General features: G+C 34.1%; 4 protein-coding genes and 2 long non-coding RNA genes across 27 annotated transcripts; 3 read left to right on the forward strand and 3 right to left on the reverse strand.

Annotated features, from left to right (window-relative positions):
• The first annotated feature begins 1,580 nt into the window (after positions 1-1,580).
• Positions 1,581-26,305, forward strand: LOC143239482 (uncharacterized). Of its 2 annotated transcripts, none has more exons than XM_076480582.1 (6): positions 1,581-2,133; positions 12,924-12,997; positions 13,310-13,386; positions 15,440-15,484; positions 21,365-21,418; positions 22,711-26,305. In XM_076480582.1, the coding sequence occupies exons 1-6, from the start codon at positions 1,912-1,914 to the stop codon at positions 22,788-22,790; spliced, it is 552 nt and encodes a 183-aa protein (XP_076336697.1). In that variant the 5' UTR covers positions 1,581-1,911; the 3' UTR covers positions 22,791-26,305. The 2 variants fall into 2 exon arrangements, with proteins under 2 accessions (XP_076336697.1, XP_076336698.1); XM_076480583.1 differs by having other exon boundaries at positions 22,869-26,305.
• LOC143239483 (uncharacterized) lies at positions 16,420-73,274 on the reverse strand. The gene is made up of 3 exons (XR_013021211.1): positions 73,079-73,274; positions 68,084-68,172; positions 16,420-16,751 (listed from the first exon to the last, which is right to left on the reverse strand). It is a non-coding gene; the product is annotated as an uncharacterized LOC143239483 (long non-coding RNA).
• Positions 45,629-429,036, forward strand: LOC143239480 (homeobox protein cut-like). 15 transcript variants are annotated; one of them, XM_076480573.1, is made up of 19 exons: positions 45,941-46,015; positions 46,708-46,876; positions 163,173-163,283; positions 192,376-192,502; positions 339,231-339,368; positions 376,830-376,876; positions 387,271-387,370; positions 392,095-392,161; positions 395,199-395,247; positions 408,627-408,785; positions 409,223-409,297; positions 410,778-410,884; positions 411,422-411,588; positions 412,465-413,025; positions 414,175-415,232; positions 415,868-416,135; positions 416,389-416,741; positions 417,268-417,448; positions 421,723-429,036. In XM_076480573.1, exons 5-19 carry the CDS (start codon positions 339,278-339,280, stop codon positions 422,949-422,951), a joined length of 4,512 nt encoding a protein of 1,503 aa, XP_076336688.1. In that variant the 5' UTR covers positions 45,941-46,015; positions 46,708-46,876; positions 163,173-163,283; positions 192,376-192,502; positions 339,231-339,277; the 3' UTR covers positions 422,952-429,036. The 15 variants fall into 15 exon arrangements, with proteins under 15 accessions (XP_076336681.1, XP_076336682.1, XP_076336683.1 ...); XM_076480566.1 differs by lacking the exon at positions 46,708-46,876 and having other exon boundaries at positions 45,629-46,015; XM_076480567.1 differs by lacking the exon at positions 46,708-46,876 and having other exon boundaries at positions 45,629-46,015; positions 421,744-429,036.
• A 3,261-nt stretch (positions 429,037-432,297) lies between these two features.
• Positions 432,298-490,487, forward strand: LOC143239200 (mitochondrial sodium/calcium exchanger protein-like). Of its 3 annotated transcripts, none has more exons than XM_076480095.1 (15): positions 432,298-432,523; positions 447,398-447,550; positions 455,514-455,566; positions 465,342-465,399; positions 465,794-465,896; positions 469,145-469,312; positions 469,852-470,010; positions 470,790-470,933; positions 478,279-478,433; positions 480,153-480,285; positions 481,451-481,650; positions 482,497-482,572; positions 484,494-484,574; positions 489,224-489,288; positions 489,808-490,487. In XM_076480095.1, exons 2-15 carry the CDS (start codon positions 447,548-447,550, stop codon positions 489,985-489,987), a joined length of 1,578 nt encoding a protein of 525 aa, XP_076336210.1. In that variant the 5' UTR covers positions 432,298-432,523; positions 447,398-447,547; the 3' UTR covers positions 489,988-490,487. The 3 variants fall into 3 exon arrangements, with proteins under 3 accessions (XP_076336210.1, XP_076336208.1, XP_076336209.1); XM_076480093.1 differs by lacking the exon at positions 432,298-432,523 and adding an exon at positions 442,538-442,920; XM_076480094.1 differs by lacking the exons at positions 432,298-432,523; positions 447,398-447,550 and adding an exon at positions 442,555-442,920.
• On the reverse strand, positions 466,151-476,141 carry LOC143239201 (uncharacterized). The gene is made up of 3 exons (XR_013021054.1): positions 475,886-476,141; positions 471,249-471,376; positions 466,151-466,941 (listed from the first exon to the last, which is right to left on the reverse strand). It is a non-coding gene; the product is annotated as an uncharacterized LOC143239201 (long non-coding RNA).
• Positions 490,407-531,136, reverse strand: LOC143239199 (uncharacterized). Of its 5 annotated transcripts, XM_076480087.1 has the most exons (10): positions 531,049-531,136; positions 527,911-527,995; positions 526,580-526,645; positions 521,221-521,346; positions 515,768-515,975; positions 501,742-509,577; positions 499,710-499,908; positions 493,488-493,582; positions 492,609-492,699; positions 490,407-492,169 (listed from the first exon to the last, which is right to left on the reverse strand). In XM_076480087.1, the coding sequence occupies exons 1-6, from the start codon at positions 531,063-531,065 to the stop codon at positions 507,932-507,934; spliced, it is 2,148 nt and encodes a 715-aa protein (XP_076336202.1). In that variant the 5' UTR covers positions 531,066-531,136; the 3' UTR covers positions 490,407-492,169; positions 492,609-492,699; positions 493,488-493,582; positions 499,710-499,908; positions 501,742-507,931. The 5 variants fall into 5 exon arrangements, with proteins under 5 accessions (XP_076336202.1, XP_076336204.1, XP_076336203.1 ...); XM_076480089.1 differs by lacking the exon at positions 493,488-493,582; XM_076480088.1 differs by lacking the exon at positions 493,488-493,582 and having other exon boundaries at positions 490,407-492,699; positions 499,710-499,855.
• Positions 531,137-571,930: the final 40,794 nt, after the last annotated feature.

Consider the following 571,930-nt stretch of genomic DNA (forward strand, 5'->3'; position numbering starts at 1 on the left):
AAGAATGGACATGTTACCAATAATGATAATAATGGTAATATAAATTAAAATGTTTAGTAATTGTTGTCATCTTTTTAAAAACCATTTTCTAAAGTTATAATTTCATGATTAACATGAAATATCGAAATATATATAGTAATGTGGCTTTTCCGAATAAATATTTATACAATCCTCGTATAGATTCTTATGCAATACATGACTGGTTAATTGATAGGGAGTGGTATAATGCGCTAAATGCATTAAACGATCGACAGTTTTATTTTCTTACTTCTAACTAGCGCGTTGTTTAAAAGTTACGAACAATTATTTGTAACTTGAATAAACATTTTAGTATAACCTTAATATAGAGTTTGTCTTATTTTTCAAAATAAGATACTGCCCGTACAACATAACATTACGTTTTGGGACAAAATGGGGCCTATTGGTTTATATTGGCTATTTCATTCTTTAAACTAAACTCAAATAATTAAAAAAAAACATCTTTAAACCAACCTTTATCATTCATATACTTCAAACTTTTTCTTAAATTCACTTAAATCTACTGCCTCTATAACATCTGAAATCAATTCATTCCAAAGGCCAAATACTCTGTTTAAAAAATGAAATTGTATCAGTTGAAGATGACTCCTTTTCTGCCAAAATTTGTATTTGTGTTCCCTATTCCTACTATTCTTACTGTTAAATATAAAAAAGAAGATGTATAAACACTATTAATTCCCTTTACAATATTAAACGCCTGAATCAGGTCCTATTAACTCCTCTTTTTTTCAAAAGCAAATAATTTTGATGATTTCAGCCTCTCCTTGTATGGCAACCCCTTCATCTCAGTCACCATTTTGATAACCCTTCTCTGAACCCTTTCCATCAATTCAATGTCTTTTCTAATGTCAGGAGTTAAATTTTGACAAAAATCCATTTGTAACAACCTTATGCTTTCGTTCTTGCAGCTACTCTTCCATCCAATTTGCTAACTTGTTTCCCGTCCTACAGAGATAATATTTTTTACAAGCTTTTTATGTGACATCTTGTCAAATGCTTTTTGAATATTCAGATATACCAAATCTACACCCTTACTCTCATTTGCATAAGCTTTTCAAAGAATATCAAAAGATTTGTAAGGCATTATTTTCCTTCAGTGAAACCATGCTGACTACCCAATAAAATTACAAATGTTGTTAAATGATTATGTAAAACATACTTTAATAGACTTTCCAAAACATTTCCCACAACTTTTGAAAGACTAATAGGGCTATAATTATTGGAATAATTTTTATCATGCCCCTCCTATGTGCAATCATATTTTAAATTACAGTTAAAAGTTTTATCTTTAACAAATTTCAACCTTAAACTAATTTTGCTTTTCTAGCCCAACAATGTTATTATTATTTAAATGTATATATAATATGTTATACAATACAATATAATACAATAACATTAAAGCCGAATTGAACATTACGAATATTACTTATTTTAAAATTACTTATAATATTTTTGCTAGCAAATTTCTATATCGCGTTACATATTAACACAAATTCTTAAAAAATATATAATTTAATTAGATTAAGTTTTTTATGGTAGACGGCGATAAAGTCTAAAAAAAATCGTGATATGTTTGTCAAAATGCAACAAAAAATCCATTAAAAGTTCAAATTAAAATGTGAGTTGTATCGTGAATTGGGTTCAGAATTGTATTATGTGATAAAAAGCTGTTTTGAAGTTGGATAAGTGTTTAACTAGAAATCTGACTGTAAGCTTAAAATCTAAACGTACATTTTAATTAATAATCGCCTCAGTGTCTCTCAACTTGTCACTAACTGCGTCTGTGTGAATAGGCAATCACTTAGTTACAAATAAATTACAGTTAAGCCTAACTGTCATTAGTACTGTTTATCTGTAAAGTTTGTATTAAAAATGGCAAGTGTTCCGAAATCTCAGAAATTTTCCATTGACGATGCTTTTGATGACGAGGAAGACGATATTATTCGTTCTTATGGAGCTACAACTGAAAGCACACCATTAAAACCAAAGCCAAAAACCCTAGCCTTGCCAAATCATGTAGATGAGGGTTTAGTGGTGCGTGTAGAACCAACCAAAGATCGCCTTCGATTGGCAAATCAGAAAGTTCCAGATGATGTATGCTTTTTATTTATCAAATAAGTCTTTGAGCACAATTGCCTCAATTGCTTGATATTGGTATTATGAATAATTTCCAATATAAATGAACCATCTAGCATAATCAAAATTTCAAATAGTGATAAATATTCAGAATAGAGCTAATGTATTTGTTGTTCTGAGTTAGAACTTTGAGTATATGTTGTCGTAAAACTAAAGAAAAACTTGTAAAGATTATGATTACATAGATTCATTAGTTGAGCAATCCTACAACTTTGCTGAAGTTCATCATGTTATTTTTCACATAATTTAAAAAAGAATAATTTAGTTTTAACTCTTTAAACTTACAGCTAAAATGTGTTTTTACTGTGTAAAATAAGTGTTACATTAATTTTGTAAATACACTAAAAGCCTCTATATTGCTATTATTTCAGTACTGGTTCTAACAATTATATACTATGGCTTTATGATACTATATTTCTTTTTAATTATTAATACTTGCTTTACAGCATTCAAATATGCATAGTCTTTCAAACACCTGAGTAGGAAGGATTAAAATAAGTGTGTGTTGTTGAAAATGTAGACCTGCAAAATTAACTCGGTTAACCCTTTTGCTAGGGGTCATGGGTCAAAGGCTATGTCATCACGTTTGTTGACTTGCATTCAAAATTTTATGGAATTAATAATTTATAATTTCATAATATCTTTATTTTGCTGAGATATGACTTATGTACTTAATCTAAAACAGTTGCCCTATTAACCTCTTTTCATTTTTAAAAATGGTTCCTTATATGCACTTATTTCAATATATGGTTTGTGAATAATCATTTAACAGCTTAGGATGTCCCCATAATGGTTTTCTCAGCCATTTTTTTTTCTGAAAAGGCAACCATGTTTTTTGATCTAATTTCAAGGTGATAAGTTGTGTCTTTCATTTGTTCGAAGTTTTGTATTTTTTTAAATCTATATACATCTTAGTTACTAAGATTAATAAATTATAGTGGAGTTCTATGGTATCAGTGTATTTATTTGTGATTTTTTGGTTATTCAACTGTGTATAAAACCTAAACAAAATTTTGTTTGATATCCTCCATGTGCAAAATTGTAAAAAGCTCAGCAATCTATGTCCAGCAGCAACTGAGTACAAAGGTCATAGTGAGGAAAGATAATTGCTTGCTTTACATCTTGATTTATTATTCTATATTTTCAGAGAAATAAGTTTTAATAATTTATTTCTAAATAGTAATAATCTATCTATCTATATATAATGTAAAATAAATAAAATGTGACTATATTTTACAAAATATTAGGCCACTAAAACACAGGAAAGACTAAAGGTCAGTGCACATGCACCATGTCAATGCAAGCCATGTAATGCTGGCGAGGCATGAATGGAAGGTCAGTGAAAGAAAAAACAACTTAAGCTACTTTGACAGCATTTGTATTTTTGTGTTATAATACGTAGTCATTATAGTATGAAAAAAGCATAATTTATATTTGTTTCCTTTTTTTTTATGGTTACAAGGTTGGTCAAGTGACAGACCTTACATAGTTAGAGTGTAGAAAATATCTTAAATATAAAGTCTTACTGAAAACAAACATTTGAAATGTATTTAGGAAGTTTTACAGATTATACAAATAATATTTGAGATTTCTGGGATGAAGAATAGTTTTTTAACCATATTGTGAAATTACTTTGCACTCAGACTAGTAACAAAACATACTCTATTTTTACAAACAAAGCTTTAATAAAAATATTTCGTTAAAAATCTGATTTTTTGTGCAGAAAGAAATTTATAATCTTTATTAAAAGTTTTTCAAATTTTATGAAGATACACCTGCTGTATCAAAAGTTATAGTGTAAATACTTAATGTGTGCAGATATGTAGACAAACTTGCAGATATTATACTGAGCCCACAGCAAAATGGTGAATTTATTACTTGTGAACATTGACTATACCAGTTAATCAGTTAATTGGTTCAGAATCACAAATTATAATCTGTGTAGGAAATGTGTTTGCTTAACAATCCAACATCATTAGAAAGTTTTACATACAATTTATCAACTTTGTTTTAGCAAATGTTTTCCTCTTGTGGTTTGATCTTTTTACATTTTCTCTTTCTTTTTACTGGTATGACTATCAAGAAAATGCTTGACATTAAAAGCAGTATGTTGTAAATACGTATGTTGTATTATCTTGTATGTTGTAAATCTGCAATTAGATCTGAGTTGTTAATTCATTTATATTGGTTAATATACTGTGGAAGGATCATTTAATCAATATTAATTAAATCAATTGACTAATAACATAAAAATAAACAACAAATAGAGATTAGTATGTTGTTCTGTTACTATTTTTGATTATTACAACTATCCAAGTAATCTTGAGTAGTGCCATTATAGCTTCTCATTGTTTTTTTTACATTCTTTCAAGATTGTTTATCTTTGTCAGTTAGTGTGATAATTCACAAAATTAATCAACTAATTAGTATTAGGGTAATTCAATGTCAAATCATCCAGATTTTGGAAAATTTTCCAGGTGATCCCTCAGAATGCCTTGAAAAAATTCACATGTGCTCGTCTACCCATATAATGAAAAATTGCCAAATATTAGATCAATATCTCTAATAGTTTCTGATTTACAGCCCTGTAAAATTTAATTTTTTGTTATTTTTTGCAAATTCATTTTCAGTCAACTTTGGCTGCTTAAAGCTGCAAGAGTAATGGTGGAAGAAGGCTGAAATTTGCTACATCTCACAGAATTCAAAAATGGTCTCAAACCATGTTTATATCTTTTATGATCTTCATAGTGAGGCTGTAAAATCACCTGAAAACCCAAAATTGTAAAATATATTGGCTTATTTAATAAGCCATAGCTCTAAGACTTCATATGATACAAAGCTGAATTTTGTTTTCAAATTTCCTATAACATATCAGTTGATAAATCAGCAATAGTTGTAATTAAAAGTCTGTTAGATCTCCTGTAAAAAAAATGTAGCTGCATGCAATGTTTTATGATTTAGCTAAAAATAGCCCTACTTCAGGCCATAGTTTGACCATATCACCAGTTATTCAGCCTTTTCAGATTTTTACCATATATTCTTACATCTCTGAATATGATCTGCAAAAAAAATCAGGATTGTGTTCAACCTACTTTTAGAGTTATAATTTTTTAAAGTATCCTCTGACTATACGTTGTTTACTTAGAAAAAAAAAACACTTCAGGTGTGTTGCTGTGTGCAAATATATCCATACAACTTTGAAATAATTTATGAATCCCATTGAAATATTCTAATCAGCCTTTACCATATATTCTTACATCTCTGAACATGATCTTAAAAAAAAAAAAATCAAGGTTGTGGAAAATAATAATTATCAAATTTTAAGTGTCTCTGATATGTACTATTAAGCAAAGGACCACATTCAGGGCATTCAGTTATTTCTTGTTAATCAGGAATCAGTCCTGCAGAATTGTGTAAAGTTTAATCTACTTGAGTGCTCTGAAAAATTCAAAACTGTGGCAGGTATTAGGTCACATCATAGCTTTATTCTCCACTCTACCATCAAATTGTATATGAGAAGGATATCAGATGATGATGTGTACACAGTTGTAACTGTTGGTAGTAGCAATGAAAGTGATGCTGCAGCAGCTCAAATAGGGTCTAATGATAATTATCAGCCAGGGAAATATGTGGCATACATATACGATCATGAATGGTATGTGGGAAACATAAAAGATAGATCAGATGAATATTCCAATGTGTTGGTGTCATTTATGCAGAAATCAAGAAACAAACTGTTCTCATGGCCGCAAGGTCACGTAAAGATGAAAGCTGGATTTCTTTACAACATATTCTTTGTCTGATAAGTGCACCTACCGTGCTACTATGTTCTAAGTCAAAGTGATCTCAACATAATCAAACTCGAATTTTAGAAATTTATTCAAGCTGTCTGAACAAATCAATGTTTATTTGATGTTGTAAAGGCTAATTTATTGCCAAAGCAGTTTTTGAAACATTTCATTGTCACGATTATTTCAGTTTGGTGTGACTATAATCTTTCTGTTATCCCCTGTTGTAGCACTGTGCTTTTTGTATCTGATTTACCTTTGTATTTGTTATATTATAAATCTTAAACTCAGCCATATCTGCATAATTGTAATGCATACACAATATATTTGCACTGCCATGTGATCTAACTAGTTATGCCAATAAACTTGTTCAGAAATGAATTAATTTTTTTTTGTTTCTTACAACTTCATTATTTAACATTGTGAAGAGCTGGTTATCATATTAATTCTTAGAGCTGTGGCTTATTACATAAACCAATGTTTTTTATGATTTTGGGTTTTCAGGTGATTTTACTGCCTCACTATGCAAATCCTAAGAGAGATAAACTAGGTTTGAGACCATTTCTGAATTCTGTGAGATTAATTCAGTCAGTGTAGCAAATTACAGCCTTCTGTCACCATTACTCTTCAAGCTTTAAGCAGCCAAAGTTGCCAGAAAATGAATTTACCAAAAATAAAAAATAATTAAGTAAATTTTACAGGGCTGTAAGTCAGAAACTATTAGAGATATTGATCTAATCTTTGGCAATTTTTCATTATGTGGGAAGATGAGCACAAGTGAAGTTTTTCAAGGCATTCTGTGGGGGTCACCTGCAGCCCTCTGGATGTTTTATGTTTTTGTCCAAATAATGGTATAGCTTTAATGTGATATATTATTTACTTATTACAAGATACAATCCTAAGAAGTATTGTTTAGGATAAAACTGCTTTAATAAAAGTTATAGGAAATTCATTTTTCTTTATTATTTCACAAAAACATTGCTTTCCAAACAACTTGCTCCTTTAATTTTTAATCAGAAATCACTATATATGGACTAAATAATGGTCTAACAGTATGTAACACTATTAATTCATTAACATATTTATGTCGACAGGACTTCTTTTCCCTAACAGTTAGCTTTGGCTAGACAGGAAGTACTGAAAAGAGAAAAAAGCCTGGCAGTTGTGTGGTGTTTAAACACTGCTTAGCACTCTAAGCTTTAAGTTTTTGATTCTCAGCATTCATATTTTTAGAGCCTGTACTGTAAAATACAAACATACTGATAATTATGACATTTCTAAACTATTATTTATGTTTAAAGCTTCTCTTTTACAATGTTTTTTAATTCATATAAGATTAATTAGTTTTACAAAGTGATGATGAAATTGGAAAAAAGTTCTGAAATGTCTGAAGAGATTTTCTGTATTATTGTGATTTTTAATATTTTGCATAATACTCTGATTTACATTTTATGATTCATTTTAATTCTCACAGAAGAATCATCTGGCATCATTATTAGTTTTCCTGCCAACCAGGAAAAAATGTACTGTCTTTATTTTTGTAGGATTTGTGTTAGTTTCTTTTCACTGAATCATGTATTATCTATCATACACTGTGACAAAATGTTTTACTACTTTTATAGTTTGTTGTATAAGGACAATTATTTTTTTAACAGAGAATTAGTTTATTTAGTTTTAGTAGAGAAATGTTATCAAAATTTGTAAGGAGAAACCCATGGAACAATTTTAATTGTATTTTCAGCTTGTTACAGGTTTTGTATTACATAGTGTGTATAACATATTTCTGTGTACAACAGTTTAAGACAAAAAAAATAGTAACTTAATCTTAAATTGCTATTGCTGAAGATGTCTCGCATATTAAATAATGGGTTGTTTAAAAATAACTTAAAATAGGAAGATTAGTTGAATGTAATCGATTAGCAAGTCTAAATGATTAATCATTTGGCAAGTTCAGCTGTAACTTTCATATTCTGTAATGCTATTAAAGGCTTTGCATCACTGCCATATAATTTCATGTGCATATCACAAACCATCAGTAAAGCTCCTACACTTGTATATGGTAATGTTTTGTGCCAGCCTGTGGTGTAATTATCATTAGACATAGTGTAACTCTCTACAAATACGAAGATGGTATGCCTTATAAATGCAGTAATTCCATGAGCATTAGCACATGAATACTTGGTTGGTCTTTCCTTGACACTGCTAATGAACTTTGTGGGAGTAACAGTTTGGTTTATTAACATGATTAATTTTTTCTTTGTTGTTCAGTTTGCCATAGAGTTGTTGTTGTTGGATTATTATTACCCTTGTATATTTAATTACCTTATATTAAAAAAAAAAAAAAAAAGCCAACAGTTGTTGATTTGCAAGTAATTTTTGACTATGTGTTCTAAGGCCCAAGTTTCTGAGACCCTTACACTATTTCAGGATTCTCTTCCTGTTGTTTCTGTGGCAGCCAGGGACTTTATTTGTCAGTGATGTTACTGTTGGGTGAGTGATACTTTTCTTCATTCCTCTCTCTCTCTCTTATTGGTCTCTTATTGTTATATTTATGTTGAGTCTGCCTGATCCAGAGACAATGTTCATTAGCTATTTTTATAGCTGCTTTTGCTTTATCTTATCCTGATGAGGAATGTGCACCTACATCTTTTTGCTTTGCACCTCATTACTCAGGTATGTGATGTTCTACCTATTTCTTCTTTAGTTTTGAATAGTTGCCAGTTGCTTTATTTAATAAGCCTTTGTCTTCTGACCTTTTACCCCTCACTCATAAATCAGCATTGTTGGTTTTTTTTTGTCTCAACCTCAACCTCCTTGCATCTTTTTTTATAACCTGTGGTCATGATTCTTTTTCTTCCTCAAACCTCTCTCCCTAAAATTTTTTTTTTCCCAGTTGGGATGTCATTCTTTCTCATGCTCTCATTGTTATATCATTATATAATTCCTTTGCTATTTTTCTGTGCTTCACTTTTCAGAGGCTTTTCATTGTGACCTTGTCAGTTTGATGGAGACACTTGTTTGTCACCTTGCTCTCTATTTTTTCTACTGCTATATTTTTGTTGGGATTTGCTTGTCTGGGACTCTTTCCTTCCATCTAATCTGTTCATTAAGACATCCAACTACTTCCTTTTTTATGATGAAGTCTTTGGAAGTATTTCTTATTTTTTGAGATTTCAAGCTGAAGCTGTTTGCCAGCAGTCATCCTTGGCTTCTTTATTTTTCTGACTTACCAGATTGCAAATGCTTCAGCAGATTTCCTATATGTTTGAGTTCTGTGATGTTGCCCTGTTTCCTATATTTCTTTTTGTTCTTTTAAGTTGTCATCCCTCTCACAGGGCTGATTACACTATGTAACAAAATTTTTACTTGTTCTTGGGCAGAAAGTGTTATTTCCCAATTTCTTATGCCTAAAGTAAATGGAAAAGACCTATGTTTCTTTTCAAACTTTGCTTTTGTGACATGGGAGCATATAACGACAACATGATGGGAGACTATATTTTGGGGCTGATACATGAAAGTGATTTACATTAGTCATAAATCTAAAAAAACTACTTGCTTCTAAACATTTTTGTTCATTTTTCTATAACTTTAGTATAAATGCATGCAAATTGTGATTCATATATTGTTTTATTCAGACCTTGTGTAAATGAAAATGTGCAAATTTGCTCATTTTTACATAGTAAATAGGTTAATTTTTAAATTTCATTATCCAGGTCACAAAAGCAAAGCTTGAAGGGAATAATGGCCATTTTCTGTATTTTTACAACATAAGTAATTGAGAAATAACACATTTTCCAGGAACAAAATTTGTGTCGCATACTGTTATTGATGTTCATATCCCAGGGGAGTTTGGCTTTCTCGTATTATGTACCAGCAGACTTTCTTTGCTAATGATATTTGAACCATACAGGTGCTTTCTCATAGTCTGTACCTGTGTTGTCATTGTCCTCTCACCTTCCTCCTTGTTCAGTCATTTTTCAACCTACCTCTGATATCTACATCTTTAGCATCATGAGAAGGCTATATCCTATAGAAGCTTTAGAGTGAGCTCTTCACCTTATATAGGGTTTTTGTCAGATATACATGACTATTTTATTGAAACTAGATACAAGAGTTATGATTTAGATAGTTATAAAGCATGAGCATTAAATATTTTTGAAGGGATAATTTATTGCAGGTTTATGTAACTATGTATGAATCGTATATCATATAGTTCACTAGTGGATAATTGTTATTACTGTTGTCATGTTACCAGAACCTTCAAAATTTCTCTTGTTTCATAGCATATTGTTACATTATAATGTCTCATAGTTTGTAGAAAATGCTAGCCCTCAATCAGAGAATATGTGTGTGTGTGTGTGTGTGTGTGTGTGTGTAAGTTAAAGTAATTGAACCCATCTCAGTTGACTTTGATGAGTAGACAATTATTTAATGTTCTGGATACAACTGTGTTAACCTATGGGGCAATGTAAGTGAATTTATCTGATTTTACTGTGGTATCAGAGTAGAGGGGAATAATTTGTCTTGTTAAAGAGTTTTCTAAAGTAATTGAACCTATCTGTGTGAACTTTGATGAAAAAGAGACAATTATTTGAAGTACTGGATACAACTGCAATAACCAATAGTGTAACAAAGTTTTGTACGTATGTTTGACTTGTTTTGAAAATTGAAACCTGGCTTGTATGCTGTTTGTTTATTATTGATATTTATTACCAACAGGTCACAAACACCTACTGTAAAGAACCTGGCCTATATCCTTATGTAAACACTTGATAGTTTTTAATTTCATCTCTTTGCCATTCCAAGAATAACAGAGATTGGTGCCATGTCATTGAATTTACTGTCCTTGAACCTCTTTCTTGACATTCCTTTAATCAAAATGGATGGTTTTCTCAATCTTCAGTGGGTGTTCTCTAAAAGATCATGGATGAATAAAAGTGATGCTTCTGATGCATTTCTTCATGTTCTGTTTTGTTTTTTACTAGTTTGACCAAAACAATAACGTTTTTCAGTTTTGGGCCCTTCCTTTAAGGTTAGTTAAGGATGACTCCTTACATTTTTAATTGAATTGTGTGAGTATTTGGGTACAGATGTATTAATTGTGTGTTCATTTTTTCCTTATGGCTTTGTCTCAATGAGTCGCAGAAACAACCTTTTTTGGAAGATGTTTTATATATGATGGCTGGTCAAGTTCTCAAAGCCTCTCTTCCACCTATTGAGTATTTAATCCACCTAAGTATCTTTTTCTGTTTGCATGTGGTACAGGCTCTTCTGTTTTCTACTATATTTATGTGTGAGTTCCTTTGTTTTTGGGAATTCTTTCTTTGCTCTAGTCCCTATCTCTGTCTCAGGCATGATACAAATTTGCCATGTCTTCTTTTCATTGGGTCTTGTGCAGTCAATGGAACATGCCCCAAGGTTCCTTGTCATCCCTTATGATTATACCTCCATCTGTCCATCTCACTCTTTTATGGTAGCTTGATCACTAGATATTTTATCTCCTCTCTTTTTGAACATTAATTATTTGCCTGTTGTGTCGTAGGGACTCTAAACCTGGTGTTGGATCACTTGACTCAATTGGACCTCTTCCTCGTGAAACAGTGGTAAATATGAAGGCTAATAATGCTAAAAGCTAGGTTTCTGTGTTTGTGGTAGACACAGCACAAATAAACCATTGTGTTACTTTATTCTTAACTACAAAAAACCACTGGATAGGGTCCTTTCTTCTGACTGTTAATGCTTAAGCCAGGATTGGTTAAATTTTATATGTAGCATTCTTTCTTGTGTTCTGTTTTCATTTGTAATGCCCCTTTCTGGTCCTTCTAATTATTTCTCTTTGGTCATCATGCTCCTGATTTCCTTCTCTTGCATTTTTTGTTCTTAAGAGCCTTTACTTTTCCCTTGGTAGTCTGTTCTTGCCATCTTTTATAATGGTGTTTCATGCCTTCAGTTTCGTGCATGGAATTTGTTTGATTTCTTATGAAAAAGATATGCATTACATGCAGAATAGCCTGTTGGTAAAGTGCAGTCAGATGTGTCTTGATGCTTTTCCCTGCACATGAGTTTAGAGCAAGTATCTCAGATAAGTATTTATCCATTATTGAATAAACTGACCTATAGCCCTATCTACACTACATCTCATACTCAATTGTCTGTTTGTGAGATGATGGATGTTTGAGCGATCTGCCATTCCACCTACCTTAGCAGCACATTAGCAACAAGAAAATAATTCTAATGATATCTTTTTCCTTACATCTCTATTGGCTGAAAAGTATTCTTTAGCTAAGATGGATGCAGTCTCCCACTGAGTGTTGTGCCACCAGACTTTTACATTACATGATGCTGCTTTCAGAAAGGAATACTTCTTCATAATTTCTTTGCATTGGAATCTCCACCTTGTGAGGTGAGTCTTGTTTCTAAAGTTAACATTTTTTGAAATACATTTTTCAGGTAAAGATAGGTACTCACCTTTCTTCACTACCTCTCACCTTTCTTTCCAGTGTATTTAGTTTGCTTTGTTGAGAATAAGCTTGTATTTCTTGTGCTAGTGCTTGTGGAGATTACTGTGGATGGAGGATATGCCATTTTTCTGTTGTAGAGAACTATACATTAATGGTTATTACATTACAGGCTGTTGTAATACATGTTGACATATGTGGCTGAGAGCTTCAATCAAGGCTTGTGAGATGCAGAATGCTCACAAAGTGACAGCAGTTTATGGTGCCTAGAGGCGAATATCTATCTTAAATTTATTTTTAGGAAAAGAAAATTTCAACTTCTATTCTTAATTGTTAGATGTTAATTCTTATCACAGATAGTGAAATTGATGAGCTTTAGTGTGAACCCTAGAACTAATACTTTATCAGATTTATATGTATTTTTTTCATATTGAAATACATTAATAAAATTTTATTTGTGTCCAAACCTTTTTAAATTTCTAAATTGTCATATTTGTTCCAGAGTTTGTCCAAAGACAGTGACTCTCTCATCCAGAGTGATATATTTAACTCGGAAAAATATGATTCACAGAAAGGGCAAGTAATATTTTATATACTTTGGTATATCTAATATTTTAGATTATTATTTAAATTTTGAGTTGTTAGGTTTATTATATTGTTTCTGTATGTCTTTATGAATGTTTGATTATTTCAAGATACAAAGATCTATTTTTGTGAATTTAGGAGTCTGTTTTAGATGTATCACCATAACATATATATATTGGTGTTGTCTAAATACAATACAAACCATAAAGCTGTTTTTTGTGAAGGTGAGTAAAGTTTTATTGACTTAAACTACATTTAATCTAAAGCTTATTGTAACTCTAACACAACTTTTTGTTGGTGTAGCTGGTGGAATCATCCACGTGTTAAAGAAAATTGGAGAGTGATGCTTGCTGCATTTGGTCTTTTAATAATTGGTCTTGGTAAGTTTATTTAATTAATTTGAATTTCCTTTTTTTATTTACATAGATTTATCTTTTCAAATTTATCAAATATCTTTTTGAGTTTAAATATATTTTGTAGTTGAGATGTTAAATGTAGTTATGCTAACTAACAATATTTCACTTTTATATCAGATTATAACTAGTTAAAAATATGTTTTTAGAGTACATTATGCACTGTGTATAAATTGAAAATACCTCATCTTATTGTAGTAGATTATTGAAAAAATCCATTCATTTTGTGAAGAAAATATACTAGGCTTTTCATAAGTCATTTTCAACTAAGCAATATTTTTGTGTTTAGAAGATAAATAGTTTGTTTTAAAATACTAAATTTACAAACATCAGTATACAGTGAGAGAATATAATCCATATTCTGTGGTGGATAAGGAACATATTTATTGCATTTATATTTATGATTTTATGATAAGAAAATTTAGTCTGCTAGATTATGCACAATTTAGCACTGTGTGTATACTTCCTCAGTTATATTTTTAACAATGTAAAACAAATGAATAATAAACACACAGATCAATCTGTTGACATTTTGCTACATGTGAAACAGCTAAATAATAAACTTAAGCTGTCTTTTTCATTAAACATTAATATGAGGTTATATAAATATTGTTAGAATCCTGAGTGATCAGATTGGCATGCTGAGGAACAAGGGAATGTTTAAAAACAACCAAGAATATTTTGTTCAGTTTGTCTCTATGTTTGTAGTTTTAATAGTTTGAACTATTAACTGCTTTGAGCAAAACTAAATCATATTGTTTGAATTGACTGGTTTAGGAATTTCAATAGATAAAAACATACAAGTAACTTTCTGAGCATTAATTTTTAAAACAGTATAGCAAATGTGAATTAAAAGAAAGATGCTTTGTGACTGATTTTGTTTATATATTAACAAGTAATCTCTGACTCAAAGGCAGATTCAGAAGCCTAAATGTGAGTTATATATAACTTCATCGGCATGATACATGCTATTTTCTTTTATCTAACTAGTTAAACTGTTTCTCTCCTACCAAAGTGGACTACCTGCATGCTAATTGTCATGGTACTTTGGTACTGCTCTTTTCTTTCATATTTGTAATATTTTTGCACTTCATTCTGAAGAGGTTTTTTAATTTTTGTTCCTTACCTGAACTTGAAGTATTCTTCTCTTTGTCACTGTTGACACTTGCACCATGCTGAATCTTCTTTCTTTTTCAAATTTAAAAGGAAGTCATCAGCTACATCTGTAAGTTTATCACTTTCTTTATGCAGGTCTGCCTCTTTTTCTAACTGCATATACAGCTAACTTTTTAAACAATTGGTACACCATTGTGATCAAATCCACCCCTGCTAAGCTTGTAATACCTCAGACATTTTACTTCACATTTGGAGATTAGCTTTGAATGTGACCTCTCTTCTGTCTTGCGAAGGACAGATACTCAGAAATTCTAACCCTTTGTTTTTGCAGTTCCTCACAAGTTTTTCAGAAAGTTTGGGAATTGTGAATGTTTTATAGATTATGTTCTACAACAATGCCATGTGATCATTGTTTAAATTATGGTGGAAAAAAAAGTCACCTAACTCTACTGATAAAAGCCAATCATAACATTTTTAAGCCTTATCCAATTAAAAAATCAATGTTAGTCTCTAGGTACCTCATAAAATATTGCACATTCCTGTACATTTTCAGAGGGAAAAAGACTAAACACCAGATGTGGCTTCTACAAATATTCCTACCATTTCTTCTGTTGTTAAGTTGAAGATTCCTTGTTAATTGTTAAGAGCATCGTCTAATCTCAGGCATTGTCAAGATACAAGTTGTGATATTTGGGATTTTTTTAAAAATTAAAACACATTTATGCATTTATTAATAAACTTTTAAAAATTTAATTCAAGTAAAATACATTTTAACGTAAGTTATACATTTTTCTGTGCTTAACACTGTACATTCACTGGCTGGATGTATGTGCTATGCTGTGTAATATTAGTTGTGATTTGTCTCTCTATTTATTTAATGTATATTTTTTGAAATTTTTATTAGGTCTTCTTATAACTGGAATTGTGGTACAGATAATGCCTAAAGCTGGTAAATATATAAATTTTTGTTGCATTTAAACTAGATAACTTTTTTTAGCATATAAATAACCTTTGGTTCCCCTCATTGGATTCAGCAGATAGCCCAATGTGGCTTTGCTATAAGAAAACAAACAGATGTATAATGACCTTTATAGGATTTTATTTAAACTTTAAATTTTAGTTTGGAATTTTGCATCCACCCTTCCTTATATCATGTATATTCAAATCAGCATGTTTTATCAAGTGAAGATTGTTAACTTGGAGAAATTTATAATGTTATTAGTTAAGTAAAAAATAACATTATAGATCTATCTTGTTTGCCACAAACCATTATGTGGGATGTTTAATACTTTAATATCTTATTCAAAAACTTAACAAATAGGCTATGTCTATAATAGTATTAAGTCTAATTAAAAAACTATCTGTTTATGTAATTATTTGTTTCAAAAAATATTAGGAAAAATCAAGTTTAAACAAAAAAAGAGTATATTTACATGGAGAGTAAACTAAATAATTTATTTTAAATAATTTTTTTTTTACTGTTTTGTGATCTGATCTTATGACACTTGTTTCTCAGTGATGATTCATAGATCATAAGTCACCAGTCCTGAGCATTATTATGGGAAAAGTAAACTTTTTTTTTACAGTATTTTTACTTTGATATTAATTCTGTCATGTTACATTCTTTGGCTTTTGTATTAATGTGTTCTTTATTTATTGTATGAATGTGTTTTTTTTTTTCCTTTTTATTTCTGTCTTCAGAATTTTATGTAATGTTCAGATTTGTATGTATAATGCTAGTTTAATCTGTATGTTGATTTATTGGCTTGTTGTTATGCATCAGTTCACATCAAATGTGAGGTGAATTAACTTTAGGAAGTGTTTTTTAAGCTTTTTGAATTAAGTTTTTGGCTTGTAGTGGTTTCATTAATTTACATTCTTTTTGTAAGTTTTTATATATCATAATCATAAGGTGTAGATGAATATCTGTAGATTCAAGAATAAATAACAATTAACAAAAGTAATTGAAAATGATAACTTGTGAACTTTATAGAGACAGCTAACTAGTTATTTGTATTTAGGGTTACAAGTCCAGAAAAAATTCTAGTTCACTCATTTTCTTTTTTACCTTCACATATTGCTATTCTTTTCTTCTCATCTTATGATATGAGTTTGTTGCAGTCATATTCAAGGTTAGTTTGTTGTTTTTCCATCATAGAACTGGCTGTTAAGTTTCTTGTTCAACTTCCTCTCAGCAAATCTCCCACACAGGTTATCTGTGAATGGGATTTCTTTCACTTTATGCATTTAGGTCCAATGTTTTTAGAATAAATAACATAGTATAATATCAATACAATTTGGAAACATTTTTATTAGCTTTATTTTGGACAAAATGACCTTTCAGATACATGGCCTGGTGGTTAAAGTAACTCTATTTGCAACCTGCAGCTTGCGAATTCAAATCTCTTCATCAAATATGCTTGCTCTTTCTGCCATGGGAACATCATGTGTTGGCCAATCCACTATTCATTATTAAAGAGTAGTCCAAGAATTTAGAGATGAAGAGTACAGGTAGCTGCAACAACTTTATGTAAAATTCAATGAACAAACAAATTCTGGTGCCTTAAAGCTTTTGGTAAGTTTTTTTTCTGGTATTCTACACAAAAATATCAGGATACAAGTTTGGAGGAAAGGTGAAAAGGCACTAAAACAATTAAGTACAGAGTAGATTAAAACTGGTGAATTTATAAATTAATGATTACAAATGATCTCATTGGTCCCACTAGTGTTTGCATATCATCCTAAAAACATTAAGATTAAAGACATCTTGCAAAATTACAACATATTGCTGGATGCCAGATTGTAAAGCAATTCCATTATGTCTTAGAAACACAATAACATCAAAGATTTATTGATGAAATTTGCTTGAATGGGTGGCATCTGTCTGCTGTAGAAACACAAGTGTAGAGGACAACTATTCAAAAGTCTTTTGTCTTCAGGCCAATGTATGTATGGTGATGTTGGCCTTTTTATATAATATTTTGGTATATTGTGAAGGGTGTGTTATGACTGGTTGGTTTATCTCTGTTTCTGATTAGTGGAGTGACTTCCTGTAGACTTAACCAATGGTAGCTACAGGTTACTCACTTTTATTTTGAAATCTGTGTTTAGTGAAGGTTTTATTGAGTTGATGTATAAGGATTCTTTAAATTTTTTTTGTTTTTCAAATATTTGTGTTGATGATTGATTCTAGTTTTTCCAAGGTTATTTTGTATCCATTTGACATGTTGTGTTTTGTAATGGTTAAATTTTTTGCTTTCAAAAGTCTTGTACTGTCTTTATTTTCTTTTATTCTTTACATGAGTCTTCTTCACATTTTTCCATGGTATGTTTCAGGATCACATAATTTCATAAATTATATTTTTTCTCTTATGCAGGTTTCTGTTTGTTTTTCAACAGCTTGATCTTAATGTCTTGTAGAATTTCCATTGGATGTCTGTTGAATTTTCTGGCTATGTGTTTGAGTTTGTTGCAGATATTTTACAGGTATGGGAAGTAAATGGTAGTAGTGTTTTCCTTGTCTTTCCTCTCTGTTGTGGTCTTCTCCAGTAAGTTTTTCAGGAAGGAGGAAATGTAACCATTTTGTTTAAAGCACTCTGATCTTTTGCCATTATGTTTTGATAAATGTTGTATTGGAAATGTTTTCTGTTCTCTTGTTGATGTATAAGAACATCAACATATAATTCAAATTGGCATTGAATTATACCACATTAGATGACAACACTGGACTGGAAGTGTAAGAATCTATTCTTGTGGGTGGGTTTTCTGTTTATGATTGTGGTGATTTTTTATACTGATGAGTGTGTCAAGAAATGATAGGTCATTTTGTTCCTTTAATTCCATGGTGAAGTGCATTTTGTGTCTATATACTTAAGATATTCTAGGAAGGCTGATAAGTTTTTGTGACTGTGAGGCCAAATAACAGAGATATTATCAACATAAAGCCCATAGAAACTTGGTTTTATGTGCATGGACGAGAGGGCTCTTTCTTACTGGGATTGGAGGTGGCTAGACCATCTTTTTGTTCACAGAATTTTTCATTGTTTTGGAAGTAAATTGATTGTAGGCAGATAGCTGTTAGTTTCATCATATCAGTTCTATGTGGTAGAGAGTTGTCATTCATGGTTGTTTTCTGGTAATATGAAGGATTTATGAGGTTGTAAACATGGATAAACCAACCAGTCATAAGATGCTCTCCACAATCTGCCACAATACTGTTAAAACCAACAATACCATACACACACTGACCTGAAAATGAAAGGTGGAAGACTTTCAAAATATCATCCTCTACATTTGCTTTTCTACAACAGGCATTGCTGTCCATTCAGTCAAAGTTCGTCATGAATACTCTACCTGAACAATCTATCAAAGGATTTAATTTTGGTTCCTTATAAATAATTGCTCTATTATTTCCACACATGAGTTGAATTTGACCTTTGAATTTCTGTTCATGAAAGTTTGTTAGTTTTATTTTTCAAAATCCTTTAGTAACATTTTCATTCCACCTAGTTTTTGAGCTGTTGCTATGCATTTTGGATTCAGACACAGCTTAAACATTTTGCTTATTTTAAGGTGTCATGTTGTAATCCTTGTTTTATTAGCTTATGCTGTTTCTTCATGTGCTTTTTATAACATTGTTTTTCTTTTTTGTTGAGAAAACTGTCTTCTCAGTAGTGCCCCATTTTCATGTGTTTGGGTTTTTTAGATCCTTTGAAATTGTGGTATCATAAAGTACAACCAACTGAAAGTATCACTGCATTGGTTGCTTCTTTTTTGGTGATGGTTCAACTCTTGCTGATGCAGGGCCTAGGCCTTGCAGCACTTTTTTTGGGTTTCTTTGGGTTAGAGATGGGGTGAAATTGTTTGGTATGAAAATTATCTTATCCCTGTGCAGTTTTTGAGAACAAACATTCTTCTATAGTTTACTATACTGATGCTTTTCCTTCTTTGTTGGTGCTAATATTGCTTTGATAGAGATTAAAGAGGACATTGAAGAGATTATTTTGGAAGAGCTGACATTGTTTTGCTTTTCAAGACAATGATAACCAGCAGTGCTTTTAAGGTTTTTGAGATGAGGTCAAGGTCTTGGGCTACTGACAGTTTGGATCAGTCCCCAATTATATCAACTTCACACTGTTTAGGATGGTACTTTTCTAATGCCAGTTGTAGAGTTTCTGGGAATCACTTGAAGCATATATAAATTCTTGAATCATACAAGAAGACTTCCTCTTTTTTTTTGGATTGGAAGTTTTGGTTTTTAGATCTATTTTACTGTCACCAATGGTCAAGAATAATCACTACTGATAGTGAAAGTCAGAAATGAAAACTAAATGTCCATTCAGCTTTTAATAGGTCAGAAGTCAAGTTAGTATGTAGAATTAAGTATTTCAATCAACTATAATTTGTTGTTTGATAAGTTGCTATTTTAGAAGTATAACATGAGCCTTTTCATAAAGTAGGAATGTACTTATTCCACTTCTGCAGGATCCCAAACACTTCTACTATTCAATCCACCAAGCTTAATGGGACACTGCACATGCATTTACATTAGTCAAATCCACAGTTGTGCCACACCCCTGATAAGGCCTTGCTGGAAACTCACTATAGTCATAGCACATACAAGATTCTGTTGTCAGTGGGAAAGTTTTTTTCCAATAACCAGTGCTTATATGCTGATATACTTTGTAAATTGTTTGTTCATACTACCTGCATGTTTTCTGAAACAAACAAATTAAATACAATTATGATTACATTTATGATCTGACACTGCTTTCCATACATCTGTAATTTATTGCACCATATTGCATTCATTAAAATTATTATCCCTGGTGTAATTCTTGATTGTCAAGTAGTACATTTGGTTCAGAAATGAGCCTGGAGTATTTTGTATAGATATTACTCTATAGCCTTTCAAAAGGCTTGTGACTGACAGACCAGACATCAAAACCAAAGGGAGTCTTGAGATAAATTAATTTATAGTTTCTTTTCTCCCACCATTTCTAAGGTTGTTTTTGGTAAAATATTAAAGATATTTGGAAGATGTACATTCCATGCCCTTTTGATCCCAGAATCCAGTGGACAAGAAGTGGCCAAAGCCTTTGGAGAGTGATTTTTTTCCTACCATCCAAACACTTCCCCTTGTTTCACTGACTTGTTGATCTTCAGGCCAATGGAAACTCATTTTTTGCCTGATTGTCTTGTGGACTGTAATATACCATTTAAAGTTGTAGAACTTAGAGTGCCTTTGTATTGGTGCAGTATTACATGTTTTAGACTGGATAATATCTATTATGAGAAAACAATTCAACTTAAATGTGTTGAAAGAGAGGCATTAAGTTTGCAGTTCCCAGTTGCTATCTGATACAAAAAGGTGCACAAGTTTGTGGATTTGTATATTGTGAAAATGTATTCCATTTATTTTCTTGTAGTTTCATGTTACTGTATGTAGGCTGATCTTTTGTTTTCTTTTTTACCAAATAATTGTATTAGATTAGAAAATGTAGTTAGTTTCTTTGGTTGAAACTTTTGAAATTAATAAAATTCAAAAATATTTTGTGAAATTACTTTCTTCTTATTCACTTTGATGTACAAAGACTGAGTGTCAACTTGAATAATGATTCTAAACCTACTCTTTTATAGACTTTAGTTAATCATATGTTGTGTATGTTTGGTTAATAAATGTAATTAAATATATATCTTGTCTCATTGTACGAGAATCTGAAATGCCTTTCTTTTTTTTTTATCAAATTTGTATTGGTGTCTTATTTTTCATTAATTAACTTTGAATGTGAATTTTCAGTGTCATAGTTATTTTCTTCTTGTTTTTCAGGAATTCAGAGTTTTGTATTCTTCATTGCTGGATCTATTTGTTTAATACCAGGAGGTAAGATACGTTTTTGGTCACTTTACTGAGAGACAGCACAAGAATGGGGTTTTTCCCCACGTTTGCTTGGAGATTTATAATGATATTTTAAGTGTTTACAACTGCCATTTTCACATTTTGAATATTTTATTTCTCATGCTATTTTAGTATGCTGACTGTTGTTGTAGAAACCTGTAGCATATTTTGAGGTTCAATATCATTATAAAAAATGGAATTTAAAGCACAAAGTTTGCTATAATTACTGTAATTTGTTCACAATTTTTTAGTAACTTTTAATGTTTTCTAGCAGGAATATATAAGTCAATTACATAATGTTCAAAGAATTGAAGAAACATATATGCAGAAATACGTGTAGGTTATGCAGTTAGTTCAAAAATACAGAAGTCACTGAAAAAAATTCAACTCAAAGGAGTAGGAAAAAAAAAAGAATGTTATACATGCAATCATAATTGATACCAGTAAGTGCATTGGGAAGATTTCTGCATTGTAGCTGAGACTAAATTAAATAAATTTATTTTATAATGGTAGTTTTAAATTTGAGCATTTTTCATTAAAAACAATTCTAATTCTGAATTTTATAAGGTCATGCAAATATACCTTGATTTTTTATGAACTGTATATTACAAAGGTAGATATATTTAATATATGTTAAAACCTGTGTGTTTAATACCTAAAAAACAAAAAGATAACTGTCAATATTATACTATCATGGTCTGATAGTTAGGGCATTTGACTCTCACTCTGAGTTCTGCAGGTTCAAATCCATTCAGTGAATATACTCACTCTTTTAGCTTTTGGGGTATGATAATGTGACAGTCACTCCTACTTTTCATTCATAAAAATTAGCCTAAGAGTTGGCAGTGGATAATGTTAACATGCTGCCTTTCCTTTGGTCCATCACTTCTAAAGTAGGGACAGATAGCCCTGTTACTCTTCAATGAAGTAAGAAATTAGTTTCAAATTTCATTAAATAGTAACAAATAAGAAAAATTTAGTTCAAAGTGAAACCTGTTTTGAAGGAATTTAGAACAACTTTTATCTTTAACTTTTTGTGACTAACAGTTAATTTAAGATGTGACAATTTTTTTAAATAAACTGTAAATTATTTAATCCTTTTGCAATGGGCACCATTTATTGCTCATGCCACAAGGTATTTAGTGACTTGCATTAAAAATTTGATTAACCTAATTCTTTATACTATACCAATCAGTATAGTAGTTTAAACAAATGTAGACGTAATTGAAAGGTTGTGTAAAGTAGAATGTTTAATAAATTTTTCTATTTCCTAACAGCTTACCATGTTGTTTATGTGTACTGTGCTGTTAAGGGAAGACAGGGATATGAATTCCACAACCTTCCACTCTTCAATTAGTTTTTGATTATCATGTTCACCAAAGGAAGCTGCTGCCAGAAAATAAAATTAATTTGTTCTATTCTTTGTTCCATTTAGATTTGAGGGAAGATAAAAGTTCAAGATAATAGTTATGCCAAATATGAAAATTGTCTTTCTGCAACTTGAAATATTTGCACATGAACAGTTTATTGCGTATTTTTTATACTTTTTTTTTGGTGTTCAAGTAACAAGCAAAATAATAATAAGCTTTTCAAGATGTGTTTCTTACATCAAAAAAAGCTTTTTAGTATTTGTGATATGAAAGGACTCACAAATAATTTTTATTAATATTATACAAGTTAAAATGATTTATGTTGGAAAAAACACATGAAAAGTTAAGGAACAGTGAAATCAGTCATGTTTTGAGTAGGAAGTGGGTGTGGTCTAGTTACACTTCATTATTTTCTACAAGGTTAAAACAAAATGTATTTTTAAAATAGTTTTAAAATCAGTCCTTGTTATTTTTGGAAAACTACAGGATTTTAGTGCTTCATTACAGTTTAAAAATTGTAATATTTTTGGGTCTAGCCTTGTACAACTAGTCACATTGTCTAAATCTTGCCAAAACTGTAGAAAGTCACATCTGAAGAACTTCCTGGTTTGTAAGGAACAGTACAGAAGTACTGGTTACTTTCAATCTTATATAACAAACTTCTTGGTTTCTAAGGAACAATACACAAATACCAGTTAATATCAAACACAACTAAGAAATTTCTTAATTTCTAAAGAACTGGTTACTTTTAAGTCACATCTAACATATTTCCTGATGTACAAGGAACAGTACATAAGTACTAGTTACTTTGATATTAAGTTTTACTTGTACTGTAAAATTTAAATGTACAAAAAGAAATAATTGACTAGTCATTTTGAAATGAAAAAGTTCATATTTTGCATATACGAACAAAAACAGTCAATTTTCATAATAAAAAACAACAAAGTCCATGTTCTTTAAGTGATGGTGATATATTATCTAGCATTGTATAAAAGATAATTTTTAGGAGAGGAAGTTGATAGTTCATAAGCTTAGAAAGGCGAAATCAGAAGTATAATATAAATGCATGGACATCAAGTTAAAAAGTTTGTTTAGACTTAATGAAGATATTGATTGATACGTTAAACACACTTGTCACAACAGTACAGCTTCAATAAAGTGCTTTGCTACATTAATGTGTGGATTGTGAACTTAATGAAAGCATTGATATGCTTAACATACTTGTCATCACAACAGTACAGCATGAGAAAAATGCCATGTTACATTATTTTATTGGTTGTGATACATCTGAATCCACATTAAGAATGAAGTTGTAAGAATAAACTTTTTAATGAAAATAAGATGTCCAATTCATTTATTTTCCAAAGGTTACTGTAAATTGCAAGTTTAATATGTGAATCATAACTACTGTATATTAAAGCCTTTTATTATAAACATTTAGCAATGTGCATTGGCTCCTTCCCGTATTCTCCTTTAACTGTTTTTTGTAATTGCAAATGACAGGCATAAAACAGAATGTAAGAAGTGTTAAATGACTGTTATTTTAATGTATTATAGTTTTACATTTTAAATGTAACTTTTATTAAAGTTTGCAGTAAAACTGGGTTTTACTCTAGCTTTGGAACTCTATTATAAGTTTGGAATTTCATAATAAAATACATATTTATTGTTGTTATCTCAGTTGGGCTAATTATTAGAGCTGAGTGATTATTGTAATTTGATAAGCAGTTAATAGACTGATTCAATAATTGATTACATTGAACTTAATGATTATTAAATTATAAGAACAAAACCACTGGTTAAAGGTAGTATAGTTTTATGCTCAACAACAAACAAATATAATTCCAATTATTTGATTACTGTGATATATGGAACAACTGGAAATCTAATTTTGATTAATTGATTACTTTTGTGTGTTTTGACACTAATCATTTAAGCTGAATAAATTTTATTAATTGAAGATAAATATGAAAAAATACCTAATGGCAATCTTTTGATTACTGGATATTTGGAATAATTAGAAACAATAATAATTGGAAGCACTGATTTTGATTATTTAATTATTTTTATGATATTCATCAATTTAATTTGAATTTCAATTAAACTGCTGTTGGAGCAATCAAACTAATTTTATTAGTTGATTATTTTTGTGACGTTAATTAATTTCAAGGTAATTTCAGGTAATCAGCCATTGGAATAGTTTAAACTGGCCGTAGTTGGAAACTAATTTTGATTAGGTTAATTATTCTTATGACATTAACGAATTGAAGTATAATTTTGATTAATTAATTATTTTGTATGACACTAATGGGTTTAATTGTGCAGTTCTATGTGTCACACACCAGATCCAAAATAACATTGTAATTTGTTTGCACAGTAGATTGAGTGATATAGGTCAAAAGCTAAGAAGAATGTTAGATACAGAATGTTGCTGGAAAGAAAAGGAGGTGAAAACAGTACTAGTTTTCTTCAGTAATTTTTAAGCCCCAATTTTTAGAAATTCAGTGAAGTCCACATAGGGCACACAAAGTGAGTAAAGATACATGGGGTTATACTATGTGGTGTATTGCTAACATTTAAGTAATAGCTGAATATTGACACAAAACAGTCACATATTAATATATTTTACTAAAACATGCGAAATTTATAGTTTTAAATATTTCGAAAACTTGTTTTTGTGTTTTTATTGTAATTTTCACTGTGACTTACCTCATTTGTTTCTTAAATATAAGGTTTAGCTGAAGCAGTCATTGAAGAACTTCATTTGTTTATCGATAATCAGTTGCAAACAATTTTCATAGGAAACATTTGTAGCTTATATAACTTAGCCCCTCAGTGGCACAGCTGTTATTCTGCAGATTTACTGCACTAGAAACAAGGTTTCTATACCTGTGATGGGCACAGCAGAGATAGCCCATTTTGCAGCTTTATGCTTAACTTACAAAGAAACAAAATCTGTATCTTAATTAAAACTGTGCACTTGAATAATGTTTTGTTTTCTTTTAAATAAAATGTTCATATGTTTTCAGCATGCAAGATAGTACAAAAAGAGTTTGTTTTGAGTACATTTATTTTGTTAAATTTTCAACGATATGTACTGGTTTTCTTAATTGTCAAGGAATAAATTAATTTGTAACTTTTTTAAAAAAACTTGCTTTGCTTTGTTTCCTTAATGTATACTGATGAAAAGTAGCTTTTTTTTCTTTATTTACTCACATTATCTTGAAATGTTACTACTAATATGACACTTATGATGGTTTCTAAGCATATAAAGTGTAAGGTTTACTTAGTGTTAAGTAAAGTAAAACAAAAACTTGCACCATATAGGTGTTCATTGCTAAAATATAAACATTATTCAGTATTTGTATTGGACCTGATCAAATAATGTTTATGCATAAAGTTTTGTAGTTTGATTCTATTATACATATCTCATGTATCCATGAAAATATTTTTATACCAATAAACTATGCTTTTTGTATTGTTGGTTATCTTTTACTGACATTTATTTTTGGTAATCCTTATTCAAATTGTTACTAATATGTAAGAATCATTTGAGAAACCACAGAGTATTACTTGTCACATATTTAGAAAGTAAAGGGACAGGCATTGATTTGTAGCTGTTAGCAAAATTTGTATAAAAGTTGATTTTTTTTATCATAGTTAAAAATAGTAGATGATTTTTTGAAAATTTAAGTTGCTTGATTTGCTACGTGGGTGGAGTTTTCTCTCTCTTTCTTGATGTATAACACTTTGAAAGATAGTTATTACATTCCACAGATTTGTTATGATGAACTATAATGGATATAAGAAACAGTATATAACAAAGCTGCATGCTGCTTAATACAATTGCGTCATTTGATACACTTTTATTTTGTTATAATACTGGTTGATGGTATTAAGCTATAAATTATTTTATTCTCAAATTTAGGTAGTTGTTATTTAGGATCCAATTCAGGTTAGTGGGAACCTCGATCAATTTGGGCTTTGATATTATAGTCTCCATGTAATATATTACCAAAATTAATCTGTGAAAATTTAAAGACTGCTGTTTAATTTTTTCACACTTTACATTTGAATCAAGGTTTAATACAGTTAATGTGAAATGAATACAATTATTACAAGAATTAATGTAAGCAATATAAAATGTTCTGCTTTAGGATTCAAAGTCATCCTCTTGATTCACAGAAGTCTGAAACTACTAATAAAGTTTTTCCATTACTTTATTAGTTCTACAATCACTCTAATGGAAAAGAAGCTTTTTACCAGGAAAATATTATTAGGAAACCTGTTCCATGGTAGCAGCTTCTGAGGGATGGTATTAACACACTTTCAAACATGACACTCTTGGGATCTGTAAGAGGTCAGTAATACAAAATATGATGCTAGATTTGGGCTCACTTTAAAACCTACTTGTAGACCACCACCCTTTTTGGCAACTTTCAGGGCATGTTTTACCTATACAGGAATGGATGCCCCTGGATGAGTCTACATGTTCAGCTTAATTCTGTTAGCTCTAAAACTATGGGAGGAATCTGTGGACGTGCAACATTAATTAATATAGGAATAATAATAAATTAATGGACTAGTTTAAATTATTGGAAGATTTTATTTATATAATCAAAAGGTAAGAGGTATCTTATAATAAGTATACTTCAGGAACCATATACTGTCTTATGTGTGTCTGAACTTAGAAATTAGTTTCCATGTACTACCAAATCTAAGGAAAGGGAAATGTGATATTACTGTGAGTTTCCTTAAGTCTGAGGAGCCAGAATTATTGTTTCACTATTTTTCCAACACGCAGTGTAAACCTAGAATAGTATGTAGTTCAGTAGTATTGTGTGGTTAGTATTTGCATGAATATGCTATGTTTTCAGTACATCTTAGTATTTTTTTTTTTTCAGTAATGCTTTATATTTTCATTATATGTGATTTCTGAAGTTAAAATTGTATATAGTGTAAATATGTTTCTTACTGAAAACTGAAGTGTGTTAAAAAAAAAATCTTTTTATAGATAGACAAGTTTGTACCTAAATTGAAATAAAGTTCTGGATTTGACTTTTTTCTTGTCACAATGATTGTATGTGAGATAAATATTTCCTCAGCACACTACCATCAGAACTTCAATATTAATGATTATATATATGCATGCATGTATGTATGTGTGGTTATATACAATTGCTGTCATTTTAAAATCACCCAACTTCATATTTTTTTTTGTGGTTTGTTTCATATGGAAATGCTCTCAGAAATATGTTGCTACCACATTCTGTTTTTTTTCACCAATTTGAAATGGTGTCTATTTGTAATTCATATGACTCAATTTCATAATCACGTATTTCTGAATCTGTTAAGTTTGGTTCCCCAGTGGCACAGTGGTATGTCTGCTGACTCGCACCACTAGAAACTGGGTTTTGATACCTGTGGTAGGTAGAGCACAGATAGCCCATTGCATAGCTTTGTGCTAAATTCTGAAATAAACTGTTAAGTTTTGCTTTTAGATGTACACAAGTCTGATATGAAAGCAATGATATGTATGATATTCACACACACACATACAACATTATGAAGAACTCTGTAGTGATAAAAATTATAAATAATTGATAACTCAAAAAATAATTTATGTGCATATTTGGATTATATACAACTATTAAAGATGATGAAGACAATTATTAGAAAAATATGCATTGTCAGGTTTTTTTTTTACATATTACATTAACATAAAAAAATGCATATATACAGTTACAGCCTCTTACTCTTTATGTAATTTACACTTGTTATGAAAGTAAATTTCCAGTAGTTGAATTTGGTATTTGTATTTATTACAAGCTATGCTAAAACTCAAGTCTTAGGTCCACCTGTAATTAACGACAACAAAATTCAATGTTTGTTAATATGTGAGTATAGTGATACCAATCCCAATGTTTTGATCAACTAATTTATTGAAAATTCGTATATTGATTTGCAATTTAATGTAGCTCTGTGTTACAAATCATCAGTTTGAAACTATTGTGTTTCATTATCAGGCTTTATATTTATACAGCAGGTAATATCCATTTTACATTTTAACACTTTGCATATAACTATGTATAACATATAGTCAACTTGCTTGGTTTGTACTCGCAATACAAATATTATTTTATGGAGTGAAATTTTAATTGGTTTATCAACTCATAGACCCATTGGTAAATATAAGCTGATGGTTTATTGAAGCAGTGAAAAAAGTGTAGTGTATTTTCCCAAATGATGTAACTAACACCCCAATATGCTGAAACATTGCTTTGCTCCATTTCCCCAGGTAATGTTACTGACAACACAGTTTTGATATGTATCCTATATGTATATGTCTTATATTCTTACATATAAATATATATGGTGGTGGTTGGGTGTGATATTTCTGAACATTATCAATATGGAAGATATTATACTTTATTTTTATAGTGCTCATCCAACTAATATGAAACTGAAAAGTGTGTACACGAGGGTGAACTAGTGAAATGTTATTAAAGGGTATAAGGAGGCATGTTTTAGGTAATATCACACAACACCTTCAGAGGGCTTTGTTCCAGTGTGGCCATAAGTTCATGAAAATATTAGGAGACGGATTGCACTTGTAATAATCTACGAAGAAGCAGACTGTTGGCAACTACTAAAACTATTGCTTAGGTTAACCAAACTGTGACAGAATAGGCCAATACAAGTGCATATAGGTATAGCAGTGCACATTATGTTACCCAGTTCCAGTATCTGCTAATTTTAACTCTTCATAAGACTCTGGGTGACTTTGCAAATAGTTCCTTACAAGCTGCATAATGTTCAAGCATTGAAGGAAAGGAGATGAATTTAACCCTTTTTGTTTCAGTTATTGGTAAGCAAATTTAATCCTTTCTAGAAGGTCAAAACACACCACTGCTTTATCTGGTTGGAAATTAATCTACACACAACATCTATGTACATCCATGATGCTAAGATGAGAGTATGGATTGGTTTTGTAGCTGACTTTGTTATTTTATCATACTGTTTTTAAAGAACTGTCAGCACCTGGTATGCAAAACAAAACAACTGGAATGCAAGCTGGCACAGTACTATACATTTCTCACAACCAGTGTGATTCTCATGCTGCAACAATGAAATGTGATAGACACTATGGTTTTCTTGAAGGATAGTGATCCTCCAAACTGAAACATGTCTTGTGAGAATGCTTTCAGGACATAATAAGTCAATGTCACTTTTGTAGTGATTGGCTACCTCATCCATCAGACCTAATGCCAGCTGATTTCTGGTTGGGGGAATATATACATGGAGTCGTGTGTATCGTGGGAAGCCTCGTACAATACCAGAGCTCAAGGATGCTACTGATTGAGAAGCAACCAACATATCAAATGAGATGAGTGTTGTTATTGTAATGTCCATTGTCATATGGATGCAAAATATTCTGGATGCTGGTGGAGCACATTTTGAACAGTTGCTGCGATTGATCAGACATTAAATCGTAGTTATTACCCCTGATGGAAACATGATTCAACTGTGGATTTGCAGTCACATAATACTCTTAATACTTGTGCAATCTCTATGTCCTATGCCATACTATTTATGACGTATGATGTGAGTAATTGTGAAACTTTTTTTTTCTTCTTATAATCACCCTAGCTGGATGGGAAAGTTCAACATGTAATCTAGTATCAAAAGAAATGTAGCATTTACCCAAAATTTTCAAGCAACCAATTTCTTAACATAAATTATCATCCTCTCCAGATGATCACACAAACTAGCAGACAAAACGCTTAAACATAAGCCCTTGACTAAACAAAGATGTAAAAATTAACCCATTTCTATCTGAAATGCACAAATGACGAACTTCTTCACAGACCAAATATATATATTTTTTTACTTATAGTAGTAATTAAGTAATATATTATTAAATATTGAAGTATACTGTAAGATATCATAGTTCTTCATTACTTTTGGCAATATTTTTATAACACAATAATATTACATTATTATATTGTTTCTAAGGGTTAACTATCAGATTTATAAATAGCCACAAACGTCTGGCTATATTCAGGAAGTTGTGCTTTTGCATAACTGAAATTTACGCTTTACTCATTTCCTGATTGAATATTTCATGTTTTCTGCTATTTCTGTAACTGTAATTTGGTGAAAATTGTGTATAACGGGGTGTAATGTTTTTCTCAATAACGACCTCCATATACACACCGTGTACTACTCTCGGCTTTTATTTATCCAACAAATTTCTCCCCTCAATAGAAAAATGTTATTCAATTAAGAGTGCACTAGTGGCGGAAACAAGGTATTTTCATAACTGGTACAAAATAATATCTATATAAATATAATATTATTGAATGCTGTATGTTCGTGTAACTACTTCGTAGGGTGTGAATGGATCTTAATCACAATTGGTATGGAGGTTCATTAGGTCCATGCATACAAATTCTCAGTTTTGCATTTTGCAGTTTTTTTTTTAGCGTTTTTTACCACTAATTTGCCTTTTGTTTATGGATATTCACGAAATTTGGCCTGAAGGTTTGTCAGGTACATGTGGAGATACATGAACATTTGCAATTTCACATTTTATGTTTTGCTGTTTTTCAGGGAATTATTGCGTTTTTACATTTATATATAAGAGAAGCAACTTTTCATGTCTCAAGATAACCTTACATTAATCACTAATTTACATAATACTCGTTTAGGAGACCGTAGTCCAACTAGTTATGAATAAAATACAAAATCATACATACGAGGGCTGTTCAAAAAATACGCGGACTGACGTCATAAAACAAAATGTACTTTATTTAGAAGTTACAGGTCTGGGACCCCTTCAAAGTACTCTCCTCCCCAACGCACACACTTATCCCAACGGTGTTTCCACTTGTTGAAACAGTCCTGGTACGCTTCTTTTGTAATGTCCTCCAGCTCCTTCGTCGCATTTGCCTTAATCTCGGGAATCGTCTCAAATCTTCTTCCTTTCAAGGGTCTTTTGAGTTTGGGGAACAAGAAAATATCGCAAGAAGCAAGGTCAGGTGAGTAGGGAGAGGGTGGGGAAGAACAGTGATTGAGTGTTTGGCCAAAAACTCACGAGTTCTGAGGCACAAATTTCGCAGCAACGCGGTACATCTTCAATTTTTCGGTCAAAATCTCGTAACAAGATCCAACTGATATCCCACACTCTTCAGCAAGCTCCCTGACAGTCAGACGTCGATTTGCCCGCACCAGGGTGTTGATTTTGTCGACGTGTGGGTCGTCAGTTGACGTGGAAGGACGTCCAGGACGCTCATCATCTTCAATGGACTGTCGACCATCCTTAAAACGTTCATGCTACTTGAAACATGTCGTACGCTTCATAGCAACATCACCGTAAGCCGTGTTAAGCATAGCAAAAGTTTCAGTCGCAGAGTTTCCAAGTTTAACACAAAATTTCACAGCGAGTCGTTGCTCCTTCAGGTCATTCATTCTGAAATCCGCCAAACGAAAAAAATCGCACTTCACTTACAACCGCGTAGCTAATACACAAATGAAGATATCTGCAATCGGGAAATGGCGTCGTAATCAGTTGATCTGTGTGAACCTAGCGACACCAAGCGGATTCCCCTAGAACCAACTGGAGCCGCGCAATTCAAACAGTCCGCGTATTTTTTGAACAGACCTCGTATATTACACCCCTTTTTTCCTTGTAATTTAACATGAGAACTTTTCTGGAATAGTGTGGTTGTAGCTGTAAAACAGTAGCGTTTCTACATCACATTAAACACAAATACAGAGCAGCGACCTGCCTAAGCTCTGTTTAAACAAACAAACAAATGTGTACATACTAAATGATCTAACAAACAGAACTACTATGTGTTTGATATCCGTATGGTGGATGGGAAATTCATGATGACCTGCATAGGTAGCTAGTGAGTTGATGTGGCTGTCATCTCTGGGCCTGGCTGCATGACTTCCGACGATTCAGGTGAATAAGCATGTGTTGATGACGTTATTGGCAAAGGACTACGTGTTGATGTTGTTGGTAATGACTCTCCTGACCTTAAGGTTTTGACAATGGAGCACGACAGTAATTAGTGACTGAAGTTTGCTGTAGTTGTGTAAACTACCTGACATAGCTTGAATCATTCTTGTTGAAAACTTACTCATCAGGTTGGATGACGACCCGAATGCCGTATTTGGCAATTATATCATATGATTTGTGTTCAAATTTGTCGACTGTTCATCTTTTTCTGCTGCTTTAAATCTTTGTCACCTACCCTAATCATCGACTCTCTATCCTTCAATTTGTCAGCATTTAACTTTTCCTTTCTTCTTTTGTTTGATACGTGTTGATGCAAGTCTGTCTCTCTTATCTACTATACCTTGAGGTAATTTGGTTCTAAGATGCCTATTAAACAATAATTTGGCTAACGACTTTCCAGTTACTGTGTGTGGTGTGATAAGGTAAGCTATCGAAATTGTTAAATTAGTTAAATCTGGATCATTAGCAGAGATGTGTTCTACTTGTCGATTTGTGAGTGTTTTAGGCACTGCAGATTTTGCAAAGAAATGCATATACTCTTCCGCGACATAAGTTATCTATTGTTGCGTTTTGAAACAACCGTGACAATGAATCTGCAACAATCTGTCGATCTGATTTATGAAGTACAGTAAAGAAATAGGGTTAGAAATACAAAACCCACTCTTCTGTATGTGCTGATGGCTCTAATTTTCGTAAATAGATGAAATCAAGCAGCTTATGACCTGTGATCCACTCGAACAAAATTCCATACAATATGTTTATGAATACAGCTTCTTGATATATGATGAGCTATGATAGTACATGATATTACTTTCAATTGATCATGTTGTTTCTGAGTTAAAATGGTCCCTACATCCACTGGGTTTGCATAACAGATTGTTGTGTTTTAGCATTTAGATTAAAATTTCTGTAGATGCCAGTTTCAGTTTTAATGCATTGAATGACTTCTGTTGTTAGTCGCCCCAAACAAACCTAACATTTTTTATGAGTTAACCTATACAACCTTTCTGCAAGTAAGCACTGAAATTAACTAAGTCTAGAAAACTATGGACTTCTGCTGACGTTTCCAGGATGTTCATATGTTTAACGGCTTGAAGTTGAGGTTAACCTTTCTCGGTTAACAAATGTCCCATGAACACAGCCTGTGAAAGTTCGAACTGTAACTCATTTTTGCTTAGAGTCAAATCTTTCTCTTTAAGCCTCTAATTATGCTCACTATGAGGATGTCTGTGTAAGATAATATCGATCGAAATGTTCTCAGCACTTTTATATCCCTGCAAAGTTTGCCTAATGATGTGCTTGTAAGTTTTGGGGGCTGAACAAATACCAAACACAGCTTGATTATGTTAATAATAAAGATATCTACAAGTCATACATACTGTGATCTCTCTAGATTTTTCACTGAGCTCGAGTTGATGATAGTCTTAACAGAAATCTAGTTTACTGAATAAATTTGAGCCATTCATGTTGTGAAACACCTCATCTACTATAGGGAGAATCTGATGTCTTTCATGTTGCATTGACTCATTAGCTTTCCTAATATCTTTACATAGCCTTATCTTGCCCGAATATTTAGGCGTGACAGTCACTGAACTAATCCACAAACTAGGGTCTGATACTATCTCGATTATATCGTTTTCTTTCAGCTTCCTTCTTCAAATTTTCTTCTATTACTCTGATGCAAAATAAACGGAATTCTATGGACTGGTTGTGCAATAGGCTTCATTGTCTCATTAACGTGTTGTTCTGATTGATAATCTCTTAATTTACTGAGGCCATCAAAACATTTGGGGTATTTACTCATAATGACATCAATATCTTACTCCATGTTAGGGGATAGACAGTGTTTATAACCCATCCTTATACGTATCTAATTGTAGCGCAGTTTTACAACCTAACAAAGACTTTCTGCTACCTTTAACTACGAAAACTCAGCTCTAATCACATTGCTCTTTGTAGGGTTAACAGAAATGTCCACAACAATTTTTTTCACTATTTACATCCATAGACATAGAGGGTGTTGTAGGTAACACGAGGTGTGTATGAAATATCATGTTGAGACAGTTTCACACTTTCATTTACACATTACAATTCATACCCGAGTCTTAAAGCACTGATAACGGAATTTTACTAACCACCAATCATATGGTCAAGACATTTTCATTACTATTCGACAAAACAAAAACATTTCCATCTTCTGATGATTTTGTACCATTACACAAATTATAATTAGCCATATCATCCACTTTTTTCTTACAAGCGAAACGGTTATCTGCTTGGAAAAATCCTTAGTCCTGCATATGGCAGTGAGTTGCCCTTGAAAATGATACTTACTGCAAATCTTGTCCTTAGCCACATGGCAATTGCGACCTATGTGTTGTGTATAACCACAGTGACAACATTGAACTGATGGTCTTTCTTTGGTACCAAACTCTGTTTTAAGAATTGGAGTAGAACGCAGCATTGATGTACCGTTCTTATCACACGTGTTATGGCTTATACGGTCGCTATACATGTTATATCCTCTTCGAGCTGCTTATTGGTTTGCTATTGCTGGTGTTCGCCCGATTCCTAACACCTTTATAAAGTTAAGACATTTTTTGTCTAAACAATTTTCTAAATAAGTCATTTACACTTATCTATATCCACATGATAAAGCTGTTTCTTAATGTGTATTTTAGTGAAAAATAGGTAGGATGTGGTATCGCTATTTGGGTAGTACAACTACAGTTATTACTTCTTTTAAAATAGTTTACTTTGTAGCTTTTACGGTTGATACAATTTGACTAATAATTTTTATAACTATTCTTCTTGCAAAACTTATTATTATAACCTCCTCGCAGTTTCTAAAGTCCTGTTTAAGTGTTTGATACACATATATATTCATATATAGAATTCAAACACTTGCAGGAAAAACCTTTAAACACTTACCTGAATATACCTGACTGAATATATATTCTACAGTAGTAAAGGATAGGTAAAACTAATGTTTTTTTTTATCTGTGACGCCTAAATAAACAAGGCTTGACTGTTTTGTTATCATTATTATGACTACTTTAATTGTAATGCAAGTGTTTGAATTATCTTTTTTCTTTCAAAAGCTCATACCTACTTGGCCTCTTTTTCTACATAACCTGTTCTGGATTGGGGATCGTATTCATTCTAAAGAGTAGCTCAAACATTTGCACCAGTTAATATACGTTGAGAGTTACCTTCCTTGAATATGTTTATTTGAAAGGTAAACTAAGAATTGTGGTATACTGTTCTAAGGCTTGGGAGGGTAGTATGGTAATAACTGGAGACGAGTTAATTTTTTTCCATCCCTTTGTTTAGAAAAGTAATCCATTTGGTCTACCATATTTTTTAATAGATATACTTTTACAGATTTTCACATATAAGAAACCTGCTTTGTACAACACTGACTTTATTTTATGAGCTAGTTACACACCATCAAGACATCTTTTCCACTTAAGTATTTTTAGATCTTTCTTATGAACGAAGTTAACAGAGGGTTAGTTTTGTATTTCATATTTACTTTCTTTAGTAACATCACTGTGTTTAAGTGTCAAAAAATGTCTAAAAGTTAGAGATTCCTTACTTTCACCTGGGAAAATTAAAGATGTGGGTACACTGTGCTCTGGGAGAGATGGCATTATTGCTTTTATTTACCTCATGTTATACTTTCTCATCTTATAACAGAGATATCTCGAAAATAGATAGAAAATTCAACAATCTCTGTAATGTAGGAGTGCCATCCAACATACTGCTCGCTTCTCTCTTGATTTGATTTTGTTTAACATTTTATCCAGTGTCTTTTCTTAAACCACATCAAGTCATTTTTGTTTTTACCTCTTTGTTATACTTACCATTCCTCCTTTTATTTGTAATTACTAACTAGAAAGTAAATCTGCGAAACTGAGGATATCACAGAGTTAGGTGATAAGGCGAAATTTTGGTACTGTGACCAGAGTATTTATTTTTGATGTGTGTGTTTCTCCGTACTTCTGTATATTTTTGTGTAGCAGAAGTTTTATATTTCAGTAACTTGGAAATGACATTTTCCAGATTAATGTCTTATGTACAAATTGAGGCATTCAACAGCTGAGAAAGTAGCAAGGTCTGTGAGAAGATTTCTTCTTGATATAGACATGCCAGTGATGCTCTGGGATCTATAAATCTGTTGAACAGGGTTTGCTCCTGAATATTATCCTTGGGCCACAAAAGGCGTGTGTAGCTGTGAACTTGAACACCTGAAACTGAGTAGAGAAGTCTTTGTAGGGCATTCAGCTTGTTGCCAGTCAAAAAAACCCTTCTCCAAACCTGGTCATTGTTATCAGTGGGTACTTAACTGAGACTGAAAGTGCCACTGGCTGATGAAGTCTGTACGTTAGAACTGTCTTACTACCAGGAGAGACAGCAAGAACAGTTTAACAAATACAGTAAACTGTGGGACAGGTGAGAGATTCTCAGAGATTAGGAGGTGAGCTGCTAAAGCCATGTTGGGTCTTGAAGACCGCCGAGGTATTTCAGAACTAGAAGACATGTTTCCTACGACAATTCATAATCTTACCATCCAGAAGCAGAGATAAAACAGTTGTTTGAATGTAAGGGTCTCTGTGCATCAACCCGCACCTTTGATATTATGCGTATTTCAGTGTAGTGTTGGCAAAAGTAGTGCTATAATCACCCGTTTCTACACCCACAAGTTCCTTTTAACAAAATAAGCAAATTTCTCATCCAGTATAAAATAAAATCTGGAATACTTATTTAAATATTTTAAGCATGTTATTGATTAAAACAGGTTGGCTCGAGGACAAGCAGGTAAACATCATTTGACTCAGTAAGGTACTTGGATGGTGAAAAGTCCAATGACTGGGATACAGTTGTAACTAATTTGCACAAGCATTTTGACCTTGTGGTATGTGTGTGTGTTTTCTTATTACAAAGCTACATCGAGCTATCTGCTGAGTCCACCGAGGAATATCGAAACCCTGATTTTAGTGTTGTAAATCCGTAGACTTACCGATGTTCCAAGGGTACGACGACCTTGTGGAAAACTGAGTTATAAACTAGATTGAGTTCAAGACGTAGAAAATAAGTCTCTCAGAGAATTTGGCTACTTAAGTGAATGATGTGCATTACTTATATGGGAAGATGTATCCTTCCATGGCATCAATAGCTCGTGAGAATATCCTCATGGATAAATTAATAAAGAGACTGCCAAACAACTGATGTAGTATCATTTTGAAATTTGAAGCATCTGTACTCTAATGAAAGCAATATATGTGGTTTAATGTGGTAATTTTGAAGAGGTTGCAAGAGAAGAAGCTCACAGTGGTAGCTGGAAATGACCATCTTGAGAAGACAACGTGATATAAAGGCCATCTTTCACCACATATTACCCAGATGCAGACACGTCCTGGGAACGTGAAACAGCTACAACGGGCATCGTAGTAATACCAGTGGGAAAACCTTCAGGAATTATCATGATGATTGTGTCACAGAAAATATCACAAGTGCCTTTATTAAACATTATTCTGGAAGAGAGGGCCAAAGCATCGGCTCTGTTTGTGGGTTTACAGAGTATTATAGCATGAACTGACCTAAACTTGCCTTGCCGCAAGATAGGTAAAACTAACCATTCCACATAACTACTGTGCAGATGCAGGAAGGCTTGACAACTTATGGCTGCAACCACTTCTACTCTGGAATAACTCTTGAAAACCAGGTAAGTTTTGTTGCCAGTTCTGTTTATTCAGAGCTAAACGGTTCTTGGTATATGCCAAGAAAAATACATAATTGTGAGGTCGAATTCCTGGTTGATACTGGAGCCGCCAAAACACTGGATGACTTTGTAGTGCCAAGCAGAAAAATATAATGCAGTGTAAAATTTATTAATATCGAGGAATAGTTTCGCATTCATTCCACATGCCATTCTACTCAGTAAAATATTAATTTCGTTTCTTGATTTTTGTTGTATTTTGTAAAAACTCGAAGGCCCAAATTATGGGATGGCCTTTTGATAACCTAATTTTACCAAATGGCTAATTTGATTGAGGAAGCTTCATTACCTACTGAAATCCTATTAGTAGGAAGTAACATAAAATTAGCATAAGTTAGAGTATGTTTTCTCAAAAAACTTATAATTTCTTTCATTCATAAAACTAAGTTTAATATAAGCCTAAACAGCAATTGCAACCAAATATTAGACAAATTGAAGTCTTTATGTAAATTGTTTACTAGATTGCAATTCATTTGAAGACATGCATTAAAGACTACAAAAATGTGACTTTTTAGTACATTATCTGTTAACTTAAAGAATCTGTGAGTTGAATAATTGAAATTACGTTTTAATATTAACTAGACTATATAGTGTTTAAGCCATATTTTAAACTTAGATCTTAATTAAAGGGCCCTCAGTGGCACAGCGTTTTATCTGACGGCTCACATCCCTTGAAACAGGGTTTCGATGCCTATGGTGGACAGAGCATAGTTAGCCCACTGTGTAGATTTGTGCTTAATTCTAAACAACAAACTTACTAGAGGCGCCTCGTGTTAAGATAAACTAAGTTCTAGAATATTGAGGCATATTAGGAATCGAAATACTTTTCGTTGTCAAGAAACTAAACCAGAGATATAAATAAGATTAGACAATTTTTATTAGATGCAAATAGCTAATGAGGTTTGGGTTGCAGTGAGCATTTTGCTTTAAGCTAGCAATGAATTAGCTGTTTTGTTTTCTCTTGGTTTTGTTCCAGTATCAATAACCCATTTGAATCAGTTGTTAGTTATTGTGTACAATCATTAACTTGATAAATCATCTGCGAAATTATACAAGTTTATTTCTACGTTAGTAATAGTACAATTAGTAAAGTATTTCTATTGGAACGTCATTTGTAACTGTAGGCTTGTAAGTTACAACAACGTATAAGTAAGTAGAAATGCTTAGGAAGAAATATATTAATTTGTTATCGTTAAGTAAACTGGTCTGCTAATAATTTTCACCAAACAATTTAAAATAACGTATTCAACAACAACAAAAACAACGTTAAAACAATAGAAAATTTCTAGCCTTAGATTGGAGGATGCTGTACACGCACGGTGTTCATAACGTGTTCTAGTGCCTCTCATTTAGTAGGTTAGTTTAGATTATTTGGTGAAAACAATGCGAAGTTCAGTACATGTAAGGATAACAAATTAATTTCTCTCTTCCGTAACGTTTGCTAAAAGCTATTATTACTTGTACACAGTTGTTGGCCTAAGTTTGCAGGTAACATTTTTTACCTCTCTTACTTCAGAAATTTGCTTGGTGATGGTAGTATGACTAACGTGCAATAAATTTGTAAAAGTTCATGACTAATCCATCGAATAACTGAATATCCACGGTGTTTAATACTAACGTGAATACTTTACTAACTTTTCAATCAGTGAACGAATTGAAAACTGACTCAATACTTCACTGATTCTTGCATTTATAAGGTATCTTTGTTTACAGATATTTTTCAAAATCTCGATTATTAACATTTATGAACATTCTAGGAATATTTTTATAAATTTTAAGTCTAGCATCATCATCGTGTTAGCAGCTGCCTCTAGTAAACAACTATATTAAAACATTGAAGATAATCGGTTACAACAATATAAATGATAAATTAAAACTTTTCATAACATTAATCACACATTTTTACAGAGAGGATCAATTTGAAATATGTTATTGTTAGTGCTCAGCTCGTTAAATAACGTTATGAATGAGAAAATCACACCGTAGTATCGATAGTATCACTAGTGGTACTATAATAGTAAGCAGAAATCAAAGAAACCAAGACAGCATTACAATGTTTTATATATTTTCCTAAGTGTAAACAACTCATTAAAAAGGAAATACGCATATTTTCTAAAGCTAGACATTAACTGGAATGTGTGCGAAATATGGTAAAATTTTCACAACTTTGAAAATCAAGAACGTTTGAAGGGAAGTATACAGAGTATAATCGTCTTTAAAAATTGGGAATTAATTATGTGTAAGCTAAATGGTTGTACAAGTAAATATTTTTATAAGTGTTTGTTACGTATAAAACTATAAAAATGGTTTTATCATCAGAAGAATTAGACATAAGTTTAACAAAGCTTACTATAACACAAACGTTTAGATTTTCATATACTCATACCACTAATATATAAGTTGTCCTTTGAAAAGTTTCCAGATGACCAGAATTTCCCCTTTATTTGAGATTGTATGAGTCTGAAAGCAAAACAAGCACTCATGCAACTATAGAAGACCATTCATTTTTTCCACGGAACATTTTCATTTTCACCATTAGGAGCACATCAAATTGTTTTGAATTTCACGCAAAACTATACGAGGGTTATCCGCACTAGCCGTCCCTAATTTTGCAGTATAAGACTAAAGAGAAGACAGCTACTCATCAGCACTCACCGCCTCTCTTGAGCTACTCTTTTACTAACCAATAGTGGGATTGAGTGTCACATAATAACGCCCCCATGTGTGATGGGACGGCGATTCGAACCCGCGAATTATGAGTCGAGTGCCTTACCACCTGACCATGCCAGATAGAAAGTTCATAAATAGTTTACGTATTTAAATTATTTTTTGTTGGACTTACCGATAGATTAAGAAAGCTAATAATAACTTTTTAAGGGAAGATCACAATATGGTTATTCATTATTCTGATAATAAAGTTAAAAGAAAGCGATTCTTACAGATAATCAATCATAAGAGAACTTTTATTTTAATAGATGTTTCGCCTTTACGGCTTCCTCAAGGTTAGAACACAAAACTGGAATTAGAATGTTATATTTTTTCTAACTTTATTATCAAAATGTGTACATTTCTTTAGTATGCATTACAAGTTTTGAAAGATAAACTATTTGTTATTTAATAATTGGCTTGTCCTGCTCGAATAAAATCGAAAACATCGTTTTTATCTTCGAGAGTCAAATGTTTTTGATGAAAATCCAGATTCGAAGGACTTTCATAAACGAAGTATTTAAAAAACACGACACACGGTAATTTGTTTATACACCTACCATGAGTAAAAAATTAAAAATAAATCAACGCTCAAACTATGTAAATTTTTAAACGATATGAAATGGATAAAGTGAGTTTATTCTATAATGTTACTGAGATGAGAAGTCTCTACATATTTTAACAGATTTACTCAAGTGAATATACTCTAACAACTCACGTCTCTAACTTCACATGCTTTAAGATATTCAAATACCCTTTGAAAAATTAGAATTCTTACAAGATAATCTATGTTAGCTTATAAGAGCTTAGTAATCTATTATACAGGGCGTGATTATATGTAAACAAAGTGATTATTGCAGAGAGAGGAAAGCTGGAAGTGAAATACAGTTTAAAATTTATGCTCCTCATTTATTTTGGCTTGATGCACCACCACCACCACCACCGTCTTAATTTCATATTCTCCAGTGCACTATCGACTTGATGATAACGCACAGAAAACAGGCCTTGTGAAAAATTATAAGAATTAGAACACTGACTATGAAGAGTATGTCGTTTCTCTACTGGAAAAATTCATGAACCTTGCGAAAACTGCGATAATCTACATATCGCTGTCCAACAGGAACTTTCTTGATTTGGACTGGGTTTGGTGTGCGGGTTATCAAATGTTATTTAGGTATGATAAAATTGCAGTAAAATTTAGACACCTGAATTTGCTTCGATGTTTTACTTGAATCAAAGAAAACCACTCTCTAGTAATTTTTGATTCAAGATTTAATAAGAAGTGTTAATTCCACATGTCCCCCAGTGGGACAGTGCTATGTTTTACGGACTCCCTGCGGTGGACATAGCAGATAGTGTGACTTTCTCCTAAAACAAACAATTTTGCATATTTTTTATAAAACCTTTGTCCTAGTTTTTAACGTGATAAATGAGAAAACGTTCTATTGAAATCCATGGTGTAGTTACTGAAGAGTATTTTTAACAATAAAGATAAGTTTAGAGTTATTAGAATAACAGCAATGCTTGTTATAAAGTTTTTAGTATTTGTAGGTCTTGTTAAGTTTCAAATGAACAAAGAAAAACATAACAAAGAGAGACCTGTCGAGTGAACAAATTTTCACTTGATAAAAATCAGGTGTTGATACCCATAGTGGGTGCAGCACAAATAGTCCTTTGTATAGCCTTGTGTTTAACATTCACTTTTTTGATAAAGCTATACATTTTCATTATTCGATGTAAAATGTTTAAAAGTAAAACAAAGCGACGGTAAGAAACAAACACTTAACACCATTAAAAATTGTTATTAAAAATACTGAAATGTTAACAGTAACGTTTTATGCTATTAAAGTTAAGAATGACTCAATATACACAATTCTGTGGAGGCCACACAGGTATTATCAGTAGAAGGATATTGGTAATTGTAATATTCAAGTCCATTAATTACATTGTCCTCTTCGATCCAGATGTTGGAATCATGTTCTTTCAATTCATCCGATTTTCGGCAATGATTTTCATTTTAACGCGTTCTTTGATATTTAACTATTCTTTAAATTGGCGAATTCTATACTCGTTTTATATTGTTCCTTCTAAGATGACTTAACGACACTGTGCTACTTCACCTTTGTATCACAGGATCCAGCAAATGCCAGTTTTCTCTTGTCTTTATTCTTCGTAAATTAACAAATATGCGCGTATCGTAGAGTACCTCTCCATAACTTAGTGTGTATATATATCTTTACTGATATAGATTAATTAAAAAGATTACATGCTTCTAACGTACAATTGGTTTTGGTTTGTTTTGAATTTCGCGCAAAGCTATACAAGGGCTAGCCTGCGCTAGCCGTCCCTAATTTTGCAGTGTAAGACTAAAGAGAAGGCACCATCCACCGCCAACTCTCGGGCCATTCTTTTACCAACGAATAGTGAAAGTGACCGAACATTATAACATCCTCACGGCTGAAAGCACGAGTATGTTTGGTGTGACGGGTATCGAACCCGCGAGTGCCTTAACTACCTGGCCTTGCCGGGACCCTAACGTACAAGATAAGCGTTCAAAGTTTAATAGAATATATTGAAACTGTCAATGCTAATTTAGCAGTCGGAAACTCCCATAATCAATCTCTTCACCTAAGGTTACACTACTCGATGAATATTGAGAGGGTTCTAACATAATCTTTCCATCTGTTTGTTCTTGTCGTGTAATGTTTTTCTCCCAGCAACGCATGTGAAAACGTAATTCTGGGTTTTGTTTGTTTGGGAATTTCACACAAAGCTACTCGAGGGATATCTGTGCTAGCCGTCCCTAATTTAGCGGTGTAAGACTAGAGGGAAGGCAGCTAGTCATCACCACCCACTGCCAACTCTTGGGCTACTCTTTACCAACGAATAGTGGGATTGACCGTCACATTATACGCCCCCACGGCTGGGAGGGCGAGGGTGTTTAGCGCGACGCGGGCGCGAACCCGCGACCCTCGGATTACGAGTCGCACGCCTTACGCGCTAGGCCATGCCGGGCCCGTAATTCTGGGAGTACTAATGAAAACAACAATTCGTTAGAATTCAGAGTTTTTATTCGGTCAGATTTTACTTTTGTAAATGCTGTTTGTAAACATCGAATCTGTTTGGTTTCAACCCAAGTAAGAGGAAAAAGAAATTCTGAAACCGTTAAAACGATTGCCATTTCATTAGATGATGAATATTATTGCTTATTTTCATAAATCAGTGTCCAATGTCATTTCGAATTTGAACAATTTTAGATTCTACTTGGCAAAACTGAATGAACCTCCACTTTTTGAAGTCTTTGTAAGCTATCTATTGGTTCCAGGTTCACTACAGAAAACCACAAAGACGATAAACAGTTTTTTCTATCAGCGTAAAACTTCCAATTACCTGAACAGATTGCACAATCATTAATAACAAATTTTAAGATCAGAAAGACCAGACTCAGAAACGATAGGTTAGTAATCGGAATATTATTTGTGATGTGTTTAAGTTAATATCCAGATCCACTTAAATATAATACTTTTTAAAACCGATTGCTCATTATTATAATACCCCAAATATTAATAATAAGTTTGAAAATTTAATTTGTATAAAACTTCATTATAATGTGGCAAAACACAGGTTAAGCAGTTTATGTAACGAAGTTATTCAATAGCCAGATTATTATCACAAATCAAGCAATATTGTGCTGCCACCTATTGGTAATAACAAAACATAATATTTGTCAAAACAACAAAGGTATGTACAGAAAATATCGCAGTGAATCTCCAACGTGCATATGCACGGTTATGTGTGAAAATGAACAAATCACTAACATCACTTCTAGCCTTGTTATTTAAACTTATCTGTCTCATTGACTTAATCAAAATTTTTGTTTTTTCGTAAGACCTTGATAAAGTGAAATACATTAACAATTCCAACATCTGTAGGAAGCATGGAAAAAGTAGTTACAATTACAGCGTAACGCAAACCGTCTATATTTTGAATGTGAATTTTGTTGATCATTACATTAATTACCAAACAAACTAACACAAAATAAAAAAGGCATCAATATTATTTTTTAAGTTGAAGTTTAAAATCTAACCCTCACAGAAGGTTTTAATTAAAGTGAAAAATAGTAACAAATATAGAGGTTAAAGTAATTTCTGGTTTAGCATTAGCACTAAGCCTAAATCCGTACTTTAGTCTTAAACCATGACATTATCCCTTAGTTTACCGCTATCTATTCACAACAATGATTACCCAGTACTTGAATAAACCGAAAACTCACACGTAAATCGTGAGCACAAACAAAGTGTTCTCACTCCAACCTACTGACGTTTCATCAGTGAGGTTTTTAGCTTCTCCGCAATAAAATTCTTGATGGAAGAAGTGAAGTACTGCTGGTCACGCTAACGCTACCACGCCGAATGTATGCTAGCGCTTTGCTATTGGCGGCCAATTCCATGCGAAGCGCTTAGTATGAAAATTAGAGAAGGCGCTTTAGCAATCAAACAAAAACAGGGCGCAATCGCTTCGGAATAGAGTGACGTCAGGCATTTTAGTGCTGTTGGTTGAAAACTCGGGTTGGAGATTATATTAGAAGATCCACTGTCACGTGGACAATTAGTTGTCATTCGTCGTGGGCAAAGATGGCTGCGAATATACATTCTCTGTTACAGTCCTGGAAAAAATTTGACTTATTGGGATTTCAGGTAAGTCTGTAACATTTCTCATTTTAAACTATTCTGGACAAAATAAAAACCCTCGGAAGTTATTTTTATTATTTTACCAGATTTTTCTTTTTGTTCCATATTTTAATTAAAAATGTATAATTCTAAAACTATAACAAAATTATAATTTAGTGTTTTTGTTGGGCAATTGCATAAAATTAATTTTTGTTAATTAATGTCTGTATATGTTTATATATACATACCATAGAGCCTTCAGTTCTTTTAATACAAATACAAAAGTAAGAGTGACCAATAAACATATTCCAGAGCATAGGTAGTATTTTGAAATTCGCGCAGATTTGATAACAAGGTAATCGGGCCAGCTACGTGGATGTTGCAGAATTCTACGGCGCTGAGTGAGCGATGAAGCCGGGATTAAATATAAAGCAGTCGGTGAAGATTTCAAGGGCTTTTTTCGACTATGACATGCGAACTGACGACGGTTCTTATGTTTGTTGAAAGTAAATCGCTTGGTGTATAAATGTTATTTGTGAAAAAAAAATGGCATTAAGTATTGTTGCGAATTTTAAGAAGTTCCATTTAATACATCCAGTAATAATTATTATAATATTCATTTGTTAAAAAAAGAAACTAATTTTGGTAATTGTCGGTTTCTTTTTTTCTACATTTTATTGTTCAAATAATCGGTCACAATCGATTTTTGTTTATTATAGGGCACATTTTTTATCCCCTTATTTGAACGTGTGATAATAAGAAAGATAAGAATCTAGATACGGTACATATTGCCTCTACTTTTATCACGTAGATGTTTTCAATAAGTGGCCAAAGTTAGTATCATCGAAGAGTCGTTCGAAAATTAGAAAAAGTGATCTAGATGTAACGGTAAGGAAGCTTAGAAAATAATAAAAAGCTGTGTGGGAAGAAAGGGAGGAAAATTATGGTAACATTTTTGTAGAAATAATTGATTAGTATAGAGTATACAATAGAAGCATAATTGCGATGCGTTATAAAACAGGGTAGGAAAAACACGACAAAATATATTGTCGCTATAGGTTGTTCATACTTATATACGTTTTTACGAAACACCAGCTAGATGAAGCATGTGAAATGTACATTATCAACACTGAAATTTTGTATGTACCTTTGACCAAATGGATATACGACTAAGGAACTCGCTTTATAGGACTAATACGTTTTTTGAACGATTTTTGATATTATATTTTTTATTTTTATATTTTTTTTTTATGTATTTAGGCAGGGAATGTTATTTTTTTTTTTTAAATACATTGCAATTCTTTTGTAGTTGGTTTATCAGATGAAATTTACAAAACTGCTTGAAAATCTATAATCTTCTGTAGCCTGACGCTTCCACATAAGATCATATCCTCTTATAAATGTAACATATACTCAGAAGTTTGAATAACTTAAGCTTGGGTGATGATTCACGAAAGAAAAAATATATAAATTTTTTATATGTTGTGAATGTGCTTTATACGAACTAGTACTTCTCTAAAAAGTTAAGGCTTTAAGACATCAAATACGCGGCCACTTTTACAAAGTTTGTTCAAGGGCTGCGTGCGTATTAAAACGAAGGACAGCACGTTCACCGTGCCGACGAAGGGTCTTGCCGATTAAAGATAACTACCAACTTAAGTATTTTCCTACGTTTTGATAGTCTTATATTCTTTTGATAGTCTCGAATGCAGATATATTGTGTGTATGATATATCCCCAAAGATATTACAAAGTTGTTTGTAATAGAGAGAGAGAAAAAAGGCTTACATAGTGGAATGTACGATAGATAATCATTAATTGTTAATTACCCTGTATTTTTATTAAAGTTTTATCTAACAAGAGTTTGTAATTGTAAAACCAATCGAGGTACGAGTTGAATCGAAGGTCCACACGTATCACCCTCCTCCGAGACTTTAGCAGTTTTTATGAAACGTCGTGCTTTGTCTTGTCTTTTTAAGAGGACTCGTTCAGGTCAACGCAAGGCTAAAATCAAACCGACAAATGAAATTAACGTAATTTCCGAAAGGTCTGTTTTAACATTTTTGGCCTAGTAACATACTCCATCTGAGATTGATAGCATCTGAGGTCACTCGCTTGAGAGTTTTGCCACTGTGATACTCATACCGTTGTTTTTGTGTCGTTGAGGACCCACATAGCCATTAAGCTCTTACATACTAACCACATAGCCATTAAACTCTTACATACTAACTCTTTAGCACTGATAACAAAATATTACTATAAAAATTCTCGTAACGGGTTAAGCATTCTGATTATTATTATTTTTCATTTGGACTTGGATGTTCAAGAAAATACCTAATAAATACGAAGAAGCCTTCAAGTGTCAGTATAGCAGTTCTAAGTCATATCTATGTGTGCTCTTGTGTTTGTTTGTTTGTTTGTTTTCAATTTTGCGCAAAGCTTCTCGAGGGCTATTTGCGCTAGCCGTCCCTAATTTAGTTATGTAAGACTAGAGGAAAGGCAGCTAGTCATCACCACCCACCGCCAACTCTTGGGCCACTCTTTACCAAAGAATAGTGGGATTGACCGTCACATTATAAAGTCCCCACGGCTGAAAGGGCGAGCATGTTTGGTGTGACGGAGATTCGAATCCGCGACCCTCAGATTACAAGTCGAGTGCCTTAACCACCTGGCCAATGCTTGCATGTGTGTCAATGTTTTCTTTCTTCACGGTATTTTACAAAACGAGTTATGTTTGCGTGTAGAGTCCTTTCATGTTAAATATTTAAGTCATTTTCAAACCTTAAAGTATTCACACAAATTAATCGCCTCAAAATATGAACAAAAAGGCTGAAGGAATTACAGAGCGACAACAAATGAACCACCTAGTCGGGAGAGAGGGAGAGGGGAGGGAGTAGCAAAGGTTGAAGAGGGTTTTAATGTTCTCAGGTTTGAATGAACCGATGAAATTGGAAATAGGTTTTAGGATGTAGGGAACCGTTGCAAACGATAATCTAAAACTGACCCCACACTGAAGGTCAAAATGACTTTCAGGCCTCCCAACTGTGGTTTTATTGACTTGCATAAAAATTGGCATAAATATGTAAACGATCGTCCAAATTAAGTATTTTAAAATTATCCTATTGGGGAACTTCTAATGGGGAATTAAAGGAGCTTTTTAGCTGAAAAAATGACAGAATTGTCGCTTAACATAATTTAGTTTTTTCCCGTATTTTTTAAAAATAAAATTTAGATCTGTAGAACTATATAAGCAAGACTTGAAAATTAAGAAATAGTGAATTTAAGAGGCAAAAAAACCGTTAAATGTACGAACAGTGTAGACAACTATTTGGAGATTCCCGCTCAAAACGGAGGTAAAGTTTCTTTTCTTTTTTCACGATTATCATACAGCTGGCGGCTAATAGGTAAGGTTGAATCGAACCACGTTAAAAAAATGTTGTTTGTGGGTCGTAACGTAACGTTGGTGAGGGTCGCGGGTTCGCATCCCCGTCGCGCCAAACATGCTCGCGCTTTCAGCCGTGGGGGCGTTATAGTGTGATGGTCAATCCCACTATTCGTTGGTAAAAGAGTAGCCCAAGAGTTGGCGGTGGGTGGTGATGACTAGCTGCCTTCCCTCTAGTCTTACACTGCTAAATTAGGGACGGCTAGCACAGATAGCTCTCGAGTAGCTTTGTGCGAAATTCAAAAAACAAACAAACAAAACAAACGTAATGTTGGTCAAACTGCTTAAAGTGAAAGGAAAAAAATATATATTTGGTAAAAAGGAATTTCATCTATATTATTTTAGGCGATTGAATGAGCTTGTATTTACCAGAATTTTATTTCAGTAGAAATTTATATTCGGGAAAACTTGATGGCTCCTGTTATGAGCAAAACAGCGATCATTATTTACGAGTGTGCGAACCAGCGAGTGAACATTGCTATTTCGTCATTTCAGGAAATTTTAGTAAAATTGTATTGGCGTTACAAGGAAATACTTAACAATATTAAGTTGTCATGTGTTTTATAAGTTTTCAGGAACTGAAAATTGTTTACATTGATGTTTAAAAGTCGAACATGTAGGAGAATAGTTAAGGCGAAGACTGATAGTACACTGAATTTACTTCATGACTTGTCTGAACATGTAGGAGAATAGTTAAGACGAGGACTGATAGTACATTGAATTTACTTCATGACTTTTCTTACATTGTCTTGCCTTGTTCATGGTTTGTTTGTCACATACGAACAGTAATAAGTACTAGTTGACCTGCCCGTTCAACCCATTGGGAATACATGTGGAGTCAGATTGGATCGGCTAGTCTAACTTTATGTTACTTCCCTTAGAGGATTTAAGAATACAATTAGTCCAGCGGTTAGTAATTTATAAAAGGACACACATACAGACTTTTGTGAAATAGTATGTGCCAGGTTTGGTGATAATGACTCCAGTAGTTCGCCAGTTATACACGGATACACACACATACAGACTTTTGTCAACTATTGGTTTACTTGAATGTGCCATAGGCAAGTAATTGACATTTTGGACGGTGATTACTTTGACGCACGCATTAATTAATTAATTACAAGGAAACTGTATAGTTGGAGTCGCGGAAGCTGCTCTTATTTTCCATATTGGGGTTGCTGAGGAAAAGGGGTTGAGAGCCGTTTTTGTATAATGCTCTTATTATAGTTTTCATGTAAGAGTTCCATGTCATGTATTTAAATGGACGGGATAGTTTTCATGCCATTTGTTATTTGTTTTTCCTTATGCTTAATTTTAATAAAGTTTTTCGTTATGTTTACAGTTGACCCATTTCTTATTATTACATTTTTTTTTTCTATTTCTTATGCTCCTGATATATCACTTAACAGGTTTTTGTAATAATCTGTTTTGTTTCATACAAGATAAAACCCTATATTTATCATGTTACAAATAACATTTGTTTGTGGCCAACTATGTGTTAGTAAATAAAACTCTCTAAACCTTTTTAACGTAGAGCAGGGCTTACGTATTTTATTCTAGACATAGAAAAGTGAAACGTGTTATTTACTGTAGCTCATAAAAAAACCGCCAGTAGAAACTCATATTTACTGATATAGTACCATAGACGATAACAGCTGTAATCTCCTGTTCAAAGGGCGATGACAAACAGCTGGTCTTACTTGCAAGTATATATATAGCACTGTATAACTTTAACTTCATTATATATATTTACTTGTCCCTCGATGTTTTCGTTGAAACGTTACATTGTGTTACATGTAACGCACACATTCGTTTATGTATGCACGAATAAAACTATTTCGTTACACTTTTGTAGCTTTACAATTCCGAGTTGGTATGGGAGTTCTGATGGTATGAAGAAGTCAGTATTATCAGCATATGTATATAAAAATATTTAGATAAAGAAAACTGTTCTAAGTACTTTTAGTGTTAGTTGAAATCTGAACTTTTACATTTCCTTTTTTCTTGATAGTGAAAAGGTAGCATTTTGTTTTTTAACTTTCCTTCTTTACTTCCAAATTTTAATTAAAATGATTTATAGTTCTTTCCGACATAATTAGGCTAATAAAACTTGTATCTTACTATTCTTAAAATTAAAGGTAATCAATGATCAATGGAATTTTCAACGCTGAGGAAAAAATAAGAACTTAAAGCCACTTAAGTAAAATTACACACTCGAGGTGGAAGTTAAAAACTAAAATTGAAGTTCACTAAAAAAACAGTTGTAACATTTTACTAGAACCAATGATTCAATAATTTCTGCCCTCTATTGTTTTTCCATATGGCAGAAAGATTTTTATGTGAATCAACCAAAATTGATCCAGTACCGCATTATACAAAATAAACAAGCATGACTGACTTCGGTGCGTTTTATTAGCAAGTGTTAGGTTTACGTGGCAGTTTGAGCTGACTTTAGGCCATTTTGCACTCCTTAACAAGTGTCGGCTTGCCCTCGGAGACCTAGCAAGGTTAACTGAGAATGATAGTCAGGTTAACGATGTATATTTATGACTTCTTTAAACGTTTAAAAAAGTGAGTGGTGGTAATGTGCTTCTCGAAGTACAGTTGAAGGTGGTTGATGTATGCTTACGAAACTATTGCTTAGGATAATATAGTTCAGTTATAGTGGCTGGCTATTTTATATGTCTGAAATTTTATATGTCTATGACGACTGGCAATGTTTAGAATTTTGGTGTTTGTTTTATATTACTTTTTTGTGAATATTGAACTGTATATATTAGCGATTCCATAAAAGTTTTAATAATCACATGTGTTTCTATTTGAACATACTCTCTTCAAAACATATCCATCTCTATATAGTACAACATTTCTATTACCTGTGAAACGGCCCGGCATGGCCAGGTGGGTTAAGGCGTTCGACTCGTAATCTGAGGGTCACGGGTTCGAATCCCCGTCGTACCAAAAATGCTCGCCCTTTCAGTCGTGGGGCGTTATTATGTGACGGTCATCGGCCCGGCATGGCCTAGCGCGTAAGGCGTGCGACTCGTAATCCGAGGGTCGCGGGTTCGCGCCCGCGTCGCGCTAAACATGCTCGCCCTCCCAGCCGTGGGGGTGTATAATGTGACGGTCAATCCCACTATTCGTTGGTAAAGAGTAGCCCAAGAGTTGGCGGTGGGTGGTGATGACTAGCTGCCTTCCCTCTAGTCTTACACTGCTAAATTAGGGACGGCTAGCACAGATAGCCCTCGAGTAGCTTTGTGCGAAATTTCCAAACAAAAATGTGACGGTCAATCCCATTATTCTTTGGTAAAAGAGTAACTCAAGAATTGGCCGTGGGTGGGGATGACTAGCTGCCTTTCCTCTGGTCTTACACTGCTAAATTAGGTATGGCTAGCGCAGATAGCCCTCGTGTAGCTTTGCGCGAAATTCAAAAAACAAGTAAACAAACAATACCTGCGAATACGTATGTGACAATATGTATATATAAATAGGTCAGTGTTTTCTACTGTTTTATGATGAGTAATTTTCTATTCAAAATGCTCTGTACTTTACGAGCAAGAATTGAAAAATAAATAAACTTTATCAAATTATTGTTTCACCCAAACATCACAGAAATATATATAGACAAAACTGCAGACGAGCTATGGGTGTTTTACCTATGGTGTCAGTATCCAAGATATATATATTTTTAACCTGCTGTATAATTTGTTATTTTCATGGTTACGTGTACCTTTACAGTGTTTTAATGAACTTTTCAGTATTATGATTGCCATTCATTCTTTGTTTTTGTGCAAAGATACGCAGACGTTTATTTTTACTTTTATTTGCTGGATAAAACCTTTTCTTATGGTTACTCGCATTTAGAGCTTCACACTTCTTTAATACACTCATCAGTATAATGTTTCTGAAGTCATTTCTGTCTGCTGCGCCCATCTAGAGGAATCGAACCACAGATTTTGCGTTGTAAGTCTGTATAATCAAGACTATCCCCTCGGATATATTTACGTTTCAGAATTGCTAAAATAGACAAATAAATTATGGAAAAATATTCACAATTGTAAAGACTGGGAGAATTCTATTTCATTTATCTATTTCTGTTCGAACAAAAGCAGCTCTTAAAGTTGATTATAACACTAGTACTTTAAATAACAATTAGGAATATCGAACTAACGCTTAGTGGGCTACACGTTTTTCAAAGTAGGATATAACTTGAGATGTGATTAGCACTACTTTCATTTTTCAAACCGATTAGGTACTTTTTATATTATGTTTATTTATTCTACACGAGATATACGATTTGTATATTGGATAGTTTGTGTTCTGTTCATTATTTTTGTTTCCTATTTTACTTGCAACTATTCAATGACAATGACAAACATACAAATACAGAAAAAAATGAAACTTTGGTCTTTATTGACACCTTATGACAACAATAATAGAACCGGGTTTGAATCGTATTTATTGTTGACACACAACTACAAAGACGAGCCCAACAATAGAACTGAGACTGAATCGTACTTATTAGTTCTTCTATTGTTTCTTTAGTGGTAATATGTATACATTTATTTTTGTTAACTTCTATGAAGGTTATTGTTTTTACACTTAGTTCCTGTAGCAGAAATTCTGAAACGATTTTACTCCATTCATTGACATTGTCATCCGGTAGGACAGTAGTAAGTCCTTGGACCTAAAATGCTGAAATAGGGGTTTGAATTCCGTCAGCAGACACAACAGATAGCTGGACGTGGTTTTGCTATAACAAACCTTTCTCTCTCTCTCTCACACGCACACACACAGGTATTGTCCCTGATTCAGCGATAAGTTCGGCACATTAAGCCTAAAATCTGAGGTTTGTTTTTTTGTTTTCTGAATTTCGCGCAAAGCTACTAGAGGGCGATCTGCGCTAGTCGTCCCTAATTTAGCAGTGTAAGAGGGAAGGCAGCTAGTTATTACCACCTACCGCCAACTCTTGGGTTACTCTTTTACAAACGAATAATGGGATTGACCGCCACTTATAATGCTCCCACGGCTGAAAAGGCGTGCATGTTTAGTGCGACGGGGATGCGAACCCTCGACCCTCAGATTACGAGTTGCACACCTTAACCCACCTGGCCATGCGGGTCTATCTGGGGTTCAATAGATGAGGTGAGCACAACGGAAATAGCTCATTGTGTAGCTCTGCTGTAAAAAAATAGTCAACAAAACACAGCTGTATCGGCGATTTTATTTTTTGGGTAGGCCATCATTTCAGTGTTTCTGTGTCAAAAAATTGAAAGCTATGAACTTAAGAAATTAAAATTGAAATAAGTTCTAACTTTTATTCTTACAAAGTTTGTTAGAATACAACTCGGTAAAAACCATTCGAGCCTGATGAAAGTGTGCTGGATATTTAAATGAGAAACTGGTGGTTTTGATTCCATGTAGAACAATTTTTTCTCTGTCTGATTGAATTGTAGTATTTTAATGTGATGTTTCTGAACTCAGACTATACGAAACGATTTTTATTTGAATCTGTTTAAAATGAAACAAAAACTAAAGCGTATGTTTTTATTTCGTTACTCGGCTAAAATTATAAGTGATTTGTTTATGAGTAAAGCTGTGTTCATCGTGGAGAATCAAACCCCAGATTTTAGCATAGTAAGTCCATAGGCTTACCGCACTCTCACCGGAGAGCCTATAAATAATAATCAAAGAAAAGTATTTTGCAATTTAAGTTAAATCCTTATACTCTCCAACTGGAGACGTCAAAGAAAAACAAATTAATAAGATACGAACATGGTCGAACTTTGAAACGTGTATTGTACATTGATATTGTTTTTGTTATTATGTTAAAGTGTTTAATTGTAAGTAGAAGGTAGAATATCGTGTGATGAACATCCACTTCCTCAGATTTTTTCAAATTTTGATGTGTATTTTTGTTTATTCAGGAAACTTTCCTTGTTCGATATATCAGTTCTATAGACATACGGTGTATCTACATCTAGACATTTGAACATTTAAAACAACTTAGTGTTAGAACACCGCTCGGCCATCGAGGCAACTTGCCACTCTTCTAAATATTCATGTTTTCATTACTGTATGAAGATGTTTTTATGGATCTGTGAGGCCTAGTTTAGTGTTTGCTTGTAGAAGTCTCGTTGGAAAGGGTATATATTTTTATTTATATATAGGTTATGGGAAACGAGGGGTGCTGTGCACTTACTCTTGCATGCCAATCTTGAATTAAGCTGGTGCATTACGGTTACAGCATACTAATAATTAAAGAGACCTGGCATGGTCTGGTGTTTAGGGCACTCGGCTTGCAACTAGCAGGTCACAGATTCGAATTCCATTATCAAACATATTCGCCCTTTTAGCCGTGAGAATGTGACGATGAATCCCACTATTCGATTGGAGTAGCCCAGCGTTGGCGGAGGTGGTGATGCTTATCTGCCTTCTCTGTGGCCTAGCGCGGATAGTCCTCGAGTAGCTTTCTGCGAAATTCAATAAAAATGAACAAACAAATGATTAAGAACATAGCTCTAAAATTCTACTCCAGTGTGTATCTGTTTTGTTTTACTAAAATATTTATTATCCTGTCGGTAATTTATTATCCTGTATATACATATCTCATCTTTGCGCGTGAGAACTTTTAAGATTTTTGTTGTTGTTGTCATACAAGTATTTTTTTTCGGGGAGAGATAGACAGAGTGCACTCCATGGCAATTTTATATTGTACAGTCTCGTGACAATATTTTACCTAACAGAAATATATATTATGCTAAGTTAACCCGAAATGTGTGGGACAACATAAATTTCTTGATATTAAAAGAAATATCCTGTATTAGGGGTCGTTTACAGTTTTAATAATTTTCTCTAGGATATAAAACATAAGTTTTATTATGGTCGCCTTTGAAAGAGTACACATAAAATGGTGTTCTTTATAACAAAGAGATTACTAGACATCAAACCATTATAAATAAAGTATTGCAAAACAGAAAAGGCATGTTTATACAGACAAAATTTTTGCCAAAGATGCTACTCGACAGTCAATACTTTTGCAATTTATTTATTGACAGATATGCAGTTAACGCTCGTTCTGCATTTTTTTTAAAGCGTACACGAGATCTTAACCCCTCGTTCCCTACGTAGAACTGGTGAAATGGTGAACGACCCGTAATATATAAAACATATTATTATAAATCACAATAAAAACTAACCAAGTCATTGATTTGTAGGGCCTGGCATGGCCAAGCGTGTTAAGGCGTGCGACTCGTAATCTGAGGGTCGCGGGTTCGCATCCCCGTCGCGCCAATCATGCTCGCCCTTTCAGCCGTGGGGGCGTTATAATTTGACGGTCAATCCCACTATTCGTTGGTAAAAGAGTAGCCCAAGAGTCGGCGGTGGGTGGTGATGACTAGCTGCTTTCCCTCTAGTCTTACACCGCTAAATTAGGGACGGCTAGCACAGATAGCCCTCGAGTAGCTTTGTGCGAAATTCAAAACAAATAAAACAACAACAAAAAACATTGACTTGTAACAACTATTGCACGTAATAAAAAGTATGCATAATATTTGATAATAGCAATTGTACGTACGTACTAGAATGCTGGCTATGTATGTTTATATGCGTCTGAAGTTGTGTATGCATAAAAATATATGGATAACCGCATTCATATCTATGATATACAAAACGCATTTTCGCAGGGTATCGAAAGTGTTCTGTTTTAAGAGTAAATAAAACCAAAATATAACTAATATTTCTATTTCTTGCTTTTGAAGTACATATGTCATGTTGCGTTGTAGTCTACATAGTGCATAATTCTTCACGTGATTCACTGTATGCGTACGTTTTTATCAACTTTACGACAGTTACAACGTTAAACGTCCATTATGTGACATCATTTTAATGTCTATTGACTGACTGACAGACAACACACTGTTTTGGATTGGTGCGAGTGGTTAAAATCGGTGATCCCTCCAGGCAGCTTTCTGGGAAACAAAGTGACCAAACTTTTCTAATTTCCAAATCTCTGATCATTTCAGGAGTTCTTGGATATTCTCCAGATGGGATCCAGAACTTCCAACTTGATTTATTTCATTCCAGTTCTTCCTTTTGCTGTGCCTGTTTTTAATATTCGTCAGTTAATATTTCGGAAAAAGTGAACGCATTTAAGGGCAACTGAAAAAATGTAAAATATAAAATCGTATAATGTAGTTATTGGAAGATTCTATTTATACACGCACACAGACATAACAAGTGAAATTGATTTATGTACAGCTTTAAAAGACAACGAAATTAATGCCGCACGTGACGCGGTCACCTTTGATAGTACACTTGACACTGTAACAATCCGAGTGTGGCTTCGTGTTTAGCGTATTGCACAGGGGATCCGAAAAACCTGGGTAATAGACGTGGTGCTAGAAGAAAAACATGATTTGCACTATCAGGTGTGAGTACATTATAAGACTAACCGTCAGTTTCGCTAATCGATTAATAAGATTGGCCTCAGGCGGTGGGTGCTTTACCTCTATTTTGTAGTTTAAATTAGTGATGGGGTTTGCCTCAGCCATTTGGGTTCAAATAAGGGTTTCGACGCAATTGACGTAAGTATGCCCAAGAAACCTCCCTCCGCCTATGGTGGTGGAAGATCGAGCTAATAGGGAGCCCAAAACATTACTACAATTATCGGGAAAATAAATGTCAGGGGATCATTTATTTTTTATGCGGAATGACCCACCTTTTGCAGTTACGCTACTGTTACGAATACTTTCTTTACAGTAAATTGTGTACGAAATTATAATAATATGCACTGGTAAAACTCAAGTGTTTCACTTGTTTTTTTATAAAATGTGATTGTGTTTTAAGTATCCAATTGTCTTTGTATTTTCTACTTAACTTTACCTGGAATTTATATCTAATTAGATAACAAAGGTATGCTTAATCGTCACGAGGATATCGTGTAAATTACGAAAAAATTCTATATTTAATAGTCATGGTGCTATTCCGTAAATTAGGTAACATTTGTATGCTTAATAGTCATGGTACTATTCTGTAAATTAGGTAACAGTTGTGTACTTAATAGTCATGGTACTCATCTTTATGTTAGATAACACTTATATACTTAATAGTCACGGTAAGGTAGGTAACAGTTGTATGCTTGATAGTCACGGTATTAATCTTTAAGTTAGGTAACCGTTGTATGCTTAATAGTCATGGTACTAATCTTTAAGTTAGGTAACAGTTGCATGCTTGATTGCCATGGTACTATTCCGTAAATTAGGCAACAATTGTATACTTGATAGTCATCGTACTATTCTGTAAGGTAGGTAACAGTTGTGTACTTATTAGTCATGGTACTATTCTGTAAGGTAGGTAACAGTTGTATGCTTAATAGTCACGGTACTAATCTTTAAGTTATGTAACAGTTGTATGCTTAATAGTCATGGTACTAATCTTTAAGTTAGGTAACACTTATATACTTAATAGTCACGGTAAGGTAGGTAACAGTTGTATGCTTGATAGTCACGGTATTAATCTTTAAGTTAGGTAACCGTTGTATGCTTAATAGTCATGGTACTATTCTGTAAGGTAGGTAACAGTTGCATGCTTGATTGCCATGGTACTATTCTGTAAGGTAGGTAACAGTTGTATGCTTAATAGTCACGGTACTAATCTTTAAGTTATGTAACAGTTGTATGCTTAATAGTCATGGTACTAATCTTTAAGTTAGGTAACAGTTGCATGCTTGATTGCCATGGTACTATTCCGTAAATTAGGCAACAATTGTATACTTGATAGTCATCGTACTATTCTGTAAGGTAGGTAACAGTTGTGTACTTATTAGTCATGGTACTATTCTGTAAGGTAGGTAACAGTTGTATGCTTAATAGTCACGGTACTAATCTTTAAGTTATGTAACAGTTGTATGCTTAATAGTCATGGTACTAATCTTTAAGTTAGGTAACACTTATATACTTAATAGTCACGGTAAGGTAGGTAACAGTTGTATGCTTGATAGTCACGGTATTAATCTGTAAGGTAGGTAACAGTTGCATGCTTGATTGCCATGGTACTATTCTGTAAGGTAGGTAACAGTTGTATGCTTAATAGTCACGGTACTAATCTTTAAGTTATGTAACAGTTGTATGCTTAATAGTCATGGTACTAATCTTTAAGTTAGGTAACAGTTGCATGCTTGATTGCCATGGTACTATTCCGTAAATTAGGCAACAATTGTATACTTGATAGTCATCGTACTATTCTGTAAGGTAGGTAACAGTTGTGTACTTATTAGTCATGGTACTATTCTGTAAGGTAGGTAACAGTTGTATGCTTAATAGTCACGGTACTAATCTTTAAATTATGTAACAGTTGTATGTTTAATAGTCAAGGTACTATTCCGTAAATTAGGTGACAATTGTATACTTAATAGTCATGGTACTATTCCTTAAATTAGGTAATAATTGTATACTTAATAGTTATGGTACTATTCCGTAAATTAGGTGACAGTTGTTTTTATACTTAATAGTCATGGTACTATTCCGTAAGTTAGGTAACAATTGTGTACTTAATAGTCATGATAATATTTTGTATATTGTGTAACAAAGGTACGCTTATCGTTATAGATTTTAACGTATGTTTTTACATGGCGTTTATATGTTTACGCTCTTTTTACTTATGATATAAACGATTTTTTAAATGTTAAGTATATGAAAATTCTAAAATTCAGATATGTCCTTCGTATATAAAATTCAGTAAGTAAGAAGCAGTATATGAAAAACAAACGAACATGTTAACTTCAATACTTTTCGGAAACAGAGAAAGTGTTTCTAAACAATAGTTGTAGAGTACTTTTTAGGGGGGGGGGAACAAAGTTCTACATCTCTGTGTACATCACATTATCTCCAAAAACTTTCAAATTACTTCTTTTTGAGTGTCATTACTCCGTATTTCTTTGCGCTATGATTCTTTGCTGAAATGTAATTGTTTTCCCGAAGGAATTGTTGTTCTGAACCTACTCATATACTTCTCTATAATTCCTAACGTAAATTCATCTGGACAATAGGCGCGTGCCAAACACCAGGAATCTTTTGTATACGAAGCATCTTAATTTGCATCCATATATTATATCATTCTATAGATCTGTAGGACAACCAAATCTATTTAGCATGTTGATCAATACGTCGAATCTAAAGCACTGAATATATTTGAATAGATTAACAAAAACTAAACACACTACATAGGGGTTTTAACGCGTTACGTCCACCCACGTACGCCTTACTGCATGCTTATTTCATACACACGCTTTGCACAGCTAAGAAGTGAAAATTCAAGTATCCAAATCTTAACAATTGACGCTGATTGGTTAAACTCATAACGCTAAAACGATTTAGAACAATCATAGACAATACATAGCTTTTACCTGAATAATGTTCATAGAAATATAAAGAAAAAGTGAAAATTATAGTCTTTATATATATGTACACAACACAAGTGTTTCACACATGCTGGAACATTATATTTCGAATGCCACTTTAACGCCTTTCTTTCGATGAAAACTTGAGAACTTTGCAAAGACTGTTACAAGGGCGCTGCTTTGTTAATATATATATATATATGTGCCTCAAATCAAATCTTAACTACTTTCAGAACATAAAAATTGAAATTCGATGTCGTTTTTACGTAATCAGGAACAACATTATCTGCTGAAATGTTGTATCTGAATATTAATGTAATGGCACACATTAAATTATACATTACATGTGTATTGAAACACTTTTGGCTCTCTAATGCTTTCCGGCTGTCTAACAGTAACGTAAACACCAGTAATGTCCAAAAGATACACATATTATTTATATATACGGCCTCTTGTATACATTAAGCCCTTATTGTGTGTAGCTAGTTGTACAACAACTAGGGTGACGTCATATGTTCCAAGAATTGTTTGTTTGTTTGTTTGTTCTGGAATTTCGCACAAAGCTACTCGAGGGCTATCTGTGCTAGCCGTCCCTAATTTAGCAGTGTAAGACTAGAGGGAAGGCAGCTAGTCATCACCACCCACCGCCAACTCTTGGGCTACTCTTTTACCAACGAACAGTGGGATTGACCGTCACATTATACGCCCCCACGGCTAGGAGGGCGAGCATGTTTTAGCGCGACGCGGGCGCGAACCCGCGACCCTCGGATTACGAGTCGCACGCCTTACGCGCTTGTCCATGCCAGGCCCTTGTTCCAAGAAAAAAAAGTCAACCTGTAATCTAGTAAAGCGGTTAAGTCAAATATTGCCAAATTAAACATATGCAGAAAATCAATAGTTTTAATCCACATACAGGTATTGAAGAAACACAAAAGCCAGACTTCACAAATTAATAATGTATTTACGTCGTAGAAGTATACTTTCTCTCTTATCCCCTTGTCACTATCGGAAGTGTGTCGAGATGATCACGAACTCACGCGTTCAGCACGAGAGGACCAAATTCTGACTAGCATAACTCCACTCGCTGTGCACAGCAACGTTGCATGAAAGTCCCATAATTGTGTATGCGTGTCTGGTCGAAAGAGAAGTGTTTGAGAACAAGGAATCCTTCCTCGCTCTTTATTAGTACATACGTTATTTGTGTATTTAGTGAACAATAAGTTTCTCCAGATATATTTACTATTCGCTTCTTTAATATATGATACAATGCATTGTAATACACAGCAAAACCTTTCTAAGCCGGTAATATCAAATTTTTGCAACGTTATCCTAAGCTTTCTTTTATAAAAGGCCCTTTATATGGCGGAACCTGCGTAACGCGGACGGAAAACTATCTTTCACCCATCTCATCTATCAACAAGTAGGATTAGAACCTGAGTAAGGCGGAAAAAATGTTTTTGATTAAACATTAATTTCTTATTTAATTAATAATTTCTTTAAATATTAATACATTATTGTTTAATTAATAATTTGTTAAAATATTAATAAATTCTCGGACATTTTGTTACAGTAAATATTGGTTAAATATATTTGTTCTTTTTTCTGTCGTTGTTACTTTTGTAGTTAAATTAGATTCATGACTTGTAGAAATATATTTGTCTTTCAAGAGCAAAATTCTACTCTTTAAATCATTCTCACGCAAAAATAATTTTCTATTTTCCTACTTTTAAAATTTAGGGAAAAGTTACCACGGGTTATAGCTAAAAGTGAAAATCTACGCTGTTTTAAAAATTTAAGGAAGAATCAATTTCCTGTGGAATGGAAAGCGAATAATAAAGCGTGGATGACAAGTGTCATATTCGAGGAATTTTTGAACACATTAAACAAAAGAATGGAACAAGAAAATAGGACTATTCTATTTTTCTTAGATAATGCAACTTGTCACTCAGAAGTTCAACTTTCAAATGTTCATTTAGTCTTTCTACCTCCATGTACAACATCAGTTCTACAGCCACTAGATAATGGTTTATACAGTGTACAAAATTGAAATACGGAAAATTGATGCTTCAGCTTATTATTGCAAACGTGGATGAGTGTAAAAGAACATCTGAAATGACCATGAAAATTGAAGTGTTAGATGCAATTGCATTTTTAAGTCATTCAATCGAATGCGTAATAAAGTGCTTTCGAAACTGTGGATTTATTCACCATAATGGCGGATATTGTGGAGAAGTTGATTGTTATGACGATTCTAGTGAAATCCAAACTCTGATTGAGAAGATTGATGCAGATAATTCTGTGAACGCGGTAAGTTTTGTAAACGTTCACAAGAATGTTTTAACAGAAACTGATAAAATTGATTTAACATCTGTAATAGAATCGCAAGATGGTAACGGTGTGAGAAATTCAGAAGATGAACAAAATGGAAAAGATAGTGAGGAAATAGAAATTCCTACTTCTTCACAAGTGTTAAGTTATATTAACGCTATCAAATTGTATGCAAAAATAAAGGGGGAAAATGAACTTCATGAAAAGGTCGTAGAATTGGCGTTCTTTTTTAGCCGCATGAGAAAGCCCAGTAAAAAACGAAACAGTTGAAATCGGACACTTTCTAAATTTGATTAAGATTTTGTGTACTTATATATATTTTGAATGTCTATTTTGATTTTATTCTAATAAATATAGCATAAACAGTATAATAACTTTATTCACAAACGTCTTACTTCCCTTGAGTCAAGCAAGTATAACGTTCCACTCAAAAATTATTTATAATTAAGAAAATGCATGTTCGCTATGTCTAAGCCAGTAAACCTGCTTAAACCGTAAATTTTACTCGGTTCCGTGCCATTCCGCCTCAGACAGGTTTTACTGTATATATACGTGTGTGTGTGTGTATATATATAATATAAATAAACGGTAGTCTAAAATCGAATTGTCTGACAGCAGTACCTTGCTTCCTTTTTTTCAAAATTACACCTGTTATTGCATGCATGTATGTGAACAGATGATAAGTGAAGCACACCAGTTGATAAAGGACCAACAAGTTCTGGTGCTGTAAATTACATTATTCATACACAGAAGAGTCTTGAATGAATCAACCAACGTTCGTACCACCCTGTATATGAGACAATAACTCAAGAATTATACCGAGATTAAACAAACAAAAAACAACGTAGCTCGTAATAGTTGCGTTACTTTTTTATTGCAGTTTTTTTATGGATATAGTAGAGACGTGGCTTAAATGGACTGCTCCTGCTTGTTTCTAGTGGTGGGGCTACGTTTTAGCTGCTATATTAAGGACTTCTTCAGCTCTTACACAAATATGACAGGTAAGTAAAAATTTGGCTTAAATAGACTATTTATACTTGTAGAGGAGGTCATGTATTATAATTTATCTTGGATGAACCTCCAGGTTATTCTGCACATTTAATGTATTATGATTTCAAGTTGCTTGAAAATTAATTTAATTTTAACTTAGTAGTTAATTAAATGTAGAGGTGTATCGTATTTATGATTGATACACACACCTTTCTTTCTTAATACCAATATATTTTAATATACAAACAACAATACAATTTATAATAACGGTTATTACAAATAATGGTTTACACACAAAAGTTTTACAAACTTATAAATGATGTTGAGTCTTTTATCTGATCCCAAACTTCCTTTATATTTTAACGAAAGTTCGCAACGAGTGGATTAATTTTGAGTTGATATCAGTACAATTTAGTTAAAGGCGAGCTAGCTAGCTCTTCGCTGATCACAAATGAGTTTTTCACTGTTGTAGTTATATAATGTCTTCCTAGAAATACTAACGCTCAATGTTAATCTGCTGAAGTTAAACGGTTTGTAATGTTCAAAGTCTATAAACGTATCTGGTCAAGTATCTGTAGTTTCCCGTTTATTAAGCGTTTATCGCAGTTATAGCTTCCGAGGTTTATAGTATACTAACTGTAGCAAACCCACAATATACACTATCTCTTGGCGCGTCGGTTTATAAATGTTAGGCTAGTGAGATTCTAGAATATTCAGTTGGCTCAAGGATACTGATGATACATTAACGCTTTCGTAAAACATACATTGTTGATTTTTACACTCGAGAATCTTCTACAAATTTAGTGAATAGGCGAAATTTCGCAATATACGTATAATATAATAAAGTAATGCATTTCTGAATATATATTTAGCTGAAACAAACATCTATATTAAAATAAATATATAATAATAAATCCTTTACAGTTTGTACTCTAGAGAGGATCGTGTATGTGCTCTAAAAGGAGCCATATTTGTGCTTATGGCTATTAAAGAATTAATAATGTGCGTATTGTAATTAAGTAACATCATTTCCTGTATTTTGTTAGTTTTATTGGTCGTTTTGAAAACAATTTTTTAAAAATATTGTTTCTGCTCTTGTGGCTTTTCTTAAATACTTCTTTCAGTTTCTAGCTTGTGTCGTGTATACTTAAACTAATGACGTAACTATACAGTTCAATTGTATGTACTTATCGTAAGCCATAAATGTTTATCACCAATTTTGAGGTGTTTCACCTGGTTTATAGAAAGAAAATTAATCTACTTGTCTTTATATTCTATTTTAACACATCATTTTCCCCTTTAATTTAGATTTTTAGTTCTTAAAACAACTTAAAATGTAATAAATATAATGTTGTATACAAGTTTGTTTGTTTGTCTTTGAATTTCGCGCTAAGTTACACGAAGGCTATCTGCATTAGCCGTCACTAATTTATTAATGTAAGACTAAAGGGACGGCAGCTAGTCATCACCACCAACTCTTGGGCTATTCTTTTACCAACGAATTGTGGGATTGACCGTCACTTACAACTCCCCTACGGCTGAAAGGGCGAACATGTTTGGTGTGACGGGGATTCGAACCTGCGACCCTCAGATTACTAGTCGAGTGTCTTAACCACCTGGCTATGCCGGGCCTTATATATAAGAAAACATCGTATGGAAACGGGAAACTTCAAACACAGAACCCAAACAATTACACCATTTTATACAGCCATGAAGTGAATTGATGTATACCGTTTACAAAAACACACTAGAAAACAATCCCATAACTGATCAAGGAAGCTCACATTTTAGTCCCTTCCAACAAAAGAAAACAAAAACAACAGAAAACACACAAACAAACAAAAACTGGTGACTACATTTAAAATATTCAATAAATTGTTGTTGTTGTTTTTTGTCTTTGGAGCACATTAATATAAAACTTTAAAGCACTCTACTATTTGACTTGAACTGTGTGGTTTGTGTTTTTTTAGTAGAGCCACTTCGGACTCTCTGTTGTGTTTGCCGACGCCGACGTTAATCGAACTTCTAATTTTAGCGTTGTAATTCCGTAAACTTATCGTTGTCCCACTAGGGATCATTTGCACCGTAAATCTTAATTTACATTATTGTTAAGTAGCTCGGGACAGACCGTTCTTTTTTGTATTTTTTTGCATTAGTTCACCTAAGTATAAATTGTCAGTTCTGCATATAAAAAGGCTTATGCATACAAAGTAGTGTATATTTGAAATATCACATATATTTGTAATCCACATACTTCAATCTGCTGTTTAGTTCTTAACATACGTATAATTTTACTTTGCGAGTCTACGTGTTTTGTTGTTTTAATAGTACTAGCTTTGCAGATCTTACTAACCTAACTAAATGATTAAATGAAAATATATTTTGTATTTGCACAAAACTTCAGAATTAAGTTATCTGTTCAACTGGGCTAACGCTTCATGAGTGATGTGTATCATAATTTATTAAATTGGTTTGTTTTGTTTTGAATTTCACGCAAAGCTACACGAGAGCTATCTGCGCTAGCCGTCCCTAATTTATCAGTGTAAGACTACAGGGAAGGCAGCTAGTCGTCACTATCCACCGCCAACTCTTAGGCTACTCTTTTACCAATGAAAGTGGGATTGATCGTATCTTATAACGTCCCCATGGCTGAAGGACGAGCAAGTTTGGTAAGGATTGATTAGAACAATTCTACTTTTAGTTTAATAAGTTGAACTCTATATTTTTATTATACTGTTTGGAGTCATATTTTCTGAATACTAACACTGTATTAAAATGTTTCAAAAATCGCGCTTTTAAATTTGGAATTAAAAAATACAATTTATATCAATTTATTATTAAAGCATTAAAGTCAATGGATAATATAAAATATACATGTTGCTAAAATAACGACTAGAAAAATGCAATTTGTTCGTTTATGAAATATATTTTTTCTGATTAACCATAACTTTTCACTTGAATTAAATATTTCAGATAGATTCGCTGAAAAAATTATCTCGCTCTGAACTCGTGAAAGCTAAATTATTATTTCTACGTGAAAATAATAAAAAAAATCATTAGTGGAATCACAGCCTCGTTTTTTCAAGACCTCACAATGGGTTAGCAGTAACTTTACGGAGTTGCAACGTTTAAATCCGGGATTCGACTCCCTGCAGTGTACAAAATACAGATATCTCACTGCGTATATCTGTGTAGTTAGAGGGCAACAAACACAGCTTTTACAAAAACGGTAAGCTTAATACAGCATGTGGTAGCTGAAATGAGTCACTTGCATATTACAAGGGGTTGTTTAGCGTGTCCTCTTGCTTAAAGATGCGTATAAACACAAGTGACCTTTAACAGCACATGTAAGGTTGATGAATTGATTTCAGATTTCCTTATTAGTGTGTTCACTACCGATTACAACTCGTCGTTCACTGTCGAGTAAGCTTTCTGAGCAGAATAGAAACATAAATAATATACTCATGAAATTTTGATAAGGAGAGAAAGTGTAAAATTAATGTACGGATATTCAGCGTCTACATGTGAATTTTAAAACGACTATTGCAATTTGAACTTGGCTTAATAGTAACCGTTAATCCACTCTGTAACAGTATGGTGTTTAATATTTTTAAATGTGAAATTGTTTTGGTCACAGATGTTTTGTTTATATTATTTTTATTTCTGAAATCCATATGAAGCAGAACAAATTCGATTTTTGTACAAACTGTTCATGGTAACGTTTGATTCATCTTATACTCTCATTTGTTAAACACATGGACAGAGTTTGGCCTCGCAGTATGGCGGTATAAGGATTTTGCTTGAATAAGTAGTTAAGGCGGTACTTGACCACCAAAGGATGCAGTCTGAGGGTTACATTATTATTACGTAATATATACACCTGAGGATTATATAACTGTTATTTAATATGCAAAAAATCTGTAGTTAGTGTTACTCACCAGAGGGCGGGCTAGTGGCACATTAAAAGACTGCCATGATGGGTGGATGTTGTCATAATTTAGTTCCACTTGATGATAGAAGTTGTGTACTGCCAAAGAACGTGACATTAACTTTATAGTAAGAAAATCTTATAAATAATGATTTCATCTATTTTGCATTATGTTGATTTTACAATTATCACAATTGCCATTTTGCTTTATAAGTAAAACATTAAATACGACACCTGATAGTTATATAATTCTTATGTAATGGGAAATAGAGGGCGCGACTCTTTCAGGGATCTATAGATTGACACCATAATGCATTGCTGTATTAGAGAAGGGGTTGACATCATAGTTTGACAAGAGGGGGCTTGATACTACAGGCGGATGGAATTACTAAGAATAATATTTGAACATGCAGATGGTTTTCATATGATTCTATAGGTGGATGATATATCTTTAGGCGGATGATATATCTTACTATACTTTTGCAGAATTGTTTACATATTTCAATTTGTCTCAATTTATGTTTGTAATTGCTATTTTTATACTTAACTATGTTAAACATGTTTCACAAAGGCAGATGTTACAAGGTGGATTGTGATATTTAAGCTCTATAGGTGGAAAGTAAACTAAGTGTGTTACTAAGGTTTTTACTGCTACAGTGGATGATATCATCCTATTATTACTAGGTAGATAGTTGAATAGGATGATGAGTTTATCATAGGATATCGCAACATGTAGTTATGCCATATTTTAATGAGACAACTATTATGACACTGTTACACGAGTTAGTTTTATCGTACATATTATCTATTGTTTGACTGAGTAATTTACCTTACATATAGAACTGCAGAAATGTTAGAACAAAAAATATTTTGTCAATCTTTCCACTTTATGGACGTAATTCTTCTATACTATTACAGAATGTAAATTAAAACACTGGGGTAATGCTTGACCGATCCGTGTTGATGCTTGTATGAGCCAGGATGAGAATGCCCATAATTCTTTAGAATTCCTATATACTTGTACCAAGGGTATGTCATAAGAGCTCTGCTTGAATGAACATACTAATCAAATTTAGGGTCTGAAGTAACTGTTATAGTGCACCATGTAGTGTCTTAACTATACAAGAAGAAGCTAGTAATGAGATGACACATGGTACTGGTGTATGATAGAAGAAATCAAGTTAATAGCACTCCACAAATAATCCGTGATAAAATAGTGTTTAACACAATATATTAAGTTCTTTTGTCATGCCATGTCTCAAACAGCGTAGATAATTCTCAGTAGAACAGAGAGTTTACATAAAAACTTTACATGACGTTGGTTTCACCATTCAACAAATTGCTGCAGACTTGAAATCGCTCCCCAAATACTGTCAAGTATCCCTAGATCGTGAGACTGAGACAGGTAAATTTAAAAATAGTAAAGGAAGAGAAAGAACACCTGAATTCTATGATACTTATGTTAAGTACCTTCATTTATGCAACCTTTGGGTCAAAAGAAAAACTGCCACTGATCTCAAGCATGAGATAAACAACCACTAATCGAGTGACAGAAACGTATTTAGACCTACAGTACCAGGAAGACTCAATGTGTGTGGAATATTTGGTCGTGTAGCAGTTAAAAAAGCCGTTACTTTGATTTTCAAGTACTGTCAAGAGATTGACATATGCTAAAAAGTACAAATACTGGACTACTGATGATTGGAAAAGGGTGTTATGGACGGATGAGATTAGGTTTGAAATATCTTATTCAATGCATGAGTTGTACTTCTGGTATAAGAAAGGTGAAAGATACTTAACTCAATACACAACAATTATCATGAAGGCAATCAAGAGGGAAAGGCAATCTAATGGTTAGTTGAATGTTTTTCTGCTGATGTGATAGGAAATATTTGCAAAATAAATGGGAAAATACATCATGCAAGTACCATCAGATACTGATTAATCATGGTATACTAAGTAGTATGTATATTATTAGTAAAGGATTCTACTATCAAAAAGATAATGATCTCAAACCTAGGCATAAATTACTTAGCTAAGGAAGAAGCTGTTGGAATCACTGAAAGAATGGAAAGGTCCCCACAAAGCCCTGATCTCAACTTAATTGAGCATATCTGTGATTTGAAGATAAAAAATTTGATAAATCAACAGGTACTTCCAAAGAAACTATATAGGACAGTATTACAGACATTTGGTGTTAAATCCTAAAGGACACTTTGATTAAATGTGTTGCAACAATGGCTGAAAAACTGTCTACAGTTTTAAAGCAAAAGGGGAACACACTAAATATTAACTGTTTTATGAACTCAAGCACTTACAGTGAGCTTCTGTTTTGTTAAATATGAAGGTTAATAATATTTTAATGTTTCACCTGTGATCTGTCTCATTATTCTTTGAAAGACGCCTGAAATCTTATTTTTGACTTTGTCTTAACACTATTCCACAGTACTGTACTTTTACAATTATCTGTCTTGAAAATATTTTATTGCAACCAACATTTGATTTTTATAAATATTTAATGAGACAGCTGATGGTGTGATTTAGTGCATATTTCATGTACTGATTATAGTTGTTGCTTCTATATTTAATTTGCATGACATACATATTTTCATTTTCTTATGATTTATATATAAAACATTGCTAATTTATTAGTTCTGTAGTTTTTGCTTCTACATCTAATTTAAGTGCATACTTTTTGCATTTTTTGAAATTTTATAGGTAAAATACTTAGTACTAATTTGTTTGTTTTATAGTTTTTATTTCTGTATTCGATATAAAAAACCCATTATCCTGAAAAAGATTCTTGTTTAAAGCTCTAAATAAAATTCAACAATGTTTATGTGTAGCATTATAAGTTGATTTGTTCCACTAAAGTTTAAAGGATCTGTCTAAATAAGTGTGTTTAACCATTGCTACTATAGAAAAATATATTCTTAGCTTTCTTTAGGTATTTTGAACATTTAATGAACTACCTTTTGTGGGTGTTTTTCCCACTTCTATCGAAGGTAATTAACATTGAACACAGATGATAGAAAGACGAATATTTACAATTAATAGATGGTCTAGACACTTCAGTCTTATTAAATGTTTAGGCTGATTTATCACACCTGACAGTATATTGAAATTTTACAAAGAAGAGGGGGGCTGATAGAATTCAAAGTTTAATACAACAGAATATTATAATACATAGTATAAGTCACTATTTATGATTATACAATCATTAGTAATACATAAATCCATATGCTACTATATGTTGAAAACAAATTATTCAAACTCTGCATAATCACATATTTTCTTAATAAATCGAAACAGTGGTTTATAAATTTAATGGTCGACATTTTTGAACTTAAACAGTGATGGTTAACTTTTGTATGTCACTGAATATAAAGATCAGTATACATATTCTGTTGGTTCTTTCACAATATGTAGGAACATAAAACACTAAATATGTATTCATGATGTTATTTTTCTCAATTTTTGATAGGACATGGAAATTTTAGTTAGCATAATTATTGTATACTTTCTATTAGATTAGACTCTATGAACTGATTATTCATATTTCTAATGAACGTGTTTAAGTAACACAAGCCTCCATAAACATAAGAGATCATTAATGTGTGTAAATAAAATCACAAGCTTCAAATTGGACTTGTCACACATAATATGTCATATTATTACTTTTTACAGTTCAATAAAATTTGTTATATAGTTTATAAACGAAAAAGTAAGTGTATGTACAGTTCTCATATTTCAACTGTAATTTGCAAGAAACACATTTTACTTTCACTACTTAATAAGATTAAACTATGTCATTGGAACAAATAGTACAGTGAATACTAAGTGAATGTCTTCAATACAATGATATACTTGTAAGTTCTGTAACCTCAGGTCAAAAAGGATGGTGTACAAAAATAGACATATCCCTGTTTTACATGAAATGAGCTTGTAAAGAGCATTCATATAAAATAACATAAACACCATGTCAGACATCCACCATTGTGGTTAGATTTATCTCCACAGACCGTTATTCAGATATCATACATATTATAATTAAATTACTGTTACTTATGTCGTATAACATACTAACGGAGTCGCCCCCTGCTAGTACAGTGGTATGTCTCTGGATTTACAACGATAAAATCAGGGGTTCGATTCCCCTCGGTGGGCTGAGCAGATAGCTCTATGTGGCTTTGCTATAACACAAATACAAACTAATGGAGTCATACTTCTTACATTTTAACCTTCAAGAAACTCTTTATAAGATTTACAAAAGTTATCTCACAGTTCTACCTCAAGTGCTTTCGTAAAACCATATATACTTATATTGAGGAGCCAGTGGTGTCTTGCACAAATGAGAGACCTTTTATAAAATCTTGAACTAGTTTTGTGATTCATAGTTGTTTATGCAGATCCTTTAAATTTGACTAGAACAAATCACTTTATAAAACTAAACATGAGAAATATTTATATCATTTAAAAATTTAAGTAAGTTTCCTTTTCAGGACATTTATATGTTATATATATTTGATATAGAAATGCAACTATAAATGAATAAAGTATTGCCAAGTGTTTTACTTACAAAATTTCAGAAAATAAAAAAAAACATGATATGCAATTTAAATAAAGAAGCAAAAACTGCAGTCATTACATTAAATACATACTAATTCATAACAAAAACAATGAGATTTTTCGTTCAATATTTATAACAATGAAACATTATAATAAATGTGATAAAATTCTTTCAGGACCGATAATTGTAAAAGTATATAAGGTAATTTTTGGCTGTACTATTTGTCTCATTCAAATAATACATAATGTGTATGATGAAAACTGGCACATCTAATACTGTTATAATACTTATATTTTTAAAATAATGGTTTCCTTGTAGCTTTCTAATAAAATCTAAACATTGATGACATAATCACATGCTCAGATTATCCTACAATGACTTATCAGTCTACTGGACTATCTTTCTAGCAATACCACATGCTGCAACATTACTCACCTCATCAATATAATTCATCTACCAAAAGCCCTTGATATCGCGATCCACCTAGTAATACATTCCACCTATGTGAAACATATGTAATATAGTTAAATATAAAAGTGAAAATTATAAACATAAATTGAGGTAAGTTAAAATCTGTTGCAATCCTGCAGAAGTATAGTAACACTGTCTGCCTAAACAAATACAATCCTCCTTCGTAAAACACACTCAATATGCCTAGTAAGACAATCTGCTTATACAAACATTTTTATTAGTAACCAAATATCTTTAAAATATCATGGTAACAGCATTTGTATATAGTAAGTTGCACTCTGGTATCGAATTATGTCACCCTTTACACGGAAGCATGACAACATTCACCTGCCATGGTGTCTTAGCAACGTGCCTACCATCCAGCCCACTGATGAGTAAATCTAAAATTACAGATATTTTCCATATTACATAACAGTTATATAACATCCAGGCTTTGGAATATGACGTAATAGTTATGTAACCCTCAGGCAGCATTCTTTGATCTTCTCTCACATGGCGACTCTCCACTGAAGTGGCATCCTTTGGGCGGTCAACAACCACCATGACTACAGTGGTAAAGTACTTTTGAGGTCAGAAGTTCGATTCGTTCATATAGTGCTACTTCAGAGCGAACACCAAATTGTGGTATAACAGAGGATTTTATTTATCGGAAAGTTAAAATAGTATTTAGTACAACACAATTTAAGCCATGAAAGAGTTAACTGAAACAGAACAATAACGATTTTTACTCTTATTTTTTAGCTATGTTCTAATTTTACAGGCCCGGCATGGCCAGGTGTTATGGCCCTCGATTCGAAATCTTAGGGTCGCGGGTTCGAATTCCCGTTACACCAAACATATTATATCTCGCCCTTTCAGCCGTGTGGGCATTATAATGTGACGGTGAATCCCACTATTCGTTGTTAAAAAGAGTAGTCCAAAAGTTGTCGTTGGGTGGTGATGACTAGCTGCTTTCCTTCTAGTCTTACACTGCTAAATTAGAGACGGCTAGCGTAGTTGGCCCTCGTGTAACTTTGAGCGAAATTCAAAATAAACAAACTAATTTTCCGTCTTTACACCTAATTTGTGAAATATATGAATTTCATCAGTAAACGACTCTTAAGATTACAACATAGATAAAATAACTAATTCTTTATTATTTCAAACAAATTTTGTATTTAATATTTTCAACCTGAGCGCCACCTTATTGCAACTAAAGGGTTAATGACTAGTTCAAAAACCATAATTTAAATTAGCGTTTACCGCCTACAAAGCTACTCTTAATCAAGTGGCGAAATTAACTGTCACTTTTATAACGCGCTTAAAACTAATAGTTCGAAACGTGGTCAGTGGCATATAACGAGCTCGAATCTTGAACCTTTCGTATTTGCATCCCATTAATCATAAGAAACAAAACCTGCAATAAAAGTTATATTTCTAAAGCTTTTTTTGAATACATGAGTAATTTAACGTTTAGTCGTGAAATAGCTCACCACTTTGTTTTTTTGAGATGAAGTTAGTTAAAAGTTTTTTACCCTATTCTATGTTGCATGATATCAAATATAATTTAAAGAAAAACAGCTTTTTTCTGCTTCGACTTACATTGCATGCTATACCGTGTAAAGCATTTGTAAGTTGTTTGAATATAAGTTTTTGTTGTGTGAGGCAACACGTTAAAATACGTTTGATCGAAACCTGTATTTAATATTTCCTGAAAGAGCTTGAGAGTGGATAGGTGGATCTTTATTGACGACCTGCTTTTTCTTTTTTTGTCAACTGTGCAAGTCTGGCTGGATCCATTGTCAATGAGTTGTGTGACCGAGAATTTGTTTGTTTACTTGTATGCTGAGCATAGCATAAAAAATGAAGTTTTTCTACTTTTAAAATTAATGGACATTCAAACACTGCATATTTTTAGCATTTGTTTTAAATAATTAAACAGAACAAAGCCTACTGATTTTGAATGTGGTAGTGTAACGTTTCACGTGTGTTATAGCTGGGGGGCCGTTTTGTACTTTTCATGCTGTAACACTTTCCAAATATGGACTTTTTTCTCACGACTTTTGTATTTATTTAAAAATTGATAGTTTTGAAATGAAATTAATGACAATATTGTGAAGACTCGAAGATCAGCTGTTTATTTGTTAGTTAATGGCAAAAATAATAAGGCTATCTGTTGTCGTCCCTAATTTTGAACTGTTTAACAGTAGTTCCCACCGCTAAATCATGGGCTAGATTTTACTAACGAATAATGGGTTCGATCATCGGTTTATCTGAATTTTGTACAAAGCTACACGAGGGCTATCTACGCTAGCCGTCCCTAATTTAGCAGTGTAGGACTAGAGGGGAAAGCAGCAACTCATCACTATCCACCGTCAAATCTTGAGCTACCCTTTACCAACGAAAAGTTGATTGACCCTCACATTATAATGCCCTCACGGCTGAAAGGGCGAGAATCTTTGGCGTGACGGGGATTCGAAACTACATATCTGTTTCTTTGTTGACATATAATAGACTCTAACCGAGATATACATAATCACAATATATGTAATTAATTGAACATTATATGGTGCGCATGCTTGTATGCGATACATATTCAAAGAAGATTGTTACCGATGACAAATATCAAACAATGCTTTAGACATTTTTGTACTGTTTATTATGGTGTTAAACAATAAAACAGCTCCAAAAAACGTAAGTGGGGTGTAAAGGTGGCGTGTAGGTTCGTTTTAACGTACTCACCCTGCAAAAATACAGAGATTATGGCGTTAAGTTTTCCAGTATTTCTCCTTCTGTAGCATATAAGTGAAAATAACAGGTGTACTATATGTTAAGGATATATTCAAACTGATAGTACGTAGGTCCCCTCGATGTTCTGTTCTTTCAGTTTACCTTCTCTGGGATCTGAACATCTGCAACGTGTTTGCCGTGCGTATTGACACGTGAAGGGGAAGAGAGGATCCTGGTGGTTGAGGGGTCCAACTCAAACACACCACTTTGGCCTTGAATTCCTGTAGACGGGCGGCCTTGGGGTGGCCCCCCTTGGGTCAATTGGCTGGTCCACTTGGGCTATGGTCAATACCAGTGTTGGAGGTTCTCAACATGTATTGTGTACATTATATCTGATTCTGCTGTTTGGGTATAGTGCTCACGAAACCCTGGCGTTGCTGCATTGTCCTTGTTTGACATTATAGTGCGTCCCCTCGTAGGGCTCCATGGTGGATGGGATCAGTGGGCACCGAAATTTCCCTTTCTTTATTATGGATACTCCAGTTAAAAATCTTAATAAAATAGTGAAAAAAACAGCTCATAGGTAAACGACCATATCTCGAAGATTCTGAGCAGCAATCTTTAACATCTGTAACACCTGTGTTACCTCAATTTCTTATACTACATATTCTTTCACCCCTTTAGAGCAAATGCCTCTCTTTTTCATTCATAATAGGCTAGAGGGACTTGCTGGTTCTCCAAAGTCAGTAAAGAAGCTTTGCTCTGGTGACATATTGGTGGAAACATCCGCATCCCAACACAGTGGACTCCTCTTGCATTCAAAGGTGATTGGGGATATATCTATTGAGGTTACACCTCATGCTACTTTGAATTCATCAAGAGGAGTTATTGTTGAGATGGATTTGAAGAACATCCCCAAGTCAGAGATTCTTGCTGGTTTCTCCACCCAAGGAGTTTCTGCATTGAGGCATATCTCCACTCGCAAAGATGGAATTACGATGCTGACCAATGTCCTCATTCTGACATTTACATCACCACGTCCACCTGCCACCATCAAGCCAGGTTATCTTAATTGCAGGGTACGGTCATACATTCCAAATCCTCTCAGATGTTTCCAGTGTCAGCAGTTCGATCACTCCAAGACGTCATGTTGTGGTTCCTTGACTTGTATTCGTTGCGGTGGCAAAGACCACGATGCATATGAGTGTGAAATGGACCCTCATTGCGTCAGTTGCAATGGCTCTCACCCGTCTTACTTTCGTTTTTGCCATAAACAGTTGAAAAAAAAAGAGGTGCAGCGTTTGAAAACGATTCATAACATTACTTACCCTTAGGCTCGAATGTTGCTGTTCACCACTTCATCTGGGATGTATGCTGCTGCACTCCGTTCCAAAACTACAGTGGGAGTACAGACGGATCTCTCTGTGCCTCCAAAAGAATCTTTCTCAAACTAAGTAAGTCTTTTGACCTCCATGGTTAAAAAGTTGATGAATCAACTTTAACACCCATCTCTGTCTCTTAATATACATTCCAGCAAATCCCAAGATAAATTTTTTTGGTTTCTGATACAGGCATTTCCTCGGGCACATCTTCTTCTCCCACCCAAAGATGCAAAACGATCATTCGTTTACGTTCTCATTCACTTGAATCCTCTTCCAACAATAAAGACCTGCCCAGTCGACCCAATGCAGTGTCCATGGAGGTCGACAGACTTCCCTTGAAGAAAGACAGTGAGGAAAAAAGACGTTGTCGTAAACAGAAGAATTTTCCACCCAATTCGTGGAATAAATAAAAATGGTCATCCTGATACAATGGAACTGCCGAGGTTTACGTTCTAATCTGGATGACTTCTAAACACCGATTGATTCCTACCATCCTGTATGTCTTTCCTTACAGGAAACATTTCTGAAACCTGCCGATACAGTCACCTTTCGGCGGCTTTTTTTTTTTATAGAAATGACAAGGCTATGTGATGGACAAGTGCATGGAGGGGTGGCACTATTGGTTGATGAGCATATGTCTACCCTGTCTTTGCCACTCGACACACCCTTGGAGGCCGTAGTCACCCTGACGTCTGATGCTCTCATTGAACAGTTGCCATCTCCCTTTTTCATCCTGGGGGACTTTAATGAACATTATCTCCTCTGGGGAAGTGCTGATATTGATAGGAGGGGTCGCTTTGTAGAGCGTGTACTCTCTGATCACAACCTCTCTTTTCAGTACTGGTTTTTCTACTTATTTTCATGCACCTAGTCAGTCCTTTAGTGCTATTGATCTCTCAATTTGCTCCCCTTCACTATTCTCCCATATTTCATGGAGGGTTGACAATAATTTACGAGGCAGAGATCATTTTCCTATAATTGTTAGAGAGACTGGCTGTAGCCGATGCTATCCAACCCGCGTGCCCCAATGGAAGCTGAATCAAGTAAACTGGCCCTCTTTCACTGCTCTCGCAGAACGTGATCCTGCCATCGTCTGTAAGCCATCAATAAACGATGCGTGGCAGCAGTAACTGAGCGTATTATACAAGCAGCTGCTCAATGTATTCCTAAAACTTCGACACGTTTTCCACGATATCCTCGTCCGTGGTGGAATTCAGCCTGCCACATGGCACGGAAGGCTCAAAAACGGGCTTGGGATACTTTTCGTAGGTATCTCACACTCTTGCAAGTCATCGCTTTACACAGGCCCATGCACATGCTCGGTGGGTAAGACGTCAAAGCCAGAAGGAATCTTGGATTAAGTTCACAACATATCTACTAGCACCAGTTCCAAAGTCATATGGGACAAGATTTGAAAGGTCAGTGGGCAATATAATTCTGTCCTCCTCTCGATCTTGCTCTCTGATGGCCAGTAAGTAGCTGATAACTGAAGCATCGCCGATACTCTGGGTGAAAGCTTTTGCTGGGTATTTAGCACTTCTGCTTCTTCCTTCACCTTCTTAGCCATCGAGACTTGGGCAGAGCAATCACCTCTTTCCTTTTGAGCTGATTGTTTCTATGATTATAATGGTCCATTTACACTGGTAGGAACCCAAACTGGTCTTTCGTCGGTCTGGCAGTACATCGGTTGGACCTGATGATGTACACTATGAAATGTTGCGCCATGTATCTCCTGCTTCTCTTGCTATTTGTCTGATCGTTTCTAACCTGATATGGCAGGAGAATTGTTTTTCTGATGCCTGGCACCAGGCTATTGTCCTACCTTTCTCTAAGCCTGGGAAGGATACCAAGATTCCTTCAAACTATCGTCCAATTACTTTGACAGGCTGTCTCTGTAAGACCTTAGAGAGGATGGCTAATCCTCGTTTTGTTTGGTTTCTCGAATCAAGAAACCTAGTGTGGGTTCCGACGACAGCGCTCCACCATGGACCACCTGATTCGACTTGAAACGTCAATCACAGAAACCTTTCTCAAAAATATCTTGTATCAATATTCTTTGACATTGAGAAGGCTTATGATACAACGTGGAGGTATGGTATTTTGTGAGACTTCCATATATATGGGTTATGTGGCCATTTGCCCATTTTTATTAAAATTGTTTTAATAGACAGGAGATTCCAAGTTCATGTTGGTTCAAAACATTCCCGTTCTTTTTTACAAGCACTTGGAGTCCCTCAGGGCTGTGTTTTGAGTGTCAGACTTTTCAGTATAAATATTAATGCCATCACTGAACAACTCCCTCTCACTCTTGCAAACGGGCTCTATGTCGACGACTTTCACATCTCATGTCAGTCATCGAACGTGAGGTATATTGAGCGGAAGCTACAGAATATCCTCAATTTTTACTGAAGTGGACCACAGCTGGCTTTAACTTCTCCCTCTTTCTAAAACCGTTTGCTTGCATTTTTGCCACCAACGGGGTATTCACCCTGATCCCGAACTCCGTATCGATGAAGTTGTGTTGCCTGTAGCCCCTGAGACTAAGTTTTTGGGATTTATTTTTGATCGTGAGCTCATCTTTATACCACACATCAAGCAGCTACGGGTCAAATGCACAAGAGTACTGAACATTTTCCGGGTTCTCTCTTCCACCACTTGGGAGCGGATTTGCGTTTTTTGCCAGAGATATATCGTGCTCATATTTAATCGAAACTCGACTATGTATCACTGGTCTATGGCTCTGCCAGGACTTTGGCCTTAAAGATGCTGGACCCCATTCATCATCAAGGACTTTGGCTCTGCACTGGGAGCTTTCTGCACTTCTCCAGTTCAGAACTTATACATAGAGTCTCATGAACCTTCTTTGCACCTCTGCCGTTTGCAACTGTCTTTACTATATGCTTCGAAACTTCGTTCCTTACTAAAGCATCCCACCTTGGGTTGTGTGTTCCTTCCTCAATGGGCCATACGTTTTTCAGAACAGACGATCTGCCATTGCTCCTTTTGGCCTTCGTATCCAGGCACAGTTGGATGAATTTGGTCTGTCCTTGGATAACATTGCTGCATTCACTGGTTAACCTATCCCATAATGGCTTCTTACAGTTCCTAAATGTGTCATATCTTTATAAGTCATCTGAGAAAAACGGACACTCCCAATTAGAAATACTGTCTGCTATTTGCTGATCATCTTTCGAACCATCCTTCCATTCCTATTTATACAGATGGTTCGAAATAAGGCGACTGTGTGGGCTCTGCCATGGTTTGTTGTTTGGTGGATGTGCCCAGAATCCCCTCTACAGCTTCTGTGTTCACTGCTGGACTGTACGCCATTTCTCTTGCCCTGGATCACACAGAAGCTAAGCAGTACTGAAACTGCACTGTTTATACTGATTCGCTTATTTCTCAACTGGCCCTGGAATCGTTTCACGTTAGTTCACAACTTGTTCTCGCCGATATCAAAACCGACTGGCCCATTTCTCTTTAATATCTACTTCTATCCAGTTTTTCTGGATATCGGGCCTCGTTGGTATTCGCGGGAACGAGCTCGCCGACACCGCAGCTAAATCTATCTGCTCTGGCACTATCACCGCTGTGCCTGTTCCACACATGGACTGTGGTCCTGTATTCAAGACTCGGCTCCGTTCCAGCTGGCAGTCGACTTGGAGTGAGCAACGCGAAAACAAGTTTTCCAAATAAAACCCTATATTGAACTTTGGCCGTCTAGCTACCGTAAGGATCGGAAAGAGAAAGTTGTTCTAACTAGATTATGCATTGGTCACAGTTTTTTAACTCATCGTTTTCTTTTATCTGGTACTGTGTTGTTTGTGTAACACTCAGGTCACAATAAGCCACATTTTAGTGTATTGTCGTCGTTATGACTCTCAACGAAGGCACCATTTTAAACATGTTCTGTCACAAGGTTTGTCCATAACGTTAGACAGTGTTTTTTGTTATGGTGACACTGCCCACCATGAAGATGTTTAGTTTTTTAAAGGCCATTAATCTTTTTAATGATATTTAAGTTTTTAATTTATACATTAAACTTTTTAATGTGATTCCCTTTTAAGAATCAAAGTACCTCTAGTTCGAGTTGAAATTAGAGAATAGCCATAACGTCAAATAACTCGACACCAGGACTGGAAAGGTCAACTTCAGGTGATTTAATGTTTTTTTGAACTTACCTGTTAGTCTTCCTGACGAGTTATGATAATCACAATTATGCTTCAGAAAGTCAATTACAACTTGTATTACTGTAGTTTTTCTCTTGTCGCTTTAGACTGGATGTAAACATTGGTTTTATGCTCTTTATGTTTTTTTAACCTTTGTTTTGTTTTACCTTAATTTCCTTTTATGAATTTTACAAAATTTACTTCAACTTTTTACCGGATGTTTGGCGCAATTAGCCAAGCTGCTTTGTGCCATAAAACACCAAACTAACCAACAAATACGTAGGTTTATGTCTACACGATCTTGAAAATATAATAGGATTGTTAAACCGTTTATTCCCCTTAAGTTGTTATTTGGTGTTTTTCTTTTGTTTTTCTTTTTGAATGATATAAATGATATATAGATTTTGAAATAATATGGACGACACACTTTCATATCCTTATTGTTACTTTTACAGTAAATTCATTATAGTTAAAGAGGCTGCCAAACTGCATCCACTTAAATAAAAGTTAGCCGTCATCTCGAAAAGTTGGAGAGTTTGTTGACTTTTTCTTCTGGTCAGGTCAGTTTCATCGCTTTCGTTTTTCAGTGCAAGCTTAGCGCCGTCTTATAGCATATACACACATTAATTCTCAAGCGTTCTGATCCACCTATGTTTACTTGATTTTTGAACGTCTTCTCCAGTTTTTGAGAGCATACTTGAAATTTTGTATGTGGGATCTAGCTTCCCACAGAGCAAAAAAAAAAAAAAAAGATTTTTCGAAAGGGGGACCCAAAAATGGAGGATCCAGGGGATTGAGGGCTCTAACAATTGACTGCAGACTTATTTGAAAAAATGATACAGGCAAATAAATAAACTAAGACATAGTTTTAATTTTTGGAATGTTTTACGATTACGTCCCCTACCCCATGTGGTGATGAAAGGGGTTTTTGTTGCTCTTATAATGATTGTACGTATTTGTTTGAAGAATGAATGAGAAGGTGTAGATTTCAATAAAAACTGTTTACACGTAGTTTCCTGGGAATTTTACGTATACTGGCCTTTTTAGCTCTCTCTCTATATAAGGTTACACATTGTTGTTTACTGTGAGTTTTTACAGGTAGTTGGTTGTCTCTCTCTCTTGAATGTGTGTGTGTGGATACATATAATTTGTTATAAACAAGAACAAGCCCAAATATAAATCAAAAACGTTATCGGCTATAATGTGAGATATAAAATGAACCCTAGGTTTTGGAGGTGATTGCGGAAGTAGGATTACATTGCGGTGGAGGTACACCGTCTATCAGTCTTAACCTCCTATAGCTAGGCTAACATGAAGAATAATTAAATAGTACAATAATTAAAGGAATAGAAATTAGGAGAGCGAGATGTGGGTGCTCAAGCCCAAAACGTCTCACATCTACATTACCCTTCACTGCCTGCAAACAGTTGTGGGAAGGTGACTGCTCTCTAAAATAAAGAAGAAAAAATAATATGGTATTGCCACTTGGGAGTAAGTTAAATAAACTTATTTCCTGAAGTTGGCATTCAAGCTCTCATTATGGTGGTAAGGCACTAATTAGTATCCCAGTAGACAAATTATATTTGTATAAAGAGTCCGAACCAGTTATCTCAACGAACTGTTATAATACCCAACCATCACCCGTTAAGTCCACTGTAACTATCAATTTTCAGACCCTAAATACATAATCGAAAACACCTTAGATGTGAAAAAAGGTGCGACCAAAAAAGGATTGAGTGTGCGATTTAAAGGAATGAAATCAAAATTGACGGCCATATTGGTAGTTATACCACTGACAAGAATTTTGCAGCAAATGTTCATTAATTAGTTAGCCATGAAGGCGGACAGAACAAAATTCTTATCAATGCTGTAAGTGTAGCTAACAGTTGGCCGCCAATTGTTATTTCATTTGTTTAAGTCCACTCTCAGTTCTTTATTTGGTTACACCTTTTTAACGCCTTAGGTGGTTTTGATTAGATATCCCGACCTTTATCAATATACCAACAAAGTACACAAAATTGGTTGTTTTTGAATTTCGCGCATAGCTACACCAGGGTTATCTGCAGTAGCCATCCTCAATTTAGCTGTGTAAGACTAGAGGGAAAGCAGCAAGTCATCATCATCCACCGTCATCTCTAGGGCTTCCATTTTATCAACGAAAAGTGGGGTATACCGTCACTTATAACGCCTCAACGGCTGACAGGGCGAGCATGTTTGGTGTGACGGGGATTCAAACTGCGACCCTCAGATTATGAGTTGAGCACCCAACTACGTGTCCTTGCCGGGCCTGTACAGCAAGTAAAAGAGAGTGACACTCGTATCAATCCCCATTAGTTTTAAAATCGTACTTCTATTATTTGGAACAGACTTACTTTACAGAACCACGGAAACCATTTAAAGTGTACGGTGGTAGTTCTTCTCTAATACAGTGCTAATAACTTCTTTTATAGTAACGCCGTACGATTTCTTGTCATCACCCACATGCAATCGGTACGGCCAACGGCCTGGCATGGCCAAGCGTGTTAAGGCGTGCGACTCGTAATCTGAGGGTCGCGGGTTCGCATCCCCGTCGCGTTAAACATGCTCTCCCTTTCAGCCGTGGTGGCGTTATAATGTGACTGTTAATCCCACTATTCGTTGGTAAAATAGTAGCCCAAGAGTTGGCGGTGGGTGTTGATGACTAGCTGCCTTCCCTCTAGTCTTACACTGCTACATTAGGGACGGCTAGCACAGATAGCCCTCGAGTAGCTTTGTGCGAAATTAAAAAAACAACAAAACGGTACGGCCATATCAAGCATAATCTAATATCACGCGACGCTAAACTCTTTTAATTAGGGCTTCACGCTAGTACAGCGGTATGTCTCCGGATTTACAACGCTAAAATCAGGGGTTCGATTCCCCTTGTTGGGCTGAGCAGATAGCCCCTTGTGGCTTTGCTATACGAAAAAACACACACACTTTTAATTTGGATAATTTCATAATATTTAGTAAATTTGTGCAGAAAAGTTGGCAGTGAATCATCGATAACAACCGTCTACCCGTATGATTCCTTTGAAAACTTGATTTAGAAATTGCTAATTTAGTTTGCTTGCACTAAACAATGTTTATGTATCTGCACTTTTTTCACCTTATATTTTATATTACTCTTAGGTGAAGCAGTAGTAAAGGTTTGTTAGATTGATAGGTTACGTTACTTTTGCGTAGGTGAGCGTGAAAGTTTTGTCAGATTTGAGCGGTTTTTGTTGAATAATTTTACACAAGTAGCTTATACATACGTCAAATATAAGATTTCTATTTGTAGGTCGTAAAGATGTATCAGTGAACCAAATCTGAAAGAAAAAATCATAAAGTTAAGTATGTTTTTCAATTAAATAACGATTGTGTACTTTTGGTGTGACAAAAAAAAAGGAAGAAACTCATTCAAAACTGCAGACGTTGTATCTCGGGTATTTCATGGATTGGTAGACGTTATATTTCAGGTGTTACTGAATGGATTGGTTGGAAATTTGGTGTATAAAGTAAGAGTTTAGTATAGCACATCATCAGAAAATATGTGTTGCAATGTAGTTTGGACTACCACAGTCCGAGATACAGAAGGTGAAAAATTAGTAATCTCTCATTTCTATTAACAGCATAGTGTATTCTACAGCTTGTTTTGGTTGCACGACACAGTACGTTATGTTTTGTTAAAGTTATTTGTTTTTTTGAGGGATTTTTTGCGGTTAGTTGTAGCGCTTTCTTTCTTTCTATATATATATATGTTTTATTAAGTTTGTGTATTTACAATAATTATATATTTTTCAATAAACTGGTTTTGAAACAAGTAACAGGAGATCCAATGGGAATTGACAGCTCTACTTCTATAGCAAATTTATATATTTACTGTTATGATAATAGATTTATTTTAAAATACACAAATCCAGATATTTTTACTTCAACTTACGGATATATAGATGATTCAGTTAGTATAAATAATCTTGAAATAAATAATGTTATCAAAACTATTTATCCAGCAGAATTAGAAATTGAAAATACTTCAATATCTAATACAGAATACATTATTTAGATTTAGAAATTCAAATAATTGATAAGGATATCAATATAAATATTTTTGATTGAAGAAAATATTTTGCCTTTCCAGTTTATGGTTTACCCTCTTTTAATAATAATGTACCAGAACCTTCTGTTGTAATTATTATAACTTCGCAGTTATTCAGATATTGTAAAATTTGTAATAAATTAGAATATTTTATCAGTAATGTTGAAATATTGATACAAAAATTAATACTTACTGGATTTAATAAAGAAACTTAGAATATAATTATCAAAGTATTCTGTAAGAAATATAAGAATGTATTAAATAAATATAAAGAAATAAATTTAAAGAAATTTCGCTAAACATTTCCAATAACTATCTTTAGCTACGAATAAGGTGACTTAACAACTTGCTACTATTGTTATGTGGATGTAATCTTATTATATGTGAAGGCTTGTTTGGAGCAGTCCTCCTCTGGGACAGCGGTAAGTCTAAGGATTTACTACGCTAAAATCAGAGGCTTGATTCCCTTCGATGGATACAGCAGATAGCCCGATGTGGCTTTGCTGTAAGAAAACACACACATTCACACGCGCACTTGTTTACTAGGCTACCAATCAGTGCCTTTCTACCACAATGGGGGCTGGAATGCTAACTTCAAGAGACAAGTTTATTTAACCCACTTACTTACAATGGTAGTACCTTATTTTATTTTTATTTTTCAATTACGTTTTTTCTTTTTCTTTATTTTGGAGAGCAGTCACCTTACCACAACTGTCTACAGACAGTGAAGGTCGATATAGATGCTGTGGACTTGAGCACCAACATCTCACTCTCCTCATTTCTGTTTCTTTGTCTTTAATTTTAATTTCTATTGTTATTTCTATACTTTATTTTGTTTCTTTACGTAAGACTGGTGAATGGAGGTTAAGACAGGTAAATGGTGTATTAGTTTGTTGTAACAAAAACAAGCTGAAACGAAAATAAATTAAACGAAACACGCTGCACTGATTTCGAGGATCCAAGGGTACAAGCTATAATGTTGGATATATAATGTACCCTAGGATGTGGAGGTGACTACGGAAGTAGGACCCACATTGTGGTGGGGATACATCGTCTATCAGTCTGAAACTTCATTCGCTAGTTTCACATAAGAAATAAAGGGGTAGCAATAAGTATAGAAATAGAAATCAGGAGAGCGAGATGTGGATGCTTAAGCCCACAACGTCTCATCTCTATATTACCCTTCACTGTCTGCAGACAGTTGTGGGAAGATGACTATTCTCAAAAGTAAAGAAGAAAAATTAATTGAAATAGAATAAGAAAATAAATAAACTTACCTCTTGAAGTTTGCATTCCAGTCCCTATTAGGGTATAAAGATACTAATTAGTAACTCAGTAAACAAATTATATTAGTATGAAGCGTCCCATCCAGTTATCTAAATAAACCAGTATAGCTCAGATCCACCACCCATTCATTCATTCATTAAGTCTACTGTGACTATCATACTCTAAACAAGCCTTTATATGGGGCAAGGTCTACATCCACACACATAAAGTTGTACCAAGTTGTTAAACAACCTTATTCATAACTAAAAATAGTTTAGAAATTTTAAGTAAAATTTCTCTTATTTTTATTTCTTTATATGTATTTAATTCATTCTTATATTTGTTACAGAATAGTTAAATAATTGTATTTAAAGTTTATTTATTAAATCTTTTATCTATTAATTTTTATGTCGGTATGTTAAAAGTACTGATTAAATATTGTAATTTGTTACAAATTTTACAATATCTGAATAATTGCGAAATTATAATGCTAATAGCAGAAGGGTATGGTGCATTAGTACTGAAAGAGGGAAAAACACAAATTGGAAAGGCAAATATATTTTCTTTTATCAAAAATAGTTACATTGCTAATCCTCATCAATTATCTTAATTTCTAAAGCTAAATAATGTGTTTCTGTATTGGATAGTGAAGTATTTTCAATTTCTAATTCTGCCGGATAAATAGCGTTGATAACATTATTTCAGGATTATTTATACTAATTGAATCATCTATATATCTTAAGTTAAATTAAAAATATCTGGATTTGTGTATTTTAAGATAAATCTATTATCATAATAGTAAATATATAAATTTGCTATAGAAGTAGAGTTGTCAATTCCTATTGGATCTCCTGTTACTTGTTTCAAATCCTGTTTATCAAAAAATATATAATTGTATAAATACAGAAACTTGTACCTTTTATGTTTTTGGAGCTAAACTTTTTTCTTCCAGTTCTATAAAAAGATAACAGAACTGTTCTGTTAAAGAATTTGAAACAAAGCTTAAATCTTTTAATGGAATTGGGGTGTACAATGTGCTAACTCAAATGTTTGAATATTATTTATTTGATTACAAGTTTTTAGATATTTTAAAATAGGTAGATTATTTTTTATTATACAAAAAGTATTTTTTTTATTAACACTTACATGTTTAATTTTATCAAGTAAAATATTGAGTAATTTATTTAATAATATAGCGGTTGTTTGATAATTGTTCATATTGAATTAGAAGTAAATCTAAATTTAATTGGAGATTTATGTAGTTTGGAAACAGGATAACGAAACGGTAAATCTACATAATGATTTTGTTTATAATGAAGCTTATTATAAGCTTTAATGAAATTATTAATTATTGTATCATTAGATTGGTTAATAAATTTAAATGTTTGTGTACTATTGATTTCTTTTATCATAATTAATGCATACATCTTTTTACAAATGATACCAATGTTACAGTTAGCCTTATCAATCGGAAATATAACATATTTTTCTTGCAATTCTGGAATCTTATTTTTAACTGATGAAACGATAAATCTGTATGGTATTTTTTTAATTTATATAGGATAATTTTATTTTAATTTTTTTAAGTACATAATCTTCCGTTCCAGAAACCATCTATGTGGATAAAAAGTAATATAGTTAAGTTTTGAAATATATCCATCAATATTGTTTTCAATATATTTTAGAATATTATTCTTATTACTTAACTTTATTAAAATGTATTAATTTTCACTAAAATAAATAAATAAATATATATAGACACACTTTTTGTTTATGTGTTTTGTATTTGTACTGGTACTTGTCTCTATGAATTTCTAGGGGATATAAAGTTGCACATTGTTGTTTCTTGCGAATTTGAACGATACTTTTTTCTCTTTCAATATATGAAGTAAAAAATATATTTTCTCTTGGTTGCTATAAGTTGGTTATTTAATTTCTGTTAAGCACAAACTTACACAATGGGCTTTTTTATGATTTGCTCGCCACGGGAGTCGACACCCTATTTTTAGTGTCGTTAACCTACTGAGTTACTGATCATCTTTTGGGTAGGGAATGTAAGGCTTCTAGAAAAGTTAAAAAAATATAATATTCATCATCAATATTGTATTATTTGTCAAGTGAAGTGTTTTGTAATTTTAAAGCTGAATAGTACAGTTATGTAGCTTTGATGTCACAGGCTATCAATTTACTTGCTTTTTCCTGGAAATTATCTTAAGAGTGATGTTTTGTACTTAGGTTTGAGATGTATATATATGTATTACAGTCTAAAGACTACGATAAACAATCCCTCACTCTTTAAACACCTGTTCTAAACAGTCGTAATGGTAAGTATGTGCAAAGTCCTAAGCGTCATAAACACCTACTGACTTTAAACTTTGACTCGTACCTTGTAAATTTCGAACTTTATGCTTGGGGAATTTTGTTCGTACCAGGTGTTTAAGAATACGTAAGGTAAAATACTGTAACAAAGTAACTACATTTTTGAATAACTGTAACAAAGTAACTGTATTTTTGAAGTACATTCTTGTGCTATAATCCAGAGTTTACAGAAACAAAACATGTATTTATTTAGAAAACACAGACACACACTGAACACACACACACACACATATATATATACAGTTTTTATATATTAATTTATTCAAAGTAGTTCATTCGTATTTTTATAAGGCTTCGTATATAAATAGCTATTTTATATAGATTCTTTGAAATCTGTAATCAATCCATACATTTTGTAACGAATATATTAAATCTTTCTTAACATTTCTAAAAGAGATAAAAATATTTTCAAATATTATATGTTCTAAAACTTATAGTTAGTGTTACATTTTTATTGATTTAAAATGACTAAATTGGGATAGAACGTATTAAGTCTTATGATTCAGAATGTTTTTTGGATTATAATTTCACAGCGGTGAGTGTGGGGTATTTTTAACTATAATAATCGTGTTTTGATACCTTTGCGCTTAACAACATCAAATAAATAAATAATACATTTATTTTATCTATGTATATGATATATATTATCTACAGATGCGCCTCTAGGTGACTAAGTAGCAAGTCTGAGTGGTTATAAAGATGAAAATTAGGTTTCGATAGCCACGATAGACAGAAAATAGATAGCCCATAGAACAGTGTGTAGCTGCTTTGTGTTTAACAACAGTCACAACAAAACATATCTTATGTATTATTCAAATATGCATACATATAATGTATGTTATTAACTTATGCGCCCCTGTGGTTTAGTTGTAAGTCTGAAGGCTTATAACGCCAAGAATCTTGTTTTGATACCTGCGTTGGGTAGAGTACCGACAGCCTATTGTGTAGTTTTGCGCTTAACAACAAACAAATCTACTGATGTTATGTTATTTAACAATCACATATTTTTGTCTTAATGACGTAGTATAATACAAAGAAGCCATTGTCCTAACATTATAGTAGTCCTGCAGTAAATATTATGTGTTATTTTGTGTATCGGAGTGGTGCTGGATTATGTATCTACATAAAATAATTATAAGGTATTAATGGCTGAAAGGTACCTAAACTGAAATAGGTTCACCACTCATCCAGTGTTGATCACAGCTTAGATTCTGTTACTAAGACTCAATAACAACAGTTGCTACATATCTGATGGAATAGACTTCCACTCTTCTTACAAAACTTCGTTTCTCGTATGGCGTTTTAATATGTTAGAATGGCTTAAATGAATTTACATTGAACCTGTTAACAGGCTAAATCAATTTCTTTCTTCAAACAACTCGTCTCCTGGTGGGACAAGGGTAAGTCTATGAATTACAACGTTACAGTTCAGGATTCGATTTCCCTCAGTGGACACAATAGGTAGTCCTTGTGGCTTTGCTCTAAAATCTAAACTATCAGTCAATGAAACCACTGCAAAACGAATGCTTTGTGGTGCAAAATGATGGATTACTACGGTAACAGAAAATTATCGTTATTCCTCATATATTTTAAGGTATTTCAAATAGTGCAGCTTTTCTAGATTGTCACAATACGACAGGTTATTCTTAGCTTCTTTAATCATCACAAGTTAACCAAATCTAAAAGAGCTAAAACAAACCCAAACAACTCTTGACCATTAGAATGACATTCTCATGTCCAAAGCAGTCTTCCGGTCATAAAACAAATAATGAGTAACAAGGCTCATCGGTCCACATCACAATGTTATTTCTATTGCTTTTCATTTCTATTTTGAATTACAAGGTACTATGTGAGAAGATGTAGTGAATGGCTTTTGCTATACAGTATCACTGAGAGTAAAACAACAGTAAAAACAACAACAGAGCTAGTTTGTATTTCTAACCGACCAGTAAAGTTACGTGTGATGGATTTAATGGTTGTTTGTTTTGTTTTGAATTTCGCGCAAAGCTACTCGAGGGCTATCTGCGCTAGCCGTCCCTAATTTAGCAGTGTAAGACTAGAGGGAAGGCAGCTAGTCATCACCACCCACCGCCAACTCTTGGGCTACTCTTTTACCAACGAATAGTGGGATTGACCGTATCATTATAACGCTCCCACGGCTGGGAGGGCGAGCATATTTGGTGCGACCGGGATTCGAACCCGCGACCCTCGGATTGCGAGTTGAACGCCTTAACACACTTGGCCATGTCGGGCCTGATGGATTTAATACCAGATGCGTGATGTCATTTAGCAACACGTGTCAAAGTTTCATTTTAAGACACTTTGTTAGTATATTTTCCATAGTAGATTTGATTGGAAGAAGCAAGGTCTAAGGTACTTAAGTCCCTAGTGCAACAATCAGTAGTCTAGGTAAAGTTCCGAAATCCTTTTCTTGTGGCTTCTTCGCTAGTTGGTTATGGTAGGTTTTACCTTTATACACTTATGCAATAATTACCTTCCTCACCAAGGATTATGTTTCCACCACTATGTGTGTTTGTTTGCTTGTGTGTTTGTCTTCAAGATTTCTGAAAAAACAGTTGAATGGATTTGGACGAAAGTTGGTGTACCTTTGAACTATGACTCAACTCAGAATTGATTAGATTTTAAACGGTCATGGTCACATGGGGGCTATTTTTTCACACTGTTTTTACTCTATAACTCAGTAAAAGATGATCAGATTTTGATGAAACATGGTGGACATGTGTAGAATATTATTTTTCTTTATCTTATTAAACATTGTCGGTGACCGTTGATAACGACGAACACACGGACACACTTTTCGATTGTTTGAGACACGAATGAGGTTAGCACTGCGTGGTGAATGTATGAACTGTACTGACTGTTCCTCTAGTTCACTATGAAAATCAAGTAGGATTGTTTTCCGTGTGCTTTTTGTAATCAGTATAATGTATGTTATTTACTAAAGTTTCACAGTGTCACTACAACACGTTTAACAATCTTTACAAGATTATGTTCAAGAAAATTGTGATGTATTACACAAACTGTATGTGTTAATTTATTGATGCTGTTTTTGTATTATACATAAACAAAAGAGGATTTTTGAGGCCGCTGTAGATGAATTCTTTTGAATTAAAACATATGAAGGTAGGTGGTTATAATGTACTGTATAAAGAATATCGTCACTAGACGTAAATAAATGATAAAAAAATCGTAAAGAGGTGAGATAATCGTGGAGCTCGTGCTTCCTAGTGAAATCCGTTAAAGTCTATCAAAAATAGCATGGTTTCTAAAATAGTACAGTAGAGGTAAGCAACGTAAAGTAGATACAAAGGAGAAGATTCTATGAAAGTATGTTCTCTAGTGTTCTACTTATATGCTCTTTTGTAGAATCCTACAGAAATGACAGTTTGCCGGTCTATTTCCGTTTCATTTTATGCACGTGCACGCGATGTAGTAAATTTTATGTAGGATTGTACAAATCACAAAGGCGGTCAAACCCCCAGACCATATAGTTAGTGTGTTGTGCGGCGCGTGTTTTTTTATTACTGTTTATTATTTTTTAGAAGCAAAATAATTTTACTACGTAATTATGTATCTCGTAGTTACTGTATTACTCTGATATTTATGTGTATAAACTTTAAGAAACAAAGACCTGGGATACTCTTGTTATTATAAAACACGAGCTTTAGAATATAGATAAATTTTCTTGCAAAACATTTTTAGCAGCTTAACCAGACTGATTGGCTTATTTCGTGACTTGATTTTGATTCTACTCGTTTTGTTTTTAACCTTCTGTTTCATGAAGAGAGAGTAAATAGTTACATACATTTAGACTGGACGTCTGACCAGCAACGAAGGAACAACATACACCGACTAGTATTTGAATGGCGTAAATGTGTCTAGCTGGCCATGCAAATCATATCCCAAATATAGTTGATAAATAAAAGTTTATACTACCCACACTGATGATTTGGATTCGATCCCTATCTCGCCTTATATAAATTAATCTTAAAGTTTATCAAAATATGCTCCTTTTTCTCCATGTATAAATAACGTACTTACGAAAGAATAACGAAGGATTCTTTCTTTCTTTCTATTGCTTATTAGTTATAAGAAAGTTATTCCTGTATAACATCATTGATTAACACCTATATCATCTTAAAGCTCAGTGCCTGTACAAAGCGACATCTACCTGTGTACCATGAATAGAAATTGTTACATTATTATGCTATATACTGAGAATGTTTATGTAAAATTTGCAATAAAATCAAATCTGATGAGTTTGTAGGAGAAAAACAACAACAAATCTAGATAACATATTTTCTTATATAATGATAAGAACATGTTTGAAATAATCAGATTCCAATTAACCCGCATCCAAATGCGAAAGGATCGAAGTTATTCTGTTTGTTTGTTTTGGAATTTCGACTATCTGTGCTAGCCGTCCCTAATTTAGCAGTGTAAGACTAGAGGGAAGGCAGCTAGTCATCACCACCCACCGCCAACTCTTGGGCTACTCTTTTACCAACGAATAGTGGGATTGACCGTAACATTATAACGCCCCCACGGTTGGAAGGGCGAGCATGTTTAGCGCGACGCGGGCGCGAACACGCGACCCTCGGATTACGAGTCGCACGCCTTACGTGCTTGGCCATGCCAGGCCTTCGAAGTTATTCATTAATTATTTTTATAGCAGGATACAGTTGTACGCATGCTTTTATTGCTATCGTTTTTGATCGCTTTAAAGTAACTATTCCTACATTAAAAACACAGGTTTACGTTTAGAAAACAGTCCGTGTTGTGACTGCATAAGAATTGGTGCGAGCCCTTATCTTTTTAAATTTTTCCTACCTCGAGAGAATCGAAGCAAACTCGGTTGCTTTAACCTTAACTGGAGAGTTAAACAGATTGAAACTTTATAAAGATATTTGTGTATTTCGTGACAATACTACGTTTTGTATACTTTAACGATGCACAATAGCTATATGTTATAAGCGCTGTACCAACTGCAGGGGTCGAACCTCGAGTTTTAGCGTTACAAGTCCTCAAAACTTACCGCTGAACCACCAGAGGATGGTGACGAGTCCTAGTAATTCTAAATCTGAGAAAAAAACCTAAAAGGTCCTGAATATTGACTTGAGTTAGCTATTGCGTCAAAAACAATTGAAAGATATTCTGGGATTAATTACCGAGAAATCGGTCACAATTGGGTAAGAGCCCGGCATGGCCAGGTGGTTAGGGAACTTAACTTGCAATATGAGGGTCGTGGGTTGAAATTTCCGTCGTACCAAACATGGTCGCTCTTTCAGCTGAGGGGACGTTATAATGCAAAGGTCAACCCACTATTCGTCTCTAAGAGTAGCTCAAGAGTTGGTGGTGATGATTAGCTGCCTATCCTCTGATCTTAACTTCTAAATTAGGCGCTTAGCACAGATAGCCCTCGTTTAATTTGCGCAAAATTAAAAACAAACCAGACCAATACATTCAAAGAATTATGTTGATTTCTCGTATAATATAGTTTTGTGGAAAGCTAACAGATGTATTCAGTCGACACTATATATTTTTGTCTAATAACTGTAAGTTTGAGTAAAAGTTATACAGGTTGATTGAGTCGGGAATGACCTAGTTAGCGTGCTAGGCTGCGGATCGAAAATCCAAATTTCGAGTCGAGAAATGTGGTTGAACACTCGTTTCGCACTTTAAGCTGTGGAATAGTAATTCTGACAGTCATCTCTGCTATCCAGTTAAGGGTAGCCGTTACGTAACCGAACAGATATAAATTATGGATGGCTTTGCATGAGCTGTAGTGGTCTATTACGTGAATGTTTAGCTCATGTATCACATAAGGTGATGATCAAGCTAAAAATAACAAATACAGTGTGGGTAAAAACGTTTCTTGTTGAATTTTATTACTGTTTCAAGTGTCATTTGCCGATCTCATTCGTCAAAGCTTCACCTAGTGGCGCAGCAGTACATCTGTGGACTTACAACGCTAGAAACAGGGTGTCGATATCCGTGGTGGACAGAGCACAGATAGCCCAAAGATCAATTACAGAATTTTCAAAAATGTTAGGTATTGTGATTATAGTTTTGAGTTGGTGTTTTTATTGTGATCGTAGTTTTGAGTTAGTTTTTATATATATATATACATTAACTTCGAGTTTGTTATTGAACTTTGCGCAAATCTACACGAAAACTATTTGCCCTAGCTATCCCTAATTTAGTAGTGTAAGACTAGAGGGAAGGCAGCTAGTCATCACCAATCACCGTCTACTCTTGGGCTAATTTTGTACCAACAAATAATGAGATTCATGGCCACATTATAACGCCCCCACGGCTGAAAGGATGAGCTTGCTTGGTGTGACGGGGACTCGAACCCGCGACTTTCAGATTAGGAGTCGAGCGCCCTCCAACTAGGTCATACCGGACCTGAACTTTGAAGGTTATAAAAAGAAATTTTTTAAGCTCGAAATTACTTACTAAGTTATCTATATTATAATAAATTATCCCAGTTTTTCGGTGAGTGGACATAAAACAGTGTTGCTAGGCTGTTAATGAAACTGATTATTTAAAAATGGAATAGTTAAATAAAGTTAATAACAAATATGTAAAGCCGAATGACTGGTTCAAAAGCTGGTCATGGAGCTGGTAATTATTAACAGCGGCCCAAAAACATGTCTGGACACTGTTTAACGATTTAGATTGGTTGAACAAGTGTTGTGCAACTCATTAAATGAATTAAAATTATCAAATTAATATTTCATTGTTTTTAATGTTGTGTTTTTGCTTTCGTACAAGCTAGTCTGTATTTCTTCAACCTTGTAGCTTGCATCGTGATTTGTCTTCTTATTCCTCTAAGCTCGTAACAAAATTCTGAAAGTATAAGCATTCTAAAAATTTTTGCAATGTTTGTTTATTTGTTAAACGCAAAGCTGTAAAATGGATTACATGAACGGTTCCCGCCAAGAGTATCGAATCCTGAATATAAGTCCTCAAAGTTTACCGCTGAGCCATAGAGACTTATTGTATGGGAAACCTACACAGTTTAGAAGTGTTTATTTAGGTCTAATTCAATGTCTAAGATTTGAATTTGTGTAGCACATTAAATAAACATCTAAGAAGCCGTTTTAAGAGTTGTTATGTGAACTTTAATAAGAGTGCAGTATCTATCATTTCAATAAGCTGACGCATCACCTCTTTGGTCGCCAGTCTCCAAGCAAGTATATTCCTTCTTTCTCGTTTAGTGCTGTAATATAACCAAGAAAGTATTGCACGTTTTTCTTTTAGGTTTCCAGAGAACAGTCCAGGTGTTTTCTTTCTCTGTCAAAAACCTCTACCTTTTAAAGTGTTTCGTGTGAAAGTAGTATATAGTTTTATGATTTGGTTTGTTAGAAACAAATTGTATATCTTTGGAAATTTAGTTGCATGTCCTGGATCGAAACGCTTATAGCTTGTGTTTCTACACTTTCTACCATTAAATTATAAATTACATAAAACTGTAAAATATTTCATCTCAAACATGTCACCTGAACAGTTAAGGCATAATTAAATGTATAGGGTGACAGCTTAACAGCGCATCTGATTTGTCCAAATCTTGGTCTCGAGCTTCCGCGCAATGACTTTAGAATGCATTCTCTGAATCTGATAAGAATGTAAATATATCGCATGCTACATGAAATCGTTTACAAATGGTATGATGTACCTGTAATAAACAAACTATTTAACTGTACAACCTTGCCTTCGAACTGCTTTCATTACTACTACGTGTCTTACCAAAACTTAGTTTGAACAGCGTTTATGCATATAGTTTTAAAATATACTACAGAGTTCTAAGATATATAGAGAAATAGCTATCCACCCTACACTGATAAGATGAAAAAAGGGGAGAGCGATCGGTTTACATATGTATACAGGAGTGGACAAAAAAAATGCTACCTCTCTGAAAATGTTATTTATTTGTTATATATTTTATTAGATAACAGAAACATATGTAAAACTACAGGTTTTTATAATGCACTAAACGAGATCTGTTCAAATATGATCTGAAATCCCAATTTTAACATTGGCTTTTGTAAATACTTGACCGTTTCATAATTATAGTTATATATTCTTATAAAACTTGTTGTATATATCTTTATAAAACTTGTTGTACACCTGTTGTATATATTCTTATAAAACCTGTTGTACACCTGTTGTATATATCCTTATAAAACTTGTTGTACACCTGATGTATATATCCTTATAAAATCTGTTGTACACCTGATGTATATATTCTTATAAGAAGTGTTGTACACCTGTTGTATATATCCTTATAAAACCTGTTGTACACCTGTTGTATATATCCTTATGAAACTTGTTGTACACCTGATGTATATATCCTTATAAGAAATGTTGTACACCTGTTGTATATATCCTTATAAAACGTGTTGTACACCTGTTGTTGTTTATTAGATCTTCTTATTACAATTAACTCTACAAAATGATCAAACAAGTTTCTCTACAATTGTAGAATCGTTAAAAGATATCTTAGAAATAAGAAAATTGATATTATGGAATGATCAGGTCAAATCAATCGTATTCGAACAGATCTCGTTAAATGCGTTCTAAAAACATATAGTTTTACATATTTTTTGTGTTATCTAATAAAAGGTGATGTAACAAATTAACAACATTTTTAAGGGGGCACTTTTTTAATCCACCCCCTGTGGTGGGTGTTTCACATCGAGTGAATTATTTAACTATAAATTATTTTGTATATTTCCTCTTCTTTATGGAAACCTGCCTGTGACGTTGTTTTGTGTATCAGAGATAGCTGTATTGTTTCGGTAAAACTCAAGTGTCCTTGTGGAGTCAAAATACCTCACCGATAGAATGTTCGGTGTGCGAGTGAGAAAACCAAAAACACAAGGACGAAAGCAAAATGTAGGACCTTCCTTTAGCGAGAACTCTTCTTTGAAATATTTCTGGTGTAAACGTCGCGTAACGAAGCTGGAAATGTAATCAAAATATCATAAACTGTTATTATTTAGTGGCAAAAATATATAATATTTTAAATGAATATGATATTGAAGTTATTGAAGCTTTGAATCGTAGATTGTTTATAATTCAGAATAATATGAAGATTGTTAAGTATTGTTTGAAGGCTATCATTAATTTGTAGGTTCAGATTTTTGGGAATTATTGAAATATCTGAAATTTCTATTAAAATGTCAAGTAGGTGAAACTATCGCATCGAATTACTAGGCAGATAAATACAATTCTTAAAAGACAATTACATAAATACATTGTATTTGTGTAAGTTCTTTGTACGTTTATTAATTATTACTTTTAGCGTAAGATTTCCTGGTAAAAATAAATACTAATTTAATTGCTTAACATTTTCTGCAGTTGTTTTCCCTCATTAAGACACAGCGATAATTTATTGTTTAACATCTAATTTCATAAAAAAACTAAGTTAACAGTTTTAAAATTAAAGGGGATTAAAGTATTGAGACATTTAATACCACTTTGTGCAAGTATCACGCTCATTCTATTGTTATTTGTGACAATTATTATCGCTATTCAGTCCGCGATAGCCCATTACACACTAACTCCTAGTGGCGAACCGTCTCATCAACGTATTAACTGATGTCAAGAAGTAAAATAAAGTTGCCAAGTAACTAAAATAAACAGTACATGCAGTGCTCATCAGGGCTTTAAGATACGTTGTTATATGTATTCATATAACTTTCGCACAAGAATCAAGTCATTATTTTGAGAAATATTAAGGATAAAACTTTATTTTTTTATATTTTTTAGCTTCATTATAATATAACGATAATTTTTTTGTCATTTCGATAATAATGTCTTATTTTAATTTTTATACAATGTGTTTGGCTTCATGTGTTGCTCAGCTTCGGAGCAGAAGAGGCCTGAAATACGAATAGAAGCAGTATAATCTTGTAAGAAAACTGTTACAGGTCGCTTGAAACAAATAATCTATTCTGTGAAAGACTCCGTAGATAAATTATACACCAAATTAATAGCTCACTTTGTATAAATTTGACAGTTTTTAAATCTAAAATTAACTGAAAAAAATCTACTATACGTATTTATGTAAGTAATGATTGTATAAATGTTTCCTTCCCCTTTCTCTGACAAAGAGATTCATTGTAAATGTTATCTTTCAAACAATTTGACCGTTTTGCAAACACTGAAAGTGCTGGGGGCTTCAAAAGCCCCTTTGTTATTTACAGAGGCCCTAACATACCGATCAAACACTACTTTATTTTTTCTATAGCTATCTCAAGGTGGGTCTGTACTCGATAAAAATGTTGGGATACCCGCCCATGGAATCTGAGCATGTGTGATAATTTTGGTTCCACTAGCTTGTGAATGGAGTCATAAATACAGTTTTAAAAATGGCGTCTCCAGGATCGAGAACGGAAGAGTAATACAACATCCGATGCCAGATTCGAGTTCAGAAACCTTGCAAACCTATTCATAGGCTCTTATCACGTCTGAGTTACATTTTGGAGACATCTTAGCCCCTTTGGTAGGAACATTGTGCAATATTAGTGAGGAAACCCCCTAGAACCCCCTAGCACACCCCGAGTTCACCTATCGAAATTTCCTGCTAGCTTCAAAAATGTCGGAGGAGTTCGGGATAAACGAATTCACAACGCTAATTAATATCGGATTCCGTGCTTGATACAGAAAACGTAGCCGTTGTTTAACGCAGGTGTTATCCATCACTTGTAGGACAAAATATCCAGTTTAATTTGAGAAGCTGACGTGTATGAAAAGGTGGTGTGAGCAGAGCATGATGAACCACGTGATAATTATTTTCGATGATGAGATTTTATAATAAGGGTAACTACTTTTTAAACCGAAATCTGTGAGTGTTTATATATTTTTCTTAAGTTTAAGTTTCACTTTTTTAAAGTTATACAATGGGCTATCTGTGCTCTATCCACTACGAGTATATAAACCCGGTTTCTTGCATTTAAGTCCATAGACATATCGCTTTGCCACTAGGGGCAACTAACACAGAGAAGTTAACTTGTATATTAAAACGTATATAAAATGTACATATAATGAAGTGTACCCTACATTTTTCTTTTTTGTAAATTAAATAATTCGTTTGTGCCCTATGTTTTTGATATTCGCTGCTCTCCCTGAGAATTTCTTCGAAGAATATTCCCTTAAAACATGGTTCATTACATAAATAGCAATAATGTATTCAAAGATATTGTCTGCCCGCTAAGAATTTAACAATCAGGTCTGGTAGGTGTTTGTTACAGAATTTATATGCGTTCACAATAGCGTGGTTCGGTGGACACTGTCTGGGATTACTACATGTGTTGTATGGAGCAAGTAAACTAGTTATTCTAATATATTGTTTCCGCTTCCTCAAAACCTCTAAAATCGATAGTTTTGGTGCGCATTGATCTGCTGATCGATTTATTGCACCCTTCAATCAGTTTACCAATCCACTAGACATTGATTTACTTTTATACCTTTTAGGCTTCAGTATTCGTATCTTGAAAACACTACAACACACGAGCTTATACCGAGATTACTGATAAATTGTTTTCGTCTTTATTTCGATAACTCTTTCAAATACCCTTTAAAGTGTTTTCGGTAACTTTTTTTCAACTATACAATGTGTTATTGTTTTCTTCACCGAATGTCAGCTTCGTTGCTTCTAATGTTATTTAGTGAGACATCATTACGTCATATATATGTTACGCGTAACCTAGTGGTAAGCGCTGCCGAATTGTGAATCTGACGGCTCATTACCGCAAAAATACATTCCGCTTTTTGGGGAAAGGGGGAGCATTAGAAGAGTGACGGAAAAATCCCACTCTTCGTTCAATCAAGAGTGCCCCCCAGTGGAACAGCGATAAGTCTGCGGACTCACACCTCTAGAAATCGGGTTTTGATACCCGTGGTAGGAAAGCACAAATAGCCCATTGTGTAGCTTTGTGCTAAATTCCAAACAAACCAAACCAATCAAGAGCAACTGAAGTTAGTGGCGTGTGCTATTGACTAATTGTCTTCTTCCTCACATATCAATTCAAACAAATCATTCATATATTTTCTATACCATCAACGGTACCAGAAAATAAGGCTCATATATGAGATATACAAGTTTAGCTTATTAGAGATCAAAAAGTCAATGTTACCCTATTCGTTTTTGTTCTCCGAAACATGACTCATATGTGTGTGTGTGTTTAACCATTTCCAGAATCGAAGCAGATAAATAAATAACTTTTTGACGAACATTGATGATTATAAAATTTGATGTTAACTTAAACTTACATAACTCTATTGTAACGGTTTTTTCTAAATGTAAATAAACATTCTTTTGATTTAAAAATAATTTATTTCTTTGTTGTTTTTTTTTATTAACGTTTTACTTCTTGTTACATATCGCTGGCTACGCGAGCCAGCTTGGCATCTTGATCCTAGAAACTGAGCCATTTCGGAAAGGTATGTTTTGTTTTGATTAGATACAAAGGAGACGTTTGGCACTGTTTTCGAGTTCAAGGTCGCTGGACCAAACCCGTGACCTCACCCAACACAGTGTAAGCAAACGTAAAGTTAACTTGTGAAGCAAAACAGTGTAGCTGTGCCACAACTCTGAACGTGTTTTTTCGACAACAAACCGAGGATTTAATTTCACGATCATTGCGCTTGTTCCCATGTAACACAGCGACAGGTCTGCGGACTTACAATGCTAAAACCCGGGTTTCGATACCTGTGGTGAGCAGAGCACAGATTGCCCATTGTGTCGCTTTGTGCTTCACTTCAAACAACAAACAGCTAGACGGCGCCATAGCGTTATTACACTGAATACTTATGACATGACCAACACAATAACACAAGTAAATGAATTTATTGCGATAAAATATAATTCTCCATTGATCCAAAGCATAACGTGTTTATAAGTTTACAAGAAAAACTAGTATGTTTAGACCAATAATAATGACTAGAATTATTCGTTAATACAAAGACAAGGTTTGACTAAAAGTGGAAACCATGTGAGACATCTGGTTATTGTGGGGTTTCCCGGTAAGTAACAGACATCACCTGAAAAAGTCTGATAGTTTGAAGTGCTTGAAATCTCTTCACACACTTGTGGTATTGATTGTGTTTACACCTTTATATGAAACTAAGAATGTCATATACTTTATGTAACAACCAGGATTTTGTGCATTTTAAACTGAAATCAAATAGATGGATGTAATTAAGAATTAATATATCCGAACTGCCTTTGAGATCATTAGTTGGTGTGGAATAATTTTATATCTCGGGTACAATTTGAAAGTGTACACTGCTATAAGTAACAACGGTAATGCTTTAAATCTCAAATACTACATCATAACGTTGAATTTTGCTGTGTATCAGTTAATCTTTTCAGGTTGCTTCAGTCAGATTTTTTTGCATTGGTTTTTGTGTGTGGATGCTACTATTTCAGACTACTTCAACATGTATTACAAATATTTAACGTTTTAGGCTGTTGAACATCGAGCAGATAGTATATTACAACAGCTTGTTATCAGAAAATATCACTGGACAATGTTCCACTCAAGTAAAAACATTTTGATATAAGATATGTTTATATGTATGAGTTGACTGATCTTTGAACAAATAAATATAGTTTTTATGGTTATCCAAACTCCACAATATCACAGTACAAAATTAGCATCTATGTGGAGTATTCGTAGATAAATAACCATTATATTATGTATAACATGTTTAAAGGCATTCATAAGTTTGTTTATCTTAGAAAAGTATACAAGTTTATTTAAGTTTCAGAAAATAAAAAAATAAATAAATGTACACATGTGTCTGTAATGCTCTACATAATTATACTAAACGCTACATATGACTGAATTTTTTATATAGAATTTTCCCAACATTCTATATCTAAGTTACATTAAGTTAAGTTTAATTTTTCTGACTTCCTTTTAAAAAAATCATACAATTTTTAAATCTTACCTTTGTAGACGTCTGGGCCATTTTCCAAAACGCTGCTTATGCTGTGGTAAATGTGGATATTAATAATAATTTGTTTATCACCCAGTATTGTTTCTTTGTTTTCAAGTGAAAAGCTACACATTGACGTTTGTGCGTTGTGTCCACTGTGAGTAATTAAACCCTGAGTGCAAGGGTTCAAATCCTCAGACTTACCGCTGAACGATCGGGAAACTCGCTCGGTGCATTAAACGTACACAAATATAATATACTTTAGAAACTAGAACATGAAAGAATATCATATGGACAGCGTACAAACCTAATTATGTTTTGTTGGTTTTCGCGCAAAATTGCACAAGCGCTAATTTTGAACTGACGAATTACAGGGAAACCAGCTAGTCAACAGGACCTACCCTTAACTCATGGGCTACTCCAATTGGATAATGGAATTTTGCCCTCACTCTTAATTCACTCTTGATCCTAAAGTGCAGAGTATGATTTTTGTCGGTAAAGGAACACGAACTAAAGAGTCTTGGATCTACAACCGGTAGGCTAACCACTAAGACACTAATATATCAAGCCATCCCTTAAGGGGCTCAGCATGGCCAGGTGGGTTAAGGCGTTCGACTCGTAACCTGAGGGTCGCGGGTTCGAATCTCGGTCGCATCAAACATGCTCGCCCTTTCAGCCGTGGGGGCGTTATAATGTGACGGTTAATCTCACTATTCGTTGGTAAAAGAGTAACCCAAGAGTTGGCGGTAGGTGGTAATAACTAGCTGCCTTCCCTCTAGTCTTGCACTACTAAATTAGGGACGGCTAGCGCTGATAGCCCTTGAGTAGCTTTGTGCGAAATTCAAAATAACAAATAACATTCCTTAAGTAATGTCCGATTTTAGGTTCAGAAAAATAGAAAGGATTTCAAACGCTTTTAATGTTATTTAATTAATAATGTATATTCCATTGTTATCAATTGCTTCTTGCCAACGATTCACAAACTTTTGAATGCAACTTCTATACATTTCTTGGGGTTAGGAGGAAAAGAATGTAGAGAGGGTAGTTTTGACATCTTCATGTGTTTCAAGCTCTTTTCCATCAAGATAGTTCTGCAAACTTTAGAATAGATGATAATCAGATGGAGCAAGGTCTGGAGAATAAGGAGGATGTGGAAGTTTTACCCAGTCTAGCTCTTAAATCTTTGCAGATGTGATCCTTGTTGTATGGGGCCGTGCATTATCCTGGTGTAACACAACACCTTTATGACTGATCAAAGCAGGCTTTTTTCTTTCAGTGCAACATTCAAACGCTCTAACTGCTAACAATAGAAGTCTGATGTAATCGTTACATTGAGTGGCAGCAACTCAAAGTGGATCACGCCAACAACATCCCACCAAGCGCTTAACAAGACTTTCTTAGTATGGAGGTCCATTTTGGGCTGTGCTTTAGCCTGTTTACCTGCACCAAGTCATTGTCTACGGCGCTTAACAGTCTTATAATATATCCATTTTTTCGTCTCCAGTTACTAACCTGTCCAAAAAAGGTGAGTTACGTAGCTTGAGAAAATAATGTAGACCTTATTTTCAACCATGTGTGTTTACTTTTCTTTTTTAAGAGCCCCTAGTTATAGACTTGAATGACCACGTAAATTTACTTTAAATGAAAAATAACAAACATTTAAATGAATTATAAATAAATTCTGATTTTCTCTAACAACAGTGAACTCGCGTATTTTGATTATTATCAATATCTTAGTGAATAAATGAACATCCTTTAAGAGCTTTAGTTAATATTTTTATATATCAGGTACAATTTGAAGTGTATTCATGTCTATGAGGAAGTGTACACTGGCTGTGACTGAATACCATGACTCCCCCCTTCCCTCCCATGTTTACCAACCTAGGCTCAGCACTATAAATGCTGGCCTGGTTCTCTTGGTAGTGTTAAAATTATTTAATAAATATGTTGTTGCCATTTCTGTACACTAAATGTCGTGAGAGGTAGAAACAAGAAAGTATTTACTATGATGCAACATGTAAATCACACTTAAAGTGGTTGGAATAAAAACAATTCTGTAACGGGGGTTTAACATGTGCAAGGCTACTTTTAGTTCGAGTACTTTATTAATATGAAAACAATGAGTGTGATTACCTAGTTTTAAATATTTAGTAACGTCACTTTGTTTCTTTGATTGCTGGAGTGCAGATTAGTCAGGGATTGAGGCCGCAGGAAAATTCCCGATGGGTCAATGGTCCATCGAAAAAAAAGAATACCTAACACTACTAAAACCAGGTTTAATCGGACACCAAATTTCGGTTAGCGGTTTATAGCGCGGAAGAGTGATTACAGCATAATTGTATTTCTTAAAAAAAAAAAACTAAAGGCCCGGCATGGCCAGGTAGTTAAGGCACTTGACTCGTAATCTCAGGGTCGCAGGTTCGAATTCCCGTTACACCAAACATGCTCATCCTTTCAGCTGTGGGGGCGTTATATTGTGACGGTCAGTCCCACTATTCGTTGGTAAAAGAGTAGCCCAAGAGTTGACGTTGGATGTTGCTGACTTGCTGCTTTCCCTCTAGTCAACTTTACAGTCATAAATTAGGGACAGCTAGCGCAGATAGCCCTCGTGTAGCTTTGCGCGAAACTAAAACAAACAAACAAACAAACATCTTTAAAATTATTTTTATGTGAAGTAGTTTCAATTCTTGTCATGTTTTGGTAATATAGGTATCTACTTTACTGAGACGAGTAATAAATATTGACAAAAATGTATAGTGTATTTCTGTTTAGTTTGTGAACTGTGCGAATAGTAAAACTACGTGTTATAGGCTAGGCAACATCTCGCTCGGTTTCATCAAGAATGCCCTTCCATCAAAGGAAGATATAAAAATAATCTTCCCGAGTTTTTAATCCCCAGTACACTTCTGTGGTAGATTTCCGGATTTCGGAACAGACACTACAAAATATTCCTGACACTTTAAACTATGGGGGCATAATAAGCATGCTATTCAATCCATTAGTATAAATAGTGGGTGCTAGGGTGCTGTTGACTGCCTATCTTTCCTCTTATCAGTGAGTCAAAATTAGAGACTACAGAATCTAGCCGTTTTAGACTGACTTAAGAACAGAAGCAACAAAATGGAAATAAATTCGATGTTTTCTTACTGAAGAGACTTAATTGATACATACATACTTCATTTTTCAATCTTATGTAGTTAAGTTTTCTGTACGGTGTACTTGTATGTCACTGACAGTCTCCCATTATTTACCCACAAAGAAACTGTTTGAATTCAGTGTTGCTTTGTCCAACTGAGTAATTTAATCTCACGAGTGGAGGAGCTCTCTTTCGTATTTGTACAAAATATTTCGCATAGCAAACTGTCAAAAAATAAAAAAACTAAATAATAAAAAGAAGGATTCATACTGCTATTCTTGCCCAAACTGATGAACTTGGTGCATAAGAACACTAACATTCGAGGCTCGATTCTTCTAGTGGATAAAAGCATAGTTAGTAATGTTGCGCTATAGTGCGGCTTCTGCTTTAGATTCCAATGGGAACATACTTGCGATATTGAAAAAACAACAACCTAACATTTGATTGTTTAAATTGCATGCAATGTTAGACAAGTTGTTTTAAAGACTATTGCAATTACAAAAAATAAAACAACAAAGACTATTTGCAGTTAGTTCCATAGTCAATATTAAGTCATGTTTAGTAAAATCGTTTTTTTTTTAACAAGGTAGGTAGATTTTATATAGGCAGACGAACGGTTTGTTTGTTATCATTATGCAACCAGCATGCATGTTGAGTATATCTGTATTAACAGACAGACAGTACGACGTAGACTTTTCGACCTGTAATATTGCATGTATATGCTAGACGTTCGAATGAATGCACCGACGAAGCTGGATTATGGAAAGTAAACAGATGTTTTGTAATTTTGCGAATATGTGAAGATTGGAGACTTGAACGCAAGCATTGGAACAGACGAATTGCTGTTGTACGTAATTACGGGAAGGACCTGGGATTTTGAATTTATTTTTATTTTACAGTACTGAACGTCAGATTGTATTTGTTTATACACGTACATTTCTAATCACGTTATGTATTGATTTTAAAGTTGGGTGATTTATTGCGTTTTTATAAAGTAAATGAAAAATAACAATATGTCTTGTCCTTGTCTCTTCTATACATAAATACACGTACAATACAGTAATTACAGCCAATGGCACGTGCCTGACTCTGTAACCAACTGTTTCGTAGAATAACAGCTGTGAAGGGTAAAGGCACAACTATATGGTTGAACGTAATATATATATATATATATAGAATAATAGAATACAGCATCTTGGAATGAAAAACAAAGAGTACTGGACATTGAATATTAAAAGCGCAGGGACTTATAAGACAATTTTAGAGTGTCGCAAGGCAATATTTTTATGTCAAAGGAAAGGTCACTTGCGGGCAGGAGAGTAGATAGCGGCTTAAACCTCCTCACTTAACCTCCGTTCCACATCAGTGAAAATTAAAGAGGAAAAAAAATTGTAACGGAGCAATAACAAGATGCCCTGAAATCATTATAATCCAATAGATCGAAAACTTATTGCACTTGGTATTTTCAGCATTTTATAAGGCACGTGGCTAATCAGCCTGGTTGTAGACCCCAGTGTTCAGACATAATCATTCCTAACTGAGAACTGCTGATCAGAGGGATGTAACCAGTCAGCAGTACATGCCGTCTGTGCTGGTAATTTTAACAAATACACAGTTTAAATTTTTTACGCCCACACACCTGAACGTGTGAAACAGTATATTGCAACTAAAAACATTTCACCACTTGGTGCATGACCCAGTACACTAACCATTATGGTATTCCTGGCCTTAGAGGTTTAGTAATAAATGTCTATTTTTTATTAAATTACTACTGAGTACTACTAAATAAAGTTCAGGAGTCCATTTAAGACCACTGTAACGGTATTAATTAAACAACAAGTGTTTAACAGGTACCAAAATACAAGTTTCCTTCTCTGTGTAGGAGACACGTAGTTATGTATTCACAAGACGACTGGTATGCCAATTAGCACTTTAAAGTTTTAATGCCCAAACCAGCCGTCTTGAGAATACATTTTTACGAACGTTAAGATAACGAACGTCACTGTAACCAGTGTTGCTGTGGTAGTCATTATGATAACCATAATATTGAAAATGCTCATATGGAACAAGTTGATTGAACTAAATTCTTATGATAATCAGGACAATTATATTTTACCAAATCTTTTTTTTTAAAAGCTTCTGTGTGTTTGATACTTCATTTTTTAATACTCATGTTGTCAGGTAAAACAGCTACTTTGTTTGTTTGGAATTAAGCACAAAGCTATACAATGGACTGTTTGTGCTCTGCTCACCAAGGATATCGAAACCCGGTTTCTAGCGTTATAAGTCTGCAGATATATCGCTATGCTACTGGGGTAGGGGGCAAAATAAACCAACAAAACAGAGGCAAATTTATTGTTTGTTTTAGCGAAAAGCTACGCATAATAGGATATCTGCGCTCTGTTCCCGGTAGGAATTCAAACTCCGATTTCTAGCGTTGTAAGTCTGAAACTTACAGCTAATACCTGAGAAGACGGGGCGTTATTAGAATAGTTGAATGAAGAAGGTCAAGGGGAGAAGAAATGAATATTTTCATAAAATTTTGAGCTGAATGTAGGTTGAGTAAGGCTTTAGAAACATAAACAAATTGTGAAAGTAAAACAGGTTGTTTTGCAAAATGCGATTGGTTTCTTTTTTTCAGTGTCGCGCAAAGATACACGAGGGCTATCTTCACTATCTGTTCGTAACTAAGCAGTGATAGACTAGAGGGAAGAAAGCTAGACACCACCACCCACCATCAAATTATGAGCTACTCTTTTATCAATGAAATGTGGGATGGACCGTTACATCATAACGCTTTTACGGCTGAAAGGGCGAGCATGCTCTGTGATAGAATTCAAACTTACGACCCGCAGATTGTGACTTGAGCTATCTAACCACCAGGCTATGCAAGATTCTTATGTTGCGAATGGATGGGCAAATTTAGAATAGCCAAATGCTTGTTGGGTTTTGCGGGAAACTACTCGAGAGCTATCTGGATTGGTCGTTCCTGGTTTTGAGTTAATACACTAAACGGAAGACAACTAGTCAAACTATTGCTCCCCAACTTTTGGGCAACTCTATACCAACGAAGAGATGGATTTAATGTCATAACGTCCCGCGGCTGAAAGGGTGCGCGTGTTCTGCATCATGCTTCGATCTCGCGAACCACAGTTTGCGAATTGATCGCCCTTACCACCACGTCATGGCACATATGGTTGAATGAGGAAGGTCTAAGAGGAAACCATTGAATTTTTCATAAAAGTTTCAAGCAGTCGTATTTTTTAGGTGGAAGTAAGTGTTTTGATACATAATAGATGCGAATGTCAAATACGTTCTTTCACAAAATATTGTCTGATGTTATCAATACACTCTGTCTTTATGTGTAGAAACGTAAAGAAAAATCTTCGAATTCCTGCTCTCTGTTTTACCTGGCACATGCTGGCTGCACTTTAATCTGAGATAGTTTAAAAGCTGTAAAGAGCGTGGCTGGTTCTTAGCATGTACAGTCATGTGAAAAGTTAGGACACCCTATGAAAGCCTGTGTATTTTTGTAACATGTTTAGATATATAGATATTTAATCTCAATTTCAACAATACTGACAGATTATAGGAATATAACTAAACAATTAAAACCGAAGAAAAGACTTTTCAAGATTTTTTGTATATGTAATTCTTCAAAAATGCATATTCTAACTGAGAAAAAAGTTAGGACACCCTACTCCCTTTATAGCTAGTGTTACCCCCTTTGGCTGAAATAACTGCAGTGAGACGCTTCTTGTAGTCATCTACCAGTCTCTGATATCGGTCTGAAGAATGTTTGCCCCACTCCTCAATGCAGAATTCTTTCAGCTGTGAGATGTTTGAGGGGTTTCTTGCATGTACAGCCCGTTTCAAGTCACCCCACAGCATCTCAATGGGATTAAGATCTGAGCTTTGACTCGGCCATTCCAGGACTCTCCATTTCTTAGTTTTCAGCCAGTCCTTGGTGGATTTACTGGTATGTTTTGGGTCATTGTCGTGTTGCAGGGTCTAGTTCCGCTTCAGCTTTAATTTTTGTACAGATGGTCTCATATGATCCTCAAGCACCCTCTGATACACAGTAGAATTCATGGTGGATTCTATGATTGTGAGCTGTCTAGGTCATGCTGCAGCAAAGCAGCCCCAAGTAATGACACTTCCACCTCCATACTTCACAGTTGGTATGAGGTTCTTTTCCTGGAATTCTGTATTTGGTTTACGCCAAACACGTCTTCTGTTCTGGTGTCCAAATAATTCAGTTTTGGACTCATATATCCAAAGAACATTATTCGAGAAGTCCTGGTCTTTGTCTACATTCTCTCTGGCAAACTTCAGTCTGTTCTTGATGCTTCTCTTAGAGAGCAAAGGTTTCCTCATTGCACACCTCCCATGCAAGTTACACTCGTGCAGTCTCTTTCTGATTGTAGATGCATGCACCTTTACATCAACAGTAGCCAGAGCCTGCTGTAGGTCCCGTGATGATATTTTAGGGTTTTGGAGACCTCTTTTAGCATCTTGTGGTCTGCTCTTGGGGTGAACTTGCCTGGACAACCAGACCTGGGCATGTTGGCAGTTGTTTTGAAAGCCCTCCACTTGTTAACTATTTTCCGGACAATGAAATGGCTGATTTCAAAATTTTGGGATCTTTTTAAATCCCTTTCCAGACTCATAAGCTGCTACAATTTTCTTTCTGAAGGCCTCAGACAGCTTTTTTGCTCTCACCATGGTGCTCACTCTCACTTCAACAGTCAGGAGCACACCAAACTAAATGTCTGAGGCTTAAATAGGGCAAGCCTCATTCACAATGCTTCTAATCATGTGAACCTGGTGTATTACACCTGTGTGTGAGTTGAGCCATTTTAAATTGGAATAAATGTGGGGTTATCCTAACGTTTTCCTCAGTTAGAATATGCATTTTTGTTGCATTACATTTACAGAATATTTTGAAAAGTCTTTTCTTCAGGTTTAATTGTTTAGTTATATTCCTATAATCTCTCAGTATTGTTAAAATTGAGATTAAATATCTATATATCCAAAAATGTTACAAAAATACACAGGCTTTCATAGGGTATCCTAACTTTTTCACATGAATGTTTAAAAATAGGGTAAGAAGGAACAAGTGACGAACAAAACGAGAAAATGTTTTCATAAAAACAGAGGGAAGTAAGCACGTGCTGCTTCTTCTCATCCTATCCCCTCCTAGTTAAACACTTACGGCGCCACGTGTGTAGCAGATTTCCAGTCTTTAAAAACTTGTGACTACATTCTCGGACCATTTCACCACTTAACAATATCTGAGAGCGTGCTTGTGTAGAAGACATTTGGCCATAATTCTCAATAGTTTGAAATGATAAGTCTGGTTACTACAAGCCTTTGATAAAAGCTGCAGTCTTGGTTGTAACAGATAGAATATTGTTATCATAACGCAAGAATCATGTTAAAGTTATTAGCTGTCCTTTCTCTGACATATTTAACCGAATTATCAAAGTTAAAAGGCAGTAACGGGACGCAAATGGCGGAACCTCGGATCCATAATCCCACATAATAGACACTGGGTTGCGCTCTGCCTATATAAAGTGGGACGCCCATTTGTGGTGCAACATATTGAGCTTCCAGATTTATTAAAAAGGTAGCTTATGAACAATATGTACAATTCAGCACGGTAATAAGCTTGTGGATTAGATGATTCCATGTTTCTCTCTCTATTTGGTATTATACATATTTAAATCATTTAGGTTTGCACATTTGGTTGTGTTGTCGAAGATCTCACATTCTTTTCTATTTATTCTCATTGCTTTTTTATGAGTGATTTAGGGATGTAGTTGCTTTGGCCATTCTGTAGATTTTGATGACACCGATTCAGATGACGAGGTAGAGGCAATGCTAAGGAGAAAACTGTAACAGTCCTTCCCAGTTACACAATACGTTCAAATATTCGCATTTTGCAATTAAGTCCGTTCATTTGAGCGAGATACTGAAAGTCCACGCTTGGAACAAGATTTTTCAAGCTGATAGGATACTTTTCTTTGAAAGACGAGGACAGACTGTTGGCGCTTTATCCTTCTGGATTCACAGAGTAGTCTGTCATTTTGATCTTGATTCCAGTAACGTTTCTCGTTGTGATCTTTAAAAGACTGCGATCTTTTCGCAGTCGCTTTCGCAATTGAGTACATGTAAAAAATCACATAAAACTTGTGTGTTGAATATCGCAGGGTTTGGTATGTGATCAGGACAATGTAAAAGGCAGCTTGGATTGCAGTTTTATAAGCATTGACATTTTTCTGACGTATTGACACCTTCATCGTAACATTAAATTCTAAGGCATTGCAGAGGATTGTTTTGTTTGTTTTGAATTTCGCGCAAATCTACACGAGGGCTATCTGTGCTAGCCGTCCCTAATTTAGCAGCTTAAGACTAGAGGGGAAGCAGCTAATCATCACCACCCACCGTCAACTCTTGGGCTACTTTTTTACCAACGAATAGTGGGATTGACTGTTACATTATAATTATCCCCACGGAAGAAATGGCGAGCGTGTTTGTTGTGACGAGGTTTCGAACCCCCGACCCTCAGATTACGAGTCGAGTGCCCATTGTAGAGTAAGAGTGAACGTTGGCAGAATCTAATTATCTCTGTTCGAGTTTTTCATCTGTTGGATATACAGTATTAAGAACATAACATAGAAAGTCTTTCTTTTCTATGTTGCAGTTTCTCTGTGTTTACATATATTATGCATAATAGTAACCTTTCAATGTTCGGAAAACCTGTTATCTCTTCTTTTACAATACTGTAAGAAACTTCTACTCTCACCGTAGTTGTTGTCATAAGCACCAGAGGGATCAAAAGTGGCACGTTAATCCACACTTCCATTTTTTTTTATAGCAAAGCGTTTCTCTCTCCTTGTTTGCTCCTAAGGTGTTTCTTATATTTACATTTCCTCTTCCCCCGCTTTTAACAAAATTAGATACATATGATTGTTTCTTTATATAAATGATTTCCGAGCAACTGATCAACTGCTGTTTTTGTTATTAATTTTAAAAATATCTTCCTAAACTATTCAACTTTTATAACAGCATGCGAGATCCATTTACTTGACGTTTTGCAAGCGCGTAAATTGCGCTTTTGTTTCTCTTGAATATTCACACACAACTTACTTCAGGAACTTGATTTCTACGACTATTTGAGGTAAGTTAACAGAAGAAGCAGTAGCTTTTTTTAAAAAAAATCTTTGTTACTGTGAACCAGAGACGAACAATCATTCAGCTGGTTATTCTGGAATTTTCTAATTCCCCTCTTCTTGTCAGACCAATGAAATAATGTTGTTGTTGGGAAGCAATATTTAGCTGGTAGAGTTCATGCCTTGTTTTTAACATCATCTGATATATGCTCTCTTGCCAATATAAAATTCCCAATATTAACTTATTCCCCCTTACTCCATGGTTGAGTTCTCAGTCCAGTAAAAAAAATCATATTGTGGTTACGAGGAAGGTGACCTTGTAGTTTAACTTGAAACAATTAGTTTAGTTTTTGAGACTTGTATATTCGCGATATGTACATTCTAGATAGCGTAGAATAGTATTAATGATTCGAGACGAGACCAGTAAATATGTTTTTGTCCACTGCTAATTTGAAATGTTCAAGACACCTGTGAAATAGATCACTGATTACCTGCTTAACTGCTAGGAAGCACTTCCACACCCCTCTTGACCGACATAGGCTTAGTTATTCTGCTATTAGTTCTGGGCATCACGCTGGTCAAGCGAGAACGAATAAGAAACAATATGTAAATTGCACTATGACAAGCCTATCTGAAGCTGAAATTTAATTAGCTTATTAGCAGAAGAGTACATTCAACTCCTTGTATTTCCATGATTTTTAAAACGTATTAAGAAAGTGGCAGATAAAAAAGATGAAAAACACAAGTGGGTTTCAAACCTATTTGTCTCCATTTCATCTTGACTTTTGTTTCATAGCTAATATGCACTGATTGGATACTTTTATTAAGACCAACTGATATCACGTTGGATCACCTTATGTCAGAATGATGTGACATGTGTAGTATCATGCATACATTGTTACATTCAACAACTTAAACTGTCTTAAGATGCTGGATGTGGGAGTTCGTTTTCCGACATTATCGTTTTGTACAATACCATACACTTTGTAGAGAAAAAATTAGTTACAGTATACTCATATATAGTAATATGTCTTCAAGTTGTAATAAAAATTTAAAAAGATGTGTAAGTAGTCAAATAATCAATTTGCTGTTGCTAAATAATATTAATACAAAGTTAAGAATTTTTTTCCTAAAGAAACGCACAATACCAAATTAAACTTAATAAATTGACTAGTAAAACCACTGAGTCTGTATACTTGCTTAAGAGAACGTTACGTTTGGATAAACAGTACATTACAAACTGAAAACAACAACCAAATATATACGAAAATTTAATCAGAGGAAATACCAAATACGATATAAGTGTATTTCTGAGTACATTTAAGTTTCGACGTTTTTGAAACACATATTTGTATGAAGAAAAGCATCTAGTGATTAATAAAGAAAATTCAATAATAAACAAGCAATTCATAGACATAGTTTGGACTTAATGTAATATTTCATTTACCGATGATTTCCATTTGGATTAGTAAAATTCATTAGTGTTTGATATTTAAAATTCAATAATAAACAAGCAATTCATAGACACAGTTTGGACTTAATGTAATATTTTCCTTACTAGTGATTCCCACTTTGATGAATAAAATTTACAAGTAATTAACAAGTAAAATCCGGTAACAATCAAACATATTTTTAAACACAGTTAATATAATCTTTTTATCTTATCTGGTGATGATACACATTTGGATGAATAAAATCGTCTGTCTACAAAGGACTTAATCTTTTCTGAGTCTTAGATTGATTCCGAATTATTTCACTTCTAGTGACTTAGAAAGTTAACGTGTTTCATGACTAGCAAGTAAACTTCATAAAGGACCTAGCTGGTATATGAGACTTATATTTGGATTTTCTGTCATTAGTTCATTCAAACTTTATGTCCACTGTATGATGGCCTGAAAGATGTATTATAGTATTTTGCTGAATTATTTAAGAACCAGGTTAACAGAAAAGAGTGGAAATTAGTAAATGGGTTATTACTACGTCTGTTGTATACAAGCACATTGAGTAATATTAAAATTCTTAATGTGACTAATCGACAAATATTTATGAACGAAATTAAATATAAAAATATCGACAGGGAAAGTATAAGTTGTTCATTGATCAGGGCAATTAACACTGAAATTTCATTACTTATAATTTTGGAAAGTTTTTATACTACAAAGTGGCATGTATTTTGCATGTCTGTCCGTAACGAAAATTTTCGAATTTTCTGATCTGTGGTCACCATGAAACTTCCAGGGAATCTTTTGATGACTAAAAACAATCCTTGCTTCCTTCAGTCTCTCATAGTTAGTATTTTTACAGTCAGTTACCCCTTCCCCCCAGTAACACAGTGGTAAGTCTGCGGACTCGTATTGCGAGAAAACGGGTTTCGATACCCATTGTGGGCAGAGCTCATATAATCCATTGTGTAGCTTTGCGCTTAATTCCAAACACTCAATCAATCACAAATGTTCCCCTTGTGCTTTCTTAGTGCCTACTTTCCAAATTCCAATCGCTAGGAAACCTTCGGAGGTTCTTGGATATGACTCAGAACCACAGAACATTTAGAAATACAAGTGATATAATATACTCAAAACAGTTACACAAATATAGAGAAGCTGATTGGTAGGATTAAATTTCTGGAAAAATGTTATGTCAGTATTCTGTAGACCTGTTTGGCAAATGATGAACACGCCTGCTGTTCCCTTCTTCCCGAGAAGCCAAAGAAATAAATACCGCGTTCAGAGTAGAAATTATCATTAGTAAATAATAAAATATATTCAGATATTTTTAAAAGTAAAAACAAGTCTGTAAGCCTTTCTATACATTACCGACTGTTATGCTAAAGTTTTATTTTCTATGCAGATGTTTGAGATTTCGAAACATATTAGGAACCATAGAAATTTTTAATGTTTAACTTGAGAATTGCTAAAGTTATTTTATTTATACAGATGTTTTATATAAACATGGCTATTTTATTTATACAGATGTTATATATAAACATGGCTATTTTATTTATACAGATGCTATATATAAACATGGCTATTTTATTGATACAGATGCTATATATAAACAGGGCTATTTTATTTATACAAATGCTATATATAAACTATGGCTATTTTATTGATACAGATGCTATATATAAACATGGCTATTTTATTTATACAGATGCTATATCTAAACATGGCCAGTTTGATATAACCTTTTTCCTTTCTCAAGTTTATTTTATAATTAATTTAACAAATTTAATTTATAAGCCTCAGTGCATTTCACAATAAACATTAATATTACAAGTTTTAGTTCCTTCATCTGATTGGACCACAAGGATCACGAGGAGTCGTTGGGTGGTGCTAATTTTATTCCTTATCACAAAAATACATGCATCCAAACAAAGCTAAGACTGATCAGGCGAGTTAAAAAGCGGCTTGTTTGTCATCTTTGTGCGGTCATTCATAACAAATTAATTAAACACAGTCTTAGATGCTCTAACCCAGAGCGACTTTATTCAGTATACTTGTCCGACAACAAGAAGGATACACATGCACAACGTGGTATGAATTGCATGCAAATGAGCAGTTGAGCGTCCATAAAAGTAAAGATTCACGTTCCATGAAAGACAAGCACGTGTTTCGCTAAATCTTTTTTTCTTTAATTAAAGATACAGAACTGGTAATAAGAAATAATAGCATAAGAAGGCTTGTTTTGAATTTCGCGCAAATCTACACGAAGGCTTTTGCGCTAGCCGTCCCTAAGTTAGCAGTGAAAAATTAAAGGGAAGGCAGATAGTCATCACCACACACCGCCCACAATTGGGCTACTCTTTTTTAGGACCCTCCTAACCACATGGTCATGTTCAGCTAGGGAGGATTAATTAAATCGATGCATTATTAAAAATACTTTTTCCTTCAAAATATTTTCCATTTTTTTTTCTATCTAAAATAGTAATTATTGATTTCTGTTAATTAGTCTACATACTAACTTTCACAAAAATGTGCTTATGGCTTGCTTATAATTTTATGACATGGCTAGTGTTTCTATTAATTGGTATTATATTACCAAATCAATGTACTGGTACAAATAAGTAAAAAAAATAAAATAGGAAATGAAACGAATAAGAAACGAGATTTTCTTTACCTAAAAAAGTAACATAAATACATTTAATATTGGTGCTCTGTTCTGTATTGACAATTAATTATTTTACAAGAAATGGTTGCTTTGTGTAAAGTTTATTCTTGTTTATGTCTTTGATTCCTTATTTAGGATAAGTATCTTTTTAACTGATAAGGATCCTTCACCTAATTATGGGCGAGTTAAAGTATGAAAAAAAAACTATAGCAACAGTGCTTTAAAATATCCTCTGTGCACTCCGTCGTATATTGTTACATTTTCCGTATGATGCAGAACAGAAACGTTTGTTTATTTTTGAAATTTGCGCACAGCTACACGAGGGTTATCTGCGCTATCCGTCCCTAATTTAGCAGCGTAAGACTAGAGGGAAGGCAGCTAGTCATCACCACTCACCGCCAACTTCTGGGCTACTCTTCTACCAAGGAATAGTGGGATTAACTGTGGCTTTATAACATCCCTATGGCTAAAAGGGTGAGGATGTTTGATGTGACGGGAATTCGAACCTGTGACCTTCAAATTACGGGTCGAGTGCCCTAACTACCTTACTATGCTAGGCACGAGCAGAAACGTTTAGTTTTTTACTGTCTTTTTTTGATGATTTCAACATCGCTTGATTTCTCTTTCAATGCTATTTTATACAGTGCTAATGTGCGCAGGAGACTATTTTGTGAGTGCTGGTGTGCGCAGGAGAAAAAATTAAGGCTAATGCTAAAAATATGTTAGGAATGAGGTAAAAAATTTTCAAAACTTTTATATCACTTGTGGCAGTTTTATCAACCACGAATGGAATTGGTTTTTAAATTCGAAGCTAACCAGCGTAGAAATACTGAATGTTTACGAAGCAAACTGCTGACAGCTCAATTATTTCTGCTAACAGCATTTATAATGCACCGCGTAATTTAGCTTCGTTACAAGATCGAAGGCTTCCACAAAATTAAGACTTTTGAAAATTTTAACGCTGACCTTCGAAGCAAAGACGAGAGATCACTTGTTTGACAATTATAGTTTTGATTCTTTAAACGCCATGCTTGCAATCCGTTTTTAGGTTTTAACATATTATTGAATTATTCCTAAATTATGCTAAGGAATATAGAGTAGATGTTGTTTGGATCTTTCTTAAGTCATTTTTGAATATGTATTTTCGGTTATAACTTTTAAATTAATAACCATTATTTAAGTTGTGGAATGCGGAGTGGTCGCAGTTTGAGTCTTGCGTACGCTGTTTATTTTGATTTTTGATTGTAATTCTTAAACAATTAACTTTCATTTAGGCTGTAGTTTACCCAGTGGTCCAATGAGTAACGAAAGAGCTTAGTAAACGGGAGTAAAGTAATACATTAGTTATTGGTGGTATATCCATATACTCTTATAAATAAGTGTGTATTAAGTTAGTTCATCTCTCTTGTTTTTGTTTTTGAGTGCATTACCACAGCAACAATAGATGAATAAGGAAAGCTTGTAACGCGATATCACCAAATGTCATCAATTAGAAATTTTTAAGTTGCGAGATCCACTGTTCTTGGCTATTGACTTCTCAGAAGCATATTGCTAAGCTCAATTAACACCCAGTCAAGAATATTTGACTCACGACGAACGATCGATTTATTGGTGGTTAATTTAGTAAATGCATCCGTTACCATAGCAACATGACCACTACACCTCTTTCATTCCCTACCAGAATTAAAATGCATCGATATGTTTTGTTGTCGTTTTGTTTTCCCCCATTTCGCGCCAAAGCAAGATCCTATGAAGTGACGAAATCTAAAGGCTATAAGAGGACATAAAGGGACTAGAATATCGATGTTTATTTGCCTTCGTTTTCATGAAAGCCAATTCATCCGCAAGAATATTAGAAAGTAGGAGAAGCACTTGTTTTTTAAGTACCTTTGGCCACGCTAATTCTGAGTTTAATTACACGTTCTTTGTCAAGAAACTCCCGTATATCTCAAGGTACGGGTGTAATGTTGTATGAGAATTTTCTAATGTTATTACTTTTTACATGCATACTTCTTGTATACTTAATAAATAGATAGACACAGAGAGTTTGAACCGGCAAAGTCTAACAGTTTTTTAATACACTAGATGTCGATTGGAAGAAAACAAAAATATTGGTTATGGTTCGGTTGCTGTAACTAGATTTAAAAGTAAAATGAAATAAACTTATAGCTCCAATCATAGGCTTTTATTAACAATCCGATTAATAGCGTATGTGTGTTTGTTTGTTGTTAAGCAGAAAGTTACACAGTGGGCTACAGAGTTACAATTGAATCACTGAGGAGCAAAGGGCGCGCTCAAAGAGATATAGTTAAAGCACGTGCTAAAAAAGGACTTTAGAGTACACATACACTTAAGAAATTCCGGTGAAAGCTGTACCGTGCTGGATGAATAGCGGTAATGTAGTTAAAATTACCCGCCGTTTTCACATTATATGACAATCTGCTCTGTTCAGTAGTGTACAAATATGCATCTGAAATGTTGTTAGGCTATTTATCAATGTCCAAAGTAATATTTATGCAGCAGGTTAATGCGATTATTTTGTTGTTCTAATTATGAGAAAGCTAATATTTTAATCCTCATTCTCGGAAAATGTAATTTGGTCTGCTCCGTGGGTTGAAATATACCCGTAGTAAAATAATATCATGAGCTACATTCATTAAGTTGGATTATATTAATTATTGGGTTTAATTAACTAAGTCAGAAAACTAAAAAAACTAGACTGCTATTGGAGGAAACACAGTCTAAACTGTGATTATCAGGGGACCAAACCGTTTTCATTCATTTGTGGTATTGTCACGACAGTGATAAGCATTCATAGTTCATATTTATCTTCATATGCATATATGAATCTAGCCAAGTCAATTATACATATAATGGCTATAGGTAAACAGGAAATATAAAGATAAAAAAGTTTCAAAGTTTCATTATTGTTGTTGTCTTTTTATCTTTGTTTTTCTCTTTTTGGCAAAAAATCAAGACACATCGTAAATTATAAAACATTTTACGAGTGTTTGTTTTTCACGCAAAGCTACTAGAGGGCTATCTGCGCTAGCCGTCCTTAATTTTGCAGTGTAAGACTAGAGGGAAGGCAGCTAGTCGTCACCACCCACCGCCAACTCTTGGGCTATTCTTTTACCAACGAATAGTAGGATTGACCGTCACATTATAACGCCCAAAATTTTACGAACCTTAACAAGTTAAATAGGTAAACGGCTTTTATTTATTAGTTCTTCAGGTGGTTAGGACGCTTGATTCGTAACCTTAGGGTCGTGAGTTCGAATCCCCGTCCCATCAAACATGCTTGCTCTTTTAGCCGTGGGATTGTTATAAGATTATGGCCAATCTCACTCTTCGTTGGTAAAAGGGTATCCCAAGAATTGGCGGTGAATGATGATAACTTCCCTCTAGCCTTTCACTGCTAACTTAGGAAGGGCGAGCGTAGATATCATTCGTGTAGTTTTGTGTGAAATTCCAGACAAAACAAACAGTTATGAAAGTATGCTCATGCAGTGACATGTAGGAGTGTGATCAATTTGATCATTTCTTCTTTTAGCTCTTATCTTTTATTATCATCGTTTCTTTGTTTTTTATTGTTAATAACAACATGCTGTTTGTGCTGTACCCGCATAAGGGATTAAATCTCGAAATTTAGCATCATAATCCATTAATTTTACCGTTAAGTCACTGGTAAGGCGTTTATAACAGAAATGGTACTATTTACTTAAAATTCACAGCGTATTATATTTTGTACAAATTACATGTTTATGAAAGTAAAGGGACTAGAAGAATTAAACGATGTTTTCTAGTGCGAGTCCGGCGATCTAGGAAGACAATTAACACAGGGGTATGTTTTCAGACTAACAACGCCAGAACTCGGGTTTTGATACCCGTGGTGGACAGAACACGGATTGCCCATTGTGTAGCTTTTTGCTTCACTTCAAACAACAAATAAATAGATGGCGCTATAGCCTTATTACACTGAATGCTTATGACATGACCAACACAATAAGACAATATAATGAATTTATTTTGATAAAATATAATTCTTTATGTGATCCAAGGCATAACATGTGTTTACGAGTTTACGAGAAGAACTAGTATGTTTAGACCGATAATATTGGCTAGAATTATTCGTTAATACACAGACAAGGTTGACTAAATGTGGAAACCATGTGAGACATCTGGTTTTTTGGGGGTTTTGAAAAGTGTTTTGTGATAATTAAGAGATGCCATGAGTATGGCACCAACATAGTATAATCCATATAGCTTTCACCATGTTATAGTTTCATGAATATTTGGTTGTTGTTCTTTTTTTCGTTGTAGAGGTTGTGCCGAGCGTCATTCATCGAGATCTTTTGATATAACCCTAAATCACTGGTTTTCAAAATGACCCACTTGTTGAACTTCCTAGGGTTAGTACTAAAAATGTTGAGTTGGCTTACATTTTAGGTACTAAATGGGATTTATGCTTTTCTCTTGAAGAGAACGCACCCGTAGAAAACAAAATACATTTAATAGGGTATTCCACCACATGGAGCTCTTTGAAGATAGTTTATTTAAAGTTTAGTTACAATATCTTATCTCTTCTGCTTTTAAGTTGTGTTTGGAAGTGTGCCAACATTGTATCTTTGACGGCGACAATGTTGTGTCTTGGTATTGGAAGGGCCCTAAATTGTGTCTATGAACGCATGCAGACATTGGGTCTTTGTAGTGGAAGGCCGTCAAACTGCGTCTTTCAATGAGTGTTGATGTGTCTCTGTAGCGGGAGGCTCTTAAACTGTGTCTATGAAAGATTGCTGACATTGTGTTTTTGCAGTGAAAATCGTTTAAATTATGCCTTTGAAAGCATGCTGGCATTTTGTCTTTGTAGTAAAACGTCCTTAAAGTATGCCTTTTAATACGTGGTTACATTGCGTCTTAGTAGTGGAAAGCCTTTACATTACGTCTATGAACCTGTGTTGACACTGTTTTACTGTAGCGGAGAGACCTTGAACTGTGTCTTTGAATGCGTGGTGATAGTAGTGACTTAGTAGTATAAAAGGCTGAAAATATACAACTGTGTATTTTCTCGAGGCTTGTCTGTATTGGTTGTTTTAAGGTGAGGATATCTCAGTCAGTTTTGATGTATAAAAATCATACAGAAGACTGGAACCTTTCACTGTATCCTAGACAGGTGTTTTATAACATTAACAGAAGGTACTTCTTTATGAGATTTCCCTCCTCTTTTTAAATGAGTTTTTAACCTCAGAATGAAGCCACGGTTTGCGTATAATTTATTTTCTCAGAAGAATCTTGAAGAATTTTAAACATTTTGACAATAAAATACATTATTTCTTCTTAACCTTTTTATTCATGATGAAATCAAACATATTGTTGGTGTGAACGTGCTTTATATTCACTATGAGATAAACCTATATACTGGATAATGAAGTGAAGGGAAAGGATCATTGGTCAATAGTTAGTCCTTCACATTATATAGTCCCACAATTGCAGATATAAAAAATAAACTTAGCATTCCGAAAATTGTTTAATCAGGATTAACTATTGGATTAACTATTAATTTATTGGAGTGAAAATAGCTGAAACCATTCTCGTCAACATGATTTTCAGAAAGAAAATACTGTTTGACGATTGATACACTCTTCGTGGTTCTACAGAAAAATAACTGTATTTTTGTCTTGCTTCTAAATGTGGTAAAGTAGATGTGTTTTTACATTGTTATGGACAGTAGTTGTTTTTGAAGATTTTAAAACTCTTTTAGATGTTTTTTCTCAAGTCGTTTTAAAGTAATTTCATGAAACAAGGTTATATTTTTTCAGCATGCTATAAACCGCCAAACAGTAAACAAACCAACAAAGAAAAACAATCCTATAATTTTCCGGTTTCGTACAGTGATTCGTAATTGGAGTTACGTACATGAATTACCCTAATAATGTAGGAAAACCTATAAAATAAAATTCAACAAATTAATGAAAATAAAATATGTTAATAGTGAAAGAGAGTGACCAAGTTGACAACATTGACAACTCAAGAAAAGTTAATATGTGAGGTTTTTTTTTCACTTCCAACACATTTTGAATGTGATATTTTTGCTTTATAAAAATTAAATTTGGTGATAAATCGGTTTTCACAGTCCAACGAAAACGCACACAGAGACGAGAATATTAATGATCAAACACGTGACAAATCGGGAATAATATCATCGTTGCTAAACATAACATTAGTAGCTACAGAGTACGACGGCTAATTTAGATACACTTCAATCACAAATTGGACGGCCACTGATACAATATATTTTAATTTAAGTAATTTAGAAAAATTCATATACAAATTTTCTTTTATTTTGATCTTTCCCATAAAAGAGGACAAATGAAAATGTGCGTTTTGTATTTTTTCTTACAACAAAACCCAGAAGTGTTATCTGCCCAGAGGGGAATTGAACTTATAATTTTGGTGTTGTAAATCCGTAGTCTTACCACTGCTCCAGCGGGAGACAATCGAACATGTGATTTAAAATTGTATAGTATGATTAGAATATTGTAATGCTAAGGGTGAACAAGCGAGAATGGGTAGTATACGTATATTTTGACTGTTTAAAATGTCACTTTTTGTTGTTAGACGGCCCCTGTGCAGTATGCACTTATATATTGATTGATCAAAAACAACTTGTATAATATCAATTTTTCAATAAAAATTAAAACAACAACCAATAGTGATTAGGACCAAATTATTTTGTAAGAGAGAAAACATGAAGTAAAAAAAAATCAAACGTCAGAGTGTAAATAGATATTTAAAATAATAAAGATTGTAATATATGTAGCTTGAGATTAGTTTGACCTTCTATCCCAGAAGATATGACGCAGTTTGTGCCTTCTTGGGGACAGTTGATTTGGATGAAACCAGTTCTAATTAGTAAATGATTAAATCATGATGCCTTTTTGTTGGTTTGTCTTTTATGGAACATCTTTAACAGCGGAATTCGGAACTTTTTCCAATATTTTATAATGAGACGTTGCCATAGGTGGTATGAACCCATCTGTATTCTTAGCCAAATTACTTCACTTTTGCCTTTTCATTTATTTATTTTTATACAAATAATGTGAATGCGTTTTTGGCACTATGGCAAACAGAGCTTCGTTATTGCGAGTGAGAAATGAAGCCTCGTGTATGTGAGAAATATCAACTTGAGAACAACAACAGAATTTCACGTGACTTAAGTGTGGATGTAGTGTCAAGACTTACACGTTTCAAGGTTTCTTAAGAATCTGTCCAACTCTTCAAGAGTGTGTTTCTAATTAGTTTCTCAAGACGACGACAGGTAAGAAGCCTACCCCAAGCCACTGTCATATACAAAGATATGTCATTCTTCTATAATTTGCTGCTAAAGCATGACGGTCTCTTTTCGTCGGTAGATGTTTTGTTAGCACTTCCATTCGTTAAATAAAGAAAAATGCTACTGATTTTGGTTTCTTAATGAGCCCTCATTCAACACAACAGTTATGTGGCGTTCTGAACTTTTTCTTTTCACATTCAGTCGTTCTTCAGGATAAATTTTATCAAAAGTAACGAGATAGATAGATAAAGGTAACGTTCCTTTTTTTTACATGCTAACAGTAAAATATCTTACGAATGATCAAAATACACTGATATATATTAACTTTGGTTTTAACTTTCTGTGTCATGCCGGGAGAGTGGTAAGTTTACGGACATACGAAGCTCAAATGCGGGATCCGATTCCCTGCAGTGGATACAACAAATAGCCTAATATCGCTGTATAAACATACTATATAAAACATTTCACTTATTTCAAATGTCTTTATTTGTACGGAGAATTTCACGAACAGCTCTTCCACTGGCTCATATACGAATCACTGGTCTTTTCCCTTTGCTACATATCAACCACCGTGTTTCGTTGCAGTTGTCCATCCTTAAGAAGTTTCGCAATTATCATGTATTTTTTTGTTTTCCATAGATTACAATATATTTTGATTCAGGAGAGCGAGAATTGGATGAAAGTGAGTTGTTTAAGTTTCAGACCTCTTCAGATTTAAAATGGTGATAATTGGCGATATAGAAGTGAGTTAGTCAGGTTTAAGAGAGTGAGAGTTGGTGACTTGGAAAGTGGCTGAAGATGTCTGAAAAGCGGGAATTAGTTACATGGAAGTGAATTGTTTAAGTGTTAGGCTTCTTTAGATTTAGGAAAGTGAAAGTTGGTTTAATAGAATTGAATTGATAAGGTTTCAAGCCTCTTCAGATTCAAGAAGTCGAGAGTTTGTGATTTGGTCAGATTTCAGACATCTTTAGATTCAAGAGGACAAGATTTGATTATTTGGAAGTGAGTTGGTAGGTTTCGGGCGTCTTTAGATTTAAGAAAACGAGATTTATCGATTTGGAAGTGAGTTTACCAGATTTCAACATCTTTAGATTCAAGAGGACAAGATTTGACTATTTGGAAGTGAGTTGACAGGTTTCAGGCGTCTTCAGATTCAAGAAAACGAGATTTGATGATTTGGAAGCGAGTTGGTCAGGTTTTAGATATCCTTAGATTTAAGAGTATGAGATTTGATTACTTAGAAGTGAATCAGTCAGGTTTCGGGCATCTTTAGATTCAAGAGGACGAGATATGATGACCTGGACGTGAGTTGGTCAGGTTTCGGGCATCTTTAGATTAAGAAAACGAGGTTTGATGAGTTGGAAGTGAGTTGGTTAGATATCAGGCATTTTAGAAGGGCCGGAACTAGTTATATAGAATTTAATTGTTTAAGTTGCATAACTCTTCAGATTCAGAAGGACGAGGGTAGGGAAACGAGTATGTCAGATTTCAGACCTCTTCAGCATTTAATTGTGGAAATACGCTTTAAAATTTCAGTGCCCTTGATAGATAGACAAAAGTTGAAGTTTCTTAAAAATCTACAAATTATCTTGTATTATTTAAAAGTGTGTTGTGTAGTTAGTAGTATGTGTGTGCATTTTTGTAAAGTAAACTTCTATATACGGCCCGGCATGGCCAGGTGCGTTCGACTCGTAATATGAGGGTCGCGGGTTCGAATCCCGGTTGCACCAAACATACTCTCCTTTTCAGCCGTGGGAGCATTATAATGTGACGGTCAATCCCACCATTCGTTGGTAAAAGAGTAGCTCAAGAGTTGGCGGTGGGCGGTGATGACTAGCTGCCTTCCCTCTAGTCTTACACTGCTAAATTAGGGACGGCTAGCGCAGATAGCTTTCGAGTAGCTTTGCGCGAAATTCAAAATACAAATACAAATTTCTATGTTTATTTTAGAAGATACTCGTTGACATGAGGTTTACAGATAGAAAGCTAAAAGTTTCTTTTAATCTTTGATTTTGTAATTCGTCGTTTAACTATATCAGAGTAGTACAAGCAAAAAAAGGGTATATATACTGTTTATTTTTCATACGTGTTGTCTGAAGGAAATATTTTAGGATTAAATTTTTACTTTAAACGAAAAATTATGTGGTTTTAAAGAACGAATGGTTGATATACTGGCGTATTTTTTTTTATACATGTCAGTTTTCCGTGCTTTATCATTCGTCATGTTTCTGCTACCCCAGTATTGGTAATAATAATAATAAAAAAACAGGTGGACTGTATGTGACTAGAGCCTTTAAAGTTAACGAAGATAAAAATAACATGTTCAGTTAGCGGAAGAAACTTCCACGAGTTAAGAGAACCTGTTATCTATCTCTTTCTTCTCGTGGGATATTGCTATATTTGTATAAGTATCGAAATTAGCCCTATGATAATATCCCTAAATTCATCAGCCGGTCTATGACACCACTTTGCATCACCTATGGACTAATTGTAAAGCTAGTGAACAGTAAGTGTCCCTGTGGGTAAACGTATTAATTCACATAATGTAGTTACAATAAACTTGTACCTGTATAACCTTGCCTAGTAAACCAGATATATGTGTACTGTGATGCTATTTGATTTAATGATCCACGATAATCCAGTTGTTGAGTAAAAGCAGTTAATTTATACACTTCATGAGTTATACGATACATGATAATTAAAAAAAAACACTTCTGTAGAAGTAACCAATGTAAACATAGGAATGGAATCACAAGTACACAACTCCTGATCTGACTCTGCACAATGATGGAAAATTCAGACTGAGTTGTGCCCTGTACTCTTTTGGATTAGTTTTTATTGCACCAGCTCCGTCTCAGAATAGTGAAAAAAGTAAACAGTGTATGTGTATTACGTGATCTAGAAGTCAAAATTGTACTTCATCCTACAAGATAAATACAAATTGGTAACTTCAAACCTTGCAACAGTGATCGTGAACAAATTAGGAAACAAGGTTTTGAGACGGTATAAAAATTACTTACTCAAGCTACAAACCCCTATTATGTTGTTACCTGGAATTACATTTTGGTGGAGTCAAAATAAGGATTTTGAACCCTATTTGTAGGTTTTTGAATTCTCAATTTAATTTCATACATAGTAACGATAATAAACATAAATAGTAGCTAACTGATACGGTTCATGATGATTTACTGTAGCTATTAACTATTTGAACACATTAGTTTGAGATGTAAAATTTTAAGGTGCAGCTGGAGATTGTCATGGTGATTTGTTTGAGAATATAGTGAGCATTTACAGTTTCGGTGTGATTAAATTTTCTTTGTATAATGCATAGCAATGGATAAATATTTACAGTGAATAAGATACAATACCCTCTAAGCAAGAAAAACAATTTTACCAATATAAAAACAACCTTTCCAAATAAAACATTTACGCCTAAATCATCGCTTTAAATAAACCTTTGTGTCTTTTAAAATAATTATGCTACGAGTGTGTGTAATGAAATTAAATATTATGTGTATTGATTTTTTTTTACTCCTTCACTTCATGTATGATATAGGGGTTGGCTCCTAGAGACACCGATTGTATAGTGTATAAAATATTGTGTACATGTTACAGTCATTTAATGCTCATCCATCATTGACTGGTAGTTCCTGTTTCACCCTAGACTTAAGTTTTAAAAGAAACATCATATATTTATACGAAATCTAATTTTCAGGGGTAATAATAACATCGTTTACTCTAGTATTATGACGTAAAAATAGAAAATATCAGATCGACTTTTCAATACATCTAAACTTTCATAGCACCTTATTTATGATTTGACAAAAGATTTGGGTGCAATATACCCACTCGTTCTATTTGTAGACTGGCAAGAGAATAGTAATGATAAAAATTATAAACGGGCCGTTTTGAGCGTGCGTATTTTATTTTGCTTTTAAGACTAATATGTGTACTTTTCTGTGCATTCATATATGTACACAGTCTTAACAGTCAATAGTAAAGGTTATAAAGTGTTGTTTGTACTGAATCTTCACTGTTTAAAAAAATATTCTGCATAAACGCTCCATTAGGGTTTTGTGCATTTCCTTGCAATCCCTATTATGAACCACAAGAACGCAGCACAGAAACAAAAAACACCACGAAAAACAGTAAAAAGTGACTTAGTTGGAAAAACGTCATCATAAACATGGTTGACTGTTTCTCTTCGTGGGTTGTTACTATATTTGTATACGTGATGAATTTGACTTTACAACAAAGTCTAGAAATTGAGTGTGTGTGTGTTTTCTCTGCATAGTGGCAAGGTGTTGAATTTCGAAAAATGATGTACAATGTGTGATATACATTCTGAGTAATGATAAAATTGTGTGGATGGAAAAATTATTTATTAACATCCACAAGGGTTTATATTTGTATCATTTATTTTTTTTAGCCTGCAAGAACAAATCCTTGTAAAGCTGAAAAAAAAACACTTTTCTTTACTTACTACTCTAGTGTTAGCTAGATGTTTCAATTTGTGGGGAATGATCTACCGTTATTATATTTCTGGTACCGGTCAAAGTATGAAAAACAAATAGAATTATGGTTTCTGAGGCACATCTATAAGATATGTTGGAGAAATTACACTGCAAATAAAAATATTTTGTCAAGAGCAGGTTACACAAGGAAGATACCGAGTGATATCAGAAAGAGATAGTTTGAGTTTCTTGGACGTACAATGAAGAAAGAAAAAATTGAAAATATCACAACTGAAAAGTCTGAAGGAACGAGAGAGAGAGATGCATCAGTACCTTATAATGTTAATGGTTTTAATTTCAGTATATTGAAAAAAAAGTTACCTAATGTGTTATAAGAAGCTGCTTTGTGTATATATTAACTATGAGTTTCTAAGTGATATAACAATTATTGTACCCTAGTCTATCCTGTGTCCTAGAGGTTACACAAGAGCTTCTAAATTATCTCTTCTTTATTATAAGCAAGTTCTGGAGTGGTATAGGAGTTTGTTTATTGCTTGTCATCTAGATGATAAGAAAGTCTTGAAGTAACATAGGAGCTTGTTTATTATTTGTGATCTAGATTGTAAGCAAGTCTTGAAGTGACATAGGAGCTTGTTCATTACGTGCAACTTCGATTGTAAGCAAGTTCTGGAGTGATATAGGAGTTTGTTTATTACTTGTCATCTAGATGATAAGAAAGGCTGGAAGTAACACAGGAGCTTGTTCATTACTTGTCACCAAGATTATGATCGAATTTTGGAGAAATATAGTAATTCATTTATTATTTGGTATCTACATTTTAGCGAGTTTTGCAGTGACATAGCAGCTTATTTCTTACTTGACATCTACATTATCAAGAAATCACGGAATTATGTATGTACTTAAGTTTTAGTGTTATTACATTACGTATAAGTAGTCCTACATCGATATAGGAGCTTACATGTCTTTACGATTACGACGAAACCATACAATGATATATATTGTTTGTTATGTAAGTTTTAACGCTATTTAGATTACACAAGTGAAACCTGCAACGATGTAGAAAAGCTAATTATTCTTTATGGATTAGCTACGAAGTTAAAGGTTTTTGTTTTATCTGTCTGAATTCTCTCTTGTATGATATAAAAAGTTGTCTTTCGTTTAATACTACGATGACTGATGAACTTTGGAGGGGGAGAGATGAAAATGGGTTGTATAACTTTTCCGTCTGGACATAACAGCGTTATATATGTATATATGAGGAGGGGTGTCGTGGGAGTTTTCTACAGAATCTTTTCGTGTTTTATCTAGGTGATGGGTGAGACCGCGCATATTTATTTGTTTTTCTCATTGTCAGTTTGTTACATTTTTGACATTTATATAAGAGTATTTAGCTATGACGTAAGCAGCTCACGCATAGAATGCAATGACGTTGGTTTTCGTTTAAACAACTGTGTATTGTTTGGAGAGTAACATAAAGTTGTTTGAAGAAGTGTATTTTTATGTGTATAGTTTTCAAGGTGTTCTAGATAGTGATAAGTTTTCAGATAATGACCTTGTAATTAAGCGCTTAAACTGACGTTTGTCGTATAGCGCACCCTGTTCATATCATTCCAGTATTTATAAATACTATAATATGTTCATTATATATCAATCCAATATTTTGATACCATACTTTAGTGAATACGTTTCACACCATTCCAGTATTTTGATATCATCTTGCTATATATCTTTTTCACATCATCCTAGTAATTTGATATCAAGTGCAGTAACGATACAAAATATCATTCTAGTTTACTTTTGTTTTCGCTGCGATACAAACATTGATGAAAATTCTTAATGATGCTGATTACATTTGGAGTAGGTCGACTGTGATACTGAAACATATAGACTTAGTGTTACTAACTGCCCTGTCAACCTCATTTTTACTGGGTATTAAATATTCTATATTTGTATTTGCATAAACGTTTTATCTGTGTTTCTTTTTGCATCTTCATGAGATTTTTTTCTAATAATTCAAGTAATAAGCTGTTTTAACACATATTGTTGGTTATTTACACCAAATATGATAACACGAAATCTTCCTTTCAGTGTGAAAACACTTTTTTCTTAATAAACTGCAGAAGAGAAGGTGAAATACTAAAAACTATTTTCTTATTAGAAATAATAGGTAATAAGTGAAAAGACCAAAACAATATTCTCCAAAAACCACGAATATCAATTTTACATTGTTCTTACGAAAGAATTATAAAACTAAAAATACGTAAGTTGTAAGTTATATTTTTAATGTTTTAATTAAGAATTTTCGCTAGACGGCGCTCATAACATGATGATGTAAGCATCTAGAGATTTCTTGGAGTATGTGGGTTTATGGGTACATTATAAATATGAGAACGAGAAGTACTGAATGAGTTCTCAGTGAGCGAGATAGTTCAGTGTCAGAATAGGTAAATGGTGTCAGTAATAAAAGTTATGGTGTCTATTCGATTCGCTTAGTTTCGTGAGTTAGTTAGGCATAGGTACCATTAGTCTTAGAAATTATGTTGAAACGTATGAAATTAGGCCTACAAGTGAATATGGCTGTAGCAAACGTTAGGGAAGAAACTAATTTGTTATTCTTGCGTGGACTGGACTTCTCATTACTTTTATGAAATAATCCAAAAGATCCTCCACTTCCAACGATAGAACACATTGCGACACATATATACCACAAAGAACTATCTATTGTTCGCATTAACAATGTAAAAGCATGTGCGAAAAAAAGGAATAAACAAAACAAGAACTGATTACCATCCTTTACCATCAAATGTACGTCAAAGCTAAGTCTCTTGAACTTCATGACAGTGTTTGTTTATCTGTAACGCAATCACTATGAAGACAGCGTTATCTGTTATTTCTAACGTGTTTATATTGTATGAATATAGTTATATATTTATTTGTTAACATATATTTATGTGTGTATTGATTCAGTACAACTTTTCGAGTGAAGTTTTAAGTCCATTTAAACTACCTAGATACACCCTTGTGCAAATTAATTGAAACAAGACGAAAAATTACGATTTTTTCAATTTTTTGCGTTTTATTTCTGAGTACTCAAAAATTACTCACAAATTAATACATGATATGACCGCCTTTATTTTTCAGAAGATCATTAATCCGCTTTGGCATTGAGTCCATGAGTTAACTGCAATCTTTACTAATTTTTGGATCGCGGTGCCACACCTCAATTATGGATTCAACTAGCTTATCTTTCGTAGTACAGTCTTTTTCCCGGAGTCTTTCTTTACACATCGCCCAAAGATTTTCAATAGGATTTAAGTCCGGAGAGTTTCCAGTCCAGTCTAGTACCTTTATTCGCGTTGTAGTCATAAAATTCTTCACAAGTTTTGATGTGTGGCACGGAGCCAGATCTTGCTGAAAAATGCCAGATCCATCTGGAAATCTCTTTTTCAATTCTGGAACGACTCTTTTCTGCAAAACTTCGACGTACTGTGGTTCTCGCATCATACCTTCTACGATATGTAAGCCTATGATGCCATAGTAGCTGAAAAAGCCCTAAAACATCTTCTTCAAGGGATGTTTTACGAACTGATTGATGTGAGATTCTCGAAGTTTCTCACCTGGAGATCTGCGAACATGCAGACTTCTTTGACCCTGTACGAAGAAATGAGTCTCGTCACTAAATAACACCTTCCTCCATTATTCTTGTGTCCAGTTCTTGTATTTCAGACCCCATTGATACCGTTTTTACTTCATTGAGTTGTTAAGAAGTTGTTTTTTGACCGGTCTCCTTGCCCTTTTAAGGCAATTTTGAATGACGTAATATTCCTCAAAATTTCATTATATATCCTAAAAACAGATCGACCGTACTGCAAAACACAGCTAATGACGCCGTCTGTGTGAAAAAATAACTATTAAAGAAAATCAGCGGGTCCAGCGAGCCTACACCGGCCGCCATGCTGAAAATATTGTTTCAATTAATTTGCACAAGGGTGTATGTAGGCCTAGGCACTCCTTATTTTAGCAAGTATGCATTACTTTTCATTACTTTGAATGTAATTCAGGTCTTCAGAACTGCTTATTCAGAGACGTAGTTTTTATAACAATGAAAAGTATACATATACATATATTTAATCCACAAAAATATTAGAATGTTTAAACAAAGCAGAAATCTGAAGGATCTTATAACCGAGATAAATATTATATACAATTGAAGGCTGCAAGTAAACTTAAACAACTTTTTACTATATGCAAAGATTACGAGGGTGATTGTTTGTTTGTTTTGAATTTCGCCTAAAGCTACACGTGGGCTATATGCGCTAGCCGTCCCTAATTTAGGCAGACAGTCGTCACCATCCAATGCCAACTCTTGGGCTACTCTTTTACCAACGAATAGTGGGATTGACCGTCACATTATAACATCCCTACGGCTAAAAGGGCGAGAATGTTTGGTGTAATGGGAATTAGAATCTGCGACCCTCAGATTGCTAGTCGAGCGCCTTAACAACCTGGCTATGCCGGGCCATACGAGGATAATGGAAGAGGTTTGCGGTGACAAACGATGCAGATGGTGTAAGTACGTACAATTAAGGAAACAAAACCACCTTTAAATCAAGAAAGACTCTCGCAGTTAACCTTCTTCAGTACACCTGGGGTTGATGTGTACCCCGACGATAACTATTTGTTAATATGTTTTCATTGACAAGTTATAATTTTATGTAATTGTCACATTATCATCCTGTGACACAAAAATAGTAAAACATTCAATGTTTTGCAGTCAAATAATTTTTATGACTAAAAAGTTGCATGGAGTTCGTGTGGATCCCAAGTAATATACATATTTGGAGCTCTGTGTCTTCATCAGGCATTGTGTGTATGGACTCACAGAGGTTATCCATTGTGAGAAACAGTGCTTATGATTACGTATTTAGATCTCTCCTGAAGCAATGCGCACAACCTACTTTAGAGACGTCTCCAGAATTCTCGTGCAATGCAGAAAGGTGTCAAATCTGCCTTTGTAGAGCTAGGATTGCTTGACACAAGACAGCTTACTGGTCAAGGTGTTTCAGCAACAAAAAACAATGTTATCTTTGCCCAAGAATTGCAGACAGAAAAGTCCGTCAAACCTGTACAACATGTGGAAACCATGTTTGCGCTGACCACTCCACTTCCAGTGTACAGCGTGATGAGTTTTGTAAAAATGATTGGTAAAAGATATGAGAAATACCCTGTGTTCACTCAGAATAAGTTTTGTTTACACGTTGTCCAAAATTTGGCATTAGTTTAGCTCTGAAACAAAGTTTGATGTTCTTCGACCCCCCTCGGGTTCGTTCGTACCCCAGGCACATTTTTGTACAATTTGGTGTTTTTTGTTACATATTTGAGAAATCTGTTTCTTCATTCAGTGTTTTATTAGTTTTGATGAGATATCAATTAGAGAAGTGGTCCTATATTTTTGAAATATATATCAATAATGACAATTTTTTGTCTAAATGTGAAAAAATTGAAATAAATAAATTTCGTATTTTGTATTAATAAATCACATATTATATACTTACGGTACTCGGTCTTTCTTACAGTTTATCTGCACAACGCTATGAGAAGCAAGTATGCTAACTTTTCAACATCGAAATCATAGCTTCAACGTTATGATCATTAACTGTATGCGGGGTCAGTATGGACCCCAGGTATACTGAAAGGTGCATATTTTAACGTGTACTGATGAAGGTTAATATGAACATCAACTGCACTTAAAATTTTGTACAGCGTATTCGAATTACTCCGAACATCACATCGGTCAAACCTGAAATAAACTGTGTGAAAGAGTACGAATTCATCGACAACAAATACGAGATCTATCAATCAATACACAGTATTTTATTTGGTGCACTTTTGAATAATATTTATTGCAGTGGAAATTTTGTAATTTTCAGGTTTACAAAATATTTTCAAATAATGAATTACAGCAGAAAGAAAAAGGAAAAAAAAACTAAAGTTATTCCATCTCACAACTGATTCTTAAAAGTATTAAATTTGCATATGTTTTGTTCCTCTTAATAATCAGTTTTATTTTAATCTTTTTAGAATTTTGATTTCTAGCTTCATCCGTGACGTAATTAACGTCTGATTAATCCACTTTGGACGAAAGCACTTATATTAACTGAAGAAACAAAGCATTTATCTTGTTATTCTGAAATAATTTATCGTTATAAGTATACACACACACACAAACCAGTTGGAATTTTAAACCTATATAGTACCTTACAACTCTTGGTCAGAAACTTCTAAGATTCAAATATACTCACCCTTAATTTTAAACTACTGACCAGAGGGAGGGCAGCCATCAGCATCCATCGTCATAAAGGCACCAGATAATAGGATTGACTGTCAATTTTATAACTCATTCATACACAAGATTGTGCATATTGTATCTTGCTCGAACACATATCAAGTTACACACCCTACACGCTAACAAACATGCCACACCCGGTCTTCTGATAGTTAGTTTTCTTAACGGTAAGAGTTTACATATGACAGCGAGAATGTTTTTAAACTTCTAATCTGTTTAAATCGATTTAATGTCAGTGGTGGAAGATTATTTTTGTTAATCTCTGCATGATTTTAGTTATCTCTTACTCATAATCTTCTAAAATAATCGAAAGTTACTTCAAGTGAATTAGTAAATAACAGATTAACTTATTTCATAATTAATTTATAGCTCCCCCACCGGCACAGCGAAATGTCTGCGGACTCACAATCTAAAAACCGGGTTTCGATACCTCTGGTAGGCAGAGCTTTGTGCTTAATTCCAAACAAACAAACAAATAATTTATAATTAACTTATAAATTCTGCAAACAACATGTGTGTATGTTTAATTTGTGACTACTTTATATTCACTTCTTTTCTTTTTTTGTAGAATTTCTTACCTATTATATTACATTCACGAAAAGCAGTTGTAGAATTCAAAATTCCATTTAAAGTTTTCGAAATTCCCAAAAATTATCTAAAATTACAGCAACTGGTCATTCCACCATAGTTTAATATTTGCAACCTTTTTTTGGCGGGTAAATTCCGTTGTGGAAGTGTTCCAATATTTTTTAGAGATGATATATAATCAGTTCTACTTGTTCTGCACAGAAGTACTTGCTGAGTTACCGACAAAAGGATTCTACCCAAAAAGAGAAGAGAAACGTGATTTTTCTGCATATTGATGAAAGAAAATTTTAAAGCAGAAGTATTCTTGCATAAAACCCTAAACTTTGTCGTTCTCTGTGGTATCAGATAGTTGCGGCATTCCTCCGCGGTTAAGCGCGTGTATTTGTTCCATTCCAAAGAATGAATAATCATTTCTGCTTCAATCCCCATGCCAGGACGTTTCGACATCAAAGTTATCACTGTCGTATCTTCATTGATTTCCTTTCTCCAGTCGAGTGAACCTGGTGATAGCCTTACGTTTCACGGTTTACAGCGATTATTGTGCTTCTACTAAACATGACATGAAGAACTGGCCGAGTCCCGAGTTTGTAAGCGAGATAAAGGCGTGCCTCTTAGAACACGCTTGTTCTTGTTTCTGTCATAGTTTAACTAATTGTATTTCTCTCCGTCTGTACGTGCGTTTATATATATATATGCATTTATGAATTTCTAGCAGTCGTATTGACCTGTCGAATGCAGGTTTACCCTACTCTACTATACAAATGAACATAGCTAATATCCCGGACAACCAACACTAAGCTTTATTTTCATTATGTTGTTTGTGAAATGTTTTGCAATTTCTGTGAATTATTAATATTCTTGGGGTTATTTTGTCTGCCAAGTTCCCACAGTTTGTAAGAAGCAGCATATGAAAGTATCCATGGGTAATTAACAATGTATTTATGTAATTTATATGCGACATTGTTAACTTATTTTTGGAAGAGTTCTGTTTCGCTGCTCCTTCTATCTGTGTGTTTTTTGTTGTTATTATTTTTTGCCTATTTATATTGTTTACTTAGGGTAATCAGATGCAGACCCGAATGAATCTGGTTGAAGAAACGTCGTTAATTATTTAGTCTACATGAACATTCAGTTAAAAAAAAAAAGCATATAGTACTGGAAATAATGCTAATTAGAATTAGTTAGACTTAAGTATTCGCATAACAAATAAATATATTTTGAAAAAGTGTATTAAACCGAAAGAAAGTCTATATATCTTTACACATATATATTTCGTATATTTGTTTTTGAAATTCTTAGGTCCGTTTTTTGATTGCTTAATTCACAATTTCAGACATTTTTTTGATGTTTGAATAATTTTATTTGTAACACATATTTTGTGCATAACTGAAGCTTTAGTTCGTGGAACTGTTTTTATTAGATTTGTATAATGTAACGTAATTTTGTGCCTGCGTGTGCCTTGTATTGCTACATATAATACAGTAAGGAAAAATAGATAAGTGAGCCGTATGAACATTTGCTATTAGATTCTATAAAACACAGACGCTTGACTCTTTCCAGAAAAGCAGAAGAACGTGATGTCTGGAGCTACAGACAAGCCCAAAGGTTAGCCGTTCATCAACACCTGTCAGGACATAAATCACCACATACAGGATACACGGACGGTTTCTTTTTCTTTTCTCAGATGTCTTATCCAGTCTGTCATCAGTATCTGTCTTACTTATTGCTCTATATTTCCTCTAACGGCTTGATTTTTCCCAGTATTTTTTGTTATGTTACATCAAATGTATGTAGAAGTAGACATAGCATTTCGTGATGCTTTACGGATTTACCTGAGACGCTAAATATCTCAAATGTTAACCAATGAATTGTTCATCGATCAACAAGGGTAACCAGTCCTTCTGTTATAGTCACTCTTTATATAACTATAGGTGATCCCAAATGTGTGACTCGTAGCTTGAATCTAATTAACTTTGTGGCATTATATATGAATAATTATTATTTAATTTCTGTAACTCATATTGGTGTATAGAAGATGTTTCAGCGAACGCTTCTGAAGAAGTTGTAAAGTGAAACATTGAGTGTCTAATTAAATAGAAAAAAGAATGTGGTGTTATAAGGTCGTTTATTGAAGTATCACGATTTGAAGATTTTTGTTTTTTAAGATAATATCTTGAATACGCCCCCTTATAATTTTATTTTTCATCACAGCTTCGATTTTATTTGCGGTTTAAAAAAGTTAACGAATTTATTTAAGAACTAAAAAAAACACATTAGGACTAAATCAGAAAATACCGTTATATACTATATGTACTTCCGCTGTATCCCTAAAAGTGTTCTGTTTCAAGATTAAATAAAATAAAAATTAAGATAACAAATATTTCTATTTCCTGCTTTTGAAATTCATATGTCACGCTTTGTTGTAATCCACAGAGTGCATAATTCGTCTCATGATTCAGACATGCTTACCTTTTTCTGACATCACGATGGTACAAATCACAATGTTAAGCAATCCTTATGTGACGTCATTTTAGCGTCTACTGGCTGACTGATTGACAGACAGTACACTATTGTATAATGGTGTTATTGGTTCAAACAGGTGACCCCTCCATGTGGCCAATCGCAGTCTTTGGGGATAATATGTTTATATGTATGTGTGTATATACAGATAGTGGAAAAAAGTTTCTCTGCTATAATAAAACGTAAAAATGAAATTCAAAATAACACAAAGAAGATTCATAAATTAATATTTATTCGGCATATCCTTGGATTTCAGGACTACTTCATATTGACATGGCATACTTCCAATGAGTTTGTGCAGACATTCCTGAGTGACTGACTGTCATCTTTCATTCAGTACTTCAAAATGTTCACTTTCCGTGTTTGATTTGCGATCTTTTGTTAATTGGTTTAACTCAGCCCATAAATTTTCAATCGGATTGATATCAGGTGATTGACCTGGTCATTCCATAATACCAATTCTCTGATTTCTAAGATATCTTTTAACAACTCCACAATTGTAGAGAAACTTGTTTGATCATTTTGTAGAGTTAATTGGAACAAGAAGACCTAAGAAACTATAGCAGGTGTACAACACTTATGAAGAAATGCAACAAAAATATTTGAAAAAAAGTTTAGGTATTTACGGAAGCCTAAAATTATGATTTGAAATCGTATTTGAACAGATTTTTGTCAAGTGTGTTCTAAAAATATGTAGTTTTCCATATTTTTCTGTTACCTAATAAAATATGTAACAAATTAACAACACTTTCAAGGGGGGAACTTTTTGTTTGCCCACACCCTGTAGTGTGTGTGTATATATACACACACACAAACTTGTATTATATTTTCTGGAGAAAACAGAAACAACAATAGTAACGAAAACGCAGCCATAAAACATATATCCAACACTGGTGCACAAACCATAAGGTGGAGCATCATTATGTAATATGTTTGTTTGTCTTCTTATAGCACAACCATCTCGGGCTATCTGCTGAGTCTACCGAAGGGAATCGAACTCCTTATTTTAGTGTCGTAAATCCGTAGACTTACCACTGTACCAGCGGGGGACATGTAATATGTTCTGTTCTTTTAGGTACCGGTCGAAGTGAGACTTGGATTGACGTTGGGGGCACCCTATTTTAAATATGAAAAGCTATACCAAAGTACAAACATTCATAGCATCAGCTGTTGAAACATTTTTTTTGCTCGAAATAATGAACGTCAAAATAGTCAACTATTTCTATAGATCACAGAAAAATTATTAATTTTCAGTCATTTATTAACCGAGGTGGGGAGCTGGAGCCGAATATATAAAGGGTTCACAGAGGACGTGTAACAGAAAACTGCCTGCAGGCGGATAATTAACTTTCAAAGAAAGTCATGTCTGATTGTCTAAAGTATGACAAATTCAATGGGTTGTAAGTGAAGTCTGGTCAAAAAGCCTGGAGAACTTGGGAGGCACATTCTTAAATAGTGCAAAGTTCATAACAAGTAGCAATCATTCTAGGTGTACTTGGTATGATAACCACTCACTTGAAGTCCTGTTCTTTTACTGACGCCTACAGAAAGCAGAAAAACTGTTTGTTATACATACATCTGATGTGTACAGTGACAAAGAATACCACTGCACACACGCATGCAATCCATATATATACATATCCATACATAGATGTACACAGAAAGAAAGAAAGAGGGAAAGATGAGGACATCGAATCCTATTAGAAGGGCATACTCGTTTACAGAGGCGAAGCCGGATGCATTAATCTTCTATATACGGACCGTGTCAATATCAATTTCCTTTAAAAATGGGAAGCATCAATTGCTTCAATTAGAGAGGGAAGGGCGTGAGAGTGTGAAGGAAATTACTGATTCCACTCTCATCAGTTCTCCATTACAGTAAAGACGAAGAATTATATTTACATTTTGTACTTAATCCTTTACTTCTTAGCACCTATACTGTCATATCTTCTCGGTTGTAAGTGCTAAAATTTATAAAGATCGTGAACCTGTCTTGAATATCCATAACTCAATGATGTTGAGAACCGATAATAAAACAGATAACTTTTCAGTTGTTATCAGAATGGGGGAAAAGTGCTTAAGAAGATTCGTAAACCCTTCATACTGATAGGTAATAAACAGTACTTCACTTGAAACGTACGTTACTATATACTCGCATGTGTATCTGAACGTGTGATACTTTATAATTTATTTATATTTAGATCGTTCAATTGGTATACGTATGTGCGTGTGTATAGGTGTGGAGGGTATCAATTACCACAGGTAAAAAGGAAGGGAGGAACTATTTAAAGATCTGGTACGTTAACCAAGGTAAACATGTTATCATTACAAATGAAACGTTTATGTTATTTGTATCAATGCTATGGTAAGCAATACCTTGATTCTGCAACAGAGAGATTGGAGTTGGATGGGATATAATATTAGGTACCTCAGTGGACGTAGAAAATATAATTAAAAATCGCTTTGAGTAATTTTGTTTTCACTTTCAATAAGTCTAACATCAACCGACACTTTGAAGGTCAGAAAATGTGCTTTCTCGGAAGAGTAAGTCGGAAAATGAGAACAAAATAAACAAATAAATTGTGAGCATGTGATTTTGTCATTAAGCACACGTGTGCTTTAGTTTCGTGAGAAACTTTCTTAATCGCATTACGAAAATAAGTTTTTGTGTTTGACAAAAATTTAGTTTTATTTTGCTTTGAAGTGAAGAGAAAGTTGTGGTATTTTTAACATGCACGAAACAGTAACATTTGTTTAATAATAAAGTGCTGTAAAGTGGTCATTTAGAGATGAATTTTCCAAAATCCACATTCTGCCTCATTATTGGTGTACTTTTAGTCATACAGTACATTCATTCTTCTTCGTAGTATAAGCATGTTTTAGACTATGGTTAGGTATGGCCTAATGTTTAGCCTGCTAAGCTGATTATCAAAGGGTCTAAGGTTTGAGCCGCGATATGCTACTGAATACTGTTCGCAATTTAAAATGTGGAGGAGTTATAAGCATGATAGTCAATCTCGCTATTTGGTTGACGTTAGCTATGTTTGAACTTCATGTTATTTGATCTACCAGCTTAGCCCGGGAACCATACATTAAATACTGTAGTTTTTCCACTTCTGAACTAGTGTTTCGGAGTTATTTACTTATGGATATTTTTAAGTTGTATATTCGAAATATAAGAACTCCTTTTTAATCAAGTCCAACTATACCTTGACCAGCTAAATACTGCTGTTTCAAGTGATATCGTTTTTCAAGTGCAATGTTATATTTTGCGATCAACAACAGACAGGTATATCAGGTCCTTGTGAATGATAGTATTTGTCCTGACCATGAACTCAGATTCCTGACTTCCGGCCTGTAGCACTTCCTTATTAAGAGTTGATTCAAATCAATTTTTACAGAGACTTTACTTGAATTTATTAATTAAATATGTTATAAGATAACTGCTGTAGTGTCTTCCTGAACTGGTATTTACCTTGTTTGTCAAACAAACGTGTTCACAGATGCCACTAGTACCTACTCCCCACCTCTCTTGGGCTTACCACCAGACCCCCTTCCTACCTTTCCTGGGCTTTTGGTTCTCTATTATACCTGAGTGACGTTCGACAAAATATAATTGAGGACCAGTGCCCTAGAGAATTTCTTTTAATCAGAGTCACAAGGACCAGAGAAATGATATTTGCTTAGATGATGTTTCTCATAGCTATTGCGTTGTGAAGAGGACGTTATTTCTTTTCATCTGGTGAACTAGTAGTAAGTAAACAATCGTCTTGTTCATCATCGAATTGTAAGCCATTCTAACATCTAAATAACGTATAAAAGTGACACCTAACATTCAGCACGTGCTTCTCGGTTACATTTTATATAGGAAAATTGCTGAGGTGATTTGCAATATCTGAGAATAGTAAGGATATTCCAGTTTGAACAGAACTTTTAAATTTTGATTTTGTAGATTACGAAGTTTTATCGTCTGACAAATGATGCCAAAGGAATGAAATGACTCATCATCTCTTTATATTTTTGTCAGTAAAGCACTCTATAAAGATTAAAAAAACACGTGTCACACAACTTTTCAAGGTCAATGAAAGATGCCGACCGAAACATTAACCACTCAGTTCTTCTGCCCTCACAGCAGTTATAACCATCTTTTCTATGTTGAATTTTTTTTCATATACGTGTTAATTAAGGAAAAATGAAGCGACAGTTGTGTACGTTAATCAGATACTTAAATTCAAACCTGAGAAAGCACAATGTGAGAAACAGTAATTGTAAAACATCCTGATGTGTGAATTATTATTTTTTTTTTTTTCACACAAAGCTACTTGAGGGTTATCTGCGCTAGCCGTTCCTAATTTAGCAATGTAAGACTAGGGGGAAGGCAGCTAGTTGTCACCATTCACCGCCAACTCTTAGGGTACTCTTTTACCAACGAATAGTGGGATTGACCGTCACATTATAACGCACCCACGGCTGAATGGGCGAGCATGTTTGATGCAACGGGGATTCGAACCCGCGATCCTCAGATTACGAGTCGAACACCTTAATCCACCTAGCCATGCCAGGCCTGTGTGAATTATACAACTCTTCTTGTATCAAGGACAACAGTACGGCCTGAGGCGACAACAGATTTAGTAGTTACGGCAGTTGTACTTTTCTCTTGGTAGAATTTATGATATTAAAATATTTCCATATATAAATACGCTTTAATGTATATATTTACATATATTTTTCATACTCATATCAAACCTCATATTTTAGTATAAAGAAATGAAGATCAATTTTAAACTGTTTATTTGCGTGTTGTGCTATACGCATTGTTTCCTGCTATTATAAAAGGAGCTCTAGGCCTAACGTGATCGCTTTGTACCGTGTGGAAAACAATTGAAATATTTCAGGAAGGACACCTCCATCCCATATGTTAATAGGTCGAAATGTACTACAGGACAGTTGATTTTGACATTTTTTTTCTTTCAATTCTACGTCGTTTACATGATACAAATTTACACACACACATATTAAGGCTATTATTTGACATTATACGCGTGCCCTATTGATTTTAAGGAATGAATATGAATTATGTATACAAGTGCAGTAAATTATTTTGTACAAGGAAAAATAAACACACACGCAGACATATATATTTGAATAAAACGCTATGATTGTCCTTCATATATATTGCATAAAATGTAGGGCATGGATGTTAGCTGTAAGTGCATGCAAATACTATATATCTTTCGTATGAATGCCATGAAAAAAGATATTTCTTAAATATAAATACATGTTACAACAATACAAACGAATTCTGTTTCCTTTTGTGTTATCGTGCAACTGATAATAATGTAGTATGGAAAGCCTGGTTCATCATGCATCCTTATCATAACTTGTCTAGGAAATACTGATCTAGTTATTTCTCTGAGCGGAGTTTCGAATGCATTATTAAATTGTAACGTATAAAACAGCACCAAACCAGCATCAGAAGTCACATTTCGCTTGCATTATTTTATAACAATAAATAAAATCTATATCTATTCTTTTGTAGTATCTTCCTAGTCGCATACTGCGATATATATATTTACTACCAATTCTCATCTTTTACATGCTATAAAGGACTGAATACAGCCATTCCCAATTATTATATTCAATTTATCAATTACTTAATGTTAACTAGAAATATCGTTCAGCAACCCAATGTAAGGCGAAAGAAGATATTTCAGTACACTTCGCTTATACTTCATCGTTTTACGCTGGAATAGCTAAAGTGGCACATTACACTATGTAGCACATATTTTGTTCTTGGATAGTATGCGTTATTTCTTAGTTGTTTATGTTGTAAAAGTACATAAAATGGCCATTATCCCCTTCAAACTTTGCTTTTGTGACCTGGATAATGAAATTTAGAAATTAACTAATTTTCTGTTTAAAAAGGGGCAAATTTGCACATTTTCATTTACATAAGGTCTGAATAAAACAACATATGAATCAAGATTTACATGTATTTATATTAAAGTTATACAAAATGTTTAGAAGTGAGTAGTTTTTCGAGATTTGCGACTGTAATATAAATCACTTTCACGTATCAGTCCCTAAATAGTCTCCCATCATGTTTTCGTTATACGTTCCCAGGTCACAAAAGCAAAGTTTGAAGAGAAAAATAGTTCTTTTCCATTTACTTTAGGCATAAGCAATTGGAAAATAACACTTTTTGCCCAGGAACAAAAAAAAAAGTAAAAATTTTGTTACATTGTGTTATTAAAAGGCAAACCAGTTATATTAAAGCAGTAAGAGTTATGTCAAATAGTAGTACATTATATCTCAAAATAGTAGTGAGTATAATTCGATCTTTGTTTAAGTAAGTAATACAACAACAACTAAAATCTAACTTCAGTTCATCAGACTAACATTTTTTTACAAAACACTTTTCCTCTGTCTTTATCTGAATGGTTGTTAATCAGTTTGTACTGAGCTGGTAAACAGGTGAAATATTCCAAGTTAAAAATCACACAATCAAGTGACATAAAACGTTCCATTTTGTGTTTTATTTCAAATTACTTGTTTTCAGTTGTCTGAAAGTGCGATGAGTTGCAGTGAATTTTTCTGTTAAGCTAACCATAGTTAGATTAAAACACTAAAGATGTATATAGTACAAACGAGAACTGAAGATATACTATTGTGAATCAGTGTTTGATGTATTCAATATTGAAGTGTTTGAGAATTTACCGCAGTGATTCTACAAGACAACAAATATGCTCGGTGTGAGAATCACCTTGGTGGATGTAATTGGAGAAGGTGCTACTACTATCTTCATAAGAACGACAATGACACCCATATTAAAGTAATGTAAAAATCATCTATTTTCTTTTGTATGGGTCATCAGAAGCTAGATATTAATAGCTGCCTGGAACAGTCGCTCTATCTCTGGTGTATCGGCCGCTTTTCGGCTATCTAGAGCATCCCCAAAGTGAAATACCGGAGAGATTTCTTATTTTCGTTCATCACCATTATTTCTTCAACAGGCCTGGCTCCTACTTAGTTCTAGCAAGAATTTTATGATTTTATCATAATCTGATAGAGCATATTTGATCATTTTTTATGCTAATTTAAATATGAAGATCTAAGAAACTATAGATAGTGCATAACAGTATTTATGTGAATATGTAAGTAAAATTATGAAAAGTTCAAGTATTTATGAAAGCCAATGTTAACATTAGGATTTGCTATCGCATTTGAACAGATCTCGTCGAATCGTTCTAGAAACATATATAGTTTTACATATTTTTCTGTTACTTAATAAAATATATAACAAATTAACATTTTCAAGGGGGTCGCTTTTTTTGTCCATCCCTTTAGGTTGATATTCTATTTCATGTTCATTGCAACTTCCTCATATACAGGCTCAAAAGTTTCTCCATTTTCATTACATTTTTAAAGTCATGACGTCTAATTTTATTAAGTTTGGCCGCAATTTATTAAAACCACTGTCAGAATAATATTATTTTATCACTCGTTGTTGTCTGTTATCGGTTTCCGAGAAGACACTGATTGGTAGTGTCTAATTATGTTTTCTGGGAGGGCATGCTGCAAGCATTTCTATGTACTTCAATAGCATTATGACTGAAGCTCAACGTTTTACATTCATTTTATAGGTATTGATTATTGTTAGTGTCATTTGCAGTAGGTTATTTATCAATCAAAAAGGCAGTAGTTTTGAGTTAGAACAAGCAGTTTTATATTTAGCAGAAATAAGTGAATCCATGTTAAAATAGCTAAACCGCTTGTGGTTTTTCTGTGACCCTGAAGCAAGAAATAGGATGTTAAATATGAAACAAAAGCTACATATTTATGTATGTATATTTATATTTATATTACTTACATTAATTACTCACAGTAAAACCAACATTATAAAACAATAATGAACTTAATATAATTCTTAAAATTATTTCACGAAGTCCATTATCCTTTCCAATCGTATCCTTGAACTTATAATGGAAATTATCTGTGGTGTTAGGACCCAAAGGCGTTGCGGATATCTCTTCTATCAGACAATATCCAAACGCAGATAAAACACTAGTCAGTAATCATGGAAATTCAATTAAAGGGGCGGAGATGAGTGCTTATGCCACAAATTCTCAACTCCTACTGCCCTTCATTGTCCACAGCCAGTTATCATTAAAAATGGTTAACGAGTTGAGATAAAGCTAATTAAGCATTGTATTGATACAAAATCACTTTAATACATTCCCATTGTTGTCAACGTCGAGAAAACACATAGATCTCAGACAAAGTTAATACATTTTTAAAAAGGCAAGTAATGTCAATACTGATACGTTTTCGAAACTGAGTTCTAAATTTCTTGTCGGAGGTACTGTACGAACCCCTGTAATCCTGTATAACGTATTGTTTTCAGTGTATTTACATTCTATATAACCTGTGTATCACTGCAATCCTCTATAGCATATTGTTTCAATATATTCAAATTATACGTAATATAACTTACGTATTCCTGTAATCCTTTGTAGCGCATGTAACCTATGTACCCCTGCAATCCTCTGTAGCGTATTGTTTTCAATATATTCAAAGTATACGTAATATAACTTGTGTCCCTTAAAACTATTTTATAGCGTACTGTTTTTTATTGTACTCACGTTTTATATAATTTGAGTATTCCTCTGCGCAGCGTATTGCTTTCAGCGTATTCACGTACTATGTAACCTACGTATCCCTACAATCCACTCTGTAGCTGCGCTGTTTTCAGTATATTCAAGTTTTACATAACCTGCGTATTTCTGGAATGCTCTCTGTAGCTGTATTGTTCTCGGTGTATTTAAGTTCCATATAACCTATGTATTCCAGCAATCCTCTTGGGAGATTTATCTTTTATGTGTACTTTACGTTTTTTACTAAACAATTGGCAATAAATTAAGTTGTTTATTAGAAAATCGTGTTATTTCTGTATTTATATACATTGTTAAAAGAAGTTGTATTTGAAGTTATTAAACTAAAACTTTTTTGTTTTTGTTTTTTGAACCTTCGAAAAATAATAACAACCAACATGCTCCTAACTTTTTAATTACTTACATATTTAAACACGTGCTTTCTGTGCAAGTACAGGAATTTAAACGTGTTGTTCACTCTTATTTTTAGGCGCTGTTTTAAACAATAGATCAAGATTGTGTGTATTTTCTCATCTCTTGAAACACGTGTAATTTGTACACGCCAAATACTTAAAATGTGGAAGCAGATGTTGCCAGTTTAGGCTACAACCTTTTTCTCTAGCTCTCCTTTCATTAATAACCTAGTAAACAAGTTGATTGTGCAAGCGAAATGTTAAGAAAAGCTATTGTATTTCACAGATAAGAAAATAAACTATCCGTGAGAGCCTACGCTTCTAATATTTGCAGTATATTTCGTACGCATACATTTTGATGTTAAGGTTTCAAAACGCCAACCCAATGCATAAAAAAAATAAAAATAAAAGAATATTTTGATACTATCGATGAGGAGAGGGCGGTTTGTGTGTTACTTGAACTGTTTGTATCACTATCGTTCCAAAATTTCTGGGTTATATGTGTAAATTTAACTGTGAATGCATCACGAAGTTATAGTAATTATAATTCTATTGGGAGTTTCTCGCTCCTAGATAATTTACATAAGTCCTGTTCGTATGTAATTTGTGTGGATGATTATACGTACGGAGATACAGAACGACAGGGTGTAGGTGAGCTTTTTAAAGATGTAGAATGTTGTGGAATCGTTGTATTAATAAAAATCGCTTTTATTTCCACGAATTTAGAGTTAAAGCATATTTAACGCAATATCAGTTAACATACTTATAAGTCTATTATTAAAGCTAGGTTTCATAGTTTTAAACGCAATATTAGTTAGCATACTCGTAAGTCCATTATCAGTACCAAGTTTCATTGCTTTAAACGCAATTTTAGTTAACATACCACTTAGTCCATTATGAACACTACATTTAACTTTTTTTTTTAGAAGTGTTTCAGTCGACAAACTGGCGCTTTATCAAGATATAGCTTTAATTATTATAACGAGTTCTATTTGCTTTTCTCAGCTCAGTAATATCCAATCATATTAAACTGATGCTATTAATATTAATAATAACAAAGGGAATTCTTGTGATCTATAAACCATTTAAAATCCATAAAGAAAATTAATCACAGTTCAGGTTATCGGATTACTTTAACTGAGCAGATTTTGTTTCTGTAATAACATATTGGATGAAGTTATCAGAAAATAGAGATGAACCACTGGCTGGTTCTATAATAATTTTCATTCTGATATCCAACACAAGAGGCCGCAGTTATCACCATGATATTGTTTCGAGCACCCTCATTAATATCACTTGACAAGACAATGATAGCGAGTATAGCTAGTGAGTAACTATGTGAGTATAGATGCCCAGCGTTGCCTCAGTAGCAGGACTATATATTATATGGAGGGCATGGGTTTAATTGCTTTGAGAAAATACCAGCTTGTAAGTTTTATTCAGCAACATGTGTATGATCGTGCATATTTATGTTATACATGAATATGTGCAAGCATTAGTAATTCTCTCATTGAGGATTTCAGATGGAATTACAGAAAATAAAAGAGCTTATTAGTTTATTATGTAATGTTTCCAGCCAATCTTTATTTGTTCGAAGTCACATTTCTCATGTAAAAAATAAGTTACTATCGGTGAACAGTTATAAACACAATAACAACAAAAACATCTACTTACGGTTGTAAACAATACGCTGTCTCTTTTGGCATGCAAGACTTCATATTTCTCACATGACAAAGATTGCAGTTGACAAAAACGCAAGTGTTACAGTACATGATGCAAATTCTAAAAGGAGAATGGAAGTGTGATTTAAATTTGCGCTAGTCGTCCCTAATTTAGTACCGTAAGACTAGAGGGAAGGCCGCCAGTCATCACCACCCACCACCCACTATTGGGCTACTCTTTTACCAAAGATTTGTGGGATTGCCCGTCACATTATAACGCCTCCACGGCTGAAAGGCGAACACGAACGTGTTTAGTGGGACGAAGATTCGAACCCACAACTCTCAGATTGCGAGTCGAGCACCCTAAACACCTGGCCATGTCGGGACCGACTGGGAAGTTTGAAACCACCAATTTAACAAAAAAAATAAAAATTTTGTTCTGTCGTTTTAGTGACGAATTAATGATCATAATAATGAGGAAATGTTACAAACACTTTTGTACTTCCAGCAGGTGGACACTATGTATTCACCATAGAAGAATTAATTAATTAGGTAATCTTTCCATAATTTAAACCCAAAATGAAAGGCAAATATTGCTTTATTTATCCCAGTGGTAGCGATCGTAAAATACACAACTTTATATGTACTTACGTGAATGATAGCAGGATGTTAGTCTATGACTGGTAGTTTTATCACTTCAAATTATTGCTGCTTATCTCATTTTAACATTTCATTATCGTAACAACCCACATCGTGTTCAGTGACCAAATTTATAGGGCTTTGAATTTTTATTCGCTTTAGAATAGCAAAACAACCATAACAGTATATTATGCAAATACATTGAGAAACCTGTGTAATGTGTGTACATCATATAGTTGTAATATGCATATAGACACAGACTGTGTAAGTTCGTATTACTTGAAACTTTACAAGCAATAGTTTCCAATTGAAAATGTTCTCCTTGGGAAGTTAATGACGGGATTAGTGGAACGGAACAGTTTGGCTTGTAAAAAATGGCCTGCCTTTGTCCAAATGGTGTCGGTGACTACATAGCTCGAGTTATCAGAGCTGGCCAATTGAAACCATTTTTACATTTCTTAGCTATACAATACGCATCACTTTCCCGATCTTCTGTGAATCGTGGAAAGGTCATGTCACATAAACACGCTTCTAAGATTAATTTCTGAGATGGTTTTATAATTGGACGAAAGACTGCATAGAAATAAACGCTTTGGAGTTTTCGACTTGGCGTGAATAGTCAACGGAGGAGTAGTAAGGGAGTTGAGAAAACTTGGTGTGAATACTGAGAGAAGTGAGTTAGTTGAGGAGATTTGATGTGAATACTGAGACGAGTGAGTTAATAGAGAAACCTTGGTGTGAATACTGAGAGGAGTGAGTTAATAGAGAAACCTTGGTGTGAATACTGAGAGGAGTGAGTTAATAGAGAAACCTTGGTGTGAATACTGAGAGAAGTGAGTAAGTTGAGGAGATTTAGTGTGAATACTGAGACGAGTGAGTTAATAGAGAAACCTTGGTGTGAATACTGAGAGGAGTGAGTCAATAGAGAAACCTTGGTGTGAATACTGAGAGAAGTGAGTTGATAGAGAAACCTTGGTGTGAATACTGAGAGGAGTGAGTTAATAGAGAAACCTTGGTGTGAATACTGAGAGGAGTGAGTTAATAGAGAAACCTTGGTGTGAATACTGAGAGAAGTGAGTAAGTTGAGGAGATTTAGTGTGAATACTGAGAGGAGTGAGTTAATAGAGAAACCTTGGTGTGAATACTGAGAGGAGTGAGTTAATAGAGAAACCTTGGTGTGAATACTGAGAGAAGTGAGTAAGTTGAGGAAATTTGATGTGAATACTGAAAACAAATATCAGTACCGCGCTACGTCAGTTGTTATTTAAGCGGGGAAAAAGATGAGAAACTGTGTTGTTTTTTCAGCCTGGCACTGATTAGCATTTCCATGCTGCAAGCTACCTTTATGTGTGTCACATTTTGTTTGTTTGCAGTTGAGCACAAAGCTACGCAATGGGCTGTCTGTACCATGTTCTCCACGGCTATCGAAACTTGGTTTTTAGCTTTATAAGCCTTCAGATTGATTCTGAGCTATCGGAGGAGGCACATGCAACATAGAAATTATTTCATTCAGAAAACGTATACTCACACTGTTTCATCTGTTTTATGTTTTAAAAATATTCATTATCAACGAAAAAATGATCAGTTCTATATTGCACGGACCGCAAATTTCTTAGGAAAGTCTAGATGATTTCATGTGTTGTTGAGGGAAGAGGGGAGGAAAGGTAGTTTTGGACAAGGACATATCGGTTTCCCCTTTTTCTTCACATCTGTAACTGGTTTCCTTCACACTCGTGTATCAAGTCAGAACTACGGTCACGCGGTGTACAATTGTTTTCAATTTTGTGTAATAGAATACATTTAACGGAATTTTGTTTGTTTGTTTGTTTTATTATTGTTAAAGCAAAATTAGACGATGGGCTATTTGAGCTGCGCCCATCTGGAGTATCAATACCCGAAGTTTAGCGTTATGAGACCTTAGACTTGCCACTGAGCCACCGAAGAGGGTTAAGGGAAATAAGGCAAAACCTGGAAAATCGTTTCTACATGTCTAAAGAAAAACAGCAAAACTGTGTAAGGAATGTGTCGTTATAAAAACAGTCGTGACAATGTACTGCAACAACGGCACGTGAGTTCGGTCGATAAAGTAGCTTTATGCTGATAACAACAGTCGTGACAATGTACTGCAACAAGGGCACGTGAGTTCGGTCGACAAAGTAGCTTTATGCTGATAACAACAGTCGTGACAATGTACTGCGACAACAGCATGTGAGCTCAGTCGATAAAGTAGCTATATGTTGATAAAAACAGTCGTGACAATGTACTGCAACAACGGCACGTGAGTTCGGTCGATAAAGTAGCTATATGCTGATAACAACAGTCGTGACAATGTACTGCAACAAGGGCACGTGAGTTCGGTCGACAAAGTAGCTATATGCTGATAAAAACAGTCGTGACAATGTACTGCAACAACGGCACGTGAGTTCGGTCGATAAAGTAGCTATATGCTGATAACAACAGTCGTGACAATGTACTGCAACAATGGCACGTGAGTTCGGTCGACAAAGTAGCTATATGCTGATAAAAACAGTCGTGACAATGTACTGCAACAGTGGCACGTGAGTTCGGTCGATAAAGTAGCTATATGCTGATAACAACAGTCGTGACAATGTACTGCAACAATGGCACGTGAGTTCGGTCGACAAAGTAGCTATATGCTGATAAAAACAGTCGTGACAATGTACTGCGACAACAGCATGTGAGTTCGGTCGATAAAGTAGCTATGTGCTGATAACAACAGTCGTGACAATGTACTGCGACAACAGCATGTGAGCTCGGTCGATAAAGTAGCTATATGTTGATAAAAACAATCGTGACAATGTACTGCGACAACAGCATGTGAGTTCGGTCGATAAAGTAGCTATATGCTGATAACAACAGTCGTGACAATGTACTGCGACAACAGCATGTGAGCTCGGTCGATAAAGTAGCTATATGTTGATAAAAACAGTCGTGACAATGTACTGCAACAACGGCACGTGAGTTCGGTCGATAAAGTAGCTATATGCTGATAACAACAGTCGTGACAATGTACTGCAACAAGGGCACGTGAGTTCGGTCGACAAAGTAGCTATATGCTGATAAAAACAGTCGTGACAATGTACTGCAACAACGGCACGTGAGTTCGGTCGATAAAGTAGCTATATGCTGATAACAACAGTCGTGACAATGTACTGCAACAATGGCACGTGAGTTCGGTCGACAAAGTAGCTATATGCTGATAAAAACAGTCGTGGCAATGTACTGCAACAGTGGCACGTGAGTTCGGTCGATAAAGTAGCTATATGCTGATAACAACAGTCGTGACAATGTACTGCAACAATGGCACGTGAGTTCGGTCGACAAAGTAGCTATATGCTGATAAAAACAGTCGTGACAATGTACTGCGACAACAGCATGTGAGTTCGGTCGATAAAGTAGCTATATGCTGATAAAAACAGTCGTGACAATGTACTGCAACAACAGCATGTGAGTTCGGTCGATAAAGTAGCTATGTGCTGATAACAACAGTCGTGACAATGTACTGCGACAACAGCATGTGAGCTCGGTCGATAAAGTAGCTATATGTTGATAAAAACAATCGTGACAATGTACTGCGACAACAGCATGTGAGTTCGGTCGATAAAGTAGCTATATGCTGATAACAACAGTCGTGACAATGTACTGCGACAACAGCATGTGAGCTCGGTCGATAAAGTAGCTATGTGCTGATAACAACAGTCGTGACAATGTACTGCGACAACAGCATGTGAGCTCGGTTGATAAGGTAGTTGTATGTTGATAAAAACAATCGTGACAATGTACTGCGACAGCAGTACGTGAGTTTGGTCGATAAAGTAGTTACACGGTGAAAAAAACAGTCGTGACAAAGAATTGCAACAACAGCTGTTGGCACATGAGTTCGGCCATTAAAGACTTTTTCGTCTCAAAGCGGAAACTTACAACCAGAAAAATTTTCTATGAAACACGCATATAACGCGCTGTATGGTTGAAGTTGTGTTGATGTTTTGATTACGTTAACAACGATGAAGTATGAAAGCTCGGAAAAACAACTTATCTCGAGGAAGATAAAGTGAAATATTTTAAACTTTCCCACCAGTTATCCATTGTTATCAGAAAATGCGTAATTGTGACGTGTATTTATCTTTAGATTAAGAAATAACACCTGAACTTTTTGAAGGAGCACGTTCCTTTTCGTTTCATTTCTGTTTTTCCTTTCCTAATTACTCCAGGCAGTCTAAGCACACTAGAAGCTTCGTAGGAGCACGTGGTCTACATATAGAGTATTCTTTTATTCTCTTACCCCACTCGTAAAATCCAGTCTGGATGCAGTATACTATCTGAGGTCTATTTTTAAAACGACACATTTTGTGTATAATAAGCATTTGGGTAGGTGACAGTTTTGGTCTTGTTTTTTTTAACTGCAAACGCGCAAGTTACGCCCATTGACGCTAGAAAATTTTCTGTAGTGAGGTGCTGAAACCCATAGAACAAGTCGACACTTCTGTATGTTTCTTATTTGTGTTTTGAATTTTGTGCAAAGTTACTCGAGGGTTCTCTGCGATAATCGTCTTCTCTAATTTTGAAGTGATAGACTAGAAGGAAGGCAGCTAGTCAACATTACCCACCTCAAACACTTGAATTACTCGTTACCAATGAACAGTAAGATTTATCGTAACATTATAACGTCTCTATAGCTGGAAGCACAAACATTTTGGGGACAGTTTTCAATCCCGCGGCCCCGCATGTTAAAGCACCAGAACATGTCAAGTCTTTCCTGTCTATAACAGGGAACACGCTACGGGACAACTGATTATTCAGTTTATAACTGGTGACAATCAAACTTAGAAAGCTAGTAATGTTCATAATTGCACTTTTCTTCTAACGCCAACAACAGGTTTACAGCAACACCGTGTTTCAAAACAGGGAGTGCTTCCGTACTCTTAGCACTAGTTCTCGCGCCTTTTGGTTTGTCCATATTTGACATTAGTTTTTTTTTTATTAGATCAGTGTTTAGACAAAACGTGTTGGATATGGTTTCGTTGATTGTTTATAAAATCATGTATATTTTATTCGGTTTGCGGATAAAAAGTGTTTCCTTATATATACAGAGGGTTAAATATATTATATTAAACAATTTTGAATATGCAATTCAGCAAATCGTGTGAGAGACACAGTGGATACAAAGTAGTTGTAGAATAGGATATATTAGAAATACATCCATGAAAAGAGCCCATGTGTTTCGTGTAACAATCTACAATATAATCAAGAAGGATTCATGTCTGAAAACAAGGACAGCGAAATATGGTTCATTAAGATGAAGTTTCCAGCCAGCAAATCTTCCGTTCAACCATTACATACCTCAAACAGCTTGAGAATGAAATAAGTATTTAGGCTACTTCACTTGAAGACACACAGGTCACACATGCGGTAGTGCTTATGAATTTATATGCGATTAGACTGTTGAAACAGGTACTGAAAAACCTTCGTATACGTACACTAAATGGATTATGCAACTACACATGGAGGAGAGGTGTGTTTTGGATACGACAGTCTCGGGATGGAGCCTTTTGCAATATAAACTACGATGCATGGCTATTTACAAGATGCACGCTCGTCGTGATAAAGCATGAGAGATCGTGGCAACATAGGCTGTAACGACGTGGTGATGTTCCAAAATCGTATTAGTGTAACGTATCTAATCTCTGTATTGATGATAATAAGATATAAATTATTTATTTCTCTTTAATAACACACACATGCAAAGAATTACTACTGCGGGAAGATGATGTTTCAATCTAGACTCTCCGTAATTTACCAGTGATGTACGATGTCGAAGTTATAATAAGAAATTGATTCCGATCAAGTAGCGATAATCCAAAACTGATTGTACTTTTGACATTATCTGTAATATTCACAGCAACATCAGGGCTGGCGCTAATACTCTCGTTTATATAAGGATAGAATGTATGGTTGCTTAACACAATTTGTGATAATCATTAAGTGCTGTGTTCCGAGAATACACAGCTGAATTAAAAAGCTTCTGATGAATTGTGAGAGTATATATATATAGGCTATAAAATCTCTTAGGTTTTCTTTTTTCATGTGGATTACTGCTTTAATATGAAGAGTCTGTACGTGTTGTTAAGTGTCGTAGATAAATGCAGCCAGCTACATAGCTTTGTGATCCAGCTCTGTCAATCCGTGAAGCCTTGACACGTGAAGTATTAGCTTGGGTTAGTGTAATATCTTATAAATGCTATCACTTTAGTTCCAAAGCACTTTATTTAAAGATATAAATGTATTTTATGCTTTCTTGATAGAATACCAGTGAATAAGACAACACTACTAATGACAGCCATAGGTCATCAGAGAACAGGAAGTACCCACCGTGTTCTTGGACTAAGTTAATGCTGAGCAAGTTATTATATGGAGTAACGTGAATGGTAGTTTTATTTTCACATGTATAACAATGTAGTTGAAGACGACAACAAATAAAATACGCACTTTCAGTAAGAAAAAATGTTGCAGTTAGTAAAGAATGGTTTCATTCCGAGCTGTATATCTCTCGAGGAACTTCGAAGTTTGCAATTTTAATGGCGCCTGCTTGACTACGCAAGAGATTTGGCTAGATTAGAAATGAGATCAAATAACGTTAGCCTGTCTGTGATTTATATATTTGAAGAAACCAATGTAAAGGAGATAATAATGATTATTGAAGTGTCACTAGTTAGAATAACAGAAGAAGTATATGCATAGAATTTTCTCGACAATTTGTTTGAAACTGTCCACTAGGATACTTTAAAAGATTGTTTTAAAATTGTGAATTTTACAGGAAAGATGATGCACGTGCAAGGGATTTATGTAATACTAGTCTAAATATTTCACATCTTGAAAATGGTGAATTTGAAATTGTATGTAGTAAAGACATGATATAGAAACAAAAACAACCAAGTAATAGAAAAGAGATACGACTAAAACTGATGTATTATCTACAAGCCAGTAAAACTGAATAAACAAATAAAACACTGAGAACACCTTTAGTGTTTTTAAACGAAACCGGTTTGTTGAATGAGTGTGTAAAGGTTGAAACTTTTTCTGCCTTTTTGGGTCTTCACCTCATACAGTATTCAGTTGCTCCTTGTTTTTAACTTTTTTTCTTCCAACTCTGAACATTGAATGCAATATAATTGTGATTAGTTTTCGCTTGAGGCCTGAAAATCAATTGGTTTTTAGATTAATGTATAAGCTACAAAGTTGTAATCAAACACATTTGTCGAAGTAAGTACAAATAGACACAATATAAATCATTATCCTTCTAAAATGTCAAAAGTCAGAGTAGCTTAGTCAAAGAACGAAACTATTGAACAGAACGATAATGATACTTTATAAGAACAACTTGTATAAACTAAAGCATTTGGTGTTGGCGTAGTTGAGAGAAGTGGCGTCACGAGCAACATCTTTAAGCACCTACATAAGTGGTTTACGACGAATTCCTCACCGTTCAATCTGCAATGCAGCCAGCCCCCGATAGATATATTAGGTGGAAGGATATATGTATTAATCCCACCTAAAAAAGATATTCGTATAGCAAGATTTTAAACCGCCTAAAGTCAAATAACATTATAATTCGAAGAATGGAGCTTCCAATATTTTTCACAGAAACCGAGGAGGTGTTACAGTAGAACATATAGAGAAGTAGGGGGCTCTGAAACCACGCCCCAAGAAAATCTGAAGAAACCCCTCATCTGCAAAGTGAAGATTGTTGCTACGAAAAAGAACCTTCTGATAAAAAACAAACAAACAAACAAAAACTATTGCGATAATGTTAGAAATATCTCTTGATACCGTGAACATTATAAACAAAAATTTGAAGCTGACAATGCTTGCATGCCAAAAGGCATACATCTGGATATGTTTGTTTTTTTTAATTTCGCGCAAAACTACACGAGGGCTGTCCGCAATAGCCGTTTCTAATTTAGCAGTGTAAGACTAGAGAGAAGGCAGCTAGTCATTACCACCCACCGCCAACTTTTGGGCTTCTTTTTAACCAACAAATAGTGATATTGATCGTCACTTTATAACGCCATAACGGCTGAAAGGGCGAGCATGTTTGGTGTGACGGGAATTCGAACCCGCGACTGTCGGATTACGAGTCGAATTCCTTAACCACCTGGCTATGCCGGGCCTATCTGGATATGTAATCCATATTTGTCCTCTGTCTTACAAAAGCTTGTTGAAATGTAATTTTCATTGTCGGGAAGTAATTCACAATGAGTAATGAGTGCTATTAACGACTGAAGAAGTAGTTTCAAGGTCAGAACAAAATTCTTATAAATTTCGATAAATTTCCAGTTGTTATTCATTCTTTCCACATTATATATATATATAGCTGAAACGTTTTATACAATTGTTTGTCGAGAGACAACTTGGAAGTTAGTTGTTGGATATACTTACTACGTAAAATATTTTATGTGAGTCAGTATAAAATCTGATTCTCATGGTGGATCAGTAGCAATTTCCAGTCTCACAACTCTAGAATCCGGGATTCGATTTTCCGAGATGCGAAATAACCCATTGTGTAGCTCTGTGCTAGATAAATAACAAATTGAACATGAAGGACGTAATAATGTGTTAGATAAATAACAAATTGAACATGAAGGATGTAATAATGTGTTAGATAAATAACAAATTGAACATGAAGGATGTAATAATGTGTTTGATTCTTATTATTTCTAACAAAGGCTAAGAGACTTCTGTACTTCCTGAAGAAAGGGAGGAAGTGACTTATTGCAGGAAGCAATAATTTGAACAGCAAACTTAAAAAGTATTGGTATTACAGAGTGCAACATCAATGTTTCATTTAACTTATGAAGCTTTGCTACAACATATCATAGTTTATTGTGATATCGATTAGAAGCATACAAGTATCTTAAATGAATTCTGTACAATTATATGATGAATTAAAACACACTAAGAAAGCATTTATATTCAGTAACGGCATATAAATAGTTCACAAATGTCAGAATATATGTAAGAACTCTCAATCTTAAACCCTGCAAAGCAGTATGAAATAAATAAATTATCCTTTAAAATGTTGGTCAATGCTTTTTTTAAAAACCTTTTACTATAAAACCTGTATAGGAAATCATTTTATAATGAAATAACACAACATTTTACATAACAGTTGAAAATCTAGTTTTAATGCATTAGTTGGTCCTGTCTAATCTCACGTTTCGGACCTGTTTTCTTGGTGGAAGACAACGCAAGACTGGAGAGGACACAAGAATATGTCAAAACTGGTTTTTCTAATTCCAATCTCTTTTGATACTTCGTTTCATGGCCCGACATGGTCAAGATGGGTGCGTTATAATCCCATTATTCGTTGGGAAAAGCGTAACCCACTGATAAATTAAGGACGGCTAGCGCAGTTAACCCTTGTGTTGCTTTGCGCGAAATTCAAACCATGTACTGTGGGTTTTAGCTACCAAATCTGCACAATAAACTATCTGCTCACAACAGAATGTCAAGTCAGTCGTTCGATGTTTGACGTGTGTCTCTGTGTGTATTTGTTTTAATTGCATTGTTATTGCCATAACAGATATTTAATCTTTTCTTTTTTCTCTTTAGAAAGTGTTTTTTAGATATACACTTAATCATTTTTAGAAAGGGTTTTGAGATAGACACTTAAGCATTTTGTTTGTTTTGAATTTCGCGCAAAGCTACTCGAGGGCTATCTGCGCCTTAAGCATTTTAGAAAGTGTTTTTGAGATATACAATTAAACATTTTTTGGGGGATCTAACGAAGAATTTAATAAATAATTAGTATAAAAAGGTATAGTAGTTTAGCGTATAACAAGTTTTGCTTATTTGAAGTATCCAACAAGCGCAAACTTTTGTTTTTGAATACTTTAGGTACATCATTCGGTTTACGCAGGAATTGCATTTATTTTACCTTACATAGTGCTAATGAATTAACCACGTTGATCTTAAAACTGGAACGTTGTTGTTTCGTAAACCGTTGCGTGAATGTATGACTCACGCGTGAGGAAATGAAATAAAAGATTGTGATTTAATGCTATCTTTGTTTTTCGGAAATGCTGTTGAAGCGTTTGGTTTGTTAGTACCGGTTTCGTGACTTAAATGTCACTTACCAATAGTCTTTAGGACTATAGTAACGTGCTTGCTTAATAACATTTCTTCGCATTTACGTTGCTTCTTTTCTTGGGTATTCATTGGCAGAATTCATCAGCCCGTCTGTTTGACTGATTTTAAGCAATGAGTATTTTCAACCAGAAACATAGATATGTTATGCTATTCATGTGAGGTTATGAAATTATTTTGTTTCTATCCGCTAACAGTATATGAAACAGGATGAAAAGTGGACTAATATATTTCATATGCTGTGCGGCTAGTCTTTTAACCAAATGGGTTTTGAAAGCTTAATGTTATGAGCAACAAAATCTGTACTTGTGTAGCTTTTTATTTTCATATACTTCCTGCTAGTTTTTTTTCCTTTGAAATAAAAATTATTATTTTTTTGTATATCCTTTGCAGATTCTAAGACGTTGTTAATGATGGTGGTTCGTCCAAAAAACCCAAAGTAGGGTCTTTTATCTTTCAGTGTCTTTCCCCAAACTTCTTTATTTTTCTTAGTTCAATGTTAGTATAAGAAGAATATATATATTATCTGTGAACTCAACAGAGAATAAAACAAATGTGGTTATTTCTAGCACTGTTGCCCTAAACCTGTATATACATATTCTACTTATTTAAAAACGGCCAGTAAGTATGTAGTACCTATATATCAACTTATTTCAGTACAAGAAAATAATTAGTAGGTGTTGTTTTATACTTTCTTGTCTCTGTGGTAAATGTGGCAAAACATATATTTGTTTGTTGTTTTTGTCCGCTCGTTACTACTAGGTAAAATAAAGTTATATCAGTCTACACGCTAATGAAAACACCCGAGGACCTTTCACGCTAGTGTTTCTGTTTTATATTATCGTTTATTCTGGTAACAGTGGTAAAGCTGGCGTCCTCCGAACAGGAAATAATCCACATTGTTCTGTATCTAAATTAATCTGTTATGAAACCAATGGCCGGAAATCCTATGTTAAGCTATTAGAAATAATAAGCTATTACTCGCTGATTATACACAATTATATTCAGTGGGCAGGCCTCCTGGTGAGCAAACTAAATATTACTGTAACTTGATTAGCTTAATTAGCCGTTCCTTTTAATGCTGACAGCTGTTTGGACCTGTTTTAAATACTTAGTATATTACTATTATTATGTATCTTGTGAGCCTTTTTATTCACAGAAGATAACCTTGTTGAAGACTGACATATCCAAGGACTGAACTGAACATATTGAACATTATCTAATGATGTTGTAACGAAGTCATTACCATGTCCTGACTGTGTATCTGAAGGTTCTTGGTTCGCGTCCCTCTATCGTAAAAGCTCGCACTCCATGTTTTGGAGCCGTATGTATATTATAAGGGCGACAGCTAAATCTTACTATTTGATGAGCCAAAAGTAGCTCAATGGCACCAGAGGGTGTTGCTGAATAGTTTCTTTCCCTATACTTTATCAGTTCAAAATTAGGGACAACTTTGCACAGATAACCTTTATGTATGTTTGTGCGAATGTTCTAAACAAACTAAATAACTAATGATTTTGATAGTCGATTACGAGCTGTAAACTGAAATTGGTTTGTATCTTTAATGCAAGTTTGCGCAAGAACTAGTTCTGAGGTTAAGGCTGACTTTAAATATTGTTACAACCTTCTAATTATCATGTTTTCACAATCCAGTCAGTCCTATGAGTATGGCCTGTTGGTAGTCCGACAATGTTTCTATAAAACAAACTACACTGCAATTTTTTTTTCTCGTAATTTCTTTCTCACATGTTAGTCACCGCCTGAGCTACACAACCTATAAGTTGTTATTATTTGCAAACGCTCATTGTTGTAGTACAAAGTAATGATCCATTATAGCTAGACGATATTGTAATTCAAATTATTTTGAAAACAAGCATTTGGAAGAAAATTGCTTCTTAGTGCATATTTAAAATAATAATCTTCTATTACAATAATTTGCTTATTTGCTGCTGTTACTATTATTATATAAAATGAAACTATTATCATCATTACTAAATCTAATAATGCTGGTAAACGAATACTGACGTAACATGCATAACCTAGTGCTCTTCAAATATATATAACAAACCTATTATTAGTTATTTGTTAAGTTTAATGGACAGCTCTTTTAACTTAGCAAATTACAATCATTATGAACAAATCATGAAACTAGAGCCAATTATGTACAATAAAGATGTCCTTATTTTTATTTGATGCAGGCTCTTTCATAATACTCTAATTGTAGCACCATGCTCATGTTGTTCTTTATTTTTAGTGCAACCTTATTACGTATAAATACTCGTGTAGTTTCTCTAAATGTGTGATGTCCACATTAGGTCAGATGAGCATTCCTCCGTTAATTATCCGCTTGGGAATTGTAAGTGAGCAGTATTGTGTGTTTATTTTCCAGTCATATAATAAATGACCAGATCGACACATATTTTTGTCTGTCCAGACTTTTAGGGCTTTGCAGTCATTAAAGTGTAAGTTTTAATAGCAAATCTTTCGATTACAGCGCAATTTTGGTTAATTTTAGACCCATACTGTTTATATCATCGGTTTTCGACCGTAGGTGGCGTCAAAATGTCCGAGAGGGGGGAGACGAACGTTTGAATGATCCTGTAATAAATTACAAAAACAACGATTTTGAAAGAAATACAACATATTATAACTTAGCGCTCTATTATCTTTATTTTTTAATATTTTAAACGCGCTTTTAAGCAAAAGACCGAGCAGGAGTAGATTTGGATTTGGGGAGGGGCAAGTACAAAAAAAAGTTTGCTATGGGACGTGAGTAAGGAAATTTGAAAACTCTTAGTGTATTTGAATGCATAAAAATATTGCGAGCTACAAAGCTTCCGGCTTGGAATAACTGCTTTATCTGTGTCCACAGAAAGACTTGGATGCCAGAGCTACAGAACTCGCTAACAAGCAGGAGGAAAGTGACATATCTAGAAGAAAACTTGTGGAGCTATGTCGGGAGTTTAAAAAGAATACGCCCGAGGTACGTATCACTGGGTGTTTTCTTCTTTGGTGTTTGGTAATCCACCCATAAAAAGGTGTTGTCACTAAGTGTATATCACACATATTGGCATTAATTCAACCTTATCTAAAGTTCATCTTTTGGTTCGTATATCTACGTATATATGTATATATATATATTACAATGATATCAATTTTAGGGTGTATATATATATATTTGCTTCATTATCAGAACTACACAAAATAATAAGTAAAATATTTTAACGTTTTTTGTTATTTTAAATCTAAATGTTACATGGATTATCCTTTGTCCATTAGTTCTTTAGTTGTCATTCAGATTGTAATTAGTCCTAAGAGCTGTCGACTTTTCTGTGTATCACCAGATTTTGCCAGCCAGTGTTATTTTGTAAGCACGACTGTATATAACACGTCAAGTTGTTACGCCAATTCTTCACTGTCTACACAAGCTAATAATGTCTTTCTGTTCTACAGATAATAATCGATACTTATCACAGATAAACATACCACTGTGGTATTTAAGTTTCACTTTACTGCTACTCATGCATAATTTGTTTATTTTCTCCCACAATAGTTAAAAGTCTACATTTATAATGTCATGAATCACTGTCATAACTGATTAACTCAGTTATACAAGAAAACAGTGTGTATATTTTATTTCTTGATGGAAAATGTGCACTGGATAATGAAACACCTCTTCTTCTATAATACTTTAGTAATGTTTTGATTAGAGATGCGGTATTATTTTCAAGTGGTCCCTCTGAGTCGCTACGTTTCATACTTTTTGTAATTCGGGAAAAAATGATGAACTTACAGGTTTCTTATTGAATCCTTTAAGATATATTGTTGACCGGTGGTTTTACAAGAAAACAGAAGGAAGAGGCAGCGACATCATAGGCGTGTTCGAAACACTAGAAGTAACTTTTACGTTGGGCGTTAGAGAAAAAACACAATCAGCCAATAAATTGCCAGTTTTGTTTCTATTCTCTTGCATTAAATGTAAAAAAAAAAACAACGGCAAAAGAAAAACACAAACAACGGCAGGGTATATCAGCCCAACAGAGAACATCAATATAAATTTAAATGACTGATGTATTGGTTCACGATTTGTAATGGATATGATAATGGAAATTATGTCAAACGCTGTGATTTTACTTCACTTAGGCCAAACATAATAAGGTACAACTTTATAAATTAGCTAATTTGCAAAGTACTTATTATACTCGTGTGATGTTGACAATTCATAGAACAGTTGGATGTTCGTTATACATACATGCATGTATATATGTGTGTGTGTATATGTATGTGTGAATGTTTTTCCAACAATTTATTAGATTACCTTTGTTCGAGACGGATATAAGTCATATTAGAAATAGACAAGAATGCTGAACTTGCCTCACTTTCTGGGTGTAAAGAATAAATTAGATCTATTCAAGGTGCATAAGATATCGCAATACAATTCAAGCGCTTCGAATGTGGAAAATGATTTCGAGTATGTAGGATACGAATATACACTTCAGAAATTCTGAGTGTATGGAATACCAAAACCATAATTAAAAGTAACATATGTATTAGATATTAAAACTCAACCCAGAAATACCACGTGTAAAATATACCAAGTCCCAGCTCAGCTATCCCAAGTATATGATACTAAAACTTAAATCCATGAGCACAGTATTTCAACAAGTTATTTGCTTCTGTAGAAGCCTTTCTTCCAGTAACATTAACGAAGTATTTCATTACAGTTATTGTACGCTTTAATAATACCAATAACTGGTCAATTGTTTTCTAGTCATATTCTCAATTGTAATAAATTCAATAGTTCTTAGAATTTGATTTTAAACATACAAGTTTTAACAGCCAAGAAACAGAATATACCTCAGTATCTTCTCCATCAAGCGATATAACAGCATAATTTGTTTAGTCGAATAACAAATGCCGAGCGTAGGAGAAACGCGCTATCACATTTTCCTAATGTACAGGAAACTCGGGCACAGGGCGCTTTTATGCACAAAGAAATGTCTAAATAAAATAAATCTAAATACAGAAAAATCAAAGTGTGAAACTGAATATCATAGTTTCATCTGACAACACATGCATCCATACTGTGTCTCAACAACATGTTTCTACGGCTAGTTCTATGCATAACACTCACTAATGGTCCTCTTTTTAAATTTTTATGTTTTATTCTTTTTATATTTTTGTTTATGATACCTAATATACTTCTTCCTATCTGTATAATGACTTTTGCAGCGAAAGTAAGAATATAAAATAAAGCTCAAATTGTTCCTGTTTTTCTTTTCAAATACTTTACGCCATCTTCTACACTTAAGTTTTTCGCTCTATGGACCAGAGGTGGCACAGCGATTAGCGTGCCTATGCTATGAATCAAATGGTTCATGGTTTGCTTCTCGTTGCCACAAAAACGTTCTCCATTTGTTGCTGTGCTCTAAGAGTGACGGTGAAATTGCACAATTCGGTCAGGTGGTGGTAACTACCTGTCTTCCATTTAATCCATGTATGGTGCGACGTGTATTCGAACCCGCGCACCTCAGATTACGAGTCGAACGCCTTAACCTGTCTGGCCATCCCGGGCCTATTTTAACCTCACCTATAAATTGCTTTTGTTTTAGCGACGCTAATTTCGCAGTGTAAGACTAGAGGGAAGGCAACAAGTCATCACTGCCAACCTTTGGGCTACTATTTTACCAGCGAATAGTGGGATTGACCGTCATTTTATAACGCCTCCATGGCTGAAAGGGCGAGCATGTTTGGTGTGACAGTGATTCGAACCCGCGACTCTCGGATTACTAGTCGAGTGCCTTAACCACTGGTCATACGGGGTCGAATTCAAAAGAAGTGTGGATTTGCCTTGTGGTAGAATTCTGTATTTTGCAGCCGACAAACCGGGTTGGAATCCGTGTGATAGCAGAAAATGTTCTCTCTTGCACACATTAAGCTTTGGGTGCGTTATAAGAGCAACAATCAATCCACTAGCATGGACTGTAGAGTGCTCCTGATTGGTTGTCTTTCTTCTGATCAGTAGTTCAAAATTAGCAACGGCACTAGATACCATTATTAACTTTGCTATAAATATCAATAAAAATAGATAGATAGCGATGTATAGATATCCGTTGTTTAGCTTTGCACCAAAAGGCCCGGTATACTCAACTGATAAGGGCACTCGACAAGCAAACTGAGGGTCGTGGGTTCGCCTACCCTTCACACCAAACATGCTGGTTCTTTCATCCAAAAAACAAACTTGCACCAAACTTCCAAGTACAATTATAAATTCCCGCTTCTTGAAACTTTCATTCATGAAATTTTTTCTTACAGCCTTATTGCCTTAGTATTTTATTGTAAAATTTCCTAAGGCGAGTGACATCGCCTTGTCATTTATCATGTGAACATTTTTTAAAATGCTTAGGTAGTGCCACGGACCATCTAAGATATAAAATCCTTTGAAAACACAGCTGATCTAATTATCTGTATCAAGGAGAGTGTTTAGTGTTCATTAGAGCGAATATATATTTGTTATCTACGTGAGATGATAGCCCGGCATGGCCGGGTTGATTAAGGCGTTCGACTCGTAATCTGAGGGTCACGGGTTCAAATCCCGATCACACCGAAAACGCTAGCCTTTTAAACCGTGGGAGCGTTATAATGTGACGGTCAATCCCACTATTCGTTGGTAAAAGAGTAGCCCAAGAGTTGGCGGTAGGTGGTGATGACTAGCTGCCTTCTCTCTAGTCTTACACTGCTAAATTAGGGACGGCTAGCGCAGCTAGCCCTCGAGTAGTTTTGCGCGAAACTCAGAAAACAAACAAACAAACATGAGATGACAATAATGGTGTCGTTAAATATAAAAATCCATGAATTATAGCAAAGGAGGATCCGTTATAATATGTCAACCACACTATACCTGCCATATACAGTGTCACAGCGGTGTGTTTGTGGACTTATCCTGCAAGAAACCGGGTTTTGAAACCCGTGATGGGTAGTTTTCAGATAGCCCATTGTGTAGCTTTATGTTTAGTAACAAACAACAACAACTACAGTGCTGATGAGACCTTTCTTCAGATACTAGGGCTCATTAAACCGGCTGGGATACTTTGTTTTTTTGTTTTTGTTTTGGAATTTCGCACAAAGCTACTCGAGGGCTATCTGTGCTAGCCGTCCCTAATTTAGCAGTGTAAGACTAGAGGGAAGGCAGCTAGTCATCACCACCCACCGCCAACTCTTGGGCTACTCTTTTACCAACGAATAGTGAGATTGACCGTCACATTATACGCCCCCACGGCTGTGAGGGCGAGCATGTTTAGCGCGACGCGGGCGCGAACCCGCGACCCTCGAATTACGAGTCGCACGCCTTACGCGCTTGGCCATGCCAGGCCCGGCTGGGATACGATGAACATTGTGGTAGCCATTGTGTGTGTGTGTCTATACATGTATCATAACTTTCATGAACAAATACTGTTCTGATATGAATCGAATTAACCAAATGAATTGTAAGTATAGTCAAGTTTTATTTTTTACCAATCATTTTTGTTAGGATCAGAATTAATAACACTAACACTATTCAAACTGCTCTTGTAGTCTTTGGCCCATAAAAAAAACTAGTGTGCTAAAATGTCAGGTTGGAACAAGTTACTTTATTTTTTGGGTCGTATTAGTTGTCATTTCACCATGTGGGTTTGAAATTTTAGTCTGCCGTGCAAGTTTTAAAATGCGAAATAATAAGATTTTCATCTATCATCAGAATATTACAAAATAACATATATCCGTACGTAAAAGTGAAATTGAACTTTTACCGACTTTCATAATAAGACTTCGTTTCTTTCTAAGTTAATATTGAGTATTAATAATAAACGCAGCTTACTTTAATACGTGAAGTAAAGATGATGTCTAGTTCTTTATGTTTCCTGCATAACGTTTCTGTGAGTAAACCTGGATGTTGAGACCGCTTTAATTAGTAAAAAGTTTATAGTTCTGTTTTTTTTAAATTAGTTCATTTTCTTCGTTAAACACGACACGTACCATTTTATATTTTTAGAAATGAAAATTATTTAGAACAGGCTTGTCTTGGTTAAAAGAACCACCCGTTTGTTAAAAACAAAACAGCAAAGAAGTGTATTTTTCACTCGCGTCTAGAATGCTAATCTTAATATTTTACTTTTTGAAAATCCTTAGGAAACCAAGGATTTTCAAAAAGTAAGACTTTAAAAGTGTTTTAAAGTCTCACACGTAAACGACTTTACTCAACGTTTTATAAGGCGTTAGTGCTATGTTACTATGGTAACAAACATGTGACTATATTTATTACATTAACTTTCAAGGTGCTTATACTTAGCTATTTCTTTTAAATTATTTTATACAGATATAAATCGATCAGTTTTTGAAATCCAGTGTCAGTTTTCTCAACCATAATGATTTTTTAAATTCAGTGTTACATTCTTAACCACGGTGGATTTTTAATTTAGTCTCTGTTTTTCAATCGTAATCAGACTTTTTTCCAATCTAACTACAAGTAATCATGATGAAAGTTTTAATCCAGTCACACTATTCTCAACTATGGTGAAAGTTTAACTCAGTATTACTTCCTTAAACATAATGGCTGTTTTTTGTTGTTTTTTTTTAATTTCGCGCAAAGCTACACGAGGGTTATCTGCGCTAGCCCTCCCTAATTTATCAATGTAAGACTAGAGGGAAGGCAGCTAGTCATCACCACCCACCGCCAACTCTTGGGCTACTCTTTTATCGACAAATAGTGGGATTGACCGTTACGTTATAACGACCCACACAGCTGACCCCAAGGGGCGAGCATGTTTGGTGTGACGGAGATTCGAAACCGCGATCCTCAGATCATGAGTCGAACACCTTAACCCACGCGGCCATGCCAGGCCCACACATAATGAAACCATTACTGTATAGTAACTAACAAATGCAACAATTTACTTCACTAATTCAGTTTTTTTGAAAGTATTCTGGGTGAATCGCGTTCGAATTTTACAGGTTGTTTCAGTAAACGTCCTACACGGTGTCTAAAATGTTTGGAACTATAGATGATTTATAATTTTTCTTAATTTCAGATACACGACTGTTAAGCTAAACTTGTTAATTACAAAAAACAGAATGTGGAACACATGTAGTACAATTTTTTGAAGTGCCTCTGGTTCTGGACGTTTTGGACGCCCTATGTATTATTTTTTCATCCTATACCTTGAGTGTGTGTTTGTGTGTTTTCTTATAGCAAAGCCACATCAGGCTATCTGCTGAGTCCACCGAAGGGGACCTATACCTTGAATTTATTTTGACAGTCTTCACAGAAATTAACAAATTTAATTATGCGAATATAATTTTGAAATATTCATTTACTAAAAAAACTTCCGAAAAACAAAGATAAACAAAGAGGCTACCAGGACGTCTTAAAAACAAACAAATAAAAATTATCATATGGTTTTAAGTCCAATAAAGTTTGAATTTTGTCTTGCACTATAAATAATCATAAAGTAACCTAACGTATAGTACTTATAATTAATATGGATTTACCCCTATACAAGAAGTCGATGCATTGCATAATGAAAATCCACGGCTGTTAGCACGTTGAGAATACAGTAGGAAAAACTCAGAGAAACATTGAAATAAGTAAGTATTTGTAACATTCATAATTATCCCATACCATGCAAAATTCTCGTTTTAAAATTCTATATTCTGTTAATATTAATTATCATTTTTATAAACACAACATGTTGGTAGAGTTCATGGTCGATGTATTATTTTTCTTTCATCCGAAGCTGACGTAAGATATGTGAAATGTTTTAAAATATTTTTCTTCTTACTGTTAATTGTAATTAACCATGGATATATCATAATAATAAAAGAAGGTCGGACTTAAATGGATAATTAGAAAAACCCATACACATACACAAGTTGATACGTGTAATTTATTAACATTTTCTGCGTGTACAATAGTTTTTAAACTCTAATTTACAAGTATTGTAGAAAACAATCGTACGAGTAAACCAATCTTGTAATGTTATTTCATAAATTTCACTTATACATGAGATCATTTAAAATAAAAATCTTTTCACTTTACCATACATTTCATTTGGAAGTATTTCTTGTTACTGTTATTAGACTGTAAAAAAAAAGATGTGTGATAAGAGTAACTGGGGGTTTAACGTACCTGTGAATCTGAGGGTTAGTGATTCACAACCCTTTGCTGCACAAACTCGCTTCTCGCTTTTAGATTGTGCATAAACCATAAAAATGAGAGTCAAATTTCAATTACAACCGGCCCGGCATAACCAGGTGGTTAAGGCATTGGACTCGTAATCCGAGGGTTGCGGGTTCGAATCCCAGTCACACCAAAAATACTCGTCCTTTCAGCCGTGGGGGCGTTATAGTGACGGTCAATCCCATTATTCGTTGGTAAAAGAGTAGCCCTAGAGTTGGCGGTGGGTGGTGATGACTAGTTGCTTTCCCTCTAGTCTTACAGTGCTAAATTAGGGATGGCTAACAGAGATAGCGCTTGTGTAAGTTTGCGCGAAATCCAAAATAAAAAAAACAAAACAAACTGATTACAACCGTACAATAGTATCACAAGAGTTGACGGTGGATGCCATTGAATGCCATCTCTAAAGTAGAGACAGCTATGTACAGAGAGTTGTTATGAAACTCCGTGCAACATTTTGAAACAAGGATTTCTTGCTTTCTAACATGAGCCAATGTTGTTGTTATATTCTTAATGATAAAATCATTCGGTCTTTTTAATCTACTACGAAAACATTTTTATGATATACCCGAAATTGTTCGGATTTTAAGTAGCCTCATAATGTATGCTTTTATTTCCATATGATAAATTATTCGTGTAAATTTGTTAAGCTTCTATTCTGTACATTTAGACGTTTTCTGTATTCGTCACTTGGGGTAATCAATATCTGCATTCCACTTCCTGGAAAAATCGGAGTTTGTTTTTGAAGTTAACCGAACTGTAGAAGCATAACAATTAGTATATGATAAATATATATATATTCACTTAATAGTATTGAGGACAAAACAGAAAAACTTTCAGTTCACAGAAAAACTGAATAATGATTTATGACCAGAGCCATTTCTGTAATATCGTCACACACACACAAACATTTAAGAAAGTATATATTACTTTTTAATATCATAATGCGGAAAGTTAACGTTAAACGCATTCTTGCTTTATCTTTCCCTTTTTTGTTTCACCTCTGGAAACATGGAAAGTGACGTGTGAAGAAAAAGATACGATATATTTAATGTGTACAAAATTTTTCTGTGCTATAACTAAAATTAATGTACAAATGGATAAGACAGATGTTAAAAAGGTAAAGTTCTTGTCGTTAACAAAACGGTTACCTTGGTGAAAAACTAAACAGGTGTTACAAGTTCAGCTGTTGCACGAAACTAAGTTAAATTATCAAGTAAAGTAGATTAGAGAAGGTTGGGACTTTTTTATCACAAACTGTTTGATCATTTGTGACATTAGAAGTCGTGTGTTGCTGGTTTTAAAAATTACAGTTTTCAAGATACTTCACAGCCATAGTAGTAACTACAATAAAGAAAGGTGTAATAAATGTGGCAAACGCATTTTATGTGAGACACTATTTCGAGTGGAAAACCCATCAGTCAACGAAATTCATTTTACAGTTCAGGTTCCAAGCGTGAAAACTTCTCACAATAGAAAGTCCAGCGTGAAAAATAAGAACAGTTCTGCGCAAAGTTTTGGTTTCCTACCTCTTGTAGCTGTGTGCGAAATGTTCACAGATGTATTAATAGAACTTTGAAGGAAGAATAAGAAAAGTAAAGTGTTAATTATGTTATAAAGTATATATTATAAATTTTGTAGGTTCGTATTTCTCTTAATTACTTGGTCTCGAGCACCGTCAACATTTAGTTAACGGGATTCAAAGTTCATACTTGAACCAATTTTCTAGTCGCAGTCGCGTGCTTAAAATTCTTTCGTTTTGTTGGTTATTTAGCCAAAAAATACCACTGACCAGCCGTTTAACTCCACGCAAAGCATATGTTCTATTTGTCTGCTTGCCTGTCCGTCCACCCATCGATCTATCCGTGATGCTAACGTAATTTTAGACATTTTCAGTGTGTTTCAACGCCAGTTGTCTTCCCGCCTACTCTCTTAGGACTGAAAACATTGTTTAATTACAAACACTGCTATAATTATCTTTTGTTTTGGTGTTGATAGCAAAAAGACCACTTTACGGACCACAGGAATAAATTCACTAATTAGCATCTGTTAATAATTAAGGATTCTTCAAGAACCGTCGTGAGAAGGATATACTTTCCCTGTATTATTTATGTCAATATGTAATCAGATTCGACCAACCAGTTTTCTAGCTTAATTACAAACTAAAGATGGAGGTCGTAATGTACACTGGGATTTTCGGTTGAGAAAAACGCGTATTCCCAAACTTTCCATTTCATAACAGAATTGTTGAGGTATGCTTTCTTATCTCGTGTATCAGCAGGGTATTAGGCTAAGGTTTAGTAATGAATGAAACGGTAGTTATGACACTAGTAATTTGGGGGGGGGATATTTGCTACGCGATGATTATCTGCACATGGAAGAGTTCCTAATTTTAAACTGATAGAGTTTGTTTGTTTGTTTGTTTTGGAATTTCGCACAAAGCTACTCGAGGGCTATCTGTGCTAGCCGTCCCTAATTTAGCAGTGTAAGACTAGAGGGAAGGCAGCTAGTCATCACCACCCACCGCCAACTCTTGGACTACTCTTTCACCAACGAATAGTGGCATTGACCATCACATTATAACGCCCCCACGGCTGAAAGGGCGAACATGTTTGGTGCGACTGGGATTCGAACTCGCGACCCTCAGATTACGAAGCGCACGCCTTAACCCACCTGGCCATGCCGGGCCAGCTTCCATTAAACTAACAGGGAAGACTTCAGGAGGTATACAGAACATGTCGAACATCTCTTGGAGAGAAACATATAATTTATCTTATTTCCTGTTTTTTCTTTTGTTGGCCATCTGAACTATTAAGAAATAAAACTGAATGAAAGAAAAAATAATAATACTAGAATATCAACTGGGTTAAATTAAAACAATGTTTCCCATGGTAACCACGTTTTGCCTAACGAACTGATAGGAAGGTTCCGTCGATTATTGCAACTTCTTAGTCTGATGCCCGAGCAGTATGTTGGCGGACTTACAACACTAGAAACCGGGTTTGATACTCATGGTGGCCAGGCCATATATAGCCCATTGTGGAACGTTCTGCTTATATGCAAACGAACAAACACACTAGCTTATTTTCATTCGCTTAGAATTAGGAGTTCTGTAAACAGTTGTACGAGCAGATTGAAGGAAATGTTCGTAAAGTACCAAATAAAAACAGCTCACTGTTAACTCAGAATGTAAAACGTGTTTATATAAGACGATAAGAAATAAACTTTCTGGTATTTCACAAAGTAATATTAACCAATTGAAAGTACATCTCCCTACGGTGTCATCATGTATATATATACAGTGGTTACATCAGATATTAAATATTTATCTCATCTAGGGCGGTACAGCACCCACCTTCTGTCACCAAGGTATAGCTGGCAAAATTGAAATGGAACATGTTTCATAGAAGATGAACAGATGACGAGTGTTATAAGATTTTTACAAAAAAAAAAGAAGTATAGTATCAAAAATACACATGTATTGCATTATTAATATTATATATTATTATAAAACATTTTTTGATCCCTAGGTATCTGTAAGCGCATGCGTTAATCAAGTCTTCTTTTGCGTTCTTCGTAATATGTGTTCAAATTCATACAATGGGCTATCTGAATTTTGTCCATCGCGGTGAATTGTGGGTTTTTGTGCTGATACACAGGTGAACAGGTGAATCATACCCCTGGGTTTTTGTGCTGATACACAGGTGAACAGGTGAATCATACATCTGGGTTTTTGTGCTGATACACAGGTGAACAGGTGAATCATACCCCTGGGTTTTTGTGCTGATACACAGGTGAACAGGTGAATCATACCCCTGGGTTTTTGTGCTGATACACAGGTAAACAGGTGTTGAATTGGTTCGACATTTTAATTGTCAGTTAAAAACTTCTGTTGTTTTTTTTTGCACCCAATTCGTTGCGAAACATACGCCTGAAGAAAAGAAAACTCTATAAAGTTAAATTATGAATTTATTTGAGTACTACTTGGTAAGAAATGTCACAAATATTGCTCAAACTAATTTTATAAAGGCACCACAAAATTCTCTGGTGAATTAAGATAACGTTTTGTTTCGTCTGTTTATTTACCGATCTGGGTGTATACTAATTTACAGGCCCGACATGGCCAGGCACTTAGAGCACTCAACTCGTCATCTAAGGGTCGCGGGTTCGAATCCCTGCTACACCAAACGTGGAGGCGTTATAATGTGAAGTCAATTCCACTACTCATTGGAAAAAGAGTAGCCCAAGAGTTGGCAGTGGGTGAGATGACTAGCTGCCTCACCTCTATTCAATTCCACTGTTCATTGGTGAAAAAGTAGCCCAAGAGTCGGCAGTGAGTGGTGATGACTAGCTGCTTTACCTCTATTCTTCCACTGCTAAATTAGGGACGACTAGCGCAGATAGCCCTCGTGTGGCTTTGCACGAAAATTCAAAACAAACAAACAAAATAATTTACAAGTGAGGTTGAAATAGGCCCAGCATGGCCAGGTGAGTTAAGGCGTTCAACTCGTAATATGAGGGTTGCGGTTTCGAATCCCCGTCGCACCAAACATGCTCCCCCTCTCAGCCGTGGGAGCATTATAATGTGACGGTCAATCCAATTATTCGTTGGTAAAAGACTAGCCCAAGATTTGGCGGTGGGTGGTTATGACCAGCTGCCTTCTCTCTAGTCTTGCACTGCTAAATTAGGGATGGCTAGCGCAGATAGCCCTCGTGTAGGCCTCGCGAAATTAAAAAAAACAGGTTGAAATATGAAAAACGCTTAACATGAAATTCAAGTCTCAGTTAAACGAGGTTTAATTTATAGTTAGAAATTTTTTTTATGCTATTCTACTTGGGTATTATTCAATCAGTAGTTATTGTAACATTTTAATTATTTCATTTAGTATAAAAAATTGAAAGTGTATCACTTTCATGCGTAAGTTATTTTATTTTGGGGCTTATCATGAATTATTTTGCAGATTGTGAAGAAACTGGGGAGTCTGACACTGTGAAGTCGTTGTTCATTTTTCATTCCAAGGCTTGAATAAAATAGGAAAAGTCAAAATGCTTTTATTATTTACATTATTTAGCATTGCTCGAGCATTCGTTTTGAACTTTGAATGTGTGTACAAAACCATATTTCTGGTTCACGGTTTCCTGGTTTTGTTGTTTATACGCCTATTATTTATTTATTTTTTTATAAATATAACCAAATTCTTGAACACGTATTTTATATCTTTAAATAAAATAGGGTATAATAAGTATACAAAATATGAAAATATAATATCAAAGCTAATTTAGATGAAGTTTCAATTCAGGTCTGGTTACTTTATTGTTTTTGGGAAGAAGCTTCTAGAAGAGTTATTCTGTCTCTGATGGAAATATTCTTGTAAAAAAAGCGAAGCGAACTTATAGATTTGATACAGGTAAAAGGACTTGAGTAAGGGGATAAATAACCAATTTCCTAGGTTGTTCGCTCAAAATGTGTTGCTTATCACTCGCAAAATTTATTTATTGGGAAGGGTGAGATTGCATTTTTCAAACTAGCTTCCTTAAACTAATAATTAATTTTAATTAAAAAGACACGTTACCTGACACGTTACGTTGCAGCAAACGTCTGATCTTTAATAACTGGAGAATCTGTGCCTTGAAATTTGTCATCCGTAATGTCAGAGTAACATTTTATTTAATAACTGTTCAAGCTGTGGAATTAAGGGTACTCGAGTTATAGCTTAAAATATGTGCAAGCGTGTTTTCACAACACAAACACTCATTATAAAGAAAGTGTTTATGAGAGCAGCAGTACTTTCACACTACAACCACTTGTTATCAAAGGAAAAATTTATTTTGTTTGTTTGTTTGCTTTGAAGTTCGCACAAAGATACACGAGGGCTATATGCGCTAGCCGTCCCTAATTTAGCAGTGTAAAACTAGAGGGAAGGCAAATAATCATCATCACCCACCTCCAACTCTTGGGCTACTCTTTTACCAACGAATAGTGGGATTGACCGTAACATTATAACGCCCCCACGTTTGATGTGACGGGGAAATTTATTGAAGCAACAATACATTCATAACACAGGAACTTGTATAATTAAAGTACGTTACAGCAATAATACATTCACAGCACAGGCACTTGTATAATTGGAGTTGTGGGCTGAGCAGATAGCCCTTTGTGGCTTTGCTATACAAAAAACACAAACACACACATAATTGGAGTTTGTGAGAACAACGATACCTACACAACACAATTACTTGCTGTAAACGTAGAGCGTGTGAGTGCAACAGCAGATTCAAACCTCAGTTACATGCTGTTGAAAGTAGTATGTGAGAGTGAAAATACACTCACAACACAGTTACTTGCTGTAAAAGTAGAGTGTGTGAAAGCAACAATACGTAAATAACATAACAGATCGTCTGGAGACGTGTTGAAACCTGTACTTATTATGTGAAAAAAATGGAGAAGAAAAGTTACTGAAATAAAGATGAAAAAGATAACTACGGCTTTCATGATGTGTGTTTTCTTAATAATATTTGTACTGAAAAGATTTCTTCACGCTTACTTAAGTGTTTCTAAACCATAACGGATCTATTTGTATGTGTGTGTGTGTACTTATTACTGAAATCAATCAGACAAATACACTTCTTATTTGTTGATTTGTAAAAATATCTTTTTCTAGTATTTAACAAAATAAAATTAATACACGGTTCTAAGAGTACATACCTTAATGTAAAGGTCTCTTATGAAAAAGAACAATGTCTTAGGTTTTACATTGTCAGAAATAAGGATTCTTTACAGCAGACAATCAGAAAGATAAATCTCTTGTAGTTTAGTTTACTCTTTTTATCAATGCCGTCCACAGAAATTTTCGACCTCGAAATAAGTCTTTTGTTTCTTCCCCTCTCCACCCACAGAAACCTCAGCTCATGTTTTTAATCAGGTCTTTTACCCTGGGACCTTTAGTAAATGTGTAACTTCTACAGTCGTATATGTTCTGCCTTGAACATATCATCTCCTGCCAAAACAAGGAATTGAAAAAAAAATTACCACCTGAAGAAAAAAACAAAGAGTTCATATTTTCGAGTAGGTAACATGTATTCCTAGGCATGTAATACCTGTGTATATTATGAATGTTTTGTTCAAAGGTGGCATTATATATGCAGTATCAGTACATTATGATATTACTTCATATATATCAACAAGACTTAAATTACAGCTATCACAGAGAACTGAAAGTTTCTGTACATATGATATTAATACGTTGTATTGATGTATTAGTTTGTACTGCAGCACACGATACAGATGTAGTAAATTGTGTACATTAGTTTAAATAAAGTTATTGGACGAATGGTTGTTACACAAAGAGCATTCTATGATACACATAAAACAAGAAAAATAGCGGTACACGTATGTGAAAATATAAAACTACATTCTTCATCAACATTAATTACATTGTATTAAATATAAAATATAAAACTACATTCTTCATCAACATTAATTACATTGTATTAAATATAAAATATAAAACTACATTCTTCATCAACATTAATTACATTGTATTAAATATAAAATATAAAACTACATTCTTCATCAACATTAATTACATTGTATTAAATATAAAATATAAAACTACATTCTTCATCAACATTAATTACATTGTATTAAATATAAAATATAAAACTACATTCTTCATCAACATTAATTACATTGTATTAAATATAAAATATAAAACTACATTCTTCATCAACATTAATTACATTGTATTAAATATAAAATATAAAACTACATTCTTCATCAACATTAATTACATTGTATTAAATATAAAATATAAAACTACATTCTTCATCAACATTAATTACATTGTATTTGTTATACTCGTACATCTTCTTTTACGCAAAAATATCATCTACTTTTATTCTTTATTTCTTCTGTGCCACAAATTTCGCGAAGGCTTTGACGCAAATACTCCGTTTTTTCCGAACAGTGGTGTTATTCAACAAATTCAAGCAGATCACCAACGGTGTTTCCAAACTGACATTACCGAGATGGAGAGAGAAAATATGGCAGGTATTTCGGTTTAAGGTCTAACTGGCCCTAGCTGGGGCTATGGGTCAGAATCAAGCGGGGGCGCTCAGAAATTTACTTTCTCTTCACCCCACTCGTGATTGGATATTAGGTTAAGCAACATGAAAAGAAAAAACAACAAAAAAACCGCACATTACTGACACATGCATTAACAAACAAACTGTGATTATGGGCTACCGAGATGGAGAAAGAGTGGTATGTGTTTTATACATGTGACACATTGGTATAAAACACATCCCACGTGACACATTGACGTATACCAAGCAGACAAAGTTGTCCGGGCCTCCCTGTATGCATGGGCTTCGGACAAGTTACCTGGCTGTCCTCCTTTGTGGGTGGTTCTGCTTGTTACACTTCGCTGGTGTATTCAAGAACTAGTGTCACAGTTTTATTATTTATTAGGCCTATCAAATGTTATAAACAAATTTCGTTTGTCTGCACACGTTTTTTACCACATTCCTCTTAGACCCTTCAAAGGTGAGTAAATGAATTCTTATTCAAGGGACAAAACGGCCCCTCTATTTAAACGTTTAGTTTTACATTAAGTGCTGTATCTCCCAGAAGATATCTGAAGCAAAGAATAATTTTAAATGTCGTTTTATTGTATAGGGACATTATCGGTGTGGTAGCTAATTATGATATTCCTGAACATTCTGGGTGATTACCTTAACTTTCCTGAGATTGTTTTAGATAATTTTGTTCGCTTATTAGTTAGTATAAGGAACACACAAATATGAAAAAAGCAAATAAAATGGAGATATAATTAAATATATAAATAGTTTGTTTGTTTGTTTTTTGAATTTTGCACAAAGCTACTCGAGGGCTATCTGTGCTAGCCGTCCCTAATTTAGCAGTGTAAGACTGGAGGGAAGGCAACTAGTCATCACCACCCACCGTCTACTCTTGGGCTACTCTTTTACCAACAAATAGTGGGATTGACCGAACGACCCCACGGCTGAAAGGGCGAGCATGTTTGGCGTGACGGGAAAAATATATAAATAGAATAGCCTGTTCGATTCCAGAAACACTTGAATAGGGAGGGTGAAGACAAATGTAACGTGTGTGTGTGTGTGTGTGTGTACATACGTATATATTGAAAGAGAGAGTGAGCGAGAGAGAGCAAAAACTATTGAAGAGGATAAATGGATATGACAGAGCAAAACTGTGACATAGAGATGTGTGGAAAATCCTATAAACGTAACAGTTTTAAATTTATTGTCATCCCTGTAAATTTACTGAAATTGCTCTTATACGTTTTTAGTCATAACCTGTTCTTGTTATAGACCTAGCAGTTATACTTGTATATGTAGGAACACGCACAAATCTGTTTACTGTATTGGATATTTTGTGAGTACTCCATCTTATGCGTATACATTGTGTTTTTAGAATTTTACGACCCAGAGGCTTTTCTTTTTCCTTAAAAATTTGCCAAACACATTAGTTGAGCATAAGTTTATCGGCTTACTTTTCATTGTATTCATTTTGTAAAAAGAACAAAAACGCTTACAGCAAATCCTAACTAAATAACTATAAGCAGGCGGATAAATGCTATAAAAATAAATAGTATGAATCTGTACCCTCGTCAGTAATATATGTGTGTGAATATGCACATGTGTGTATAATTCCAGCTTTTGACGTTCGTCCAGTAATTTATGGACTTCTTTATAGTCTTCCGTTACAGCAAGTTAGCTCGATGAATGGACATATCTTGGAAACACAACACCCATTATATCATACAATCTTTTACATTTATTCACATGCATGCTCGTTGCTTTCCATTGTAGCGTTATTTAGTGAGCTTTAAAGGAGAAATGGGCTGGAAGAAAGTCGTTTGAGTTTTCTTTCTCTCCTGACGGTGTAAGACATGCTCGAGTTTGGGCTGTACATTTGGATATTATATGGTTGAAAGATAACAGTTTCTGACCGTGATACAGTATTCTTTTAATCATTATTAAACATGTTAAACCATGGAAAGAGAGTCTCGTCGAGTTAGAGATAATAATGAACAAAAAAGGAAAATCTGTGGAAAACATTCCATTAGCATTTTATATTATCTGAAAGCACGAAAATTATATTTCAACGTGCTATCGCGTCTATTATCAGGAACTACAGGGAACTTGTGACAGAAATTCCTTTTAAGTTAACACAGTAACAGCTGGAGCAAGAGAAAGAAGAAAAAAGGCGAATAGTTCATAGAATAGACGGAAATAGTTCATAGAATAGACGGAAATGTAAATAAAAATATGAAAGAAGTGTAAATGATCAACTTAAGGCAAGAAAACGACACATGTTCTACAACAGGCAAAATAAATAATGATCCAAACAAACTGTTAAAATAAGTGAAAGGAAAAATTAGTGGAAAAGACATAACAATACAAATAAATATTGTTAACGTAAGCGAAAGAAAGAATTAGTGGACAAGACATAACAATACAGATAAATATTGTTAAAGTAAGAGAAAGAAGAGATTAGTGGCTAAGGCATAACAATACAGATAAATATTGTTAAAGTTAGTGAATGAAGATATTGGTGCACAAGACATAACAATACAGATAAATATTGTTAACATAAGCGAAAGGAAAAATTAGTGGACAAGACATAACAATACAAATAAATATTGTTAACGTAAGCGAAAGGAAAAATTAGTAGACAAGACATAACAATACAGATAAATATTGTTAACGTAAGCGAAAGGAAAAATTAGTGGACAAGACATAACAATACAGATAAATATTGTTAAAGTAAGAGAAAGAAGAGATTAGTGGCCACGACATAACAATACCAATAAATATTGTTAAAGTAAATGAATGAAGATATTGGTGGACAACACATTACAACAGAGATAAATATTATAACGTAAATGAAAGGAATAATTAGTGGACAAGACATAACAATACAGATAAATATTCTTAAAGTAAGTGAAAGGAAAGCCTAGTGGACAATAAAGGGGATGAGTGTAAGGAACGAACAGGAACTGTTCAGTTTCTGTAAAGAATTAAAGTAGCTTTCATCTGCATCTTAGAAATTACCGCATAATCACGAAATATATATCTTTGTGGATTGAAAAAAAAAAAAAAAAAGAGAGAGAGATGAGAGATTGCTACGGGAATAGAAGTTGTGGACATGTGGATAAGGAACAAAAACTATCATAATAGATAATGCGAGGTAGCGGAATAAATAGGAATTGTTTTATCGAACGTAGTAGAAAAGTGTAGACATTCTTGTAGTGTTACACAGATTGGCGTATTCATTACAATAAATATAGTGCTGCTTGCGTTGTCTGTAGAAACACGAAACATGTTTATAAAATTTTAATAAGGACTTTTGTGTCGTCTTAAGGATTCTGAAGATAAGTTTTAGAAGAATATAGAGGTTATAGCAGAACTACGTGAAATGTACTGTAGCTCATGACTTGTTGTAGAAATATATATATTGAGATATAATGATAAAGAAACTGGTATGTACACATTTCATGATATAAATATATGTTAGAATGTAATTATGGAAAGATTGACGTGTACATAATTAATAGCATAGATATGTGTCAGAATGTAGTTATGGAGAGAATTACCGTAGATCTACGTTGTAGAATATGTGCATTATATTGAAGAATGGTTTGGTTTGAATTTCGCGCAAAACTACACGAGGACTATCTGCGCTAGCCGTCCCTAACTTAGCAATGCAAGCCTAGAGGGAAGGCAGCTAGTCATCACCACCCACCATCAACTCTTTTATCAACGAGTAGTGGGATTGACCGTTACATTATAATGCCCCCACGGCTGAAAGGAGCGAGCATGTTTGGTGTGACGGGGATTCGAACCCGTGACCTTCGGATTAGGAGTCGAGTGCCTTAACCGCCTGGACATGCCGGGCCTATATTGAAGACCTGTAAAATGTAACTGAGTGAAGTACAACTATCATAAGTGTAGAAAATGTACACTAATGAAATTTGGGCATTATTGTAGATCTATAAAATTCAATATTGTAGAACACGTGCATTTTCGTAAATCTCTGTAAACAGAATAGCGATTGTTGAATAAATAATTTAAACTTCGCTTATTTAAGAGTTTAGTTATAAATATGTAGGAAGTACAATAGTTGTAATTAAACTGCAGACTTAAATATAACGACTACAGAGGTTGGTGTGGGACTAAAATGAATGTTTTATCGAACTACGTAATGTAACAAAAACATACTGATATTATTACAGAAAGCACATCACAGGATAGTAGGTAGAAGTTTTGATTTGAAACTTCATCAACATTTTGTATATTATAAAGGAAAGAGAAATTATAGAAGGATTACACAAAACACTACAGTCAACCAATTGTGGTTAATTTACCTAAATCCCACTATTAATATAATAACTATATAATGATTCATCTACTTCATTTCCTGAGTGTTTATTAATAATCAAATAACAATTAATTTGTGCAGATGCGTATTGTCTGAGTTCAAGTGGTTAGGTATTTTTTAATCAATAATTACTAGTTGTCATGATGACTTGGTTAAATATCTTGTAGGTAATAGTTTTAGAACCTTACTGACATATTACTGTTTTGATATTCAAGCTATGCATTCAACTATAGGAAACATCAAAGGAAGCATAGTGTGTTGTTAAATAATAATAAAACAGCAGTGCTACACGAGGAATCAGCTTTCGATCCCTTGGTACATATGGTGAATCACGAGATAATTAGTGTCCACATTTATTTAATAATCTTTATCAATAGTTCATATGCATGAATTATGTTTGCTTGTAATGAAGACATTTCTTTGAGATATATATTCAACTCCGACCGATTCCTATATTTAAATATATATATAACTTTATAACGAATGCAGCATTCGCTGTGAAGGAGCAATCTTAGCAATATCGGTTTTCTCACATTGATTAGACAATACTAAGGTTGAGGTGTACGGTGTATAATTGTGAACGTCATCTTCGTCTGATATTTGGCTCAGCTGTAATGATTCTTCATTAAATGCACTCTTCTGCACAGTGGGAGCCAGTAAGCGAACAGAAAATGTAATTTCCAGAAATGACGCCCATTATTAAAAGTGCCAAACTCTCTCGTTCTTTATTTTTCACACAAGAAGAAAGGGGGAACTGCTAGATTATCAGTAATTGCTGATGACAACGTTGGTGGTGTTTGAAGAATCGTAGCCTAGATGTGTGCCTTCACCACGGTTTTAATATCATTATGTACGCTGTCAGTCAAGAGAAATGGAGAGAAACTCAATGCTACACCGAAGAAGAAAATAAACTTATAGACTCGTTAAAATTGATTTGTGCAAAGAAATAGTACACACAAAAACTCATGAGCATTTTATTTGTTATTGATAAAATCAAGCACTTTCCTTGCTATGTGTGACGAAGAAGGTTTTGTAAGATAGAGGACTAAAAATCTGTTCTTCAACTGTTACTTTGCGGAATTAGATTTTTCAGCTCGTGTCAGACATTTTATCCCTTTCGGTGCTCCTTTGAAGAAACAGAAGGTTCACTATAGACATGTTTTGATCTAATTAGTGAACTTTAACGGACGTTAACGATTTTCTTTTTATATCATTGCAGCTGTGTTTAACAAAAATGATGTTTGGTAGTTTAGGCTTAGCTTTCCCAGCAGACGCCGTTTCTGAGATTTTTAATCTATGTTACGATCACTTGTTTGTTATGGAAAAACGTTATTTTTGTGTCTCTTTCCAAAATCTAGTATAAAAGAGTGGCTTGTTACAGTAGAAACTCTTTTAAATTTCCAATACATTTGTACGTTGTATTTAGAAGTCTCGTTTATTTGTACCTCTATCCGTAAGATTAAATGGTGGTTTTTTAATGGCAAAATTACTCATATAACAGATATTTTGATCGAGAGAGGCCTAGTAATTTGTATACCTGGATTCCGCATTCAAGGATTCGTGGATCGTGTTCCGTTACGGAATAATTGCTCTCCCATCTTAGGACCGGGTGTATGCTATAAGATTGACAGCTAAATCTTACCATTTGGGCAGAAGAGAGTAGCATAAGAGTTGGAGGTATATGCTCTTAACCAGCCACGTTCTTTCTAATTTACCAATATAAAAATTATGGATAGCTATGCGAATATAATCCTCGTATAGTTTTGCAAGAAAATTCTGGATTTACTTGTGAGTGTTGGTTACTGGAAATACGAAGGTCTCTAGTTCGAGACATGTTGCTACCAGACACGCGTCACATTTTCAGTTGTGGAAGCGTTATAAGAGTTCTAGTCAATTCAGTTTATCGGAGAAGAGTAATCACTTCAGGCGGTGGGTACTGCCGATGCTTGCATTCTTTCTTATCCGTGATTTGAAAATAGAGACGGTTATTCTTGAATCATAGAAGTCTTTGAACTGGATGTTTAGCTTATATAGCTTACATAATTGCATGATAATTCAAAACTAATTTCGTCTGTTTACTTAGGCGCGCCCACTGGTTCAGCAGCAAGTCCGTAGGCTAATAGTGCTAAAATTCGGTATTCACAACCGTTGGTAGGCAAAGTACAAATAGTCCATTGTGTTGTTTCGTGTTTAACAACAGCCAAGCCAAATCACTTAGACGCTGCTTTTTATAAAAAAGTATTTATACTTAGTAGTATTGGAAACTGTTTATTAGCTTGAATGAGACCCGGACTTGGCTTGGCAGTTAATTTTTCAAGTTCCAGTGTGGAAGGTCCAAGGCTCGATATACCTCGGAATACGCCCTGCAGTTTAAGTCGTGGAGACATTATATCGCTATAGTAAAACGCACTATATAGCTAACAGTAATCGTATAGGGTGCAACTGTTTTCCTCACCTGATCAAAATTTTTAATTAGAGGTTTCTGGTTTGGTCGTTTAACCCATGGGTTGCACAAGGTGTCGTTTGTGTTTAAAAAGAATGAAATATCAAAAAGTTTGAAAACTCCTAGTTTGTACAAACATTATGCTAATCCGTGAGACTAGATCATCCCACGATTGTTATCGTATATTACTTCCTCTCACAGTTTTAGAGGAGCTTGCAGAACCAAACTTGGCAGGTGAAGTTGGGTAACCCGGGTGTGTCCTTATCTATATGGCGTAGCGCTCTATCAAAGTAGGGGCAAGGGGGAAGAAAACGTATTCGGAAAGTCAGCCATGCATAATGGGGCCTAGATGTAAGTTTTCATGATCAATGAACCCAAATTTGGTGTCGAATTATGTGTTTGTCTTCTCCCCATATTTGAAACTGTATCTGTACCTTCACTTATTAGCTAGCAAGACCAAACGCGACATCCTTGAGGTAGTAATAGAAGTGAGTAAGGATAGTGGAGGAGATTTATCATTCCACTGGGGCCTTTCTGGATCACGAGAGAGCCTTTGAACCTCACAGTATATCTGGGGTATTTTATGTATGGTAGTATAATTGCAACCTTTCTTGTTAGTGAATATTTTTTTCACTAGTAGGAGTGAAAACTGTGTGTAAGACATTTAAATAGCATACTGCTCTAATTATTTCTAAAGTTTATCTAGAAATTAAACCTTAATGAACGAGTGTTACTCGAATTCTATAATCTTGTGGAAGGATGTATTCTAATAAACTACTGGAGTTCATTCTAAATATCATACCGTTCAAGCTTTATTGTGCAGTCACGTGTGAAGCAAGCACAAGCTCGAGTTCGAATCCCCCGAAACATCAGCTTCACGTAGTAAATATTTATTCACTTTTATAAAATATCTATTTTTTTAGGTGTTACAAGCTAGTTATACGTAGAGACATTCTGTTTTCAGTGTGAATCAATATTTCTATTTTAGTAGAAACAGTGTTATCCGGTATGATTAGGAGCTGTGGTTATTGATAAATAAAAAGCAAGGCAATATTGGTGTGGAAAGAAAAACTGTATTTTTTAATAAAGAAACACCTTTGTTTCGCGTGCATTTGCTCATAGGAAGAGAACATTTCTTGTCAATGAAATTCAATTAGCATCAATTGTGATTCAAATTTGTTGAAAAGAAAAAAAACCTTTTATTTATTAAAACTGATCTAACTTGAACTACGAACGACCAAATATTTATGGATTAAATCTACTTAGAAATCAAGGCATTCAAATGAGACAAGACAGAAACTATAAACATATGGATATACGCAAATTATAGTCTTTAAAATGGACATCGGTTTCAGCGTTATACATTATGCCTTGATGCATGCCATGCAATAAATATAGAAAACCTAATATTGCCTTTACTGAGTTATGATTCATATACATGCATGGAATCATCTGTATTCTGATTCTTCGCTATATCTATCAGATGTATTTACATATTACATTTCCTGATATTTACGTGCATTCCTATACGTAATACCAGCGAATCTCGTGGACCTGCACATGTATAATTGCAAAATTTGCATCGTCTTCTAGGCCAAGCTCAATTTATATAACTACAGTGTTTGAAACGTCTGTGCGCACCTATTTACAACATATTTATATGCATGCAATTCTATGCATATCTATTTTCATATGTGGAAACTATTTTATTTGTATCTGAGGCTCCCATACCATTTTCCATATTATTTTAATACAGTCGCTTATAGAAAGCGTAAATTAAAATTCATGAATACACATTTTTCAGATGCACAAAATCTTTTCTCTTCTTCTTTATTTCGTGGTATGAAATCTTTGGTTTTGTTGATAAGGGCCTTTAGAGACAAGGGAATGTCAGTGAGGACAGTATAGAAGTAAAAATGTTGGTTTATGCAAATTTGGAGCGTGTGTATTGAATAAAATTTTAAAATGTTCTTCTTTTAAATAGCATTTGCTTCAATCGAATTTACTCTGTTTCTACGATAGTATAAATTAGATGGGAAAACTGAGAGTCAGAGTCTGTATGTTCGAAGGGGAAAAAAGTAAATGCTAGAAAGGAAACATAGGAAGAAAGAAGAAGGCTATGTTTGTTTGTTATTAAGCACAAAGCCACATAACTGAGTACCTGTACTATGTCAACTGCGGGTATCGAAATCTAATTATAAGCCCTTAAACTTATCACTCAGCTACCAGGAAGTAGGAAGAAGGTAAGTAGGAATAAATGAAATGGTTGGATTGTTTAAATACAAAGCTGTCTCATTGGACTGTTTGTGTTGTGCCCATCGCAGGGATCGAATTCCAAATCTCAGTGTTAGAAGCATTCAAATTTACCACGAAGGTACATTAAAAAAACAAAAAACTCAAATGTTAATAATAGGTAGAGAGAGGAATACGCCCACTGTGTAGACGAGAAAGAATGCCTTCATTCAAATAAAGATAGTAACAAAGAAAGACAATTTTTGTGAACTAGACACATAAAACACCAAACTACGAGAACAGAAATTGTAGAATCAAAGAACCGAAAATAATACATGTTCGTTTATTTGAAAATGTTTGCGTAAAGCTATACAAAGGCTATCTACTTAAGTCTACAACCCAAATTTTTAACCGATAGACTTAAGGGAAAGCAGTTACTCAGTAGAACCAATGCCAACTTTTGAGCTACTGTTATTTGACCAAATAGTGGGCTATGAATCACTTTGACAATTCATCCACAGCCTCAAAGTACCCAACGGATTTATGCGGCATCGAACCATAAACAGTCGGATTCACAGCCCGAACACACTGACCATTAATCCACGCCCAGTCTCATGATAAAGAGAAGAGAAAGTTTTAGTTCTCTAGGGAGAGGAATACAAAATGAGTTACAATAATATGTGGTAAGAAGAAATGAGAAATGTTAGAAGGGAGAGAGTGAAACATTTAACAAGGAGTTTTAATAATATGTGGTTAAAAAAAAAACTGAATTGATATAAAGCGGTGTGACTGGCATAGAGGGAAGAAAGTTTCAACCCTGGTAAGAAAAATGTATAACACTAGTAGTTTGAATAATATGTAGGGAAAAAGTATGATTTTGTATAGAGAGCAGTAGAGGGGAAAGAAATTCAACCTTTGAAAAGGAAAGGTACGAAAACATGGAATTTAAATGAAACACAACAAAAATAGAAATGAAATCAAATACAGAACACGGTAGATAGGAGAAAGAGAGACTGAAACCTGGAAAGAGTGAGAGACGCGAGCGATACCGAAAGAAGACAGAAAGAAATACGTAATTATTGAGGGGTGGGGGAAATGGAAAGCAAAGAACACCACAGTATACATAGGAAACGCGGCAGGATTATAAAGATATCATATAGGCAGTATAGCCTTTGACATGTAGGTAAACAAATAGTTGGTTAAAATACTCTAGCCCTTTCTTTGTAGTACAATAAGCAAACGAGGGAACAGGACAATATGTGAAAGAGAATGTTAAATAGTACTATGGTATTTTTATTTTCCACCTGAATGAAACTTTATGCAGTACATAGACCAAAAGACTAGACCATCCCTTATTTGATACTGTTGTCCAAGAGAAGGGAAACCAGGTGGCAGCGCCTACTCGATACACACCGCCGCCTTAACAGACTGTCAGGACTTATTGTCACTTTTACAACTCCCCTCCCCGAAAGTGCGAAGTGTGTTCAGTGGAATATTATGGGCTCGAACCTTGAACCACCAAATTATTCTGTTAGGTATACTCATTACTTGGCTATACCTTGCTAGCCCCCCAGTGGATTAGCGGTATGTCTGCAGACTTACAATGCTAAAAACCGGGTTTCGATACCCGTGGTGGGCAGAGCACAGATAGCCCATTGTGTAGCTTTGTGTTTAATTCAAAGAACAAAAAAAACATACCTTGCTTAGAACTGAGGTGGAAAAAAAAGCGAATATACTTAATGAAAATACGCATGAGATAATTAAAACTATACTTGGGAGTTGTGTAGAAGAAGAAAAAAAAAGTAAGATTATTTTCACTACATAAGAAACTGACAGTTAAATTACGGAAAGGAGTAAATAAAATAATATTGGGCTTCTTGTTATCGAAGTGCATTTTTCACAAAGTTTCTTTACTTCGAAAGTTATTTATTTTGCATACGTAGATATGTTACTTTTAATGGGACGGCAAATTCAAATGGTTAAAGTTAATTGAAAAATCTTGTCTGAGTGATTCCAAATTTTGATTCTGAATGAAAATTGCGAACAAAACGAGTAATTGAAACTTAATCATCGGCGTCGTTAGACACTAATTCATTTATCGAATTTGGCATAAACTTTACTATCGGGAGAGTGTTTTTTTATTACTACTGAAAGATTAAAGAACTGTCAAACGCACTTGCATATATCCAAGATGCACGTGGACAAATAGACATACGAGGAAGGCAAATAGACAGACTAAAGAGATAAACATACGATTTAACAAGCTGTATGAAGATGATTATTATAGATAAATAGTCAGTTATATTTATCAAACGGAGAAATATTCGTAAGGTAGAAAGATTACATAAACGTGGTTCAAGAAATCGCGATTTCGTCTGTGAAGAAAGAATTATTAATAACTACTTGTCAAAAACGAGATAACTATACAGTACATAATCAAAACGTGACGTATAAATTAATAAGAAAAGCTAAGACTTAAAGTGATTAGAATACAATGAATCTTCAGATGGGTTCGCTATAGGCGATATTTTCGACCGTAATTGAATAGTATATTTCAATATCACCCGTGGTTATGAGATAGTTAAACATGTGTAGATATATAAGGTGAAAAGTTAGATACAGGCATATTAAATTTCTAAATTATTTGCGACAAAAACCTGCTCTTGTTAACTACTATCGCTACTATGCCCTCTTCCCCCTGTGGCACAGCGGTATGCCTGCGGACTCACACCGCTAGAAACCGTGTTTCGATACCAGTTGTGGGCAGAGTATGGATCGTCCTATATGTAGCTTTGTGCTTAATTTCAGACAAAGAAACAGATACTGTAACTACACTCCTAAGAGACTTTCAAACGATCAAAATTTACCAAACAAGAAAGAATTGACAACGATGTTTGTCGTAAACATGTCAAACCATGTATGGAATATTTAAATACATACCTACGTAGAAGAATGAACTGATTGTTTTTTTTTAAGATATTCGCACAAAGCTACTTAAGGCCTGTCTGTGCGACTGCCTCCAATATCCAGCTGACATATTAGAGGGTTTGTTTGTTTATTTTGAATTTCATTCAAAGCTACACGATGGCTGTCTGTGCTAGCCGTCCCTAATTTAGCAGTGTAAGACTAGAGGGAAGGCAGCTAGTCATCACCACCCACCGCCAACTCTTGGGCTACTCTTTTACCAATGAATAATGCGATTGATCGTTATCATAATGCCTCCACGGCTGAAAGGACAAGCATGTTAGGCAGAATTTTAACCACCATTTTTACAGCAAACCATTGGCTCCAAATGCGGAGTGCAATTTTGCATAAACGGACCACAAACTGTGAACCTTCGTTTTACAGTTCGCTAACCGCGAGGCCACGTCTGACCTGGTTGGGTGGTTTAAACCAACAAACAATATTCAGTGGCACTAACTTGTCTCATTTAACTCTGGTTTTTGTCTATTTATTAATATATTTTCTTCTACCATCGACTCACTTTACATCTTTATCTTTGTTAAAACCAGATTCATCATAGTGTTTCAAAGCATGTTCTTTAAAACGAAAACTTAGTTTGATCTAAAAGCTAGATTTTCCTTAATTGTTTATTCTGAAGATTTCATGATAGATCTAATATACCTAGAACTTACCTTGATATCAATATTCGATTCCAGCTAGCTGCCTCTACTGTATTAATAACCTTAATTCTCATGACTCATTTCATTACACACATCAACTTAAATTGAGGATATACCTTGTTGCATATCCTTATGTGTTTCTTCTGAACAAAGAAAGGCAGTATTTCCAATAATTATATTATTTTTAATAATGACATGTCTGTTTTACGTAAATTTAACTCAACTGATCTTTCATAACTCTACACAATTAAATTAACTGGAAACCCATCTTTTGTTAGAAACATCTTGTTAATTTTAAATTATTTAGTCAGTGTGTGCCATTTAAATTTAGAGGTGTTTGTGAAGTATTCGATCGGACAGATGGCCAATTTGTTTCCTTTTTTTTTGTTGAATTTTGCATAAAGGCTCACGACTGTCAGCATTAATCGTGCCTAATTTTGAAGTGAAGGTTAGAGGTAAGGCTTCTAATCAATACCAGTAACCGCCGATTTTTGAGGTGAGTTTGTCAGACCGAACAGTGGGACCTGACCAACACTCATGATTCTAAATAACGGAGCATGAATTTATATGGTGATAACGGGACAAGAACCAAGTAACTTCAGACTCACCACATGTTACGCTAAACATTGGTCCGTTTACATTCCAGTCTGCTTTCATGAATGTTCTGAAGAATTAAAACTCCATCTACTGACACAGATATGTAGATGACACTTTTATTAATTTCAAAAAAGAATGAAAAGTTTATGCATCATCCCTTGTTGACAACAATTAAAAATAACAAAAACTGTTCATGAAATTCACCTCTTAGTTCATTGCTTGATTTTAAAATAATAAAATTAGTTTGAAATACTCTTATAATGCGAAAATAGTAACTTGATTACTATTTTTAAGGTTTTTATTAAGAGAGCTTATGCTAGCATTAAGTTTTTGGAACTTCATGATGGTTATATGTGTTTATATATATGTAAATTAAATGGTATTTAAACCACAGTTTTAAAAAGTGACGTTAATAGTTTAACTCATCTCTTGTTAAAGTTATTTATGAAATTTTGCGATGAGTTGGTATGCATGTGCTGTTTACTGAATCATCTCAATAAAGCAGACAATAAATACATATATTACTGTTTGGTCATTGGGCAGGAAACCAGAAGAGTGGTAGCGCCAGTACTGAAGAGTTTCCAAAGTGAAATTGATAGTTTGTGCAGAAGAAGCAAAGCTGCAGAAGCGGCCTTTTTAACAGTTTACAAGAAAATTATTGACCTTCCAGGTAAGGTGTTTTTTGTTATGGGAACCCGTCTGTAATGAAACGTGTGATAACACAGAAACTCAACATCAAACATATTGATGATAGAACGTTTGATGTATTAGTCAAATGATCAAGTTATGGAATGAAAGAACTTTTTTTTTTTTTTACAGTCAGTGACCGTGAATTTATTCCACCTAGTTTTGTGACCATTTGTTTTGTTTTCAGAATCTTTCTTAATGTTAAGTATACGAAAAAGTAAATTGCATGAGGCATATATTCTTTTAATAAACCCAGCATGGCCAGGTGGTTAAGGCACTCGACTCGTAATCTGAGGGTCGCGGGCTCGTATCCCCGTTGCACCGAACATGCTCGCCCTTTCAGACGTGGGAGCATTATAATGGTACGGTCAATCCTACTATTCGTCGGTAAAAGAGTAGCCCAAGAGTTGGCGGTGGTTGTTAATGACTAGCTCCCTTCCTTTTAGTCTTACACTGCTAAATTAGGGATGGCTAGCGTAGATAGCACTCGTGTAGCTTTGTTCGAAATTCAAACCAACCAATCTTTTAATAAATATCCGAGAATGAAGCTTAACATCATATACAGTTATAACGAAGAGTTAAAGAAGTCTAGATTATGTGTAGTTCAACAGTAAACATTTGACTCTCTCTCATCGAAACTCCGAATTTACGTGTTCAATTTGGTACACCCTTCACGTTTCTTAAATGAAAGATTGACAAAGTAAAACTGTTTTGTGTTATTTTAGAAATAAACCCTAGTATATTGCTGATTTATTTATAAGAACTAGAGTTCGACGATAAGTCTAGACTACTTTCTATTCTAAGTTGGTGGTGTTCTAGTACAAATACCTCCTAAGTTAGATAGTTGTTTTTATATCTAGTCCCTTATTCTGCAAGAGTTGTTAGCAATAGCGAGGTGGAAGAATTAATATTTTCTCTTGTTATCAAACGTCACTTGTTTCAAACTGTCATAAAATAAACTTTTATCTTTAATATAATAACTTCTTAAGCGAGTAAGTAATTTGATTTTAACAGATAATTTGGTAATTTTTTTGCATGCAGAAGATACGCGGATTTGATGTGTAAAAAAGAAAACCCCAAAAATTCCGAAGCTAAAAAAAGTATTTTATAGTTTCGTTTCAAGAATTTAAATTTTGGATGAATGTGTAAAGTTGTATTTCAAACTTAGTGTGCACATTTCTGAGTTTTAGCAAAAACAATAAACTCGATTAAAAATAGACAATGTTTGTATAGTCTTAAACGTATTCATACATATGAATCAGAAACCTGAGAAATACATAGCAAATATAATGTGAAAATAAGCATTTAATAACTGTTTTATTCAATAATATTGTATCTGTTTATAATAAACCATTATTTTGGGCTAATTCAAGTTGGGAAAATAGTAAATCGAAATTAATGAGGAACCAAAATGGATGTTGTCACTGTAATGGAAATGGGAGTAGGCTTATCCCTCTTGTCCCATGCCCAGTTTTATCAACAACTTTAAGGAACCAAAATGGATGTTGTCATTGTAATGGAAATGGGAGTAGGCTTATCTCTCTTGTCCCATACCCAGTTTTATCAACAACTTTAAAGAACCAGATCGAAAGAGTTTGCTTAGGTTAAAAGGAACAGCTGAATAATCGAAGGTGGGAACTTGCTGCGTTAGGTGTTAAATTTAATGCAGTCATTATGTTTTATTAAGAAATAAATAAACAGTGTGAAAGTCTGTGAAAATCAAATGTCACGAACACGCATATACATACAGCACTGGTACACAAACTCTCAGATCTCTCTTAACCCGTTCCGTCGGTATCTCACCAACATTTCTCAACAAATCGGATTACACGGCTGCATGCCTTTAGTATAATGCTTTAGCTACCTTTCCGAAGAAACTGAAGAGAACCAAATGGGTGATTAAGTTATAAAACCATAATATCTATCGTAGAGTAATACTATTTCATGGCGTGCAAGAGCACAGTCCTTCGTGACAAACGACAATCATTTCTAAAAGACGACCTAACAGAAACAGGCTTTGGGTTGCGGTTTCTGGTCAGGTGACGAAGTCTGGCGCGTAATGGTTCTGAGCTTGCACGCGGAAATGGTTGTAGTCAGTCAAATTAGAATGTACGGTCTTATATGTTGTGTTAAAGATAATCAACACTCCTGATTGGGGATGCTTATGCTTTTCTTTGTTTACTAGTTTATGTTTCATTGTAATATTTAAGAAGTACGAAATAAACTCATAACCAAGTAACTGGTAATCAGTATAAATATTATTGTCTAATCATGAAAGTTATCTCATCTTCAAGCTGGTGTGACATAACTGGATATCATAAGAAAAATGGGAACTTAGAGAAGTGTTGAAATGAATACGAAATTTGGAAACAAAACGGAGAAAACTAACATCAAACTATAGGTGGTGCTAGAACTATTTTTGGTTTGGTTTGTTTTGAATTTCTTGCAAAGCTACACGAGGGCTATCTGCGCTAGCCGTCCCTAATTTCGCGGTTTAAGACTAGAGGGAAAGCAGCTAGTCATCAACACCCACCGCCAATTCTTGGGCTACTCTTTTACCAACGAACAGTAAGATTGACCGTCACATTATAACGTCCCCACGGCTGAAAGAACTTCTGAATCGTCCTGTGTATATATAATGTATACATTTTTTATGTGTGCTTTTTTAAATTTTGTAAATGTAGTTTGTTTGTTTTGGTATTATGCACAAAGCTTCAGAAAGGGCTATTTGTGCTCTACCCATCACGAGTATCTAAACCCGATTTCTAACAGTATAAGTCTTTAGACATCCTACTATGCCTTTAGAGTGGCAGCTCTTGTGTGTAGCTAAACAAATTATAGGATGACAGATGTAGAGTCGTAACCTTAGTATATAGCTACACAAGTAGTGTGGTAGGGAAAACTGAGTGATAACCGTGCTGTTTGGATATGTAAATCTTGGGATGGCAAATGATGTGTGGTTAACCCTGGTGTGTAGCCACACGATTCTTGGAATAACGAATATAGAGTAATTACTCTTGAGTGCATCCGGATACACAGGTGTTGAGATAACGAATGATGAGTAGTTAGTCCTGGTGTACAGTTACACAAATCTTAGAATGAAAAATGATAAGTGGTTAACTCTGGTCTATAGTCACGAGAGTTTTCGGATATAGAATGACAAATGGTTAATTTTGGTGTATAGCTACACAAGCCTTGTGGTGACGAATGACAAATTGTTAATCCTATTATACTGTTCGTCTTACGGTGACGAATGACAAGTGGTTAATCCTGGTGTATAGCTACACAAGTCTCAGGATGAAGAATGACAAGTGGTTAATCCTGATGTATATCTACAAAATTCATGTGGATTTCACTATGGACCTTAATGAAAAGTGGTTAACTCTGCTGTATAACCACACAAATCTTGTCTATCAACCTAAATTGCACGTATTGGAAACAGTAATTTTCGTAGACTGTTGTAATTGATGTCGAATAGATGTAAAATATTACAAACTGGGCGTGTCCGATTGTTTAGGGTTTGTCTAATCAATTAGAAGAAAATAAAGGGTGAAAAGAATGAATTCAAAACAAAAATGAAACAACTTATTATCTAGAATCCACCAAAAACACTTTAGGCTAAATTTTAGTATTTTTGCATTAAAATTGTTTATTTTTACAGGTTTTAGTTCTCGTTCTTAAAAAATCTGTATATGAACCCATTACAAGAAAGTTGCTCTGATTGCGTTAATTCTATGTGTAACGAGTATATAATTACAAAAATAATAAATTAACAAATGCATCAGCTAAAAAAAAAGAAATTATTAAATAAAATATCAGCTACTTGATTAATGTGAAAGAGAACTAAGAAATGTATGTTAAGTTTCAAGTACTTTAGATGCATTCAGGCCACGCTACAAGATGTCGTTTTTGGTCATGTTCCTCTCTCCTAAAAGTGTATCTTAAATTATTAAAAGTATACGTTAATAAATTAATAAGTGGGATATAAGATACTTAGTTAGTGTATAAAAGGATTGAAAAGCGTTTGCTAAGTTCAAAGTCTTTTGGTTGTTATATTTAAACTTTCCAGTCCGGCATGGCCAGGTGGTTAAGGCGCTGGACTCGTAATCGGAAGATTGCGGGTTCGAATCCCCGTCACACGAAACATGCTCGACATTTCATCCATGGAGGCGTTATAATGTGACGGTCACTCTACTTTTCGTTGGTAAAAGAGTAGCCCACGAGTTGGCGATGGGTGTTGATGACTAGCTGCCTTCCTTCTGGTCTTACACTGCTAAATTAGGGATGGCTAGGGCAGATAGCGCTCGTGTAGCTTTGCGCGAAATAAAAAAAAAACAACAACAATTTTTAACTTTCATGAAAATCCCACAGTTCAACTGAAATATACTACTTTTATATGTCTATAAACTGTTCCCTTCCAATGTCGAAATATTTTTTTTGTCGTTGGTTAGAAAAATCCCTATTTACATTTCAAGAAAAATAAAACTTTGTTCAGTACATTGCTTCTATTACTTGCTTGTGTTTTGTTGAAATTTTTATCATAACTGTTGATAAATTACCTTTTCTATGCGGAAGAGACATACTGATAACCTATGAACTTCTGATCTTTTAACCAATAAGTGCGTTGTACTACATTTTGTCCCAAGTTGTATTGTTAATATTATACGTCATATACAATGAAATTAAAGATATTCGTGCCATTGGCCAATTTGTTGTTCCATATATCTACTTGTCTATCTGTTTATCAGTCTGTTTATCTTTAGTATAAGAATAATCCCTTTCGTTAATTATTATCTTATAAGAGGAAAGCGTTCCTAGTTTATTTTTGTTTTTCGAAGTTGTTTCGTGGTCTGTGTTGGCTATGTTTGATGCCATACTTGGAAAGGTTTATTAAAGAAAAGCGAAATCTCTGAATTTTTAAAATATATATTTATTGGTACTTATACATGTGGAAGCCTTTCAAGTATTAACGAAGCATGTTTTCGCTTTCTTTATACTCGGAGATTCGTGTAAAACAGCGAGTATTTTTTATAAAGTAGACCATATCAATGTTTTTACCGCACTTAAAGAGAAGGATAAAGATAACCCCTACTTTCCCCCCTTCCCATATCTCCAACGTTTTTATCAGTTCTCAATCTGTTCTGTACTGAAACTTGATTTGTAAACGGACTATGTAGTCCTTGAGGGCATGGGTTCACTATGGACCTTGACATCTGAATAGGTTTGTGCATATGTCACCGCATTGTACACTAAGCCTTAAAACCGGATGATCCCATTCTTAAAGGGATAAAAGAGTAGTATGTTAACTATTTGAAGACCTTAGTTGTTTTGTTCTTTCCAGTCCTAGAAATGTCTGATGTTATACATTGTACTACCGTGACTGGCATTTTGCTAGCTTTTTGTACTTTCAATGAAATGCTTAAAATATAAAAAAAAAAGGATACAGAATGTGACCACCAGAACACAACAACTGATCACTTTTGTCTCTCATACTAATTATTCTATTAATGGACGTACAATAAATCAAATAACACACAGAGACGTATAGTCGATTGTGATGAGAAATAAATGAATTTCAGATATTTTTCTTACCCAATTCCCCCCCCCTCTAGTACAGAGGTAAGTCTACGGATTTACAACGTTAAAATCAGGGGTTCGAGTGCCCTCGGTGGGCTCAGTAGATAGCCCGTTGTGGCTTTGCTATAAGAAAACACAAACACATTCACCCAGTTTTACGGAACATCACGAGTTATTACTCTCAGTTGAAGACGTTTGTCATACAGTTTGTTATATATTGTAATATGACAAGACCATAGTGTGACAGGGAAGTGAAATTTATCAGCAGTTGTTCTATAGAAAATTATCATTAGTTATTCTATAGTAGACTATCAGTAGCTGTTATACAGAAAATTATCATTAATTACTCTATAGTAAACGATCAGTGGTTGTTATGCAGAAAATTATCATCAGTTACTCCATAGTAGACGGTCAGTAGTTGTTATATAGAAAATTATTATTAGTTACTCCATAGTAGACGATCAGTCGTTATTCTGTAGAAAATTATCATTAGTTACTCCGTAACAGATTATCACTAGTTTTTTCTATAGAAAATTATCAGCAGGTATTATATAGTACATTATAAGTGTGTGAAGTGATAAGTTGTGGACACAACATTGACCCTATTAAGACGAGGTTTTAACAATTACTGCCCCTACCTGAAATCTAGTTTAACTTTGGTAAACTCTAAACTAGTCGCTGATCTTGCAAAACTGCGTGGTATTGCTATAACTTCAAATATTTTACCTTGAAATAAAAATAAACTAGAAAATAGAAATTTGAGCTAATGGCGCTGGCCTTTTTTGTACATGTTATAATACCGGAATTGTTTTTTCATTTGTGTGTGTGTGTTTTTTTGCCTGGAGCAGTTTAAGCTGACGATTTTGATTTCGAAATTCTACAAATAAACAACAGTTTTGAAGAGTATTATCAATAGATTATCTAATCCGTCACTAATTCTGAAGAGTATTATCATTGGATTATCTACGTTAGTTGTCCCTAATCCTGAAGAGTATTTTCTTTGGATTATCTACGATAGCTGTTCCTAATTCCGAATGGCATTATCATTGGATTATCTACTCTAGCTGTCCCTCATTCTGAGTGATATCATTAGATTATTTACATTAGCCGTCCCTAATTCTGAAGGGTACATCGGAGAGGAGAGAGCTAATCAACACGAACCACCGCCAGTTCTTGTGCTACTCGTTACAAACGAAGAGTTGGTTTAACCATTACGTTATTAAAGTCCTAATGCTGAAAGAGCAGGCATGTTCTGAAATGGGACTCGAATCCATTACCCTTAGGTTGTAGGTTGTGAGTAGATCGCCCCTGACCACCAGACCTTCATTACAGAGACCATATAAAGTGCGTTAAAATTCTAAAATTAAGAAAGTATGCTTGAGGAAATTAGTACGCTTGAATTAACACCATATTAATAAAAAGAAAGAAATCAGCTTTTGATAATGTTTCTCAACCACATAGGTAATTTGTTTCTTCTATTTTGTTCGAGGACTAGAATTTCACGTTTGGTACTGAAACTGTAAGCTGTTGTTTTTTTAAATTGTTTATTCATGTGTATACCGTGACACATTTTGTTTATTTCTGTCGTGAGTGTGAAGCTATGTAAAGGGCCATTTGAGTTGTGGACACCGTAAGGATAGAACATATAATTGTAGCGCTATGAGCCCTCCAGTTCACCGCTGAGCCACCGATGATTTGTCATGCCGTTATTATTAATTTACTAAAAATATAAATATTATTTCAAACGTCGCCATTAATGCTACAGAACGTAATACCAGTAACTACTTTTACGTTATTATATTATTCGTATTTTTTGTTGCTTTCTCTGACTACGAAATAACACTTACTGAAGCATATGCATGTTTTGTATATGTATATAGAAGACTTATTAATTATTTGTATATAATAAATTTATATTATATTAGTTTTCTGTATGTGCTACCCCTTCTAGTTTACATGACTTGAAAAGAATGAATAAATTATAACTTGATGCTTCATCACAAAACCTCACCAGATGGCACCCTTAATGTCATGGTTGTAGTCGGTTGTATCAGACCGCTGCGAAATTACGTCACTTAACACCGTCTTACGCATTTTACCTACTTGATTAATTGTCGCCATGAGCTGTTAGAGATTGCATGTTTTTGCTAGAGCTATTTTAGACCACACGTTTCTTTTTTTTTTTTTTAAGTCAGTTCTTTCTGTAAACTTCAAAACTATTCTCACCATTTCTGTGTTCTTCCTTTACGGTTAAGTCTAGCGGTTGAGATTTTCGCATTGTTACTATACATGTTAATCTTAACGTATTCTAGGCTAATAAACTTAAAACATTCTTTGTATTCACCTTTAACGTTTACAAATATGGATGAAAAGATACATATCGAAACGCTAAAGCAAGGTAAAATTTATCAAACAGTGTTGTCACACAGAGGCTAAAAACCGGGTTTTGATACCCTTGGTGGGCACAACACAGATAGCTAGCTAATTGTGTAGCTGTGTGTGCTTAACACACAAACACACATTCGCGCCATGATTTACTGTTATATAAATTTTAATACAGCGGTTATTTTTCTTGACAATTTGTTGATTTCGATTTGAATGTTGTTTACGCAAAAGTTTCAAATAACTCTTTCTTGTCATGGATACATACATATAGATGTATATTCCCTTTTAGACCATTTAGACCTTTTATCCCCTTTTAGAGCACTATGGTATGTGTTTGATACTTTGGACCACCACGAAAAAGATAATATTCTTTCTCAAATTTCCACAGGTCTACCAGTTTCAGATAAGTTTGCAAAGCTACTATCAGGGATTTGTTTGTTTGTTTGTTTTGAATATCGCGCAAAGCTACACTAGGGCTATCTACGCTAGCAGCCCCTAATTTAGCAGTGTAAGACTAGAGGGAAGGCAGCAAGTCATCACCACCCACCGCCAACTCTTGGGCTACTCTTTTACCAACGAATAGTGGGATTGACCGTCACATTATAACGCCCCCACGGCTGAAAGGGCGAGCATGTTTGGCGCGACGGGGATGCAAACCCTCGACCATCGGATTATGAGTCGAGTTCCTTAACCACCTGGCCATGCCGGGCCTATCTAGATATGTAATCCATATTTGACCTCTGTCTTACAGAAGCTTGTTGAAATGTAAGTTTCATTGTCGGGAAGTAATTCACAATGAGTAATGAGTGTTATCAATGATTGAAGAAGTAGTTCCAAGGTCAGAACAAAATACGAGAAGCACGCCTTAACACGCTTGGCCATGCTGGGCCTTACTATCAGGGATAATCAAGGCTAGCTATTCATAATTTTTAATTGATAAAATAGAGGAGAGATAACTAGTTGCCATCTAGTTCGCTACATTTTGGATTACATTATACCAACAAATAGTGGGATTGACTATTACATTACAGTGCCTCTTAGGTTGAAGTGGCGAAAACGATCGGTGACAGCATTTGATCCCTTGACCCGCAGATTGCGAGTCGAGTGCCTTAACGATCAGGTCATCTTATAGGTAATAAATTGGTTATCAATATTTATATGTAAAACTAAACCTTCCTTTGGGAGAGTTCTGTATTTGTAAATGCGACAAAGAATTCTCACTTTTAATTTCTGAACTGTTATTGAATGTGAGAGATATTCCAACACTATGGTTAAAACAATGTTTGTTATGAATGTGAGAGATATTCCAACACTATAGTTAAAACAATGTTTGTTATGGTTTTTATGCGGATACGGAAAATTATATCTGTAGAGTTATATGGTAAAAGAAATATTTATGATTACCAGTCATATATATATATATATATAAAACAATTGATGTATAAATAGGTCAGAAAATGTGCTTAAGAATTCTGAGGGTTAATGGTTAAAAACTGCCCCTGATGGGAGACTGTCCATCAGTGACAGAAAATTATAAACTGAAGGACAGGACACAAACTAGCGATTATAACACACACTGGAAGTAATCTTTTAGCAGTATACTTGTTGAGTTAAAATTATTCGAGTGGTGTAATTGTTTATAATGTGAATAAGATTTAAAAAAGCCTTTCAGAAGAACGGAAACCTATACATACCAACATCCAGAAATAATAATTGAAGAGCCCTCCGTCCCACTCCATCTCCAAAAACATTTTTCTAAAGAGAGAGCACTTTGGTACATACAAGAACTCTGTATCTATCAATCATGCTAGAATAAATAACAAGTATTTCGTTTGTTCTACTTACACTCGACGAGGTTTAAGAACATATTCTTTCAAGATCCCTAGAAGCGGGAAATCAAGGTTATCCACATTTAGACACTTAAATACAAGAAAAGGCTGATAAAAGGAGAACTAGAAGCGAAAGTTTTGTTGTATGAAAAGAACATTTGTCTTGTAACACGTCATTATGGTCATCACTTGGTTAGCTGGATGTTAGTTTATTGATTTTGGTACTAGACCACTTGGGCTGTCTGAGATAGCGAGTGGATGAATGTTTGAATCATAAAACATCAAATACCTTAAAGGAAAAAAACACAGCCAAACATCAGTTATCAAATGTTCAGTATAAGTGTTGTTATCGTTATTGTTAACGTATTAGATGAATCTCATAAAAATGTCTTTCACTAATACATGTCAAATAAGTACTATATATATAAAAAGGTCCTGCAGTGCTAATACTGAAAAGTATATTTTTGTAAACGCCGGTACATTAGAATTTGTTACTTTCAATTTATATAGTTCGAAATGTATAAACATATATACGTATATCCACCTAACTGGTAAAAGAGACAAATAATCGGTCCCAAGATGGATGGTTCGACATTTGGCCTTTTGCCTCATCACTTTTGAAACTGGTTGTTGCGTCAAGAAACATATCAGCGAAACCTTCTACAGCGCTCACTGAACTATTTACATTTTGCTGCATCACCTTTGAATTTATAGTTGTGCTGTAATTCAGAAACCTGCCGCCGAGTGTGCCATGTATACACCCTCCAAACCGTTAATATATTGTTGTATAATTTTTAAAGTCTCGCTATGCAGTGTTTCGGGAACATGCCATCGAATTCTTCTAGAATTTTATGAACCACAGTATTTGTTGCGTCACTTTTGAATCTGGTTGTGTATAATACTTAAAGAACATGTCGTTAAAGGCTACTTGCTAATCGATTAACATTTTCCATACTTAGAAAATATTTCGAAAATAATCAAAGTCACAGAATAATAATGGTAATCGGTGAACGTTTTCAAAGAACTTTTGTAAGCTGTCCCTGGGCTGCCAAAACCTCCTTGTTTTTAACTTTTTATTAGTTATATAAGATGATATTATTGTATCCCTTTATGTCAGGAAACTGTTTAAAGGAACTATATTTTTCTTTGTAAGTACAAAACGTGCTCTCTTGATTGTGGAATTACATATACATAATAGCGTATGCGTGCTATTCTAACTTTTGTGAAACTTGTCGGAGTTGAGAGGTAATAACAAACGTTCTCTAAGTTTCCAGTTAAGTGGTGCTGTTGGATCTAACACCAACTGACGACACAACTAGTTGCTGTTGGATAAAAGCAAAGTCAAAGGCTTATAAGAGTCTACTTGAAACAGAAACATGCATATGCATAGATCTGAAAAGGAATGCCGACACACCTAAAGTTCGGACACACTTTGCTAGATTGCATATTGACTGTCGCCCTGAGGTCACCGTAACAGTGGAGCACCCAACCAAAAGTGCCCTCTTTAATAGATTTGCGCGAGCCAGGTTCGTACAAATATGTAGTGTCTTGTACTTCACCGTTTGTCGCCTTCTTCTTTTCTGATTTCCGACACATCGAACCTCATTTTAGACGAGAGGCTTAAGAGAATTTTATCCCACTTTTATGTACGTTCATGTTGTAATTTCTGTATATTTGCTGTGTGTGTGTGTACTCGTGTACTTGACCACACAAGAACTTAAAACAATAGCTTGTACAGATTTAAATCGGAGAGCGTGCCAAATTTGATCAAGTAGTTTGATATATAATTGAGTTTCGTTCAGTTGTCTTACTTAATAGTTGTTAAAAATTGTCGCATATCCATTAGCATGAACTTCTCAATGGAGTTCCATAACATGATATATAGTGCAGTAAAGACGTTCCTTGATGCAAGAATATTCATCAATATTTAGAAAAAGAAATACTTAACAGTTCATACAGTGATAATTTAACAGTTTATATAGTAATAATTCTTAAATATTCAACTGTTCTATAGTTATAATTTTTAAATATTGTATTATTTGATAAAAAGTAACCGTTTTCTAAAGCATGACTTTTTCAATAAAAAATACTGGTACTTTTAAGAAAAGCAAAGATATACAGAGGGCTAATTACACTTTATAGAAAATGGTTATATATGTTAATACATTGATGTGTATTATAAATACAAGTCGTGGTGTTGGGGGTGGAATGTTTAGCACGTGTAAATTTTATTGACGATGAATTCTTCACCGTCCGGTAATGCAACGATACTATTGTTATATTATGGGCTGGAAGAAAATGCCATAACCCTTTATGAATAAGAATATTCGTATGCATAAAACAGGTAATGTCAAAGGACAGGACACAACGTTTCAAAAGATACTTTAAGGTTCTCCATAGAAACAGAGAAATTCGCACAAAAGATCGTTTAAGAAATCGTAACCTCCGAAGTGAAAGTTATAACTATTGAAAAGAGCTCTCCAACCCAGAGAACAATCACGATGAGGATCGGGTTATTAACTCGTAATCTAATAACAAGGTAATAAAAAATTATTTGAAGTTGACGAAGGCTTACCATCTAAAAGTACGTAAGCTGACAATCGCAACGGTTGTTTGCACAGGAAGGATGATAGAGGAAAACAAAGAAACTGAAACCATAGTGAATCTATATGACTGTACCTGCCAAGCTACCTGATGCAGCTCTATTGAAAATTGTGCCTTTGGCCTGCTTAAACGCCGTTTCGGAAATTGATGACTACTTATTACGTGCAAAGTTGGTCAGAATATGCGGTTTAAGATGGACTTCTCAAAAGCTGACGACTGTAAAAATTGTTATGTTGGGCAATAGTGTAATTTTGGCTATCCGACTGAGCACCATCATAAGTGGAGGAAATAGAACCTCGCGCAACCTTAAACATCGTTTTCATACAGTGTGATGAAACCTCGTATTGAATTTCTGGTTCTGTGGCGTGGATTGTCAAAAAGAAATAAAAAAAATTGAAAGCTGGAACGTTAGATTAAAATAATACTTGATATCATTGCTTAATACGTATTCGTAATTTTCATTCTACAGAGCCTAGTTACCATGGACGCCACAAGGGGAGGTTGTCGAGTGCGAACAACTCCCGTTTGGAACCTCAACTGCATTTTGATGATCACGGATAATTAAATCTCGTGCTGCAAAAACTGCTAAACGTGGCGTAATAATTTTATATTCATAACCTCTTTCGTTTAATAATGTGTTTCTTCAATCTGACATAAATCTTTCCATGGATCATGTACTGACCTGCTACTGACTCACTTAGGTTTATTTAAGCCTGAAAATGTTATTTATTTCAGAAATGATCTCCCTTGAAGAAATACTGGCGACGCCCATGGTTACACTAGTTTCGGTAAATTCTACCTTTCATTAGTTTCCTGGATAACTTAATTCAAACATCGTATAAACAATATTGTTAATTATTTCTTTTTTAATTGTGATCAATTCCTGAAAAATTGTTGCAACTAAAAACTCAAGAAATTGTGAGTCGTTTCTGTCGTTAATTTCGATCAAGTCTTGGGAAATCGTCGCTATTATAAGAACAAATAACTTAGAATCGTCTCTCCTAATTTAAGATGTTACTCGCTAAATGTGAATTGTAGTTAAAGATTAACTTGGTAATATAATGTAAAGTTGCCCCAAGAGACCCATCATTCAGATTTATCAAAGTAGCCATTGACCTATGGATTAGCTGGAAACGTAATTCTTCATGCAAACGAAGACAGGTTCGAACTAAACAAAGTTTACACTAACATATATATCTGCCATTATAGTCTGTTGTGATTGCTAGTTTATGAGATGATGAATTAATCTAATCTGTTTAGGTTACTTGAACAATCAAGGGAAATTGTCGTGTAGCCTTAGACAGAGAACACAATACAAAGGTGTTGTTTATCAAGTGTTAAGGGACGGATACGCTGCTACAATATTCTCGGACGAAAGTTCCATCCATTAAAACTCTCGTTGCGGTTGAAGGAACAACAGTCAGGGTCTATAGTAGTAATTAACGAGTTTGCCGGTTGCTAATTAGTTGATTAAGACAAACTGTCAATCAGATTACCTCCGTCTTCTACGTTCATGCTGTTGGAACAGCTTCCTGTTATTGAAGCGAGTGACAAAGACAGGCAGGAACTGTACGTGTATGCTCGTCCATTTAATTGCATAATATTCTGTCAAATCAGCAGGGATGGGACCTGCTCAAACAAGGAATAAAACCAGTGTGTTTATCAAATAGCTTAATATCTGTTAAGATTGATAACGCAGTTATGTCACCAGAAAACGATGACATAAGCAATATACACAGTGCTTGATTGCACTGAGTAATTTGGGCTAATATATTATACATATGTACACAAGAATGGTGGTCAGAACTATCAGGTATACATCGTTCATTGTCATCGGAAATAATATACGGTAGCGAAGAACAGAGGTATAACTATTTTCAACTACTTTTGATGTCATAATGATGTCGATTTATTAAGTTGATAGTCAAAAGAATCGCTGATTTAAAAAAAGTCTGTCAGAATTATTATGCGTTCAATATCACAAATTTAGGTTTGTCAAATAATGATTTTTTATTATGTAAGATTCAAAGAAACCTTTTATGTTTTTTTTTATAATATTTATTTAAAAATGATACCAGGTGGCACCGAGAGTATGATTTATAACCCTAAAAGCAGAGTTTTGATACTTGTGTTGGATACAGTACAGACCGCCCATTTTACAACATTTTGCTTAACAACAAACGAACGAAATTTATCCAGGTAGTGATAAATTCTGTGTGGTGTTTGTTGAAAATAAATGTTATTTCTAAAATCATGTTGTATATAAATCCACCGCAGAAACTTGTTTTCTTTGTTCAGATAGTTTTGTAAGCGAAGATTAAGAATGCTTGTTGTTTATTTAATTTGCAGTGTTCAAAAACGTGTGGTGTTTTTTGTGTTCTTTGAGTAGGGAAACAATTATAAACAAACGCAAAATCAAAGAAGCCCTACTTATACAGCAGCGAAAACCAAAATTAAACCAATACAAAGGAATACCTTTACACTTGTACTAATTAATAACCTAACATCCATCTGCAACGCCCCCTACAATTTGTTACCCGTTTATACTCTCGTTCCTAAGACATGTGTTCGCCAACGGTCACATTCAAACACTCTCTCTTTCTTAGCCTGAAGATGACCTAGGAAGGTCGAAACGTTGTTCTCTGCTTATCAGAAAAAGTGTTAATACCCATACCAGCCGTTCTGAAATACATTTTTATTTCAAGTGGGATTCTCGTCATCAAGAAGAATGCTTGCTGTTGAGTAAAGAGATGACAATTATAAACTTTGATTAAAACACTGACAACAGCGTGGTGAGGAATAAAGCGATATTGAAGTATAGGAAATTATTTTACATGCAATTTTTGTAACCATTCAACATTGATAAGTTGCTAACTATGCAAGAACAAAATTTTTTTGATTCCTATAGGCATTTACTTGTGTCTGAAGAAAGGTTGACAAATATTCTGGTGGGTAAGTAAGAAACGGAACATGTTCTACTATAGGCATACAGTCATGTGAAAAAGTTAGGACACCCTGTGAAAGCCTGTGTATTTGTGTAACATTTTTGGATATATAGATATTTAATCACAAGTTCAACAATACTGAGAGATTATAGGAATATAACTAAACAATTAAAACTGAAGAAAAGACTTTCCAAGATCATCTCTAAATGTAATTTTACAAAAATGCATATTCTAACTGAGGAAAAAGTTAGGACACCTTACCCTCTAATAGCTAGTGTTACTCCCTTTGGCTGAAATAACTGCAATGAGACGCTTCTTGTAGCCATCTACCAGTCTCTGAGATCGGTCTGAAGAAAGTTTGCCCCACCCCTCAATGCAGAATTCTTTCAGCTGTGAGATGTTTGAGGGGTTTCTTGCATGTACAGCCCCTTTTAAGTCACCCCACAGCATCTCAATGGGACTAAGATCTAGGCTTTGACTCGGCCATTCCAGGACTCTCCATTTCTTAGTTTTCAGCCAGTCCTTGGTGGATTTACTGGTATGTTTTGGGTCATTGTCGTGTTGCAGGGTCTAGTTCCGCTTCAGCTTTAATTTTTGTACAGATGGTCTCATATGATCCTCAAGCACCCTCTGATACACAGTAGAATTCATGGTGGACTCTATGATTGTGAGCTGTCCAGGTCATGCTGCAGCAAAGCAGCCCCATGTAATGACACTTCCACCTCCATACTTCACAGTTGGTATGAGGTTCTTTTCCTGGAATGCTGCATTTGGTTTACGCCAAACATGTCCTTTGTTCTGGTGTCCAAATAATTCAATTCATTATTTCAGAAGTTCTGGTCTTTGTCTACATTCTCTCTGGCAAACTTCAGTCTGGCCTTGATGTTTCTCTTAGAGAACAAAGGTTTCCTCCTTGCACACCTCCCATGCAAGTTAAACTTGTACAGTCTCTTTCTGATTGTAGAGGCATACACTTTCACATCAACAGTAGCCAGAGCCTGCTGTAGGTCCCGTGATGACATGTTAGAGTGTTTGGAGACCTCTTTTAGCAACTTGCGGTCTACTCTTGGGGTGAACTTGCGTGGACAACCAGACCTGGGCATGTTGGCAGTTGTTTTGAAAGCCCTCCACTTGTTGACTCTTTTCCGGACAGTGAAATGGCTGATTTCAAAATCTTTTGGGATCTTTTTAAATCCTTTACCAGGCTCATAAGCTGGTACAATTTTCTTTCTGAAGGCCTCAGACAGCTCTTTTGCTCTCATCATGGTGCTAACTTTCACTTCAACAGTCAGGAGCACATCAAACTAAATGTTTGAGGTTTAAATAGGGCAAGCCTCATTCACAATGCTGAGTAACGATCTTCTAATCATGTGAACCTGGTGTGATACACCTGTGTGTGAGTTGAGCCATTTTAAGTGGGAATAGATGTGGGGGTGTTTTAACTTTTTCCTCAGTTAGAATATGCATTTTTGTAGAATTACATTTGGAGAAGATCTTGAGAAGTCTTTTCTTCAGTTTTAATTGTTTAGTTATATTCCTATAATCTCTCAGTATTGTTAAAATTGAGATTAAATATCTATATATCCAAAAATATTACACAAATACACAGGCTTTCAAAGGGTGTCCTAACTTTTTCACATGACTATATACTTGTGTCTGAAGGAAAGTTGCCAAAGATTCTGGTGGTTAATGTCGAATGAAGAAAATCAATAGACAGGCTGAATTTCACTTGACTTGTGAAAACAGATTGCAGATGAAAAACTCAAGTTAGGAGAGCTGGTGTAAGCAGCGAATAATAGGGAACCATGGAGAACCAGAGTTAAATGCCAGCATAATTTGGGAGGACACCATAATATACATATATATATATGTGTGTATGTTTGTGTGTTTATTCGCTGAAACAAATTTACAACACGTAGCTACTACAATATAATATTTAGAACTTCTACTAAACAAGGAAGAAGTAGAGAGGTGCAGAAGACATCTGCTGAATCATTGCTATACTATCCAAGAAATACTTTTGACTTAACAAAATATAAAATCAACTGTTCTTAAGAAGATGTTAAAATCAAAATTATGTAAGCTAAGCACAAATGTGATGTTATTAGCATATTCTTGTAGGCAATAATGCTAAACACGTGGGTGCTATTGTTGATTTTTTAACGTAAAACTACATAATGACTTCCTGTGCTTTGTCCAGTGCGAGAACTCAAACCCTTAATCATTGTGTTGTAAGTTCGTAAATCTACCGCTAACCCTAACATACTGGAGGACAAATTATGGCACTGTGGTGCTTACAACCTAAAGCCTCAGTAACCACAGATGATAAATATGAACCAAAAATATCTTTACCTAATTTTGAAATTAATTTTTATTATAAGTCTGATAAATTAGAGAAGGTATTCAATATGTAGAACAGGACTGTTAAAAATCAACTGAAGTACAAGCTGTACGATAACAAAAGTCAACATTTTGTACAACTCACCAATAGTCTCAATACAGTGTAACGACGTGGCTAGAAAGGACAATAAAATAAGATCTGTAAACTGTTTCATGAATATCAAATAGATATTTATTTTCTACAAGCATTAAACCATAAAACGTATAACAATTAAAATGAACTCTGACATATAATGAGCGCTTAAAAATATACCTCGGCTTTAGCTTTAACTGATGTTAAAGAGGCAAACCGTGGAATTAATGAAAATAAAGTTGTTTATGTTGCAACATTAATTAAGAGGATAATTACTTTGTGTCCCTTTTTATACTACAATCTGATTATTAAATAACTTATTAAATCTTGTACTACACGGTCCCTTCGTAGTTTACTGCAGGTTTGTTTCTCATGCAGAATGGTTAACTCAGCTTGAAATAATTAGGGTAAGTATAAGGTTTTAAGAGTTAACTGAAAGTGAAAAGGCAGTTTACAAATAAACAATATCTATAAATATAAAATACGCTGGATTAAAATGGTTCTGGAAGCTTGACTTCAAGATATAATTTGTAACTTGTATATAACACCTCAATGCCACAAAACCAAAACATTGAGAAAGAACTCTAAGAATTCAGAAAAAAATAAGTGCCAAGTTTTTTAGATATGTCTGATTTCAAGTTACAGGTGGGAACGTTTGCGAGTATTCTTTAGATAAATATAGAACTACACAATTCAAATCCAGTTTAACGAAACTGGTCTTACGTTTTTATTGGTAATGTTTGTCCAGCATATTCGGCTTTGTCTCCAACCTGCATTCGTCAAGGCAGGAGACAGTGACATGAAATATTACTTTTAATAAACAAAACCAGTTAATATACAGTTACGACAAAAAGTGTTCGTACCCCTGCGTCCCGAGTGGTTTTTTACTCATAACTTAAAAAGTATCACGATTTATAACATATTATAAATATTATATGAACACACATCTACATAAATTTTTATGTAATGACCCAAAAAACAATCTTTAAATAAGCTATAAACATGCTAGCTAACAATTGCATTTGGAAGAATATCGAGGGGATCCAGAGAGAGAGGATTTGAGAGGGTGCAACCTCTTTCTTATGGATTATCAAACAAAGGTATCCCTGGAGTTGGTAAATGAAATATAATTGTTTTTGTTTTTTTAGTGATTAATTGATTGCTTGAAATTAAACACAAGATTACACAATGGGCTACCTGTGCTCTGTTCATCACGGGTATTGAAACCCGTTTTTAGCAGTGTGAGTCCGAAGACATAGTACTGTGCTACTGAGGGGTCGTTTTTTTAGTGTATTGAAAGTATTGACCAAATTTCCTAGAGCGTATTTTGGAATAGCGCTGGTCACCAGCTATATTCAAAACACTGTGCAATTAAATAGGCACGAACGACTTGTGAAACATTTAAAATATCATTCTTACCGTGAGCGGCTAAGCAGTAAGCTTGATGACTTATACTCTAAAAATCGCAATTTAACACCTGTTGTGGGTAAAGCGCAGATTTTGTAGCTTTACGCTTAACTACAAATAGTCGTACAGCCCCTCCCTCCAAGAGCACGGATAACAAATTCTGTAGTTTTGTTCTTAATTATAAACAAAAAAAAATCGTAGAGAAGTTTAAAACCATAGTTTTTTATGTTGTTTTGTTTTCTAGAAACTTAAAAAGTTATTTTGGGACATCTGTGGATGGTATTCACCATCGTGCAATAGTCAGACGAAATGTTTGTTTGAATTGTTTTGAACTTCTCACTCAACCTAAGTAAAACCTCATGCGACACATGTTTTATCTAAACGCAATATTGAAGCATTGCAGTCTTTAATTTAGAATTGCTAATCAGAGGGACTGCAACAGGTGACCAGCTTTATTTGTAACGAAATATCAAGATTAAGTCTTGCTTTCATCATACACTCATAACTGAAAGTGAGGGTTGTATTCAGCAGCATACCGTGGAATCGAACCTTAGGGCTTTTAATATGCAGCCTAACACACTATTTATATACTAAGCCACGTGTCAGACTCTCCTGAAAGTGATTAACTAGCATTTCCACGTGATATAGTTCGTTTCTAGCTAATTGTTACTGATAAAACCGATCATGTCGCTTATAATCGAAGTTTCAGGCAACATATAGCGCAAAATTCGACCAAATTCGTTTTTTTTACGTCATTGTCTTTTACAATAGTAAAAACCCCAGTGGCATCGAAGCATGCCTGTAGCTTACGACGCTATAACCGTAAATGTCTGATTCAGACTGCAATTTTTATTTTTCACTTGCATGAATTTTTTTTTTACATTTATCTTTAAGTGGAAATACATTTTGATATTTTCGAAATATTGATAAGTTTGCATTGTTTAAATGATAAGTAAGCTTATGAAGGGCAGCGGAAGCTAGAAATGACTGAATTTAGGGGCTATCTATAAATTAAAACTTTTAATTATATGGAAGTGTAAATATATAGCAACGGAAGATTTCGAGTCCAGAATTTGGTTTTTGAGAAATCATATAACTATATTGATCACAAAAAACGATTTTTTTAATATTTTGAAGTATGACATTTGGGTGTTTTTGTTGTGCTTTGGTATTTATGAAAATGTAACGTTTTCTGACATTCTGCTTCGAGAGTAGTTTTGAGTCGTGGTTGAAAAGCTGTTTATCTGTATCGTATAACAGAAGGGCTATTAAAGACCATTAGAAATCGACGTATCGCTTATCTGCCATTTCCTATATTCTCTCTATCGCAGACAAGGAGTATAAAAATAAAGAAAAAATAGTCAGTAGATATTCAGTTTCAAACTTTTTTTATAACTGTAAAATTACATATGTATTTCAATGACTGTATTTGTTATCTCAAAGTATTATTTCGTCTTTAATTTGGTTATTCGTTTAACGTTTTGATTAGTAACGCCTGTTTTGTAACTAAGTAACTTGTCTCTACCGGTAGTTCAATGGTAAGTCAGTAAGTTGATACCTGCGGTAAGAAGAACACAAATAGTTTATTACATTGGTATACGGTTTACAACAAACAGAGCAACTTGTTTCGTTCTGTACTTAACACCAAAGCGAATATTTTAAGTTTCTTGAACACTAATAATCGGTTATCTTAGATACATAAGTAAAAAAAAAAAATGTTAGGTAGATAAAAGTGATTTTTTCTAATAGTTGGAATTTCAGTTTGAAAGAAAAAAAATATTCATGTCAACTGCTTTCACATTTTTGCTTTATTTGTGTCTAGGTTTACTGCGACAAGAAGAAATAAGTATTAGTGTAAATTTACAACTACCTCCCTGAGCGTATTTCATAAGTGTAAAACAAATCATTAGTTTGATCAAGTCGTAAAATACAAGTTAATAATCGATAGAAGACTGTTGCACAGTGTCAATAGTACTGTTTCAAAGTCGAACATCAAACCTCTTTACAAGCGAGTGAGTGGAGAATAAGTAAAGAATTTGTAATAGGAGAAGAGTGAGGGACGCTCGAAATGATTAATGGTCGATTTTAAAACGCGTCATGTTTGTGCGAGTGCTAGAAAATCACATTAGAGAACCGCCATTAAGAGTTTAGTATTGCAATTAGCATCAAGTGTCCTTACAAATCATGAGTACGGCTGTTCGACTTGCGTGAGCATTGATAACTATCTACTGAGGGTACTAACAACTGCTCTGTGTCGAAATTTGGATTCTGTCGTGATTGAACTAACTTTTGATTTTTTAAGAAACACAGCTGTTCTAAGTGTGATATCCATACACGATTCGTGGGTTTGACTAACAAACTGATGGACATCGAGGTACAGGAATGGGTTGGTTGTTTATAAATGAACAGAAGTATCAATAACTAGTTTGAGTACCCGTTATGTAAGTTCATGATTAATGAAAGTTATCTTAGGATCTGAAAAGTTGCTTCCCTTATACGTAATTGTAAAAAAAAATAGCAAAAACACCCATAAGAACTGCAACACACAAAATGTGAAACCGTAGATTTGCATGTTTTTCCGCATGGACCCAACATATCTTCATGCCAAATCTGGTGAAGATCAACCAACAGGTGGAGAAGTTGTGGTAAAGAACGCACCCCTCCCCCATTAAAACCGCAAAACATAAAATTCATATGTACTCCATATGGACCTAATAAACCTTTAAAACAGTTTTGGCAAAGATTCATCCACATCCTGCGAAGTAGTTACATCAATATACAACATTCATATACATATAAACAACAATATAAAACTACATGTGTGTGTGTGTGTGAATCTACGAAATTAAAACATCACGAGACCTATTTCGGCCAATTATTTGTCGTGTTAAACGTAAAACAACCAAACAAGGAGAATTATTTATTTGTTTATAATTAAGCACAAAGCTACACAATGAGCTATCTGTGATCTACCCACCACAAGTATCGAAACCAGAATTCTAGTGTTGTAAATCCTCAGACATTCCTCTGGGGAGAGCGACATGGAGGAAGAGTTAATATTAACATTTTAATAATTAATATTTGTTAATAACGAATTTCCTAAATAAATTTGTAATTTTGAGAAATGTTCGGAAGCTTCATCACATGCATCATGTTTAAACGTTTGGTACTGAAAACATACGTATCCTGAAAGCATCCTGAAACGTCAGTTTGATATTAAAAAATAGAAGTATGACGAATGTACCATCTTAATGATTAAAAGTAAGAACGGTATATTCATTACTGGGTTACTTTTTGACTTATATATACGTGAGTAACTCGCTTTGAACAGAAGATAATAAAAATGTCTGTTTTAGAAAACGACCCAGCTAAACAATAGAAGAATAAAAAAAGAAAAAACTTGTTCCTACTTATTAATTAATCAAAAATCTCATTATTTACATTAAGTAACCAATTATCTGTCCACTTACTGGTCTAAAATATACCACCCAAAAACCTCCCCTGCGTTTTTCATTCTGTCTTCGTATAAAATACTTTTTTAATTGAATTTACACTGTTGGTCATTAAACTGACCGGCTAATTTTTTGTTAAACACTTACTGGTAATTTTTAAAATATGTGTAAACATTGCTACTAAAACATCTTACGCATACATTTTCGCTTTTACTGTTTGTTTGTTTTATTGTTAAACACAAAGCTACACAATGAATTAACTGCGTTGTGCCCACCACGGGTATCGAAACGTGGTTTTTAACGTTAGCCGTCACGCTTACCACTGTGGTACTAGAGGGTGGCACTTTTGCCATGATTCGCTGGCGTATATCAATAAAACAAAACTTCAATGAAGTTAGAATGTGTCGCTAGATAACTACCAGCCCTATTCCAAAGCGCTATTTTTATCCTTTGTAATATTTCTCTTTCTTTGAGAATAAATTGACAGTTTTTGTCTCTCATGATTAAGCATTCTCGCGCTAGATGGCGCTATATATCGAGACTGTTCCTGAAGCACCTCTAATTTTTCTTATTATTTGTCGTGATTGTGATTATTCGTTTCACATATAGACGATAGATTAGCCAAGTAGCTTATAAAGTACTATCATTCTTCCTGTATATATATAACAAGAAGGATTATTATAATGCTTTGTTTATTAATTATTTGACAATTAACTTGCAGTTTATACAGGATGTTCGGAAAGTCACTGTGCAGTTTTGAAAGCACCGATAACAGCATTCATTCAGTCTATTTCAAGACAGCAATTGATAGCGGTGTTTAGAAACAAAATAAGAAGGATCCAGGCCTGTATTGATGCCAACGGGGGTCACTTTCAACATTGTTTATAATCGTCATTCATATTTACCTCCTGTATTCTATGTTGAAACATGTCTGTTGATAAATATGTAAGTGCACAGTGGCTTTCCGAACACCCTGTATATCAGGTAAGATTTCTCATTGGTACAATAACTTACAAAATTAAACATTTAACTGGAAGAGACGTTAAACATAAAAACAATACATTCCTCTTAAAGGAACAAAATGTTTGTTCACAATCTTAGAAGCTCCTGAAGTCAACAACTTGTATGTGTTTGTTTGGTTTTGTTTTCCATTTTGCGCAGATATTTGAAGACCTTTACGCTAGCCGTCCATAATTTAGCAGTGATGGGCTAGAGAGAAGGCCCGGCATGGCCAAGCGTGTTAAGGCGTGCGACTCGTAATCTGAGGGTCGCGGGTTCGCATCCCAGTCGCGCCAAACATGCTCGCCCTTTCAGCCGTGGGGCGTTATAATGTATGGTCAATCCCACTATTCGTTGGTAAAAGAGTAGCGCAAGAGTTGGCGGTGGGTGGTGATGACTAGCTGCCTTCCCTCTAGTCTTACACTACTAAATTAGGGGTGGCTAGCACAGATAGCCCTCGAGTAGCTTTGTGCGAGGGCCCGGCATGGCCAAGCGCGTTAAGGCGTGCGACTCGTAATCTGAGGGTTCGCATCCCCGTCGCGCCAAACATGGTCGCCCTTTCAGCCGTGGGGGCGTTATAATGTTACGGTCAATATTTGTAGTTTCCTCATTAATAATCGTTTATTAAAGTTATAGCTTCCGAGGTTTATAGTGTATTACTTGTAGCAAACCAACGACATAAAACTGTCTCTCCCGTATTGTGATGTGTCTACCTTTTATAATCGTTAGGCGATGTTCCCGAAATGTCAGTTGGCAACAATACGCTAGTGCTTTTGTAAAAGATATATTTCTGATTCTTGCACTCTAGATTCTCCTAGAGATTTAGAGAATAGGCGGGAATTTTGCAATATACATTAAACAGTGTAAGTTAAATGCATTTCTAAATGTATACTTAATTAAAATAAACATCGATATTAAAATAATCATGTATACGTAAATCTGTTACACACCAAATATGCATGTCCTTTCAGCTGTGTGGGCACTATAACATAACGATCAATCCTACTATTTGTTAATAGAATAATAGCCCAAGAGTTCACAATGAGTACGGCCCTCTCTCTAGCTTGTTTTTTCGAATTTCGCACAAAGCTTTGTTTGTTTGTTTGTTTTTGAATTTCGCAAATATCAGGAACGTTTACATATTTCGAACACAGAGAACTAACTTCGGATGTTTGTTTTCCTATGAGGACATTAGATATCTATGCCAGTGAAATCCCAGCGTGTAAACAGCGTGAGGCCAGCCAAGAATAGAATAGAGCTACCCGTTAAATGAACTGTGCTGATATAAACACGAAACATGTCCGATGAAGGGGTTCAAACCCCCAACCCTCAGATCACGAGTCGAGTGTCGTAACTACCAAACCGTGCTAAACCAGAATGTATGGAAGATAGAAATATAGGTCTTACCATAGACACAAGTCGTATTAGAATGTGCCGTTGACAATCGACATTATTTTATTTGGAAACTCTCAGTTTAACTCCTATAAACACCTGTTTTGCAACAAATTATTTATGCCAAATTTCAGCTAATATAATTTTTATCGTTATACGTTATAAAAATTTAATTTAATATTCAATAATATATAGATAAATAGAGAATTTGTCCACCAGTCCAATGACTCTGCAAACGCACTGTGACGCCACACACAAACTGATATCTAAGAGTTAACTTTCAACTTATCTTTACATATATTTTGAGATGTTGAATAAATACTTATTAGGCCTGGCATGGCTAGGTGGTTAAGGCACTCGAGCCGTAATCTGAGGGTCGCGGGTTCGAATCCCTGTCACACCAAACATGCTTGCCCTCTCAGCAGTGAGGGCGTTATAATGTGACGGTCAATCCCACTATTCGTTGGTAAACGAGTATCCCAAGCGATGGCAGTGGGTGGTGATTGCTACTTGCCTTCCTTCTAGTCCTACACTGCTAAATTAGGGGTGGCTAGCGCAGATAGCCCTCGAGTAGCTTTGCGCAAAGTTCAAAACAAAATCGGATCAATTAGATAGTCCAAAATAATCCGAAAAGAATAAATGAAGTTTTGGTTGTTATATTTATTCATTACAAATACGCTTTTACTCGTATTATTTCCTCACATTAATATAATTCTCGACATTTGGTGAAATACTAATTGGTATGAGCTGTTTATATATGTATATTTGCATATTTACGTAACGTATATATATGTGTTTCTTGGTGAAGTGTTCTTCGAAGCACAGCTATTTGATAAGGTGTGAATATATACAGTTTCCCTATTAAGTTACGTAGTAGACTAATCTAGTTGCTGTTAACATATTATGCTGGTTATTTATTATCTTGGGTTTACTCTGTTTTCTGAAGACTTTGATGTATTGTTTGATTGGTAAAGTGTGTAAACGTTAAATCTGGCTACAATTGAACGTCGTTAAGATTGTGCAGCAATGCTACTGATGATAATCTGTGTTTGTGAGTGATACTACCATCTAACTTCAATGAAAATTTTCGAAAGGTTACTTGTTTGTTTCCGTTATTAATTTTTTGTCATTTTTAGCTAAAACTTTTCCGTTATACGTTTTTTTAAGAGAATGTTACGATAAATATGAATCGAAACAAGAGTACGCGCTGAGTTGATAAAGGTTTTATTTTCTGTTTGTAACTGTTTATTTTAACAAGAAACTATATATCATAACTCATTCTTCGGTACGTATTTCACTCGCTTGTTTATGCACTTCTGTGTGGCTGATGGATTTGTTTTTCCACGTGTATGTAGTGGGGAATAGCTTCTCGTCAGCTGTGTCTGCAAGCTGGTAGGCCTATCATCTGCCGGATGAGCGTCAAGCCGCCGGTATCACACTTGGAACTCATTAACTTATTAGTCATAATCTAATTGTTGTACTAAGCTTAATTGCAGAATTCACATGAAAAAAAGAAGATACTTAAAGATTCATAATGCAGAATTGAACAAAAAATATAAGCCCGAATTTATATCCATGTGTGTGTGTGGAAATGTTGGGAATATTTGTGTCTGCCGTTTAAATGGATATGCATATCACACAATGTCTTTCTTTATTCCTTTTTTCGGACCCGATGCGCTAAAAGCTCTTGGTATTTCCGGTTCGTTAATCGTTTACTTTCGACGAAAGCATTCCATCTACACAGTAATGACTTTAGGTTATGTATTTCAACTTACAATCGCCTGTTATTTTTGAAGGAAAGGACAGCAGGCTGCTTGGAGCCAACCTTTGAACCATAAAGAAAAAAAAACAACTTTATATATATATATAAATATAAATTAGACGTTTTGCTGAACACAGCTAATGTGGCTGTATAGAAGGTTCGATGGAACAGCTTCCGGTGCTGCAGCTGTCTTAACTGACAGTCACAAGTAAGATTGATAAGCGCCAGTTGTGATGGCGTTTCATCACTCTTAACTTGTTATAGCCTACGCAGATATAGCTGCGCGAGGCTGTTTTGTGGATGTATAATAATTCGTGTGTTAATTTGTAAGGTATTTTTATTCATCCAACCAATCTGTAAGTTTAGTTCGAGTTAACATCCCTGAAGTTTTGTAGTTCAATTCTCTTCGTGTACGCATAAAAACAGAAAATGATGTATATTTATTATGAACATAGTTTCTTATAATAGACACCGGGGATTTGTACTGACTTTACAAGAGAATGTACCCACAGTGATCATGGGTTCTGTGTTACTAATACCGTGATTCTGACTTGTTGGAATAGATCACAGTAACATTTCACTTAACTAATCTAGTTCACATCATAACTTGTCCTCCTCTCCGGATGGGTCAGCGGTAAATTTTCGGCCTTACAATGCGAAAATTCGGGTTTTGATTTCACGTCGTGGCCAAAGCGCAGATAGCCCATTGTGTAACGTTGTGCTAAAAATAACAAAACGCCAAAACAATTGTTGCTCATTCAATCGATGATATAACTAGTTAGGAATCCTAAACCACAACTACATCTAACATATCTCAGTCGACCTGATGAACCGTAATATTGACGAAATGACTCTTGGCAATGGATATGTCGGGTATAGTATGGTTCACACACAGTACTGTGTAAAAGTATTAGAACAAACAAATACTTTGTCATTCCTTACATTTTATGGGGCCAATTCTTTCATGCCAGAACATAATGTTACTTTCAACGCTATGTTAATACCTCAGTGATCCATGTTGACAACTAAATGAGCCAAGTTGAGAATACTTATCATTCTTTAGGATTCCCATATACTTCTACCAAGGGTATGTAATAAGGGTTCTGCTTGAATGAACATACTGATCAAATTTAGGGTTTGAAATAACTATCATGGTATCACATGCAGAGTCTTAACTATATAGAGAGAAGCTAGCAGGGAGCTAGCATATGGTACCAGGGTATGCTAAAAGAAATTAATTTAATAGCACTCCACAAATAAACATTGTTGAAAACTGCGTTTAACACTATATATTAAGGCTTTGTTATCATGCTACGGTGAAAACGAGAGTAGAGAATTGTCAATGGTGGAGAGAGTTCGCATAAAAGCTGCACGTGATGCTGGTTGGACTCACCGAGAAATTGCTGCAGATTTGAAATATTCCCCAAACAATGTTAAGTACACTATAGATTGTGAGACGGAGACAGGTCAAATTAAAAATATGGAAAGAATAGGGAGAACACCTAAACTCAATGATACTGATGTTAAGTGTCAATGTTTTTGTACCTTTCGGGACAGAAGGAAAGTTGCCACTGATCTCAAACATGAGATAAACAGTCATGTAACAAATGTTAGAAAAGTGTACAGATTTACAATGTGAAGAAAATTTAATGAGAATACTTGGTCTTGAAGCAGTTGAATAACCTTTATTTCGATCTTCCAATGTTGTTAAGAAATATTTTCAAAACTACTACTGATAATTGGAAAGTGGTTTTACCGATGAATCAATCCAATGAAGCATAGGTTATACGTCTGGCGGAAGAAAAGTGAAAGATACTTTCCTCAATGCATGGCATCTACCTTGAGGCATGGGGGGTAGGAAGCAATGGGATGGTTTGAGAATGTTTTTTTTCTGCTGAGGCGACGGGAGATATTTGCAAAATAGATGGAATAATGGCCTCAAACACTCGTCTAACCTATGCAGAAATTACTTAGCTAAGAAATAAGCTGCTGGAGTCACTCAGATGATGTAATGGCCCCCACAAAGTTCTGGTGATCTCAGTCCAATTGAGCAGATCTGGGATTCGATAGATCAGAAACTGAGCAATCAAAAGTTACTTCCAAATAAATTTTATGGGAGTACATTAGAGACATTTGGAGTAAAACCTCAAAGGATACTGATTAAATATATTGGAAAAATGCCTGAATGACTGACTGTATGCATTATTAAGGCAAAAGGGGAACATACAAAATATGAATTGATTGCTGTACTCAAGCACTTTCACTGATTTTCTGCTGTAATAAATATGAATATTAATTCTTATTCGTATATTCTCAAATGCCTTGGAAAGTGATTTTTAGTCATGTATAAATGATTTTGACAGTTTTTTTTTATAATAGAGGTGTCTTTATTTACCCTTCTTAAGTTTCCGTTTGTCTTGTAATCTCTTTTGTTATAAACAAAATATTACAAATAAACTTTCTTGAGCTGACTGCTTAGGAAGTGGTAAGTTTCTGAAATAGTGAAATAATATCACTGTCAGATTTCATGTAATGTAATGTACACTGCTGTCTTTCTTCAACAGGATTAGTCTTCGGTGTTGTGGTAACCGAATGATCGGATCGGTGATCTAATTATAGTTGCATTGAAAGTCATATAATAAATCCGGTTTACAGGTATCCTAATTGCTACTGTACAATAACAGAGCAGGAAACTAACGAATAAAACTCACAATACGTATCATACATACAAAGCAATGGATGTATACCAAACTACTAAAAGAATATCCGATACGTGATGTCGTTAACAATGCATATTTCAACAGCATCGACAAGAGAAATACATCAACAATAAGTGACGTATTAATCAATTATTTGAAAAAAAAATCAACAAGTAATGGATATCTACCTATAATAAATGGTGTAGATGAGACAACAAGTAAAAATGAAATAAATTCTCGGCAGATGAAGTTGTTGACAATCTAATGTTGTGAACTTAAAGAATTTTCAGGCTGTTCTCCAATTCCTATGTATATACTGTTTGTGTTAAACACACCACCCACATATATCTGTTAATAATACATAAAGCATGTATAACGTTTGTTATCTCTGGTGTCAGAGTAGAAGTTTAATTTAATTCACATTTGAAAGTCATTTCAAGTTTACCGCCTTGATGCCAAAAAGAAGGGCTTAATTAAGCAAGATGGTCAGCGACAAAATAAGTGAAGCCGGTTCTAAACGAAAATGACGTTTACTGCCGTGTGTAGTACTGGTATCTTGATTTTGAATGAACAGTTCACGTGCTGTGACCCAACACAGTGGAAAAGAAAAGTCCAGCTCCTCACTTAAAGCATTAGTTTTTAAGTTCGACATACTTGGGTATTCTGCTAGTATTAAACTTTGTTTCGAATAAAATCAAGATAGCTGATACATTTGGAAAAATATTAGATACTAAATACAAAAATAACATATAGAAGAAAAACAGTGCACACTGACTAGTCTTCTGTCACCTATGTTTCAAATTTTTGTACAACTCATATGTTTGAGTTCCTTTTACATTTCATAATCGTGTAAATAATGCAGTTCAAAAATTATATTATTCAACTGTAGTCGAGTTTGTAAAATATCGAAAGTATACAGTTTTTTCACTAACACAAATAATAGTTTATTTTTGAGTAAAGCTGTTTATGTGAAACGGGCAATAACAGTATATATAAATGTATATTTCTCTTCACAGTTTGCTTTAGTAACAAATTATGATTTTTGTTTTTCCTTTTTATTCAGTACAAATATAAACAGTAGGTTATCTGTGTTCTGTCCGCAGCTGGTATCGAAACCCAAATTTTCCGTTATGAGCCCTCGTTAATCTTACCGTTGACCCACTGGTTGATAGGGAAATTTTTTGTTTGTTGTAGAGCAAAGCCACATTGGGCTATCTGTTGTGTACACCTCAGGGAATCGAACGTTGCAAGTCCGTAGCCTCACTGTTGAGTTGTCTCATCGGGAAACAGGGAATTTTGAAAGTAGAAGCATTGTAATAACTTTGTAAATGTAAGTAAACAAAAACAACTTACATTTACCAGAATGTTATTTTAGTCGCGAGTGCTCGCATAAAAAATGGGATATGACAAGTTGTATCTATCTTTGTTTTATAAATAGATACACAAAATGACTTATCCATCACCCCGTTCTTTTTGTCTATGAATCGACATAAAAATATTGATCTTAATACAATATGAGGAAAAGAAAAAAAATGGATTGCAGGAGGTGAAATGGGGATTCAAAATTAATGATCAGGGTAGGACAGAGATCGTTACACATACATAGTCAGCGTGAGTTTGCATTATCAACTCAATTACTGAAGCACTGAAGTAGGGGTGTGATGTGAGAAGGTGAGCTGATCACCGAATACTTCGTTAAATCATTTCATTTCGAAGGTAATGGGAGAAAGTCGTAGCGTTCTTGTGTAGTCCTTATATACAAGGTGATTTAGTTTTTAATGTTAAATACTTGTGTCTCGTTAAGACTCGTTGAAATAATGTCTTTTTCGTCAAACAAAAAAAGAGGTGTTTGAATGTACTTTCGTCAGAAAACAAAATCTCTGAATGATGAATGTATATTCACATCAAGAGGAGAATATCGGTAAAAAAAACCAATAATAAATAAAATAACTGATAACATCTGCGGAATGATTGGTTAAGGAAACAACATTGGTTCGTCTTTTTAAGTGAATTTTCTCAAGCCAACGAGCCATTATTTTCTTCTTGAGAAGTAGTATTCATGGGAAACTTTTTCACTAATCACAATGGCAAGCTGTTATTCACATTCATAACGAGATATCACTCCTGGTGGTGGTTGAGGGAAACTGTAAGCTCATGCCAGTTTTACAGCTGAAAATATCGCGAGCAGTTTCGAACAGAGATTTCGTTTCGGTTGGTGAAAAATATTTTGCGCAGCACCAAACTTGCATAACTGTTAGAAACAGTTGGTACGTGGGTATTAATTCTTATAAAAAAAAGTTTAAAGTAGAAAATAATTAGAAATCTTCAATGAGAAAATAATGTATATTTGTAACGATACGTGACACTAATACAGGAATGATTCGTATTGAAAACGTTTTACACCTTCACGAATGTTGTATCCCCTTCGCTTGTGTTAAAAAAAAAAGAAATTTCGTTGACAAAGATTTGGGGGTAATAAGTTCCAACTTAACTACCACAATACATTTTGTAAGTAAAAACTAGACATTGTGATACGTGGTTCTTCGGAATTTGTTTTCGTATTGTTGCCTTATATAGATATGCGTATATGTATATCTATACAAAAATTATACTTCACCTAAGTGACTCCATCAAACACGTTTGAATTCTTTATCGTAAGTTTTCCTTGTTTGGCTTTTAAGTCATCGAGTCAATACAATCTTTGGACTAGCTAGAGTTTATTGAAATCGCTAGTCTTCAGGTTGACTACCAGAGTAAAGACATATGTATGCATACACACTAATAAACACATTCGAGTATTTAGTTTTATCAGTGGTTTCTGAAGAAAGTGATTTGTTTTTGAGTGTATTAGTATCGTATTTTATATTTCTTAATAAGCACAGAGTTACACAATGGGCTATCTGTGTTGTGCTCATTGCGAGTAACGAAATCCGATATTTAGTGTTATGAACACCCAATCTTACCACTGAGACATTGGTGAGGATTGTTTGTTTTTCACAATATGATTTTTATTAGTCAGTATCCTGTTTTCTCAGATATTAATTGTTATATATATATATATATATGTATATGTGTGTGTGCATATATTTTATTCTCAACGTCATGTACCATGTTTTATCTGTTTTCTAAATTGAAATAAATTTATATGATAACAGTTGTTATAATGAAATTTCGTACAATGAGATTGCCACGCAATAACACTCAGCAAAGATCCACAGTATTGCTAAGTATTGGCTCATATTACAGTGTGGTACTTTTCTACAAAAATAAGATATATTTTATGAACGTACGCCCCGAAAATAAAACTACACTTATTATTGAGCTACGAAAAGAGAATGTTGTCATTGTTTTGAGTAAGTTTAAGTGTAGCGCTGATTTTAAGAGGTTTTCGTGCACTTATGTGTTACAAGTCAGTGTCCTTTTTTATATATATATCAGGTAATACAGTCCAAGGCCTTTACAGCTAAATATATAAACTGTAGATCTGTTTAGTCAAATTGTTGTATTCATTTGGAATAATTTTCAATGACATATTAGCCAATAGCGTGCCGATCCGTAATTAATCCTCTCGAGGCTGTTCGTCACGTACCTTAAATAAAGAAGGAAAATGTTACTTGTAGCGCATGCGGAATATTTTCTAGATCCGCCCTGAACGCGTGCACGAGGGTGCTACTGCTAACTTTTGAAGGTTTCATAATCTATGAACATTCACGTTTTACCTATGAAAATAGACTGTATTAGTTTCGTGATTATGTTTATTTACTATATTAAGGAAAGATATAGAATGAAACGTATAGCTAGAGCAATAGTAGTTAGAATTAATTTTATGAAGATTTTTCGCATACTTTCCCTATACCATATGCGACCTTTCGGGTCGTGTTTCATGCGTGTACGAAGCGAAATGATAAATTCCGTCATGGGCAGGCATCAGGAGGATGTGGGTGCCATTACTACCAATTGTTCCCGGCCGTCGTCTTGATAATACACTCCACCCTCGAGTCAAGGCCAGATATGATTAGTAGGTTTTCTGTTTGCTTATAAACCGTACAGGAATGTACACATTGTACAGTCTCAGTTACCATGGCCCTTTGAAGAACACCGATGTATTGATTCGTCAGATCAAACCTTTACTTTCCTAGTCCCCACTGGAAAACGAAAGTGACACATTTCCAGAGCATTTCTATCAAATAATGCGATTGACAAGCACGTGTGTCCTTTTCAAAACACCACACGTAATTTTTCTTCTGAGCGATATTTAAAATGTGCTCAGGTAGAAATCACGCAAATCTTTGTATCTTGTAATATTTCAAATCAAGCAATCGAAATTCGAACCCGGCATCTGTCACCGCAAATCTATTGTGTACAGATTCACTATTATTATGGCATTAACAAGTTTTATAGATAGATAAATCAATAAGTAAATATATAAAATTGTTTAAACTGTTACTAATCTTATGATAATTATCAAAACGTCAGTTTTATCAACATTCAATATGTGAAAATATTGACACAAACACTGTAGAAAGGAGCGCAACTAATTGATTTGTAATGAACAAAACTATCGATGAAACACGCTTGTATAGAATATCTAGCTCATGTATGTAAACTATCGATGAAACACGCTTGTATAGAATATCTAGCTCATGTATGTAAAGTATCGATGAAACACGCTTGTATAGAATATCTAGCTCATGTATGTAAAGTATCGATGAAACACGCTTGTATAGAATATCTAGCTCATGTATATAAACTATCGATGAAACACGCTTGTATAGAATATCTAGCTCATGTATGTAAACTATCGATGAAACACGCTTGTATAGAATATCTAGCTCATGTATGTAAAGTATCGATGAAACACGCTTGTATAGAATATCTAGCTCATGTATGTAAACTATCGATGAAACACGCTTGTATAGAATATCTAGCTCATGTATGTAAACTATCGATGAAACACGCTTGTATAGAATATCTAGCTCATGTATGTAAAGTATCGATGAAACACGCTTGTATAGAATATCTAGCTCATGTATGTAAACTATCGATGAAACACGCTTGTATAGAATATCTAGCTCATGTATGTAAACTATCGATGAAACACGCTTGTATAGAATATCTAGCTCATGTATATAAACTATCGATGAAACAGGCTTGTATAGAATATCTAGCTCATGTATGTAAACTATCGATGAAACACGCTTGTATAGAATATCTAGCTCATGTATAGAAAACACGCTTGTATCTAGCTCATGTATGTAAAGTATCGATGAAACACGCTTGTATAGAATATCTAGCTCATGTATATCGATGAAACACGCTATAGAATATCTAGCTCATGTATGTAAACACGCTTGTATAGAATATCTAGCTCATGTATGTAAAGTATCGATGAAACACGCTTGTATAGAATATCTAGCTCATGTATATAAACTATCGATGAAACTAGGCTTGTATAGAATATCTAGCTCATGTATATAAACTATCGATGAAACACGCTTGTATAGAATATCTAGCTCATGTATGTAAAGTATAGATGAAACACGCTTGTATAGAATATCTAGCTCATGTATGTAAAGTATCGATGAAACACGCTTGTATAGAATATCTAGCTCATGTATGTAAACTATCGATGAAACACGCTTGTATAGAATATCTAGCTCATGTATATAAACTATCGATGAAACACGCTTGTATAGAATATCTAGCTCATGTATGTAAACTATCGATGAAACACGCTTGTATAGAATATCTAGCTCATGTATATAAACTATCGATGAAACACGCTTGTATAGAATATCTAGCTCATGTATGTATGTTTTACTCAACTTTACTTTGTTAAGATTGGTCTATAATTTTACTTTGATCTATTTTGTAAGGCTGGTCTGTACTTTTATTCTGTTGTAGTAAATTATAAGTTTAGTCTATACGTTTACTCTGAATTTGTAGTTTATAAACTTAGTCTATACGTTTACTCTGAATTTGTAGTTTATAAACTTAGTATATACGTTTACTCTGATATTGTAGTTTATGTTTCCCCTGATATTGTAGTTTATAAAACTGGTTTTTATTTGTATGGATTTCTCTTCAGCCTATATGACAGTCTTCTTTTCCATTTTCTCAGTGTTTGAAGGTTTCCGCTTTGTCTGTGGTAAATGCAGAAAATCGTTCTCAGCGTTTTCTGTTTTTATTATTCTATCGGTCATTCTTAATTTAAAGCAGAATCACTATTATTAGCATGTATAATTTCATTCCCTTAATTGTGCTTTCTCTGAAATACAACTAGCCGAATATTCGACATCTTACACATGAAACATAGAATTATTTGTCTAACTCCTCTGTGTTTGAGAAATTTATCCAGCGTTCAAAATATTATTATCACGGAATATTTTCCATGTTGTTAAGATAAGTGTTTAGATTTATGATCCAAACTATAATACGTTTAATATTTCTATGTCCCCAGAGACGCTTATTGAAATCTCTTTTGAAAATAACGGAAATCTTTTCTGTGTCTTGTGAGACCTCCCCACCTATACGCATGCTTTTTTGAAATTCTGTTGAATCATAATGAACACCACTGGGCTACACTGTACTACAGTGTGTCCTCTCCTCTTGGGGCTGTTGTATATGGAAGGTTTTCTATTCATTTTTCTATTCGAAAAATTATCCTGCCACGTTTGCTTAACCTTTAGTAAACTGTGATGCATGAATTACAGGTTTGTTACACGGCAGAACGTAAAAGTTTACCTCTCAACATATCTAAGCGTTGAGATCTGAAGGAGCTTGACTGTCTGTTATGAACCTACAGTGGGTTACTGTCGGTATCAACATCCACGTGTGAAATCACATTCACGTGACTTCTGAAATGATTTATTCCTTTACTGTATTGTGGTTAGTAGATAGTAGACTCTTCATCATTCTACAGCTGACTTAACATATATGTATATATTCTGTTTTATTGCTAATTCAATGGCATTTGACTGATGGCGACTTCTTGTCGTTTTGAGGGTCAAAGGACTTCTGTTACTTCCCACATTGTTGACAGAAGGTTGAAGGGCGTTCTTATACGTTGTCATGAACCAGAGGACTTTTGTAACTGTGTATCTCCTGCATTATTGATAGAAAAGTGAAGATTATTCTTATATGTTATCATTTTGAGTGTATGCCTTGGCTAGTTTTTTGTTTGTTTACTATACAAATAATAACGACTCTTCAGAAGAACGTGATAGACTGTTTAGTTATTCTGTTAATTCAGTTTGTGTTGCAACTTGTGACAAGATTTTGTTGGACAGTTCACATCCTCTCTTCAGTTAGTTTTCGTTTTGTCAGACAAACAGCAGTTCTCAAAATCTGTAGTGTAAGTGTTATATTATTATAACAACTATATAATGTTTCTTACTTGAATTCATTAGAACGTCAGTAAATTTCTTTGAACCAGATAGAATTGGTGTCAACTAATAATCCCATTCTATAATAATGCGATATGTTTAATTCTTTCTATATACAAACATTTTTAGAGATATATGGGCTCGTGAGGGCGTGTGTGTGTGAGTTGGTGTCCAATTATTTACATTTCGAGGCATAACTATAGAGAAATCCAATCATAAAACTATAGCAAACATAAACGTGGTCATTTTGCGAGGAAATACATTCTGAGACAGTAAATATATAAATAAAATAATATTTATGTGTGCTGTTTGAAGATCTACATACATTAGTACCTCAACTTCTTGACAGAAGGTACAACAGTGGTATTCATTGTTTTCGTAAGTTTTTTCTTTTGTGTTTATTTTATGTTTCATTGGGTGATAATTATATAGGTAAAGTAGGTAAAGGAAGTGATCACTGATGGCGATTTTCCCATTTTCACCTGTGAATACCGTATGAATACCGACCATGTAAACTTGTAGCCGTCATCACACCTCATCAAATTTCACATCAAACATCATTTTAACCCCGAAGTTTTTTCTACAGTCTTCAGCACTGTTCGGGCCGTTCACGCGCAACACGCCCTCCCACCAATTCTGGAGAATCTCCGGGTGCGCGTGACTTTGAGCTGCAGCACTGTAAGCAGTGATATCTCTGGTTCAGCTCGTGGCCTTTCATGTCATACGGCACAAATTATCAGCTCAGTTGAAATTGCTGGTTTTACCTGGTAAGTAATCGAGGGTAAATGTGAGTTATCACGACCTCTTTAGATGATGTCTGTGTTGGACATACGTGCTTGTTGTTTCAGAGTAGAATCTGGTGATATGGGGTCGAATATGTATCTTGGAATGATAAATGTTAGTAAACATTTGTGGTTTTCAAATAATGTATTATAATTATACTTTATGAATGTATATACTAGGAAATGATATATATCGAATTCTTAGACGTTTGTTGGCGGATTATTCTTACTTGATTGACTTAGTGCAACTGGTGATATCATTTACTGGTTAGCTACATTAACGGTATGTCTATTTGTTTGTTTTTGAATTTCGCGCAAAACTACTCGAAAGCTATCTGCGCTAGCCGTCCCTAATTTAGTAGTGTAAGACTAGATGGAAGGCAGCTAGTCATCACCACCCACCGCCAACTCTTGGGCTACTCTTTTACCAACGAATAGTGAGATTGACCGTTACATTATAACGCCCTCACGGCTAAAAAGGCGAGCATGTTTGGTGCAATGGAGATTCGAACCCGCGACCCTCAGATTACGAATCGCACGTCTTAACCCACCTGGCCATGCCGGGCCCCTTACCGGTGTTAACATCAAAACAAAACGCATATAACCATCTATATATATGTGTGTGTGTGTACATTCAGTCCACAGTAACTTTAACGTAACAGCTTTACATTTTCTTTGATTCGATGCAGTTGCATTTACTTGCTTCGTATTTGAACACATTCATAACTAATCATGACACTAAATATCTAGCTCTTCTCAGCGTGATTTTTAATTTTGTAAGATAATTTTCGTATCACCCGATTGCTGTCACCATAAGCAAAAAAAAGTAATATTTTGTTCAAGACTTTTGTTTGTTTGTTTTGTTTGCCGTTAAGCATAAAGCTACACCGTAGGATATCTGTTCTCACACAATAGGGTTATCGTAAGGAGATTTTTGGCGTTATAATCCTTTAGATTTACAGCTGAGCCACCAGGGGGCGCAAAACGGAGTTAACTCTAAATAACTGTGTAGACGTATTGTAAAGATGCCAATGAATGGTGAAACGCATCGTCTGAGATTGTAAAATGACGCGGTATGCTAACGTCACTGCGTTGTCTGCTTTCAAGAATAAACCGTGTACCTTGATCAGATGCAAAAATGAGTTTGTTTTATTTTCTGGAATTAAGCGATAAAAGTCTCATAATATAAGTTTTGTAACAATTCTCACAATACCCAGATTTTTTAAATTAATTTAACTTTGAGTTAATCAGAATCGTACTTGACCCTTTCTCTTACAGAAGATTAAAAATCGCTTGGTGGATGAGTTATTTATTTAGTAGTTTGTTTTAGCATAGCTCAAACTTTTTATGTAGTAGCTTGTTCTATCAAAGGTCAAACTTTTTATTTATACATTTTTGCTAGTATAGACCAAACATTTTATTTAGCAATTTGTTCTGGTATAGATAGGTCAAACTTTTTATTTAACAGTTTGTTCTACTATGGGCCAAACTTTGCATTTACTGTGAAGATTGCAACGTGTGTTGTTTATTATTATTTCTTCAGTATTTGAATACTTTAAAGCGTGGATGAACTTTGCGAGAATTATTTGTAGAATCCTGCTGTCTGGGCTAAGTTCTAACAAGCTTGCCCTCCAGTCCACCGCCAAGTCTTGGGCTACACTTTTATCAAAGAATATTGGGATTGTCCATCAATATATAACGCCCCCATGGTGGGTAGAACACAACTAGCCCTTTGTGTGTGTAGCTTTGTGCTCAACTTTAAACAAAAAACCTAAAACGTGAAACAAACGTGTCAGGTTAATTTAGGAAATTTTGCTGATTAAATTCAATGCTTAAACTCTACAGCTTATGCTTACGTGTTATTGTTTTCGCAATTAATTTATAGTTAATATGCTTAATAAACTGGTAGTGTGAGGGCTTATGATCTTAAATTACTCGGTTTAATTCTTGAAATTAGCACCGTGTGGATAGTCTATTGTGTAACGTTGCTCTTACCAGCAAAGAAAATAATACAAATGTTTTAAACAGCTTAGGGTGTAGTTTATAAAATAAGAGCGCCAATCAGTGTTTTTGTCTTTGTTATTATTTATTACATATGACTTCAAAACAAACGATGCCACTCATTGGTTATTTGAAAAACGTAATTATGGATTAATTGTTCACGTTTTGTACACAGGCATGCGAATGTATACTTCCTTTAAAAAAAAGCTGATTTGCTTTTAATAACGGATTATCTATAATTCAACTACGCAAATTTCGATAATAACATTCATCGTGTAAGGATTTTTTAAAATAAATTTGAAAGAAAAAAAATTTCTTAACTTTGATCAGTTGTACAATAAATTTGCCATAAATATATCAGAATATCTTTGGGTCATTTACACAATTTCTTGTTGCCATAGTCACGTATAAATAATGTCGAAACGAAAGAAATAATATCAAAGTGCACGCGCAAACAAATACTATTCAGAAATGACACGTCCTGCGTTTTAGTAACCGTTTATATACTAGCGGAGTGTTTCTCGTGTGTTCAAGAACGATTAATGACTCTCGCGTCACGATTGGTCTAGAGAAATATATAGCTTGTGGTTGTCAGCATTTTAAGCATAACAACGTGTGATCCGATTTCAATGAAAACATTTCACTTATTTAAAAGTACATATGACATTTTTTGAAAAATCTGTACCTGATGGAGAAAAATGGATATCATTTTCGGATTCTACCAACAGGAATTACTGTAGAATAGATAAAAATGTCAAGATAATAAAACCATCGCAGTTTTCTGGTATTAGAGCGTATTTTTATTCTACGTTCACCCTAACAATAAGACAAGGGATTGATATATCAAGATTTCGTACACAAAGTACGTAAAAAGATAAATCAAACGTCAAAAGGTTTTGTAAAAAAAACAGCTGGAATTTTGTGTTACAGTATCACAGATGCCAGTTACGGTTTCTGTTATCCGTATTGTTTGAATTACGTTTCAGCTTTACGAGCACAATCTTGTAAAAAAGTGCAAATGAGTTATTGTTTTTCCAACCGTCATAGAACCATTAATAGTTCATTTGGAAAGAGCAATAATAAATTATTATATTAAATAGGTTTTATTTATTAATAAAAATTCATATTTATTGTAAACGACCTGCAAGAGACCCTCGACCAGTTTAATGATAGACTAGAGGGAAGGAAGCTTGTCAGTAGCACTAACCGCCAACACTTGGGCTACTACTGTCTGATCGAGCACTGGTATTTTGTTGTAACATTTATAATGCGCCCACAGTCCCAAAGAGTGGATTAGGATTATTATTATGAATATTATTTTGATACAATAAAAAGAACGCGAACGGTGGACTCGGAGATTTACAGGCTGGCACGCTAACCACCGAGCTGTACATTGGCCCTCAATAAATGTGAGACTCTGTAGGAAGGTTTGGGATTTGTTAGCCACAGGAATAAGTTGATAAATGCTGTTGAAGTTTCATCGTGATCAGAAGACTCTGTAGAGGAGTAATAAATTGATATTCTTACTTTCCACTTCAAACGTTTTATGTTATATACTTTATTAAGAAAATTTAAGTTACATAGTATTTGAAAGTGTAATCTTTCGACTACGTAATATGGTACTTAATTCTGTTTCATAACTATGACTGAGACGACACACAAGTTATTTTAGCTGAATGGCGGTTTAAGGCTCGTTGACGCGATTTACTTGGAGTAGATTGACACGCGTGTCAACTTACCCCATACTTAGAAACTTGCATTACTTTTTGTGCTCTTAAAACAAAAATAGATGTAATACAAGAATATTTAAATACATTTTGATTAATGTTTAAGTGTTGAAAAATTAACGAAAATTAATTAAACTTCTCACAACTTACTCGTTACGTTGTTCCTTTTCTGTCATGCTCTTGTCATATATTTTTTAAAAGTTAAATTTAAAACTTCAATAAATGAAGTGCGATCACTATGTTGACATTAATAAACTTTCTGATTTACTTTCATCCGTGTGAACTTGACCCAGAGCGTGTGGCAGCTTGTTCTGTACTCAGGGTAGGTTGATATACAGCATACTCTATTCCAATGTGTATAATAGAGGGAAGGATCTAGTTTATCTTGGTATCAAAGTCTCTTATCTTGAGCTTCACGAGGGACTTTTATTTAAAAGTAAAAAAAAAAATGTATCGCCCAGCCCAACTCTCCCCTACTACAACGTTTTCTTCATTTTGGTTTTTGTGACAAATTCAAATTCATTACTAGCCGGCGCAGATAGTCTAGTTGCTTTGCGCCATAACACAAGTAAGCAGCCAACCAACCATGACTAACCACTAATCGTAATGGGACAGTAGTAAAATCCAAGGCTCGATTCCTCGCGGTGGGCAGATTGCTGATACTCTATTAAGTAGCTTTGCGCTGAAACAAAAACAACAGCATTTTGACTACATAACCCAACTCTCCCTTACTATAACGTTTTTTTTTCGCAACAAATTCAAATTTGTACTGTAAGAGAAACACCAGGTCTTTTGAGAAGTTTATACTAAAAGCATATTACCTATTTATTACGTATCTGCAAACCAAGAGAGACGCCAGGTCTTTTAATAAGTTTATACTAAAAGCATATTACCTATTTATTACGTATCTGCAAACCAAGAGAGACACACCAGGTCTTTTAAGAAGTTTATACTAAAAGGATATAACCTATTTCTTGCTTAGTTGCAATGTCCTGAATTTTATATAAATGATATGGGTGGCATTCTTGTTGGGATTAGGACCTAAATGTGATATTTCCATCCATATGAATCGATATTCATTACTTGCTACTAATCGTGGTGGGTCAGTGGTAAAATCCAAGATTCGATTCCTCGCGGTTGGCAGATCGCTGCTAGCCTATTATATAGCTTTGTGTTGAAACAACAGCAACAGCATTTTGACTGCAATGTAGGTAGTAAAAAGTGAGTTACCCAGCCCAACTCTCCCCTACTATAACGTTTTTTTTCCGTAACAAATCCAAATTTTTACTGTAAACAACTTGCAAGAGGTAGTAAAGCAGGTTTGATATTTATGGTAGATTTGATAACACTCGTTGAATGTGAAAATGTATAAAACAACGTTAAAAAACTAACAAACATATTTTGCTGAAAAGACCCCGTCAGATGCATTAAACCAGTTTAATGTTCATAACGGTTTCGACAACTTGTATTAAATGTGGATCACTTTCACACTCATGAAGGCCCCAGCACAGATACCACTCCTACTTTCCAGATATATGTAGGCCATAAAAATACTTAAAATTCAGTACAACCTTTCCTGCCTAAAACTTTCACCAAACAAGACACTCGCTACATTGTTGATTGATCTCAACTTATTGTCTTTGTTTTACTACCCGTCAATTAACATGTTCATACTCTTAGCTGTGAACAGTTACTGTTCATTTAATCGTTTAAAAGATTATTGCAATCTCTTGTGCTTTGAAACATGTAGCATCGCACACTATTTAATTAATTACTTTTTAATGCTAATAATCAGTGACTACGAAATAATTGTGCTTTCAAACCATGTCAGAGAAAGAGACTTGATGTTCATTCTACGCCAGACAGTTCATAATTGATATTCGTGAGTGGGTAAGTAAAAATAAAATGGTTCTTGTTGTGACTTCATTATAAGGATTGGTTCTGCTGCCTGACCACGTAGATAAGCGGAAGACAATCTTGTAGTTTGTTGAATGTTTAAGTAGTTTGATTTACTGTCTAGCCCTTGTAAGGATGGTGAATGAATGAAGAAACGTAACACAACATGGTATGATCATCTATTATCGTGAGTCATCAGTATGAAAAGTACCATTGATTGGCTATACCTCTTTACCTTTACGTTTATGTTCAGATACATTCTTCCATTACAGTAACGTCCACCAAAAGTAAGACTTTGGGTTTTATTAACTTTACTATACAATTGAAATTGACTTCTTAATTAGATGGTAAAAGGAACATCACGCCAGGAATCTAAAAGGTGCATCATAGTATTTCATGTATCATACAAGTGACGTATCTGAATAAAAACGTAAATAAAAATAAAAACGACACAGTGAGAACAATTTTAATTGCGTATAATAAACCAAGAGAGACACCAGGTCTTTAAAGAAGTTTATACTAAAAGTATATTACCTATTTCTTGTCTGGTTGCAATGCTCTGATGTGGGTGGTATTCCTGTTGGAATTAGGATTTAAATGTGATATTTCCATTCACATGAATCGATATTTATCACTAGCCACTAATCATGGTGGGTCAGTGGTAAAATCCAAAATTCGCAGGTCGCTGGAACAACAACAGCAGCATTTTGTTTACATGGTAGGTTAATTTCCTGAATAACAGGTGTAAGTATTAAAAATACCTGAGAATGTATTATGTTTGTAAGTATTAAAAATACCTGAGAATGTATTATGTTTGTAAGTATTAAAAATACCTGAGAATGTATTATGTTTGTAAGTATTAAAAATACCTGAGAATGTATTATGTTTGTAAGCAATATTGATTTCAATAATTAAAGATATTGTGTGTGAATATTCTTGTATATAATGCTTTGAGGCTACAAGAAAAATGCTATATATATGTGTGTGTCAAACCAGCTAAACTTTAAGAATATCTTCAAGATAAAAACGGATAAATATATGAAAATTAACGATAGTTCTTTCGGTGTTTTGAGAAATCATAAGTTTTCTTAGTTAACATCACTCCATAACTGTAGTTTTGTGTAGGTGATTCGGGTTTTTGTTATCCAAACTTATAGAAATTTTTGTAGGTTTTTTGTTTTTCAGTTTTATAAAGCGTATTTCAAAATGGTACGAAAATAATACAGAAAGTAAATTAATTCTGATATTAATATTTGAAACATAAATTAGTAAAATAAATGTTTAATATATTCTGATAGTTTTTTATATGATCTCCAAACAACATGTCCCGCAGTGACGCAGATGCAGCTGCGTGTCTACCGATTTACAACGCCAGAAACCGAGTTTCTATATTCGTCGTGGACAGAGCACAGATAGCCCATTGTGTAGCTTTGTGCTTAACTACAAACAAACAGATCAAACAACGTTAAACGAGTTGATTTGGGATAAGTCAATAAACTGGCTTAGAATTTCATACTTTTATCAGTCTTATAAACTAAATCTCAAACGAAAATGTTGAGAAATCAAAAGGCCTCACGACAAATAATTTCTGATAGAAACAGAAAAATCTGCTTTTGAAACAAAGGCATATCAAGTAGTATAATTGTAAACGAGAGCTCATTTTGAAGTTTCTATCATATTACTTTTAGCATCAGCTTGAAACTTATTGACTATGGAAATTAAAACAGATAATTCAAGACATTTTTTGTTAAGGTTCACATTTCTCAATGGATAAAAAACTGTCGCGTAATACCATTAATATTTTTTTTTAGAAAAGGAAGTAATGAGATGCCAGTTGTTTTAAGCAGAATAAACTAAAATAATGTTTTCTAACAGTTTTGTGTTCTTCCTAGAGTTTCTTGACCATATTTTTTACAATAATTTCGTCGTGTATCAAAGATTCCAGTCATCACAGAAATCTCTAAATTTTTGTCAGTTTTGTTCAAGTTTAAAAGTATTTGTGGGATGGAAAACTCTTACTTGCACAAACACATCTACATTCATGGGTAAAGTTCAATCGAATACTGTGTTTAACAAGAATTTCAAAAACTAGCGACTAACCTTCCATGTGGGCCCGGTATGGCCAGGTGGTTAAGGCACTCGACGCGTAATCCGAGGAGTCGCGGTTTAGAATTCCCGTCACACCAAACATGCTCCCCCTTTCAGCCGTGGGGGGCGTTATAATGTGACGGTCAATACTACTATTCGTTGGTAAAAGAGTAGTCCAAGATTTGGCGGTGGGTGGTGGAGACTAGTTGCCTTCCATTTAGTTTTACACAGCTATATTAGGGACGGATAGCGTAGATAGCCCTCGAGTAGCTTTGCACGAAATTCAACACAAACCAAACCAAAACTTTCCATGTGAGTTATTCATTGCGTAATTATCAAGACTTTTGATAAATAAGTAGCGAATCTAACCGCATATACCTATTTATAGGAGAACTAAAAAAATGTAAACTACACGAGGACGTACATGACACTATCAATCAATACGCGAAAAAATTAAAATTTATAGTTTTCATCAATCATTGGTTGATCTAGTAGCGACATTTTCTTGTGTACGTGATCCCAAGTACTTCTGAGCCTAGTAATGTTACACTAAACCCTTGACGTATAACAGAAACGTATGTACTACTCATTCTTTACCCTTAAATTATAGCAAAAAAATACATGAAGCTCAGACTTAATCCTTAAAATATAGAAAAAGAACTGTATATTGCTCAAACTCAGATCTTAACGTATAACAAAAACATATGTTGCTCAAACTTAACTCTTTAAGTATATTCGAAAAACTACATACTGCTTAAACTTAAATGTTTAAAGTATAGCGGAATATATGCTGCTCATTCTTAACCCTTACAATACAGCGCAAGAAACTGCACGCTGCTCAAAGTTAATCCTTAAAATATAGCAGAAAACGTGTATGTAACTCAAGTTTGTAAAAGAGAAACTGTACATTTCTGCAACTTATACCTTAAAGTATAATAGAAAACTGTCTATTGCTCAGCTTTAACCCTTAAAACATAATAAAACTGTGCCTTACTTTAATTCCCTAAATATAAGAGAAAAAACGATGCATTACACTTTTCATAGCTAACAATATCGTATTCAACTTTCGATCATATATAACGTAAAACCAGTGTAAGCAGTTTATGTTCAATGAGCTTCCATAGTTGACTTATCAAGGAGTAAGATACTGTGTTTATGTAATCTTAGAATTATCATTAATATCTGTATACATCCGATTGGATTTTTCAACACGTTTTTCTAAACTATTGATTCACCAAATTACTCATGTGTCGATGAGTTCGCTACAGAACTCCGAGTAGACACATGAGTCACACACACAATAAGTAAACAAGTAATAAATAAGTAATACCATGAATATTGCATTTAATTAAATCAACCTATTCCCTTTGGTTGTGTATCGTGCATAACAAATATGTGACTAAGAATAATCCTTTCAGTCAGTTCTTTTATATATTGTGTTGAAACAGTAACAGCGGTAGTGAATGGTCTAGAAACAGGTCGGAACTTTGAGTGTTAAAAAAAAAATTAAAGACTGTGTTCGTCAGACACATCTCTGTGTCATCTTATCCTAAGAAAATTGGAATATTACTAAACAGGATGACGAATTTTAATTATAAAATCACTAGTCACGTTTTACTCATATTTTGCTGTTATAAAGTTTCAATGCACTAAAAGAAAATGATTCTATCTTCACCATTAATATCACGAAATTCTGTATATTTAATAATGCAAAGAACTGTAAAAACACACACACATATATAGAGACAATGGAAATCTAATCCATACGAAAACATATAACTAGACAATAGTATATATGTGTATGTGTTTTGATTTTTCGAGATCTCTTATATCGTTTATGTTTCTGCTAGAATATTAGAAATGTTCACAAAATAAAAACTCACAAACTAGAAACTGTTATCTATATCGCACCTGCTGAACTTTTTTATAAGGATGTTTTGTTTTGTTTTCTAGGTATTGACTATTGTTTACCTCAGTATATAAAGTAATAAGCTAAGTTCAGGTAACGATAGTTTATGAACATTCACATGTGTGTGTCGTGTGGCTGACAAGAATTAAACGTTGAGGCAAACAAAAAAGGAAACCTTATTTACAATTAAATGAAACAACGGCTTAAGCAACTTACAAATAACTCGCATTTTGTTTCTATCGTTGCACATGTTGTAACTTTGTGTCTGTTTTTGTTAAATAAACGAGAAATCTTCAGCCTTTTCTATACAAAGCTTTCCCTCGTGCGCTGAACATAGAAAAATGTAACATGCAACAGTTTAAAAGAAAATAAACTTCAGTTCAGATTCAATTTAGATGCTTCAGGTTTATAAGAATTAAAGAAAGTAGTCCTCCTGTAGATGGGTAAATAGGGAGACACAGAAACGTACGCTCTTATTCATTTTAATTTCGGCTTTTGTTTATGTGAATGGTAAAATTTATTAAACTATACAGTATATTGCACTGAAAATGTGTGTCGTATTCCGAAGCGGCATTCTGTTTTTATTTTTTTATTTGGTTTTTAAGAGGCGAAACAGATGGAAGGTCAGAAGCCCTTATCAGGCTAACCAATCTTTCAGTAAAGTTTAAAATATGTTTGTCTCGCGCGCCGCCGCAGCCAAAGATTTACTGGCTGTTTTTCTATTGCTTGAGATTCACTTGCTTGAATGAAGGTGATTGGGCAAAGAGATAACTTAAAAAAAAAAAAGATGAGTCGTTGTTTAAGAAATAAAGGGACATCATTTCTTTCGTGTCTTGATGTCGTTTGATAATTGCAGACATGTAAAACAACCGGCTCATAGGAATTCGGTCCTATTTTGCCCCCTGGGTGTTTCGTTTAGTTGAAAGTGAATTAAGAGAGAAAGAAAGAAAAAACAATAATAAAACAAAAGTGAAGTGATAAAAAGTACCTAGAGACAAATTGGCTATTGTTTAAGGATATTGTTGACGAGGAGAGATGATAGTTGGAGGGATTTTTTGGCAGCTTAATTTAACTTGTAAGTTTGTAATGTGCCGCGTGGCATATTACTCCTTCTCTTGATGTGTTCGTACATTCCAAGCATGTATCCCTACTCAGAATTAATATGGAAGAAATTAAAACAGTAAATTACGAAAATGATAAAAGAATCATTCTGGACTGAAATTTGCCACTTAGACATTTTGTTAATGTTTCGATTGCACGTTGTAAGTACTCTAAGTTGGCGTCATGCGTGGTTAGAGATCATATCATAGTTGCCGCTAGATGTCAGTTTAATGCAATTACAAGGTCAATGCAGAAACAGTAACACAAAAAAAGCAAATTCAACAAAAATTTATTTCAGGGTGAGTCGCCCAGTGTGTTGTGGCCTAAACTACGAATACAATGGTTCTTGTTTCGGACTTTTTGTGACACGAGTGCTTGTCATACTCTGGAGCCGTAGGTGCGTTATAAAAGTAGTAGTCAAATACTTATTATTTGGTTAGATAACAATAAACCAAGCGTTGACGGTATGGTCTTTAAACTAGTTGTCTTACTTATAGTCTGTCAGTTCAAAAGTAGAGACCAATAGGGATAGCTTTAGAGTGTGACAATATATTGTTTTGTGAAAAAAAATCTAAAACAAATAAATGTTTTAAGCCTGAAAATCAGGTAGAGTGGAACTTGTAATGGGTTAGAAATGCTATATATTCATATGAATGTTTTCTGTCATGAGGCTTGAGAACACATATTTTACACAGATATATACGCCATGACGAAATATGAAATAAATAAATATATATATATTGTAAAGATTAAGGTCCAGCATAACCACGTGGTTATAGCGCTCATCACGTAATCTGCTGGTTCGAATCACCGTCACATTAAACATGTTTGTCGTTTCAGCTATAGGGGCGTTATAATGTTACGCTCAGTTCCACTATTCGTTGATAAAAAAGCTGCCCAAGAGTTGACGGTTGGTGGTGATGACAAGCTGTCTTCCATCTAGTCTTTCACAGCTAAATTAAGGACGACTAGCGAAATTTAAAACAAACAGAAATAAGGATTAATTTAGTATTCATAATTTAATATTTTCACCATAAATAATTCTTTTTGATTTTGACAGTTTATTAGTTACTGTTTGTAACCTACGTGGTTTAAAAGGCAAAGACTGTTTATCTGTTTAAATTCATAATTTAATATTCCCGCCATAAATAATTCTCTTTTGTTCTGCAGTTTATTGGTTACTGTTTGACTCTTTACTTGAATATGAAACAATAGATAACAGCAAATCATTTAAATTAGTATTTTCAATTTAAACTATACCATTTTTGACTATTTTCGTGTAGTTATTATTAATAAATTACGAGCACTCGTGAAACAGTATTTGCGTTTTTAAAGTATTTTACACGACAAAGTAGAGGAATTAGAAGTCCTCATTTGCCACGATAAGATATGTTTGGAACTGTAATTGTGCCTTGGTGGCTCATTGGAAAACTTTTGGGGCTAGAACAAACAAATAAAACTGTTATTATTTTAAATGACAAATTAACTATGTTTGAAATATGTGATTATTTGACTGTATATTCAACGCTACACACGGAATAAGTGTTATTCAAAGTACTTACGTTGGTATTTGTGACATCTATAAAAGAAAACGGCGCACAGAATAATAAATGAACTATTAAATTGACTCCTAAACAAATTGATGAACTACAGTAACATCTGGTACTTGTTTATTTTATTAGCTATGATACAGATATTCATTAAAAATATATTTTGCTTCATTCCTTGCATGCGATACAGTGAGTTAAATGTAAACTTTGTTTGGGAGGCGCTAAATTTGGCGCTTCTTAATTAAGCCCTAAATAAAAAAATAAACAAGTTCTGTCACTTGTCAACTTAAAATCTTGGCAAATAATTTGTATTTAAGGGCGAAATCTGTTTATTTGTACTTATGCACAAAGCTACACAATGGGCTATCTGTGCTGTGCCTAACAATGGTATTTAAATCTGATTTTGAGAGTTATAAGTTGAGATTTACCGCTGTGTCGTTGGGGGGGAGGGGCTAAAGAGTGAAGCCAACCACATGTGCTCAGGTAGTAAGGTTTTAATGTGTGTGTATTTTTACCGACCTTTGTTGTCTAAATGTCCTGTTGGGTTTCCAGCTGGAAAACCAAAACTTGCGGCCAGCAACGCATTTGCTGCACCTAAATATTTTTGAAACATTAGTTTGTTGTTGTTTGCATAGGATTTTAGAGCCAAGGTAATCTACTTATATCTTACTAAAACTTCTACAAGTTTGAACTGATAGATTAGAGGGAAGGCACTCACTGCCAGCTGCTGAGTTACACTATTTAAATATTGGGTTTAATCTTCACTCTTATAGCGCATCCACGGGCACAAGGCGCGGAGTGTCTTGCAGCAGTTAGTTGCAAACCATGAACCCTTTGATTCAAAGTTTGGACGTGCTAACTGCGTAGCCATGCCCGGCTCTAAAACATTAGTGTCAGAAATTTCAGATGTTTGCATCACGAAGATTTTTCTTTTTTTTTTTAAATGCTCCAACTGAAAAGTATATTTCTAACTGTATGATACATCTTCAGTGTTCTACAAATCTGAGCCTAATGATAGGTTCGCACAACTGCGATTTTGGGTGACCTCCAGTACAATATCAAAAACGCAATATCAATGTAAATGAGGTCATGGAGGACCGATATTAGACCACATGTTTCTGCGTGTGTTATTGTGGACAAAATCGCTAACAACTTCACTTTTTTTTTTTTTTAAATCTCAGTCCGTGGTTTAAAGTGAGCCTATTTCCCGCCGTAACAAGTATATGTCTGTTTATCCCCATATTACAAGATTGGCGAAGTCTTCTGCCATTAACCAGCTATTTCAATCTTAATACTTTCTGAACTTTACCAGATGTTTTGGTGTTATCTGTTGACTTGTTATTTTGTGTCTTAATATCAAGTACAGTGCTTTTTACAGTTTCTAGAGCACCATGTCATACAGTTAGCTTTTATAGTGTTATAAAGCTGGTTTTTTCTTGTAATTTATAGAACACTAAACTGTTAAGAAATATTTTAAAGCGTTAATAGCTTGGAGTATTTATAGAGCATCAGTTTGTCCAGATTTGTTGGCGTATTATAGGTATTTATTTCTCGTAATTTATATAGCCCTAAGCTGGCTAAAAATATTTGATCGTGTTAATATAATCTTTATATGGCACCAAATTCTGTAGATTTGTAGATGTTATAAGGCTGTTTTTTTCTTATACTTTCTATTATGGTTTTGGTGTAGAATGGCTATTTATTTATTGGATTTCCGAGAACACGAACTAAGCCAAGTGTTAAGATCCTGTTTTTATGTTACATCTTCCAGTGGGACAAAATAGACATTGTCTTGGTGTTTTTGACTGCTGCTTCCTTAATAGTTCTTAGGCCTTACATGGCCTGGTGGCTAGGAAGCAATCGAATCGCAATCTGCAGATCGCGGGCTCAAAATAATTCGCCGAACATGCTTGCCATGATTCCAGTGTTGTAAATCCGAACTTGCCAAAGTAACAGTATAACTATGATTCCCGACGTAAAAATAATTTTTTATACTTTTAGAGAACACAGTTGTCAGTAAAGCTTAGTAAATGTGTATATTATTTTATAAAAAAATTGCTATTATTATTTATTCTTTCTGAACGTCGATAAAAGTGTAAATCAAAACCACGCATTTACTGAGTCAAAATGTATAAACACGTGTATCTATGTTTTATATTCAATAATTATTTCCTTTGCAAAAAAACAGGTGTACGCGCTATTGTTTGGGCCTTACTTGTACGTGGACGTTTTGTTGTTTAAAACTCTAGGAAAGAAGTACAATAATTAGTGTGTATAATGATTGCAGGCCCTAAGTATAACTGCAATATTTGTATATCGCTTGTTATCTAAACTATACAGCAGTGAATTCGTCGTCTCCATCATCAAATAGCTTAGAAAGATAATGGATTGTTGTTTTACTTTCTTCAGTCACTGGAGAAGTGAATTCAACGCGTAATATTCTTCTTAGCATACACCATACGAAATTTTCGATCTGTCATGTAAGTCAAAAGTTATTGTTTCTGTTTCTTACTACGGCTTATTGTTTTTGATCTGCAGTTTATTAGTTTTAGTAATGCTAAATTTCAGCGCACAGATACTGACTAAATCGTAAAACGATTGGTCCTTGAGAGACATTAATCTTTTTTTCTACTGAAGTTGGTCCAATATCAGTTAAAGGCTTTTGAGAATAGTTACTAAGCACACCCACACACAATGAACATTGGGTAAAGTGTAAGACTCCCCCGCAAATTCCATCAAGTGAGGATGATTATTCACGTTTTGTTTTTTCACGAGATGCAAGTTAAGAACCATGCAAGAGAAAGACAGCTTCTATTCCACGTGCTTACATAAGCCTTTTGTTGAAGTCGTGACATTCGGTTTGTCATAAATTAAACAAGTTATTGAAATGACTTACATTTTAATGCAGGAGTTCTGTCTGAACTCGTGTCTGGTAGTCTATAGTATACTTTAAAGTGTCTTCTAGTGGATATTTCCGTTTCTGTAGGTGTACTGGCTGGTTTGATTCGTTATAGTTGTTGTTGAATTTCGCACAAAGCTACTCGAGAGCTCACTGTTCTAGCCGTCCCTTGGGGTATACTTTAAGAACGAAACAAATCGGATCGACTATCACATTATAATGCCCTCACGACTGCTAGGACGAGCGTGTTCGATGACGGGATTCAGTGCTGCTGCTACATGTAGGTTGCGAGTCGAGCGCCCTAATTAACACGCCGAATCTTTGTGGTTGGTTGTGGAATTTCATCCACTGTGTATTATTGTGAGACTTAGCCGACGGGATTTGCTGCATAATAGTGAGGATGGTTTCAAATAACTTGAAATTAAGTTTATAGAAGTAGTTTGTTGAAACCTGTTGTTGTTACAGAGCACATTCATATGAAGAAATAGGATTTATTTTCAAAACGGTCAAGCTACCATCATGTTTAGTACGTAAAGTATAACACTCGAAGAGTGAATCATTATTTTAAATGGCCCAGCGGGTTAAGGCGTTCGACTCGTAATCCGAGGGTCGCGGGTTCGAATCCCGGTCGCACCAAACATGCTCACCCTTTCAGCCGTGGGGGCGTTATAATGTGACGGTCAATCCCACTATTCGTTGGCAAAAAAAGTAGCTCAAGAGTTGGCGGTGGGTGGTGATGACTAGCTACCTTCCATCTAGTCTTACACTACTAAATTAGGGACGGCTAGCGCAGATAGTCCTCGAGTAGCTTTGCGCAAAATTAAAAAAAAACAAAAAAACATTATTCACACATACAGATATATATACTTAACGTTTACTACACGTGTTTCAAGTTCAACATGCAGTCTGAAGTTTTACTGTCCAAATTTTGGACCCGCTAATCGTCCACTTTCTACACTTGTATATTTTTATGCCTTAAAGATAAGAGGTTCAGATTTCATGAAGTATGTTATCTGTAGTTCATATCGAAAGGTAACGAATACTTAGAGGAAGCCCAAATATTAATTAACGGAGTTGTTTTTGATTCATGCACGCGAATCACAGTAAACTCGACTCTTCCTATTTATCAAGATAAACTTGATTCCTTCTATAATCAATGACTGACATTTGTATAACATCTATGAAGTAAATTAATAAAATGTTGTTGTTTTTATTTCATGCGCATTATTTTTAACATTTATATAACACCTACGAAATAAGATAGATAAATGTGTTTAGGTGTTTCATGTAGACCTTCTCTAACATTTATATAACACCTACGAAATAAGATAGATAAATGTGTTTAGGTGTTTCATGTGTTTCTAACATTTGTATAACATCTACGGAATAAGGTAGGTGAAAGTGTTTTCTGTTTCACGTATGCCATGTTTAACGTTTGTATAATGTCTACGGAATAAGGTAGGTAAATCTGTTTTCTGTTTCTTATAGACCATCACTAACATTTACATAACGTTTGTGAGACAAAGTAAGTGAAGGCGTTTTCCATTTTCAAATTCACTCAGATCCATCTAAACTAATACAAACTCATTCGCGTACACCCTTTGAATGACCTACGTTTTATTAAGACATGCGTACATGTGATGTAATCCCTTCTGTGTTATTTGTGCTTTTTCATGATGGAATTTATAATCCTTTCTACCTACATTTCCATGCTAAATAACATTTTATTTCCGCTGTTGTCGTAAAACGTGATATCAGTGTCGAGTCGTTCTATACCTACTCGAAACAAGGCCCTCTCCACTTATACATTCGGAATGGACGACGGGTTTAGGTTTCGATTCTACAGAGACTAGATCACGATGCTATAGGCAATTAAAGATACATAGCAAAAGAGAACATATTCTTAGGGTGGGCGGTTGATTAGCTATAACAATATATGTTGTTACTGCAGTCAGTATTAGGTCACTAAGGTCAGATCGTGACTGCCGGAAATAGCGTCGTTATTTGTGTCATTCTTGTTAATTACCCATGTTGGGCTTGAACAATGGCAGGCATCATTGCAATGTTTCGTCATAGAAACCCATGCTTACCAGTGGCAAGATACATGTGGGTTTGAAAACACCATAATTTGAATCAGCTTGATGATAAATTGGGTCACGAGAAAGAAATAGGCAGTCTGTTATGCAGAATGTCGACATCCAGAGAAAATAAGATTGGGATAAACCCAGGAGAATTATTGGCATAATATTTAATGAGGCTTGTCTAAGCTTAACTGTTTCTTAGTAATAGTTTTGTCAGGTACGAGAGTGTCCTAAGTTTAGTGGTGTTTCAGGCAAATAAAACTGTATTATTCCCCGATTCTTTGGCGCCCCTGTTTAATGAAACAGACATTTGCGTAGACTCGTGTCAACATCTTGAAGACAGATCATCCATCCTTTTTTAAACATAACTTTTTGATAATTACTATATGCGTATGTGTTTATATATAAATAATACCCTGAAACTTTAGAAAACTTCGTAAGAACGTTTGATATATTAACACCTTCCACTTTTTTTTTTTTTTTAAAACATATAACACGTGCGTAGAACTTTTCTCGAAAAAAAAAATATTCTCATCTTGTGGAATTTAGGTTAGAAATCTTGCTCAATCCCAATGGCACAACGATATGTCTGCGTACTTACAACAATAGAAAGCGGATCTCGATACCCATGGTGGGCAGAGCACAGATTGTCCATTATGTAGCTTCGAGCTTAAATTACAAACAAACAAATCCCGTAACTGTCCTCTTCGCAAATATTCTATGGTTAGACTTAGCCCAGGTGTTAGCGTGCCAGGAATATGAATCTGAGGGTTCATGGTTCAGGCCTTACTTCTGGGAACACGTTGGCGGTGGGTGATGTTGACTATAGCTACATTCCAACTAATATATCAGTTCGAAAGTAGGAACAATTATCGGCGGTGTTCTCGTGCAGCTTTGCACAAAACTCTTAAGATAAGCAACAAAAGTATTCTAACTTCTCAAGACGCTGTACTAATATTAAAATGTTTATATAAGATAATGTGCTCGTATTATCATCTGTAATTCATTTGTATAATATCTCACATCTCGTATGTTGCAGGTCGACAAATTTATATGTAAGGGTTTTACTTAATTGTATTTGTTTTGTAGTTGTATTTTTCTGTATATACGGCAAAGTTACTACAGTTGTTTGCCGTCTTCCCTAATTTTTAACTGGAGACCAGAGAAAGACAACTAGTTAGTAGCATCCTACTACCCACCATTCATGCTAAGAGGCTGACTCTCACTCTTATAATGCACCCACAGTTTAAACGGGAAGAAGACATTTAGTATCAATACACGGATTGGAGCCAAGCTTGCAAACTTCATATGGCCAAGCTGTGTCATAATCTTAACATACGAGTAGCTTCACTCTGGCAACTTGGGTTCATATTTTTGTTTAATCTGTAATATTTTCAGATTATGTTGTCTTTTGCAGTAATCTTAAACATGCATTATTTAAAATTCTATTGTGGTGGTTCACACTCTTCGTGTTTGTGTGTGTGTTAGTTTTGGTAAAATAATATCGTTTGTTTTTTCGGTTACATTACACTAGGCCGAGGTATATCGCTTTATCCTATTATTTCCAGTAATATTTAGACTTGATGTTGTACAGGTTAGGATTTCTGGTTTTTTCGTTGTAACTTTGAGAAGACAATCACATACATACATATGTGTACGAAATATGATAATACTTTTAGTGTAATTCCTCTGTAAAATGAGAGTATTGTGTTCCCATTCACATGAGTAGAGTATCTTGATATCCTTGGACAGATGATTTCATTCAGATGTTGCAGGTATGTTTAAAGAAACATCTGTCTTATGCAAAACAAACAAACCTGTATTGAAGTAAAACGGAATCATATTAGGGATGGGAAGTTTTACGACGTGGTAGCCACGTCGTCTCAGCGTTACTGAAGTTGTTAACGCCAGTCTTGGTTTAGTGTTTAGGGTTTCAGGTTAAAATAGAAAGGTTCAGGTTTCGATACACGATGCCTCTGAACACGCTTCACACTTTCAGCTGTGGGCGTGCTATAAAAGCGTTATTTATAATTTAGTCTAAAGGTTGGAACAAACTCCCTCGTAGATCGATGTCTTCTCTCTGATATATGTTTTAAAACAGAAGTTGGCTATACGGATCTTTTTTTTTCCTTTGAGCTATATGATGCTGTGAGTTCAGACTACAGTGAGTTTTTTTTTTATAATTGCGTTCGTGAGAATAATAAGGAATCTGAGCTGTCTTGTATGAATATGTGCGAGTTGGAATGAAAAATATCCAAAAGTTGTGGAACTATTATGAACCAGTAAATGTTAAATTTCTCCTTACAAAGAACGATTTTTTTTTTGTCTTGAACAGTTAATCTTCACTAATATCAAAGTTCAACCAAAATAACAAAATTTGATTATTTTATGTTTTATATAAACTGAGATGTCGTACAACTAACTGGAGTGAAATTGCAGCACTTTCGAACGATAATGACTGGAAAAAAGTAAGGAACTATGAAACTGAAAACAAATGTTAATAACACGTATACATTTATGTGTGTGTGTGGATCCATACACATATATAATATACAGATACTTTCATTGATATGTGCTTTAGAAGTACAATACCACCAAGTATTGGAGAGAATGATGTTATTAAACTCTAAGATTTCCATGTATTTCGCACACTGCTGGGTAATTTGTTTTGTATATACTCCCACCAGGCGGTGTAGGTGATGAAAGAGCCTGAATATCTTTCCTTCTTAAAGACGTGCAGCGGGAAAATGGGCTTATCTTAACATCTTTTCAATTTTATCAGAGGATTCGTGGATTCCAAAGTTCATCACTCATTTAAGTAAACAGCTTATGTGCGAGAGATAAGTGTTTCTTTTCCTTAGATTTATCAAATGAAGGAAATCATAATTTACGTATGCATAATACAGTCTGCCTCATGTAAGCATTTTTTTAAAACTTGCGTATTATAATTCTTTGTAGTAAGTTAACCAAATAGTCTTGAAACTGCGTCTCATTAAATTCAAAACGTGCAGCATTTAGAATGTATTAACAGATATCATATCACACGCACACTATAGGAGACACATGAGCACAGAAACCTGTTCTATGGCTCCATATGCAGCTCACAAGCATTATGGGAGATCTGTGGAAGAGTTAACTTTTGCGTGGTAACTCTCTAGTCCCACTCCACAAATCTTATCCGATTAGTTCACGAACATATGACAGTAATTTAGATTAAGAACCTGCAGGTCTCAATTATTAGGAAGGTCAGATTATATTGCATTGTATATATTTACATACATTCTGGTATATGACCATAAAACACAGAAACTGTGCTGTAGTTAACGTGAAACTGCGTTAGGCGCCATCACGACCTAGCCCGCTGATAAGTATCGAGACTCAAACTTAATGGAGTGTAATAGATAGTTCTGTAAATGAGTCTTCTTTCTGTGTATTAAGATTTCTCTGAATAACCGTGAATGGTTACGTCGGCTTAGGCTTGCCAGTGTACATTCAGCATTTTAAAGGAACAAACTCTAGCTGTTTGTTTTTTCTTTACAGCTCTATTTACAAACACACTAATTGTGAAGATATAAATATTCTAATTGTATGCACAGTGTAAGAACCAAGGGAAGTTCGAAGTTCAGAATTTTTCAAAATTTAAATGTGATATATTATTGAGACTTAAGTAACCTAAAACACTTATTATAGTATTAAGTAAAAATATATGTATTAATTTTCATAAACCACGGATATATATATACGGTTATTAAAATAATTGAGACAACCCACACTGAGGACAAAGCTGTTGTCTTTCTGCTGTTGAGTTCCACTTTAACAGGGGATGAGTTCACGTTTAGTGTTAATCACAGCATGTACTGATGGTAAGACTTACCATTGGAACATGTCTGTTGAAATAAGTCATGATAATTCTGGTAAAGCAAATGAATTAACATTTCATAGTCCATCTCTTCTGTCTCTCAGGTGACGTTATAGAGTGTCCCAGATTTGTTTATTTGGACGACGGTTGCAGGCCTGGCATGGCCAATCCCACTATTCGTTGGTAAAAGAGTAGCCCAAGAGTTGGCGGTGGGTGGTGATGACTAGCTGCCTTTCCTCTAGTCTTACACTGCTAAATTAGGGACGGCTAGCACAGATAGCCCTCGAGTAGCTTTGTGCGAAATTCCAAAAACAAAAACAAACAAAACATGGACGACGGTCTGAGCTGTGAGATGGCTGAGGTCATTACATGTTGTGCAGTATGGTGCATGACCCATCCCAAACAACTCTATCAGTGCAGGTAGTACACCATTATTCATAATGTTATAACAAGATATTAATGACTGACTTATCTATACACCAGTAAACCAACTACAGAGCTTACACCATGACATTATTCTCACCATTTCTCACTGCTGGAATAAAATAATCATATTTGAAATATTCTTCGGTTTGCCGATAAACCCATACCCCTCTTTCAAAGCGAATAATGGATAGTGGGATTCATTGCTCCGTGTGATCTTTTATTTTAGTCTTCATTGCAGTTTTGATTATTAAGGTACTAAATAAGTCGACGAATTTTATTTACGGTCGTAACAAGCAGTGTGGGCCGCAATTCATTTGTTCAGTCCAATAACATTGACTTAGTTTTCTGCGCATGCTTTCATTCCTGAAAATATGTTAAATTTTTGTGTAAGGGATGTTTGGTGCCATTTCACAACAGAGTTCAAAGAAATCATTCATTTTGAGAAGCCAGCTCGGTATTCCACATTTAGACGTACAGAAATATTCTATTCGACACTTTATTCGCAATAGAATACGGGTACGCATAAATGTAGTGAAATCTTTCAGACACCTATGCCACTAAAAATGCATTTTAAAAACATTTTTGTCTTTGAATACCAGAAGTTTATTATTTGTAGCAACTTGACTCCAGCTGATTGTATGGCAGGTGGTGCTCATTATGAGCTCCACCTAAAGATGCAATGTGGAAAAATGGTCTACTTTCATTATCTGAGCTGTATCTAGCGTTACATTGTAAGAAAAGCGTCCACTGTCATTAACTGAGTTCTACCTCGATGTACATTGTAGGAAAAGTGTCCACTATCATTAGCTGCGCTGTACCTAGCAGTACATTGAAGGAAAAGGGTCCACTGTCATTAACTGAGCTTTACCTCGATGTACATTGTAGGAAAAGTTTTCACTAGCATTAGTTGAGCTGCATCTACAATGTACCTAGCAGTACATTGTAGGAAAAGAGCCCACTGTCATTAACTAAGCTATACCCAGTGGTGGGATTCAGGGGGTTCGCAGGGGTTCGCGCGAACCCGTTTTTAAAAATTTTTGAGCTTAGCGAACCCGTTGATGGCTTCAATTATACCGTCGAATTGTTGATGTCGTGGAAACATCTCCTTGAGAGAACCCCTTCTTAAAATTTTTGAATCCCACCACTGGCTATACCTCGAGGTACATTGTAGGAAAAAGGGTCATTATCATTAGCTGGAGATTACTGCTTTATTGCTTTAGGTAGTGCTGATGTAATGTTGTGTATAAATTGATGTAAGGTGGCGCTTGTAACTTTATACAACCATTGAAGTTTATATTCAGTATACGACAGTTGATCAAAGCTTTAGGAATCCATGGCGTAATGCAACATCTTAGTGCTCTAAACATTCATTTGTAACCCACTGACATTCACGAATAACTGGAGTCAAACAATACATAAACAGCTTCCTCACTCTAAACTAAGTTTATTGAACAGTTTGATCGAAGCAGGGTAATTCAGTCATAATGAATGTTTTTGTGTGATATGTTACAGTAAATGAAGTAACTTGGGTTTATGCCTTAAAATTTCTCCACCGGAAACCCTTTGCAGTAGACATTTTCAATCAAAGAAAACGCCGTTTATTGATTGTAGTTGTGAGAACATAGTATGGTAAAAACGGATGGCACGTATTCTATAAACTTCCAAGCGTATAATTTATAGGTGTTCTATCAATTCATTATTTTCAAGGCTCGCATGAACATGTCGAAATGTTAATGGATATCGCATTGATCGTCACGACAGGTAAAATAAAATGATTTAAAAATCAACTTCAGGTGTGACAGGTGCGAGTTTTTTTGTCGTTTTAATTCAGAGTGAAGCAGAATAACAGTAAAGGAGTTATCGAGTCATGTATTCTAATCAATTTTTGTGTGCTCTAATATAGGGATCAAAAGATGAATAGATGGGAAATTTAGCTACGCAAAGTCTTATAGACAGACGAAGAAAAATGTATGGTAGAAATACAAAGCACTTTGACACAAGTTAATAAAGTGTGTATTTTTATCATCACATTCATGAATGTAAAGCCTCAAACGAATGATCTTCTTTATGTCGTTTTCTTATAGAGAAACTACTTGGGAAAGTAAACATTTATAAACAGAAGTTGTAGCACACATTTTATATATCTTACTTCCACATGTTCAGAAATATGAGACATATAAACGTCATAACCAGAGTAGGCGCCTTCTAGCGATAACAGAGTGAAACTAAGTAAATTTGGGCACATGCAAGTATATTATTTATAACGTAAAACAAGGGTTGTAATTATTTTACAAAATGGACTCAAAAATAAAAAGTATCATTAGCCAGTTAATTACATTTCCCTACCACGATTATTGTTGAACATTTCGGTGAGTACTTTTATGTATATATTTATTTGTTAATTTCTAGATGTTTTTGGTCGCCCAAGGAAGATCCCTTAGTTTTAAAAAGAATTGGTTTAAATCCAAGTCAACCCTAACATTTACATGTTAATGGTTTGACTTCCATCATTCCACGTGGGTGTTGGCTGTTTCTACTCACGAGGGAAGAAAAACAGCAGTTTTAAACTAGGTTTAATTTTCCATCCTCCATCTCAAATTATTGAATCGTAAAACATAACACTGGAAATAGATCTGATTCAACTGCTGAATTTATGCCATTTCTGACAGTTTTTTATGTGTTGTAGTTGCCATTTTCTTCGAATTTTCAATCCTTTACACAGAACAGTTTTAAATACCTTTCTCAGGCGAGGCATTACATAGATAAACCAAAGAATGTAATTCAGAGGCGGTACATTTGGCGTTACACCAGAGTGTAACGAGCCAACACCTTATGCTAGGCCGAATGTAGGTGTAGTTTTCAGTGTTTATTGCCATCTACTTTGCATGCTTTTAAGCACCACCTTCAATACTTTTCTTTATGTCATCACAGTTGGAGCTAATTTTACAGGTTTATTAAGAATTGTGTAACGCCATTTAAAAGTCCTTTAAAACGTTCTTCCCATGTAGTAAAATGCTATTGTATTGAAACAGATGGCGCTAAAGATGTGATAAAATAACTAAACTTAATGACTAGTATATATAAATTTGAAAGCAAAACATCATGCCACATTTTAACTTTTTAACGTGTGGCTTCTTTCATATTTTGATCCATCCATGATGCTCACTCATCACAATTAAACATTTCAGTTCAAGTTTCCCTAATAAAAAAATGAACAAGAATTAACATCTCCTGTCAAGTCAACCCGGACAGTTTTAAATTTGGCCTTTGCAAAATTTTATTTTGAAAAACTTAGCTATTTCTAGTTACAGATGGTTTAGTTTGTTTTAAATTTCGCGCAAAGCTACTCGAGGGCTATCTGCGCTAGCCGTTCCTAGTTTAGCAATCTAAGACTAGAGGGAAGGCAGCTTGTAATCACCACCCACCGCCAGCTCTTGGGCTACTTTTTATCAACGAATAGTGGAATTGATTGTCACATTATAACGCCCACACGGCTGAAAGGGCGAGCATGTTTGGTGTGAGATGGATTTGAACTTGCGACACTCAGGTTACGAGTCGAGTGCCTTAACCACCTGGCCATGTCGGGACCCAGTTACAGATGAAACCAAATGTTTAACTGTTTAACGCGTGTCAACTTTGCACAAGTTAGTAAAAAATTAATCGAATGCTATGCATTTTATTTCGAATTTGTGTAAGTTAGCAAAAGAAAAATACCCAGCATTTAGCTAATTAGTTCGGGTTTTGGTTAAGCTAGTGAAGATATTATACTGAATGTTTCGCCGTTCATTTCAGGTTTGTATGAGTTTAAGAGAAGATACAAAATGTTTAGCTGTTAAGTTCAAGTTAGTCAAGAGATGTTAACAAATATGTGGCCCGGCATGGCCATGTGATTAAGGCATGCAACTCATAATCTGAAGATCGCGAGTTCGAATCCCCGTCACACCAAACATGCTCACCATTTCAGACGTGGGGGCGTTATAATGTGACGGTCAATCCCACCATTCGTTAGTAAAATAGTAGCCTAAAAGTTGGCGGTGGGTGGTGATGACTAGCTGCTTTCCCTCTGGTCTTACAGTGATAAATTAGCGCAGATAACCCTCATGTAGCTTTACAGGAAATTCAAAACAAAACAAACAAATATATGGTAAAAAAGTCACAGCTAATGTATATTACCTTGATAAACCAAAACTATAAATATGTACACAAGTTATATAGAACATCTAACGCTATTAAACTTGAACGTATAAGGGTTACTTGGTTTCACATTATTACATATCATGTTCTCACATCCGGTCATGCACTGTCTAGCGACCTTGCATCTTGACCATAGTCCTGCAGCTTATTCTCAAGCGCAAAACACACCTCTTTTTTCTGATTGCTTTCCATAATGTATTTAATGCACGAAGATGGTGGTTTCCCATAACATCCTTTTATAATCACCAACAGTCCAGTTTTTGAACCTTTTAGCAAATTTCAGTCTCTTTACAATAATTGGAGATCGAAGTAAAGATATTTTTAACTGCTGCACGACCAGATATTCCATTTTCATTAAGCCTTCTTGATACTGTAGATCTAAACACTTTTCTGTCATTTGGTACGTAGTCGTTATCTCATGTTTGAGACCAGTGGCAGTCTTCCTTTAGTTCTGAAGGCTGCATAAACGAAAATACTTGACATCAGTATCATTGAGTTTAGGTGTTCTACCTATTCCTTTTCTATTTTTGAATTCACCCGTCTCAGTCTCACGAACTGGGGTGTATCTGACAGTGTTTGGGGGAGAATTTAAAGTCTATGGTAATTTGTCAGAGAGTCCAATCAGCATCACGTATACCTCTTATGCGAACTCTCTGCTTTATTAACAATTCCCTACGATTTTTTGGGCTGTAGCATGACAGTAAAACTTAATATACAGTGTTAAACACTGTTTGTTTTTTTAAAGTTTGTTTGTGAAGCGCTATTAAATTAATATCTTCTAACGTATACCGGTACCCCATGCAGTGTCTTTACTGTATAGAAAGGAGATAGCAAGGATCTGATCAGTATGTTAATTCAAGCAGAACCCTTATTACATACCTTTTGGTACAAATATATGGGAATTCTAAAGAATGATAAGTATTTTCAACCTGGCTCATTCATTTGTCAACGGGAATCGTTGAGGTATTAACATAGTGTTGAAATTTACATTCTGTAATGGCATGGAAGAATTATCCCCATAAAGTGGAAAGAATGACAAAATGTTCGCTTGTTCTAATATTTCTGTACAGTACTTTATGTCGTTTAACAGTTTTGCTCTGAAAGTATTCTTCTTGGAATATGGCTGTAACAGTTTGGCTGCTTGTAGCGCATTAAACTCTAGAATGGTAGGGAATTTTCCATATCCAAAATATTTTTGTGCTAAACAAGCTGTGTATGGCAGCACGGCTAGCATTAGCATGTCTACATCGTTGACACGAAGTTTGAATGTTTTCAAAATATTAAATTATTGTAAAATCATTTTATTGTTTGCATTGAAATTTAGGCTTATGTTTTTACATCGTGTAGTTACATAACCTACTGAATTGACTCAAAATATATATAATATTACTGTACCAGTAGGGATCTGCAAAACCTTTACTCTTAAATTAGTGTCTTTATTGCAAAAGTACTTCTTTAAATACAGGATTTCTAGAACAATATAAAAGAATTATAATTGCAGACACTGAAATTTACAAGTTCACTTGTCTTAGGCCTAACATTAGATAAGGTTTTGCTATGTACGGAATGTATTCGATTAAGAGATAAAGAAACATTAATGACTTGTGTGCGTTTCTTTCTTTAGTTAGGACTAAACTTTACTGTACTTAATAATATTAATAAATAAACGCATAATGTTATTCTACGACTTAACGTTAAACGCTTTTTAAGACTTTGATTAGTTTTTTATATGTTTTTGTGCAAAATGTCTGAAGTATATTTTCATTCATCTGTATACATGCGCCTTTAGATAGTAAAGTGCGCGCGCATTTTTAAAACAGAAAAACTGAGTATTCTTACAATAGATTGATTGATTGACTGCTTATAGCTTAGTAAAAAGCAACAGAATAGGTTATGTGCGGTCTGCCCACCATGGGTATCGAAACCCGATTTTTAGCGTTGTATGTCGACAGGCACGTGCCACTGGGGGGCTATCACAGTAGGTGCCTACTTGATGGAAGATTTAAAGGCATTGGTGTTAGTATTTTCAATCAGAATGTTTCTTATGCGGCACGTGGTTTAAATGACCAACTTAGACATTTCTGATATTCAAATATACCCATCTTTAATTTGGGACTTTTGATCAGATGAAGAACATTCAGTCAGCAGCACACGTCACCTATTATGTGGATACTCTTAATCGAATCGAGGAACTTACTCTCATAGTTACAACACCTCCACGGTTGAAAGCGCGAAACATGTTCAATGGCCTCCGGTATGTAGCCCGAAATATAATAATTAATTAATTATTAAGCCGAAAATTTCAAGAATCAGCGTATTATTAGTACTGTAAATAATAGCCGATAAAAAGTAATATTCACTAATTCTGGACATATTCATGGGTTAACCAAGGTCTTTCATATAAGATATAAAAATAATTATGAATTTCGTTACTCATTTCTTTCAAAGTGTTACATAACGTTGAATTATGAAACAGGTCTGACTGCAGCCATGAAAAATATATGATCTTAAACTAAGTACTTGTTACCTTCATTGTATAGTATTTTTTCTTTTTTGTTATTTGTATTGGAAAGAGGAATTGTTAATGTGCAATAACTTGCTTGACGTTCGGTTTTGGTTTGTTTTGAATTTCGTCCAAAGCTACACGAGGTGTATCTGCGCTTGCCGTCCCTAATTTAGCAGTGTAAGACTAGAGGGAAGGCAGCTAGCTAGTGATCATCACCCACCGCCTATTCTTGGGTTACTCTTTTACCAACGAATAGTGGGATTGACTGTCACATTATAACGCTCCCACGGCTGAAAGAGCAAGCATGTTTGGTGGGACTGGGATTCAAACCCGTCACCCTCAAGTTACGAGTCGAGTGCCTTAACCACCTGGCTATTCCGGAATTTTGACTTTCGGAAGACGAAATACAATGACGAAGTAATTTACATCATAGAATAATATAAACCGAGCTTAGCACGTGGATTCTTCTTCTAGTATACTTATACTGTCTGCATAATTAGCCCATTTCAAGTATAAATAGTAAATAAAATACGAATTTTTTCACAAAAGCAAATATCTCTTCTTGAAAATTCATTAGTTCTATTAAAATTAAATATTTACCTTGATAATTTTCCTCTGCACGTAAGTTCACTAATGAGGTATTCATCCTTTTATTAAACTGTATCTACATAGTTTGATATTTTTGTCAGTACAACTAATTCAGAACAGTTTTTTTTCCCCTCTCCCCTGGGATCAGAAGTAAGTTTGCAAACTTACAATACAAAAGTCCGGTGTACGATTTTCCGTGATGGACAGAGAACAGTTTATAACTAAAACAAGCTATTAACTGAATCAGTTTCAGAGATTAATCAGAAAAGCTTGAATGGTACAATCCAGGTCTGAAGTGTTTTTCACGAAGAAACTCAGGATCCAAAACTTTGATTATCAACGTTTAAAGAAATTTGTATTACAAGTTATAACTGATACTTGTAGGTAATATTTAAATATTATTTTTATCTCATTACAGAAGTAACTGTAATAAATAAGAATTATTAGAAGGAAGGGTGGCTGCTTTATCGTATGTATGTGTAGCGACGAGTGTATTTTAGTGGACTGCATTGACTTGTATATCATGGGTGAATGAATATCGACATGATCTTTAAGAGGTCAGTCAATATTAAAAACATATTGACTGTGAAGTGTGGTCTGATAAAGCCTTTATATTTAGCAATACGTTTATGTATTTAAACATAAATTTGTTTTTATCATTTTTAAGGTATTATACTTTGTGATTTTTTGACATACGTTTTGCCTTTTGCCTTTCTTCCCTCGCTTGATAATCCCGCACCCAAGAAATAACGTTTGTAATCCACCATACGCTTGGTTGTTTTGGGGGCAAAATAGTTTTTTTTGCTGTTGTTTGTTTTTCACGAACAGTTTGTATTGAGGACATTGCCACACTGCCTGTCGTCTATGTCTATCAACAAATGGAATTGCTCTGTACTTCAGAAATTATCTAGACTTTTCTGCCCGTGGGAACAGTTAATGATTGTTTCAGAACCTTCAGATATTTGCTCGCATACGCAACTTAGAACAATAACCTGATTGGTTATAATTGCTTGTCCGAGAATAAATTGCAGTTAGTTATTGTTATACCACCGAATAGAACCATTACTGTAAAATGATAAGAGTCGTTTGGAAAAACACAGATGTTACAGAAGGAAAGAGAGTGTAGCGAGGAGTAGGGTGGTACGAGGGGTGGTTAATGTTTTCTTAGTTGTATCTTTAAATAAAAAACTTAAAAGGATTTACGTGGGAAAATCTTCCTAGAAACCTTGTCTGTCGGGTCAGTGACACTTAATTCATTGTGATCTCCAGTTTCAAATACGGTAAACAGTTCAAAGACTGGTGTTACCAAACCTAAACGGATTGGTCATTTGTCCCCAAAAGCTAGTGTTTGAGGTGTGAACTACGTCTATCTGCACGATGCATTTACAGGTGAATGAAGGCAACATCTTGATGGGCACTGTGCGTCACGAACGCAATGCCTAGCGTCAGGTGTGATTAGGCTTTTAGAATCTGGAGGTTCATTGGCCCTAAAAGGGAGTTCATCACCACTCATCTTGATACTCAGTGTCATGATACACCCATTGACCCAACTTATTTGTAGATTGTTCATAAGCAGACACATGTAAATATCAAATTACAATATGTCATCGCGTAGGTCTCTTAAGTGTTTAAAAAAGAAAACGTTTAGGCGGTTGAAAGATAATTTTTAAATATATTTTACTTTGAAACTTTTACTTACAGTTTTTTTTTGTTATAAATTAATTTTTAAACGATTTGCTTATACACGGTGGTGTATAAAGTTTGTATTTCATTTAATTCAACATAATGATAAGTTACCGTTGTGTTTTAGAAGTAGTGGCTTAATACATTTTTTGGTGAAGCGACCATGGTTATTGCTGTCTTCGTTTTGTTTCTCTAACCCATACATTACCGATTTGTTTTTATACTCTTCACTAATGGTGGAATCCATATATTGCATTATAGTGGTCATTTTTTAAGTTTTCCCTGTTGTACCACTCAGTATAAATAATTGACCTCACAGATTGAGTAAACTTAGCCTGTTCTTATGTAAAATATATAAGAAATCCAGCAGCGGTTAGTGAGAATAAGTGCAATATGGATGATATTTTTATTTGCATACATATATATATATATATATGTATGTGTAACTCGTAGCTATTTGCGATTTTGTAACCTACAAAGCCAATGATCTACAAGCATTTCGGCGCATATACAGTTTTTGAAAATGTTATTAAAACTGTGTTCTCATGTACTGATGGCCTCAAACAATTTAGCTATTCTGCTAATACCATAGATGTTTCACAGCTCATTTTTTTGTACCAACCTTGTCTCACTGTTTATCTTCTGGTACCAAACAATGTGTCAAAAACTCATCTGTCAGTACCAAATTTGTGTTACAGTTTATCTGCGGGTGCCAAACATCTGTCACTACATCTACTTTAGAGAGAGTGAATATTGTAGTGGTCTGCTGAGTTTTCGCCGCCCATGTTGGTTAATGAACCACCATGTTAAAATTCTTTTCTTCTTCAAGACCTATGTAACAATACGCGAGTAATAAGCCTACTGTGCGTGCCCAACCATAACGTTAGATGAAATTCGTGGCTAATTAGAGAAGAAAATACAGGAGCATCAGGAAACAAGATTATAATATAGTTGTCACTTGGCAAAATCACTGTTTTCATTCAAGCTGTTTGCACTAATCTTCGTGTGATTGGGTGTCCCACTTCTAACCGGCTTGGGAGCCACCATTATGACCTGGTCAGTGTATTTTTATTGTTTCGTTTGGGTGAACAATTTAATAATAATAACCAGAAACATTTTTAAGTGTCTTTACTATTTTTAGCTTACCAGTTAAATAAGAAATTCACTTATGAAGAGTTAGCAAAAGTTAATTGTTGAGTAGTTCCCCTGAAATCAGTAGTCGTTGGTTGAGATCCAAATGTGTCTATATGATTAGCCCAGTATTCACTTAGAATTTTAAAAATAAGAAACATTTATGCACCGGAACCAACCAAGGCCAAATACGTTGAATTCTTCTTGTTTGGATAAATGCAAGTCCAAGCCACGATAAAAAACTATATAGTAGTCTTGAATTGAAAAGTGGTAACACGACGATAATGAAACCTAACTGGAACTTCAGATGTGTTGCATATTTAACATTAGAATTATTACAGAGTACTGTGTTGTCTTCTGTTACTTCTCTGAAAACAAACAAACAAATTGTGACAAGTGTCAAAAAGCATACCATCCACGTTCAATGGGATGACGTTTGGTGAGCTTGTAGGTTACCTCATTTGGTCAGTCTCTTCTTCTTGTAGAAATATATTGACAAATTTAGCATTACAACCCATTATGCTGCGGTTATGGCCGAATGAAATAGTTCACAGGGTGTGATTCTCATTTTGTATAGCATTAACGGCGTCATTACACAAAATGTTAAACTCGATATGTTCACCACTGCACACATCGTATATCCATCACAGTTATTTAATGGAACTTTTGGTAAAGTATGATTATAGATGCTAGTTAAATACTTATACTTAAAAAGGGAGGAATCTTACTCTACATGCTAATGGTTCACTAGATATATTATTGGCTGAAGAGGCGTTTTGTGATATTGTGGGAAAGAGCCTAATATATGAACTCTTTGCTGGGTTTCTTAGCGTAATTTTTTTGTGATATTGTGGGAAAGAGCCTAATGTATGAACTCTTTGCTGGGTTTCTTAGCGTAATTTTTTTTGTGATATTGTGGGAAAGAGCCTAATGTATGAACTCTAAGCTGGGTTTCTTAGCATAAATTTGTTTTGTAATATTGTTGGAAAGAGCCTAATGTATGAACTCTATGCTGGGTTTCTTAGCATAAAAATGTTTTGTAATATTGTTGGAAAGAGCCTAATGTATGAACTCTATGCTGGGTTTCTTAGCATAAAAATGTTTTGTGATATTGTTGGAAAGAGCCTAATGTAAGAACTCTATGCTGGGTTTCTTAGCGTAAATTTTTTTGTGATATTGTTGGAAAGAATCTAATGCATGAACTCGATGCTAGGTTTTTTAGCATAAAAGTGTTTTGTAATATTGTTGGAAAGAGCCTAATGTATGAACTCTATGCTGGGTTTCTTAGCATAAAAGTGTTTTGTAATATTGTTGGAAAGAATCTAATGCATGAACTCTAAGCTGGGTTTTTTAGCATAAAAGTGTTTTGTAATATTGTTGGAAAGAGCCTAATGTATGAGCTCTATGCTGGGTTTCTTAGCGTAAAAGTGTTTTGTAATATTGTTGGAAAGAGCCTAATGTATGAGCTCTATGCTGGGTTTCTTAGCATAAATTTTTTTGTGATATTGTTGGAAAGAGCCTCTCTATGCTGGGTTTCTTAGCGTAAATTTTTTTGTGATAAAAGAATCTAATGCATGAACTCGATGCTAGGTTTTTAGCATAAAAGTGTTTTGTATATGTTGGAAAGAGCCTAATGTATGAACTCTATGCTGGGTTTCTTAGCATAAAAGTGCTAATGGGCTGGGTTTTAGCTTAGTTGGAAAGAGCGTAAGCTCTATTTTTCTTAGCGTGTGTTTTCTAATATTGTTGGAAAGAGCCTAATGTATGAGCTTGTTGCGAATATTGAGCGTAATGTATGAACTCTATGCTGGGTTTCTTAGCATAAAAATGTTTTGTGATTGTGTTTAAAACTTTTCCTTCTCTGTTCTTCGCTTGATCAGTTTATTACGTTATCACTGTTATAATAATAATAAAAGCCAAGCGTCTGCTGGTTTTGCTTGATTTATCCGAGTTTCATGACTTACAAGAGCCCTAGCGCAGATAGCTCTCGAGTAGCTTTGCGCGAAATTCAAAACAAACATACAAGAGCCCAGTTCTACCTTTACTTCTATATTAATTCTTTTTTTCATTGCCCGTTTCCACTTTAATTTAATTCAATCGCTAACATAGGCGTAAAGAGCTCCTAAACTTCGGAACCTTTTTTCTGCTGTGTAAAAGCCTGTCAAGGAAGGAGTTTCATTACTAAGGATTTATTTAGCACCGAGTAAAATTAATTTGTCGTTTGTTATGAACAGAAGTTATTGAACGAAAATCTAGTGTTTACGAGAAATATTGTTTTAAGAAAACTATTGTATTAATATAAATGATGCGGTAAGAAACAACTGTGATCAATGAATGCTGGGACAATGATTGAATCTATATATGTAAAAACGGCTCGTTTGGGTTGAGAAAATATTTTTCGCTCCTCTGCGTAAAGTATTTTCTCAACCCAAACGAACCGTTTTTACACATATATTTCTCTACAAGTGGGTTTTCTCGACATCACTGAATGATTTGAATCTGAGAAGAGGCACTCTTTAGGTAAAGGGGATATTGCTCATGATGGGCTTTGGTTTCCCGAAACTAGAAGGACCTTTAGTTTTCCTATGTCTGTTTACGGGAAGCAAAGTTTCAAATGTATATTGAAGAATTCATATTTGGTAGGCTTTGATTTACCGCCATTTTTGACGGACTTTTTGTACTATTGTAATATAAGCTTTGTTTCTTATTAAGCGCAAAACTACCAGTGGACTAGATATGGTGGCATCGAACTATCATTCTTATCGTTAAGCCGTACAGAAGCATGCAACATAAATATTGTATATATTATCCATCATCAAAGTTTGTGTATTTTTTTCAGAATTTTCATCATCCTTAATTTTGCCTTTTCTCACACATAAACATCAAATTTGGTTATGGATAATACACACAATACTTAGTTTTTTTCATTAAAATTCCTAAAGGTTTAATTAAGCCTAAACTATGCGTAATTAATGTATAAATGAGGCAACAGTGGAATAAATACGAAATACAGAATAAGATGTAATTTATGTTCTTTGTAGTCCAAGTAAAACTACGTATTGTGTATAGATCAGTGAACGTATATTATTTAAGAGCTACTTGAAAATTCCTCCAAGAGAAGAATTTTTTTTTTTTAAGTATCTTATTTTTGCAGTTTTGTGTCGGTTGAAGTACGTCATGAAATGGGATACTACACAGCACGCGACAATGGTGACATCATTGTGTTTTCAACTGCTAATATAGCTGGACACAGAGTTTATTGTCATTGTTAACTTTCACGTTTACCAATTTCGCTGTTATGATTGTTTTTTATTTATTTTCAAATTAAAAAAAATGAAATGTAAGTTTGTTTTTTACAAACACATTACTTTCTATTTGGTTGTTGTAGACACCAGCCAAATTATACACATATTTTTGTTTGTATATTTATCACCTTCGTTATTTAAAGTATATAGATTTATTAAATATTTGATAATAAGAGTCAACGTCGCTCTACATCCCTCATAATTGTTCTCTGAAAAAAAAATCATTAAGCGTTATGTCTATATAACTTTACCTAGGGACCTGTGGCTCTCTAATTAGCTGAAACGTTTTAATAAATATCATAAATCGTCGTAATTAGAACTTAAATTTCAAGTCTAAGTTAGTATTCTCATTGATTCGTTGTGGTTTTTTTCGTAACATATAATTGGTAAGATCTGATATTACAAGGAAATGGCGAAATTCATTCCTAGGAAAAATAATTGTTGTTGGTATTTTGTTACCTTATAATTATTATATCTTAACAGTGACACCTTTCTTGATCTATTTCCATAACTATAAGTTGTTTTCTATAAACTAGACTATTAAGCAGACTAGTAGAAAAATAAATCCGAAAGTAACTGAATTATTTTATCGTTTTAATCTGCCACAAGAGCTCGTGTTATGTGGTCACTTTGAAAATATATGATCGCTAAAGTTGGGTTAATTTGTTTCCCGGATACACTTGAAGTATAAAGGTGTTAATTTGATAATTCCTTTTGTATCAAGTTTAGTATCTGAGCTTATATTTTTTTGTTGTAATATTAGTATATGCAAAACAAAACAAGATTAAAGTAGATATGAAGTACTTAGTGCTTATTATTAATAGAACACAGTCTATATACAATAGTTTTATGTATAGTTATTGTATACAGATATCGAAGATAGCTTTCTGTAAAATTGTTTACAAAATTTAGATTTTCATCCCTTTCTTTTAATTATCTGAAATCTCATGCACTGTTAAACCTGTAAATACACTTAGTGTATTTTTTGTTCAGCGATATAAGAAAATAAGCTACAAATAATTTTGGGATTATGGAATATTTTTTAACGTAACTAGATACAAACGGTAAGAAATCACATTACGAGGCATTGTTACATTAATATATTGCCACCGAAATAATGTTACACACAATATACATGATACGTTGACCCGCTATGAGTGCGTATGTGACTCGTTAGGTCGTCATGTTCTATGGCAAATAACCTTCTAAATTAATATATAGTAATCGAAATAATTTTACACATCAACATACAAACTAACTCGAATTCTATAAGTGTGGATATGACTCGTGAGGTCGTCATGTTCTGTGGCAAATAAACCTTTTAATATTTGACAAACGAATGTTATTAACCATAACGTTTGTATTTATGACTGACACGTACAGAACATGTTTGCATACTGTGCACTGGCAATTACGGAAAATTCTGAAATATACTGAGAAATAAAGGAAAATGTAAACACAATGTTCACTGTAAATTATGTACATAATAAACATAATTTATGCTTTCACTTTACATACTTTACCTTTAAAAGTATGCTAAAAGCGAACATAAATCTCAAGATCATGTATTCGTATTGCTACTTTGACATGACGCACTACATTAATAATAAACACACTTCATGGTAGAATGTACTAGCTAGGTATTGGGAAGGAGTAACTATGTGAACAAAGTCCATTGTGTGATACTTTTCCCAGCAGTAAGCTTTGAAATTAGTTACATTACTACGCGATTTATGTTGGTGATGTTGGCGTTACACGTGATACTGTTTCACCAAGCATTATGAGCAGCAGAATGGTGCCTAATGTCATAAATCAATATGATTGAACCCATAAATAGTTTTGTTAATATCCTTTCTTTAATTATACAGTACATGATTGCCACCAGAGTGAGCCAGAAACACAAAATTCGAAGTGATTTCTATGTTTTTGACTGAGTCTGTATCTTTAGTTGTTTCTACAGTGTCAGTTATCAAACTGGCGCCCCCAAGTGGTACAACAGTATATCTGAGGACTTATACTGCTAGAAATAGGGGTTTCGATACCCGTGGTGGACCGATTACAGATATTTGTTTGTGTACAAACATTAAACAACAGTAAGCTCTTTCAGTAACGTCCTTTTTCATGAAATCATGAAAACTTTTCGAGACGTTTTTTTTCATTGATGTGCCATTATTAGTTGAAAACTTTCGTAAATTACATTATTACAATCATTATCAAAGTATAGGGCCTGGCATGGCCTAGCGCGTTAAGGCGTGCGCTTCCATAATCTGAGGGTCGCGGGTTCGCGCCCGAGTCGCGTCAAACATGCTCGCCCTCCCAGCAGTGGGGGCGTTATAATATGACGGTCAATCCCACTATTCGTTGGTAAAAGAGTAGCCCAAGAGTTGGCGGTGGGTGGTGATGACTAGCTGCCTTCCCTCTAGTCTTACACTAGCACAGATAGCCCTCGAGTAGCTTTGTGCGAAATTCAAAACAAACAAACAAACAATCAAAGTATAATAATAAGATTAAAATAAAAAGTAATAATTATTTGTAAAACTAAGCTATATATACATGTGTGTGTTTTCTTATAGCAAACTCACATCAGGATGTGTGCTGGGCCCACTGAGGGGAATCGAGCCCCTGATTTTAGCGTTGTAAATCCGTAGACTTACCGCTGTACTAGCGGGGGGCATGCATATATATATTTAGTGCATTGTCTACGTGGATGATTTTTCGCTTAATTATGCATTAAAGTTTAATTGCTTCAATTTTCCACCGATAGCTTTGATTAAACCAAATCTGTAAAATTATGTATGATTCAACAAACATAACATACATATTTGACTAATTGCAAGAAACTCTAATTAGTTATTATAATCTAAAGTCTTTTTAATAAAGTTTATTAATCTACTTCAAATCCCTAGTTAATAAACATAACAAATTAATATGTCTATACAAGAAAATTAATTAATTAAACTTTTTTATTTTGAATTTCGCGCAAAGCTCCACGAGGGCTATCTGCGCTAGCCGTTCCCTAATTTAGCAGTGTAAGGCTAGAGGGAAGGCAGCTAGTCATCACCACCCACCACCAACACTTGGGCTACTCTTTTTACCAACGAATAGTGGGATTGAACGTCAAATTATACTGCCCCTTCGGCTGAAAGGGCGATAATATTTTGTGTGATGGGGATTCGAACCTGCGACCCTCAGATTACGAGTCGAGCGCCTTATCCATCTGGACCATGGCGGGCTCAATTAAAATTCTTGGACAGGACTTTTCTGAGATATACTTAGTTCGAAGACCTGTTATATTTTAATAGCATTTAATAAAGTTATCGCTAGAGAATTTGAGTTTCAGAAAATACATGGGTGTGATAAATTTTTTCATTAGAAATCGGGTTTAGATACCAGTAAAAGACGGAGTACAGATAGCTCATTGTGTAGCTTTGTGTTTAATTACAAACAGATTTGTTTACCGGTCCGTTGGAGACTCGCCGGAAGTTTCTACGTAAGTAGCAAACAATATATTCAATACTGCACAAAAACTGAAAGGTTTTGCGTTAAAAATCAGAAGAAAAAAAAACTTATGTCATTGTAATCAGTAAATAAACAAGATGTACATATAATGTCTTTATATAGAGCACTGTACTTAAAAATACAGTGTATATTGAAGAGCGAAACGGTTAAGTTAATAATCTTTGGGGTTTCAGGATTAGCCGTTCATGATAAGCCCGGCATGGCCAAGCGTGTTAAGGCGTTCGACTCGTAATCCGAGGGTCACGGGTTCGAATCCCGGTCGCACCAAACATGCTCGCCCTTTCAGTCGTGGGGGCATTATAATGTGACTGTCAATTCCACTATTCGTTGGTAAAAGTGTAGCCTAAGAGTTGGGGATGGGTGGTGATGACTAGCTGCTGCCTTCCCTCTAGTCTTACACTGCAAAATTAGGGACGGCTAGCGCAGATTGCCTTCAAAAACAAACAAGAAACAAACAAACCGTTCATGATTTTGAATTGTTGACCAGAGGCAACCAACAACATCCGCCACGGTAAGAGTTTTATAATAAAGGACTTTTAAGCCGATTACCCGGATTGACTATCAAGTTGATAAATACGCTCACAGTTGAAACTGTGGATCAGCATTAGGTTTCGAACCTCGGATCACAAATCCACACTCATCACAACGGTTACTTAACTCCTGCTATCGTGAATTTTCTGCAGATATAGAAAGAGCTGTAACATTTCGTACGAATATCTGTGCTGTTCCGCACGTTTGTATCAAATCTATGTATTCGTCAACTGAGTTAATAACAATGTAATTATACCTGATATGTTTGTATTTGCAGGTATTCAGTATACCTGAAGCTGGAATTGACTTGGTAATAAAATGTTTTTTGAAAAAAACTTCAAATATTGAACATTAAATCGAAAGCGAGTGAATCTGGTGGCTTAAATAATCGCGTTGGACAAATCACATATATAACTCATTGAATAGCTTTGTGCTTAAAAACAATCAAGCGAACGTTTTATAGAGTAATCTATTGGATATTTTTACTTGAATTTTGAAAGTAAAAATGTGCAATTTTTAAAAACTGTTTTACTTATAAGGGTTTGAAGAAACTAAACTTTTAACACACGTATTACAAACTAATACGTGCATAACTAATACATAATGATTTGCAACAAATTCAAACTTTGAAATTGAATAGGTAAGTATAAAACCTTACAACTTATTTAACAATACTGTAATTAATATTCTAATTCACTTATTTTGTCGTTGTTCGTACGAATTGCTTGATAATATTCTTCATATACAAAGACGAGATGGAACCTCATAGGTGATCTTTCTTAATTTGGCCAATGATTTGTCTGTTTCTGTGGCCACGTAGCCTCATTAGCGCTGACCACACTACTTCTGAAGTTTGGTATCTCCATGCTGTTGAACACGTGGGTCCTAATCTAATGAAACTTTGAAACAGTGTAGTATACTTGAGAACTGTGATATCCTTGTTGAGCACGTGCCTAGTGACTTACAAGTGTTTCACAATTAAAGACTGATATTCATCCTAAAGTATGTTCTATTGTCACCAGAATATAAATGAATCTGTACATTGATAAGCATTCTTGACTTAGTGCAAATCTCGAACTACGAAGCCTGCAACATACCTTTATGTATGAACTTCCCTCCAACGTGAAAACTTCAAAAAGTAAGGATTAGCTAGCAATTGGCGTCTTAACTGACTGGGTAAAAAATTAGATGGGCAACTGAGGAATTAGTGTGTCCCACATTTTGTGTACTAGAATATATTCAAAATACAAATTCGAAACGTGTATAATTATGTGCGTACGCACATACATGAATATGTGCTGTTAAGACTCGTAAGGCTAAAATCGCATTTCGATAACAGTGGTGAGCAGAGCACAACTAGTCCATTATGTAGCTCAAGACTTAGAAACAAACTGTTTCTAATATTTCGAACGAATTTCTTTAGTCTATTTTTAAGACGTAAGTAAGGGAATGAATAAATATTTTAAACCTTGGGCCTCTTTGATACACATCACTGATCTTGTGGATTATAGTGTTTTATTTTACACAGACAGATTTCTTTGGTTTGTTTCTTTGTTTAATTTCACGCTAAGCTATTCTATGGTTAATTACGCTATCGCCCCCCAATTCTGATTACTTTGAAAAGCTTTGAGGGAAGACAGTTAGTCAACACCAACCATCGCCAACTCTTGGAGTACTCTTTACCAAGGAAGAGCAGGATTAAACGTTATATTATAATTTCCTCACAACTGAAAGAACGAACATGTTTGGTAGCTAGTTCCTATCTCGTAACCCGCATATAGCGAGTTGAGCGCCCTATCCACAAGCTGTACTAAGCCACTCAAAAAATTGACAAAATTAATTTTTAAATTTTTTAGTCATTTTTCAAGTTATTACGTTTTTCACTGTTGTTTTTTTTCTGCTCAGAAATTTAAATAAAAAATCTGTCTATACCTTCAAAACCTCCTCTTCTGTTCTTCGGTCTTCAAGATGGCCGTCTTTCAAGAAATGATTCAGCAAATATAATTTGAATTTTAAATATTTGTGTGTATTCTTTTGATTTTCAAGAAATCGTTTTCATTGTCCTAAGGAATTAAAGAAAACGAATTAATCTTTAATATTCTATTTTAAGATATCTAGTTAGAGAAATAAAGGAGAAGAAGACAATCAGAAGTTTCGTTATCAGTCTTTAAATTTGTAAGTAAATGAATTAACCAAGTAAGAAGAAAACGGAGAAATTTGGAATTTCCACTCGTTTCAAAATTCTTTGATACCCAATGCCATAGTTTGATACATTTCATTATTTATTTATTAGGGTTAAAATCAGATACTTTCCTATGGAATCTGATAAGTTTCATATTAATCGTTGGCCCTGCTTAAAATAATAGCGGGGGGGATCTGAACTTTAAGATGTGATTAAAATTTAAAAACAGAGACCGTAATAAGGCGGGAAACTGGGAAAACTGAGATATGTTTTATTGATTAACTTCATTTTATTATGACTAATCAGGACATATCAATCACCGTGATCTCTGTTTGGAATAAGTTACCATGGAGATGATCACAGGACTGTGTCTAACAGTAGTTGTTTTTATTTTTTATGATCACTAGTGTTATTGGTTTTCTCTGTTTCTTATCAGGAAATGAAACACTCGCAGTCCATTAAACAGTTTTTGTCTGTTTGTTATTCCGATTTATCCATCCTTGAAATAATAAACACTAGCACGGAAAATTAAAGCCCTCGTATAATAATATTTTAATACTACGCATAGGTGCTTTTAATAAAGGGGCGTGTGACTTCTGTACGCGTTGTTCTGGGTATGTCGAAGAGAATGTTGTTTATAAATTAATGATACATAGCCGAGTAGTTAATAAGAAGAAATAAACAGAAAAAGAATGTTTCTTTACGTTAAAATATTGATATTTCACAATGATGTTGAAGATTCTGCCAATTTCTCTTTGGCTCGTTGTATAGTAGAAAACAAATTAGCGTGTTAAAAATTCGTAAAAATGTGTTGTGTTTTTTTTTCATGGCTGGTAAAGGTTTTAATATAATAATATTGATATTTTACAATGATATAGGAAAATTTATCGGTTTTAATACAAACTGTTTTGTATTTAAAAAATCTCGCTTCAACAAGTCGTCGTAAACAAAAATTAAAAACTTGACAAGAACGATAAAACTTTAACCAATCAGCACATTTTATTTGCCGGTTGTCTACGCATTCTTTGATTGGTGGGTAAGAAGAGAGTTGGTTTATGGTTAATGTAAAATTTCATGTTGACTGAAAGTTATTATGGGGTATCAGAAGGCTCGGTCACATGAACATTATGATTGGATACTGGATTGCGCTTCATCAAACTATAGCAACACAGGGCCCTGAAAACTTTCAGCTGTTCTTGTTGGTTACTTTATGCCTTATGGCTTATTTTTAACAGGAAGCCCTTCCTAATTTAAATAAAAATAGCGACAATTTATTAGAGCAAATAAAAATGACATATAGTTTCATAGATTATTTATATTTATTGCTTTTCTCCGTTATCAGCGAACATTAAACTTTTCAAACTAAAAGTTCCAAACACTGTGTTCGAAAATACTATACATTATACATAAATAACGCATTAGGGGAATAAAGAATGTTTTTATTGAACAGTCGTTAATCCCTGTAAGATAACTTACATTCGTTAAAGTGGTTTACTGATTAAGGGACGGTCTCATTTATTTCCCGCCAACTTGGTTGATGTTGAACAAACTCAGACAACTATGGCGAGTATGAAACGGCGACGCCTCCAGGCTTTTCCGCTGTTATTTTGTATTTATGGCAAAGTTACTAGGGCTATCTGTAGCCGTTCTTAAATTTGAACTGTTAACCATTGGAAAGGCAGCTAATCGTCAGCACCCCACCGCTCACTGTTTAAGTTATTGGCTGTCACTCTTATAACAAATCCATAGCTTCAAGTGCGGGAAATATTTCGTCGTATCGCACGAATTCGAAGCCGGCTCGCGATCTCCGAAATAAATTTTACCATAGCACCAAACTGCGCTCTTTTGTCGTTATTAATAATATAAAAGTAGTAATAATAACATGAAATAAAATGTTATCGAGCTGTCTTGATGAGCAGATGTTATCCATATTTTGTTTTATTGATGAGATGTAAAAATAAAAAAGCTTATTATATGAAATTGTTAGAAGAAGATTGTTAGCTCTTTTATCAAGATTTCGAATCCTGGGGCAATGCATGGTGAAACTGTACTTGTAGCAGAGCAACAAAGATCCGTTACAAACATTCCTATAGCTGAAAGGAAAAAAACAAGAACAGTGGAACATGTTTAGAGTTCTTCATGAAAGAGAAAGACACTGAATAAAATATTATTTACGATGCATGAATAATCTATGAAAATTATAGCAATAAAAGCATCAGAATGGAAATGTAAACTGGTAAAACTAAGCCATTTCAAAACGTATAGAAAAGACAACTATAAACCGTGTTTGTCTTTCCTAATAGATTAATATTGGAATGTTGAGAATGAACATTCTAGTTAACTGAGTGGACGATATTTAAGCCCCATCTACGTAATTATGCCTAATAAACCAGAGATTGGAATTACGAAGGATAATTATTCACTTAGTTTTAGTTTATGCAGCTTTCGAATGAGAAAATAATTGGAGTTTCTTTGCTACAGCTCCTACTTAATCGTAAAACACTCTACAAAGGAAAACAATAACGAAGAAAAAACGTTGTTTGTAATGTGCAAATATTCAAGGTTAAACAAGGACAACTTGGATATATCTCTGGTAATGTTATTTGTGAGCTTCACGACTGTGCCCATAGAGGTGTACAACAACTTGATTTTCTAACTAGTAATAGACAGGTGTTGGTCGAACTTCACACCCACATTTTACCACACAGAGATGAGCAGTATAGTCATCAGTATTTAATATCCACTTGGACCAGTTAAAATTACGTCAGATACAACAAGGCTATTGCTGGAAATACTGTCCAACTGGAGAAATGTCTTTATCAGCTTTGGTAATTCTTTTAGAATTCGTTTGTGTCATTCACTTGTATTAAATGCATATGTTATTCTCGTAGCTTTTGTTATCCGTGATAAAGAGTTTAGTTCTTTAGTCTCTGTACTAGACACGTCTTTATCAAATATCTTAAATACTGCTTCATCCACCAAAATACATTCAACTTTATTCAAAAGCCAGTTTATCCTCAAGTATTGCTCTATCCCTCTTATCAGGCTGCAAAGAAAGCAAAGCAAGATTTGAACAATGTTAAATTACGTTTCGTAAAACATGGAGATTATGAGACACACTTTTAAAATTATAAACATGAAATCCTCATTACAGGAATAACACAAACTAAAGTAACAATGTTATCGAAACCAACATCTTTGTTTGGCTAATTCTCACTGCGTTTCAACTGTTTCAGTAGAAATGCCCGCAGAATAAACACCCAATCTAACGGTGTTATCGAGCCTGGATGCATTTGTCAGTTTTAGATAAGACAGAACTCAATAAATTGTATATAACAGTACAATGATCATACAGTAAACGGTAATTTTGTTTTAAGTAAAGTTTTTTGTTTGTTTGGAATTACGCAAACACTTACACAATGGGCCTATCTGTGTTCTGCCAACCATAAGTATCGAAACCTGGTTTCTATAGCGCTGAAACTCCACAGACACACCGCTGTACCACGGTTAAGTAAATTTAAAATTTATATAAGTTTTTCTTTCTAAAACTGTAATCTAGTGTTTTAGTCCTAAAAGAAGTTTTTTGTTTACTATCGAGTGATTAAAAATTAACAGGAAAATGGAGTTTCTGATATAAGCTTAATGAAGTACGTTTGTACATAAACACTGTGTACTTACTGATGTAAGCCTAATGAAGTATTGTGAATGAAGTACGTTTGTACATAAACACTGTGTACTTACTAGAATTGTAATATATACTTTTTGTATAAATAAATGTTCTAGAGTGATGTACATGACCTAGGCAGAGAGACATTAGTTTAAACTGCGAGAGAGACTATTTTCGTTGTTTCTGTAATGAGCTGCTACACTCTATCATAAAAAAAAACTATTAAAAGATCGTGAGTTATTGAGGTAATGGACTTTAGGTTGCTATATGATTAACACATACAGGTTAACACAGATATCCTAAGCAGTAGCTAGACAATTTTGTTATATTTGAATATGTGCAGAGTTATTGCATGGTTCGTTGTGCTGGAATGCTTAAACCACGATGCAGTTTCGGTTGCTTGGACAGAACAGTAGACTAACTCTGCTTAAGATGTTAGTAACTGTGTCTTAAAAACATTTAAAAAAATCATTACCAAAAAGGTGAATTTGAAGTCGCTGTTTAAAGCAATGTTTAAATATTCCCCGTATTATTTAAATTAACGCGCGTGTATTCTGTCAACGGTAATAATTTGTAATTGAAAAAAGAGATATGAAATAAAATTGTGAGACGGTCCCCCATCCCACCCACGCGTGAAAAACTAACCGCGTACCCATAAACCACACACACAAACGGTTGCATCGCGCGACTTGTACCAGCTCTTCTGAACACGGGACGCTGTGTTTTCATAGTGTGGAAGAGAACTGTTCTGAATTACGAATTGGGAAGGAACTACCTTCTTCTTTGAAAAATGGTAAGATGTTTTAAGTTGGTAATACTGTTATTAGTTTACCTACAACTACTGAAAACGGAATTTGTAAATAAAATAGCTTTGACAACAAGCGAGTCTTCTACAGTGGTTTATGAACGTGGCGATAAAGGTTGAGATTTATCGCCCCACAGCTGAGTATCAGCACGCATTGGACATTGACGCACTAGTTCCCTCTATGTCGGATCTCAATTAGCTACTCTAAGTTATCTTGTGCCCGGCATTTTGTTCTACATTCCAAATACACAGTACGGTCTATAAAAATCACTGGCTTGTCTCAAGTTTTTAAGTAACGCTGGGTCTATGTACGCTTTTTTTCGTCAGTGTGTACTCATATTTCTGTAAAGTAAAGTGTATGGTTTCTTGTCATGCAATATACTGCATGAACTTAATACATTTATAATAATTTATCTGTGTCATGGTCTGACAGTTTTCTTCAGTCACGTTACTCTTTCTATCGGCATTCAAAGACGTCAGCAATGATGCTTTTATTTTTCATATATATAAAATAAACACTTCGAGAGAGGCTAAACGTAAACATTGTAACTGTAGACAGACGTTCACGAGGTACAATTAATGTTTTCGCGCTTCCTTACGTGTCCTGCTAGAGACATTGAAAAATATTGTGTTGTATTTTTATATTATTATTTATACGTGTTTCATTTTAATAATAGAAATAAAAGTACTTTTAAAGTATTTTAAAGCCTATTTATCGAGGGATTGAAATTCGTTCGGAAACATTAAACGTTGGTGTAATTTACTTCGGCTTGGTGAATGAGTAACATGACTGCAATGGTTCTACATGCTTTTTTTAGTGTCTGTTTTCTCTTCTCAGTTTTTTTTTTGTTTTTAATGAAGTAAAAATGACTTATTCTTTAAGTATTTCTACCATAGAATAAATCATTAACATTTTTTATAGCATCTTGTGTAGTTTAATAGTGTATTTAACTCAATTTGATTAGAACTGTGTTAGAGAAAAGCATAAAAAAAGACCCAAAAATAAAGACCTTAACATTGTATGACTGATAAACATTTATTTTATAATCTATTTACTCAGAAGAATGGAACATTAACCCTTTTCCCTATCCCTAAAAATGTACTTGAGCGGCCCTTAAAAGTATTTGTATGTCTTTTTTCAGGTATAACTTAAGATTGATATATAAATGCAGTAAATAAGGGGCTGGATATTATGTAGTTTGTCAAGAAGGAGCTGGGTATTATGTAATTTGTAAGGGACTAGGTATTATGTAGTTTGTAAGGGGCTGGATATTATGTAATTTGTAAGGGACTAGGTATTATGTAGTTTGTAAGGGGCTGGATATTATGTAGTTTGTGAAGAACGACATTGGTATTATGTAGTTTTTGAAACGCTGGTTATTATTTATTTTGCCAGAAAGGGGCTGGATTTTATGTAGTTTGTCAAGAAGGAGCTGGGTATTACCTAGTTCGTAAGGGGCTGGACATTATTTGGTTTGTCAACAAGGGACTGGATATTGTATAGATTGTCTGAAGTTTCACATAATGCAGCTACTGGTGTTTCATTCATTACATGTAGAAATATTAAACTATGAGAAGTTAGTCGGTTTGTTTACTTGCTATGTAATTTAATCTCATACTAGTAGGTGTAATTTATTCCCATTCTAGTAGATTGTTGTAGTAAATGTCAACAATATATTATATTTCTGAAAGAATAAATTGGATTACAATCAATATATATGAAGCCGAGACAAAAATTATAGATAGTTTTTAAAGGGTTTTTCATACTGCACTACTAGAACATAGATATAAATCGAAATTTCACTCTCCCTCTATCAAGACAATTAATTCTGAATTTGGTTTATGTGTAAGTGTATTTAGAGGTCCTTCAAAATTAGCAACACTATCCAAACATATATATAACAAGAACGCATTTTCTACCCAACCCTAAAAAAATCACTTTAAAAAATTGGAGATTAAAAATAATTGCAAACACAGTGTTATCGTATTTGGTGGTGTTATCTACCAATGCGTGCTGGTTTTTGAATTTATAGTGGACATTCTGTTGAAAGTTAATAATGTTCTCTGAACCATGCACACATCTCCGGTGTGTTTTATAGCCTATTTGTTAGGTTTAATTTATCATTCGTTTCTCCTTTTAGTCGCTACAAAAAAGATTTAATGTAGTATTAATATTGTTTAGAAGTAGTAAATTAATTATATAGCAAGCTACACATTTTTTTGTACTTTTATTATTTTCTTACAGCCATTTTATAACGTGGGTATGTATTATAATTAATTGCTTCTCTACAAAATGTATTGTGCTTTTTAAAAATTCAAATAGCTAAATAACTATCCCAATCTTCAGTGAACACTAGATGTAAGAGAGTACATCCACGGGCATTTTACTTATAGCAAGGATCGGCTACAAAAGTAATAGTTTTAACACGTTGGCTCCCACACGACCCACCGGTGGGTTGTGAAAGTCTTCCAGTAAGACCCACTGGTGAGTCGTGCTCTATTTTGTTTCTAAAGGACCACTTACTGGCTGGGATACAACGGCTACATATACACTCTTCCTAAAAAAAGTAATTGTAAAATGGCTAGTGAAACCCTGGAAAGTATCAGTAAAATAGGCTTGAGAGCCAATGTGTTAAGTAATGAATTCCACGTTTGTATGTTGTTGTTTTTTCTACTTTTTGTTGTTGTTTTTGTCGATTTTTTACATATGTGATAAATAAAACGAGTATTATCATGACGTGCCTTATTTATATAGTTACTTTAATCATTACGTGCCTTATTTATATAGTTACTTTAATCATTACGTGCCTAATATATACACTTAATTTGATCATGACGTGCATAATTTATATAGTTACTTTAATCATGACGTGACTGATTGTATAGTGACTTTTGTCATGAAGAGTCTGGTTTACATAGTTACTTTAATCACGATATGAGTGATTAAATAGTTTAATTATGATGTGCCTGATTGTATAGCCACTAAAATCATGGCGTGCCCCATTTGTATACTTAACTTAATCATAGTTGCGTAATTATATAGTTACTTTAATGATGACTTGCTTGATTTATATTCTTTAATCATGACGTGCCTGATTTATATTGTTACTTTAATCGCTACGTGCCTGATATTATAGTTACTTTGATCATGGTGTTGCTGACGTATTTACTAATGATGTCGTTTCACGTCCAATATAATGTAGTTTTTTCCATACGTTTAAAAGATACACAGCCTGTTCAATTCACAAATCACATGATCAAACTTTTAGTAGAATAGCTGTATTCTTTATGACGGATAATTAGAGATATCACACAGAAGTTTCGAAAACAAAATCAAAGTGTCTAATAGAGGAAGGTAATATGAAATCATGTGTCGTGTATTTTCTATTTTGTGACGAATATAGTTAACTGAAGTATGGTGGCGAAGGAAAACGAATTAGATAAAATTTAACATGAATTGTTGGTCTTGTTTTTAAAACTTTATTTAGGGTTAATCGTTACAGACATTTTAGAATAATATAATAGTGTCACATGAATCGTTTATATTGAATGAAATTAATTTCAAGTCTTGCAAAAGACACAATATTTAACCAAATGTGTCATCAGTTTATTTTAAAGTCTAGTCAGGAAACACAGTCCTCATTAGTTGCCCTATAGAATTAACTGTAAAACCATTTAGGTCTGCACAACGGGATGATTTTACTCATCCGCCCCATCCCTTAAATATAGTAAATATCAACATATGCATTTATAGGCGGCAGTAGGTTTGTTTATTTTGTAAATTTCGCACAAAGCCACACGAGGACTATCTGCGCTAGCTGTCCCTAATTTAGCAGTGTAAGAATAGAGGGAAATCAGGTAGTCATCACCATCCACTACCAACTCTTGGGCTAATCTTTTACCAACGAATAGTGGGATTGACCACCACATATAACGCTCCCACGGCTGAAAGGGCGAGCATGTTTGGTGCGACGGAGATTCAAACCCACGACCCTCAGATTACGAATCGAGCGCCTTAACCATCTGACCATGCGGGGCCGGCCGGTCATAATAGGTGAAACAGTATACCGAGCAGGTGAAGTCCTTATTAGAAAAGTGTGTTTTGTTTTCTTCCTCCCCTCACTTTAGAAGCTACATACTCTCTGAGAAGATTAACACAGCGTTCCCTGGTTGGCTGCGCACGCTACACACAATTTGGAAGGCTCTACGCATGACATGCTAGGAAATGAGATTGTACTAAAGAAACAGAAAGAAAAAAAAATTCATTCCGACTGATTTAAAATATCGAATAGAAATCACGTATAAAAGTAATTCTGTCATTTTGTCTGCAGTTTTAAAGCTGGGTGGCTCTGGTATAAGTGAAAATAGTACCGAGTTACAGAAAAGGGTCGTTATTTTCGAAGGATTCTTTCCTTTTTTACAACACAGAAGTTGTGTTCTCTCTATATTTTTTTAAACCAGCAACATGGAAGTCTCACTTTTATTCCATAGTAACATCTGCGTCAGTTTTCTTTGTTGCAATATAAATATATTGTATATTCGCCGTTTCAGACAGTGAAGAATAAAACCCAACCATGGGTTCTCAGATTTTCCGTATTGTGGCTTTAAGAATGTGTTTTGGTGTTACGAATCTTCCTATTGTCACGACGCTCTCGCACTCTTGTTTATATTACTTACTTTTTTTTGTAGAATAATCTGTCTGAACAGTTCCCGTGTTTTTTTTTAACTTGCGGTGGTAAATATACTGAAGAAATATCTCTTTCTACTTCCACATTAAAAAGAGAACTACCCTCCAAATCTAAGTCTTAAGGCTGGGCGAGACGACTTATGACGCTAAAAACGGATTTTGATACCCGAAGTGCACTGATAGTTCACTGTGTAGCTTTGCTCTTAACAACAAACAAACAAAAAGTACTTCGCTGGCTCGTATAAGACAAGTATTTTGGACTCCGGGCAACAAAAGACAATTTCTTTTCTCAGTATTAGCTAGTTATTGCTTGTAGTCTCATATTGTCATTACTGTTCTATTGGAATTCATCAACAGTAGATTTAATTTTTCGGATTTTTGTTGTTTAATTGTTTTAAATCATGGTGCTACGTGTCTAATTTGTATTTAAAGAATGAAGTTAGATATTTTTTGTGAGTTAATAGGGAACATATCAATAAATTTGTTTGCATTTTAACTATTCGGAACTTATTTAATTATTTTTTGGAAGACACTATGAATTTCTTAACGCAATTCAAATTTAATACTATTTCTATAGCGTAGTTTGTTCGATAATTATCAAAAATATAATAGAAAAAAGTATTAATTCACAATGAGAGTTGATATATTGCAACGTTTTGGTACTAGATTCACATATAAAGGTAAGTTACCCGAATAAGTTATATAATCCCCTAAAAAGTTAAAAATAAAAAAGTTAAGTAAATTTTTAGGTAAGTGTCTGAAGAAAAAAAGATATAATCAAACTTAAATTACTATAATAGATTTATGCCCCCAGTAACCCATTGGTATGTCTTTGAACTTACAACGCTAGAAACCAGATTTCGATACCCGTGGTTGGCAAATCACAGATAGCCCATTGCGTAGCTTTGTGCTTAACTTAAAACAGACGTAATCTAATTATCATATTAAACAACTATAATTAAATCTCAGCGTTTTTCAAAACGATTAATTTACCCCAACTTTTTATTGTATCATATCCCCCCACCCCTATAATATTATTTTTATATAGTATAGTTTTTATTTGTTATAGCTAGACTGCAGGAGCTATGTTTCCGCTAGACGCTCAAAATTTACTAAAGCGTTTTGACGCTACCTGGCTGGAGAGTTGGCAGCTTATTTTACCGCAAGAAACACGATTTTATCAGCAAGTTACTTGACAGTGGCGCCATCCAAGTATTCAACACGCCGCGACTTTCGTGTGATGTCGAGAACAACAATGAATTACTGAAAACAAAAAGAATAGCTATAGCAAATGAGTTAATATTTCACACATAAAATACGTGGAGTTAAAGTTGAACTTAAATGTACAGTACATACTAGGACGCTTTTTCTTAAAATTTGCCCTAAATTATCCGGGTTTTCAATCAGAGAATCTTTGTTACGCTAATTTTGTATTTCGACAAAATTTGTAAAACATATTTCGTCAGAAATAAAACCGTTATATATATATATACATATATATATTACGTTTCAATAAAACAACAGTAACAGTAATCGAATGTAAAGCGTGTATCACGTAGCATAACCCGCTGTTTTAAGATACACTTGGAGCTGAAAATACTCAAGTTAGAACCGTATATAAAAAGGAGGAGAAGATGAAACAAAAAGATATAAGCAAAAAATTGTAGTTTCATGGAAGGCGAATTTTTTAAAAAAACATTACGTACCGTAACCCACGGTTCGAATTACGTTTCGACCTAGAAATACTCAAGTTAGAAACGCATAGAAAAACGTGACGATCAGTCAAACAGAACGATAAAAACACTTATAAATGTTCGAACTCAGTGTAAATATGTTTAAGTATTCAGTTATTGGTACACAAGTTGAAACAAGAATTAACCCGTTTTTAATAATACAAAATTCACGTGGGTCTTATACATTTGTTATAACCTACTTTATACGCTCATAGTATCGAAAACCCGAGGATTAAAAAGAGCGAATCTGGGAAAATAATTGAAAGAAGGGTAAGGAGATAGGTAGAAAATTTCTTTCTGTTTGAGAAGTGTATCTAATTTGAATAACTTACTTGAATATAAATGAATTGTTGAATATGTTATTACACAATCAAATAGAACCTTAGTAGATCTGTTAGTCAACTCCTCGTGCGGTACATGATCATTGGGTAAAGTTTTTTTTGTTTTTGTTTTTGTTTTATTTGTTTTTCGTTTTTCTACCAGTCGTGAAACTGAACATGGGTGATTATCAGATGCAAAAGCACAGATAGCCCTCGACTAGCTTTGTGCGAAATTAAAAAAACAAACAAACAAACAATCAGATGCAAAAACAAAACAAAACAAAAAACAAACTGTGCAGTTTCCATGCGTGTTTGAAGTTTAATTTTACTTAGATACACTAAAGAAAACAGAGGTTAGAAGTTTGAGTTTAAAATGTGGTAAACGTCATTCTAAACGATATATTTGTGGCCGTACTAGTAATACGGCCATATTATTAAAGCACAAAAGGAATTTACGTATAATGAAATTGTGGTCGGAAATGATTAAAATTGTTCCATAGCCCATACTTACCTTTATTAATTCTGCAGAGTGAAAACACAAGGATAATGTGTTATAATCTCTGTTACCGACGAGACCTTTCATACAATACCAAGTCTAGCCAGGCCGACTTCGATAGTTTGATGACTGAGTAACCAAGATAAAATATACAAAAAATAAAAACATTCGAGGGTGAAACGCTTGGCACGAGTCTCTCAAGAATATTTTTTATTTTATTTTGTCAATCAGTAGTTAATAATGTCAAGATATATTGCATTTGAATAGATCTTGGGATACTTATTTATCTGACCGAGCAAACCAAAAAGGCATGTTAATGTAATCGTGTGATCGGAAACTACAAAATATATGGCCCGGCATGGCCAGGTGGGTTAAGGCGTTCAACTCGTAATCTGAGGGTCGCGGATTAGAATCCCCGTCACACCAAACATGCTCGCCCTTTCAGCCGTGGAAGCGTTATAATGTGATGGTCATCCCACTATTCGTTGGTAAAAGAGTAGCCCAAGAGTTAGCGGGGGGTGGTGATGACTTGCTGCCTTCCCTCTAGTCTTACACTGCTAAATTAGGGACGGCTAGCGCTGATAGCCCTCATGTAGCTTTGCACGAAATTAAAAAAAACAAACAAACTCTAAAATATGTACCAAACTTTTCGTGTAAGGTATCTTAATGGGTAGGGTTAGAGATTGATGAAGTGGCTTTGATTGTGAAACATGAGTTCATGTTGTAGCTAGTGATGTATGGTCTTTCTACAGAATAAGCAACTGTATTCCGGTGAGTAAGATTGATCGACACACCAACTTCCTGTGGGCCCTATAGTTTTGTTTGTGTAGATTTCACTAGAAACCTAAAGAGAAAAAGACAATTACATTGTACTAGTGGTGGAAAAACTGTACAGAAACTGTAACAACCTATTACCAAAGCTTTACTTTAAAATTTGGTTACTATATTATCATACTTTTATGCATACTAAGTTTTAAGCTTATATAGCTAAGGCGTAATATTTGTATTCATCAAATTAATTTCATGGTAAAGTCTGTGAAACCTGTGCATATCGGCTACTAAGCTTGCATAGTTTCAATGGAAAGCCTACTTTTTCTATCAGTTAATAAATTCAAGCGATATTTTTTATCACGTAAAACAGATTATCGATATTCTTTTATCATTTCAATACGTTAGCGATGGTATTTTGTCGTGTAAAGAGATTAGCGATGTTCTTTTATCATTTAAATAAGATAGCGATGTTCTTTAGTCGTGTAAATAGATTAGCGATGTTCTTTAGTCGTGTAAATAGGTTAGCGATGTTCTTTTGTCGTGTAAATAGATTAGCGATATTCTTTAGTTGTGTAAATAAGATAGCGATGTTGTTTAGTCGTGTAAAGAGATTAGCGATGTTCTTTTATCATTTAAATAAGATAGCGATATTCTTATGTCGTGTAAAGAGATTAGCAATATTCTTTTATCATTTAAATAAGTTTAGTGTTATTCTTTTGTTGTGTAAAGAGATTAGCGATGTTCTTTTATCATTTAAATAAGATAGCAATGTGCTTTAGTCTTATAAATAGATTAGCGATGTTCTTTAGTCGTGTAAATAGGTTAGTGAACTTCTTTAGTCGTGTAAATAGATTAGCGATGTTCTTTAGTCGTGTAAATAGGTGAGTGATATTCTTTTGTCGTGTAAAGAGATTAGCGATGTTCTTTAGTCGTGTAAACAGGTTAATGATGTTCTTTTGTCATGCAAATAGATTAGCAACATTTTTTTCTCATGTAAATAGATTGTCCTCATTACTAGTGTTACCAGAATTCGGGCGTTGGGAGGGGAGGAGCACATCAAAAGACTCAAAAGAATCGATTTAATATTTCATATAAAATGAATACGTGAAAAGAGCGCTATCTGTGAGGAGTTGTGATAAGATTTGTTGATTTGATTTGCTTTTGAAATTCGCGCAAAGCTGCACCAGGGCTATCTGCGCTAGCCATCCATAATTTAGCAGTGTAAGACTAGAGAGAGGGCAGCTAGTCATCACCACCCACCGCCAATTCTTGGACTACTCTTTTGCTAACGAATAGTGGGATTGAGCGCCACATTATAACGTCTCCACGGTTGAAAGGGCGAATATGTTTAATGGGACGAGAATTCGAACCCACGACGCTCGGATTACGAGTCCAGTGCTTTAATTACCGGGCCATGCTGGGCCGTGGGGATAAGAAAGAAGCTCTTTCCCCATTATTTTATTTTCCTTCTTTTACTAATTTTGGAACAGACCTTTCAAACCAAATGTAGATAGCCCTCATGTAGCTTTGCGCGAAATTCCAAAAACCAAACCAAACCTAAACCTTTCAAACTATCTTTACAGAAACAAAGGAGGAGTTGACCTTTATTTATCCCACCGTTCTTCATAAGCACATATAAAATATATGGTTTTCTATATTTATTATTGTCTAATTATTACACGTGTAATTTGGCTAAAGGAAAATAGGCGTCGAATATAATAATTTATAAATTAATAATTAAAGTTACATACATACCAGGTGGTGTACCTGTCCTCTGGACGGGTGAAATAAAAACTCGTTTGTACAGAAAATCATGCTTCTGTTTTTTTCTTGACATAATAAACATTAATAGTGTAAGAAAATAATACAAAATGTATTTTAGTGTACTAACACAAAAAATGCCAATAATGTATCACTGTGTCAAATGGTGCTGATTTGGTCGTTCTTTTTGAAATTAGATATGAAATTAGGTGAGTCGAAAAAACTACATTATCTCAATAAACAACAGTTGATGATAATTCAGAATATTGGGTGTTGCAACAGAGATGATGGTCAACCATCCCATAATGGGTGGAAATCATTCTTGTTTTTTATCTAGAACAAATTATTGAGAAACCAATTCTTAAACTTTACGCCTCTAATAACCCAAGCATGTACTGTGTTTACATTATATGCTTAGATAAGGTTCATGTTGTATGTACAACCTCATGAACGTGGCCAAGAACCGTTGTTCCGGTTAAAGTAATTAAAATCATTCTCAGATAAAACATCTACCTTCAGAGGGAGTGGTTGAGTCACCCTCCTAAAAGCGCCAATCTTTTATATTAGACGGCGACCTCTACCGGTAGGAACGTGTACGACTCTCAGGTATTTGAAGAAATTTACACAAGGTTATTGATTACTGCAGTTAAATATTGATAAACACGTCCTGAATATTATTATAACACATTTCTTCTTTTTACAAATTTATAATTGTATTTTCGCATTGTACGATTACCAAAACCTTGAAGCTGTAGATAAGTCATATGTATTAAAACAGTTTTTATAATTTCGTCGTACGTTTTGATTGTCAACCATTCAAGATTAACAAGTGAAAACAACATGAAAAGCGTTATTATAACTGATTTGGTGTAATATATGCTTGTGAAAGGGACTTACCAAAAATATTTAGTCTGACAAAAAATTGTTGATTATTAAAATCGGCGAGTAAGTTATATACTCTCATTCAGGGTTAGCTCAAATATATTTGTATCATCAAACAATCACAGAGTAGAAATGCAACTGTTATTAATACAATCAATCCTGAATGGTATATACTCTCAGTTATGTTTATTTTATATATATTTGTACCATCAAACAACCACTGAGAATAATTTGAAACTATTATTAATTTAATCAATCTTGAGTGGTATATACCCTCAGTCCTGGATTGTATATACCCTCATAAAGTTTAATTTAGATGCATTTGTATCAGTAAACACTTACTGAGGAGAGTTTGAAACTATTACTAATAAAATCAATGTCTTGGGTGGTATGTACTCTCAGTCAGGTTTCGATATATGTGTATCGTCAAACATTCACTGAGGAGGGTTGAAACTATTATTAATATAAGCAATGTCCTGGGTGGTATGTACTCTCAGTCAGGTGTAGTTTAGATGTATTTGTATCGTCAAACATTCACTGAGGAGGTTTAAAACTATTAATAATATAAGCAATGTTCTGGGTGGTATGTACTTTCAGTCGGGTTTAGTTTAGATGTATTTGTATCGTCAAACATTCACTGAGGAGGGTTGAAACTATTATTAATATAATCAATGCTCTGGGTGGTATGTGCCAACTAATTTCTTTAGTGAGAACCGTGTTTCACACGTCAGTGACGTCTCTTCATGCTCCACGTACTACGGGATGAGCCCCATTATTCCAACAACCAGTCGATGATGTCCTCTTAGCATATTGTTCAGCAGCAGGTGACAGAGCACTTCAGCTGTCTTCTTTAAGAATGCTATACCAAGTGTGAAATCTAAAACTGAAGATGGGTGATTCATCCATTCTGATTTCAGATGATATACGTTACACAGGTGAACATAACGGAAGGTGAAACTACCAGATGATGAGAGAGAGAAGGGGGAGGTGAGATCTGGGTCGTTGAACAAGAAAATCTTATAGGAAGTTTAAAAGTCTTCGTGCCTCTAGTCCTAGTTAACCATCTGTCGCAGATGAGAACAAGTGTTTGTCTAGCCAGTCAAACTAATAACGTAAGCGGAACGATTACCAGTTTTTGTCAGTTGGTATTTAATAAGAGCTTGCCTAGTTATCACCTACACTGATCGTGGTTACTGACCACCCAAACTTTATTTTCCGTGAAGTCCCTCCTCGACAGGAAGTGAAGCAAGCCTAAAGCTATTTCCAGCTGCTGTTGTATTGGTTAGTTGCCTTTGGTTTGTGTTATATTGAAATTTAATATAATTTTGAGTATACAGTTTAGTGAACAGTTACGGACTGATTAGTAATTAGACGTGGAAACCAGTGAAATGCAGATTGACTTGGTTAGTTGTTCTGACTTGTTTCTGTGTATTTCTAGACTAATGGTAGCATATGAGCTCTAACTTTTTGAAGAAAAAAAAACAAGGGAGAGTATACTGATATTCTGTGTGTATCTACAGGGGCGTATCAAAATTAATAACTGTAATAAAACTAGCGAATAATAGAGTGGTACTCATTTACGTGAATGTGTATTTTTGTAATTTTTCTTTGTTTCTGCAATTATTCAAGTGTGTTCTTTAGAGTTAGTAGAGGCGTAACTCTTTTAACATTCCGTGAACAAAATGGATAAGTCTGAGAGTTACACGAATAATCCCAGAGGGCTGTTAGGAACATAATTAACAAACTTAGCATGTCTTTTATTGTTTCAAGTAGTCCATAGAAAGGATTAACTTTGGGGGCCAAGATAATTAGTTAGTGTTACTCGAGAGGGTGAAATTTAGGTCAGTGTTTTTTGTTTTGCCTCATCTTGATTGGTTTGAGGCCAATACTCAAGTCTAGTTGATATGTATAACTGTAGTGTTTAATCTGCTAGCTGAATAATATCCAGTTAGCGGGAAAATATAACGAAAATTATTAATGTTGCAATGTCGAGCTTTAAATTAAAACTCCACACATATAATTAAGAAACTACATATTGCTACAAGAATGCAACATGATTTCCTGAATAAGTTATCCCCGTTAATAAAAAAAGTATACATTCAGTAACTGTATTTGTGTTCCATTGTTCTGTGCTCAAAGTGTTGATTGATCAAATTTTGTTTTGCCAGAACTGGCTTTGTGTGTTTCAAATTAAAAATTGTTCTTTAAACGGTAAAAAATAAAATGAAAGCCTACAGTTAAAATTCCGTGAAGTCTCAAATGCAAATTATCTCTGAAAAAAAACTGAAAACTATTGAAAAAGAAACATTTACAATTCTTTATCATTTTGCGTGGGGGTGGTCAGTTACAATACAGTTGTTTGTCCGAATGTTGAAAATGTCTGAAAATTACCCTTTGGAATTCGCTTAAGTTTAGATGGGTAGATTTTATTAAAAAATAATAATCATTACGAAAGATACTAAGAGATAAGAGCGAATTATAATACATTATATTAGAAGAACCTTCTTGAGCTGTTTGTTTAGTTTAAACGCCCGTATTATACTTTATTCAGTCACCATTTTACGACTGAAGGTGAATGAAAGTTGATACAAAAATGACAAGTTTTTTAGTTCGTGAAACCTTCCTGAAGTTTTACATAAGAGCAAGTGGTGGCATATCAAGATTCATTAGGTCACTGGACATGCAACCATGTAGTACAAACAGAAACTGGGCGTATTACAGTACAACTATATATAAGGTTTCGTAAAACAATCTTACTATATAATAATTAGCTCACTCGACATGCCACCCAGCAGCGCTGCAAGTAGAAACAGTGCATTTTATTCAACAACTAATATGTACATTTTGTAAAACAATCTTACTATACAATAATTAGTTCACTCGACATGCCACCCAGCAGCGCTGCAAGTAGAAACAGTGCATTTTATTCAACAACTAATATGTACATTTTGTAAAACAATCTTACTATACAATAATTAACTCACCTTACATGCTACCTAGTAGAAACAGAACATGTTACACTACAACTACCCGTACCGTTTCGTAAAGGAAAATTCTTACAATACAATACAATAAGAAAGAATGCAAGTTGAAAATTCTTACAATACAATACAGAAGGTCGATTTTAATCACTTTTTTGCCTAATGTTATACACGTGTCGATTTATATGCATTATATTTCATTATATTACCACTAGGAATCAGTAAACCTCATTTGTTTAAATTGAGTTATTATATTGTTGAAATTTGTACTTTTTTTTTTGTTCTTTCAACTAAGTAACGTACATTTATAATTCTTAGAGATTTCATATTATTTTTCATTAATGTTGTTATTTTTAACATCATATGATCAAAAAGTAGAATTTATAAAAATTGGAGAATTGTACTCATAACATAGGTAAGTTAATATTTAGAATTATAAATAGACTTGAAATGGACATGAAACTTTTTTTAAAAAATTGACGCGTTTGACAGGGAGATTCAAGGGAATTTTAAAGTAAGTTATAATTTTTGTATCACCAACTTGATATAAATGTGTTCTGTTTTATGTGACATGTCTATGATTAACAATTGCAGTTTTCTTTTCGGTGCGCAGTAGTAAGATAACGTAACTACATTGCTAAAATCCGGGGTTAGATTCCCCGCGATGGACACGACAGATAGTCCAGTGTGTCTTCGCTCTAGAAAAGAAAACAAATGCAACAAAGAATAGGTAAATATACACACAGTATAAAATATGAATTAAGTATCTGATAATTATGTCTTTGTTTTTGAATAACTGTTCTCCTCACGTGTACACCAATGGAGCAAAACGCTGGTGAATATGCTTCCTGTAGACTCTAGTGGGTTAAAACTTCTAACAGTGGTCTAACTAATCCAGGGAAGGTAAAACAAGAAGAGAAATCTTCAATGATTTCTTTAGATGAAGAACTTTGTTTTGTGGGGTAGGTATTACACCATCAGGTTATTTTAGAAGCAATGAATTAGAATTTCCTGCTTATGCATAAATTAATCATAACTATCATAATTTTATTCAAAGAAAAATAAATGTACATTTCAAGCACCAGTCTATAGCGTCAATTATCCTCCAAGTTGAAACTGTAGCGCGTGTGATGACGTCAATTATAAAACTCTTCATTTTCTTCCTTTTATTGATCAATATTGTTGTTAAACGTGTACATTGGTGAAAATATACAATTAAGGACCCCCCCCTTTCTTTCCTTTTTTTTTATTATTCTGCGAGCATACCAGCTGTTTTATTATGCACATTGATAAACATTTTGACTTTATGCAGGCTGAGAGTTATATGATTCTGTTATTTCCGAGAAATTAAGCAACCCTATTCAACACTGCTCATACGTGGGTTTTCAAAGCCGCTTTATTGTTAGAAACGTTATCTACAAATTACCACTGGTTCACTTAGCTGTAAGATTACAGAACGTTTTCTAAAGAACGTTCATATATATATATTTTTTTTTCCTCATTGAATGATGAGAAAATTCCATTCTTTCAAAAACGACCACGACATTGCTATATGCAAAAGCGAATCAACTGTTACTAAGTTATTACTTAATGTTTCAGTTCACTTGTGGGGAGTAAGTATTGTTGTTTTTAAAGCATAATTGTCGACTGTTGATTATGCGGCGCATCTCCTGCGTATAAAACCCGAACTTTAATTTACTTTTTCTTCTCCCCATTCACAAGACTGTGGCTTTCAAACGACCAATGAGACCATTAAATTGTATAGTGAGTCCAATAAAATGTATTTGATCCAGATGCCAACACTTATAAACAGGCCAATGAGATCATTAAATTGTACAGTGGGTCCAATAAAATGTATTTGATTCAGATACCAATACTCATAAACAGAAAAGTTTCATCTTTTCCTTTAAGTCTTTCAGTGTCATTATCAACAGCTTTCAAGTTTCATTGAATGACAACAAAAACAACGTAGATTTGTCATTATTAAATACTAGCAGGAAGAATGAATTTTAACACTGCCCTGATTGGTTGAACAATTAAGAAACTGGCTGTTGGTCTATAATTACATAATAGGTTTGTTTTGAATATCGCGCAAAGCTACACGAGGACTATCTGCGCTAGCCGTCCGTAATTTAGCAGTGTAAGTAAGACTAGAGGTAAGGCAGCTAGTCATCACCACCCACCGCCAATTCTTGGGCTACTATTTTACCAACGAATAGTGGGATTGACCGTAACATTTTTAAGGCCCCCGCGGCTGAAAGGGCGAACATGTTTGGTGTAACGAGGATTCGAATCCGTGACCCTCAGATTACGAGTCGAACGCCTAATCCACCTTAGCTATACCGGGCCGTACATAGTAGGAAGATCCTATCAGTATGGGACTTGTTTTATAATTAGGCTTAACAGAAGTGAACAGTACACTTTCTACGGCCTATGAAAAATATTTTGCTTCTCACATTATTCCATTTATCTCTAATTCGTAAAGAATCCTTCAGCACTCTCAGATAAATTTCCATGATAACATTTCTAGTTATATTGCCTACTATTCTGTCCGTTACACACACACACACACACATATTGATATAAAGCTTGTAAATATGTAAATGATGTGTATGTAATGGTACGTCGTATATATATATATTAATCACCAATCATTTATTAATACACATACATGTACACCCATATATTTACGTATTTCACTGATTCAACCATGTGACGGCTCTGTAGTCAAATCGTTTATCACATTGCACATCGTTGAAACAGACAGAAACTGCAGCGCAAGTAGTCTTTCTGCAACTATCTTTATGGAAGCGGAAGAGCAGAACCAGTGGGCTCAGAGTTAAAGAGTGAATAGGCCTTCAGCGCTTACGATCACCAACTAAGAATGGATCATTGGCTTTTATTCGATGGCTCACATACCCAACCCTCTAAAAGCCGTCATAAGTCACGTCGACAGTCCATAAGATTGCCAAGATCAAGTTGTTTCTCGCCATCTTCCTTGCTTAGAGTCCGGTTCTGTCAACAAGCCCCACCTCTGCCTTAGTTTACATTCAGATCGTTAGATATATACAAAACAACGCTTCTGTTACAGCAGTTTGCTTTTTACTTGTTCATATTTATAACCCAGTCCTTTAAGATATTTCTACGTCTGTGTAACTTCCTAACACTACATTACAAGAGAATACTTCCTTGATTTTACTGCGCTAAAATCAGGGGTTCGATTTCCTTCGGTTGATAGAGCAGATAGCCCGATGTGGCTTTGCTTTAAAATACATACATTTTATTGATAGCAGTTCTCAGCTCTCGACAGATGTGTAAGTTATTACCTGTATAAAATCATAGTATATCTGTACTAACATGAACTCCCACTCCATTTTAACTATTTTATAACTTTCACAGCTATATCAACTATATGTTGTCATAATAATAACTGTTTATATTACAATAGCAGCACCTATATGCTTACCATCGTAAAAATAGCTAAGTCTATATTATACTGTTCTAGCAGTTCTTTACTCTATGCTACTGTAATAAATCCTAATTTTATACTGTCATAATAGTCTATTAGTAATAACAATATCTTACTCTATACTACCAGACAGTTCCTTTTTCTGTACTACCATATCAAGTCTGTTTCTATACTATTTATGGCTATTGTCTATTTCAGTACTGTTGTAACAGTATCTATATATCTGACATCAAGACACTACACCAGAGTTGATATCATGATAACGATACAGGGTCGCCGAGAGTTATTTTAGGCCTAGGTACACTCATGTACACATAGACCCTCATAATATCAGTTAACGATAAAATGCAACTTTCCCAGCCTTTTTAATGGCATAGTTTTTAATGCATTTTGAAAAGTGAATTTTACAATATTGTGTACGGGCCTACTGATAACATAACATAATGTTTAGGAACAACCATTCTCTGAGTCAAACTAAAACTATTGAGTAATAAAGAAATTAGATCCAGCCCTTATCATTCATATATCTATCAAGCTTTCTTAAGTCACTCAAATTTACTGCCTTCACAACGTCTAAAAAGCCACGCATTCCATACGCCAACCACTCTATTTAAAAATATAATAATAATAAAAAATCTTAGTTGACGACGGCTTCTGGCTAACCCAAATCTATATTAGTTCTGTAATTCTTGTTGTTAAGTTACTCGTTACACACACGTACACCCCTTATCGATGGTTCTGTAACAATAATCTTATTCATGGCTGTTATCTAGTTCAACACTGTTACAACACAATGTATGCATTTGATAATCAAGACACTGTATTAGAGCTGATATTCTGATAACAGTACGTTTATTTAACTCTATGACTATAATCTAAGTCTGTACTCTTAAATCAATTTTTATACATCTGTGCGATCTTGATAAATATTACACTAATAATAACACATACTCTTCTTCCGCAATAGAGTTGTTATGTGCCTTTAAGACTATTTATACCGCTACTATAACATCTGGACTGTTATAGTACTCTGCCCAGATCAATACAGGCATCGTAACAGTGCATTTACCGTGATGACAGTGCTTATATATATGTGCTGTCATATGGTTACTTCCATCTGCATTGCTACCAAATGTTTCTTTCTTCTCAGGGATCACGGGAGATCTTTCTAAATCATTGGGAACAACGACTAAGTACGCTATAAATACTATATTGAGACCCTGCTAAATCACCGTTAATGGCATGGTCGCTGAAAAAGAATTTTTCTATTTACTATTATTATTATCATTATTAGAGTTTGAAGATAATGTCCTTTGCGTCCATATTTTTCTTTGCTTCACTGTGCTATCGTTTTGCACTTCTTTTGCTTCTTCCTCTGATCCGTTCAGTCACGCGGTTCAAATTTCCGTTGCTTGGTCTGCTTGACTGTACAGTTCCAAGACTGCTTATATTTTATGTTCTTTCTATATTTTTTCTCCCACTGTCCCCACTAGTTCCCCCTATCATCTTAATGTAACCCATTTCTTTCTTTCTTTTTTTCTTCCGAGTTTTTTTAACGCCTACGGTCTGGCGGTCGAAAACGCTGTTGAATGTCTTGGCGTCGCATTTATCGCTTTGTAACGAAGGATTTTTTTTTTTCTCGGCTCGTTAGGCTGTATTTGGTAGAAACAGCTGTTCATGCGTTTGTCCATCATCACTCATTCAGGACATATTTGTAGGATTCGACTGCTTCAGATATCTGTATCGGATTGTACTTCCGGTCTGTTGTGTGCGTGCGTGTATGTGAAGAGGTTTTTACCACTATTTCTTTTTATCGTTATTACAGGACATAAAGTTATAGACGTAGAGCAGCATGCTTTCTAACTTTGTTTGTCATTATGCCTAACATACTAAAGTAAAAGTTGATGTGCAGATATATACGTATCAGATTTCTGCTGGGTCATACGACATCAGTCATTGGATTTATTAGAAGGAAAGCCTTCTACACCCAAGCCTAAATTACAACACTAACCGAAAAAAAAAAGTTAGAAGTGCAGATAATATTTTTAAAAAATATTGAAAACATCAATTCTTTTTATGATGAGCCTGGACAGAGTTCAGTGAATTAAAAAGAAATATATGAATTAAAGGAAGATTTGACGATGTCTTCACAAACATATGTAGTAAGAACAAACAGCCAATTGAAGTAAAAATATGTGACACCATGGTGTTAACAATGTTAAAATATTGCATGTTTTTAACTGCACAATAAGAGATTTTTACCTAATAGTACAAGTTGTTGAGATGGGACAGTAAATTTGGGTTTTTCAGAATTTCGTTATGTAGCATGAGACTTAAGGCAAATAATAACGTTTTGTGTTCATTTTGATACTAAAAATCTCTTTTATAATCACAAATTTATGCGTATAAAAAAGAGGGAAATATATATAAATATATTGAGGTTAAGTTACAACCTATAAAATTATGGAATTATCAGTGATGTCGAGAAACCCACTTGTTGAGAAATTTATATGCAAAAACGGCTTGTTTGGGTTGAGAAAATATTTTACATAGAAGAGCGAATATGGAATTATATTTTTCAGCTGCATAAAAAGGCGAAATTATATCTTAGGTCACAATTGAAGCATAAGAGAGACAAAATTATGGTTTTACACTATTTTGGCGATCAGCAGTTGGTTTCTGTGAGATTGTAGTGAGTTATGAAAATAATGATGGTTTGTTTGTTTTGTTTTGTTTTGGAATTTCACACAAAGCTACTCGAGGGCTATCTTTGCTAGCCGTCCCTAATTTAGCAGTGTAAGACTAGAGGGAAGACAGCTAGCTAGTAATCACCACCCACCGCCAACTCTTGGGCTACTCTTTTACCAACGAATAGTGGGATTGACCGTCCCATTATAACGACCCCACGGCTGAAAGGGCGAGCATGTTTGATGTGACGAGGATTCGAACCCGCGACCCTCAGATTATGAGTCGAGCGCTTTAACCACCTGGCCATGCTGGGCCTTTAAACTTTTGTAATCCATGTAACAGGTAAAAACAAACAAACAAAAAATCATTATTTTCAAAATACTGACTGAATATCGGGTTTAAAAAAACTATTTTGGTTATAAGATATGCTGCTTAAGAGATTTTACATCAGTACATCTCTCATTTTGTTTATTCATTAATGCTTGGATTAATGAGTGGATTGCTTACTCTTGTAGAAGTGAACGTTGAAGTAAAAATAACGAAGAAAATAAATGCACGAATTTCTGGTAGCAAAATGGTAAAAAATAAACGAACAAATTACACTTAATAAGATGGAACCTCTGTTGTTCGCTATAGTTACGTACTCAAGTACTGCTGAACTTGTATCTGGTGTGTATGTATACATATGTATACGTAATATATTCGTATGTTGACTTGACAATGTTTATAGCAGAATATGCCATCACTAGCTTCTTAAAGTTCAAATTTATATAAATATTATAACAATAATTTTTAAGCCGAAACAAAACACATTGAAATTAAACAATATACGCTGCATTAAAAAAACAAAAAAGAGGTCTTAGGGTACAACTACAACGTGGGATTATAAAATGTGTCCCAGGTTTTGGAGGTGACTACGCAAGTAGAACCCACTCTCTCTCTCTTTAGAGCTTGTACCCTAGGACATATTTTTAAATGCAGTATATTTTGTTTAATGTTAATGTGTTTTGTTTTGTCTTAAAAATTATGGTTATAATAAAATAAATCAGAGATTCAGATTTGCTGTTTTTAATGCAGTCCTTTCTCATGATTTTGTTTACTTATTTAACTTCTTTAAATGTAATTACTTAATTTCACTATGTATATATGAATAATGAAAGGTTATCTTAGGACATGAAAAGTTTCTTTCTTTATATAAAAAACGCCAATAAAAACTGCAAAAAATATGTGAAACCACAAATTTGCATGTACCTTCGAATTGACCCAATAAATCTTCATGTCAAATTTGGTGAAGATCCATCAAAGTCAAAACTAAAGCTCTGTATGTTTCCCCGCAAAGACCTAATGAACCCCCACACTAATTTTAATGAAGATTCATTCACATCCTGTAAATTAATTAAACGGACATACAACAGACGGTACAATTATATTTACCTCCGAGTGGCACAGCGGTATGTCTGCAGACTTACTTATAGCGATAAAAACCGAGCTTTGATACCCGTATTGGACAGAGCATAGATAGCCTATTGTATAGCTTTGTGCTTAAATATAAACAACAACAACTGTTATATTTATATAAATAAATATGTATAACAAAGCTTGAACGGTTTTTCCCACTGTTCTTTATTTTAATATTGTTGGTTCAAAAGGTACTTTTCAGTGTAAATGTTTGTCTTGAAGTTTTGTTACAAGTTATATATATATCTTGAAGTGAAACCTTGAACTGTAGTTTATATACTATATACACATATATATACTACATACACATCAATAATTGTCTGTATAAACTTATCCACATTTACTTACGAAACCGAATTTATCTCGCTCAGGGAAATATTTAGTAAAATTACGAAACTGATAGTTTTTAATTTCTATAATTTTTTTATGGTTACTGATTTGAAATAAATAAATAAACACGCAATGGCATTAAAGTGGTTTCGTATTTTCTATAATAAGACACTTATTTCACAAAATCTAAATAACAATGACAAAAATGTCCCCCTCCTTTTTTTTATTTTGAGTTTATTGTTTTCTGTTATCTCTAACCTGGAAGTTCCTCAACAAAAACTGGTTGAAATAAACTAGTTCCTCTGAAAATGTCATTAACGAGAAAATATAATAGACAGAGATTTTAATCTATCCAAGCTTAGCAACGAAATTAAAATACAATCATAGTGATAATGCTGAATAGCAACGATAAATCATCTCTTTTATAATTACCAATTATCCTAGAGTTGAAACTGATGTTAGTGATATCCGTAAATAATTAGAATTAATTTTTGGTATGAGCTTAAAAGATAAATATAAAAATCAACAAATCATAGTGTCTTGAAGACAACCAGAAAGTTCTATACTGTCTTAAATCGGAGAAATAAACCAAGATAACCTGATGAAAGTATCATATCGTCAAGAAGACAATCAGAAAGTTCTATACTGTCTTACATCGGAGAAATACGCCAAGATAACCTAAAGATTGTTTTGTTTGAATTTCGCGCAAAGCTACTAGAGGGCTATCTGTGCTAGCCGTCCCTAATTTAGCAGTGTAAGACTAGAGGGAAGGCAGCTAGTCATCACCACCCACCGCCAATTCTTGAGCTACTTTTTCACGAACGAATAGTGGGATTGACCCTTACATTATAACGCCCCCATGGCTGAGAGGGCGAGCATGTATGATGCGAACGGGATTCGAACCTGCGACCCTCGGATTACGAGTCGAACGCCTTAGCACACTTGACCATGCCGGGCCTTATCTGAAGAAAGTATCATATTGCCTAGAAGACAACCAGAAAGTTTTATACAATCTTAAATCGGAGAAATAAATCAAGAGAACCGAAAGAAAGTATCTTCCCCTGTAACACACCAAATTATTATATTTGTGAAAGGTTATGTTTTATACAGTAAATATATTGTAAACACTACTAAAGAAATAAATATTTTACATCAACTCTACATTCACCTTGATTTGTCGGAGAAAACGAAAAAACTTGTATTTAATAATAAATACATAACTCTGATGTCAAAAACATAAATAATTACTCTTACTGTTAACATATATATAAATAAATACTATATTATATAAACTAATCATACTTTACAATATCGTTTTTCAAAAATATTTTCACTGTGATAATCTTGTATAAAACAAAAAGCTGTTTTATAAAAAATATGTTTTATTAGTAAAACGTTTCTCAGTGGCACAGTGGAATATTTGCTGACGTATAACACTAGAAATCGTGTTTCGATACCCGTGGTGAGCATAGCACAGATACTCCATTATGTAACTCTGTGCTTAACATCAAATTAACAAGTAATAAAATATTTGAAACCATATTAAATGTTACATAGTTTAATACAAAGAGAACATTTAAAAGATATAAGTCCTCAAGTTGTACAGCGGGTATATCTGCTGACTTACAATACTAGAATTATGTTTCGATACCTGTGGTGGGTAGAGCGCGGATAGCCCATTGTTTATCTTTGTGTTTAATTTCAAATAAACAAGCAATTAATAAAAGATGTAAAACCATAATAAATGTTATGTTGTTAAGTACAGAGAGGGTATTTAAAAGATGTCTTCAGTAGCACGTCCATGGACTTCTACTGCTAGAAAAAAAACAATAACCCTAGTGGTCCATTATGTAAGATTTGTCGTAAGACCTTTTTCTTTCCGCGTCAATTTTCTCTTTCGTTATTTAACTTGTGTCATAAAATGTAACTTTTCGTGGTTAATATATTTTTGTGTATGCCATCTTTTCGAGGTAATTACAGATGCTGCCTAACCATACAATGACAATAAGCTTAATGGATGAGGCAATGAGCTATAAACTTACTTGTGCGCATGCACGAACGTGGTTCAGGGAGAGGGTTTAATTGTACACTCGATACTGGCGACATGCACTCTGACGCCTTTGTGTCCTGAATAATAATCTGCCCCGACTGTCGGGTTAGTACGCCCCACAAATAGATTTGATTCTGATTCTATAGCGCCGGTTCGTGAATCAGATATGATATTGATCTTCGTACACGCGTATGGTTCTTCATGGAATAATATGACGATTTCGGTGTAGCTGTCCACTGGGAGGAGTCTTTTATATGTATATCGGGTAACTGATGAATAGTTTGTAGCTAAATATATTGTTTTGTTTATTAGTTGTATGAAACTTTTATTCGACTTTAGTTTGGAAGCGGTATACAGTTTGAATTTATATGGACATGAATTTTTTATCCAAAGTTTAGATGGTTATATGTTACAGCTTACAGAACCAGCCATAAAACTCACAGAATAAATATTTAATCAGTCTGTTATTAGTGAATTAAATTTAACTGATAGAAACAGCCGCTCGGAATTTGAACAGAAAGCTTTAGCTGGAGAGGTTGGTGTTATTAACTACAAAGCTACATATAGGGCTATCTGTGCTCTGCCCACTACGGGTATAGAAACTCGGTTTCTAGCGCTACAGATCCGTAGACATACCGCTGTGCCACTGGGATAAAGGGGCGTTGGCTCACAAGATTTCAACGTGTAACAGCAATACTTTGTTTATTATTAAGCATAATGTTACAAAATGAGCTATCCGTGCTTTACCTATGGCGTTACCGAAAATCTGCACTTTAGCACTGTGAACTGTGAGAGTTGCTGTTGAGCCACCAGGGGGCGACGAGTACAGGAAATATTATGAAGATAGTTTTCAGTTTGTTTTTTTTTTTAATTCCGAGAAACAGTAAAGAGTAACTTTGCAACAAAACTATTTTTGTTTATCTTATACTAATAGAGGGAAGATGTCTTCGAAATATAGATTACAGTTATTTGTCGCTGTAAAATATTCGTAAGAGTGCCTCGGAAAAATGTTTTTCACTTATTTCACTGAAGTCATTACTTTATAATTTACTCATTAGGAATTCATTTTCACGTAGGGTGACCAATTTATGATCCTCTACTGGCTCAGCTGTTTGTTTGTGGAGTTATAACACTAAAAAGTAGATTTTGATACTCGTGATGAGTACAACACAGAATCCTCATTGTGTAGCCTTGTTCTTAACTACAAACAAACAAAACCCTTTAGTTGGTAAAAAAAAATTGTGCTGAATTTTGTTGTTGTTGTTTTGTCTGCATTTGTGTGCAAGGCTAAAAATGTGAACAACTTACATTGTGTCCTCTGCAGGTATCGAGCTCGAATGTTTTGTGTTAAAAGCCCTCAAATTTACTTCTGAATTTTCGTGAGGCTAAAATCTTACAGAGTAAACGTATAAATTTATTTTGTGCGTCTTGTTTTGAAAGTTAATGTTTTTGTAACCGAGACGTTTGACTAAAAGTTTTAAATTTTGAACATTTATAACCTATTTCTTCCTGTTTTCTTTTTGTTTCTAAATCAGAACTACCATATAACTGACCTTATTGACTGAATATTCCGATATTGTTGTCCTATTTCAGTAGCTTTGTATTCTAGTTCCCTCAATTTGTGTCTTTGTTTATGTCTAGCATGGACTTGTGGTTGAAAGTTCCATTCACAATCTGAGGGTTGCGTATTTGTATCCTATCACCATACATGGTTGTCCTTTCAGCCATGGGAACACTATAATGTAACGGTCCATCGTACTTTTTGTTGGTATAAATATAGCCCATGAGTTATCAGTGCCATTCCTCTAGTCGATAACTTCTAAATAAGGACAGCTAGCACATGTAGCCCTCTGGTAGCTTTGCGCCAAGTTCAACTAACAAACGTTTCGATGTTATAGTTGCCTGATTTAAACGCTAGTCTATTTATTTTGAAACCTTAGAATGATTTTCTCAGAGATGCTAGTTTCTCTTCTTATGTATAAAAATTTATTTCATCAGAAATTATATCACCCACTTCGTTTTCAGATAATTAACACGTAAAACCCTGGTGGTGAATGCAGCAACCTTTAGTATTATGAACACGAAAACGAAATAAAACATAGTAAGATCGTCACAGGTGTGCATAAAATGTTGCTATACCAGTTTCAGCCATTATGGCTGAGATGTACTGGTTTATAGGTCTAAAGAATGAATAACCGGAGTTATAAACAAAAAATGAAGCTCGTTAAAATAGTTTTTACTATAATAACATGTCAATGTAGTTGGAAAGTTTTTAATTATTTTCGTTTTGGATAGTTGAAGATATAATCATAACTATAATACGAAAAGTGTTCAAAAGCTGAAAAAAAAGACATTCTTTTTCTAGTGCTGTAAGCAAAAAATAAAAAGATAATTAGCATTCAATGGATGAAAAATGTCAGTGGTTTAAACGCGTTCGAACTCAATTATGGGTTTTATTTCGCTTTCATTGAAATCAAGTACTTTAGTACACAAACACTTATTTTTTTACGTTTGTTTTCCCTCAAACTTTTACCTTCGTTATTGGTGGGTTGTTGTTGTTTTATTATTGTTAATATACCTAGTTTCGGGTGTATTTATCAAAGTGTAGTAAGTGACATTCAAAAAACATTTGCCAAATTTTGATAGAAAAAAAAAAGCCCTTTCGTTTCTGTACTAGTAAGATGAACGGTGTAAAAAAATTAAAACGTTTTATTGATGAATTGGGTTAGTGTGAAATTTAATGTATAATGGCCTATCTGATATAATTTACTGCGCAAATAGAAGCTGTCACGCTATATCATTCTTACTAATATCACTAAGTAGATGCCCAGCATGGCCAGGTGATTAATGCTTTCGACTCGTAATCCGAGGTTTCCGAGTTCGAATCCTCGTTACACCAAACATGCTCGCCCCTTCAGCCGTGGGGACATTATAATGTGACGGTCAATCTCACTATTCGTTGGTAAAAGAGTAGCCCAAGAGTTGGCGGTGGGTGGTGATGACTAGCTAGCTGTCTTCCCTCTAATCTTACACTGCCAAATTAAGGACGGCTAGCGCAGATAGCTTTCGTGTAGCACTGCGCAAAATTCAAAAACAAACAAACACTAAGCAGGCCAAACTTCGTCAAGTGCTCTTGGGTTAACAGCTGAAAACATCACTAGTAGTTAGAGTAACAAACTGATGATTCTGAGCAGAATGGTTATGTTTAGTAGTTCTTCTGCTAGAAGCCTTTATTTATATAATTCATATTTGGGTGGGCAAGTTTTATGGATATCTTTCATAAACAACTCTTTATGGCACTAATCTGCAGTTGTGTAGCCATTTCATAAACACGACAAATTATTTCGAATTAAGAGTGAAGATGGAACACTTTCGATCGCTACCTAGCTATGAAGACCTGATAATTAAATAGAGATTTTCATAAGCATTATTTTACAAAGTCTCGCGTTTCTCTTCATTATGACTTTGGAAATTAGTTGGAATCAGTTTTATAGATCTCAGTTTTCCAGATTATTTAAAGCTATGGCTTGTAGCTCTGTCACTCAAAACCATTACCTATTTACCGTAACATATTAGTAGTCAGCCTCTAAAGCTAAACCATTCTAAAACACTACATATTCACCATAAAATTGTGGATTAACCCAAAAACTCTACCTATTCACTTTAATACGACGTTGTAAACACCAAAAACTTCATATTCAACCATTAACACGTTGTATTCCCCCTAAAAAATTGCGTACCAACCCCAAACTACTAGGAAAGGGTGTTATGTTTGGTTCCTTCTGTGTTAAGTTAACTTGAATGAATCTCAAGTTTATAGCTCTTGTTTTTTTATCTACACGCTGTTTCACTTATTAATTGCTGGCAGAATTAAAGAATTATTTCGCTATCTCTTGTTCTATGCTTACTTGATCTGTGTTGGAGAGTAGAGAAGTTGTACTGGTAGTAGCTAACTATAACACTGCACAACAAAGTTTTTGCTTCTTGAACACTGTTGGGTGTTCCTTATAGATTTTTGGCTGCTGATCACGAAAATCACATCCAAATTTGCCCATCACGTACAGTTTCATCGAAATCTTCAGTTTCACCAGGATATTGCTACAATGGAAAAACGATATCAGGGTAACTGGGATCCGTCAATGCTTGCTGACTACTGTTGGACACTGCAACGTGATGCACCGGACATTGAATACAAACGAAAAGCAGGAACAAAACACTTTTAATTATGTTGAACTTTATAGCGTATTAGAAACATAAACGCAATTAAATACGTTATTGTCGGTAAACAGTTAACTGTCTATTTCTCAGAGTTCCTACGTGATGAAGCAAAACCAAAACTATATTTGTGAATACCCACCAGGTACCTGTCACAATCAGCAAAAACTTTTCAGGAAGCAAAACTTTCATAAAAAATTGTTGTGCAGTGTAATTTGTCTCGATACCGTAGATGGGTGGGATGAAAATGTGAAGTGTCGGGGAAGAGGGGTGGTAGTGGTGGTATTTTTTATTATTACGTTTTTTTTATGAAACAACATGTAAAAATTGATATTGACTTATCATTAAGCCAAATAAAACAGCCCTAAGTTTGCGTGGCTATTTGACAACTTCATTACTTTTGAGAATACCAGCTGCCGTTCTGAAATCAATATCCAACACCTTTTCCAAACAAAAGTGGTTTCTTGTGAAGGAGTCATCGGAAAACAGATACGTGTCATTAGACTATAATCAACGCTCCAATAACTGAATTAATAGCGTATTTTCTCTACTTTTTCTATTCACTAATTACAACTATACAGCATTTTACTGTCATGAATTTTAATCCATCTATCAACTGCAAGCTTCAGCTTGTATTATTTTTTATATTTCTATGACAACTATAGATTTGAATGAGCTGGAAAGCCTGTTCAAACCAATATATGTACATTATGTGCGACTTGCTTTAACAATACGTAGTCGTTATTTTCTTAGTGTTACCACTTGTTCAAGGAAAAGTTTTATTTGGTGTCATCTCAGTTTGCTGCAGTTGTTTTTTCCATCTGTTTTAAAATACGCGTTTTTGTATTTCCTAATTGTTCGTGTAGTTCCTTTGTTTCACAGCAAAGCCACGTTGGGCTATATGTTGTATCTACCACGGGAAATCGAACCTTGGATTTCAGCGTTCAAATTCCCGAGACTTATTACGATCTCATCGGAGAGCTTATGTGTTTCAGTTCTAGTTTTTACTTCAGCTTAATTATTCTGGTATCACTTCTATCACACTATAAAATTCTACTTACCAAACTTTATGTTTAAAAAAAAAAAGGTTCACTCTTTTTGTCAAAAAAATCTCCCAGCAAAGTTTTTTTTTTTGATGGGCTGATTGATACGAAGCAAAACCACATTAGGAATCGAACCTCGAATTTTAGTGTTATGAAGCTGTAGACTTACCGCTGTCCCGCCGGGGGAACGTTATTTTTTAGTACAAAAATGATAATAAATTGGGTGATTATTTAAATAATGAGGAATCTCGCGAAAAACTATTAGCGCACGGTGGCGTCAATATCGATGCGGCCCCAATACTGGGCCAACATGTTTCGTAATTCAACACTTGTCCATTCCGTAAGCCTATTTGAGAGGTACATGAATTTCTCTTATTTTCTGGTATTTATTTTCATAGTTCCACTAAAGTCAGTGAGAAATGTAAAAATTGATTTAAATATAACTAAAACTACTCTTCTATCTTCTGCATTACGACACGACAGATTTGTTTGTATTTGTGAATGTTAATATACTTAGTTTTGAAAACCGCCTCTTACCATTGTAGTGATGTGTGTTTTCACAAACACATATTACGTTAAAATCCGCTAGCATAATTTCATTCTTTCTCAGAAATTTAATTGTGTTAGATTTTTTGGGTCTTAAATCGACATCATTATTTGTTTCTCGATACTAGTTTATAGATCAAATAAAAGAGCATGAATCCTTTGCCCTGACTACATAGCTTAACAGGGATTTTACCAACGATAACAGCTAGTAAGATTAATGTTTTTGAGTCGATTTCATTTTCGGAAATGGATGAATTTTGAAGGAAACACCTACTGACATGAAGACCTTTTTATCTTGATTTAAGCCATCGACTACTTGGCTCGCCTAGATGTGCAGTACTTTACGACCTCTAGACTAGCTAGTAAAAGCTATTGTTGATTACAAAGAAAAAGAAATATCATGCCTCATACCGGGGCCAGGGATAAATGTGAATTCCACGTATCTCCGCTGAATTGTCAGTAACTCGCTTGAAAATATAGTCCAGGTAACCAGCAAGATGGCTGTTGTTCTTAGTAGCTTCTCTTAAACATTCTGGTTTTTAATAACGCTACCACACAACTATGTGGCGCTTTTGAAGTCACAACAAAGTCCAAACAACCAAGAATGTGCGTTTATGTGGGTGGCTGTGGGAAGTGTGTGTAATCAATTCGTTTTGTTTATATTTATATTGTAGCAGGGGTTGATGATTTGCTCATTTACAGAAAAACGTACAGCATATTGACACTTCTGTAAACAGTGAACACACAAACATCTATCAAAGGTAGAATCTCATATTCGTTACATCATATATTAAAAAAATACCCAAAAATAATGCACTTAATGCTATTAAATAAGGAGTTTATTATAGTTCACATCTCAGCGTGTTAGCATATGACTTTTTATCTATTCGGGATATTCGTGCAAAATTGCAGAAAGGCTATTCGACCTAACTCATAATTTTGAACTAATAGCATTACTGTAGGAAGTGATTTGTTGAGTGGTCAGACCATTGCTTCAACCAAACAATGTGACACGCGATGTGTGAAAAGCACACTACTATCATGCAAAGCAGGCGACTTCTCGGGGGAGGGTGCCTTCCAGAAATTTGTTGCAAAATAATGCAGTGAGATTGAATCTTGAGGCATCTTAACTACAAATTCTGCATGTACACAACATAATGTATTGAACTAAAATAATAAAAGCAGATTTTAATAAATATATTGTAGCTATACCATGGTCTGATTGGCTTTGCCTCCTTCCACGTCCCTGAACAGACTAGAGGGAAGACATCTGATCAATAGGACTCTCCATTAGCTCTTGAGCTTCTCTTATCGAAGAATAGGGGTTGATCGTCACTTATAAAACTCCTTCAGTGCGAAGCACGACGTCATGACAAGGGGACGCGAACCATGGACCCTCTAAATCACAATCCAGCATATCAATCATAGGCCACACCCGGCCTGTATATGACCTTGAAAGGGTGTTGTAATAAAGAACACGTGCATAAGAACAACCATTTAGAAGTAAGTTTTCAATTAACAGGATTAGTTTACTCTCCAAAAAATAAAAGAATAAACAAACTTAAGTAACACTAGTTCATTGAGATTATTAAACATAATGCTTACAGAGTTAGATTGTCATTTATTAAATATAATGCTTACTGAGTTTGATTCTTATGTAGAGGTAACTTTTTTAACCTTAGATGTTAAAAATGTTTTTTTTTCTTACTTTGCTAAAAAAAATAGAATGAATCGCGGGTAATGCCAGTAGTGACATCTTTTGGAACTTTGTAGTACTATACATAAATATGTTATTATTATTTTTCTGGGTTTTCAACATTTGTTTTTGAAATATGCCAATAGGGTAAGACAAGGCCTAGTAGTTAGCTTGCATGTACTACGAATTCTATGGTTCAGGGTTCGCAACCTGTTGCCACGACAGCGCTATCCGCAGTTTGAAGCTATTTCTACGAGCAACTGTCAAAACCCACTGTTTTATTTGACAGGAGTTGACTGTGAGTACTGTTGACTAGAACTTTGGTTTATCAGTTCAAAATTACGAATGACTACGTGCAGATAACTTTTTGAGTAGCTTTGCGTGAGTGAAAGTAGGTTTAATATATAACTAAGAGTAAACAACCAAAACCGCATTATGTATCTCAGAATGGTTGCTGTGGGTATTAACACTCGATAAGCAATGAACAACGTTTCGATCTTCCTAAGTCATCTTCAAGTTAAAATGTTAACCTTTTGGTTTTTTTGTCAACCTGAAGATGACCTATGAAAGTCGAAACGTTGTTCTCTGCTTATCAATAAAAGTGTTAATACCCATACCAGCCGTTCTGAGACACATTTTTATTTCAAATGGGTTTCTCGTCATCAAGGAAAACCGTATTATGATTTTTATAGAGGATGTTGATAGTCGTACTTATTGTTATATATGAGTAAGATGATGAAATATTCAGATACATTTTGAAATTAAGACTTTTGTCATAAAACTAGTTGGTTCATTTTACATGATAATTTAATATGAATTTCTAAGTATGCTTACTTATAGTAATTAAAATACATTCACATCGTTACATAATGAGCTAGTGACATTTGCGTTTATTATTCTTTGTGAAAACGCCTGTATTGCATAAATTCATATAATATTGCCCTACCATTATTATTTTCATATTTCTTGATCGCGTGCGAGTCGTAAGTTATGTTTTTACTTCCTAAATATATCTTATTCATCAAATAGTTTAGGAGTACGAGTACAGAGGGCTATAAATTTATCGGTTTGTCGATAGACCCTTAAGTCATGATAAAATTTGGAAATGTGCACTTCATTGTGTTTAATTAATCAAGCGTGTATTCCTGGCAACAGTCTGTACTATTTACTGTCATAGGAAACTTTTAATCACACTAACTGAGTCCGTTTGGTTTATAATATTTCCTGTAGTCAATAAAAAGTGACGTAAGCAATCTATATAAAGAAAAAATATATATGTACTTGTCTAGACTTGTTGAGTTATTTGGTAAGTTAATGGACACATATCGGCATAATTGGCCAGTGTAGACGTTAGTTTATTTTATACTGAGACACCATTTTGTATCGTTAATTTCAGAGATCAGTGGAAACCGAAAGATTTGCAGCTTCTGTCAGGTGTTTATGAAGAGCAAACCTTAAGTGTAAGCTGCCTCATTGTCAGTGATATCCAGAAAACAAATCAAAATCATGGGTTAATAATTATTTCGAATAGCAAAAAGAACATCAGAAAGGTGAACCACTTAATCCTCTTCTTGTTTCCTCTAGTTACTATTCGGAAACAAATTGGCTGCATTTATCAAATTCTTTTATAAAAAAACAACAACTCGAGTCTCGTACTTACATTCCGGGCAGTCAACGCCTCTATTCATGTACCCTGGCTGATTAATGGAACTGAAGAAGGTTATAGATTAGCCTAATAAAGAATCGTTCAACAGAGGTTTGCTTGAGTTGTGGAATGCATTCTTCTATTTGGTAGACGCCATCATGATGACACAAACATTTACTACATGATCGTAGGAGAAAATTTGATCCAAAATTGTAGCCCCTCCTTCACGTGTGTGTCCATGCTCCAATGAGTGACATGGAACGAATCTCGATAAATTAAATCAGTACACTTTGTGCATGTTAAAATTGTATACTAACTAAAGCTTTTATTTTTTTGTGAATTACGTTTTATGATAAGCAAGAATGCATTTTAAATTTATTATTTTGTTTGCAAAGTGAACATAAAACAATTATGCTTTTATTCAAGGACTCTTTCATTCAGCAAAAAAAAGAGAAAAAAAACAACATAAAACAATATACAGTTTTTAACCAGTAACTAATCATGTAAGATGATAATACTTGATTTTATAGTCACATTTTGGATACTTCATATTTCTAGCTTCTCACACTTACCGATGCAAAGCCATCTGTTCGAATTATTATTACCATCTTAAAACTTTTTTAAAATAACTTTTAAAGAATATAGATCACCTGCTGTTTATTCGGATAATCATTATTCTGTGTAGTACAATGGCACAACATTACATTGAAATTTAAACCGATTTAAATAGGCGTTTAATTTTGTGTTTGACATTAAGGATAATAGAGTAATTACTGTATTTGAGACTATATGTTTTATATACCAAAGATGATGACGAATAGAAGATTGCTTTATTATTCTAATTTGTCCAGTTTTTCTAAAATGTCTTCATGTGCAATCATCTTTTATTATTTTGTTTAAAAGTAAGTAGAATGACAACTACCTTTATTGTACTTACTTTGGCATGGATTTTTCCCTACATGAACATGTCTGTTATTAATTTGTTCAGATCACTTTAGCAGCAAGGACCGATAAGAATATGTGTATCACAAGCCTATACTTGCAATTTTGTGTATGGTACATAAAAATGTTTCAATTATACAAAACAAGAGTGGTTGTATCATTGTTCATTGTAACAGGCATGCTCATGGAACTGATAAACACTCGCCAAATCACGTAGTTTATTGTTAGCATGCTTTGAATTTTCTCATTTGTATTTTATATATAGCCGTACTGAGCCAACGTGATAAATTCCACCAAAAGGTCCAAAATATAAAAAGTATTATGTTTTTAATTTCCATATTATATATTTGGTGTATTATACATTAATTTTATAATGATGTCATGCTTTGAATCCACTCTATTTCCGATTTGCTGTACCTGCTTATGCATCGACAGACTCCAGTGCGTATAAATGTGGGAAGAGATAACTTTACAAGATTTACGATAAGTCAGTTAAAGAAAAAAAAATTACGTTTTTAATAACTTCAAAGCAGAACAATCTACCTACATAGATCAGAACTAAAAATTAATCCAGTCTCAATAGTAGTACGTAATGTCGTAAGATAACTCGTACTAATTATAGTGCGTTGTGATTCACGTGTTGGGAAATTTTGTTCTTAGTGATGTTTTCGGCCGACATTTTACATCATCGTTTATTTGTTTTTTAATGTGTGTGAATAAATCATGATAGACGTTATGTGTATAAACTCAGAATATTTTGGGTCGGTAAGTATTTTCGTCATACTGTAATAATAACCGGAATTTCGACCGCCCAGTGAGAAATAGACAAGTGTTCGTTCACTAGCCAGGCTGTACTTAAATTTGCGTTATTGCAGACATAATTGTTTAATGCTATGCTCTCCGTTAAAAATAAAAATACTCAAGGCTGTTTTTTTGTGTAGCTTGTGGTTCCTCGCTGTATATATGTCTCTTCCTTTTTTAGTTTACTTTAATTCGTAATATTACTGTTTATCACAGCACATGTCGTGTTCATGTTACTGGACATTCGTGATCACTCAGCTGTGTTATAATGTTAGTAGGAGTATGATTGAACGATAAATACACTGTTACTGTAGGCCAGGAAGACATTCGACGATTGCCTTTCATTACTGCGGGGAGAAAGGGTTATTTGAAAGCTTTAATTTATCTATTCCAACTAAAACCATATATATCCTGATGATTGAAAAATCTCGTATATGATCTCATTCTAATGTGCGTACACATATTTGTCTATATTACTGTATACACCGTATAGGTTTATCCCCAAGGCTATTCTCGTGAATATCGACGAAAGGAAGAACATATAATCAAACGCAGCAATTCATTCGTTCATCTCTTAAATTGCACCGTCTTGTAATTAGAAAGTAACGGCATGGACACAACCAAGCTCAAGGGCAACATTAAGTTACATCAGCCACGGCGGTGATGCCAAGAAACAATAGTAGCTGAGCACGCTCACGAGTCGTCGATGGTTCTTTCGTTCGCTGTTTTCAAGCCTCAGTTTTGATGTCCCCCTAGAGGCTTGTAGGAGCGACAAAAAACATGTTGTTCCTATTCGCTATGGGCGAGGAGATAGTCCATAGAATATCCTCTATTTTTGTAATGGAGAATGATTATGTACTACCTTTCATGTCCGCAGGTGGCAGACTGTTTACTTAGACATATCCATGTTTCACTTACTTCCATTAACTGATTTTACTTGTTCTGTATAACACGAGAAGTTCGGAGAGAATATGATTAGTAAGTTTATCTTTTCATAAAGTATCTACATAAACGTTTTAATTTAAACTAGATTTAAATACGAAGAGCGGTTTTTATGGTTTGCATGAGCTTAACAGTTTTAATTATGACGTATAATGTTACTGTTTCGTTTCAATTAAATGACCATATTTTCACAATGTAATATATATATATATATATATATATATATATGTATGTATATATATATACATACGCGCTCGTATTAAAACGCATCATCTGTGCTAAATTTAGCATCTTAAGAAAAGTGAAATTAACCACATTTTCCTATATTTTCGATGATTAATTTGGGTTTTGTCCATCTGGCACGATAGGCTTGCATGTTAAAGTTACAACTGGAACATTTTATATCGTGTGTTTTAGGCACCTTTTCTTCAAGGATAGATCCTGCCGAACCAAAATTCTATTTTAGTGTGTCTCTTCTACGGTATCTTTTTTTTTTTTTCATATAGCGTAGCTTATAATTATCATTCCAAACTATTTAAATAAATGTCACATAAGTGGGTTAGGTACGGAATGTATATGTTTCTGTACTAACAACGTAAATGCTTGTTTGTCTTATAACATTTAAAACATAAACATATAATACAATAAATAGAAGCGTGTTTTTTGTGGATAGCTCCTTATCAGATATAACGTAGGTGTTAAAATTGCTTAATGTAGAAAGAACAAGTTTGGTGTGAGCAACTCCAAAAATGACGGGATGTTTTGTAAGAACTGTAACTGGGAACATCCAAGGCAAGAAAGTAAAGAACTTTGTACAGAAGCACAATAACTAACAGGCAGTTTGGATTTGGTTTGTTTTGAATTTCGCGCAAAGCTACACGAGGGCTATCTGCACTAACCGTCCCTAATTTAGCAGTGTAAGACTAGATGAAAGGCAGCTAGCTAGTCGTCACCACCCACTGCCAACTATTTTTAAACAATGGATGACACTACCAATCTGAGAAAAGAATATAGTGTATTTTACATACGGCTCTAGTGTTCTGAGAAAGTGAATTATTGTATTTTACAGGCAGTTTTATGTTTCTGAGAAAGGGAAGTGTTATATTCTACTTGAAGTCCTGGTATTTTCAAAAAGCGGAGATGTGTATTCTACAAGCGTTGCTGGTGTTTCGAAAAGGTAACACATTCTACAGGAAGTCCTGGCGATCAAGGAAATTGAAAAAGTGGTGTAAAAATGTTTCAAGCAATGAACTGTTTTGGCGTTACGAGAAAACCAAAACAAAGGAGAAAATCTGGAAATGATAAATAAATCACCTGACTAACGGCCAGCTATAACGTGGACCCTTAATGGTCACATACACGAAAGCATAAGTAGTGAAATTTTATTACTTTGGAGTCCCGTAATCAGTGGGCTACTCTTGTGACCTACAAATGAAGTACTAGTGCTTTGGATACACCCGGTGTCACCAAGTGGACAAAGGGATGGCCTTTGTTGACCGTAAAAAGTTAGTGAATATCAAGAGCATAAAGGAAAGAAACGATAGGAACTTGGTTGCGCCAGAAACCGAAGGAGAAACGAATAAGTAGCACAACCACTGGATGAGTCTATAATGTACAGAGTGGAAAATCAGCTATGAACAAGAACTGTACTCGAGGACCTAAAAGGATAATTTAAAAGACAAAGCCGGTTAAAGCTAATTACCTGTAGCAGTATATTAACATTACAAAAAGTTATAACTAAAATATTTTTTTCATAATGAGCCGATGAGCTGTATTAATGGAAAAGTATAATTCCCATCATAGATAAAACATCAAAGATTAGTTGATCCGTTGTATTTTGCAAAATCCACCTATCCGTAATCCTCTTTAAAGAGCAGTTGATCCAAAGGTTGGATCATTCGTAGTGGTCACCAAAGGAGAGATGATTCGTAGTTTTCTCCAAAGGTCAGCTTTTGTAGTAAAATACTGAAACATGTATATGCATTCCACAGGTTAGTATTAAATATTAGTATACGCAGACTTCTCAAATAAGTATATAACAGTCCTGAAATCTCTATATAGAAGCTGCAAAACTAGATAACGTAACATATACAAATCCTACATGTCTACTTGTCGAGAGATCGCTGGATTCCAGATGACTGATAAAAGCTTTGTGGGGTAGGACTGAACTGTGATGCTTGGACGTGCGCAACAGAGCGAGAGAGAAAGGTGGACAAGCTGTTGACGACACAACCAACTTTAAACGATTACAAAATGACCAGCGTGTTTTATTGTGATGGATTGTAAATAGCAAATTCACCACTGTCCATTAGTTTCGCCATTATATTTAAACTACCGAGTGAACAGAAGCTTTGTGTACAGAGGTGTAAAATTACCACTTTCTGCATCACTTCCAGCACCACCAACATATGATCAAAAGGCATTAAATGATTATATCTTACTGTAGTTCTCTTAGAATTTAGATACATTTGTTCAAGAAGTTTCTTTTTCCTTAGTCCGCAGATAGTTTCAGTATGAGTTAAACGTACTAACAATTATTTTCACTGTGTAGAAAGCGTTACAATGAACTATTGAGGTATTTGAGATACTTACTGGAATTTGTAGAATTTAAACAATGCATTTTTTCTAAAAAATTAATTAAATATTTCCATTTCAAATTTAGTATTTTTCTGTGTTATTGTTACATGCATTTTTGTTCATCCGTATTGTTAGGTTACAAGACGCAGGATGAATACGGTTGAATAATAATTTTTTCTTCTTCTTCACTTTCTACTTGATCTTCCTGTAAGCCACCCGACTTCTGTTAAGCAGTTGGTTACCCTATGTTTGTATCTATGCTTTCAGTAGTACAGACATTTCAGTAATACACCAACAGTAAGTTACAGTCATGCTTTATATGTTAGAGCAGGTCAGCTTGAAATAACTTTAAGTTATCCATAAATGCTTGAATAATAGAACGCACACATCATTAATAATATATCAGAACATAGTGTCGTTTAAATAGTATAGTGCTTCTGTGTGTGTGAGAGAGAGTGGTATCGCCTGGTGATTAACAAGAAACAATTCTGGATAAACATTGCTCTTTCAATTCCTTCCAAGCTCGTGGTTCATTTCGAATTTGGGGGAGGGAAACTTTCTGGTGACTAACATATTAAATCAGGCTGTTTGTTCTGTTTGTGCTTGTTTTTGAATTTCGCGCAAAGCTGCACAAGGGCTATCTACGATAGCCGTCATCACCACCCACCGCCAACTTTTGGGCTACTCTTTTACCAATGAATAGTAGGACTGACCATCACATTAGAACGTCCCCACGGCTGAAAGGGCGAGCGTGTTTGGTGCGACAGGAATTCGAACCTGCGAACCTCGGATTACGAGTCGAGTGCCTTAACCACCTGGGCATGCCGGGCGTAAAATGAGGTTGTGAAACGATTAACTTGTAAATACGGAAGACGCTTCGGAACATTTAACATTTTTATCTTCGTTGCTTTACATTCTTTGTGTGAACAAAAGAAAATGGACCTCGGTCCCTGGACGTCTGTGTTCATTTATTCTTGTTCTCTGAAATCTATACACAAATTTGGAACGTTTTACCCAACTTTTATTGTTCTTAAACGTAAATGCAATACTAACTACTGTAGCTCCGAAACGAGTCTAGTTTTTACAAATGTTTAAAATAACATAACTGGTACGTATAGATAGGCAGATTCGTTTTAAGTTTGTGAATAAGAGTATATCTTTAGATTTAAAAATGTCTTTCAACGAGGTATTATAGACAACTTCTTCATAACTAGAAACAAAAAAAACTTGGCTCAAAATTACGGTATCATTTGTGAATGTATTATTTTTTAACTTGATTTCCTTCTAAAAATAACTGATAAAAATATGTTGATAAAACAGGCAGAGTTTAAAATCGAATTAAATATCGGAGAAAGGACTCAAATTGGAAGAACAAATATATTAAACAAGTAAGCTGGCGCAGCTCGAGAAGTTCCCCGCTGGTACGGCGGTATGGCTACCGATTTACAACGTTAAAATCAGGGGTTCGATTCCCCTCGGTGGACGCAGCTTTGCTATAAGAAAACAAACCAAACAATCCAGGTTAAGAAGTAAAGTACTGGACAGGTGTTTTACAACTCCGGTAGTTTAGGCCAAGATGGTATTATTGGGATGTATATGTGGGTGTATAAGTCCTAACCGTTTTTTTTTCCTGAAGATGGTGTCATAGGGCACCGGAACATATGTTAGTTTTATGTTTTTTTTAAGGACAGGACCATATTTTTAATAGCTGTTTATTGTGTAATGATTTCAACGTCGTATTTATTTTAATTGTCAAAAAACAAGTTTTACACAGTGTCGTTTTAAATCGTGTACTGGTTAAATATTTTAAAAGCAGTACAAAAAATATAGTCGTTAATAATGAAACGTTTAAGTGTATTTCACTGTGTTGAAAATTCCTTTGCAAGTCGGCATTTAGTGATGTACATACAGATTTTTCTCGCCTTTTAGCACGTGATTAGCAAGAGTGTTTTTGTCTTTCCTTAATTACAGAAGTTTATATTTTGTGTTGACAGTTCTTTTTGAAGATGCCGACAAAGCGTTCTTTCCAGACAGTCTTGTTACAGATTATTTATACATGTTTATCAATGTCATATTCATGGGGATGAAAATACGTTTAGGTTAGTTACTCACGCTGTGTTTTAAACAACTGCAATCAACCTTTATCTTCACGTATTAAAAAAACGTTAGCAGAAACACACTGAAAAATATAGTATTTCTATCGGACCAAAGAAACTACAAGGAAACAGTGACACGTGAATGCAGTACATTTGTACACTGTGTAATATTACCCACGATTCTTTGCGCTCTTTTGTAAACTATAACTTAAACATTTAGAATGAAAATAAGTAGATCAAAATCGAGTAGGAAACAAACTGCTTTGTCAAAATGCTGAAAAAAAAAGGTACATTAAGTTAAAAAAGGTTTTATTTCTGGCGTCCGACTTGTTCTTCTCGACTAGTAATGTTTATATTACCTTGTTTTTATCATTTTCAATTCTTTTGTCCGCGCAATAACCAGCTTGAGCTTGTCGGTATGAGTAATAAATACAGTTGACCACTGATTAACAAATCCGTTGCCTACTTCCTCAATTTCAGCCCATTTGGATTCTTCTCAAACCAATTTCTCTGGTCATAACCATTACAGCATTCCCTCATGCATAAAGACTATGTGTTTTATTTTGTTTTGTCGCAAAGTTACACAATAAGCTTTATGCACTCCGTCTTTAGAAGAAACGTAGACCAAGCTATTTTTCGCATTATTTATTCTTCAAGATCATCTAATTCCTTTATTGCACACCTGTGTATCGATACAAGACTTCTTTATTGCACGTTTGTGCACAGATACGTGCACTACATTTAACAATGTAAAGTTGATGAATAATGTATTTTCTTGCTGAAATCAGTCATTATAGCATTAATAAACTGATCCAAGTTACTAATCCTAGCGTTTTACTTTTCAAGTTGATAACATTTAGGTTTTTCTTTTCATAACATGTAAACAGAGGTGTCGCTAGGCGCTGGTGCACGGGACCTGTACCCCTATTCTATTTCACAGTGTCCCGAATCCGCAGTTGGTGTTTTGAAAAATCAGAATACAAAACCATGATCGGTATCACTGAAATACCGAAAATTTCCTTGCTTATAGGCCCAAGTCCTGGATCTTATAGGCACCTGCAGCGACACCTTTACGTGTAAAGTTTGCGATGGAAGTGTAGACTTTGGAATAAACCGGTGTAATTACTACATTTTTTAGTTAAAATGTAAACTAGATTGTATTGTTAAAGCATAATATATTGTTATTACTACGGTGTATTCTACCGTAGGTACATCTTGCTATTTCTCATGAAATAATTTCGAAAGTTATCAAATGATAAAATCTTTCTTTGTTTTCTATCCTTATCAAATCGATAAACAAAAACTATTGTTTCCTTTCTGTAGGTGCTGAATTGTTATTTATTATTATTTTTACACGGAATACTAACTGAAATTATTGACGGGCGTGGTTTGTTGGTGACTGTAATAAAATGTGGATTCAAGTGATTCGAAACGCGATGCTTCTGAAAATGATCCACAGTTTCGGACAGGAGTACGTTATAAATGTAACAGTTATTCCCTTTATTGAAAACTAGGCTAGTGACGGCAAGTTATGCTGATTAATTGTCTTTCTGCTGATCAGTAGTTGAAAATTAGAGACAAATATTTCTGAATCCCATTTATCCTACTTACGCATAAGTGCCAACATTGAAAATTTAAATTTCGGGAATTTTTTGTTATATACATCTTAGAAGATATTTGAATTTCTTATTCTTAGCTTTAATCCTGTTAGGCACAGTGGTATGTCTGCTGACTTAAAACGCTAGGAATCTGGTTTCGTTACTCGAAGTGGGCAGAAAATAGATAGCCCATTGTGTAGGGCTGCACTTGATTACAAGCAAACATAATAATCCCATTAAAGATGACTAAATGTGAATAAAACTTTATTTCTGAAGAAATAAAAACAGTAATAATAATAATAACCTCGTTATCAGAGTTGTTTTGTCATACCGACGTGGACTTCAGAACGACTGAATAAATATTATTATTTTCAGCAATTAATGTTTTCACTTGGCCATTGCAAATTCAGTGCAATTAAATATAAAATTCACTGTATATAATTACAGTTCCGACATACACAGCTGTTCGTGATTCTGGGAATAAAACGGCTTTCATGACGTTTGATAAGTTATTCTGTATTGGAAATAATTGAAAGTCTGTCTGTGTCCCCATTGGTGCACTCATCCACTCTATCTAACTATCATTTACGTCACAAAAATCTTATTTTTTGTATACAGTATGAGGAAATGGAAAGCAGATGTCTTTGCTTGGTTGATTAGTGTTAAACATGTTATATTGTGATTAGCAATTAAGTGCTGTGTGGCATAAGCCTTAAGTTGAAGTATTTTCGCTTTTATGTAAAAACCGCCATATAACTGTAGTTTAAAATTTTATTTGGCTAATATTTTATTATTTCTGTTCTGGTTTATTTTATGTGATAATTGAAGTTGCAGTGGACTCTCCAGTATAATTATATAAAAGAAAGTTTAAGCGGGTAGTATCCAAAGGCAGTAGGGGGAGGGTATCTTGTATAAAATGACTAGGTTCGTCCACTCCAGGTACTCCAGTGTCCAACGTTTCGAGTTATGAGTAAATATTTGCGTCAAAGCTCAAACTTTTTTCTAAGTCGTTGGCATCTCAATTATCAAAGGCGTTTGAAAGTTGTTACATTAATTTAAACAGGTATATTTCTACTATGGGCGAAGATCGGCCTCGCACAGCTTGATGTTCACGTGCGGTATAAAAACAGATTTCTGAAAGTTGTACCGTAGAAACAACTGTTAGAGTTGAGTGTAATTAGTTAAGAACTTTATACTGATGTTTTAGTCGACAGATAGTCACCATATCACATACAAAAATGAATCATCATATTTATAGCCAAATGTGTCAGGAAGTTTTCTCAGATAAAGCACAATTGCTAGTAAAAGATATACCCGGGATCATGATATAACACATTACTGCCTTAACAGAGTTTTACAGTTATTACATGGTAGAGTTTGCTATGTCGAAACGCTTTGCATCTATTTAAAACATTAATGGGTCTATGTAATTATTCAGCCGTATTGCTAGGTTGCATGGTTGTTTGATTTGTTTTGAATTTCGCGCAAAGATACTCGAGGGCTATCTGTGCTAGCCGTCCCTAATTTAGCAGTGTAAGACTAGAGAGAAGGCATTCACCGCTATCTCTTGGGCTACTCTTTTACCAACGAATAGTGGGGTTGACCGTCACATTATAACGCCCCCACGGCTGAAAGGGCGAGCATTTTTGGTGCAACTGGGATTCGAACCCGCGACCCTCAGATTACAAGTCGAGTGCCTTACCCACCTGGCCATGCCGGGCCTGCTGAGTGCATAGTTGTATTTTCAAAACTTTCCCCAGTGGCTCAAGTCGTCCCTAATTTAGCAGTGTAAGACTAGCGGGAAGGAAACTAATCATAACTACTCACCGCTAATTCTTTGGCTACACTTTCACCAACGAATAGTGTCGTACATTATAACGTCCCAACGGCTGAATGGGCGAGCATGTTTGGTGACGGGAAATCGAACTTGCAACCCTTAGACTGCGAGTCTTAATCATCTGGCCTTGAAAATGAGTTAATTACAGGAATGTAAGAAAACAATCTGCAGTTAACATTTTGTGTAGTAAGTAAAACCGGATTAATATGACCAAACTATTGCATTAGGTCACTTATTGTTTACTAGTCAAATACACAAGTAACAAAATGTATAGAATTTTAATACCACAATCAAATGTGTTGAAATATTATGTTTTTTTTTCATATACCTGAATTGAATTGTAACTAGTTTTGGCTGTTTTAAATAGAAAAAAAAAAAAAGTAGCAACATAGGGCTTTTTTTTTAACTAATCTTACAAGAGTTATTTGAAACGGGGTGACTGGAAGAAACATCTTGTCCAATTCTGTAAGTTGCTCTTTGCAACAATTACAAAAATATATCAAACATTAGTTACTACAAGAGATGAAATTGTATCTCATTGGATTTACTCATGAAGGAGATACTTGTATCATTGTCGTCTTTGACAACTGGTCTCTTTAAACCTGAAATAGACTTTTACGTTTAAATAATACATTTCCTAGGTATGTAGAGAATTATTGCAACTTTAAAAACTTAGAGAGTATTGTTAGCTACGAACTCTTTGCGATAGAATGTTCTAGAAGACGCTTGTATATAGTTTTCTGTGTTTTATCGGTTTGTTTTTGTGTTCTTTCACACTTTCTGAAGCTATAATGGACGTCTCGCTGACTTTTCTTAGCTGTTTTTGAAGTCATTAAAGTTTTATATTTAAATTTTGCCCGTTCACAGTATTAGAAAACGTGTAATAATTTCTGTTTCCTTTCGTTCAATCTTGACACGCTTGCGCGGAAGCAATTATGTTTAGGTATTCAGAATATTGTGTGGGTCTTTTTGTAATAAACAGCAGTTTCACCGTCTAACCTATCATGAAGATTAAAAGAGACAAAGACTTGTTTCATTCAAGGATATTTCATAGCTTGAAACTTGCCTCGAGGCAAATCGAGATGCAATTCAGATGATGTCTTCAATACGACTTACTTGCGTAATGTTAATACACTTCCATGCCACAAAGTGAGCAAATTCTTCATCTTTGACTTTATAAATATAGAACACGACAATATTCTGATACATTAAACAAGGGGTTTCTCATCTTTCTCAGTACAAGCCGTCCCCCTTCAGAACATTTCACATTTTGACTCGGGATCTTCACCCAAAGAATCTATCAACATTGAGTAGATTACTAATTTTGTATCCGCGGCCCCAGTTTGTGAACTGCTTCATTAAACCACCCGTCAGTTACAAAATAAAGCTTTTGCGATGTAATTTTACCTCTTATAGGGTTATAAATTTTGTAAGATTATCTACAAGTTTGAACCTTTTTAACTAGTCATTAGGTTTTGTTTTCAGTTATGATACGATGTTTACAGAAATCCATAAATTTGTTTCAGTAGAAAAAACAAATTGGATCTATTTCTGGATTCAAACCAAGCAAGTTGAATGGAATAGTATCCATTCGTTTGTTTTATTTAGTGTAACCGTAAAGCTGTCTAGCAGACTACGTGTGCTATGCACAATGTAGGTACGAAACTCAGTAATTTATCACTATAAGCTCTCAGTCCTACCACTGATCCAGTAGGAATGGATGAGACAAATGAAACGAAAGCAAGAATTTGATATTTTATCGTATATTAATATAATAATTTGAGGATTTCCTGAGCTCGCACAAAAGTCGAAAATTTTTCACATTACAAGATGCATATTTTTCCTTTTTCTTAATTTTTATGATATATTCTAACAACAGTGGGAGAGCCAAGTAGATATTAATGTTTATTAATGTTGGTGTTGAAATCTGTCTAGCTCTCATATAATGCTGTTGAAACATGGATCATACGCTGAGGGGACTACAAAATATTGAGAATATATACCAGTTGATAACTTTACATTCCTGGATTTCTCACTGGCAACACCAATAGAACCAGAACTTCCAATCGTAAGACAGTAATAACAGTAGTATTGTAAAGTTAAATAAAGGAAAGGTTTTGTGACGAAAGCTGGGATTCTGTTCTAACACTAAGCTGTTAATAGACGAAGCGATGTGGGGAACTTATTCTCCACGTAAAGTTGAGACAGCTTAGTCTGCTATGTGATCATTAGCTGTTCAAGTGATATGTCCACTTCCTTCTCTATCTAGTTCAGTTCAGTAGCCAGCTCTACATAATTTTGTTACTTTATTCTTATACTCCTGGGGATTACTGTCAATATGAGGAGATTAGTTTGTAAATAGTACCTGTAAGAAATAACCACGAGAACCATACAGCTAAAAAGGTTTTTAATTGTGTTTTTGTGTCAAGTTTAGTCTGTGCTCAAAAGTAACCAGATATAAAGGAATCGTTCCTGTCGGAATTAAAACTTTTAGAAACTATGCATACCATAGTAACGAATACAAATCTGTAGGAATAAATATTTTTACTTGGAATTTTGCCGTTAATTGCAAGTTTTCGGAAACTACAACTGCCATAGCAGATGAATGTTTAGTGTGAGGTCTGCGTCACCCAAATTTTTAAAGAAATTGTGATTTCAGTATCGCAACTGAAATTACTGTAATTAATTATTAGCTTAAATATGTTATTTTAATAGTATTTTTGAAACATTTTGAATAAAGCTACACAAAGGGCAAACTGCTGTCCATAATTTGAAATTGGTAGACTAGAAGGAGGAAAGTTTGTAACAACAGTCGCCTTGAGCTACATTTCTATTTCTCTGAACGAATAGCAGGATTCAACTCTCATGCTTATAACGCACTCACAACTCTTATTAAGGTGCGGAGTTCGCTTTTGACACAACGGGCCATGATTGTCACTCCTAGAATTTGCTGTCTAAGCACGTTGAGCACTGAGGACATATGCAGCTGTCTTCTAATTAACTTGGTAACCAAGAACTGCTAGATAAAAGCCGCGAGTGAAAATTAAAAAGAAGAAAATTAGAATGAAGAAAATAGGTCTATAATTTGAAATACAGAATAGCTTTGTTATAATCAAAACAATTTCGATGCTGTTACTAATATATTGATAACGTTTCTATGTGGGTATAAGATACCTAAGCCTAAAAAACATACGAACAGAACGTGTTAATTAAGCATAATTAAATTAAAGTATCATATTTATAGGAAACACTTAAATACATTAATGTTTATTCTTGGCACAAACTTAAAATCTTAGCTATGTTTGAAGATGTCCCCAATGGCACAACTGTATGTCTGCGGACTCACAAAGCTAAAAACTGGATGTCCCTTTATTATTCCAGTTTTATATCCTGGTAGGTCAATGGAATGTTACGGATTAATAACGTTAAATTCGGAGTTTGGTTTATTCGCTGTGGACACAGCAGATTTTCCAATGTAAATTTGCTCTAAAACAGACAATCCTTCTGGTGTTTATTTTTTGTTTTGTTTTTCGTAGAAACTAGTTGTACCTATAGATGAAACTACAAAGTTTTTTTATTTTGCTACAAAGTGAAATTATCACGTTCCCTACCGCAGAATAATAATAAAAAATAAACATTTAATAGATGCCAAGGAGCAGTCATAGTGTCCCAAACTTATATGCAACAAGAGAAATTTGCCTTTGAAACTTAATTGTCGGTGTGTCAAGTGGTCTCTCACTAAAAGTCAGTTGTGACCAACCATGTGTTAAGATGGTTAGTAGGGTAGGAAAAATCATTACGTGTATAAAATTTAGTCTTGCAACCTGTGGCACGTTTGTAACAATACCATGAGGGAGAGGTAATAATTATTGTTCACAAAACACCATCATTCCAGTAGTATTGTTGCGTTGTCCACATAACGGAGTGTTTCTTGCTTAGCTTCGTCTTTTACTGGACCTCAAAATATAAGGAACAAATTATAAATTTTTCTGGTGAATTAAATTTGTTTTAGAATAATGATACCGCCTCGCCGTAAATTTTTTATTATAAAAAAGGGTATTTGTAAATTATGTTGCCCATTAGTAATTCGTTGCGCTATAAAAACCCATCCTTGAGCATTAGATAATGTTAGAAAATTGAACCATGGGAACAGTTAAGTTTCGTTTTCCCGAATTAATAGGATGTTCCTCCTGTCAAAAATGGTGAGTCATTCATTCATTCACTAATTTGTCTCCGTCTGAAATACGGATTAAAAATACCCCTTTTTCCGTAAGTGTATGGCGAGTTTTTCCATCCATTGTTTAGTTGAGCACGACCTTGATTGTTTGGCCTAAACTAGTTTACCTGTAACGTCGGTGTCTCTGATCCTCCCCTCTACCCGTCACTTTCAATAGCGAGTCATGTCACAAAATAATAGACCGCCTGGCGCGTGGTGTGAGAAGGGAAGTGAACTGACTGGTGGTCAAGTAGTTGTTAAAAGGTTATAATGTGAAACGTATTTTCGATCCAAATATGTGTAATAGCATATCTGACACATAGCACATTGTCCTAGCATTCATTTAAACTTGGATCAGAACTCTGATGAAACGGAAGTGATCTAAATGTGTGAGTTACAAACCCCATCTTTGTTACAACAATTAGATCATAACTCTAATGAAACTGAAGTGATTCAAATATGCGAGTTACAAACCCTCACACTTGTTATAATAATTGGATCAGAACTCTGATGGTTTGTTTTTAATTTTGCGCAAAGCCACACGAGGACTATCTGCGCTAGCCGTCCCTAATTTAGCAGTGTAAGACTACAGGGAAGGCAGCTAGTCATCACTGCCAACCTTTGGGCTACTCTTTTACCAACGAATAGTCAGATTGACTGTCACAATGTAACGCCCCCACAGCTGAAAGGACGAGCAGGTTTGGTGTGACGGAGATTTGAACCCGTGACCCTCGGATTACGAGTCGAGTGGAACTCTGATGGATTTGATCTAAATATGCGAGTTACAAACTCTCATCTTTGCTACAACTTTCTATACGCTTTAAACATCGATGTTCACACACACACGCACATGTATCTATAGGATAGTAATACATTTATTCAACTAATTTATAAGTCGTTAATTGTGGTATGAACCTCATTCTTTCCAAACGCCTATCGAACTTAAACTATTTTTGTTAGCTTACCGACAAACAAACTCATTATTGTAATGACATCATCCTCACGTGTCCTGAACCATGGGAGTAGTGTGTACTACCTACGCAATAGGAAACAATTATTCGTAATAAGAGGTTATACGTGATCACTTTTTTTTTTATTATTCACACAATTCACCCGTGCTCCTTTTGTTCCGGAAAATGAACTTTTAATCGGAAATAACCTTTGTTGAATGATATGCTTAAATATAACATAGTGGCTGCTGGCGTGTGTGTGTGTGATAGCAGGGTAGTTAAAAAGTACCGTTTAATTCAAGGAGCACGTGAGTTTTCACTTTCAGAAATTTATTCTCTTCCTTAAATAAAGTATGTATTCATACTCCAAGAGGTTAACACTCGTTCAGATTGTCATCAGGAAGTTTTAGTAACATAAAAAGTATTTTATTTTGGCACTAAACATCTACAAATATGTATTTTATATTTAGAGACAGAGTGCATTTAAAACTGAAGCTAGTGTTCTAGATTGTTCTTTATCAGAAGCTATAACATCATTAAAAGCTGAAGTACTCTTTTTTGGTGGTGCTTCACTAGAAGCTGGAGCACTCTTACAAAGAATTGATCCTTCACCAGAAGCTGGAGCACTCTTTCAAAGAATTGATCCTTCACCAGAAGCTGGATCACTCTTTCAATGAATTGATCCTTCACCAGAAGCTGGATCACTCTTTCAAAGAATTGATCCTTCACCAGAAGCTGGATCACTCTTTCAAATAATTGATCCTTCATCATAAGCTGGATCACTCTTTCAAAGAATTGATCCTTCACCAGAAGCTGGAGCACTCTTTCAAATAATTGATCCTTCATCATAAGCTGGATCACTCTTACAAAGAATTGATCCTTCACCAGAAGCTGGAGCATTGTTATAAAGAATTGATACTTCTTCAGAAGCTGGAGCACTGTTATAAAAGGTTGATTTTTCACCAGAAGCAGGAGCTCTGTTACAAAGAATTGATTTGTCATTAGACGTTGGAGCAGTGTTATAAAGAACTGGTACTTCACCAGAACTGGAGCACTGTTATAAATGGCTGATTCTTCGTCAGATTCTGAAGTACTGTTACAAAATATTTTCATTTTCTGGAGTGTTCCAGATCATATAAACTTGTGATTTACTCCTTTTTGATAGTTTATGGAAATGTTGCATGATTATAGAAAGAAAGCGGCAACATATTACATAGATTCCACTTTGATCCTCCGAAATAATGAAAACAATCAAATTGTAAGAAGGAGAAAACGTTTGAGAACCATTGTGCTGGATTGTTCTAGAGTAATGATTCCGAAAGTTGGCACTCCACTTGTAATCTGAGGGTCGCGAGTTCGAATCCCCGTCCCACCAGACATGCTCACCCTTTCAGCCGTGGGGTGTTATATATTACGATCAATCCCACTATTCGTTTGTAAAACAGTAGCCCAAGAATTGACGGTGTGTGATGATAACTAGTTGCATTTCCTCTAGTGTTACGCTACAAAATTAGAAACGGCTAGCGCAGTTAGCCCCTGTGTAACTTTGTGCAAAATTCAAAACAAACCAAACTAAAATCCAAATTTGATACCGATTTCGTTCAGTGACAAAAGAAAAATATTGTAAATGATTCGATTTTTGTAAAATTTATACCTTTTACACGCTGCTAACAATGGATGGAAAGTGTGTTATCTTTCCATCACAACTTTACATCGATTGTGGTTATCACGTGACTTACTGATTTCCATACTTAAAATTATTTTAATATAAAGTATTCAACCCCTCTAGTGTACGTATTATTATTATTATTCGGAGGTTTTATACAATATTGTTCTTGACGACTCCTTACTAGAGGCGAGTTTTTTGTTTTTCTTTATCAAACGTGACAACAACGTTTCAAAGTGTTTTCTCACCCAAACAGTGGTTGTGCTGTAGAGTTTTCTTCACCAGATGCTACAATAGTGTTTTACAGTATTTTCTATCAGAAACTATAGCAGTGTTAAATGTATTAGCCATCAGATGTATAGTAAATTTTTAAAGAACGTTTGCTGTAAAGTGGTGTTAAAAATAGTTGTTATGGGAGCATTAAAAGACAGTATTTGTAACTGGCTGGCTACACAAGTGTAGCAGCGGATATTTATAAGTAATTATGACAGTGTTACAAGAGATATCTCAAAGGGACCGTGAGAGTGTAAAAAAATACATTTATGAGATATTATGACAGCGCTATAAATATACATCTATAAGAGGTTGTGAGAGAGCTACAAGAGATAATTATATATAGCTGTGGAAGTGTTAAAAGGGATATTTATACATAGCCGTGGAAGTGTTAAAAGGGATATTAATACATAACCGTGTAAATGTTACACGGAATATTTACAAGTGATTTAGTCGTGCTACAAGGACTATCTGTAGAAGAGTTACAATAAATTAACGTAGTACTGCAAATGATTATTTTTCTAGGAACACATTAATATAAAAAATCCTTCATCAAAAATTAAATATTAAACCTCGCACTGAAGAATTTATATTGGAGAATAGGTCTTTTTATTTAGTTTTTACATTATGGTTTTAGAAATTCTTTTCAAGAAGATTACAAGTCACGTAGTTCGTCTATACTATTCATAAATTAGCTGACGTATAATAAATAGGTTGTACTATTAATTATCTAATCGTTGTTGCAAGAACAAAAATAAAACTCTCAAAACAGTTCTCGTATATATCTTGTTAGTTCTGAAATTATTCCCAGAAGCTGATTTCAGAAGTTCTTTGCAAATGTATGACAGACTTCAGAGCTGTAAATTTAACGTTTATATCTCTCTGCTTGGATCGTCCATTGGGTTTGCAGTTGAGTGCTTCCATATTTCATTGTTAAGAAGGTTAATTTATGCGTGTTTTTTTCTTTCTGTTGTCTTACGCCTGATCTCCACATATCATAACATAAAGACTACGATTAAGCATTGTTTAATGAGACGTGAACGCCAAAACTATTCCGTATATGTTACTCATTACGTTCACTTTGAATCAGACCTCTCTAATCGCTGGGTTAGTCGCACGGAGTAACTGTACAATCGGGTTGTAGCTTGTCAGTCAACCCTTTCTTGCGGAGGTTGATCCATCGTTAATTAAGATTCCTTTGAGGGCCAGGATCGCAGAAGAAGAAGAAAAAACCGGAAAGGTTGTGGTGACAAATTGACTGGTAGATGCTGATGTCGACGTTCTTACGTTTAGAATCAGTTAGCTGTCACACAGCCAACGTCTGTCGTGTAAACCTACGCGAATACACCAATATAGTGCTCTAACTAGTATGCATCTTAATCTCTCGCTTCTTTTCTGTTGTCTTTGCATTTTTTTCTTTGAGAACTGGCGGATTCTTCGTTTTGTTAAAAAGACAGCAGACATCTAAGTATCCCAGTGAGGTTCACTGTGTGCTAAGAAGGGGAAGGAAGGTTGACACATCCGAACAAAACATAAGTATTTGAATTTCTTCTTGTTTTTTGTGTTATTTTTTTTCGTAGAAAATGTTTAAAATTAAACTGATATCGGTAGCTTGATATTTTAGTAACTTTCAATTCTGGGAAATAAGTTGAAACCATCTGTAATCTTGAACGTCAATACTGAGAATCGTGAAATAATAGACCTCACGAATTATTTATTGAGTCTCAAATTGTCCCAACCAGATAGTATGTATGCTATATATATATATATATACTAAAACTAAAATTTGAAGCATCGACAATCTGTTACTTTCTTTGTTGAGTTTTCTATTTAAAACATGGTGACATAGTCAGGATATTACAGTTTTAGACAATTCCGATAAACGTACATCTTTTCCTTCTTCTTAAAAGTTACAGGAGCTTTTATGTGTAACAACATTTTAACATTAACTGTAATTTTCTGGTTGTTATCCTTCCTCCAAAGAAACCAGTTTTAATATTCGCTAATAAACTTGAAGAATGTTCACCAGATAAAGAACAAAATAACAACGAACTGACTGTCGACATTCAAGCTTTTGTGCTGATTTGGTGCTATTCGTAGTTTCGTAGTCCAGTTGGAAAAGAAATCTTATATTACCACATGCATCTGTAGGTGTCGATCTATACAATGACTTACAATAACAACTGTTGCATAATGGTCATTATTGCTTTCAACTGCACCGTGAGTGTGTAAGAACGGGCGTTTCTTGTACTGTTAACGATGTGCCTCAAGAGCTTAAAGCTCTAATCTAGAAAGTTAATTTAGATTTTTGGCATTTGTGTGTGATCGTGTCCGTAAGCGAGAATATAACATGCTTTGTCTTTTCTTTATTTCTAAAACATTTTGTTTCGCGTATTTTCTTTATATGTGGATTTATATATTATAAAGAACGGGGGGTATTTCTGCTTTAGAGTATGTTAGTTGTTTTTTTTATTCCATTTCTTATAGCAGTGAACGCCGCTGTATAGCGTGGGAGAGGTCGAGGTTTTCACTGCATTGAAGAGAATACAAAAACAGCTGGATTGGATGCATTTATGTTCGAGAACGTTTTCACATGATCGCATCAGCTATGTATAGTTGGCTGGAGGGTTGTCGAGACCAGTATCCAGTGAAGTTTCCATAACTATAGCACCAGATAAGTGTGTAATTATTAGTAGGCACAGGTTATTTCGGGTTGAACTATGTTATCGTGGGACGTGTCGTCTGTTTTTGCAGCAGCACTACTCTGCTTAGATTAACTATATACGCTTGTTTACTTTTGAGATTAACTTAAGAGCCGTATTGTGCTAAAATGTAATCCTTCCTGTTTCTGATAAACTTTTCGTTTCGCTTTGTTTTATGGTACATACATGTAGCTCATAAGAAGAAGAATATATTATGTCAATCACACTGTAAATACTATATCTAGTACCGACGGGCCTGGCATAGCCAGGTGGTTAAGGTACTCGACTCATAATCTGGGGGTCGTGGGTTCGAATCCCCGTCCCACCAAATATGCTCGCCCTTTCAGCCGTAGAGGCTTTATAGTGTGACGGTTAATCCCACTAGTCGCTGGTAAAAGAGTAACCTAAGGGTTGGCGGTGGGTGATGATGAATAGCTGCCTTCCCTCTAATCTTACACTGCAAAATTAGGGACGGCTAGCGCAGATAGCCCTCTTGTAACCTTGTGCGAAATTTCAAACAAACCAACTCAGTACCGACGAGGTCTTTCCAACTGTCCCAGGACTCATCAGGCCGGCTGAAGTAGCGATAGAGACGGTATTTACATCAACCATTTGGGTTACATAGGAAATTCTAATTTTTATCAGTTTTATTTAAATCGCTACATATCATAATTAGGTTTATGATTTTTATTAACACCGTGTTATTTATTCATTTTACTTAAATAACCAGAACTACTGGCGAACAAGCAAGCTTGGTATGAGTGAGTAAAATTCTCATTTACTCTCGAAAGTTCACACTTTGATTTATGTTTTTATTTGGCTACAATGTACATAGATATGTTTTTTTTTCTTGAATAACATGCTCATCATCTTTTATAAACAGTATAACATCTTTTAGTGGCAGGAGATGAGGTAGACGTTGGATCTTTAGTTTGTAGCAGCTTGAATACAATCTGTGTCAAGGGTTCCAGTGTATTTTGGTTGTTGTTGTTATACTGGCATAATGATTTTGTGTATCCACAATTTTTTAATACGAAACGTTTTTACATTTGCCACAAAATACATATAGAACTGAAGGCAAAGCAAACGGATTCAGTTTTACTTTTGACATAATGATTATAATTCTACGATGATATAACTTTAAAAGACTTTAAAATGTTCGTTAAAATTAGTTTGTAGGAGAATCCAATACAGCAACTCTACATAAACATGTAGCGTCAAGCTCACTAATAGGGTTAAGTTTGAGAGACGATAGATTCTAAGCGCTTTGTGGATACCTCTTTAACAGATGTGTATTTTACCCTTCGCTTTCTGTAACTTGCAACCTAGCTTTGTTTGTGTGTCATGCGAAACACCTTTTGTCTTAGAACTTGTTACCTTTTTTTTTTTTAAGTTTCATTAAAGATGAGGAGTTGTTTTCACGCACTTTTACTTCGGTGTTAAAAGTAGCATAAATTATGCATAATATTTATTTATATGCATATAAAGACTAACTCCCTTCATATGGAATGTTGTTCTTCCAGTTCTATTACGTTTTCAGTTCTGATAACGATAGTAACCGCAATATCTAGAGGAACGTCAGGAAATGTACCAGTGAGTTAAGCTGAGTTTCTCTGACTATGTTTGAGTTTCAATTAAAATAAAAGAGACTGAAAAAATCTTAGTGTAAACTAATATTTTTATAAAATAACAATCAAAACAAACGCTCACATTGTGCGGTACTTCTGGATGACGGAAATAGAACTATGAATTACCTATTTTATTCTGTGGAAATTGTGTTCTGTTTTGAGAGGGTATGGCATTCTGCACGTTAAAAAAAAATTTTTTTTTTTCTCTTTTGATGTGCAGGTGATAACCACGTCACTGGTTGTTTCAAGTGAAAGTAAGGAGGACAACTTCTGGTAACACTGGTAGCGTCTTCAATCAGAATAGCATGGTGTTCAAGTTATATTAAGCATATATAGTCACAGAAAGTCCTCACAAAGTACACAGTGAATATCGTTGGATCTTTATTTCAAAAGTTGTTACATTACATTGTTTACCCAGGTTGTACGTATTGTCTGCTGTTAGGTGGCACCACCAAAAATAGTGATACAAATCCTTGAACTCAGGGCTCTTCTTTATTAATGTTTAGTTACTTTTTGATATTGTTCCTACTTCAGGCTTCGTCTTTTGTCCAGAACAACTTTTATAGAATTATATTATGGTAAGTTTGTTGTTTTTTATCTCCTTGTCGTCTTTGCTTGAAATGTCTTCAAATCAGATCTTCCCAGCCATGCTTAAGCAGTTAAGCTTCTTTGCGCCATGTTACTAAGCATTCAACTAGTTTGTTCTTTGCTTCCTTTAGGAATTGTTACACTGCGACTGTAGCGCCACATGTCAAAGTGTCACAGTCCACCTTCTTCGGTGTCAGAACGTGTAGTTAGTTCCACCATGTAATTTTCCCATCAGTCAAGATACTTTCAAGTCAGAATTATTGTCAACGTTTTGATTTGCGTTATCAAACATAACGACTTAATAAATTAAAACAATGGATAATTAAAAGTTATTTGTGATGCGACGTCACAAATTAGATTGAATTTCGCAGGAGTTAAGAATGGACTGCATGTCAGGGACTTTGTTGTTGTACAGTATGGCTATTTGTATATGATATAGTCATATTCGTACAATTTCTTGCTCACAGGTTTATAGTAATTAACTGCTTGTTTCTTGTTAAACTATACAATGTGTTACCTGTACCGTGTGCAGCACGGGTATCCTAGCTATCAAACTATACAAACTATAGTTTGTATATGCTGTGCGCACTTAGCCACTAGGGGGCAGAATAATCAATAAATATATACATCTCACTTTGTACGTTTAACTGAAAATATTTCAAAAACTAGTGTCATTGTTGCATCAAAATTACTTAGAGCATCAAATTATCTTTGAAGTGGCAGTTATACCGGTGATAATGTCTCTATTAATCCTTCATCCTTGTTATTAGACAAGCTGATATCATGATCACTTGACAACCAGTGTTGTCAAACGTGTCTTTATTCTTAAATTATCAATTATTAAAGACGTTGTTACCAAGCATCAAAGTTCGATGTGTAAATTATAACAGACTGAAATATCCTCAACTCTGCTGTTTGGTGGAACGTGAAATACAAAAGGCTTTTCCTCAACAACTCTTACATTAGGATTCAATCTTTCTTTCTTTTGTTGTTGTTTTTAGCTTTTATGAATTCATATTTCACCATACTTAACTTTACGACATTAGTACCTTTCATAGAGTTATTGACATATGATACTTATATACAAATATATACGTTAAACAATGTTTCCTAACAACTTAGATGAGTAATAAATTCGAATTTCAAACCTCAGTTCACTCACACTCTAGATTTTTACTCGAACACAGAAATAAAAGACATTTTAAATCTCTAACAGATGATATATAGGTATATCTATCTGTGTTTTAAATGGTAGTTTTATTTGTCGATGCTCACAAGAAATATAAGAATGAAATTCATGTCTGATGTTACTCTTGAGTTTTCTGTAAATGACACAGGAACTGCTAAAGCGTAAATGTAAATATCCTATATGGGAACACAGGATCCGTTTAGGTCAGTCTTTACTTGGTATAGCACAAGCTGTACTGCCGAGTTGGGAACTCCGAAGTCATGCCACCAATATACCTATTATAGAACATTGGGAGATCAACCAGTTATCTGCAGTTGCCGTCTATGCGATTACTTTTAACAGAATAGTGGGATTAGCTGTCACAGTTATCACGCTTCCTCGGCTAAAAGTGTGGTTTGAACCTTGTGCCCTGCAATATGCGCTAGTCTGTTAACGTTTACACAACTTACCAGACTTATATTTGAATTTCGCGTATAACAAATAAAACGATAAACGCAATTCTGGTTGCGTGGCTATTTCGCATATTTAGTAACTGGTTAAAAAATAATAATTATAATGTAATATCTTTTCAAAAAGTTCCCCCTTCCCTGGAGAGGTAGTTGGGGAAAGTGACTATCATTGGACACATTTCGTGCGTGGAAAAGACATATTTTGTAAAATTCAGCTTATCGAATGCTTATACTGCAGAAAAGTCGAAAGCTTATTAAACGATCAGATCGATTTTGTTTTCTCTCGTAGAAGAAAATGTTCGAGGCGTGTTGCACAATCGAACCGTTGTCAACAGCTTCAAGTACCTTATATCCATAGTAGTACCTTGAAATACGTAGAAATGACAAATTGAGGTACAGATGGTCTAGAGAATGCTATTCATTAAACATCTGAAATTTCAGAGTTGAATGAGCTGTTGTTTCGCCTGTCTGTAGACAATCTAAGCTATGCTATTGATCAAAGATCTGACGATCGAGTGAGTTGTCGTTTCGCCTGTTTTAGACGGTCTAAACTATGCCAGTGATTAAAAATCTAAAGTTTCACCATCACTCCACCTGTCTATAGACAGCCTAAACTGTGTTGTTGATTAAACATATGAAATTTCACGATCGAATTAGCTGTCATTTTGTCAGTCTGTATACGGTAAAAGCGATGTTCTTGATTGAGCATCTGAAGTTTCGCCGATGAATGAATTGTCATTTCGCCTGTCTATATATTTAATATTTTTTCATGGGCCGAAATTATATAGACTCGATCTTCAGTGGACGTTGCCCATCAACGCAGGGCATGGGCGTGAAACGAGTTCGCGAGCTAATCTCAACTAGCAGCACCTGAGCAGGGTCAGCTTCGCGCGAATGTTGAGAGTCAGAAGGAGTCGAGTGTGAGTGGCAGTCGATGTGTTGCTGTGGGACAGTAGCCGGTTTAAAAACATCCTGTCAAGAAGGTGTAAACGTGTTACTAGGATAACTTTCTTCACCACGTGTGTTCTGGCATTACTCCATAGCACAGGAAATGTTACTTCTTTAAAGAGAGAAAAGAACATGAATTTTTATCGTTGAATATGAATACTAAAAACTTAAATCACCTGTACGCAGCGAACTTACAAACCTGTCCAACTACGTAGTTAACAACTGGTAAATATAAATTTGATTGTGATAACTCTATCAAACGGCACTAGAAACCTGTCCAACTACGTGAGTTAGAACCTGGTAAATTTGATTATAATATTTCCATCAAACGGTATTGTAACTGGTATATATAAACTTGTTTATATTTACTGCGTATACATGAACTTTATTAAGATAAGCGTTCTAAAACTCTGGCTTACTATGTAAGTTAGCAACTGGACACGACATAGTATATTATTTAAACTACATTAAACAGTTCTATGAAATTTGTCTTACTACGTAAGTTAGCAACTGGACACGACATAATATATTATTTAAATTACATTAAACAGTTCTATGAAGTTTGACTTACTACGTAAGTTAGCAACTGTCCGACATAGTTTATTATAACTACATTAAACCGTTCTATAAAGTCTGTGTTACTACGTAACTTATCAACTGGACGACATAGTTTATTATTATAACTACATTAAACAGTTCTATAAAGTATGTCTTACTACGTAAGTTAGCAACTGGACGACATAGTTTATTTTAACTACATTAAACAGTTCTATAAAGTCTGTCCTACTACGTTAAGTTAGCAACTGGCCGACATAGTATATTATTTAAACTACATTAAACAGTTCTATAAAGTCTGTCCTACTACGTTAAGTTAGCAACTGGCCGACATAGATTATTATAACTACATTAAACCGTTCTATAAAGTCTGTCTTACTACGTAACTTATCAACTGGACAACATAGTTTATTATTATAACTACATTAAACAGTCCTATAAAGTCTGTCTTACTACGTAAGTTAGCAACTGGACGACAAATAAGATTATTATGATTATTATAATATTACTAGACATCGCTAACGTGTTTTACTATTTAAATAAAGAACCATGTGTTGTTCCTTACTCTCTATATATATTACTCCTTTTGTGATATGTTTTACAAGTGAGCAGTAGTTATATCCTACACACTTCCAGTGTGTTTTACTCTCTAGCAACGTTAGATTAAGAAGTGTCTGGTAGTAGTAGAACACAATACTTATCTAGTAACGCCGGGTTAAGAAGTGTTTGAGAGTAGTAGAATATTTCTTTAGTATCATTGGGTTCAAAAGTGTCTGGCAGTAGTAGAACACAATACTTCTCCAGTAACGCCAGGTTAAGAAGTGTCTGAATATAGTAGAATACAATATTTCTGTAGTAATACTGGGTTAAGAAGTGTCTTGTACAAGTAAAATACTTCTTCTAGTAACTCTGCATTAATGTGAGATGATTTTCTATTTATACGCGGTACTTAATAGTAAAAGGGACTACTGTAAAGTACAGAATGAAACGGGGGAATATACGTGATTAATATGTGTGTTTATATGTTAGATAATTATTGTTAAAGTATGTAGTTGAATAAAGTATAATACTTGAACAATGAACTATAGTATATGAAAAGTCAGAGATGTAGTGCGAGCGTCCCTAATATTCACTTAAGCTCTTATTGCGTGTTGCAACTCAATGTAACATCATAAAATACAATCAAGTTAAGCATTGTTTACTTAGATTAACTCATTTGCTTTTTGCAGTATGCTTGCTGGAACATCCTACGTGTAGAACTGAAAGCTATCTAATAGCAACGTAGACCACATGATCTTATAAACTGTGTGTTCTGCCCAGACTTGGAGCGTGCTTTAAACAGAATAAATTTGTGGCGGTATTGTTCGTTTTTTTTTTCAGTAATTTGAGTAGATGGAGGCTGTAGTGAAGAGTGGAACATACATTTCTACTTAATAATTTCTATGACGTTGCTGGCGTAATTCTACATATTTTCAGTAATGGATATAACGGGTTAATGTCCATCTGACTCTGTTTAGTAACAGTTTGTGGAGAGATCGTAAGTCTTATCTGGATATTTATGTGGTTTTATTTTGTAAATTGTACTGTTTTGTTTCAGTGCAGGGAACTGTCATGCTAGGAGTAATATACATCTATATTTGTAATGTGTATAACTTACACATGCATATACTATTTCTGTATGTAATCGGATGTGTATATTTTTGTACGCGTATATACACATGCATTCTTGTTTATCGTTGCTTTTCGTACGTGCATATAGTTGTGTATTACTTATATGTTAAATTTCAGTACATGTACATTTTTATACATTATTTTTATTATAACGTCTTTACGTGTGTGTGTATATATACACTTTAATGAAAACTTTCAATATTAGAGCGTGTAAAACCTAAGGAATAGCTAACTCACATAAACTGACGTTCCACTCAAACAGGCCAAACTAAACACTTCTTTTCCATTGTTTATCTCTCTTTGTAAGGTTACAAATTTTCCTCTAGCGCCATGGAGGTCTATAGCATATAGTGGCCGGAGGGCAACGGTGTCTAATAATTAATGACTGAGAAAAATATTCGATAGATTTATTTCCTTATATAAAGGTTTTTTCTTCAGTGTGATTCTAGTGAGACCAGGAAATAATAGACTGAATAACATATCATTACAGGAAAGAAGGTGGTCTGTTTTGAGAGTTTGTTACTTTTGACAGGTGATGGACTCTGGAAAGGAATCTTGACACAATGAAAAAAAAAATCTGTATTGTTGCACGTGACTTACACAATAGTAGCAGATTCTTGTGTTCACACACACACACACTGTCCCCCTTTTTTGGTTCTCTTTGTAAACTGGTAACACAATTTTACACCTCACAGAATAAAAAAAAATGTACTGTTGCTAGTGACGCGTATATAAATACAGTAGATCCTCGTATTCACACATATTGTCCTCCTCCTATTTTTGATAAACACATTTCGAAGTCGGAGTAACTTAACATCGATTTCTGTGTAATGTTTCTTTTCATTTGTAAATGTACTGAACTCCTTTTGGAAACAGTGACCCCCCCCCCCCTCCAACAAGGACAAAACATCCAGGAAGATAAAGAGTTGAGGTCACTTTCTTTCTTCTTATCGAGCTACTAGTATTAGAAAAGTATTTGACGTAATTCAAATCTTTATTTTCATCTTGATTTCGTGGTTACAAAGTTTTTCATGGAATATACAGCGAACAGTGACACGTAAGCTGAATCCAAAATAAGCATAAATATAATTAAAAGGTCATATTTGAGGAACACCTTTAGAAAGAAAGAGACAAGCACATGACTGAACATACACAATTAGATAGTGAACATAAAAGACTTTTTGGTTTACAACCTTACCATTTAATCGTTCGTTGTTATAAACTGTTGTGTTTTCGTGGACTGTCGACTTTAATGTCAAGAAATTTATAATGGCGAATAATGGATCATAGTTCTTCAGATGTTATGTTTTATTCTGCGTACGCCCAACAATCTCACAAAATTTAGACCCTAAAGTGACCTGTTTGTAGGAAAATATATATCAAAAGCAAGGACAAGTCGATTTTGTTTTTCTTTGAAATCTGTGCAGAACGTCATCTGATTTATCCAATATAGGAACTCATTTACAGTGGAGGCAAAAACATAACCACAACAACAATAAAAAATCCATACGATACGTTAAGTGTTCAGATTTTGACTAAGACTGATTGAGGTCGGAACTGCAAAAGTACCTGCAAACCGCTGTGTACAAGAGTATTCGAAACGTGACTAAGATGGATAGTTGATGGACACATTCCACTCTTTGCTTCACAAATGCCTCTCAACCATCAGGCTTGGAGACATTTGAACCACTTGATGGAAGTCGCTGTATAAAAAAGGTAAAAAATATCCTGGGAAAATATTATGTTGAACGAGCTGAAAATGTCTGCAGGTTTTTACCCCATACCAGAGATGTGATAAGAATCTCCAGTAATAGACTCGTATGGTTCACCATGGGTGAATCTCCAGTAACGTTGACACTGTGATGGATTATAAAGTTTCAAAAGCCACTAACAACAATAGCCCAGTGTTAAAAATGTTATCGTGTCCCGTCTGTAGTCAATTAGTCAACTTTTGCTCCAACCAAAGTATGCTATCGTGGCAAGTTAGCACAACGTTAACTATTAAACTAACAATACTCCATTTTGGTGCCAAATCTGATGAATTTATGAAACAGAAGACGTGACTTTACAGAGAAAACGTGGAAATTAATTGTCAACCTATATTATTTCTATACAAAATCTTTGCTATTTTTTGGAAATCGTGATAGTATAGAAACAACTGTACGTGTTTAGCCAACTTTTTCCTTCTTCTTTACTATGCTAGATAAAGAGTTGAAATTTTATTTTTATGAAAATAAATACAAATTTGAAAGATTTATTGGAGATTACTACAGATACTATACACCAACATCCCCCCACCCCAATGGCTAAGCGATAAGTCTGAAGTCTTAAAACGCTGAAAAGCAGGTTTCGATAACCGTGCTGAGCATAGCACAGACAAACCATTGTGTAGGTTCGTATTTAAAACCAACAAACATATAAATTTTTGTTCTATTTTTACTGGAATATTATCTGATTGTTTCCGCCTCCGTTGTTCAGTGTCAAGTTTCAGGAATTATAACACTAAAATCCGAGGCTCGATATCTACGCTGTGCGCAGTGCAAGAAGTCCATTGAAAGGCTTTGCGCTTAAACGAGCAGACAATTGTATAATGACAAAACATGTAGAAGTGAATCGTTAACCAATTGCTGTTTGTACGTGGTACTTTATTAGTTATTATAGATACAATAAGCATTTCCCTTATTATATAACCCACTGAATAAACGTAGAAACAACAACAGTGAAACAGACTTTCTAGATAAATGAAATAATCCGTACAGTTAGGTTGGTGATAACATGTCTTAAAACAAGAAAAAGTTTGTTGATTTTGTGCTTATGAAAAGATAAGTTGAAATATATGTTGCCAGGAAACGTTTAAATCACTTTGGTACTCCATCAATTTGTTTAATGTTCAAATTACTTACACTATGCAGAACCTTTGCCTTTAATGTTTTAAATAACCATATTAAAATATATATACATTTGCTCTGCTAGATCCTGTGACTGCCGTGGAAGTTTACCAGTCAGCCCGCCAGAGGGCTATGCGTGCTCAAGACCAAGAATTTCAAAATAAAAGACTGAAACAAACTCTGAATAACTATTACCAAGAGCTGGAAATTCTGACGAATCAGGGTGAGAATTTCTTTTCATTTGTTACGTTTGTTATGTTTATGTGTTAGGCATGCTATTTTAACAAATATATTAGTAAAAAATCAAATTAATGTTCTTATTTCTTCTAACATGCGGCATAATACAATTTGTGACGTTCAAAATAATAGAATATAATGTTTTGTTTTGTTTTCAAGTGTGTGAAGATATGATAAATTATCTACATGATTCACAAAATATATTATTGTCTTAGAGTCTAAAAATATATATTGTGGCAAAGAGTTATATGTAGTCAGGTAAATGATACTTTTGACAAGATTTGTTGAGATGTATGTATATTTTGATAGAATGTTCGTTTTGAATATGGTCCAATAGTTTTCTAGAATGTGTCGAAAGCTGATCCATAGCATATAACACTTTTTTTTGTTACAATGTACTGAAATATGATCCACAGAATGTTACACGTGTTGTTAGAATCCGATGAAAGATGATCCACATTGTTACACTTTTTGTGGATGAATGAAATTTGATAATAGAATACCCAGCAGTATCTGAAGGATTCCTAACACTAATTATAAATGTTATTAACGTTTTTAGAAAGATCACATGTTTTGATTAAATCTTGATTGTGTTACTCTTCTGGTGTATTACTGAGTAAAATATTTTGAGCTTTAGAACATTGCGATGAGGTGACCTAATTCAATCGTTTTATGTGTTTAAACTTTGACTGCCGATGAATGGTATTTATTTTAATACGATTATATAATGTTAATCTTTAAAGATAAATGCAGCTTTCCATTTTTTTTTGTTTTATTCCCTTGAAAGCTCGAATTCTTTAGTTAAGGCCAGCGGAGAAGTCCCATTTCCGTGTGCAGTTTTTCACTTTGAATATAAGTCAGTAACTTTTAAAGGCAAAACATATTTTGATTTCCAATGCGATATGTGTGAAACTTCCACGCAAAAATAACGCCTAGAGAAAACAAAGAGATATGGAGATAGAAGTATGTGTTTATGCGTATATGTTTCTACGTCTAAATAGGAATCTCTGATAAACAATTTTGTTATTGACCAAGGAAGTATATTACAGTGCAATGTTTCTGTTATATTAGAATTGTATACATTCGTAATTACATAGAGCCTAGCAAGAGCTGGAAATACCTGTGACTAGCAATCATATCGAATTAACACCGTTTACGTCACTTTAGATACTGCAGCACTTAAATAGTAAAACCTCACATTCAATCACGTGTAAACTTTGAACTTTTGAAAAGAACTGTTTAGAAAATAATAATCAGTTGGCAGTTTTTAAATAGCGCGTTTCTTTCTTCCAATCGTTTGTGGGAAATAACATATGTTAAAGCAAGGCTGTTGGTGAAATAGTAGCTTTCTGAAACGATAAAAAAACCTTGTGCATAAGGCTGGGTTTTGAGCAGTTTCAGGAGAAAAAAAATGTAAATGTTGGTGTTAAGCCTCATGTTTTAGAACGTGCAAGCGTTGTTGATTTGAAAATGTTACCACAAAGAACAGCCAGCGAAAAGTATTATGAATTTATTTGAAATCTAAGCAAAAAAAAGTGATCTGAACTTTTATTTTTTTGTCTTTTGTTTCGAAGTGAAATTTCACTCTAATGATATTTTCAAACGACGCGATCAGAAGTAGCAATAACTTGCTCATGAAAAAGAGATAAACAAGGGAACAAAGTATATTGTTGGAAGGCCGTTATCTCCTTGGCTAGGATTCACACAGCAGTAAAAATATACTGTCTATTATATTTAAACTGTATTCGTAAGTAAGCACCCAATTGTGGAAAGTGAACTACTCTTAATGACACGAACTTATAAAACATAAAGTAGATTGTAATAGATATATCACACAGAATGATGTGCAAAAATTATCTCCTGGAGTTGACATTGCAGTCTCTATAATAGTCATATACCTTTCATTACTAATATGACCAAATTTAAAGTGTCTAGGTTAAAAAAGTAATTTTCTATTCAAATTCCAATATAAGACGTAGTAATAGATAAATTCACCCAACCATCCACTCTGATTATTATCCTGTTATCTTGATTACTCACGCAAATCAATTATTAATATAGTTTGGCGATGTTTTAATGGATTCTAAAGTTAGGTTAAAAATTATCAAATCATAACATTCAAACCACAACAGTTTCGTTTCAGTTAAACTTTTTTTTTTATAAAACTGGAGTTATGTAGACGAATGTATTGACTTTTACATCTATTGCTGTCACTTGTAAACGAAATTCTGTTGGAAAATTGCATTTTGAGCCCCCAAATCTTCGTCAATTAAAACGTTTTGTCGTATTTTTCCAGCATTGCTATTTCGAGATTATGTTTTATTATATTTGTTAATCAGTGACTTACTAATTAATGTCTGTCACTTTTCAAATTTCTTATTTATGTACTTTCTCGATGTTGCAACATAACTGAAAATTCAAGTAAAACAAACTTCATCTGTTTTTGTCTTTAATCCACTGTAGATAAATATTTCATTTTGAGATTTCTGCTATAACTGATACTTGCTGAATAATGCTCGTTTAAGTACAATTAAAATTTGCTTATTAAATTAATGCTTAATATTATAAATATGATCCTTCGTTATATTACTGTTAATTGTTAATTTTTGCAGAAAGCACTAAAGTGATACAAATAATAACTAAAGAGGGACATAAAGGATTGTTAAACAAGAAATAATTCCGTTTGAATGCACAAACTGAACGAGTGAAATTAGGTGTAAAGTTAATCAAGCCTTTTTCTGGTTTACTTATGCGGCATAACGTTCCATTTATACATCCACGTAGGAGTATACTCATAAAGTCTTTCAATACCCAAATTTGATTTGTTTTTAATCATAAAGCTACAGAATGGGCTATATATGCGAGTATCCACCACATATAGGAACCCAGATTTTTTAGCATTGTAGCTCTCAGACTTATTATCGAGGTACTTGGGACACAATGATTTTATTTAAAAAATCAAACAATGCTGTTTTTGGTTTTTATTTTATTACTTAATCCTTATTACGTTGTTCAACAAAAATTGTGTTTAATCTTACAACATTACAATGTGTGCTAGGCCCATATGTTGTAACAACTATTTTGGTCGTTTGAATTTAATAGAAGTATAAATGCAATTCAGAAATATTAAAAAAATATGCAAGATAACCAGTATTCTTGATTGTTAAAATGCCAACAAATTTGTTTTTAAATGATAAATGTAATTCATATCGATGTTGTTAGAACGCCTCCCATCGGTAGGTCTGCGGACTTACAACAATAGAAACGGGGTTTCGATACCCGTGGCGGGTAGAGCACAGTTAGCCCATTGTGTACCTTTGTGCTCACTGCAAACAAACATGTTTGAACATTAATTATGTGCTGCCATCTATTTAATAGGTTATTCAGTTTCATTCTAGTTATATATTTATTTAATTAAAAGCAACAAGATTCTTTGTTGTTGTTTAGATATTGAGACCAACGATTGGAAATTAGTGAGATCAGAACAATAATTCTTTATAACAGGAAGGTGCAAATCCCAACGTTGCTTCTTTGTTCAATATTGAGAGCAACTGTTCTGAAAAAAAATTTAATGTAAAAAGTAATAATTATAATACTGATTGCACTTAAACAGATCAGGTTAGATTTACTTTCAGAGTATGAGAGTATACTATGTGATGCATACTCACAAACGGGATGGGGTTGGGTGCTGTCATATCCTCTAAATTTCACCTATATATATATGTATATCACATATTTGAAAGGTGTAAAAAGAGCCGCAACTCTCATCGAAATGTACCATTTTCCGTTAAAATTGCAAAATTCTAACGAGGGAAACATGCTCCGAACGTCCATTGTATGGCTTGTTCACCTATTTCCTTTACCTACAAAAATTGCACCTCTTTATAGATTCCTGCCTTCCTTATAGCAAGAATAGAACTTGTTAGAACACGTTTTTTGTTATAGTACTACAATTATAATTTAATAGTTATAAACATTTGTGAAAACTTTCTCAGATGCCAGTAACATTTATTCTCTGAGGTAAAGTGTGTAAACACAAGAAGGACTTGTGAAACGGGTAGAGTACGTTTTCATTCTAATGTTGTAGTATTCGCAACTGTTGCATTTGTATGGTTTTTGTATAGTTGGAACCACTGTGAATTATTGGCACTTTGTAAGAACTGTGCTTATCCTTAGTGCTACTTCCTTTACCGTCAGTAGTGTTCATTCTAATAACCGTGATTACACGCTATTCTTTCACGCCATAAGGTTCATCGAAGGGCAGCGAGGCCAAATAAAAAGAATAGCTCTTAGTGTAACTGTACTGGAAAGCTTAACAACTGTGTGGTCGAACGGGATTGCTGTGATTCCAGTTTGTTCGCTCGTCTTGTCAAAATAGGTGCCGGTTTTTAGGTGTTATTGAAATGTTGTGAAATTTTAACTTGCGTGAGCGTTGATATACTTTATCATGCTTACAGTAGAAGTGGAGTTGTCAAGCTCATCCCAATGGTTGTTTTGTAGATGAAGTCGTTGCTGCAGATTGGCTCAATATGTGGTTTTGGAGCTCATTTCTCTTCAAAACGCTCTGCTGTGCGGGTTTTCTTGCTGCAAAGTCGTTTAGAAATATCATACGAATATCGTTTTCTTTTAGAAAAAAACTATGATATTATTATTTAGCCGTAAGGGTGTTCGTAGCAACATTGTACTGTCATATGTTGAGGCCCCCGAGTGACTCAGTGGTTAGTCTGAAGTCTTATAATTCTAAAAATTAGGTTTAGATACTCGTGGTTGGCACAACCAAATAGCCTATTGTATAGTTTTTCGCTAACTAAATAATTAGGTATTAAACATGTCGTCCGAGGAACCAAGACTTCTATTTTACAGCAACATGCTAGTGTATTAGCATGTGTATGCGGCTTTTGTAATGTACGATTAACCTTCTATATTTATATACCTGTATAATTAAAAGCTAGAAAAAAATAAGTTCATTTGGTTTTTGTCTTTTAAAAATATTAAAAAAAGAAACAATTAATTCCAAACTATTTACTCAGATTGGTTGTTTAGTAGTTGACCGCAATCATTTTTTGTAAGACAATCCAGTATATTGGTATTGAAACAAACCACATAAAACACGTAGAATAAAAACTTTAGATTTTTGAGTTATTCAAGTAATGTAATTAAAGCTTGTTTCTTTTTCCTTCGTTTTTGTTATTTTCTGAGTTTTCATATTTCTACTGGTTCTAGTTGATCGCTTTTTTCAAGGATTATCCCCAGCAATTATCTTAAACTCAATGTGAAGAATTCTACCTTTACTGCAACTAAATGTTATCAAATTTCAGATGAAGTGAAAAAATGGTCGTAGACGTTTATGAGCTGTTTTTCCCCCCACAACACACATAAGATAATGATCTAATAACACTCCCTACCTTACCATTTGCCCTTAGGACCTAATCTTCGAATAGAGGTTATGATAAATCAATAATTTAATTCACTTCCATTACATGAAATTGGTTTGACTAAAGTAGAGACGACGTCAGTGGTGTTTCATTCGAACAATGGGGTGGATAAAACTATTCTAAGTAAGTTTCCCAGTCCTAAAATGTAGAGTATTTACCTCCTTGTTTCTTCAGTTACCTTTCTCAAACATTGTTTTATTTTGTGTTGTCAATCTGTGGCTTATGAGTTTAATTCTCGAGTGAACTTTAATAATAGAGTTTTGGCAGGAAAACTAGTTCAATGGCTTGTCATGCCCATTCGATCTAACATTGTTCTTTATCAGTAACAGTTGTCCCCCTGTGGCACGGCGGTATGTCTGCGGACTTAAAACGCTAGAATCCAGGTTTCGATACCCGTGGTGAGCAGAGCACAGGTAGCCCATGGTGTTACTTTGTGCTTATCTTCAAACAAGTAAACAAAGAGTAAGTGGTACCGAAGTGCACTTTACTGGGGTATTAACTAGTTAAAGGTTCATTTTCTGCATTCTACTCTTACAGTCCAACATCTTTGAATTTTTTTAAATTGATAACATAGTTATCTTTATCGGTTTTGGAGAATTATAAAAAAAATCAGGACTTTTCGTGACTTAATATTTAGCGTGCCGAACTATGGATCCAAAGATCCAAGGTTCGCTTCATGATGCCGAAGATAACACCGTCTTTCGCACTTTGGATCCATGAGTGCGTTCTAAAAATGATAGTGAAGTCCAGTTATTGGACTAGGGTAGCCAGAAAGTTGGCGGTGGGTACTGTTGACTAGCTGCATTCTCACTAGTCTATTAGTTCAAAACTATGGAAGGTTAGAACAAGTACCTCTTGTGTAATTTTGCATGAATATTTGAAACAAACAATAAAAAATTAAAAGAAAGAGAAATCGACGAACTATAATTTTTGTATGGATCTTCGTTTGTTATAACACAAACTATTTTATTGGTGTTTTATGTTCATAAAATAATGTATTATTAATGTGCATTTTACAAATAACGCTTTTAAATTATTGTTTTATAAACCGTAAATTTATTTTTCTATAAAAAGAAACCAAAATACAATGTATTATTAACCGCTATTAAACACTAGCATATTAAATCACTTATATTTTAACATTTCAAATTTGTTTGGGAAAATTATCACCACAAGAAACTTTAACGTGTGATATAAATATAATCCATTATCTTAATTATTATCATGATGAGGTAATAGTTATTAAACCTCCTGCTCACCTCATTCAATTATTAATTTTATTTTTAAATTATTTATTTCTGTTAGCTTGCGTTGTAGGAAGGGAAGGCTGGTTTCGTGTTACCGTTTTCACTAATAATTATATTTCTTACTTTTAGTGTATTTTAATCAGTTTATGTAGCAAGTTATTGATTGAATTTACCTTGTTTTGTTTAGTTAATTCTATAATGCGTATGTTTTTCGTAATATGGAAAGCTTATATTGTTAATTTTATCGAAATTTTATCTAAGAAATGTGAACACGTGAAAGGTGAAATCGAATTTAACTTAATCGCTGAAGTCCGACATGGCTAGGTGGTTAAGCAGCTCGACTCATCATCTGAGGGTCTTGGGTTCGAATCCCCCATCGCACCAAACATGCTCGCCCTTTCAGCCGTGGGGACGTTATAATGTGCAGTCAATCTTACTATATGTTGGTAAAGGAGTAGCCGAGAGTTGGCAGTGGGTGGAGATGACTAGTAACCTTCCCTTTAGTCTTACACTGCTAAATTAGAGACGGCTAGCGCAAACAGCCCTCGTGTGGCTTTGCGCAAAATTCAAATAAACAAACTTACTTTCTAGAAACGCCTCCTACATTTCTTAAGTTATTAATTGAATAATTATACTAAAATTCTGGTTAACTCTGAAACTGAAGAATTAATGTGCAAATATTGTCTGATATAGTAACGAACTGTTTCAAGTTAAGGATTTGTTACGTAAATATTTGTTTATTGATTTTATAAAAAGTGAGTTAAAATCTTGAACTTGGCATCAAGTGTGCAATGTACTATTGTCATGTTAAAACTAGAACATAATTACGTATTATGTATCACACCTTTAGTTGTTTCCTAAGCTACAGTTAAATAATTTCATATTAACTTTACACATCACTGTTTCAATTACAAGTTACAATTTGGGGCTCGAACCCCGCGACAAATACATCAAAAATACTCCACGTATCTTTGCACTAAAAGACACTTTAATTAAGTAACTCAGTTAAACAAGTAATACCACAATTAGGTCGTTACTGTACAAATATATCATGTTTGCACAGGTGGTTAAGGCACTCGACTCGTAATCGGTGGGTCGCGGGTTCGAATCCCTGTCCTATCAAACATACTCGCCATTTCAGCCGTGGGGACGTTATATGTTACGATTAAACCACTATTCGTTGGTGAAAGAGTAGTCCAACAGCTGGTCTTGATGACTGGCTGCCTTCCCTCTAGTCTTACACTGCTAAATTAAGAACAACTAGTGCAGATAGCTCTCGTGCAACTTTTTTATGATATTCAAAACAAACCAAGCAAACTGAATCCTGTTTCCGAACATGTTCGCCATTTCAGCCGTGGGGATGTTATAAAGTAACGATCAATCCCACTTTTTATTGATAAAATTGTAGTCCAAGAATTGACGGTGGGTGGTCTTGACTAGCTACCTTCCCTTTAGTCTATTACTTCAAAATTAGCTAGCGCTAATAGTCTTGGAGTAGCTTCTGTTCAAAACCTCAATAGACAAGCAAATATATGCAGGTTTATGTTATGCTTGTATTCGTCTAATAAAACAATCAGTTAAGATTACTAAGCTTAGAAAAACAATAGTGATTTTAAGTTTAACAAGAACTGCATTTATATTTACTTATAAACCAAAGAAAATGTATATGCTGTTTTTTAAACACAGCTCTTGCTGTCTCGATGATAATGTTATATTTGGGATTTTAATGAAAATAATAACTCCATTCTTGTTCAATGCACTGTAGTTTTCTAATCTCGCAGGAAATACGCATGCGCTTATCTGATACTGCGAAGGCGTCTTATTTACTTTCGAACACACCAGTGTATTAAAAACCAGCAGTTAAAGTGTTGTTATGTGTGAATTTACTGAAGCTATTTGTAATAAGCACAGTACAAACCGATAATTATCAGAACAAACACGGCCGTTTAGGGTATCATGAATACAATAATGTTTGGTTTCATATTGAGATGAAGACTCGGTGCTACAGACAAATGCAGTGTATATAATTTTCATTATTACCCTATCCATGATGTTTCGTTACACACAAATGCAGTCCTTGTGTATATTACGTCGTAATGTACTCTCATAATTCGTTTTATGCTTTTCAATTAAACTAAGTACCTCGATGTAGAAGGAAATACGTCTCTCTGCCTGTTGAAACTGCACGAATGTGGTTTCACTTTTCTCGTACTGTTTGCTTGCTGACGGTGTTGCTTTATAACTTTTGTAATACCAGCTCTGATTACTTGAGATTATTGCTACACAGTATGCGGAATCTCATTGCACATCTACAAACGTATGGACGTATTTTTGGGTAACATATACACGTTACCAAGATGGCGCATTATGTCACATAGAAAAAGAAGAAAGGTGCGAGGTCGAAGGGTATTTTGTCTCCTGGCCCGTGAAGAATAGCTGTGGATCACGAGGAAATATGTTCGTATGTGTGCACATATGAAATCGTATAAGAATGATCTTCAATGTCCATTCGGTTTTCATTATTTTAATACACCTTCCAGGTAGTTGTCACCTGTTGTTGCCGAAAGCGAGCGCCCTCTTTTCTTGGAAGTCAGTGAACAAAGCAGCTTTCTATTTGATTTATGGACTGATAAGAAACAAAAGAAGACAATGGCGTCTTACAGGAAAAATAGTAGATTGTGTAAGAATAAGTTGTCCAAGGATAAAATATCTAAAAGCACATTTATATTATTAATAACTAATCGAATATGAGCATTTTGATCTTTCTGGGGGCAGTTATTGTTTTCGTTTTGTAGACGTTTAACTTTGATGAAAATTGGCTCAAATCTTCTGTTTTGTTTTTGGTACACACAATATTCATTTCTCTAGAACTTACAGGTTCGAATAATATTTTTACTCCCTACTTCTGGTGGAATGCTTCATTACATCTCAAGGGTATAAACGACAGTTATTACTTTGTACGCTGTAGAGTTTTAGTCACGGATCTTCCTGAGCGACTAAAGTTATGTATGTATACGTATGAGGTATTTCACTTATAATCGTTTTTATTTTCCGATGATAAGTCTTAAGTTATAATTTCCACTGATTCGTATATATTATCAGTGCACTTGGGACCTTTAAAAGAAAAGTTTAAATAACTTCTCTTACCTTTAGAGCTGCCAGTTTTTTTTTATTATTGTTGTTGTTTTTTTCATTTAGCTTTTATTCGATTCTGCAGTTTTATACACATTAGTTTATTTTGTTACGGTATAGCTTAACGAGCTATGGGCCGTAATAACTCGGGCACGACCTATTAGCTAGCGTATCGAACTGTGAATCCAAGGGTCTTTATTTCTCGTTTCGTTGAAGTAAAATTGGGTCCTGCGCTTTGAGGCATTGAGTGCATTATAAGAGTGACAGTCAAATCCCACTGTTCGATTGCAGTAGCCCAAGAATTTGCGATGTGGCCTGTCCTCTCTTTAATCTGTAATTTAAATATTGCGGACAGCTAGCGCAGTTAGTTTTGTATAGCTGTGTGGGAATATTAAACAAAACAAAACATAAACGGTTTAGAATATACAAGGTTCGAGCAGCGATTCCAATAAGCTCACTACACATTTTAGCTATGGATGCGTTAAAAAAGTAACACTCAATTCCGTTATTTGGTTCAAGGAGCCGAACAAAACTCTTTTGGCGACGAATAATATTGAGTGGCTATTTTTTCTCTGGTAATTTACTGGAAAATACTGTGAAATTGTATAATTTGCTTCACACTCCATGAGCTAGTAACTACATGTCTAATTATGATGTTACAGATGTGTCACTTTCTGTTCAGGTGCTAAAAATGTAGAAGGATTGACGTAATAATTCTTTATCAAACGTGTAAAAATAGGTCACATCCCGAAAGTTTGTTTGTTTTTTTAATTTCGCGCAAAGCTATTCGAGGGCTATCTACGCTAGCCGTCCCTAATTTAGCAGTGTAAGACCAGAGGGAAGGCAGATAGTCATCACCATCCACCGCCAACTCTTGGGCTACTCTTTTACCAACGAATAGTGGGATTGACCGCCACATTATAACGCTTCCACGGCTGCGAGGGTGAGCATTTTTGGTGCAACCGGGATTCGAACCCGCGACTCTCGGATTACGAGTCGAACGCCTTAACACGCTTGGCCATGCTGGGCCTTCATCCCGAAAGAAACTATCTTACATAAATGTTTCCAGCAAATAAACGTTAGTCTGAATGAGAAGATATCTTTGTGTGAACTATGGCATATTTATTTAATATTTTAACTAAATTTTTATTTGTGTGTGTAAATGTGGAATCTCTGGAAAGCACGTGAGTTTTCGCGATGGTTCTTGTAACGCAGTATGATATCAGCATAAACATTCTTGATTTGACGATCTCGAAAAGTGTGAAGTTACCAATCAACTCTTTGTGCATTGACTAAATAAAGCGAAATACTGTGTATTATATTCAAGGAGTTTAGCCCTGAAATATAAACAGTGTTAAATAATGAATATTCTAGCTTTCTCTACATAAAGTTCTAAATAGCATTTTACAGCATGTATCAAACACATTACACGAGGACAAAAGAGGTCTAGATTGTATTTGATTCTCCCAGGTCTACAAATACTTGAAATACTATGCAGGAACGATGCGAAACTGCTCGTGAAATTCAGTTATACACATGGTATGTAACCACCTTAAGCTTGTTACTCAGTGCTGTGGTGGTGGGAAACGACTTAGCTTAAGAACCAATGAAAGTCATTAGGCCTAATATTGTGATTTAAATCACGTTTTATTTCAGATGTTGTGGACACAATTTACTTAACTAGCTCATTTCTGAGCAACAAATCAGAAAAGTGCTAAGGCAAAATTTTTAATCTAGTTAAAAGTTCATTAACTACCATAAGACCTAGTTTCAAAGAAAATGTTTCAACCATGATATAATTGATGTTTTAACTATCTCGACTGGAGCTCGATCCAAAAACTAGTTTTTTTTAAAGTCAAAGGGCTCATACAGACTACTGTTGGTAGATTCATTAGAAGTGTGTGTGTGTGTGTAAAGGAGTGAATATTGCTGTTTTGACTGAATTCGTTACGTGAGAAACAATAAGGATTCAATTATGGAATTGTAAATGTTAACGAACTTTCTCAGACGATAATGGTTGTTGCCAGACCATGCAAGAATATGACATTTTCTATCTGATACATTTTGTGTCAACAACGCTCAAAGAAAAAAAAAACCCTTGCAGCATGACGCTGTCGATAAAGGAATCAGTTTCTAACGGCAGAAATGTAATATCTTAGTTTAAATGAAAATGGCCCGTAAACTATGTTTATCCGTTATATACTGACCACTTTAGTGATGATATGAATTATATAGAGGGATATTCGTACTTTACAAGAACGATATGTAGTGGCGTGTCGCTGCAGATGTGACTTGTGGCGCCACCGGCGACATGTTTATCACCTATATATATATATATATTTTCTTCTAAGTAAATTCCAACAACTTAACGTACATTACGGTAATGGGTAGATGTATAGCAGGAAGAATACGTCACAACCTTCCATAAAGAAGAAATTACTAAAATGTAAAGTCAAATGATGCAACATTTCAAAAACGAACGCCTTGAATATCCTTCATGGTAGTGGAAAAAAAATACATAAACGAGTGTCGCCACTTTATCCCGTCCCCCAACCCAATCTGGAGCAACGCCCTCATCTATTTTCATGATAAAAATGGACAAAGAAACTGGAATTACAGCAATTCAATTTTGCCACATATCTTTCAAGTCTCTCCCACACACGATACAGCCCCAAGGGGTGTTCGTTGTCGTTTATGCACACTGGATGTTCTGTGGAAAGAGGACAAGATGTATGTTCCAATACTGACCTCGCAGAGACTTACTGTAATGGAAATTACTGAATCTAGCAATTGTCCGTAATTGAGCATCAGCTTCGACACGATCGAAGATGAAGAAATAGTTCCATAATGGACGAAGAACATCACTCTTTCAAAGTGTGATTAACCCTCAGTGTAAGGAATAAACGACATGTTACAAGGCTTTGGAAACAACGTAAGAATATAACTTATATAATCATGTACGCTTTAAGCCTAATAGAGGTTATGTATGTAGAAATATGGAGTTTTTAAAAGTATTAGTGTTATTAGTATAGTGTTAAATCTTAATAAAACGAGAGATTTAAACATTAGTGTTGTTATTTTACTGCTAAAAGTGGATAAAGTAAGAGATTTCAAACCGATTTTCCTTTTTTTTTCAAACCTTTTATCAAATTAAAATATATTACAGTAACTAAAGTATGTTTTCTTAACTTAAATCACTTTGAGTAAACGTAATCAACGTTTTGCTGAAAAAAGATAGCGATTCGGTAATATTTTTAATGAATTTGTAGTCAAATTGTCTACAAAATCACAAATTTAAAACACTGGGTTTATCTACTATTCGTCGCTCTTGTCTGTTAGTTTATTTCTGGGTTTATCTACTATTCATTGCTATTGTCTGTTAGTTTATTTCTGGGTTTATCTACTATTAATCGCTATTGTCTGTTAGTTTTATTCGGGGTTTATCTACTGTTCATTGCTATTGTCTGTTAGTTTATTTCTGGGTTTATCTACTGTTCATCGCTATTGTCTGTTAGTCTTTGGGGTACATCGTGAGGGTTAAATAGCTTAAGACGAAATCACGTATGATATGTGGATAATAATATGGAATTCCTGTGAAAACGAAGGTGTCCTTGTGGTGTATTTTTAACAGTACGTACGAGGACATGTCACCATTTGCAACACTGGGTTATGCTTAGCGACCAAGGTGAAACTGTACATTTATTTCTAGATCGGTTACAATATTAGAACCCGTTTTCTCATCATTAAGTACATGCAAACAAGTTCTTCATTCAATCCAGAATTTAAATCATCTTTTAGTGTTTTTAATAGTGGAAGTTGCGGGTAAAGCTTCTGAAATGTGCAACAAATATGTTTATTTTTCTTTAAAAACAACTTCAACAGAGAAATACTACAGATGATTCTTAGTGAATGCAAAATAAAGTATTAAACTAGATAATAACCAAATAAAGGCAATAAACTATGTAGACAGAATATAATACAAATCATAAAAGTGATAAAACCTACTGCAACACAAGGATGATAAGTACGCCCCTAGTGGCTCAGCGGTAAGTCTGCCGACTTAGAACACTATAAAACATGTTTCGATACCCATAGTGAGCACAGTACATATAGACCAATTTGCAGCTTTGCGCTTAACTAGAAATAAACAAATTATAAGTGCAGGCGTGCGCGACAAAATCTAAAATGTTTAAAATCTCTTTTCCTCCCCTGGTGGTTCAACTGTTAGCTAAAGTTTCGGGTCCGATCCCTGTGGTATTCACGACATAGACAGTCAATTATTCAACTTTGTGCTTAAGACAATCAGTTGATGTCCGTCAAAGCTACATAATGGCCTATCTGTGTTCTTCCCACCACGGGTATTGAAACGCAGTTTCTAGCGTTATAAGTCCGCAGGTATTCCGCTGTGCCACTAGGGCGTGTGTGGGAGGAAAGTAATTAAGTAATCGACGTTTCAGCCAAGTTACCATAATGGGGATGATGGCTCAGCCGAAACGTTGACCTGACTATAAACAAATACCTGATCTTCTGAGTCCTTATGATGCGACAGTAAACAACTAACAATCGAAGTGAATTAGTAAATTTAAATGGAAACGTTTAGGAAGCCTGTTGGTACTTTAAACAAATTCATGTCAGCAATGTAACTTTTATTTATTCACTTTATAAACTGTTCTTTCATCCTCTGACCTTTCACTTTACATTCTAATTATTCCAGGTTCATTCTGGATAGTTCGTTTTAAATTTTCCCAAAAGCTCTACAAGGGCTATCTGCGCTAGCCTTCCCTAATTTAGCAGTGAAAGACTAGAGGTGAGAGGCAGCTAGTCACCACTACCCACCGCCAAATCTTGGGGTATTCTTTTACCAACGAATAGTGGGAGTGATCGTCACATTTATAACACCCCCACGACTGAAAGGGCGAGTATGTTTGGTGTGACGGAAATTCGAACTCGTAACCCTCGAATTGCGAGTCGAGTACCTTAACCACCTGGCCATGCCTGGCCTCATTCTGGTTAGACTATTTTAAATAACAACAGATTACTTATAAAACGATTCACACGCCAAACATGCTCGCTCTCTCAGCCGTTGGGGCGTTATAATGTGTCCGCCAATCCCACTATTCGCTAGGTAAAGAGTAGCCCAACAGTTGGCGGTGAGTGGCAATGACTATTTGCCTTCCCTCCAGTCTTACACTTCTAAATTAGGGACGGCTAGCGCAAGGTAACTCTTGGGTAGCTTTGCGCGTAATTCAAAAGAAACCAATAAAACGATTCCGTAAAGTATAATAACTTCAGCAAAATTTTAGAAAGTTTTTCCTTCACTGGGATTTAGTTATTTATAAACTTAATCAGTAGAATGTACGAGGAACTAAAGCTTATAATCGATTCAAAAAATTTAAAAATGCCCCCTACAAATTCAAAGTCGATACTTGTGTTTTTTATCAAAAAACTTAAGAATTTTGTTTTATTTCTCTTTCGATGTAGTAATTTTTTTAATTCCTTGAAAGACATCTTTCCAAACTGTCGTTGCTAAACTAACCTGGAGCCGTTACGATGAGGTGTATACGCCTGAAAAATAGTTTTTGAACTAATTAAGAATTTAACGTTGTCTGTCTGCCATAGGGGTTGTTCTTTATTACTGCTTTTTATTATGCTGAACTATCTTTATTTACTACAGTATAGACGTTGATTATAGAAAGTTAATATTAAATCTGTTTCGTTCATCCTCTCGTGCACATCAGCTTTAGAAGGAGTTAGTGGTAATCATGTGTAAAAGTGGAAACCAAATCATTTACCTATCGACATCGTAACTTCTTTAAAGTGCCCTATAAAGACGTAGTTGTGAAGTTAATGTTCAGAAGACGAAACACCTTCGTTCAGTACCCAGTATACTATTGTCTTTGTGGTACCGCTGAAATTTTTTTATTTTTAGTTAAAAGCCAAGATGCACAATGAGCTATCTGTGCTGTACATGCTACAGGGATCGAACTCTAATATTCAGCATTATGATCCGTTAATCTTACGGCTAAGCCTCCACGAGTCTTTTATGTAGAAGATGACTTGGTACCTATTAATTACAACACTATGCGCAAATATGTGTGTGTATTTATATACACGTACATATATATACATTATATATAAATATATATAATGTATATATCCACGTCACACTATCTTACACACACAGACACATTATATATATGTATGAAACAGAGGGGATAAAGATGAAGAAAAATAAATAATGGTATTTTCATAAAGCTTTTTTAATTTATATTTGGCTTTCTTAATTAATTTATATTCGGGAAAAGTAACCTCAGTGACAATGAAACCGATCTTCTAGATTTTGGCTTTTGAGGAATTGTGGTTTCGTTCAGATTGTGGAAAAGGTATAAGGTTTTTCTAAACTATTTCATAAATAGTTGTTGGTGTTTTCTTAACTTCTGTCACGATTTGCAGCTATTTAATACCTGGAATGTGACATTCATTACGTCAGAAAAGACTGTTTAAGAGCATTTGACGTTTTCGACTTAACACAGTTTATGAGAAACTAGGACTATCATCTTAGGTCCAGGAATTAGAGTTGCACTCAATATTAAAAACTTTGTCTACAAAATAACTTACATTTGCTATATAAAGCCTTGTGATTGACGCAAAAGCTATTTAGTGAGGACCACAACGTAAGTCTTTATGGGCTGAGAAAGTCATTTCGTTATCATTGCAGTTATCATTGTTGTTACACTGTTGGAGAAGTTTATAATGTCAGGTTTTAGTAATGTGGAATACGAGAAATCTAGAAATGCTCTGCACCTCTCAGAATAACGTATTGCCACTTTATAAACACTGCATTCCTGCAGATTGAAACAATATGTTTGTATGGATACGTTGTAAGATGCTAGGTGATTTCTGTCAGATTGAAACAATATGTTTGTATGGATACGTTGTAAGATGCTAGGTGATTTCTGTCACATTGAAACAATATGTTTGTATGGATACGTTGTAAGATGCTAGGTGATTTCTGTCACATTGAAACAATATGTTTGTATGGATACGTTGTAAGATGCTAGGTGATTTCTGTCACATTGAAACAATATGTTTGTATGGATACGTTGTAAGATGCTAGGTGATTTCTGTCATTGAAACAATATGTTTGAATGTATACGTTGTAAGATGCTAGGTGATTTCTGTCACATTGAAACAATATGTTTGTATGGATACGTTGTAAGATGCTAGGTGATTTCTGTCACATTGAAACAATATGTTTGTATGGATACGTTGTAAGATGCTAGGTGATTTCTGTCATTGAAACAATATGTTTGAATGTATACGTTGTAAGATGCTAGGTGATTTCTGTCACATTGAAACAATATGTTTGTATGGATACGTTGTAAGATGCTAGGTGATTTCTGTCACATTGAAACAATATGTTTGTATGGATACGTTGTAAGATGCTAGGTGATTTCTGTCAGATTGAAACAATATGTTTGTATGTATACGTTGTAAGATGCTAGGTGATTTCTGTCACATTGAAACAATATGTTTGTATGGATACGTTGTAAGATGCTAGGTGATTTCTGTCACATTGAAACAATATGTTTGTATGGATACGTTGTAAGATGCTAGGTGATTTCTGTCACATTGAAACAATATGTTTGTATGGATACGTTGTAAGATGCTAGGTGATTTCTGTCACATTGAAACAATATGTTTGTATGGATACGTTGTAAGATGCTAGGTGATTTCTGTCACATTGAAACAATATGTTTGTATGGATACGTTGTAAGATGCTAGGTGATTTCTGTCACATTGAAACAATATGTTTGTATGGATACGTTGTAAGATGCTAGGTGATTTCTGTCACATTGAAACAATATGTTTGTATGGATACGTTGTAAGATGCTAGGTGATTTCTGTCAGATTGAAACAATATGTTTGTATGGATACGTTGTAAGATGCTAGGTGATTTCTGTCAGATTGAAACAATATGTTTGTATGGATACGTTGTAAGATGCTAGGTGATTTCTGTCAGATTGATGATACACTGTGCGTAAAAGGTAACTTGCAACATCCATGCGGTGGAGCATTGATTTGTCGCTAGGCTAGTTATAAAAACAAATCAGTAAGTGACAAATGGTGTCTTGAGAATACTCAGAAAGTAAAAAAAAGGTTGGCTGAGTGGCTTTCTGACTGCATTAACATCGCATAGCCAGGTGTACAAAGCTTATATTGTGCTATCTGTGCGTATAATATTATCAGAACCTTCACAGTTTTAAGAAACAATTGATAAACAGAAAATATGGAACAGCTTACAGTGCACTATTTATGCCAGTATTCTTAGAGAATAGAAATTCTCGATATTAACAACTGAGATGCAAATATTAAAAGCAAGTGTACATTACACTATCTGTGTCTGTATTACATAGGAAGAGGCTTCAGGATATTCTACCTGTACGATAACAATCTTCTAAACTTTGAACACGGTGCTAATGCGTTTTTTCATGTATAGAAAGATCTTTAGGATATTCAACCTGTTCAATACCAATCTTCTAAACTTTTTACACGGTGATGATACTTCTTGTATTTTTGCTCATGTTGATCGGAGGGGTCACTCTGATCACAATCTTTCTCTTTTGAATAGCGGTTTTTCCACTTATTTTCATGCACTTAGTCAGTCCTTTACTGCTATTGATCTCTCAGTTTGCTCCCCTTTACTACTCCCCCTCTTTTCATGGAGGGTTGACAATAATCCACGAAGGAGTGATCATTTTCTCATAATTTTGAGAGAGACTGGCTGTGGTCGATGCCACCCAACCCGCGTGCTCCGGTGGAAGCTGAGTCACGCAAACTAGCTTTCCTTCACTGTTCTCGCAGAACTTGATCCTGCCATCGTTTGTAAACCATCAATAGACGACTGTGTGGCAGCTGTAACTGACTGTATTATACAAGCAGTTGCTTAAAGTATTCCTAAAACCTCGACATGTTTTCCACGAGAGCCTCGTCAGTGGTGGTATCTTGCCTGCCACATAGCACGGAAGGCTCAAAAACTGGCCTAGGATACTTTTCATAGGTATCCCACACTCTCGCACTGCATCGCTTTCCAATGGTGGGTAAGACGTCAAAGCCAGAAGGAATCTTGGATTAAGTTCACAGCCAGCATATCTTATACTACCAGTTCCAAAGTCATATGGGACAAGATTCGAAGGGTCAGTGGGCAATATAATTTTGTCTTCCTCTCGATCTTGCTCTCTGATGGCCAGAAAGTAGCTGATACCCTAAGCATCGCCTACATTCTAGGTAAAAGCTTTTGCTGGGTATCTAGTACTTCTGTCTCTTCCTCCACCTTCTTAGCCATCAAAACTCGGGCAGAGCGATCACCTCTTTCCTTTTGAGCTGATTGTCTCTATGACTATAATCGTCCCTTTACACTGATGGAATCCAAACTGGCCCTTCATCGGTCTGGCAGTTCATCGGTTGGATCTGATGATGTACACTATGAAATGCTGCGCCATCTATCTCCTGCTTCTCTTGTTATTCTTCTGATTGTTTTTAACCGGACCTGGCAGGAGAATGTTTTTCCTGATGCCTGGCGCCAGGCTATTGTCCTACCTTTCTCTGAGCCTGGGAAGGATCCCAAAATTCCTTTAAACTACTGTCCAATTGCTATGACGAGCTGTCTCTGTAAGATCTTAGAGAGGATGGTTTATGCTCATCTTGTTTAATTCCTCGAATAAAATAATCTCCTCTCGCCCACTCAGTGTGGGTTTGACGACAGCACCCCACTACGGACCATCTGATTCGACTTGAAACGTCAATCAGAAAAGCCTTTTTCAAACGACAACATCTTGCATCAATATTCTTTGACATTAAGAAGGCTTATGATATAACATGGAGGTATGGCATTTTGTGAGACTTCCATATATATGGGTTACGGAGCCATTTGCCCATTTTTATTAAACATTTTTAATCCACAGACAATTCCAAAACCGTATAGGTTCAAAACATTCCCGTTCTTTTTAACTTGAACTCAGGGATGTGTTTTGAGTGTCACACTTTTAAGTGTAAAAATTAATATCATCACTGAACAACTCCCTCTTACTGTTGCAAACAGGCTCTATTTCGATGACTTTCACATCTCATGTCAGTCGTCGAACGTGAGGTATATTGAACGGCAACTACAGACTGCCCTCAGTCGTTTGCTGAAGTGGACCACAGCAAACGGTTTTAATTTCTCACTCTCTAAAACCGTTTGCATGCACTTTTGCCACCAACAGGGTATTCACCCTGATCCTGAACTATGTATTGGTGAAGTTGTGCTGCATGTGGTCTCTCAGACAAAGTTCTTGGGGCTTATCTTTGACTGTAAGCTGACCTTTATACCACACATCAAGCAGCTACGGGTCAAATGTACAAGGATACTGAACATCCTCCATGTCCTCTTTTCCACCACTTGGGGAGCAGATCGGTGTTCTATGCTAAAGAGATATCGTACTCTTATTCGATCGAAATTCAACTTTGGATCACTGGTCCATGGCTCTGCCAGGACCTTAAAGATGCTGGACTCTATTCATCGTCAAGGACTTCGGCTCTGCACTGGGGCTTTCTGTACTTCTCCAGTTCAGAACTTATACATAGAGTCTCAGGAACCATCTTTGCACCTCCGCCGTTTGCAACCCTCTTTACTATATGCTTCAAACTTCGTTCCTTACTAAAGCATCCCACCTGGGGTTGTGTTTTCCTTCCTCAGTAGGCCATACTTTTTCAGAACAGACGATCTGCCATTGCTCCTTTTGATCTTCGTATTCAGGCACAGTTGGATGAATTGGGTCTGTCCTTGGATAACATTGCTGTATCCAATGGTCAGCCTATCCCACCATGGCCTATTACAGTCCCCAAATGTGACCTATCTTTAAGTCATCTGAGAAAAGCAGACACTCCCGATTGGAAATATTGTCTGTTATTTGCTGAACATCTTTCGAACTATCCTTCCATTCTTATTTATACAGATGGTTTGAAATCAGATGACTCTGTGAGCTCTGTCTTGGTTTGTTGTAGTTCGGTGGTTGTGTACAGAATTCTTTCCACAGCTTATGTGTTCACTGTTGAACTGTATTCCATTTCTCTTGCTCTGGATCACATAGAAGCTAAGCAGTACTCAAATTGCACTATTTATACTGACTCGCTTAGTTCTCTACTGGCTCTGGAATCGCTTCACGTTAGTTCACAACCTGTTCTTGCCGATAATCAAATCCGACTGGCTCATTTCTCTTTGACATTTACTTCTATCCAGTTTTTCTGGATACCGGGACACATTGGTATTCGCGGAAACGAGCTAGCCGATACCACAGCTAAATCTATCTGCTCTGGCACTATCACTGCAGTGCCTGTTCCATACATGGACTATTGTCCTGTATTCAGGGCTTGGCTCCGTGCCAGCTGGTAGTCTGCTGAGTGAGCAACGTGAAAACAAGCTTTTCCAAATAAAATCCTCTATTGGACTTTGGCCGTCTTGCTTCTTTGAGGATCGGAAAGAGGAAGATGTCCTAACTAGACTACACATTGATCACAGTTTTTTAACTCATCGTTTTCTTTTATCTGGAGCTGATGCACCGATGTGTTGTCTGTGTTACACTCAGGTCACAATAAGCCACATTTTACTGTCTTGCCGTCCTTATGACACTCAACGACTGCACCATTTGAAACATGTTCTGTCCCAAGGTTTGTTCATAACGTTAGACAGTGTTATTAGCAATGGTGACACTGTCCACCTTAGAAATGTTTTTAGTTTTTTAAAGGCCAATAATCCTTTTAATGATATTTAAGATTTTTAATTTATACATTAGGCTTTTTTTAATGTGATTCTCTTTTAAGAATCAAAGTCCATCTAGTTCGATTTGAAACTAGAAAAATGGCCGTAACATCAAATAACTCGAAACCAGGACTGGAAAGGCCATCTTCAGTTGACTAAAGATGCTGTTTGAACTACCCCGTTGGTCATCCTAGCGAATTATAATTAAAATGTTGCTACAAGTCTTTTAAAACTTTTATTACTTTACTTTCTGAAAATGTCCATAACGTCAAATAACTCGAAACCAGGACTGGAAAGGCAAACTTCAGGTGACTGACTGTGGTTTTTGAACTTACCTGTTAGTCTTCCTCGCGAGTTATGATAATTACAATTATGCTACAGAAAATCATTTTTTCACTTGTATCACTGTAGTTTTTCTCTTACCATTGTAAACTAGATGTGAAAATTGGCTTTAATGCTATTTATGTTTTAAGTTCAAAAATTAAACTTTGTTTTGTTTTACCTTAATTTCCTTTTATGAATTTTACTAAATTTATTTTAATTTTAACTTCTTACTGGATGTTTGGCGGAGGTAGCCTAGTTGTTTTGCGCCATAAAACACTAAACCAACCAACCAATTTCTAGAATATTCTACCTGTTGGATAACGAGTGTTCTAAACTTTGTACACGGTGTTGACGTTTGTGTGTGTGTTGTTTTAATAGCAGGATCTTTAGAATATTCTACCCGTTCAATAACAATCTTCCAAACTTTGTACACGATGCTGTCTGTGTTTTTATTGTTAGTATGACCTTCAGAATATTGAATATTCTACACCATTCGATAACAAGTTTACAAAAAGCACACTATTTTATCTGAACAGTTTGAAAGGTAATTCAGAATATAAAGTGTAGACAGCGTCACCTCTAGTTCATGTATAGAAAGAACTTTTAAAGTGAAAGCTGACATATGTTTTGAGGCATAGGGGCTTCTTTCGTTTTTAATGTCGTTTTCTTTTCCAAATATTCTCGCGTACCACATGTTAAGAACCCTTGCTATAAACCATGTCTGTATTTTGAGAAAAGGAATAGACGTAAAAAAGTTTCTGAACAATTAGAGAAACTTAGCATTAACAAAAATTTTTAACGATTTCAAAACGCGTCCACCGAACATTCTACACCGAAACTACTATAAAATGATTACATGGAACAAATGAACTGTTACAGAATAGTACGAATGGAAGCGAGGTTACTGGACTGAGTATCAATGTATGTACATTTTGATACAGATTATGAAGTATTTGAGCTGCTATACACCCAATAATTCTTTTTAGGAGCATTTCGAGCCACGATACCGATAATTACTGACCAACTTTATATATAATTTGATGATTGTGAATAAACTTTTGTCTTTGAAAAAAAAAATAATTATTTTCGCATTTTATGTATTGAAACAGATTTTAAGTGCTGTTTTTATACGAACTGGGCTGTTCGGCATGACCAAGTGGTTAAATTGTTCGACTCGTAATCTGAAAGTCGCGGGTTCGAATCCTCATCATACCAAAGATGCTCGCCCTTTAAACCGTGGGGGTGTTATAAGTGCTGTTAATCCCACTATTCGTTGGGAAAAGAGTAGTCCAACAGTTGGCGGTGGGTGGTGATGACTAGCTGCTTTTCCTGTAGCCTTACTCTAGCAGAGTAAGGACGGCTAGGGACGGCTAGCGCAGATAGCCCTAGAGTAGCTTTGCGCGAAATTCAAAACAAACCAATTATACGAACTGAACACAAATATTACAACTTTGTACGTTGTGCTTCTGCAAGATTACAAATTACAAGTAGTTGGAAGAGTATCTAATATGACCCTTAAAAATAATAAGTAAAGAATAAATAGTTTTAATTACTTGATTTATCATTTTAGTTCACAGGCAGCTGTACAACATTTTATCTTATTCCATGAGATCATTTGATCAATGCTGATTCTGTAATATTTATTGTGAACTTCTTTGAATAAGAGGAAACGTTTCTGACAGCATGTGTTTGCATTTCAACACGACCAATACACTGAATTATATTTCCTGGTAATGAACTGAATTGCTAATTCTATAGTGAAGAAAACCGATGAACTATAGCGAAAGAAACGTAGCAGTTGTTATTGTATTTAAAAAAAACATTCAATCAGTTATATTACTATTCGTGTCTTTAGTGAAATAATGCTTTTCTAAGCTTGTTGCTTTACATTCTTTTGGATATGGTAAGAGAAATTACGGTAGGCTGATAAAAAATATGCATATTCCGTATATTTAATTCATTAACATATCTTGACCAAATTTAAGCAAATGGAATGATTTTAATTAAATTTAGAGAAGATTAACTTTAGTTTTTGTTAAACCCACATAAGAACTAAGACGTTAATTTCGAACGGAAAAGAATTACTTAACTGTATTTTGAATATCAACATCGGAATTACTGGCGTAAACAATGTAAGATACTGATTTAACGAAACTATACAAACAGTATATACCATGCTTATGTGAGCACCAATGTGCCTGTAGTGAACGAAATCCATATCACATGTTTTAGAAATGTTTTGTTTCATTTGTTTGCGTAAATAGAAACAACATGAAGGAAACTGTTAAGTGTAACACAGTTGTTGTTGAAAATGTTTACGCATACAAGTGAAACGGTTTTAACGCCTTGGTGTTGTAATACGGTAAAAGTCCAGTAAATCTTATAAATAAATGTATATTAAACTATGCACCTGTGCTTTTCTTGTAATCAACTCTTTATTGTTGTATATATATAGTTCAATGAAGTCATAAAATAACTGAGTCACACAATTTGCAGATAAAGAACTTTCTCTGTAACGGAATCGTGTTATCGGCGTAGTTTTCACGGCATTATGATGAAGCTCGCTCTTCTGGGATTACGTGTGCAAAACGTAAGCACACACTTTAAATACAGCGAATAGAAGCAATGAGGAGATTCCTTTATATGATTAACTATTTATATGAGATCGAGTTAGCCATAATGTGATTCTGAAATTCCAAAATCGAATAACAATTCGATATGTTGTGATATCCATTTCTTCTCACTGGTTACTCTTTTCACATTTTTCAATAACTGTTTGTTTTTTCTTGATTCACTGGGACTTTAACTATTAGCTGCCTTTATATCATTTAATAATCCCTCGTTGAATCTCATATTTTCAATATTACGTGTCACCTAAATTATCTCATTTCTTCCCCCATGATATTCTTAAGCCTACCACTTTGACTAATGTTCATTTAAATTCTTGTCTTTCACTAATTTTTGTTATTTTTGTTCGCCTGTTATTTTAATGTATCATCAATTATCTCGTAATTCTTACGAACATTACAAGGCCTGGAATTAACTGACCAAGTGCACCGATAATTCACTCTCTATGTACTTTCATCTTGGTAACATATAATCTAATTTACAATTAACAAATATGGTCCAATTTCTGCCTTCCTGAAGCCAGTGCATTATTCAACACTATCTGTTTGGAGTCTAATTATATAGATTTGATAGTGTTTTATCATCATCTTTTTTTTTCGTCCTATCTGTCCTAAATTTACACACATATTTTTGTTTTATTTTTCTGCTCTTTTGTTCCATTAATAATGTATTTCTCATCACCTCCCCTTATTGCCAACGCCATCTAGTTCTCTCTTTATATTTTTCTTAACTTTGACATCTACCTAGCTTTCTACCTTTTTTTGACTTCTTCAGAAGTTCACTGTCCATCACACTCTGTCCCATGGTAGATCAGAGGTAAGTTTGTAGAATCACAACACTGAAACCCTGGATTCGATTCCTCGCAGTTGACAGAGCGCAAATAGCTTCTTGTTCAACCTTGTGCAAAAACGCCACCACCTTGTCCTATCTATTTCTCTTAAACGTTCTGGTCACATTCACTTTTCTGTCATTTACAGGTTTTTCTCTTTCAATCTCTTTTTGTGCTTTGCTTCTTACAATATCTCTTTTTTTGTCTGTCCATCCTCTTCTTTGTATCTTCTGTTCTTTTGTTTATATATCTTCTATGGTAGTATATGTAAAAAAACAACAACTCCAAAGTCATTGATGAAATATTTTATAGTTTTATTGTGACTAGGCAAATCTTTGATGATTCTGTCATTGTGTATTTGTGTATATCGTAAATACGTATAGAATGTGAAACATACTCTCTTCATAGTTTGGGTTTATCTTCCTTTTGTTTAAATATAAATTATTTACCTACTTTCTCGATAAATCAAGCTTGGCTATTTGGATTTGTCAGAACATTTGTAAAAAAATCATAAAGATGTCGTTCAAGTTATTCATATTCAAATACACAGAGCTAACTAGGTTAGACCAGTTCCAAATACTCAAAACTCTATATCCCTGAACCCGATCTTTATATCTCTTCATCTCTAGCTTCGACTGAGGCCGAAGGTTAGTGTGAAAGTGAGCGACGATATAATTTAAGAGGATTTACGATCACAAGTACCTATGTTTAATGACAACCCTATATCTCAACAACGAAATGGCACGCCGGTTTTCCGTAGGCGCGGCATTAATGCGTCTGAGTTGGAGCGAGGTTATTTGCGAAGTACTGAGATGCTCGTAAAGCAGATTTTGAACGTTATGAAGAACTACAGCCATTTGTAGAGCCTCGCTTTCATAAATCTCTCGAGCCCTAAACCGGAATTGTGTCCCAAGCTTGAAATGAAATTGAAATAAACACGAAAGGTTCAGAAAACAACAGTGCACCATCACCTGTTGACATTCCGTCACGCGTCACCTTGACGACGGACAAACGGGCCCATCAATAGTGGAATTCCCATTAAAAAACAGCCCATAATTCTTTAAATAGGCGAATCCTAAATGGTGGCTGGAGGGTATAGTTTGTCGATCTTTTCTGTAAATATCAGAGATCACTGTATGACGGACTTACAAAGTAACAGAAGTCGTTCGTATATTTGTGACGTTTAACTGCATGATTGGCCTTGCCATTGGCAACGTATTCTTCTCACTTGACTAATTCTTTGTCTACGTGTTGCATGTACGACTCTTTCCCGTCAGCAGAAATTAGGAACACCGGTTTTCCACGAAGAAGGCTACAGTTTCATCGTTTTGTTTAAAACTGTTGGAGATGTGATTTGCATATCTCGTGTATGTTCATTAATTACTTATTTGTTGTTGTTTTTTAATCACCTGCTAAAACGCACATGTATATATGTGGTGAATCTGTACTTCCCAAACGAATTAACGAAACTCTTAACACGATTTTATGTTGGAACAAAATTTGCGCGCGCTTATGTTTTTAAGGAAAAGCACGTTTGAATCACATTCACACATAAAACCGCTAAAATCTCAGTAACATACTTGTCAGAGTATTAACATGAAATTTGGGTGATTGTGAATAATTTCGTCTCGGACATCTTACGTTTTGAAGGAAGCATGTTTATTCAGAGGATGGTGTGCTTACCGAAGCCAATTATTAATTTTTATTTGTTGGTCTTGAATTTCGCGCAGAGCTCCTCGCTAGCCGTCCCTAACGTTTTTAGTGATAGAGGGAATCTGCTTTTTACTAAGGACTAGGGAGATTGACCGTCCATCAGGTTGTAACGCTTCTACGGCTGAAAGTGCAAACATGTTCGGGATCAGTTCACTATCTGCTATGATTCGAAGATACATGATTTATGGAAGACCCTCAGCTAGCAGTGAAATAATGTGTTGCATGGAAATGAATTAATGTAAGTCTAAGCTGCATGCTGGATCAACGCCAGGCTTTTTTTCTGTTGGTTAATTAACGAAATGTTTTGGTTCATTATATCTATATATTCTGGTCATTTTGCTAGTTTTGTGTAAAGTTAGGGACGGCACTCAATGTGGACTTGGATGGGTGGCTGGCTGTTACCGCCCTAACGAGCAACACGCTGCTAATCTATTCACCTTGAAGGCAAAACCCCTCCCAGCATTCTGTCTGGCCTATCTCAGTCCCCACCCTCACCTGAAAAAGATTGGCGCTGGACGTGTGCAAAGTTGAAGCTAGTTGCTGATGTAACGTCGACTGATAGATATTTAGAACATACTGAAGTGTCGAAACTGAGGTTGCTGTAGCACCTCTACTTTTACATATTTGAATTATGTAACAACTGTAAGTTATATTATTATGTTAATTTTCTTGGGGTATCTACCCCCAATTCCCTAAGATTGAGCTGCTTTTGACAGCTTCTTATACGTTCAAGCTCTTATTGTAAAATCTACACGTCTAGACAAACATCCCCACTTTGCAACTTCTTCCAACACCACTAACATATTTTTCATTTTGTAAATTACCCAAAGGTAGAAGATTGTTTTACCGATATAATTTTCAATAGATTAGAGACTCTCTATTGATTTGAATTTTACGTGTATTTGAGTTAAAACAGTGGCTTTTCATCCGGCAAGTCGTACAGACACGCAGTCATGGGTCGTCGCATCCGGGACAGTTGTGACTACCCTAACTAACGAATCATCAACTGCATGTGAGAGTCTTTGTTGTTGTGCCAAATAACTAAGAAACTCGAGATTAAGATATTAATATAGTCAGATAAAATGTATGGAAAATACCATTTTAATAAAAGGAACTTTATGAGAATACTGTCACAGTTTTGCATATGCAGAAAATGAACACTGAATCGTAAGAGTGCTTACTTCGGAACTGCGTAGATAATGTTTTGGTTCGTTAAAATATCACTGTTCAAGGAGAGGATTAGAATGTTTAAATTTCATGGGTAATTTTTCTTTCTTTCTTTTTTGCTGCTTCGTTTTACAAGGTTTTGGTCAATTGAGTTTCATAGACATCCAATTTATTCGGCTAGAGGAGAAGACGCTCTCGTCTTCGACTGTGGAAGGGACATGCAATGAACCTTATGTATCTATTCCTTTCCACTTTCTCACTCAGTGCTATTTATTTTCTCCTTCACCTTTTCCCTATTTTCATTTACAGTTGACCTTTCACGATAATGTTGTTGGAAAAAGTTATAATGAAAAAAGGCCAGTTTTAAATACTATTTTATGTCCCATGCGCCGGTGGCTCAGCCGTAAGTTCGAGAGCTTATATTTCTACGATCACATCGATTAGTACAGTGCAGCATTTTGTTTAAAAGCAAACAGACAAGACCAATTTATTGCTTATTATTTTCATAAAAACGAAACGTTGTAACGAGTTACGTATATGTATCTAAAACGATGCAACACACGTGTAAACTTATTCTTTCAATGAGTGTGTGTAGAGTGTTTAAATAGAACTTACAAAATAGTGTTAAGAATAATTACAGTTAATCAGCGATAAGTAAAATCGTTTCGCTCATAATTGGAATTTTTTTTATGTTTGTAATCAACACGTAGTCCAAAATATTATGAAAGTTGTTATTATAATTGTTGATGGACATGTATATTTCTAAAGTACAGTGGCGTAAAAACGCTATTTTTATTGGTCAATCCAACAACAGTTGAAAATGTAGATATGATCTGTGTATTAAATGTTTTTTAAGACATAGTTAACATACTTATTATCATAAACTGATAATATCTTGTGCAGTTAACTTACCTGTAAGTATAATTACATTAATCGCAATGGTCGTATTAACAAAGTTCCACTAAAACCCTGTAGTAACCTTTGTCGTTGTTTCAGCAAAATGAATGAGAGAAGTTGTTTTCATTTCTTAAAATTAAATTTTTTATCTCTGATGATTAATGTAAACAACAAAACACGTCATTTTATTACGCATGGGTCTTTTTAAAATCCTTCAACAGCAATTACCTGCTTCTTCCAGTATAATAACAGTATCTTCCATGTCACTGAAGGTTACTATAAAGTTGAACAAACAGTGCATTGGGTTAAAATAAAATCATTGCAAGTGATTTGGTTCAGTGTTGTGGGTTAAAATAAAATATTTGCTGGTGGTTTGGTTCAGTGTAGTGAGTTAAAATAAAATATTTGATGGTGGTTTGATTCAGTGCACTGGATTAAAATAAAATATTTGTTAGTGGTTTGATTCAGTGCAGTGAGTTAAAGTAAAATCATTGCAAGTGGTTTGGTTCAGTGTAGTAGGTTAAAATAAAATATTTGATGGTGGTTTGATTCAGTGCACTAGATTAAAATAAAATATTTGATGGTGATTTAGTTCAGATGGTGATTTAGTGAGTGAGTAAAGTATAATCATTTTGGTTCAGTGTAGTGATTTGGTGGTTTGGTTTAGTGTAGTGGTGATTTGGTTCAAAAAAATAAAATATTTGCTGGTGGTTTGGTTCAGTGGGGTGGGTTAAAATATTTGTTGGTGGTTTGATTTAGTGCAGTGAGTTAAAGTAAAATCATTGCAAGTGATTGGGTTCAGTGTAGTGGGTTAAAATAAAATATTTGCTGGTGGTTTAGTTAAATACAGTAGACTATGAAATAAAATTATTGTTGATGGTTTGGTTCAGTGCGGTAAGTTAAGGTAAAATCACTGTGGGTGGTTTGGTTTTATTAGCTTCGGTGAATAAAAACAGACCTATGAGGTGATTAATGAAAGATATTTACCGTTAGTGAGTTTTAACAATGTGTTTTCTAAACATCGGTAGATTAAAAGGTCTGTTTTATCATATTATTTTATATAATATAGATTATCGCAAAAAGAAAAGGTAAGATTTGGAACTGAAACCCCACAATGTTATGCTGTTTTCTGTTAAAATACTTTACACATCAACAAATTTGTGTAAATATTTTATATACAAATATCTATATACGTCGCTTTGAATCATTTTGACACGAAGATCACTGTGACGTTACACATGACACGCAAATATGAAATATTAATGAGTAGACCATCTACATGTCGTGGGCTTGCGGACATCTAAGGTTACTAGGAAAATGTAGCACTGTGTTCATAAATTACTGATAAAACAGGAAAAGCACCTAAATATGAAATGTCAATGAAGGCAGGCCGCAGCATCAGACCAGTGTCGCCTGAGAGATGTAATAGCTGGAATAGAAAAAAAACGTATTCGAGCAACGTGTCGTCAAATTTCGAAAGATTAGAAATGTACTGGTTCTCTAGAATATCCCTATGCTGTAATATCAATTTATTTTCATCTAGCCACTGACGTTAGTAGAGCCCATAAAATACATACTAGGCCTCGATTATCGCGAACACTTACGAATGTGTGGAGAAAGCAATGGAATGTATGAAATTTGATACGAATTATATCTAATCGTGCTGTTTTGTTGGCCTCCCTAATTTTGCTTGATATTTAAGTGTATACGTGTATGTTTTCACTGCCGCAAATGTATGTGTATTAGCATTTCCTACTGCCTGTATTCGGAATGCCATTAATGAGTATCTCAACAGGCCATTATTGATCACCATGGCAACAGGGAATGAAATAAACCTTGAAGTATAGAGCAGCCGATCACACATCAGCAGTATTGGCTTTCACTCGAAACTGTAAGCAACACCAGCAAACCTCTGCTCGACTACCACTTCGTACTGTTCAGTCGCGTGACATGTCGGCCTCGTGTTGTCATGCATAGTGCCATCTGGACGCGATCAAGTAAAGCTTTGGGTGGTCTTGGCAAGCACGAAATGCGGGTCAAGCGTATTCGAACAGTCAAGTCGGGTGTTAGAGGAAAGGGTAAGTGAGAGAAGTAGTGTAAGCTCGCGCCCGCAGTGAGCCTAGAAGTAGACATTAATGCCGAACGAGATGAACCTCAAGCGCTTTAGTCGTAACGTAATGCAATAACCTGCAATAGTCGATATGGATGCATTGCTTTTCTAATGCTCGGTTTCCTAATTGCAGTTCAGTTAAAAAAGTATAGAAACCTTACAAACGTAATCTAATCTTACAGAATGAACACACACAGTTTTAACTTTTAACCAAGCCCTTAAGTATGAAAGATTCACTCTCTATTTTACTTCAACAATCGTACTGGATTACCCATGTTGAAGTTTTTTTTTACTCTAAATTGCTGCCATGAGGTGGGGGTGGGGTCTTTGGTGGAGGCTTTTAGGTTGCTTAAGAAGAGGTACAAACATGCCCAGGGTCGTTCCTATTCTTGATGTAAAGCAGATTGTTCCACACAAAAAAAAAAAGTGAGTCGTGCTTATTTCGCTTAAAATGTCAAATTGAACTCTTAATTTGTTTCTCGAGGTCGTTGAATTAAATTTGTTCTTAAACAACAAATACAGTTATAAGTACGTGATATGAGTAACGTTTAGACGAGTTGTTCACTTGGATCTAAATAATTTGTTGCTTGTAGATGAGCAGAAAGCTACACAATGGGCTATCAGTGTTGTACCCACCACAGGTATCGAAACCCGACTTTTAGCTTCATGAGTCTTAAGACTTACTGCTGGGCCACTGGGGGAGGTTGGTGTCTAGGTTTAACATGCACCCTAAAAATTATAATAAACTTTCATGAAATTCCCCTTTTCTGTTTTGTGTATTTGTTGTTTTTTCTGGAGTTATGAAAGGTGTGTGCATATTGAACAGTTAAGCACGAGTAAGCTAGTGTGCATCGTTGTAGAAACCCGGTTTCCTCTATAAACTTTGACCTTACATATGGCCCGGCATGGCCAAGCGTGTTAAGGCGTGCGAATCGTAATCTGAGGGTCGCGAGTTCGCATCCCCGTCGCGCCAAACATGCTCGCCCTTTCAGCCGTGGGGCGTTATAATGTGACGGTCAATTCCACTATTCGTTGGTAAATGAGTAGCCCAAGAGTTGTCGATGGGTGGTGATGACTTGCTGCCTTCTCTCTAGTCTTACACTACTAAATTAGGGACGGCTAGCACAGATAGCCCTCGAGTAGCTTTGTGCGAAATTCAAAAACAAACAAACAAACATTACATGTTGTTACTAAACACACAAATAAGCACTTTTACCGAATACTAAACAGTTATCACTGTAATCATTGCATCCATATGTAGCAGAAAATAAAACGTATCTTTCTAGAAACATCTCTGAGGGCTGTGTCCCTATTGTACACTACGCTAATCTGAAAGTTTACGTTTTTTGTGGTAATGTGTTTCCAAATTACACCCTAATTTTGTCTGTGCTAATGTGTCCCATCTTTACCCCTGTGTTAACCTGATGGATAATTTCTGTAGACGTAAGAAATTTTATGTGATAATATATCCCTACCATACTTACAGCATCTTAACCGTATGGATTTGCGAAAGTTTCTGTGGTAACATATTCCTACCCTACTTTACATTGTGTTAATCTCATAAATTATATATAGACTTGTGAAATTCTCTGGGGTGATGTCCTTGTTTACACCATGGTAACCTAATAAGGTCTTTAAATATTGTATTATATGATGATTTCTTTGTTTTATACCATGTACAAAGTTTTCTGTATTAGTTCTTGTATTGTGCTATTGTGGTAAATTTTTAAACTAAGGAGGGTTGTTTTTGTGGCTTTACATCAATAGCCTGAAGGATTCTTGCAAAGCTCTGTTAATATTTTTTGATATGTATAGTTTGATAAAATCTTAAAGCATTAAAACATTTGTATGAGAACTGTGTATTATTTTCTGCTAGATATTTTAATATTCATATATCTTCTATCAATTAAGATATCTTGAATATTCGTTTCGTACGTACACCAATTAAGTTGTCATGGTAATTTACCTTCTTGCATTTATTTTGATGAGTTTCTGTGATCTCTCGACCCTGTATATTCACCAAACTGTCCTTTCATGGTGAATTCACCTGCCTTATTTGTCAAGCTGTTCTTCTGTGGTGGATTGGCTTGACATATTCAACAAGCTTGTTCCTCTGTGGTGAATTGTCCTGACGTACCAATCTGTCCTGCTATAGTGAATTGTCCTGACGTCTTACCAGACTCTTAGATCTTCAATGCTAAACTGAACTGACTTATTCGCCGTTATTCAATGGAAATTGTCCCAACTTGGCTTATCTTTTAAAGTGGCATCCGATAAGTAGCTAATTTAAAGTATTTGGGCTACTGAAGAATACATCTGTCATAATAATAATTAAACTTGCCCATTGAAACAGCATATATACATTGGAATAAGTACATTCTACATAACATTAAAATTTCAGTGTTGCATGTTGAAGTTAAGTATTTGTTCCAACTGTCACGGTGGAATATCACCCTCCACTATGCTGTTTAAAATAATGAACAACTCTCTAACGAGTTTAAACAGTCAGTGTAATTTGGGTCTCTCTGGCGATTGTCCAAGTACAATACGATAATTCCTAGTTATGCCATCCAAGAAGTCAGTTCGGTTGTTGTCGACAAAACACAGAAAATCAGTATTAATTTAACAATAGCGAAGTAAATAAACTTACCTAAATGAGCTTACCTTGTCTTCAAAGTGTCAACAAGTGGATTGAAATTGCTGTATAGGAGTTTTAAATAAAGAGTGAAATATTTTAAAGTTCTGGAAGAAATGTGTTTAATATTCCGCATCGCCAAAGAAACGAGAGTTGGCCTTATTTCATCTTGACACGGCCCGGTAAAGTCAGGTGGTTAAGGCACTCGACTCGTAATCTGAGGGTCGTGGGTTCGGATCCCCCGTCACACTAAAAATGCTCGCGCTTTCGCGTTATAATGTTACGGTCAATCCCACTGTTCGTTGGTAAAAGAATAATCCAAGAGTTGGGGGTGGGTGGTGATGACTAGTTGCTTTCCCTCTAGTCTTACACTGCATAATTAGGGACGGCTAGTGCAGATAGCCCTTTGTGCGAAATTCCAGATAAACCAAATCGTCTTGACACAAATCCCACTCACACAACAGTAACACAAAAATTGGTTGTAGGCACTGTTTACTGGCTCTTTCTAGTCCATCACTTCGTAATTAGGGTTGGGTATGCAAAATTCTAAAGCAAGCAAACAAAACAAAGAATAGTTGTGCAAGAGTTCGCCGTTATCAGGAAAGTTGAGTCGTAATTGATCCATAATAAATGGTATTATACTGACCAAGAAGAATTATAAAAATATTGTATGGTCAGTTAAAGACAGGGAGCGTGAAATGAGGGTCCAAAGGAGTACGTGGAAGAGGCTTATATTAACATGAAAATAACTTTTGGTTTTGATATTTTAATGAAGTAAGAAATTAATGCACTTTCAGTGCGAGTTTGCACACGAACGCACACTTTTGAGGGGAGGGATGCTAGGACCACAAAATGCTGGGAACCATTGATTTAAGGCATTCTCCTGTCATTAAAGCTTTTTCTACCTTTTAATTGGCCGTTTTGCATCCTTTGTACTATAGTTTATATGTTTTGTTAAGTTTTTCGGTTGTAATACTGCAATATTTTAAGTATTTATAAATATTATTAACTATGAAAACTGGGACACTCCTTACATTGCATACTTATTCACCAGTCATGTTTGAATCTTTATAGTAGATCTGATAAAGTAGTTAAAACTCCACAAGAAGACTGCTTGTTCACTTCAAACCTACTGACGCTGCTGCTGTCGTCTCGTCTCTGACTTTGAACTGCAGACAAGAGGGAAGACAACTGGTATCTACCCCCCAAAGCTACAATTTTACTAACGAATATTGAGATTGATTGTCACGTTATAACGCCCTCGCGACTGAAAGAGCAGACATGTTCGGCACGTGGTTTCGATCTCACGGCCTTTTAGATTGCGAACCGAATACCCTAACCAATTAAAATGAGGAGGAGAGTTGTTTGTGTTTTAAAGCAATGAAACACTACAGGCTATCTACACTGTGCTTACCGCGAGTATTTCATGTCATAAGCTTGCTACTGAGCCACAGAAGGAGAAGAAACATAGCTATGTTACAAAAGCTTGTTGCCAGGATATTTAACACCTTCTATAAATAACCTGTACACAGTGTTACAATAAAGTAGCTTTTCTGTGGCTCGTATATTGTTCAATCGGACTGGTAAAGAAAGGGAATTTTTAAATTTTAACCATTATGCATATTTTATTTATTCTTAATGGGGTATCATTTAAACTTGTAACAAATACACACACACACACACACACACACGTACATATAATCTCACGAAACACGTGAGTGTCGGAATATAAAATTATTATTATTTTTTAAATATCGGAACTAGAATAATCTTTGGATATCATTTTTATCTGTTTTAGAATTTTACTGTATCTAGTTTGTGGCTGCGGAATGACCCTATGGTAGGGTTATGCTGACTGAAGACTCACTTCTAACAGTCGGGTTTTGACAATCGCGGTGGGCACAACACAGATGACCCCTCGTGCAACTGTGCTCAACAACAAACCAACATATAAGCAATGCTGACAAACATCCCTCTGGTCGGTAGTTTAAAAAACAACAACAACAATTATAGTGTTTTACTGTGGTAGAAGGTTTTAATCTTTCATTCATTTCTTTGTTATTTTCGTTCTTTTGATGGGTCTGGTCTTACTGTATTAGCGCTTGTCAAAATTATAATTTTTGACAAATGTCTATATGCACTAGTGGTGATATTGTGTGTTCTATGTTGTATTAGCATTACATAGCCCTCGATGCTTCCCGATGGATGACAGGGAATCCCAAACAAAGAAAGATTTCATTAAAAATACGGTGTGTCTATTTCAACATTACAACTACAAAAACACGTTGAATAATAAGTATTGAATATTACGAACCGTTATTTATCCTTGATTGATCACCAATGAACAGACTTTTATATACCCTGAAGATTTGACAGTCATATTATTTATGAAGTTAAATTTTGCCATTGGTTTTTGTTAGTTTTTTTTTACTTATTTAATTCTTTTGATATCATTCTAACTCGCTAGTTTTGAGAAACGTGGTTTTCTTTCTGCATGATAACTGCTAGTAATTTCTTCTGGTACGTCATTTTGTTGTCAAACACTATTTGTAATAATATAAGTCAGATACAGCGATGAAATATTATTCATATCCTAGAATAATTTATATTGTATTCTGCACTTTATTCAGAAAATTGAACTGCCTTATTATAAATTGTAAAATGTCAATTTTTTTTTCTTTTAGTAGCAACGAAACATTACCAGTTTGGTTCTGTGCGAGCGGTTAATTTAAATAAACGACTTATTATTAATTACTTTTTAAGACTTTCGAATTTTTTCCCTCATGAATTTGTTTTTAGCCTGACGTATGATATTGTTCTGAAAGTATAAAATTCCTGATGTTTAATACATTAATTTAGACTAATTATTTATATAGAAATAGGACCACACTAAAGTTGACAATTTCTTTTAAAAAAGTGGAAATATATATATCTTTAGTAGTTTGTTTCTTGAATTAAATCCAAATAATTGCTATGTAATAATTGTTTATTCAGGAATCAGGAAAAGTAATAGAGTGTGTTTTTGTTAGCATTTTAAAAGTGTACAGTATTTTGTTCTTTTAATAATTTCAAAATACTTGGTGATGATAAAAAAAATTGTCAGCATATATTTCTTAAATGTGAACAAAACTGTTGTTAATCCTTTCAGTACTATATTCTTTCTTTGGAATTAGTGAAATTGTATAGTTATATTTGAGTATACTTCTTAAAGGCTGTCTTATTCAGGCACGTGACTCTTTGAAAATCCAATCAGTTGATAATTATTGCGTTAAAAGATGCGTTATTGTAAACGTACGAATATTTAGTTATTTTCAAGCAATTATATTCTCGTGTTGCAATTGACAAAAATCTGTAAACTAGAAAACAAAATGAATGTTTCAGATAAACCTCATACTCTTAGGAGAGTTGATTTATGTAATTTGTTGAGTACAACGGATTCTAGTTTCTGAGTTTGCTCAACATTTGACCTGCTGATACTGATATATCTCTTTCAAACAATGGTTCTTACCATCACACATTATTTTTTTCAGAACTGACAATCAGTCAACCCCAAGAAAGAAAGAACGCCAAAGTTCAGGTACAGTAATGATTTATTTAAACATATTTTAAATATGTGTGTGTCTGTTTATTTGTTGGCACATTTAATCTGGACTGAACCTTAACATGACACATGGGGTAGACTTCCAGGTCAAAGTTCAAGCACAGTCGCCTCTAATGGCCAGAGACATGGTTACCAGCCAGCATTCAATACATTCACCAGCTACACAACTACTGTCAACAGTATTACGGGATGTACTCTCTAAGCAGAAAGTACAGAACATGATAAGCGACATAGTACGGGCTCGAGCTTAGGATTCTCCATTTTGCGTCTTCTCATACTAATTAGCCAACGCTTTTTATTATTTATCCCTTTCTTTAATACTTATTAAGTAAAGTTAAATTTAAACAGTCATCACTTTTTAATATGCCCGGCATGGCCAGGTGGTTAAGGCACTCGACAGTTAAGCACGAGTAAGCTAGTGTGCATCGTGGTAGAAACCCGGTTTCCTCTATAAACTTTGACATTACATTTGGCCCGGCATGGCCAAACGTGTTAAGGCGTGCGACTCGTAATCCGAGGATCGCGGGTTCAAATCCTCGTCACACCAAACATGCTCACCCTTTCAGTCGTGGGTGACTGAATTTATAACGTGACGGTCAATACCACTACTTATTGGTAAAATAGTAGCCCAAGATTTGGCGGTGATGACCTAGTACATTGCTAGCACAAATAGTCCTGTTATAGCAGTGCTTGAAATTCAGAAGAAACAAAAAAAGGACCTCTAAACTTTAGCTCAACAGTCCAGCACGTGAAATCTAAGCTGTGTTCAAACACACGATTCAAGTCCTACATTCTGGTGCTGTGAATCCCCAAACTTTCCGCTGCCCTATCTGAGGATAGAGATTATGAAAAAAATTAATTAGCTCACTTTTAAGTTTCTGATAATGATGTGGTTCACTGTTATTTGTGCATCATATGCGTTTATTTACCCCACGTAAGAAATCTATGAAAGCTGCTGATGCTGGTTATCTTTCTTTTATTGTTCTATTATTGTTATTATCTCATAATTTGGCTATTTTATCCATAAGGTTTAGTAAAACAACTTTGTGTTTGTCTTTTGCTCTTCGTGTTACATCTAATTCTCACGTGTAATTAATAATGTAAAAGGAAAGAAGGAAATGTCTTTTCTACTTTTAATTAGTATGACGTAATGAGTCAGAACAAATGTTGACGTAATCGACATTTCATCCAGTAGAAAGGTTAGGTTTGTTTTGTTACTTAACTTCGACCTCCATGCAGTATGAATGGTTTCATTGTATATAAAAGCACATAAAAAGCTCTACAGGAAGGCAGCGTTACAGTGATGTCAGCCAAGTTAACAAATAAGACATTCTACACTTCCGTACATAATGTTACACGGACTCAGTCAGCTGAATAAGTATGCATCTTTTAATGTAAGAGAAAAGATGATGCATCTTACAGAACTTGTTTTTCGTTACTGACATAGATGATGAATCATAAAAGATAACAGTTCTTTTAACGTCATGACTAAGGAATAATTATTCTACATAACATACATTTGTTAAAGTTGAATAAGTGTTTAAATAGTGTAAAATGACATGTGTTTATAATGATAAGAAATTCCTGTGGATGGTTTTGGTTTAGATTTGAGATCTTCTTCAGATCGGAGCCCCATAGAAAGAGATTTATCCAAGAACTGTCAGGCCTAGCATGACCAAGTGGTTAGGGAACTGAACTCGCAGTCTAAGTGTCGCGAGTTCGAATCCTCGTTCCGCCAAGCATGTTCGCCATTTCAGCCATATTGCGTCATATTGTGATGTTCAATCCCACCATTCATTGGTAAAAGAATAGCCCAAGAGTTGACCGTAGGTGGTGATGACTAGTTGCTTTCCCTGTAGTCTTTCTCCGTTAAATTAGGGATGGCTTGAGCAAATAGCCTTTGTGTAGCTTTGTGCGAAATTCAAAACAAACAAACCAACAACTGTCCACAGCTAGTTTTTTTCCACACACCTGCTTGATAGGTGCCTACGTTTTTTGTTTTGTTTCTGTGCCAAAGTGAATCTTTAAATTTATATCCACGTGGTTAAGCCCAAAAGTGATACATCATACAATAGAAGGTTCACATGATACAATGAATGTGATACATCATCCACGTGACTACTCCCCAAGAATGATACATCATGCCATATATGTGACCACGCGGCTGTGGCCAAAGATGACACATTGTACAGTAGATCTGATCGCATGGCTAATACCAAGAATGATGTACCATAAGGTACATATTATCACGTGGCTGTGGCCAAATATGACACATTGTACAATAGATTTGATCGCATGGCTAGCGCCAAGAATGATACATCACACAAAACATCTGTCAACGTAGCCTACAAGTAAGGTTATAATGATTAATATGGTCGTATATTTTCTTATAAGTTGTTGAATCACAGCCTTTAGACTTTGTTACGGTAATTCAAAACCTTGCTTATAGCCCTAGCTGTGTATTACACGCCCACGCAAAGGAGAAGGTTGTTCTTGGGTCACAGCCAGGAAAAACGTCAGCTTGGGTGTCTTTACGAAGGGAGATAGCGACAAGCAAACAGACAAGCAGGCAGATGGACGAGCGTGACACGGTCAAATTTATTTTCAACATGACTGTTTGCCGAGTGTGCGCAAAAAAAAAAAAAAAGTGTCAGGTTTATATAATATGTTATGGTAATATCTAAAAATCGAGCAAATTTTAATATTTACCACGACATCTACCGTATGATGTTTTCCAAACAGGTCTGATAAATGTCGCCATACTCACAGCCCTCATATTTTTTTTTTTTTTAATCTGTACCCCCTGATTATTGTTATTAAAATATTTTGACCAGCATATTCACTAAAGTTTTAAGAATAAAAACCCAGGAAATCGTAACTTTGAATTCTAGGGCTAACAAATACCACTGTTTGTATATTTATTGTGTGTTGTAAAAATGTTATGACTAACTAATATCAAATCCGTTTCTGAAATACAAAAACCTCTCTATCGTAAGTGTAATTCTGTCTCTGATAAAGAAAGAAAATTCCTAGCACTTCAGTTTCATAACGTTAACTTGTATCTTGCAACAGAAAGAGACATTTTTTTTTACCTTGGAACCTTTTTGTCATCTTACTTATTTAATGCAGGGTACATCAAAATTAAGTTAGTTTATCTGGAACAGCACGTGCTGCTGCACCTGTAGGACGCAGATGTCAGTAAAAGTTTCACATATATATCCTTTGGTGTAGATGCTAGCTACCTCTGAATATTGTGAGATACCTGCAGTAACTCTTTTTCTTTCCTGAGTGCTCCGCTGATACAGCGGTAAGTCTGAAGATTTACAACGCTAAAATCAGGGGTTCGATTCCCCTCAGTGGACTCAGCAGATAGACTGATGTGGCTTTGCTATAAGAAAACACACATACACACCTTTGTTTTATATATAATTATTTTTATTTCATTATCTTAATGGAGATATCCTAGCTCTTTTTACGGACTTCGTCGATACTGCAGAGCTACGCGTTATAAAGAGTAAAAGTATCTTATTGTTGTATTTCGTCGATAACAGAAGAACAATAATACTGTTTTGGGAATAATAAAAATATTTATTTTTGTGCTTACGAAGAGCTTTAAAAATGTAGGTAGTTAATGTTTCATAGGTTTGGAAATATGGTAAAATAAATACTTAATAGTTTTATTATAAGTCAGAGGGCTGATGGTTTTGGCCTGAGAGGAGTCAATTTTCTGGTTTTTTTTTTTGTTTTTGCTGTTGTTGTTTTTGAAGAAAGAGATTGAAAAGGGAATAGAAAATGTATGCCAGTATCATGGTATCGTATGAGAAAAAGGTAATTAAAAGGAAAAATATGTATTATGTTAGAGAAATAATACTTTTTAATTGAGAAGGTTTTCGCATGAGAGAAAGTTTTTTAAAAGCAGGTATTATATGAAATCATGTATTTTTGAAAAGGGTGATAATTCTTTAAAAGTGAAGAGCACGAGGAACAGTCCTTTGAGAGGAAAAGTATAGTACGCTAATAAATGAAGGGTGATTTAAGATGTATGGGTTAGAATGATGTCAAAAAATAGCTCAAATTATATGGTAAGGGTTATTTAAAAGGAGAGTGGTAGAGTTTACAAAGTAGAGTTCTTTAAAATAGGTACATCAAGTGTGAGTAAGAGTTCTTAAAAAAGAAACGATTAAAATATATGGATGAGAATGCTTTAATAATAGAAAATTTAAAATATGTGGTAAGAGTTCTTTAAGACTAGGAAATATAGGTGCTTTAGGAAGATTAATTTTGGCGAATTTACCGTAATTTTATATGGATTGTTTGTTTTTGAATTTCGCGCAAAGCTAAGTTACTGTCTCGTCGTTAGTAGAGTGGGTAGACTAAGTTACTGTCTCGTCGTTAATTGGGTAGACTAGTTACTGTAATAGAGTGTGTCTGTCGTGAATTGTTTAAGTTACTGTCTCGTGAATAAAGTGGGTATACTAATTTAGCAGTGTATTGTTTGTTTGTTTGTTTTTTGAATTTCACACAAAGCTACTCTTGGGCTATCTGTGCTAGCCGTCCCTAATTTAGCAGTGTAAGACTAGAGGGAAGGCAGCTAGTCATCACTACCCACCGCCAACTCTTGGGCTACTCTTTTACCAACGAATAGTGTGATTGACCGTAACATAATAACGCATCCACGGCTGAAAGGGCGAGCATGTTTGGTGCGACAGGGATTTGAACCCACGACTCTCAGATTACGAGTCGAAGTGTTTTTCTGAAAGCAAATCCTCGGTATTTATCTGATTTACAAAGATCATTATCTTACAGTAATTCTTACCACAAAAATACATAATATTAATATTTGTATAGCTTTTACTATTGTAACTGTTAAATATTTAGGAATTATTTTAGATCGAAAATTAAATTGGCAATTTCATATTAATTCTTTAGTTAATAAATTAAAATATAGTTCTATGCTAATTTTTGAACTTAGTCATTGTGCTCCTTATCATATTTTGTTAAGTGTATATTATGCTCTCTTTCAATCTTTCTTACAATATTGTATTTCAATTTGGGGTGGCACATATAAGACTTTTTTAATTCCTATTCACAAGTTGCAAAAAAGTGTTTTCTCTCTTATTTTTACTCATAGGCTTGATACCGATTTCAGTAAATTTAACTCCCCTCTTTCATATGATAAACTTTATTTATATTTTTTAGCTTTATCTACATTGCATGTTTCTTTTAATAGGCCTTTTAAAGTCACTTCATATTTTACACGACTTCAATCTTTTTTTCCAATTAATGTACCCACACCACGTAAAACAGTTACACTTCATCAATATCTTTATTTGGCACCTCGTATTCATAATTTTATTCCTTATAGTATAAGATCTTCTATTAATCGTGTTAATCAAAAGAAATACTTAAAACAATGGATCTTAAATACTGATGATAATATTCTGGGAACTTTATATTGATTTTGTAAGTTTTGATTTTACTTTATTATGTGTTTAACCATCACAGGACGAATTAACTCTTTGTTGATGGTTTTATATTGATATTTGATTTTTTGTGTCTAATTTATTGCTTAATAAATTTATTATTATTATTATTAGATGTAAAATTGGCAAGAGATGTCGTTTCGGATAGTTGTGTACACTGTTTTTGCAATGTTTCAGCAATATCCAATGTTTTATGTTTCAGCAATATCCAAACTCTACTGCATCCATTCCCATGATGTTAATGCTTACTTATGATTTTTTTTGTTAAATCCAGCGTGGTTTTGAAATTCTCTCCCCTCTAACTACCATTTGCGTTTTCCTTGAAGTTGTATGCTAAGCTTTGTTACGGAATTACCACACTCAACAAAAATTATGGTTGATACAACAGTATGACCAAATCTTCATCTGGTAGTAGAACATTAAGTTGTTTTCTAAATAACTTGTTGCAAAGTATATCTTATTATAGATTAAGAATAAAAGTTTCATTCATCATTGAGTTTGTTTTTATCTTCTGTAGTTTCTGGTTCTCTTCAATGCCTGAGCATAAATATGAAAAAGAATCATAATATACGAGTGCATAAGTGAAATTTCTTGATTTAGACATTAAGTTTAAAGGAAAAAATACTCAATTAAGCTTTATGTATTTTTATCCTCGGTTTTCTGAGTGTTTATAAGCTATCATATCAGTTAGTTTTCATGTTTTTTGATGCTTTAAGTATTTAGAACTTATCAACTAAGTTTTCAAGGCAAGGCGCTTTGAGCTTTTGGGTCATATGCTTTGAGTATTTAGAAACGTAGCTAAGTTTTCTTAGCAAGACATTTAGAGTGGTTAGACGTTATTAGCTCAGTTGTTGTTTTTTAATGTTCTTATCATTTAGAATTTAGCTGGGTTTTCTTGGCAAGATGCATTGAGTGCTTAAAAGTTATAAAGTGAGGTTTTCTTGAGTAAAATGTTTTAAGTTTTAAAAAATGATCAGCTGGAATTTTTGGTAATATGTTTTGATTCTATAGAACGATTATATAGAAATTATCATCCGGGTGTTTTGAGTAAGACTCTTTCAGCGTTGAAGAATTAGCAAAAATGGTTTGCACCTGAAAAGATTGTTACTGGGGGAATGGCGGGTTCCCTATACTATTCTAATGATTGTGTGTGTGTGTGTTTTCTTACAGCAAAGCCACATCGGGCTATCTGCTGAGCTCACCGAGGGTAATCGAACCCCTGATTTTAGGATGTAAATCCGTAGACTTACCGTTGTACTAACGGGGGGCTATTCTAATGATCCATATCAAACTTCGAAGACAATTTTTTAAGCTCCTCGGGGAGTAACATTGATGAGGTGGTGGCAATCGGATGTGATCCTTCCTCAGTTTTCGGATCAGACAACCTTGTGTCACCTCCGTGGGGTCCTATTTGTTCCTCACACAATTTATATTGACCTCTAACAAATTTTGAAACCATTATTAAAGGCGCCCTCTAGAACGATATAGGATGGGAAGGCAACATTTAGATCTGTCTTCTGACGTTTTACCTCTACGCTGAACGAGTACTTCGTTTAATATTCTGTATTAATTCGGGGTATGTTCGAATTTGCTAGTTTGTTTGTCCAGTGACCCCTCCCACGGTTTTGGAGCTATTTCTATACATATGTGAAATTTTACTTGTTTTTTTAAATAAGGAATTGTCACTAATTACTGAGTGACTGTTGTTTTTATTCCTGTCGTTCATTTAGACGTTGAACACACGTGTTATTTAAATAACTCGTTCACCTCAACATTCATACGTGAGACGGTTACTGATGGAGTTACAATAAAGTGACTCAAATTATTATTTAGATTTGTCTGTGACTAAGCTGACACTTAAAAGTTGATATTGAAGCCTGAAACTTTTATTGTTTTAGATCACACATCATATTCACCTCAATACATCAAGTTGGAAGATTTTTCATCAGTTTTTATGACATCTATATTTCGTCCTGTGAAAGTCAAAATGTGTTTTATAACAATTAATTTTGTGCGCCATTTATCACCCACTCTGATAAAGTTATTTCATTTTCGTAATGCTTTAAGTCTATATAACAATGAAACAGTAACTGCTACAAACAAAATGTCGAACCCCTTTTACTACTGATCATAATTCTGTCTTAATTCTTCAAACGCTTATGAACACATTTGGAATGACACCAGTCTTGGCACAGTCTGCCGAGTGGCTTACGTAGACATTACAACCTATCATTTGTTTCAGCCATTGTTTACATTATCATACTGTATAAAATACGAGCCTACATCTACATTGGCGTGTTGCACACGTTTTTACTTGTGGACCAGCTGGCGAGTCAACCTTTTCGAACACTTGTACAGATATAAAGAGAAAAATACTAATTACATTTACTATTATTATTCGTTCACTGCGAGACGCACGTTTTTGTGTGTGTGTGTGCGCCTAGACTTTTAAATTATGTCGTTCTCAACTACTTCCATCCATACAGAAAAATACTGTTTCTTTCTTTTCAGCTTTTGGTTGTCTTGAAAGATATAGGCTTATCTGTTCCCGAAATCGTTGTAGTACGTTCCTGTTGTGTGATATATTTTTTATTTACAACACTGGATCTTGGATTGGTCATTGTATTTTTTTTTACAATACAATGACAATATTTACACTTTACTAGGTGTTTTAGACATGTGTGTGTATAAGTGGTAAATATGCTTTTCAGAACCTATGCCTGTCGCTTTCTGTTGATGTACATTATTTCGTGAATGCTAATTAGTTTATATTAGAATGATGTTTTCGGAATGCCAGTTTTTAACGTCATATAAGAATGATCTGTCTGGACTTTCAGTTTTTAACATTATCTTAGAATGAACTGTTTGAGTTGCCAGTTTTCAAGCATGATATTAGAATGACCTGTCCAGACTTCCAGTTTTTAAACGTCATATTGAAATGACCTGTCCGGACTTTCAATTTTAAACATCATATTAAAATGACTTGTCTAGATAGCCAGTTTTTTAAGCGTCGAATTAATGATGCTAGTTAAAAAGAAAGAAAAATATAAGAAAGACTGTTCCAAACGCAACACCCTGTTTCTAGAGCATAATAATAATAAAAAAGGCCTTTATGTTTTGATCATCTGTAGATATAAAGTGGTAAAACGAAATTAGCATGTTAAAACGTTAGGAGGGTTTCTTTAGAACGTTTATGAAAAGACGATTATTCTTATTTAATCTTCTTTGCTCTGAGAAACCTGCATGTGTACACGTATTGTCAGTTAGGTGTATTTGAACCTTGTGTAAACAAATCGAACGACGAAAAAACTCTTTACGGTCTCACATTTAAATCTAGATGTTGCTCAATTTGAGAGGAACGTGGATTGAAATACGCTGCGTTTATTTATTTAACTTAGTGTTATTTAATGTTCAACGATTTGATGTTTATTCCTTATAAAGCTCTTTAAAAGGTGTCTGATTAATCCTAATTTTATCAATTTGAGTGTCAGCCTAATGCAAAACAAACTTGTGACAAGTATCCTTAGCCATAAAAAACATAGAGAGGAAAAGTAATTGTACGTTAAACAAGCACAGCATTTTGAAGTGTCTCGTTCATTAATATTCTTTCTCGTGATTAATATATATTTAAAAGTAACACAAACATGTCAAAAAAAAAGTTTGGACAGAAAGAAAACCTTTACTGAACGAACATTTCTAAAATTTTCTTTTCTAATAAGCAGAGTAAGGCATAAAACGTTTCAAGTTTATGGTATCCATACAAAACCATTAAACTTGCTTTTAACAGCAAAAGTAGGAAAATTCCTGGAACAACACATCTTGGTTGTTTCTCAATTACTGGTAAACGCTAGGGAAAATAATGTAGTCGTTTCTGTGTTTGTAAAAATATGCTTTCAGGATATTTTTATCGATCAGTATTACTTAGTTTCAAAAGTTTTGCTAATCAAGATCTTTAGTATTTTGTTTGTTTGTTTTGAATTTCGCGCAAAGCTACTCGAGGGCTATCTGCGCTAGCCTTCCCTAATTTTGCAGTGTAAGACTAGAGGGAAGGCACCTAGTCATTACTACCCACCGCCACCACTTGGGCTACTCTTTTACCAACGAACAGTGGGATTTACCGTCACCTTATAACGCACCACGGCTGAAAGGGCGAGCATGTTTGGTGCGACGGGGATTCGAACCCGCAAGCCTTGGATTACGAGTTGAACGCCTTAATCCACCTGGCCATGCCGGGACTAGATCTTTAGTAATTATTATAGTATTTTTGGAACCCTATATGACATAGTTACAATTATTTCTTCTGCACATTCCAAACCTTCAACCCATAAAACTTGCTATAAACCATTAATATTTCGCCCTAACTTTTCTTAAAGCCAATTAGCAACTCAGAAAAATTGCAATAAGATAGGCACACTGAACTGATTGTACGTGTAAAAGTAAGTCAGTGAAATAAATGAATGCTAGAACATAATGTCTACTGAAAAAACAACCAGTATCAGACCATAAAAGCGTGTAAATGTATGACAGTTGTTATATATGGTAATACAGACTTGTCTCTAAATAGACACATTTTACCATAACAAAGTCTTCAAGGGTCATAAACAAATTCATTTTGAAGATAAAAAAGTTCCTTTTATGAATTCTTTAAAACAAAACAGAATTTTTCGAGAACAAAGTTTAACGTGCAGCTCGTTATTAATCGTGTATTGAACAATGGGCATTAAGTTCTGTTGTTACTGACGTAAATTGTGATGAGTTAACAAAAGTTTGGTAAATTATTTTTTTAGTTATTTGCATAAGCCATTTTGTATGAGGTTAACCAATGCACTTGATATATAAAACACGCACAACTCAAAGCTATTTGTTAATTGTTTCTGACCCCTACAGACTCGGCAAATACAAGTAGAACGGCAGTTGCACGAGGTTCAAGTGAACGTTGCCAAGAAACTGGAGGAAGCTGAGCAGCAAGTCGGAGAACTACAAAGTGGTGAGTACAGCCGACCATTTCCGGTACGGAAGTAATTACAGTGTAGTCTCTACAACGGAGTTGTTTCACTTTGATATTATTGTTTCTAAAGGTGGAGCGTAAATAAACCATAGATCAGCAGTTCTTTACTTTTAGCTTTTAAATGGGTAGCTGTATCTGCTTCATAAATAGTGTAAAATGTTTACAGTGTTCTTGCCGGATGGTTCAAAGTAAACTTGATAGGATCCCCTTTAAAGTAAAAACATAAATAAACCTAAAAACATAATATTTTTAATAGTTAAACCACAAAATGCGTTAACCTCTATGGCGTTGAATTTAGTCTACTAAACTCTAAAATATAATGAACTGTTTTAATAGTATTTTCTCGTAAAAAGAACGTCGCTTATGGGAGTGGCTTGCAGTAAGGAACTACCATTTTCTTGGTGAAAGAATTTCCAAGATCTCTGTCATAATCTTTGAATTACTATTTTTAATAAGTTTCCTATTTAAAATCAGGAAAAAGGTTTAATATTTATTGCAAAATGTTAAGATGAGCCCTTATTATAATGTTGTAACGACCATTTCTGCATTATTCTCACTGTATTCCCAGTGATCTCGTGCACTCGATGGCGTTGTTAGATTTTTGGAATTTTTTTCTTCTTCTAATTTTCAACCACCACATTTATTAACGAAGTAAGAATTTGGATGATTTAAATACGTGGCGAGTAAAATATTCTAGAAATTCACTCGGTGATGAAAGAATTAATTGAAATTTTCCCATCTCTTTTTTTTTTTTTCTTAACGAAACCTTACATTATTATATGAAATTTGATTGTTGATGCGAAGCGATTAATGTTTCGTTGACTAATCTTCTCGCCTCTTTTACTAGGCTTGAGCTCAACATTTCCACTTGAATAACCCCTATCATCGTATCTTTTTAACCAAAAATAGTTTCTTTATTGCCATTAATAACCAACAAGGCTTCACTTGCCCAACTTCTAATGGTTCTTCTTTCGTTTTCTAATTTTTGTCATTTCACATTATGTGTATGCAAAATTTTAAAACTTTGGGCTGATACCAGCTTCTATGATACTTAGCTTAAATTTTCCAGCCAATAAATGTTTCTCTGGTTACGTGCAAAACCTACATCAATTACGTAAACTCCCTTAAAACAGTTCTTATATAGAACCGTTATTATTAATACTATGTGCAAAAATGTCGTCCAAGAAAAAAATAAAAACGCCCTCCAATTGCCCAGTCGAAAATGAAACGTTCATACCCCTGATGGCACAGCTCAGATAACCTATTATGTAACTTTGTGCTTAACTACAAACAAACAAACCTGAAAAAAGAAGTACAGGGGATCTGTAATAAAGGCTATTCATGTAATATACAAAATGTGTCACCTGTGTTTCATTCGCACATTTTTAATTGTTTATTTGAAAATTACTCAAATATAAATTTTTGTAGCGAAAGACAGTTTCGAACTTTCACAAGACTCAAACGAATTGAAATGGATGTGATTTTCCGCAAATTTTTAATTTTTTTTGTCCGGATTTCAGTTTTAGATCAGGCTAGAAAGAATTTATTATTAGTAATTTTTGTATTATTCTGTTGAGTAGTAAACGAAACACACACACACACACACAAAAGTTCTTCGACTTGAATCTAAAAGTGGGTTTTAAAGTATCTCTTAACTTATATATTTGAAGTCAGTTGATCTAGGTCTATAAAAACACGGAGTCTAATGTTCACTTTAATCTAACACTTATACATGTATGTTGTTGGTTTATTGGCCTGACTAGAGAAATGTGTAAAGGTCTTGAAGTTATGATTTGTAAATTTCGAAACATTACACACTTTATGCAGAATAAGGAAACATTATTGCAACAGATGTAAAACAGACAATAACAGTTTATATGTCATATTACAATAAAGTTTATTAGTCTGCTTCATACACGAAAAATTATGGTAGCGTAGGTAAGTCAACGATTTGACTGTTTGCGCTTTCAATATTCGAATGAAAACTGAAATTCAAATTGAACATTACTTTGTCTAGTAATGCAAAGACAGGTGACGCTACAGTCATTAAAGTTCACTTTATGTTTTTCCTCATTTCTTACTCTAATATTGTTTTGTAAAAATCGTGATGTGGACTTCCCGTGATGTAGAAAAATATTTTCTACAATAGCTTCTAATGAATGGTTACAGTGGATTTAGGTACGATTTATGTGTATATATATATATATGCACACAGATTTACTTACACTTTTTCCGTATTTCTTCCCGTTTCAAAAGTCTTTCAGTAGGTTAGCAGTAAGTTACAATGCTATAAACAAGAGTTCAAGCTTCCCGTTGTACAGAATGCAGTTAGTTCATCGTGTAGCTTGCGCAAAGAAAAGAAGAGCATCTTTGTTTTTAAAAGTCAAGAAAGATCGTCTTCAAACTTTACACAACTTTGCACATTAGTGACTCATGTCCTCAATCATTATTTCATTTTTCATTGTAATATATTATCCAAACTGCAGATGAAATTGGCATGTACATATGGTGTTACAGAACTATTAAACAACTTCCACAGAAGACCGTTATTCAGGATTTATTAATCGTTTTCTTTCTCGTGAACAATAATCCCAAGAACCCCATATGAATGAAAAATTTGACCTTCAGTAATATTGTTTGTTCCAACTATTATGTTAACATTATGATTATATTACTTTTTGTATTTGATAAATTGATACGACCAAACTCATTTATACAGTACTAAACGTTATTTTAACTTACATATAAGTTATTGAAAACCCTTTGGTTACACAGCTACAGATTTTATGAGCTTTTTTTTTTCTTTTCTATTATAACTGATTTTGTAATGTAATATGTTTACTTGAGAACAAAACTACACAAAAGCCTATCTGCGCTTTACTTGCTGCGGGGATCTACCCCCGAATTTCAGCGTTATAAACTTCGAAACTTACTATTGAGTCACCAGAGGACTATAATGCAGTTAAAATGATAAAAGAGTAACGCTGCTATCAGTTAACGACTCAGTAGTCTTAGCAAGAAATTATTAGTAATGAGAAAAACAAGTAAACGAAAGACGCCGTTAAAATGAATGGTATTATACTATTCAAGTCGGGACTTCATCTTTACACAACGATTTTGCTCAGCTCGATGTTTACTGGTGGAAAGTGGGATTTCCTGAAGCCAATCAAAAGCAGCTATGAGTTACGTAGGCTCATGAAGACCTTGAGACAAGAATATTTTGACTCTCCACCTACACATTAGTACAACACTATTAAATGTACATAAATAAAAATTACCCAAAATCATAATATATATTAAAAAAAACGTGTTTCCGTTAATTTCGTTTGATATCACGGCGGGACGTGGGGGAGTTGTTGGTACGTATGGGCCACAAAAATAACTGCAAACAGCCGTTTCACGAACAGGAACTGTGCATCAGGTCAGAACTCCTGAATGAAATGCTGAGACTGTCCCTGTCATATGTGCACCATGTTAACAAAAGAAGTGGTTCAACATGACAAGATGGCTAAGGCACTCAACTCGTAATCCGAGGGTCGCAGGTTCGAATCTCTGTCATACAAAACATGCTCGCCCTTTCAGCCGTGGGGACGTTATAATATGACGGTCAGTCCCACTATTCGTTGGTAAAAGAGTAGCTCAAGATTTGGTGGTGGGTGATAATGACCAACACGCTCAGAATTTTAAATGTTGATGATAAGTGCTAATTTCAGATACTTTAAACCTAGAATTACATGAATCTCATAGGAGGAGCTTTGATTACGTTGTTGGTATATGAATTTGTTGGTTACAGGATGCCCAGTAATAAACGGTTTACAAGGTGCAACGTTATTGTACTTAGTCCCAATATCCCCTTCCAATAGCATTGCGGAATATCTTCGGACTTACAACGCTAGAAAACGGATTTTGATGCCCGTGATAGGTAGAGCACAGATAGCCTATTTTGTACGTCTGTGCTTAATTTCGCACACACACACATAGTCCCTGTTGATTACCGCTGAGGCGCCATCTGTATTTTACATATAAAATGAATAATTTCGAATATTCGAATATTTTTTAGTCAGTTCTTCATATTCGAGTATTGCAAAAAGCAAGAACATAAAATTATCCAATTTGATACAATATGTAAGTTTCACATTAGTGAAAGATATAAAAATAAGTCTGTGATGTGAGTGTTACTACTGTGAACTACACAAGTTTAGTTCAAGGTACTTACTGACATCGCGCACGTCTAAAGTTTTCGTTAGTTAATTTAGAATTAAGCACAAAGCTACACAATGGGCTGTCTATGCTCTATTCACCACGGGTATCGAAACTCGGTGTTTAGCAGATACACCGCTGTGTTACGGAACCAGAAAGTTAATATTAATCTTGACACATTTTAGAAAACCTCACTCAACTTTATAACCTATTGAAGTTACAGGAGTAAACAAAATTTGTCATTTTAATTTCACTAATGCATTAACCACATTTTTTTATAACTTAATGAGGGCTCAAGAATATTTCTCTGTGAATATTTCAAAATACCACGAAAACAATGATGCTATTGGAGTAATGAGGCCATCTAAACATCTAGTATGTGTTTATATTCAAATTATATGCTAATAATCAATCGATTTTATTGAAATCAAAAATTAATATTGTTTATGATGATATTTGATCGATATTTATTTGCTTCCATTTGTTTGTTTTCTTCTTAAAAGCCTTGGAACTGGCCAAGTCCGAGTTCTTACATTTGAAGTCCAAATACGATGACAACCCTAACTCTAGGTAAGTCTTTTAGATGGACTTTGTAGAAAATGTACTTATACCAACACATCTGGAGTTTGTATGCGAAACATTGTAAATTGATTAAACATAGAGGATGAATTAAGGGAGTAAGAGGCATCAGTTCCCCTTCTTCCTAAACCTATGCCTGGTTGGAGCAGGTTAACACCAGGAAGTAATTTTCAGGTTCACTACAACATTTAACCACATACATTTTAAGAACTGCTCCTTTTGAAGGCTATAAATGACACATTTTCTAAAGACCATACCACTTAATATCACCTTGTATAATTACATGTATATTTTGCTTCTTCCTTCTTTGATGAATATCTTGCTTTCCCATTTCCGAATTTTGTCCATGGGAATAAATATTCTTGTTAAAAGCTGACTATTGTGTTTGCAAGTGATTGCAAAATAATCTAAATATAATTCTTTGTAATAAGTTAGGATTTATTCTAGATTGTTCAGCGACAAATAGACAAAATAAATGACACTGAATTACATACAGCGGAGTAATTATTGAGTATACATGTGTGCTAAGCTTTAAAAACTACTTTCTTGAGAAGTTCTTCTACTGCACAGTTATAGGATTGGGAGAAAAATCACAAGTATACGAAACGAAATGAGAGGTAACTTATTTTAAAAAAAACTTTTGATGAACATCTAAGGGGTTGTGCTTTTAAGATCTGTGTTAGAAAAGATTTTTATTTATTTCTGTTATTATTATTAAATAAGTAGGAGTTAACAGTTTGATGAACACTTAAAAAAGAACACAATTGCTTTTAATGTTTTTCTTTCTTGCGGGTCAACACGTGTTTTGAAGATCCTTCAACCATTATTTTCTTTTTCTGAGACCGATGACAAATACAAAAATAACTAAAGTTTCTGCTCTACTTTCCTGTCTTATGTCTTGCCAACAAGTGACACAGCGGTATGTCTGCAGACTTACAACGCTAGAAGCTGCGCTTCGATACCCGTGATTAACAGAGCACAGATAGCCCTTTGTGCAGCTTTGTGTTTAACTACAGCCAAACAACCATACAAATCTCATGTCATATATATGTCAAGTCTTGCTTCCGTCTGTAGTCTTATCCCTTATGTGTATGTCACATGTTTGATCCAGCCTTACATCTCGCGTATATGTCATGTTTTTGCTTCAACCTTACAACTTATGTATATGTTACATGTTTGATCCAATGTTACATCTTACGTCTATGTCACAAGTTTGATCCAACCTCAGATCTTGCGTCTGTCACATGTTTGACCCAGCCTTACATCTCACGTGTATATCACACGTTTGATCTAATCTTGCATCTTACATGTACGTCACATGTGTGATCTAACCTTGCTTCTTATGTGTGTGACACATTTGTGATCTAACCTTGCGTCTTACGTGTTTATTGTGTTTTTGCTCCAACTTTATATCTTATATAAATCACGTTTTTGTCTTATTATTTGTGCATAATTGACCAACTTGATCCAAATTCTGGATGCGTTCATTTGAAACCCAAGTGAAAATCTGTACAGACTGTAAATACGTATTTATACTACAAGGGATTAGCATAAATCGATACCGAGAGGACATTGTTTTACTTAGGTAGACGGTAGGATGAATGGATCAATAAGTGAACCGACATGAAAGGTTCAACAACGTATGAGTGATAACGAAATCTGTATTTAGTAAAAGCACAATACGCTATTCAGGCAGCATATGTATATAAGTGCCAGGTAGAGAAGTGAACATACATCTACATGTGTGTGGCATTAATCTGATGGGAATTACTTTTATTCCGGTTTATTTGGGAGTCCAATCAGAACTGTCTGTTGTTAACTGATCCGTAACTTCATGTAGAAAGGGGGTGTATGTATGTGTGTGTGAGGTGGGGGGAAGGCTCCATTCCCTTTGTCGGATCCTATAAACAGAAAACACCAGCGCTGACTGAGTAAGTGGGTAATCAAGCGCGTCCTCGGCAAGGTTAATATTAATTTATCTTATACACACGTTTTGGAACTGGTTAGATTCTGTCTGTTCTGGACACTTTCTGGCAGCACATTTATATTTTGTTCATTCAAAGAATAAAGCTATATAAAAAACAATGTGAAATCATATCCCAAGTGCCTGGCTTTGGTTATAAATGCGACACTGAGGTGAAAACCGAAAGTGGTGTTTTGTTTTGCAAATATGCCCACACCTTAGATATTAACAGAATGGCAATTGTAATTCAGTGTCAATGGAAAAGCTTAAAAATGAGAGAAAAAGAGAGAGCCGTTACTATTACATACAGCAGAGTTATTATGAGATGTAGGTGTTTGTTAAGTTTCAAAATTACTTGTTGAGAAGTAGGACTGAGAGATAAGTCACCAGCGTGCAAAACAAAATGAGAAGAAACTTATAAAAACCGTTTGTTTTTTGAGCATCTGAAAGGTTATGGTGTAGAGATCTGTACCGTAAAGAATTTTATCAGAACACACTATGTATAAAACATGTGACGGTCGTTGTCTCATGACCTGACTGTTTTATTGAAAATTATATATATATGCATATATATGGGATGTGTGTGTATGCGCGCGTGTGTGCGTTTTATTGTCGTTGAATCGAGGATAAATTTTATCAAGGCCATAGTAATTTGGTTCTGAATTTCACAATAAACGTCTTCGATGTATATCATTCAATGAGAATACATATACTAACTTTTATAACACTTAACAGATAGCTAGTTTAATAGGTTGGTGGATCGAGAGACAGATTATGAAATGTAATTATTAACTTTTATGGTATTTTATATACAGGATGCTTGATATTTCTTACTTTGGTTCTTTTAAAACTTTATGTTAATATAATTTCCAAACAGCCTACAAACAGAAAAAATAAAATAAAACAGTAAGTAAATAGCGCTAATCCATTGCTATGTTTGCCTTATCTCAGCCAACCTAATGTGCCTTAGTTTTAGACGAAAGCCCTCATCGGGAATGAATATGGCAGATTTAATGTGGTTGACTACTTATGTCTATGTAAATAATAAATGCTTTCTGTTTTCAGATCGGACACGATGGAAGTCTTCTTAAATGATTTGGAACGAGCCAATCAGGTAAGAAGACTGAGCTGTAAAAGAATATTATCTACTTCTCAACTTAAAGACTGTATTACAGTTATATGTACGTGTGTGTGTTTAAATGAAATTATTTACTTTTGCTATGGAATTTACAAAATGTATTAACAAACATAAACCATATCATTTGTGAGTCATTATTAGACTGAATTTCAACCTATAACCAACACTACATTTCCTTTAAAAAAAACAAAAACGTATCCTAAACAGTTGTGTTCGATCCCTTAATCCTACGGCCCATTAATTAGTTATTCATTAAACTCTGCTCTTGGCAAATGCACATATTAGTTATATATGTAAAAATATAATCTGTGTAGATTTTCTGAGGTGGGAGATAATTTAAAATGCATTTGTGGTATTGAAATGGGTATGTATATATGATTCATATTAGTTTGTTATGACCAAAAACAAACCGAAACAAAGTTAACTTAAAAAAATTCAAAACGCTACACTAATTGAAATGATCCCAGGGTATAAGTGATAATGTTTATTTAATTCTATCTGTATTAATTTTCTCTAAAAACATATTATCATGTATACATGTGTGTGCGCGTGTGTGTATGTACTTGTACTCAAGTAATTAGACAAAGAGCTGCTTTGCGTATTCATTGAGAATATTGTCTTGCATGACACATAGAACATCAATTACATATGCGAATGTATGTACAATATTTTGAAATGTTCGTGTATCTGGAGCTAATTTTGTTTGGTTACCACTCGGTGGCCAGTCATGCTTTCTTCGCCGGAAATGTCACACAGGAAGTAATTACACTAATAAGAACTTTAGCTTGTTATCTTCAGTGGGTTTCAGCTCCTCCTGATAATTGGGTCCCCTTGCTTCTACAAATACCTCCTGAGGCATGTCACGCAATCACTTGATGTAAGCTCGAAACAAATCTCTTCATACGTGCCAATTCTCATAGCAATTTCATGAGGGGGGGATTCTTAAATGTTGTAGTTTGTTTACATATATGGAATAGCCTAATTTTCACTACGTTTCGCTACCTACATGACAAATGGAATTGTTAAGGTGCTCAGTATTAGAAAAGGTTTGATTAAGTTCTTTGTTTTAATTATCTTTGGGAAGAGGTACAGAAGGAAGCAACAGGAGGCTTACATAATACACTACAAGCTCGAATGATAACAGTCTAAGAGTGCACGAAGTAAGAACCAATGTTTAGTGTATTGAAAATGCACGAAAGCAGTGTTTAATGTGTTGAAAGTACGTGAAAACAGTGTTTAGTGTTTTCAAAGTGTGTAATAACAGTGTTTAGTTTTTAAAAGTACAGGAAGTAAGAGAACTACTTAATGTCTGAGAGTGTGTGTGAAATAACGAACGGTGCGCTTCGTGCGTGTGAGTACACTGATAATATTTGGAAAACAAGGCCAGTGTTTTACTATGAAATATGAAATACAAGAAGTAATGAACTGTATGAGACGATCATGGTTTGTTCAAGTAATGCACCCACCAGACACAAGGAAAATTAGGAGATAATTTTAATCAGAAAAGATAATATTTTTATGTAACCAGCTGGGTTCCTCTTTTTAAGTACTGACACCTTATTCTATTGTTGATACCGGTAATCCACCGGGGGGGCAGTGCAAATTAAACAACCTTCTATCAGCTTACAGTTCTTTTACTGCTGAGCTGTTACTCTGTTCCCGCTGTTGAGCAGTAGTTGTTAGTTGTTGTAGAATTCTCCTGTTTTTCTATCCCCCTGGAACAGGACAGTGATGACATTTCCTACACTAAAATGATCGATACATATTCCTTATGTATATTCATTAAGGTAATAGAGGATATATATATATAACTTAAAGCACGCACGTGCGAAGAACTGAGTTCGATCTTGTTAACACTATAAATGTTATTTATACATTTCTGTCACGAACAGCATGACGTTCTTTTACATTTACTTATAAAACAAAAGTGAGTCTTCTTCCAGACAAAACATTAAAATTAAGTATGTCCTGGTAATTTCTAGCAGAAGTTGTAAAAATGATACAAATTATAACATTGTATCTTGTATTCGTTCTTATATTTCCGTTTTTCATTTCTGGTTTATATCAAGTAAAGAAGAAACGAGGCCAATTGTCATTTAAATGTGTCGTATTTTTAAGATACCAAACGGAAAATGCTCACATGTGAATTTTATCCATAACGTCCGGAAATGTGGTTTTGAATTTCATTTAGATACCGTTAGTTTTAATTTGTCTATTTGAACCTCATCTCTCTTTGCTTAAACAATATGATTCTAATCGTCGTAATTCCTTTTAATTCAAGCGTAACTTAACACACCTATCTTGTCTTGGAGGTTCTTACTCATGTTAGTATTAAATTTTATTCACCAAAACACATTTATACTGTCACTATCTTTCACTGTATTAATAACCTGTGATAAAAAATAAAACGTTGTAAAGATAGCTATTTTATAATGATGTATTTTATAAGTAGCAGTTCAACTGTTTATGAACTTTTAAAGCAACTAGAGTTATTGAGCAAGAAGTGAGGTTTTTTGCAAACCATATACACTATTGACATAGTAAACATGGTTATATTACGATGTTTCTCTATATTTGGGGGACTCTAGGTCATTTAGTTGCATTATGTGGCGGACGCTAAGTCTATTAATCACGTTATGGGTTGAACTCTACGTCAGTTAGTCATATTATGTGGTGGATCTAAGTCAATAAGTTACTTCATGTGATAGACCCTAAGCAATTTAGTTACTTTATATGGTGTACCTTAAGTCACAAAGTCACTTCATGTGGTAGACCCTAAGTCAGTCACTTCATTGGTGGATCCTAAGTCAGTTACTTCATGTGGTGAACCTTAAGTCAGTCACTTCATATGGTGGATCTTAAGTCAGTCACTTCATCTGGTGGGCTATAAGTCATCAAGTCACTGAAGGTAATTTTTTTTAAATTTCTAGGACTTTTTCAAGAATATGTTTAATACAACAGGCCACAAAGTCGTCTGTATTTCGTGCCGTGAATGTTGTAGGCACTTGATAAGTGGATAACATTTATTTTCACACTGATGGTTTATAATTACGTTTATCTAAGCAAATGGATATTTAATTAAACAAATGAAAACACAACTTAGCACAGAATGGAGAAAAACAAACAAACAAACAAAACAAATAAGACTTACCTGTGTTACCTTTGTTTGGAAATTGTAGAAATTATGTCGTCATACAATGGTCACAATATAATAGACGCACCCTTCATTAGAGCAATTTTTACAATACTTTGCGTTGTTCTGAAGATCAAAACTTTTGACTTCTATTTTAAAACACCATAGTTCGCTTGCGTTCGAAACATAGTAATCATTTTAATAGCCTGTTTTTCTCAATACGGTTTTTATCAGAAAAAAAAACAATAACAGCACAACTCTGAAAACAAATATAAATACAGTGTAATAAATAAATTTACATAATAACAGGAATTTTGAAAGAGGTTTGGAAAAGTATAAAGCTTTTGAGAATAATAATTTATTCACTGGTTCTGTAGTAGTGTTATTTCGTTTTACACTTTGCAGTCTTTAGCGAAGAAGAATTTAAAATACACATGTCCAATGAACTAGTTTCTTAACTGTTGATAAATGGAAGCAATCATGTAAAAGTAACAATTTCAAATAATGGATTCTGTAATAAGTAATTCAGAGTGTTACCTTTCTTTTGTTGGACGGTTTTGAAGTTGTATTAAACCAGTATATATAATGCGTAAATGTTTTCCTTCCACAGCCAAATTCATAATAGCCAAGCATCAGGTACCTGTTATAGATGGATGACTACTGTCATCCAGCTCATGCTTTTTGTTTTTCACCCTTTTCCTTTTTTCCTTTTTATTCAGTGTTCGTCTTTTATATTGTGCTCGAACCGTGAAGCAGAATGGCTTCAAATTTGCTTTAAAGCAGAATTTTGATGAGCTGTAATAAAAGAATAGATATCGGTTTTAACCAGATGTGGCAGAGGTTGAAGCCACTTCAACAGTGATTATATGTACTGTTTCAAAACAAGTATTTGGATGTTAGTTCTAACCACATGTGGCAGATATCAAGGGCACTTCAATATTAATTATACATACGTTTTCAGAATAAAAAATCGGACTTTTCGTACTATTGTCAGAGATTAATTTTAAAAATTATTACAATTTATTCGCACAATATCACATCAAGACCATCTTCAGTTCTGAATTTAAAATAAAATAGTTGACTCATATTTTCATAAAGTCTGAACTTTATCTCTTTGATTGAAATAACAATAATAGTATATGCGATTCGACATGTTTTCTTCGAGATTTTGCTATCAAAAAGCTCTTGATTAAAAACAATATATGTCATAGGTAATTACTTTGACGTCCTCAAACGTTCACTTCATGGGGTTTAATAATGGAATAGTTTCTTCCTCCCTTTCCATTCTCCTTCCATTGCTCTGTGAAAATATTATCATGCTCAAATCTGGTTAGGGTGGTGTGTGTGTGTGTGTGTGTGTGTTAGATCTCAGCTCAGATAGCCCATATTCAATTTCGCGTTTTAATATTATCCAAACACTAATATAGTGTTCATATGCTTCTGCAGTGTAACTTGTGAAGGTTCTTTGTGATATCACTTCATATTCTTAAAACCGTTGTAATGAGTTAAATTCAAAGTGAGTAAGCGCCTTTTCATAACAACTAGCTCACTATTCAAGGAAATTGCCTTTAAGAATAAAATTATTCCCTTATGTTAAAGCCAATCGCATGAGGGAAAAAAAGTATATTATTACACATTGTTGTCATAAAGACCGTTTGGGAATATATTTGAATATTTTCCTTATCCATAGCACTTTTGTTTTCTTCAGTGGTATTGGAGAGGCTTATAAAATATCTGCAGAAATGAAAAAAAAATCCAGAAAAAATCTTCAGATTTGTTTAGAAAATAGTATAGAACATCCATTAAAAACAAAATTTAAAGAATTAAAAAATAAAGCAGAGTGAATCACAACAATTATTAGAAACCAGTAAAATATCATTGACTCAGTAAAGATAAACCAATGTGATTCCTTATGATTTTAAAAATCATTGAACTATTAACACGTGAAAGATAAATTACGAGAACTCTTGGTAATTTTATAAATCGGTGAAACAATGAAATATAAACCAGTGTTACACTTAATAATTCTGTAAATTATTGAACTATTAGCCCGTGAAAGATAAACTACCGAATCTCTTGATAATTCTATAAATCGGTGAAACAATGAAAGAAACCAATGTAACTCATTACAATTCTATATAGCCAGGCGGTTAGGGCACTCGACTCGCAATTTCAGGGTTGCTGGTTCGAAACCCCTTCACACCAAACATGCTTGCGCTTTCAGCCGTATGGGCATTATAATGACGGTCAATCCCACTATTCGTTGGTTAAAGAGTAGCCCGAACGTTGGCGGTGGGTGGTGTTAACTCACTGCCTTCCTTTTAGTCTTACGCTGCTAAATTGAGAACGACTATCAGAGATAGCCCTCGCGAAATTCAAAAACAAAATAAAAATCTTAAATTTTGACAATTATATTATGTGGTTGTTTATTTACACAAGTAATTATTCTTACATTTTTGTATTATGTAGTTGTTTATTTACACAGGTAATTATTCTTACATTTTTGTATTATGAGGTTGTTTATTTACACAAGTAATTATCCTTACATTTTTGTATTATGTGGTTGTTTAATTATACAAGTAATTATTCTCACATTTTTTGTATTATGTGGTTGTTTACTTATACAAGTAATTATTCTCACATTTTTGTATTATGTGGTTGTTTATTTATACAAGTAATTATTCTCACATTTTTGTATTATGTAGTTGTTTATTTATACAAGTAATTATTCTTACATTTTTGTATTATGTGGTTGTTTATTTACACAAGTAATTATTCTTACATTTTTGTATTATGTGGTTGTTTATTTACACAAGTAATTATTCTCAAATTTTTGTATTATGTGGTTGTTTTATTTATACAAGTAATTATTCTTACATTTTTGTATTATGTGGTTGTTTATTTACACAAGTAATTATTCATACATTTTTTGTATTATGTGGTTGTTTATTTACACAAGTAATTATTCTTACATTTTTGTATTATGAGGTTGTTTATTTACACAGGTGATTATTCTTACATTTTTGTATTATGAGGTTGTTTATTTACACAAGTAATTATTCTTACATTTTTGTATTATGTAGTTGTTTATTTATACAAGTAATTATTCTTACATTTTCGTATTATGTGGTTGTTTATTTATACATTCTTACATTTTCATACTATTTTGAGCGCTTATTTAGACAAGCAAATATTATTGCGTTTTTTCGATATGTTATAGTCACTTATAAAACTAAGTATAGCTCTCGTGTATCTTTATGCGAAATCGAAAAAGAAAATTCTTTATATCAATGAAACATTAACTCCTGAAAGATAAACTACCATATCTCTTGATAATTCTATAAACCGGCAAAACAATTGAAGATAGACTGATGCAATCCATTTTAATCATATAAATCATTAAAGCATTCACTCGTGAAAGACAAACCACTGTGCTTTTCGAAAATTGCTGGAAACTGTTAAAATATCTTGATAATGACGAATAAACCGAAGAGTCTTTTAATAACTGTTTGAAGCCGTTAAACACTAATAGAATGAAAGATAACCCTAGGTATCTTTCGTAATTCGAAAACATATTGACTCGCAATAGGTAACAAACGTTAAATCGATGATTGAATTATTAGCCAAGTCAGATGAATCTTCACAAATTCTAGAAACCAGTAAACGTCTTCGCAAGTAAAGGATTAATCCTACTAATACTTAATAATACAATAAAGTACTCATCGAATGAGAGGTAAGCCAGAGCGGCTGCTGACACTCACAAGAAGCTGATAAAATAACAGATAAAAGAAGAAAACCACAATGGAAGTTTCAAACTTTCAAAGTACGAAATAATACACGAACAAATGAACAACCTGTATAGTAAAGGTCAAATCATTTGAATAACAAACCACAGCGAACTATTTCCACTGGTATAAACCAGTCAAATATCAGAACATGTGAAAGATAGACTACAGTTGTTCTTGATAGGTTCGACAATCATGTTAACAGTATTAAATATACAGCGCACTGTCTATCACTGTCGGCAAGTATACAAACAGTAAAGATAAAACTGAGCAACTATTAACAACAAAACGTGTGAATAATACAAAGATAAAACACATTGAATTTTATCACACTTATATACCTGTAAGTCACTTGACAGCTACTGTCTCAGTTGGTTAAAAAAGCCCACAGTGATTAAGGGACAGTTGTTAAAAACGAGTGAAACACTTAACTCTTATATCATAATATAATGTAATTTCCCAGTTGATGCTTCTTACTAACAAATGAGGAAAAAAACAATATCTCTGACAGTACCTAGAAAGTTCAAAACGCATTAAAAGCCTACTGACCACTGTGATTCTTGACAAATGGTAGAAACTTGTAAACGGTTAGGAGCTAGAATAAATTAAAAGGATAAACCTCGGTAACGGTTTGTGAAATAAGACGTTTTTTAAAAAAAAACTAATTCTTTTTTTTAAACTTTGTTTTATGTTAAGTTCAAATTATTACACAAAGGACTATTAGTGTTGTGCCCACCACAGATATTAAATACCAGTTTTAGCGCTATAACCTGATGGCTCGTCAGCTAGAAATATGTAAAAAAAAGTAATTGGTACTTGATTATTAGCCCTTATTTATGTACTGCATGAATTGAAAATAAGAACAACGAAAGTTGCATATTTCAGTTAATTTCTTAATAACTTACAGAACATGAAGGTTTCTGCCCTATTCCCCGTTGCTTGGTGATGAGTTTTTAAGCGTACAGAGTTAAAATTTGTGACTCGATCCCTGCGGTGGCCGGAAACAGTCAAACAAGTATGACGTAATTAAAGGGAAAAAATCTATATACCTGTTGATTGACTCTGCTTATCGACTTCTACATAAAAGTTCGCCAAAAATTGCAGTTATTCCTTCTGTTTTTTGTGTGTGTGTTTTCTTATAGCACAGCCACATCGGGAATCGAACTTCTGATTTTGCGTTGTAAATCCGAAGACATACCGCTGTACTAGCGGGGAGCCTTCTGTTTTGCTCTGCTTGAAGTACATTGTACGCATAAATGAAGTTCAGAGTTTTATGTAGAGTTCAGAGTTTCAGGGAGTCATTTGGAGTAAATAACGGTTTTTGTTTATCCACGGATAAGCACGATCGACCTCAGATTAAAAAGGGTACCCGACAGTGTTTTTTCAATTATAAGAAACGAACCAATTAAGATGAAAAAGACACGATTTGATATTTATCGAAATAAGTTAATAAAATAAGTTAGATTCTTATCAATTTTATCAGTAAAAAAATAAAAATCTGTGATAAAAATAATGGACATCATCATACTCAAAAATAAGAAACCGAAACTAAAGAAAGGAAAGAAGGAGAAACGATTGGATAGCTAAGTAACTTAAAAAGCAAAGGAGAAATGATTGGATAGCTAAGAAACTTTAAAAGCTGGAAAGTTATATACATGTGTCAATCGTGATGAAAGAGTTGTTGTTCAGTGTATCGATCAATGCCATCATCATCACCCCCACCCATCCACCCCCACACATGGAGATGTTATCCAACAGACAGCAATTGTTTCGGTGACTGATTTAAAATTGTACTACCGTTACCGCATACATTTGTCCCTGTGTGTTTATGTTGAACTTGGATTATACGATACCTTGTAAATCTGTTAAAATACATACTAGTCTTTGTGCGTCGTGACTTTTCAGGATTAATCTCAAATGTAATTGAAACCATCCATTAACGTCCCGCTGAATAAACCCCTTGATAATATAGTTGCTAATGTGCTACTAGAAAATCGGGTTTAATCCTGAGAAATTAGCGAGTGTTAGGGCTGTAACGGTAAGCTAGTAGATACCCGTTAGTTCTTAATAGATGAAAATCTGTCATAGTCTTCATAACGAATAATTGCAATCACGGATATATATTAATACATTCTCGTATGCATAAGACGACACGATTTCCTGTTCTGAATAATAAATCTACCTACTGGGCGTATACCAACTAGTGCGTTGTTCCCATATGTATCATCTAACGTAACTTAAACTGTGAGAAAAGTGAATTTGATTTTTACAGAATTCATTATTTAAATTCTGTAAAGTTACTCCAGACAAAAAAAAAAAAAAAAAGAAGACGGAACTATGCATAAATGAATGAAATTATATAGGTTGAAATCTTACATGAAATGACAAAAAAAAATTAAGGAGTCGTAATATATTTTGTGCCTTTTGTGGCCCCAGATAACAGTTAACTTATATATTTTGTGTAGCTAAATTTTGCCTCATTAATGCTGAGAGAAAGGAGGATATTTTTAGTACGGTACATTGCTTATGACAACCAGAAATCCAGTTTCTACTGTTAAAGAACATTGTGATTCCATGTAGAAGAATGGTTCTTGCTGTGTTCTTGTCAGTTTCTCCATTATAAGTATTTATGGAGTCGTAATTTTGCGGTATAATCGTACACTTTCACTCAAGTGTACATGGGTCTCATTAGATAACACTCTGCAAGATTAAGTACACAGTGATTTCCTTTGTTTTGGTAGTTTTGCTCGTTTTACTGAGATTTCTAATGAATATTACGCGAAAAGCAAAGGCAAACTGAGTCGCTTATACGGAATTAGCGTCTGGTAAGAGAAGCCTGATACATTATATGCTTATACAGTTCCAGATGAAAATCCGATTGCCTTCCAAGATCCTTAGATAGTGTAATTAACTGCCTAACGGCTTGTTCAATCTACACATTCACTCATGTTAATTATCAGCCTAACATAATTAACGCTTAACGCTACACGTGTCCATTAAAACAAAAAGAAAAACACGAAACTTTCTTAGCCAATCAGACCCTGCAAAGTAAAGAGTAAAATAGTCACCGGTATTATTGAGGCGATGCTGAAAGACGATGTAGAATAGGATGGTGTCGTGTAAACGGACAAAGTGTATTTATTTGCACAAAACTTTCAGAATGTTTTCCGTGTTTATAGTTTGCCACTGGTACGTCGGTAAGTCTACGGATTTACAACGCTAAAATCAGCGGTTCGATTCTCCTCTGTAGACTCAGCAGTTAGGCCGATGTAGTTTTACTATAAGAAAAACACACACACCCGTGTGTATATGAAAATAATCTCGATTCTCTATTCTCGTGAATTGCGCACAAATAAATTCTTACAAAGAAATTCCTTAATACATTGCAATAGAAACTAAGGAAATGTAATCCGACACGTGATCATACAGGTTGATTTAATGCTTTCTTTGGTTCATTTTCTTTCAAACTTTTCTTTGTGAAGCCGGCACCAGTTAATTGTTTGACTGCTTTTCCACGGCTTAATCGAGAGAAAAGCTTAATGTCAAAGAATAAAGATAATAAAACATTTCAGCTTTTGAATGTGCTAGGAATTAGTGCTCTTTCCTTTTGTTTTGATCCGTTGGAAACTTTTTTCATTATATGTAATTATTGTGATCAGTTCTAGAATCGTTCGCATTGTAGCTTGGACACATTCATTTCATCACGTTTGACACATCTGAAGATGCAGTTTAAATTCACAGTTGTATCACGATTTAAAAGATAACTGGTTTCCGCAACGATTAAAAGAAAAACTGACTTCCAGTCTACTTGCTGGAAGTTAAGAATTTGTTTTTTGTTTTCATTTTTAATTTCGTCAATGCTTGCAACCAAAGAAAAGAATTTCATTCGTGTGCAATACAGTAAACTACAATGAAGCAGGAAGTTTGCTTCAGTTACAGTATAACTCACATGCAAGACTCAAAAGATAATTCTTCGTCAAGCACACTTTCTGCTTCATTATTATCAAATGGGTCTTAATTGGCCATTGTTTCGAGCAAACTGAGAATCTGCTTTAATGTCATCGCAGTCCAGGCGTTACAGATGGGTACTGTGTCTCTCGACTGAGCAGGGAAAATGTTGCTGATGAATATTCATTAATTTCTTTTATATCATATACAGCCATAACCTTCTAAGGTGCTTTCGTCAATTCTGCCAGTCTCTAGAAGGGTAATTAATTCCGAGCTGAGAGATGGTTGCTTGTTTCAATTATCTGGCGAATGTCTGTCTGGTTCTGCGGCTTGAGAGGCGTCATCCAGAGGAAGAAAAGACATAAAACAGTATCTTTTTTGTTGTTCTTGTTCTGTTATCATTGTATTCACAGAGGGTCTTGGCCGACTGAGTGATTTTTAAACCCAGATTTTATTTTAACGCGTGCGTCGTTTCAAAGTGCGGAGAGTTAAAGTAGAATTATGGATCAGTGGATGAGCATGTCCAAGTCAGAGTGCTCTTTACGTATAATATTTCGCTACATTATTGCAGTGATAAACACGAGAAGGGGAAAAAATGAAAATAACCACAAGTAAAATTATATTGCGAATAGCTTGGATAGATGAAACGTTTTGAGTTGTTTTTATCTTTGCCAAGTGTACTAATTTGACTTTCAGTATTCAACATGTACATTAAAAATAGATAGACAGTGTCTGTTTACATCCTCTTATCCTCTTCTAACTAGTTTCTATGTACCTGTGAGGATTCTTAATAAAGTATTTTTTTCATTTTTTTTTTATACAGTAGAAAAACAGAAGTCTTACTCAGCCAGTTCAATCCAGTGAATACACTTCCACGACAGAAAGCCAATTAAAATAGAAATTATCTCATTACTTCTAGCAATACTCGCCGAATAGGTCTGTGATTTATTAATGAGGACTAGTGACATGTCGGTAAAAGACACGTTCAGGTAGTATAGTGAAGAGTGAATTTAAATATACGTTTATAATATAATCGCCCAGACCCTGTACATTAATTCCATAGAGGGTTGACTGTCTGGAAATTTCTCCTGTTTTGTGACATGTGCGTTTTCATAACACTTAACTGTTGTCTCTAATGAAGCTCAGAAGTACACAAGCGTGTTTCGGCGCGCACGCGGTTCATTTAGTCTTGACAGAATTTATTATATTAAAAAAAACCTAGTTAATCTGTGGGCTGGGAGCTTATAAAGTAAATCAGGACTGGATCAATATAAGCTTGTCTTGTTTATGGTTGTTCAGTGAAATGTTTAACTGTAAATACCGACACACAAAATAACGTTTCTTTGTCTAATCCATATTACACTGACTGGCACAATAATGGGAAGATAAGCGAATTAAGTTCATTAAGTTTAACGTGTTTTTAGTTTAGAACAAACTTGCACTTGTTAACCTCTGTAGGGCAGATTGCAGTAGTTTATTATGTTCAACATTTATTTACCAGTATCAGAAACAGATGAAATTGAGAATGATTCTTTCAAGTGAAGAGTAGGTAAAAGTTATTTTACATATACATTCTGTAGAAACGTGTTATCAGCTCTTGGGTAGAATAAGCTTTTAAATTCAAAGAAAATTTAATGGATTTTTATCAGTCTTAGTTTGAAGAAAATATGTTACATATAAACAATACATGTTGAAAATGGACCGAATATTAAAGTCGCAAGAAATAATTAGTATAGAATTTTCAAAAGCTGTGAAACAAAGAATGGTCGAGGGTCGCGGGTTTGAATCCCGTCACACCACACATGCTCGCCCTTTCAGCCATGGGGGCATTATAATGTTACAGTCAATCCCACTATTCGTTTGTAAAAAAAAGTATCCTAAGAGTTAGCGGCGGGTGGTGATGGCTAACTGCCTTCCTTCTAGTCTTATACTGCAAAATTAGGGACGGCTAACGTAGATAGCCCTCGTGTAGCTTTGCGCGAAATTCTAAACAAACAAACCAAACAAAGAAACCGTCTGGTAGCATTAATTCAACGAAAAATTGTAACATGTCGCTTTAAATCCTATTACTTACAAAGCTCTGCAAAACTGAAGTTTCAATATTGATCTCAAGGTGGTTAGAGCGCTCGACTTACAGTCAGAGAGTCACGGGTTCGAATCTCTGCCACACCAAAAATGTTCACTCTTTCAACCGTGGGAGCGTTATTTGACGACGTACGCTCCCACTTTTCATTGGTAAAAAAGTAACCCAAGAGTTGGCGGTGGATGGCGATGACTAGGTGCCTTCCCTCTAGTCTTTCACTGCTAAATTAGGGGCGGCTAGCGCAGATAGCCCTCATGTAGCTTTGCTCGAAATTAGAAAATACAAAACAAAGAGTAATATGCAAATCCTTTTTGTTTTTGTTTTCTTGCGTCGTTCATTGAGTGTAGTAATTAAACCTAAAAAAGAATAAAAGTATTAACCGAAGTACACTTTATTTGTTTACTAGAGAGCAGTATTGGCAGAAAAAGAGGCAACTACACTTAAGAGCCACCTACAGGCAGCTAGACAATCGCTGCACTTTGCTGATACTTTATACCACGATTCTGACATGGACAAAAATGATTATACGCCTTTAGAACTCGAACTTGCCGCTAAAGACAAAGATGTGAGTATGGTGGCTCCCTCTAAAGGTTATTAAGTGAAAAACGACAAGAAACACATTTGGTATATTATTATGAGAGCATGAAGAAAAAATTTAGTAATAAGTTTGATATAATTCAGCTAAAGAAAAGTGACAGCATATATAGACTTTTTTAAACAATCTTTTTCACAGTTTGCCACAGCAAAAGCTTCAACTGTATTTCCGTATTGATGTTTTCTGTTAATTCGCTTTATATAATATCATGCTATATACTTTTTATCCAAATTTTCATGATCTAAAGTTGATAAATAACTCAATTTTAGAAAACTTTGTAACTGAACAGCAACAGAGATGATCACTACTTGATAAAGTGTATTAATTATTGTTTTTACGTTGTAAGTCTATAGAAGTGATGTGTATCATATTAAACAGTGTTTCAACGCTTTTGTCTTCTGCTTAAGATTTCTCAACTTGTAGAAGATGTTCAGAAACTGCAGTCAACCATCAACAAGCTGAAAGAAACAAGTGCCTATCAAGTAAGTAGTATTGAGCTTTTGGCTACTTTGGTTATTTATACATGTAATTATTCTTAAGTTTTCATACTGTTTGAGTGATTATTTAGACGGCCTGGCATGGCCTAGCGCGTTAAGGCGTGCGCTTCGTAATCTGAGGGTCGCGGGTTCGCGCCCGAGTCGCGCCAAAACATGCTCGCCTTCCCAGCCGTGGGGGCATTATAATGTGACGGTCAATCCCACTATTCGTTGGTAAAAGAGTAGCCCAAGAGTTGGCGGTGGGTGGTGATGACTATCTGCTGCCTTCCCTCTAGTCTTACACTGCTAAATTAGGGACGGCTAGCACAGATAGCCCTCGAGTAGCTTTGTGCGAAATTCCAAAACAATTATTTAGACAAGCAACTATTCTTACACTTTTTTCAATATGGATTGGTTATTTATAAAACTAAGTATTCTTACGTCTTTGCATAGTATTATTGGTTATTAACATGTAGCTCTGAAAACTGAAAAATATTTTAAAGTTTTGAGGTAACTCAGAATTTAAGATGTGTTTCAAAAACAAGCTTGCAGAGACTAGATGATTAATGTGCTACTGATAAAGGTGAGGTAACATTATGATGCTTAACTCTTTGATGTTAATTCTCAAAATATTATATTTTTCTTGATAATATATTTTAGGCTGTATTTTCGTTATAACTTGTAGTTATCAATGTTTTATTTGTAATGAATTATTATTTTAATAGGTATATATATATATATCGTAGGATGATTTTAAATGTTATATTTGCAATAAGCTATTGTTTAAAATTGTAATGTACAATACTTTAATGTGTGAAATTGTGCATTACGAAAATGAAAATTTTCTGAAATGTTTATTTGTTATTAAAAAACAACAACCTTATATATATTGCCATCCGTGGTGTCTGTCTCCTGTTTAAAAAGCTACACGTTCAGCCAAAACTCAATATTCACTTTTGAAATTACGGGATAACAGGCTTGAATATTTTTGATAACGTTTTGAATTCACAGACAGGAAATTTTACTTTAAACTGTTAGTTAATTAATCACAGTTTCATTAACATTTTGGAATGTGAGGTAACATAAAGAATAAAAAATGTAGATTCATTATCTGTCATTGTTGAATGGATATTAGCATGACTGAAATAATCAACAATTGTTTTTCGTTATGGTATCTGAGTGAAGACAAGAATGCAATACAAGTAACCTATTTCAAGTCCGTAAAATAAATTGATAGATTAACTTAAACCTTTTTTCGTCACTGGGGACGGATACTTTACTTGTAATCTATATAAGTTTTTAGAAGGCTGCTAAAGACTGTTTTTGATGTTTTTCGATATTTAAATACTCAGATTTAATACTTGTAATTAAATGATGCATAAGCTCCAATTAACAATCACTTTTCAGTTTGTAGTAACAAAATGAAGCCTTACGCAACAATGTATGCAGTTCACTATATGTTTTAACTATTGTTTGAATATTTCAGATTGCTCAACTCGAAGAAGTTTTAGCAGACAAGAACAAAGCCATCCAACTATTAGAAGACAAACTCACTAAACAACATGACTATGAAGAAATGAAGAAGGAATTAAAGTATGAAACCATGGAGCTGTTGATAATTTTTGGCTTTGATTTTCTTTTAATTTTAAGCAATAGTTAGTTTCAGTTCTTTTCACCGTTACTGCTTTAATATTTTTCTGCACACATAATTCTATTATAAATTTATATTGATTCTGCTTAGAAGTTCTATTTACCAAAAACTACTAAGCTTTTATGATAATTCCTTACCTACATGGAAATGATAAAAACAACCTTAAACTGAGTTATTTTTGAGTTTCCAAGTTTAAATCATAATGTATGTTACATGTTAGTGTGATTTGGAACTGTTTTGTTTTTCATGTTAAATACCTCTCTTTCATGTTTCTTTGTAACAAATAATTTATCAGACTTTCACTCAGTGCCAGAATAAGAAAATAAGAACATATTGTGGTGAAGATCTGGTCAAATTTATTCAGGAAATCACTTAAAAAACATGACCTTCCATTAATTAACCTTAACCAATAAGTCATTAATGATGAAACTGTATAATTGGGTTGTGACACAATGATTGTAAAGTAATACTATTAACAGTGTCCTGAAGTCAAGTGAACTTCCTAACAATGCTTGTCCAGAGAATGACACCAGTGCAAAGGAGAATAATGTGATACTCAAACCATTAGATGACCTATTGATAGAGAAGGATAAAGCATTACAATCAGAAAATGAGATAGATAACACAGCTCACATTGATTCAACAGGTAAACTATCAACATGGCTTTGATTCACTACTCTTTTTACAAACTATGCTTTTAGTTATTGTGTTTGCCTTTGATAATGAATATACTAAGACTTATGAACAGGGAAGTTATCATTAACTAACTGTTACATTGTATCTTTATCCAGTTGTTTAGTTGTCACAAAGTCTCAACCAAATGAATGATGACTTTGGTGGAGTGGTATGAGTTGTGTTAAGATCTTGATTTAGGAGCTGAGGAGCTAGATTCAAATCCATGAGAAACCACAAATATCCCATCCTTTTAGCTATGGATGCTTTGTAAAAGGATAGTCAATCACTTAATGTGAGTGGTTTGGTGCTCTGGACTTCTTGATATCCACCTGGCCAGTAATTCAAAATCAGGGACAAAAAAAGATAGTAGCTTCATTATAAATACAAATACTTTAATTCAGGCCACAAAATATGAAATTTTCAAAGAAATCATGCATAATATGTTCTGTCTTAATTTGAATTGTACATTCCAAATTGACTTTTCAAATGTGTTAAAAATATTCTTTATGTAAAACTTTTAACTTTACATTATAAATTAGATTATAAGAAAAAAAAATTACTCCAACATCAAAATGTAGCAAATTTGAAAATAAAATTGAAAAAGACCAACATTCTAGTAACTTATAAGTTGTTTTGAATAAAAAAAATAAAAACAGATTTTGGCAGAAAAAATTATTTTTACCTTGATGTCCAACATGAGTAATTTTTTTTTAACTCTTTCAGTTTACTTGAGATTAGTAATAAATAGTGATACTGGTTTTCAGAAATGAGATAAGAAAATGTTGTGTTTGCAATGAATATAGAATTAATTTTGTTAAATGCTAATCCATTTTTATTTAATTTCTAGATAATGTTCAAAATACTCTAGAAAATTCTCTACCACCACCACTGCAAAATGTTAAGGTATTCACTTCACTACTTGGAGAAGAAATTGTATCCTCCTATGCCAAAATATTCAAGAAAGATGATAATTTTGATACTCACAACAAATCTAAATCATTGGAGACCTCCACATCCTCAGCAACTTCTACTCCTTCACAAGCTTTGACCTGTTCAAAGCCTAACCCGATTAAGAACTCCTTTGTATATAATGTGTCCAACTGCAATACTCTAGAAAAACTTCAAGAATGCCTCCGAAAGTGTATGGAAAAATATGCAAGTGAATCATTAAACACATTAAACATTTCCCGCAGTGTTCGAGAACTATTGAGTGTTCATAACATTGGACAGCGCTTATTTGCAAAATATATCCTTGGTCTCTCTCAAGGAACAGTGAGCGAGCTACTTTCAAAACCTAAGCCATGGGATAAACTGACAGAAAAGGGAAGAGATTCCTATCGCAAAATGCATGCATGGGCTACAGATGACAATTGTATTTATATGCTGAAAACTTTGGTACCCAAGAAAGGTGAGACATGTTTTACCATATATTTATATTAACATCAAAGTTTAAAAAACGACTTGAATTTAACGACTTTGTTTTTACTTCTCTATTTCTCTTTTTATTATTTAGAACTCAGAATATTGTATTTTTGGAGAGACCCTGTAAATCCTTTTTCTTTGCAAAATTGTAATGTTGTACAGAAGAGCTACCACTGACATTGATGTGTTTTATTTTTTATTCTATGTGATTATGTTCTATATTTTCAAGTCTATAATTGTCTTCAAAATAATTTGTTATTGAAATATTAGAAGCAAAAACAAGTCCTTGTATTGTAATAATGATAACAAATAATGATTATTTTTGAAGTATAAATATTGAACAGAATTGTCCAATGAAAATATCGATAGTTAATTATACTTGTTTACACTGAGTAATGTATTTTACTCTTCAATATTTGATTATTGAAATTAATCTGTTGTTAATTTCAGGTTATGTAACAAAGTGAAAATCACTATTAGAACAAACCTTTGTTCTTTCCAGTTAGTCTAGCAGAAGAGTCATAACACAATATGTTTATGTTTGCACAAGTGTAAAATCATAACTTCTGTTTTTGTTAAAATATTAGGATTGGTACAAATAAAAATCATTATTAGATTTATTTACTACATTTAAATACAAGTAATTTGGATTTGTAATTGACTCAGACATTGTCTTCCTTTCATAATTTAGCATATACTAATCAAATGTTTTATTATTTTATTGGAGAGTTAATAATCTTTCTTCATTTCAGATAAATTTATCTGTATGATATTAACAATGATTATATGAAAAATAAATGTTAAAATTTCATGCTATACTTTAAAATAAACAATACTAATTAGAAATACTTATACTATATGCCTTCAAAAACATAAAATTGATTTTGTATATTTAAAAAGCCATCCAGTAGCACAACAATATGTGTGCAAACTTACAATGTTAAAAACTATGTTTAAATACCTGTGGTGGGCAGAGCACTAATAGCCATTCATGTAGCTTTGTGCTTAACTACAAATATACTGACAAACAAGTATTTAAAAAACATGATATAAATAATTATATTTTCTTAATTTTTTTACAATACACATTGATAGAAAGGTTATGCTCAAAATAAATGGTAAATTTATTTGGTAGGAAAAGAATCTGAGCTTCCAACATGCAGGCCAGAGGACCCAGCAGCTAAAGATCGGATCACTCAGATTCTGAATGAGGCTCAGCAGGCCATGTTAATTCCCACAAAGGGTGAAAAAGATCCTGTAGTTTATAATGGAAATATGAAACATTCTTCTGACTGGAAATCACTAAATGGAACATCTCACAAACAAGAAGAGGAAAATCGAGAAGAAGGAGGTATTGAATTGGATAGAGAGGGTAACAGACAACAGTTCTTTCAGAATAACATTTTTTACAAAGAATACCCACATATTAATAGCTCCAGGCATTCTCATAGGCAAGACAGTGATGATGTTTCACAGGAAATGATTACACGAATCTATCAGGAAGAACTGGCAAAATTAATGTGCCAAAGGATGGAAGATGGATTTTGTGTACCAAGAGATCAGTTTGAACGAACTCAAGAAGAAATTCGTCAAGCATTGAATATCTACTATCAAGAGATATCCCGTCTGTCACAGCTAATTCCTCACTCCATGACAGATCTTGTTAACCTAGGCGCACCATCAAATCTTGTTAATGGATCCATGCACTACCCCACATTTCCTAATTTTTTACACTCTGTTAGCTTGAGTAGTCCACACACTCGCTGTGATTTACATTATGACGCATCAACTCAACCCACCAACTGGCCAAAAAAACTGAATGTGGGTTCACCTTCTGACTCAGAAGAATCTCATCATCACGGAAGTGCTTTTTCCCTTGTAAAACCCAAAACTGAGCTAAGTAGCACAACTCCCAAAACACCAGTATCATATCATCCTACTTCAAACTCTTCATCTACTCCACCTACTACATCAGCATCTATGGCTGAAACTTCAGGACTGAGGGAAGACATCAACTCTACTGTTTCTCCTCTCCAAAGGATGCAGTCAATTACAAACTCCTTGCTGACCCAGTCAACACTGCCAATTTCTCCTAACCATCCACAGCGTCCAGCCAAGGCTGTGCTACCACCTATCACTCAACAACAATTCGACCAGTACAATAACCTGAACACAGAAGACATTGTTAAAAATGTAAGCAGGTGATCCTAAACTCATAATATTTTCATTAAAAAAACTTTCTTATGCAGTAATTATGCACGATTTTTTTGTGTGGAAAGTTTGTGATAAACTGTTTGATTAGTTTGTTGGAATTCTCTGAGTTAGTTTTTGACATTGTATTGTTATGAGTATTTTTTGTGGAAGCCTTTTCTGAATTTTTACATTCCGTTTCTTCCTCAGTGTAACACAGAATAACAATGCATTGTTTTGTATTATCCAGAAATGTTTGTCTTAGAAAGTTCCATTAACCCCTTAGCTGCATAAATAAATAGTCAACCAATCAAAATTTAGTTATCAATTGCATGCATTCTGCAGGCTGTTGCTCAAAAGAAATTAAAGTGCACCATATGGTGTGTTCTGCAATTGCTTGTCAGTTTATAGTTATATCATATGGCATTTTCCACATCTAAGGAGTTAATTAAAAACAACATTTTCTGCAATAATATCTAGTACTTTATTCATATAAGAATAGTGTTTGTGTCATTCAATATATATATAATTGATAAACTACATTGCTTATATTTACATATATATATATATATTATTACAGTTGCTCACTGAAACTTAACACTCTGTCACTTTATTGATGTTAAATGTTGCAACCTCAGGTTAAGGAACAGCTCAGCCAGTATTCCATCAGTCAGCGCTTGTTTGGAGAAAATGTACTAGGACTGTCCCAGGGCTCTGTGTCTGACTTACTAGCTAGGCCAAAACCATGGTACATGCTCACTCAAAAAGGAAGAGAACCTTTCATCCGAATGAAGATATTTTTGGAGGATGAGAATGCTACTCACAAACTTGTTGCTTCTCAGTATAAAATTCCACCAGAGAAGTTAATGCGTACAGGTGCTTATCTTGGAAACAAAACTTCACCAGGTATCTGCTCCCTACCTTTCTTTTTTAAATATTATTAAACAATTTTTGTTTATTTTCAGATAAAGAGAAAACTACCTTCCTGACATCTGTTTACATGATATGATTTCTGTTTAGGTGTATTGAAATATTCTGTTGTTGTACTACTAGCCAAAATGTTTATATTATATATATATATATTATATATTGAGATATAAATGTTTATATACCAAGTGTCTGTACTGTATACATTACATTGCTCTTGTCATACATATAGGGTCGAGTAAGATATCTTCTCAAACTTCAGATCCTAGTGTCTCTCAACATCTACCAAAGGAAAATAGTCATCATTCTCTTTCTACAAGTTTTGCACCTTCTGCACCAGTAGAGCCATGTCAGTCTCCTCCAAAAACTGTAGAATGCCCCTTGGCTGTTGCAAGCAATAATGTAACACATTGTAGCATCAGCACACACAGCATTAACCCCAGAAAGACACTACAGAACTCTCGCCCCATGCCCTACATGCATCCTTCTGTATATGAAATGGCAGCAATGACAACAGATCTTGATACACAGTCTATAACATCCAAAGTAAAGGAGACTCTCTTGGCTCACAATATAGGCCAGAAGGTTAGTACCTGGAGTAAAGTACTAAAGTTGTAAATGTCACTTATCAAAATAAGGGTTTTGATCTTTCATTAGGTCAGACATTAATGTTGTAAAGATGTAAATTATATTTTTTCTTGATAATTAATCTGCCAGTGTTAATTAATGTGTTATTTTATCAGTTGCCCATTTTCAGTTGATGCTAATTTTAATAAACAAATACCTGAACTTAAAATAAGTATGAAGCTCAGTAAAATATTTGATTCACCACTTGTCACTGAGTTACAAGAGTTTCAGGGAATTCTACCTTTCACCAATAACCTTGGACAAAGAAAAATTGAAAAAACTAGAAATGCCTTTTATATATGTGTATATATAACACTTTAAGTTTTCTTTTAAAGTATCACAAATGGTTTGATAACCAATAATATTAGGTTAAATTTATTTCAATTTTTTTTAATCATTACTTCATATTGATGCCACTCTTTAATAACAAAGCCACCAGAGATCAAAGAACATACCAACATAATCTTCTTATACTATTTTTCAGATCTTTGGTGAAGCCATCCTGGGCCTTTCACAGGGGTCAGTCAGTGAACTACTGTCCAAACCCAAACCTTGGCACATGCTCAGCATCAAAGGTCGTGAACCTTTCATCCGCATGCAGTTGTGGTTGAATGACCCTCAGAGTGCTGAAAAACTCCAGGCACTGAAAAATGACAGGAGGGAAGGTTAGAAGATACTTAGTTTATATGTAGATGATTGGCCCTGTCATATATATATATATATATATACATGTTAATACATTACAAGTGTATAGCACTAACAAATTCACATTTTCTAATACTAACTATTTTTTTAAAATAATATTAAGTTATGGAACAAAATGATTACCAAATACCATAAGCCCTTCTGAAATACATTTGTGATTTGCAGTTAAATGGGGTAAATGCATTACAAACTTTGTAGGCACGTTATAAGAGTGACAGTCAAATCTTACTAGCCCAACAAGAGTTGACAGTAGGTGGTGTTGATTAGCTACTTTCTTTTTCATCTATAACTTTAAATTTAGGGATGCCTATCACAAATAGCCCTTGTGTAGCTATGCATGAAATCCACCAAAACAAATAAAGACAGTTAGATATAAGAAGCTGTTAACGACCATTTATACGCTACTTACTAATTACATAGTCATCTATTTCCTATGTCTACCACTGTTTTGTTTAAACAATGACAGTTAGGTCTGCTGCTGTCTTTAGGTGTTGTCATGGCAATAACTATTAAGTCTGCTTCTGTCTTCAGTATTGGACAGGCAAGAACAGTTAAATCTGATGCTGTGTTCAGAAATTGTATGGAAAAGGACAGTTAAATTTCATGTTTCCAAGAGGGGATACACAGAAAAATAAAATTTTCCCTCTGTCTTCAATATTACTCAGATATGGACAATTAAGTTTACTTGTGTTATTGTGCATTATATAAACAAGGACGATTAACTATACTACTGTCTTAAGGTGTTATACAAAGAAGAGCATTTAAGTCTGTAGCTATCATAAGGTGTTATAAAGACAAGAACATTCAAGTCTGCTGACTTCATCAGATGTTATGCAAAAAATAAAAGTTAAGTCTGCTGATATGATCAGGTATTATACAAATAAGGAAACTTACGTCTGCTGCTATTCAATAATTCTATTTACATTAGCTGCTGTTAGGAGATGATGTACAGACAAGAACATACAGCTAAAGTTGTTCCCTACATGTACTTCCCTAACAAGAACAATTAAACTACTGCTGTATTTGGGTGTTGTACTGATATGAACAATTAAGTCTACTGCTGTATTTTGGTGTTGTATTAATATGAACAATTAAATATGCTGCTGTATTTGGGTGTTGTACCAATACGAACAATTAAATTTATTGCTGTATTTGGGTTTTGTAGTCATGTGAACAATTACATCTACTGCTGTATTTGGGTGTTGTACTGATATGACCAATGAAATATACTTCTGTCTTCATAAGTTGCCCTAAATATGAATAGTTTAGTCAGCTGTGCTACTGTCTTCACATATTGTACAGACATGGCATTCATGAGTAAAAGTATCCACAATACAGAAGGTTTATTAAATATTACACTGAGAATACTTTTTAACACGGACAGCAAAGGGAAAAGAACTGACACTAAAAAATAAGTGAAACAAAAATGTTTTATTCACACATAAACAAAACTGTTTATGTATTTTCTTTTGTTTTTATTTGCTTTTTTCCACTAGCTGTAGGAGAGAAGTGTTCATAAAATGTTTATAAGACAACATGTAAATTCAGAAAAGAGAATGAAAATTAGTTGAATATTGCACTTTTGTAGTCATTTAAAGGCCTTAATTTAATGCCCTACTAACCTTAGATTACCTACATTAATGTTGATACCAAACAAACATATTTAATGAAGATCACCCTCCAGCTCATGCCAACTTGTACAGGTCTCTGTATCACCCCTTTGAATGTTATGCTAGAGATTCTGAAATAGAAATGAGGCTATATAAACTTTAACTCAATGATAGAACATTGTAGTATGTAATCTTCATGTAAGTGAAAAATCTCCAGATCTACAGTATCAAAAAGACTCAGTAGTAATCTGTAGTGATTACAAAACGTTTACTTTGATCTCCAAATATTGTCAAGAAATTGAAATTTGCTAAAAAGTACAAAAACTGGACTGTCAATAACTTGTAAATAGGTGTTATGGACAGACGAGTTCAAGTTTGAAATGTTTGGTTCAAGGCGTAGGTTGTATGTCTGGTGGAAGAAAGGTAAAAGATATGTATCTCAATGCATAGCACCTACCATGAAGCATGGGGGGGGGCAGTGTGATAGTTGTGGGGTGTTTTTCTGCTGAGATAACAGTAAATATTTGAAATAATGAATCACTGCAACTTCTAACAGATATTGAATCATCATGGCTTACCGAGTGAAAATAATGACCTCAAACACTCCTCCAACCTATGCAGAAGTTTCTTAGCTAAAAAGAAGCTAATGGAATGATGCAATGGTCTTTACAGATTCCCAATCTTAATGCAGTTGAGCAGACATGAGATTTGATAGATCAGAAACTTGACAAATCAAAAGTTACTTCCAAAGAAACTTTATGGGAGTGTATTAGAGACATTTGGAGTAAACACCCAAAAGACACTTTGATTAACTACGTTACAACAATGCCTGAAAAACAGTCTACAGTTATTAAAGCAAAAGAGGGCATACAAAATATTAATTGATTGCTGAACTCAAGCACTTCCACTGAGTTTATGTTGCAATAAATGTGAATATTAATGAAATTTTAATGTTTCACCTCTGATTTAGCTTCCCTTATTTGTTGAAAGCAGACTGAAATCTAAATTTTGACTTTGGCCTAACACTTTTGCATAAAGAAAGCTCCTTGTACCACTTGTAATCTTTTTTTAATTCACAAATGCAGCATACTTCTTTGCACAACAAAAAATTATCTTGATCTGGCTTTATTTTTGTGCAACTATAATAGGGTTGAATACGTTATATTAAAACGACTTTAAAGCCTCACCTCTAAGTTACTATGTTGCCATTTCCTGTCATGCAACATATTATGACAGTAGCCCTGTAGTTTATGCTGTTGTAAAGTGTTTCATAAGGCTGTTATATTCAAAGCACACTCCTTCATTTTGTGTGCTTTCCATAATCCATCTAGTATGAGAGGATAACATTTTCCCGTTTTAAGAGTTTGCTTGCACAAAAATCCATTGGTGTTGTATCCCACAAATTGACCACAAGGATATCTCACGAATGAGTGTTTCATTGCCTGATGCTTGAGATATGTGAAAGTTCAATGGAAGGTACTCCTTGGTGAACTCATACAATGTTGGTCTCGTTTCCAGAAAGATTTTCTTATTGGTTATATTGCATACAGTAGCCTGGGATATATGGACGACCTTTGCCACTCACTGACTTTTGAGTTCGTTGATTCTCACCTTTTTGCAAGACTTTGCATTTTGTTGACCTCAGTTGGGGCACAACTTGCTGCATGCATCTCTCTGAATGGTCTTGGTTCCCTTAGTCAACCCCAGATTAAGGTATGGGCTTACCTGGTTGAAGACCAGGGCGTCGAATTAATTATGGAGCCTCAAGCTATGACTACGAACTATTTGCACGTAGAGATTCTGTCTCGAGGAGGCATCTATAAGTTGAAAAGCCTATGACCAATAAAGCCCTTAATGTAGTTTTGCCTTTAGTTCACCAATATTCCTTTGTTTTCCAATGTCATTAAGAGCAAGATAAATAACCGTCTTTGAAATTATAAATTCCCGACTATAACACATCTTTCTGATCTAAGTGTATGAATACTTTGTGTCAGAAGGATGTGTTACACACGCCCTTCCCAAAAACGATAAATTTTTTGTGGCATCACATTACTTAAAAATGCTAAAGAACATCAAAATGTAGTTTTGAATTATTCTGTTCTATTTGATCACACCTCATATGCGGTTATCGCGTGACTTGATGATTTACATATATAAAATTGTTTTCAAATAATTTATTCAACCCTATACAATTAATCATGATAATGTGATAGCGGCCATGATTTTGTAACACATGAAAATTCATTTTTTTCTTTGTTGAAAATATCACTGTTTAGGTAGCATATAATTACATTTCATAAATGTACTCCTTTATGGCAATTCAACTGTGTAACTTAGATTTCACAAACCTAATGTTTTGTGTGACTTATTGGCAACTTTACTTTAAAAAAAAAACAACTGACAAATATTTATATCACAGTCGGTAGACTAACTATTCTTTAGTGTGATTTGCTTTGGTATTGTCTTTGTTTACAAGTTATTTGTTATTTAATTAGTATTTCTTGTGTTTTGAATTATTGTTAATGTGCAGATTAACGTTTCAAGTTTTTAACAAAGTGTCTGTAATACACTTTTTACATATTTATCACATATTTATTTAAACATTTTTCTCATGTCACGTATAGTAAATGTGTCATCTGTTGCAGCAGCTAACAAGCGAAAAAGAAATTTTGTCGATGTCCAGGAAGTTACCAGCTCGCATAAGGAGAACCAAATCCTCAATTACGGACTCCCCCCACCCTCACCGTATTCATCAACCAAAAAACCACGAATCCTCTTCTCCGAGGAGCAGAAGGAGGCCCTTCGTTTGGCATTCTCCATGGACCCCTACCCTAGTACTGCAACCATAGAATTCTTAGCAAGTGAGCTAAACCTATCTGTTCGAACAGTTACTAACTGGTTCCACAACTACCGTATGCGTCTCAAACAGCAAGCGTCGCCAGGGGGCCAGCAAAGTGAACCGAAACTAAATGATAACATCTCCATGCTCGCAGTAAAAGAACCAGGCTCTGGTTTTGATCCTGCCCAGTTTCGCTTTCTACTGAACGGTCGACTAGCTGAGATAAGCAGGGAGAAAGGAAAGATTCCAAATATATACGACAGAAACTGTTCCCCATTTAACACCCAGAACGAGAACTCAGGGACTTTAGACTTGAGCATGTCTAGTCAACACTTTCCACGAAGTGGTGGCAGTAGCTGTAGCAGTTTTCAATCTGGACCTTTCGAGGCCGCTTGTAGAAGTCCAGATGACCACTCAGCTAGTGACATAAACGAGGATTCTAACTTTTCTCAGGATCGGATGATTTATGAAAATAGCGATCGGGAATCAGTGGAAGAACAACAACAACAACAGTCACCTTCTCCGTGTGGTCACCATCTGACTCAGAGTAGTTTAAAACGTACTCTTGCTTCTTGTAGTAGCAGCAACAGGAGAAAACCTGCCATGCCCCAGTGGGTGAATCCAGAACTGGAATATTCTCCTGACAGTGATGTTAAAAGTGATGACGAAGAAGACACACATACAGATAACACTGACAAAGGTGAAATCATTAATGGTGTTTGTGTACGACAGACTGGAGACTTCAGTGTGCGCTTATCAAAACCAGAAAATACGATTAAGGTGGAACCCGAGCCTGCCCCAGCTCCTGCTAACAAAAACGACCTGTCTCAAAACTGTTTCAAAGAAGAAAAACAGGATTCCTGGTTGGAACTGGGAGATAAGGGAAGCTATACATCAAGTAGTGGGAAGAGGAACCAAATTGTTGGCCAAGAAGTCAACTGTGATAACCAGGAATCTGTTGATAGCTCTGGACATATAGAAGAGTGGGATGAAGAAAATGGAAAAGGATATTAAAAAAAACATGTAAAAAAGTAATTATAGGTAAAATCGAAAGAAAACGTTGTGAGGTACCGTTTTGATTTAATTGCTCTCAAAGCAAATCCTACTTTAAGTAGAAACCTGGTTTGGGGTTCCAAAATCCACACAACTATTTGTCTTATTTGGGTATCTATGTGTTCAACACAATGGTACCATAAACAGTATTCATTATTAAATATGTGTGTTTCAATGGATATATAATTTTAAATATGAGAAACTGCCCACACAGACTTACATAATTAGACTGTGATTAGGCGATTAGAAACTAACGAAGAAATATACTATTGGTTTCTCGACATTCAAAGGGAAAAAAAAAACAAAGTGCAACTTTATTGTGATAGAGTCCTCTTCAACCTTTAAACAAGACACTCCAGTCTTTGGCCAAAAAAAACAACAACAAAAAACAAAAGGGAGACTTAAAACAACTAACCAGTATCTTCTCTATAAATTACCAACTTTTAATTATATTCACCTATTGGGAACTGACACGTGTATAATAAACTTTATTTCGTTCAATGACGAGAGATGTTAAGGACATTTTTGTATGTGTTCTCCAGTTAGTAATATGTAAATGACTTACAAATCATGCTGTACTCATGTGTAAATAGCAGAAATTGTGGGTTTGAACTAGATTAATACGTGCGTTCTCTACTGATCTTACTTTGAAAATATCGCAAGTTTTATTATTTGAAATAATTGCTTTTTTGTGTGTTGATTGAGTTTTATTTCATTATAATTTTCGCAGTAAAACTCTCATGTAAAGAGCTTGGTGGTTTTGAGGATAATATCTGTAATTTAAGCATTTGGTTTTATTATATGTGCATAAAAAAAATACCGCGTGAAAACTTTACAATAGCACTTGACATGGCTGTTGTTTGTTTTATGTTTAGGTATTATAAAGGATACACTAAAATTGCACAGAGTATAAGCTGTGGATGCCAGAATGAGAAACATAATTAGTTTTTTTTTTATCCGTAATAACTCATTAAGATGACAGTGTATGAAACAGGCGAGAGTTTCGGATTGTTATGACACTTTCCTCTGTGTTTGTTCAAGCACGTGAATGTTATCAGAACATTCAAATTAGTTTCACGTTTCAATTCTTCTTAAACGTGATTCAAATCGGTGTGATCAGAACAAAATACCGGTGTTTGTACCGCTGTTATTATGTTGCCTTTTTGTCATTTGTGATTGTGCTACTCGAGACAGAAATGTCGTGTGTAATCTCAACTAATTTCTTCTTTTTTATTTGAAAGTTTCCAGTATTGCTAATAAGCTAGTCCGCTGTCATTTTATGCCGTATGGTGTTGAAACTGTTTCGTTTTTCACGTGACTAACTTGATTCGTTTCGTTTATTTTAATATTAGACTGTACTGTATACGAAAACGTTGACCTGATTGTTTCTTTCTTGTCGCCTTAAGTAATTTCTGAACAAGGCTTTTAAGGGCAGTTGTTACTGAGACGTCCATAAAGCCGCCTAATTATTGTTTATAAATACAGGGTCAGATAGAAGTCTTTCTCGTGTATTCTGTTGTTTGAAAATTTCTTATTTAACGTGTACGAATTATTGTTAAAAATCTTTCCAATGACAGATCTGAATCCATTTCTTTTTTATATTTAGAACTTGTAAATACATGTTTACCCAAGGACACACTTATAAGAAAAATGGAGAAGAGAAATGATTTATGCGAATATTTAAACATTTGGCTTTAGCGGTTTAACGGTATAGAAATATCTTTATAATTTAGCAAATTACGAACTAGACGCAGGCTCTATGAAATACTATATACTCTATATATTGAATTTCAATAAGCATACATGCCTGATGTTTTTCATTTCTGAGAACTCATTTGTACATTAAATTACTTTAACTATTTATTGAAAAGTCAGACATGAGTTTAAATCCTATTGGAATAAAGTTGTTTGACTTATTCTGACGTTGGAGTGAAACTTTGCCGGTAGTTGAGTAGGTTGGCTAGCACTCGTAAATTGAAGAAAGCTTAATCAAATTATACACAAAAATCTCGTAACAGAGAAACAAACACTGAATGTAGGAGTTATTCTGTCGAGTTCCTGACCACGTTAATCTATTTATACTTAGACTGTATGTAAAGTCCACTTTTGTTCTGAATACAGTTTTTACAGCACGACTGTCCATGATACTCTTATAGAACGAGGGAATGACAGGTTGTTTTTATTTAGTTTATGCGAAAAATATGTAAATAAAACAATAGTTGGAGTTACGTATTCTCTTTGTTTTTTAGAATTGAAATTCTGTTGGTTGTTTTGATGAGTATCGCGAAGTACTCGTGTTTTTTTTGTGTTTTTGTAACCACTAGAAGATTACTTACATTTTTATAGATTTTTCTCACTTTAGTTTTCAATCCCAATTCATTATTCTACAGATTCTTAGATGTTATTTCATTATTCTACGGATTTTTAGATGTTTTTCTGAGATACTTAGTGTAGCTTCTAATGTTTCAAGTTCGTTCAATTGCCTAAACTATGATTTGATTGACTTTCCAAAATGTCCCCTTTTATGGCTCAGTTTGAATACCGAGTTTCAATTCCCGTACTGGGCACGGCACAGATAACCAATTGTGTAGCTTTGTGGGTTTTTTATAAACAATATTAAATATAAATATTAAAATTTTCAAAATGCAGTAGTTTTGGGCACATGTTTTTCGAGCATTATTCAAAATCAAGTTTTAACACGCCATCGTAGCACGTTAAAAAGCGAGAATTGCATCATAAGTTTGGTATATTGTAAATGTTTGGCCCCACTGATACAAGCAATATAATGACACTTGAAATGTGGTTGGAATTCGAACGTTTTCGCATCCAGTGTTAAACTATGCTATAGGACCAAGAACAGATTCGTGTAAAAGACCGGTTAAGACTATTGATTACAACATTAAAATCAGGGGTTCGATTCCATTCGGTGGACTCAGCAGATAGCCGAACGTGGCTTTGCTATATGAAAACACACACACACACATTATTGATTAATTAACATCTTAGAGAATACCTCTATAGTGCGATTGTTTGATTGATTGATTATCTTGGTAATTTGTTAAAGGTAATTACATTTGTTAATGTAGAAAACTTGTTGCAGTGTTCGTTGTGACATACGTATAATGAGAGCAAAGCTATAGCTATTGTAATAACTGAACAGCATCAAAATCAGGTTAAGTAACAGTTTCGGAAAGTTCTCTTTACAATGGTGTAGGAATACATGGTGTAAGGGGGGGGGTACTTGTCTTTCGATCACCGGAAGAACCACTAATCGTTTGCAAGTTTATATGTATATATTTACATATACATAAAGGTAAAACAATAAGATAAACGGTAAAATAAAACTTGGCAATGACAAAAGATAAGAACCAAATCTTGTTCATTTTTTTTGGAACCGTATTTAGGCTGATCGTAATAAAAACAGCTTTAAAATGTATAGTGAACGTACGTGAGTCCGTGTTTGCAAAAGTAATAATATATCTGTCGTTAAAACAATGTGACACACAGTGTAATATTTGAAATGACAACAATTGAGAAATACTTAGGGTAATTTTATTCCAACAGTATTGAGTACTTTCAGAGTTATTGAACAAAAGGATTTGACAGCTTGCTCAGTAAATGTTGAATGTGAAGATAAAAAACCCGATTGTGATATTATTTTTATATTTTATCAATAATTTACTTATGAGATGAAAACACTAAATTTGGCAGTATTTTGTTAAAGTTTAGGAACCGCCTTGATGAATTACGAACTTGAAAAAAAACGTTTTTCTCTATATGGCCAACCAACATTGCATTTTCTTGAGTATGAAAAAAGGTGTGCTATATATTAGTGTTAGTAACTGTAGTAATTGTCTTTAATTCTTTAAAAAAGAGGAAAAATCCTGGTGTAAGATGATTATGTGACAAAGGAAAGGCTGAGGAATGTATGGTACGTATGTGATTGCGAAAGAACTATTAGTGATTTGGGGGGACAGGGGTACAGAAGACTTTGTGTCGGGACTTTTCAGATTCTGACTACGCTACTGCTTCTGAGCTGAAATTCATGCTGCTGTAACTGATAGAAAGCGAGCAACGAGGTTGTAGAATCTTGTTCGATAGTTATTTTCATATATTCATTGTATGATTTCAAATGTTTACAAAAATGTTCATTGGACAATCCGAAGGAATCGAGCCGATTGTTATAAATGATGTATTTAACTTGTCTATACATAATTATCCCCAGTGGCTCAATTAAAATTTGGGTTTCTATATCCGCTATGTGTACAATACAGATAACCCCTTGTGTAGCTTTGTACTAACTTAACGACAAATAAATTATACAAATTGGAAGTCGAAATAGTTCCTAGCGCTTACAGTCAATGATATCCAAACCTAGCATTGTTAGAAATTTGACTCATCTTATAATTATATATAGCTAAAGTTTTAAGTTGCTGTGGTCTTTAACTTAGTATAAATGCTCAAAATCACCATCTCTGTAACGGTGGTATAATAATGTAATAAAGTACGTAAACAGTTAAGTGACATTAAATATTTTAAGCGGTGAGAACATATTACACCATTGGTAGACCGAGTTTTTCTTTCCATTATTTTATCGAAAGTACATTTTAACTGAATGATACATTGGAGGGGAGGGGACAGTTTGGTATGTGTAAAAAAATCTTAATTCTAACAGAACAGTATGTTATGTGTTATATATAAGGTGAACCATAACGGAACCTCCACTCACTGATAAACGAACGCCCCTTTCACACTTATATTTTTATTACCGTGTTCTGAACGATTGCAGTTTTCATCTGAAAGAACTATGAAATACTGTTAGTAACTTCAATATCTTTATTATGTGATTCACTATTGCTCACTGTGTACTAGCATAATCATGTTCAGTGTTTGACGAGGATGGTTTGCACTGGTTTGCCTTAATAACCATATGAAATATTTTATAAAGATTGCATTATGAAAACAGTGAAAATACTCTAATTAATTTTTGCAAATGGTTCAATGGAATACGAAAAGTGCTTATAAATTGTTTGTCTTGTTGCCTAGACAGAAACTAATAATAAATTATTTAAGTTTCATCGTTATGAAATTATGTTTTCCATTCAATAACTAGCAGTGCAGCTTTTGATAGTGCCACAGTTATCACCATCAATCTAACCATCAACTTCTGTGTATTCTCCCTGTGTTAATACATCGGGTTACGTAAATACAAATATGTACAAATGACAATGTTCATTTAATATTAGACTTACGACATAGAACTGTTAACATTACCATCTGGATAATGCGTAAAATTCTCTACCTTTATATATATATATATAATGTACTGATGATCTTTGCTTCACAATCGATGTTCAGTTCATAGGAGCATAATAGCGCTTGCATATTAATTTTGATTAGATAACAAAGCCAAGTAGAATTTATTCAGTCTAATCTTGGAACAGTAAAATACAAGATTTACCAACGTATTGCAGTATGAAGTATAGTCACTTTGTAGATTTGACACTGTAACCAAACCCTGCCTTTTTTTATGAAGTAAACACTTAAAGCACTAACTTTTCACCAGTAGGTTTATTTCCAAACTCATTTCTGGGAGAGAACTGTTCATCTTCCAACTAATCCAATGTTTGACGGTCAACTGTTTATATGAGAATGTGATACCTTTGTTACTCCACATCTACCACTTATTATTTTTTTGAAAATAACTGTTGCCTTTCCATATTTCTTTTTTTATTACACATACGTTTATATTTTCTGTTCTTACACCTTTTCTAAAATAAAGCATCTATTCATATGTAGAGCTATAGAAATAAAAAATGTGTTGTAGACTTAAGTCTCTTATTGGTAATTAGGTAATTGAAATAGGCCATGTAATGAATTTTAAAGCAAAAATTTTGCCTTTCAAGGGCTATTTTTATTCATGTGTTTTTCTCCAACTTGTCTCAAAAGCTTGCTTTCAAATAAATGCTTGTATGTTTGATATTCAATTAATATTGATATTTTTATTCGACTTCATGACAAATAAAGTTGGATTTTTCTTCTTCAGTGGAAATAATCTGGTTCTTTTTAATATATATTATAACTGTTGTCATGTGTTGTTTTGTAATGTTCAATTTGTCGAATTCCAACACACTGGGACGCTCCTCTTTATTTGTTAAAATTTCCCGAAACATAATAAAAATAATGTTGTTTATCATCTTATATATGAACTCGTGATGATTGCGAACGTTTCATTGAAGGAAATAAACAGATTATAAGAGCTTTAATTCATGCTAATTTTTCTAACTTGCATATTAAACACCTCTACAGCTTTGCTTCTCTTTAGGTTTATCAGATTCATGTATTTCTTGTCGAATACACCCAAAAACTGTTGACAAAGATCTTAGCAAAGGCTATTTATTACCAAATATTAGTTTAGAAAGTTAATTTTGTATCTTAGCACACAGTCGTGAAACGTCTTTGTTGTGGTATATAATCATTATGCAATGAGTCGTGAGTGTAAAAAGTAAGAAAGAAATGAAGTCTTGACTGACAATAAAAGTTAATAACAGAAGTATTATTGATGATAAAGCCTTTATTATTATATATTATCGGTGCTTAAATTATGGGTAAAACTGTCTAATACCACACTAATACGTAGCCATATAGACAAATTTGCAATTTGTGTTCCATTTCTTGTAATTAAATTATTCAGTTTGAGCCTTTGAAAATCAGATGTTTTTATCTTCTCCGATTAAAGGATTTTATCTATCGTCACTCAGATTCGGTATTTTTAAAATGTATTTGTGACTTTTATACTCAGTATGGGGAATTATTAGTTTCTTTGCAAAATTTGATTTAATTTAAAAGTATGCAGGTATCTGTAAACTGTAGCTTGATGAAAATTAAAAAGGAACGTATCGTGTTAAAACATGTACTGATGTATACAGTTTATTACTATATAAATCTGACTTTATTGTACGTATGCACTGTTATTTACAAATGAGACAGAGAGAGAAGAAACAGTTCCAATAAGGTCATACAGGCTCATAGGCCGACCTTGAAGTGAGATAAGGTTTGTTATATTGTGTCTTGATTAACGCATAGTCTGTAAAAGTAAAGTACTGAAAAAACACACACAAAAACAAGCGTACAGCACTAATGTAATCTTTTTTTCTTTTTTTGCACAGATAAAAAATACATTTGAGTTTAATTAACAAGTCTGAATTACTTGGTCTTCACTACACTTATGACAAATAATAGAATATGCAGAATATATATATATTTTAAAAACCTTTTATCAAGCATTGATTCAAACTAAATTTAGAAAAATAGAAGCTAAAAAGGAGAGGCACATGAGTTAGAGATAAACGTAATGAGACAACTTATGCCAGTAAGTAGGTATTGCATTTATTTATGTAATTTTTAAACTTCTATACCTATTAATGTGGATCAATATGAACATTTTATGATAAATCAATGGCAAGATATTTATTACACAGTAACTCTAAATTATATCTGAGGTAGCTCAGCAGCAAGTCTAAAGATATGACGTTAAAAATTGGATTTATATACTTGCGATAAACTCAGCTCAAATAGCCTGTTGTGTATGTACTTTTGTGGTTAAAAACAAACAAAGAGATTCAGTTGGTTAATTTCATGAGAATGAAATAAAGAGAATAGACACAGTGTAAAACACAAAATGTTTTATTAATATCATAGCACATTGTGTGCAATTAAATTGAACGCTGGGTAATTACTGATCACAGATAGCTTTCATAAGACTTACTTGGCTATTAACGTTCCTTACCTAACTCCATAAAACGAGAATTACACAGAATATTTAGTGCTATCCATATAATTAATAATTTCAATTCAAACATAAGGGATATCGTAAGCTACTACTGGAGAATATTGTTATCAACCTTCTTGTAGAAGGTGCAGCTTTATCAGATGTTATCTCAAGGGAGTGACAAAGAGCAACAGTAGTGAAAATGAAAGAAACCTAATGACTTTCTTGGTCACTTATGTTACGTAACAGCCGCGCATATAAGAATAATCGACAGAAGGTTGATTACGTTATACTAAAATAATTTTGGAGGCTCACTACATCATTACAGTCCATTTCTGTATCTCCGTTTATGCTCTATCTGGTGTATGATGACTGTACATTTTGAAAATAACCACGCAGAGTACTTCCGTTACAAAACGCTCAGTAGTAGAGCTGTTTTGTCCTAAACACATCAGTGATCCTTGCATTTTTTCATAGTCCATCTAGATAATGAGAATTACAGTGTCAACAGTCCACTTGCACAAGATCTAGTGTTTAGCGTATGCAATGCATAAACAGGAAGTATGATCAGAACCCTTATCTTGGTTAACTCATATTCTAATGGCTTAGTTTCCAGATGGAGCTCCCTCTTGATTACTTTGTATGTTACTGTCTGGAGCACGTGGGTGGTTTGCTCTCTGACCTTTGTGTTTTTAGATTGTCACTTGGTACTGTACACCTCGCTTTGCTTCCGTGGTTGGAGTATGACTTTTTTATGTGTGGCTCTAGTATCATAGTCAGCCCATATTTTTTTGGTTTTCCAACGCCATTTAGTACAAGGAATACCTTTGTCTGGGAAATTCTAAATCATCTATCTGAACACATTTTTAAGATTTGAAAGTGTGAATATTTTGACTCAGAAAATATTCTGAGTTACATGTTCTACCCAAAGACAATCACATTTTGGCATTATCATACTACCTAATCAATATCAACACGTTGTTGCAATAGTTTTATTGTTCCCAGGTAGGACAGCGATTACTTTATGGATTTATGACGCTAAGATCAGAGATTCATTTCCGGTAGAATTAGAAATTGAAAACTCTTCAGTATCTAATACATAAGTACATTACTTAGATTTAGAAATTAAAATAATTGATAAGGATATTAATATAAATATTTTCGATAAAAGAAAATATTTTGTCTTTCCAATATATGCCTTACCCCTCTTTTAATAGTAATGTACTTCTGTTATAAGCGTTATAACTTCACAATTATTCACATTTTGTAACATTTCTAATAAATTACAGTATTTTATTAGTAATGTTGATACACTTTTACAAAAATTTATATTAAAGGGATTCAATAAAGAAACATTAAATAAAATTATTAAAATATTTGATAATAAATATAATAATATATTAAATAATATAATATAATATAATATAATATAATATAATATAATATAATATAATATAATATAATATAATAATATATTAAATAAATACAAAAAGTAACAATGAAAGAAATTTTACTAAAAGTTTCTGGTAATTATTTTTAGTTGTGAATAAAGTCATTCAACAACTTGGCACTACTTTATGCGGATGAACAGCTTATCGCATCTAAAGACTTGTTCAGAGTAGACTTAATAGGTAGTCGTTGGGAATTATACTAGTTAGTTTAGACAGCTGGTTAGGACCTTTCATACCAGTATAATTCGTTCACTGGGCTACCAATTAGTACCTTTCTACCATAATGGGGGCTTGAATACTAACTTCAAGAGGTAAGTTTATTTAACTTGCTTACCTCTAAATGGTAGTATCTCATTTTATTCTTATTTTTCAATTATTTTCTTTTTCTTTAGTCTAGAGAGCATTCACCTTCCCACAACTCTCTGCAAGCAGTGAAGGGTGATATAGATGGGGACGTTGTGGGCTTGAGCACCCACAACGCGCTCTTATAATTTTTATTTTTGTTATTTTTATTTCTATTCCTTTATTTTATTTTATTATTTTATTTATGTGAGACTGGCGAATGGATGTTATGACTGATAGACGGTGTATTCCCGCCGCAATATGGGTCCTACGTCTTCAGTCACCTCCACAATCTAGGGTACATTTTATATTCCACATTATAGTGTGTACCCTGGGATCCTTTCAATTATTGCAGCGTTTTTCATTTTTAATTTATTTTTATTTCAATTTATTTTTGGCTATAGCAAACATACTAATATATTTATATCATTAGCTCTTTAGGGTATAATAATATCTGTCATGGTTAGCCTTCATCTCCTGAAATTGTTTATTGACGCTAAAATGCAGTGCGCAGGCATAGGTATAAATAGCGAAGCTGACAGTTGCTATAGATAAAGCCCACCCATTTAATGATACTGCATAGTTAATTATTCGTACCCAGTGGAGATTTTGGAATCAAGTCTGGACAGTCGTTTTAACTTAATAAAAAAGAATGTGATAGCATGCTTTGTGGGGATGTCTATTTGCATAATATTTGCAACACCATTTCTCTTGATCACAAAGTGGCAAGACATCTGAACGTGTTTGCTACATTAACACATTAAGTTCCTTTGGCTGCTGTTCCTCTGTAGCGTTGAACAAGGCAATAAAATATGATTTTGGATGCTTCTTATGTTCCGAGAAAGGCTTTGTTTTTTAAAAATGAACATATAGAGCAAAGTCTGTGGCATTCTGTGGTAATTTATGTTGTTAAAAACAACTCTAATAGTTGACATGTGAACAGTTTTGGACGTTTCTCCATCTTTCATGCTTGAAATCTACTGGTTTCTGTACTGTATTGTACTGATACTTGATTTTATATTGTTTTATTAAGGATGAAATTGTCTTGAAAGAGTACATGCTTTTGTTAATGTTTTAACTATATTTTGTTTGCTGTCATTTGTTTTAATAAAGAGCTAAGCCACCTTATACATTCATTGATTATTGACTTTTTTTTTAACTTGATTTTATTTCCCTGAGACACTTTGTTAAGCTTTGTCCTAAGTATGGAAATGACTTTCAAAATAATATCTAGCCCAGTGGTTCCAAACCTTTTTATGCTCCGCACCCCTAAAAAAATTTAATATGTTCTCGCATCCCTCACAGTAATTATTTATTTAAGAATAAAGGTGAAGGTGACCAAAACAAATGTTATCTCGCACCCCCTCGAACGCTATCTTATCACATTGCGAGCACCCCTGGTTGGGAACCACTGATCTAGCCTATATGCTAAAAATATTTTATCTCGTTGTCTTCTGGAGATAGGACAAATTCTGACTTCTGATCGCCCTTAATATCCATCCTCCCTTCTTAACATATCCATTTTACATTTTGCTCAGTTTCTGAGTCAAGCCCTATAACTCCTCCAAGGCTCGGCATGGCCAAGCGTGTTAAGGCGTTCGACTCGTAATCCGAGGGTTGCGGGTTCGAATCCCGGTCGCACCAAACATGCTCGCCCTCCCAGCCGTGGGGGCGTTATAATGTGATGGTCAATCCCACTATTCGTTGGTAAAAGAGTAGCCCCAGAGTTGGTGGTGGGTGGTGATGACTAGGTGCCTTCCCTCTAGTCTTACACTGCTAAATTAGAGACGGCTAGCACAGATAGCCCTCGAGAAGCTTTGCGCGAAATTCAAAACAAACAAAACAAACAAACTCTTCCAATTTCTGAGACAATGTCTTTTAGTATTTTATTACACTCTATTTCTCAAAGTTCTCAAGTGATTAGTAATTACTAGTTTTATTATTGCTTACTAGAGGTTCTGATTCTAAGGTGCATAGTTCAGTACTTCTTGTTTTTGTGCTTATCCAGTCTCTGAACAGGCTGGAATAATGACGTTTTTTCAAAGACTAAAGATTATATACGTTGCTCTATTAAAACTGAATTGTTTTGTTTGTATTCAGGCTACAAAGAATATTAACTTGTTCTGAGTTACCTTGTGTAGTGAGTGAGGTTTTGTATACAAGCAATAGATTATAATATGCAGCATGAATTGGTTAAGTGAATTAATGCTTACTGTGGAGAAACAGTAACTGATTCTATTTCAGATTTGGTGTTGATTTTCCAATTTCAGACGTGGAGTAAATATTAAATGCCTTATACAAGGCTGATGATTACTGACTATATAGAATAAGAAAAAAATTATGTTTTTCCCTACAGATTAGTTTCTCAATATCAGATTATAGGGTACATAATGATTTTGCCATGAAAGTTCCCTATTCAAAGCTGTAAGCAGCAAAATGGGTATTTCACATTCAGGTTTAAGATTAAACATTTCTTGATCTGGCTCAGTGACGGATGTTGGTTTTGTAATTTAAAATTATCGTTTCATTGTGAGTGAACACACTGATTATGTTCGTAGGTGGTAGTGTGGTTAGTTCACTGAGCTCAGTTTTCTCAGGTGTGACACCTGTAACGGACAGTATCTGTTTTCAGATTCATCAAGAAGAGTTGAATTATAGATTACATTATAATAACCTGGACAATTGGCTGTGTCAGATCAATTTTCAAATGAACTTTTGTAAAAAATTTGGAACATAGATTGAATGTTGGTATGTCAATAGAGATGCTTTGACTATTGAAAACACCTAGTTCCTGTTGAAAGTGTGAAAACATCATATAATATTAGAATAGGGTTATCATTCAGGTTGGATCTTTAAGAAATGTTACAGTTGCAATTACGTTATGTTTAGAACCTCTCATTTATAGACATTTTCCCACTAAGTAGTAAACCAAGTTTTTTAAATTACAAAGAGTTTTTACAATACCACAAACAACCTGAACTACATCTAATATATTATATGATCCTACATCCGATAACAAGCAATAACCGTAAAATTTTCCAGACTTTCGATATTAATATTGGTGACATCAAGTTCTCAAGTGACAAAAGGTTTGTTTTCTAGTTCACCTTGGTAAAGAAAAATATTTAAATGTAAGGCTTTGACATGACAGTAATTTACTTTTCTTTAAACTGAAATTTAGCAAAGAACCATGAAAACGTATTCTTAAAGAACTGAATAAATCATAGCTTTTATGTAAAGCTGTTATTTATAAATAACGTTTCACCAATTAATAATTTATAAGTTTTATAACATCATCTAAACATCTGATGACCAGAAAGACGACATGGATGCCTTCCTGGAAAGGTAGGAACAGTCACCCAAAATCAGAACTGGACAGTCTGTTTCAGCTTCCTTCTCATGAGAAAAGGCCTGCAAGTTATGGGGGAATACGCTCAGGGATCATGGCAAATTAAATGTGGCTTTACCGAGGAAGATTTTTGCCGGAAGTTCAAAAAAGTAAAACTGGTTTCAGTTTTTGACACGCCTACAGTTATCTTTACAAAGTGGGCTGGCATTGCCAAATGTGAAAATAGTTTTGAAGGAGTGGCAGATCTACTAATACGTGAATAGTTCATGATCATGCACTCCATTAACATGCCACTGTTTCTGAAAAATAAAGCACCAACCAAAAAACGAGGACGCGATGGTAAAGCTGGCAGCATTGTGTATGGAACCTCTTGAAGGATTATAACTGGCAAAACTAAAAATAACCAAAGTCGAAACCTGGTTGGCTTACGAGAAGCAAGATACCATTAAAGGTGACAAGAAGACATAAGGGAGAAGAGATGCTGTGTTTATTATAAAATAGAACACATTATGAGTGAGTGCAAACTTGTCACCAACTAGCAACAGCAGGAATCTTAACATAAATTAGCTGGAACTACTTACAAAGATTGTGTTAACGAGAAAAATAATGACTGTCGTCATGGGTGCTGCTACCAGAAGAAACAAAAGAAATACAACTCATTAAATTCACCACAAGAGAGAAATACTATCAAAATGATTAAACAGTGCATGATTGATGACCAGCTTAATTTAGCAAATTGGTCAACAGTGCCAGTAGTTATTGGAGCATGTGACAAATACTGAGAGGTGCTAACAAATCACATGTCAGTATGCGAAGGCTATGTCAGAGACAAGAAAGTGAAGTCCTATGAGACACTAGGTGCAGCAACGTAGCAGTAAGAACCAGTCTAATACTTGATGACCGGATGGTGGCAAGATAAATATGTATGTGCTGATTGATGGGACAGTGAAAACGTTTTCTATAGCAAAAGTGAAGGTGAACATTCCATACTACGTGGCAGACCTTGAGGGCATGTGATTGAAAGCTCTCATCTACAACTTAGTGATTGGTAACATACCACGCACTAGAATTTAAGAGGAAACAAACGGAAAGGAGACTGATGAAACATCTGTAGTTAGTCAGTACAAAAGCTCAGGAAAAGAAAAGCAAGCAAGACATCAAGTCCCTGCATGTTTTGAAAAGTGACATTCAGAATGAAGGTTTACGGAAACTGAATGAAGCATAGAAGAAATATCCTTTACTGTAGAAACATTGGAATAGTTTGTGGGAGAAGTTCAGGCACAAGACAAATGTTAAAGGGAGTTACAGAATAGAGATCTTTCAAAGCAGTTTAACTGGGTAAGTTACACGTATCATAGTACCAACAGAATACTAGACTCAAGTGATGAAGTTTGCTCACGAGTCAATTTTGGGATGACATTTGGAGTGAAGAAGATAGTAGATAGAACCACCAACAACTTCCATTGATTGGGGTCATCGGCGATGTGTCCAGATCCTGTAAGTCATATGGCATCTGTCAAAGAGCAATATTTAGGGGGAAGATAGCCAAAGTGTCACTGAATGAGATACCTGTCATAGAAGAGCCATTTAGCAAAATAGCTGTAGATTTCATTAGCGTCTGTATTTGCCAAGGGCAACCAGTATGAACTGACATTAGTTAACTATGCAACATATTCAGGAGCCATAGTACTGCCAAAGACAGAGCTGAGAGAGTAGCAGAAGCTTTCCTGGAAGTGTTATGCAGAGTAAGCTAGCTTTTAAAAAGAAGTTTTTAGTAAGAAAGGGAGTCATTTTACCTCAGGATTGATACAAGAAATATGCAAACTCAACAGCGCTAGGAAACTTTTTACCATCCCTAACAATCCAAGATGTAATGGGATTGGTGAGAGAGTAAAAAAAATTCTTAAAGATCATGCTAAAGAACATGTGCGAGGAAAGATCAGAAGAAGAGTCAGAAGTGGGAAACACTTACCACAAGTTGTTAGATCTCAGAAAATGATTGAGGGAGAGCTGCCAACTTGCTCAAAATGTTTATATTTAGCTAAAAGCAGACAGAAGCATTTGTGACAAGATAACCAAGGACTGGCATTTAAAGACTAGACAAAATACTTTGGTTCTGCTACTTACAGACACAAACAAGTTCGCTCTCCAGAAGAAAGGATTTTTGACGTGCAGGAAGTGGTCAACAGACTAGACTATGAGGTGAAAGTGGATGGGAGGACCAAGATCTACCAGACTACCATGCCAATCTGTTTAAAAGGTACTTCTAGAGGGAAGACGACCTAATGAGTGCAGCTATTGAGGCACTAATGAACATTGCAGGCGTGTCTGTCATAGATTCAGAATTAGAACACTTTGACGTTGTCATAAAAAATAAAGGCCTACAGGGCTTAAGGTCAAAGAGTTGAGAGAAAATGCACAAAGACATCAACACCTAGAAGAACTAACTAGCAAGTAGCAAAGAAAAAAGGTTATAAGGTCTATTGTGCAGATGTCCTCACAAATAGACCAGGCAAGATAGACTTTGTGCAACACAAAATCGAGACTACGACTAGAGATCCAATCAGGGTGACGGCCTACCAGATGCTCATTGTGATGAGAGACATCATCAAGCAAAACGCCGATCTAATGTTAAAAGCTGGAATCATTTAACATTCGAATTCAATTTACTGTTCACTAGTGGTAATCGTAAAGAAGGACAGGTCAAACCACTTCTGCATAAATATTTATGAACTGAAACTCATGGTGGTATAATAGTGACACCAAAAGGGACCTAATTTTTTTTGCCAGAATATATCTCAGCAAAGTTTATTGACAGATACCGATGAAGACAGGACTTATAGAAAAGACAGCCTTTGTGACACCAGATAGATGGTACCACTTCAATAGGATGATATCCGAGTTTAAAACTAAGCAGCAACACTCAACCACATGAGGTGGCTGATATTCTGACACATACAGCCAGATGGGAAGATTATCTGAAGGAATTCAGAGAGCTGTTTGAGTGAGTGAATGCAGCAAGTCTGGCCATCAGACCACCTAAGTGTTACCTATCTTAGTTATTCTGTGCTAAACTTTGTTGGTCAGAAGATGAATGAGTGGCAGACAACTATGGAAGAGGAGAAGCTAATTTGCATGCAGATACACCACTTACAATGACCAAGAAGCAAATCAGTTATTTCCTGAGGTTAAAATGATACTATAGGAAGTTTATCCCAAACTACAATGGCTGAGATTACTGCATCACTGACTGGCCTGACCAAGAAGGGTCAATTCGACAAGATGAAGTAGGAACAATAGCAGTAGATAGCATCACAGTATTTGAAGAATATTTTAGGAGATTTGCTCATTGTCAGAATGCCAGACTTCGACAAACCATTCGTTGCACAGGTCGATGTATCAGACATCGGAATTGGAGCAGTACTTCTGAAAGAACATGGACGGCTTTCAGTAATATATGTCAGTAAAAAGCTGTTGCGTAGTGAGAATAACTAATTTCTGATTGAATGAGAGTGTCTAACCATCATATTTGCTATAATAAAACTTACAAACTACCTCTTTGGAAAAGAGTTCATCATTAATATGGACCATCAGCCAATTAAGTGTATTTACAGGCGCAAAATCGACAGCATGAAGATCATGAAGTGAGCATTGTGTCTCCAAAATTACCAATTCCACATTGAAGCCATAAAGTGGACTGCAAATGTTGGTACAAACTGTATTAGTAGACATTGTGCATGAACTGAAAACAATGTAAATACTTTTCTTGAAGAAAGGCTTATTGTTATTCCATTTAGGTTTAATGCGAATGTTACGATTAAAATAGTTTATGTAGTTAAAGTGTTAAATTTAGTTATTTTTAGAAGTGATAATTTATCACAGGTTTTTTATGTAATTATTTATGAATCATACGCTGTGTATTTCAGAAATTATGAATTGGTGATTGATATATTATTGCATCATGTTACCAGAACATTCTGAGTTTTTCACGTTATTTTAATTGAGTATTATTACATTATAATATCTTTGGTGAAAAAGAGACAATTATTTAAAACTCTGAATAGGACTGTAATGGCCAACAGAGTAACATACGTTTATATATAAATATATATTACTTGTTTTGATATATTATTTAAAAAAAAAATGAATTATGAGTTGTTGAAATTTATCGCCAACAAGTCATGGACACCTACTGTAAAGAATCAAGACTATACACGAATTCTTTCGTTTATAAACATTTATTTTACAGTCACTTTGAATACATATATGTGAAAGTAATTTCAATTTTAGGGTAACATTCACTATCACTTTGAATTAAAGTTCTTAAACAAGTTCATTAGCTAGAAGATCATGGTTTCCTTTTTTTTTTTTTTATTCTTTGAGTACAAAACCTCTCCTCCAAAAAGGTTTTACTGACTGATTACAAAATTGAATCACTTGACCAATAAAAATGTTTGTAAAAAAATGAATACATCAAGCTCAGTCAACATTGCAAATATATATTATATTTTTGGAGTATTCAGAGTATTCTGCTGGCTAATCATAAGATGATTTCATTTAAAAATATTTGATAAAAAAGAAATTTATTCACTTAACACCTGCTGAGAAAAACATTCTGATAGTGAGATCAAAACTTCGTGAAAAATGTCAAGATATCTTGTTGAATATTAGCAAGTTTACATGGAAAAAAATGTTTCATTCCTCATGAAAACATTACTCAAACTTAGTCGCAGATTTATTTTTGTTAGTGTCGTAATAACGTAACATTTTGAGACAACATGGAATCTACTGGTCCATCTCGGCTGTTTTCCATCATTTAAACTAAATTAAAATAATTAAAAAGTTAAAGCCAGCCCTTATTATTGATATACTTGTCTTAAATTCACTTAAATTTACTACCTCTACAATATCTGAAGGCAACCCATTATAAAGGCTAACAACCCTTTAGGAAAGTGAATCTGTCTTAGTTGAGGATGATTCCTACCCTGCCAAAAGGTACACTTCTACTCTCTAGTCCTATTATTTTCATTGTCAAGATCCCTCTTACCTTGACCCTCTTTCTTTGACTAATTAGAATTAATTTAAATTTACATTTTCAATTCTGACTTTTATTTTAGATCAAGTTTTTAATTTTTCTACTATGTTCTTGCGTCTAGTACAATTTTATTCCTGTTACTTTCAGCCTGATCATTCTTACATTATATAATGAAAAGAGAAAAAAATTCTGAGAACATTCTCTTTGACAATTTGGGAAGCTAGAACCCTACTCTGCTCTTCCCAAGACTCTCAAAGAGTAGCCTAACCTTCAACTTGATATAACTAATGGATGAAGTTATATTGCTGATTGATGGATTTTAGACTTAAGATTTGTCCAAAACCACTAGTGTGCTAGCTCTGAAGCTTTCTAATCCACCACATCCAACCACTGGTCAACTATTAATATCTATGTCAGCAGGAAGTGGGATGATGACTGAAGCTGAGGTAATCACCACCCATAGCCTACCAATAAAATCTATTTTGCACACTTTACACCTTTAAAACAGGGTGCATAATCATGAAGTTTCCTATCAAATGATGTTCCATCAAAAAATAACACCCAATGCGCCTAAAACTTCAGTGGAACCATCACATCTCAGAACCCAAAAATACTTTTCCAGATCTGAGCCATCAAAAGTATGGGAAGGCAGTGGACACAAACTTTCTGGCATCTGGATCATTATCTTTGGCAAATGTCGAGATAAAGCCACAGCAAATAGTTTCTTCTCACTCATATAAATGGTCAAAGGCGTCAGAGCTCTTTATAACTCCACGAGCAACTATCATCAACTTGGACATTGCCAAGTCCAAGCCTCAAAATGGTTAGAGGTTTGAATACTCTGCCTTCAAGAAAAAGACTGACTGATGAAATTAGCAGAATTGCTATCTCAGATGGATAAAGAAATCTGGTTTGGTTTGTTTTGAATTTCGCGCAAAGCTAAACGAGGGCTACCTGCGTAAGCGTAAGACTAGAGGGAAGGTAACTAATCATCACCACCCACCACCAACTCTTGGGCTACTCTTTTACTAAGGAATGTTGGATTGCCCGTCACATTATAACGCCACTACAATTAAAAGGGCGAGCATGTTTGGTGCGACGGGGATTCGAAGTCGTGATCCTCGGATTACGAGTTGAGTGCCTTAACCACTTGGCCATGCCGGGCCATAAGACACCGGAAATTGTTCTTTGTTGGTTAATGGTAAGTTTGTAGACACAACGCTAAAATCTGCCGATAGGTTCTCTGCGGTGGACAGAGTGCAGATAGCTCATTGTACAGCTTTGCATTAATAAAATTACAACACCAGAGACATTTAAGCATTAGATAGTTAGCCTAGCATCATCAGTTAAATATCTAACCATTTAATTTATTCTTAATCGAAAATACAACTTGTTACCTAACTGCTGATTTAAACAACTAAATACTCCTTGTTATTGCGCATAGACTTATTTCTATTATTAATAGTCTGATTATATTAGTTAATATTATAGCGATATTACATTATTCGTTGTTTATTTATTTTTAACATCAAATAGATTATAAAACTTGTATTTCTTATACTATAATAAATAAATTACTCTTTCATTAAAATAAAGCCTAGCGGCCAAATGTTAGATTTGACGTTATGAGTGATACAGTATTGGTGATAAAAATAACTTATGATTAATATATCTTAATGGACAAGGTTATTGGGAAAATTGGAAGTACATGACAAAATAATGTCTTGCAGTTGTATTACTTAGTATTAGTCTCTATATGTAAGATAGTGCTAAATTTAAATTCAATTAATTTTATAAGAACGCGTGACTTGAAATAGTAAATGAATTTGTCAGAAAAACAAGAAAAAGTGTAATCCCGAATGGTATCAGGGAATAGCAGGTTTTAAACCTTTGTCACCCAGTCCATTCTTCCCACGTACTATAGAATAGATCTAAAGAATTTACAAGAACTTTGAAAAGATATGTTGGTCAAAGATAAAGAGGTAATTGTGATGACGGTTTCCACAAATTTTATATATCGGAACAGAAATGTAATGAAATGCGTTGTACTTCAGGTATTTGTAGATATATGACACTGACAAGTGAAGCATTGTTTAATAATATAGATTTAAAAAAAAATTATTAAAATCTATCTCAAGAGTTGAAATAGAACTAAAAGTGTTTGCTTATGTTATTACAGGGGCTCTTCCAGAGGCTAGCAACACCTTTTAAGCAAAAGAAAATATATTTCTGTGTTTCTTAAATTAATTCACTAGTTAATATCATATGTAATTTTTCTGTAAAAATATCTGTTTATATTGTTTGTTTTACTTAAAAGATAATCATTACCAATAAAAGGCTTATTTCCTGGATTTCTCTATCTTTAGGCAAATATAAAAATCTGAAAATTTTGATATTCAAGTAGCCAGCCAGTATTCTTTGACAAAATCCTGGTGGAGTTTTTGTATTATTTGTTTGGAAAAGGTATAGAGAAATGCAGTAAGAGCATTGCCAATCAGTTTTGTATAGATAAATTTGGTGAAATGAGTTTTTTATTTTGATATTAGTTTGGAATCATACTATATTAAGACAGCCACTTCCTATCATGTTAGTCTAAATGCAAAAGATTTCTATCAAGGAGTTTCTTTTACAGACTATAAGCTTGAACACACAAATCAAACTGTCTCTAATTTTTTTTGTGCTCTAGAAAAACAAAACAAAAAATGTTTGGCCATAATGCAAGATTAAATATTTAAGAATATATATGCTTGTATGTTGTAGTTTGTTTAATCACCATCTTTAGATGAAAATTCAACATCTTCTATAGGAGGGAGACTAAAATTAAAACATCGTAAAAGCATACTTCAAATTTAGACCAACTTATATTTGAAATTTATTTTCACATAAGCAGTTCCTTTCCAAATTTCCCTCCCCTAGGTCTTTTATTTCTCAATATTGAAATTTATTTTGTATATCCTGCTTCCATCTCAAATAGAATAGCAATGTGCATACTGTAACCATTTACAATATGGAATTATGCATTCTTTAACATTAAGCTTTCTGACATAAACATTACAGTGGACAATCAGTAGTTTCAACAGTTTATTGTGATTTTATAATAACATATGAAGCACACCTGGAATAATAGAAAAACTCCCTGATCAAACCAATTCCAATCAATTTCAAAGTTCTACATTTTACAAAAATATATTTTGCCAAAGTATGTAGTACAGTTTTCATAAATAGAGGATATAATGCAAATTGTACAAAACAGCTTGGAAATATACAACGTGAAATGTAAAGGTACACCAACCAATAAATCCATTTCTAACTGTTTTAATCAATTTGGTACTTACTGTACTTTAGCCTTTGTACAAAATTGTAGTAAAAAATGTTAACAGTTAGGCTACCCAGCTGATGAAACTAAGCATTCTAACCTTGGTAAGTAAGAATATAAGACAAATATATTTAGCCAGCTAGCCATACTCATTACTGGGTTGTTGGAATTTTCTTCATCTCATTTATTTCTTTAATAGCCTGTTGAGATAGCAATCTGTCCATTTCTACAATTACCAGATACAGAATATATTTTGTCGATGATGCATTTTTTCCTTTGGATACTTTTTTTATAGTTATTTATTTGTAGTTTTTTCTTCCAAACTATTACTAATTATAATTTTCAGGGCTCTCATAACTTCTCTGTTTGAATAGTTGACCACCTGTATCATTTTTGTATGAAAATGTATTTTCTTTTTTTTCCAGCTTCAAAAGATATCACCCTGATGTTTTTGTCTTGAATGCTTTTTGCACTTTTTTCTTTTGCAAGGAACAGATTAATTTTATTTCCAGATTGCTTCATTCTTCCTAAGGTTTAAATTTCTCCTCAAAATTTCTCATCAAGGTGATCTAATGTTTTCATCAATCACTTTTCATTTTCCTCTCTTACACTTTTCTTTATGTGGGCAGTGCAGTATTATCTTCCCTTGCAAAACTCCATTTTAGAAGCAATCAAATTAATTATTTTTTGCTATGGTATCCCTGTACTTTTCAAAATGAGATGTTCTCTTTCTGTTTTGACTGAATAAACATAGAAATTCATCTGGCTTGTCTGTTCCTCTGTGTGAGATAATATTTTATCTTTTTGAGTTCACTGTCCATCATGTTTTCCATTTCCTGAACTTTGATGCCCATGGCATGCCATCCTATAAGTGGAGATGTAGATTACCATAAACACCTTTGAGTCACATTGCAATCTCATCAGCATCTGGGTTTTGTCTTCTTCAAGTTTCTATTTTCCAGTTGTCCTAGACCTAGTGGCTCTAAGGGAGTAAGTTATTCTTACTAGAGCAACAGCAAAAAGAAAAGAACCACAGGAATCCACCAAGTGTCCAATGTTACTTCACAGGTAATATTTTTCTATCTCAGACTTTGCATTGAGTAAAGGATAAGATAAAGTGTTAATACCATTTGCCCCTATTTTATGCCTATTGTTGACTTAGGGTTTTCAAAAGTATACATCTTTTAAGCTGTATCAGCAATAAGATCAGCAATAACAGAAATAAAAGATTAGTTAAATAGTCATTTCACAGCTTCTGCTGTTCTTTTTCAAGGCCTGGCATGGCCAGGTTGTTAGGGCACTCAGCTTGCAATCTGTGGGTTCAAATCCCCATCACACAAAACATGTTCATATTTTCACCTGTGGGGCATCATGTATTATAGTGAATCCTACTATTCAAGGTAAAAGAGTAGCCCAAGAATTGGCAGTGATGACTAACTGCCTTCTCTCTTATCTTACACTGCTAAATTAGGAACATCTGTTACAGATAACCCACGTATAGCTTTGCATGAAATTCAAAAACAAACAAACAAACCTTATTCAAGGTAGCACATTTTTATTCTCTCAACAAGACACTTTATGCAAAGGAGATGATTGCTGTTCAGTTCATGTACCTCTCTGGTGTGTTTCTGTCCGAGAATTCATTCCTCCCAGTTTTTTCTTGTGAAGTAAAAGAATACTTGTTGTGCAGTTTTTATGTTTTTCCATTGTTTGTGATATCACGAAAAACAGGAACTTCTTTTGACACAAGCTTTCTAACCTTTTTTTTGTATTGGAAGATTACTCTCTGCTTGAGGAAGATGCAGTCTCTTAATGAATGCTTCTTCCACTGGGTCTTAACTCATAGTAGGAAACACACTTCACAAGTGTTTCCTCAAGAGTTAGCTTATCTTTATAATTTCTTTCTTTACAGGCCTGGTATGGTCTGGTGGTTAAGGCACTTGACTCATAATCTGAGGGTTGCGGGTTTGAATCCTCATTATGCCAGATATGTTTGCCCTTTCAGCTGTATGAGTGTTATAATATCATGGTCAATCCCACTATTGTGGCCCAGTGTTTAAGGCACTTGACTCGTAATCTGAGGGTTGCAGGTTTGAATCCCCCTCACACCAAACATGCTCTCTCTTTCAGCCATGAGGGCATTATAATGTGTCTGTCATTCCCACTATTTGTTGGTAAAAGAGTAGCCCAAGAGTTGGCGGCAGATGGTGATGACTAGCTACCTTCCCTCTAGTCTTAAACTGCTAAATTAGGGACGGCTAGTGCAGATAGCCTTTGTGTAGGTTTGTGTGAAATTCAACCCAAACTTTTGTTATAGTAGTTCTTTCATGGTTTTTTTGGAGGGTTTTAACTGTTTGTTCTGTGGATTGGTAAAGTTGTTTGAAGTTAATATTTGTCTCATCTGTAAAATGTATTTAGATAGATACCTCTACAAAATGCCTGCTTTCCTACTTCTGCACTTCCAGTTTGAAAATTTAGCTCATTTAAAGTGTAGTGCTGAGGAAAATAAGTTTTTATTGTGCATAAAGTACTCAAATGGAGGATGTGTTCCTTTGTTATTGGAGGTAGGATATATTCTAATCTTTATTGCATCAGAACACACTATTACATGTGGAGGTGAGAGTTTGTTCAACAGCTTTGTGCATGTGAAAAAATGTTTTGTTATCAGTCTGTGGAGAGGTGAGTATGTGTTTTGTTATAGCAAAGCCACATCAGGTTATCTGCTGAAGGGAAGGGTGTTTATCTTTTTGAAGCATATTTTCAGGTAAGGAAAATGTTAACTGTAGAGTAGGTTTATAGTGTAAATGTTATTGTTTAATCAAGTTTTTATAATTGTTTACTTTGATGTATGCTAATACACTGAAAACATTTTTCTACAAAAAACAAAGTTTAGAATTTGGTTACTTGTCTTTACAATAATCAAATTTCTCTTTCTTTAATATTCATGTGTATTGTTAGTTCTGTCATGTTTTTAGCAAGAAATATTTTATAAAAAAGTTATTGTATTCAGATTTTGTTTTTTATGCAGTTTTCAGTCTACTTTTCTGACATAGACATGCTGCACTTTCCTTTATATATTATGGGTAACATTTAGAGAAATATGGCAGATTTCGTTACAAAGAGTATTTCTTACCATTCTCTAGTGCCATTATGTAAACAGTCTGAATGACAGTGACCAGTGTAATTTTGTGAAGAATGCAAGCGACTGTCAAAATAATGAAAGCTACATTAATTACATTCAGTTTCTCTACTGTTCTTTTGGATCTGGAGAAACTGAAGGTCCTTTAATTATAATGGTAGGTTTCACCTTTTTACTTTTTTAACATTGCAATAAGTTATTCAGTTGAATCAGTTGTATATATATGCTCTGAAAATTTTAAAACAACACAGAGAACAAAAAAAAAACTGATTATATTGAGAGAAAGTGAGTTTTCAACATTTTAATTTACCTCCCTTCTTATAATAGCTTTCTTTGTGCTGCCCTCTGTATGTTTGATTTCTGCTCACCATTAACCTTGAAATCCCTGTCTAACATTTTTCTACATTGAAAATTTATTTCCACTAAATACTTGCCTTTTCTCATGTAATAGTTTTCTTCAATTTGTGCTGTCCTCTTTATGAGCAATTTTCACTTGCCAAAAGCCTCATATTGTCACCTGTATACATATGGTATAGCTGTGTTGTAACATTCTAAAGAACACATGTCAACCCTCCACCTACAGGTTTGTAACATACCCTTCTTCTGCAGCAGACTGCCTATGTTGTGTACAGCACAATCATCACTTCTCAGTTTAGCACTGTTATGTAATAGTTTTTCCTTGTGAAATTTTCAGTGGAAGTAAGCTTCATTGGATGTAGATCCACACTGAGTCTTTGATATCTCCTCACCAAATAAAGACCCCTTACTTTCTGTCTAGCTTTTCATTTCTGTCATCTTACTTGTGTCCTGAATTTTCTTCTTCCAGATATTGACTTCTTCCTGTCACCATTCTATGTACTCCTTACTTGCTCTGAATGAGTATGTTTTCTTTCTGTGTAGATTATTTTTACAGTGGTGTATTTCTTCATCACTGAATTCTGTTCAGTTGTGACTAGTTCCTGTCTCTCATATTTTATATATGTACCATACAATCTTACAGGCCTGTAATGCTCACTGATAAGATTGGGTGTTCCCCAGGACTGTTAGAAGGTTTGCCATGATATCTTGCTTCATAAATAATGCTTGCATCAGACCGTACCATCTCATGAACTCTTCTGAGTATAGCAACGTTTGGATCTTTGCTTGTCCCTCCAGTCTTAGTTGAATAAACTAGGACTTGGCTGCTTTTCAAAATAGGGTTCCTGTGGTAACCTGTTGCACTGTCTTACAAGATGGATTCCTCCAGGCTCCCTACTACATTCCTCCCCCTCCCTCCTTCTTTCAGTGTAGTACAGGAGTTCTTGTCACTCACCATTTCCTAGCTACTTGGATGGTATACCATAGAGTTTTTGTTTTAAGTGTGAATGAAGCACTCAGTTAAGAGTAAAATAATGCTATTATGTCAGTGTAGATGTTAATTCTCTTCTTCTGGAAGACAAATTCTTGTTGCTGCCTGGTTTTGGACAGCATGAATCCACCACATTCAGTTCACCCCCACCTGGCTTTCTCCCACCTTACTACTGCCTGGATGTCAGTTTGTGGGAAGTCTGGTGTTAGATTGGTGTAAGACCAGCCAATATAAGCTTGAAATATCATTGGTATAGACTGTCATCCTAGGGTGGACCATATGAAAAATTACTGACACTATCTGGGTTTGGACTGGATGTGACTCACCACTTATAGATTCCCTCTTCTTACCATTGTTCATATGTTGAGTTTTGGGGTGGCTTGGCATTGGTTGTGTACTAGGTCTGCACACACATGTGCTATGCCTGTGCTGTTGGAATGAAACTTGCTGTTCCTTTCCATCTCCTGGGCTTCAGATGAAGAAGGTTGGGGCCCTCCACCTATTGTAAATTGGATGACAAATACTCAATGCTACCTGGTTTTAGACTGAAGTTTATCTACCAGATGAGGTCTAACAGGCCCTAGTGACTCTACACCATTTGGTACATCCTATTGCTGATTGGGGTACTTATTCCACTCAATTTTGTGATAAATTATCTTTATAAAGGGCAAAGAATACACATTGTACAGATGGGGTGTAGTTTCTCATGAGTGTGACCCTATACATTAGGGTATCTCACTTTGTGAGTTCTCTTTGGGCACCTACCAAAGAGTGCTCATCTAAGTAACTTTTTTACCAGTGTTTCCACCTTTTCAGTGTGGGATTTAGCTGTAATGTAAACAGAGGTAAGGAATTTTATTGTAAGTTAACAATTTTCTATACAGAAAATGCTCTTGTGATAGATATTTATCTCCACTTGCAACTTCTGATGTGTATTTTTTGTATTGTCTGAAAGTGATGGTTGTACTCTACAGTATTGGGGGAGCCATCTGTGTTGGGAAGGTGTGTTGCACCCCTTTTGGTGGAGAATTGTCACATTCTCATTTACATGCCACATTGCAGTTATACCATCATGTGTATATAGGTGATAATAGGAAGCTAGAGACAAGCAAAAATTGCTCCTACAGAAGACAGCATAAATTGAAAGCTATTACATGAGAAGAGGGAAGTATCTTTTGGAAATAAATTTTCAGTGTAGAAAAATGTTAACATCTGCACATACACAAAAGAAACTAAATACCATGGCATAAGTGAAAAAATGTTGAGAAAACAAAGTACTAAGAAAATGTAACGTAAGTAAAAACTTGAAAATATATGTGATGAAATATAGTTGTTGAAAAAATCAAAATATCTGTTTAGCATATTAGTAAGAAAACTTTTTTACAAATTGTAAAGTCAAGTAATTGAAATAGAATATTTAACAGAAGAGAGTGAGAGACTAAAAGTATTAAAAAAACAGTTACCAGAGGATTATGTATGTTATACTTATTGTAACATAAACTGCTCCTGGTCATGATGAATTGACCTCTCTAGTAATTGCACCAAATGTTTTTAACATTATGTCCCAGAAGGCACTAATTGATAGATTATAAAATACTTGGCACTATTATTCGGAATCTATTTTCAAATTTGAAATTGCTGAAGTATGAAAAAAGGCACAACTGTAATCACCAGTAGTAGTTTCAGAGGCTTCAGTGTTTCCATCTTCTCAACAATAAATATAAGACACACTGCTTTCTTCTAATTTAATTTTGTTTTGACCTATCAGCTCAACTTGTCCTTCTCATGATTCTTACTTATCCTCTTTCAGTATCATTTTTTCCCTTTCAGTTAATATGATTTGATGTATTTGAGCACGAATCCAAATGCCACAGGTGAACCAGTCTCATTTTTTTTGTACGTGGTGAGGGGACCTCCCAGGGAAGGTTCTGTTCTTTCAGTTTACCTCCTCTGGGATCTAAACATCCACCCACGTGTTTGCTGTGAGTGGTGACCCGTGAAGGGGAGGAGAGGATCCTGGTGGTTGAGGGGTCCAACCCTAACACACCACTTTGGCCTTGAATTCCTGTAGACAGGTGGCCTCTGGGTGGCCCCCTTTGGGTCAGTCAGCTGGTCCACTTGAGCTAGGGTCAACCAAGTACCAGTGTTGGAAGTTCTCAAGAGGTGTTGTGGACATTGTGTCTGATGCTGGTGTTTGGGTATAGTGCTCACGAAACCCTGGTGTTGCTGCAGTGTTCTTGCTTGACATTGTAGTGCATCCCCTCGTAGGGATCCATGGTAGGTGGGGTCAGTTGGCACCAAAATTTCCTTTTTTCCTATGTATCCTCCAAATAAAAATTTAAATAAAATAGTGAAAAACAGTCAATAGGTAAATGACCACGTCTTGAAGTTTTTGAGCAGCAATCTTCAAAATCTGTACCATATGTTGTACCTCATTTTCTTATCCTACATTCTCTTTCAGAGAAACCTTTAGAGCAAATGTCCCCCTTTTTATTCAGAAGGGGCTGGAGGGACTTGCTGGCTCTCCAAAGTCAGTAAAGAAGCTTCAATCTGGAGACATATTGGTGGAAATGTCCACATCTCAACATAGTGAACTCCTCTTGAATTCAAAGGCAATTGGGGATATACCTATTGAGGTTACACCTCATGCTACTTTGAATTCTTCATGAGGAGTTATTGTTGAGAGGGATTTGAAGAACATCCCCGAGTCAGAGATTCTTGCTGGTTTCTCTACTCAAGGAGTTTCTGCAGTGAGGTGTATCTCCACTTGCAAAGATGGAGTTACATTGCCGACCAATATCATTGTTCTGACATTTACATCACCACGTCCACCTCCCACCATCAAGGCAAGTTATCTTAATTACAGGGTACAGCCATACATTCAAAACCTTCTCCAATGTTTCTAGTGTCAGAGGTTTGGTCACTTAAAGACGTTATGTTGTGGTTCCCTGACATGTGCTCGATGTGGTGGCACAGACCATGATACCTATGAGTGTGAAACAGACCCACATTGTGTGTCAATTGCAATGGCTCTCACCCCTCCTACTTTCATTATTGCCATATATGGTTGGAAGAAAAAGAGGTGCAGTGTTTGAAAATGATTCATAACATTACTTATCCTGAGGCTCGAAAATTGCTGTCCACCACTTCCTCTCGGACGTTTATATGTTCATGTCCTCAGTCACTGGAATCCCCTTCCAAAAACAAAGATCTGCCCAATCGACCCAGGGCAGGATCCATGAAGGTTGATAAACCTCCCTCAAATAAGGACAGTAAGGAAAAAAGATGTGGTGATAAACAGAAGGGTTCTTCAGACAATTTGTCTGCACATGGTTAGTAATGGCCACCTTGATACAATGGAACTGTCTAGGTTTATGTTCTAATTTGGATGACATCAAAACACTGATTGCTTCCTACCATCCTGTATGTCTTTCCTTACAAGAAACACTTCTGAAACCTGCCAATACAGTCGCCTTTGAGCAGTTTTCATTGTACAGAATTGACAGGCTGTGTGATGGAGGGGTGGCACTGTTGGTTGATCAGCATGTTCCCACCCTGTCTTCGTCACTCAACACACACTTGGAGGCCATAGCCATCCATGTTTCCTTGGGTCATACCATCACTGTTCTCTCTTCCTGTCACCTGGAGAGACTTATGATCAATCAGACCTTGATGCTCTCATTGAACAGTTGCCATCTCCCTTTTTAATCCTGAGGGACTTTAATGGACATCATCCCCTCTGGGGAAGTGCTGATATTGATAGGAGGGGTTGCTCTGTTGAGCATATGTTCTCTGATCACAACCTTTTTCTTTTCAATACTGGTTCTTCTACTTATTTCCATGCACATAGTCAGTCCTTTATTGCTAGTGATCTCTCAGTTTGCTTCCCTTCATTATTCTCCCATTTTACATGGAGGGTTGACAATAATTCACGAGTCAGTGATCATTTTCCTATAATTTTAAGAGAGACTGGCTGTGGTTGATGCCACCCGACCCGTGTGCCCTGGTGAAAGCTGGATCAGGCAGGCTTACCCACTTCCACTGCTCTTACAGAACTTGATCCTGCCATCATCAGTCAATCATCAATAGATGACTGTGTGGCAGCAGTAACTGACTGTATTATACAAGCACCTTCTCAATGTATTCCTAAAAGCTCTACACGCTTTCTACTATATCCTCCTCCATGGTAGAATCTTTCCTGCCACATGGCACGGAAGGCTCAAAAACAGGCCTGGGATACTTTCCGTAGATATCCCACATTTTGAAACACTGCTGTGCCTATTTCATACATGGACTATGGTCCTGTATTCAAGTCTCAGCGAAGTGCCAGCTGGCAGTCAACCTGGAGTGAGCAACATGAAAACAAGCTTTTCCAAATAAAACCCTATATTGGACTTTGGCAGTCTTGCTTCTGTAAGGATTGGAAGGAGGAAGTTGTTCTGACTTGACTACACATTGGTGACAGTTTTTAACCCGTCGTTTTCTTTTATCTGGAACTGATGCACCAGTGTGTAGTCTGTGTAACACTAAGATCACATTCAGCCACATTTTACTTTCTTGCCATCGTTACGACTCTCAACGATGGCACCATTTTAAACATGTTCTGTCACAAGGTTTGTCCATGACATTAGACAGTGTTATTGGTAATGGTGACACTGTCCACCTTGATAAAGTTTTTAGTTTTTTAAAGGCCATTAATCTTTTTAATGCCATTTAAGTTTTTTAATTTATACATTAAACCTTTTTTACTGTAGTTCCCTTTTAAGAATCACAGTGTCTCTAGTTTGATTTGAAATTTGAAAATGACCGTAACATTAAATAACTTGACACCAGGACTGGAAAGGCCAACTACAGGTGACTAACACTGCTGTTTGAACTACCCGTTAGTCGTCCTGGTTAGTTATTATTAATATTTTGCTACATGTCTTTTAAAACTTTTATTACTTTACTTTTTGAAAATGGCCATAATGATACATAACTCGGAACCAAGATTGGAAAGGCCAACTTCAGGTTACTGACGTTGGTTCTTGTACTTACCTATTAGTCTTCCTGGCAGGTTATGATAATTACCATTATGCTACAGAAAGTCCTTTACAACTTCTCTTACTGTAGTTTCTCTCTTAACATTGCAGACTAGATGTAAACATTGGTTTTATGCTATTTATGTTTTAAACTCTGTTTTGTTTTACTTTCTTTTCCTTTTATGAATTTTACTACATTTACTTTACTCTTACCTTTTTTACCAGATATGTGGTGCAAATAGCCTAGCTGCTTTGTGGCAGAAAACTCTAAATCAACCAACCAACTCCTTTTTTCTATGCATATGTTCTTGTCAAGGCATTTTACAGATTTTAATTATGAGTATGTTTTTTCTATCAGAAGAAGCTTTTTCACATTGTGCCTCCAATTTGTTTTTTGGCTCTGGTGGTTTTTTGTTTTCCATAAATTTATGTCAGTTTTTCATGACTGGAAGTCTTAAATATAATTAAAGTCAAATAGGCATTAATAGAAATTCAAAATTGATAAGTTTATGTAAAGTATTAGACCACATTATTTGAATGTCTTTTCAGATATAGTTGTACATTGCACATTATGCTGAAATTTCTTTTTAGTGTGAAAATAGGTAGTCTATAAACTTTATTTGTAAGTATTTTACTTGAAAGTATGTAATGTAATCAACTAATTGTACCTGATGGAAATTTACAGTAAATTATCAATGTTGTTATGCAATTATATAAAACTACAGATTTAAACTGCAAATAACCAGAATTGTATTTAATTTAAAAAAAGTATGGACTAAGAACATTATTAATGTAAATGAAAAGATTAATTAAGTATAATTAATAATCTGTGCAAGCAAATGTTTACATGTAAGAACTTGTGGTGTAAAAGAAAATCGGCATTTTAAGTATTATTGCATTGTAATAGTGCACAATAATTTGTGTAATGTATTATTTTATGTTCTTATTCCTGTGAGAAATATTGCAGAACTTCAGTTAACATGCTAGCTGCCACATAATAAATTAAGTATAAATAAAAGTAAACATTTAAAAGGAACAGTTGCCTAAACTCATATACCAGAAAAAAAGTTTTGATTTGAAACAATCATCTATGACCTACTGGTTTGGCACATGGCAGCCAACATGTTAATGTTCGATAGAGTATTCAAACAGTTAAATGACACAAACTTGTGTATGCAGGGGTGAAATTTAAATTAAAAAAAAAGCCAGTGGTGGAGTGTACGTACAAAGTATTTTACAAACACACACATTTAGCAGACAACTAATTTAAACATTTTATAACTATTAACACACCTTAGTTGTCTTTTTTTTTTCTTTCCATTTCATTGAATGACAAAAACATACTAGTTTGTATCAAGGGCAGGTAATGATTGCAGCTCAGCTAATAAAGCACATTATTTTGGTACATTTATCACTATTGACCAATCATACAAATCACAAGTCAGATGAGCCTTCATGATTGGTTTAATGATAATTGATATAAGAGCTGCTAAATAACTTTTCCTCATGATCTTGTTACCACAAAAGAACTGATTTCATTTGGTGCTTCATTTTTAGAATATTTAATAATTGTTTAGATTCTGTTGAGCGGTTATATGTCTGCTTTCTGAAAATACAATGGAAGGCATTTGGGTTGGATGTAAGAAGGTAGATCAAGTAAGTAATAGAACTGAGTATTGGTAAGTATCAGCACAATTTCACCCCTGGTTGTGTGTAACATCATTTAATCTACTTATTTCATTACTGTTTAGGTTGTTTGGGTTATCATCATGTTCATAGGCCTTGGTGTAACAGCAGATGATTTGTAAGTACAATTTTATATATGAAGTTATAGTCACATGTATACTTTCTTTGCAAGGGAACAATAAGAATGATATATTAATTATATGGAAGCTTGACATAAAGAGGAAAGAAGTTTTTTGTTTTTGTCCTCTTCCTTTCAATGCATCTTATACCTCAGAAGGAGATTATATTGTTTAATTTGTACAAATGTTTAACTATAATCTTATTGCATTTACAGAAAAAGTAAACTGGTGTATTTTTCTGAGCATTTATTATTCATTCATATGAAAGGACTCAAGTATAGAAAACTTGCTAAAAGTGTTAGGAACTGTTAAAAACTGAATTAGCATTTCTTGTGGAATGGAATGAAGCTTAAGTATATTCTGACTCTTAGAGAAAAACTGGTCAGGAAATTTCCCAAAAGTATTATTTATTTAGGTGTCATTTTTTCTTATTAGAGGGGATATATTATATCAGGTCTTTCACTAAATTTATAAAACTTGTGGCACCTAATAAAGCCCCTATTTCAAAAGTAGTCCTATTTTTTGTGAAAATGACCTGTGAAACCTAATTTGTTCAATAAATTTGAACCACACATGTATATATTATGTTTTTATGAAAACTATTGAAAACATTACTGGAGAAGAAACAAAAGTTTTTAGCTGTACCAATAAGTAAACACTATAACAAAAATCTTACAAATTGATAAGTATTCATTGGGAAAACATAAGAAACTTATTTTAGTTCTCACTAATATTGTCATTTAGGTGGAAAATATTGTCGTCTGCCAAGGAAATTATGCCCAAAATCTATAAAAAGCAGTTATCCTATGTTACAGCCTACGTTTTCGTACAAATAGACTTAGAGGCCTGTATGTTGATTTAGGATAGCTTTGTAATATATATATCGTAAGGTAACTATGAGAGAGCTTGGTAATATAAGATACCTGGTCATGTAAACATGTTATCCTAACTTGAGATATCTTGGAAATATAAAATATGTGGGCAGGTGATCTTGCTCTTCTAACTTGAGAGAGCTTGCTAATGCAACATATCTGGTCAGGTTGTTACATCACAAAATAGAAATAAATTTAAAATTTACATAACTGTATCTCAAACTTGAAGGTTTCTATCAACAGAAATGTTGTGGTTTTTGAATGTTTTTGGTATTTCAATGATTATCTTTTTGTTTATATTTATATATTACTTAACTAAAGAAACAAAAACATATTAACAGATGCAAATTTCTGGTTTAATGTTTCTATTAAAGAGGTCAACCAGACCTCTTTTCTTCCATCTCTGCTATCTGTTGTTTGTTAGCCAGAGGAGGGTGCCACTTTCAGTCAAAGCTGTACATGATAAGATCCTTTGCAAGATGGAGAAATATATAAGTAGAATAAGGGTGTTTGTCAGGGAGATTCTGATGTGTTTTTTTCGAATGATCTCAGAATTATTAGAGAGTATTTAGACTCGCTCGTTCCAGCTCCTTTTACTTCATTTGCCTCAGCAGAGAATCATTATGATCAGCCACACCCAGTCCCTTTTCTTCAGCTGAGTTTGAGAGATTTGGAGGGGAATCTCTTACATTGGATTTGACTCCTTCCTTGTTAGTAGAAAGGATGACTGGTCGTTTAATGCAGATAGCCTAGTTGCTTTGCACCAGTAAACATCAACCAACCAACCAACCAGTGAAAGTCTACTCTTATTCTCTAGCCACTTGGGAGGTTCTGTCTTTTCTAGGTTATCCAGGACTTTTTCTAGGACCGTGGCTTTTCTGAAACCTGTTATTCCACTTGACTACACCTATATGCATCCCCTACAGTGGGTACTGCATAACCAATGGAAGCAGTTCAAGAATCAACGTACTCAACAAGTTATCCTTCCTCTCCTATCCTGGACCTATCCTGGTAGCTAGACCACTTGAACACCACCATTGGTGTTTTCTTACCTCTTCCCAAACTTACCTTCACTTGTTCACTCTACACCTCTTACTTGGTGGAAAGTATCCATGAATGACTCTCACTTCAGGCACTTGGTCCCCAAAAGAGTTCTTTCCACACCAACATTCTGGAATTAGTTGCACTTATTTTCTTCTCTTCTGGTGGATCATTTAGCTTTGATCCATTTACACAATTCTAAGGTTTTAGCTCATTCAAACTGTTAATTGGCATACATTTCTGAACCTTCTGCTTCCAAATCTTGGACCTCCTTTATTAGGCTTATTTCAGTTGGGTGAACCTGACTGTTTGCCATGTCTTGGTTGCCCAGAACATTATTGTAGACCATCTTTCATTAAGGGACCATGTCCTTGTTGGTGAAATGATCCTTTCATTCCCAGACTTTCCATTGTTTTTTCCTAACCTGGTAGGTATTCCTCAAATCTCAGTACCAAACTGCTACTTTTCGGGTATCCTATTCCTCACCCATCAACCCAAGCTATGGGACTGTTAATATTCTCAGTCAGGACTGACCTCATCTCTTTGTTATGCCTATCCTGCTCTTTGTCTTCTTACCCAGATACTAGCTCTGTTTCAAGACACCCAATACTGAGTTCTGTTACTCAGTCCTTTCTAGCCCACCCAACCTTGGTTTTCTCTTTTATGTTTCCTCCAAACCAAGCTCCTTTTGGTGTGGATTCCTGTACATGGTGAGGGGACCTCCCAGGGAAGGTTCTGTTCTTTCAGTTTACCTCCTCTAGGATCTGAACATTTACCCATGTTTGCCATGCATGGTGACCTATTAAGGGGAGGAGAGGATCCCGGTGGTTGAGGGGTCCAACCCTAACATATCACTTTGGCCTTGAATTCCTTTAGATGGGAAGCCTTGGGGTGGCCCCCTTGTGTCAATTGGCTGCTCCACTTAGGCTGGGGTCAACCAAGTACCAGTGTTGGATGTTCTTAACAGGTGTTGTGGACATTGTATCTGATGCTGGTGTTTGGGTATAGTGCTCACAAAACCCTGATGTTGCTGTTGTGTCCTTGTTTGGCATTATAGTGTTCCCTCGTAGGGCTCCATGGTGGGTGGGGTCAGTGGGCACTGTAATATTCCTTTTTTATTATGGATCCTCCAAATAAACACTTAAATAAAATAGTGAAAAAAAAACAGTCCAAAGGTAAACCACCACATCTTTAAGATTGTGAACAGCAATCTTCAACATCTATAACACCTGTCGTACCTCATTTTCTTTTACTACATTCTCTTTCAGACAAACCTATTGGGCAAATGTCTCCCTTTTTCATCCCCTTTTTGAATCCCCTTCCAACAACAAAGATCTGCCCAATCGACCCAGGGCAGGATCCATGAAGGTTGATAGACCTCCCTCAAATAAAAACAGTAAGGAAAAAAGATGTGGTGATACACAGAAGGGTTTGTCTGCACATGGTTAGTAATGGCCACCTTGATACAATGGAACTGTCTAGGTTTATGTTCTAATTTGGATGACATCAAAACACTGATTGCTTCCTACCATCCTGTATGTCTTTTTTTACAAGAAACACTTCTGAAACCTGCCAATACAGTCACCTTTGAGCAGTTTTCATTGTACAGAATTTACAGGCTGTGTGATGGAGGGGTGGCACTGTTGGTTGATCAGCATGTGCCCACCCTGTCTTTGCCACTCAACACACCCTTTGAGGCCGTAACCATCCGTGTTTCCATGGGTCGTACCATCACTATATGTGCTCTCTATCTGTTGCCTGGAGAGACCTATGATCAATCAGACCTTGATGCACTTGTTGAACAGTTGCCATCTCCCTTTTTAATCCTGAGGGACTTTAATAGACATCATCCCCTCTGGGGAAGTGCTGATATTGAGGGGTGGCTCTGTAGAGCATATGTTCTCTGATCACAACCTTTTTCTTTTCAATAATGGTTCTTCTACTTATTTCCATGTGCCTAGTCAGTCCTTTATTGCTATTGATCTCTCAGTTTGCTTCCCTTTATTATTCTCCCATTTTTCATGGAGGGTTGACAATAATCCACGAGACAATGATCATTTTCCTATAATTTTGAGAGAGACTGGCCATGATTGATGCCACCCGACTCACATGCCCCAGTGGAAGCTGGATCAGGCAGACTGGCTCACTTTCACTGCTCTCACAGAACTTGATCTTCCCATTGTTTGTCAATCATCAGTAGATGATTGTGTGGCAGCAGTAACTGACTGTATTATACAAGCACCTTCTCAATGTATTCCTAAAACCTTGACATGCTTTCTACTATATCCTCCTCTGTGGTAGAATCCTTCCTGCCACATGGCATGGAAGGTTCAAAAACAGGCCTGGGATACTTTCCGTAAATATCCCACACTTTCAAACCTTATCGCTTTCTAGCAGGCCCGTGCACATGCTGGGTAGATAAGACATCAAAGCCAGAAGGAATCTTGGATTAACTTCACAACCAGCATATCTTCTATCACCAGTTTCAAAGTCATAAGAGACAAGTTTCGAAAGGTCGGTGGGCAATATTATTCTGTTCCCCACTCGATCTTGCTCTCTGATGGCCAGGAAGTAGCTGATACCCAGAGCATTGCCAATACTCTAGGTGAAAGCTTCTGCCAGTTATCTAGCACTTTTGCTTCTTTCTCCATCTTCTTAGCCATCAAGACTTAGGCAGAGTGATAATCTCTTTCCTTTCAAGCTGATTCTCTCTGTGACTATAATCATCCTTTTTCACTGGTGGAACTCAAACTGACCCTTCATCGGTTCGGCAGTATATTGGTTGGACCTGATAATGTACACTATGAAATGCTGCACCATCTATCTCCTGCTTCTCTTGCTATTCTTCTGATTGTTTTTAACTGGACTTGGCAGGAGAATGTATTTCCTGATGCCTGGGGCCAGGCTATTGTCCTACTTTTTTCTAAGCCTGGGAAAGATTCCAAGATTCCTTCAAACTACTGTCCAATTGTTTTGACGAACTGTCTCTGTAAGACCTTAGAGAGGATGGTTAATGCTCATCTTGTTTGGTTCCTTGGATTAAATAACCTCCTCTTGCCCACCCAGTGAGGGTTCCAACAACAACACTCCACCATGGACCACCTGATTCAACTTGAAACATCAGTCAGAGAAGGCTTATGAGATGGAGGTGTGGCATTTTGTGAAACCTCCATGTATATGGGTTATGTGGCCATTTGCCCATTTTTGTTAAGATTTTTTTTAATTGACAGGTGATTCCACATTCATGTGGGTTCGCAACTTTCCCATTTTTTTCTACAGGAACCTGGAGTCCCTTAGGGCTGTGTTTTGAGTGTCACACTTTTCAGTATAAAGATTAATACCATCACTAGACAACTCCCTCTTACTGCTGCAAATGGACTCTATGTCAACGACTTTCACATCTCATGTCAGTCGCTGAACATGAAGTGTATTGAGCGGCAGTAGTTTTAACTTCTCTCTCTCTCTCTAAAACTGTTTGCATGCACTTTTGCTGCCAATGGGGTATTCACCCTGATCCTGAACTTCGTATTGGTTATGTTGTGCTGTCTGTGGTCCCTGAGACCAAGTTCTTGGGGCTTATCTTTGACCGTAAGCTGACCTTTGTACCACACATCAAGCAGCTATGGGTCAAATGTACAAGGTACTGAACATCTTCCATGTCCTCTTTTTCACCACTTGGGGAGCAGATCTGTGTTCTATGCTCAAGATGCATCATGTTCTTATTCGATCGAAATTCGACTATGGAACACACTGGTCTATGGCTCTGCCAGGGCCTCGGCCTTAAAGATGTTGGATGCCCTTCATTATCAAGGACTTTGGCTCTGCACCGGGGCTTTCCACAATTCTCCAGTTCAGAACTTATACACACATTCTCATTAACCTTCTTTTCACCTCTGCTGTTTGCAACTGTCTTTACTATATGCTTTGAAACTTCATTCTTTACCAAAGCATCCCACCTTGGGTTGTGTGTTCCTTCCTCGGTGGGCCATACTTTTTCAGAACAGATGATCTGCCATTGCTCCTTTTGGCCTTCATATCTAGGTGCAGTTGGATGAATTGGGTCTGTCCTTGGATAGCATTGCTGTATCCAATGGTCAGCCCATCCCACCATGGCTTATTACAGTCTCCAAATGTGACCTATCTTTAAGTCATCTGAGAAAAGCAGACACTCCCAATTGGAAATACTGTCTGTTATTTGCTGAACATCTTTCAAACCATCCTTTCATTCTTATTTATACAGATGGTTTGAAATCAGGTGACTGTGTGGGCTATGCCATGATTTGTTATGGTTACACACAGAATCCCCTCTACAATTTCTGTGTTCACTGCTGAACTGTACTCCATTTCTCTTGTTCTGGATCACATAGAAGTTAAGTAGTACTCAACTTGCACTATTTATACTGAATTGTTAGTTCTCTACAGGCACTAGAATCGCTTCACGGTGGTTTATACCCTGTTCTTTCCAATATTCAAACTGACTGGCTCATTTCTTTTTGACATCTACTTCTATCCAGTTTTTCTGGATACCGGGCCACATTGTTATTCGAGAAACGAGCTAGCCAACACTGCAGCTATCACTGTAGTACCTGTTCCATACATGGACTGTTATCCTGTATTCATGGCTCTGCTCCGTGCCAGTTGGCAGTCGACTTGGAGTGATCAATGTGAAAACAAGCTTTTCCAAATAAAACCCTATATTGGATTTTGATCATCTTTCTTTTGTGAGAATCGGAAAGAGGAAGTTGTTCTGATACAATTTGTTAACTCATCGTTTGCTTTTATCTGGGAATAATGCACCAATATGTTGTCTATTTAACAATCAGGTCACAATAAGCCACATTCTACTATCTTGCTGTCCTTATGACTCTCAACAACAGCATCATTTTAAACATGTTCTATTCCAAGGTTTGTTCATAACGTTAAACAGTGTTATTGGTGATAGGTAACACTGTCCACCTTAGAAATATTTTTAGTTTTTTAAAGGCCATTAATCTTTTTAATGCTATTTAAGTTTTTTTTTAATTTATACATTAGACTTTTTTTAATGTGATTGTCTCATAAGAACCAAAGTACATCTAGTTTGATTTGAAATTAGAAAATGGCTGTCACATCAAATAACTCGAAAACAGGACTGGAAAGGCCATCTTCAGTGACTAACGCTGCTGTATGAACCACCTGTTAGTCATCCTGGCAAGTTATAATTAAAATGTTGCAACAAATCTCTTAAAACTTTTATTACTTTACTTTCTGAAAATGGCCATAACATCAAATAACTCGGAACCAGGACTGGAAAGGACAACTTCAGGTGACTAACGTTGGTTTTTGTACTTACCTGTTACTCTTTCTGGCAAGTTATGATAATTACAATTATGGTACAAAAAATCCTTTACAACTTGTAGTCTTACCAATGTAGACTAGATGTAAACATTGGTTTTATGCTATTTATGTTTTTTAAACTTTATTTCATTTTACTTTAATTTCCTTTTATGAATTTTATTAAATTTACTTTAATTTGAACTTTTTAACAGATGTTTGGCACAGATAGCCTAGCTGCTTTGTGCCATAAAACATCAAACAAACCAACCAACCTAACCAGGCCCCTTTTTCATCCCAGCATTCAGCTTTAAAAGGCTCATTTTCTAACACAATGTGGCATCATTTCATTTTCATGTGTAGGATTTGTCCATTCCATTACCTACGAAGTAGAAATTCCATTGATGTAGCAAGGTTATTGCTATTGACTTCTTTATAACCTCCCCAACTAATCTTCTTTAAGCCATCTAACCTCTGCCTTTACTTGGCTGTTTGATTTGTTTGTTTCTACTGTTGTAGGATATTAGGCTCTGTCCACAACAATCTGTCTTTTCTAATTCTGCAATGTTTTCCTCTCCTGTCCTTACCATACTCTTCTGTTTCTTCATCTTGCGCAGACCTTCTGTTTCCACTCCATTATCTGACTGGAACTTGAATGGAGTTCTTTATGCCCTCACTTTTGACCATTTTCAACTGCTTTCCACTTTCTTTCTCTGTCATCTCTTTCTCAAAAGTTATTTCCTTCTTTCATTTCATATGTGATCATTTTGTTTTTGTTTATGCCCTTGACTCCTCTTGGATTTCCACCACTCAAGTTCTTTAATATTATGACTGTTCCTTCTGCCTGAAAGTTTGGCTGCTACTGAAGATGGATCTACATTTTTTCCCATTTTTTTTCTCCTCTATCCCATGTTCATGGACATTCTGACTTGAACAGATTCCTATCTGCACCATTCATTTTTATCTCTCTCATACTTCTGTAAGGGGTTTCCAACACTGTCTTTTCATTCTTTGGGATCCTTTCTCTACTAGGTACTTTTCTGCCTCTGCTCTTACTAAATAAACTTGTCAATTCATTGGGGTTGTTTATTCTTTCTTGGGGTTAGATTGTTCATGACTATTTCATGTCTTCTCTCACCTGATCCATTCACTGGCTGCATGCTGTCACTGACCTCTTTAAAAGATTCTCTTTGTGGACTATCCCACACACTTTTATTGCCCACTGTTAGAGACATCTGGCTGTCTGGTTTCCTGAAGGACACACACTTCCACTACCTGCCATTTGTCAGTCATCCTTAAACAGGTAACTTTCTTTGTTTACTTCTTCCTTCTTCACCTGTTTTTTATTTTTAGATACCACTATAGGCAACTAGTGTTGCATCCAAGGGTACACTTATCCAACATCTGCTTCAAACTGAGATAATGTAAAGTGCTCATACAATTTGCCGTGGCTCTGTCCACTATGAGATGGTGTGATCCACAAGACAACTGATGTTGTGTAGCACTCCAGTTTGATCTAGATTGTACCCATCCTATAGACTGCCATGTAAAAAGCCTGTACCAAAGTTATTCAGCTGCCCAGTCTTTCTGGCTTTTTTTCAAAATAATAGGACTTTTTGGTTTTCCATTACACTGACACAAGTAACATCCCTTTCTGGCTGGTGCCTGATGAGGATCAAAACACATTCTCTGGGTCTCTGCTATGAACATTCTACACTACCCTTTCAGCAAAGACGGTAGTCTATTGCCACTTACTAGCACCCAGCTGATTGGATGATGGACAATGGAGAAGCTGTGTTTTGATCCTCAGCACAAGTGTCCTTCTATTGCAAGGTACAGTCTGAATGAATGCTGACTTAGCTAGGCCTCTTAGCAATCTGATATCTTATTTGAAACTGCTTGAACAGTTATGTAACTGCCTTTTCTAATCCCACTCAGGCAAAGAGTATACCCTGAATGACATGAAATGTGACGTCTCATGGGAGTACCCATATAGAGCAACTGCGATAGGATTCTTTCAGATGTTTGCTAAAGAGAGCTTATCTAGGTAACTTTTGCACCAGTCCCTCAACCATATCAAAGCAGGATTCTAGCTTCAGCTTTCTATGTACAAAGGTGAGTGATCGTATCATAAGTTAATATTTTCCTTAATTGAAAATATATTTCTGATAAATACTCTCCTCCCTGTCCATTCCCACTTATTCTTCTTATCTTCTCTATGCATCTTTACTCATTGCCTCATCAAAAAATGAGGGGTTTTATTCACAAATGTACTAGGCACGTTTGTGCAAGGAGGTATGTTGTGCTTCTATTGGGAGAAGGTTTTGTTGCAGGATACATGAAGTTTAGGTGAAGGTTTTCACAAGACTGGTAGCATGCAAGTCATTCAGGTAGATTAGCACAACTTTGAGAGGAAAATGGTTGTTTATGTATCTACAGGAAATATATTTTCAATTAAGGAAAATGTTAACTTTCTCTTCATCAATGAAGTGATAAGAATTTTTATGTATAATATTTACAATAATTTTGTTTTTTCTGTCTATCTCAGCCTGTGTCCTGCTTTGGTCGTAATTTCCAAAACACTTGGTTTGTCACAGAATGTTGCTGTATCCTTTTTTATTAGTAAATTAAATTAGATTGTTAAACAAACAGTAATGATAGGGCTTACGTGCATACAGCAGTAGAGTATATGCGCGTATAAACTTAATTTTTTTAAAGTTTATTTAAGCTATGTAGAATGATTGTACATTATGTATAAAGATTTGACATTTTTGCTTTGATAAGTATGTATGAATAGTTCTCAGAGTATCTTCATGTCAACAAAAATGTTTCCAAATGTTTTTCAATGATAAAGTAATAATGATAGTTTTTAAGTAATTACAAAATAGTCGTAAACATCAAAAAATATTAAGAAAGTTTTAGTGTCTTTTAATAATTTTGATTATATTATAATAGTAATGAAAAATACCTATAAAAAGTATTTCTTAATGACCTGTAAAGGGAGTGACATTTTTGGCCTTAGGAAATGGTGCTCCAGATATTTTTTCATCGCTTGCTGGCATACAGCAGCAAAGACCTCAGTTGGTGATAGGAGCATTGTTTGGTAATTAAGTTTGCTTCATATATCAATATTTAATATTAATATTTTCTTAAGATAGCTTTTTCATAATCGTATTTTATTAGTGTTTTGTGTTATCATGTGCACGTGTTCCAAATTTTGTGTGAAATGTCTTTTTAAGAGATTCATAATTCAGTAAAAATTTTTTCAAAGATAAACTTTAATTCTATGTATTTTGTGTGAGTTTTGAAAATAAATTTATAAGGATATACAAAGTTAAAACTATTTTTGTGTTTTGTTTATACTGTTTGTATATTTTATGATATTCATAAAAGGAAAGTAAAACTTACTGGTAGTGTTTTATACAAAAAACTTTTTTAATTTTTTATAAAGAACTGAAAGTTTGGCATTTTGATAGTAAGCAAAAAGTAATGTGCATCTGAGCACTTAGGGCTTCTAGGTGGTTTAAGTGATACTAAATTTTTTATGTGCCAACAGTGTCAAAAGGTTCAGTTTGTTATATTGAAACCAGAGCCTTACCATATTTTTAGAGTCTGTGTTTTCACATTCTGACATGTGTTTTCTGTCAACTGTGCATATAAACAGGTATCTTGCACCATAGTTTCCATTTCAAAAATCTTTGTAAGGTTGTCATGTTCAAAGTATACTGCTCTTTTCTCTGTATCTTCCATAATTCAACAAATGTGGGATGAAAACAGTTTTCCAGCACTTGTTTCTGCTGTTCAATCACACATAAGTGGTCCTTTATCCCATGATTTAACTAGTATGTTGTTCATATGAAATAGTATGAATACCTATTTCAATCTCCAGCTTTTTGAAGTGTGCACTGTTTGAATGGGAGATCTCACTGAAAGCTTTTTCTTAGTGAACCAACACTACTGATTTTATTTTAAAAATATAGATCCTTATTGATTAAGTTGCATACTGTTCCCAAGATATGTAAATGCTTCATGGTTTCTGATTCAATACATTACTCTTTGCTTACAAAAGTTAGGATGCAACTTGTTGCAACTCTCTTCCTGAATGGTCCTAGTGCCCCATGCTTATCCATATCTTTTGTTTTCCAGTGCTATTAAATATAAGGAAAGTCATTATCTTAAAATCTGTTTTGATCTGCACACATCTTTATGATCTGAGTGTATAAATATTTTTCATTAGAAAGGACTATCACATACAATAAATATTTAGTGGCATTATACTAATTACAAAACTCTGTACAGTGTCAAAATGTAGTTCTATTACAGTTTGTTACACTCCAACTTTGTATCATCTGTTGTTGTCATTTGAACTACTAATTTGCATATCAAAACTAGATTTAATATAGTGCACTCAACCCTGCATTAAGACCTAGCAGCAAGTAGTCACTGCACTGTAGATGTAAAGATACAAAAATTGTTTACTTTCTTCAGGGCCATTAAATATGTTCTTCTATATTATGAAAGCTGGTTTGCAGAAAAATAATTCAACTTGAATACTGTTTTTTATGTGTAGTTAAACATATTTAAATGATTTTTTTAAATGATAATATCAAGTATTTGTGAAATTGTAGGCTCAGTTTTTTATGTATATAATAGTTTATGTTGTTAAACCATCCTTTATTTTAAAAAACATTAATAAACATATTTGGGTATCTAATTAGCATCCATCACTGTACATTAACTTTTTAAGCCATTATACCAAATAGTCTAGTCACTGTAATAGGTCACAAGCCAGTGATTAGTCCCAAAAAATGTTTAGCAGAATAAAATGAGAAAAACACTTTTTTCATGAATTATCAACTATAAATATACATATTTAAATGTTCAGTATTGAACTTTTCTAAGTAACTACAGTAGAACCTCAATTAATGGGCACCTTGAAATAACGAACACTGTGTCACTAAGGGCAGACCTTTTCAGTTTTTCTTCTTTTTTCTACTATTTGTAACCAAAATCTTGCAATGGTGGGCCTCTTTATTTCTGATTAAGGGTAGTGTTTTTAATCTTGTTCTCTATATGGGCACTTGATAAAGCAGGCAGTTATATTTTTTGCCTATGGGGTATATGCTAAATTCCAAACTTCCTTGAAGAATGACCAGTATTCAAACACTTGTCATGTTTGCTGAATTACTTCCTAATAACATATGATGGTGTCATTTAAACAGTCTAATGACACAAGCAGGATTTGTTGCTTTATTTTCAGTAGATTGTTACTTTAGTTTTGACAGAAAATAAATTTGAAATATTTAGCAGTTTCAACTCTGAAGCAGAGTACTTTGAAACTTTGTGACCAGTAATGAAGAAAAAAAAGATCACAGCTAATTCACTCTTTGAGACCTCCTTTTGACAATACTTTGTTTCATGACAATAAGCAACCCACATAAACCAAACAAAATTGGGAAAGCTTAAAATTTAAATTTAGCACAGTCAATATGGAATCCAGGTTTTTGTGGCCCATTTTTAATATTAAGAACACCTTGCTATATAGGGCATTTGGATGCAGTCAGAAGGGTTTAATTTAATGTTCTGCTGTACTATGCAATATTTAATAAATGATTATATACTGTGAGTACAATGTGCATATCTACAAAAAACAGACACTTTTCTGATTAGCTGTTCAGTTACTTTCTATTCTTCTTTCAGAAATACATTTGATTATGCTGGGTTGGAGAAACTAATAACTCCGTTTTGTCTTGAAAAAGCAATAAATCAAATATGAACACTGAAGTCAGAAATAAAAATAATACTCTACTCAGTACTAAGCCACAAGCATCATTACACTAGAATGCTACATTGGCAACCAGTCCAAATTCACTTCTTTCTTCTTATGGGGTTTTAATATCAAACCGTGGCATCACAGTTTAGAAACATATTCAAGATGTAAATATTTCTTCTGTTTATGCTGCTTGTGTTTTGTCAGAAGTAATCAAAATTAAGTAGCATTAAATTAGATACATTTTTCTCACTGTTGCAGCCTATAACAACTCAAAATCCACAGAGCTACTTTCCCCATATCTGACTAACTTTTCATAGAAAACCATTCATGTTGAGCCCTGAATGTACATAAAGTATCTATATAATGTATGTATTAATAAATATTTCACAAATATTAACACTGAGTTTGGGTAAACATTTATGAGAATATTGTAAATTTAGAATTAAGTTATCAAATTAATGACAACTAATTCAGATGCTTTAACATTGTTTCTACTGAACCACTATATTATTCATGATTGTTTCTACATCAAAATTTCTTAATATATGAATCATCAACCTAATTTTTCTCCTGTCCAGGTGCTGGTATATTTGTTACCACTGTAGTAGCTGGTTCCATTTGTTTAAGTCAAGAATTTTCTACAAAACGTTTTTCTTTTTTGAAAGACATGGTGTTCTACTTAGGTGCTACTTACTGGACATTTTACTTATTTAGTAAAAAAGAAATAACATTAACAGATGCCATTGGTGAGTTTTTGTCAGAATAAAAGGTGTTTAGATTCTAAATAAATTTCTTTGTAATCAGTTGATGTTCTGTTTTCAGTTGTATGTTAAAGATTATCCCATGTTTGTTCAATCAGCTGTGGCATATACACAAACTTATTGCACAAATAAAGAAAGGAGGAATGATCAACAATTTACTAGAGATTTTGAAGAGAATATGCTGCAGAAGAAATGGCTTGTAATATTCATAATGACAGTGTATATGAATTGTGAATATATTTGGTTCATAATTTAATAAATAGCCACTGTTAAATAAGATCCATTAGTTCATATTTTAAGTAGTTGAAAAAAAAATGACTTCAGTATAATGTGATATAGTTTGAAAGTGTTTATAATATTCATTTTATAGTATTGTTCTAACATACTATAAAGGTAATTTATAATTGTGTTGTCACTAAAATATTTGAGTATCTTTTCCAAATTATTTATGATAAACATAAAAAAGTTATTTTTCTTTTAAATGTTAACACTAGTCAACTAGCACAAAAAATATATTTTCTCAGGATTTTTGGTGCTGTATGTTATCTATATTACTATTGTCATTGTGGGCCAAATAATTTACCAGAAGCTAAAAAAAAGGCAAAGAGCTAATGCTATCATAAATCAAGAAGAGGTTTCATCAGTGGCCAGCATACAGGATGAGCTGGATAATAGACAACCAGGTAATTTTTCAGATTATTATGTTTCATTATTCTTTGGTCTGTACAAGTCTAAGCTTATTAAAATTTTGTAAGAAAATAAAATATTTAAATGTTTTTAAATAAAAAAAATTGACTATTACGATAAATATTATCATGTATAATATGTTGGATACAATCAATAATTTTAAATAAAGTTCAGTGTTCCAAAATATAATCTATTCTATCACAAACAAGCAAACACATGCTTAATGTAGAAAAATTTTTACAGCACCTATCTGCAAATGATGTAAGAGCTGTTTTTAAACCTAAGAGTGTAATGCAATATCTTGTTTGTTAAAAAGACAATTTCTTACTTGAAAACATCTATATGAATTTAATTGTCCTAGATGTAATTCTAGCTTTATTGGCTTGATTAATAGGTAGTTAGAAATTAGTTAATTTAGTGATTAGTAATAATTTGAGTATATTTGTACTTTTAAAGTTCTTGCTTGAGGATGTGGCAAGAAAAATTAAATATGAAAAAATTATTGATTAATAAACTTGAATGGTTTTAAAAGCAAAATTATTAGTAAAGTATGAGAATTATGTTTTTTCATGAAGTCTGTGACTTCCTACCATTATTTTTAGTAAATATGCTTTGCAATTAACATAACTGAAATATTTTAAGTAAATCATTTTAGGAAATTTTAGCTTATTTAACAATTATATTACAGCTGTATTTGTATGGTTTTTAAGTAATCATTTTTATTAATCTTCATCATTCTTACTTTTTGGTCTGATCAAACAAAAATTTGTTCTAGGTGTTTCTTTTTCATGTACCTCACCTGTGGATGAGAACCAACATAGCCATTCCCTTGTTGGATCACATCTTGAGCATTTCATTTCCCAAGTTATAAACACTCCACAAACAAGTAAAGAATATGAAAATACTAAAGGATCAGTGGGTAAATAATTACTAAGGATATGAAATCATTTGTTTCAGATACAATGAGTTACTAATTCTGCTTCTGAAATAGCTAATAAAAGCAGTAATAAATTAGAGCTCTCATGAAGTGAAAGCTAAGCTGAGTGAACTTGTAACTGTCCTTGTTAACTGTCATTTGTTTTAAGAATATGCACGTTTTATGTTGGCTTAACCAAAAAATGTTTGATATTTTCTTAAAGATTAACCTGGCCTGGCATGGCCAGTTGGGTTAAGGCATTCAAGTCATAATTTGAGGGTTGCGGGTTTGAATCTCTATCACACTAAACATACTCACCCTTTCAGCTGTGGGGGCATTATAATGTTATGATCAATCCCACAATTTGTGAGCAGAAGAGTAGCCCAAGAGTTGTCAGTGGGTGGTGATGGCTAGTGCAGATAGCCCTTGTGTAGCTTTGAGCAAAACTATAAAAAACAAAAAAAAAAAAAAAAAACATTAACCTAGAACTTAAAATTATAATATTTATTGTGTTTAAATAGCATTTCAGACTTGTGAAGATGTATGCCTAATTCATCAGGTATTTATGGTTTTTTTTTGAGTTTCACATTATTTTCAGTATTACATATAATGATGTAATCAGTCAGGTATTGTTCGCATTAAAGTAAACAGTTTTTATACTTTATAGATAACTAAAAATATAAAAACAATTAGTCTTTAGGCTACTATTAATTACTGTTAATAAAATATAATGATTCAAAAATTTTTACCATCAAAATACAGTTATTTAAATCAAAGATTCTTGTAATATTTATTTAAAATTGATTTTTCCAAAATGATTCATTTGCCTTTTTGTACAAACTGTTTATTACTTGTGCATCTGCCATTGAGATATTGCACAAGCCTCTAGCCTTGAACCATCTTCCACATAAGTTGCATGTTTTGATGTAATCATTGTACAGCAACAGCCCTTCACCATTAGAGTGTGACACATCTTCTATGCATGGTAGATAGATCCCTATAAGCAATTGCAATCAAAGCTTACTTCATTCTTAAACTAAGCATGACCATTATTAGATGTGCCTAATTTAGTATTTGTTGTTATAGTTACTGTCTTTGTGACAATTTGTTTTTTTAATGCATGCCTATTCTTCAGTTTAAATGTTTGTGAGATTTATGATTTTGATTTCTCACATTTGTTCATTTCTAAACAGTGGTAGGCTGTATGCTACAAGCTGTGCTAAGGTTAGCTTTCTCGTTGTTTTTCAACATTGCCAACTTGCATCCTCTGTTTATGAAGCTAAACTTTCATCTGGCATGAGACTAATTAATGTCCTGGACATTTTTCTTCTTCTCTTTCAACTTCCTGATAATGCTCTGGTTTTGCCATTCTTTTTTGAGAAATGTGTCATTCCTCTCCCTTCCTTTGTCAATTTTCATAATTTTGATCAGCAGGATGGAGCAAAATGTCCTCCTCAACAGACAGGAAGGGTTCTTATATCCTTAGAACCAAACTTTACAGTTTCATTATTGTCCTATCTACATACACCTCACACCTATCTGATTTGTTCTGTTCAGTAGCTTAGTTAGTTGTGTACTTGTTCCATCCATCCATCCTTAGGACATGTTGGGTCATTTTGGCTATCCTTCTTTTATATCTCCACAATGGTGAAGTAAATACCCTGCCTAAGAGGAATTATCCCACAAGTGTCACTCTTTAGTGGGTTTTCCCCTTTTAATGCTTTGTTTGAAGGGACCTCATCTAGGTTTTAACATTTGCACTGGCCTCTTCACTACATAGTGTAGGATGTTAGCAGAGAGGTAATGGATTATCTTGGGAGTTAACATGTGCATTACCTGTGTACATTATTCTTGCTCTTATCTAAGAACAAAGTTAATTTTGAGTGCAAGAGCTGGTGGAGATTCACTGCACGTGGAGAACAAGTTACCCTCCTATTGATGATTGAATCATGTCAAAACACATGATTTAGGTAGAAAGTAATTCATAGTTAGCAGCTTATACAAAATCTTCATAGAAGGCACATGAGAAATAACGATGCAGAGAGGTAAGTAGCTATCAGAAATATATTTAGAGTTAAGGAAGATTTTAACTTTTAAACATATCACAATTTGCTACTCAACAACCATAAGAACTTTTTTGGAGTCTTCATAGTAACTTGATAATTACTAATTCTGTAGATATATCATGATATTTAGTGATTATTTGAAATTCACAATATAAAAATTCAAAAAACAAAGAGCTAAGCATGGTCTTATTGCTGACGAGCCTTGACTATGAATCCAAGGATTCATGGTTTGGAGTGCATTGTCACAAAAAATGCTGTACTATTTGGGGCCATGATGCACTATAAGAGTGACTATTAAATCTAATCATTCAATTACAACAAGTAGCCCAAGAGCTGGCTGTAGGTGCTACTGACAAAGCTCCTTCCCTCTAGCTTATTAAACTTAGTGATGACCATGAGCTGATAATTCTGGTGTAGTTTTGTGTGAAATATATCCTAAAACAAAAAAAAAAAAAAATGAAACTCTACAATGTAGTTTTATGTATTTGTGTAGAAAAGATGTTAAAGAGTCATGATTTTCACCTGAAACCTTTGATTTTCTTACAATGTAGATTTTGGGTAAATAATTAGTCAGTTAAAAACGAATTAATTCATGATTTATATTTGAGTTTAGTTATTCAAACTGTACTAGTTACATACACAAGAGATAGGACAAGCCAACATGAAAAACTTTTCTCATTTATAAAATTATTGTAAATTTTCTATGTTTCACTCAAACAGGTGCTAGGCATGGCCTAATGATTAGAAAAACCACACTGTGAATCTGAGGATCCACAGTTTGTAGCCCAATGTTACAAAAATATACTTGACACTTTGGGTGCATTATAAGAGCAGCAGATGTCTCCCCTCTAATGTTTTAATTCAAAATTAGTGATAACCATATTTAGTCTTGAATGAAATTTTGAAACTTCTGTTTACTTGTAGTGAAATAATTTTGTTTTGAGTATTGATTGTTGCAAAATAATTTCAGGTTAGTTCATAAAACTCTGTACTGTTAGTTTTTGAGAGCTCTTTGAACTACAGTTTGAATTTCACTGTATTAACACTTTGGTCAAAATAAAATTTAAGTGTTCCAAGAAGAAACTTAGCTTTTGATATACTAGGATGATGTAGTTTTCTAATTAGTTTTTGCCACAAATAAAATATCAATTTCTTTGTGGTTCTAGAAAGGCTATATTTACTGCTTGTGTATAGGATATTGTTATAGTTATCTTTCAGACATTATTTTTGAATGTGTAGTGTTTCATTGAAATATAGTTCAGTTTTGTTTTTTAATCATTAAGGAGTAATTTTGTGTTACAGCAATACTCATTAATAATCTGAACTAAAAAGTTATTTACTGTATTTAATTTCTAAAGAATTTAGCAGATTTTCAAAACTGTGGTTTTGTATTATTTCAATGGCTAATAACTTCAGTTTGTGATAAAATACATTACCTTACGTAAAGAGCTATTCTCGTTTAGTGCTGCACTCTATATATAAACGTTTTTTTGCATCCTCTATAAGCCTTGACTAATTTGTTTTCATAAAAGTTTTAATGCCTTCTTGAGATACATTTTTACTTCAAGTGCATTTCTCATCATCATGAGAACACAACACACTCACTCTATTCAGTTCTACTGAACTATCACTTCACACTTGGCATTACTCATGTTACAACATTTAGTTTTAGGTCTCTTCAAGTGTTTTACTTTCATTTTTTCCATACCTTTGTGTTAATTTTTCACAATAAATTTACTTTTTATTATACAGTAGTAAAATTTGTAACTTGCTGAGTTATTCTAAAGTGGAATTATTTTATATTTATATCTGGTTATAGAACTTATTAATTCATTTCAAGAACTTTTTTTGTTTCTGCCAACGCAGTTGTGTTTGTTTACTTATTTTGCATTATGAATTCTTTCACCACTCCTTAGGTTATATGTTCTAATAGCAGATTTGTATAGGCTATAGGTTGCAGGACTCTGTGGGAACATTTTTAGTTGTACTTTTTCAGATATTTATTGTCCAATTAACTGACTTTTGTCAGGCCTCACCTCAAGTTTGGGGGCCCACACGTTTGGAATGTGGTCTGGCAACTTTTGAAAAATAGGATGTTCTACTGTTATGGTTTTAGAATAATTTTATTGCAAATATTATTATCATTCATGGTTTTTATTTTAGGATTACCTGTAATTCATCTTAATGGTGTATCAATCATTAGTTTAACTATATTGTTTTTAATTCTGTACATCATATTACATTTACATTATTGTTACTTTTGTTACCTTAATTTTATACAATCATGTCTATTTCATTTTTTTCTATTATTTATATTTTATCCTTCTTCCTGTTCACTTGATTTGTATGGAACCCTTCAGATGGAGTCCACACAATCTTCTGCCAATACTGTGCATAATTATTGTTAGGTTAAGTTTTCATTTTAGTGCTTATTGTTATCTTTTGTTCTGTACTTTTCATTTAGTCTTAACAAGTGTTTATTATTGGTTTAACTGTAGTTCTTCTGGTTTAATCAGTTATTTAAGTAAAATATCTTGTTTGATTATGCTCAAGTATCTTTTATTTTCAGTTTACCTTGATTCCAGTTATGGGTTCATCCATACTTAGGTTAAATATATTTTCTTCAACACAAAGGTTTGTTTATTTCGTTATACAATTTCTTAACTTTTTCACTAATCAATCATTTCATTTTCATCTTTCTTTATCATTTATATTTCTTACCATTAATTTCATTTGTGAGAGCTCCTAAGGGCTAAAGCTTATTCTACCTGTTCTCAATATTGCTCATCTTCCTCCTATAATGGTTAAACTCATTTTCCGACAACCTAGATTGTATCAGTTCTTTTCATTTCTTTGTCTGTGAGTTTTTTGTTTATCTTCCTCCCTTACCCATTCAGTTTGGACTGTGATTCAATTGGCCTTTTATTCTTTGTCTCCTTCTTCCCTTCATTACTTCCTGGTATCTTCACTCAGGTCATGCACCTTCCCTTTTCCTACATGTCTACCCTGCCATCTTTTGGAAGTACTTTGTATGTCGAGTACTGGGCCTACATCTCATATGTTCATATCCCATTCTCTGCTTTGGGTAGCTGTTTCTTCCTTATCAGGGTACCGTCATCAACCTTTGCCATTGTTATTCTTTCTTGAGACTGTAAATGGGTAAATTACCTTTTAGTGTATATTTATCTTAATATTTAGGGGCATGTTCCTCTTTTTTCTTTTATGGATTCTTCTCTGTAGGGAGTGATACCTGTTTATGTATACTTAAACTATTAAAAGCACTGTAAAACCCTGATCACTTAACAATTATAATTACATGGCTAGATAATACACACTGGATAGATAGGGTGTTCCACAAGTTTTCTTGTAGATTTATCCTTGCGATATGTTTGCCTGTCCCAAACCTTACTCACCTAGAATAGGATAACAGCCCATCCCTGCATACATTGTACTGAATATATCAGTATGATGTGCTTTGCAAAATAGGGTTTTGTATTCACCCACTGAATTATCTCGGGTTTTGTCATTAAACCAAACTCTCCACCCTGCTTTTCTCTCTTTTTCTAGTGAAGTTTAAGAGTTCATACCACTTGCCAGCTCTAAGCTGCTGGGCCATGGAGACATTCTCCTTAATGTGTTATTGAGATACAAATAATATATATAAATGATTACAAAACTATTCAGTTGAGAATATGATGGTGATGTTCTGCTGGTGTAGATGACAAAAAATCCTTCGCTATGTAACACGGGAGTGAGCCATTAAAATTGCAGTTTACTCCTTGGATTGTGATTCCTTGTTCTATCTCTCAATGTGGATGTTGGTTCTTAGTGGCTGGGTTTTGGATTTAGAGTTTTACCAATCAACATAAGTTTTCACATATGAATCACAGATATCTATTTTCCCTTACTCATTTATTCTTTTTACTTCAGCTGTGTTACAGTTTATGGTAGAGGTACTTGGATATTCTTTGATAGATTTTTTTATGCAGAGTATTCCTGATGAAACTTTGTAGAATGGATGGCAACTGCCTGTTGTGGAGACACAAATATAGAGGACAACATTTCAAAAGTCTTCTGCCTTTCGTCTTCAAGTCCATACTTGCATATTATTATGGCTCTTTCCTTTCCACTATTCCTCAATGCTTATTCTTCTAAGGATGTCAATGCACTTAGGATGGTTCTGGTCATTAAATCTTTTGTGTGAGAGCGTGAGATGGTTTACATTACACAGACGCATGTTTTATGCTGGATATCAGGTTATTGGATAGATCATTCAGTGTTGCACATTATTGTCATGTGCCCATTCATATATCGGAGGGGTACAAAATTCCCTCCAGTCTCAAGAAAATGAGGTGGAAAGAGTATGGTCCTCTTTCTTACTCCCAGCAGATGGCTGAGCTTTGGATTGTAGTTGATTTACCAGTGGTATAATCCTCATTCTACTTCCCCTTTCCTTGTTTATGTCAGTTCCCAGCAGTATGGATTTTGGATGTAGTTGAGTTGCTATATACTGTTCATTGTGCTCAAATCATTCTGTAACTATTTAAAGGCACATCCTTTAATTGTACTCAATCTTATGTTTTCAGGGATTAAGTTTCATAAATGTTGTATGGCTTGGATCACTATTCTGCTATAGTTCCCTACTATTTGGTAGTGCTCCTCCATATTTCGTCCTGTAGGTGTAACATCTTTCCACAATGGGTAAAGAGTATATCTGGTTCAAAAGTGATGTGGCCTTCCACATACGAACATCAACATCAAAAATCTTTTGGGAAGAGTCCTTCAGGTGCTTTCAAATGATGCTTCATTCTTTCCCTCAAATTGGTCTCTCCACCTATTCATTGTGTGATATTATCTAGTTATGTGAGAAAAGGTAATGTACTGTATCAAAAGTTAAAGTTTTCTTGTATTGAGAATATATTTCTGATAGGTATTTACCTCCTTTCACACTTTCCACTCTTCCTTCCCACTGAAAATTGGTGCTTCCATTTTCTACCAACACTCAGAGTGGTAGTTTAGTAGAATCAAGCAAAGGGAGTTTTTGTGTGTCAAAGGGGTATGTCATACTTTTAGTGTTTGAGAGTTGGCATGTGATGATTTGCATGTAATTGGAATTAGTCATTCCAGATGGGGAATAGTTTCAAGGCATTTGGCATGTGCTTAAACTTTTTTTTCATGTAGAGAGCAGCACTGATCAAGAATAGCTACTTATGTGAGAGGAGATAAGTATCTAACAGAAATAACTTTTGCACAATATATTTTTCTTGTTTTTAACTTGCTAGCAACTAGAGAAGTTGCAGATTGTGTTCCAAGGGAACTGTTAACTAACTCGATGGAAATATCTCCATGGAAGGATTTTCTTTTGCATCTATCACCATTTGAAATTCAGGAATGGAATAGCAAAAGCTGGTTCTTTCGTATATTTGAAGTAGTGAAGGTAAATTGAAATAATTTAAGTTAAATTAAAGTAACTCCTTCCATGTTAATAAAAACAGATGCTTCAGTCACCACTTAATAACTAGCTTTACTTTGTAAGTGTTTATAGTTCTTAAAAGTTATAATACTGTTCCTTGAACAAGTCTTAACAAGATAAAACAAACATAAAAGTTTGAGATTATTTTTCAGCAATTTAATTTTATATTTGGAATGTAAAGTATGATACACAGACACAATTCAGTCCCCTGTGATACAGCTGTAAGTCTACGGATTTACAACGTTAAAATCTGGGGTTCTATTCCCCTTGGTGGACTTAGCACACAGCCTGATGTAGCTTTGCTATAAGAAAATACACACAGATACAATTCAAAGAAAAATTTGAAGACATATATTTTTCTTATTGTATTCCAACTGAATACTTGCATATAGATGTCAGAGGATAAATATAATCTTATTCTTCCCATTCTGAGGATGGTTGATATTACACTTCTAAGAAATCAAACCATATTTCAAGCTATTTTTTATTATTTTCCTGGTTAAATCGTGAATACAAATGTACAGTTTACCTATTTTAAGTTAGTAAATTCAATATTGTGTTGTTTTCATTTCATAAAATGTTAAAGTAGTTTTCACTTTCATATAAATTAAAAAAAAATTTAAAACTTAATATAGTTCACAAAAAACATTTGTTGTTTAAGTTTAGTGGATTGTTTCTACTCCAAGTTTTAACTTGTATGATAAAAAAAAAAGAGTTCATCATTGCAAGCTTAGCAACATATACAGTAATATCTTGATATGAAGAAAAGTCTTTCAAATAATGAGAAAACCTAAAAGTAATAGGATAAACCAAGTGATGACTAACTTTTGTTTAAAAATAAGATACGTTAATGATATTATGTTCCATTATACAATGATCAAACAGTTCAAAATCTGTTTTTTATTTTTTAGGTCAAAACGTGGTTCTGTACTTTATTCTAATTAAAGTTTTAATAACCATGCTAGCCATCTCAAGAATACAGAGAAAAGTTTATAAATTTAAATGGCTATTATTAAGTGTTATGAAATTTATAATGTAGTTATTATTAGGTTAGGTGTTTAAAATTTTTTAGAAAATGTATAGTTATTAGGTTGATAAGTCTAAATCCATTATACTAAGGGGAATGTGTTGGCTCTATAGTAGAGCACTTGACTTTTCAACTGAAGAGCTGGGTTTGAATCCATGCAACACTACAAAATATTCCCTGCACTTTAAAACTCTCAGTTGATAATAAGAGTGGCAGTCAATACATATAATAAGTGGTACAGTGCTGTTAACTGGCTGCCTTCCCTTTGGTCAGTAGTTCAAAACTGTGAATGCTAGCAGGTAGCTTCTAACAATAGCTTTGCCATAAATACAAATACATTGTTAAATGTTTACATAGGCAAATCAGGATACATGGAAAACAGTCAAATACAGTATTTAGCTATTTTTAGTTATTTTTGAAATAAAATGTAGTATACCAATTCATGTTGTAAGCTTTTCATTAGATAATACATTGTAAAATCTTATCCATATTATGTATTATCACTATATTTTCATAGCATCACATTGCCTAATCAGAAAATTAACAACAACAACAAACAAACAAATATTCAGGATTTATCAGTTTGATTATGTTTCAGATTACTGAATTTTGATCAGTTACTTTTTTATTACTAACAGTTTTATGGTTCCCACTAGGCACCTGTGTATCTCATTCTGACAGTGACCACTCCAGTAGTTGATTATAAAAATAACAGAGATAACTGGTGCCGTTACCTTAATGTCTTACAGAGCTTTACAAGCCCTATGGTTATCTTCACAGCAACTGGAAGTAAGTATAGTTTTATTGCATATCTTAATGGATTAGTATATTTATTAGAATGCAAACATTAATCAAATTTGTAAATGAATTAGAGTTTAACCATCTCATCTCAAAATACATTAATATTATTTTCAATGTAGTTTCTTCTTAAACAAACTCTAATATGTGCAGAAAATGTATGCCTTTTATAATTTATATAAATACACTGCACAACAATTTTTTTGAAAAGTTTTTGCTGATCAATTTTTGCACAAATATAGTTTTGGTTTTGCTTCATCACGTAGGAACTCTGAGAAATAGACAGTTAACTGTTTACTGGCAATGACATATTTAATTGTGTTTGTTTCTAATACGCTATTAAGTTTAAATTAATTAAAAGTGTTTTGCTCCTGATTTTCGTTTGTATTCAATGTTCGGTGCATAACGTTGCAGTGTCCAACAGTAATCAACAAGCATTGACAGATTCCAGTTGCCCTGATATCATTTTTCCATTGTAGCAATGTCCTGGTGAAACCAAGATTTTGATGGCAAATTTGGATGTAATTTTTGTGATCAGCAGCCAAAAAATCTATAAGGAACACTCAACAGTGTTCAAGAAGCAAAAACTGTGTTGTGCAGTGTTACAATAAACTTCTACAAATTGTTCAATGCTATCAAACAAGTTTCTATTAGAAATGGTGGCTGTATGTGGCCAGTGTTTTTCTTCCTACATGTATGATACCCATTTATGTTATATACTCTTTTCTTTCTGTAGTATATGTATGGACCTTAAACCTTTCCACATTTATTTTTATTTAGTTACCATCAACCAATTGTACCTAACATATTGTCAAAAGTGAGCCATTTTTTTTATCATGTGTGTATATATAATATATGTGTGTGTGTGTGTAAATAAGTACAAAAATATGAAGTTGATAAAATAAAAAAAGTAGACTTTTACAGAAAACTTCCCTTTAAAAACTATGGTAGTCATTTATTTACTTTGCAACATCAAGTCTGTAAGTTAATTTCTAGTTTGAAAACTCATTTACTCAAAATATTGCTAGGTAAATAAATTACTTCCATTGTTTTTAAAGGTGATTTTTCTCTGAAAAAGTCTATTTTATATACATGTATAATTTTAATTTCACAGATGAAAAGTTGTTGTTGTAATCATTTACTTTATTTTGCACAGAATTTTCAGTGGTGTTTGGTAACGTTTTCCCACTGTGGGTTTTGATGAGTCTAATATCTCTACTACTTGCCATTCTGGTGTTTATTACTTCATCCAACCACACACCTCCAGTGTATCATTGGATTTTTGGTTATGTGGGCTTTGGCGTGTCGGTAACCTGGATTTATACCCTAGCTAATGAAATTGTTTCATTACTACAGGTATATTTATTATACTTGTTTAGGTTAAATTTTCCCTCTCTTTACATTTTCCAAATAATCATACACTGAAGCTATATTCAGTTCATTTGTTTCTCTACTAGTTCAAAACTGACATACATACATACAAGATCATTTGTTCAAGAGATTGCTGGATTTAAATGGATAAAAGAAACTGTTTACAAATAAACACATGAAAGCTAATATTTTGTAAGTAATCTTGTTTTTCTTTCCAGCTGAATAAAGGAAAAGCTTCCGTACTAATTTTCAGTCATGAAAGATTCGTCATCGTGAGGAACCCATCAATATTTTTTGAGAAACACAATTTGTGTTTTAAGCTATCAACCAACAAATTATTTGTAAAGCAATTTGAAAAAGTAATTTTTACACAGCATTTCAAAATTACTCTTTCCTTATATTGTGTTTCATTAATTTATCTTGCTAATCAGTTGGTACTGATAGAAATTACTTTACTTTTTATTTTGCATGAGTAAAGAATGTTAGAAACAAACCATGTATTTGTAAGTGGGCTAATTTAGATATCACATTAAGACACTATACATTGAACGATTTTTTTGTCACATGAAGTGTATGACTTTTTCTTCCAAGAGAGTTCATCATTCTATGATTACTTATCAGCATACCCACATTTGAGATTTTACAGACAAACAGTAAATATTTTAAAATAATTTAAAGTTTGGCTGTTGTTTATTATATAATTGCCATTCACACATACATGATTTTGTAATCAAACTTTATGCAATTAAAAATATTTCTTTGGCTAAACTAGAACTTACATTTGAATACATATATACATTTGTATTTTTTTTGTTTTTTTTTTTCTTAAAGGCAGCAGGAATATTGATGAATCTGAGTGATGCTGTTCTTGGACTAACTGTACTTGCTTGGGGTAATAGTCTGGGAGGTAAGATGTTTGGCCCAGTTTATCTATCATAGATACATCTTCAATTACTAAAATTATGAAACTGACTAGGTATTCAGTACTATTTTACTTTGGTCTTCTGCTTTTGAAAATGCAATTGTTTCTATTGTATCCTTGTGGTTAAAAACATAATTACATCCTTCTGTAACTGTAGAAATTTTAAGTCACATTAGGGTGTGAGTACAGTGTGTTTAGTTATGGTTATTTATATATAGTTTGTTGCACCTTGGCTGAAATGGGTGTTTAGTGGGATGGGGAGTTAAACAAGCAACCTGTAGATTGCAAGTTGAGTATCGTAACAGTTTGGCCATGCCAGGCCCCAGGTTACAGAGAGAACTGTTAGGACTATTCAATATGAATTTCTTTTACATATAGCCCATTAGTATCCAAGCAGGCAAGATGTAAACCATAAAATATCACAATATTAACTATATCATGACTGAAACTTTGTGCATTTAGCAGAAAATATCAGTATTAGGTTGAACTAACTTTATTCATGATAATAATGTGGTGTAAGTGTAACATAGATTCCAAACAGACTAAAAGGTGGCTTGTTGGATTTTAGCTTATTTGAAGTTGATTCATTGATGTCAACAAAGAATACTTAATGTTTGTGAGATAATAACTCTTTATGGTACCTGTAAATTGTTAACTATTAACTTTTAAACAGATGGTCAGTGAGGTGGTCTTTGATAATAACACCACTTTGTAAGTTGGAGATTTTTATTCTTAACTTATTACTTTGTGCTTTAACCAGAACATGGTAATAGGGTTCAAGCAACCAACTGACATATGATTTGTATATTTCATATATGCAAATAAATGATGTTGTCACATACTGTATTTTACTGCTTTCTTTATAGAAGTTGATTTCTATTTTGTCATATCATGAATGTGATATGATTGGTCGTAGTTAAAAGTTTATTTTAAATCTGAATGAAGTTTGGAATTGCACAAGCAATCTGCCATGGTCACTAATTTTGGACTGTTTACTAGAGGGAAAGCAACTGTTTTATCCATGGAATAATAAGTTGTTTAGTTATTCAGTCATACTATTATTAATGGGGTGTTATAAAAGTAAGAAAGACTAGATATTTTTCATGTCTTACAAATAACTTGGCATATAGCTTTCATATTCAGTAGATGAACATATATTTTCAATAAAATTTTAGTTTTGTAGAACTAATGCTTTTCTAGTGAACATGTCCATACTTCACAAAAATGTATTCATTTGCATGTTGTGTACATAAGGTTCACATAAAGCTTGAAGTTCTTGAATTTCAACAATCACTTTTAATAAATTAATGGGGCCATCAGTTAATTAATTAGCAAATATTATTAGTCATTCAACTCTAATTACATGATAATAATAAACCTTTCATAATGACAGATAACATGCAAAAGCATCAATAAGGTTTGTTACTATCCCTCTCATATTTTCTTAATAAACTGTGATTTTTAATGCTAATATTTTTTTCCAAATTATTTGCCATTAATTAACTGTGGTATAAATCTTATCTCTCTTAACTAACAACACTGGTTTCATTTGAAAATATAACCCTTTCCTTTCAGGTTAATGATAATAATAGTACATCAATAGTGCTAGTTTCACACTTTCATATTCAATATTTTGTCCTGCATCTAGCTATCTTATTTGCATATATAACTATATCAAAAAAGTTCAATGCTTCAAAGTGTATCTAAACCCACATAGAGTACGTAGAGTCTCAAGTATTGTGTGGAAATTAATATATGCTATGTAGGTTTGGCAGATGAATTATGTCAAAATTTCTGTACTGAATCTGTTCATGTTCATAGTATTTTTTTTTTACTCCAAATACACACAAAAAATTCTGTTTTTGTATGTTTAAATGTTTTATGATTGATCGCTGGTACTTTTCAGATCTTGTTTCCAATATGTCAGTAGCCAGAATGGGTTTCCCTCAGATGGGTTTTTCTGCTTGTGTAGGAGGACCACTGTTAAGTATCCTTTCCATCTTTATGGCAGTATAGACCTTACTTTTAGTTATCATTACAGAGCATATATATATATATCATGTCTGAACTACATTGTTTTTGTGATTTTTCACCCATGATATCTGTAAAAATATTTCTATGTTTTGAATCTTGTTTTTACATTTTGGTGCAAACCAAAAAATAAGCTTTGTTATTCAGACATACTATTATTAATGGGGTGTTAAAAGATTACTGAAAATCTATACTTTTTGGTTTTTCTCTGGAAAACAACTAACTTTCATATTCAGTAGATGAACAGATATTTTCAATAACATTTTCTATGTATATATTTATATATAACAAAATCACTTGAAAAATCTGTACATCAATTCTACAACATTTCTATGTAAGAGTCCTCAAGCTTTATCTCAGCCACTTGGAAGTTCAGTCAGTCCCAAAAAAAGTGTACTTTTATTAGTGGTCTTTGTCTTCACCAGAACAGTATTCTGTTTAGCTCCCCCATAGTTTTTCAGAAGCATTATTGTTTTTGTAATCTTTTCCCAGCCATACAAGCAAATAATTTGATGATGTAATTTTCCAGCATCAGTATGATACAATAAGCATTAAGTGTGTAAAGCAACACAGTGAGTAACAGAAAATGGCTATAAATTTATGTTTGTAGTAGCTGGAGTAGCTATGTCCTGAACAGAATTTTGTATATTCATGAATAATGAAAGGTTATTTTAGGACATGAAAAGTTGTTTCCCTTATACGTAACTGTAAAAAAATGCAAAAATATCCATAAAAGTCACAAAACACAGAACTGAAAATTTGTATGCATCTCCCCATGGATAAAATGAACCTTCATACCAACTTTGGTGAGGATCCATCAAAAGGGAATGGTGTAGTGGTAAAAACAAAAGTATGAAAATGTTTGTAAAAAAACTGTAAAACTGAAAATTTCACTCTATCTTTCCATGGACAAAATTAATATCTATACTAAATTTGGTGAAGTTCTATCTGCAGGAGGTAAGGTAGAGGTAAAAGAATGCAAAATTGAAAACTTTTATGTACCTCCACATGGACCTAATGAAACTCTATACCTATTTTTGCAAAGTGATCCATCCACACTGTGAAGTAGTTACACGGACAAACAACAGACAGTGCTGTTATATTTATTCATGAATTTTATGCTATATTATCCAGTCTTCTGGCATGAAAAGTACATATTCAGTAGGAATAGTTAGAACAAGGTAAGTTAAAAAATTATGTCAGAAGATATAAAGCATTTTGGAATAAAGTGTATCGTATCACTTCCAAGTAAATGATATGTGCAAAAACGAGTTGAACTGTGATAAGATATTTTTTTTATGAAAAGTCAGCAGATAGCCTAATGTGGCCTTGCTAAAAGAAAATGCGTACATGGAAAGTTTTGTATAAATTTGAAAGCTTTTGATAAAAACTGCAAGTTGAGACTACTGGGACAAAACTAGAAATTCTATCACACAATTTTATCACTATCACACAAGTTTGTTTTTAAAAAAAAAATACTGCAGGCTGAAGTGTTTTTTGGACTGTTTATACTGTTGCTACTTAAAGCTCATAATCCTGACACTGATATAAGTAATTTATTTCATATGTTCCCAGGCAGTAAAATAATCAACTACAAAAATTCAGTAGAATGACTGCATACCTCAGTGTATTTTGCTTGGTTAAAAACTTTAAGAAACTGTTATTGCAGTCTGTAGAGGGACATTTTATTGTATAGTTTTTCTGAAACACTGAATAAAACTAATTAACAGAACCAAATGAATGTACACCTACAATACTAGATTAACAGATGTGCTGTCATGCATCATTTTATATCAGCATTTCTTGGTAAGAGCATACTTCTAATATTTGGGCTTTTTATGTTGATATTTTGTGTCACTAATTATGAGTTGAGTGAATTGAACTGTTTATAAAATGATTATTACAAATCTAAAATAATGGTTTGAAACTGTATTCAGTCTTTGCAAATGCCATGGAACTACTTTATTGGGGTACCATATTATATATACATTTGTTGAATGCATGAAGTTTTAACTAGTAGTTATCATGCGTGCCATTTTTCCGCTGAAACGCGGATTTCCACGGTTTTCAAATGGCCAACGATCACCCACGAGATTCGTGTAAATTGGAGGAGAAAATATGAGCGATTTGGGGGCCGGGTAGGTGGTTTTTGAGGAGAAATCGTATTTTTTCAATATTTATTGCAGAAAAAAAAAAATCTGACCGCCATCTTGGAGGCAGTCTCGTTTCGTCTTGTTGCAGGTCTCGTGGTCTGGTATCGTGTGCATACCAGACGATAAAATATGTCCCCGGATCCACTGGTCAGGTGCAGCTGCGCCACGCTGTGGCGCCAGGCTATATACCTTTTCCTCTTTTTTTTTTCATAAATGTCATTTTTGTAAAAACAAAAAACACGAATTAATTGAACATTTTCTATACTTGTTAAACTTTTGTCATGTACATGATTATGATTTCTGAACTATTTAAAGTTTTACTAATACAATTTGTGTGTGTCATCAAGCTCATTACTGAGGAATTCAAGCAACAGGAACTGTGGAAGCAGTAGTATATGGTTCACTGAAACTGTTATATTTTATAATCATATTCATTTTCTATAATAGGCCTGGCATGACCAGGTAGTTAGGGTGCTGGACTTGTAATCTGAGGGTTGCAGGTTCAAAACCCCATCACACTAAACATGCTCGCCATTTCAGCCATGGACATATTATAATGTGATGGCCAATCCCACTATTTGTTGGTAAAGGAGTAGCCCAAGAGTTGGCAGTGAAGACTAGCTGCCTTCCATCTAGTCTTACACTTAAATTAAGTGCAGCTTGTGCAGATAGCCCTTGTGTAGCTTCGCACAATATTCAAAACAAACAAATGTCCCTATAATCATTTTCAGCCATTGCATAGAAGCTCATAGAATGGCTCTGAGTTATTTGTTTCAAGTAAAAACTTTTAGCTCAGAGCTCGATTTCTTGACTGATTTGAGATCTAATTACAGCTGCTATTGAGGATACCCTCTTGTTTTAAAGATGTATCATACTTCTTTATGTATTACATCTTGAATAATTTTATGGCTTTTCATGATTTAATCTAAATCTTGCAAGCTAGCCAATACTAAAGAACTTGACTGGAATGTTGATAAAAAAGCATTGTTAACTGATAGATCAGTGCACTATAGTTGCTTTAATCAGTAACCCTCTTTAACTTGTACTTTACAAGGTATTTCAAGATAAGTTGATTTTTTTTTAAGTATATTGTACATTAATTTAGTGATATTGAAGTTCTGAATTATTCTATCTTTTCGATTTCTTGTGCTGCCACTAGTAGATATTAAAATGTTGGTTTGGGGTTTGTTTTCTTTTATATTGTTTTATAGTCCACATTTATATGCCTTATTGTATAAGTTTGCAGCTACTTAACAGCAACTATCTTCAGATATTGTGATACTGACCAACTTTAATAACGGTTGAACATCAAACTATATCAAAATTACATTGATGATGATAAAACCTTACGTAAAGTATAAGTCAGTAAGCTACTACTATGAATAATAGATACTTTAAAGCCATATGCTGTTTTTTGTTAACACTAAAGAAATGGATTATCATGAGCTAGAATATGTTATGAAATAATGAGTCAGTTTTCTACCATGTTGTAAACATCAATAAACGATAAGGCTGTCCAACTTAAAAATGGAAGTTTGTTTTTTTCTACATGTGTATACATGCATAAAAATGTGTATGCATGGTGTGTACATGATACATTTTTTACTGTTATGTATAGTTCAAAAGTTGAAGAACATACCTCCCTAGTGGCTCAATGCAGATAGCTCATTGTTTAGTTTGATGTAAAAAAAATACCTGGGTTGTTCTTGAATGCTGTGCTCTTTTTCTTTTAGCAGCCTGAAAAATTAGGTTTTTTACAATAAATTCTTCATGATCATATAGCTTTTAATACTTTAGTAAAAACAATCATTTATTTTACTTGCCTTCTTATTAGTAAAATTAAAAATATCTTTTTTTCTTTCAATTATCAGTTTAATACAAACATATTTTGAAAATTATCATTTGAACTCTTAGTCTAATTGTTTCATTACATAATTTCTTGGTCTTCAGCTTAGGTGTGTAACAGAGAAAACAACATTAGTTAGTGGTATTGTTTACTAACCTGAGGTCAGTATCATTAGTATCTTAAGATAATGAAGAATACCTACTTAACCCATTCATTGTAGTAAACAGGGTTAACAGGGCAGTTGAGTTGTGGTTATTCTCTGTTTGGGCAAATCAACTTGAATGTTTACCTGCATTTGGATGCCAGGTAACTAACCCACTTAGAGATAATTGCTGTAGTTGAATAGTTAAGTGAGGCAAACAGGAAAGTTTCATTGTTTTGTTAGTTTGCTTACGTTTAGCAATTTTAGGGTGGTGAATTTACACAGAGTAAATTGAAACAGAAATCATATGAATGATGGTTCATCTGCTTGTGGTATCTTAAAACCCATTTGTTTATAAAGTAATCGTAGTATTGAAACTTTACTGATTTTAACTCTGGAACAGTTATGACAAAGATAGTTTAGTTTGAAAGAAAGAAAATTGCAAAGTCCTTAATGTCATACAGATTTGCTTCTTGGATTTGGATTGTCTTACACATTAACTCTGGCAGAAGCAGGACATTCTGTAAAGGTTAGTGGAAGAGATGTACAAGTAATTTATCATAAGTCCTTAATAATTCCAAATTTATTTTATTATGAAAATTATATAGTGGCAGAATTACATATGCTGATACTGAGATTATTGACTACTTGCTGACAAGTTGATGTTACTTTTTCTATTTGTTACTTAGTACACTTAGAATGCTACCTTTCTTTAGTTTTAGTACTATGAAACACTGCAGAAAAATGTAGGGGTGTAACTAAACTTTTATTCTGCATTGCAAAATGTCTTTTTAACATCCAGTCTGTATACCTCTAGAACATTCACTGATCACTCTGCCCAAGATTTAAACATATTTTTGAATTATTAAAATTCATTTTTAAAACAAATAATTTAAAGAGTAATACTTCAGTGATAAATCCATAGCTCACATAATAAGAATTCTTTAGGCATTTTCAGTTAGTTGCTCATTGATAATGAAAATCCATATTCATAGAAAAAAATACGTTGTCAGATGTAACATTGTGATATTCCACAATCTTTTTATAGGTACAGTTTACTCGACAGATTGAGTTACTCTATGGAACCCTTACAACTTCTCTTGTGTCCACTTTCATCATTCTACCATTGTTCAAGTTCAGAGTAAAGCATGTGTATGGTGTTTACCTACTATTAATTTATCTAGTGTTTATCATCTTAGCAATATTAATGGAACTCCACATAGTATAAGTTACAGTAATCATATAAAATGAAGTAAGTATTCCTTACACTTTTGTAATTGTTAAAACATCTTTAAGAATGGAACAATTAGTTAGCATTACCTTTTTACCAAAGACTGTGGGTGTTGTATTATCTGATCATAAAAATCAAAGTAAGATTACCATATGGAGTGAGAGGTTTAAAGTAGTATGATTCCTTCTCAATTTAATGAAGCAGAGCTGTAAAGGCCACAGTATGAAAATACTAACTTCTATTTCAGACTTTAGATAATGGTAACAGTAATAATTACAAATCCATCTCGATAGTTCTTCCATGATCTCATAATTTTTGTTGCATGACATTGGCAAAGTCTATAATTCTTCCCAAGTATTCTTTATATAAATAAGAAAAATTATTTTTTGAATGAACTGTGTTATGAAATATTTTCAATTTAAATCATGGTTTATTTATTTTGTAAGTAATTTGTAATATACGTCACAATAAAAGTACAAATAATATACAATGGTCAATGTTGGATTTTCTATTTTTTGAAATATCCAGGCATTAAGTATTTATACTAATTTATATTAAAATAAAATCTCAGTTTAGAACACTCTGGAACAATACTAAATACCACATTTACATTGAAAAGTCATTATCTTAAGCAGTAAGAATTGCTTAACTTTGAAGAGGTACTTTAGTTTCCAGACATTTTGTAGGGTTGTTATAAAATTAAACTTGTGCAGGTTATTAGTATACAACTTGAAAGTAGGGCTAATATTTTTTCCAGATTTATGTAACCTCCACATGCACTAAATCCATTGTTTTGACTGATAATATTATTTATTCCTTTTTAGTTAGTTTGTTTTACTGCAATAAAACAAATGTAGCATAAATACACTTGATAAACGATCAACTTGTTTTTTACAGATACATAAATATTGATGTATTCAGCATCAACAAAAAAACTTGTGACAAAAATATGTAAAAGGAGCTTTCTTTGGCTTTAAAACAAAACTAAATGTTACTAAAGTTCAACCACTTCTGTTTCATCACAAATCAATACTTGATGGGAGTTGAGTCATTAAACAAACTAACCAGCTACAACTTTACATCTATTCACCAGCACTAGAAGTAACACATTACTGAACATGTTACCATTCTTAGTTCTGTTTGTTTTATGTATCAGTTGTACCAGGACAACTTATGCAACCAATAAGAGAAAAATTACCGAGTGTTTTGCTTTTAACCATCACATGCACATACATCTCAATGAACACACTGAAATATACTTAAGGCAGTAATAAGGAAATAAAAATTCCAAATGAATGAAAGAGTTTTGCATCATTTATAACACCTTGCATGCACTGTAAAATTTTGACCTAATCTGTTTTCTGAAACTACAATAAATGAATTTCAACATTTTAAGACATTATATACCCTAGAATGAGACTATGGCAAACTCTTAAAAGGGTAAATACAGAACATAGAAAATGATAATTTATTTTTTAAAGTTTCCCTGACCATTCATATTATATATATATATATATATATATAAAAGGAATTAACTACTCTAAATGAATTATTGAGCTCATATGCTAGATGTATTGTAGCTGGAAAATACATACCTGTTAGTGCTTACAGACAAAAACAACAATAAAAGTTACTTAAGTTCCCTGAATTTAGCCATTTTTTCCCTGACTATGCAACTCTAGCTCACTAATGTCTACATTATACTTTGTGTAGAGATAGAAATAACAAGAAATGTAGTAATCATAAAATAAAATATGTTCACTTATGATGAACATTACCGTATAAACTAGAAAAAACCAATAACTCTAACATTTTCCAAAAGTCTACTTTTCTATGTTGATTCTGTATGTTTTTGGATATCATGATTAACACTACACAATCAAACCTTAATTGTTAGAAACAGACTACTGGACACATTACTGATTTCCAGTGAGTATCTCAACTACATATAGTTTTAAAGTTTGTGGTTTTCATGACAACACAAACTATGGTAGATCTACAGAATTAAATCAAACACACAAAACTTGTATATACCACCGTCACATATAAGAATCAAAGGACAGAGTTACAGTTATTTTTATCCTCCAGACCCTTTAACAGCCCAAGTTTGTTTAGTCATCTCAAAGTGCTTCTCGAACTTTTCCAATATTAGTCATTCCTACTTTCCACAACTCACCCACTCAATTTAATGAAAGACAAAGTAATAAATGTTAAATTATAAAATAATTTATTATGACTTAACTACACATCAAACTACAACTAGAATAAATAATAATAATTACTTTTTTTTCTCTTGAATTTGTTATAACTCATTCACCCAGTTGAGAAGCACTGAATTTTTAAAGGCAACAATAATAATGAGTGGGCAACATTATTCAAATAAAAAAATATAAATTGGCCACACAAATCAGAAAGATACTTGAAACAATTAGCTTTGTACATTATGAGTACACTTAAGTATCCAATAATTCTTCAAGAGTAAAGATATACAAATTCAATCATCTATAAGTTGAAAAATGACAACTGGTGTGTAATAAGAAGTAAATATCACATTGTTATCTATCAAATACAAAAAATATAAACTAGAATGACAATCGAATATCAGCTTTGCACATTACCTTGGTCTGTTTTCGTGGCTGGCTTCCAGTTTTCAGCACTTATGATGGGTAGGCATACTTGGCCCTTTTCATCAATGTTTGGATGATAAATCTTTGTATGAAATATAATTTTTGGGGGCTTAAATGATGGATTATCCTGTAGAATTTGTAAAATATTGAAGCCACCTTCACATAAGCTAGTATTGGTTTTATCTTATTTAGAAATCACTTTAGTCCCTTCACAACAATTCTTAATAATAAATTAAAACACACAATTAACACTATTTTAAAACAAATACACAAAAACTAAATGACCCAATTAGTACATTTACTTGGAATGTTAGTCTTCAAGGATTACAAAACTTATATTTTTATCACACTGTATTCTATTAAGTACAAAAAGAAATGTTATGAATGAAAAATGATCTGTTACTTGGTGAATATTTATATAAATATATAATCTTTAGAGGATTAATTTGTTTCATGCCCTATGTAAAAATAACTAACTTATCTCCTCCTGAATGATTTCAGGGGATCATATTATATATACCATCAATATATTACATATACAAGGATAAACTTGCTCTATAGCTCAAATACTTTAAAAAACCCACAGCTTATTACAAGTCAAATACTTTTTAACATAAAGTATGTGTTACATCAGTTAGCATTTCTATTTCTCAAATATATTCTAATATGTGATTATTTACATGAAGTAAAAAGATGTCTATGTATAGTAACTTTTCAAACTTCATACTTACTCTGAATAAAAACAAAGCCATTCATAATTCAATTTTTGGCAGACGTTACTTTCAAGAACTACAAATCAATGTAAATGTAGAATATTATCTAAACCATGAAATGTTATGAATGCATTATTCACTAAAATGAACAACTTACAGGCAAAATTAGACCATGCCATACTAAGATATTGGTTTCTTCTACACATATATTTCTGAATGATTTCATGGCTGATTTCCTTAAATCTTGTAGTTCTTGCATATACATACAAAATAAAAAGAAACAAAAATAATGAAAAACAAATAATGGAACTTTTTATTTAAATAAATTTTAAAAGGGCATTTATAAGTTTCAAGTGACTTGGGTAAAATTATTGTAGTTCTGCATTACATCAATATTATACACACACACACACATACATTTACTTGTATTGAAATAAAGCAGTTACATGACAGTTTAAATATATCAGATCATCCCATCAGTAATGTCCAAAAATTTAATACAGAAAGTGCATCTTCATTTCTGTCTTTGTGGAAGGATTTAATGACTAAATTATGTAGTAGGATGTGTGTAAAAATGCTCAGACAAATAAAATAAACTAACCCAACTCCACTTTTCCAAATCATTAATCAAATAAATCCTTATGAAGATGGATGTGTCTGAGGAGCCCATAAGGCATATAACACTTTAAGAGTTTAAAAAAGGCAATAATGCAGCAGAAACTATATGAAACATTCAAGATGTTTATGGTGCAGAGTTTCTCAATGAAAGAAAATGTCGAAGATGGTTTCAGAAGTTCACGTCACTTAAGCTGTAGTCTTCAACTGTTACAGCACAGAAGCTTAATTCAACCCATTCAACATTTCACTGTCATCTGCAAGAGCTTCAAAAGGTGTCAAAACTTGGAAAATGGATCCTCCATGATTTGACAGAAACCAATCATAGATTAAGATTGGACATGTGCACTTTTCTGCACTCTCGAGAATGTAATTCACCTTTTAAGGACAGGTTGGTGACTGGAGATGATAAATGGATACTTTATAAAAATGTTAAGTGCTGCAGATAATGGCTTAGTGGAGGTAAGAGCATAGCCCAAAACATACCTCCACCTTAGGAAAATTGTTAAGTGATTGGTGGCATATTGTTGGTGTGATTCACTTTGAGTTGCTGACACTCAATGTAAGGATTACATCAGAATTCTATTGTCAACAGTTAAAGCACTTGAATGTTGCACTGAAAGAAAAGAGGCCTGCTTTGGTCAACCGTAAAGGTGTTGTATTACATCAGGATAATACATGGCTCCATACAACAAGGATCACATATGCAAATATTGAAGAGCTAGACTGCAAAAAAAATCTCCTCATCCTCCTTATTCTCCAGACCCCGCCCCATTAGATCATCATCTATTCCAAAATTTGTAGAACTATCTTGATGAGAAACATTCTGAACACATGAAGATGTCAAAACTACCCTCTCTCCATTCTTTTCCTTCAAACCCCAGCATTTTTATAGAAGTGGCATTCAGAAAGTTGTAAGTTGTTGGTAGGAAGTAATTAATAATAATGGAACATATATTATTGATTAAATAACATTAAAAGCATTTGAAATCCTTTCTTGTTTTCTGAACCAAAAATCAGACATTACTTATGGGATTACCTGATATATAGATTTTTAATGTGAAAAACTGAAAATACATGATACACAAACAATCCTGTGTTTGACATTTTAAGTACTATTAGAAAAAATTGTTTTACAAAAACAAAGCATTCACCATAAATATCTTCTGTGCAATCCTAACTATGTTTAATCCATAAATATGGAAGATGAATATGTCCTATATTAAAACCAACACGTGCACCTTAACTTTATTAATACAATTGTACAGTATCAAACAATGACAAATTGACTTGTTGAGCATTGAAGATTAACACAGTCTTTAAGGTAATAAATTTGTCTTTATGAAATATCTTACAAGATGCTTAGAAAGAGGATTGGGTGGTTAATTTACATGAAAGAACTTAAAGTGATGTGTATTTCTTTCAAATATTTCTGTTCCATTAAATTATTAATAAATAAGAAACAACTGGACCACCAAAACATGAAATTAAGCAGTACATTGGTAAATTAAGAACATTAGAATGTTAAGAAGGATTTAACTTGACTCAATACATAAAGTTTGATTAGGAGTTTTAAGTTTTCATTAACTGCAAAGAGAAAATCAATGATACATAAGCGATATTTTAAAAGAATGTTTATCATAGAAAAGGAAGCACGCCTAACATGAAAAACTAGTTCCCACCAGATTTTATTCCATTTTGGTTGAAGAAAGTATGTTCCAGAAAATCTACAAACACTTCTGACGAATAAAACTTCCAGCACTGCAAGCAATATTTCTTTTCTTACAAACAAAACAATTTTTTCCTAATGACGAGAAATCCACTTGAAGTAAAAATGCATCTTAGGACAGCTGGTACGGGTATTAATACTTTTACTGAAATAAAGCAGAGATTCTGCTTTATTTAGTAGAATGTACCAGCCATTCTGAGATACAAAACAATTTTTCATCCCCAGCCTTAAATCCTATTAAACAGACATCTTTATAATTTTCACCTAATGAAGGGTTAGTAACACTAATGAAAAGCTATGGTTGTTAATTGGAGCAAATGACTGCAGTAAAGTCATAGTATTAATACAGAAGTAAAATGCTTGAACAGACTGCTCAAAAATTTCCATCATCTGTGTAAATTCAATCTGTTAGTTGACTATTTATTTTAAAATGTGTTAGAGATTTAAACAACAACAAAACAAGCTTACTTTTGAAGTGTTAAAGTCAACAACCTCTCATCCTTTTGATGTTTAGACTAAACATCTTGCCTAGCTTTTAAGCAGTTGAAGAACACAAAAAATTGTGTTGTTCAATGTTCACATGAAGTATTTTTTGTGTGTCTAGAAGAAAATGTCTATTCTCTATTTGCTTATTGCACAAGTAACTATAAACCAGTACTAATATTTTTCAGTGAGACAACCTATACAAAAGAAATGAATGATAAATGAAAAGAAAAACTATATATCTAAGTACGGGTGGTATAGGTATTAACACTTTTATTGATAAGCAGAGAACGTTTTGACCTTCATAAGTCATCTTCAGGTTAACAAAGAACCAAAAGGTTAACAGGTTAAACTGAAGATAACCTAGGAAGGTCGAAACATTGTTCTCTGCTTATCAATGAAAGTGTTAATACCCATACCAGCCATTCTGAGATGCATTTTTGTTTCAAGTGGGTTTCTCATCATCAATAAAGGAAAAATTACTTTTCAGTTGTTTTTCAAAACAAAATCATATATTTTGAGTTTTATACAGAAAAGTTCTCTGTCAGAGAAATAAACTTGCTGTGTTAATATGAAAAAAATAGTCCATTCTCTACATGTGTATGTATGTGTATATATATATATATATACTTACATATATGCATACACTCAGACTGAAAAGAAAAGGCTTGCTTTGGGGATTATGTGTAAAAAACTTGTGTATAAAGATTTCCAAGAGAGAAAAATCTTGTTCCTCAAAATGTAGTTCAGAACTTGATTGTATATAAAAAGAGCAACTGTCAGAGTTTCTACCAGATAGCTTGTTGATATAGTTCATGATAAGTTTAATGAAAAAATTGGTCTATGGATACTTACAGGTAAGAAAAATCTATCTTTCCAACATTTACAGTGATAGGAATCTGTTCTTAGGATGTTGATGAAAGTTCCATTCTACAAACATTTTGAGAAGTCCTTGGATCATATGATTTTTATCAAGTCTTTATTTTAAAAATAGTTTTTAAGTTGAAGGACCAGTACTGGTATGGAGTTTAGTTTCTAGTTTGCCTTAATTCAAATATGTGAAAGCAATATTAAAATTAGTTATTTAGTAGCAAAATAAGATAAAAATGGTTGATTACAAACCAGATTTTATACTTTTATTCGTTTTTATAAAGTGGGTTTATCCTCATTAGACCATATAATTGTTTACTATATGATTTTAATTGTTAAATATGTACTTTCCTTGCTTTCTGTCTGACAATGTTATCAATGACTCTACTAAAATAGTACAGGTTAACAGGTTTTCATTTGCAGATTTATCAGTCAGTCTTTTAAAATGGTTGAGAGTATGTAGTTATTTTATCAGTTTCAACTTGTAAAAGATCTTTCCCCTTCTGCAACCATGACTGGAAATGATCAGAAAATGCAAGTGGCTATAGAAACATTTTGGAAAAGTGGTGAATGTAGCTTGAATTTTCACACTTTTTTTAGAAGAGCTAATGGATTTAATGCAGTATCACCAAAGTTAACTTTGTGAATGATCTTTACATATTTCATTTCTTCCACTAAGCCTTCTGACACATCAGATCTATATTTGGCAACAAACTCCCTAGTTTTTTCATATGGTTTATTCTCCAATATATCTAGATATAGCCACAAAAAAATCTTATTAATATTAATGGCTGCTCTATATCTCTTAGTGAACTTAGAAACAACAGAAGCTATGATGTTATGAAATATGTTTTGTCTGAATTTTATATCCTCTATGGGTTCATTTTCTTCACAGTTAGGTAAGGGATCCTTTATAAAAGTCCTTAGGAACTGTTTTCTGTTTTACAGGCAGCTGTAGCAGAAGGTTCATGTTATCTGCAACCAATATGGCTTCATTAAGAATTGCAATCTAGCATTCACACATTGTTTTTAAATCAGTTGACAGACTTTCACTGTTGCTCACTTCAATACTGATGGTAACACTGCAGGTATGCAATACTGATTGCACTGATCAACAATCACAAGAACCTTTAACTGAATTCTAGCCATCATGATAAAGAAAATGACTGCATGTAGTCAGTTATGTATTTAACTTCAGTCCTTATTTGAAATGTGGGATTAAGTTGAAGAATGTTTGATTGTGTATTTAAATTTGCAGATGTATTTGCAGATGAGCTGCAAAAGACATAAAACCATCTAGTCTGTCCATTTTGTTCTTGGAAATCCATGAATAGAACATCCTATATTCTTGAGAAGTAGTGAGCTTGAAGACAGTAATGTTTGCTGACATTCTGCAACTCTAATTATATGCTTCCATTAAACCAGATCATAATAACCAAGTAGCTCAATTATTCCTAAAATATAACAATTATCAGGAGCACCAATCCTTAGTAATGATCCACAAAAGGCTAAACCTCTCTTTTCCTGAAAAAAAAAAAAAAATCTGTAATCTCCTTTGTGATATACTTCCATTTGGCTAGTCTTGAAAGAAATATTCTTTTCAAGCTGCAAATCAACACAGAGGTTTGCTTCAAAGTGTCTCTCAAACTAATTCCACTCAGTATAGTACTTTTCATAACTAATGTTCTATCGTATTTTGTTATCCCATCATAAAGTTCCTTCAAGGCTGTTGTAAGTAACCAGCCTTTTGCAGTTGTAATTGTAGAGCATGATGTAAATGGAGTCTTGGCAAGAAGTCAATATAGAAAACAGTACAAAGTTTGCCAAAGATTACTCCAAACTAGCTAGCCATGTTTATTACATTCACCAGCAAAGACTTTAGAAGATAACTTGGAAGAGAGAAAATATTTTGAGTGTTGTAGAAGTCATCCAGCTCTAAAAACTCACTCAAGGTTTTCAGCTGATACACTGTCATCACTTAAGGAATGAACATCAGAGCCACTGAACTGTTGTAGCTTTTCAAGTATAATTTTAAAGTATTCTTCCAGTAGTTTTTACATTGGGCTGCACATAGTCACATTAAAAACAGTTTTAACAGGTTATGGTGTGAGATATTCATTGTCATTTGTATTGCTATCACTTGACATTTCATCATGCTCAGTTGATTTATTTGAAGTAAGAGCACATGCTTTGTGGTATTTACTGACATTAGACTCTGAATGGAAAGTTTTGGGCTGATCTCACTTTTCTTTTCAAAACCAACCAATAAAATATTACCTCTTTTTTCAGCATATTCTTTTTTCTGTTAGAATTTCCTCTTTCGTATCCAAGTTTATTTTGAGAGATTCCTCAATTAAAAATTTTAAGCAGAAAAAACAATAAAAAATCTTTGATATCTCAAAGTGGTCAATACATATAATTCAACAAAAATTTAATTCTGGATTTATATATCTTGAAACATTATTCATTAAAATTTTGCACTGAATGTTAGTAATAAAAATAACAACAATTCAAGATTTTTCACTCTTCTTGTGGCAAAAAAAAAAAAAAAGAGAAATTGCTCAATTAAAAAATACAGTATACATATGAATATATGTATATCTATTTCTTACTATGCACATTTTTTCATATATAATAAATCATACTATCCTGGCTATTTTAAGAAAATTATCAGAAACCTACCAACAATGAGAAAGTCCATTTCATGTGTAACTCAACCAGTTCCTAATGTCCAAGTGTTGGCCTATTACTGGTAACATGATGTCTATGAAAATGCTTAACCCTCTCATTTCTATCAGAGTACAGAGCACATCATCACCTTCTGTAGACTTCCATTGAAAATTAAAATGAACCTCATTATTATTGTCTTGTATGAACAAACCTGGTATGAAGAATGATAAATAAAATTTATGTTTTAATTTCTTGATTTGCATAGAAAATATTTAGATAACTCCTTGAACTTACCATATGTGACAAACATATATGTTAACTTACCTACTACCCATTTTTGAAGTACAAAGTATAATGTAAATTGCTAATATTATACTATGGATTTTCCAACAAGTATATTTTTCCAGGCTCGATTCTTCGTTGTCCATGTAGCCATCAATTAGAATGTGAGATGCACTTGTCATGCCCACCTCTAACATACTCTATTACAGAATTACCCAATAGAAAGATAAAGTTTTAATGTATGAATGATGTATAAAATCGATGTTTCTTCTTACAGTGGTGTAAAATACATAGCTCAATGAATTTGAAAAATTTTGCAATACTGTTCAGAAAGAGTATCTAATGAGTTTTATAAGGCACTTATGCAATAGTTAGAAAGCCAGTTAAAATATTATTATTATAGGATACTGTAGGCTAGTTGTTTGTTATTATCTAGATTCTTAGGTGCATTTTTAAGTTAATATAAGATATTTAGTATATCAGAAGCTTAACTAAAATTTAAGGCTTAAATTTCACTGAGGACTAACACTAAACACAAGCAAATCCACAAATTATATAATTAAATATGGCAGATTTGGCTGAGCACTCTATAAGTGTTTTATATATACATGGTTCACAGGGGCAATAAACCAATATAATTAATAGAAAGGTTATAAAAATTTTACAAGCTATTAACTATTCAGGGTAAACAAATGTAGTTTTTAGTTACAATCTGCCACCATTCCAGAAAAAGTCAAGTCATGGAAATTTGGGAAACATAGTCCTATGCACCTCTCCCACAACTCTCATAATGATGCAAAATATTAAATTGGACAACTATCACATTTTGTTTATAATAAAAATTTGTACCCTAATGTTCTATGTTAATATCCTTCAAAAGCAAATTTATATAAGATATTATGATGACATTGGTTGAACCACTTTACTAGAAGCTGGAATGGCCAGGGGTATCACAACCACCACATTAGAGGGTTATTAAATTGAAAATTCAGCTAATCCTTCATTGGGTCACACACAATAAATTATCAAAAATGTACAGAAAAATCCCAGTTAAGGGATACATCATCAAAATTCCTCAATATCAACTTTTAATAATTAAACATGTAACTAACAAGCGTTTCTAGGAACTCAGGGAAGATGATATACAAAATGAATTAAATTACGTAACATTGTTATAGCATTGTATGGAAGTCCTAGTATTTTCTCATGCACTGCACATTTTAACTACTGCCAATGAAAGATAAACTTTTCATTTATTATTTATATGATCTATCTGATATTAAATCAATTACGTTACGAGTGTTTTTTCTCCAATTTAGTAACACTAGTGCACTTTGCCGGTAGCAGAAATAGAACTAAGTACAAATATATACAGTCTTAACAGCAGTGTAATTTTAAGTTACTTCTATCAGTTCTAAGTTAGTCCCATGTGGTATGCACCATGAACGATATTATTTGTACTATTATTATTTCGATGAGCTGTTTACCACTAAGTTAATAATATCTTTTTATTATTCAAGTTAATATTAAATAACGATATAACATAATGATTATAATGGTATACTCTGATATAAATTTTAATTTATACGAGTTATATGGCATTATACTATCAGAATCACTAATTCACAGCATATTATTTAATTTTTTCTAAACTTTCACATGTCATGTTTAAATATGATAATTATTAAATATAAAAATATTTATTAGTTACGTAAAAAAAGAAACAACAAAAAATCAGCTAAGTCAAATAATACATTTTTACCTTTTGTAAACGCCTTGTTGCTGCCATTTTCAGCAATATAATCACACATAAAAAAATTGTAGGAGCGTCCTCTAGCTCTCAAGACAATAATTCTAACGGACAAAAACAAGAATATCCCGTATTTTAATAATAACATCAAAGTCCTGAATGTGCCGGCCTGGCATGGCCTAGCGCGTTAAGGCGTGCGCTTCGTAATCTGAGGGTCGCGGGTTCGCGCCAAACATGCTCGCCCTCCCAGCCGTGGGGGGCGTTGTAATGTTTCGGTCAATCCCACTATTCGTTGGTAAAAGAGTAGCCCAAGAGTTGGCGGTGGGTGGTGATGACTAGCTGTCTTCCCTCTAGTCTTACACTGCTAAATTAGGGACGGCTAGCACAGACAGCCCTCGAGTAGCTTTGTGCGAAATTCCAAAACAAACAAACCTGAATGTGCCTTTAAAGTAATTCAAGTAAATAAATGTAGTTGCAGCGTTATTGTCTGGTTCTTAACAATCCACGTGATCTCCTGTATTTCAACCACATAAACAAACCTCTTGACAGTTTTCTAATAATTGCAGCATTGCATGTAATATCAGAAATATATCAGGACTACCGATTCGGGTGATCCAAATTCTAAATTTAAAATGTTTGTATACTTTACGAGACATGTATACTCTGCTGTAAAATTATATACATTGCTATTTGTACTATAAATGAAAATAATATAGTAATATATGTCATATACATGTCTCGTAAAGTATACAAACATTTTAAATTTAGAATTTGTCTAAAAGCAGCTTATATCACTACAATACTTTCACCATTTCACTTCTAATACATGATTTTTCACCCACTGAAACACTTTAATAGTGCTTACTTTCCATTCTCTCTACTAAAAGCCACGCATTGCCAGGTGGTGAAGGCACTCAACTCGTAATCCGAGGATCGTGGGATCGAATCCTCCTCACACCAAACATGCTCAAAGTTTCAGGTGTAGAGGCGTTATAATGTGATAGTCAATCCCACTATTCGTTGGTAAAAGAGTAGTCCAAGAGTTGGCGGCGGCGTCTAGCTGCTTGCCTCTAGTCTTACACTACTAAATTAGGGACGGCTAGCGCAGATAGCCCTCGTGTAGCTTTACGCGAAATTCAAAACAAATCAAATATATACTAAATCTAAAAGCACCCTTTGGGCAACTTAAAAATTAAATATCCTTGAAAGAACAGATTTTTGTATTTGTATCATTTATTCTCCCAGCTCTCGGAAGACTTATCAAACATCACGAATTCCTTTAAGAAACAACAAATCAAGAACGTATAAATTCAAATAAACATTTCTTACAAAAAGTAGAATGTTTAATTTGGTAGTTTTATGCAAAGTTTTTTTTAAAATAAAAGTCATTATTTTGGATAAATTTTCTTTAAATACATGAATTATTACCAATTACAACCCACTACTTGCACATCATTAGCCTTTAGAAGTGTTTAATTTTTAAATACTTTATACGAATTATGAAAATTAAGATTATATATAAACATACACACACATTTATTTCCCGGAATTGTGTATCAAAAAGTTGAAAAGCCTATACAATACTCGTGTCGTTGTAAGAGGGAAAGGCATCAGATTTTAGCATGCAACCACAATTTGCAACACGCATTTTTGTTTGTTTTACCCTGGCAAGTGACATTCAGTTAACAAGCCTTCTCAAGTTGGAGCACCCTTCCCCTTCCAGTGGCACAGCGAGATGTTTGCACACTTACAACGTTAGAAACCGGATTTCGAAACTCATGGTTGGTAGAGCACAGAGAGCTCATGGTGTAGTTTTGTGCTTAATTACAAACAAACAAAACACAAGCGAAAATAAATGCTGCAAACGCATTTACAGAATCAAAATGAGTAAATATAAATATTTAGTAAAAGTGTTTGTTCTTTTAAGTCATATTGTGCAGTAAAAAATATGACAACGGTCCACCGGTGCGATACAAATAAATTAAAATAAAGCCTTCAAAATCAAAGCGGTGTAATTTCTCGTCTCTTCGAACATCATACGGACAAATTTGAAGAAATTAGTTCATTTCAGGTAACATTCAACGAATACTGTGACGCTCAAATACGTACAGCCTCGCCCATCACTGGTATCGAAATCCGGTTTTAAGGTTGTAAGTCCGCAGACACACCGCTGTGCCACTGGGAGGCCCAGATGGTCTGCTATTCAGACGCTGTTTATGCTCTTAAAAGTAATTTTTGCAATATTAACACCGCTCTCTTATAAATTAATGAAATTCCTGCACCAAAAACAACACTAGAGTAGAAATTACATCTTTAATAAAAAAGTTTGACGATTCTGAAACAAAACTGATGATTTCATGTTGGTCCAAGATATTGCAACGAATAGATGCAATAAATTTACAATTTCAAAACTTAATATTTTGACGGAAAAAACAGTTTAAAATCAATAAAAAATTATCTTTAAATTAAGGAATGATTTGGAATCAGGTACAAATGAAGCAAGTAATTTCTCCACCACCGGTGACAAAAATAAGTTATGAAGAAAGAAGGCACACAAAAAAGAATGACGACAATACCGATAATGACACATTAGCAGCAAGATTCGTTTCTAGTGCATTCTTTGTAATTTGTGATCAATCAGTTACCGAACTGACACAAGAATTGAAAGTTGCAGTGATGTTATTAAACATTTTAAAATATTATTTGATTTTACAACAGACCACAAAGAAAAAACATGAATGATTAGCAGTGCTATCAGTGAAAGTTTATTTTTTTTTAAAAAAAATGTATTGTTCATGGAACAGAGTATCTCATCTTCGTTTATTCCGTCTTTGTCTTCTGAACACAGAAAGTGAGGAATTAGAACATATGAATTACGAAGTTATTGACGAATTTGCAGTTTAAAATGTCGGGAAAGTTTTGATATAGGGTACATATATTTGTTCGTTTTAATTTAGTTTATATATACAAAAAATACTAATTACTAATTTACACCATTATAAAGTATCTAAATGAATATGTCAAAAATAATGTTTGCAATAAGGGCTCAAAATTCAGGTTGATTCTCGGGTCCCCAAATAGCTAAATCCACTACTTTCGCTAAAGATATGCAGCATTTCTATACTAAAGTTCTAAGCTTCTTACAACATTATGTATACAAATTAACTAACTAAATGCATTAAGAATTCAATTTTCTTTCAAAGTACTGTACAATATTTCACTTGTCTTTCTATTTACACGTTTATAAATTTCCTCAGACTCTAGCCCTAATATTTTCTGTTTCTAGTTGAGCACAAAGCTATAAAATGGGTTATCTGTGTTCTGACCACCACGGGTATCGAAACTTGGTTTCTAGTGTTGTAAGTCCACTTGCCACTGGAGGGAGAGGGCCAAAGATTCTTTATTAAACAATATATGTTCTCAACTACACTGCACAGATTCCCAATTGTTTTCGTTCACGGACAACTTAGCTTGTTCTTTGTAATCTTATCGTCGTTGTTTTGTTAGTATAAAGTTCCACAATATACTACCTGCACTTTGTCTATTACGAGAAATGAAACCCCAGATACTGGCGTTTAAAAAGTCTGTACATCTACCATTGACTCACTATGAAACTATTTGTTAAAATCTGAGAAAGTTCTGTCTAGAACTGTAAGGACTTACCATCCAATTAAATATACTTTGATAATATAAAAATACATCCACACTGAAACAAATGAAACGTATTTTTAGACACACTGACGCCTAATGTGCCAATATCGTAAATTTCTCATTTCCTGCACAAAGATTTGTTTTTTAATTTCTCAATCGTAGCAGGTACGTTGGAACGTACAAAACATTGCATAGTGCGGCCTAACGTAAATGTTTGTTTTTGTTTGTTTGTTTGTTTTGGAATTCCGCACAAAGCTACTCGAGGGCTATCTGTGCTAGCCGTCCCTAATTTAGCAGTGTAAAACTAGAGGGAAGGCAGCTAGTCATCACCACCCACCGCCAACTCTTGGGCTACTCTTTTTTACCAACGAATAACGATTGACCGTCACATTATAACGCCCCCACGGCTGGGAGGGCGAGCATGTTTGGCGCGACCGGGATGCGAACCCGCGACCCTCGGATTACGAGTCGCACGCATTACGCGCTAGGTCATGCCGGGCCTGTAACGTAAATGAATAGACTATCTAACAATGTATAGAAAACTCTTTAAATATTATTCAACACCTTCACATTAATAAGTACTTTATTGTACATACAAAATACACATTGTTTAATTGTAAAATTGTTTACCGTGTACTACAAACTCGTAATTTCACTTTTGCTTCGTCATGCACATTTTAGATTTTGTGTAAGGCAACAGAATAGAAGACAAAATAAAATATTGTCACCATCAAAATATTTGGGGGGGGGCCAATGGCGTCAGGGCCCCACAATTTTATTGAGTCAAGCCCCTTCCCCGGCTCAGATGTCTATGCGATTCAACAAAATCGAACATATTTTCAAATATCAATTTGTATTTTAAATAATTACATAATTTATATCAGCATTATAAAGTAGCTTGATAATAATCTCAAAAATATGTTTAAGTTATTCTGAGCTCTTAATTCAAGCGAAATGGAAACTGTTGCATTTTCTTACAGTTTTACAATTTTTCAAATCAGAGTAAAATACAAAAGTGAGCAAACTGCATTTTATATACATAACCAAACACGTTTTCTAACATCATTTTGTACTGAAATTTAAAAAAGTCTAAATTAAGAAAATTACAATAAATGAGTTGAACTTGATTTTACAAATTCTGAATAAAATAGATCAAAATTATTACTTTTAATGATGATTTACAAGACATATTTAAAAATAAACAATTCTAATGATAAAATCTAACACATAAACTAACTTAAAACACCCAGATGTTCAGTCTGAGGGAAAAAACAAAAACATTGTAACCTAATTCACATAGCTTTATGTCCTAAAGTTAATAACCAGCTTCTACTTGGCTAGTACTATTTTAGTGTAACAGTTAAAAAAAATATTGTTCTTTAGATCTTTAGCAATAATGAGAATACAAAGTATTACAAAGTTTGGCAAAATATGTGATACTGTTTATCTATGGTACATACCTTGATTAATTACTTGTACTGGAAGTGAAAAAAGGGACTTGAATATATTCAATAAAATAGGCTCTATTCGTATTTCACAGTGATTTTCAAACATTTCAGAAATGCTCAGTTGAGAAGTAAATAGATTCGGTAGCAGAAAACTTGTTACAAAACTTAGTTTGTGCAGAGCAACATTAAAATGAGTACATTAAATTAAGCTGACATTTATGTTTGATTAGGATACTGATATCACTACAAACCACCTCTTGAACTTTCTTATGTTTAAGCAAAAATACTGAAATGTTACTTACTCTATATGGGAATAAGTACCTTTACAATCTTAACTTCTTTCAAAAGCAAAATAAATTTTGTAAAAAAAAAAATTAATATTTCAACAAGATTTGCTAAAATATGGTATGAAAGGTTGAAAAGTGTATTTAATTTCCAGTTCATTAAGTATTTGTTTCTATGTTGTTTTTTCACAAAGATTATATTTTTTTGCCTTCCGAGAGACAGCTCTTTCACATTTACTTCATATAATCATGTGTCACTTCATAAAATGTTTAAATTGTAGTGAGCCAAATTTAGTCTTAATACATGCATAAATCATTTTCTATATTGTAAAAATATTATGAAGGACACAGAACACAGTTTTATATTGGATAACGTCCAAGTTTCTCAATGTTTGTGTTCAATAGACAAGTTTTCTGTTTCATTAAATGATAAAGATCTACTATGTTTTCTGTACATTTTATAGCACCTAAGTTTGAATGAAAGTTTTAACTAGCCGAAGAACAAATAGAAAACATGAGTGACAAAAGAGAGTTAAGATAAGAAATGGTAACTCAGACATCATTGAGCTCAATTTTTATTCTAATGAAAAATTGTTTCATGATAAATGCTAAAGAAATTGATAACTAACACCTTGTTTTCTGTTATGTTATTTGTTTCATTGTTTCAATGTTCTGCTTGCTTTGGGCAGTTTAGTAGTAATGTACAATCTTAAAAAGAAATCATTTACACACAATGGTATACAACAACCAAATGATGTCGAAGTTGGTACAAAACAGGTAGCTTTATAACAACATATGTACAAACCTGTACAGTTTATGTCACTGTACCAAAAACAGCTTTACTGCTTCTCGAGCTTTTTTTCGAGCAAAATACCTTGCTTGTGCATCTTCAACAGCTTGACCAACATTTCTTTTAGCATATTTAGAAGCAAAATTCAATGTTTTATCTATTTCAAGGTTAACCTGATCCTTATGTCTTCCTTTTACCTCTTTTTTCATATTCTTATCCTTGTGGTTAGATTCTTCACTATTTTCTTCATGCTTAACCACATCAGATGAAGAAATTTTCTTCACTGAATAGTGATGCATCTTTTCTCTGGTTAACAATTTTTGATTTCTGTCTTTATCATATTTCTCATAATCTTCTTGATCTAATGTTGAATTTGACAAAGACCTTTCACGTTTTCTTGACTTCTTAGAAGGATAACTTTTATGACCTTTCCTCATAGCTCTTACTGTTTCCCTTGATACCATTCTAGAAGTGCTACTACTTTTTTTTCTTTCACTACTTGAAGATGAAGAATGTGACTTTCTCCTCTCTCTTTTTTCCTTTTTGTGTATTTTTTCTAAGGATGAATATGAGGTCCTTTTGTTCTTTTTATTATATCTCCTCTTCTTTTCTTCTTCATCTGAAAATGGAGATGGTGATTTGCTATTCCTTCTATTACTCACTTTGTGTTTTCTTTTCTGGGATAAAGTCTGTGACTGATCTAGATTTCTAGATTCTCTTTTATCCCTTCTATTTCTGTATGGTGAAGATGATTTACTCTTCTTTCTTGTTTTTCTACTGTAACTTTTGTCATCACTTGGAGAAGGTGACCTACTCAAACTTATCTTCTTAAGGTCCCTCCTCTGCTTTTCTTCTCTAACAGAGTTTGTTGACAATCTATTTAACTTGCTAATCTCTCTCTGATCTCCTTCCTTCTCAGAAAATAATCTATGCACTTTCCCTGTCTTTTTTTTTGTATACCTGTCTTCCCTGACAGGAGGTGGTGATAATCTATTTATCTTTCTCAAATCTCTTCCCTCTCTCTCAGAAGATGATCTGTGTACTTTCTTTAGTTCTTTTCTGTGCCTGTCTTCTCTATTAGAAGGTGATGATGGTGACTTGTTTCTCATGGACTCTTTGCTATATTTTCTTTCTCTGATGATGGTGGATGATGATGTTTTACCTTTTTTACTGCTGTCTTTTTCATGTCTTATTTTTTTATGTGGCAAAGATGACACACTTTCCCTGATATTTTCTCTTCCACCTCTCTCTGCCTTTTTGTAACTTTCAACATTTCTCTTAGAATATTTCTTTTGATTAACTTTATTATCTTGTGAAGTTGACTCATCACTGCTTTGGTCACTACTACTACTAGTACTACTACTGCTGCTACTGGAACTTTCAGAATCAACAGAAAAATCACTATCAACATCCACATTAACTGATTCTGCCTTTTTATACTCAGAATGACTTTTAATGTTCTTATTATAAACACTCTCAGATCCATCTTTGACACTGTAGTTATTTCTCCTCAGACTTGTATTGTTACTTTTTGTGCTGCTTTCTTCATCACACAATATACTTTCCTTTTTAACATGCTTTTCCTCTCCAGGAACATTTTCTTCACCAACAGTCTGGTTCAAAAAATGACGGTAAAAGCCACTGAGGTCCTTTTGCTTGGTAACATCCATGAGATCTTAAAAGCAGTAAAAGAAAGAGCAATGTAACAGTTTTCATGAAACCAATATTATTTGCAAAAAACTTTCCAAAAAAAGAATCTAGTTACACCTGCTATTCAGAAAATTTTGTCTTAGTAAGACAAACCATTTACAAAACAATTAAGGAAATCCACCCAATAAAAAAGCCAGTGTGTGTCATCCCATGCTTGATTTCTCAAAGTAGGAGGAATCATAAAAGTCAAGATGCATTTATACAGATAGAACAATTCAATTCCCATTATGATTTTAGTGACAGGAGTGCGATGGGGCTGTGAAAATCGTGCTGGTAAATTAAGGGCTCTGATTTGTATACAACTAATTATTATTTAACTCTCATTCCACCAGATTGTTAATTAACAAAATGTTCTGCTATGCATACTGCTGATTAGTATTTACCTCACAGATCACCAGAGATTATGCCAGATAACTAGTAGTTATCTCTCTATTCTCCATAGAACATGCAACTAACAATAATTATATGTTATGTTAATTACCAATATTGTAATGTACTAATATTCTATGATAAAAGAAATGCAATTATTACATGTATTTTTGTCTTATTTTAAAGTAACTGATTTGTTATGAACAGATTCAAAACAAGCTTATACACTGTATTAAAACACAATAATATATTATTTCACAAACAATCAACAATGTTTTCCTACTACTTAAAATAATTTTGTACAGTTGCAGTAATTAATATTTGTCCCATAACATGAGTATTGCTTCAACAATGTGTATTACAGTCAAAATAGCAACATCACACAACAAGTATACATTAAAAACCTTTACAACTGCTACAGAACTAAACTGATGTAAACTTGCTTAAAAAGGAACTAAAACCACTCCTACACACATTTTCCAAACAAATGTAAATAGCAACAATCCTCCATAAAGCACAGTTCATTTACATAGAGTGATTTAACTGTGTCAAATTATGGTTACAGAGAATCCAAACTAATTGTCAATACATCAAACATATTGTAAAATATGTGCATGCAATCATCCAGTGTTGTTACATGAATGATCAAATTTTTCCTAAATTTCTGAGCATATTCAGGTCTTTCACCATATCTTTGTTTCAATGAAAGTATCCTTAGTAACCTGAGTCAATAATACTCTTTTAGCTTTTCCTAGTACTTGCTAAAACATGCTTACAAGAAAAATGTCTTAAAAATTCTTAGATATTTATCTTATCATAACTTTTAATATGTTATGGTTTCACAATTTTCTTAACAATCCTTACTGAAATTCATTAATATCACAAGTTCAATATTATTTTACATATATTTATAGTATTTAAAATTTAAAAAAATGTTATGGTTTACAAAAAAAAAATAGTAATGCCTTTCCTTTTACTAATACACATTGTTACATTTTGTTATAGCATCATAAGATACAAGATTTTGAAATTGCATTAACCCTTACACAGTAGGGATGTTGTAGGTAGTGTCATCAATTGATGATGGCCACCATTTAAGGGTTAAGTTTTTCATATGAAGTTTATTTTTTATTCAATACAGATTAAGATCTTAATATTCTAATACTTAATTTCAGTTGATAAAGTAACAACATATTAGTTGAATAACTGCACAACAGTCTGTTATCAACACATTATGAACATGAACATGTTTATTACAAACTCTATTTATGCAAGGTAAGAGTCTGTGATTCTAAAAAAACATGCATGAAATGACAAGTACATACCAGTACATTTTATGTGCTGTCTTGAATAAGTAGTGTTTTACATAACTTTGTAACCACCCCTTCAAGTAGTATGAACATGTAATGATCAAAATAATAACTAAAAATGTTAAAATTAGCAAGCTACTACGGCTATATATATATATATATTGTTAAGAAATAAGTCTTAGAAACCTATTTAACATGAGATTATCAAAAATGCATTGAAAAAAATGTACATAATCTATTGAAAAAGTCCATACATCACTGCAGTTCTTAATTTCTAACAAATGATTTGGAAATATATGTAAAAATTAAATAGAAAATAACTAAACATGACAAATCTATGTGCATGCAGGATATTATGGTAAGAGATTAATATATTCACTAAACTCTCTCCAAACACAGTTAGTGAAAACTAATCAATTTTAGTAAAAATATATATATTCTGGCAGTGTGTTCAAGTCCACTTGTAATACAGATAATAACTACAAACTAAACACATTGGATTTTTATTAGAAACAAACACAGTTGCAATAAAAGTTAATAACAAAAGAAATGAAAACAAAAATCACAATATGGTTATGTAGCATGTAACAGCCATTGTAAATGAGATAATGATTTAAAAAAATGTGATAATGTTTTGTTCCAGAATTCTTACACTTTCTAAATACTGAAGTTATTATTCTAGATGTTTTTTAAAACCATGAGAAAGTCCTTCTCGTTATATAATTTTATCTTTAGGTATATTTAGTTACAAAACCATTGGAGACAGACATTTCCAGTAGCATATGGTAACCACAAACAGATACATAATTTGTGTCTTATATTAACATTCTTGATGTTTTAACTGTTGACTTGGTTTGTTAGAATTAAATGTTGCTCATCTGATTACAATTGCAATTCAATATTTATTTTCAACACCTAGGTCTAAAAATTAAAACGTATAATCTTTTGCTAATATTATACATTTTTTGGTTCAGTGCTGCCATCTATATGCACAATTATTTTTGCATTCCACAAGTCTTGAACTCTCACATTGAATAGGTGGAGAGACCAATGTGATGGATAAAAAATGAAAATCCTACGAAAGCATCTGAAGAACATTCATGACATATGATTCCTGCTTGGAGAGTAACATAGGTAAGAGACCACACTATTTCTGCACCTGGTATGTTCTGCACCCAGTGTGGAAACAAATGTCATATACACAGGCAGAAAGTGGAAGGAGCACAACCAAAAAAGGGAGAGACAACTGGTTGGTTTGAAGTTCAAATAACAGTATATCAGATACTCAAATACAATAGAAGAAAGACTGTATAAGAACCATCTACAGACAAGAATGTGGAGAAAACTAAAATGAAACCAAACCAGTATTGAGTGGCTATAGTGCAATGGACTGTATGCAGCCTGGAAACTCCAGTCCAAAATCAAGTGGTATTGGGAATAGAACTTTTAATCCATCTTCACTTCAAATTATCTAGAACAGAAAGAGATACTTGCAAAAGGATCTATGAAACAAGTAAATGTGCACAAATCTATAAGTAACCACACATATGAATAATGGTAGGAAGAAATGTGTTCATGTGGCAAGTCACATTAAAACTGGCATCCCACTATGCAACATCAACTTCAGGCAGTAAAATAACCCTGAAGTGGAATCCAAGATGAAGAACTGTCACCCCAATCAACATCATCCTCTGGACAGGACTGCACTGAAGCCAGAGAGCAACACCACCCTATGGATCCCACTGGATGGAAATGGATCATCTCTACAAATATATAGCAATCTCATCCTCCACAATTCATCCATATATACATCAGGCTTGAGTCATGAAACTTGCCTCATCAGCAGACACCTAGAAAGAACTGAAAACAGCCAGACAGATTTGAGGATGGACACTACTATTTGGGGGCAGTGCAATTGGAATACAGAGGTGATAAAAAGATTAAAATAAAAGTTGCAAGTGTTCCTCATCCTGTTTTAGAAATGGTTATCTTGTCTCCATTGGCATGAATACTACACAAGGATGTGCAAGAGAAGGCATCATCCTGTCACGAAGCAAACACGTATAGAATGGAAATAACTCTAGAACAAATGCAAAAGAATATGTAGCATGTAAGGTCCTGAATTAACAAATCCATACAAATGTTGCCAAACACTCCTGTAATTGTGAAGGGATGTTGGTGAAATAGTGACACATGGGTTACCATGCCTGCTAAGCAGGTAACAAAGAATAACTCACTTGTTACAGATTCCACATAGTTTGAAGAAGCACAACTGGAGTTGAAAAGAATCCTGAAGCTAAAGAGAAGGCAATCTGTGGTAAATAAAAGTTTATGAATAGCTAATATTTGTGCAATATAAGACTCAAACTAAAACAAATCACAGTGTGCAAGGCAAAAATATTATAGTGCATTAAAGCAGAAGACCATGTGGAAGACTCTCATTTAATAACAATCTGATGGTCAAGAACTGGAGAAGAGATGAGTAGTAGAAGACACCCAATAAAAAGTCATTCACATGATTAATGCATCAAATACAATAATTATTAACATTTTGCTAATTTCTAAAATCAAGATTAGAGCTAGCACACACTAAAGTTAATTAGGTTTGAGAAAAAACTGATCTTCAAAGCCATGAGAAAATAGTGTGTTCCATAAATTTGAACATCCACATAATCATGAAATCTGTTTAAGATGCCGACAGATAGTTTTCCACTTGAAACATAAATTTGTTGATCAATGACTGCTAACAATACAGCCAACAGATCTCTCTGTGTTCTAGAAACAGACTGCATAAAGTAAGGTCTATAAAGAACAAGTAGATTTCCAAGTACTTGTTGAAGCTTTAACATCAGAATTAATTTTGACCTCAGAATTCATAGAAAAGGTAAAGCATAACTGTCAATATGGAAGTCTGAATTATGGTGGAAAAACAGAGCATATACAAGATATCCTGATGCTTGGAAAATAAGTCACATGAAAGGTGGGAAGTGGATAATTATGTTAAAGTGGTGAATGCTCTGCAATTCATCTCTGACATTCAGAACTTTGAGCCAAGTGACTATTGACAGTATTACAGTAAATCAACAAATAGATGCTTTTAGTATTTCAGAGGTGACTCTAACTGATTTAAAAAAGAAACTAGAATACATGCACCTTTTTTGACGTCTCAGTTAACTCTTTCAACATGTGCTCAGTCAAGCTGACTGACCATATGACCTCTCTGTACTTGTTTAAATTTTTTAGATTTAACAGTTCTAATTTTCAGTATAGTGTGTATATCTTTACAATATTTGACATTCTTTCAGTTAACATCATGAGGTTCACATATAAAAAATTGCATTTTTTGTGAAGTATTTTTTTACAATAAAAATCTGTCCACAACTTTACTGAGTGTTCATTTTCAAATCTGTGCACAATGTAATTTTCATGTTAAAGTTAAAAATATTTTTGTCATTTCAAAAATTTCAAATTTCCCTTGCGTAACCTCTAAAATCTCCTTTATAATTTAACTGTTATTTTCTCTATCCTACCTAAAAATGGAATTGGTCAATTTGACCAACCTTATAATCATCAAACAAAATTAAAATAAATTTGAATTATCCTTTTTTCTTTCTAGAATTACTTCAAATTGTAACGTGAAACTACATTCATTTATCCTAGGTACTTCCAAGTTCATAATATTATACATATATTTAAAATTGTTTTACTGCCATTTGAACTATCTAAATAATATTTGCACTATTATAACTATGCAACAAGAGTTGTTACAAATTCATGTAAGTTAGTCATTAATGTTCTCACAAGAACAATGTTGGTATTCTGTGTGAAACTGACATTTAAACACTTAACTGTTCATAATACAATATGTTATTTGATAGATGGAAACCTTGTTTTTTGATTGATTATAGATAATACATAATTAAACATAATAGAGAGAACTATTAAACTAGGAATGAGAAGATATGACAGGTATGTGTGGTAAGAGGGGTCTAATTTTCTATTCAATAGCTCTGTAACCAAAACGATTCGAAGACTACAAAAAATATGGTTTGTCTAAGCAATGATGATTTGATAGAGAGTAATTTATATTTAATTTCATACCTCCTAAAGGGGTAGCAGATAAAAAAGGGAAGATGACATTTTAAGATAAAATGTGTTACGTCTGTCACACTATGGGAAATTCAGGATATTTTTAATTATTTTATGGTAGAATTAAGAACTTAAAACTTATATACTATTAAAATATGGTTTATTAGCTAAGATTTTATGCTATTTTAATTCACATAGCATAATCACAAAAGTAGTTTAATAAATGTTTGAGTATAAAACACTAAAACTTTGTGTCATGAGCAGTAAAGGATACCTGTAGCAATTGGGTTAAACAATTAAAAACAAATTAACCATAAATTTGAAAACTTCAGCTTGTATGCCTAAACAGCTATAAAAACAAGGTATACATGTTTTTCAAACACTTACCTTCTAACTGCTTTTCTCTTTGTTCTCTCTCTTCTTCCTCCTGAAGTTCTTGCATCTTCTTTTTATATGCAGATGTCACAAATGCTTCCTTATCTTTGAAAGTCTCTCCTTCAGCTTCTCTTTCCTTCTGAATCTTTTTTTCCATTCTTCTTTCAGTTTCTTTTTTTCTTCTTTCAGCTGCTTTCAAGAGACTCTGGATGTATTTAGGCTGACAGCATTAGAAAATAGAAACAAGTAACAGGTTAAAAAAAAATCAACACATACACACACACGTGTATAAACCACACATTTCTGTCACTAGTTTGCCCTAGACTTTTTATTCTACTTTCTTTCAAATGGTAATTATCTTACATACAAACTAAACAAAATAAGGTTCTTGTCTTCCTCTCCATAATAATATTATTTTCCCAAAATAAAAATACATTAAAGTTAGTGATAAAACTATAATAAGCTGATTCTGTATTGCTGTCTCTTGCCTATGTACTTCATACAAAGATTCAGCTAGTATAAGAGATTTTTCCAGCTAGCATGTCCTATTCTAAAGCCAAAATGTCAGTGTGTAACTCTATGCAGTATATGCATATGGATGTTAACCTCAGTTACAAAACATTAGTGTGAATGTATCTTTAATATACCATCTAAGAAATGTCTGTATGGATATAGCAGGATGTAATAAATATTTAACAATACCTTGATTTTTAAAAGTAAACAGATATATACAAGTTTTTGGATTCAAGCATTGCAAACAGATTATTTGAAAATGTAATAAAGCTACAGGATTTAACATTTTAAACACATCTATGATTGAAGTGGTAATGAAGAACATAACTGAACATATGCTGCCATTTGGAAATTATCATTTGTTATTTAGGATTCATTCTGTTAAATTATATCAACTGAGACTCAACGTTTTGTCATTTTCTATGCACCTAAACCTTAGTTTTGATAATCTACTGTGAAACAATTTAGCAAAGATGAGCACATGTTTCCCCATATTCATAACTACAAAGTTTCCATTATAAATTTAAACACTGATATTTATTTCAAGTTATTGCATATAAAAATACTGCTAAGTTAAACTTTTCTGTATAAAACTCTTAAAATTTTAGAAGAAACTATACCATACAATCTTTAATTTTTTTGTATAAATATATACATGTAATTACTGGAAGCCAATACTTTACAGGAATGTCTTTTATTTACAAAATATTATTTGTATCACCTCTAAAATGTTCTCTTTCAAGTAAAATATAGTGCAACTCAAATTTCTTCAAATAGAACATGAAATTAATGACTCACAGTTATTCAGCTTAGGAAAAAAAATAATTACTTTAAATAGCAAACCATATAAGTTGACAACTGGAAACAAATCTAAAACAGTCATTTTTTTGGCAATTAAATTTATTATCAAAATTATTGTAAGATTATACTTTTCCTTACTTTAATATTTTTATTATGAAACATATTCATTCAAATGTGAACTTTTATTCTTTCAACAACCTTTTTATGTCTTTTATTATGGACAGATGTATTTAACTTCTTTGTCACAGCCACTTACAGTGCAGAAAGCTATGATACAGTACTAACATATAAACCTGTAATATCTTTTGGATCATTCCATGCCAAATAATCCAGGTTTTGGAAACTTTTCCAGGTGACCCCTCATAATGCCTTGAAAAAATTCACATGTGCTCATCTACCCATATAATGAACAACTGCCAAAGATTAGATCAATATCTCTAATTGTTTCTGATTTACAGCCCTGTAAAATTTAATTAATTTTTTCTTATTTTTGGCAAATTCATTTTCGAGCAACTTTGTTTAAAGCTATAAGAGTAATGGTGGTAGAAGGTTGAACTTTGCTACACTGACTGAATTAATCTCACAGAATTCAAAAATGGTCTCAAACCAAGTTTATCTCTCTTAGGATTTTCATAGTGAGGCTGTAAAATTGCCTGAAAACCCAAAATCATAAAAAAACATTGTTTTATTTAATAAGCCATAGCTCTAAGTCTTAATATGATACAAAGATGATTTTTTTTCAAAATTCCTATAACATATCAGTTGATAAGTCAGCAATTGTTGTAATTAAAAATCTGTTAGATCTCCTGTAAAAAAATTTAGTTGCATGTAACTTTTTATGATTTAGCTAAAAATAGCTCTACTTCAGGCCACAGTTTGACCATGTCACCAGTTATTCAGCCTTTTCAGATTTTTACCATATATTCTTACATCTCTGAATATGATCTACAAAAAAAATCAAGATAGTGTTCAACCTACTTTTTGAGTTATAATTTTTTAAAGTATCCCCTGACCACACGTTTTTTACTTGAAAAAAAAACTTCAATTCAGGTGTGTTACTGTGTGCAAATATATCCATACAATTTTGAAAAAGTTATGAATCCCATTGAAATATTCTGATCAGCCTTTACCATATATTCTTACATCTCTGAACATGATCTTCACAGCTACAATGTTATTAGACTATGCTGAAAACTATAACTTTATAGTTCAGGATGCTGTGCAGGGGCACCACTGGGATAATTCCCAGGCAACACTACAACCTTTTGTGATGTACTTCAGAGAATCAAATTCAGAAGATTTCAGCGTTGTTAGCATGTGTGTTCTGTCAGATTGTCTGAAACACGACACAGTAGCTGTTCATGCTTTTATTACCACAGTACTAAGCCATGATAAACAGAAATATCCAAACACAGAAAAGATTATTTATTTCAGTGATGGTGCAGCATCGCAATACAAGAAATTTAAAAATCTTGCAAAGCTATGCTACCATTTTGAAAATTATCAGTTATCTGCTGAATGGCATTTTTTTGCCACCAGTCATGGGAAAAGTCCATGCGATGGAGATGAGGGTACGGTGAAGAGGCTGGTGGCTTGTGCAAGCCTTCAATTGCCTATAAATTATCCAATTATAAGTGTCTTTGATATGTACCATTGGGCAAAGGACCACATTCATGGCATTCAGTTCTTTCTTGTCAATCAGGAATCAGTCCTGCAGAATTGTGTAAAGTTTAATCTACTTGAGTGCTATGAAAAATTCAAAACTGTGGCAGGTATTAGGTCACATCATAGCTTTATTCTACCAACAAATTGTATATGAGAAGGCTATCAGATGATGATGTGTACACAGTTGTAACTGTTGGTAGTAGCAGTGAAAGTGATGCTGCAGCAGTTCAAATAGGGTCTAATGATAGCAATGACAATTATCAGCCAGGGAAATATGTGGCATGCTTATACGATCATGAATGGTATGTGGGAAACATAAAAATAGATCAGATGAATATTCCAATGTGTTGGTGTCATTTATGCAGAAATCAAGAAACAAACTGTTCTCATGGCCTGCAAGGTCACGTAAAGATGAAAGCTGGATTCCTTTCCAACATATTCTTTGTCTGATAAGTGCACCTACCGTGCAAGGCAGTAGTGCTCGTCACTATGTTCTAAGTCAAAGTGATCTCAACATAATCAAACTCAAATTTCAGAAATTTATTCAAGCTGTCTGAACAAAACAATATTTATTTGATGTTGTTAAGGCTAATTTATTGCCAAAGCAGTTTTTGAAACATTTCATTTAAACGATTATTGCAGTTTGGTGTGACTATAATCTTTCTCAGTTATCCCCTGTTGTAGCACTGTGCTTTTTGTATCTGATTTACCTTTGTATTTATTATATTATGAATCTCAAACTCAGCCATATCTGCATAACTGTACTGCATACACAATATATTTGCATTGCCATGTGATCTAACTAGTTATGCCAATAAACTTGTTCAGAAATGAATTAATTCTTTCTTGTTTCTTACAACTTCATTATTTGACATTGTGAAAGGCTGGTTAGAATATTTCAATGGGATTCATAACATTCTGACAGGTATTTTTTCAAAATTGTATGGATATATTTACACACAGTAACACACCTGAACTGAATTTGTTTTTGAATAAAAAACATGTAGTCAGAGGATAATTTAAAAAATTACAACTCAAAAAGTAGGTTGAACACTATCTTGATTTTTTTGAAGATCATATTTAGAGATGTAAGAATGTATGGCAAAAATCTGAAAAGGCTGAATAACTGGTGATATGGTCAAACTATGGCCTGAAGTAGGGCTATTTTTAGTTAAATCATAAAGTTGCATGCAACTAAATTTTTTTACAGGAGATCTAACAGACTTTTAATGACAACAATTACTGATTTATCAACTGATATGTCATAGGAAATTTGAAAAAAAACAACAGCTTTGTATCATATTAAGTCTTAGAGCTATGGCTTATTAAATAAACCAATGTTTTTTATGATTTTGGGTTTTCAGGTGATTTTACAGCCTCACTATGCAAATCCTAACAGAGATAAACTTGGTTTGAGACCATTTTTGATTTCTGTGAGATTAATTCAGTCAGTGTAACAAAGTTCAGCCTTCTTCCACTATTACTCTTGCAGCTTTAAGCAGCCAAAGTTGCCCGAAAATGAATTTGCCAAAAATAACAAAAAATTAATTAAATTTTACAGGGCTGTAATTCAGAAAGTATCAGAGATACTGATCTAATATTTGACAATTTTTCATTATATGGGTAGATGAGCACATGTGAATATTTTCAAGGCACTCTGTGGGGGTCACCTGCAGCCCCCTGGATGATTTGACATGGAATAACCCTTCAACAGATTGTTACTGTCTGTAAAGATCAGCAATAGTTTCTTCTACAATTGTGATGAAATAAATTATAAGAATATTTGTATTATGACTAGGTTATCCCAGTTCTATTGCATCACTGTTTGTTTTTGAATTTTGCACAAAGCTACATGAGGGCTATCTGCACCAGCCATCCCTAATTTAGCAGTGTAAGACTACAGGGAAGGCAGCTAGTCATCACCACCCACTGCCAACTCTTAGGCTACTCTTTTACCAATGAATAGTGGTATTGACCATCACATTATAACACCTCCACAGCTGAAAGAGCAAGCATGTTTGTTGTGACAGGGATCTGACCCACAACTCTCAGATTAGGAGTCGAGTGCCTTAATCACCTGGCCATGCTGGGTCCTATTATATCATGATAGTAACTTTGGAGAACTTATTATTTAAAATATTTTATTTACAACTCGTTTTATTTTCAAAGCAGTTTAAGTTTTTACAACTTAAACACACTGGTGAGAGAGTAAAATATAAAAAGGAAATTAAAAGAACCTGCCCCCAAGTGGCTCAGTGGTATGTCTGTGGACTTACAACGCTGAAAACCGGGTTTAGATACCCGTGGTTGGCAAAGCACAGATAGCCCATTATGTAGCTTTGTGCTTAATTCAAAACAACAACTTAAAAAACTTGTCTCACATATTGAATTTCTTGGTTCATAAAACTTGTTAAATGAATCAATCATCAACTGTATACTGAGAGAGTATTTTAACATAAATTTGTGTTAATTAATATTAGAATTACCTTAAGAGCATCAGAACTGGATGCCTGTTTGGCTGATTCTTTCTTCCTATGAATGTCTTCATATATGTTGTCATACTCGTAAACTGTAGGGTCTTCATCTATAGCTTTTTTCATTTCTAGTTGTGTCTTTATAATTAAATTTAAAAAATAAAATAACCAGTAAACCAAACAATTATTTACATTCAAGCTTTTGTTTTTCATATTTTAATTATTATTGGTATTCTTTTTACTTTAAAGTTCAAAAACTGTATTTTATATATCTTTGATAACTAGAAAGTAGTTTTAAAAGTAAAAATAATTAGCAAATTTTAAATATTGACTACATTTAGCAAATAAAATAAAGCATCTGGCTAATTTAAGACAAACAAGGAAATGCTTATCTCAAGGACTGTGCATAACTGAAATGAAGCTGAACTTTTATGTAGAAACAGAAACATATCTCCATAACGGATAAAAAAACTATGGATTTTTTGATAGTGTAAGACTAAGTTTACCTACATGCACAATTATCCATCTGTGTGTTATTCAAGTTAAATGATACTTGAACAAAATAAGATTTGTCTTAAATAACTTTTTATAAATACAGAGTAAAGCTTCAATTTACTTATTCCTTTTTTAATTTTTGAGGCAAATTAAACTTCTTAAACCTTGTTCATTAAATGGTGAGTAATAATCCACTGTTTTACACTAGAATGTCAAAATATTATTCTGTAATTTTCATTTCTTACATAAAGTTTGAGAGAATAAACATTTATTAAGTGACATTTAGTTATTATATGAAATTATTGCACAAGTTTTGCCATTATGGATATTGTCTGATGTTGTGTGTAATCAAGTATTGATAAAATTATTATTTTCTATGTGTGAATTTTATAGGATTCAAGAAAAGGGTGTAATTTAACCCATATGAGTGTATTCAGTGACAATATCAGAGCTGCAGCCTTGGATTTTCTGATCTACATCCTAGCATGCTAACTACTAGACCATGGGTCAGAACCCTTCAAAAAAGAAGACAGTGGTAAGTCTTTGGATTTAGAATGCTAAAATCAGGACAAAGCAGGTGGCCAAAGTCACAGGTTGCCAACCCCTGCACTGGACATGCTTAACCCTTGAGACAATTATTAAACTGGAATCATAAGGAATACCAAAGCTAGTTAAAATCTTAAAATGAACAGCAACAAGAAAAGAAATATAATAATTATAGTTAAGAAACTATTACTGATGATACTAGTGATTAAGTTATTACACTTTGAAAATAAAAGCTTTGTCTTAAAAAAGATGAGGTTTTCAGAACAACTAATATATAGTTTACATATCAAAAAATGATGATTAAATACAGTTAAATTAATGTTATAAGAAAAGTTTGATATTAAGAATTAAAAAACACTTTGGTAGATTTCTTATAATCATAGGATGCCAGGTTAATACAAAGCAGTAGAAAGATTGAGTAACATTTCAATTCCTCAATATATATACAGTGGTACCTCAGTTCTCGAACTTAATCCATTCCAGAAGCCTGTTCAAAAACCAAATCAATTTTTCACATAAAATATACTGTAAATTAAATTAATTCATTTCAGACCTTCAAAAATTATGCATTATGAAGCATTTTAAGTAAAAATATTGCTTATTTATACCTGTATAATAATAATTACATGCATAAATCAGCCACAAAATCTATGAAGACAATAAAAAAACAATAAATGAAACTTTACCTGTGCTGAGGAGAGCTGATGGCATAAGTGAAAGGTGGTGAGGAACGTGGAGAGTAGGATGGTTATTACTGTTTGGAAGGGGACTCACCTTCCACAAAAAACGTCAGGTAACTCTCCTTCTGAGGTTGTTTCTCTTTTCTGTCTCTTTGCACTGCAACAACCTGCTTGAGATTCACTGGACCTATTTCTCAATAAAAACTTGTCTAATGAGGTTTGTTTCTGCCTGCATTTTAAAATGTTTCTGAAGTAAAACATAGCATTGTCATTGAAAAGGTTTATACTGCAGTTTGCTGCAGCTTTGTCAGGGTGAAATTTTTCCACAAAACTTTGTAACTCTCCCCATTTTTCACACATTTCCTTGATTAATGAACTATGAACATCCTCCCTTCCCTCCTCCTCATCTGAAGACACTTCCTCAGTAGCCTTCTGTTGCTGCTCCTTCTGAAGGTCTTGGAGTTCTTCCGTGGTGAGCTCAGTATTGTGGTCTTCCACCAACTCTTCCACATCATCACCACTCACATTCAAGCCCATACACTTGCCTGGTGAGACAATATCCTCGACAACAGGCTCAGCCTCAAAGCCTTCAAAGTCTCTATCTGCTACTGAGTCTGGCCACAACTTCTTCCAGGCTGAGTTCATGGTCCTCAAAGACACTTCCCTCAGGCTTTGTCTATGACCCTTAAGCAATGGAGGATATTAAAGTGATTTTTCCAGAATTCTCTGACGGTTAACTCTGTGTCAGAGGTCACTTCAAAGCACCTTTGAAACAGTGCTTTGGTGTAGAGTTTCTTAAAGTTCGATATGACCTGCTGGTCCATGGACTGAATGAGAGGAGTCATGTTAGGGAGCAAGAGCTTCACCATAATGAAACTGTACTCCTTCACCAACCTGTCCTCCAAGCCTGGTGGGTAAGCAGGTGCATTGTCCATCACAAGAAGGGCCTTGAGTGGCAACTGTTTTTCCGTGAGGTAATTCTTTACACTTGGGGCAAACACTTCATAAACCCATTCCATAAAAAATTGCCTGGTTGCCCATGCTTTACTATTAGCCCTCCACATGACATTTAGTTTACATTTCAAGACATCAGTTTTCTTAAAAAACCCTCAGGTTCTCAGAATGGTACACAAGCAAAGGCTTAACTTTTAAGTCCCCACTTGCATTACTACATAACAACAGAGTTAGCCTGTCCTTCATTGGCTTGTGTCCTAGCAATGACTTCTCCTTGGTGATGTAGGTCCTCTTTGGCATTTTCTTCCAAAACAGGCCTATCTCATCACAGTTGAACACTTGTTGGGGAATGAAATCCTCAGCTTCTAAATAGTCATTAAATTCCCTTACAAATTTATCAGCAGCGTCTTTGTTAGAACTGGCACCCTCCCCATGTCTCACCACACTATGTATGCCACTTCTCTTCCTAAATTTTTCAAACCACCCCCTACTAGCCTTAAAGGCATCACTTGTATCAGCACTCATTCTAGGGGTATTTTTCAGAAGGTCATCACAAATGATGGTCTCAGAAATGCTACCACCAGCTAACTATTTTTTGTTTACCCAAATCAACAACAGTTTTTCCACCTCTTCCATTGTTTGTGATATTTGTTTCGTAAGCACTGTCACTCCTTTTGCAACATCAGCTCTTTTGATGACCTCTTTATTTTTCAGTATGGTGCAGACTGTAGACTTCGCCATACCAAACTGTGTAGCAAAGTGAGACACGCGAACACCACTCTCACACTTCGCTATGAGATCTTTTTTCACCTCTATTGTGGCTCTAACAACTTTTCTTTTTGGTTTGCTGCTTTAATTATCCTTCTTGACCCCATGGTGGCTTATTTAATCAGAATATTTAGAACAACAACAATAAAAAAGAAAAACGAGTACATTCACAGCAGATTTTAGCAGGGTTGTGGACTGAGTGACAGGTGCGGGTAAAATGTTTTGGGCAAGCATGATGTGGGCCGAAAATGGTCGAAGGGTCGTTCAGGTCATCAGTCGGGTTATTTCGGAGGTTCGGGAACCGAGTTTATGTTTAACAACCGAGACATTTTTTTCTCAAACACTATGTTCGAAAACCGAATTGTTCGAGAAGGGAGTTGTTCGAGAACCGAGACACCACTGTATAACTGAAATACCTTCAACATCGGTATGTCTGTATTTTAACCCTAACAGAAGTTACTACACAGTAACAATTTCTGGTAATGCATAAAAATGCAGTTGTAGTTGTAATAAGCTAAGATTAATATCATATAAATATTTGATTGAAATATACATGCATGTGTAAAAGTATATCATAAAGCATTTAGTTCTTTTAAATGAATACTTCAGAAAACGAGCTATTAGTCACGAAAGAGATATTTAGTGAAATTACTTTCTAGTGTAGATCCTTACATCAATAAAACATGGCTTCTCATCTTCTTACTCAAAAACCACTGGTAGGAATTAAAACTCAAATTTACAAAACCAAACTAAAAATTTTTAATATTAATTATCATGGCGGAAATACTGATCCCCTTTTCAATGACATTTATATAAGCTTAAAGTTAACATGAGATAAATTTGTCTAGTTGAGTGTATGAAATACAGAAGGCCTGTCTACCATGAAAAAAATAATAAGATCCATAAATTTAATAGAGCATAATGATGATAACTGCAAACAAAATTTTATGAAATTTTTTATCAGTATAAACTGGAATAAAAACAAATAAAATAAGGCTAGCTTAGCTTCTCTTCAGGTCAGTACAAACTGCAAGAATGTACAACAATAAAATATCAGCAGTGTGTTTGTGTAAGTGTGCAATGCCTAGGCATTGTGTATATAATACAATATAGTAGTGTGCTAACAATTCTGATGCAACTCTCGTCTTACTACAGGTTGTACTTTACTGTACTCAGTGGGCAGATCAAGCAAGTTAGAATGAAAACATCAAGTGTGAGTGGACAAGATCACTGTTTTGCTTCAATGTCTTAGAGGTCATTGACTGTTTGTTTCCTTAAGATACTATGTACCATTTGCATGGTTTGGGCTTTTTTTTTTCAGTGTAACAAAACTTCCAAGAAATAAGGCATCAAATATTAGTTGAATAAAGATGCAAAATTGCCAGCTAAACATTAATTGAAAGAGAAATGAATAAGACACAAATATTAAGTATTGTAATCAGGCCTTTTCTAGTGTCTTTGTAGATCTATATTGTCATAATTGGATCTTTTTGATAGTCTATGATTTTTGGATTTTCAGACAACAGAAACTTCCAGAAAACTTCTGATACAGGAAGTTTCTTTATTTTGTCATTTTTCAAGGCTCAATTTTGTACACCCACAAACTGATTTTAATGCAATACTTCACCACAATCTGTACATCCAAGAGCATTCTTATCATTCACTATAGAATCCATTTTAACATTATGTTTCTCCATGTACAAATTGCTAGATTTTAGCAAAACACTTTAGGTATAAAGATAAGTCACCTTAAATCAGGTAAATGTCTTGTGTATCATCAGAAACTACTAAGTCAGAAGAACCAAAATGTATGCTTCAGCTGAACAAGATTTAGAAATTTAAGCCTGTATGGTGGACTGAAGTTGTGTTATGGCTTCACTTACATTCTACAATCTTATATGCAAAGAAAGAATATAGGAACACTTTACCTGTTTTTTAATTCTATTCTTGAATGATTCCTTCTTAATTGTTTGTTCAAGGGACACTGTAGCATCCTATAAATTAAAAAACAAAAAACAAGCAATTCTTACTATTCCTATGAGTAAAAAGAACAACAAATAAACAAAAAGAAACAATTCTTACAGATTGTTCAAGAAAATTGCAACATCTTATAAATACAAAATAAAGAAACAATTATTATATATTGCTCAATGACATTACAGCATTCTCTGAGTAAAAAAACAAAAATGCATCAGTTGCTGCAGGATAATTTGCACGTTAGTATATAGTAATAAGTGGTAGCAACAAGACTAGTGGTAAGCAAAAATTTGTTTTTACAGACAGAGTAAAAGGCAAGAAAGCTTTTTGTGAAAAAGGAATAAAGTACCATATCAGAAAAGTATCACAAGAAATTGCAGTGGTTTTTAGTTTCCAAGGAGATTTGTTTGAGAATTTGCTACTTAACTTTAACTTGTAAGGGGAATGTCTACTAATTGAAGCTAAAGAAAAGTATCTGAAAGGTTAAATTAGCTACTTCAACAAGCATCCTACCAAACATGAATGATAGAAGATTTCATGGATTCCCCCCAAAAATTAAAAATTAACCGATGGAATGCGACAATTAAAGCCCGACATATTACTGTATTTATTGCTTTAGGAATACATTCTATCTTTCAGTGTACTTATAATGTTGTAGCAGACTAGATTATTGTTTCAAAATTAAATTGCAATGGGATATGTATTCATATTTTACGGTTCTGTATCAGTAGTCATAATTAACACAGGTTTTATTTTTATTTTCCTGGTCAATTTGGACTTTAGCTCAAAACTCGTATACACTGCATTGTTTAAGTGAATATTTCAAAGAAATGGGCTCAAATGCAAAGACTTAATTAAACAATAAAAATTTTAATATTATGAGTAATATATCAAAAGCTTTGGAAAATCAAATTCAAACCTGTTTTTTGACAAAGTTATTTTTCAGTTAGACTATGTATAAACTGAATTTGACAATGTAAAAAATGTCAGCAACAACTTATATCAAAATGGATAAATAAATTTGCACTGAAGTAAAGTTGTCTAGATTGAAACATTACTAAACTAAAAATGATCTCTCATTACTATACAGATATTTTTATATCAAAAGAAAGAAATATTTAAATAAGCGCACACATAAAATCTTCAAACTAGCAGCTACCTAACAATGTAATAATGAGATTTATTATTCAACAACAAGAGAAAGAACAAAGAAACTTAACAGCTGTATCATTATTTCCAGGTCATTGTGATTGCATGTACACAGTATACAGACATGTCTTACCTCTTCCTCACTTTCACTGTCAAATACAGAAGTTTTCAAAGCCGCTTGGGATTTCTGTGCTTTTTTGGGAATAATAAGACCATACCTATAAAAAAATGTTAAAAAGTGCATACACTTAAACTAATTTTAACATTATGAATAATCAAATGTTTATGCTCAATTACAATATATTAGTAAGTTCAAATTTTCATAAAGTCAACTAATATGTACAAAATGTTCTGACATGGTATAGTTTTAGGCTAATCCTTTTAGCTTCTAGTCCTATTAATAGTGAAATACAGATGCTTTAATTTTTCTTATAAACTGCATAATAAAGTTCTTGATAATTTTACATAAAACCAATGATAATGTATTTTGTATATCAACAAATTCAATACCAATGTTTAAACATACTTTGATAGGAAAAACTTATCAAATTTACCTACTATTTTGCTGATTTAGTCTTTACACTCAGAATTACAGCAGGAGATCATTGTAAGTGCAAGATCACTGGGCATAATTTTTATTTAATGTATGTGGAATAAAGATACTCCAAGTTTCCAGTCTATTAAGAGTTACCGCATTACATATATCTAGCTTCAGTATTGCTACTGATGTGATTAATTAAACCATGCATTTTGGGTTTTACTACTCACATATTTCTTTAACTCTTGTAAAATATTTGACTCAGAATGTGAAATGAAAAAGTACTTTTTCTAATTATTAGAACTGGAATCAAGACACACAACTATCTTCCTATCAGCAAGCACTCTTGCACAGCTACACACACACACAAATTGTCACTTTAGAGCTAACATGGATTCACTAAAGAGAAGTCTTGCTTTAGTAATCTGTTAACTTTCTTCAAAGACATTACTTATTATCCAGATAATGGAAAGGGTGGAGATTTGTATACATAGACTTACAAATAATTTTAATAAGATATCATATAGAGGATTAGCTATCAAAATCACATAAAAGGGGTTAAAAGACAACTAACTAGCTACACTGTAAGGCATTTAGATGGGTATATGGACATTGTTTCACCAGGTTTTGGAAAAAAGGGGCAGTGTCTCACTCAAGTATTTTTTTATATAGTCTATATTTTCATTTATTTTTTATTGCTTTTTCTGAAAACATCTTGAAAGTTTGTTTGGAATTTTAGGTTTGTTTGTTTCAAAGTGAGAATCTAATTAGGTAAGTAATTCAGTAATTATAGCTTGTATTTTTCAAGATGAGAAATTACATGTGGCAAAAAAATGTGGCACTTAATTCCATAAAATTGGTGTCTAAGTAAAAAGAATTGGTTCTATTTCAATAAAAAAACTGTCAAACACATTTTTCAGTTGAATACAAGAGACTAAAAATTTTCAAAAATGATTGAAAAATACAGAAGGCATATACAAAAACAAACAATTTTGTCAGAACACAAAACAAATATATGACAATTCAATTAATATAAAGAAAAATTTAGAGCAATTGCCTGCAACTGAAACATCATTCAAAAACTTATTGAATACTTATAAAAAATTAGAGAAATTTTGGTGGTCGACTTCATTTGATTACTGCATTCAAGTCTTATTGTTATAACTTTTCACAAAGTATGCATCTTATGTTTTATCAAAGTAATGAAGAATTTTTACAAAATTCTGTATTTATGGATATGAATGCAACGTCAAAAGTTAGTTTGTTTGAAAGCAAGAGTCAGTAATCATGGAGGTGTGACACTGGTGAGATATTGTTCTGGATCTGTTTAGATGAGAGAAAGGAAAAGGGTTCAGAGGATGGCTACTAATATGATTTCAAAAATGCAAGGGCTATTTTATGCAGATTGGTTAAGATCTACTACCCTATTTCCTCTTGGGTAAAGAAGGGTAAGAGGTAATCTTATTGAAGTTTAAAAGTTTACCCAGAGGGTTGATAGGATAAAAAAACCTCTGATTTCTTTGCTGTGAAGTAAAGATGAAAGGGCACAAGATTAAAATTTGGAAAAAACAAAGACAGGCTAGAGAAAATATATATGTAAAAACAAAGATATGCTAGGCTTCAGTTAAAGTTTTCTTTCACCAACTGAATGGTGAGCTTACAGCAGTAGTTCCTAACCTTTTTTATGCCCCGCACCCCTAAAAAAATGTTAATATGTTCTCACACCCCTTACAGTAATTATTTATTTGAGAATAAAGGTGAAGATAGCCAAAACAAATGTTATCTCACACCCCCTGGAACATTATCTCGCACCCCTGGTTGGGAACCACTGGCTTACAGAATGAATTACTCTCAGCAGTAATGGAGGTCAGCACCTCAGAAGAGTGTATGGAAGGATTCAGTGATTTCCTCAAATATAAAGGGTTGATTTGATTTTTTTTACTTTTCTCAAAAGTGGATGTCCAAGGACATTCTTGAACTGTTGGAGAACCAAGAATTCCCTTGTTATCCATATGTTAAAATGTGTCATTTTAATAAAATTTAATACTCTCCACAGGCTGTTACTCATTACAGACACCAACTGAGGTAATGCTACTTATGAAAACTTTAAGATGCCTCTTAATAAGTGATGCCAGCCTAAAACGTATATTAAATTTAAAATGTTAATAATTAAAGCTCTGTAATTCAGTCAAAATTGATCAGATTTTATACTTCATTGAGTTAGTGTCCTGTCGAAAATTGTCTGTGCCCATTGATAATGAAAGACACATGGACACATTTTCATATTTTTTGAGAGTCGAATATGATCAATGCTAACTGGCGGAGATATGCATTATACTGAACGCCTCTCGAGTATTTGAATAATATATTAATTATATTTAGTGCACTGATACGTTGATACTGACTGTAAAAAAATTATTTGCTTTGAGCATAAAACAGTTAAAAGTGAAACCAGCTTCAATTTAAGTAATAGTTAATTTTTTTACAAACCTGAAAAGATGTTCAGCTGTTTAAATTTTAACTTAACAAATTAAACTACAGTCTATAGCATTTTAAAACAATAACAATAAAATTATATTTGAGCACAAAATTATATATAATGTAAATATCTTATTTTGTTATCAAATAATTGGAATAGCAATATGAGCTATGACTCTAAGAACCTTAACAAAACTGATACTGAACTTCAAGTTCCATAAAACTAAAAATAGTAAAAATTAACAATTTACTCACTGCTTTTTGGGCTCCATTTTGTTTTCAACTGCTTATGCCACCTACAACATTATATAACAGTACACATATAGTTTGATTTTTAAATTACGTTTTATTATACCCTAAAACGAGAAGCATTTAAAATATGGTCACTATTTTCGTCCGTTACACGAATATATATTTGTAAGTACGTAAAGAAACACAATGATATATATAAATATATTTATACATACATATATATGTGATTTATCTATTAGAAGTTTTATACCTTCGGCAGCCATAATGTATTGTATATTGCCGAATTTGTATAAGCGTCCATTTCTTTTTTATTATTATGAGTGGCTGGTAAAGTAATCATTTTTGAATTTGTTTCTGAACAATTTTGTTAATTTTAATATAACCTCGCTCAAGTTTACCCTGCAGAAAGAAAAACTGTAGGTAAAAGTGACAGAATAATAGCATATTTAAGAGAACGAAAATTATGTCAGGGGTTCGAATCTCCATCACACCAAACATGCTCGCCCTTTCAGCCGTGGGGGCGTTATAATGTGACGGTCAATCGCACTATTCGTTGGTAAAAGAGTAGCCCAAGAGTTGGCGGTGGGTGGTGATGACTAGCTGCCTTCCTTCTAGCCTTACACTGCAAAAGTAGGGATGGCTGGTGCAGATAGCTCTCGTGTAGCTTTGCGCGAAATTTTTAAAACAGACAAACAAACAATTCGCCTGACATAGAGTTCGTTCTAATTTGTGTTAGTTAAGCAACATTTATTCTATACCTGAAGTTACTTTGACCTTGTTTGTTTAGAATTAAGCACAAAGCTATGAGCTATCTGTGCTCTGTCCACCACGAGTATTGAAATTCAGTGTCTAACATCGAGTCTGCATACACAGACATTCCACTGCCACTGGGGGCGTACGTTAACTTATGATTAACTGTCGCAATAACCCATTCGTCATCATATTAAGTTGGTCTTTTAAACATTACCTCAGAACTGAAATTGATATATTAAAAACTATTAAGTATTAAAAAAATAAGTTTTTTCTTTAAACTTATAAGTAATCTTTCTGCAGCGACTTGTAAAACTATTGTTAATAATAACAAGGCTGGAGACATTGTTATAAATATACATATTTATTCTAATAAAATGAAGTATTTCCGACAAGTATAACGGTACTTACTTGGCTTCTAAATTTCTTAGATGATTGAATGTCTTTAAGGAGCTTATATTGGTTGCGAGTAACAACTTAGAAAATTTTAGAGAGTGGAAATCTCGGCTTTTAACAATGAACTTAAAAATATCACTGCAGCCCTTGCAGGAGTTTGTATAGTAGCTATGCATAGATTTTTGTGGAGTATATCTGACCGTTTTTGCTGTAGGTGCTTAAATGGCTTTGAAGAGAACTTTTACCAGAAGCGATGAAAAAAATTGATAAAATCCTCCATTATCTTTCAAAAACCAACATAAATATAGTTTTATGACCGGGGCAGGAATTTTTTAGCATGCACGTCCAGGTTTGGATGCAATATTCAAAGTCAGTTTTTCTGTAGACTTGTGAAACAAAAATAATATGAAGAACAAAATTCATCCAACAACTGTGGGACGATTTTAATCTTCACTTTTTTGTGGCCCCCAACGGTTACGATAAGTCTGTTTGTGGCCACAAAAAAGTGAAGATTAAAATCGTCCCACAGTTGTTTCATACAAGATGGACATCACATTTAAGAACACACAAATAACGATTACATCAAAGAGTTTCCACATTATTCTAAGAAATGATATGATGCGTCAACTGTCACAAAGTCAGTGCGATGGATGGTGCTGCATGTCATCTACGAGCTTAGAAATGTCCGGCTTGATGTTTGACGTTGAAAGACGCAAGACTACTTCCAGATGATCATCAGTCAGCTGATTGCGAGTGTTACTTTTGTTCAATTTCATATGCGAGAAAGCCTGTTTGCAGCAGTACGTGCTGCCAAACATGTTGGTATGCACAAGTGCGTTCTCTTTCAGATTAGCAGATGTATCAGGCAACGTTTTGTAGAAGTCAAGCAAACTGTTTTCTCGGTAAATAGCACGTAGTTCATCAGATGCCTGGAGATCAGTAAGTTCCAGCTGATATTCTGCTGACAAGTCATCCACTGACACACTGAACGTATCAGCAAAAAGTTTCATCAACAATCTGCGTTGATCAAAGTCATGAAACTGTGAGTTGAAAGATTGAATCAAGGTATCTAGCTTCCCAACATAAACTTGTGTGTCAATGTCCTAATTCTTCTGTAGCTGTGACTAAAAAGTGGGAAAGTGCGCGAAGTTGCCTGATGCTGCTTGCTGCCGGAACAACAGCAACTTTGTCCTGAAAGCTGAGACGTGATTTGCAAGCTAACAGACAAGCTGATATTTGCCTTGCAGCTTCAAATTCAGATCATTCAAGTGTTGTGTCATGTCGACCAGAAAGGTCAAATCAGCTTGCCATGTTGGATCAGTCATGAAAATCACTTCTGGTCTTTGTTTTCGCTTTTGAAGAATTCTATCACCTCATCATTCAATTCCCAGAATCTTCTGAGCATCTTCCCTCGACTCAGCCAGCGTACTTCACAATGATATACAAGGTCACCATAATTCAAGAAGACTTCGAAACTGACGGTGATTGAGCCCTCGTGATTTGATGAAATTAATGGTTTTAGTCACTAATGCCATCAGTGCCTGAAAACCAAGTTCTTTTCTGCACAGATTCTGTTAGTGAATAATACAGTGCAACTTCACCAACTGTCTGTTCTGCTTTCCTCGATGCTTCATCAACAGTGCTACCAGCCCGCTAATTTCTCCGGTCATTGCTGGTGATCTATCAGTTGTCACACTTACCAGTTTCGTGAAATCCAATGAATCACTACTACACAGTCGTACTGTCTCCTCGAATAGAGCAGACCCAGTTGTCTGACCCTTCATGGAACCCATGCCGATTAGTTCCTCTGTGATATCAAACGATGATGACACACCACGAACAAAAACTAATAGCTGTGCTGTTGAACTGATGTCAGTCGACTCGTCTGCTGCCAAAGAGAAGTAGACAAAGTTGGGTGCTTTATTTGTAAGCTGCCTTGTCACGTCTGCTGAGAGGTGTGAAATTCTTCGTTGAACTGTCATACGATTCAAAGCCACCGTCTGTAGCTTTCGAACTGCTTACGGACACAACTTTTCAAATGCATTAATCATACATTGTTTGACAAAATCACCATCAGTGAACGGTCGGCCAGATTTCGCCATCATCAACGAAATATCGTAACTGACCTCACATGCTGCACTTAAAACTGCTGATTGCTTTGAGAAAACGTTTTGCTGGTGATTCAGCGACCGCCGCAGAGATTCAATTCGAGCTGTTCGTTCATCACCGACAACGTTGTGGAAATCTTTATGCTTCGACTCATAATGACGCTTTATATTGGATACCTTCGCCACTGTTACCGTCGAATGACACTGCAGACAAATCACGTTCTTCTGTTGTTAAACAAAACAGTACTGCGCAGTCCAATCATCATGAAACTGCCGATTTTCGTCAACAACTTTTCTTTTACGATTAGCTGCTATTTTCGTTACGAAATAATATCAAAATAGGGCTCGTAAGTAAATTTGATGAACAATTGGAACGCGTGAGATTTCCATAATTACGAAAATATTACATCATTGCGCCTATAATTAAATGCCTATGCATTAACGAGATTTGCTTATTAAATTTTTTTATTGCTCGACACAAATATGGAACCATTCAGTACCTAATATAATGCATATTTTTCTATAGCGCTTAATATTCGCGCAGTCGCGAACTCTCTATGTTTGACTTAGACATTGCCCGTTGGACATCGCGGGCCACTCGGCGACTCGTCGCGGGCCGGACTTTGTGCACCACTGTCTTAGGTGTTGTTTCAAGACCGAATATATTTTTAAGATGGATTTTGCACTATGTTCTATTAGAAGTTTTGTGAAATTTCTGGATGATTCCTATTATGGATCTGCCCCTCAAGGTCACAGCAGCATGTCTGAGGACACACATTGATAGAAACCAGGTTTTGATACCAACGGTGGGAAGAGCACAAATAATCCATTGTGTAGTCTTGTGCGTAATTCTAGACACATAAACAAATCTATAATGAATCACTATCGTGGCTCGTTATTATATTTATAAGTGCATCTAGTAGTAAATATTAACAAAAGAGGGCTGGGCGAAAACTAGAGTTATCACAAAAATACTCATTTGTGTGTAGTAGACAAGAAAAAGAAAAACACACATCTATTGTCTTGTATAATTAAGGATTCCTAATTATACAAGTATTCTTAATTATACAAGTGTGTTATATTTTATCTTAAAATATTTGTTTTGAATTTCGCACAAAGCATTAGCCGTCCCTAATTTAGCAGTGTAAGACTAGAGGGAAGGCAGCTAGTCATCACCACCCACCGCCAACTCTTGAGCTACTCTTTTACCCATGAATAGTGGGCATGACACTAACCATATAAGTCCCCCACGGCTGAATGGGCGAGCATGTTAGGCATAACGAGGATTCCAACTCGCGACCCTCAAATTAGGAGTCGAGTGCCTTAACCACTGGCTATGCCGGGCCTATCTCAAATTAAACATGTCGATGAATAATTAATCTGAATGAATTGCGATACATTTCAATATTTTATTCATATTTCATGATTTTGACGTATGGTGATATCCAAGTCTTTTTATAAAAATGTTGTTATACTAAAATAGTGGGTTGGCTTTCGAACACGTCAATTAAACACTTTTTCTAAGTGGTTTGGTGGTATTTAAATGATTTCAGATTAAAGTGGCCTCATCGTTGTCATTATTAGTTTTATTCGAAATATAAAGTGAAGTCTCCTATTTAATTTGAAGCTAAGCCCAAAGCAGCACAATGAAATATCTGTTATCTGTCCATCACGGGTATCAAAATCCGGTTTCTAGCGTTTTAAATCCATAAACACAGCTTTACGATACTGGGTGGGTGGCTCTTGTTTAGTTCTGAGCTCGTTGAGTTTTAGGAATGAGTGTATTATATAACTCATTTTACAAAGATATCCTCACGGAAATAAAGTATTTCGTTTACAAGAAACGATATGTTTAAAAGTAATACTATTTGATGGATTTAATCGCCGAAGTTTATCATTAAAACCTTATAATACGACTGTGTGCTTAATATATGACTATACTTATTCAAAACACACCATCTGCTAAGATATAAGCAGTAGAGGCATGAAACGATAGATTGCCTTGTATGGTATTGCAACTTCTTTCAGCCGTTTTGAATTATAACGTGTTCATTCAGTTCACCCTCGGGGTATTTAGGGGCTAACAAGTTATTTAGCTCAGACGTTGCTAATATTAAAACAATCCAATGTGCCGGGGTAAGGACCGGCCTCAATGATGCACTTCAGGCAAGGACTTTCGTCTCACTGTGAAGGTGAAATATATTTACCCCCCCAAAAAAAAAAAAGTTTCCTCACAGTCAGAAATAATAAGAAGCAGACAGATTGAGTAATTTCTGAGATGCTTTTAGTATGAAAGTCACAGATTAAGAAAACTAGCGGAGATGAATCACAACATCACGTGGATCATGTTTGTAACCTTTTCTCTTTTTTCAGGATTTCTCATAAAATTGCAATCCTAACAGTTGGAGAAAACATATGCTAATATTATTCTAATGATAGGTATCTGTTATTTATCTTATTAATGGTGCGTTTTAAAACTATAATTTTCAAAATCAGCAGATCACTTGACTCGAGATAAACTCTTGTTTTTAATTATCAGGTTCCTTAAAATCACAGGAAGAATAAGTTGAAAGAGAAACAGTTATAATATACAGTAGTCTGTGATACTGTTAGTTTATCAAGAATTTTGATTTACATAGAAAAGCACAATAAACATAGTTTACAAATACATCCTTATTCACAGAACATTGAATATTTTATAGTAAAATGATTTGGAATATGCAAGCCACGTGACAATCCCAGCTAATATAAAGTCACACTGAGAAAGTATGTGTCACTACTAAATTTGACTTTGTTTGGTTATTTTTCTAAGTAGTGTGATGCTATCGAAAACTGAGTATTTTTTTACAAGGGTATGTACAACATTTCTCTCGCAAAATATTCAGATCATAAAGATGTATTTAGATTGGGATTTAGAATTTCCAAGACAGGGATATTCCTCTTTACGACTTTGGAAAACAAAGGAATATGTCGAACTATTGCTAATGTTTTTTGTGTTTTTATATCTGAGGAGAATAAATGCACACTGTATTGTGTCTGTACCTTTATAAGGTGAAACAAACGTTGTCAGTGTTTCTGTGTCTTTATATCTGAAAAGGTAAAAAAAATGTTGTCGATGTTTCTACGTCTGTACATTTGAGGAGATGAACTATTGAAAAAGTGAGCTAAAACCACTACGATGAACTCGAAAACAAAATATGGAAAACAAACTTATACCACGAATAAATTTAAAATTACCGGATGAAGGACAGCCCTTCAAAATGGTTTGTTTGTTTTGGAATTTCGCACAAAGCTACTCGAGAGCTATCTGTGCTAGCCGTCCCTAATTTAGCAGTGTAAGACTAGAGGGAAGGCAGCTAGTCATCACCACTCACCGCCAACTCTTGGGCTACTCTTTTACCAACGAATAGTGGAATTAACCGTCACATTATAACGCTCCCATGGCTGAAAGGGCGAGCATATTTGGCGCGACCGGGATGCGAACCCGCGACCCTCGGATTACGAGTCGCACGCCTTAACACGCCTGGCCATGCCGGGCCTGACTTCAAGATGGTGCACTGGCTTGTATTTACCTACAGGAACCCTATAAATAAAATAAAAAAATTAGAGATTACCTGAGGCTGTTCAGATACTTGTGTAGATACATCACGCTGATTCTCACTGAACGAATTACTCTTTGTGTTAACACAAAAAGGCCAATCAACAGAGAAACGATTTCACGTCTATTACAAAACAAAATTGCCTCCCCCTTGTTATAATAAATTGCCGTTTTTTTAACTATTATTTTTGTCTGTTTGTATAATGCAACAATAAATATTGGTTCCATCGAAAATAAAATCTTCCTTTGTTTATTAAACACGTATTTCTTATCCAAAGTACACATTTGAACAAAGTTCCATTACCGAAAGAACTTATATACCAGTCTGTTAGAATGCAATTTAAAATGCAGAGAATGATGTTTCATATATGTTTGTTGTGAATTAGTGATTTTAAATATTACATATTCGTTTATTTCTGTTTCTTTTTCAGTTTTTTGCCACAATTAAGAAAGACATGAATCGAAGATGTATATGATATTCGAATGTACGTGTAGTAACTATCTTTGTTGTTTGAAAGCTAAGTATCGTTAGCATAAGTCGCTGTATTCTGTGTTAAAAGTTGCATAGGGCTGCTTCACTAATAACTTCTACATATTTTAAAATCCTATACAAGTAGAGGTTTATTGTGACGAGTAAGGGAAATTAAAAACACTAAAGAAACAAGTTTACTGTCGAGTTTAATAAAGAAAATCGTAATAAACCATAAGGGTGGATCAAATAACAAACGGTCTATTTAACAATGTGAAATAGTTATAATAATACGGTTTTGTTATTGAACGTACACTTATACAATGGGCTATTTGTGCGCTTCTCACAGGAGATATCCAAACCTGATTTTTAGCATTATAAGACCCAGACTTGCCTCTAAACTACTGCGGAGAGACAAGCGATATGGATATGCACAGAGTAGTAAAAAGAGGTGAGGTGTCAAAGGCATTTATTACCACCAGAATCCTTAATTAAAATTACAAAAATAATATTTACATAAAACATAGCGTTTTATGTATATAAAAAAAATCAGTTATTTTATGTGTAATTATTTCTGTACGTCGAACATTCTTTAGCGTCACTTGTATCCAAGTTAGTTTTTGTTGCTTCCCTATGTTCACCTGTGCGCCTGGTGTCCTCCTCCGACAGAATGCTGAAGTATAACACCTTTATGTGACCTTCATGTTATTTCAGGTATATAGGTGTGTGTAACAATTTAACCATATAAACTACACAGCTTTTAATAGCCGCCAAATTGCTGCATACCTTTTTGACAAAATATATGACTTTCTGTGGGTAGGGCAAATAGAAACAGAACGAGCCAATTAAAAAAGAGAGAGCTTTATGTGTATAACAAAACACACCTCCTATTTGTTGTGATAAATTGCACTGATTAACCGTTTTATTCGTGTAAAAAATATTCTTATATTTTTGTCTGGTTTTATGTGCAAGGTTAAGTCTTGGTTCCGTTAAGCCTAAGATTCATATTGAATTTCTACTATGTAAGATTAACGTTCAATAACCTGAAGCAGTTTTAAGATTGATTAAAATAAATACGATTGAAGATTCTAACACGTTTTTTTTTTTTTTTTTTTAACAGACGATAGTTAAATCAATAGTGTTCGTGGAAGTACAAACAAATTGCAAAAATTAATTAAAAACAGTCACTCAGATATATTAACCTTTAACATAAAATTAATATAAAATTAATAAATTCATAGAAAACTAAATTTAACTTTTCATACACAAAAAACCTTGAGAGAAATTCCATGGCAATTTGAACTTACGAAGTTGTATTGATATTATATTTGGGTTGTAGGTAAACTCTATTCAACAAAAGAAAATCTTTCTTTAAAGCGGAAGAGTATTGAATTGCCTAGGAAAAAAAAATTAATACATATATTTAGGAAGAGATCAACTGAAGTAAATAACACACTCTAGTTTTAGAGACGGGAATTTTGCTATATGCCTTTTTGGTTTATTTAGAATTAAGCACAAACTACACAATTGGCTATATGTGATAGGATAAATTCAAGAAAAGTAGCTGGTTTGTGTAACGACATTTGAGTAGAAATTAATTAGTGGAAGAAGACCTATGGTTAGAAAACGAAGACGTAAACATTTACAAATATTATCTAAAGATAGCAACACTTTAACAGAACTAAATTGATTTTCGTAATGAGCGAAAATATGTATGTGCGAAATCAAATAGGAAAAAATAATGTGGAGGCGGGTTTGTTTTGTTTTTTTTAATTTCGCGCACAGCTACACGAGGATTATCTGCGCTAGCCATCCCTAATTTAGCAGTGTAAGACTAGACGGAAGGCAGGTAGTTATCACCACCCACCACTAATTCTTGGGCTACTCTTTCATCAACGAACAGTGGATTTGACCGACACATTATAACGCCCCCACGGCTGAAAAGGCGAGCATGTTTGGTGTGACGGGGATTCGAACCCGCGACCCTCGGATTACGAGTCGAGTGCCGGGCCAGTTTTGAAAATAAAAAGAATGAACTAATCAAGCTTTCCACAAAAATAGTTTCAATGAATTAAAACCAAACAGGGAGTCAAAAACACGCAACAAAAAGCTGAGAAAGAATAAAATAGGAAAATTGTTGATGTAGCAGTAAGAAATGTCATATAAAGATTGCAAGAAGAATGATAATGATATGACAAATCAAATTTCAAAAATTGAAACTAACTCAATCAGGCCAGGGAGAGTAGTGAAAGAAAGGTGTTTCCGAAATTTTTGTTTGCTTGTTTCAAATACTTGCGCAAAGCTACATCGAGGTTATATGCACTAGCCGTTCCTAATTTTGAACTTTTGAACTATGAGCATTACAAAAGTACAAAGCACAATTTTGTGTCAACGAGACGAGAACCATAGCATCTCAGCTCAGGCTAGTATATTAACCACTAGGCTAAACCTGGCCTCTTTGCTAAGAGTTGCACAACGTTAACGAAGAGTTCTGTTTATGGAATCACTTCTTACTGATATTGTTTATATTTGCAATAAAAAAAAAAAGCGAAAGAAGATAAACGGTTCACTTTTTCCATCGATTTAAGAATCACCACAAACTTGTTTTTTTTTCATATTAAAAATATAGGATACGTTGTTGAAACGTAGTCAAACGAAAGTCTGAAGAATAGGGAAGATATGTGTGAAATACCCTCATTCTACCGACACTACTTCCATTCACTTTGAAATAATTTTTTTGCAAGTATCAAAATAGTACCATAGTTGTTCAGTAGATGGCAGTAAAATACATTATACATTACTGTGTGTATGTTTATTACAGCAAAGCCACATCGGGTTATCTGCTGTGTTCACCGAGGAGAATCAAGTTCTTGCTGATTTTAGCATTGTAAATCCGTGAACTTACTGCTGTCCCAGTGGGGGACACTTTATTGGAAAAAATGTATAGTAATTGTTTTATCTATATGTTTGTATCCATCCACGTAAAAATTAACTGAGACTAAATTAATCTCCTGTCTTTCTATTTCTTCAGGTAAAAAATATAGGACTTATACATATCAGGGCCTGCTTATAAAAGGCATATTAAGAGAAGAAAGATAACAAAATTATGAATTTCTGCTGAACGTAAGAAAGTTCAATAGTGATTTAAAATCATTTTAAACACTACGTTTAAATGTAGACTTATCAAGAGTCCGAACTATTAAAACTTAAGTTTAATTTAATTACTAATTACTCAAAATAATTTTGCATGAAACAAGAGTATCCCACGAGTTGATATGTGCTGTCCACTAACAACTACCTTTCCTTTGGCTTGGGGCCGTACGTAACCCCATGATTAAAGTACCGAAATATGGGCCTGAGATTCAACGGTTTGCAACCCGTTACCCATCAAATAAAAGAATCGCGTTTCGAGCTTTGTAGCTATGGGTTCGCTATAAGAGTGAGAATGAAATATTGCTACTATTCAATTAGAGTAATCCCAGAGCTGACAAAGGGTGTTGTTGACCAGCTGTCTTTAGTCTATCACTTCAAACTAACGATCGGCTAGCACAGACAAGCCTCGAGTAGCTATGCACGAAATTCAGCAAGTAACAGCAACCTTTTGTCTGTCAGTTCAAAATTGGGAACGGTTATGTAGTTTGCGTGAAAATTCTAAAACAAATAAACGCACAACGAAAAACACTAAGCCTAGAAACATAAGATATATTTCTACAAACTGACAACTGTATATGTAAAATGGCTCGTTTGGGTTGAGAAAATTTTTTCTGAACCCAAACGAACCGTTTTTACATATATATTTCTCTGAAAATGGGTTTCTCGACATCATAAACTGATAACTAAGTTAATTAAAGGATAAAAAGTTATTCTAATTCGAAATATTATTGAATTTGTATTATTACTATAAATAAAAATGAAGTATGAACTTTCGTGTACTCTAAGACGCTCAGAGAAATTGGTGAAAATTTGAAGATTTGCCTACGTTACATCACGCACGATTCCATCTTACTGTTAATGAATATTAACTCTTATAAAGATAATTATAAAGTTATAACTGAAATTCAATTATATTTTGAATTTCAAAATGATGTTGTGATGCTGGTCTTTAGAGATCGTGACTATCTCGTCAAGACCAGAATTTACTTGTTTTTTATTTCACTTAAAATTTCGCGGTTAACGACCAAAATTATACTTCTATTCACTTTAAATCTCAGCTTATTAAGAAAATAATAAAATAAAGTAATTCTGGTTTAAACCTTAACTGATGAGAAAACTGAAGATATAAAAAAAACCGCTACTAAAAAGGTCAAATTACATAGAAAGTAACAAACGAAAGGTGAGATTAGCTTTAGAGTACTATATTACACTGAAGAGATTAGGTACAGAAACTCTTAACAGCAAAAACGCCAAACACTAGTTTTTGGAAGCACAGAAATCTGATAAAATTGAGGAGATGCATGTTTACAGGCCAAAAGATAGTCAAAGTCAAACTTGAAAGGAGACTAAAGCATACTAAAGAAGTTTTATTAGGCTAACAAACTAATAAAAAACAAAACCTATAGGTACTTCAACTATTCTTAGTAGGTGTAATTTATAGGCCTATCTTTTAAGCATATTTTGAATAGCCCCCCCAAAAACACGAAGTTTACGTAAAAAAATAAAACGGGAGATATGTATGTGATAAAATGCAGTGAATTGAAAAAGCATTTGGTAATTTTTAAGCCAATGTTATTACTATTTTATTTTTGGTAAATATTTCTTAGGCCTATTTGATCACTTCAACCAATTAAGTAGATCTAGAAATTGTAACACTGTAGATATATCTGTGCTTACAATAGGTGTATAATATTTATTTCTAACACGGTAAATATGACTGCATTAAAGCTAGTTTATTAGACTCATATCCAAATCTACACTGTGAAGCGCCAATTCAACAGACTTCGTTGCGCAACCTCTCCATTTCTTTAAATATATTATCCTCAATTCTGCCACAAATCCTAATGAAGAATAATTAAAATTAAATATATTTTTAAAGAGCAAATGAAAAATTACTTAATAATTGTTGATAATGAAAAACAAATTATTAAAATATTTTTTGCGTAAAGTGATACAATGATACTAAACATCGACCCTCAATTCTTCTTGGCGTGTTTTGTGCATAGGCAATTGAATGCCCTCCAATGGCACAGCGATAGGTCTGAAGACTCACACCACTAGAAACCGGGTTTCGATAGCCGTGGTGAACAGAGCACAGAGAGCCCATTGTGGTGCTATGTGCTTAATTTCAAACAAACAAACAAAAAGGTAATCGAATACGAGAATATCTCGTGAGCCTAAATTATAACCAGTCTAACCTAAAAATGTCCCCCGCTGGAACATCAGTAAGTCTACGGTTTTACAAGACTAAAATCAGGGGTTCGATTCCCTTCAGTGGACTCAGCAGATAGTCCGATGCGGCTTTGCTATAAGAAAATAAACAAACAAACAAACTGACCTAAAAACAAGAATCTCACAAATTAGTGTAATAAAAATAAAATAAGACTTACTAATGGTCTACAAATACATGAAAGTGCGTTTACAACAGTCAAAAAGAGATACATGATCTACACACTCATTTCGTGAAAAGAAATGGCCACAACAACCATGGTATTATTCATGACGTGGAAGGACAAGATAAACTAAAAGTCAACGACAAACCTAGAGCCTCTGAACACACACATTCACATATACATCTGTGTTACAGGTTTTCCCTAGCGTTTCAGAAGGAAACACGGAATATCTTCAACACTTTTTTGCGTTATTGTAGCAATTAGCTTCTTCCAGGAATACAGTTTTTTGGCACCTATTTTGTAAAACAGTCTTTTTGAAAATGAGGTTAATGAGAGGACAGTCTGGGTGCACCAATAGTGTTCTAAGCTGACCTATCTATCACTATCCACGGTTGGTTGTCGGTGTGATAGTAACCCAATATTACCAGTTATGACAAACGTTAAAAGGAAAACCCAAAAAGGGGTTACAGATCATATTCGCTTTTCTATCTTAAATCATAAGATACACCTGTTCACCACCCTACGACAAAATTAATAACACACTGAAGTAAACATTGTTTGTTGTTGTTTTTTGGAATTTCGCACAAAGCTACTCGAGGGCTATCTGTGCTAGCCGTCCCTAATTTAGCAGTGTAAGACTAGAGGGAAGGCAGCTAGTCATCACCACCCACCGCCAACTCTTGGGCTACTCTTTTACCAACGAATAGTGGGATTGACCGTCACATTATAACGCCCCCACGGCTGGGAGGGCGAGCATGTTTGGCACGCCTCGGGCGCGAACCCGCGACCCTCAGATTACGAAGCGCACGCCTTAACGCTCTAGGCTATGCCAGGCCGGCTGAAGTAAACAAGTTACACAACCTCTCTTGTATAATATTATAATAAATACACCTGCTTACATTTTCCCACATTCATAAAGTGAGGATTGGGACGATATGTTGTATCAAATATTACTGGTAGATTGTATAATCTTGCTTCAAAAATTTAGTAAAAAGTTTTTCAATTAGCATTACACACTCACACACGTGTGTGTGTGTTCTTATAGCAAGGCCACGTCGTGCTATCTGCTGAGCCACCGAGGGGAATCGAACGCCTGATTTTAGCGTTGTAAATCCGTAGACATACCGCTGTACTAGCGGGGGGGCTCTCTCACACCTAAATAAAGTAAACGTAACACAAAGCAAGTACAAATAATGATGTTTTAGAACCTATTCAAAACATAACAAAAGGTGGATGTCAGATGCTTCGAGAACAAAAGTAATTTTTTTAAAATATACATTGTTGTTGTTTTTTTTCAAGCTTTTCAGCTCACGGCAAAACATGGCATCAAGGTTAGCTACGACCTCTTAAAGTTCCTGTTTCGCGGCTCTTTCCGCAAAAACGCGCTCTATACGAAATGAGAATCAAATCCTACTATTTAGTCAGACATGAATAGCCAAAGAGTTGATGAAAAGTTCTGTTGATTGCAAAATTCCTACAAGTCTACTAGGCAAAAGTTATGGACGACGATGCTCAGATAACTGTTTATCTAACTTTGTAAGCGAAAACAAGTAAACATGCTGAAGGTGTCACAAGGTGCTTAAGAGATTTGAGGGTCGTGCCCATAAGCGCATGAATTTACATAGTTTTAGTATAATATCGATCATAGTTTTCTGTTTTGACTTTTCATTACACCAAGTGGGATCTTGGTACACGATCCTTGTGTGCCATTGCCTAACAATGCCTCTGAAACAAACAAAACCTCTATAGTTTCTCAAAATAGGTTTTATCATGTACTACGCAATTAAAAGTTTCAAACATAGAAGAATTATACGAAATCAATAAAATAAGCCTGCTTCTCCCCCGCACACGCCAGCGCTACGGCGATATATTTTCGCACTTACAACACTGAGTTTCGATACATGTGGTGGGCAAAGCACAGATAGCCCATCGTAGAGCTTGTGCTTAACTTCAAACAAAATTAACCTTTCCTTGTTAAAATGTTGTTATAGAGATAACATTATTAACTCGAAGCACTAATTGTAAATCTTAAACAATAATTACTTTATGTCCATTTCATGCACTGGAACTAAACAATTGAAAATACAGATTATGGAAAGTGACGCCGTCTGTCGCCCTTGTGTCTAGACAAAATCCAACACGCACATAGGTCTCAGTTTTTTATTTGTTTTTTTTCTCTCTGGCATACAAACTCATAATAGGTTAAGTTTTGAGCTTCATTGAACTGTTGAGATGCACCATAAAAAGCGAGGCTAAATACCGAGTCTTTAATCAACTATGGCCTGAAGAAAGATCTTGGAAATAGCGAAAGTCCAATACGCATTTTGTTCTTCTTAACAGAATAAAAGCTAAGGAATGATGAAAATCTTTACACGAAGGAGAAAAATAAGTGTCGTACCCACACGCTTCAGTTTCTACGTTTGATACACTTATTGGGTGGAGTTCACAGAAGAGACCAAATGTTTGGTGTACTCGTGATCAACGTATCTCACATTTAGTCATCGAAATGTACCTGAACTGAAGAATCTATTGGATTACAAAGTTTGGTGGATGAACGTAGGAAATTATCGTGGAAACAGAATATCCACAGCAAGCAGAACTGTCAGTTAGTAGATGACACTTTTATTTCAGAATGAATATAGATTATTAGGCTTAACTGCTACCAGCTCCACAGTTGTTCTGCTGTAAGTCTGCAGACTTACGACGCTAAAAATTAGGTTTCAATACTGGTGACAGGCAGAGAATAGACAGTTCATTGGTTAGTTTTGCCTTTAAAAACGACCAACCAAACATTAGGTGCTACCTACAACAATAGGTGGTTGGTAATCTAACTTTTGTATGAACTCGGTTACTACCACTTGTCCATTAGGAATTCAACTAACAAATATCAAGGGTTAACCTCCATTGTGATTTGTATTAAGGTGCCCATTTACCCGCTGTTTGAGAAACGCAATATGTCTGTCATCTTCTGTAAACAATTAATCCCCATAATAATATCTTCAGCAGAACATTATTTAACATTCGATCTCTTCACCTCGTGCTATCTAACACAGATATAACGGAGAATATTTTAATTAATATTATATCGATTTTTTTTTCACACAGAGAAGCTAACTTGTACCAATTCACTCTAACTACATGATTTTTGGAGCTCCACTATTTTTGGAAAACATACTCAGAATGATAAACACTCGACATATTCACGAATAATATTAATGAAAGTTTATTGGACACGGCTGAACGTGTAGACTAAAGTTTTATTTTTAGCCTAAACTTTGGCTACATTGAAACTAATAGCTTATGAGTCAGGTTTGTTTTGAATTTCGCCCAAAGCTACACGGGAGCTATCTGCGCTAGCCGTCCCTAATATACCAGTGTAAGACTACCGGGCTATTCTTTTACCAATGAATAGTGGAATTGATCGTAACATTATAACGCCTCCATGGCTGAAAGGGCAAGCATGTTTGGTGTGACGGGGATTTGAACCCGCAACCCTCAGATTACAAGTCGAATGCCTTAACCACCTGGGCATCCCGGGCCATGAATCAGGAAATGGAGAATCGAATATCTTCATTTCAAGTGTTTAACTTAACCAATTATGAATACTAGTAATAATAAACGATCATGTACAAACTAAAAATTGTTATTTTAACTGTTTTAACTTGATTGTAGTACATTTTTAAAGTTTTAATCACGTTATATGACTTCAATGCTCGGTTATAGAAATTTCATAATTATTTTAGTGTTGGTTTTGAAACGTTGTTGTTTTGAATTAAGCACAAAGCTACACAATGGGCTATCTGTGCTCTGCTAACCACGGGTATCGAAACCCGGTTTTTAGCGTTGTAAGTCCGCAGACATACTGCTGAGCCACTGGGGGCAAACGTTGTTGTTCTAGCGCAAAGATGTATAATAGAATTATCTGCACTCTGTCCATCGTGGGGATCCGAGATGGCCAGCTGGTTAAGGCATTCGACTCGCAATCTGAGGGTCGCAGGTTCGAATTCCCGTCACACCAAACATGCTCGTCCTTTCAGCCGTGAGGGCGTTATAATGTGACAGTCAATCGCACTATTCGTTGGTAAAAGAGTAGCCCAAGAGTTGGCGGTGGGGGGTGGTGTCTAGCTGCTTTCCTCTAGTCTTAGACTACTAAAGTAGGAACGGCTAGCGCAGATAGCCCTCGTGTAGCTTTGGCGAAATTCAAAACAAAACAAGTAATCCATCGCGGAAATCTAACCTTAGATTTTAGCAAGTTAACTGCTTAACCAGTGGGGGACAAGTTTTGAGCCATTATATTTTAACAAATAGCTAAGTTCAGAAAGGCTTTATAATAAAAAAAATCATGGTTACATGGTTGAGAAAATTATAACAGTATATAGGTTATTATATAGATATTTTGAACTCAGCTTTAAAGTGATAATTGTTATTATGTTCAAGGTCTTTGTTTATTTGTTATTAACTACAGATCTTTACTATGTCCACCACGTGTATCGAAACTCGAGTATTATTGTTTCAATATCTCAAACTTACCGCTGAGCCATCACGTGGTGGTGGTGGAGTTGTTAAGGGTAACAGATGATATGTTTATAAATCATTAAAACAAGATAGTTAAATGTTATGCTAATAGCTTTCTTGCAAAAAGCGTCATTATCACTGGTTACATTGTCCTGTGGAACAATTCCAATTTGTACCCCGCTGGTACAGCGGTAAGTCTACGGATTTACAGCACTAAATCAGTGGTTTGATTTGTCTCGGTGGACTCAGAAGATAGCCCAATGTGGCTTTACTACAAGGAAACACACACAGTTCCAAATTAACGCCTTAGATGTGGTGCTTTAGACGATATAAAACTTGTGGCACCGTTTTGAATATTCAGGATAAAATCACTGTGAAACCAGTGTATACTCTGAAAATTGAAATAGCGAAAAGTTCGTAAGTGGTTATTTTATTCGTAAACACGCTAGAAAATCGTGAGAAAACAAGAAGATGTCATTAAAAAGGTGGTAACCGTATTTTTCCAAACACGTCTCAGGTTCAGCCTCGCCTGAGTTCTTGCTAGAAGTGAAGTCTCCCGCCTTGATGAATAATACAAGATATACAGGAATCGAAGAGACTGTTTAAAAATAATAAAAGTAATATAATGATTTTAAAATATCAGGATAGAAATATATAAATTTTGGAAAATTATTGTTGTACTTCTATTTTGGTATTTTTAGATGTGGTTTTTAAAATGTGTTATATCTCAGTATCAAATTTCTCACTTAATGAACTTTGTTTCAAAGTTATTTTGGAATCCAAGTGAAGTTAAAGTTATTGTTTTTGTGCACTTTTTAGTAAGCAGAAGATGGTACTTCTATCTGATACCGAACAACCTTAACCAAATGTCCTACCTTAACTAAAGGGTTCAGATACAATAATTACTCAGGAAACTCTCTTTTATTAAGTACCGAAATGAAACATGTACTGAGTTTAATCGAAAAGATAATAATTATGAACCTGTTTTAACTGGTTAAATATAGTAATTGATGTTTAAAATGTCGTTTGTATTAACGTTAGTTTAAAGACTGTATTTAACCTGAACATCCTACTCACTTTCAAGACCATGTACTGGGCTAACGAAACCTGTTCTAAATACAATGTTTTCATATATGATATACACAAAAAGGGCTCAGTTACTCTTAATAAGAAGTCTGCGTTTTTAATATAAGAATATTGGTATAGACATCTTTCCTTCTTCTTCTTTTAAACATAATATTTTTGTTGTGATTGTATATCAGGATGACTGGTACGGGTATTAACACTTTTACTAATAAAACAGAGAACGACGTTTCGTGTTTTTAACCTGAAGATGACCTAAGAAGGTCGAAACGTTGTTTTCTGCTTTATTAATTAAATTGTTAGCACTCATACCCGCCGTCTTGAGATACATTTTGACTTCAAGTGGGTTTCTCGTCATCACGAATTTTGTAAGGATTATTCACGCAAAGTGTCCTTTGCACTAGCCGCTCCTGAGCTCGTACTGATTGACGAAAAAGAAGGCAGTTGGACGAAAACACCAACGGTCACTTCTTTGGCATTATGTTGTCTAGTAATGGGACTTAATTGTATCTTTTATAATATGCCTACGGCTGTTGAAAATACCACATAGTTAAATTGCTTTTTATGAAATTAATCATACATTAACTATTACGCAGAATCGAATAGATACATCTAATAAACGTAATTTGAATAAATTCTTGTATAAACAAATAAGATATTTGTTATTTATCTTATGGGTTGTATACCCCATCTTTGTGATCTAGAGGTAAGTCTCTACGGTTATGGCGCTAAAAATCAGGGTTTCGATACCTGCGGTAGATAGAGCACAAACAGAGCGCTCTGTAGTTTCGTGGTATACAACAAAACAACAAAACAACGCGCTACACGTATTGATAGTGGCACATATGAATGCACTTCTGATAAGAGAGAAGCATGATAATTAAACTTACTTTGAATGAAAAGCTGCTGAATGACCGCCTCCTTAACCTAACTTTCACTGTATATATATTTCACGTGCGGAAAGGGCAAGTTCAAGAACGCGGAGATGCGTCTGCTGAACCTACCAATTACTTTGTAGAATGAAGTTTCGAGCAGGTTTTATCTTTATTTTTATTTTTTTGAGGAGGGAACGAAGAAAAAATAAAAATAATATTTAAGATGAATAGTAATTCACGACAATTTTTTTGCACTGACCATTTTGGTAGAAAAACTGATAAAATTAACCCTTATAGATACAATACGCGTGCGCATACAGAATCGTAATTACCCATCTACAAAACAAATCGCACACACTAAACGAAAAAGTTGGTGACCATCCAGTTTAGGATTGCAGTTGTACAGACGGTTGAATATATTGTATTAAAATACAACAGGTGACGTGACAACCACAGCCGATATAAAGTCGTAATGGAATGGTATGTATCAGGATTATATTTTGACAATTTTTAGAATTGAGATCAACACGGTATGGGTTTGCAACGATAATACTTCAAGTTACACCTCCTGTTCAACTGTTGTTTACTTAAAGTAGATTGAAAATGAAATGGACATTCATAAGTTTCTGTAACACAGACTCTTGAAACAGGCGCTGGGAAACATTCGTCCTCACATACTAGACTAGATGAATTATAGACAAACTGCAGAGAAGATTGGTGTGATTTCAAAATGACATTCGTGCGACGGACTCATTTTCAATTAAAACTATATAGATAGAAAATGACAGGTTGCGTATAGAGGGACTATCATGACGTGGTGAAGCTCTGAGTTCGTTTTAATATAACGCATTCAAACTCTGTATAAAGGCTTAACTTCAATAATACTCTATCGGTGAAATTTTATTTATTTTTTCTGCTATTTGTACATAAGTTAAGAGACGTAACTGTCTTGATTTTGTTTGTTTTTCATATAACACATTGATTTATTTTTCAACAAAAGAAAACTATAATTTGGTTATTTACAACAAAAAATAATTTGTTTTCAAATCTCTACCGTTTAAATCAAATTTTTTATTCTTTTATGTTTGATTAATTTCTTTTAGTTACTAAATGCAAATTGTCGCTGAATATGTTAAAGGAAGGTAAATGCACCCATATTTAGTAACATGTTTAAATCAGTTGGTCTAAAAAGAGTTGTTTTTCGTTCAGTTGGTCAAAATGGACTTTAATAGAAGGATGGTAATATACATTTGGTATTCTTTTACATTAAAGTGGCTTAAACTTCAATATCGAAAGCATGTAGTTAAAGATTGCGCACAAAAACTCTTTGCTCTGAAACAACAAGACAAATTTTTAACGTTCTCACCTGAACTAAAATGAAAAAGAAATCTACGAAATCATATATGCTTATGTTTCGTAAATATGTTTTAAAGAACCATATCTCATCTCAGAAAAATATTTTCTATTGCTGTGTACGTTCTTTCACACTCGAAAGAAAATACATCGTTATTAACCAGTTGCATTTTGTTATTGTTAACTGAGAATGGCCCAGCATGGCCAGGTGGGTTAAGGCGTTCAACTCTTAATCTGATGGTCGTGGGTTCGAATCCACGTCACACCAAACATGCTCGCCCTTTCAGTCGTGGGAGCGTTATAATGTGATCGTTAATCCTACTATTCGTTGGTAAAAGAGTAGCCCAAGAGTTTGCGGTGGGTGTTGATAACTAGCTGCCTTCCCTCTAGTCTTACACTACTAAATTAAGAACGGCTATAGCAGATAACCTCGTGTAGCTTTGCGCGAAATTCAAAAACAATTAATTGAGAAATCTTAATTTTATACGAAAGCTTTACATAAGCTAATATAAAATCGTTACAGTGTGAGATAGCGAATTATTATTATTTTGTTATGGCTTTGTTTATCTTTCATTTATTATTTTTTTTGTCTTTTAATTTATCTAAGAAATTTTAACTACATAAAAACGCTAACTCATTTTCTAGCTAACTAAGTTAGTGTTCCTCGTTAGTACAGCGGTAAGTCTACGGATTTACAAGGGTAAAATCAGCGGTTCGATTCTCCTCGGTGGGCTCAGCAGATAGAAAAATGTTTACTATAAGAAAACATACCTTCTCTAACGATGATGTACAGATACTATTAATGTAAGAAAATATGATATATATTTATGATTGCATGAAGTGTATGGTAGGGATCCAAGCAGTAATTAAATATCCTGCCATTACTAGCTAGTTAGTGATTTACTACTGTTTGAACTCGATATTAACATATTACATGTATTATTTTATGCTAGGTTTTTCTTCTTCTGTTTCTTTTTCCTGATTCCATTATTTGAAATAATTAATACTGATATTTATGTTTTATTGTTCATTAACATTAGTATCAAGTGCTTTCCGCCCACGCGTTTATTAGCTGTGTTTTATAGTAAGAGCTAAAGTTTATTCCAAGTGTTATTGTAATATAATAATTTTTGTTGTTGTATTTATTGATTTCTGGTTGTGAAGGCGTGTTAATTTAGACCGTAACAACAGATAAAATATACATTTTGTGTCTTTATGTTTGGTTCAAGGCGAATTTCAGCCATTTAACAGAGCAATAACCTCAAAGTTGACTTACAGTTGGGGTTTTATGTCACAGCCTTTCTACAGAGTTATAACCATTTCATTGCATGATGTAGAATGAAATAACACTACAGTTCGAAAGTTTTACAGGGAAGCCCAAAAAGAACCACAACAACAACAACACTCTCTCAGTAGAGCGTTTAGTACAAAAAAGAGCTTTGAAACATATTTAGCCTTTCTGGAACAACCTCGTCATCCGCAAAGTGAATTGTAATTACGAAGGAGAACCCTACGACACATACACACACATTCAAATAAAAACATTGCAGTGAAACTAAGCATATCTAATTTAGAAGTGTTTATTTGTTTGTTTCCTAAATTTCGCGCAAAGCTACAAGAGGACTATCTATGTTAGCCGTCTCTAATTTAGCAGTGTTAGACTAGAAGGAAGGCAGCTAGCCATTACCATCCTCCGCCAACTCTGGTGCTACTCTTTTACCAGCGAATAGTGGGATTGACCGTTACTTTATAATTCCCCCATGACTGAAAGGGTGAGCATGTTTGGTATGACGAGGATTCAAACCCGCGAACTTCAGATTACGAGTCGAGCGCCTTAACCACCTGGCCATGTCGGGGCCCGGTTAGAAGTAAAAAACTAGATTGAAGGCAGCTTGTCAACACCACCCAGGAGGAATTATATTAACATTTTGTGTACTGTTGTCAAGTTCTTCAAGGAACATGAAACTTACGATGGTGGATGAACCCAACTCTTGTTGTCTTTATATGCTTTGGTTAGAATGTTTAATATATCTGTTTACATTAACTTTTATTATTACATATTTTTGATGTGTAGATTATTTTGCTCTGTTAGCGTAATATTTGGTTTTTAGAACTAACACAGATCATCCAAGCTGGCCAGATCTTGTAAGATGTTGTTGGGTTTATGAACGAAAATATCATTAACACCGACAGTACTTAAATGATGAAACAAAGCAACATGATCTTTATAATTAAGAACAGTACACTTCATTAGCTATATTCATTACTTAATTGGATTTTAGTTCTGGTTTATGTTGGTAGCTTGCTCTGATTCGAAGTAAATACTGAATTTTCTTCCTGGCTTAAAAGTAAAGAGCAAGAACTCAGTAAAAAAAATGTCTTCAAGGAAAAAAATATAAATACTACATTCTGGAATACATATTAATACTAATATTATTGTTATTAATATTAACACTAGTTCATAAAATATTGGTATAACTTTATTAAATAATACTTTTACCTTTATGTTTTTTATAAAGTTTATAATAAGTAAAATGGAACATGTGTCAATGCCAGCAGCACACTCAATCTGACATTCTTAACTCAGCACAGGGAGAGTTAAAACTAATTACTCGTTTTTAACCCTTTAGTGTGTGTGTGTTTTGATATAACAAAGTCACATCGGGTTATTTGCTGAGTCCACCAAAGGGAATTAAACCCCTGATTTTAGCGTTGTAAATCCATAGACTTACCGCTATACCGGTGGGGGACTAACCCTTCAGTAGTTCAGAGGTAGAAGTAAAGTCTTATAACGTTAAAAATCAGGTTTCGATTATCACAGTGGGCAGAGCACAGACAACCATTGTGTAGCTTTGCACTTAACAACAGGTAAACAATGTCTATTTTTATATCGTTGTTTTACTGTCATGGAATAAAGATTAAATGACGAGAAGATGTATTATTATCCAGTGATTCGACGTCTCTCAAATTTTTAATAGTATGTTGTATATAATACACAAATTTATTGATACCTGCAAAAATTTCGCCGAAAAGGTCCTATTTGCAGTGTAGCTAGTACACAAACAAAGAAAATACTCAGAGAATAAACGTTATTGTTGCTTTAATAGGAAAAGATATTAGAGCGAACTTCCCCCTTCCCCAAAGACACAGTTGTGTAAATATGTAAAATGTAATAGGACAACATCAAGATGAAACGAATGTCAGAAAGAATAGGACAGGACAGAATTTTTTGTTGCTAAGATCTACATGATTTCCTTTTTTTTTTGGAGGAAAGGTGACGGATCTATCAGTAGAACTGGAACCTTGAGACCACCTACACCAAAGCATGAATATGACATGACGAATGTAATCTTGCTACATGGATTACACCGGATCAACATTTCTATCCTGAGGGTTTTTAATTTATCAGTTCAGTTCTTGGAGCGATTGCTTAATAATCTGAACAAGGCCAACAACCCCATGTAAAAATAACGTGTGGTTATTTTGCGTTTTGAGTTACCTTCGAAAGGTAACTCTAATAGCTATTAGTACGCTGTGATGATTCTGTATTTGACGTTTGAATTATATTCTGTCCTAACATTAGAGTCAATAACACAACTTGTGCGCAGGTGTTCATTTCCTGTGTATTGGTTTATCTTAAACATGTAATTTAGAGATGAATTTTTGTGCAGATATTTACCAAAAACTAACCTAAAAAAAAAGAAATCAGTGCAGACTTAAATGTGTTAACTAATTTATTTATACTGTGTTTTGTAATTTTCTGAGGTCTTCTTTTCTACATACAAGACTACTCTTGAACGAAATGACGGGCATGACATCATAAAATTAGGTTCATAAGTGTGGAAAGTATTTTAATAAATTCGCCTAGTTAACTTTCTTAACTCGCCAGTATGTTACCACAGTTATTATAACTGAGAATAACTGCGATAACGTTACATCATACGTTGAATAGCCACTCCATTTATCAGGACCTCTTCATATGTTTGTAAAATATTCCAGTTTATTTACACACATGAAATAGAATGATCAGGTATTGTGTTAGTTGCTTGTTTAAGTACTATAAATACAGATATACACAAGTTGTGTAAGTATTATCAAAACAATTTTAGATCTTCACCACGTCTTTGTATCCTATATCACTACAACCGGTCATATTCTATCTGATTACCATCTATCTTGACAACAGCCGTGGTGTATACTTTCCATTCTAAAGGTTCTTGTCGTAATGTTGTCATGTCCTAAGCACACTTCTTCTCTCTGCAGTATAGTGCATGAAGACGACGGTTTCCCAGTGCTCGTTTCAGCAGTAATATTGCACATATTACCTCAAACACCGCATTCGGCGACTTGACTGGTATATCTTCTTATGGAGTAGCATGAATACCGTTTTATATCTCAAGCTGCTTGAGATATACAACGATTGAGCAGATATTTATTAGAAACAAAATTCATACAAGTGACCTGTGCCACTTTCCCAGACGAGATTTTTTTTTTTATAATATTGCATACTACGTACTCTTGTCTGAGGCACGAGGACAAGTTTTACTACCAACCTCTGTGCCTGTATACTTCCATCTGTTGTAAAATATCAAACCTTGCTTACCACGGCTGGAGTACGATTTTTCGTGGGTCTCTTCTGGATGGTTCTGGTGTTCCAAGTAGATTCATATTACTTTGTTTTCTGGATGGTTCTGGTGTTCCAAGTAGATTCATATTACTTTGTTTTCTTGATGGTTCTGGTGTTCCAAGTAGATTCATATTACTTTGTTTTCTTGATGGTTCTGGTGTTCCAAGTAGATTCATATTACTTTGTTTTCTTGATGGTTCTGGTGTTCCAAGTAGATTCATATTACTTTGTTTTCTGGATGGTTCTGGTGTTCCAAGTGGATTCATGTTACTTTGTTTTCTGGATGGTTCTGGTGTTCCAAGTGGATTCATATTACTTTGTTTTCTGGATGGTTCTGGTGTTCCAAGTAGATTCATATTACTTTGTTTTCTGGATGGTTCTGGTGTTCCAAGTAGATTCATATTACTTTGTTTCCTGGATGGTTCTGGTGTTCCAAGTAGATTCATATTACTTTGTTTTCTGGATGGTTCTGGTGTTCCAAGTAGATTCATATTACTTTGTTTTTTGGATGGTTCTGGTGTTCCAAGTAGATTCATATTACTTTGTTTTCTTGATGGTTCTGGTGTTCCAAGTAGATTCATATTACTTTGTTTTCTGGATGGTTCTGGTGTTCCAAGTAGATTCATATTACTTTGTTTTCTTGATGGTTCTGGTGTTCCAAGTAGATTCATATTACTTTGTTTTCTTGATGGTTCTGGTGTTCCAAGTAGACTCATATTACTTTGTTTTCTTGATGGTTCTGGTGTTCCAAGTAGATTCATGTTACTTTGTCTTCAGAATAAAAGGGGTACCCGTCTTCAAAATTCTAAATTTTAGATCAGAACACATCTTTATGATCTGGATGTGTGTATATGTTGAGTCGGAAAAAGATGTTGCATACCCTTCCCTAAAGCTATCAACTTTTGATAATATTACATTATCTAGGAAATGCCAAGAAACGTCAAAATGTGATTCTGATACACACTGTTTCATCGCAACTTTATATTATCTTTGGTTGTAAAGTGACTTGCTAATTTTCATATTCAAATTTCTTTTATTATAACGTACTCAACCCTCTGTATAAAGATGTTATGGTTAATTTGCAAAGCAACTTACAAAAGAAAGAATCTCTCTGGCTTTCAAAGGAGGATAGTAATAGACGTCCATTTAACATTTGTAGTTAACAAAAGACACTTGCTTTGACAAGCGAAAATAAAATAAACTGAGTGAAAGCTTCTAAAGGGCTATTTGTGCAAACCGTCACTAATTTTGAAGTGATACACCAGAGGAAAAGTATCTAGTCAACTGCACCACCTCCTTAAACTCGTGAACTACTCTAACAACGAAAAGTGAGATTGGCCATCTCATTATATTGCATTCACAGCTGAAAGTACGAGCATGCTTGAGGACAGGATTTATATAAGAACCATTAACCATGTTCATTTGAAGCTCATGCTCTTAGATAGGAACTCTCAGTCATGCCCCTTTAAAGTTTGCTCCTTTAGATAGGAATTCTCATTTATTTCCCTTTGAAGTTGTCTCTCAGTCATGTTCCTTTGCAATTCCATCCTTTACACAATATTTTTTAGTAATGTTCCTTTTTAAGTTCGCTCATCTAGTTAGAAACTTTTGTTCTTGTCCCCTTCTAAGTTCATTACTTTAGTCAGAAACTTTCTTTCTTGTCCCTTTCTAAGTTCATTACTTTAGTTAGAAAGTTTCTTTCTTGTCCCTTTCTAAGTTCACTACTTTAGTTAGAAACTTCCAACCATGTACTTTTAGAGCTCACTTCTTCAGATAGGAACTCTCATTCATTTTCCTTCGACGTTTGGAGAACCACTAGCATTTGCAATTGTTTGGAGATTTTTGAAAACAAAGGAGAGTAAAGTCAAAAGATATATTTAAAAATAGTGTTTGAAATAACGCTGTATATATAGCGAAAATAATTTTAAAATGAACTTCATGATTAATTCAATTATTAAATCGGATTTTTCTATAATGCAAGTTGTCCTATAAATCCTATAAATCATATTAACCCAATATAACATTGGGAGTTAAGTTGTGGGTATTCTTCGATTACGTGATACTTAAAAAATTTATCATAAATGCTAGAAATGTGGACCCATCTTGTTAAACAAGATTCTTTTCAGTGTTTTTGATAAGTTGGAGTTAACTTTTAATTATAAACGTTTTGTGGTGCACAGCCACTCTTGTATTTTCTTTTCTTGTTTTAATTTGCAAGATCAACAAGTATATCAAATCAATCTAACAAACAGTTTATCCTTTATTGTTGTTATTATATATCTAATGTGCATTTTAATAAAATATTGCAGATTTTCCTTTCAATATATTTTCCCTTAACTTACCTATTAACTAGATGACATAATTTTAACAATCACTGCTTGTGTTTTTATTGAGTGTTTGCCACAATATTATTAGCAAAATTTACTACTAGAGACATATTTTGGATCTTTACCTGAATATGACTATAAGCTGAAATAAAGCTGTGATTGGAACGACATCCATTGTATGCTTGCAACAAAGTTACTATTAATTCAGTTACTGGAGACACATGTTTGAAGTTAACCTGAATGTGATTATAGGTTAAAACAAAATAAGTTATATGTTTACGCGGTGTCCAAAGAGCCTGGAACCATAGCTGATTGCAGCTTTTATTGATTTCAGATACGTGACTGATTATGGTGCTGTCAAAGCATGAAAAGGTTGAGTTAATTCTGCTGTTAATCCAGAGTTGTTTCTCTGGACTGACAACCTGGAGAACACATTATGTAAAAATCATTGAAGTATCTGTAGTTCCAGATCTCAATAGAACGATGGGTTTTACTGGAGCAGCCCTTTAGTCCACGGTTAACGAAAAATCCGAAAGATGTCGCTTAAATTATTTTGCAAATTTACTCTTGGAAAACTGTTTTTAATAACACGGTAAAGTACTTGACATTGTCTTCAAAGTCTAGTTTCGCTGCACACATCTGATAAACACTGCCACAACAAAATCATTTTTTACTTCTTTCATTTAACCCTATTAAATATTATATTATACACTCTACAGATCATTGTTTGTTTGTTTGTAAATAAGAACAAAACTACACAATGTGCTATCTGTGCTCTGCCAACCATAGGTATCGAAACCTCGCTTCTAACGTTGTAAGTTCGCAGACATTCCGCTGTGCCACTGGGAGGTTTTCCCATGCATTACCAATGCTTTGGGGTTTTATTTTATTATGTAATAACGGACATCAAATACCTTATATCATTTTTACTTGCTTGTTAAACAACCGATGGCAAACTTCAAAACATCCCTACGCTTATTTTATGAAGGAAGTTAGTATAAGTTTCCATGACCCAAAAGTTTTATTTACTGTCGTAAGGTAAACACTTTTCAGATGCGTAAGTCAGATTATTTATCTCTAAAGCCAAGGGTGTTTTAGCAGACGATTAGAGATACCTATGAAACATAGCTGTTCTTAAGTATTTTTCATTAATACATGTTTATCTGAGTGGCTATGGGGAAAAACATCTACAGATTTATTTGTTTCTATACCTTTTGCACCCCAGTGGCACAGTGGTATGTCTGCAAACTTACACACTAAAAACCGGCTTTTGATACCCGTGGTGGATAGAGCATAGATAGCCCATTGTGTAGTTTTGTGCTTAATTCTAAAACAAACCAACAAACAAACTACACCTTTTATATCAGCTAACTGTCAGACTACAGGAATTTCTTTTCTTTTTTTGTGAATCTTTGAAATTCTTGTGTAGTTTTAAGTAACTAAAGTAAAGATATATCTCACAATGGTTTTTCATAAAGAATAACAATAAAAAGAAAAGGGAATTCTCAATAGTCGCGGCACCTGAAATTCTTTTAGGCAGGATTAGAGCAAATTAATCTATGAGATCTTTTTTATTTTTTTATTTTATTAGCTTTATTTTATGGCTCAGCACAGCCAAGTAGTTATGACGCTCGAATCGCAATCTGAAGGTTACGGTTTTGAATCCTTGTTACACCAAACATGCTCGTTCCTTTTATCCGTGAGGGCGTGATAACGTTGCCATCAATCCCACTATTCGTTGAAAAAAAGAGTAGCCCAAGAGTCGGCGATGGGTGGTGATGATTAGCTGCCTTCCTTCTAGTTGTACACTGCTAAATTAGAGACAGCTAGCGCAGATAGCCTTAGTGTAGCTTTGTGCGAAATAAAAAAAGGCTATATTTTTGTGCGCCTAGAGTGGGGTGCACATATACCAAATTGGATTTTATCGCTCATCAAGATCTTTACTAGCCTACCCTAAAATTGAAATTCTTTTAGACAGGATTAGAGTAAATTAATCTATGAGACCTTGGGCGTGCTCAAATACATCAATCAAAGGGGTTTGTCAGTCCTCTAGAGTTCAAAACTATAATTAGATCTCAAATCAGTCAAGAGATGACGGAGATATAAGCTAGAACTTTGTGACTAAAAAAATATAAAAGATATTGTCGAGGTAATAAAAATTTAAAGGTAGAGTTTGATATATTTAAAAAGAAATAGAATAAGTTTATAGATTGAGGTTAAATTCTTGCAAAGTCTGCATTAAATTAGAGAAATTCTTACTGCGTACAAGAGTGAAGAAGATTTGTTTTTCATCATGATCTGACATAACCTGTTATATCATTACAACAAGTTAAACAGCCACAGCAGATTCATCTATGGTTCAGGCCCTAGACGCCCTTCATTTTCAGCCGTGGACCAAATAGAGGGTAACCCATTGGTTGCACCCTCTCCTGAAGTGGCCACTCTTAACCGATTACAACACACCCGCAGCTGAAAGTTCAAAACGTGTTTGATGGTATCACGTATTGAGCTCGACACCCTCGGACCTGGAGTGTATTTCACAGATCAGTAGGCCATACTCAAGTCATGTTTGATCATGTGAAAACATGGTTTAAACACCCAATTCATCTTCATGTTTGAATGACTTGTTTTATAACGAGTACATTCAAAGTTAACCGAGCGCCATCACACTTTCAGCTATTGAGACAGAAAGGGAATTAGATTGTAAACCCTACAGAATATAGACATATTGCCATTACGTTTCTTGTCATACTTCACAAACTGTGCTATTCTAATACTACCAAAATAATAAACAACTTTAGAACAACAACTGCGTGTATGTCTATCTGTCTGTATAAAGGAAGTTTTTCTCTAATTTCTCTCACAATATACTTGCCCTTTCAGCTGTGGGACGTCATAATATTACGATTAAACCCATTTTTCGTCTGCAAAGAGTAGTTCAAGAGTTGACAGTGGATGGTGTTGACGAGTTGCCTTCACCCTGATTTATCGTATTGTATTACTACGAGTTTTAAAATATTTTAAGTGAATTTACACTTTTAATGACACTAAAAGGGCTGGAAGTCACTTAGTGTTCAGGTGTCCAGACTGTGAGTCAAACAGCTCAACGTTTGCGATTATTATTCTGGGAGAAAAAATCAAAACTTTCATACTTGAACATAGTTTGGCTAAGAATATAAAATTATGTGAAACAATCGTATTTAACGAGTTATCACAAGTATTCAAAACATGCACGACATTAAACAGACTAAGGAAATATGTTTTGGAAGAATTTCTTTTTATTCATTTTACGGTATCATGATAACGACCTTCGAGGAAACATACCTCAGTTTGGTCAATAGAACCAGTTTGACATTAAAGAAATAATATAGTTAATATGATAAACAACTTTTTCATAAAAGTACAAAACTTTAACTTGTATTGTTCAAGTTTATTAACATTGATTTAACTTTTACAGTCTCCTTTTAGAAATTGTGAAAAAGCGCCCTTTGTAAATCTCAAAATATAATTACCCTCGCAAGCGGAGTGGATATTACAATCGTGTTCGTACCTCAAAACTAATAGACCAATTTATATGAAAATTGTACATAAGATGGTAAATGAGGACGTGACAGTCCTCCCGAAATTTGGTCTAAATTTAAATCCTTATCCTGATTCTGTATTATTAAAGCATTTTTTGCGATTTTCTGTTAACAAACCTATAAAGTGTGATCGGATTTATATCAAATCTTATGGACAAAAAAAATGATCCGAGTCATTGACCATTCTGGATCGAAAAATAATTTTCTGAGTTTCCGTAGGTGAAGAAATTTCCCGTTATTCATGATAAACCTATGGACTCTTCGAAAATAAGAGGTGGGAAGAGGGCATGCCATCTGATTGGTCTTGTTTCTTTAGTAATGCAGGTGACAATAACCTGTAAGGCATGGCCAGGTGGTTAGAGCGCGCGAATCGCAGTCTAAGGACTGCGGGTTCGAATCCCCTTCGCTCCAAACATGTTCGCCCTTTCAGCCATGAGGGCGTTATAATGTAACTGTCAATCCCACTATTCTTGGGTAAAAGAGTAACTGCCTTCCCTCTAGTCTTACACTGCTAAATTAGGGACTGCTAGCGCAGATAGCTCTCGTGTAGCTTTGCGCGAAATTCAAAATACAAACAAACAAATTACGCCATTAAGTCATTAATAAGACTAATTACGTTTGAATGTTTTGTACCAAAAATACGCACTGAATGACATAGGTCTTATTTCACTAATGTTATCTAAAGTACCTAGCAGTGACACAAAATTAAGAATATAGGAAATACTATACACACCATATGGCATTTTGTACGAATTGCACTGAATTATTTACTATGTGAGGCCTTAAACTGTCTAGCTAATTAGCTTCAGATTATGATAGCAGTTAAGGCAAAGTTTAGCAAAATGCAGGTCACAGAGAGATGAAATTTTAATGTACAGATTTTTCACAAGCCAAATTTATTCTCTACCTATCTATCTATCTTTCCAAGACTACGATTAGTATAGTGGGCTACACGGGGTGTTTTGAAAAGACGTGCCGGTTACCTTGCCTCAGGGGTCGTCTAACTACCAAAATACCAATCTTCTCGGCGCCAGACCGACAGACAAACAAATTACACTTAGAACTGTGAAGGACGCTGTTAAACAATAAAAGTGAAAGTCTGTATCAAAGACACTAAGAAAACGCTATAGGAAACGTGTCAAAGTTGAGTTGCCCTAGTCTTCTTTAAAGGATTGCGAGCCTAATGCTGACCGGCTAGTCTTCAGTATTTATGACCCAGGTCAAAAAACAGCTAGTATACAGTTATGTAAAGAAGAAAAAAAATCCAAAGAAACAGCTGCTGATGTGTATCCCAAGTACTTAAGGCTTACTGGCAAATGTAATGGTACTGTAACAGGCAAAGCAATAAATTTTACCTTTTTATCCTTGTACACTTTACGTTGTTGTATTTGCGGTATGAAACATTAGATAACAAACACTAAACCATTACCAGTAGCTGAGTTCTATAGTCTAGAACAATGTCCTCTATCATTCTGGTACTCAGGTATCATGTCATGAAGATAATTTACTCGTGTTCGAGATAAAAGACATACTGAATCTTCGGTGTTGATGACAGTGATAAATCGAGGCAAGTCTGTTTATCTGAAAACGTTGCTATAATATAATAATTAATAAGGCATTATTAAATACGATAATACGTTTATGGTGAACAGTGTGTGTTTGTGTTTTTCTTATATCAAAGCCACATCGGGTTATCTGCTCAGCCCACCGAGGGGAATCGAACCCCTGATTTTAGCGTTGTAAATCCGGAGACATACCGTTGTACTAGCGGGGGACTATGGTGAACAAAGGGAGTTGCTTTGACAACTGAAGACAGGCAAGCTACCAAATCAAATTGATTTTTTTTTTTATGATTCCAGTATTTGGGAAAAGTGTAAATGGTTTGTATCTGCTAAACAATAACGAATCTGTATTATGGATAAATCGACAAAATATACTACACTTACTGCTTTTGTAGTGTAATAAAAGTGATAGCGTAATTAATAATCATCTGGATAACATATGATGAGTAACTCTTTGATCCACGTATCTCTCCACCTTCCCATTATTGTTTTCTTATTTCGACTTAAGTTCTGCAGGCTAGATGGCTGTACATGATAAAGTCAAACAATCAAATACGCTACGGGCTGTGACGTCAATTCTCATTCATATTTTTTTTCAGCAATAATTGTTTAATTTAATTAACTAAGCTACCTCGATGAAATATAGGTTATTGACAAAGCTCAATTTAACTTTATGATTTATTGTTCTCATTTTTGTCTTGATGGCAATGACATTACCTAAATAGTTTCGCTATAAGGTTATAGATTAATTTATTTATTCTTGGAACATAATACACTTGTATATGATCTATACATAGCGTGTGTGTTTTCTTATAACAAAGCCACATCGGGCTATCTGCTTAACCCACCGAGGGAAATCGAACTCCTGATTTTAGCGTTGTAAATCCGAAGACATACCGCTGTACTAGCAGGGGGCATTATACATAGCACATTTTTGTTTTACTTTAAAACATAGTACACTTTTATATTACACTGGAAATTAATACACTCTTTTATGGCCTTGGAACATAATACACACTTATATGAGCTTGTAACATAATACACTCTTGTATGAACTTAGAACATAATACACTCTTTTATGACCTTGGATCATAATGTACTCATATGACCTTGGATCATAATACACTCATATGACCTTAGGGCTCACCAAACAGCTTGGCGGACAACTATTGAATTATTAGCTTAGTTTTGTTACCTATATTCTTGTAAATGCTGTTTGTTGAGAGAACAGCTATCCTTTAAGTGAAACTGTTGAGATCAAGTGATTTATTATTGTAAGGGATAAAGACATAAAAACTCTAGTTCACTTTGGTGTGGTGTGTTTAATACGGTCCTCGGTACATCTGCTTGAAATGGTTGGTAGTGGGGTTTTGTTTGTTTGTAATCAAGCACAAAACTATACAAAAGGTTATCTGAACTCTGCTCACCATGGCTATCGAAACCTGGTTTTTAGTATTGTAAGTCCGCAGACATGTCGCTGTGCCACTGGAAGATTACGACCATTGAAACCCGGTTTTAGAACTGTAAGCCGTGAGACCTACAGCTGTACCACTAGGGGGCCGGAAAAGTGCAGTTTACTGAATATAGTGATATTTCAACTCTGATTTACTCAAGTTGTAACTTTAATACTCGTTAAGCCTAAAGTATGATAAGTGTCAGTATATCCTTACTTATTATTATTGAATGTTTTTTTCTTAACTGAAAAGTTATATAAATCATTACAATCTCGTAAATGTGGAACCGTTAGCTATTGACATTTATATTTTATTGAATTACATTCAACTTGAAGTTACCTTACATGGCTATATGTCACCTGAAACGAATTTTAGAAAGAATAAATTAGGACGAACTCCACATTCCAAAGAATCTGTAATAATCTTAATGTTACGCAACTAGCCAAGTACAATATCAATTAAAATTTTTGTTCACGGACCACCACAGTGAGATATTCCATGTAACACCTTAATGGAACTCGTTGACTACAGACTGGGAATCGATGGTGTAAAATATTTAGTTATGTTTAACGCCGATAGGCGGAATAACTTGAGACTTAAGGTTTTCTTTTCTCTTGCATCAGAGTTATACTACAATAAACTGTTCTAACACAGACTAGTGTCTTGATAACCTGTTAACAGTTATAAGCCTAATGATTTACCTAACAAATAAGTACTTTCACTATTTTGTGTATGTTTGTTTTGCTATTAGTGTAAAATAAACCTGTACACTGAGCTGTACACTAAAAACTATACAGTGTGCTCACAAAAAGGTGTAGACAGGGCTAACAAACGAAGCAATGAGAAAAATTTCGATTGCCCTCCTTGTGCGCCCCTTCTAGCTTATTTTTCCGGTAAAATGTTAGCGTTCAATCCGCTCCTTTTATAACAGGTATCGAAATCCAATTTTTAGCGTTATAAGCCTTTAGCTTCACTTAATGTGCCATTGGGGGGAGGCGGCATTGTTTCGTGAAACTGATGAACTGAGGTGTAAAAGTACAATATATTATTAAAGGAGCTAAACGGCATCTGTTGTGTAGCGAATCGAAACATCCACAATTTACCTTTGAACAGGCGCCTCTCGGCTGAGAGTGCGTCACAAAAGTTTATATATAATACACATTTTACATTAGTACTGGTCAGACTCAAATTGCAAACGCGACAAAAAATATTTAAAATTATGAGAATAAATGTAAATTTATGTTGTTTCTAGCGTATTAAACAATGATTTAAACACCTATATTACACAAAGAACACAAAGGATTCGTTCTAGTCTTAGTAGCTCAATCAGCACGTTGAACTAGCAATAAACCATTGTAGTTTCGAAGGAGAAAATGTAGCTCTTGACCTTGCCAAGGCCAAATTCTTTCTTCATCTTACTCAGACAAGTCACGCATGAAAAATAAAACCTTTGAGAGTCACTGAACTTCTAGAATTGCTGGCAAATGTGGCACGACGTTATTATCAAGAAAAGATCAAATAATAGACTCAGAAATTGTTGGATGAAAAAAAAAGAGTTGTCAACTCTTGACTGATTTCCAAATATAAAACTGATCACAAAAACAACAGAATGTCTAAAGTAACTTAGAAACGTCTTATTTCCTTAAATACTTGATGAAAGCTACTTATTGAAAACGAATAGTAATTAAAGAGATCCTATAGAACAATTGAAATGAAATAGGTTTAACAGTGTTTGTTTTATTTACAAACGACGTTAACTTTACACGTGCTACGAAAAAAAATGTTAAAAGAAGAATTGAATCTGTAAATTAATCACGACTTGCCTTTTTTGTTCATTTTTAATGTACATGATTAAGTTTCCCAAGAAGATACAGACCTGTCCCGTCTTAGTGGACAACAGGTCAAATTATCGACTGAAAGATCGTGTTTCTAAAAGCGATGCTGCAGAAAATATTTCGTACTTTGAACTGTGAGTGCGTTAGAAAAGTGACTGTCAATCTTATTATTTGATTGACAGAGCCAGATAAAGCTCTTGTGATGGCACGTGCCACTGGCTGTCTGCTTTACCTCTGGTCAACAGATCAAAATTACATACCACTATGGCTGAATCCTGCTACTTTCTGACATAGCCATTTAGCACTTCTTTCAGATAGAAAATTTCAATTCTTATCAATGTATCAATAATTTGATAAGAAGCTACGAAATGGTTTTTTCAAACTAAAAATACAAAAAACTCCAGTGCACCAATAAAAAGCTAGAAGATTAGTACTAATCATTAGTTTGCTATTAAACTTGTTAAGAGTTCAGGTGATTGGGCAAAATAAATTCGCTGTTTTTATTACAAATATTGTAAACATAATCACAACAGTGCTAAGTGATAAAATATAATATTTTGACTTTATATTTGTTTGTAAATAAGCACAAAACTACACAATGGGTTATCTGTGCTCTGCCCACCGCAGGTATAGAAAACTGTTTTCTAACGTTGTAAGTTCGCAAACATATCGCTATGCCATTGAGGGACTGTCTTTGAAGGACATAAATTTAAAATACTCTTATATAAATCTAACCTTTTCAGAACAGCATAATGAAAAAATAAACACAGATCTATTGCTACAATAGGAATTGCTGGCTTCTGTATTGTTTAATTTGAGTTTCGCGCAAAGCTACACGAGAGCTATCTGCGCTAGCCATCCCTAATTTAGTAGTGTAGACTAGAGAAAAGGCAGCTAGTCATCACTGCCTACCGCCAACTGTTGGGCTACTCTTTTACCAACAAATGGTGGGATTGACTATCACTTTATAACGCCCTCACGGCTAAAAGGACGAGCATGTTTTGTGTGAGGGGGATTTGAACCTGCGACTCTGAAATTACGAGCCGAATGCCTTAACCATCTGGCCAAGCCGAGCACTTGATATTAAATAATGTTCATCATCCATAAGAAAAATAATTTTATTGAAATTTTAATTCAGAAATGAGCTATCATCACAGCATTAAGTTACAGAATATAGTTCATTGAAGTATTTCTTTGTAGAAAGTACCTGGATTTTCTGTTGTAACACCAATGAGACTTTCGCTAAAAAAAAACAAATGTTTTTCAGTTTATTTTTTTGATTATTTTATATTACAAACTTACTTCTTTTTGTTTGTAATTTTTATTGATTAATTCTGAAACATATAGTTTTCGTGGAAATTTCAGAAGTTTTATTTATTGCTCATCACCTACATGCCCCCCGCTAGTACAGTGATATGGTTACCGATTTACAACGCTAAAATCCGGGGTTCGATTCCACTCGGTGGGCTCAGCAGATAGAAAAATGTTTGCTATAAAAAACATACATTCCCTAACGATGATGTACATATACTAATAATGTAAGAAAATATTATATATATTGATAATCGCATGAGATGTATGCTAGGGATCCAAGCAGTGGTTAAATAGCCTGCCATAAACTAAGTTACTAGGTAGTTAGTGATTTACTACTGTTTGAACTTGATATTATCATTAATATATTGGAATATTACATGCATTTTTTCATTTTTTATACTAGGTTTTTCTTCTTCTGATTCTTTTTCCTGATTCCATTATTTGAAATAATTAATATTGATATTTATGTTTTATTATTCATTAACATTAGTATCAAGTGCTTTCCGCTCACGCGTTTATTCACTGTGTTTTATAGTAAGAGCTAAAGTTTATTCCAAGTGTTATTGTAATATAATAATTTTCGTTATTGTAGTTACCGATTCCTAGTTGTGAAGGCGTGTTAATTTAGACCGTAACAACAGATAAAATATACATTTGTGTCTCTATGTTTGGTTCAAGGTGCATTTCAGCCATTTAACAGAGCAATAACCTTAAAATTACTTAGGAATTTAAAGATGTCGCTTTCTTTTACGTTGAGTATTACACAGTAGGTCTGAAAACTTCAATGGACTGCAACTCCTTGTTGAAGGAAAAAGAGAGACCACATTTCGACTTCTATACTGACCAGGAAAAGTCCTCAGTATAGAAGCGGAAACATCGTCTTATTTTCTTTGAGTAGGTAATTGTAGTTCAATAGAGTTTTCAAATTTACAATGCCAATTTCATGTTTAAAACAAACAAACAAAAAACGCCAGAGTAAATGAAGAATTATATTGAATAATAACAAAACGCACTTGAGCAAATGTTCAGAAAGAAAATGGTAGTGATACAATCTGAGAAAAATACTTCTTTTTGTCAAAAGGAAAAAAAGATAGGAACAACTTGAATTATCTAAAACTTATAACGTGCCATAGAATGTTTTCCCAAGCATAAAGATCTCTTATGTAGTCTTCTACTTCATACTAGCCGAAAGGGCATTGCCTCGATCCTACCATTCGAGACACTTCTCGATTTTTGCTCCGGGCGGAAACCTCTTTAAGGATTCATGTTTAACTTAGGGTATTAGATAAGATAAAAAACTAAACCACCTCTGATCACTACCACTTATAAACAAGTCGATTACGTCTGTTCTCCACAACATCTTTGCATGCTTCAGGAATCGGATTGCCCCCCCAAGTACAGGACTAACAACTTACTGTTTGTATCAATCGCATTACGTTAAAACTGTCACCTTTTGCCGACAAGAAATATAAATTACAACAAACACCTGCATGACCGGTATGTGTATATCTTCTTACATCATGTGTGAACATAGTATTCTTAGAAGGTTACGTTCGCATCTCTCTATACATATGTATATATTCTTGGGAAGATCCTCTGATTTCTATGGAATATCAATGTTGTATGCTGTTTTTGTTTTTGCTTGCTTAACTTGTATAGCAACTTGGTGAGACAAATGTTGTTCTTACTGTCAATTATCGAGGAGTTCACCAAGTTATAAACTTTTGAAGCCACTTTCAGATATGTGCGCGTGTAATTAACCAAATGTTGTAAAGAATAGCCATGTCAAACCTCGTGTAGGAGACCTGAAAAGGGTGAAGGCTAAAGGTCACACAAGGAACGAAGAGTACCAAGAATTGTGTGTACTACTATGTAATTTTCTTTAAGAAATAATGATTGAAATAGTTTAATAATAAATGTTTCTTTATATCCAAACATTGAACACTTCGTACTTTACTGTGATGAGGAGAAACGAATGACAAATTACGAATATTAAAATATCTGAGTAATGATAAAATAATATTAACAGTTACCATAAATTTCACGTTTGGATATACACATTAGTCAAAACCTCTGGTAACAGGTACATAGCAATAACGATTCAAACAAATGATGACGAACTATTGTCTCTTAACTGTAAATAGTAAACAGACAAAAAATAACTAATAATTATTATTAGTTGTGTACCGAGTTCTACTTTATATCGAAACTTTTACCAGGCATATTTTGTAAGTAATGGAAAACTGCTAATAAAAATCATTTACGTTAGGGCATATGCTTTATTCAGCTTCATTCAGTTGATATAAAACATCAATTATGTGACAGACATCTTACTGTTAAATATATTACGAAATTAAGTTACACACCAACAAATACCAAAACATCTGTGAACGGCCATCAGACGAACACTGACAACTGCCACACATAAAACACATTTCTACACACACACACACCAATTTTTTACCAAAAGTTTGCGGACGCGTGATGAGCACACTTAACATTTACCAATATTATATATATCAACAATTTGCCTACACATGGTAAACATACGTGAATGGTTAATAACAATTAGAAATGCCCTTACTTCTATTATGCTAGTCCAGTAAGAATGTAAATTTTAAGCTGAAATAATTATGTAAAAATCCATTAAATTAGTAATTAATTCAAATAGTAGCGTAATGATCAAAACTATTGTTCCAGGCCTATACTAAATACACACACACACACATATATATATATACTTAAATGATCTTACTCCACTGAAGAAAGTGTGACATAGAAGTAATTGGTGTGATTTTTAACCAAACATTATCGTCAATTAGGAACCATGGCAAACTTAACAACCACACTTCAACACTCCGTGTTTGTAATTATTAAGTATTGTACAATAGTTTCAAGTAAACTTGTCCCAAGGAACAAAGAACAGTCACGATAATCAGGAAAGAAAGCACACAATCACCGGTAAATTATACACGCATTTCAATATTTATCAGACATGTCCCAATCATTTAAAATAAAGATCAAACCAACAAATAATAATACCGACTCATGGTCATGAAAAAGATGTTAAAACTTTAAACCAGTCGCATTTCAGTAGTTCGAAGTATTAGAAAAATACCTGCAGTGGTTGAATTCATACAAATTTAATAACGAATATGGAAAGTGTGTTTATTAGCTGTACCTTTTTTTCAGCCCAAAGCTGCCCAAATAACACAATGGGCTATCTGTGTTATGTTCACCACAGAGGATCAGTTTTTTGTTGAATTTCGCACAACGCTACGCAAAGAATAACTGTTCTATTTGAGGTGATAAATTGAGGGAAATGCAACGAGTCCACACCACTCTTCTTAGTTCGTACAATGGGGGTTTGACTATCATACTTATAATGTTTGTTTGTTAAATATCGCGCAAACCTACTCGATGACCATCTGCGCTAGCCGTTCTTAATTTAGAACTAATAGAATAAAGGGAAGGCAGCTAGTCAACACCACA

The sequence above is a fragment of the Tachypleus tridentatus genome, chromosome 13 (genome assembly GCF_004210375.1).
Source record: "Tachypleus tridentatus isolate NWPU-2018 chromosome 13, ASM421037v1, whole genome shotgun sequence".
Taxonomy (NCBI): Eukaryota; Metazoa; Arthropoda; class Merostomata; order Xiphosura; family Limulidae; genus Tachypleus; species Tachypleus tridentatus.

Coding starts and splice junctions, on each gene's coding strand:
- LOC143239199 (XM_076480088.1), bottom strand. Junction 526,646..527,910: donor ACAGTGAAAGTGAGGAAGAG/GTAAGACATGTC, acceptor TTTAATTTATAG/GATGCTACAGTGTCCCTTGA. Junction 521,347..526,579: donor AGAATAGAATTAAAAAACAG/GTAAAGTGTTCC, acceptor TTAATTATAAAG/ACACAACTAGAAATGAAAAA.
- LOC143239482 (XM_076480582.1), top strand. CDS start 1,912: ATGGCAAGTGTTCCGAAATCTCAGAAATTTTCCATTGACGATGCTTTT. Junction 2,134..12,923: donor ATCAGAAAGTTCCAGATGAT/GTATGCTTTTTA, acceptor TATTTGTTCCAG/AGTTTGTCCAAAGACAGTGA. Junction 12,998..13,309: donor AAATATGATTCACAGAAAGG/GCAAGTAATATT, acceptor TTGTTGGTGTAG/CTGGTGGAATCATCCACGTG.
- LOC143239480 (XM_076480566.1), top strand. CDS start 45,953: ATGGCTGCGAATATACATTCTCTGTTACAGTCCTGGAAAAAATTTGAC. Junction 376,877..387,270: donor GAAAGAACGCCAAAGTTCAG/GTACAGTAATGA, acceptor TGACCCCTACAG/ACTCGGCAAATACAAGTAGA. Junction 416,136..416,388: donor TGGAAACAAAACTTCACCAG/GTATCTGCTCCC, acceptor TCATACATATAG/GGTCGAGTAAGATATCTTCT.
- LOC143239200 (XM_076480093.1), top strand. CDS start 442,900: ATGTTGGTCAAAGATAAAGAG. Junction 442,921..447,397: donor TGTTGGTCAAAGATAAAGAG/GTAATTGTGATG, acceptor ACCATTCTCTAG/TGCCATTATGTAAACAGTCT. Junction 481,651..482,496: donor AAATTGTTTCATTACTACAG/GTATATTTATTA, acceptor TTTTTCTTAAAG/GCAGCAGGAATATTGATGAA.